The sequence below is a fragment of the Lissotriton helveticus genome, chromosome 10 (assembly GCF_964261635.1).
Source record: "Lissotriton helveticus chromosome 10, aLisHel1.1, whole genome shotgun sequence".
Lineage (NCBI taxonomy): Eukaryota > Metazoa > Chordata > Amphibia > Caudata > Salamandridae > Lissotriton > Lissotriton helveticus.
The window spans coordinates 121,859,043-122,435,758 of record NC_136071.1 but is presented as its reverse complement, the minus strand read 5'-3'; the positions used below and the strand labels follow the sequence as shown (position 1 = coordinate 122,435,758).

The window sequence follows — 576,716 nt, the reverse complement described above, 5'->3', positions numbered from 1 at the left end:
CTCTTACAGAAACAGTATTTGCCCATGTGGTTAAGTTACTCCAAGGCTTGACTGGAGTAGATTTGTGCCTGTTTGGCCAGCAGTTCTGTTGTGGTAAATGTAAGTGCAAATCTGTTGATTAGTGCTACTCTTTTGCGGATGTTTTTGAATGCTTGCATGCATCTTTCTTCACTCCTCATTGGTTTTCCTTTAAATCCTCCTAATTAGTAGTTCAGATATAACCCATTTTCTTACCTCCTACTTTGCCCCACCCACCTTTACACCTAAATTGTATACCTTTGCATGCAGAATTATCTGCACTAACAGTAGAGAACTCCACACATTAGAGGTACTGCAAGCGTATGGGGAGATCTCCGCCTGGAGGATACTCAATAGTATTTGTGAGAATATAGACTAGTATTACTGGAACACTACTTTGTGTGCCTAAAATTGCTCTGATGTCAGGACACGGTTTTCAATTTGCTCCTTTGGTGAAGCACTGGTATTTGTTACACTTCCCTCCCTAAATTCGACGAGTGAGGGCGTCAAACCTACTGCGAACTTTACATTGGCTCCCCATCCGGAAGCGGCTAATGTTCAAGGCTATGACATTGGCTCATAAAGCATTGCATGGCGCGGGGTCCCAATACTTACAAAAGAGGATGGCTTTCTACTTGTCGGCACGATCTTTAAGATCAGAGTCATTGGCATTAGCAGTAGTCCCCCGCATAAAGAAAGCCCGTATTGGAGGGCGATCCTTTAGGCTGTTGGCCCCTCAGCTTTGGAACTCCCTACCTCTGTCCTTGCGTTCCATGTCCAACTTATCTGCTTTTAGGAAGAGCTTAAAGACCTGGCTCTTTACTGGCTAGTGTCTCACATTTTCCTGTTCTGACCCTGCTGTCCTGTTCTTTTATTGTTATGTGGTGTATGTTTCTTTTCTCTTTCTTGGTCTGGAGCATAAAGCGCCGGGACACTCCTTTGGAGTAGCCGCGCGCTATAGAAGACCTATAATAACATAACATAACATAACATAAATGAGGAAATTTTACTTTTTCATAAGGAAAAGTCTTAGTTCTATGGGATTTACTAAAAACACTGGGGCATATTTACCAAAAAGTCACTCAGTGCAGCAAGCCACCTTGCTGCCCTGTGTGACAGTGAATGGGCAGGAATGCGCCGTATTTAACATAATATGCACATTCCTGTCTTTTCCCAGCGCTGGTGCACAATGTACTTCCTAGTGCCAACGCAGGCATCCTTGCACCATGGTGCCCCTGAGGCATTTTCCTCTTTCTATTTGTGCTGCAGAATGCATCACACGAAGAAAGAGGAAAAAACGAGGAGAAATAAACATATTTCTCCTCATTACTCCTCCCCTGGGGATGCGTAGCATTTTGACGCATTCCCAGGTCTATCAGTAATGGTAAATCTGGAATGTGCCAGAATTCATAGGTATTGTGTGGGAACACCCATGCACCACTTATGGATGCCTCCCTTTGGCAGAGTAACCCCATGCAGCAATTTACACCGCATTGCGTTACTTTAGATTGATCAAGCCATGCAGGGCCACGCAAGGTGGCCTTGCGTGATAAATATAACTTATGAGTTGTGTTGCTCTTGCGCCCCGTTGTGTGGCTCATTGATAAACTTGTCTCACAGTCTTTGCAGTCAGTCAGTCAGTCAGTCAGTCAAATTGGCTTTATTTCGATATAAGACATATCTTTAAAAGCAATATACAAACATATTAAAAAGATAAAAGAGCCAATTCACAAAGGATACAATCGTACAGGATGGAATGCGAATGGCATCAATAAATTACATAAAATAGTCAGGATAAAAAAGTAATTAAACAATGTACGTAAGTCTTTTTGATCTGATTAGCCATGCCCAGCTTAAAAACTTCGCCATACCAAAGACAAATAGGAGCCGTGTATCAGATTTCAGTATTCGCAAAGCTACACTATAATGTCTGGTGCCCAACTCTTTACACAGGGGTTTAAGCCACCTGAGGCGAGGAACTTTATAGGCAGGGCTTTGCTGGTTTTCCAAGCTCTAAGTTTGCATATGTTAATAATTAAGTAAAATACTCCTGTCTAGATTCCGTACATTTGACATTTTCCAATGGATGTGCATGAACACTCAGAAAGTTTCGCATGCGTGGAATTTCTCTGACCACTCCCCTTATACACTCTTGAGAATATTCACCAGTGAAACAAGAGAAATCGTGCAAGTGGTTAAATTACGCACACTCGTGCGTACATGAACTTGCTTGGAAATTACATGCCTATGTCAAGCTCTTTTGAAAATCGAGCCAACAATTATGCAGTTAATAACAACATTTATCCCATAACATTTTGGCACATTTGCTACGTTGTTTTTTTACTAGGCTCTTTGTGCCATACTTGCTTTCCAATTTTATGTTTTTAATTTCTTTCTATTTTCTTTCATTTCAATAAATGCCAGGCAAAAATTTCGTTTTAATAACACTCACTCATAAGCATCATCTGACCACAAACTCGAAATCTCTATATACCATGAAACCGGCATCTTTGTGGTTCCCTCTCTGTATGTCATTTGTTTTGCTAACATTTCTATGTAGGAATAAAAGGTTTGTTTCCATTTCCTCACTGCCTTAATTTTCTTCCGCTTCTCTCATCCTAGTAACCAACTCACATGTAAACAGATTCTCACTGGGGACAGCAATCCCTGCAGTGTCTCTGAGTAAAGAAGCATACTGACGTCATTGTTGTCACTATCGCTGGCTGCTGCTCCTAACGTGATATTTATACAGTATAATATTTTGACAGATGTTCGTCCAACCGATATACTTATGTCTATACACCGACTTCTAATCCACCCGCAGGTCGGTAGCACTCAAAATGGATAACCATACACGAGATTTGTTCAGCTTCCGTTCACAAATACCTCCCATGTCTGTCTACACAGCAGTACTACTGACAAATCAGGCTCAAATCTACTCCAGTTAGGCCTTTGAAACCTTAAGTACCAATGTAAAAATGTAGGTAAAGGCTTCAAACACGCCTCTTTATAGGACACTTCATCTCAACTCAATAACAGTTCCCTTCTTCTCTCATAAATAGCGACCTCTAACCGCTCTTTGATAGTATCTTTATATTTAACACTCTATCGGCCACATGCATCATTGTGTCATTTTGCGATTTCTTAATTGCGAAAATTAAGGAATCGCAATTCAGAAATCGCAAAATGCTATGCATTAAGAAATCGCAATTTTTTTTGCGATTTCTTCATTTTCAATGATAATTAATTACCGATACTATTTTTTAATATAATCAATAAAACAGGTAGCTCAATAAATAAGAGTCAGGATTCGAGGTATCTTGAGTCGACAGGCTTTAATCAGGCATAAAGGACAGGAACAGGACAGCCTGTACGGGAATAGAATGAAGGCAGCTGCCAGGGGCAGGATCTGGGAACGGACAAAAGGTAACTTTTTGTAACAGTTCATAGTATATATATAAAAACAATTGCATTACATTCAATACAGTAGGCGTAGCAGTAGGCGGGACTCGTAGCAGTCGCGAAAGATAAGGGCAAAATGATGTAACAAGAAGGCGTGTACAGGGCGTATACATAGACATGTGATGTAAACGTAACAGAATATGTCATAAACGGGGCGGAAACATGGAGGGGGCTACCTGAGCAGCTGGGACCTCTAACCTAGTGGTGCGCGCAAACGGGCAATGACGTGTTACCAGGGAGAACTGGGGGCTATGACTTCTGCGCTAGAAGAGGAGACTAAAGTCTGGAGTGTCAGAGCGACATGTACCCAAGGCTTATCTAGTATCTGGTGTTTAGAGTACATATTGATAGAATCCAAAAGTTATCAGGGCAAAGGCTAATAGACACTAAGACTGGTGCATGCATAATACTACATGTATTGCGTGTGCGAGGAATATTCTATGAATATTAATACAGTATTTCTCTTACATGGAGACATAAAGGCTAGACCATGACGGAAACTATTGATGCGATTCAGTAGCTTTGGAATGCAGAGAAGGAGGGCTGGACTGATAACTAGAAACATAACATATTCTTGGCAGACTGGGAGGCAGAGCCAGGCCGGGCCGGGCACTGCGAGGCATGAAGTAAGCGAAGGGTCAGGGATGCAGGTGGGGGCTGTATCGCTCCTCGGAGAGGGTTCAGGAGACAGGAGCTGAATCTGAATCCGGGCCCTTTTGAGGCCTAGGAACGGGGACAATTCAATGAATTAACGTGCACACTGTGAAATGTGGCAACGTAGATTTACATAGGCCTAATATTCGTTGCTTTCACGAAGACCGGAAACTGGCATACTAGAGATGGACACAACCGTAATTGCGTCTTTAATCGATCAGAGGGAATACATGCATATCGATCATGCACATATAACATAAGATGGGGAATACGTAGGCACATACAACATGGCAAAATGTACTTTTCCACATTCCCTCCTTGTGCCCTATGTTTCCATCAGGAAACATCAATATTCATGATACCATCTATCATTTCATATAGCATCATTTGCTCGTCCCGAATTGTCTTGGAACGGGATTTAGGACTAGGAATACAAGAGGTAGCACACATGCCGCAAATCGCAGGGCCACATTGTATACAGAGGCAGCAACTGAATATGATCATTACTGCAATACCTAGGAATGACAATACTTTCCATCCCCAGGCAGATATGATACTCCAGAGCCAACCGGACCATGTCCAGGTGCCTGGATTCTGGTGTAACTGATGGGCAATTTTATGAAGTCTCATAGCAGATTGCTCTTCAGTTAGGTTACCTAGAGCAGAAGTAGTCTCATTCACTACTGCTTCAAGGGTTCTGGTTAACCTACGTATTAACTTACTATTCTGGACAGGTCCTATAAAGAAGAAGAAACCTTTATTGAAGTCTTGATACTGTTCTAGAGTAGTTTCAGTTTGATCGACAATTGGGGACTCGATCTCCCTTCTATGTCTGACGTGTACTAGATGCGTGTTTCTGTGATAATCAGATGGGGCTAGAAAAACTGGTGGCAGTAGGAAGGCAATGTAACATGTTCCATGCCAATCGAGGGGCAGACGAACATATGCGGTCTGACCACAAACAAAATAAGAATGACGTGAGGCTTTGAAAATAGATTTCCCACTGTCACTATACTCGACAATAGTAGTACAATCACTATGTCCTACATGTGCGGAACCATTCTTTCTGACACATAATTCGCCTTTGACTGGTAGTACTGAAATAGCAGGCAAATCTGGAGTAGTATCAGACTGAACATTCAGGACCATGAAATTCGAAGAATAATTACCTAAATCATATACTTCATTTTCTAGATCTAACCCTGTTCTATGGGAGAGACCTTGCTTGTCTGGAAAACATGTTCTATTCAGAAGGGACATATCATTGGAGGATGACGTTAACGTGGACCATGCTCCACACGACCCATTATGTGAAAATGGATAAGGAAAGAGTGGCAGAACTCCCTTCGGTGTCTGAAAAGGGGGGAGTCGACCACACACCCAACAATTAGTGGCATTGCTGGTCTGGTGTGAATAGTGTAACATTCTAATGAATGTGTTATTTCGCATAGCAAGACGATAGGATAGCTCGTGAGGAGGCAGATCACTAAATGTGTGCTCTACTGTAGCATTAGAAAACATATGTACATGTGAAATTGGAAAACATAAATGTAAAGCATAACTTGTGCAGGTAACCATAAGACTCAAAAATAACAAGAAACTTAGAACAATAATACATCTTTTAGAGTTTTGACTAACTCTCTCACTATGGGGGTCTATCTCATACATGTCAGGAACCTGTCAAACCGTTTCACCCGAGAGGGACTTAGACAATTAAACTGGCTGACTTATTTTACTAGACCTGAGTTTCTCTTTATACTCCTGTTGCGGAGTTTTCTCTAACAGGGGAACTTTGAGTTCAGAGTCAAGTTCAGAGTCTGTTTTTAGGCAGTCTTTAGGAATAAGGCAGTCCTTAGCAAAAGTCTTTTCTCGTGATCCATGGAATTTCTTTATGTGGCTCAGGTGGACCCACCCCTTCCTGCCCTCGAGTTTTACGGCGGTCCTTGTTGTTAGCAAAATCATGCGAGGCTCCTTCCAGCGGGGCTCCAGCGGACTTGAACGATCAAAATTCCGGACAAACACGAGGTCACCCGGAACGACTTCATGCGGTTTCACCTCGGTGTTGTCTGGAAATGCGGCGGCAACCTGTGAACGACAAGAGTGTAGGGCAGACATCAAGGAAGCTAGGTAATCTGTCAGCATATTACTGGAGACATCTGTAATACTGCGGGGTCTAGGTGTACCCCACATGTTTGGGGGGCGGCCGAATACGACCTCATACGGGGACAGACCTGATCTGGAATGTGCAACCATCCTCATATAAAATAAATCCACTGGCAGGGCAACTAGCCAGTCTACACCTTTTTCTTTACATACTTTTGCAATGCGTATTTTCAGAGTCTGATTATGTCTCTCTACGAGACCGGCTGCTTCAGGATGGCGCACACAATGGAACTTCCACTGGTACCCTAACAGAAGGGAAACATGTTTCATAAGCTCAGATGAGAATGGCTGGCCGTTATCAGAATACACGACCCTAGGGAGTCCATAGCGGGGAAAGAATTCACGAACCAACTGCCTAGCAGTGGTCGCGGCTGTGTAATCTGGGACTGGATATGCTTCTGTCCACCTGGACAAAGCGCATACAACTACGAGAACATACTTGAAACCTCGACATCGCTCCATCTGAATATAATCCAGCTGGAGGACTTCAAAAGGGTGGTCAGGAGGTTGGAATCCACCTTGTTCCACCGGGACACTTTTACCTGGATTGAACTGACAACATATCATACAGGTACGGACTTTCTGCTTGGCTGCAGCTAGTAAGTGCTTGTTGAACCAAAGGTTCTGAATACTGTCTAACATAGCTTTTTCTCCTAGATGTGCTGGACTATGTGCGGTATTGATAATGACTTGAACCATAGAGTCGGGGAGAAACCATGTGGCTTTTCCCTTCGTCAACCATCCTTGATCTGTCTGGACCCCTCCTTGTTCGGACCATTTCTTGATTTCTTTGGGAGTAGCATGTAACTGTATGTCTATGACATCTTGTGTAGGGTCCTTGACAGTCATACAAGTAGTCGGATCTGGAGTGAGTGTCTGTGTCGTGTTAACTGGAATGTCTGGGGTCTGAGCTGTAAGCTTGGCTGTTCGATCTGCTAGATCGTTACCTTGGGAAATGATGTCAGTAACTTTCGTATGTGCCTTGCACTTCATGATAGCGATTGCTGTCGGTAAATGTATTGCATCTAACAGAGCTTGAATGAGGAGACCATGCTGAATCTTGGTTCCATGAGAAGTCATGAAACCTCTCTCCTGCCAGAGCACTCCAAAGTCGTGTACGACTCCGAATGCGTAACGTGAATCTGTATATATGTTTACTTTCAGGTTTTTGGCACGTATGCAGGCTTGGGTCAGAGCAACTAGCTCTGCTGCTTGAGCAGACAGGGTATCAATACGATGTGTTTCTATAACTTCAGTTTCAGTAGTCACTGCATACGCGGCTACTAGTTCTCCTGTACTTGTTCTCATACATGAACCATCCACATAAAGTGTCAGGTCGGGATTAGGTAATGCAATGTCTGTCAGGTCTTGTCTTGGCTTTGTCATAGTGTTAACAACTTCCACACAGTCATGTGTGGCAGGATTTGAAGTAACTGACGGTAACAGTGTTGCAGGATTTAGAATGTTGCAGCGTCTGATTTCTATGTGTGGCTGGAACAGTGTCAGTTCATAACCTGTTAAACGTGCAATGCTCAGGTGCTGAGTCTGTGTTCGGTTTAAAAGAACTTCCACGGAGTGTGGAACTTGTACTGTCAGGGAGTGTCCTAACACTATGGAATCACTTTGTCTGATAGCTAGAGCTGTGGCTGCAACTGACTTGAGGCACGCAGGCAGAGCCTGGGCTACTGGGTCTAATGTGCTCGAGAAATAAGCACAAGGTTTGTACTGTCCTGCTTGATCTTGTGTGAGAACAGATAATGCAGTACCATCACGTTCTGTGACAAAAAGTGTAAAAGGCTTACTGTAGTTCGGTGTTGCTAGAACAGGTGCTTGACATAAGGCTTTCTTTAACTCATTGAAAACAAGTGTATGTTCCTGGGTCCAAGGGAGGACAGTCGATACGGCTGCCTCCTGTGTCGTTAACTGTATCAGTGGCTTGGCTAGAAATGCATACTGAGGATTCCATTGTCTGCAGTAAGAAGTAAGGCCAATAAAAGCTCGTACCTCCTTCTGTGTCTTGGGCTGTGGAAGACTCGCTATTAACTGGATACGGTCTGGTGTCAACTGCCTACCCCACTTGGACAGTAAGTGTCCTAAGTATACCACTTGCTGGACACAGAATTGTAATTTGGAAGGGGACACCTTGTGCCCCTGCTCGGCCAGAAAATACAGAACCGTAAGTGACGCACGCTCGCAGTCACGTTCAGAACGGGCTGTGATCAGTAGATCATCGACATACTGGAGCAGGGCAGTGTCAGTTGGCATATGAATATTGTCTAGTTGTCTCTTAAGTGCTTGACTGTAAATACTAGGACTTTCTGTGAAACCTTGAGGAGCTCGTGTGAATTTATAGCTCCTTCCATTTAAACAAAAACCAAAAAGGTACTGTCTGTCTGGATGAATGGGGACACTGAAAAATGCGTTCTTGAGATCGATAACTGTGAAGAATGTAGCTTCAGAATCAATGGCTGTCAATAGGGAAGAAATATCTGGGACTACTGGGTACTGGGGTATGATACATTTATTAAGCTCTCGAAGGTCAATCACTAATCGATATACTGGAGGTGCATTTGGATCAGTACGTTTCAGGACTGGAATGATAGGAGAATTACATACATTGGAGTCAGTTTCTACAACCACTCCTTGAGCAATAAGTTCGTCAACAATTTTGGATAAGGCTGCTACAGCCTCAGGTGGCAATCTGGACTGTCTGATTTGTGGCAAAACTATACCTTGTTTGAGAGTCACACGATGGGGTGTGATATGCATACAACCTACATCAGTTGGACCTTGCGCCCATAAATGCTGTGGTACATTCAATAATCTTGGATCAAAATCACGTAATACATAATGACCTTTAAAGTCTCTCAGGAACAATCGGACCTCTTCTGGGGAGCAGCAAATTACTGCACCTAATTCTTTTAATGTTTTAATGCCTAACAAATTTTCTGGACATGACTTCGTAAGTAACAAATCAGTAGTTCGGGACAATGGACCAACTTCTAGAGTAACTGGTTTCGAAATTTCATTAACAATCGGCTTTCCTGAAAATCCAAGGGAAACATTTTTAGAGCCTGAGAGCGGAGCCCCTGGAACCTCGTCATGACTGATAGTAGTCCTACTTGCCCCTGTATCAATCAAAAACTTTCTGTCTTTCCCTAATACTTGACTGTGCACATAGGGACCCTCTTGATCTACAGGTATCTCAATGAGAGGCAAGCCTACCTCCCTCTCTAGGCTGTTTCATGAATACTGTTGATACTCTGGATACTCTGACTGGGCATACTGGTACATTTGCTGTGAAACATGCTGTGTTGCAGCGATAGGCTGCGGTGCTGGAACTGTCTGTTGTGCATTCTGTGGTGGCTGAGAAGTCTGTGAAACTTGTTCTTGTCTAGGCGGACGTGGTCTTTCTTTAGTTTTACCAGCAGCTATGTTGTGTTTCAGAACTGCACACTCGTTTATAAAATGACCTGGCTGTTTACAGTAATTGCAAGTCCCTTTAACGGGAGCTGCAGGATGACTGGCTTGATTCGGACCCCTCTTCTGACTGTCTTGTGGAACAGATTGTGCAACTAATACTTTCATTTTCGTGTCTTTCATACGTCTCCTTTCGTGTTCTTGCTCTTCCCTGATTCTATTCTGGTGATACTGGAGCATTTGTAACATTTGTGACGGAGTATTAGCTTGCCAACTACTTTCGACTTTCAATACTCGATTTTTAACTTGTGGACTTGAATTCTCGACTAGTTTGGTAACAAAAAGATGAGGGTACGATTCACTACTCGTTTTCAGGCCACTGTTAATAATAAAACATTTTTCAAATCTAGAATAAAAATCACTAGTGTCTTCATCCTGTTTCTGTTTACAAGCTGAGATTGCATCCCAATCTTCCTTTTTCGTGGCTAGTAACCTTGGCAAAACCTGTATCAATAACTCGGGCAATTCTTTAACTTTACCCCCAAGACCGGTACCTGGTACTCGGGAAGTATCTTCAGCTTCTAGAGCTGTCCAATCTATCTTTTTCTCTCCCACCTCCCATTCTTTTTCCTTGAGTTTTTCATATACCCCTGCGGGCAACAGGACCTTTAACATTTTAATGATATCAGGATACATGTATTCTCCCATACGGAGCATGTCTTTTAATTCTCGATGGAACCCTGCTGGATCTTTGTCGTGACAGGGAATTAACTTTTTCATCTCTAAGAGTTCCATCTTTGTGATAGGGGTGTAAACAAATACTCGTTCTAGGTCACCACCCGTTGTCCTAACTGGGTGTACTTCTCGTAACGGATGCTGTCTATCTATGTAAAATGATTTATTTTCTGGAGGTGGGACATGAACAAAATGCGGATTCAGAAACATTCGATATTTGTGGCGCTGTTCTAGAATGATACTAATTAAATCAGTACCTAGACCTCTCCATCTATACTGGAGTAACTCGTTCAGAACATCATGTAACGGACCTGGATCAGAATGTTGTCCCTCATACAGTGTAATGAGGTGCTGGATCATATACATACCCACCAGTCGCTGCTCGGCTGGGGGCAGTTTTAGAAACATTTGTGCCACTATTTCGTCAGGAAAAGTGTTAGAATCAGTAGTCCATCGGACTGCTGATCGGGCTAGTTCTTGTTCATGCATGGTACTAAGTTCACTATAACCGATTCGTGATTTCAGAATGTGATCGGTAGCTTGAAATACTTGCTCAAGAGAACCTGGTTCTGGTGCTGGAGGAGGGAAAACTTTCTTGTGTTCTAGGCGTGAATGTCGGTCGGGAAGTCTAGTTCTACCTACATACGCTATTCTGGAGGGATTCTCGTCGTCTACCTCTTCAGTAGAAGAGTTATCTTCTTTCTCGGTTACTTGTGCTGCTTCTCGTTTCTCGTGTATCTTTATTATTTCCCTACGGATCTTCTTGTACATACTCTCTATACAGTTCTGTGTCTTGTGTCTTCCCTCGGCTATATGGTCACTCCACCTGGTCAGAACTTTCATTTCTTCCGGATCTTTATCCGGATAATCTTGTTCCCTTATTAAACAATTAATTAGAAACTTTAAAAGCATGAGCTGAATCTCGACTTTCCTTTGAGTCATGGCCTCGCTAATACTTTCTGGATCTACTCCTGTACGGATGAAACGATATATTCTGTCTAGATAACCTTTCATATTCGGTAGGGTGTCCAAATACTCGGTCACCCGTCTTACACGCAATGAATACAGGACCATATCATCATCGCCTGGGACTGGATCATAACGGCATTCGGTAAGGGCCCGCTTGATATCTGCAACTGACTGAAGTTTGGGCGAACGCTGTAACGCTCGTGCATGTAGCTCGAGTAACGTTATACGTCTGGGTTGAGGCGGGGTTCCAGGAGGACTTCCCCCCACTGCTCCTAGACTAGAATCGTCGACGGGTATTGTACGTGCTGGGAGAGTGACTGATGTAGCGGGTACATGTACTGTAGGCTGGACCGGGGGTACCGTAACAGGTGCTGTAACGGATGCCCCGGTGGCTGGAGGAACAGGAATTACATTATTTACGGGAGCTGGCGGAGCAGGATTTGCATATTCTGGGACTGTGTCGTCCAAATAGGACGAGAGAAAAATATCAGCTGCGGTCGGTTTGTGACGTAACTTAATCGGAACTAATGGCGGCGGAAAATTACATGGTGCTTCCGGGGTTGCTTTCGGCAAGCCCTCGGCAAGAAGAGGATACATACCCTTAATAAGGGCATTTCTCTGTCTGTCTGACTGTTCGGCTTTAACTTGTTCACCTACTTCGATTAATTCCCTTTCTTGGGCTTTTTCTGAGGATTCCCTACTTAATTCTGTCTTTCTGATTTCTTTTTCCGTTCTTCTATGAGATTCTTTGCGCCATAACTCGATGGCATCTTTCTGGGACTGTCTGGCTTTCTTTTTCCATAATACTTCTTCTACTCGCATGATGCACTCGGCATCCCACGTACCTGATACGGGCCATCTATATTTCTCTTCTAATTCCTTGGTGTACTCCACCCATAAGTCTAGATATAATATGGCACTTAAGCCATGCTTATGATACATAAAATGACCTGGACTGTCCCTAAGCGGGACAGGAACTGCTTCCTCGAGCAATCCTTTTCTGGTTTTTAACTGACGTAACCTCGAGAATAGAGGCATAGTTTGGGCTGGAGTCTGGACACAATACAGTACACGATAAACACAATAATAACTGGAAAAACAAATCACTCATACCACGACATTAAAAACTCATGGAAATAACATTTAAAATAACAGTTCGGACAGAATACATGGATTTCTTGAGAACAGAACTTACTGGAATAACTAGATGCACTGCTAAAACAGCACGAAACTTACCGGTCCCATAAAGAGACACGTCAGGACCCGCGTCCACCTAGGTGAACACTTCGTGTTGGATCTGCGTACCCAAACCCACGGACCAGAGACAAATTAATTGACCCTGTCTAGATACTACCCCAGCAACGGTACTCACCGGGCAGCAAGAACGGAAGGCCTCGGACTGGACTGGACTGCTACGACGACGGACTACGAACTTCGGACTTCAGTTACAGGTGGGCCTCCGGATACCTCGGACCTTGGACTCTCGGCTTGGGCTCTGGTCGGGACTCGCCGCGTTCCTCACCGCCTCGTCTGGATGCTGGACCGCAACCTCCGTCTCCTCCGTGGGCCTGAGGGATACTTGAAGCAGAAATATCTGCACGTGCACGGTATGGTTCCGTCACGGCTGCAGAGGATCAGGGGGCCTGCGTGGCTTCTCCGGCGCGTGGGGAAAGGGCAAGTCCCTGTTCGGGCGCCATTATGTGGTAAATAAATAATTAATTACCAATACTATTTTTTAATATAATCAATAAAACAGGTAGCTCAATAAATAAGAGTCAGGATTCGAGGTATCTTGAGTCGACAGGCTTTAATCAGGCATAAAGGACAGGAACAGGACAGCCTGTACGGGAATAGAATGAAGGCAGCTGCCAGGGGCAGGATCTGGGAACGGACAAAAGGTAACTTTTTGTAACAGTTCATAGTATATATATAAAAACAATTGCATTACATTTAATACAGTAGGCGTAGCAGTAGGCGGGACTCGTAGCAGTCGCGAAAGATAAGGGCAAAATGATGTAACAAGAAGGCGTGTACAGGGCGTATACATAGACATGTGATGTAAACGTAACAGAATATGTCATAAACGGGGCGGAAACATGGAGGGGGCTACCTGAGCAGCTGGGACCTCTAACCTAGTGGTGCGCGCAAACGGGCAATGACGTGTTACCAGGGAGAACTGGGGGCTATGACTTCTGCGCTAGAAGAGGAGACTAAAGTCTGGAGTGTCAGAGCGACATGTACCCAAGGCTTATCTAGTATCTGGTGTTTAGAGTACATATTGATAGAATCCAAAAGTTATCAGGGCAAAGGCAAATAGACACTAAGACTGGTGCATGCATAATACTACATGTATTGCGTGTGCGAGGAATATTCTATGAATATTAATACAGTATTTCTCTTACATGGAGACATAAAGGCTAGACCATGACGGAAACTATTGATGCGATTCAGTAGCTTTGGAATGCAGAGATGGAGGGCTGGACTGATAACTAGAAACATAACATATTCTTGGCAGACTGGGAGGCAGAGCCAGGCCGGGCCGGGCACTGCGAGGCATGAAGTAAGCGAAGGGTCAGGGATGCAGGTGGGGGCTGTATCGCTCCTCGGAGAGGGTTCAGGAGACAGGAGCTGAATCTGAGTCCGGGCCCTTTTGAGGCCTAGAAACGGGGACAATTCAATGAATTAACGTGCACACTGTGAAATGTGGCAACGTAGGTTTACATAGGCCTAATATTCGTTGCTTTCACGAAGACCGGAAACTGGCATACTAGAGATGGACACAACCGTAATTGCGTCTTTAATCGATCAGAGGGAATACATGCATATCGATCATGCACATATAACATAAGATGGGGAATACGTAGGCACATACAACATGGCAAAATTTACTTTTCCACACTTGCGATTCACAATTTGCGAATCGCAATTAAGGAATCCCTTCCCATTGATTCCTATGGGCCTAGAGGCCCATAGGAATGAATGGGAAGCCATTCTCATTCTGCGAATCGCAATTAAGGAATCGCAAAATGAGAATGCTATTTCAAGGGTGCAGGGGGGTCCAAAGGACCCCCCCTGCACCCCTGAAATTTAACGTTAAGAACATTTTTCACACACACATGCCCCAAGGGCATGTGTGTGTGTAAAATGAAACTTTCAAAAATGCACTTTTGTGCATTTTTGAAAGTTTTCGCAAATTACCATGAATTGCAACTTCATGGTAATTTACCTCTTCCTATTTGCGAATTCGCAAAATAAAATATTCATGCATTGCATTTAAGAAATCACAAATTGCGATTTCTTAAATGCAATCGCAATTTAAGAAATCGCAACATAATTGCGATTCCTTAAATTGCGAAAAAATTAAAAAACATGATGCATCCCAAAAAAGGAAACTGCATTCGCAAACGGCTGAATTTTGCGATTCGCACCATTTGCGAATGCTATTTACCTTGATGCATGTGGCCGTATAGCTCTTTCAAATTCTTGCTATATCCATGGGAAACAAATACCTCATATATACTTGTGTACAAGTTGACAGTGACACCTAACAAAAATACATCAACCCTTTTCACACAAATTAACACGTTTGTCCCTGCCCTCATCTCTGGAGAGAATCTGAGCAGAGAAGCCTGCCTTTGAAAGAGCATACATATAGTCTCAGTTATCTTCATAATCAGCTAAACATTTGTGAGGTACACAGCAGGCAGCACAAGGAAACTAAATTGCCATGGAGAAATTCACCAGCAACCTTTCAACTTACCAGTGAATTGCTCACCGGACCTTCAATAAATCAGTCAATCTAGTCTACAGAATAATGACTTCGTAGAACTGGGTGTTGGTGAGGTATCTGGCGCTCATACAGTATTGCATATGTGTTATGTTGAACAGGGTTTAACGGCCGAGGTGCATTCAAAAGATGGGAAGATACACCCTACTTCCCTAGTACCATCCTAGGATTGGTAAACAATTAGAGGTTTGAAGCACACGCCATTCAAATCAATTACAGTTTGGTTCAAATATCATCAGAATGAATAAATATGCAAATCATCTGTCGTCTGGTTTTCTGGTGTTGTGTTCTATTTCATCTTCTTCAGATGATCTTCTTTTAGCCTTAGCCAACACGTGTTTCGCCGTATCTGGGAAATATCCCTACGACTTCATCAGGGCTCATCTTTGTATTGGTCCTGTAGGCAGACCTCCTGTCAGGATATGACAACGTGGGAGGTCAGCAAACTCCGGTATTCTTAAATATGGTGAAAAACGATTTTAAAGTAACCTCTAGATAAGATAATCTGTATTCAAAGAGCAATATCCCTCCACTGACAATGCCCGTATGCTTGTCTCAATTTCTATTGAGATTGTTGGAAGGATAATAAGCTGCTAATTGATTCAGGGCTTGGAGTAGTGAGGTCCCTGGATTCACGTGTGAACCGGTCGGTGTGTATCTATCAGTGGAGGGATATTGCTCTTTGACTACATACTACCTTATCTCAAGGTTACTTTAAAATCATCATATCCTGACAGGAAGTCTGGCCACTGGACCAATACAAAGACCAGCCCTGACGAAGTCATAGGGATACTTCCCGGATACGACTAAACACGTGAACTGCACCCCTGCTCCTTGCTGTGAGAGCATGCATTCCGTTCAGAATGCATGCTCTCATAGCAAAGGATTGCGACCGAACAGAGTTCGTTGCTTCCTAATTCCTGGGCTGGAACCGACGACTGGAGGTCCTTGGGTTCAAGTTCCAGAACCATGCCGGATGGACTCGGGTCCGTCCGGTATCGTAATCGGCCCTTTAGTAAGGACACAGTAGTTTCCACCCAAATCAGAATAAAGAGATCAATCACAATGAGGGTCCTAGTGCTTTGAGTGTTTTGTCAGTGGTCAGATGCGTCACTAACAATCTACATAGTTGCATTGAACTTATGATTAATTTCCTTCAATTACTATGTGTTGTTCCATGACGGGTATAGTGATTCCTTGCCTTACTTTGCATCAAGGAGGTATTACCTGGATGGTGCATGAACATTCCTGTGCATTCACTCATGTATTTTGACACAAAGCAATATTTACGAAGACTTGTAAACATGAGTTTGCGCCACAATGCTGTACCTAACTGAGGCTGGTGTAACAAGGAGAAATATCTTTATTTCTCTTCATTTTTTAGGTCTCGGCTAAGCGCGCGGAAGCGCGTTCTCGCCGAGAACTATTGTCGCCGTGTCTGCTTTCCAGGAGACAATCCTGGCCGTGCGCAGGCGATTAGAAACTGGCACGCGCACAAGTACGAGTGCTGCGCGAAGCTCCCACACAACACACGCATGCGGATACACAGAAACACACACACAAGCGCACACGCACGCACATACATACAGAACCCCCCCCACGCATACACACATGCGCGCACACACACACACGAGTCCACCGCCCCCCCTCTCCTTTTAAACTTACTGTGGCAATCTGGGGGACTCAGCAGGCGGCAGGGGGCAGGCAGCGGGCATGTGCCTCATGCCCCCTCCGCAGAGTTGACGCTGCGGCTCTTGGCAGCTCCTTTCCCGGGGCTCCCTCTTGGTCAAGGGAGCCCCGCAACACTTGCGCAACCTCCTGTTGTCGGCCCCGGGGCTCTCCACCGCTCACAGGAGCCCCGGGCCGCGAGACGCATTTCCTCCGCCTGCCTCCTCTTCCGGTCCGGACGCGGCCCCGCCCCCGTCACCGGCGACCTTGACTGACTTCCGGTGCGGCCGCGGCGGAATTCCGGTGGCAGAAAGAGTTATTTTATTAATGTGCTCAAATGTGAGTTACCAAATTGCTATTACCCTAAAGTGGTTACATTATACATATGGGCATATAATTAACGTCTACTCTGAAAGGATAGATGGTCGAGTGGTTAATGTACCGACTGCCAGTTCATATCACAGCTTGCTCATTTAATTTAACGGTGTGATCCTGGGCAACTCACGTAATCTCCTTCTTCCACAGTTCCTTTACTTTCTAGGGCTCGGCATGACAATGTCATTTATTTATGTTTTCAAAACAAAAACATAAATAAAAATGTCATAAGCAATGCCAATGGCTCTAATTTAAACAATGCCGAGACCATTGCATTGTAAATGCTTGTTCCTATTTGCATGTGTGCTTCAGAATACAGGACATATAAAAATTGGAAATAGTGTGAAAGGATAGTTTTTCTTTAGGAAAGTATTCCTTCCTGTAGAAGAACTATACTAAACACAATACAGACAGCCTTGCAAGACAATATAGGGGGCCAGCATTGGTGCTTGGCCGACATAAGTGCATAAGCGTTAGAAGAGAGGTGAAATGCACCATGTCTTTGAAAATATAGCGCAGTTCCACTCTCGCTCTTTCACGCGACACAAGTTAGAAGGGGGATGAACCTGCCGGTGGTCCACACCTTCTAGCCCTACCTCCAGTGCCCATAATGTTTCTTGGGGTCTCACTGAATAGTCAAGGGGTGCCCTGGCAGGGGCAATGCGTTAAATAGTTCCCTGATGTTTGCTTTGTCCAAAATGGCCAAAGAATGGTACTTAAGTGCTAGAGTGCCCTTAAGTTTATTTTCAAAATGCTCTTGATGAGGGGTCTTTGGGTACGGGGGAAAGTTAGAAGGGGGACTGACCTGTTGGTGGTCAACACCTTCTAGCCATACCTCCGGTGCCCATATTATTTCTTGGGGTGTAACCAAATCGTCACTGGGTGGCCCAGCAGGGACAATGTATTAAGCACTTCCCTTGAGTTTGCCTTATTCAACTGTATGTGTCACTCCTGTCAACGTTGCCTTAATATTTTGTAGCATTTCTCTTTGTTTCAAGTGATACATGTTGGCCAGGCCCCCGGGCTTCTGCCTGCCCCAAGCAGGATGTAAATAGGAAATGTGTACATTTGTCTGAAGATGTTCATAATGTGCAAGGATCAATGTCATGTGCTATTGTGTCATCACTACTCAGTATTGTGTTCTTATGAAGTAAACTTTACCACGTCCGACTCCAATTAAGTTGTCTCGGACTCTACCTTCGGTGGGGGTATGTGTTGGATGAGACAAAACCATTGCACAAGTGAGCGCACTATAACCTAGGGGCTGATCCACGGGTCTTTACTGAAATTCAGTATGTTGGCCTTGCTGTACTGCTCCCAGGTTTTATGTTCGACTACTGGGCAGTGGTGGCTACTCCAATTTTGGGGTGGTGAGGGAACATGGGGAGGGATAGGAGATGGGGGTGAGGGGTAAATATTATTAAAAAAACGGCTGGCCAAACAAACATGCGCACTTACAAGTGCCCAAACACTCCTCTCTGACTGTGATGCTTGGCAGGATGGCACCAACCCACCTAACCTCGGCTGGTAGTAATGAAAAATAAAATGATAATAAAGAATTTTTAATAATCATTTTACTTTTAAGTGTGGCGACGCTCCTCTCCTATAATGGAGGAGCCACCCAGGGGCGGCCTTAGGCATGTGCAAGCTGTGCACCTGCACAGGGCTACCAAACCTCAGGGGCCACCACGCCAATATATATCCTTAATATAATAATCCTCTGAGGATGGATACATATTTGCGTGGCGGCCCCTGGCAGGGATTTGGTGTTCCACTTCCAAACACACTGACCCCCCCTCGTCACTGGCCTCCGCGCTCCACCCCACCCGGACCCCCTTTTCCGGGGCCCCCTACCTACACTCCCTGCCCAGGGCCGCCATGAGCCTAGAGCCGCCCCTGAGCCGCCCTGCGTGTTGGGCTCCTTCTGCCACTATTAGTGCATGCACACAGCTCTTTCTGCCCCTGTACTGTACCTGTACTGATATTTACAAAGTTTTCTTAGAGCCACTTCAATGATGGAAGCCTGAACTGGCCCTACTTCTGACCAGGCAGCCTGGCTTAGTACTGAAAATGTATCACAGACCTTTTAGCACTGCTGGTGCGTGTTTAAGTAGGCTGTATATTTTTCAGGAACTGTTTTCTTTCACATTTTTAGTGTTGTTCTACTCCTGCATGTGTGACAACTAATTTTTAATTTGCAGAAATGTTGCCTATGCAGGTTCAGCCACTTATGCATTGCACAATTACCATTATTTTGTGAAATGTGCATTTGTCAGGTTTGCACATTTTCCGCGTGCATTATTTGCAATTTACTCAATTTTAATTGCATAGAAACACTGCCTTAATGAGATTATTTTGGAATTTCAGCAACATTTTTGCAGATAAAAATGTATTACTGATTGCCAAAAGGTTGTTATGTCTTAAAAGCGTTTGTTAGATGTGTATGTGTGTTACTTGCACTTCTGATTTACTGTTAATTGTCCCATACAATAAAAAGAGACCACACGTTAAGGAAATCTATCTGTGTAGCAGACTCGTTTTGCATCATACTTAGTGTTTTTTACCAGGAGCAGTGAACACTAACCACATAAAAGCTGGCGAGGTGGAGGTTGCCTTACAATCAAATAGAAATCACGGGCTTCCAAATGAGCGTGTGCCTGCAGAAAGTTGTACATAAGCAACAAACTCCCATACCTTTCAGCAAAATTGTTGAATCTGTAATTAATGTGCCCTTCTCCCGAGGGAATTCTGAAGAAAGAAAGTGGTGCAATTCCCTCTAGTTGAGTTATCCATGTTTAAGATGGAGAAACAGCAGGGAAAGAATCAATAAATGTCAGAATAATTCCACTCAATGGATGAATGTTTTTTGCACGTTGGTTTCACAGTAGGACGAGGTTTAAAATGCAGTAAATGTCATTCAGACAGTCTTGGCAGTGAAAACAACTCTGCCCTAGCCTGATTGCCTGGACCTTTTGTGGTCGGAGGTTGCACTAACTCTGGAAGTAGGTCATGCCCCAGCAAAGTTTACCACACACAAGAGGTAACTTCTTTCCAGTTAATGATCTTGGTATGCATGAATCCTGCTGCTATTGTGGTTTCCGGATCATGAAGCTGAGAGTTTCACACTTCCTCCTGGCTAGGGGCAAGCCTAAAGGCCCTGGATGAAGCTCTGGTTTCCTGCACCGCTGCAGCCATCTTCGTCTGTCTGGATGTTCCCACCTGGCACAAAAAATCCAGAGATCAGCGGCATCTCCTCAGCTAAGGCAGAGGAGCACCACCCCACTGCTTTGAAGCAGTGAAAGAAAGGAAACATAAAATGATAATACCTAGAGGTTATAATCATGTTATGTTTCCCTGCTCTGGCAGGATTTTTGGGCGGGGTGGGGCTGCTCCGATGACAGAGCAGCAGGGGACAGAGTGGTTTGCCCACTCCAAGTGCGCATGAATGTTTGGCCGGCTCTCTTGGGCCGGCCGAATATTCATGCGCACTTTGCATGTTCACCACACAGGCTGCATTACAGGCTGCGTGGAGAACATGCCCAGGTTTCCATTCTCTGGCTGAGTGCCGAACCACGGTGCTCAGACCAATCACAAAGCTGCGTTGTGATTGGTTCAGAGGGCCTGGGTGCTTCCAGTTCCTGCCCCAGGGGAGAGAAGGTGACGGAGAGATGGAAGAGAGATGCAGTGATCCAGTAATTGTTTTTCATTCTTTTTGAAACCCCCTTTCTCCCCGACCCCCCTGCCCCGATCTGTGCTGGCTGCCACTGCCAGAGATACGGCTATGGAACCTTAAAGCACCTGCAACTCCCATTAGGGGCTGTAGCAGGGCTCTGCAAAAACATCACTTGCGCTCGTGAAGGTGAACTGAGTGGTAGACTGACTGGAAAATACAGGGGCATATTTACAACGGGATTGCACCACCAGAACATCACTTTTGTTTGATACTCTGGTAAAGCAATGCCTCGCACCATATTTACAAAGTAACGTTAAGCCACTTTTTCTGGCTTAATACCGCTTTGTAAATATGGGACCCTTTCAAACAGGTATCTGTGTGAAAGGGGTATGCAATGGGTGATGCTGTGGGTGTTGCACCGCTACATCCATTGCTTTTTTAAGCTGCCCCAGATTTACAAGGAGGTGTAAATCTGAAGCAGCAACAAAAACGAATGCCATTCAATAGAAGGAGGTGGAATAGCGCAACAAGAAGAAATACTTGTATTTCTCCTCATTTTAGCTTTTTCTATGTGTGCTACATTTCTATGTGTGCTGCACAGCACAGAACTTTGTAGAAGAGTTGGCTCAGGTGCTTGAACCGGCATTGTACCATACTCAGGTGGGATGGGATAAACTTTCTCCCAGTCATGAGATTCTATTGCGGTATATGCCGCACCCACAACCCCAATATGCCATGCGGCGGGAAGCGAAAGCTCCCGTCGCAGAAATCCTTGAACAAGTAGAGTATCAAGGTGTGATTGAAACATGTGTGTCACCAATGAATAATCCTCTTTTCACTATGATCAAGCCTGATGGGTCGTACCGCCTAGTTTTAGATTATCGATATTTGAACTCTCATTGTCGTAAAAGGGCAGTACAAAATACCCACAGTTCTGCTCTGGTCGCTAGAAAACAGTTTAAAACCACACTTGACATTTCCAATGGCTTGTTTAGTCATAACCTGTCCCCTCTCAGTACTCAATGGACAGCATTTACTTCAGGCGGCAAACAAAAACTGTTCAAAAGGTTAGCCATGGGCTGCAAAAACAGCCCGGGCGTTTTTGCCGTCTGTGTCGTCTCATTGTTGGACGTCATTGACGACGGATGCATACTCGTATGTTGATGATATTTATCTCACAGACGACGAATTGTGGCCGCATCTGTGTTATGTTTGCGGACTTTGGATCCAAGTTTAACATTGCAAAATCTCATATTGCAGAGTACACAGTGTTGTTTCTGGGCTATGAGCTCAACAATGAAGGTCAAGGTTTAGCTCCTCACTTCCTGGAGAAGTGCACATTCTTGCGCACTCTGACAACTCTGAAAAAACTACAATCTTTACTGTTTTTTTTAAATTTCGGGCATACTTACATTCCCGATTATGCACAGCGTATCAACCAGCTATATGCCTTGATACAACCTACTTTTACCAAATCATGCTGGCTTCCTGAACATTCAGCTATACTGCACTCTTTGCAGTCTGATCTTCTTGAGTCTAAATACTTACCGACACGTGACAACCACACAAACCTAGTAATAAGAATTGTGCCAGGTACAGTGGGTTTCACATACTTGACGTTTAATGAAGGAGACACAGTCCCTATTGCTTACAAATCACACTTGTACACTTCGGCTGAAATGCGCTTTTCTACTGTCGAAAAAGTTTAGACAGCCGTGCAGATGGCTATTCTAAAAGAACGTGCGCTGTTGCAGGGAAAACGCATGTTGGTTGTTACACCGTATCCTGCCCTTGAGGCAGTGACGGGAGCCAGTGTACCTAATTCAAAAGCTTTGCATCCGCGTTGAATACAATGGGTCACTTCACTGACATCTCCGGATGTCACGTTTATCTTTGATCCTTCATTGCAGACTCAGGAGTACTTACAGTATGAATTTGTTCATCCTGCTCCTTTGTCCATGCGCCCGCTCGAGGATAACCATTGTATCATTCACACAGACGATTCGGCGCAACCGGCAATGGATTCTAAGCACTCTTATTCAGCGGCCTGCGCAATAGTGGTGGGTTTCATGGTGAATGGAGAATTCAAGTCCGATGTCGTGCATATGCAGTCCGTAGGGGACTATACTGCCCAGTTGGCAGAGCTACGAGCTCTGGTGCTTGCACTGGACTTTGCTGACACTCGTGTGACTGCTTTAATTGTAAGTGACTCTTAGTACTATGTTCAGTCTTTCAACGACAATTTATTCTTTTGGACTCAAAACGAATATCGTGATTCCAAAAGTAGCACAATCAAACACAAAATGCTTTGAGTACAAGTCGCAGAACTAAAAGAACGTCTGCCCCTCGACAATGTAATTCATACTCTTGGTCACCAGCATGGAGGAGTACAAACTGTTGGTAACAGTCTAGTTAAGGAAGCAGCAAAGACAGCAGTATTGACATACTTAGTAGCAGCAGTTACAAGATCCAAAAGTAAGACTGATGATGACATCTTGGCAGCTATTGCTGCCACAGAGAAGGGAGGTAATTACCCTAGAGGTTTCCCTTCGAAGTACTCTTCTCATTTAAGTCCTGATAAGTCCCCTATGTGAGAATTAACAACATTGGTGACAGGTTGATTCCCAACGCGGACCGCAGACAAGCATTGATAACAGCCATTCATGAGGGCATGGCTTCGGCGCGTGCCAGCGTTTCAGTGACTGTCACTATCTTGCAGCAACGTTACTGGTGGCGCGGACTGTACAAACAAACGCGTAATTATGTCCTTACTTGTCACATTTGCCAGCAGATTAAACCTTCGACTGCTGCGCTCCCACCACAAATACAGTTGTACATATCTAATAAGCCACTTGGGTGTGTTTATTTAGATCACTGCGGTCCTTTCCCTTCAGATACTGTGTATAAGTTTATCTTAGTTGCAGTGGATTCGTGCACACGCTTTCTATGGGTCTGGCCACAACGTAGCACTGATGCTCAAACTGCCATCAGAGATTTGCTTGTCTTTGTGGAAATTTTTGCATGTGGTACATTCCATTCTGACCAGGGTCCAGTGTTCGCCTCAAAGGCGTACAAGGAAGCCATGGGATCTTTGGGGGTCCAAGTCAAATTTTCGTCACCATACAGGCCAGAGGGCAATTCGGTTGTGGAGCAGATCAACCGTGACTTAAAGCAATACGTGACAGCTAGGGTTTTAGGCACTGGCAGGAACTGGTTGGCCCATTTGTATAGCGTCCAACGTGCATTTAATACTCTCCCTAGAAGATCTCTGGGTGGGCGTGCCCCATACGAAATGCTCTTTGGCATAAAGATGTTTGTCACGGACCTTGATGGTCTAGACATGGCGGCGACGACTGCACCGTAGATAATCCTTCTGCTGTGTTACAGAACCTACAAGAGACTCGTGACAGTCTTGCAAAGGAACCTTTGCCCTCCACAACTGATGCTGCACTACAGATTCCGGTAGCTGGCTGCCTACCTCGAGTTGGAGACCTGGTCCGTGAGAAGATGGAGAACAAGAAAAAAATCGGCCCCCCTTATCGTGCTCCAGTTCCAGTGCTTCGCGTGCAGGGCACAAGGACAGTCATTTTACCTTCACTTCCTGGTCGCAAGGATAACAGGTAGGGGTGGGCGGAAGTCGCATAAGGGACTTACGCGGAGAGGCATGGAGATTGAACCAATCTCCGTGCCTCTATGCATATTTCCATTACGCGACGCCCGCTGCCCGCCTCCCGTCCGCAATATTAAATATAATTAAAAAGCCTTAGGATAAGATTCAAATTAAAACTTACTGTATCGCGGGGTCATCCTGGCATTCCTGGGCAATCTAGCCTTCTTCTGTGGAACTGCGCATGGGTGGGAGCCTGCGCATGCGCATTCCTCGCCAGGAATGCGCATGCACAGGCTCCCGCGCAGGCACAGTTCCAAAGAAGAAGGCTATTTTAAATCGTATCCTAATGCTTTTTGATTATATTTAATATTGTGGGCGGGAGGCGGGCGGCGGGCGGCGGGCGGGCGGCCTCTTCCGTAACACACCCCGAGTGTGTGGAGATTTGCCCCGTTTTTCCTTCTTCATTGCGAAAGGCGGAAGGGGCAAATCTCCGCACATTCCATGGGCGGAACGGAGATGTCCGCCCACCCCTAATAACAGGTACATCTCCATTGAAAATGTCAAACTACTGCGAATAGCCGATTCTTCTTAGTAGGTGGTCTCTTGTCCAGCAATGCTGAGAAATTCTGTTTTGGCCCCGGCAAATACGAACATGCCTTACATTGCATTTGAGATGCAAACAGTTACTTATCCATTATTGAATCCACTGACTGTTAATCCCAATGAAGATGCTGATTATACCTATCCACCTGATGTGTCGTTGCCTGGTGGGCAAACAAGTCCAGCAGTCCAGCAGTGGAGTGGTGTGGCTCACTGGTTAGAGGCGGCAGACCCGCAAGCAGAGGACGGCCCGGGACCAGGGTTCAATTCCCGACGCGGCAGGGTCGTGGACCAGGGTCAGCGGGCTCGATAATTCTCGCCTCGGTGCCTACTCCAGTCAGGGACCACACTCGGCAACTCTGGGCATTAGCTTGCCTCATCTTCACAACGGCCCCCCCGACCGCCGGGGATGCTTGGTCGCACCTTAGAGATACCCATTCGGGGCCATCTCTCAGCACGAGCCAGGACGGGTTCCCCAGCGTTCGAAGCGCGGAGATACACCTCCGGGAGTTGATTCTAGCGCTATATAAACCCACAATTAAATTAAATTAAATCACGTTTTTCATTTGACTAGAGCTCTACAAGATCAAGAGCACAATTGAAAATTTCCCTTTTTTCTGCTTGTTTTAAAAGACATTTTTTGATACCCCCTTGGACTTACATCTAGTTGGTGCTCATCTCTATTTTTTTATTCATATCAATTGGATTTGTATTTTTCTTTTTTCATTTCATAAATCGAAATTATCTAACCGAAAGATCTACAATCAGGCCATAAATGGAACTTTGGCACCCCACTCCTCATCACACAGAATCAAAAAAGGGACCAGACCTTTGTTAATATAACTGCTTGACCTGTTTTAGATGGGATTGTGTGGGATGCTGGAAAACGTCAAATGCATGGCCCCACTGAGGTGATAAATGGTCCCAATGTATTTCGTGTTTCTATGGGGGACGTTGTAAAACAAAACATACGCTCTGATGATTGGGATGTGCAAGCCGCAGAGGCTCTTTTTTCTGATTTGAAATATTATGCTGCTTTTGATGCTGAAGATTTGAATTTAGACTCTGCTAATTATGCAGAGTTGCTTTGTTATCAACACTATGGCAATCATTTCCTGCATAAAGCAAACACATTTAAAAATATGGTTAATTATACACAATGGGAACATTGTCCAGCCCCCATTGAAGGTAATTTGAAAACTCTTTTGAAAAAATTTACATATTTCACTGATTTTAGTCAAGCCAAGGCAGAATCCTTTTATTTTAAAACGGCTCCAAAATCCTCTTCCAAAGTTAGACTCACTCACTCAAAATTATTTTACTCAAAATCCTTTTTGGATCAATTAGCGATAGATGGTTATGAGCTGTGGAAAGATACCATTGATCTTAAATCTGTTTGGGTTCTAAATCCTGGCAGGTAGAAGGCACTGAAGCCTACCACCGCGCTTGCCTAATCCCAGCCAACATATTGTGTTTAAAATCAACTATTTTTCAAACAACTTGCTTTGGATTGGCTACTTCTAAAAAACTGAATGCCCCTGCCATTCCTGGTCTGGGTGCTTTACCTACTAGGGATAATCACACTGATATGTTAATTGATGAATTGCAGTCCCTACTTTCTAATTCATCCTTTAATATTTCCAGCTTGGGTCCCCAAGGTTGGTTGCTTTGGCAAAAAAGTTCTGATTCATGCCAACATTCTTTTCTGGGTCTGGCCCGGGCTATACACAGGTTAGGGTGGACCCCCGTTTTGATAATCCCCATTCTGTTGCTAGCTATCCAGTGGGCATACTATGTCAAAATTGGCTTAAACATTCCACCTTAGCGTTAGTTAAGCAACACATATCACAATTGACTGACAATGTTGATTTGAATGACTTTGTAAAAGGCCCTGTAGGAGGCAGGTCTAAAAGATGGATGTATGCTATTTACAACGAAGTTTGGAAATTGTCTAGAATTGAAGCTGCTACTAGATTAAGGGTTATTGATCAAGTTCATTTAGAAAAAGTGATTGCAGTTGTTGATAATAACATTAATACCCTTTCTTCCAGGATTTACACTTTAGATAATATTGTTTAATCTGTTGTTGATATTGCGGAAGATGATCATTCTGTTTTGTTCCATGGTCAAAATCAATTGCGCTAGATAATGCAATTTGCTTGGACTTTGCAAACGTTAAAATCTGGTAAAGTTGAATACCTCATCTTTATTTTTACTGTTCAATTTAACTGAAAAAAAACAGTTCATGTCCATGAAGGATGCAACATATTCCCTTCTGCATATAGAAAAGTTGGAACCTTTAACATTTTCTGTCGCTGAATATAATTCTGCTGTATGGCTTATTCATGGGTTATAACACTGCCTTTCCTCTTGTTCAAATTTAATTCATGTATGAAATGTTATGCTCTAGGCAGGTTTGAACCACTGGGTACGTGCTTTTCTCCATGAAGTTTGGTCTCTGCCATTTACATATAGGTGCATGCGAGATGGTAAAGAAGTGTATTTGAAAGGAGGGAAGTGCGTTTCCACACCTGATCACTCTCTAGTCTGCACTAATATACAACTGCATGGCGCCGGTAACACTGAAGCCCCCAATTTAGCCTGCATTTTAAAGGGTACTCCGGTACCGGCAATAGCACCGGCCTTTACATTATTAGCTAACAGTAGTTATTTACTTTTAAATAATGAAGGGTGCTGTGGGATGGAACCCGGATTCCGTACATTGTAACTGTCTCCCAAAGAGCAAAAATGTGCTTTTCCCGCCCCCGCATGGGAGACTTGATGTCTCAATCTGGCCTTCCATTCTAACCTTGAAAGCGGAGTTTAATAAAATGAGCAGAATAAGGGCTCTTTTGTCTCAAAAAGAAGTCCCCCTTACTTCTTCTTGTGAAACATTTGTCCTTCACGTGGCTTACACGCGTACAGAAGTGCATGCCCTTTTAAATATGGATCTCCCACTTCATTTCAATTCCTTGATTCCCACCATATTCAATGCCTCTTCGACTAGCGGCTCGGCACACTTTTTTAAAGTTGTTAGCTCCGGCCTTGTGACTTCTTTCCAAACTATATTTGGTGTGATACGGGCATTTTTTCATTCTATTTTTTCCAGCGTATTCTGAGGGTTACCTTTAATTTTCACCTTGGCTGCCAGTGTACTGCTGTTGCTTTGCTTGCTCCGCAATGGCTGCACTATCTGTGTCACGAGACAACCTGCCTCGGCTGCTCCACCTTCGCAACCGGATGCTTGAACTCTTTGGAACGCTACCTCTGGCAACCTTGAGTGTAGCATATGGATTATTCTTCCACTTCTCATACTTTACATGCGTTCAGCCTGTGTTTCATTGCCTGGATTGTTCATTTGAATGGTTTTTGGATTTATGCCTGTCAAGTACGGCGTCTCCTGCCCCGAATTATGATCAACTGATGAGTCCCCTAGTGGCTCACGAGTTGGACTGTTCTGACATCGGGAAAATGGCCTGTGCCGCTGCCCATGGAGTTCTAGGTAATTGGAACGTGTATGAGGCAGCACTTGACTTCCTGTCACGAAGTTACCTCGAAAAACATTTTGGGTGTCCTCTGATGGTGCTAGAGGCTCCAGCTACTGAAGAACATGTATGTTCATTTACTTTATTAAATTGGATGCTGAACTTTTTGCTGATGAGAACAATGACTTCCTTTTGGAGGCTGTTGCAACATACTGTGCCTATACGCTGATTGACTAACTGCAGTCCACCAGCTAAGAGCACATACTGAATTACATTTTTTTTACCAGTTTACCATTTTTTATCCATATTTGCGCAGAATACCCTCTTGTGGTTTTTCTTTTTTTCTTTCCTCTCTTCCCTCACTACTTCGAACTTATCACTTCCAATTAGGCGGTTTGACAAAATTTGAACTTGGTTCTGTCTCACTCGAAATTGAACTCTGCATTTCCAAATTGTTTCCCTTTTTGTTTGTGCTCCAATCAGGGGAGGGTGTAGTGAAGACCAAAATCTGCCTGCACAAATTGCTATGTTAGCATAAGTGCATTAGAAGTTTAAACGCCATTTTACAACTTTGCCGCTTTTGCACACAACACTACATGTATCTGTTGCTGTAAGTTAACCACTCTTGATTTTCTTCACATGAGAACTGTCTGCTTTCCACATCCCTAAACTGACAAGGCAGCCTCAGTCTGTACAGTGTGTGCTCCCAGCGTCAAGGCCAAATAACAATGCATGCTGTTGATTCAGGGTTATCGGCCCACGCTCTAGACATAACATGCACCCAGCTGCAAGAAGCTGAAATTCAAGTGCCTTTAAAAATGCACTGCATGCATATTTGCAGGCACTTGAAAAAAACCTTTCCATCTACAAGATAGCTTGCTGATCCTGTAATTTGATTCACTTAAGATGATCTTTGAGGTATGGGGTTCCCCATTGAAACCGAGAGACCTCTATGATAATAAAACCTAGCTTCGAGCAAGGGGAGGGTGGTACACAAGGCGCTATATGACCAGTTTCCACTATCAGTATAATATGATTTCTCCCTTTGTGTTTTATGGAATTGTAACAATGCTAATTGTTTTATTTTTAATCATATGCCTGCTTATGTTAGCCAAAATACTGCATATTTTTTTTTTTTTGTTGTAAAGCTTTTATTCGACACTTTGTCATAAAGCCGACACACACATATAATACATACAATTTAGTCATCATTAAAAAAGAAAAAGGAAAAAAGAATGTTTTGGTTAAAATTAGTAATACATTATCAACCATACTAATGTGCAAATTCAATAGGTACAAGTATACATAAAGTGCAGGTCCAGTGCCATTATTTACAAAAATTCATAACGTGATTCCATACATTTATAAACAATCTTCAATCCGGATATCTTACAAGACCATAATTTAAAAACGATTAAAACGTTATAAATAATTAAAAATGCCAGATAAAACAATCTTATAGTAACATTCCAAGTTTCTTTCTAGTTATGCAAACACCATGGAGATACCTACTTAAACCAAATATTAATAGTTTCGTAGTAGAAGATCTAAGTATACGCTCTGCCTCTTTGAATGACCTTGTACCCATATCTCTACAAAGTGGTACAATCCATTTCTTGCGTAGTGATACATATAACGGGCAAAAAAAGAGAATATGAGCCTCGTCTTCTTTACATTTTAAGTCACACAATTTGCAATTTCGGTCTTTACTTAGCCCACCCCACCGATACGTATTAGCATTAATTTGCAAGACCCCGTATCTAAATTGCAAATAAACAGATTTGGCCAGAGGTGGCTCAATTTCATCCATAAAATATTCAAACGAGGGATGGTCCTTAAATTGCAAGAACTTTTGAGTCAAAATACCAGTAGCTTGTCCGTATACATTAACATTCACATAATACCAATAAGCAGATTTCACTTGTTCCTTACAGATATTTGGCGAGGTGATTGACAATGCTGGTGATTCCCAGAAATGTGATAAGCCAATTTTTATCAGCCAATAGGAAACATTTCTCAACCACTTAATTGAGTTAAAAGTATCCAACTCCCTTACTTCCACTAAACCTGCTCTATAATCAACCAGTTCCGGGGTAGACCATAATCTCACCCAATAAAGCAATGGTCTTAGCCAGCACAAATAACCTGTGCGTTTTAAATTAATGTCCAGATAGACTGGCACTAGTGGTGTTCTTACTGGGATTCTTAGTAGACGTCTAAAGAATATATTTTCCTCTATGTCAAATGATTTTTTTGTGTAGGGTCCCCAAATCTCGGCACCATATAAGGTGGCGGATTGTGCTTTGGCTTTGAATACTTCAATAGCCGGGGTTATGGCTTTTGATGTACTCCCACCATGTATTTTTAAAATAGGGAGGGAATTCTGCTTCAATATTAACCTACTTTTTGACAGTTGGTTTATCCAAGACAGTCTACTATCCAGCCTGATGCCCAGATAATCAAATGAATCCACATAGTCAAGTTTGGTGCTGTTTAAGACTAAATTCTTCTTGAATGTTTTAGAGGGGTTAATAGCCATGTATTTAGTTTTAGATGAGTTAATTTCTAACCCTTTTAACTCACAGTAACTGTTGAATTTATTTATTAGGTTTTGCAAACCTTTTGGCGTTTGGGATATTAGGATGGTGTCATCCGCAAATAGCAATGCTGTGACTGCCTCATTGCACAGTTTAGGAGAATCATGGTTACATTGAGCTAAGTAGTGGGGAATGTCGTTTACAAATAGGGAAAAGAGGGTTGGGGCCAATACGCACCCTTGCCTTACCCCCCTTTTTACTGGGATGGCTCGAGTAAGTTCACCATTCCTTCCCCACCTAACTTTAGCAAAATTACCCGTATGGAGTCTTATAAGATTAACCAATAATTCAAACGGGACACCCATTTTCTTTAAACAATTCCATAATAAATTGCGGGGAACAAGATCAAACGCTGAGCGTAGATCTACAAATGCAACATAGATACTACACTTTTTTATCTTAATGTATTTCCAGCATATACACATAAACCTAAACACCTGATCTACCGTGCTTGTCTTTATTCTGAATCCAGCTTGGAATTTAGAAAGAATTTCGGATTCCTCAATCCAGTTTAAAAGCCGATTTAAAATATGTCTGGCAAATATTTTCTGTAAAATATCAATTAAACTAATTGGTCTGTAGTTACCCGGATTGTAACGATCCCCTTTTTTGTAGATTGTCACAATTTCGGCTCCCTTCCATGATTCAGGGATCGGGGTTCCCAGTAAAATAGAATTACATAAAAAATTTATATAGGGGCACCATACTTCAACGTTATGAGAGAATAAATCACCAGGTAATTTGTCAGGGCCTGGAGCCTTGCCTGCCTTTATTGCCTGTATTGCACACAAAGTTTCTTTGGTACTAAACTTCACTATGTCTATATCCTGTGGTAAGGAAACGGAATTATTGTACTCAGAGGGTGACCCTACCTCATCATACAAACCAACAAAGTGATCAAACCACACATTTTCATCCAAATAAAAATCCCTATTGGAGCTGCCTGTTTTGTTGTTCTTGGCTATCAAGTTCCAGAAGGTACATTGATCGTGACTCCTAGCAGCACTCAGGAGATCCTCCCAGATTGAATCATCCCATTCTCTTTTTGCATTTTGCAGAAGATTTTTATATTCCTGTCTGCATTCTCTTACCCTCAACTGGTCTTTGGATTTCACGGCAATGATTAACTTAGTTTTAGCTAGATGACACTGTTTATTAAACCATGGTGTCTCTAGTTCCAATTGCCTCTTTGTGGTATCTTTTTTACTTTTACAGCTTTTACTCAGAAGGGGAGTTAGAGATTCGACTAGATGATAATGCATTTTCAAAACCTCAGGGGATCCCAACCTTAAGTTTTCATATAGAGGGATGATATCTATAAAAGCATTGTAAATTCCCAGAAGCGTCTCCTCTTTTTCTAAAATATGAGGCCATTTAATGGCTTTCCTATTATTGGAAACAACAACCTCAGACACCTCCTTCTCACTTTCCATTATACTGTTATGTGTCAAAAAGGGATCCGACACTAACTCTAGTATTAATGGGAAGTGATCACTCTCTGGTCTGTTCACGACCTTAAAGGCCAGCAATAGGTACCATAAGTTAGTTGAGATCAACATGAAATCAATCAGAGATTTGGATAGCCCTTTACTAAATGTGGTATTGGCCGGCTTATCCGGATCGAGTCGCCCATTGCATGCCCTCAAACCATGGGTCACAGTCAATTCATATATCTGCATAGCGGCAACTGTACATCTTACAGATTTAATATTATCCAAAAGTGGGATATCAAGTGATTTGTCTTCATTTTCCAATAGATTTTCGAGCCCTACTATGGGCTCGAACTGGCAGTTCAGATCCCCACCTATAAATATTTTGGAATCGGGCTCTAGGTTGCACAAATAAGAGCTAAGTTGTTCAATAATCAAAGATTCCTTATTTTGTGGGGAAGGTCTATTGTAGACATTTATCATATACACATGACCCATATCTTTCGTAGTTACCTTAACACCAAGTAAATCATTGGAAGCAAGGTTCAGGGGTGTTACAATAACATCTAAGGATATACTTGTCCAAATTATTAGTCCCCCTGAAGGTCTACCTCTCACTGGTGCAATTGCCCCACAATAAAAAGCTTTATAACCAAGTCGATGTACAATATTGATAGCCCAGGTTTCCTGTAGAAAAATAATGTCGTGCTCCTCCATGAAGGAGCCCCAGTTACTGTCACAGAGATTCCTAGACAGGCCGGCGATATTCCATGACATTATTTTTAGAGCTCGGACGGGCTTACTGGGCATTTGATGAGTTGGGACGCTATTACTTATGATCAATATTTCCTCCTCATTGCATAACTCCGTAAAATTTTCCCCACAGACCTGATCATTGGATGCTTTATTATCCCATGATAATGAATCGCGGCCCGGAGCTTTACTGTCGTCATTTGGGACCAGTCCTTGATGGTTAACCAGATGTTTTCCAGGCATATTCTCTGCCAGCAAAGGCCCCGTTATCTCTATTTCTGGATTCGATACAATAGTACATGAATTTAATGTATCACCTGATTCATGCTGATATGCACTCAAAATTGAGGAGGACAATCCATTAGGGTGATCGACCTTATCTTCTTGTCAATGACCCAACCATGACCAATTACTATCCGATTCCAAATTCCTTGCAACTGGAGTTTGAGGATCGAAAAATGAATATCTATTGGTGATTGGGACCGAATATTGTGGGGCTCTGCTTCCTTGATTCCGTTGCATTGGATAAAAGTAGCTTAAATCGCAGGTTCCAATTACTTGGTTGCCTCTTCGTGGATGTTGACTATATACAAGTTCTGCTACAGAAGGATCTTTAAAGTTAACCAGGATACAGTCCCCTTCTATATCTTTAGACCTGGTACCCAGCCAACTGACTCTACGAACTTGAATAACTTGGCAGTTTACAGAGTGAGGGAGAGGTCTATTTTCCTTTAGCCAGTATAAAGTCTTGTTTTTTAGTTCATCATACGACTCCCTTTTATTCGGTTTCAATGGGGGAACCCCGGTAAGAACTACCACATATGGTTGGCATCCTGGTGGCAAATGGGCGTTTGGGACTTTCTTTAGCATCTGTAATCCTGTAGTGGGAACAGACGTTTGTGCATTCATATTTTTACCATTAACTGAAGGTCCCAATCCATTAAGTTGTTTTGTGGGTTCCAAGATCTGGGGGTTAGTAATGTTTGGTATATGATGTATTTTACGTGGTGCAGGCTTTGGGGGAGCAACCAATTGTTTTCCGCTGCCCAGTGGTAAAACTTTCGGGAGCTCCCGGCTTAAGTCTCCCAGTACAGCACTAGTTCTGCTTTGATCTGCTGCAGCCCTACCAGTCCTCGATGGGCATGGTGGTTGCATAGGTTTGGGTGATACTATACTCTTCTCCTCCCTTACAGTATCTTGGCCAGACTTCGAGTGAAGTTTAATCAACGTTTTTATAGAAAAAAAGTTGTCTAACGATGTTTGCTCGAATCTGTCCAGACGGTCTGATAACCCTTTCAACCTATCAGTTATTGGCAGCAGTAAGGATGTCATAAGCAATTGGATCCGCTCCATCAACAGATCTGTTGCTGGCAGTTCTTCATGATTAGTTCCCGGGACATCAGCAACATCAATGTCAACCGAAACATTAGATTGATCACTGCTCGGAGGTTCAGTACGTTCCACCTCATTAATCGTAGAATCATTGACAACTGCTTTGATATTTGTTCCCACATTCATATAGTTTCTACGAATTCTTTTTAGAGTCTTTAATCTATATGCCTTGCGCGGGGTGAGTTGTCTTTTTCGTTTTATTGCAGCCCTACGAACCTTCTGAGTAGGTGATTGTAAATTTAGGTCTGTCGGTGTATCATGTACAATTATTATAGGAAGAGCAGGGGCATCTGGCGCTACAGGATTCAAAGCGTTTCCATGTCCAATATTAGTTGGCATTGCGCTTACTGATACAGGATCAGTTGTAATCTGAAAAGGATCATTGTCCGGTCTCGGGTAGACAGTACATAATAGCTGGTCGCTTGGGGCAATAGAAGTAGATGAATCAGGTTGGATATCATTCGGAGGAGATTTGGCGTGCGCAAGAGACCCTATGGAAGATCGCTTGTGCGCCAAATATTCACGTGAAAGTCTGCGTTCTGCTAGAATGATCTCCTTCTCTACAACAGAAACTGCACGTGTAATAAAGTTATCCATGGTCCCTACTGTAGAATTCCCCCCTCTCCGTGCGTTTCTACCTGAGCGAGTTGACATTGGGGAGTATGTAGACATGTACGAATGTTTAGCAAGTATTAAAGAAAAATCTAGGTACTATATACCTTTCCGCAATGGGCCTCTGGGTCGCCTCAGGCGTTAGGGGGGTGGCCCGTCCCGGCCCCTGCTGGCCCCGGACGGCCACAGACGGCCCGCCCTTTGCCCGGGCTTCGCCTGGCGTCCCGCCTGCGTCCCGCAGAGCGTGCTCTCTCCCGATGTTGTAGGAAGGGCGGCGAGGGGCGGGGCACGCAAGGGGGCGCTCCCCGGATGTAACGTGGTCAAGCAGGGACTCCTGGGATAGTGAGTCCCTGCCGCGCTACCCCTGCAGCCTCCGCCGATGGTGTGTTCAGCCAGCCAGCAAACGAGGGCAACAGCGTTGGTGGGTTAGTTGGTCCCACGTAACGAAGCGGCTCCCGTGCAGCGGGAGCGGCGAGCCGTGAACGGATAGCAGCAGACAGCAAACAGCCAAAGCAGGTAAATGTACAGGCTCCCAAGTCGTCCCGAATGCTCCTCACAGGGTCACAGTAGTAATTGCCCAAAACTCTCCTTTTGTTTGTTTTGCCGGCGGGGGCGGGGCACGCAGGGGGGCGCTGACCGGATGTAACGTGGTCAAGCAGGGACTCCTGGGATAGTGAGTCCCTGCCGCGCTACCCCTGCAGCCTCCGCCGATGGTGTGTTCAGCCAGCCAGCAAACGAGGGCAACAGCGTTGGTGGGTTAGTTGGTCCCACGTAACGAAGCGGCTCCCGCGCAGCGGGAGCGGCGAGCCGTGAACGGACAGCAGCAGACAGCAAACAGCCAAAGCAGGTAAATGTACAGGCTCCCAAGTCATCCCGAATGCTCCTCACAGGGTCACATATTAGAGCACGTAGTTAAAATAAATATTATAAACTTTACCTTGTCTCTGATTACTCACATTGTGGACTTGTATGAGAATATAAACGAAAGAATGTTCTTGGTTCCCACCATTCCTGAGAGTATTTTAAGTTGCTTGTTCTGGGTTGTCTAATCATTGGTAGCTTTGCGGTAGGACGGAGAACAAATGGACACTGATGCTAGTCCGATAGGGGTTCTGGGTACTGAGGTGAGTTTCTGGTACACCACAAGTCACTGAGGTCCTGGTTTCCTTTGCACAGTTCTGTGCCAACACAGAATCCCCGCAACAAGTTCTGACTGACATAATTTGCTCCTTAATTTCTTAGAATAGGGATTCTTTCCTTTATGGAACACGCTGTATTGCAAATTATTATATGCTCTGTACGAACATTATTATTCTATTATCAGTTCTGTAACCTGATTGATATCTAACTAATAAAAGAAAAGTCAGAGAATCATACATTTTGATTGGAAAATAAATCCCTTTAAAACTACTCACAACTCTTATTATCGACTAAAATATTGATAAGCCTTTGATCATTTGCCTATGTTTATGAAGGAGCTCTTTTGGTCAAAATACGGCTGCAAAGATTCATCATCTTGAGAATAGATAGAAGCGGAAACAAGAGTAATGGTAATTAAAGGTAATGGTGCCATATTTTCTCATTTTTCCAAAGAGATATTACCGTGTGATTTCTGCACTTCCAAACTTGAGTCTATCCATTGTTGTGCTTTTTTGTTAAATCTTTTGTGTCATGGTGGATAAAAGGTATAAATGTAATTACATGGATGATGTACAATTTTTAAGACTGGCAAAGAGGCTTAGATTAAGGGATAGAAGGTAGTTTCTTGTATATGATGTATTTTTATTTGACTTGTAAGAGCATGTGAAGTTATATGTTTAATTTAGTGATGTGCACATTGTAATTGTAATTGCATAATTGTAATTGCATTTACATAGCACTTCCTACCCCTGACGAGGAGTAGCACGCTACTCCAGAACCCATAAAGGATTAGTGTTGAATTAGTATAGTGAAATATTAAAGTAATTTGACTGGTGGATATGTTATTCAGTTATTTGGATAGAGAAGGGTAGTAGAGGGATAGAAGCGGGAAAAATGTCTGCATTTATATAGTGCTTGCTACCCCTGATGAGGTGTTGAAATGCTTTTTCGACAAGTAGCACGCTAGTCTGGAACCCATAAAGGATTAGTAGTGAATTAGTATAGTGAAATATACAATTTAAGAAGTAGACATGGTAGTCTGTTATTGTGATTGAAAAGGATAGTGGAGGGATAGAAAAGTGAAGGATTTATACTTTTTTTGTTTGTTTTGGAGGTCATAGCAGTAGAAGGGGGCTTGGGATGAGTAAAAAGGGATGTGGAGGGGAAGAGTCAGAGGGAAGAGTTTAGAAAGGCTTATTTTGGGGATCGATATAGTAAAAGAGGTGTCAGATGATGCAAGGAAGGGTGGAGTAGGGGAGAGTCTAGAAAGGGTTATTTTGGGGATCATAGTAGTGGTATGGGGTTTGGGATAAATGAGAGAGTGGATCTAGAGGATATATTGATAGAGGTATAGGGTGAGAAATAGGGTAGTGCATTGGAAAGAGTAGTAGAAAGAAGTTTGAGATAAGTCAGAAAGTTGTGGTAAAATATATATTGAGAGAGGTATAGAATGAGAAATAGGGTAGTGCATTGGATTTGTTGAATTAGAAGAAAGTAATAAATATATAAATATATAGATAGTACATGGAAAGTATATAGATGCATAAAGGAGGTAAGTATACGTAGATTAAAGATATTGATAGAGGTATAGGATGAGAAATAGGGTAGTGCATTAAATATTCTTTTTAAGGAGAAAAGTAATAAATATATAGATCCAAGATCATGAAAGGTATATAGATGCATAAAGGAAGTAAGTATATATAGATATAAGATGCATTAGATAAACTCCGTTTTTCAAGTGTTGTACTTAAAAATGTATTTTATTTATTTTTTAACAACATAATCTACATTTATACAAAGCAATACACACATATAAGTACATACCTATAGTACAAATAAATGCTTATAGACAGAGGGATATGCTGTATATTTCTGTTTGCGTGTGGTGCTTATGTGGGGAAGAGCCAATTCTTGAGTATTTTTCTGATGATAAGGTGGTTGTCCATGGATCTCTTGTTGGGGGTATAGCGTTCCATAGTTTGGCTGCTTGAACAGAGAAGGATGTGCCAGCCATGGTTTTTTTCTTGTACCTTGGGATTTCGAGACTAGGTGCCACTTCCATGTATTTCTTTGTGGGTGATACTAAGCAGCTTGAACGTGGATCTTCTGGCAACCGGTAACCAATGCTGGGCTTTCAAGGCAGGTGAGATGTGGTCTCGTGGTTTTATATGCAAGAGTAGTCTGGCAGCCGAGTTCTGAATCCGTTGTAGTCTTTTCATGGTCGTTAAAGGTGATCCATGGTAGAGGCTTTTGGTGTAATCAGGTTTGTACAGAACAAAGAAGATGGTAGCTTGAACCTTGTATGGAAATTCCAGATTGGGGAAAGATTTGTCACAGAGTTTTTAGAGTGACAAAGCTTGATCTTGCTGGTTTGTCCACTTGGGCATTCATCGATAGCTTGGATGCAATGGTCACTCTAAGGATTCTTATTTCCTTCAATACTTTAGGTGGTGATCCCAGTTCATTGGCCAGGTGGTAAGTGGGTCATAATGTTTCCAATCGCCACATGTAAGTATTTAATTTTTGGAAGCATTACATTTGAAGTGGCTCCAAGTGATCCATTGATCCACAGCTCTGAGACAACTAAAAATTGGAGTTTCCAATGTCTTTGGGGCATTCCAGTTGAGGGAGTATTTTTGTCTCATCTGCATAGTTATAGCACGTGAGGTGAAATTGATCGATCAGTACCAGTAATGACTTCAAGTAGATGTTGAAAAGCATGGGCGAGATGATAGAGCCTTGAGGGACCCCTGCTTTTGTGGAGTACGATTTGGACGAGAAAGGTGGGGTATGGGTGAGATAAGTTTTATTTCGAAGGTAGGACGCTATCCAGTCAAGATCAGTCCCCCATATGCCAGCTTCGTAGAGTCTTTGTTCAGAGTGTTCTGGTCAACCATGTCAAAGGCAGCCGAGAGGTCAACTGTGTTCTTCAGGTCATCCCAGATGGGAAGTAGGACAGATTATGTGCCTCTTCCCTGACAGAATCCTGTTTGGAAGTCTTAAAGTGTGTCATTCTCTTCTATGAATTGTGACATCTGGGCGATTGCTGCTCTTTCTATCAGTTTGCCCAGGAAAGGTACATTTGTAATGGGTCTGTAGTTGTCAGGGTTCAGCGGTGTCATGTCTTATGCTCAATAACGACAGACAAATATGTAGATCTAATAGGAGCTTTATTGTGTGCTTCCTCTTACGTCCCTGTCCCTACTCTAACCAACCCTTTCCTGTCACTGCTCCTCCTCTTCCTCCAACCCCTGGACTCCTCCCAACCCAACTACTAGAACTTGTACATCATCACTTCTCCCCCTTTGTTAACAAAAGAACTTTAAACATTTCTAATCCATCTCTTCAATCAGTCTCTTTGGCTTGAGTATGTCTCTTCGTGGTCGGAGACGCGTTAAAGCATCTGTAGGCGCATCTTCCTTTGGCCTGTCAAGTCTCAGGGTTGGACTCGGTTGACTCAGTCCGTCAACATCTCGTTGTGCTGTATCCCTATCAAGTGTCTCTTTCATTTTCCCGGGAAATTGACTTCTACCAAGTTCGTAATTTTCCACTCAGCCCCATGAGTCGGCAGACAGTCTGGTTGGGCCACAGGAATGTGTCTCCATGCATGAGCTCAGATTCAGTCCGGTCTTCAAGCATCAGTAATGTCGAATCAGTGATGGACCTGTCTTTGGTCGATCTTTCTGTTGTCTCAACACAAACATCTCTGACCACAGGAGCGCATTCTTTTTTTTTTTATATATTTTTTTATTTTAACAGTAAGACAAGAGTAGGCATTACAAATATCAGGTGCCAAACAGTACAATGCGGGAATGGGACATGCGGGGGATTATCCATACAAGAATCATCATGAGGAACCCACGTTCTATCGCGACTATACACAACAGTTAGGAAGAATAAACAGTCTATCATACGATCGAAAACAACCCCGCCACATCCTCCCCCATCCATAATAACACAGGATAATTAAGGCCAGTGTAGACACCCGAACAAGAAAGGATCCGTGAAGAATAAACAGCCCACGTCTCGTAAAAGGAAAAAAGGAAAGACAAAGGGCCATAGAACAAAACAAAGGAAAAATAAAAAAACCCTCCCCTAACCTCCCACCCTGCACCCCTGCAATGGCTACGGCCTAACCCCACTAGCAGCGTGCCAGTCGCCCAAGAGCTACCCTAAAAGAAGGGAAAGAGAGAAAAAGTGGAGGAGGAGAAACCAAACACACTCCCGGTCTCCCGTGTCCCCCGCCAACAGCGACCACCCCCAGACGCAAGAAAGCCAACATTCAGCAAAAGATACAAACCAGTCGGAGGAGTAAACTCAATAGCCACCCAACTCCCGTTACACTATAGGCACAACCCCGGCATTGCTGAGAACTATAATATCGGATCGAAGCAGTAAAGTTCAGCCCTGGCCAGAACGATCTTCCTTAAGAGTCTCCCTCCCTCGGGCCGCCATCTTGAGAGAAAAGGCAAAGCGTCCATGAGATTTCTCGTCAGTGCAGTAGAGTCGCATGCAGGATAAATGTTCACGAATAAAACAATGAAATGCCTCCAGGAACCGCACGTTTTCCAAAAAGTCACTGAAGAACTTGTTACCACATTGGAGACCGTTCATAGATGTGGCATGGGGAAACAGAATCGAACAGGAGACCCCGGCATTAAGCACAGGCTTGAGGGTCGTTGATTCGGAACCGCCAGGGCTCAGGAAGGCCGGTATCGGCACAGGGACCTCGAGTCCAGACGTTCGGTGCACCGCTGGCACAACGGCCCGCGGAGAACTCAGCAAAGAGTAATCCTCCGGTCCCAGGATACCGTCCACTTTCACGATCAGTGTCCGGAACACAGCGCTAGTATGCGAGTGGAGCGCCTCAATGGCGGCCATGACGGCCCACAGCGATGGTGTGCCGTCCATCCGCTCCGTCCCCTCTCAGTAGGCGGCAGAGCCGAATTCGAACCCCGGAGGCCGGCTACTCCGGGGTAACAGGCCACGCAAGTCAGATGTCAAACAGTGGGCGCTCCTCGTATAGCAGAACACACCTTTGCCGTCGGCGAGGGCCCCGTCCCGTCGACCCCGGGAGATCAGCAAGGTCTTCGGGCACCAGACCCCCACCACGGCATCTGGTGGATCACGCTGGTGTGTTCTCGGTGTAGATCAATCACAGGACCGTTACCAAAAAGCAACAATTCAGGGCACATTTCGGGAGACTGGGCTCAGTCCAGGTCTCACGACCGTTGTAGATCACTTCCAGACCGGATAGGTTAGAAATTGAGGTCCCGGCTTCCATACGATGTTAGGCCGAGAATGGAGACACGGCGTATCTTCGTCGGCCGATGAGGTAGAACACTCGGGATTGCACCGGTAGAAGCAGCAAAACTTCATAAACAGGGGAATCAGGTGTGAAGTCAGGATGGAGGGCAGGATATTCGAGCTGCTGGCGGAGGTCGGCGGAGCCGGGAGCTTACGCGGCCATCTTGGTTGCTAGCGTAGCTCCTCCCAGGAGCGCATTCTTGAAAATGTGAGACATTGTGCATGAACTGCTTGTTCTCAGATTCCACAGTTGTCATGGTTTATTTTTGCTGTGGGACTACTGATATCTCAGCGCGGTAGTGGCAGTCTGTTCTCCATTGTGACACTTGTTTTTCTAGGCATCCGCTTGTGGTTTCACTTCTTTTACCCATTCGGTCAGGGGCATCAATGCTCTCGTGTTCCCGGCCCTGCGTATTGGAGGATAGGGCATTGCCTGATAAGACATTGTCTGCACTGAGTGTCCTGGTTCGGTTTTGGGACTCATTTGCGGGCTCTATTTGTCCTATCTGCTCCCACTCGTGTTTGTGAATGTTGAACTCTTTGAGTATTGGGGCATGAGCACGTACCGTTCCCGTCCCCTCTTGTCTTCGTGATGCGGATCCATCTTTGCCAACACACCTTGTCTTCTTGACGGAGTTAGGAGACGGTCTTTTCCCACGCCAGTGTATAGTGTCCCATATGATTGTCTTTCTTCTGAAAACCCTTGGAGTCAACCTCTCAAACCCCGTCAGGGGTGACGGTACCTTCCTCAGGTCCGGATATGACTGCAACGGACAGGACAAGTTGCTTGACAGGGTGATCGATTATTCCGAACCATCGGCGGGAGATGTGTTGCTTTGGACGGGTGGAACATTCTCTGAGTTCAATGTCCGTTCAGGTGATCGATGCCATGGGGTTTGTCGTGAACTTGATTCCGTTGATCCGAGTGATCGTACTGACATGTCTTCTGAATCCGGGAAGTCTTTTGCTAATTTCCTTCGGGACCCTTCTTTCAAGTGTGTTTTGCCTGATACACTTCTTAAACTGGTAGACTGTGACAAACTGCTTTTAGAGTCAGAACTGTCTTTGGGACATTTCTTGGGGTATGTCTCTCGACATGTCTTCCAGGCTGTTTCCGTGGAGAGATTGTCTGACAACCAAGCGTTTATTTCTTTTGTTCGATCCCAAGGCCTTTTGTCGCTGCCCCTCTCGTATGATGTTGCCTGTCTCTTCTCAATTCCCTCATTGTCACGGTTGTCCTGAGAGTGCTTGCCTACCATTTTCGGGTGTTTGAGTGAATCACCCAGTTTTATGAGGTTTCTTTCCTTTTCTCGCTTGTTGGGGGCTCTGTTGTCTGTGTCCTGGGAGTGGTGTTTTCCTCAGCTGTATGCTTCTTCTGACTCGTCTATAAAAATCGGTGAACCGCAGGTTGCTCGGGTGTGTTTGTGTATCGGCTCCCAGAGTTGATGTGACGGGTCTGTTGTTCTGTAGCTTGTCTTTCCTTCATACTTGTTGAGCAGGCTGTCATCGGTTCCATCCATGTGATCTGTTCCACTTGACTCTTCTTCAGAATAGTTTGTACTATTTGTTGAGTGACTCCTTGAGGTTGACTGACTCCCTGAGGTTATGTCGGTGGGGCTGTCATGATCCCAGATCATCCCAGTCTTTTGTCTTCGCGTTGTTGACTCAAGGTATTTCATGTCACTTTGTTTCTCCTGCTGTCTTGTTTCTAGTCTGTCTTTGCCCTCCCTCTTTCTGGTTTTGGTTGCCTCTTGGGTTTTATGCTCTACCATGAGAGATGTCTCCTTTCGCTTATTTTCCTCTCTTGCATTTACATGCAATTCTCTTGACAATTCTCTCACTTTGGTTCGCTCTCCAGCTTCAGCCCTTCTGATGATTTCCTTTAGCGAGAGTTGCCTCTGAAGTATCTTGCTCTGTGCATCTGGTTTTGAACAGCTCTCAATTGCCCGGAGACAAATCGCTTCCTCATGTGTGAGTGTATTGAATTGACAGTATTGTACCAACTTTTGTAGCCTCGTTATGAAGTTTGATAATGATTCCCCTGGTTCCCGCCGTGCTGCATTGAAGACGATGCGTTCATGATCTACATCTTCTTTTGTGGTGAAATGAGCACGTATCGTCTTTTTGAGTTTCCTATATGTCCCTGTATCCTTTGCTGAAAAGGTTCTGATTAGGCGTCGGCCTTCATGACCCACCAGTTGAAGTAGCAGTAGTAGACGTTTGCTATCTCTTCGCTCTCCGGTTATGTCAAGAAATGCATCCAGTGATTCTAAGCACTGGTTCCATTTGGGACCCAAACTTTGGTTGCCGGTCCGTGTCACTGGGGGTGGCACTCCAATGCAGGGGTTAGATGTATGTGTTTCTTCTCTCCCCACCATGATGGTGGAGTGTGGTGGCATGACAATGTCACAGGACTGTTCCCTTTGCTTCCTGTCTTCTTCACAGGACTGTTCCCTTTGCTTCCTGACTTTTTCTGCCGACCCTTCTTCACAGGACTGTTCCCTTTGCTTCCTGTCTTTTTCTGCCGACCCTCCTCGGCCGATAGTCTTTGTTTGGTTGTTTCCTTTGATTTTGGTAAGATTCACCGCTCCCGGGTGACTATTGTATGTTGTCCGCCCCTGGCACGACTGTCTCGGTATGCTTCAGTGAGTTAAGCTTGGATCTCCTGAGGTCAACTGGCCACCATTCAGCTGCACCATGCGCGACTCGTGTCTCTGCGAATTCCCGCTTTCTTTGGAGTTGCGTGTTAACTGCAGATAGTCGATGGAGCTGTCGCAACAATATGTGGCAACATTGACATCCTCTTCTTGCGTTTTGTTCCAGACTAGTGCAGGTTGTACAGCCACTTGGTTGATGAGAGAAGGCTTCTTCGACATTCATCTCCTCATGCCTCTGGATCATTTAATTTCTTGGCTTCTGGTACTGTCTTCTGCAGTTCTGCCCTCTTTGGGATCTTCAGCAGTTCTGCCCTCTTCGGGGTCTTCTGCAGGACTGCCCTCTTCTGGGTCTTCTGCACTTCTGCCAGTTCTGCCCTCTTCTGGGTCTTCTGCACTTCTGCCCTCTTCGGGATCTTCAGCAATTCTGCCCTCTTCAGGGTCTTCTGCAGGGCTGCCCTCTTCTGGGTCTTCTGCACTTCTGCCCTCTTCGGGGTCTTCAGCAATTCTGCCCTCTTCGGGGTCTTCTGCAGGACTGCCCTCTTCTGGGTCTTCAGATTACGTTTCTCGCATCTGCTTAGGCTCTTTTCCTCACACTTCTCACATCAGCCAGTACTTGTTTTCTTGCATCACTTGCATTTGCATAAGCTTTTCTGTGTTGACTCTTATGTTCGCTTGTGCTTGTCTACTTGTTTGATTTACTTCTTGCATTTGTCAGGCTTGTTTCCTTTACGTTTGTCAATGTTCGCTCATTTACCTTTGCCAGTGCTTGGTTCCGTACACTTGCCCCTGATCGTTCCTTTAGATTTGCCAATGCTTGTCCTTGCTGTACACTTTACATTTATCACTGCTTGTTTCTTGTTCACCTTCTGCATTCACTCGTGCTTGTTTGTTATTTCCTTGGCTCAACCAATGCTCGTTGGATTTCTCTTCTTGTCTCCACCAATGCTTGTTTTGCAATTATTAATGCTTGTCTTGCAATTTCCAGTGCTTGTTTTTGCACCTGTCAAAGCTTGTTTTGCAGTCGTCACTGTTTGGACTTGCACTCATCAGTGCTTGTTTTGCATCTATCAATGCTTGTTTGGCAGCTATCGATGCTTGTTTGTCTTTTCCAGTGTTTGTTTCAGCCTCAAACTTGGGATGCCTGACTTCAAGATGGCCGCTCATGTATTTCACAGGAATGTCCTTCACGGCTGCCTGACTCTAAGATGGCCGCCACACAAACTCTCATTTCCCACAAGGTTTGGCTGCATTCATTCTTCCAGCTCACTTGGCTTCATTCAGCACTCACCGACTGCTGCTTCCACGGGCACCAGGATTTCCTCAGCACTTTCCACGCTCCTTGGCCACCACGTCCATCCAGGTAGGCTCAGGGCTTTGCTACGACTCGTGCCGTTACGAGCGTGCCGTTTCTCACGTCTGGAAACCTGCCAGCATCGAGGACAGTGGTCATAGCCTCCGCGAGCGTCCTGCTGCTTGCTGATAGTCCGGTGAGTGAGCATCGGCCTGGAAACACGAAAAGGAGCCAGATCTCGTTCCCGACGAGAGTTCCACTACGGCGGCCATCTTGGAGTCAGGCAGGTTTTGTTCCAAACCCTGTCAAGTATCCAGAGCGGCCATTTCGAGGTCAGGCAGGAAGAGGTGCAAAACAAGCATTGGCAAAAGCAAGCAAACAAGCATTGGCAAAGACCAAACAAGCATTGGCGAAGACAAGAGACAAACGATCAAGCATTGGTAAATGCAAGACAAGCATTGGCAAAGGCAAGAAACAAGCAAACAAGCATTGGAAAAGCAAGCAAACAAGCATTGGTAAATGCGAAACAAGCATTGGCAACAACAAGAAATAAGCAAACAAGCATTAGCAAAGACAAAACAAGTATCAAGCAAGCAAGCCTTGGTAAAGGAAATAAAACAAGAGGTGTTAACTGCAAGTGAACAATAAGGAACCAGCCTTGGCAGGTTTAGAGGAACAAGCATTGGCGAATGTAAATAAACAAATGTTAGCAAACGTGAAGGAGCAAACATTGATAAACGCAAGTGGCAAACGGAATGGAAAAACATGCATCAGCCAAATGAAACAAGCACAAGCAAATACAAGGACCAAGCAAAGACAACAGCGCAATAGAACGAGAACAAGCAAATGCAGATTCCGATTGTAATGAGCACGAGCAAAGACAAGTGCCAAAGTAAACGTTCAGCACCACGTGAAGACAATCAGTTAAAGTAACGGGAACTAAGAAAATAAATGTTCCAGAAGCGTGAGTAGATGAATGTCAAGGAAGCCTTCTCTCATCGACAAAGTGATTGGATAACATGCACTAATCCAGACAGAGACACATGAGCGAACAAGATGTCAAGTGTGCCAGGCACCATCACGGAAGATCCAACAATCACCTGCAGTTAACATGCAACTCTAAAGAAAGCGAGCCACGAGTCACGCATAGTGCAGCTAAGCGGTGGCCATTCTGAACTCAAGAAATTCAAGTTTCATTCACTGGCACCTATCGAGACAGTTGCGAAGCTTATCAACCTCAAAGGAAACGGCCAGACCAAGGATCTCGGCTGAAAAGAGTCAGCGAACAAGACGGGAGCAAAGTGAACAGTCCTGTGACCGTAGCCGATCAGAATCTTCCTTCCCTCATGGCGGTGGGAAAAGCAACACAACGGTCCAATCCTTGCATTGAAGTGCCGCTCCCAGTGACACAGACTGACACTCGGAGTTTGGGTCTCGAATAGAACTGGTGGCTGGAATCACAGGATGATTTTCTTGAAGCAATTGGTGAGCGAAGAGATAGAAAATGTCTGATACTACTCCTCCAGCTGGTAGGTCATGAGGGCCGACGCTTAATCTGAACATTTCCTGAAAAGGACACAGAGACCTACGAAAGACTACAAGAGAAACTACGTGCCTATTTCCACGCACAGGTAGATGTGGATCATGATCGCATCGCCTTCAACACAGCACGGCAGGAACCAGGAGAACAATTGCCAAAATTCATCACCCGGTTGCAAAGTTTGGTACCATGCTGCCATTTCAATACATTTACAAATGAGGAAGCAGTTCGGCTCCGGATAATCGAAGGCTGTTCAAATTCTAACACGAAGCGCAAGATCCTTCAAGGGCATTGGTCGCTAAAGGAAATCATCAGAAAGGCCGGAGTTGGAGTGCGGGTCAAAGCAAGAGACATATCAAAAGAATTGCACCCGAATGCAAGACACAAAGATACCAGGAAAGACACATCCCTCATGTCTGGGAACAAAACCCAAGAAACAAACAAAACCAGAAAGAGGGAGGGTGAAGGCAGACCAGAGATAAGACAGTGGGAGAGACAAAGGGACATAGAATACTCCGAGTCAAAAATACAAAAGACCGGGACAATCCAGGATTGTGACGGTTTCACTGACGCAACCTCAAGGAGTCATTCAAAGCATGGCCCAAACTATTCTGAAGAGGATGAAGCGTCAAGTGGGACAGATCGCACCCATGGACAAGATGGCAGTCTGCCCAACAAGCGGGCAATAAAAACAAACTACAGAAGATGGGAACAATCATGTCAACATCGGAAATCAGCACACGAGCACCCCCGAGCATCCCGCTAATCGCCAAATTCTGTAGATGCGTCCGAGGAAGCATCAAGCAGTAGAACACATCACACTCATAGCACAGATGTCAGTGCACAAAGCAAGCGGGAAGAAGAAGCCAACCGCATAAGATGGACTGATTCACTCAGACACCGGAAAGGGGAAGACAAACGCATCCATGACATCCGAGATAACGAGGAAACTGAGAGGAGGTCATTACCATCATGTGAAAGAGGCAAATATGAAGCACCCTGGGATCAAACACAAGACATAAACATGTGGTTATCAAACAACCTCTCCAGTGAGATGACACCGAAGCCACTTCGAGAAAGGTACCCAGAGAAATATCCTAAAGACACGTCCGACTCTAGGAGCAGCCCACCACGGTCTACCTATTTCAGAAATTTACCACTCATGACACACTCAAAGGAACGTTCTCAAAGGAAAATAACAAAAGACACTTCTGATTCAGACAGCACGTCTGCTCGATCCCTCGAGTCGACCGAGTCATGGTCCCGACAACGGCCATGGCGTCAACCACCCGAACACACCATAGAACCAAGGGACATTCTTCCCATCAAGAGCAACATGTCTCACACCAATGTCTCTGAATACTCAATCACTTCACAAGACAACCTGTCATGTCAGTCACAGGTATGTCAGTCAGTCAGTTTTGCTTAATTCGATTTTGGTTTAAAATCATAAAAGCATACAGTTAAAAGGAAAACAACCATAAATCATACGTACAATAGCACAAAGTGTCTACAAGTTTAAAAGTCATTGGTTTAAAAGACATTTGCCCCCAGTGGGGATACTTTCCTTTAGAATTACATATTTTCATACGGTAGGCATTCACAGTTCTACCCTTACATCATGTTCACCCTTAAATAGGAGCAAGTTAATAAAGAATTCCATTTTTATATTTGTTGTACACTGGTGCAAAGCGGTTAAGAGCGGAGGAGCTACATTTATTCAAAGCATAGGATCTTCTACCCAACACGTAATTATAATTGTACCCTACCTCTGGTCTTGAGGAGGGTATGTGTGGCGCTCTGGGGTAAAAATCATGTAAATCCCAGATCGATATTGGGCCATCATCTTCTTGGGGCTGCCAGGTTCGTAGGTAAGGGACAATATGTCTAAACCTAAATTTTACCAACACTAGATCACCAGGAATGTCTTTTGGGAGGGAGCCTAACCAGCCCACCCTTCTAACACACATTATTGCTCCATCCAGGTCGGGTGGCAGAGGTCTGTTTTTGATAGCCAAAAGGTAACCTTGTTTAGTAAGTCGTGTTGCATTTCGGATTTTCCATGTGTGAGTGGTGGTACTCCTGAGAGAACACACACGTATGGGACGGCCTCAGGTGGAAGGTGTATAGAAGGTACTTTATTATTCTCTACTCTAGCAATAATATGCTGTGGTAGTACCGGTTTAGAAGCAATCTTAGGGGTTGTTTTGTTGGGGGCTAGTTGTAGAGTTTTTAAATTGTTGCATAGTGTAGGTTGAGTTGGCACTATGGAGGCAACAGGGGCTTGATGGCGATTGATTATTTCAGTGATTTTAGTGGGAATTAAATTAATCTTGATCAATTCCTCTATTTCCATCAGCTTATTCTCCAAGATATGTATTTTCTCCAACAACGGCGATATAAGAGATTTGAGCAATGGATCAATCAGAGATGTTAAAGCCAGTTGAAAAGGGGGTACTCGACTATCTAATTCTGCTGCAACCTCTGGAATTGAGGGGGAGTTAGTGACGGACAATGGAGGGCTTAAGCACAATTTCTGTACCTTTGGGTCATTCCCATTTTGTTGAACCTTGTCACATTTCCGTATGACGGGTGAGATCTGCGTGAGCACTGCGCTTGGAGTGTTAACTTTTGTATGTAATGGGGTGGATTCCTGCGGAAGTTCATTGTGGAGCAAAGTACTAAAGCTTTTAGCCGTACAGGGAGAAGCACTAGTTAGTTTAGTTCTCAAGTCTACTGGGGCATACTTGGTTTTACACAGATTGTTTAGTTCCGCTAACAGTGAGTGGCTTTGCAGGATACCGGATGTTTCTGAGGGAGATTGTTCACTGGGGGTGCTAGCTATGGCCTGGCAGGAATCGTTCCCATCTGAGTCAGTAGGTATAGGCCGTGTTATACTGGTTAAGTGGAGATCTTGTGTACCATTACGCGAACCCCTCTGGTTAACAGATTTTTTAGGGACCCCTTTCTGAGTCATGGTTCCATTCGGTTGGATAGGGGTAATATGTAACATCAACACAAAGGCAAAATTTTAATGTTTACAGCTACGTGTCCATTGAATGTCAACAAGTAATTGGTAGATCAAGTCTCTTTACCTCCTCTGGTACGGATTTCAAGGGGGGTGGCCCGTCCCGTCCTCCTCGGTCCTCTGAGGGCCACAGAGGGCCCGCCCTTTGCCCGGGCTTAGCCCGCGCGCGGTCCCGCGACGCGGGAGGAACTGCTTGCTTTTGAACGCCTCCGGGCGCAGGTGTAGATGGTAGCAGGCGGCGTCCCAATCCCACCTGGAATGCTGGATCCTGTAGTCTCAGCACTTTCCCCTTCCCCTTCCGGCCGCGTTACCAACAGCGGCAGCGGGGGTGTGCAGCAGCAGCGGCAGCGGGAATGTGCAGCAGCGTCCGCGGGTCCCCTAACAGCAGGTAGGCGATGGTGTGTTCGGAAATTGCCCCAAAAGATGCTTGGGCCCCAAAATAATGCACCGTCACCCCAGATGGGGTCAGCGAGGCTGACTCAAAGGGCCTACAAAAGGAAAACAGATATAGTGTACATTACGCACCGGATGGAAAAGGACCAGCCAGTCAATCTGCAAGGGAAGCCAGACGTGTCAATAGAGACAGGTCATCATCGGATGAGAGAGAAACATACATATGCCCAGATGTTCCAAGGGTTCACCAGTCCCAAATGCGAGCGGGAGTGGATGAGACAACCAGAGGCAGCAAATGAGTCCCCAAGCCATACCAAGACGATCTCTTCAGATAGTACCTTACCGTCTGGCATCCATGACTCTGAACAGGAGGGCAGTGTTGCCCTCAACCGGACAAGACAAAAAGAAGTAAAAGTACATGCGGGTGCTCCGAAGAGAACCAGAACAACATCCCCTCAGAAAAGAGATCGAGCGTCAAACGAACAAGAGTCGCAAAGGAAGACAGACTGCCAATATCAAGCTGAGCCCTTCACAGTCACCTCAGACACTGAAGGTGAGTGGATCACGCAGAAGCTGATTGAAAACCACCACGAATCTGAGCATACGCAGATCACGCGAGATGTTGTGCAATTGCAAAGATGCATTCTTGTAGTAAAGGATGCTCTCGTCAAGGCGACAGAAAACCACACAACGGAAACGGAGATGCGTCTCCATAGCTCAAATGAACGGCCCGCGGACCCGTGTGGCTGATCGAGGAACTATAAATATGTTGGACGCAAAGTTCATTTCGTTAACAAGGGGGGAGATGTAATATTGTGATGCATTCTAGTAGTTGGGAGTGGGCGGAGCTAAGGGGCCAGAGGAAGAGGAGGAGCGGAGACAGGAAAGGGGCAGTTAGAGTAGGGACAGGGACCTGTAAGGAAGCCCTAAATAAAGCTCCGTGAAACATAAATAAGTGTCCGTGATTATTGTGCAGGACACCACACCCAGGGGCCACCACGCCAATATATATCCTTAATATAATAATCCTCTGAGGATGGATACATATTAGCGTGGCGGCCCCTGGCAGGGATATGGTGGCCTCCGGCTCTGTTCCACTTCCAAACACCCTGACCCCCCCTCTTCACTGGCCTCCGTGCTCCGCCCCGCCCGGACCCCCTCTTCCGGGGCCCCCTACTTACACTCCCTGCCCAGGGCCGCCATGAGCCTGGAGCCGCCCCTGAGCCGCCCTGCATGTTGGGCTCCTTCTGCCACTATTAATGCATGCACATAGCTCTTTCTGCCCCTCTACTGATATTTACAAAGTTTTCTTAGAGCCACTTCAATGATGGAAGCCTGAACTGGCCCTACTACTGAACAAACAGCCTGGTTTAGTATTGAAAATGTATCACAGACCTTTTGGCATTGCTGGTGCGTGTTTAAGCAGGCTGTTTATTGTTCAGGAACTGTTTCCTTTCACTTTTTTTTAGTGTTGTTCTACTCCTGCATGTGTGACAACTAATTTTTAATTTGCAGAAATGTTGCCAATACAGGTTCAGCCACTTATGCATTGCACAATTACCATTATTTTGTGAAATGTGCAATTGTCAGGTTTGCACATTTTTGCATGTGCAATATTTGCAATTTACTCAATTTTAATTGCATAGAAACACTGCCTTAATGGGATTATTTTGGAATTTCAGCAAAATTTTTGCAGATAAAAATGTATTACTGATTGTCAAAAGGTTATTATGTCTTAAAAGCGTTTGTTAGATGTGTATGTGTGTTACTTGCGCTTCTGATTTACTGTTAATTGTCCCATACAATAAAAAGAGACCACACGTTAGGATTAAGGAAATCTATCTGTGTAGCAGACTCGTTTTTCCACCAGGCATCATACTTAATTTTATTACCAGGAGCAGTGAATACTAACCACAAAAAAGCTGGCGAGGTGGAGGTTGCCTTACAATCAAATAGAAATCATGTGCTTCCAAATGAGCGTGTGCCTGCAGAACGTTGTACATAAGCAACAAGATTCCATATCTTTCAGCAAAATTGTTGAATCTGTAATTAATGTGCCCTTCTCCCGAGGGAATACTGTAGAAAGAAAGTGGTGCAATTCCCTCTAGTTGAGTTATCCATGCTTAAGATGGAGAAACAGCAGGGAAAGAATCAATAAAAGTCAGAATAATTCCACTCAATGGACGAATGTTTTTTCACCTTGGGTTCACAGTAGGACGAGGTTTAAAATGCAATAAATGTCATTTAGACAGTCTTGGCAGTGAAAACAACTCTGCCCTAGCCTGATTGCCTGGATCTTTTGTGGTCGGAGGTTGCACTAACTCTGGCAATAGGTCATGCCCCAACAAAGTTTTCCACACACACTAAGTAACTTCTTTCCAGTTTATGACCTTGGTATGCATGAATCCTGCTGCCATTGTGGTTTCCGGATCATGAAGCTGAGACTTTCACACTTCCTCCTGGCTAGGGGCAAGCCTAAAGGCCCTGGATGAAGCTCTGGTTTCCTGCACCGCTGCAGCCATCTTCGTCTGTCTGGATGTTCCCACCTGGCACAAAAAATTCAGAGATCAGCGGCATCTCCTCAGCTAAGGCAGAGGAGCATCACCCCACTGCTTTGAAGCAGTGAAAGAAAGGAAACATAAAATGATAATACCTAGAGGTTATAATCATGTTAAGTTTCCCTGCTCTGGCAGGTTTTTCGGGCGGGGTGGGGCTGCTCCGATGACAGAGCAGCAGGGGAGGGAGTGGTTTGCCCACTCCAAGTGCGCAAGAATGTTTGGCCGTCTCTCTTGGGCCGGCCGAACATTCATGCGCACTTTGCATGTTCACCACACAGGCTGCATTACAGCCTGCGTGGAGAACATGCCCAGGTTTCCATTCTCTGGCTGAGTGCCGAACCACGGTGCTCAGACCAATCACAAAGCTGCATTGTGATTGGTTAAGAGGGCCTGGGGGCTTCCAGTTCCCTCCCCAGGGGAGAGATGGTGACGGAGAGATGGAAGAGAGATGCAGTGATCCAGTAAGTGTTTTTTATTCTTTTTTAAACCCCCTTACTCCCCCACCCCCCCTGCCCCGATCTGTGCTGGCTGCCACTGCCAGAGATACGGCTATGGAACCTTAAAGCACCCTGCAACTCCCATTAGGGGCTGTAGCAGGGCTCTGCAAAAACATCACTTGCACTTGTGAAGGTGAACAGAGTGGTAGACTGACTGGAAAATACAGGGGCATATTTACCACGGGATTGCACCACCAGAACATCACTTTTGTTTGACACTCTGGTAAAGCAATGCCTTGCACCATATTTACAAAGTAACGTTAAGCCACTTTTTCTGGCTTAATACCGCTTTGTAAATATGGGACCCTTTCAAACAGGTATCTGTGTGAAAGGGGTGTGCAATGGGTGATGCTGTGGGCGTTGCACCGCTACATCCATTGCTTTTTTAAGCTGCCCCAGATTTACAAGGAGGTGTAAATCTGAAGCAGCAACAAAAACGAATGCCATTCAATAGAAGGTGTTAGAATAGCGCAACAAGAAGAAATACTTTTATTTCTCCTCATTTTAGCTTTTTCTATGTGTGCTACATTTCTATGTGTACTGCAGAATGCAGACATGGCTATATGCAAATCAGTCTGACCCTGTGCCTCATGGGAACAGTCCAGCCCGAACTGCCAGACGTGAGTCCCTTGCTCACTTTGCCACTGGATTCAAGCAAGCCGGGCTGAAGACGGCTGTAATGCCAGAAACCGGTCCTCGGAAGCTTGTTTCCGGTCCAGGGAAGGCATGGTTTTGCAGTTCGAGGCACAGGGTCAGACTGATTTGCATAAAGCCATGTCTGAAATGGGGTGGCAGAGTGGGCTAAAGAACGGTGATGGATTAAACCCAGATCTTTTGACTGGGTGTGAGTGTTTGATTGGTTCGGATGCTCTGTCCATCACCACCCCCTTTTGTACCGCTTTTGACCGCCATAAGTGTGGCAGGGTATGCTCAGACGTGAGTCCCTTGCTCACTTTGCCACTGGATTCAAGCAAGCCGGGCTGAAGACGGCTGTAATGCCAGAAACCGGTCCTCGGAAGCTTGTTTCCGGTCCAGGAAAGGCAAGGCTTGGCAGTTCGGGCTGGACTGTTCCCATGAGGCACAGGGTCAGACTGATTTGCATATAGCCATGTCTGAACTGGGGTGGCAGAGTGGGCTAAAGAACGGTGATGGATTAAACCCAGATCTTTTGACTGGGTGTGAGTGTTTGATTGGTTCGGGTGCTCCGTCCATCACCACCCCCTTTTGTACCGCTTCTCCTGTGTGAAGCATAACGACCTTCCTTAATCATCTCAAGCCACATGAGTGTAACTTCTTCCCTCCTTGCCTGACTAGTAAATCAAAGACATTATTCTAGCTAACAAGCGCGCCTCTTTCAACTGCAACACAAAATGTGAGAAAGAACAAATTGCACAGTTCACATGAAATTCGACTTGTTAATTCTAAAGGGGGAGTTTTCAGGGAACTGCACTTCAGGCCTACAAGAGTCAGATTACATAAGAAAACATCATTTGGACTTTACGAAATTGCATAGAAAATAAGGCACTTTCAATAAGTGTGTTTACCTACATGTAAAATGAAATAATTATTAAACACAATTAGCACATGACAAATTGTCAATTTCAACACGAGTTCTCCATGTTAATAATTTCTGTTAAGTACATTTGTTTTCCGCAGTGGGCATGGAACCGAAACCGCGCTTATTAAAGTGACGGAAGATATTAGAATCATTTTGGACCAGGGCAGAACTGCAGTTCTCATTTTGTTAGACCTGTCAGCCGCTTTTGACATGGTCGATCACTCCATCCTGATTGACCGTGTCACCAAAATGGGCATTCAGCTTAAGGCACTTACCACTCCACCCTACTGGCCTTCCATGAAAGATACATAGAGAAATGCTGTTTATTTGAGATATTTATTAAATCAAAATAGGTTGAGTAGTGTAAAGTTCATACTTCTTATCTTGAAAGATTTGTGTAACATCTGGAAGGAATCCTAGGCCAAGACATATTCATTTGGGGACGTATGTCATACCAACTGGAAAGCACATTTCTTTATAAAACCGCCAGACTTTCTGACTTTAGTGAATTTGTCAGAAGCTTTATGATTTGGCTCAACATCAACATTTGGACACCCCATCCTCTACAATGTGCCTTGGATACGATATCTGAGTCTTGGAGAGCTTTGAAAGGAAACTGTATCGAACCAAGTTCAACATTCTTAGGGGCATATTTACAAATAAGCGACAGAGTGCTGTGTTATCCTTCTTGGCTTAACGCCACACTCTGCCACTTCTGTAACCCAGGGCTGCACCATATTTACAACAATATGGTACAGCCCTGCATTTCCCCCTGCACTGGCGCTAATTTCAGTTGCCTAGCACCAACACAGGCACCCTTGCACCATAGTGCAAGGGTGCCTTCTTTGGGTGGAATGATTGGTTATGTGCAGGAAGGGACACATTCCTGCACATAAAAAATCATGCATGGCGTTTTGCTGTTTCCATGTGTGCTGCACAATGTGACAGACATAGAAACAGAAAAAATAAGGAGAAATAAAGCATTTCTTCTCGTTTCACCATGTTAAAACCAGGTGTTTTTTTGTGTTAATTTTGGTGCTCCTACCTATTTACACCACCTTTGTAAATATGAGCAGCATCAAAATCAGTGGGTGTTACAGTGGAACGCGCACTGCAACACCCATTGCCCACCCTTTCATACTAAGTATGGGTGAAAAGGTGCCTTATTTATAAGGAAGTTAAGCCATGGTAAGTGGCTTAACACTGCCGTGTGAATGAGACGAAGCCCGTATTGCCATAGGAATCTCTTTAACAGTGGCGATAGGGGTTTGTAAATATGCCCCTCGGTGTTCCAGGCAGGCAGCAGCAGGGGCATGGTTAGGTTGATAGTAGGTGTGGGAGAGTTGGCAATGTAGGGTGCAAATGAGCAGGGTAGGGTAGTGCAGAAGGTAGTGCTGGCAGGCTTTGTGATGTCCTGAGGGCCTTGCCCAATGGGAAAACCTAAAGGAATCAGAGTAGATTAGATTAGGTACTGAGTTGACCCTTGCGCCTGCAGAAACATTCCCCATTAGTGCAAAGGTTGGCTGATACTGCCTCTTTTAATTTTTAGGTCGAGCCTAGAGTCAGCGCGCATGCGCTGCTCTGCGAGACTTGCTGTACTGGAATATGGAAGAGAAGCCAAGCCCACTCTCTGCCCATGTTTGTCATTGGCTTGTGTCTTTGTCCTTCGTAAATGCTGGCTTCTGATTCAGTAATGGTTTTGTTAGTCCCTCCTTAGTATGGCCTTTGTCTTCATTTTTAATCTCCCATGGCTACTGGCCCTTTTACTTCTGTTGTTACACAGTACGTGTTATTTAGTCTGTAATCACTACTTTCTTTAATGAGTTTTTCCTACTGCAGGCACGGCATGCTTTCCTGAAACATTCTGCGCGTCATGCGCGCTTTCACTTTCCAAGCAGCCGTGGACCTTCTATTTCTTGACAAAGAATTCTAGACTGGTTTTTCAACTGATTCTTTTGCCAGGCATTAAGAACGTAGCTCTTAGGTCCCCTTCTGTTTTTGTTTATTCCAGACCTTTTGTCAGCGATTTTGGAACAGTGCTTAATCCTCCTTAAGGAGAGAAACCTACCGCATAGTGTTTTCCGACTGCTTTACTGTCTCGTTTGTGCCAGAAACACTTTGAAGTATTGACTAAGGCTGGATCACACAATATTTGAGTTTGCTAAATCTGAATTTTATATGCTAACCGAGGTATCAGTTAAGGAGATGTCATTGTAATAATAGTAACGGTTCTGTTGAACTTGCACTTAAAGCCCTTTCAGGTAAAAATCGCAGCGTGTGGAGACATCTCGCAACAAGCTATATTAATAACAAAGAAACAAGCACCTGATTCACAACACTGCCAGGCATTATGGTACTACCCTGAGCTTAGGTTGAAGCGCAAGACAATACATACAAGCTCCGCCTCTGCTCTCCTTTCACTTCTAAGCATAGGTTGTATCAAATGGCTTGACAATGTTATACTGGGTAGGAAGGGAGGGTTCTTACCCGATTATATATTTCATAGTATAAATATATTGACCTTGTCTTTTCACTTTTTTTTAACACAGACAGCGAGGCTATTCTTTCCTGGCTCACTGCTGTTTGTTCGTTTCTTTATTTGAGGATAAATAAGTCAATCAGGAAGCATATTATCCACGGTGAGGGAGGATAGTTGTATTAATACACATGGAGTGTGTTCCTGGGTTTGCTCAGTAGGGTAGGCTTCCTGCTTGATAATACCTGTGGGCGCACGCTTTAGTTTGGCGAGGAGAAAAAATTTCGTGGAGAATTCCCACTTTTCATCTGTTCTGATAGATGAGGTTCATCCACTCAAGACATGCTGCTGAAGGTACATCAGGATGGGGTATTTTATTTTTCCGCGCTTTCATTTATCTAGTTTTGGAGTTCAAATGTGTAGTGATGGGGGGGGTTCTTGTAGTAGTAGACATGTACGCAGTAGTGGCTCGTGGTGGGAGTGCTGTGGGGCAGTGAGGCGGGGCGGCAGAGGAGCAGGGTGGGGGGTAGTAAACTACGGAATACGACCAAACAGAGGTAAGTAAACAAATAAATAAATAAAACGAATTTCGTTGCATGCGCTGCATTGCATTTGGCAATGCAGCACGCGCAATAAAAATTTGTTCTATTTATTCATTTGTTTACTTACCTCTGTTCGGCCGTATGCCGTAGTTTACTACCCCCCACCCTGCTCCTCCCCGCCCCACCCCACCGCCCCGCAGCACTCCCACCACGAGCCGCTTTTGCATCTAGGAGACCTATCCCATAAAGTAAACAAGCATTTGCAATGTAACAGGTCTTGCATTTGCGCGCGTTTAAGCTACTGGCATTTTAAATTACAATGCCTTTTATTCATGTTTTAAAAACAAAATATAAATAAAAGGCATTGTCATTTACAGTGCCAACAGTTCAAACTCACGTAAATGCGAGACCTATTGCATTGCAAATGCTTGTTTTAAACCTCAGCAGTTGTGTACTTTGTGAATTTCCAGAGGCTTAAAAATATATGCGAGGTTGCGAGTCCAGAGACTTCATCACTCGTCTTAGCAAAACAATCTTGTAAAACCCACAGTTGCAGAGTTGTTTCAAAAATTCGTATTTGAATTTTAGATTGACAAAAGTTTTTTAGGTTAGCTCATTTGCAACTTTTTAGCAATAAATGCGATAATGGAATTATGAAATATTACATGCATTAAATGTAGCTCTTTGCAAAATTTAATAAAAGAAACATGTTTATCTGTTTCACAAGATAAAGAAAAAAAACACATCATTGAAGTCTTATGAAAAAACAAAAACGTCATGATTGTTTGTTATGGTTATAAAACAGACATAGTTCAACAGAAATAGCTTCTGTATTTGGCATTACCGATAGAGTGACAAAATATTGTTTAGAGGCAGTATTGGGCACCCACTCTAATACATATAGTACGCTTATAGTTGCTTAATATTGCACAAGCAAGATGGGGATATAAACCTTTGATTCCTAGGCTTTGAAAATGCATTTAGTACTGAAGTATGTAAAAGGATTACCATCATAGCCAATCAGGAGATACTTGGGTTCATCATTTCGGCAGTTTAACTTCTGAATCAAGTAACATTTCTACATTAAGAAACTTGTGGTACATGCATTTCTTGAAGTCAAGTGGAAGTACTGCAAGATTTGAAATCACAAAATTAAGATACCTTGACAGAATAGATTACAATCAGGTATAATTATGTAATTTGAATAAACATAGTATATAGTTGGGGGTATCTCGATAAATATGAACTAATTTCCATTTATGGAAACATATTGCTATAAATGGGATACTTTTAAATTGTGCAACTTTGTCTACTTATTCCCTTATGCCCTTTAGGTGCAATGTAGGTGTCTACTTATACCTATACATTATTTGTAGAGGTCTTCCTTGAAGTTGTGGTATGAACTTGAGATAGCGTATACATTTCCTATAAAATTAAGCATTACTAATGACAAAGCTGCCTTGGGCTTCAGGCATAAAACTGCATTCAAAAAGTGACACGCAGACATTTGGTGCTGGAAAATAAAAACATGAGATGTTTTCCACGTAAAACATTATGTAAGCCATGCACAATTATTTCATAGTTTGATTTCAATGTGGGTAGTTTAGATTTTGTAGTCATGTGAAAGTGTGGCTTTAACTTATACAAATGTGTGCAGTGTACTGAATTAACACGCCATTTTAAAATGTAGGAACACAGAAACTGCTAATGATTTAGCTTGTTCGGAAAGCTTCAGCTGGACCTTCAGATAACAGAGGAATGTTTCCTTTCCCTGAAAGAAAGAAGCCTTGTATAATGTACAGCCTATAACCTGTATTGCCATTAAAATATGTTTCAAACAAAGCTTCATTTATTTAATAGTGTAGAGTAAACTAAAAATCACCCACATTTTAAATGTATTATCATAAAATGTATTAAATGTTTTCTGCCTATATAATAAGTTATTTTGGAGCTAATGTTATTTTGTTTAGTTAAAATAAAATGTTTCTTTAACAGAATGTTAGGAGATGAAGTCATTTAGAATCATATTCAAAATGTGTTGCGAGAAGTATTTTGCTGGCCTGATGGATGACGTGTGAATAACAGAGGTGGAGATGAACTTGAGAAATGCTGGATTCCAATTGGATGAAAGACGAAAATAGTGTCACATGCTTTGCAACATTTGTTTTTTATAGAAACACACTCCAAGTTTAGGAGGGACAGGGAGATTTTTGTAGACCCTTTCAGACTTTTTTCAGATTCAGATTTAGAGAGAGGAGGATAGGGCAGATTTTGATGGAGAGCAGAACGGACTCAGACAAAACAGAACAAGCGGAGGCAAAATCAGCTGGGATGACGGCAGATTAGATAAAGGCTATATGTTAAAAAAGACAAGCTTTATGCTTTGATAAATTAGCTTTGCAAGGCATATTTGCTTTATGCTTTATTTCTCTTGATGGGAGATTTTGCAATTATCAATTATTGATTTAGCTTCATGCTAATCTCACTCTTGCTTTTATACTTGACCTCTTCATGAGTTTGTAGTGAAGACCGAAATCTGCCTGCACACATTGCTATGTTAGCATAAGTGCATTAGAAGCCATTCATCAACGTTGCTGCTTTTGCACACAACATTACATGTATCTTTGTTGTAAGTTAACCTGCTTGATGAGAACGGTCTGCTTTCCACATTCCTAAACTTACAAGGCAGCCTCAGTCTGTACAGTTTGTGCTCCCAGCATCAAGGTCAAATAACAAAGTATGCTGTTGATTCAGGGTGATCGGCCAACGCTCTAGACATAACATGCACCCAGCTGCAAGAAGCTGAAATTTGAGTGCCTATGATATTACACTGCATGCATGTTTGCAGGCACTTGGAGAATACCTTTCTGTCTACAAGAGAGCTTGCTGATCCTTTGATGTGATTTACCTAAGCTGATCTTTGAGTTATGGGGTTCCCCGTTGAAACCTAGAGACCTTCTATTATTATAAAACCTAGCTTCGAGCAAGGGGAGGGTGGTACACAAGGCTCTATATGACCTGTTTCCACTATCAGTATAATATGATTTCTCCCTTTGTGTTTTATGGAATTATAACAATGCTGATTGTTTTATTTCTAATCATATGCCTGCTTATGCTAGCCAAAATACTGCATCTTAGAGCACATAGTTAAAATAAATATTTAAACTTTACCGTGTCTCTGATTACTCATGTTGTGGAATTGTATGAGAATATAAAGGAAAGAGTGTTCTTGATTCCTACCATTCCTGAGAGTATTCTAAGTCGCTTGTTCTGGGTTGTCTAATCATTGGTAGCTTCACAGTAGGACGGAGAACGAATGAGACACTGATGCTAGTCGGATAGGGGTTCTGGGTACTGAGGTGAGTTTCTGGCACACCACAAGTCACTGAGGTCCTGGTTTCCTACGCACACTCAGGTGACCTGACCGGGTCAGTCTGGTCGCTCCTCCTGCCGCGTGGTCACTCCGAGTGTGCCCGATCTCCTCCCGCTGCCGCTGCCTGGTCAAGACTGCCCCTGTCTTGGTTTGGCCCCTGTCCCTGACTGTCCCTCTTCCTGCTTGTTGTAAGCTGTTTTACGTTGCTGCCGTTTTTCATTTTTGTAAATTGTACTTTTTTGCTGCCGTTCTCGTTTTCTCGTGTTGCCCTTAAGTTCTGTCCCTTTGTCCTCCGTTGTTCCCCACCCCGCTCCCTGCCGCTGCTCCCCCGCGGCCCCACCCCCGCTCCCTCCAGCATCCCCGCACGCTCTCCCCCGCTCGCCACCCCGCTCCCGCCTCCCAGCTGCTCCTCCCTCGCCCCTACCCCTCCCCCACTCTCCATTTATGGCAGAGTGTACACGTACGCGCAGCGTTCATGCACTGTGGGCGTGCCGATTGCGCGCCGAAGGCATGCCAAAGGCAAGCCCGTCTGCGCCCGTCCGCGCCTGGACCACGCCCAGCGCCAGGACCCCTGGCCCCCGCCGATGCAAGACAACCCGACAGACCTACAACGCCGCCGCCCTCAACGCACTCAATGCCGGCCGGAACCCCGCCTGCTGCCGGGCCACCCCGAAACGGATCCACGGACCCTTCACCTGCAAAACCTGCAAGTTCTCCTGCCTCTGAACCTGCACCGCACCCACCAAGCCAAGCACCAGCAGCAACCACATCAAGTGCATCCTGCTCAACACCCGCTCCGTCCACAGACACGCCGTGGAACTCTGGAACCTCCTCGACACAACATCACCAGACATCGCCTTCCTCACAGAAACCTGGATGAACGTCTCCTCAGCCCCCGACATCGCCATCTCCATCCCGGACGGGTACAAGATCATCAGGAGTGACCGCGCAAACCAGACCGGAGGAGGCATCGCCATCGTCCACAAGAACACCATCCGCATCACGACCGACTCCGACGACACCTTCGCCGCCGCCGAGCACCTCCACTTCCAGATACGCACCGACCCAAAGACGACCCTCAGAGGCACCCTCGTCTACAGACCCCCGGGACCACGCACACAATTCAGCGAAGACATCACGGACTTCATCAGCCCGCACGCCCTCCCCTACGCCGACTACATCCTCCTAGGGGACCTCAACTTCCACCTGGAAAACAACAAGGACCGCAACACCGCAGCCCTGCTGGACAACCTCGCCAACCTTGGACTCAAGCAACTGGTCAACACCCCCACCCACTATGCCGGCCACACGCTTGATCCCGTCTTCTCATCCAGCAAGCACATCACCTTCAGCCACTCCACCGGACTCCACTGGACCGACCACAGCTGCGTCCACTTCAGCTTCAGAAGAACCATGACCCACCACCGCCCGCAACAGGTTCCTCACAGGAGCTGGAGCAAGATCACCGCCGACCAGCTCATCACCTCCCTCAGCCAGAACCCACCCGCCAGCACAACGGAACCCAACGAAGCAGCCCGCAACTTCACGCAGTGGCTGACCGCCTGCGCCAATGACCTCGCACCACTGAGGAACCCTCCCAGCAGACCCAGAATCAAGAAGGCCTCCTGGTTCACCGACGAACTCAAGGACTCCAAGAAGACCTGCCGCACCCTCGAGAAAGCCTGGCTCCTCGACCAGACCACCGACAACATGACCGCCCTCAAACATGCCACCCGCAAGCACCACCAGCTTATCCGCACCACCAAGAAGAAATCACTGAAGGAACGACTGGACAACAATGCCCACGACAGTAAGGAACTCTTCAGCATCGTCAAGGAGTTCTCCAACCCCAGCACCGGCAACAACGACATCACTCCTTCACAAGATCTCTGCGACTCTCTCGCCTCGTTCTTCCACCGCAAGATCGCCGACATCCACAACAGCTTCGGCGCACCATCCACGCACCCAACCGTCGAACCAACGCCCCCCACCGCCACCCTCCGCACCTGGACCACGGTCACCACCGAAGACACAGCCCGCACGATGAACACCATCCACTCCGGATCTCCAACCGACCCCCGCCTCCACCACGTCTACATGAGACCTCTCGCAGCCATCACATGCCAACACAACCTCAACATCATCACCTACGCCGACGACACCCAGCTGATCCTCTCCCTCACGAGAGACCCCGACACCGCCAGAACCAGCCTACATGAAGGGATGAAAGACGTCGCCGAGTGGATGAAGAACAGCCGCCTGAAACTGAACTCAGACAAGACGGAAGTCCTCATCCTGGGACCATCGCCCTCCGCCTGGGACGACTCCTGGTGGCCCCCGCCCTGGGCACCACTCCAAAGCCAACAGACCACGCACGCAACCTGGGCTTCATCCTGGACTCCTCCCTCTCGATGACCAGACAAGTCAACGCCGTCTCATCATCATGCTTTCACACCCTTCGCATGCTCCGCAAGATCTTCCGATGGATCCCGACCGAAACCAGGAAGACGGTCACCCAGGCACTCGTCACCAGCTGACTGGACTACGGAAACACCCTCTACCCGGAACCACAGCCAAACTACAGAAAAGACTCCAACGCATCCAGAACGCCTCCGCCCGACTCATCCTGGACATACCCCGACGCAGCCACATCTCTGGCCACCTGAGGGACCTGCACTGGCTCCCCGTCAACAAGAGGATCACGTTCAGGCTCCTCACCCACGCACACCAGTCTCTCCACGACCTGGGCCCCAAGTACCTCAACGACCGCCTGAGCTTCTACACGCCCACCCGCCAGCTACGATCTACTAGCCTCACCCTTGTCGCCGTACCACGCATCCGAAGAGCCACCGCCGGAGGCAGATCCTTCTCCTACCTGGCGGCCAAGACATGGAACTCCCTCCCCATCCACCTTCGGCTGACCCAGGACCATCTCGCCTTCAGGAGACAACTCAAGACCTGGCTGTTCGAGCAGTAACAGACCCCTTCCCCCCCCCAAGCGCCTTGAGACCCTTCGGGGTGAGTAGTGCGCTATACAAGTGTCATGATTGATTGATTGATTGATTGATAGAATCCCCGTAACATGGCACACCTAACGTTTGGTCTTATATTCGAGAGTCTTTCGTAGTTAGTGCTTCTCTTAGTCCACAACACCCTCACTTCTGTTTCCACTTGATGGTTGGGACGGATTAACCTACCTATACAGATAAGATACAGGTTTATTTAAGCTTGAGATTTAAAAAGATTCACATTATTTGAATTACTACCCTTTTTATGCTACAATTTATATCAATTGTTTTTCTTCTCTCTGTCCTTATGGGTGATATTGACATAGCTCAGCATAGTCGCGCACCGTTCAGACGTCATCTGACGCAGATTGACGTGCCTGACGATGGTATGGCGTAATCTTTGTAGTGAGTGCTGATGCAGCGTTCCCCTTTGAGCTTTTCTACTCTTGGGTTACGTTTCCTGCAGTAAATGCGGATAATAATACATTCCATACATACTCACACACGGTGGTACCAGTGAATTATATTCCATATAGGACACTGAAGATTCAGATTTTGGCCTAGCAGCATCGTATTTGGTTTAATGGCGCCCTCCCCCACTCTGTGACTCCAGCTCGGTTGGGTCCATTGACGATTCCTGAGGCCACTTGGCCAGTTTTGGACGGATTCACGCCACATCCTAATTATTTATGGGCCACTGTTGATGAATTGCGTTAACTTTATACCTCCGTGATTGAGGTACATAGGGCTCTAGTACAATACGTTACACGCAACCTCCAGGTGGGGGCACCTGGGGTGGCGGCGCATCCAGTTGGACCGGCCGGGATGAAGATTAGTCCCCTCATGGTTAATTTGGTTATGGGCAAGCCCCCAGGATAAGAACGATATGCCTTATTAGCTTGCTGAAAAATGTTACCAATTGAAAGCAGTATTTCCGAATAACCCTGGGCAAAGTACTACGCTACTCTTGCGTAGTTTGCGCTACTTCTCACTATGGGAATTGCACGTAGCACAGTGCAAACACGCGTAGTGGTAAATTTTTGCTTGCTCGCGGTCCTCAACGTTAATTTGGTGACCGTGAGTGAGCAAAATGACATCCTGGTGAGACTTTTTCCTCGTTCGCGATCAGCAACATCAAGTTGCCGATCGCGAGTGTGGAAAATTAACCTCCTGGCGAGATTCTCAACGCGGGGAGGTCAGGTTTCTCATTGCGAGTGGTTGCGTATGCTCGTGATTGCTCACAATAAGAAACTACCAGTCCGCATTGAGAAAGCAGATGCTCGAGTAGAAAACTACTCGAGCGGCAGAAAACGACCGCTTGCACTGTGCAAGGTGCAGTTTGCACTGATTGCACAGTGCAGTCAAGCACCCAGCACTGTGCAAACAGTGCGAACAGCATTTTGCACAGTGCACTACGCAGTTTGTGTAGCTACGCGTAGCTAGCATACTGCGAAGTGCACTTCGCGTAGCTACGCGTAGCACTAATAGGTGAACTAAGCCCTAGGGTATTTCCGAATACAACTCCTGTGTAAGCATGGGCGGATTTTGCGGATCCACGATTCACGAATTTGCGGATTCACGGATCGTGGATCCGCAAAATCCGCGGATTTAGCGGATTTGCGGATTTGGGGCGGGGCTTCCTCGAGTGTGTGGGCGGGGCCAAACGGACGGGGCTTCCATGCGAGCGCACATGCCTCTTGTGTATATTAAAGGTCAGAGATCGATCAGAGCAGCAGATTAAGAGACAGAAGCCCCCTGGTCACAGGAACAGCACGGGGGTTGCGCTCGTGAAAGTCAAAGATGCAAATGCATCTGGCCAGCATCGCAGCGGATTTTCGATGGTATATTTGTGAAGAAGGCACATCTGCCCAGCCTCCCAACGCTCACAATTTTTTTTGGGCTGATGAATGAGTCACTGCATTTGCACTTCAACTAGTTCCAGCGACCAAGTGTGTGTTACTATGCAATCGCGCCGAAGTGCGCAGGGGTCCCTGGAGTGAAATGGCCATCATAGTGGATAAATGGCGGGAAGACGGTGCACACCTCGAGTGTGTGGGCGGGGCCAAACGGACGGGGGCGCCGGCGCTCACGATTATTTTTGGGCTGATGAATGAGTCACTGAATTTAAGCTTCAACTAGGGCACATGCGTTATTGATATCTGCAAGTGTTTCCTGTTGAGGTTTTTTTTTTGTGCCAGGACCGTCGTGCCAGAATGAACCCTGCCCTTCATATTTATTCAAGAAGAAGACACCATGTAAATACTTTACGATGGCGCCGGCAAGCTGCCAGCGCCATCCTGCAAAAGTTACTTAATTAGCTTCAACAGGAAGCTCCAACTGATAAAAGCTGTTAGAGCTTCCTGTCGAAGCTAATTAAGTAACCATTTGAGGATGGCGCTGGCAGCTTGCCGGCGCCATCGTAAATTATTTACATGGGGCTTGAACTTTTGACCGCAAAATCCGCTCCGATCGCGGATTGCGGATTCTCGGTAAATCCGCGAGAGTTCGCGGATCGCGGATTTACCGGAAATCCGAAAAATCCGCGATCGGAGCGGATTTTGCGCTCATGCTTACTCCTGTGGAGAAACACAGGATCCTCACCATTAATTTGCAGAAAGACTTGGTGCCTGAGGTAATCGATTGTGAAAGCTGGGGTAAAATATTTGCAGTGGTGTATTCGAAGTGCTTTGGCACACCGTCTGACGGTACTGCCCTCCGTGTTCAAGCGTGTTCAGGATCAACACAGACCGGAGGTGGCTGTCGAGTTAGGAATGAGGCTGGTCAGAGTGTTTGGCGTAGTTTCTAATATGATTCTTGCCAATGTCAAGGGGGATGCAGTAAACCTTCAAGTGTCTAATGCTTTGCGCCTTGTCCCAGACGCAGAGAAACCCCAAAGGTTACCGAAAATAGCTGTGGAGACTTAGAAGACCCGTTGGCCACAATAGTTTGGGTGTTAAGCCTTTTGCTACGACAGCGATACAGAAAAGGGGGTGGTGATGAACAGAGTGTCTGAATTAAGCAGACCACTCTTACCCAGTCCAAAGATCAGGGCTTGATCCATCACCGTTATTTATCTCACTGCCCCATCCCAGCTCAGAACCTGGCTATATGCAAATTAGTCTGTCCCTGGCCCAGTGCATCATGGGAACAGGGCAGACCAAACTACCAAGCCAATTCTTCACCAGAAAGGAGACAAGCTACCGGGGACCGGTTTCTGGCATTTCAGCCTCTTCGGCCCGGCTTGCTTGAATCCTGATGGAGCAGTGAGAAAGGGACTCATGTCTGAGTATACCCTGCCACACCTATAGTGGCCAAAAACGATACAGAAAAGGGGGTGGTGATGAACAGAGTGTCTGAATTAAGCAGACCACTCTTACCCAGTCCAAAGATCAGGGCTTGATCCATCACCGTTATTTATCTCACTGCCCCATCCCAGCTCAGAACCTGGCTATATGCAAATTAGTCTGTCCCTGGCCCAGTGCATCATGGGAACAGGGCAGACCAAACTACCAAGCCAATTCTTCACCAGAAAGGAGACAAGCTACCGGGGACTGGTTTCTGGCATTTCAGCCTCTTCGGCCCGGCTTGCTTGGATCCTGATGGAGCAGTGAGAAAGGGACTCATGTCTGAGTATACCCTGCCACACCTATAGTGGCCAAAAACGATACAGAAAAGGGGGTGGTGATGAACAGAGTGTCTGAATTAAGCAGACCACTCTTACCCAGTCCAAAGATCAGGGCTTGATCCATCACCGTTATTTATCTCACTGCCCCATCCCAGCTCAGAACCTGGCTATATGCAAATTAGTCTGTCCCTGGCCCAGTGCATCATGGGAACAGGGCAGACCAAACTACCAAGCCTATTCTTCACCAGAAAGGAGACAAGCTACCGGGGACCGGTTTCTGGCATTTCAGCCTCTTCGGCCCGGCTTGCTTGAATCCTGATGGAGCAGTGAGAAAGGGACTCATGTCTGAGTATACCCTGCCACACCTATAGTCCATCACCACCTCTTGTTGTAAATAATTTTGTCCACCCTAAGCGTGGAAGGGTATACTCAGATGTGAGTCCCTTGCTCATTGCACCATCAGGATTCAAGCAAGCCGGGCCGAAGACGGCTGAAATGCCAGAAACCGGTCCCCGGAAGCTTGTTTCCTTCCCAGTGTAAGAATTGGCTTTTGTAGTCTGGTCTGCCCTGTTCCCATGATGCACTGGGCCAGGGACAGACTAATTTGCATACAGCCAGGTTCTGAAACTGGGATGGTGCAATGAGCTAAAAAACGGTGTTGGATCTAGCCCTGATCTCTTGACTGGGTGAGAGTACTCTGCTTAATTCAGAGACTCTGTCCATCACCACCTCTTGTTGTAAATAATTTTGTCCACCCTAAGCGTGGAAGGGTATACTCAGATGTGAGTCCCTTGCTCATTGCACCATCAGGATTCAAGCAAGCCGGGCCGAAGACGGCTGAAATGCCAGAAACCGGTCCCCGGAAGCTTGTTTCCTTCCCAGTGTAAGAATTGGCTTTTGTAGTCTGGTCTGCCCTGTTCCCAGGATGCACTGGGCCAGGGACAGACTAATTTGCATACAGCCAGGTTCTGAAACTGGGATGGTGCAATGAGCTAAAAAACGGTGTTGGATCTAGCCCTGATCTCTTGACTGGGTGAGAGTACTCTGCTAAATTCAGAGACTCTGTCCATCACCACCTCTTGTTGTAAATAATTTTGTCCACCCTAAGCGTGGAAGGGTATACTCCGATGTGAGTCCCTTGCTCATTGCACCATCAGGATTCAAGCAAGCCGGGCCGAAGACGGCTGAAATGCCAGAAACCGGTCCCCGGAAGCTTGTTTCCTTCCCAGTGTAAGAATTGGCTTTTGTAGTCTGGTCTGCCCTGTTCCCATGATGCACTGGGCCAGGGACAGACTAATTTGCATACAGCCAGGTTCTGAAACTGGGATGGTGCAATGAGCTAAAAAACGGTGTTGGATCTAGCCCTGATCTCTTGACTGGGTGAGAGTACTCTGCTTAATTCAGAGACTCTGTCCATCACCACCTCTTGTTGTAAATAATTTTGTCCACCCTAAGCGTGGAAGGGTATACTCAGATGTGAGTCCCTTGCTCATTGCACCATCAGGATTCAAGCAAGCCGGGCCGAAGACGGCTGAAATGCCAGAAACCGGTCCCCGGAAGCTTGTTTCCTTCCCAGTGTAAGAATTGGCTTTTGTAGTCTGGTCTGCCCTGTTCCCATGATGCACTGGGCCAGGGACAGACTAATTTGCATACAGCCAGGTTCTGAAACTGGGATGGTGCAATGAGTTAAAAAACGATGTTGGATCTAGCCCTGATCTCTTGACTGGGTGAGAGTACTCTGCTTAATTCAGAGACTCTGTCCATCACCACCTCTTGTTGTAAATAATTTTGTCCACCCTAAGCGTGGAAGGGTATACTCAGATGTGAGTCCCTTGCTCATTGCACCATCAGGATTCAAGCAAGCCGGGCCGAAGACGGCTGAAATGCCAGAAACCGGTCCCCGGAAGCTTGTTTCCTTCCCAGTGTAAGAATTGGCTTTTGTACTCTGGTCTGCCCTGTTCCCATGATGCACTGGGCCAGGGACAGACTAATTTGCATACAGCCAGGTTCTTAAACTGGGATGGTGCAATGAGCTAAAAAACGGTGTTGGATCTAGCCCTGATCTCTTGACTGGGTGAGAGTACTCTGCTTAATTCAGAGACTCTGTCCATCACCACCTCTTGTTGTAAATAATTTTGTCCACCCTAAGCGTGGAAGGGTATACTCAGATGTGAGTCCCTTGCTCATTGCACCATCAGGATTCAAGCAAGCCGGGCCGAAGACGGCTGAAATGCCAGAAACCGGTCCCCGGAAGCTTGTTTCCTTCCCAGTGTAAGAATTGGCTTTTGTAGTCTGGTCTGCCCTGTTCCCATGATGCACTGGGCCAGGGACAGACTAATTTGCATACAGCCAGGTTCTGAAACTGGGATGGTGCAATGAGCTAAAAAACGGTGTTGGATCTAGCCCTGATCTCTTGACTGGGTGAGAGTACTCTGCTTAATTCAGAGACTCTGTCCATCACCACCTCTTGTTGTAAATAATTTTGTCCACCCTAAGCGTGGAAGGGTATACTCAGATGTGAGTCCCTTGCTCATTGCACCATCAGGATTCAAGCAAGCCGGGCCGAAGACGGCTGAAATGCCAGAAACCGGTCCCCGGAAGCTTGTTTCCTTCCCAGTGTAAGAATTGGCTTTTGTAGTCTGGTCTGGTCTGCCCTGTTCCCATGATGCACTGGGCCAGGGACAGACTAATTTGCATACAGCCAGGTTCTGAAACTGGGATGGTGCAATGAGCTAAAAAACGGTGTTGGATCTAGCCCTGATCTCTTGACTGGGTGAGAGTACTCTGCTTAATTCAGAGACTCTGTCCATCACCACCTCTTGTTGTAAATAATTTTGTCCACCCTAAGCGTGGAAGGATATACTCAGATGTGAGTCCCTTGCTCATTGCACCATCAGGATTCAAGCAAGCCGGGCCGAAGACGGCTGAAATGCCAGAAACCGGTCCCCGGAAGCTTGTTTCCTTCCCAGTGTAAGAATTGGCTTTTGTAGTCTGGTCTGCCCTGTTCCCATGATGCACTGGGCCAGGGACAGACTAATTTGCATACAGCCAGGTTCTGAAACTGGGATGGTGCAATGAGCTAAAAAACGGTGTTGGATCTAGCCCTGATCTCTTGACTGGGTGAGAGTACTCTGCTTAATTCAGAGACTCTGTCCATCACCACCTCTTGTTGTAAATAATTTTGTCCACCCTAAGCGTGGAAGGGTATACTCAGATGTGAGTCCCTTGCTCATTGCACCATCAGGATTCAAGCAAGCCGGGCCGAAGACGGCTGAAATGCCAGAAACCGGTCCCCGGAAGCTTGTTTCCTTCCCAGTGTAAGAATTGGCTTTTGTAGTCTGGTCTGCCCTGTTCCCATGATGCACTGGGCCAGGGACAGACTAATTTGCATACAGCCAGGTTCTGAAACTGGGATGGTGCAATGAGCTAAAAAACGGTGTTGGATCTAGCCCTGATCTCTTGACTGGGTGAGAGTACTCAGCTTAATTCAGAGACTCTGTCCATCACCACCTCTTGTTGTAAATAATTTTGTCCACCCTAAGCGTGGAAGGGTATACTCAGATGTGAGTCCCTTGCTCATTGCACCATCAGGATTCAAGCAAGCCGGGCCGAAGACGGCTAAAATGCCAGAAACCGGTCCCCGGAAGCTTGTTTCCTTCCCAGTGTAAGAATTGGCTTTTGTAGTCTGGTCTGCCCTGTTGCCATGATGCACTGGGCCAGGGACAGACTAATTTGCATACAGCCAGGTTCTGAAACTGGGATGGTGCAATGAGCTAAAAAACGGTGTTGGATCTAGCCCTGATCTCTTGACTGGGTGAGAGTACTCTGCTTAATTCAGAGACTCTGTCCATCACCACCTCTTGTTGTAAATAATTTTGTCCACCCTAGCCGTGGAAGGGTATACTCAGATGTGAGTCCCTTGCTCATTGCACCATCAGGATTCAAGCAAGCCGGGCCAAAGACGGCTGAAATGCCAGAAACCGGTCACCGGAAGCTTGTTTCCTTCCCAGTGTAAGAATTGGCTTTTGTAGTCTGGTCTGCCCTGTTCCCATGATGCACTGGGCCAGGGACAGACTAATTTGCATACAGCCAGGTTCTGAAACTGGGATGGTGCAATGAGCTAAAAAACGGTGTTGGATCTAGCCCTGATCTCTTGACTGGGTGAGAGTACTCTGCTTAATTCAGAGACTCTGTCCATCACCACCTCTTGTTGTAAATAATTTTGTCCACCCTAAGCGTGGAAGGGTATACTCAGATGTGAGTCCCTTGCTCATTGCACCATCAGGATTCAAGCAAGCCGGGCCGAAGACGGCTGAAATGCCAGAAACCGGTCCCCGGAAGCTTGTTACCTTCCCAGTGTAAGAATTGGCTTTTGTAGTCTGGTCTGCCCTGTTCCCATGATGCACTGGGCCAGGGACAGACTAATTTGCATACAGCCAGGTTCTGAAACTGGGATGGTGCAATGAGCTAAAAAATGGTGTTGGATCTAGCCCTGATCTCTTGACTGGGTGAGAGTACTCTGCTTAATTCAGAGACTCTGTCCATCACCACCTCTTGTTGTAAATAATTTTGTCCACCCTAAGCGTGGAAGGGTATACTCAGATGTGAGTCCCTTGCTCATTGCACCATCAGGGTTCAAGCAAGCCGGGCCGAAGACGGCTGAAATGCCAGAAACCGGTCCCCGGAAGCTTGTTTCCTTTCCAGTGTAAGAATTGGCTTTTGTAGTCTGGTCTGCCCTGTTCCCATGATGCACTGGGCCAGGGACAGACTAATTTGCATACAGCCAGATTCTGAAACTGGGATGGTGCAATGAGCTAAAAAACGGTGTTGGATCTAGCCCTGATCTCTTGACTGGGTGAGAGTACTCTGCTTAATTCAGAGACTCTGTCCATCACCACCTCTTGTTGTAAATAATTTTGTCCACCCTAAGCGTGGAAGGGTATACTCAGATGTGAGTCCCTTGCTCATTGCACCATCAGGATTCAAGCAAGCCGGGCCGAAGACGGCTGAAATGCCAGAAACCGGTCCCCGGAAGCTTGTTTGCTTCCCAGTGTAAGAATTGGCTTTTGTAGTCTGGTCTGCCCTGTTCCCATGATGCACTGGGCCAGGGACAGACTAATTTGCATACAGCCAGGTTCTGAAACTGGGATGGTGCAATGAGCTAAAACACGGTGTTGGATCTAGCCCTGATCTCTTGACTGGGTGAGAGTACTCTGCTTAATTCAGAGACTCTGTCCATCACCTCCTCTTGTTGTAAATAATTTTGTCCACCCTAAGCGTGGAAGGGTATACTCAGATGAGAGTCCCTTGCTCATTGCACCATCAGGATTCAAGCAAGCCGGGCCGAAGACGGCTGAAATGCCAGAAACCGGTCCCCGGAAGCTTGTTTCCTTCCCAGTGTAAGAATTGGCTTTTGTAGTCTGGTCTGCCTTGTTCCCATGATGCACTGGGCCAGGGACAGACTAATTTGCATACAGCCAGGTTCTGAAACTGGGATGGTGCAATGAGCTAAAAAACGGTGTTGGATCTAGCCCTGATCTCTTGACTGGGTGAGAGTACTCTGCTTAATTCAGAGACTCTGTCCATCACCACCTCTTGTTGTAAATAATTTTGCTACGACAGCAGCACAACCGCAAACACAGACGGCTACGTCTCATAAAGACGACCGTCCTAACTTTCCAAAGCAAAATTGGAAGGGTAAAAAACAGGGGAAGCAGCAACAGAAACAAGGGTCGCGTCCTGCGTCACCAGTTATGGTGTCTACTAAGCACACATATGATTTGCGCGACCGCACGAAAATTAGGTCTCCTGATAGATTTCAGGTTCTTGACCAGCGTTCTCCTCGTTCTTCACTGAAAACATCAGGCTCCCCAGCCGGTGGAAGAGAACGTGGCAGAGTTGGGGCAAACCACATGGACGTGAGAAGCCCCGCCCGATTGAGAGAAAAAGGCAACCTGGACGACTTTCCACGCCAAAGACCTAATTTTCAGAAAAAGAAGGTTGCTGCATTAACCGCAAGGTATGCCACAGATAGTGAGAGCACAGCTTTGGAACCTGACATGGCGACTCACGCTGCTGGACAGTGCAGCGGAGGTTACAATAGTGCGGCAAGCACTGCGTCCATATCTGAAGGCGACAGCAACTGAAACGTTTGTTACCATGGAAACAGCTGACACTAGAGTGGCTCCCCCTGACAGACTATATGACATAGTTCTTTTAATTGAAGGTGACATACAATGTGTTATAAAAGGGATTCTTTGGAAAATCTGACTACTACATATGACATTTTGTTACCAGAGGCAGACTGGCCCCCGCCTTTTGTTTTGGCAGCTCAGAGAGAGGAGGAGGTAATCCTCCCTAGTTTCGCACACACTGTGCCAAAGGAGCAAGCACAGAACTTTGCAGAAGAGTTGGCTCAGGTGCTTGCACCGGCGTTGTACCGTACTCAGGTAGGATGGGATAAACTTTCTCCCAGTCATGAGATTCCATTGCGGTCTATGCCGCAGCCACAACCCCAATATCCCATGGGGCGGGAAGCGAAAGATCCCGTCGCAGAAATCCTTGAACAAGTAGAGTATCAAGGTGTGATTGAAACATGTGTGTCACCAATGAATAATCCTCTTTTCACTATAACCAAGCCTGATGGGTCGTACCGCCCAGTTTTAGATTATCGATATTTGAACTCTCATTGTCGTACAAGAGCAGTACAAAATACCCATAGTTCTGCTCTGGTCGATAGTCTTGTGACAAAACAGTTGAAAACCACACTTGACATTTCCAATGGCCTTTTTAGTCATAACCTGTCCCCTCTCAGTACTCAATGGACAGCATTTACTTCAGGCGGCAAACAAAAACAGTTCAAAAGGTTAGCCATGGGCTGCAAAAACAGTCCGGGCGTTTTTTGCCGTCCTTGTCATCTCATTGTTGGACGGCATTGACCCGGATGCATACTCGTATGTTGATGATATTTATCTCACAGACGACTAATTGTGGCCGCATCTGTGTTATGTTTGCGGACTTCGGATACAAGTTTAACATTGGAAAAGTTCATATTGCAGAGTACACAGTGTTTTTTCTGGGCTATGAGCTCAACAATGAAGGTCAAGGTTTAGCTCCTCACTTCCTGGAGAAGTGCGCACTGTTGCGCGCTCAGACAACTCTGAAAAAACTACAATCTTTACTGTTTTCTATTAATTTCGGGCATACTTACATTCCCGATTATGCCCAGCGTATCAATCAGCTATATGCCTTGATACAACCTACTTTTACCAAATCATGCTGGCTTCCTGAACATTCAGCTATACTGCACTCTTTGCAGTCTGATCTTCTTGAGTCTAAATACTTACTGACACGTGACAACCACACAAACCTGGTAATAAGAATTGTGCCAGATGTAGTGGGTTTCACATACTTGACGTTTAATGAAGGAGACACAGTCCCCATTGCTTACAAATCACACTTGTACACTTCATCTGAAATGCGCTTTTCTACTGTCGAAAAAGTTCTGACAGCCGTGCAGATGGCTATTCCAAAAGAACGTGCGCTGTTGCAGGGAAAACACATGTTGGTTGATACACCGTATCCTGCCCTTGAGGCAGTGACGAGAGCCAGTATACCTAATTCAAAAGATTTGCATCCGCGTTGGATAAAATGGGTCACTTCACTGACATCTTCGGATGTCACGTTTATCTTTGATCCTTCATTACAGACTCAGAAGTACTTACAGTACGAATTTGTTCATCTTGCTCCTTTGTCCATGCTCCCGCTTGAGGATTACCATTGTATCATTTACACAGACGATTCGGCGCAACCAGCGACAGATTCTAAGCACTCTTATTCTGCGACCTGCGCAATAGTGGTGGGTACCATGGTGAATGGAGAATTCAAGTCCGATGTTGTGCATATGCAGTCCTTAGGGGACTGTACCGCCCAGTTGGCAGAGATACGAGCTCTGGTGCTTGCACTCGACTTTGCTGACCCTCGTGTGACTGCTTTAATTGTAAGTGACTCTTAGTACTGTGTTCAGTCTTTCAATGACAATTTATTCTTTTGGACTCAGAACGAATATCGTGATTCCAAAAGTAGCACAATCAAACACAAAATGCTTTGGGTACGGGTCGCAGAACTAAAAGAACGTCTGCCCCTCGAGAATGTAATTCATACTCTTGGTCACCAGCATGTAGGAATACCTGCTGTTGGTAACAGTCTAGCTGACGAAGCAGCAAAGACAGCAGTGTTGACATAGTTAGTAGCAGCAGTTACAAGATCCAACAGTAAGACTCATGATGACATCTTGGCAGCTATTGCTGCCACAGAGAAGGGAGGTAATTACCCTAGAGGTTTCTCTTCGAAGTACTATTCTCATTTAAGTCCTGATAAAGTTCCCTATGTGAGAATTAACAACATTGGTGACAGGTTGGTTCCCATCGTGGACCGCAGACAAGCATTGATAACAGCCATTCATGAGGGCAAGGATTCGGCGCATGCCAGCGTTTCAGTGACTGTCACTATCTTGAAGCAACGTTACTGGTGGCGTGGACTGTACAAACAAATGCTCGATTATGTCCTTACTTGTCACATTGCCAGCAGATTAAACCTTCGACTGCTGCACGCCCACCACAAACACAGTTGTACATATCTAATAAACCACTTGGGTTTGTTTATTTAGATCACTGTGGTCCTTTCCCTTCAGATACAGCGTATATGTTTATCTTAGTTGCAGTGGATTCGTGCACACGCTTTCTATGGGTCTGGCCACAACGTAGCACTGATGCTCAAACTGTCATCAGAGATTTGCTTGTCTTTGTGGAAATTTTTGCATGCGGTATCTTCCATTCTGACCGGGGTCCAGTGTTCGCCTCAAAGGTCTACAAGGAAGCCATGGGATCTTTGGGGGTCCAAGTCAAATTTTCGTCTCCATACAGGCCAGAGGGCAATTCGGTTGTGGAGCGGATCAACCATGACTTAAAGCAATTCTTGACAGTTAGGGTTTTAGGCACTGGCAGGAACTGGTTGGCCAATTTGTATAGTGTCCAACGTGCACCTAATACTCTCCCTAGAAGGTCTCTGGGTGGGCGGACCCCATACGAAATGCTCTTTGGCATAAAGATGTTTGTCACGGACCTTGATGGTCTAGACATGGCGGCGACGACCGCACCGTAGATAATCATTCTGCTGTGTTACAGAACCTACAAGAGACTCGTGACAGTCTTGCAAAGGAACATTTGCCCTCCACAACTGATGCTGCACTACAGATTCCGGTAGCTGGCTGGCTACCTCGAGTTGGAGACTTGGTCCGTGAGAAGGTGGAGAACAAGAAAGAATTTGGCCCCCCTTATCGTGCTCCAGTCCAGTGCTTGGCGTGCAAGGCACAAGAACAGTAATTTTACCTTCATTTCCTGGTCGCAAGGATAACAGGTAGGGGTGGGCAGAAGTCCCGTAAGTAGGGGTGAGCGTAGTTCGTGAAGTAGCGCTACGCGAAGTGCACTTCGCACTACGCGAACTTCACGTAGCACTACGCGAGCTGCGTAGTAGCATGTTCGCACTGTGCAAGAGGCATTTTCAATGATTGCACAGTGCGGACAAGCATCCGGCACTGTGCAATCATTGAAAACGGCATCTTGCACAGTGCGAGCTGTAGTTTTCTGCCGCTCAAGTAGATTTTTACTCGAGCAGCAGCTTTCTCAACGCGGACTGGTAGTTTCTCATCGCGACCGGTCGCGAGCATGCGCGACCACTCGCAATGAGAAACCTGACCTTCATGCGTTGATAGTCTCGCCGGGATGTCATTTTGCTTGCTCGCGGTCTCAAACATGACGTTGAGGACCGCGAACAAGCAAAAAATGAACGCTGCACTTTGCTACGCTATGCTACGCGTGTTCGCACTGTAATATGTGCAGCTCGCGTATTGCGAAGTTGCTCAAACTTCGCAAACTACGCGAGCGTAGCGTAGTGCTTCGCCCAGGTTTACCCGTAAGGGACTTACGCGGAGAGGCACGGAGATTGAATCAATCTCCGTGCCTCTCTGCATATTTCCGTTACGCGACCCCCGCTTGCCTCCCGCCTCCCGCCCGCAATATTAAATGTAATTAAAAAGCCTTAGGATAAGATTTAAAATAAAATTACCTTATCGCCAGGAATGCGCATGTGCAGGCTCCCGCACATGCGCAGTTCCAAAGAAGAAGGCTAGATGGCCCAGGAATGCCAGGATGACCCAGTGATAAGGTAAGTTTTATTTTAAATCTTATCCTAATGCTTTTTAATTATATTTAATATTGCGGGCGGGAGGCGGGCGGCAGGCGGGCGGCCTCTTCCGTTACGCCCCCGAGTGTGCGGAGATTTGCCCCGTTTCTCCGCCTTCATTGCGAAAGGCGGAAGGGGCAAATCTCCGCACATTCCGTGGGCGGAACAGAGATGTCCGCTCACCCCTAATAACAGGTACATCTCCATTGAAAATGTCAAACTACAGCGAATGGCCGATTCTTCTTAGTATGACTATTGTGGTCTCTTGTCCAGCAATGCTGAGAAATTCTGTTTTGGCCCCGGCAAATACGAACATGCCTGACATTGCATTTGAGATGCAAACAGTTACTAATCCATTATTGAATCCACCGACTGTTAATCCCAATGAAGATGCTGATTATACCTATCGACCTGATGTGTCGTTGCCTGGCGGGCAAACAAGTCCAGCAGACCAATCACGTTTTTCATTTGACTCGATCTCTACAAGATCAAGAGCACAATCGAAAATTTCCCTTTTTTCTGTTTGAATTAAAAGACATTTTTTGATACCCCCTTGGACTTACATCTGGTTGGTGCTCATCTCTATTTTTTTATTCATGTCAATTGGATTTGTAGTTTTCTTTTTTCATTTCATTAATCGAAATTATCTAACCGAAAGATCTACAATCAGGCTCATAAATGGAACTTTGGCACCCCACTCCTCATCACACAGAATCAAAAAAGGGACCAGAACTTTGTTAATATAACTGCTTGACCTGTTTTAGATGGAATTGTGTGGGATGCCGGAAATGTCAAATTCATGGCCCCACAGAGGTGATAAATGTCCCCAATGTATTTCGTGTTTCTATGGGGGACGTTGCAAAACAAAACATACATTCTGATGATTGGGATGTGCAAGCCGTAGAGGCTCTTTTTTCTGATTTGAAATATTATGCTGCTTTTGATGCTGAAGATTTGTATTTAGACTCTGCTAATTATGCAGAATTGTTTTGTTATCAACGCTATGGCAATCATTTCCTGCATAAAGCAAACACATTTAGAAAAATTGTTAATTATACACAATGGGAACATTGTCCAGCCCCCATTGGAGGTAGTTTGAAAACTCTTTTGAAAAAATTTACATATTTCACTGATTTGAGTCAAGCCAATGCAGAAGCCTTTTATTTTAAAACGGCTCCAAAATCCTCTTCCAAAGTTAGACTCACTCACTAAAAATTATTGTACTCAAAATCCTTTCTGGCTCAATTAGCCATAGGTGGTTATGAGCTGTGGAAAGATACCATTGATCTTAAATCTGTTTTGGTTCTAAATCCTTGCAGGTGCAAGGCACTGAAGCCTTACATCGCGCTTGCCTTATCCCAGCCCACATATTGTGTTTAAATTCAACTATTTTTCAAACAACTTGCTTAGGATTGGCTACTTCTAAAAAACTGAATGCCCCTGCCATTCCTGATCTGGGTGCTTTCCCTGCTTGGGACAGTCACACTGATATGTTAATTGATGAATTGCAATCCCTACTTTCTAATTCATCCTTTAATATTTCCAGCTTGGATCCCCAAGGTTGGTTGCTTTGGCAAAAAAGTTCTGATTCATGCCAACATCCTTTTCTGGGTTTGGCCCCGGGCTATACACAGGTTAGGGTGGACCCCCATTTTGGCAATTCCCATTCTGTTACTACCTATTCAGTGGGCAAACTATGTCAAAATTGGCTTAAACATTCCACCTTAGCGTCAGTTAAGCAACACATATCACAATTGACTGACAATGTTGATTTGAATGACTTTGTAAAAGGCCCTGTAGGAGGCAGGTCTAAAAGATGGATTTATGGTATTTACAACGAAGTTTGGAAATAGTCTAGAATTGAAGCTGCTTCTAGATTAAGGGCTCTTGATCAAGTTAATTTAGAAAAAGTGATTGTAGTTGTTGATAATAGCATTAAGTTCCCTGGGACTACATGAATACCTCATCTTTATTTTTACTGTTCATTTTAACTGAAAAACAACAGTTCATGTCCATGAAGGATGCAACATATTCCCTTCTGCATATAGAAAAGTTGGAACCTTTACCATTTCTGTCGCTGAATATAATTCTGCTGTATGGCTTATTCATGGGTTACTAACACTGCCTCTCCCCTTGTTTAAAATTAATTCTTGTCTGAAATTTTATTCCTTAGGCAGGTTTGAACCACTGGGTAGTGCTTTTCTCCATGAAGTTTGTTCTCTGCCATTTACATATAGGTGCATGCGAGATGGTAAAGAAATGTATTTGAAAGGAGGGAAGTGCGTGTCCACACCTGATCACTCTATAGTCTGCACTAATATACAATTGCATGGTGCGGGTAACACTGACGCCCCCAATTTAGCCTGCATTTTAAAGGGTACTCCGGTATCGGCAATAGCACCGGCCTTTACATTATTAGCTAACAGTAGTTATTTACTTTTAAATGATGAAGAGTGCTGTGGGATGGAACACGGGATTCCGTACATTGTAACTTTCTCCCAAAGTGTAGTTTGCTGCAAAAATGAGCTTTTCCCACCCCCGCATGGGTGACTCGATGTCTCAATCTGGCCTTCCATTCCAACCTTGAAAGCGGAGTTTAATAAGATGAGCAGAATAAGGGCTCTTTTGTCCCAAAAAGAAGTCCCCCTTACTTCTTCTTGTGAAACATTTGTCCTTCACGTGGCTAACACGCGTACAGAGGTGCATGCCCTTTTAAATATGGATCTCCCACTTCATTTCGGTTCCTTGATTCACACCATATTCAATGCCTCTTCGACAAGCTGATTGGCGCACTTTTTTAAAGTTGTTAGCTCCCGCCTTGTGACTTCTTTCCAAATTATATTTGGTGTTATACCAGCATTTTTTCATTCTATTTTTTCCAGCGTATTCTGCGGGTTACCTTTAATTCTCGCCTTGGCTGCCGGTGTACTGCTGCATCTTTGCTTGCTCCGCAATGGCTGCACTATCTGTGTCACGAGACAGCCATCCTCGGCTGCTCCACCTTCGCAACCGGATGCTTGAATTCTATGGAACGCTACCTCTGGCAACCTTGATTGTAGCATATGGATTATCCTTCCGCTTCTCATACTTTAAATGCGTTCAGCCTGTGTTTCATTGCCTGGATTGTTCATTTGAATGGTCTTTGTATTTATGCCTGTCAAGTACGGCGTCTCCTGCCTAGAATTATGATCAACTGATGAATCCCTTAGTGGCTCACGAGTTGGACTGTTCTGACATCGGGATTATGGCCTGTGCCGCTGCCCATGGAGTTCTAGGCAATTGGAACGTGTATGAGGCAGCACTTGACTTCCTGTCACAAAGTTACCTCGAAAAACATTTTGGGTGTCCTCTGATGGTGCTAGAGGCTCCAGCTACTGAAGAACATGTATGTTCATTTACTTTATTAAATTGGATGGCTGAACTTTTTGCTGATGAGGACAATGACTTCCTTTTGGAGGCTGCTGCAACATACTGTGCCTATACGCTGATGGACTAACTGCAGTTCACCAGCTAAGAGCACATACTGAATTAATTTTTTTTTACCAGTTTTCTATTTTTTATCCATATTTGGGCAGAATACTCTCTTTTGGTTTTCCTTTTTCTTTCCTCTCTTCCCTCACTACTTTGAACTTATCACTTCCAATTAGGCGGTTTGACAAAATTTGAACTTGTTTCTGTCTCACTCGAACTTGAACTCTGCATTTCCAAATTGTTTCCCTTTTTGTTCCTGCTCCAATCAGGGGAGGGTGTGGTGAAGACCGAAATCTGCCTGCACACATTGCTATGTTAGCATAAGTGCATTAGAAGTTTAAACGCCATTTTACAACTTTGCCTCTTTTGCACACGACACTACATGTCATGTATCTGTTGCTGTAAGTTAACCACGCTTGATTTTCTTCACATGAGAACTGTCTGCTTTCCACATCCCTAAACTGACAAGGCAGCCTCAGTCTGTACAGTTTGTGCTCGCAGCGTCAAGGTCAAATAACAATGTATGCTGTTGATTCAGGCTGATCGGCCCACGTTCTAGACATCACTTGTTTCCACTATCAGTATAATATGATTTCTCCCTTTGTGTTTTATGGAATTGTAGCAATGCTAATTGTTTTATTTCTAATCATATGCCTGCTTATGTTAGCCAAAATACTGCATATTAGAACATGTAGTTAAAATAAATATTATAAACTTTACCTTGTCTCTGATTACACATATTGTGGACTTGTATGAGAATATAAACGAAAGAGTGTTCTTGGTTCCCACCATTCCTGAGAGTATTTTAGTTGCTTTTTCTGGGTTGTCTAATCATTGGTAGCTTTGCGGTAGGACGGAGAACGAATAAGACACTGATGCTAGTCGGATAGGGGTTCTGGGTACTGAGGTGAGTTTCTGGTACACCACAAGTCACTGAGGTCCTGGTTTCCTTTGCACAGTCTGTGCCAACACAGAATCCCCGCAACAAGTTCTGACTGACATAATTTGCTCCTTAATTTCTTAGAATAGGTACGCTTTAGTTTATGGAACACGCTGTATTGCAAATTATTATATGCTCTGTACGAACTTTATTTTTCTATTATTAGTTCTGTAACCTGATTGATATCTAACTAATAAATGAAAAGTCGGAGAATCATACATTTTGATTGGAAAATAAATCTCTTTAAAACTACTCACAACTCTTATTATTGACTAAAATATTGGTAAGCCTTTGATCATTTGCCTATGTTTATGAAGGAGCTCTTTTGGTCAAAATACGGCTGCAAAGATTCATCATCTTGAGAATAGATAGAAGCGGAAACAAGAGTAATGGTAATTAAAGGTAATGGTGCCATATTTTCTAATTTTTCCAAGAGAGATTAAAGTGAGATTTCTGCACTTCCAAACTTGAGTCTATCCTTTGATGTGCTTTTTTGTTAAATCGTTTGTGTCATGGTGAATAAAAGGTAAAAATCCAATTACAATTTTTAAGACTGGCAAAGAGGCTTAGATTAAGGGGTAGAAGGTAGTTTCTGGTATATGATGTATTTTCATTTGACTTGCAAGAGCATGCAAAGTTATATGTTTAATTTAGTGATGTGCACATTGTAATTGTAATTACATCATTGTAATTGCATTTACATAGCACTTCCTACCCCTGACAAGGAGTAGCACTCTACTCCAGAACCCATAAAGGATAAGTGTTGAATTAGTATAGTGAAATATTAAAGTAATTTGAATGGTGGATATGTTATTCAGTTATTTGGATAGAGAAGGGTAGTGGAGGGATAGAAGCGGGAAAAATGTCTGTATTTATATAGGGCTTGCTACCACTGATGAGGTGCTGAAGCGTTTTTTCGACAAGTAGCACGCTAGTCTGGAATCCATAAAGGATTAGTGGTGAATTAGTATAGTGAAATATAAAATTTAAGAAGTAGACATGGTAGTCTGTTATTTTGATTGAAAAGGATAGTGGAGGGAGAGAAGAGTGAAGGATTTATACTTTTTTTGTTTGTTTTGGAGGTCATAGCAGTAGGAGGGGGCTTGGGATGAGTAAAAAGGGATGTGGAGGGGAGGAGTCAGAGGGATCGATATAGTAAAGGAGGTGTCAGATGATGCAAGGAAGGGTGGAGTAGGGGAGAGTCTAGAAAGGGTTATTTTGGGGATCATAGCAGTGGTTTGGGGTTTGGGATAAATGAGAGAGTGGATGTAGAGGATGGATGTATGACGTTATAACGCATACTTTTACTCCGCAGACCATTACAACGCGACTTTTACTCCGCATACCGTTACAACGCATAGCGCCTTGGGGCGCTGGATAGTGGTAAGTATAATTTACTATTCTAACTCCAGTCCCCGTGGACCCTAGGGAAGGTGTTGGATAGTAAATTATACTTATCCCCTATCCTAGAGCGCCCCCCAGCGCAATGCGTTGTAATGGTATGCGGAGTAATGGTCGCGTTGTAATGGGTCTGCGGAGTAAAAGATCCGTTGTAACGGGTGTATACCGTAGAGGATATATTGATAGAGGTATCGGGTGAGAAATAGGGTAGGGCATTGGAAAGAGTAGTAGAAAGAAGTTTGAGATAAGTCAGAAAGTTGTGGTAAAATATATATTGAGAGAGGTATAGAGTGAGAAATAGGGTAGTGCATTGGATTTGTTGAATTAGAAGAAAGTAATAAATATATAGATAGAACATGGAAAGTATATAGATGCATAAAGGAGGTAAGTATACGTAGATTAAAGATTATGATAGAGGTATAGGATGAGAAATAGGGTAGTGCATTAAATATTCTTTTTTAGGAGAAAAGTAATAAATATATAGATCCAAGATTATGAAAGGTATATAGATGCATAAAGGAAGTAAGTATATATAGATTGAAGATGCATTAGATAAACTCCGGTTTTCAAGAGTTGTACTTAAAAATGTATTTTATTTATTTTTTAACAACATAATCTACATTTATACAAAGCAATACACATATATAAGTACATATCTATAGTACAAATAAATGCTTATACACAGAGGGACATGCTGTATATTTCTTTTTGCGTGTGGTGCTTATGTGGGGAAGAGCCAATTCTTGAGTATTTTTCTGACGATAAGGTGGTTGTCCGTGGATCTAATGTTGGGGGTAAAGCGTTCCATAGTTTGGCTACTTGAACAGAGAAGGACGTGCCAGCCATGTTTTTTTCTTGTATCTTGGGATTTCGCGACTAAGGGGCCGATTAGGATGGCGGTGAATCCGCATCCTCCGAGACGGCGGAAGCCACCGCCGGCCTGGAGGATACGGATTCACCGCCTTGGACTGAGAAAACACCACCAGCCACATTAGGATGGCGGTGGGATCAACGGCGGACGGCAAGTCCGTTCGCCGCTGATCCGCGGTGTGTGTACCCAAATATGGTGGCAGTATCTGCAAGACACCGCCTGCCATATTATGATGCAGGCAGAAACATGCTTTTCCACGGCGGCTTTTCCGCCGTTGAAAAGCATGTGGTCTTTTGTGTTTGGGGGCCCATTGCGAGCCCCCAGTGTGTTGGGGGGTGGGGGTGCACATGGGGGGTACCTATGGTACCCCATGCTTTGGCAGGCACCAGGTGGCAGGCACCACACGGTGCCTGCCAAGTTGTGCATGCCAAAGTAAAACATGCATATTTTACATTGCGGCGGGTGCTGCTCAAAGCAGCACCCACCGCAATGTAAAATATACGGGATGTGACCTCTAGGGTGGCGGTCACATCCTAATTGCTACGGAGAGACCGCCGCTGCCCCTGCGGGGGGCCATCCTAATCGACCACTAGGTGCCACTTCCATGTATTTCTTTGTGGGTGATACTAAGCAGCTTGAACGTTGATCTTCTGGCAACCGGTAACCAATGCTGGGCTTTCAAGGCAGGTGAGATGTGGTCTTGCGGTTTTATATGCACGAGTAGTCTGGCAGCCAAATTCTGAAACCGTTGTAGTCTTTTCATGGTCGTTAAAGGTGATCCATGGTAGAGGCTTTTGGTGTAATCGGGTTTGGACAGAACAAGGAAGATGGTAGCTTGAACCTTGTGTGGAAATCCCAAATGGGGAAAGATTTGTCACAGAGTTTTTAGAGTGACAAAGCTTGATCTTCCTGGTTTGTCCATTTGGGCATTCATCGATAGCATGGAGTCCATGGTCACTCCAAGGTTTCTTACTTCCTTCAATACTTTAGGTGGTGATCCCAGTTCATTGGCCAGGTGGCAAGCGGGTCATAATATTTCTAGTCGCCACATGTAAGTATTTCTTTTTTGGAAGCATTAACTTTGAGGTGGCTCCAGGTCATTCATTGATCCACAGCTCTGAGACAACAAAAAATTGGAAAGTTTCCAATGTCATTGGGGCATTCCAGTTGAGGGAGTATTTTTGTCTCATCTGCATAGTTATAGCACGTGAGGTGAAATTGATTAATCAGTTCAAGTAGATGTTGGAAAGCATGGGCGAGATGATAGAGCCCTGAGGGACCCCTGCTTTTGTGGAGTACGGTTTGGACGAGAAAGGTGGGGTATGGGTGAGATAAGTTCTATTTCGAAGGTAGGACGCTATCCAGTCAAGTTCAGTCCCCCATATGCCAGCTTCGTAGAGTCTTAGGGGTCCATTAGGATGGCGGGCGGACTTTGTCCGCCCGCCACCCTAACAGAGATCGGGACCGCCCGCCATAAGGGCGGGGGTCCCATTGGGGGGTATTAGGATGTGCCCGCCACAGTGGCGGGCACATCCTATATGTTTTACATTGAGGCGGGCGGTGCTCTCAGCACTGCCCGCCACAATGCAAAACATAAGTTGAGGCATTTACATATGCAAAGCGGCAGGCACCGCCCGGTGCCTGCCGCTTTGCATATGTAAATGTGGGGGTGTACCATAGGTACCCCCCATGTGCCCCCCCGACAGTGGCGGCAAACTGGGGGCCCTGCAGGGGGCCCCGCAGCAATCGCCACCTGCCTTTCAGTGGCGGCATTGTCGCAGCGGCAAGGCCCCTACATTGTGTCATCGTAATATGGCTGGCGGTGTCCATTGGACACCGCCACCATATTAATCTATTACCACCGCGGTCGCAAGGCGACCGCGGCGGTAAAGCGGCGGACGGTGTTTTTCGTCCGCCGCTGTCCCCTCCGCCATCCTAATCTGGCGGAGGGGAAAAGGAGAGTGGTTGTCGGGCGGATTGCCTCCGCCAGGGTGGAGGTGGCCACCGCCACCCTGGCGGAGGCAATACGCCCGACATCCTAATGGACCCCTTTGTTTCAGAGTGTCCTGGTCAACCATGTCAAAGGCAGCCGAGAGGTCAACTGTGTTCTTCAGGTCATCCCAGATGGGAAGGGGGACAGATTCTGTGCCTCTTCCCTGACAGAATCCTGTTTGGAAGTCTTAAAGTTTGGCATTCTCTACTATGAATTGTGACATCTGGGCGAATGCTGCTCTTTCTATCAGTTTGCCCAGGAAAGGTACATTTGTAATGGGTCTGTAGTTGTCAGGGTTCAGCGGGTTCAAGTTTGTTTTCTTCAGTAAAGGGCATTTGTATGACTTCTTAAGTTCTTCTGGAAATATTCTGGCAGTTAAGGAATTGTTGATGATTCTTCTTACTGGAGTGGCAGCAGAGGTTGTTAAAAGAATTGTCTTTGCGGTGGGCACGGGTCAGAAGGGCTGCCGGCAGGGCTGCTTGCTTTGACCAGGTCCATAAATTCATTTTGTGGGATGTGTTGGAAGGAACGGAGAGGCTGGGTTAAAGTATTGGATTGTTGCTTTATAAAAGGGTTAGTGCTAGTGCTTTGTCTCTTTTTTAAGTACGAGTCCAACGTGTCTGCTTTGTCCGTGCAAGAATTTGCCAGTTTGTCTGTGAAATCTTGAGTAATTTGATGAGTTTCTTCTAGGCAATTTGGGGATACGAAATTCATTAAGTATTTTATAGAATTATTTATTTGTACATTTAGCATTTTGAATTCTGTCTGAATAGTACCTTTTCTTTGCTTTTTTGATAGCTGACTTGTTTAATCTGTTACTTTTCTGTAGGTGAAGTTTGTCTTGTTTTGCGTTTGTTTTGAGCCAGGTACATTGCAGCTTTCTAATTTGTTGTTTTAGTGACACAGTCCAAAAACGAAATAATTAAATACATGGTCCAGCTGTCCTTGCAACAATGTTAAACCTTTGCATTCAGGGAATCTGTTAGACTGATGGCACCTTGTAGCAGCCCACCCTGTACCCTTCTCTGAGCTCCATCATCCCTGCAGCAAAGTTTGGTGTCCCACCTTACCACGCTATCTCATCACAAGGGTTTCTGGTCCTATGTTGCAGCTGTCTGGGCTGGTCCACCGGTGCATCCAGTCAATTGCACCTCTAGCACGTTCACCTACATCCATCTCCTTCTCTTGCATTGCTCCTCAACACCAATTACATGGTGGCTGAAAGGGATACAGGCTTTAAAGCTCTTGTCAATCTTCTGCTTCAGAATATCGATGCCACATGACACCCTCGAGCAGAAAATCATAAGGATCTAGGCTGGTAGTTTTTTTTATGTCTCACATGAATTGGGTGAAATCGGGAGGCTTTAGATGGCGTCCCATAAACATCGCCCACCCTCGTTTGGCATTATAAGTGTTTGTTTTATAGAGCAGGGCAAAATAATTGGATAAAATAAGAGAGGGGTCGAAGGCAAATACTAATGACAGGGGCGGAATGGTCTAAGATGAAAGGAAAGAGGAAAGAAATGGATAGAATCACAGACACGAAAGGAGAAATTGGACACAGCTACCAGTAGAGGGCTAATGATCAAGGGGGCCACAATGGCCACTGCAGCACTTTATTTTTTTTGTGTTGTAATTTTTTAGCAGGTAAAATGAGAGAGAGAATATGACAGTGAAACAATGATACAGCAATATATCACTGTACATAAGGTTGGTTCACACATTGCGGATACATCCGTATGCTCATGGCGGGTGTCGGGAAGTGGGGAGAGATGGGGGTAGGGTGAGAAAGCAGCAAGAAGAGAAGGGGGAGAGGGTAAAGGGGAGTGGGGCATATACAGATAATAACATCTTCAGCATCATCAGTGTAACAACTAAGAGCATTCAAGAAGTGGGGGCACTCTCTAGAGACAACAGGCTTCATAGATGGCATCTAGGAGTGCCCTCAGATGAGATCTGTGTTACGGCTGCAGCAGTGGGTGCTCTAGGTGGAGAGTATGGGGGAGAGTCCCCTATCAGCTCTGGGTGAATGATGGACTGTGAGCCTCGAGGGATGGTGGTAGGTGTTCAGGTGAGGGGACGAATGTGCAGTGTAGTAAGGGTTGGTGTATCCGCCGATCAGTGACAAAGTAGGGTTGGTGTGTTGATAAGAGGTCAGAATGGGCTGTGTCCTTAAGTGGAGAATTGTTGTGTCAGATTTTGGGTATACGATGATGGCTATCCGCGTTGGGTGGGGGAGGGGGGGGAGGAGAAGGTACATGCCTAAGCATCCAAGTGCGGGTTAGGGAGTCAGTCAGGTGGGGAGGAGATTGTAGGTCAGTGTAGAGGGGAGAGGGGAGAAGGGAGAAGGTAAGGGAGAGAGAGAGGGGGGAAGAAGAATAGTGGGGGAGGAGGTAGGGAGTAGAGTGGTTGGGAAGAGGTAGGGGAGGAGGCGCGTGATGGAATGAGGTTTCAATGGGGCTGAAGGAGTGGGGAGGTAGGTTGGGGAAACTGACCATAGCATTAGTCATCTGGTTTTGGACTAGTGGCCCAATGCTGGCTGAGTAAGGCAGTGGGGAATTAGTGCATAGCATCTCGGAGGAAGGGTGCCCACATCTGCGTGAATACCTCCATCTGGTCCTGTAGGCCATAAATGACTTCATCGTGGAACACTGTTTGGATCATTGCCACCATCCAGTCCTCACATGAGGGTGTGGTCGACCTCCATTGCCGAAGGATACAGAGCTTGGCTGTGGACAGCGCTATATGAAGGAAGTGGTGTTATTGGGTGGGTGATATCTGGAGAGTCTCTGGTGTCATGTAGGAGGGTGACTGAGGGAGCTGAAGGGGGATTGTTGCTCCCAAAGTATTCCCTACATAGGTCCAGAAAGCTAGAACAGAGGGGAATATCCAAAGTATATTGGGGAGGTCGCATTGTGTGTTTGGGCACCTCCAACATCGGGAGTGTGGTTGTAGGCCAGCCTTTTGCAGTTTTGCAGGGTTCCAATACCAATCATGAAAGGATTTAAAAAGGCAAAATTTGAGCCTGGCCTCACCGGTTCCCTTATCCAGGGCTTCTACGATTTCTCTCAAGTCCTCTTCTTCAATTGTGAGTTGTAACTGGACCTGCCACTTGGCACGGAGGCCTTGTAGGAGAGGTTGTGAGAACAGGTAGTTTGTCATAGTCCTATAGAGTCCCGACATCACTCCTTTGTGTCTGCCCCTTATCGACAGATATTCCACTATCGGAGAGGACGAGAGGGTCCAAAGTCGGGGACCAAGGCATCGGCTCAGACAGTGATGTAGCTGCATATATTGCGAGGCCTGTTGCGGCGGCAGCCCAAATTCCTCTTGTAGGTAATCGAAAGGTTTGAAGTCGCCATCCAGTATCACCTGGTCCAAGGTCCAGATGTTCAGATCTTTCCATGTGGGCCAGTGAAGTTTCCGTTTGCCTATTCCGATTCTGTCACTGCCCCAAAACGCTGCCTTGACGTGTCGCAATGGTTTATGCCCAGTAGGCAGTGCGCACAATTCCATGCTTTGTGTGTGGCCTGTGTCACAGGATGTGGTCCCGACATGTGTGGGTAAGGTCACACAATCGGGGATCTAGGCCTACACCAGAGTTGAGGAGTGATCTTTCCATTGCCACCCATTGAGAGGTGTCATGTATCCCCGGAGCAAATAGGCGAGCTGGGAGAGATGCAAGGCGGAGGTGTAGTGTTCTACACATGGTAAGCCCAGGCCAACACAGGCTCGGTGGGCCATGAGCTTTGACGCAGCTAAATAGGGGCAGGCAGTGCCGCAGACGAAGGCTTGCATTTGTGCGTCACTGAGTCGTACGGTAGTTAAGGGTACCACCATGGGCAGCATTTTTAAGGTATAGGTGAGGTCTGGCAGTGTGACTATTCACGTGGCTTGAACTCTTCCCCACATGGAGAATCCCAGTAGGGACCTTTTATCAAATTCTGAATTCATCTGCGCTAAAAGGGGCGAGACGTTATCCATCTCCATTCCTTCTAAGACTCTTTTAACCAGTACTCCGAGGTATTTCTATCGGAACGGGTAACCATGAATTGTGACCCTTGTGGTGCCCAAGGAAAGTGGGAGGGCTTCGCTTTTATCTTAATTTACCTTGTAGCCTGATAGGGCCACAAATTCTTCTAAGATTTCTAGCAATACTGGCACAGAGTGTGGTAGGTCTCTAAGGGTAAGTAGGATATCATCGGCATATAGATATATTTTAGAGAGGCTGCCAGCGATATATATGCCTGTTAGCCGTGGTGAGTGACGGATGACAGAAGCCAAGGGTTCCATGGGCAGTAAGAAAAGGAGGGGGAGAGTGGACAGCCCTGGCATGTACTTCTATGAATCTTGAAAGTTTCTGACAGAAACCCTCCGCAGTTGACCAGTGCCACTGGGCAGTCATACATTAGGCGGAGCTTGGAGATAAACTGATCGACTAGCTCAAAGCGTTTCATAGTGGCGAAAAGGTACCCCCAGTCTATGCGATCAAACGCCTTCTCTGCATCAAGAGAGAGAGGATTACTGCATCCTCCGACAGGTCCTTCACGATCAATTTGGTGTGGAGGTGGTTTCTAGTGGAGCGGCCCAGAACAAAGCCAACCTGTGTGTGGTGGATGAAAGACCTTTCTCAGGCACACAGCCAGGGTGCTGGCCAGTGGTTCCATGTTTAAATATCAATATAAAAAATATAGTTTACAAAAATATCAATGTAAAAATATCGAATACAAAAATATCGACTCCCTATAGTACAATAATATTGAAACAAAAATATTGAAGTAAAAAATATAGATGTAAAAAATATCGACTCAAAAATATATATATATACCTTAAACAAAATATATTAAATAATATCAATATTTTTAACAAAATAAATTACATTTAATATATATTTTGAACGAAATATAAAAAAAAACGTAATTTAAAAACTATAAACACACCAAAGTGTGTACATATACATATATTTACTTAAATAAATTTTATTAACTATTATCTTTATTTAATTTATAAACTTTTTAAATTATATAAAAATAAAATATATACATATATCAATAATTTAAAATAAAACATCCTATAATTATTTAACACATTAAAGTATAAAAAAAATATTAACATTTCACAACACAATAATTACAATAGCAGGAACAGTGTTGGATAGCAGAGGGGTAACAATTACTATTCCCACTTTCATTCATTAATTACACATTGTTGAACACGATAATATGCACAACACACACCTAAAATAATTACACAATTACATTTAATATTTACTAATTAATAATACAAATTAATTAACAAATAATTAATAATTCATCAATAAAAATTAAAATTACTTCCCACGCTTCCCACCATTTACACCTATAAACATCACAACACACATAAAATTAATTAAACAATTACCAATAATTAATTAATAAATATTTAATTTAAAAGACTTAACAACTAATTATTAAACAATTATTAATAAAGTAATGTAAACATTTAACTCAATAACATCACAATTATACAATTAAGAATAAATATAAATTATTGAATAAATGTCATATAATTAAATTACTTCCCACCCTATTCCCCTATAAACCCACAACCCGCTACAGAACTAAAAACGTAAAATTCAATTTAAAAATGTTTATTGACTACTATAAATAATGAATAAAATCTATATAATTAAAATATTTCCCACCCTATTCCCCTACAAACCCACAACCGGCTACAGAAGTAAAAACCCAAAATTGAATTAAAAAAAATATATTAATTGCTAAAATTTTAACACATATACTAAAACTACAAACAATTCTCATACAAAATAGTAAAATACATAACATTAATAATAAATCGGTATTTTAACAACTATATTTTTAAAAATGATATTTAACACTTTGATATTTTTGTTATCGAAATTACTTACCTAACAATCGATAATCTTGACCACGAAATTTTTTCCATTGATATTTCTATCCCACAATATTTTTACCTTGGTATTTCTGTACATTGATATTCTAGCTCTGTACCTGGCCAGTGTCTCAATATCTTCATTCAGGAGAGAGATGGGACGATAGCTGCCACATAGTAGCAGGTACCTCTCCGGTTTGGGTAGTACCACTATCACCGCACTGTTAGAGAGGAGCCCCAAGGAGGCTGTCCCTTCTGCCTCCTTCAGGGCAGCGTCTAGGGCATCAATCGCTTCCTCTCTGGACCATTTAAAATATTAACCAGGAAATCCGTCCTCGATCGGTGCCTTATGGTAGGGCAGTTTGCAATGGCTGACCAATATTTCTTCTTTACTAATATCCCCTTCCAGGAGCTCCCTAACTTTATCTGTCAGGCTTAGGAGATCAATGCCCTCTAGATGCGTGGATATCTGCTCCACAGTGGCCGGTGATTCTGGCATGTAAAGACGTGCGTAGAAGGAGGCAAATTCATTGACTATGTAATGGGGCCTGGTAAGGATTTCCCCAGTCTCTGATCGGATGCCAGGGATAGCAATTGCAGCTTCTCATTGGCGTAGCTGCGCCGCCAGCAATTGACCTGCCTTTTCTCCCTGCTAACAGTGCCTTCCTTTAAGGCACCGGAGGGTGTGTATAGCTTTCGAGGTGAAAAGATTATTGAGGACCATCCGTGACAATTCTAAGTGGCAGTGATTAGACATTGAGGGTTGGCTAGAGTAGAGACAGGTGAGAGAGGCAATCTGTGCTTCCAGCTTGGTGCGGCGGAGGGACACCTGTTTATTAGCTACTGCTGCATCTTCCATGAGCTTCCCACGGATCATTGCTTTTGTAGCCGCACACACGATCCTGTGCAAATCCACTGATGCCTTGATGTCCGTCAGGTAGGTGGAGAGGTGAGAACATAGTAAGTTCTTGACATGGGGAGAGAGGTAGATCCGGACATTCAAGCACCAAGGTTTGCGGCACAAGGAGGTAGGCCCACATCTAGGGACAGTAAGACCAGAGAGGGCAGCCTCCAGTATACAAGATTAGCCTAAAAGTGGTACTACTGGGTGGGATATGAGGAAGTATGCTAGCAGAGCCCTGTCATTGTTGTTCCCATTATCTAATGGGCCCGTCCTGTCTAGCACCACGTCACGGGCAGAGTTCCAGTTGCCACCTATTATGTATCAAGCTGCTCCTATTTCTACAAGCAGGGTTTAGTACCCATAGAGGCATACGCTGATCCCATGCAGAGGTGTTTGTCTCGTATTTTGAGTTTGGCAGCTGCATATCTGCCGTTGTGGGTGTGCTGTGTTTTTACAACTGTGACAGGCAGTGATTTCAGGAGAAGTTTCACAACCCCACATTTGTGTGGCTGATCTACCTCAGAGGTGCGTGGCACAACCACGCTGCTGTGGATTACTCTTCCCACCCATTTACATTGGAATTGGTCAACTCCAAGGTATTGAGGTGTGCCTCCTGTAAGAGAGCAATTTAGGTTCTTTGTTTGAAGGTAGGAGACAACTTTTTTATGTTTATGGCAAAACATTCAGTCTGAACTGGGGTGGGGTGGTGAGCAAAATAACGATGGATTAAATCCAGATCTGTGACTGGGGTGAATGTTTTGCCATTGTGCAACATTCCGTCTATCAATTGTTGTTTTTGCATTTGTCACCCCGAGTGGGACCCGTATGCTCAGACGTGAGTCCCGTGCTCTCCATGCCACTGGAATCAAGCTACCCTGGCTGATGACGGCTGATAGTCAGAAACCGGTCCTTGGATGCTTGATTCTGGTCCAGGGAAGACATGGCTTGGCAGTTCGTGCTGGACTGTTCCCATGAGGCACAGGGTCAAGACTGATGTGCATATGGCCATGTCTGAACTGGGTTGGTGTGATGAGCAAAATAACAATGGATTAAACCCAGATCTGTGACTGGGGGTGAATGTTTTGCCATTGTGCAACATTCCGTCCATCAATTGTTGGTTTTGCGGTTGCTCAAGGGTGTCAAGTATTTGTGTTCAGGGGTTACTGAGGCGTGCGTCAGTGGGGGAGTTTGAGAGGGGATGAGAAAAGACAGAAGTAAGGTAAGGTAGGGTAGGGGGTATGTTTGTGTGATGAGATGTCCTAAGGACAGGGGGCAGTTTGCTGCAGGTCCAGGCTTACGGGCTGTGTTGAGACGGGGCAGGGTCCAGTTGAATGGCAGCGATGGTTCGGGAACATTCCATCCTGCCAGTGCATTAGTGGTTAGAGGATCACAACCATGTGTACAGGGGAGGGGGAGAAGTAGGGTGCTCTGAAGGTCCGCATGGAGGGAGAGATGTGGTTATGGTGTACAGCTGTTTGTGCAGCCAGAAGGTGGAGGTAGGGAGGTGTGGCCAGCAGGGTGGACTTGAATCCGGGTTGGCGGTCCTGGGGCAGTGCTCTCCGATCTCTCATATACGGGTGTTCGGAGACCTTGCCGATGTGATGCAGTTGGTGAGGAAGAGCTACAGTGGGGAGGGCGAGAGTGGCCTCTTGTCTATGGCAGGAGGAACATGCTAAGTGGCGGGAATAGTTGGGCGTTGTTGGGATCAAATGGGGGGTGCTGTGTGGGGAAGGAGTGTGGGGAGGGAGCAGTCTGAGATGTATCCAGAATTGGCGTAGGACTTGGAGGAGATGTTGCGGCTGCTCCCTCAGGGTCATTAGTGGAGTCAGATAAGTAGAGAGGGGCATTCTGCCCACAGCACTGAAGCATGGGAGGGCAAAGCGGTGATGATTCACAGGGTGTGCTTGTTGATAGTGTCTAGGAGGAGTGGAGGGGGTGTGCTAGATTGCTAAGGGTGTTGTTGTGGGGGGAGGATGGAGCAGAAAAGTAACAGAGCAGTTATGGTCATCAGGGTCTTAGTGCTTCGCACTCACCCCTGTGTTTTACAGGCGATGACATCCAGTGTGAGGGGAACAATCGGGGGTGGGCCCCTGGGGCCAGGGAGGCCGCAGCTTATGGGGTACATAACTAACAGTACAAACACAAGGAGATAATGGACGGAGCACTGAAACTTTTCAAACACTCACCCCCAGTCACAGATCTTGGTTGAATCCATCATCGTTTCTTAGCTCACTTCGCCACCCCTAGTTCAGACCCAGCCATATGCAAATCAGTCTTGACCCTGTACCTCACGGGAACAGTCATGTCTGAACTGCCAAGCCAGGTTTTACCTGGACCAGAAACAAGCATCCTGGGACGTGTTTTGGGGTAAAACCCCTCATCAGCCAGGCTAGCTTGAATCCAGTGGCAAAGTGAGCAACGAACCCACGTCTGGGTATAGCCTGCCAACTTAGGGCAAACAAACCAAACACAAGGATATGATTTCAGACACTCACCCCCAGTCACAGATCTGGGATGAATCCATCATCGTTCTTTAGCTCACTTCGCCACCACAGTTCAGACCCAGCCATATGCAAATCAGACTTAACCCTGTTCCTCATGGGAACAGCCCAGCCCAAACTGCCAAGCCATGTCTTCCCTGGGGCGGAAACAAGTATACTGGGACCAGTTTAGGAGTGACACCCCTCATCAGCCAGGCTAGCCTGAATCCAGTGGCAAGGGACCCACGTCTGGGCATGCCCTGCCAACTTAGGGTGAACAAAGAAAACACAAGGAGATGATGGATGGAACACTGAAACTTTTCAGACACTCACTCCCAGTCACAGATCTTGGTTGAATCCATCATTGTTTCTTAGCTCACTTCGCCACCCCTAGTTCAGACCCAGCCATATGCAAATCAGTCTTGACCCTGTACCTCACGGGAATAGTCCAACCCGAATTGCCAAGCCAGGTCTATCCTGGACTGGAAACAAGCATCCTGGGACGGGTTTCGGGGTAACACCCCTCATCAGCCAGGCTAGCTTGAATCCGGTCGCAAAGGAACAGTGTCAAGACTGATTTGCATATGGAGGGTCTGAACTGGGGTGGCGAAGTGAGCTAAAGAATAATGATGGATTCTACCCAGATCTGTGACTGGGATTTAGTGTCTGAAAAGTTTCAGTGCTCCGTCCATTATCTCCTTGTGTTTGCGAGGCAATCCTGATAGTGAAGAAGGTCCTCTGGATCAAAGAATTTCTTTTAGAAGCCGTCGCTCGTGATGCGGAGGTGTGCCGGTTCGAAGAAACCATATTTAATACCCATTTGTCGGGGGAAGGGGCCATAAGTAAAGGAAGGATTTTCATTGATCATTGGTTGCTTTGGAGAAATCTGCTGCTAATCGGATCTCATGACCCTCAAACATGTACTGACCATGGGTTAGGGCTGATGTTATAAGTTGTGCTTGTTCATGCAACAGAAAACAGGTAATAAGAGGCCATGGATGGGTGGCTGCTCTTCGCCGAGGTGGTCTTATACGGCCCTCTGCATCTCCAGAGGAGGGTCGAAGGTCAAACCTGTGAGTTTCAGAAGCATGGCCCCCAGGAAGGATTTGACATCAGAGCCTTCTGCGTTTTCCGGGAATCCGAAAAAGTAGGTGTTGTCTCGCTGGCTTCTGTCTTCCAAGTCTATGACTTCACTGCAAAGATACAGGAGTTCCTGATCTCTCTTTGGTGCAGTGTTGAGGTAATTCCTCCATTGCAGAGACACGATGGGTTAGGTGTTCCACTCGGTTTTGGAATCTAGCTACGTGGCCAAGGCAGAGATGGTCGTGTACATGCCCTCTAGTCTGCGGCCTACAGGTAAGATTTCTTGCAGCATTGGCTCCATGGTAGCGTCTGGTGCGGCAGCAATGGCAGGGGGGGCGGATTTGGCACGGGTAGGATTCTGGGTGCTAATCGAGAGTTGCACCTGGTTAAGCGTTTCTATGAAAAGGAGCTGGCATGCTGGTTTTCCCGTCGTTTGTGCCAAGAGTCATCCTCACACTACCCGTGAGTTCCAAAGATCAAATAGTTGCATCCTAGATATTTTGCATTCACATTTCTGGTGCCAGTGAAATGGGTGGAACGTGTGCTGAGGTGTAATAGGTGCATGGATCCGCCTTGTGCTTGTGTGGTTCGTGGTCTAGGAATGACCCACGCAGTGCAGGCCGTGAGTTGTGTAGGAGCAGAACTTACAGCAGAGGGCGTGTATGGTATGGGAAGAGGTTTTGTTGGTGGGTAGGCTGCATCTGTGTGAAGGCATCTGTATTTCCGTACCCTGGGCTACATTAGGCCTCTGGGGAAGAACAGGCCCTCCGCAGCTGGTGGAGAAATGTCTTCTAATGTCTTATCAGCTTTGCTGATATGATATCCTGGTGGCAGCTACAGAAGCCGGACACCTTGTCCAAAGAACGGCTGCCCTGACTGCATATATGAGAGACAGTCTCAAACACAAGACTGCTGGCACACCATCCTTCCAGGGGCATAATTAGCCGTGTGATGTGTCCATAGGTTATAATGCATTCCCGCACCATGTTAATCGGCTGGCCCACTTGTTAAAGTGCCGACATAGGATGGGCATATGAATGGGCTCCCGCGATGCATGGGAAGTGTCAGTCAAGTGGAGGGGGAAGAAAAAAAATAAAGGGGGACTTGTGCATCCTTTAGCCCCCCTTGATGACTGAGATGGTAGGTGGAGGAAGAGGAACTCACTGCTTGGTGGCCTATGCTGGCCCTGTCTCTCATGGCGGGTCACGGTTTCCTGCTTTTGTCACGGTCCTTCATCACTGCTCTACGTGTGGGGAGCACAGCGTGGTCCGGCCTCAGCTCTCAGGTGTTGGCCTCTCAATGGTGGGATTAGCCAGATGACCGCAAGCTGTGGGTGGTCTGAACTTCTCGCCGTTCACCGGCTGCTAATGCCGCTTCCGGCTGAGTCAGATGGTAGCTTTGTGCAGCAGGGAGCCTGCCGTCAGAGGGCGCGGTTGTTGTCTCCTGCTACGTGGTGGATCATCAAACTTACAAGGGGGTAAACAGAGGTCATTTGTCCCCCCCCAGGTCGCCGAGGCGGCGATGGTGGTAGGAGCCAATCGCCGCCAGTTGTAACAGTTGGGCCCTGTCCCTTGCTGTGGGCCATGGCTGCACGCTTCACTATAGGCCCTGCTATTGGTCCTCGGCACGAGGATCACCTCAATGGAGCACCTTGACTCAGGAGTGCCAAGGAACGGGTATGCAGATGTGTTGTTGCTCCAGGAGTCCGTTCATGATGCCCCCACAGCGATGAGGGTGTTGCTTCCACCATCCTGGGCCCATTTTGAACCAGAGCCCTGGGTTTAAGTGACCATCACTGGTCGTGACCAGACCACGCCCCTTGTACGACTATATCTTATCAATTTCTGAGTGTTAGACCTGACATCGGTATTCTCCCTGACTTTTTGCCTTCACTCCCCCGTTTTTTTTGCTGAACTCATTTTTTTTGGCATTAGGACTCTGGCACTTTGCCTCCGCTAACAGGTGGTAATGTGCTTGTGCTCTCTCCCTTAAACATGGTAAAATTAGCATGCACCTTATTATCACATTTAATATACCTATAAGTTCCCAGTAAATGTACATTAAATACTAATAGTGGGCTGCAGCACTCGTGCCACCCACTAAAGTAAGATTGTAAAACACGTCTTAGGTCTTTCACTGCAGCCTCTGGTGTAGTTTTAAACTGTCACTTCGACCTGGAATAATAAACCCTTTACCAGGCGTAAATCTTCCTTTTTAATACTTATAAGTCACCCCTAGGAAAGGTGTGGGACTGGGTGTTCCTGTCCTAAACAGGATGTCCTGCTGTTGTACTCAGCTTTCCTGAACTTTAAAGGGTAGCATCAGTGTTATGACCACTCACTTCTTGGGCTCTAAGGGATGCCTGCTCTGCCACTGACAAATGCAGCTCACACCAAGGCCTGCGTACCCTTTGTTACCTTAGACAGCTTGGAACCAAACCCAGGAAAGGTGGAAGATTACACAAAGGGAGCATCCCCCGTCCACCATCTGACTTTGGGTAAAAGAATAGCACCTTCAGAACCTCTCATCAGAGCACTTCTTGGCCAGTAGAAGATTTAGAAGAAGGACTGCTCAATTGTCTGTAAAAGGAAGACTGGACCTGCATGCCTTGAAAGCAGAACTCCCAGAAGTGACTTCAAGGATCAGTTGTCTGACCTCCTGTTTGAGTTATAGGGACACAAGTTTCCAGAGCCACCATGCAACTGCTCAGTTGACCAGCATCAACTGGAACTGCTTAGACCTGCCTGAGCTCTGCTGTGGGCCTCAGCCGGAGTGACTCCTGGTCCACAAGAGTGCCCCTCTGGTCATGTACCCTTATCAGTTTGAACTGCTGCTGAATTCCAGGTAAAATTCCAGACATTTGGGCTCATCGCTACTGTGAGCTGGCTCTTTGCACCAAGAAAAGACCTTCTAATTCTTCTGCCAAAGCAAAACTCCAGTTGATGGTCTGTGAGAACAATGAATGCAACGTCTCCTACCAATACGAAGCTCCAGGCAGGCATAAGACTGACACAGGCCCTTTCACATTGGGTTTACCCCATGTGAAAGAACACATTGCTGAAGCTGCGTCTGTTGTCAGACACACCCAGTAATGCGCCACTTTTGCGACTACAGATACGTCAGGAATACTGACGTATCTCTAAAACCTTGCGACATGGAGCGCTGTACAGTAAATACAGTGCGTCCATGGTGACCCAAGGGGGGCTCACTGAAAGTGTTGCATCACTGTTTTCACGCAGCAATGCAACACTATTCATAGATGAGGCCCTTAGTCTCTGGCCCTCTCACTGGTGAGTGTGTGACTGAGCCACTGCTCTTGGAGAGGGCACAACTGTCACCAGTTTTCTCCACTGTTTATTATGGTTGAATTATTATATCTGATCTCCTTTCCATGCCAAAGGCCAAGGTACCATATGACTAAAGCTTTTTGAGAGGTTGCAAATGTCCGATTCACATATTCGCCCCTTCGTGACCGCAAATTTGTTTTTTAAATGTTTAAAGTGCAAATTGTGACTTTGTAACTTGTTACCAAGTGCAATTTAGGTTTGCGATTTGGTAAAAATGTCCTTTCCAAATACCTGTTTGCAGTGGTATGTGTTAATATTTTGCGACCGAATTACGATGGAAAAACATTTAATTTTTATGAGGTAGGCCGATTCGCAACCCCACTTGAAATTGGTATTTTAAAATATATTCTTCAGTGCATTAGGAATTGCGATTTCGAAATTGCGAATCAGTAAGAATCGCAACTTGGAAACTGCTATTCCTTATTTTTGTATAATGGTCCAAAGGGTCTTGCTTACTGACTTCACTGGTGGAATCAGTCTGTACAGCATAGTGGACATTGCTGACGTAAAAAGGTGGGTTCTATTTTGAAAAACCTAATATCTTTTATGATCTTTAATTTGTTCAATCATGTATTGTCTTTGTTCTATAATTATTGTGGTTTTGTGGGTACATAATGGGTATTTGGTAGTAACAAGCCACCCAGTGGCAGTCTGGTAATTTCCTCATCGTTGGCGAGAGTGCAGCTTATTTTAGATTTTGGATGTCCCAGGAGTCTTGAAAATCCTGGGCGATGTAGGTATTAGACCAAGATTGTTTGCCAAAATGATGTGCTTCCTACGCCATGCAAACAGGAACTGAGTGGTGACCTTTAAAAATGGTTCATAGTCAGTGTTTGCTTTACACTGTGTCTTCTTAAGTATTCGTATAACCCTATCCACTTTGCCATTGGCAATACATCAGTGGGGCTTATGCATCAGCGATGAAAGCCGATCAGTTGAGCGAGCAGACCATATTGTCGTCACTGGAACAATGGCTAAGTGCCTCATGCAGCAGAGATATTTTCAAGTGTGTGCACCACATGTTCATACACTTTGTTGAAAACTGTAAATGTTCCGGCTAAGAAAAATTAGAGACTTTGCTAATTCAAACACCACTTGCAGAGGCATACTAACAACACACATTATACATATTATGTTATGTTGTAGTACACTTATAACGCGCACAGATACTCAAGAGTGTCCCGGCGCGAGGGGTGGCCGTGAGAGTGAGATACTGAGATTTAAATGGGCATGTTAAAAAGTAGGGTTTTTAGTTGGTTTTTTTTAAGAGCCTTGGATCCGGAGTATTCCGCAGTTCCATGGGGAGGGAGTTCCAGGCTACCGCAGCTTTGATGGAGAGGGAGTGGCCCCCCAAACGCATTCTGCGAAAACGGGGGACCAAAGCCAACTGTTGCGTAGCCGAATGTAGAGATTTGCGGGGGACGTAGAAGGTGAAGCGCTTCCTAAGATACATCAGCCCTAATCCATACAAGGCTCTGACCAGAGTGAGGGCTTTAAATTGCACTCTGTGGGCCACTGGGAGCCAATGAAGATCCCGCAGATGCTGTCTAATGCTTGGCCTTCCAGGGATGTTCAACAGAAGTCTGACAGCTGCATTCTGTATTGTTTGCAATTTTTTGATCAGGTAGCCAGGAATGCCAATGTACAGAGCATTGGCATAGTCGATACGTGACAAGATAAGAGCGCAGGCCACCATTTCTTTGACTGGCCTAGGTAGCAAGAACATTTTCTTTCTGAGTGCCTTAAGAGTACCAAAGCAAGCCACTGCAAGCTTCTTGATATGCATGGAGAAACTAAGATCCTCGCCAAACCAGACCCCCAAGTTCTTAAAGGGGTTGCTCACTGAATCTGGCCGAGGGTGGTCTAAGGGCCACAGAGTCTTTCTAAAGGAAGGATGGAAGGATCCATACAGGATGACCTCCGATTTGTCCTTGTAGCACTTTAGTTGTGCTCGTGCAAGCCATTTAAAAACAGTAGAGACATTTCTGAGCTGTTTCTGTGGACAGGTCGTTATCCTTCCAAGTATAGAGGAGCTGGGTACCATCAGCATACGCTATGATCTTGGCACCAAGCTCCTCTGCAAGATAGATCAAAGGTGTAATATAGATATTAAAAAGCAAAGGGCTCAACGTAGACCCCTGCGGTACTTCTGTGGACACTTTCCTGGGTGCAGACGAGAATTAGGGCATCCAGACCTGCTGGGTGCGAGACTAGTTACTCCAATATTCGAAAGTCAGGCAAGTAGTTGTTGGTGGGGCATCGTGTCGAAGCCAGCATAGAGGTCAAGTAAAATCAGGGCCGCTCTGCCACCCGCGTCCAGACACTCTCTTAGTGCCTCCGACATTTCGACGAGAGCAGTCTACATTCTGTAAGTCGCCCTGAATCTGGATTGAGCAGGATGGAGAGCACCGGATAACTCGACATACGCGTCCAGCTGCCTAAAGACAGCATTTTCGCACACCTTCGCCACCACAGGAAGAAGGGAGATAGGGCTGTAGCTAGTGAGTTTGGTGGGGTCTAGGGTGGGCTTTTTCAAAGTGGCAGTAATTAGCCTGTTTCCATAACAGTGGGACAGTGGTAGTCTGTAAAGACAGATTAATAATGGTATTAATCTCTGGGTTAACCACCTCCGCAGCCCCTGCTAATAACCTAGCCAGACATGAGTCTGTGGGAGAGCCCAACTTAAGTGATTTGGGTGTGTTGTCATAGGTATTTGGTATGGAGGGCTCTTTAGGTCTTACCTAAGTCAGTTCCTACACTGTGGCTTCATGCACTTTTAACTTTCAGCCATGCGGCGTAGCAGCTGTGCACCTGTACAACATGGCTAAAAAAATAGGCAAAACCTATTGGCTTTGGCAATGCTTGTTCTATTGGTTGTTCTTTGTAGACCTAAAGGAGTTTGGGTGTATGCCACACTGATATTTTTAAATACAACCCACCCAAACCTATGGCTGTTTAGGGACTACCCTAGGGGTGATGTATATGTACTAAAATGGAAGGTTGCACAGGGAGGTCTGAGCCATTTTTAAAAGGCTACTTTAAGTGTATTCATTGGTCCCAGGTAGCCAGAAAGGTTATATCCATTCAAGAGCAATACTGGCTTCCTAGCGCTGCGGACTGGGTGGCCTATTTATGAGCCTGTTTACATCGTTATTGCACCAAGCAACGTGGTATAGAAGCAACACAAACCTTACATGTGATTTATGAAGCCATGCACTTTGTGTGTCCCTGAGTGGCTCCATAAATCTGGAATAAGGCAACACAGCGCAAACCGCTGCATTGTCTTACTCTGCCCTGAAAGGCATTCCATGGGCATTGTGTGGGTGTTCCCAAGCAACTCCCATGTTTTTTTACACATTCCTAGATTTACCGGAATGTGTAAACCTGGGAATGCGCCAAAAAGATACGCCTTTTCAGGTGAGCTTAACGAGGAGAAATATCCTTATTTCTCCTCGTTACTTCCTCTTTCTATATGTGCTGCATTTTGCAACACACATAGATAGAGGAATATGCCTCTGATGATTGTTGTTTTCTGCAGGAAGGCACCCCCTCTTGCACAAAAATACCCATATATCGCAGGCCCCCGTGCACCATGGTGCAGGGGTGCCTGTCCTGGCCCTAGGCTGCCAAAAGAGCGTCAGTACAAGGAAAAGGCAGGAATCTACCATACTGCCTCTGTGCATTCCTGCCCTTTGGTGACTTGGTGCCTGCCTGCATTGTATGACATCCTCGTAGATAGGCCCCTGGGTCTTGATCCCTCTAATTCCTGTATAAGAAAATACTCTGGACTAGACTTTTACACTTTTGTATAGGGGTGTTAGAAAATTACAATTTTTGTGTGGGCACCCGTATTTTTTTGCTGAATTCTTTTTCTGCCGGCCTACTGGTGCATAAAGAACAATTTATGGACAGGATGTTGAACATTGTCAAACATTCACCCCAGTATATACACTAGGGCCTAAATCCATCGTTTTTTTTCTCCCCAGGCCATTCCAGTTTAAAACCAGCCTTATGAAAATCAGTCTTGATCCTGTTCCTCATGTGAACAATCCAGCCCAAACTGCCAGGCCAGGTTTTCCCTGGACTGGAAAACAAGCAACCTAGGACTGATTTCAGAGTTCACCCCCTCATCAGCCAGGATAGCTTGACATCAGTGGCATGGAGAGGATGAGACCCACTTCAGCGTGACAAATGCCAAAAGAACATTTGATGAATTGAATGTTGAACAATGTCAAGCATTCACCCCAGTAGAGAGACCAGGGCCTAAATCCATAGTTGTTTTTGTGGGACATGTAGAAAATTAATGTAAACACGTTCATACAGTTACAAGACTCTAAATCAGAGCACAGATCAAAATGCTAATACTGTATCGCATGAATAGGACCAGCCACAAAAAATAATTAACCAACTATTTTTTATAGTTTTTAAAAATTATATTTTTAATTGGTGAAGTCAGATGTTTAATTAATATTAAGTAAAATTAACTTTGAAAAACTAACTTTTTCCCTATCTGATGTTCCCAGGGTGTAATTTGGATTAACTCTAGCTTGTCTCAGTCAGTTTTCAGCCTTGAATGAGATGTGTAATTCCTCCCAGGTACACAGAATAGGCTGACCTCACAGGTCAGAGTTGGCTCCTCTGAGTTATATAGAACATACAGGGTGGGGGATGTACCCTTCCTGTTGAGACCCCAGAGTGACATCCTGCACGGTAGGTCTGTCTGAAGCACATGAAAATGTTTCGCACCCTTCAACGGGAGCGAACAGGATGACACGACAATTCATGTGTATTGCTTGTCTACTTGCTGAACCACCCTGCTTTTTTCCTACCAGACTTCAGTCTCTGGGTTTGTTGTGGATATAGTTATTGCTTCAAACTAGATTTTAGTGTTAGATGGGGAGAACACTAGGATTACCATAGTACACTCCCCACTCACACCCCCAGCCATAGAGTCCAAGGCAGTGCAGCTGAAAACCTTCGCCATCTAAGATTGGTCCTGACACATTGTATTTTGTGTCTATTTGTAGTAAAGCAAACAGAACAAAAGTAGGTAGGTCAGGGCCTTGGAACCCTTAGTCCATTGGTCAGAGAGAGACTATGAGTGTTTTAGGGTGTCCCCTACCCACAGGCTGGTGAACCCTACAAAACTGGACCCTCATTCAGCTTTCCTCAGAACATTGCAGAACTGATAAAAGGAGACATTGTGGATACAACGTGCTGCACTCTGCATCTGTGATGTGCGAGAGGGACCTGAAAACCTGGATGCCGTTCCACTTGAAATCCAGAAATATTTTCAAGTTTTATAAGGCTGAGCTTGTTGCCTGCAGCCTGTTACTGGGCCAACGCACCTAGACACAACCTCGGTTCAGCACTGACACATCTTGACGCAAGTCCTCGCAAGCCCTGGTCGACGGCTCCATTGAACTTAACTCAGTATGGGACATCTTGAGGCAGGCACTCGCAGCACAGCTCCTGTTGAATGCCCTTCAATACCCTTGCCGCGCAGTCTAGCGTAAAAACTTTGCATCTTGGCACACCAGGACAGAAGGTATTTTTAACCACTTACTGATTTCAGTCCTGTATCCAGTCTGTGATCCTTTGCACTCAGCCTGATGTTGCAAAGTTTTTTGGTTCACCCTGACAAGGGTTGTGGCTGTTGCTTGAGTAGGGTTTAACCCCCATTAACCAACTATGCAGTTTCTCACAGGGGACTTTTAAAAAACTTTTTCTCCAGAGCATCCAAGGTTTTGACTGTAAAAAGAATCCAACTGACAGTTTCATGGCATTAGACTGAATTTCAGGTTTGTCACACATGGAGAAAAAATTGTCTTCAGTAAAACGAAAAAGTCCCATTTCAAATTGGGACTTTGAAACCTTTTCAAACTTCCCTACTTCCAAGCCCTAGTAGGGCCAATCCACCTGGTGAATCCCACCTGAGCACCTTTGCAGTTGGCCTCAAATCACACCTAAGTCCTGACATACCATGACCATGGACTACCGTTGTAGTCTTGTGCTTTTTTCACTCATATCTTTAAAAATCCATGTCTTCAATTACAGTTGGACTTGTGTAATTATCGTGTCATTTTATTTATTAAAGTCTACATGGAGTGGGATTTTATTTTCCTGTTTTTTTAAAAACTTTTTAACCGTTATGGCACTTGGAAATGCTTTACACATTCACTGGGTGGTTGTTTTCAGATCTAAATTACTCAAACCTTTGACTGGACTGTAGGAGAGTAGGATTTGCTTACTATGGTTACCCCCACTTGTTGCTGGTGTTTCACTGTTTTTCGACTTTAGTCTGGCTGGGGCCCTGCTAATCAGGACCTCAGTCTAGCTGCTTTCTCTCTAAAATGATTGCATGTCCTTTAGGTACACTCCAGATTGGTTACTGGGTTACCCTTGTGAGTCCCTAGTATATGATACCTTAGGTACTAAAGGGCATATTTATGAGTTCTGGCGCATCTCTGCAAATCAGCAGGGATGCGCAAGAACAAATGCGTCACGCAAAACTACCCTTGCGTCACGGCGGATGCGCCGCATTTACAATGCGGCGTGCCGTGGTGCAAGGATAGGCAGATGCGTGACGCATCTCGTGACGTAAGGGCGGCGCATCGCTGGAGTCGGGTTGCAAGCGCGACGCGACTCCAGCAATGCTCGGGTGTGCCCTATACTTAACATGCTGCGTCAGTCCTTACGCCTGCTTCAAGCACGCAGGCACTTTTGGGAGGCGCACCTGCCCCGGAACACCCACCCTGCGCCAGAACGCCCACATGTGGCGCAGGGCTTTACAACATGACGCATCTGCCTAGATGCGTCACGTTGTAAATGGGTCACAGGGATGCGCCACGTTTACGCCGCCGTTGCGTCACGCATCGGCGGCATAAACGTGACGCAAGTGCCTTGTAAATCTGCCTCATAGGGCATAGGTACCCCAGAGGCCTACCAGGGGCTGAAGCATGTATTTTGCCACCCCTGGGAAGCCTTCCAAAATGGCACCACAGGACTACCACTGCAGCCTGGGTAAGGTGGTGCATGCACCCCTTACTAAGATATAGGTTACCTATATCTACCTTTTATCACTGACACATATAAACCTATAAATCACTCCTATGGCAGGTCTTATCAATCATGAAGGCAGAGTGCTTGGTTTTGTGTGAGAGGGTGCCCATGCAAGAGCAGGACCCCTGTGCAGCTTTCGGAATCTATTCTCTGAGGCTGTTCTGTGATGCAGCCAGACCATATACTCTTAAGTGCATTATAACTTTGCGGTAAATGCTAACTTTGGAATGGCTGCATGGAAGCATGTGTTTGGTGTCAAACACTTTGGAATCCTACCCCCACCGCCAGTCCTGGCGGTAGGGGTAGAATTCCACCCTTCTAGATGGAGAGACATGTACACACTGACCAAACCGGTAATAGTTTAAAAGAGCCCCAGCATCACAAAATGGATGCTGCAGCCACAGACACGGGTCTGACCTCCTGCTGCTGGAGGCAATTCCGGCAGGGGATGCCTGGACAATAGGTTTCCTGTCACAGGGAGGTGTAACCACCTCCGAGACAGGCTTTAGTGTATTGGGGCTGGGTGGGTGCATTCAGAGAATGCTTTTCAGACAGTGCTGGGGGCACACTTGGTGTCCCTGTGCATATGGCAGTTCAAACCGGTTGCAGGGGCACTCAGCCCCTGCTCTGCTGCGAAACTGGACAAAGGGAATGGGTGTAACCATCCCTCTTCCCAGACAATCCCATAGGTGGGTCCCCAGAGTATGTCAAACCCCCTTTCTTAGTATAAGTATGGGACCTCAGTCCTTAGGACATCGGATTACACCTGAACAAAACACTGCAACATATATCCTGGAACTTCGACATTCTACATCGACTAGAAGACAGAAGAATCTCCCTTGGGGTCAAGGAGTGACTCCCCTGTTCAAACAGGCACCAAAGAAGCATCTTGCCGGTCTGCATTTCCAAGGCTCCCGCCATACCCCGAACTATTTGCGACTAAGGACATGGACTTCCAGACTTCTCCGAAGCCGACACGAGATCCCAGCAAAACTGAGACCCGCAGCCCTCACGAGTGATGTGGGACCGGAACTCCTGGACACTTGCAAATTTGCTAGTGCATCCACTTCCCGAGCTTTCCTGAATTTGTGCATTGGGTTACTTGTAGTGCAAGCCCCGAGAACCATCTGCACTGAAGATTGTGGGCCTACACTCCACGATGTTCCGTGAGCTTGCTTCTAGCATTTCTGCTCGAGGTCCCTTTGCGAACCCTGGTCCGATGACTGGTGGGTCCCCACGAAGGTAACGCTTCTTTACCTTAGGCTTCTCTGGTTGCTCCAGATGTGCCCTGACACCCCTCCAAAGGGTGAGTCATTCAGACCTTGCTGGTCTGCACAGAAGCCAATCTTTGCATTCTTTGTGGGTTGCTGTTGCCAGTGCTTGTTGGGTCCAATCCAGATACCAACACTGCAGCACTTGACATCTGACATGGGACAGCGCAAATCTAGCTCCAGGTTGTACTTGACACCTCCTTGACACCTCCTCGTCCTCGTGGCTGAAGAGTCAAGCTTCACCTTCTTCACCTGAAATCAAACAACATCGGTTGGCATCTTCTCTTCGCCTTCCTGTTCACTGGCAAGTGATCCAGACTCTGTCCCCTCTGCTTTCAGGTTCTTCACATCTCCGATCCACCCTTGGATCCACCCGTACACTTTCCACTTGATCGCCAGCAGCACTTTGCAGCAAGCAGCTCGCCATTGAAATCGCCAACAAAACCCGACATAAAAAGACACCTATGCACCCGGCTTCCCTGGGTGAGGTAACTCGAGTACTCCGGTTCTCCATGGGTGTTGACTCTAGAACCTCCTAGTTCTAAAGGGGTGTGCTCCAAGTCCTCTTCTAAGTGTCCTTAATCTTTAAATTTCCAACCGCTACTTTCCCCATGGAAGTTAATGGTGATTTGAGGCTGTGTTTAGACACTGCGCGCATCCCCCGTGTGTCCCTTGTGTCACTACCATGGGTGGTTCCTGATGGCCCCAGCAGTTCTAAAGGCTCTTTGCCTTGTATCTATGTCAGTCATGGTTCTTATCCCACTTTCTTAATATATGGTTTGGTGCGCCCCTAGGGCTCAATGTATATTGTGCTAATTTACTGTGTGCTAAATAAGTTTACTGAATGTACTTTTGCCTCTAGCGTCATAAAGAGACTAGACAGATGTATTTAAAATAAATACATATATTTTATATATATAGCTGTTGTGGTTCTCCTTTCATTTGGTCATTCATGAGATTATAGACTGGTAAAATAAGCTGCTTTACATTCCTTCAAGACTTAGCCTGCAGGCTGCTCTCCACTAGGATAGCTTTCTATATAGGTTGTCTTTAAACCTACCATCAATAAGGGTCATTTGGACTGGTGCAAGGTGCCCATATGCCAGGCCAACTTCTCACATGGACCTTGCCAAGTAGTGACTTTATTACTTGTGGTGGACACCAATCCACCCCAACTAATAAACCACTTCCTCACAAGGGACGTGTGAAATTCATGTCATCTCATTTTGTGTAATTCCGGAAAATTCAGAAAATCTGTGTGAAATTATGTGAAATGCAAACCTGCATTTAGTGTTAGATTTTAGTGCAAAATACAACTTTGCATCCATTTGGGAAACAAGGACGCATTGCATGCTAAAAATGCAATAAAAGCAGGTGCAACTTGTATTCTATTCATTTGCATTGTTTTCTTGCCCCATGGTAGGATTTTTATCCGAATGGACTAGCAATTATGCAACATATTGTAATGGCATCATTTCGCGTAACACCCGTAATATGAAATGCTAGACATTTTGCAAGATTACGCTGGTGCTAGGTCTGCTTATAAACTCCATATTCTGTGAACGCCTCTACTAAAGAATCCTCAATGTGTATCTTTAAACTATTTCCGTAGTGCACTGTCTTTTGACTGCATTTTATTAATTTCAGATCATTCAAGCCCATCTATGTCCATCCTCTAGACAACTTTGACTGCTTGACAGATAAAGCAATCAATGCTCAACCAGTACATGTTGCTATTTGCTGGGCTGGGGCTCACATTTTAGGTCCTTATTGATAAATGTAAACTTAAACTTTTGTGCAAGTTTATGACTGTTTGCAAATCACAAATGTATTTTACAAGCAGTCTCTTTACAAGTGCAGAGTCTCCACACATAAAAAGATAGGACTGTTCTGTCTTTTTATGTCTGAGAACTCCACACTTGTAAAGATACTACTAGTAAAATATCTTTGTGAATATCAAACAATTGTAATTTTCTATCCAAAAATGTATTTTTACCTTTGTGAATCATGCCCTTAGTGTTCATTTTGGAACAGAATGCACAGCTGTTGTTGCAGTGATGTACAATCAAAAATGGATATCTGGTCCTCCATGCTTGGAGACATACCCCACTTAAATGATAGAATCTTCAGAGAAGCATACAATCAGTCAAAAAGGTTACCAGAGAGATGCACTGACTGTCCACCACACATGGTGTGACATACACTTAGCACACACCAAGAGAGGGAACATTTTGGAGGGTGAGGGCAATATGACTGGTATACATTGTCCCTAATCAGACATGGAGGTTGCACTCAGAAACTAGTTAGGATGAAGGGTCTGTTCCACCCTTGCACAGGCACATACATTTGAAGCTACATCCGTACAGATGTGTCTAGCTACTGTGTTCTTTCTTAAATGAGATAACGGAGAAATCGTGGGTGTGTGGGGATACTTCTCTTTCAGTAATGGGATATTACACTGCTTTGTTGCCATGGTATTACTAATAGCTCTCAGTACACAACTCTGCATGCACTAATGCAGGAGAACCTCTTTGCTAATATAGATCCAGGAGTAAATCAACATCAAGAGTTTTCTGTATTTAATTTGTCAGAACTTTGGGTAGGTTCTACTGTGTCCCTATCCCCCCCCCCCCAAGTAAATTCTGCTATTGCTGGATGGCTTATTGACTGGGTGTGGTGCTAACGCCCTCATTTGAGTCCTGCAATCTGGAATTTGGGAAAGATGTAGTATTATGCCATTATATCCCAATTTTGAGCTGTGAATCTAGTAATGTTGCAGTATTTCCCCATACACATTTTGTCAAGTTCCACCTAGCAAAGTTTGTTTGCTTGGGCAAAAATTGTAGGGTTGTGACACTACTTGCAGACCCGATTTGGGTGCATACTCCGACTTGTCCATGAACTGGACCACTAGAACACCATTAATGAAGACATGTATACTTTCTTACTTACTTGGATAGCACGGTTTGTTTTTGTATGATGTCCATTGTAAACTAAAGTTTGTGAATTACAATTATATGAGACCTGCGGATCATTCAAAATTATTTTCTTTAAGTTTATACAAATACATTGCTCTGAAGCCTGGAAATTATGCAAGATTTTTTGGAGTGCACTCAGGATGCCGAATGATAGTAGTAAGTCAATGGCATGCAGTATGTCGGTGGAAGAGCTGGGGAAGAAAGACAAGGGCGCATATTTACAAGTTCTTAACAACACCAGAACGTCACTTTTTGAGACGTCCTGGTGGCGATAAGTCCTGCGCCTTACTTACAAGACGGCGTTATGCTACTTAACGTGGCTTAACGCCGCCTTGAAAATAAGGCCAACCTTTCATGCTACACTTAGTATGAAAGGGGCGTGCAATGGGTTTTGTGGTGGGCGTTCCGCCACAACACCCATTGATTTTGACTCTGACCCCTATTTACAAGGGTGGCGTAAATATGGGCAGCACCAAAATTTAGACCCCAAAAAACCTAGTCTTAGCAAGGAAAAACGAGGAGAAAGTATTAATTTCTCCTCGTTTTTGCTAGTTCTATGTGTGATTCATTGTGCGGCACACACAGAAACAGCAAATCACCATTCATTAAAAAATGACGATTTGCCACTTCTATGTGTGCAACACAACGCAGTACACACAGGAGTTACAAATCACCATTAGTGATTGTTTATGTGCAGGAAGGGACACCTTCCCACACATACATATTCATTCCCTCAATGCAGACACCCTATCACTATGGTCCAAGGGCGCATGCGTTTGCCGTAGGCACCTGAATTTAGCACCAGCGCTAGGGTAAAAGCAGGGGTGCACTGTATCATTGTAAAAACGGCACATACATGCGTTTTCAGAATGGCAGAGTGCAGCTTTAACAATTTTGGCTTAACTCTGCGCTCTGCCATTCTCTTGTAAATATGCCCCAAGATCTTTTCAGATAAATAGATTTCTCAAAGCATCATTTAAGTACACTTTTGAGTTTTCGAGGTGGGTCTGTAGTTGTTACATTTACAACTTTTACTTGTTAAAATCTATATGGAGAAATGGGCAATTATTATTTTCCATTTACCTGTATGGACCATGGAAAATGTATCTGTCTTATTGTTCATTTACTGCAATCATGCAGTGTGCTCTTGCTGCCATCTTGAGACAGTGCTGCTTTCTCTGCAGTCTCCCCTTCAGGGCCTGCTGATGGTGTTGGGGCTACTAGACCCCTGCACTTTTGTGGTCAGTTGCTTTGTGTGTTGATTATGCCTCATGGATTTAGGCAAATCTCCAGTTGTTCCTTTTCTCAACAAGCAGACAGCTCTGGGTATTTTTCATTCACACCAACATCTGGAATCTATCCAATAAACATTAGGTCAAGGATAATGGGTTTTGGTTTGAAGAACAAGATATTACTTGTGAATAACTGGCCGTCTTTGACTCCTGTAATCCCTGTGTCTTTGATGGTTATGTGCCTTCTATGATATAGTACTTGCATCTGCATAGCATGTATAGGTTCATGACAAAAGTTTATTGTAGTTTGGTGGGCACTGAATGGGTATGTGGTAGAGCCAAGACAAATGGCAATCGCGCAAGGTTGAGCACTCTGCCGTTAATGAATGCCACGTCTTTAGTGCCCTATGTCCCTTTTTTGGATGTCTCCCAAATGGTGATGTTCCTTCACAAAAGACATAGTGCATTAAGGTGTTTGCTAAAAAGATGAGCTTTATGTGCTATGAATCTAGTGCTGTCAGGTGGTATTAGGTGTGCAAACAGGAAGTGGGTGGTGACTTCCAGAAATGACTACGTGTCATCGTCTATCATATGGAGGGCCTTCTTAGATGTATGTATAAAGCTTTTATATTACTATTGTCATAGGGCCAGTGTAGATAAAGCATCAGTGATAAACCCACAGCAATTTCAGCAATTGAGTGAGCAGAGTAAATTAATTGGAAAAGTGGCTAATATCTTAATCTGGTAAGAATCTTTTCAAGAGCAGATACCACCTGTGTGCTCAGTTGGTAAATGCCTGTGAGTGTAGTGTGCCAGATGAGAAATAAAAAAACAAGTGTCTAGCAGCACAGTTAATATGCAACGCTGTTTCCCAGAATACAGTGACTACAGGTGCTTTGTTGAAAGTATATGAACATCTTCCTATGGTAGTCGTACAATGTCTTGTGAACAGTACGGTGTACCTTAAACAGGTCTCTTTCCAAAACCTGGGCCAGCAAACTGCTTCCAGGGTACATGATCTGAGTATGTTACCGCAGTGATTGAAGTTGCTGCATGGTTCTGAGCACTTTGTATTTCCTTTTGAGTCTGTTTTTATACAAACTGTTACAGATGAATTTGCAGTAGTTCAGGTGATGCACTGGTGACAGCAGGTGGGCTCCCTGAATAACGATTCCACAGTACCGATGGAACAATAGTGCAACATATAATGATGTGGCCTCCCTGCAGAATGTGGTCAAGGACCCCTGTCACTCCCATAATCTCATGGATATTCATATACCTTTGGCTGAAAGGTAGTCAGCGGCCTGCATCACCAGGGCCAGGGTTTACTCCCCTGCGGTGAATAAAATGAGAGAGACGTGGATGCTGTAAAGCAATAGCAGCACATGCGACACACAACGCTAATACAACATGCGCACAGCATTGTATCGTTTAAATCCTCCTATGAGTGTGAGTGAGAGAATTGGATTCATGCTCAGCCCACCATAATGACTCCCAAGCATCTCAGGCCTTTTTGGCTAAACGTTGAAGTATGAATGAGTATCAAAAAAGTGGGAAGCAAAGGCACAACAAAGAATCAGACGACTTCCTATCTGGGGTTGTGGGAATATATAATAAGAATGGATGACGGAAGGAAAACAAGCATGCCACGAGGCCATGCACCCAGTGCACGACTGCCACCACCACACTCTTGTCCCTTAGGTGTCAAGGGCGCATGCATGTTCATGTATGTGCATTTATTCCTGTATGGTGCTTGGTATGTTGGAGTGTGTGTATATGTGTGTGCACACACATGCATGAGTGCCTAAGCGCGTGCCTTTTATTATTGTGTGTGTTTATGCATGTGTGCATATGTAACAAGGCCTGTGGGTTCTATGTCTCTGTGCACATGCCCAGCACCACACCACATCTCCCTGCTACAGGTGATCGAGGGTTGATCACATGTTTTGTTGTCTCGGCTCATAAGAAGAATTGTTCTTAGTTAGATATTGCCTTGTTTATAGTAGTGAATGCAAACTTGCAAAATGATCACATTTAATTCACCGCTAAGATTTTTAAAACAAAACTTATTTAATAAAAATAGAACCATATATTATGTCTGTTGTGTACCTTTGCAGGGATCGTTTTTGAAGATAAGCTTGTTTATGTGGACTGATTGCATGTGTCATCTGATGACCTCATTGCTTGAAGTTTCCTTCTGGTTATATGACAGAAGCTGATGGGCTGGACACCAGACAGCACATATCTATGCGGGTGGTGCCATAAGTAATTGCAGCAACTTGGCCGACTCTGTCAGTAAAAGTATCTGTACTGGCAAGCAGGCACATTAAGACCAAGCCAACTTTGCTCCATGTTCCCTTACTCAATCAATGGCCTTGTTTCAGTTGCAGTCTATTGTAAGGTGCAACTTACGTTGACTCAATTTCCTTTCATGTTTGAAGTGGAGAGGGAGAAGACAGGCTAAATGAAATTCCTCATTCAGTGTCATGGGAGCCTCAGCTGAGCTCACCTGCAAGGTCGTTCCTCGCAGGCACGCACCTACCTAAGAGCAAGTTTGTGACAGGAAGCAGAAAGGATTACGAGTGTCAAAGCAGAGCAAGTGCATGCCACAAGTCATGTGCTACCTGAAGAGAAAAAGACAAAAAAATCAAGTCAATGCAGTGCAAACACATGCACTCGTATGGAGTATGTGGAAGCAAGTAACAAAAAAACTAGTGTGATACTAAACAAAAGATGGCCGGTGTTGCTTTAGAATGCACAATGGAAATGGCTTTTAATTGTGCGTCCTAAAGGAATGCCAGCCATCTTATGAGCTGATCTTCTCGATTCAAGCAGAGAATGTAGTGTAAGGGCTAGAGCGGCGGGAGGCTCAACATCCTGTAATTCTGTGCAAACCACTTGCTAGTGGTCCTGTAAATGCTCCGATACCTTCACGCTATCTTAAATTGATAAAATAAAAGCACGAACAGCGAGAGGGGATTGGGAAAAATGTTTGCTCATGAAATACGTGCAGCCATGGGGAGATTAGACAAAGGGTGGAAGACAAACAAAACAACCACATGCGCTGTGAAGGAAATAGTTAATAAAAAGTTCCACAAAGCAAATGAAAATAGTACTTGGGCTCTGGGACAGTAATAAGAGAAACACATGAGGAACAACAGTATATTTTTCTACAACCAATGGAAATGGAGGAAAAGTAAGTGGCAAGCACACAAATCAAAGAAAAGTAAGAGCGGTATGTAAGCCCTTTAAAGATTTATATTAAATACAACAGATTTCACTAGCATATCTCAAGCGCTGTGCAGGCGAAACCTAAAAGTAGGCGCTCTGCTCTGCCCTGAGACACACTTGCATGGCTCCAGTGCTTTTTGGTACAGAAGAAACTCAGCAAAAACCTCTCTCTACTTTCAGTACAGAAACAGCTTGCAGAAATATAAGCTTCCTTTGAGTCGCATGACCTTTCAAATAATGGAGATTAAAGGAATACTTAATAGCTTGTTTGTGTATGAAATTTTTCCAATTAATTCATTGGGATTAGAGATGCAAACAAAGTTGCGCACGAACTGGGATTAAAATATTAAAATTTGGTGCAATATTACACTCCCCCCACCCCCCACATTCGTTTCACCAAGAAAAGGTTTTCTGGAATTTGTGCAGCGAAACTCCAGAACATTCCAAGTTTCATAACACAAAGTGGGGGAAGCTGTTCAGCATTACAGGGTTATCCCTGATTCCAATGTGTGGACTTTGGAATGTGTAGGTCATACATCAGTTAGGAAATGCATCCTCTGGTGATATTTGGCGTATCTGGTATTACCTCCTCAAATACCAGGGTACACGGAGGGATGTCATTAGTCATAAGCACAGCATATTACCTCACTCCTTCAAAATTCATACCTCATGCATTTGGAGTAGGATTTTACCTAGATTAGATGTCCTGTCACAAGCTGCAAATTCAAAGCTTTTACCTCTACAATGACACAGTCAAGGGAGAATTTCCTCAAAAATTGGTTGCACCAGGGATTTAGCGTTTTATAGAATTGTATGGAAATATCGATTTGACACTAAAGATAATTGGTGGTAATTTTTTCCACATGTATCTACTTATATCTATGAGCCTGAAATTGTCTGAAACTATAGTCTTTATTTAAAATGATGTAGATGTGTGTTCATATGTATCACTGTTACATATTTTCATCCTTTCCCTCATTCTGAAGGAATTTCCAGGAGGTGGATAAACATTTCGACTTTTCCATATTTATTTCACTGTCTTCTTTTTCTGTTGCTGTTTCCTTGCTATAAAACATATAATATATGTGTTTATTTATTTCATTTTACATAGTACAGACATAGCTTCAAGGCACTTTAAACCATTTCCCGCTTGGTCCACTTTAATATATGGTGTGATGGAAAGGTGAGGGACTTGGATTCCAGCTTTTCCAGCACCATACTTCACACAGCCGAAGATGCCGATATGTTAGAATAAAACAACGCTGGCTCATATAAGATAATGGAAACCGAAAATGGTTGATTTAAAATGGTTCTTCTCCCAGAGGAGTTTACTCAATTGTGCTTTTTAAGCAGTCAGTAATATATCTGTAAATAACTCCATGGTCCTCTTTTTAGAATTGCTTTAGAATAATGTAAAAAATGTGTTAATTAGATAAAGGTGTTTGCTTCAGAATGGCATAATGCACTTAATTTATATCTATGATGTGTTAATCATTTCCTAATTTAGAAGAGTTCTGGAATGAAATGTCTGACACAAAAAAACACTCCTGACGTACATCTGTGCGTGCTGCATTCCTTTTCAAACTTATAACTGGCTTAGGGGAAACTGTCAGACAATAAGCAGCAGGTAGAAAACTTGTCAGTCAACATATTTGCCATTTGTAAGATTTCTTTCAGTCTATAGGCTGTTACACATGCTAATATTTAGAGTTTGGTGGACAGAATAATCCAGTTACAAATGTGGTGGATGTCTCATAATGCAATATACCCTATGACACTTGTAGTGCAGCGCGCAGTAAACATGTTTTGACAGAGTGCTCCGTCCGTCAAACTCTAAGTAAGCCACATAGTCTTGTAAAGTTTCTACACACTATTTTTCCAAATTAAGCTAATTTTTTTAAATAAACAAAAATTGTAAAATTAATTAGTATACAAAGCAAATGTGAAGAAAAGCAGTATGTGGTGAATAAACTGAAGTCCTGCATTTAAAGAAGGCATTACAGATTTTCAGTCGAAACGGTTTTACGAGGCATTCAATATTACTGCACGAGGTATTACCACATGTGGTAGTACAGTTGGTTGGCGTGACCACATCCTTCTAGGCCACCTGGGACATCATTTCCAGTCCTGATCTTCTGAATTCTAGGCGTTTGTGTCTTGTGTTACTTTCATTGAACTAATTAGACTAACATACCTGAAAACAATGATTTGTAGGTGAAAAGTTCAGGGCTGGAGACATGGTTGTAGAGATCAGGAGTGAGATGATCACACTACAGATGGTGGACTTGGAGACAGTGTCACTAACTACTTCACTACGATGGAATAAAAAACTTCAACTATGCAGATGGCTGATCCTAATTTATATAGCAGAGATACGCATAATTAGAATCTCCTGATACTTATGGATGTGTGACGTGGAAACATGGACTTTTCAAGCTGAGGTTCAGAAAGGTGAAATTTGGCATAGGAAAGTGGAAAACTTACAAACCTATCAATGGCTGAAACACTCTTCTAGTGTTCAGAAAGGCTGCAGTAAATAGGGAAACTGGGTTTAAAAAATATGACTGGAAAATTTGTTGTGGGAAGTGGTAGTGGGAGATATTTCATAACCTGAAAACATATTTCAAAGGGTTAAAAAAAAAAGCAATCCTACAATTAGAGATGTAAATACGAATATCTGCAATACTTACTCTGGTATATTGCCCACCCTTGCAATAAGAAAGGTCCTAAACATACAGTGCTTATGTGCCATCCTTCTATTTTTTCATGAAGCTCACCTTGGTTTTTTTTTCTTTTTGGTATCAGTTTGAGGGATCCTCAGTGCCTACGGGGTCTTTGAACTGCAAATTAGTGCTCAACATAGTTAAAACATTTTTTTTTTAAATAGAGTTTTATATTGCATGAACTAGACCCGAAGATATCAGGTATTGGAGTGCTTTACATGTGCACCAGTTGCATTACAGAGAGACAGATTCATAAAACACTGTGTTGGTGAACTGTGCAAGGCGAGATCTCTCTGTTTATCTTCCTATTCCAATGCCTCAAATGGATAGCCACTAAGACCTACACTACTTGAACCATGGCTGGTGGCAACTGGTTGTACATTTTGGGATTACTATTTGTACCCTGAGGTGTTGCCTAGAACCTCCCCTCCACCCCCCCCACCCTTCTGTAAATTTAACCCCAGAGAATTAGATTAGAAGGGGGCCCTCACTACGTTTAGTTTTTTAGTTTTAAATAAATGTACAATTCACAAAGAATATTGATGCAACCTTTCAAGATCATTAAGATGAGTGTGTTTGGTAAATTGTTTACAGATATTACTGCGACACTTGTGGTTAGTTTTACAAGTAACTATTCGCAAATATTTACTTTACTGTAATAGAGTTTGCAAGATCGCTGACGAGTGCTACCCAAAACGGACAGACAAACTCACTACTAACTTTTTCTTCTTTGTTTTTACTGCATGATGGATTATGGGAAGGGGGCTATTTGAGATGTCTCACCAGGAAGGGAAACTCTGTTTCAAACTGCCTAGCAGACCTATAAAATTGTGAGATAGAGTTAGGCAATATGGCTGTCTTCCTTCAGAGCTCTGTAGACCAGACTTGAGTATTTACCCCATTTTTTGTAGCAGCTTGCTGCGATGTTGCCTGCTTTTGGTACCCATGAGAGGACACATAGGAGCAGTGCTGGGCTTGCAAAGATTATGGTTGGCACAGCAGGGACTGTTCTAGAGGTCATGGAAGTGTGAAGGAACCAAATTGGTTGACAGGAGTGGAGCACAAGAGTGCGGTATCCTTGGTGAGAGTAGTACATCTTCTCCCCTGAAGTACTGAGCTGAACAGCAGACAAGGAGAGGTTTGCTCTGTGGGCCTGTTGAACAATAAACGAACCAGGATCGATGTGCTCTATGAACACCTGCTAGGGGTGGGGCTCTGTGAGAGGACCTAATAGAAAATAGAATATTGGAATGTTGAGCGCTCCACTGAAAACAATAGTGTGCTTCCGGCTTCTAATGGCTGATAGAAGCCCGGTGCATCAACTTTCCAATGTTTATCAAAGGTCTCAAGGGACTGAGGGGATTTCAACACCCTTGGGCTCAGTGACGCCTTTGTTTTACAAATTAGAACATTCTGCCATCTAGGGGGCGGAAATTTCTAATAGCCATAGAGCCCTCCGTAGCGGGGTCTACCGGCCATGAAAGCCCACGCCCTTGTTGCAGGCCCAAGCTGAAAGGTGGAGCGGGCCTTTAATGGCCGGTAGAGCCCACTACGGAGGGCTCTAGGCTACATGAGATCCTAAAGACTGGGACACTTTTTCTGGGGCCAGTAAACAGACCTGAGCTGTTGGATGTAGCAGAATCTTGAGAATTAATCATGCCTGACAAGGCACAGAAAAGGGCAAAAAAAGCAACTGGAAAATAAACTGTGATTAATGATCTGGCTAAAGGGCAAAACAAAACGCTGGGTATGTTGGACACTTATCATAAAGAAATTGTGCAAGGTGGAAAGATTGGTCTCTGCAATGGAAGTGAGAGTTGAGACAATGGAGTCCAGCGTTGCTGGTGTAGGGGCATCTGTGAAGTTGATGGAGAGTAAGGTGCTTATACATGACAATTGGACTGCTACCCTTGAATACCAGATACAGGAGCAAAGTGACTCAGGACCGTGTTGGTGGAGACCATGATCTTGATAGACAGCAAAGTGGAAAGGCTTGAAACTACATGTTAGGACTGCCAACATCCCCATCGTGTGATTTTAGCCAGTGGTCCAGACACCTTTATGGCCGAAGCAATTTGCTAATTTTTTAGGAACATTCGGTTTCTGTCAAGGACACTATGGTGGGTTGATGCAGAATGCTTATAGTCTGCCTTGCAAAGCATCATGCCTACATGCTTCCTCTGCCAAGGTCATAGCTGGACTTTCTGATCTAAATCTTCGGGAGTCAGTATCGTGGGTAGCAGCTTTATCGAAGGACTTCCTACAAAAAGGTGACAAAAATGCTCTTCGTTCCATATTTTGTGACCCTGGTTCGATGAGATAGAAGTAAGATGCAAGTGCTTCACAAATAACTATCACACATAAGCATTTGGGTGGCAATGAGAAATCCAGCGTGGTGTGAACTGTGGCGTGCAGACAAGCACTATCCTTTTTTCTGATTCTGATGCTGTGCACTCTTTAATTTAGGCTCCATGCTCTTAAGCAGTCAATTGATCTAGCCTTAGGTATGGGTAATTGGATATGGAGAGTTTACAAGCCTCGCCACATGACCTTTTCCTCGCCCCATCATGAGATAGGGATTGTGGCTTTTGAGAAGGTGGATATTTGAGAAGCCATTTTTCTATTGGTTTTAAAGGTGGCAAATCTTAGTCAGTACATAATAAATACAAAAGAAAACGTGTTTTAGAAAGAAGATGGTGATGAATGAATGAATGAATGAATGAATGAAATTATTTGTAGAGCGCACGATGGCCAAAGCGGCTTCCTGGCGCTGAGAGCTCTAGAGGACAGAACAGACAGGGCCAGGAGGTTTAGCGGGGGTAGGCCAGGGCAAACAGAAAAGTTTTTAGCGCTTTACGAAAGTGTGAGAGAATGGGGATAGAACGCAAAGAAAGAGGAAGGGAGTTCCAGAACCGGGGAGCAAGAACAGAAAATCTAGTTCCACCAGTGCGAGATTTGTGGAAACGGGGAACAGTGAGGAGGGCAAAAGAGGATGAACGAAGAGTGCGGGCAGGGATGTGACGAGAGATCAGAGAATTGATGAAAGCCGGTGCAGAGTGATCAAGGGCCCGATAAACAAGGCACCCTAGCTTGAACAAAGATCTCTGCAGAATGGGTAACCAGTGGAGGGATTTAAGGACAGGAGTGATGTGATGGGTTTTGGGTAAGTGAAAGATGAGACGGGCAGCCTGATTTTGGATAGCTTGAAGGCGGCGGGTTTCGTAGGCAGGAATGCCTGCGAACAAGCTATTGCCATAATCCAGGCGGGAAGTGATAAGGGCAGAGATAATGATTTTAAGAGAGTCCAGAGAGAAAAAGCGGGACATTTTTCGGATGAGCCGAAGGGAGAGGAAGCAAGAGGACACCACGGCGCTGACCTGGCCGTGCATGGACAGGTCCTGACTGACTTTGATGCCCAATGTTTTAACGGAGGGAACCGGAGTGGGAGGGGGGCCAAGAATAGGGGGCCAGAAGGCAGGGGACCAAAGCCTGGATGAGCCGCCAATCAAGACAAGCTCAGTCTTATCTGGATTGAGCTTGAGGTGGTTGGCGCCCATCCACCCAGAAATAAAGACCATAGTGGAATAGAAGAAAGATCGAGAATGAGAAGAAGAAGAAAGATCAAAGACGAGCTGGAGGTCATCAGCGTAATTATACACAGAGACCCCCAGCTCAAGAAGGGAAGAGATAAGTGGATGGATGTAAAGATTGAAAAGAAGGGGAGAGAGGGAGGAACCTTGGGGAACCCCACAGGGCACCGGGAGGGGGGGAGCGGAAAAACCGGGGAGGTGAACAGCTTGAGAACGTCCTGTCAAGAAGGACGTGATCCAAGAAAGGGCAAGGCCTTGTATGCCCGCTGCGCTGACACGGTCCAAAAGAATGTTATGGTCGACCGTGTCAAACGCAGCGGACAAGTCGAGGAGAATCAAAGCTTGGGGAGAGTTGACGTCGGCCTTGGCTTTAAGCTCGTCAAGGACGGCAAGCACCACGGTTTCGGTCGAATGACCCGAGCGAAAACCCGCTTGATGAGAAGCAAGGAGTTGGTTCTGATCGACATAGGCAGAGAGACAGGAGGTGACGTAAGATTCTAGAATTTTAGCAAGAAAGGGAAGAAGAGAGATAGGTCTGAAATTAGAGGGGAGAGAAGAATCAAGACCAGGTTTTTTAAGAATGGGGGAAACAATAGCAGATTTAAATGAAGAAGGGACCAATCCGGTGGAAAGGGAGGCATTGAGAAGGGAAAGAGGGGTGGTAGGACAGGAGGAGAAGAGAGTTTTAAGAATGCGGGCAGGGGCACAGTCGGTGGGAGAGCCGGACTTGGTTTTAGTGAGCAGAGCTAAGAAAGAGTCTAAGGAGAGGGGCGGGAAAGAGGAAAAGGAGGATTTAGGCGCAGAGGGAACAGAGTGAATTGGAGTAAAGGGAGTAGCCGAAATGTTAGATTTAATTTTAACAATCTTCTCGATGAAGAAGTTGTTTAACGAAGAGCAGAGAGCCTGGGAGGGAGTAAAGTGAGGGCAAGCACGATCAGAGGTGGCTAGATTTTTGACCAAGGAGAAGAGTTCCTTGGATTTATTGGCCGATAGGGTTACTTGATCGGAGAAATACTTGGTCTTAGTGGCCAGAATGGCCTTCTTATACTCCTTAAGAAGAGATTTGTATTTGGCCTTGAGGTCGGGGCAGTAGCTACGGCGCCAAAGGCGCTCCGAGCGTCTAAGTTCCAATTTGAGGATCTTAAGTTCCGAGTTAAACCAACGGTGGGCCTCATGAGGACGAATGGACTTGACTAACTTAAGGGGGGCTACTAAATCGCATGCAGAGGAAAGCCAGTTGCCAACTGCAGCGGCCTGTAAATCAAGGGAAATGCCAGTAAGGTCGGGAAGAGAGGAAGCAAGGGAATGAGAGAGGGAAGACAAATCAACACGATTCCAGCTACGAGAGAAAACGTTCTTGGGACGAGGGGGTTTAAGAGGGGAACCAATGTTGATGGTAAAGGAAATGAGGGCATGATCGGACCAGGTACAAGGGAGGATGCTGGGGGGGGAAACTATGTCCTGGGATGACCAGACTTGGTCCAGGATTTGTCCAAGATTGTGGGTAGGGACCAGTACATGGGATTTAAGGTTGAGGCATAAAAGAGTGGCCGTGAGGTCCTTGGACGCTGAGTCCTCCCTGGGGTCGCCAGGCCAGTAATTAAAGTCGCCTAGCAGGAGAACGGAGGCGTTGTTGACTACAAGCGTAGCGAGAAGTTCCTGCAGGGAGGCCACGAACAGAGGCATGTTCAGGGGAGGGCGATAAACGAGGACGACCGTGAGAGGTGCAGAAAGATTAGAGGAACGGGCGACCAGAAAGTCCACTCCAGCTATAGATGATTGGGAGAGAGGCTGGAATTGGATAGTGGATCGAACAATCATAGCGACACCCCCCCCGGTCTTGCCCACGGGGCGGTCAGCCCGGAGGGCATAGTAAGAATCGGGAAGGATGGCAAGAATGTCGGGAAGAGAGGCCTCAGAAAACCAAGTTTCCGTTAAAAACAGAAAATCTGGAGAGTCTGTGGTAAGAAGGTGAAACAGTTCAAGTTGGTGCTTGCCTGCCGAACGAGTGTTAAGGAGATAGGCAGAAGCAGTGTGAGGGGGTGATGAGGGTCCAATGGGGGGAGGTCCAGAGTCCTGCGTAGGCAAAGGAGGAGTGGGGCGTGAAGGCACAGCACAATCTGAATGGGAGACATAGATATCTAATGCCACAAGATGCTGCATGAGGGTGTGGGGGAGAGGCACACGAGCGGTGCAGGAGAGGAGTTGTGCAGGCGTGTATGACAACAAAGGGGCAGGGGGTGAGGTCCCTGGTCCCGGCCCGTCGCGGACGGGCGCAGACGGGCTTGACTTAGGCGCAACTTCGGCGCGACGAGCGCTCGTCCGCTGCGCGGCCGGGATAGAAGTGCCATAAGTAGGGAACCGGAAGTAGCAGGGCGTGGCAGGGGGTGGAGGGACAGAGGAGCTGACCCGCCAACCAGAGAGCAGCCCAAGATGGTCACCACGCCCGTCCCCGCCCTCGTGACCTGCCCGTCAGAGGGGGAGGGAACGCTCGGCGTGGGGCGCTCTGGCGGCGACAGAGGAGGGAATCCCAAAAGGATAAGGGGTGCGCGATGACCTCAGCGCAGCCCCTGAAGCAAAAGGCAAGTGAATTAAAAGTGTCCAGGCACTGTTTTTAAAAGAGAAGTTGCGCCGCGCCTCAGCAGCGTTGTTGCTCCCGGCGAAGCCTCGGGAGATCTGTCAGTTCAGTAGAGCTAAGGCGGGACTCGCCCGGCAGGAAGGTATTGCCAGGGGGGGAGGGACAGAGGAGCTGCCCCGCCAACCAGAGAGCAGCCCAAGATGGTCACCACGCCTGTCCCCGCCCTCGTGACCTGCCCGTCAGAGGGGGAGGGAACGCTCGGCGTGGGGCGCTCTGGCGGCGACAGAGGAGGGAATCCCAAAAGGATCATATCTTTAGCCACAGTCTCCATCTAAAGCTTTTCATCCACTACCTGTTGGTAAATATTGTTTTTTCATCTCTCAAATGCTTTGAATCTGGTGTTATGTCCTTCTTTTCCAAGTGTGTTTCAGGCTTCCCGAATATTTGAGTTTTATGAACATTATGTAGAATGGTTATTCTCTGGCTGTGGTTTCATGACTGTGTACGTTTACATTATGCTTCCTTCGTTCAGCAGTGCCACATACAATTACCACTCCCACCTTGGGATTAGTGGTTCCTTGCATCATGTTACAGTTGGGTACTTTATTTCGTGTTTTTTCATTTTATTTTGGTTACTGGTTTTACTGGTAGTATATTTAATTTGTATGAGGCATTATATGAAAAGTGTTATGTTACACACAACCTTAGCTCAACATTCACTGTATATTAAAGTTGGAATATTTATATTGTTCTGTGCCTAGGTTCACTCCACAAACCTCCCCTGAGTTAAGCCTTTGGTGCTCACTCTAATAAACACTCAGAGTAGAGGAAACATAGGTGAGCACCAGCCTCTATTGCAGACTTGGGGGTCCATTACCATGTCGGGCGGATCGCCACCGCCATGGTGGCGGTGGCGATCCGCCCGACATAAATGCCCGCCCGCCACACTTTTCCCCCCCTGCCATATTACAATGGCGGGGGGGACCGCAGCGGAGGCAAACACCGCCCGCCACTTTTCCGCCCCGGTCGCCTTGCGGCCGGGGCGAAAAAGGGTTCATATGGTGGCGGTGTCTATAAGACACCGCCAGCCATATTTGGATGGGCGTCTGCAGTTGCTTTTCCGTGGCGGCAATCCGCCACGGAAAGGCAGGCGGTCTTCACTGTGGGGACCCCGTGCGGGCCCCTAGAGTGATGGAGAGTACGGGCGTGCACACGGGGGGGTACCTGTGGTACCCCCCTGCATTAGCATAATCAAAGCGTCAGGCACCGCGCGGTGCCTGCTGCTTTGATTATGCAAATGCTGAAATTCTTTTTTAGCAATGTGGCGGGCGGTGCAGAGACACGGCCCACCACAATGCTAAAAATACAGGATGAGCCCGCCACTGTGGCAGGCACATCCTAATACTCCCCACGGGACCCACGCCCTTATGGCGGGCGGTCCCGATTACCACGAGGATGGCGGGCGGGCAAAGTCCGCCCGCCATCCTAATGACCCCCTGAGTGTCTTGGTATTTGGGTATCAGGGACCATCAGCTTTCACCCTTGAGGGAGCATAGTTGGACCTGTGACTGTGTGACCCAAATAACTCTACCTAACACATCTGCATGCCATGCACATGAGTAAACAGAGGGCAGCAGAATTAGACATAGACATATATAACACTTTAATCAATCAATCAATCATAACACTTGTATAGCGCGCTACTCACCCGGAAGGGTCTCAAGGCGCTTGGGGGAAGGGGTCCGCTACTGCTCGAACAGGCAGGTCTTGAGTTGTCTCCTGAAGGCGAGATGGTCCTGGGTCAGCCGAAGGTGGATGGGGAGGGAGTTCCATGTCTTGGCCGCCAGGTAAGAGAACGATCTGCCTCCGGCGGTAGCTCTTCGGATGCGTGGTACGGCGGCGAGGGCGAGGTTGGTCGACCATAGCTGGCGGGTGGGCGTGTAGAAGGTCAGGCGGTCGTTGAGGTACTTGGGGCCTAGGTCGTGGAGAGACTTGTGTGCGTGGGTGAGGAGCCTGAACGTGATCCTCTTGTTGACGGGGAGCCATTGCAGGTCCCTCAGGTGACCGGAGATGTGGCCGCATCGGGGGATGTCCAGGATGAGTCGGGCGGAGGCGTTCTGGATTCGTTGGAGTCTTTTCTGTAGCTTGACTGCGGTTCCGGCATTACAAGTATAGCCCTAAGGATTTTTGTGAATTCCAAACACTAGATTTAGATTAGATGTTCCCACTGATGCTTCTGCTTCTTCTTGATTCCTAGTTGATTATTAGGAGTTTATTATAGATAAAAATCCTAGTTAAACAGAAGAAAGATTAGAACACTGGACGGTAGGGAGCTCCATTGAAAGAAATGGAGTGCTCCAGGTTTCTAATGGCTGGTAGAAGCCCAAGCTCCAACATTCCAATGTTTGTTCACAGCTTTTGCTGTGAACAAAAGGTCTCAAGGAGCCCCAGGGGATTTTAATCCCCCCAGGCTCCGTGAGGCCTTTCTTTTACACATTAGAACATTCTGCCATCTAGGGGAGAATGTTCAATAGCCTTAGAGCCCTCCGTAGCGGGGTCTGAGCCATGGTCATTCTGAAATGCATCTTCTATAACTCACTGTCTGGAAATCAATTATGCCAGAGCTGCCACAAGGCTGAATTCTGCTTTTTTGAAGAAGGAGAAAGGAGGGTCAGGATTGAAGAAGAAATGCCCACAAAATGGAAAGACTTTGAAGCCTTCCACTAGAAGCAAGTGCCAAAAAGCATTTCAATCCAATAGATGTAAAAAACATTCAAATGAATAGAATCCCTTAAATTGGAGAAGAAAACGGTGGAAGAAAATGGTGCCGAGGAGGAGGCCAATATGTTCCTGGACACAAATACTTTTTGTGAAACACTCTCCTACAGCTGTTTAGGAAGAACTCTGGTTCTGCCGCCAAGAGTTTCAGAATTTAGGATGTGAAGGCGCAAGGTTACAGAAGAGCTTTATTGTTGTGTTTCTAACGGTAGCCAGTACTTTGCTTTTTTAGTACAATAATGAAGTTCAGCAGCACCGAGAGCTTCTTTCGCTATGAACTGATGTTTTCAATTGTTGACACGTTTAAAGGAAGCTCCTTATCTCATCTCTCTGTGAACTCTCGTTAAAAGAAGGCTAAAAGGGAACTACCTCGATTGGTGTCTTCCTTTTCTGGCTTCGAAAATAAAGCTACTTTGAAGAGACGTTGCTGACACATTTTTTCATATCTTTATTGCACTTTGTTACCACGTTGCAAACAATTTCACAAAACGCTGCAAAAGTAAGCCTAGAGCTGCAGAAAACAGCTTCCCCCCAAGATATTTATATATTTACACAAAAACTATCAAAAGCAAATTTGGAAAAAAAAGCAGCAGCTGTGCTACGACTGTCTAGAAAGTTAAAGGACCGCTGCTCGATCATGGATAAATAGTACAACTTTTCATTTTACGTCACTTTGTGAAACCAACATTCAAGTATTTCTCTCATTGCACAATTATCAAAATTCGATTTTGATTAAATATTACCGTTTCTCACTTTTATTATTTTGTTGTCATGTCTTAACCCTTTCAATGCCGACTTGCTGACAAAGCATTAGCTTTAAAACTGTGGACAGTGAATGAAAGAGGGTTAGCACAATAACGAGTGGACTATCATCGACAATAACTTGTGAGCCACAAAACTATGCTGCCCTTTTTTGACATTTTGGTAGGCAGATCTGTGATCCTTTTTTTACATATATATACCATATATAAATACAAAATATTTAAATAAAGGCCTCCTTGCTATACAAAAAGGACAGGGTATGCTTGCCACCCAACTAAGATTGAATTTCAGTGATTTCAACTTTTGACAATTTCCTTATAGTCTAGTGAGAAGATGGTGCATCATACTAGATGTAAAGTCTTTAATAATCTAATCCTTCGTGTAGCCTAAACAATACCTACTTTGGGAACAATTATATCTTAATTCTGAATTCATTGAATTCACAAAGTAGCCGACATAGTCCTTTGCAAGACTGCGTTGGCTTCGAAGCACACACCGATGTGGTTCTTCTGCGCTACTACCTCTTAGCCATAACCGTGTTAACATGAGGGTCCAAGTCATTTTCGACCACGTTGTCGAAGCTATCTTTTTCCACACAGTCATTGATAGCTTTGAGGACTAGCCGTAGTCGCCTGTCCATGGCCTCTAAATGTGGTTGGTAGAGGATGGGTGCCACCTTGTCCGTTAGCAGCGATTCTGCCATCAGGTCACTTAGTTTGTACTCTTCCTTCGCCAGCAACTGCAATCGTAAATAAGTCGACTTCCTTATTCTGGAAAGGGGAAGAAAGATACAGAGATCAAGCATTGTCCAAAAGAGGAAGAAGAAATTCAACGATTCAGCAGTAAATGTCATCATTCTTTCTAAGAATCTTCTGCAGACCACAGCATACACCGAACATTTTTTCCAAGAATGGTGTTTTGGAATATTACTATGGACTTTCAGTGTAATTTAATATATTGGTCCAAACCACAATATCTATAGCAAGAAATTGACTTGTAAGCCGCAGAAATTACAGGCAGCTTTGAGAAGTACCTCAGAAAATTGCTTCATGTCGACACGCAAAAGCACACCTGGCTTTCCTTTTAATACCCTCAATTGTTATGTACTCTTCCATCAAAGCTAAGCAATGTCCAAGCCTCCTCTGCCACATGAGCTGCCATTATTCATTGCGAGAACCCCCCCCCACACACACACTCTTAAATGCTGTACGTTTTCAGAATAGGAATGTGGTCAGGGTCCATTCCTCAGGACTGGTGGCTTCCCATAACATATTTAGCTTGTTTGAGAAATGGGGGCAGAATACAAGGAGCCCTAATAGACCAAACATCATCTACTAGTTCCCAAGACATTATAGATCCTTGGTACAAAACCTTAATGGCTTGTATGTTTAGCACCAGCAGATAAAATATGGCACTCAGAAACTTGAACAGTAATTTCCTGAATGCTTGGTAGAGTCTAGAGAACTCGCCACTTAGCAATGAAGCACTACACAACCCAGCTCTGTGGGGTACCATAAGGTTAGGAGGCTCATAATTATAAGATCCCAGATCTAATTCAAATTCTAGGTACATTCTTCCTAAAAAGGCTTAGGGCCCGCGCATAAATGAGAAGGATAAGGCCTTTATGAATGTGCCCATAGGATGTGCATGCAACTTAAGGGTTGATGTTGAGTGTGGAAGCAATATGTTTTTGACTTCCCTGACACGGACAGATACGAGTGATAATCTTGTATCATTGAGGCTACGTGTGGAGTTAGATCTGTGCATGCTGCTAGTGATCGTAAGGCAGTATATCCACGAGTATTTGAGTTGGGATACCTCAGAATAAACAAGGTAATGCTCTAAATTTACATTCAAGTCATCACCAGCACTGGTGGAAAAAGAGAGATCACAGTCCTGTAGTAAATTCTTCTGCATTACTACAGTTCTAGGCATGCCATATTTTGCCCCGCTACAGACAACATTGACCATATGGACCTAACAAGTAAGTTTTTATTCAAAGGCTTGATAAGACATCAAAAGTTGTCTCCTAGTACATGGTAACTTTACCAAGCTACTATTTCATTTGATTTGCACATTTGTTTGATTAACTCTTCAAGTCAAACGTTTTAAGAATGCTATTTGTCTGGGCACAAATCTCATAACCACACCTAACTTTCTACGGTCAGGTTAACTGTAGAACAATAGACGGTCAAGTGACACGTGTTAGCTCAGCCGTTTGCTTGTTGGTTTGGCCTACGCTAGCACACAGAATATTACACTGGACCTACGTTGCTAACTTCAGATACATCACATGCTGATAAACAATTAAAACACATAGTAGTGTCCACCAGACCTGTGAAAAAAAGAGGTTAGCTTGGTGGACAAAAGACTGTGTCACTGCAGTGTGTTTTTGCTAAACTACACATCTTAAACTTCCTGAAGAAATGTCACGATGAACAGAACGTGAAGCAATAGGGGGGAGGTTGTAGTCAGAAATTGCTATCCTGCGTGATAGTTCCTCTTTATACTACAAAAAGGGCGTTTAAACTACTGTCTGGATGTAGCAGCTGTAGATACAAGGGTATGTTCACCAAAAAATTATAACATGTATATAATTGTACTGAGGGGTAATGTAGTTGAGGAAGCTTTTTGAAGTTGTTTTATAACATATATGTACAGCTATTTGTGTGTATGTACAAGCATCCGGGCCATGTGTTACATTATTGTGCATGTCATGCTCAAGTGTTAATGTCTACAGCAGACCATTTGGTGACTGATAGCAGAAACGGTGTCTGGAGGATAGGGTATTTATTTTATTTATTTATTTTATTTATAGTGTTTTATATAGCGCGGACATGACCCGTGGGTATCAGAGCGCTTAACATATGGAAAACAGATTGACATAGTGATAACATTTATAACAGCAAGACATATATAGGGGTAGGGCAGTCTGCTTAGAAAAGGGATTACCTAAAGACATAGAAGAATTAAACAGTTGACATTATAATAGCAATTATAGCAGCAAAAACAAATCAGATGTGGGAGGTAGTGTGCTGTCTACGGTGATTAAAGTAAGATATATTCCTAAGGTCTAAGTTGTTAGTATTAGGATGTGACTATGTTTAGGTACGGTCATAGTCATGCAGTCAAGTTCTATGAGGTAGTATGGTATATTATTAACAAGTCAATATCGGCGTAATAAGCCATGAGAAAAGTATGGGAATCGTTGGGTGCATCGAACATAAATATTAACAGGTTCAGGTATGGGTGATATCTTCCGGTGAGCGGTATGGAATAGATATCACCTAATAATGAGGTAGCAATAGGTTGTAAAGCCGATGCTTGAATGGCATCAGTCGTTTGTCTAATTGGTCTTCCAGGAGTTCGTGGTGACTCCAGTCCTTTTTGGCAGAAATGTTCGTATCACAAGTCTGTGGTCATCTCAATATAGGGTATTTACTCATCATGTGACTTTTCAGTTCCCTTTTAAAAGCTACGATATTTTGAATCCTCCTGATGTAAGGAGGGAGTGAATTCCAGACTCTGGGGGCCGCTCCTGAAAAAGCTCGGTCATAAGTCTTTTTTTTCTGGAAGAATGCCGGCCGCAATAGCAGCTCTTTGGAGCTTCTTGTTGTTCTATTACCTCCCGATATCTTAATTTTCTTGGCGAGATATCTCGGCGTGTTGTAGTGAACCGCTTTATGTGTGATGCAGGCCATCTTCATTTTAATTCTAGCATCATAAGGTAACCAGTTTAGGGCCTTCAGGTGCGGAGATATGTGGTCGAATTTCCTAGTTCCTGTGATGAGTCTTGCCGCTGCGTTGAGACAGGCTTTTAGTGGTGCGGTGGATGTTTTTGGTAGGCCAGCTAATGTGGTGCAGCCATATTCGATCCTCGAGATAACTAACGATTGGATGGCAAGTTTTAGGTCTGCTTCGGAGATAAAGGGCTTCAGTTTCCTTAGGTAGTTTAAATGGAAGCGGGCGCCCTTGGCCATCAGGTTGATGTGTTCTTTCATGTCTAGGTTCTTGTCTAGTGTAATTCCTAATGATTTGGCTGAATTAACTAGGGTCGGGGTGCAGTTCAGCGCAGTCACCAGTTTCGCCCATTCCTTTGCCTCTGTGTAACTCCTTGTCGGTGAGATTAACAGGAATTCAGTTTTATTGGCATTCAGTTTCAGGTGGTTGGCTGTAAGCCACTGCAATGCTCTTTTTAGCGTTTCATTCATAAGATCAATGTCTTCACTGCAGGCAATCTTCATGTATATTTGGGTGTCGTCTGCGTACATGTGATAAGATATCTGTGAGGTCCGAAGAATCTCTGTGAGAGGTTCTACATACAGGTTGAATAGATCTGGGGATAGCGTTGAGCCTTGAGGGACCCCTATTGTGTTAGGGCATGGGGAAGAGGTTGCTTCGTTGACCCTGAATAGCTGAGTCCTGTTCTGCAGGAAGGAGTTAAACCACTTCAGAACGTTACCGGATAAACCCATCCTGTCATGAAGTCTGGTCATCAGAATCGCATGATTTACCGTGTCGAATGCCGATGATAAGTCCAGTAGTATCAGTAGGCACGCCTGATTTTGGTCAAGGGCTTGTAAAGCGTCATCAACAATGTGTAATATCGCAGTTTCCGTGCTGTGACCTGTTCTGAAACCTGATTGGCAGTCGTCTAGTAGTGAGAACTTAGCGATATGTTGACTCAGTTGATCTTGTACACATTTCTCAAGAAGTTTGGCCAGTAGAGGGATGTTGGTCACTGGTCGATAATTGTTCGGGTCTGTTGCATCAGCTGTCGGTTTTTTGATAATGGGAACTACCTGCCCCGTTTTTAGGCAGTCAGGCAGGGTCCCTTGTATTAGTGAAGCATTTATTATCTCCGTCCAGATTGGAACTAGAGTGTGACTGATTTCTCTTACACATTTTGCGGGTAGCGGGTCTTGGTAGTGATTGTTAGGTTTAAGTTTCGCTAGCGTTTTGGCGATCATTTCCTGGGTGTATAGTTCAAATGTGTCCCAGCTTGCCTTGTTTTTTGAGAAAAAATCCATCGATGGCGCATTCGTCTCCTTTTTTGAAGGGGGCGGGGTCGAGATGTTAGCCGCTGATTTTGTGAGCTCCGCTTCTAGCAATTTAGATTTGTCCGTGAAAAATGCGGAAAATTTCTCACAGCTTATAGGGTTTTTTGGGTTCTCTTGGGCGGTTTTAGTTAGTTTGTTTGACTGTTGTTTTAGGATCTCGAAGAGTTTTCGGGGTCTGTTTGTGGCATTGTCAAGTTCAGCCCTTATAAATTCTTTTTTGGCGTTGGTTATCTTTAAGTTATATTGTTTCCTCGTTTTTCTAAGGTCCTTCAATTCGGGGGAGGCGGGATGTTGTCTCCATTTCCTTTCAGCCATTCTCAATTTTCGCCTGTCCTCGTTCAGAGCCTCATTAAACCAAGGATTTTTGGGTTTTTCCGAGACTCTTTTCAGTTTTTGAGGCAAGGTGTCATTGACAATATTACCGATTGAAGTTATGTAGTGGTCAGTCAGCTCATTCACATTCTGCCAGTTGTTAGGAGGCTTGAGGTCTTTCTCACATCTTTCAACCAACCTTTCAATATTAGCTTCTTTAGTATCTCGTATCAATTTTTTGACCCTGTGCGGTTGTATGTTCCTGCCCTTTTTCATTGTAGGTATCATGAAAGTTATAGCGTGATGATCAGACCAGTCACATGGGTCTATATCGGTAATTAGAATTTCTTTGTTTCTAGAAATTATCCAATCTAAAGTCGCTCCTTGTGAGTGAGTGGGCTGGGTGCATATTTGAGTGAGGTTTAGCTCATTCAGGAAGTCTTTGATCGATTTAACCATTTTGTCATTGCCATCATCCCAGTGTAGGTTAAAGTCACCTAGGAATATGTTGTTAGCGTCTGGGTTAGAATTAGCAGTTATGATCTCCATGAGATGCTCTGTGAACTTTGCATTATCTCCAGGTGGGTGGTAGATCGCATGCAGGTTGTAGCTCTGATTATTTGGTGATCTTATATTAAGGCCAAGGTATTCACATGATTCTATAGGGTCTGATTGGAATTGGTTAACCTTTATCTCTGAGCGGTGAATGCACGCTATACCTCCTCCCACTTTCCTTGGTCTGTCTAACCTGATAATGTTATATTGTGGTGGTACTAGAAGATCCATGGTTGGGGAAGATGATTCATTGAGCCAAGTTTCCGTGAGGATGGCCAGGTCGATTTCTTTGTTGAGTATTAGTGCGGCTATGTCGGATGCATGTTTATTAGCTGATCGACAGTTAAGTAGTAGGCAATTCAGTGTTTTCAGTGAGTTGAAGTTGTTTCCGTTTTCAGCTTCGGTTGCATTTATCTGGATGGGTTGTAGGTTGTGGAGGATTGCTTTCCTATCCTTTGTTGAGGCCGTTCTATTAGGGTCAATAGGTACAACTTCGATAATCTCTTCCTTTTTCGGGGCCTGTTGTTCATAAGATCGAAGTAGGGCCTGAGCTTCTTCGTTTGGAATGGGGTTGGTCCTGTTTGGTCGGTTGGGTCGAAGTATAATATTCTGGATGTGTGTGATCTTGGAGTTCGTGTTTATCGTCATCTCCCAAATTTTCTCAATTGTCTGTGAGACTTTTATTGAGTCTTGTGCCATGTAGCTTATTAGTTTTCTAAGCTCCTTCATTTCTTTCTGTGTTCGGGGTAGCTTCTTAAGTGAGGTAGGTCTGGCAGTTTGCGTTCTGTATTTGGCTCTCCTCCGTGATCGATCTGTTCTCAGTGTCCCAAAGTTTATCGTTGTATCCTTAATTTGGTTGTGATTCTGGATTCTATTAAGGGTGACATCATTATTTTCAATATTGTTAAGTTTCGGGGGTGTTTTTGTGGGTGAGGATCCGTGGGCCTCTAGTCTCGTATTCGAAGGGTGTAGGGGAAGGTAAATATTCTCTACTATGTTCCTTTCGTAGTTCTCGTCGTAGAGGGGCTCGCTCTGATCTGAGTTGTCCTCTGCCGTTGGAGTGGCCACGTGTGATGGTATCAGCGCTCCTTCTAGGACTGTCAAGTTCTTCTCTTCGTTTCCAATGCTATGATCTACCGTTATCCTTTCATTTTCATTCTCCGGTATTGTCATCACACTTCCAGGTAAATCTCCGGCGTTAGATGTTTGGTTGTCAGTTAAATTGACATCTCTAATGACTGGGTAGTTGTTGTCAGGTGTGGTCTCAGGAGGGGTCACGTTTTGTTGATGACTAAGTCTCACTGTATTTTGCAGGCGATTTGGTCCTACTATGGATTCCTTTAAGGCTTGGAAAGTTATCTCAAATTTCTCAAGTTCTTTGTTAGTTCCTTGTATAAGCACTATTCCCGTTTTGTATATAGTCACGCATACATCTGTATTACCTCTTTGAGTTAATGAGGTCGTTATTTTCGTGCCATGTGGTATATTTTTTACCGTTTTTATGAACAGTCTTTTTGTAATGATATTACGCCATTTAGCTGTTTTGTCTGTGTGGAATATTAGGTCATTCATCATGATACCTTTAACTCTATCAAAGTATGGGTCCACGAACAACGTGTCCGGGTTTTTTCTCAGAGTTGCATGTTTGAATTTTTTGGCTGCATTTTTTGATAGGGTGGAAGGATATTCTATATGTTTTGCATGAGATCCGGGCGACCCGTGGTATCTGCCCTCCATTTCCGCTTCTCCTTCACGTTGTGGGTCTCCAGCAGCCCTTTGTCTATTTAGGGTTGAGTAGTTCACTGTTATGACTCACTCCAGACTGAATATTGACTATGGTTATTTCGATGTGTCAATATAATTCACTTTAGAGTTTTCAATATGGCAGTGATGTTACTTTCATTTCCCATTCGTTATTTCAGTGTGACCATATAATTGGCTTTATTTAACTTTAACTTTAGTTAATTCAATGTGTCCGTGCTGATACTTCCATATTCACGATATAATTGGCTTTATTTGACTTTTGTTAGTTCAATGTGTCAGTGCTGTTACTTCCACTTCCAAAGCATTTCTTGCGCCTTGAGTGTTATAGTTTCTGGTGACACTACAGGTTACTTTCTCTGTGTTGTTTGGTAATTCTTAGTCCTTTTTCAAATTCTTGTGTTATTGAATTGTTTCCTTCCTTCTGAGTGGGCAGGGTTCGATGTCACAATGTTATTTGGAGTTTCTTTGTTCTTTTTGTCCCTTTTCAGTTTCTTGTTTTCATTTTGTTTACTTCCTTCTGTGTGGCTTCGATGTCTCAAGCGGCCTCCATTTTAAGGTCAGGCGCGCCGCTTTTGAATGCTCCCGCGTTAGTTTTCTTAGTCCCAGTTCTTTCCCTTTGTCCTCCCGTAGTGCCGCTCACCCGCTGTCTCTCTCCGCTTCCTGTCCTCGTTCTTCCTTCGCTCCTGGCTCCCGCTCCTCACCCGCGTCTCTAGCCGCACCGACAGTGCTCACTTGTCACCGTTCCTCACCGCCTCGCACCTCAGCCGGTCCCCGGTCCCGGGCCTCCGATATCAGTGTCGCTCTGTCGTCGGCGCCAGTGACCCTCTTCTCTCGACCACCTCTGGGGACATCGCGCAGCTAGGGCGCCATGGGCGTTGCCTCCCTCGTGACCACCGCTCCAGCGTGGGGGTCGGTCAGTGCCCCTCTGTCCACTTCCCCTCACGAGTCACCGGGCATGGAAGCGCTGCATTCGGTCCTCCGGGCCGTCGATCCTCCGTCAGGCAGTCTGGTCGATCTTCCAGGCAGTCGATTCTCAGCGATGGTGGTCCGGTCCAGCAGGGGTCAATCGTGGTGGACACTCGTCTCTCCCCACCAGTCAACCCAGGTATGTTGACGCTTATTTACTTATTCCTTGTGTTGTGGGGGCGTTGGGAGGGGGCAAGGATGACTTTTTTGGATGGGTTTACAAGGATTTAAACTAAAAATAGTTATCCTTGACCCAGGAGCTCTCACCGGAGCTCCTATGTAGCGGCCATCTTGCTAGCTAGATGTTGTATTGTACAGAAGCAGCCTTTTGTACAGGATGTCTCTTTCCTCAAAGGGAGATGTGGATAGGCCTATCTTTATAACAGAGACGGAGGGGGTGCAGGCCCACCAGGCCAGATGTATCAACACTTTGCACCAGTGCAAAGTCACCAACAATTAGACACACTTTGCAGCATGCAACTTTATTTGTGCTAGAAAGGTGACTAAAAGTAATGCAAACTACCAATGTGTGCTACTTTACACTACATTGCATCAAAGGAGCATCCCATGGGTGATTCCTATGCAACCATCTATGGTTTTCGATGTAAAGTCCTATCTCCTCACATTTGCAATCAGGTCTTTGCATCAAAAGATACACCTCCTTGAGGCATGTGCAAAATAGGAAAAGTTATATTTTCTCTAAACTTTTCTCACTCTGCATGTGTGCTGCGCTGCACAGGACACATACTAAGTAAGAAACGTTTTATTGTATGATTTGGTTCTGGAAGAATACCCTTCAACACATAACATACACTAGGCATTAAACACACACACCTATGCACTCTGAGGCAGATTTATGTTAACTGGCGCATCCCCAGGGATGCGCCAGTTAATGTGCGCCACAGTGCGCCACAGCTCCGCCACCCATGGTGCACCGCATTTACAATGCGGCGCACCATGGGGCAAAAACGGCACAGATGCGTGACGCATCTGTGCCGTAAAGGCGGCGCATTGCTGGAGTTGCGTCGCAAGTGCGACGCAGCTCCAGCAAGGCTCGGGGGGTGCCCTAACTGACCAATGCTGCATCAAGACCTACGCCTGCTTCAAGCAGGCGCAGGCTTTTGACGCAGCATTGGCCTGAAAGTGACTGAGTGAAATCTTATAGATTTCACTCAGCCCCTTTTGCGAGGCGCACCTGCCCCGGAACGCCCACCCTGCGCCGGAACGCCCACAAGCGGTGCAGGGCTTTACAACGTGCCGCATCTGCCTAGATGCGTCACGTTGTAAATCGTTCGTAGGGATGCGCCACGTTTACGCCGCCTTGCGTGACGCAATAGCGGCGTAAACGTGGCGCAAGGGCCTCATAAATCTGCCCCTAAGTTGCGAAGGTAGTCAAACTGTGTACCAGTGACTGGGAAGAGAGCAGTAGCACATCTGAGTATATATATATATATATGACACAATCATGCTCTCCCACTCCCATGCACCGCAGTGCAGCAACTTTGGTTGCTGAGCTGCTTTGTGTGGCATATTAGTAAATGCACCTCTGCATGCCTCTAAAGTACCACACCGAAAGGTGAAAGTTTAGAAACCAATCAGAATTTGACAGCCTGTAGAGATTTGGTAGGACCGAGCGATACTCTTTTTGATAAAGAATGAAGGTATAGGAGATTAAACTTATTGCATGCTGTCTGTCATGTGACAGACAAATGATGCTTTCTTGTGGACAATTGTATGCAATATGGCCAATAAATTACCAAACCCATTACATACTTCAAAATTTAACAATTTGTGATAATTTCTGCACCGTATCTAACTGCAGTTTGTCTACGATCACTAATTCCTGTTGTAGCTTTTATGTAAATTGATGAAAAAAGGCCAATCAAGCACATTTTTTAATCATCCGGCAGTTTATTACATCTTGAAGATGCCACGATCCTGAAGAAGAGCATTTTCGGTATCTACCTACAGCTCCGAAAACCATTATGAAAACTTTAGATGACACATTTATAGTTCTGTCTAAAAAATACTGAACCATGTATCAGTGCAGAAAGAAGTTCTGACACTGACAACTATTTATTTAAAATTGGATACCATTATGTTGTCTCTGCTTTCAATTCGGTTGTGTGACAGCGACATCACCTTATGCTTTTCTATATAATGAATAATCAGAGAATAATAACTGCTATGGACACTAGCTTTTTATTGGCAAGCTTAAAGTGCTTGCTAACCCTTAGTTTAGTGAAACTATTTTGAGGCAACTCCGGATTTTCACTTTTGACCCTCTGGGACAATTATTTTTAGTCTATGTGACAACAATTATAATTTTATGTTTAACCATCGACATAGATAATTATGGCTTATGTCCCTTCGCTATTCTTTGGAGACAGTGATGGTAAAACGTTTCAGCCCTGATTGCAACTACATCCAATTGACTTTTAATGTTATGTATGAGTTACTTGTTAATACATCGAAGCCATATGAAAAAAGTTTGAGTTGTCTCTTATTGTATGATTTGTTTCTTATTTTTGACCTTATTTAGGTTTTCATTAAAATAAAATTCTTCAACTTTGGGCAGATGCAGTGAATTACATGGTAGGGATCACCAGCAGTGAAATTATTAGCTATATACAATATAACAAGCTGTAGTAATTACACTGGGAATATATTCTAAGCCGTTCCTCTAGCCAGTGGAGAATTTAAAGAGGAATGGGGAGATTGTACACTACTACCGACCTTGAAATTAAGTCTGAATTCTTGTGGTACTCTATAAAGTGGGAAACAGATATGTCCTGCCGATGTTTTCAATAAACAGATTAACAGAAGAACAGTTTGTAGCTTTACAAGGAGGCTCAACCAAAACAAGCAGCTGTTGCTACAAGGTGGGTACGTGCAGTACTATTTGTTTCTTGCATTATATTGCATGCATATCGAGTATACATATAGTCGTTCTTTTTACCATTACTTAATGCAGTAGGTTATCACCGGATTTTAGTAATTGGACTTTAGTTTAGGATTGTGCTGATTTATGAGTGTCAAATGCCTGCACATTTTTTCTTTTTAAAATACTTTGGACAGTTTTGGACTTTGCAAAAAGTGGGTCTAGTATCAGTAGCCCTTCATAGAAAAAGAAAATATCTCACTGCTGGTAATGGTGATAAAGGGGAACAGGTGGACTGACCCTTCTTGGTATTGAGTTCACTTCCCCACATAGAAAAGACTGAGGTGAGGACCTGCCTCCTTCTCCAAACCCTTGCAAGGATTGCCTGTACCATACTGTGGTCTGCCCATATGCCTCTCATTTGAACTAATCCAGTTTGACTCACCCACAGCCCACATCATCACCTGTGACCTTCTTCAGCACCTCCTACTTATTGGCTGTGGTGGGGCTGCAGACTCTACTGATCTGCACCAGTATGTCTTGACGAAAAGGCCTACTGGAGCAGGAAATCATAAGGGGGTGACTTGGACAGTAGATTTTTTAGTAGGGCCTGGAATGGAGTGAAATTTAGAAATGTCAGCCATATTCACAAAGGCTGAAATCTCCCAAGTTCGTCATAGCATAAAACTTGCCCACGACTAGATTATTTGTTCCGTAGATTGGCAAGGTGGCTCCTATTACCTAAGAAGAGCATGATGATATTTTGCTGGAGGAGCATAATTTTGCTACTTTCTTGTGGGAGTAACTACGGAGTGGATACATCCACATGTAAACAACATGTTTTGGACTGGCGCCCTGGGCATTAAAGGGTCATGGGACATGGTATGTCACCTTTCTGCTTGTCGATGCATTTATTCCTCTATAGCCCTCTATTTCACTTATTGTGTTTGCCTTTGTAATATTGCTGAGTTCAACTGAGTAAGAAGCAGAATAACTCAAAGAATCAGTATTTTCAATACCACACGATTTATGTTATTATATATCACTTTTATATGCTTCAAACAATGTGGGCCCGATTCACAGAACTAATTTAAGACAAAATCCTAAACTTACTACCATGTTGGTATTCACAGAAGGCACTTACTCATTTTGGTATTCACAGAAGGCTCTTACTCATTTTGGTATTCACACAAGTTAGGAGTCCTAACTTTAGGACTCCTAAATGCCTTCTGTGAATACTGAAAGTCTTAAAGTTAGGATTTTTCTCAGTTTAGGAGTAGTAAAGTTAGGATTCCTAACTTCTGTGAATACTGAAATGAGTAAGTGCCTTCTGTGAATACCAAAATGATTAAGTGCCTTCTGTGAATTCCAAAATGGTAGTAAGTTTAGGATTTTGTCTTAAGTTAGTTCTGTGAATCGGGCCCTGTGGGTTTAGTGCTGACATTTCGGTGCTGTTGCCCGATGAATCTTCCCTTGAGGAGACTGCACCTCAGGTTTGCTCGCCGCGTATGGAATGGGAAGAATAGATGTGTTGGGCATAGGCCGTAGGTCTCTGCACCCCTAGAGGACATGAGATGCATTAGTTTGTTAAGAAATATCTGCTCATGAATATGTTGAGTATGTTGACTTTTTTTTAACCAGAATATAGAAAGATAATGTTATTATTGGTGCATTATGTCTAAGCATGGGCGTAAAATTCGTTCCGCTTGCGTATTTTGTGGATTTTCCTCAATTTTGCGATCCGTGAATCGCGCGAAATTGCGGCAAAATCTGTGAATCTGCGAGCGGGACGAATTTTGCTCAGGATGCACTAACAGGGTTAAAGCAGGTGCCCAAATTGAAGCTAATTTCTTTGTAGAAATTAACTTCAACTTGGGCACCTGCTGTAACCCTGTAAGTGCTTCCTGAGCGGCGCCTCGTTGCCTACTTGCAACTATTCTCTGACCCTGCTCTGACCCTCGAAGCAGGGTCAGAGAATAGTTACAATTAGGCAACGAGGCTCCTGTCACTAAAATTAAACCTCAGCAGGAAGCACTTACAGATAACAGGTGCCCGAGTTGAAGCTCAAATTCAGTAATGCATTATAATCAGCCCAAGAATCTAGTGAGCACGGTCGATGCTAGGCAAGTGTGCTTTCTCCCCAGATCTACAGTCTACAATTAGCTTTAATCCGTGATGGGGGTCTAGGCATCCACGAGCTTCTCAAGCGCAATCCCTCTGTACTTCCAGTGACCAGGAGGCTGCTTTCTCCTCATTTGCTGCGCAGATCGGCCTCTGACCCTTTATAAACGTGAGGCATGTGAACTCGCACAGAAGCCCGGCCCCAGCCCACACACACTAGGCTATGCAACCTCTTCCCGCCCTTTCCCCCACTGTGATGGACAGCTCACTCGAGGGACCTCGGCGCCTATGGGCGCGGTGGCAAAGTTACAGACACACAGGGTCATTGGAGACAACTCTTCTGGGCCTTTACACAGCTGTAGTCCAGGAAAAGCACAATACATTTACCCAACGAGGTAGCACTTACTGCTTTCTCCTCAGTTGCTGCTCTGATCGGCCTCTGACCCTTTATAAACGAGAGGCATGTGAACTCGCACAGAAGCCCGGCCCCAGCTCACACACACTAGGCTATGCAACCTCTTCCCGCCTTTTCCCCCACTGTGATGGACAGCTCACTCGAGGGACCTCAGCGCCTATGGGTGCGGTGGCAAAGTTACAGACACACGGGGTCACTAGAGACAACTCTTCTGGGCCTTTACACAGCTGTAGTGCAGGAAAAGCACGATACATTTACTCAACGAGGTAGCACTTACTGCTTTCTCCTCATTTGCTGCGCTGATCGGCCTCTGACCCTTTATAAACGAGAGGCATGTGAACTCGCACAGAAGCCCGGCCCCACACACACTAGGCTATGCAACCTCTTCCCGCCCTTTCCCCACTGTGATGGACAGCTCACTCGAGGGACCTCGGCGCCTATGGGCACGGTGGCAAAGTTACAGACACACGGGGTCACTGGAGACAACTCTTCTGGGCCTTTACGCAGCTGTAGTGTAGGAAAAGCACGATACATTTACCCAACGAGGTAGCACTTACTGATTAGCCAGTAGAAAGTACTCCAGTTAAGTATGGTGCAAATCGCAAAAAAATCCACGATTTCGCGGGAAAATCCACGAATTCTCAGATTTTTTTGCGAAATTGCACAAATTTGCGGACCGCTGATTCGCAAAATTCGCCCATATAATCGTTTGTCGTTTGCTAAAGTTTGTGATAAGCTGTTGTCATGCACAGTGGTGCACTATGTAATTTCCCTGATAATGTCTCTTGAGCCAAATAAGAACCTTTGATTTTTAGGGACCTGGAACTTAACGTCCAATATAGAATGTCTGGAAACAAGAATTATAATCTCTCTTTTATCACATGTGAAATTTATGCTTTAAAAAAAAAGTTTAAGTGCTTGCCATTAACCCCTTGGCCGCAGTGGTAATTCCGCCGCGGCGCTAGGGGGCAGGGGGGGCCGTGCGGCGCCGCCATGCTCGTGACGGAAGCACTCCGTCACGAGCCGCGGTGTGCTTGTGACGGAATGGTTCCGTCACGGCCCCGCCCGCTCAATAGAACACGCCGCGCAGGCGTGAAACCAACACCGCGCAGGCGCGGCGGCCGGGCCGTGACGGAACCATTCCGTCACCAGCACAGCCCCACAGTGGCTCGTGACAGAATGGTTTTGTCACGAGCACGCAAGGGGTTAAAGACAATATTGCCACCAACGTCACTGAAAATGATGCACACGACATCATCAACGACGATCAATGGATGGTGTGTTAACTAAACCATACCACCTGAAAACGTACCTGCAGCATTGATTCAAAGGCACCAGGATGGACAGCTCGTCGTGTGAATACTTCCCATACCTGTGAAAAGAGATACAGTCACAACACATGAGGAAAGGTGGTTAGATTTGTCACCTGCAGCACAAACAAGCGACTACCATATCACAGCACTAGATATCGTGAATTAACATAAAATGGAGCATGAGGCTCAACGATACCAACGGAGGAAAATAAAACTCGATCTCTGAAAAAACATGAGGGGGAGGGGGTGGGAAGGATGCACTCTTGGCTTTGGGATCGCTCCTTATTACTTCCGCTCCAGGCCACACATACACAGATAAGCAGGGACAGAGCAGCACAGTCTCTTCAAAATTCAATTGTAATTTCACAGATTGAAAATTGAAAATGTGTCCCTGTTATCTCCCTTCAAGCACTGAGAAGGTGAGAAAATGAACGAAGGCTTCGCTTGCCCCTGCGGTCTGTGAGTTTGAACATTTCTACACATTAAACTGAAAGTTCTGGGTATAGTTCGGCAACAGCGATAACTTGCAACCGTTTTTGCCGACTAAGCCCCCTTTGGAGCCATTTACAAATTTTTTATAAACTACTTTTGCAAAGAGCAGGAAAAATGAAGTTCTATATGGTGGAAATAATTTTGAAAAAAGTTATGTACCACGGAAACTAAGGAGCGAACAGGGCCTTTTAATCAAACTTGGCCCCGGGGCAAAAAAGGGCCAATAGACTGTAAATCATTCTTCTGCTTGAACAATACTAAAGGAGGAAACACAACAAAAGTTCATATTCCATTTATGGTTTAGCTACAGTAGGAAATGTAGGCAAATTAATTATGGAACAGTTGATAAATAAACGTAACATGCTTCTTTGCTTACAAATCATTTTACAGGTGAGCAAAGATGTTCCCAAAGAAGTCCCATGATAACCTTTCTTTCAAAAAATAATCCAAATAGTTTTTTTCTAACATATGCATAAAAGGAAACATATTTTCCCTCTAGCATGTATATATTTTTTAATTGCTATTACATAAACGTAGCATAAATATTCGGATGTCTTTACTCCATAGTCCGATACGAGAGAAACCTCCTCCCCCCCTTTAGTTAGGTTGAAAAGTGATGCAAATAGTTGGAGGAAGTTGCCTCTCTCCCTGTTGGGGAGGGCGGCCCTTTTTAAGATGATTTCTCTACCTCGCTTTCTTTACGCCCTTCAGAATACATTAGACTTGGTCCCAGCCAGTTATTTCCGAGAGGTAGAGAGGGTGCAGCGTAGTTTATTGTGGGAGGGTAGGCCTCGTATTGCTTTGGCTAAATTGACGTTACCGTGGTATGACGGTGGTATCGCCCTCCCTGACATTAGAAGGTATTATTGGGCTTCTCAATTGGCAGCTATAAACCAAGGTACTTATGGGCCCGGATCGGACCCTGGATACGCAATGGACAGATGGCTACTCCCGGGTGGAAATTATAGTAGAGCTTTATATACCAAGTCGGCGGGGGAAAGTTTGACTGGACCTACGAAGATAGCGGTGCGGGTATGGCACGACACCATTAGCTCTTTGGGGTGGAAAGCCCGCCTAACGCTGGCCACTCCACTATTTGACTCGGACAGGCTTGGTAAGCATTGGCACACGAAAGGTTTCGATAGATGGGACTTGATAGGGATTGCTACAATTGGGGATATCTGGGTCAAGGGCAGGATTAAGACATTTGCTGAATTACAAACTGAGTTTGAGTTGAATGGAATGGAGTATTTCCGCTATGCGCAAGTTCGGCATGCGCTGCAGTCGGCAGTACCGGCAGAGGAGGAGCTGCCCAAGGCCTCGCCGTTGGAGGATAGGATATTGGATGGGCATTTGCCGGATAGAACTATCTCCCTCATATATAGGAAATTGATCAATCACAGGGCGGATCTCCTTAGAGTTGAGGGATAAATGGATGAGAGATGGTATTGAACTGGATGATGAAGACTGGCAATCGGCCGTGTCCTCCCCGAAAGAGGTAGCGATTCTGGCGCGATTGAGGCTAGTCCCGTTGAAAATATTACACAGAGTGTATGTCACAGGTCCACGCTTGGTCCGGATGGGGCTTTCTGAAGAAGGTCTGTGCAGGCGAGGATGTGGGCAGGTGGGCACGTTCCTCCATATCCTCTGGGAATGGCTCTACATGGTGGATTACTGGAGTTTGATACATGATGTTATGCGAGAGGTGTTAGGGGTAACATTGCTACCAGGGGCTAGGAGATGTCTCCTTAATATCTGGGAACCCACAGATCTAAACATAGCACAGACCAAGTGGGCCACTCTAGGGACAATTGTAGCTAAACGGAATACTGCACAGCAGTGGGGATCCGGAAGACCGTCTACGCTTGAGGAATAGAAAGAGAGCATGGACTGGTGTATGTTTCGGGAGAAGACCGTATACCTGGCCAGAGGCTGACCCCGTAAATGGGTGACTATTTGGGGGCTGTGGAATCATTACAGGGGTGAGATTTGTGTACCACCGGTTGACCCTCTTTTGGATATACTAGCATCCCCGTGACTCTTGTCTGTAACAGTATCTTAACCCCCCCCTCCACCTTTCCTTTTCACATCCCCCCCGAGTATTTTTGATTTGTTGTAATGATGTGTGAAAATGTCTGGCCTCTGTTCTATGCACTCATTGGAATGCCTTGTATCAATAAAAAGAAATATAAAAAAAATATATAGGGCATTGTAAAACATATCCACCAGACTTGAAAATTAAATCTTCATCTCACGTGTTTTATTCTTTTGATTACATGAGTACAGGAGCATGTTAAGGCAGCCTGAATACCTTTGAGATGCTCAGTGCATTTGGGAGAAGTACATAAACAAAACCTATTAAACAGAATGAGGATAGTCTGCAACAGCAGCAAGGAGTATGCAACTTGTGAGCTTTAACAAAGTCAATTTACATGTACCCATCCAAAGGCAGACATGGCCCTGGTGCATAACTGACCTAAAAAGTGGCTGAATGTAATTTTAGTTTGACCCAATGGAAGCACATACTTTGTGAAGGTAAGTTTATCTTTGTCATGCCTCCAAATCTAGTATTCTTGGGCTGTTATAGCACATGACTAACAGATACCTGAACTCTCTGTGCTCAGCAGCACCAACTGTTGGGCTGTGCTTGTGTCCAACATGCGTGCAGCTCCGCCACTTTCTATTTTTTACAGGAGCACATGAAAATGTAGAGTATTGTCTCAGTTTCTGATGATGATAATCTCCTGGATTTCAGACGCAGCTCATTCAAGCGAGTGGCCTGTTTTAATGCTTTTAAAAATTGACAAAGTATTTCAGGATATATATTTACCCTCTTCCATTATCTAAATGAATGATGAAGGTCTCGTTGCCAAATTTCTCAAATGTTTCATAGTGATGACGATCCATATTTCCTAAAACAAAAAAGTATATTTCATTAATACAAATATTAAGCTTCAGATTGAAAACAATTAGAAACTTCGAAAAACCCTATTAGAAGCAATGAAAATAACAGTCAATGCTCAGAATAAAAGCCTGGTGGGATAAAGCTACCTGAAATTCGACGTGACCAGCAATACCTGTTTCATTTGCATCAAGCAAACTCGATATTTTTATAATGCATGTCTTTGAGTGGATTGTAGGAACAAAATTGAAGCCCCAATCACAGGTGAATGTGTGTCTGTACCATATAAAAGCTGATGTTATTTGATGTGCGTACACCTCCAGGGCACTTTGTGCCACAGTGAGAGCCATGAAGCGCAGTCATCATGGTGTCGGGCCAGTTAAATCCAGACGGACCCAGAGTGAGGAGGTGAGAGTGATGCTGTAGTACCATGATCAAAGGGTCAAGTAGCTGATATCAGAGGCTGACACATCTTCAACACTAGATTGAAAAGGACCGGGATTTTATGGGAAATCGATTTTGTTGGCTATGACCCCACTGACCAGTTTGGGATGTTGTGGTAGGGGACAGGAGTTCAGCAAAGAATTACCATTAGTATAACCGATGAAAAATGAGAAGTGATTCCATATTGTGGTTCAGTATTATCAAGGATAATAGTATATTCGGTTTGAAACAGCCAAGGTATTAAGGTCAGGTCTTTTGGCCATTAAGCTGTCTCGAGGGATCCATTTCTTGGGAAGTCACAGATGGAACTGATCTACATACAGTTCAATAATATTGTCATATCAGATACTGTTACTAGTCTGCCCATTCTAGTCATAATTCACTGAAATGTGGGCTTGCATCTATGACCTTGACAGAAACACTTTATGCCTTGAGAATGCTCACTTGCCAACAAGGCTAACCCAAACATGTGGGCTCTTTTCAACATTACAAAGAACCATGAAGGTCATTAAAGATACTAATCAATAGTGGCACTATGTGTGACTTCCACCTGCTAGTCTGTATGTGCTAACCCCTTACAGAGCAAGATGATGAGCACAAGGGTAATTTCGAGCCTGGTCTGAGAAGAAGGAGCAACAGAGCTCACATAACGCAACTCGGTATTGCAAGCTTGTGACGCCAAGGAAGGTATACAACCTTTACAACGCAACTTTTACCACGACCTACCATTACCACGCATTTTTTACAACGCAGGATCCATTACAACGCATACCATTACCACGCATGTATTTACAACGCAGGTACTTTTACAATGCATACCATTACAACGTAAGTATTGGTAAGTATATTATTTTATTAAAAATATTATTTGGGTTTTTTGGTAAAGGGGTATTTTTAGGGTTCAGGGTCAGTTTTGGGTTTTTGGGTAAAGGGGTATTTTTAGGGTTCAGGGTCAGTTTTGGGTTTTTGGGTAAAGGGATATTTTTAGGGTTCAGGGTCAGTTTTGGGTTTTTGGGTAATGGGGTATTTTTAGGGTTCAGGGTCAGTTTTGGGTTTTTGGGTAAAGGGGTATTTTTAGGGTTCAGGGTCAGTTTTCAGTTTTTGGGTAAAGGGGTATTTTTAGGGTTTAGGGTCAGTTTTCAGTTTTTGGGTAAAGGGGTATTTTTAGGGTTTAGGGTCAGTTTTCAGTTTTTGGGTAAAGGGGTATTTTTAGGGTTCAGGGTCAGTTTTCAGTTTTTGGGTAAAGGGGTATTTTTAGGGTTTAGGGTCAGTTTTCAGTTTTTGGGTAAAGGGGTATTTTTAGGGTTCAGGGTCAGTTTTCAGTTTTTGGGTAAAGGGGTATTTTTAAGGGTTCAACTTCAGTTTTCAGTTTTTGGGTAAAGGGGTATTTTTAGGGTTCAGGGTCAGTTTTGGGTTTTTGGGTAAAGGGGTATTTTTAGGGTTCAGGGTCAGTTTGGGGTTTTTGGGTAAAGGGGTATTTTTAGGGTTCAGGGTCAGTTTTGGGTTTTTGGGTAAAAGGGGTATTTTTTGGGTTCAGGGTCAGTTTGGGGTTTTTGGGTAAAAGGGTACAGGGTAAAAATTAAATATAATTAAATTTAAATTACATTAAATTAAATTGATTAAATTAAATTAATTAAATTAAATTACATTAAATTAAATTAAATTAAATTAAATTACATTAAATTAAATTAATTAAATTAAATTAAATTAAATTACATTATATTAATTTTAATTAAAATAAATATTTAAAAATATTATATACTTACCAATACTTACGTTGTAATTGTATGCGTTGTAAAGGTATATGCGTTGTAAATACATGCGTGGTAATGGTATGCGTTGTAATGGATCCTGCGTTGTAAAAAATGCGTGGTAATGGTAGGCGTGGTAAAAGTATGCGTTGTAACGTCATACATCCGCCAAGGAAGCATGATGGCAGCAGGTGACAGGCCTCATGCAGCCCTACAAGCACTTCCTAATCTTTTGGACCCCACGTCACTCAGACATCTTTAGTCACCTGTAATCTTTACAGATGGCAAGTAATGCCTTCTTCCTTGATAAATATGCTTTTGAAATCTGAAATTGCTTCTTGTAAGTAAATAATTGCCCGATTTTGAGGGGAACATATAATCTCCTATGCATCATACCATTTATACACTGCTTGCAAATCTAAATATATTTAAGGCCTAGGACGGTGAAATATAAATTACCCCAGTGTAATTTGCATAATTCCAGAAACTTCAAGCAACGCTTGCTATGCAAAATGTCCGAAATTATGCATTTATGCCATACTACTTAATTCATTGTAAAATTATAGCAGGGGAGTGTGGGAATATTTGCAAACAACCAGAATGCCAGCATCTCTTGCTCGCAGCAACTGTGTGTTTTTGCACTATATTGTTTGCGTGAAATGTATCCTCGATTAAGAATTAACACAAAGACACATTTTATGGCAAAATATAGCACCTAATGGCAGATTTGAATTCCTTGTAATTCTCATAACTTTGCAGGACCTAGGTAGGTGGAAGAAAATAATACTCGCTGGAGTGGGATTGTTGTTCCTTCTTGAACATTTTGAACCCATTCATATTTTCCATGTTGTACGCACCCCTACAAGTCAATTGCAATACTACTAAGCTACCTTTTCGCACCAAGCCGCATCCACCGCCCCTTCTGTTTATTTCACATTGTGGCCTCTTCCAAGGAGGTGCAGTGAATCTCGTCCCTTTGAAGACATGGGGCAGGTTGCATACATTTGCACTGGCGCAAACATGGAGCTAAAGCTCTTTTGCTTTCTTATTGCTATTAAAGCAACTGGAGCAACTCTAGTATGAAGTACATAAAGATTTATGGACAAGATAGTGAGCACACTCTAGCTGTTATATGTTCTACTGTGTCTCAAAAGCAAATGATAAAACATTGTTGCCCTTTTTAAAACATGAAAGTGCGAGCTAGGTCTTAGGCAATATCACTGGGCTTCTTATCATACTAATATTGTTGACTGATTATTAAAAACATATTTGTGACAGTGTTCTAATAAGTCTCCCCATAGATCAGCTTTGGTTTTTGTATTAAAAAAATAAGAGGCACTAAACACTGTACAGGGGCCTTTGAATATTAGACTTGTGCACTAGTGCAAAATGTGTTTAATTTACCCATACGAAGACAGTGTAAAAAAACAGTTTTTACACTTATTCATCAGTGCCTAATGTGTCTAATTTATCTGTTTGAAAACTATGCACTAGTACCCAACGTGTGTCATTTATCCGTGCAAAAACAATGCACAAGAGCATTTGTTACACCTATGCACTAGTGCAAAAAGTGTGCAAGCTGCATGCATGGAGTTTCAGCTGCATTCTATTATTTTAGAAACTCCAGAAAGCATTTGTAAATTACAAAATATGCCAGTCTGCCAGGACCAGCTTTGCTCTGCTACAAGTCCACCAATTATCTTCGCAGATTGAGCTGAGCAATGATTTGATCGAATATCCGAGGCCTCTTCAGTTAAACCCTTCATTAGAGATCATATATAGAATTTGAGAAGGAAGTAACTTATCTAGTTACAAGGAAAAGCTGTATTTCGGCAAAAACTGGAAGCCATGACAAACACCGCGTTTTGGAACATTTTAAATAAAGGGGGTGGAAAGAAAAGCTTTATATTAAGGGAATCCTTTAAACGATTTAGATACAATCTAAACATGTCCCAATATTTTCCCTTTAAGTGTTAAACAAATATAAACGACACACAGAGAAACAAGCCCGCTGACATGTTCCCCGTAGATGTGTTGTACTTATCTCTCTGTTTTGGCAAACTACACAGTGTTTTCTGGTTAATAAAATGCAGGCCTGTGTTCACAGTGATAAGCACAGACTGAAACATTTGAATAACTGATTAAATGCGCCGCTCTTTCAATGGAGGGTGGAAAGAGTGTAACTTGCTTTATGCCGTTTCAAAGAATAAGATATTTCACAGCATCATCTCATATATAAGATAATGTATTTTCTACCTTTTGGAATATTTGTGCCAATATAGTATGATGTATGAACTTGCCATACTCAAATCATTTATAAAGCAGCAATGGTTCCAGTTAAGAGTTATCTTAATTTTAGTTGTCCCATTAGTAGTTGATATGATCTGTGACTTTTTTAAATGGAAATTTCAAGATGAACTCATAATGACACTCCACATTGTAGAAAAAGACAGTATAGGTTAATTATTTTCTAATAATTTTCTTATCAAGTCAAGTCAAAGGATCTTTATTCGGATATATAAAAACATACATAAAAGTACTAAGTTATCACACAATCCACATAATAAATGATTAAAACAGTATAAAACAATTTAAAAATATACAGTCAATTTGTGAAATGGATGCATGGCAATTGAATTTGATAGGGACCAACGATCATAACGTTGCAAATACATCACTTTATAACTGGGCTGGCACTCAGTGATTGTAGACAATGGTGTAAATTGATAGGCTATGTATATAATATAAACAGTATATACGCTGATTGGCTATGTGCAAAATATCGCCGATGTGCTGTGCAGACAACTATAAAGTGCAAAGTGCAAAAAAGATATTCAGACACTAGTGCAAACCACATTATTATACAAATAATTCAGTTTTCAAGGCATATTCATAGTTGTTCGAGAACGTGTCGCTGCTAGGAGGAAGCAACTTACTCTAAAAATTACTTCATCACAATTCAAGAGTAATATTTCCTTAAATGCTAGATTAAAATCCATCATGGCATGCTCTTTAAAATATGGAATTAAATAAAGTTTTGTGTATCTAGCATAATAACCACAAAAGAACAAAAAATGTAACAAGGTTTGCTTACACCCTCGGTTACAGGGACATTGCAAGGTTTCTAAGTTTTTGTTAAAGCCCAGTGGAAATGATAAGGAGAATCTGATACTACCATCCCTAAGACGAAAGAGCAAACGTCTGTTCCACCTCCCCAAGTTTTTTGTAAGGTATCTCTGCGGCATGTTATTAAGCCTGCTACCCTGTACCAGGAGGGGAATGTATCTTATGATGGCAGGTTTATATTTCTCAGATGTTTCTCGCTCTTTCTGGTATAGGTTATACAATGCCCCTCTTACTAGTTTATGTTGCACTTGTTCAGTGGCTTGACAGGAAGAAAATAAGTGCTCCATGCCCACACTTGATAAACTGCTTTTTACTGCCCCTAGCCAAGGTAATTTTCTTATATAGAATATTAAGTCTCAGTCGTGGGATGCAGTGTAAATGACAAAGAAAAATGTGTTTTCACCACTATGTACAGTTACTTTGGCAGCTGTGGACATGCAAAGGGCAGTAATGGCCTGTCCACATTTACTAAATATGGGAAAATATGGGCTACCAAAGAACATGTTAAGGACAATTGGTTAATCTGTTTTATTGGTGTAGCTAATTTTGACTATGAACATAGTATATATCAAGGATGTGTAAATTTATAGATTCACAAACTGTGTTTTACAAAAGCAAAAACGCTGCCTATTCATAAAGATGTCAGGAGGGAAACATGCGGAACTACGCGGCCAGAGCCACGAGTTCCGGAAGCCCGCAAGCATAACCACACTTGCCCGAACAACGTATTTGCCTAAACCACACTTCTGCGTGATTCTGGCAAATGCTCTCTAGTGTTTGGGATGGGTTGAGACTGCTAACAGGAGTGTTGGGACGGAAATAGGACTCAGACAGGTAAGAGGGTCTGGGGCCGGGCCTGGGGGTCGCTTTCAGGGGAGGAGGGGTTACGGGTAGCTTTAAGGGCTGGGTTTGGGGGAGTAGTTCTGTTTTTAGGACCGGGAGCGGGGGGGGGCAAGTAGGGAGTTTGTAATTCAGGGCTTGGCAGGGGAACTGGTAGATGGGTTCATATTTAGGGCTGGGGCAGGGTAGGTTTTAGGAAAGTGGAAGAGGTTGGAAAAGTTAAAGGGACAGCGGGGGTGGGGTAGTGTACATAAATGAGCAAAGTTTAAGGCCTTAGGGCAGTGGGAGGGGAATGACTAGATGGGGTCGTTTTTTTGGGCTGGGTGTCGGGACAAGTTTTAGGGCAGTGGAAGGTGTGGGGTAGTGTAAGGGATAGCGCAAGGGCAAGGAGGTCGGTGTAGTGTATGTAATGGAGCAGGGTTTTAGGCCTTAGGACAGGGAGAGGGGAATGGGTAGATGGGGTCGTTTTTAAGGCAGGGGTCGGGGTAGGTTTTTGGGCAGTGGAAGAGGTTGGGGTAATTTAAGGAACATCGCAGGGGGAGGTGGTGGGGGATAGTGATTTTAGGCCTTAGGGCAGTGGGAGGGGAATGGGTAGATGGGAACATTTTCAGGACTGGGGGGGTCGGGTAAGTTTTAGGGCAGTGTAAGGGGTGGGGGTAGTTTATGGGACAACGCATGGGTAGTGTACGTAAAAGGCCAGGGGTTTAGGCCTTAGGACAGGGGGAGGGGAATGGGTAGATGAGGTTGTTTTTAGGTCGGCGAACGTTTTAGGACAGTGGAAGGGGTTGGGGCATTTTAAGGAACATCACAGGGGAGGGCGTGGGGGATAGTGGCGAGCTTAGCCACACATACCCCTTTATAATTTATGCCTACCCCACAAAATGTCATGGTAAAGGCATGCATGGTAAAGGAATGCGCGGTTAAGACGCATTCATGGTTTAGGCTGCGTGGTAGAGGCACGCGTGGTTTAACCATGCGTACTTCTATCACACAACCATGTCAGGATTCCAACTTCACGAAACTTAATCTGTGGTTGAAGGTTGTAGGGGAGATTTTTTTCAGCAAAAACCTTTTGCTGGACTTTTCACCTGCTATATTTTTCTGTCAAACGTTCTCAAAATTAGCATAGTTAAAAGGAAATCACAAATTCGGCAGAAGTCTTAATTTCTGAATCTAGCACACACTAATAAAGATGATTTTGGAGGAACGTTTGCAAAGTTCTCCCTGAATATTGTGTCTTATCTTAAGATTCTGTACAGACCATTCAGAAAATAGATAAAGTACAGCGTGGTGGTTTTATTACCTATTACTGTACATATTTCAATGTATTTGAGATGATTTATACAGTGTTAAAAGTATCTCTGGGCTCTTCAGCACACTGAAATTGCCTTTAACTGTTAAAGAATATATGGGAAAACTTTGTTCCAAGGTTTTTCAAGAAGAATCAGTGGTAAGAAATAACATTAAAACATTTCTGTGAAGCAGATGGTCCTTGCATTCGGTACAACGCTTACCAGATCTTCACTGTTTTTCAAACATATACAAATAAGAGATGTCTGTATAATACTTTATGTGGGGTTAGAGTAATCCAGGCAATACAGCTTCTACTTGCAGATACTTCTATTATGAAGGATTGTATCTAGAAGGTAAGAATCAATTGACGGTTAGAGCCCTTTTTGTTCTTTTCTGTGTGTGTTTCTGGGTGACTTTAATGGGACTGCACAAACTTGTATCCACATTTTTAATGGTCAGGCCGCATGATTTAAATTGGTAGAGCAAGGTTCTGAGCCCTGGATTCACTTTAACTTAAGGTTCATCATTTGCTTGGTCCATCGCAATTTACTAACTGGAGCTGTGTGGTTTCTTTTTGTGGGAGGCTGAGTTACAAGACATTTATGTGGCTTAATTTTCTCATTGCCAGGTTTCGGGCATGGTTAAAACTTTGACCGATTATTGTCTCTGGAAGGTAGGATTCCTTAATGGCATTGAATATCTTTCATAAGCTGTGGCCCTGCAGATACAATCTTACTCGTAACCAGGATACCAATATGGTGGACCTCTGTTTCTCCGCATTTAGAAATTACTGTAAGACCACTTATTGCTTAATATGGGAGTGGCAAATGTTTATATTAGTTTCGTTTAAGTAACTTGTCAGGTCCTCCACATTCTGGATTTGAAATGGGTGTCATTCATTTATATGATTATTTTTCATAATATATTTATAATTTGTGGTTAGTCTCTCAGACCTCAGTACAACTGCATCTGTAATTCTGATGAGGTAATTCTGTACATGAAATTACAGATAGCGGAGAGATTGGTAGTACTTAGATGTGAAATTACCCCTAGATTTCAAACATTCCACTATGGAATGGGGAAATATTGGGGAAATCTGTGTTACTCCATTGATTTCTGTGGTAATTCCCCCACTTCAGACCTTTTTTATAGGGACAAAAAATATCAATTTTGACCTGGCAAATGTGTCCCTGGAAAACCTGGGATAATATCACATGCAAAATTAGTACATGCGGTTTTACCACATCATACAGGATTCCTGTTTTGGCTCGAAAGAGGAGTTAGCAACCTAATCTGGCATGTGTGTCTAGCCACTCGCTATTTTCATTGACTACATTGAACATAGCAATACTCTTCAGCTAATTTCTACCTTATGCACTCCCATAAATGGACTAAAGTCATCCACACTTTTCAGACACTAAAATCTGTGTAGAGCCTGTGATGATTGACGGAAGATTCTGTAGACAGGAGCTTCCAATTGACAAGAACCTCCAACCGCAGGTGATAAACGTATGCTTTTGATATTTTAAATTCCAACACAAGGCATTGTTTTTCTTTTTTGCATCAGCCTTCATAGATTTGCCGTTAGAACATTTTGAAAGTGCACTTTGCAACCCCAAAGACCAAAGCCAGAGCCTTCAATACAATCAATTGTTAATACTAAGTTACTTTAATAAGATCTGGGAGATTTCCTGAATAGCAGTCTTTATTTAACTTCAATCAAGAAAGGAGCTTCTGTCTGTACCAAATGGGATGTATATGCATGTCTGCTCCCTTTCAAGAGTGATAATATAGTTATTTACATTGACAATAAAATATCTTGAATCTGGGAGCAAAAAATAACTTAAAAAGGGAGAAAACTTACAATTATAAGTACAAAGGTGTATTTAAGATATGGTTGCCGCTCGTGAGAGGAGTTTCCTTCTGACACAGCCTGTTTGTTTATTCGCGCTACAGGAGTAGCTTTGCCCTGGGACTTGTGCAAATACCTTTTCCAGCGTGAGGAGCGTGAGGCCGCAGAGGAGGCGAGAGGCGCGGTCCCGGGACTGCGAGGAACAGCTTCAAACACCTACAGCTGTGTCCTCTTCCCGGGGGAGCCCCTCCCCCTCCCAGTGCCCGCCCCATCTGCCTGCTCTTTACTCCTCGCGGCCCCCGCTTCGCGGGTGCCGCTCGTGAGAGGAGTTTCCTTCTGACACAGCCTGTTTGTTTATTCGCGCTACAGGAGTAGCTTTGCCCTGGGACTTGTGCAAATACCTTTTCCAGCGTGAGGAGCGTGAGGCCGCAGAGGAGGCGAGAGGCGCGGTCCCGGGACTGCGAGGAACAGCTTCAAACACCTACAGCTGTGTCCTCTTCCCGGGGGAGCCGCGCCCCCTCCCAGTGCCACGCCCCCTTGGAAACCCTTCTTTATTTGTAGGGATTGGACCGCGGACCGCGGGACGCGCACGGGACGCAGCCCGGGGCGCAGCCCGGGTAAAGGGCGGGCCGTCTGTGTCCGTCAGTGGTCTGCAGTGGTCGGGCGGGCCACGTCCCTAAGTTGTACTCTTTCAAGGTGAGCACTGTACTTGGATAAGAAAATGGGCGATCATACGCCTGATGTTAATAACATTGATGTTACCACCCAGGGTGTTCATACCTCCGTCTCTCTCATCACATCTTTTGAGACATTGATAGATACAGCCTTCAATGAGATTGTGGAGACTGAGAGGAGGTTTTCTATGGGCCCATTCTCCACTAATTTTAATTCGAGTGTAACAATAAACAGTACAAGTAGTACTTATGGGAATACGCATATAACCCCGGCAGTTATTGTTGTTAAGCCGTCACATCTTCCTGTTGATGTGCCCACTGTCCTAGATGACGAAGATACCATCACTTATATAGCACAGGACTCTGCCTCTTCTTCATCGGCAGGTGTTGCCTTAAAACCGGCACATATATCTACACATACTGTAGCCCCGCTAAATGAGAATGAAAATGATCCAATTATCATAATAGCTTCATCTGATGAGGTTCATACCTTGGACAGCTTAGAACTTAGTAGCAATAAACCGGGAGGTGAGAAACGTAAAAGAGGCACCACTAAGCAAAGTGCCAATAAAAGGAAACAACCGTTAACCCATAAGAATCAGCCCACACCCCAAAGTTTGTGGAATAAACAGAAATCCACAGGGACACAAATTGTTCCTACGGAGGATGAAGATCAAGCAGATATGGGCAGTACTATTGTCGCATCTACTATTCACTCGAGTGAGAGTTCTAACACTGTCTGGACCCAAACAACACTAATGGGAGATAACTACAATCTTTCAAGACAGAATGCGAACCTTATAGAAACTATAGTGGACACTATTTTTATTCGGATAGAAAAGCAAATGATCAGTCAGTTTAATAATGTTTTTAAAAGACTTGATAGACTTGACAATTTGGTCAAAAACGGTGATACAAAAAAGAGGGGTTCAGTTGTTTTGGACCAAATTAGGGCCGATCGTCTTATAAAAGAACTGGAATCTGTAAGTAACACTCTGTCTGCAAAGAAACAGGAAACTTCTATTCTCCTGGGCGGGGTTCTGAGTAACCCCGGAACTTTATCGCTGCCTACTGTGTTACCTACAGTTCCACCAAGATCCATTGATGGAGGGCCACATTCAACAAAATCAGATTTGACCACTAGGCCTACCCCTACACCCGCTCCCAGAAAAACTACAACCTCCCTCATTACCAACTATACTAACACTGCTCCGAATTGTAAGAGTGGTTCTATCCAACCGGCGACAGCGTTGAGATCGACTGTTGTAAGTAATACTGAGGGTATTGGTAAACAAGGGTCAAACAAATCGATTAAGCATCAAGGGCCGGCATTACACCTGCCTCCAGATGCTTGTCCCTTTGTTTTGGTTCTTGCAGGTGTACCACAGCTGAGGGAGAGCCAGGGGGAATCTTGGGTGCAATTAAGAAACAAATGCATAGATTGGCTGACTAAACATAAAGGCGTTGGTTATGATATCTCTAGAGAGATTTTATCGGCACGTAGGGTGTCGTGGATTGGTCCTTTAACTAAAGATAAAGAGGGCGACTGCATAGTTCTTAATTTTCAGAACCCAGGGACTGTGAGAAACCTTCTACATAGAAACAGTAATTGTTCTGCCATTTCTACTGTTGTAACCATGCTACCCCTGAGTTATTTCTACAGACAAATGGCAAGACACCCACGGCCTCCTCCTGTGCAATTTTTACCACAACCATTACCTCAACCAATGCACTTTCACCCTTCACCTATGTACTTTCAGCCATCGTCAATGCAATTCCAACCGGCCCCATTTCCTCTTAATATGTTCAATAGATTTGCACCTTTGTCGGATTTAGATTTGCAAGATTGACCATCTTTGCCTAACCCTGTTGTACCATCTCTGTCGCCAACTTCTGAATCTCAGGTTGTTCCCCAATATTTGCCTCAACCTTTGCCTCAACCGGTTACGAGTCAAAAAATTTTGATTTTAGAAAGAAAGACCCTTGATTCTGAATTATCTGTTGTAAGTTGGAATATAGCAGGTCTAAAATCGAAATTAAAAATTCCAGAATGGCTAAACTGGGTTGAAAATAATTGCGATATATTGATGCTGCAAGAAACTTGGTGTATAATGTCACCACCAATGGAGGGCTTCTGTTGTTACAATTTAAAAGCTACCCCCTCCCATATGGGTAGGCCTAGTGGGGGTCTATCCATTTGGTCCAAAATAAAACCTGGGGTCCAAACCAAATTGCTCCCTACTTTAGGTAAATGTTTTATGGCTATTAAGTATTTTAATAGATTGAAATTGTGCATTATTAACTTTTACAATAATGATTTTGTAACTCACCCTAATGATAATTTTATCTCATTGTTTGCATTCATTGATGACATTATGGAAAGGCATAAGTATGGGCCTTTTGATGGTATTTGCATCGGAGGGGACTTTAATGCCCATATATATCGTAGCAGCCCACCATGTAAAAACGGTGAGGAGTTGAAAAATCTTTTAGCCTCCCGTGACTTACTAAATGCACTGGAAATCGTGGGTTCAAGTATTGATAGCATAACAACCCTTACCTTTGTGGGTCATGGTTGTGCATCCACAATAGATTATATATTTACATGCCCATCATTAAGTGACATCATTTTAAAAGCAGAAGTCATCTGTTCTGCTTATAGCGACCACTATCCAATTAGAATATATTTACATAATCCGCAGACCATGAAGGTTGCAGCAAAATTAGAGAGTGGGCCAAAAAATCTGTCTTTATCTACCGATAGACTAAGACTAGTGTGGAAAGGGGTAGACAATAAAGATATTCTAGCTAGAGTAATTAGAAAACATCCCGTGGTAGTAGAGACTTGCTTGTCATACTCGAGCCCCTGTGATGTTGTAGTAGAGGCATTTGGCAATTTATGTGGAGCCATTAAAAAAGAATCTTCTAAACCGGCTAGGCAGAATATAGTTCAAGGTCCACGCTGGTTTGACTCTTCCTGCTCCAAGGCCAATAGGGACTTGAGGGCTGCCCTAAAAACCAACCCTAGGGATGTCCCATTGGTAAGAGATTTAAGATCAAAATATAAAATTGCCCTATACACCAGATCTGAGGCTTTGGTGATTAACCATTGGGAATCTCTTACACGCACCGCCACGCTAAAGGATACAGTTGGCTTTTGGAGAGAAGTGAAGTCCCTAAGATCTTTTGGCTCTAGCTTCAACCCAATTAACTGCAACATAACCGGTGATGCCTGGGTCGAGCACTTTTCCCAAATTTATGCTATATCAGTTACCTCTCTAGTTATTGCCCCCCTACCCAATAGTGCTGAACCTTTGACCTTTTCACTAACGGAGGTCGAGGAAGCTATAATTGATAGTGCAAGTAACAAAGCACCTGGCCCCGATGGTCTCTCTATCGATCAGATTAAATCAGAAATTAATTTCTGGGCCCCTCTTCTATGCAACCTATTTAATAACCTGTGTGAAAACTCATTTCCTGAATCCTGGTCGAACAGTGTTATCGTACCAATCTTTAAAAAAGGTGACAGGTCGGATCCTGCATGCTACCGCCCGATCTCACTGATCGATAACACGTTAAAGGTCCTTGGTAGGGTAATCTTTAAACGGATAAGGAACTGGGCTGAGGACAACAATGTTCTTCATTGTAGTCAACTGGGGTTTAGAAGCCATGTAGGCACAGTTGAACAGTGTCTAAATTTAAATTTGATTATGGCTAAATACATTATCGTTAAAAAATCCCCTCTTTATTTAGGTTTCATGGACCTGAGTTCCGCATTTGATTTTGTTAATCGTTCTAGGTTGTGGTCTCTTTTGCTTGATTATGGTTTGGATGACTCTCTGGTGTATTTTTTATCTGAGTTACACAGGGACTTAAAAGCAAGAGTACGGATAAATAATGACGGAGATCTGTCCAATGATGTTCTTATTAGCAGAGGAGTTAGACAGGGCTGCGTACTCGCCCCCCTGCTTTTTATTTTATATATCAATGGGTTGAGCAGCACTTTGAGTAAAATTGTTAAGGATGTTCCAATCATAAATGGCATCCCCATTACTACCCTACTCTATGCGGATGACGCAGTACTAATGGGGCGAACCCCGAATGCTTTACGCATTTTAATTTCGGGGTTTGTTGCGTTTATGTCCGATCTTGGTTTAAATACCAATTTTAAAAAATCCTTTATCATGAACTGCGGACCAAAAAAGTACAATATTACATCAATTAAATCTGGTAGCAATATTTTAAAATGCACTAGCACTTTTCCCTATTTAGGGTTACTCTTCTCTAACTCAGGTTCTTGGCAGCCGCATGCAGCTTATGCGAGAAATAAAATTGGCAAGTCAATTAATTCAATCTTATCCCTCCGACAACCGAAACTGGCAGATGTGGTAACACCCCTACTTAACATATATCGCACCCAATGGCGACCAACTGGGACATATGGAGCTGAAGTGTGGGGTTACTGCAAAAGCATGGGTCTTCAGTCTGAGGAAAATAGATTCTGTAGGAGGGTGCTGGGGGGAGTCCCCTGCGCCTCTACATTTATTTGTCATAACGAACTGAGACTGTCTTATATTGTTGACTTCATTAGGTATAGGCCTGCTCTCTTTTGGATCAAGGTATGGTTAAATCCAGCAGCGTCCTTAACGCGCAGTATAATATCTGACTGTTTGTTAAGTGATAGTTTCCACCACATACCTTGGTTCAATGCAGTCAAGGATAGCCTGCAGAGTGTGGGTCAGGGCTCCTTGTTTAGTTCCCCGAATTCTATTGTACCCGCCCATAAGCACAGTATTAAACGGGCTTTACTTGACTTATATAAAGAGGATCGCTTGAGATCTGAGTCTATTAAACTTGGTGTTATTAGATATCAGCTCATTATTGACCTAAGTTGTGATAATTTGATTAATCTGAATAATTTTTATAGATACTTGTCAATACCCATAGGAAAGTGGAATCGGAGCCTTTTGTTCAGGTTTCGGGATGGAAGCATAGTAAATTTGCTCAGCTTCCCCCTAGGCTACAATAAAAAATTGGAAGAATTGGACTGTCCCTGTTCTCAGGGCGGGAAACAAAGTCTATTGCACTATTTCTTCTTCTGTGGCTTTTATAAACTGTATACCTGTCAATATTTAAGGCCGACCCTTTGTAAATATAACCTCAGAGATTTTAATTTTGCTTTAAAATTTCTCCAAATGCTGCATACTGATGAAATTATATATACTGTAAGCTGCTTTATAAAAAGATGTGTGAAATCGAGGTCATGCATGGAGTTTGGATAATTGCTAACAGCACTATGGCATTGTTGCACTTTCTGCATTTAATTATTTTATCCTAATTGCCCATTGATTTAGTTGTATATCTATTTTGATATAAGTGACTATTTTGGGAGTACATAACCTGAATCTTATGTCTAAGTTGTTAATAGAATAATGTTTCTCCCTTTACTATCTTTTTGTACTGCATACTATGCTCTCCGCACTTTATGATATATGCTGCTTAATTGCTATTTTGATAAATTAGCTTATCTATATATGTTATAAACTGTTTTAATGCATTTTTACCTGTATGTACTTTTATGGATGTATTGTTAATCCGAATAAAGATCATTTGACTTGACTTGATATGGTTTACACAAAACTTGCTGCAATGAATATCGTTAGCTCATTAAAAGCCAATCCAATAAGTCACCATTCCTCATTTGACACCTGCATAATATTAAGTGGGCGATGCACCACAGTGGGTTGTTGCGCAAATCACATTAACATGTGTGCAACCTCTAAACCACATGTTCACATGCCATCATTGTGATTCTGCTTTTCGACATTTCATCATTTATCTATGAGTACAATATGTTTACACTGGTGGCCAAATTGATTATCCGGTTTTTAAAAAAATGGTGTACCATTTAATAGTCAGCATATTAGTAGAACAATTATTGCAAAGCTTCTTTTGGTAACAGGTAACACCGTTTCTTATTTTATTTGAAGGATGGCCTTTAATATCGATTGACTCTAAATTGAAAAATGTACTTCAAGAAGGATATGAGAGGCATCTGTAATAGCAACATGACACCATGAACATTTTGTGATTCATTCTCTAGCACACTTTTCTTCACCAAAACGTTTTTTTCAGTAGTTTTTGAGAGGAGATCACCCTTCAAAACTATCAATTGGATTTCCTAAATTTTAGATTATTATAATATTGAATGCTTCACATGACATATTGCCAGATAATGTTGTTTCCTTTGGAAAGTGCAGAAAATTGATTCTATTTCTCACATAGTTTTTAGCCATAGACCATGTGTATGTAATTAAATGCATTTCAAGATAAGAAATTAATTGACTAAGCCAACAAGGTTTTTACTAGCCATTCCTTGACAATGACATCATGCTTTTTAAACTCAAGTACAGATTCATGAAGATTTGCTTTATAGAAAATTATGCAATCCGGATTATAATCTCAGATTTCCATTAATTAACCTGTATTCCATTCACACAGTTTTGCTCTAAAGCAAATTTGATAATTACTAAAGCACATCTGTGATGCTTTTGAGCAAATCAAATGTAGAATCGAAATTTACATAGAACAAAACACAGTATAAATTCTTTATTCTCCCTGATGAGTGATAAAGTGCAGCAACAGCTGGGGCAATCTGTACAAACATTTTAAACAGAGTGAAAGCAAATCAACGTAAGTCTTGGAAATATTTAGATTTTCAACACCGATTCACCAGGCTTCAGAGTGGGGATTCTATTAATAGCAGACCCATTTACATAGGAAATCGGATGTTGACATCCATGGCAGGTGTGGACATACACATTTTAGAAAGGGTGAGTTCTATAAATCATTAATGCTCTATTGCTATAGCTTGATACAATTGATGATTAAACCCTGATCACATCCTAACTATCATAACACACACCAGAGAGCAGAAATTAAAGGCTAGTGGATTTCTGCAAAAATTGTGGCTATTTACTGCCATTATTTTCTCTAGGATTATGTACCACATGAGAAGTGCACATATTACTTTTATGAACAAGCACATCCATAACTACATTATTAATAAGACAATGGATTGTATTTTTAGTGTTAAACCTAAATGAATGTGTTTTTACCACCTAGAAAAAAAACCCTGAAGTTTTGGCTGTTGTAATCGCCAAGCGATCAATACAGCTCCATCTGCAGCTCAACATGGTGCTCTCTTTGATTCACAGGAAGGGGTCTTCAACAATAGTTACAATGTAAGCCAGGAATTAAGCACATCAGAAAAGTCCATCCATTTCACAATATAGAGCACTGCCCGCGCCAAGCCAGCAGAAACGTATGCGCTGAGAATTTGTGCATGGTCCACACAATTACATTATCTCTGCCATGAAAGGATTGTTGTCATGGCAACTGTCCCATTGCATTATTCTCAAAGCGTGCTACCTCCAGACATCTTTCAGGCAGCACATACACTTAACAAGGCAATTCCTGTAACGTTAGCAGTGCTTTCAGGAAATACATGTTTAAAATACAGGAGCCCATTTAGAGAGATCAGAGATTGACTTTTGCCAGCGGCTGCTTTGTCCTGTCCTAATGACACTGCTCATGCAAATCATTACACCTCATTTCATAAATTGGGAGATGCATGTGTATAAACAATTATTTAAATGTACACAACTTGCAATTATTTCCTGCAGAGGGTATGTCTAGCTCTACACTGTATAGTTCATCTAATTGAGCCGGAAGCAAACTTACCCATCAGGAAGTCAAAAACTGTCATGTCCATTATGTCCAGTAGTCTGGTCCCGCTGTCGTAGGGAGGCGTTTGCTTGACCTCTTCGCAGTAATCATGGTCTACTTCCCATCTGCAAAGACAACAAGAGCCTTCAGGCATTTATTTTACAGAATAGATATTATTACCTGCTAATGAACATTGCTTGAGAAGCCTCAGAGCTTTCAGATTTTAGTTGTTCTCGAAACAAAATAGCTAGATCACAAGCAGTGCATGGCAGGGGCACAAGTTATAGTTAGTTCATTGAAGTATAACGGGAATATCAGTCTTTTGTTGGATTTCTAAATGTTAGTTTTTAACCTATTTCACAACCAAACAACAAGGTTATTTTAACCTTTGTTTTTTCAGCGACTTTTTGGCTATTTTTTTAATGAAATGGAAGATCATAATACCATACCTAATTAATACCATACCTAATTATAACATTTTGCTTCAACCTTTGTTTTTCGAAGTGAATTTTTGGGGATTTTTGGTCATATATAGGAAGCACTCCAACTGCACACAGCCTTTGGCTGTGCACATCAAGGTATTTCCTAGGCCCACTCTCTGCAGATGGCCAACCCACAGAAGCCTGGCCTTCAGTGGCAGCTTGCTCCCCTCCCCCCTTCCTGCCTGCCTTTCTTACTCCATCTGTGTGCCCCTGCCCACTCCCTTCTGCCCTCCGTGATCTGATTGCTGCCCCTGCAGTCCTGCCCTGAATTGTCAACTTGCTGCCCTATGTTCTCTGTGAATGCCCTTGCCCCCTCCCTCCTGCCCACAGTTGTATGTTGCCCCTGCCCTTCATGGTGAGCTTGCTGCCTTGCCATTGCCCTGCATCCCTCCACCCTGGCCCCTGTTCTCCATTGTGTGCCCTGTCCTCTCCCTCTTGTGCTCCATTGTTCACAGGTGCGGCTGCACAAGCGGGCGAGAGGGTGGGGAAGTGGACAGACGACGAGATAGAGAAAGTCAAATAAAAAATAAATGAAACCACTTACCTTGCGCAAGGTGTTTTTTTTAAATATTACTTTCCCTATCCCGTCATCTGTCCACTTACCCCCCACTTGTCCCGCCCCGCTGCCTCACCACTGTTACGTGTGTTTGCCGCGCCTGACGGTTCATTGTGTTTCTGCTCTTCATGCGCCCACCCTCCATGTTTAGCTTGTAGCCCCAGGCTCCCTCCCACTGAACTCCATTCTCCCTGTCATTGCCTCTGCTTTCTTTCGCCATCCCAATGTGGTCTGTGTTGCTGCCCCTTCCAATGCCGGCCTGCCCTGAATAGTCATCTTGTTGCCCCTGCTGCCTCCCTTCTGTTCTCCGTGGTCAACTTACTGTCATTCCCATTTCAGCTTGCCCTCTGTGGTTAGCTTGCCACGCCTCGAAACCTCGCCACTTCTCTGTGTGCATGCATCTGTCCCCACCTTGCTGCCCTGTGTGATCTGTCCTGCTGCCACAGCTCCTGCTAGTCTGCCCTTCATGGTCAGCTTTTTGCCCCTGTTCCTGCCACTTGCTTGTCCTTATTAGCTTTATACAGGACTAACCATAATTTCTATGACAAAAGAACCCTCTCATTTTGTTACTTTCTAAAGGAAATACTTTAGGTTTTACACCTTTGATTCCATCAAGATCGTTTCAGGTGTGACACATTTTTGTCATGAACACAAATGTTAGTGCTCTAGTTGTTGTAGCACTGTGCAAAGCTGCATTAGCACGCAAGGAAGTGAATTTACAGACTACTGCTGGTGTTGAAAGTACATATTTCAGTCTGCATATCAGATTGTTTTACTGACATGAATGAAAAAAACATTTGAGAACTCTTCGAAAATGTGTCCGTATTTTAGCTTGCTAAAGCACTGACCATAATTTCCTTGACAAAATTAACCCCCTCATTTTGCTAATTTCTGAAGGAAATGCTTTTAAGATTTACAGCTTTGAAACCATCAAGATGTCTCCATGTCTGCTTCACTTCTGTCATAAATACAGCTATAGTTAGCACTATAGTTGGTCATTAGAACATTAAGGGAAGCTGCGGAGGAACACTGAGGAGTTAATTGACAGACTGCTGTTTTTGTTGGAGGTACATGTTTTTCTCAGAATGTCAGACTATTCTCACATGGCTGAGGGAGATTGTGAGACTTTATTGAAACTGTGCTCTCATTTTAGCTTCAGCAGTAGCTCGCATAACCTCTATCAGAAAATCATGGGAAAACAGTTTCCCTCAAGCATGGGTCATCAAATAACATCAGATGAACATTGTTCACTGGGTAAAATGACCACAGAACACACCGCAATTCCTAAAATTACTATGGTACCTCCAATAAATGATTTACATTATATACTTTTTGTGACTCTCAAAACCTGCCATTCACTACACTGCATTTCAATGGGGATCATGGCCTTGATTCCTGTAATGGCAGCCACAACAAAATGTCCATGCTTCGGCCCTCTAACTAAGAAGAGATCTCATCGGGCCCACCACCTGAGCCCGCTCTAGAGCGGTGGTGCGGCTGGTGACACCGTACCAGATGCTGACTCCAGGGGGTGCTGTGTTTGCAAGTTCATTTTGGTTTAAAAGCACCTGCTGCCATTTTACTTGCCTCCAGTAATTTCCAGGCAAGAATAAAAATGTCAAAATACTTCCGGTGATTAATGTTCTTGCTGGAGAGAGATCGGAGTTTTGTCTAGTTGAGGTTTGAATGATCATAAGATAGCACAGAAAATTAATATGCCTGCTGCAAAGAATGTGTACCATGCAGATCACAAAGTGTTTATAATGTAAATAGGTCAGTGGGTTAATCCTTTTGTTACTTCCATTTTATAAGTGAAAATGCTAATATAGAACAGTGAATTCACACTGCAAAGTATAAATCAGTGCATAAATTAATGTTGTAAAAAAGGGTACATTTAGGTAGAAATCAATTTGTCATATTAAAAAGAACCCCCAACTATGGTGTTCCGTTTTCAATTATGAGTTTGTGCTTCTCCAGACCATGCATTCTTAAACTATACTGCCTATCAGTATGGATGACATCACTCCTACACCTTCTAGTCCTCTGCTTTATGTAACATTTCCTATATGCGGATTTACACACCTTTGATTGATTGTCTCTGTGTAATGTGTGTGTGATGCAAAGTGGTCTGACACCCTACACTGGTAAGAGTGGTGCTATATAACTAATTAAATGCATCTGAAAGAGAGAGGTTATAGGGACTTGAGGGGCAATGTTAAAAGGTGGTGGTGAGAGAATTTGTGGTGCAGGTGGTCACCACCTCCGTCATGGATGGGGGGACGCCAAAAAACATTATCGCACTTGGCGTCACCAGCACTAAATCCAGCCCTGCCCACCACTGTTGCCCCTTGGGGTTCAGAGTGTATTCACCCCGGTCCTTTATATATTTCTTTAACTAATTTTCAGGCTGCAGTTACCATGTCTATAAATCCTCTAATGGCTGCCACACATACTGTTAGATTGGTAGACAGCCAATCAGGATTGGCTACTCCCCTTTAAAGTGGCCTATCAGAGCATATCTGGAGACCGACAGTCCAGATATATCTATTTTTAAACCCCCTTCAAGACCACCCAATCACCTCTATAAAATCAAAGTTTTCGAAAACAGCGGAACGGATTTACACCAAGAAACCAGGATATATATATATAGGGGTTGCTTTTACTCATTTCAGGTTGGCTTGAGTTGGTATTTTACCAATTCAAAGCTGTAATATTGTGCCTGGAGTGATAAATGGCTTTTGTTATTTTACAGCTCGGCAAGGACTGCACTGTACTAGTCCTATGCTTAAAGACTTTGTTGTTTAAATGGCAAAAGACTTTGCCATTTTCTATCTCGGCGTGGATAGCACTGTGCTAATCCTATGCTTAAAAACTTTGATAGAAAAACAGACATTTGAGGTGAGCAGATCTAGAGTGTCGCTGGTGTTGAGAGTGCTCTAACAGGAGCTGCTTTCCACCTAAACTGAGACCTACCCAGAGTTCTCTCCTTCTTTTTTGTATATATATATATATATATATATATATATATATATATATATATATATATATATATATATATATATATATATATATATATATGTGTGTGTGTGTATATATATATATATATATATATATATATATATATATATATATATATATATATACATGTATATCCTATTTTGATGTCCATGAACTAATCGGTTGATCATATGTTCAAAATACACGGAAGTGCTGCCGGAATGCTGAATGTTGATCAATGTGCAAGCCTAATCACATCCATTGCACCTGTAACTCGTTTTATTAAATCAAGATATCTTCCTCTCTCGTAAGTGCTGTCTGCTGTCTCTTCTTTTTGAAGAAATTTTAGATGGATATATATATATATATCCATCTATAATTGCATCAGCAACATGATGATAATAAAGAAAAAATATAATTATTAACAAATTCATTATCTCACCATTTTAAAGTGACATGCACTTAGATTGCATTAATCTCATAGGATATTCCATTCTAAGTAACTGCGGAGGTACTGTTATAAGGACACAAAGTCCAAATTACTGTAACTGAAATAGTTCTTACAACACTAATCAATAATCAATCACCGTTATAGAATTGTCAATCGCCATCAAAGTTATTCTGGAAAAGCAGACCTAAATATAACTACTCAGTGTATATATATATATATATATATATATATATATATATATATATATATATAGATAGATATAGATATATATATATACATAGACACATGTGGTGTAGTTCCCCAAGTCTAATCCTGGAATCCTGGATAATAATCATTGACATCTAATATTGTCCTAGTATTTATGAATTGCCCGTGTGAGTAGATATTGCAATGTCAATAAATATTATTATTTCAAAAGCCTCTGGAGACACATCAAGATTTCAATTTCAAATTAAAATGAACTTAAATCAAATTCAAAACAACTTTACAATTCTGCCCAAGTGGGCATGTATCTGCCACCGGTCAACAATATCAATCATGTAATATAAATAACCGCCTACATCCTCCATATCAATACAATCAAACCTACTGAGTACATTCAAACACCCGCAGTTCTTGTTTATTTCCATCCCAGCTCTTTTTTGGAGTGTTCAGATTATTTTTAATAAATATATTTTCAGGATTTTCAGTTAGTTGGGGTTTTACTGGTTTCCCACCCAAACTATCTCTTCCTAGTTCTTCAAAGGATTTTTCTATGATTCTGGCAAGTTCAATTGGTTGGTCTGCTATATCTGTTTCTTTCAATTTCTGGTGGATCGCCACAAATGCTGCTTCTCCATTTATGTTGGCTAATAATATAGCCGAGACCTGCTTGAAGTCTTTCAGTAATTTCATACCCAGAGTTAAAGCAGGTTCTGGACCGTATTCATTTTGAATCTGTCTTAGTACATCTGGTATTATCGCCATGGACGGAACACCATGTGTTTTTGTGTAAATGGAAGCAAAGACTGTGCCCCAAGTGTCACAGTCCTCCACATGTGGTGCGATCCCCATTGGAAGGCAGATAGTCAGAATTCTGTGTTTCTCAGTAGGGTAGTATCCGGAAACACTGCCTCTATTTGAGTTATTTTTTGTGCTAACCAGAATGGAATTTGTTCCCGTTTTGCGGGTACTTTACCCAGACATGATTGTATGTTCTGTGGTGTAATTTTGTTTGTGTTCCCCTGATGAGGGGTCAGCTGTGGAATGTTAATAGCTGGTTGGACTGTTGAAGTCCGCATTACATATTGGACTAATTTTCTATGTATTTTAATTACTACTTTTAGCTGGACTAAAAGTTCTGGTACTGACATTTTTTCGATGTCTGAATGTGCTGTGTAGCTGGCTAGAACCGGCCACGTTGCTCCTGGTCTACCTAGTGGACCGAGCCTGGTGATGTGATTATTATGTTTTAGGGCGCCTTTAAACCAGAGCAGGTGCTCTTGGTATTTTAATGGGATTTCAACCTCCTCGAAAGGAGTGTATTCATCCGGAGGATCCTCTATTTTGTAATAGTGGAATTCGTGTGTTACAGCGTTTGCTGCTGGAAAGTTTATCCATGAGTAGAATACCTCTGTCTGCCGATATTCATGGGCCTCTACCACGAATATGACTGTACCACCTTGGGATGTCAGTCCATTTTCTATAAGTTTAAGAGTTATAGTTTTTCTTATGTTGACCGAAATGATTATAGCATTCGGGTCATCCTGTAGGAGACTTGTGTTATCCTCTAGGAGTCGAGCTGCTATTCTAGCTGCCTCCCTTTCGTCTTCACTTTCCCCCATTTTACTGGCAGAAACGTTTTTGTTGCAGATCAAGTTTCAAGGAAACAAAGCTTAGGTGCACAATATTTCGGAACACTGTATCCTTCAACGTTGACTAAACCAAAAACTATACATAGGAATCTCTTCCTACTAAGTTCCGGCGGATTTTAACCTTTTACCCACTCCAGACGTCTTTTGGAGTATTTACGGGAAAAAGGGTCTGTGTGAAAAAGCACGACTGAGTTACTCTAACGTCTTGCGTTAGATTTATCGCCTTACCAAACGTTGGGCGCCATGTAGTGTAGTTCCTATATTCCCAATAGGCTCTGCGCATTGGAATAATATATTCAGCAGTGTAGACGTAGGACTGAGGTTATCTAGGTCTCTATTAACTATATTAGGTTTGCCAGCTAGCTCAGAGGTCACTAGAAACTTTCTTGAATGTTCAGGAAGGAATTGACTTTCCTGATTAGACAAGAAGGGATTAGCTTCCGACAACCATATAACATGACAACTTTGCTCCCTCAGAATAAGAGTGTATCTCTAGAGTCGTGTGAAAACAATAGACAGCTATTTCACTCAGTCAAGTTTGCATACTTAGTTTCTCCAGAGTGCAGAGAAAAGAGAGACGGGCGTTTTCAATAAAAGGTGTAATTTATTGAGCAGTCTTCTTTCTCATGCAAGAGAAATGAATTGCCACAATTGCAATACTTATAGTAAAGTAAAGTGCGTACAGTAAAAGGAGGATTATAAAATAATACTGTAAAAGTATTGATATGGTTTCTTAGCCATATGATACTTTAAAATAGATCAAATATATATACATATATACATTGACTAACATACTCAACTGGTGCTTCTAAATACGCCTACCCCTGTGTACCTGACCTAAGCCTAATACGTGGGAATGAGTAAGTAAGTAGCAGTTTACGTTAAGTTGGGTTTGCCAAGAATCTGACTCAAGAATTCTCTTTAAGGGTTTAGTCAGCTCCGTACCTGGGTAAATAGAAAGCAGGAGGTCTTGTATCTCTCTCTCAGGACTCGATATCCCAGTAACCCGCGAAGGTATCTGGAAACACCGGAGCTGGATTTCTCGGCAGGAGAAAAGACAGCGTCTCTCTCAGTGCGTCAAAAGGGAGGGGCAGCGTCCGTGGGCTCTCGCATCAGCTGGGCTCTCGGGCAAGTAGATAGCTGCTCTGCTCCAAAACCACCACCGCGTGTTTGCTTAAGGCAACGTTGGTATATTTATACCTGAAAGGTGCCGGGTTTGACGTAAGGTTGGACATAAGACGTCAATAAAGATGTCACTAAGAACTGGCCGTTCTTACAGTGCTTTACAGGAGTTCTAGGACGAAATCAAAACAAAAGCAAGGGGGATTTCCCAGGTTGCTGGAGGTTTGGTTTGTTTAAAGAACTCGTTGTGCTTTCTAGGAGTCCGGGGAAGTAGCCTTGCTTAATGTGACTGCATGGGCTACGACTAAAATGGATATGATTCGCTATGCCTTTACAGGGATATTATTGATTATAGCCGAACAAGGGCATAAAATAGAAATATCGATTTAGGTTCCTAGATAAAAACACAATACCATTCTACAGGTAAACACTTGCGTAACCACTACTAAAGCGAGGGCGCTAACTCACTAAGCTCACCTACCTACAAATCAACAGCTAAATTCTCTTACAATCTCTTTCCTTTCTATGGGCCTCCTACCGTGTGCACCTAACATAAAATGTCAGCCCCAAAATGGCACTGCATCTATCCCTTGGGCTACATCCTTTAAGAGATGTAGCCCAAAACAGCCCAGATCTCTATACCACACTTGATTATCCCAAAAGCCCAAGGGGACAGACTTCCCTCCGGTCTACTGTCTCTCAAAGCTCAATTGGGGGAAAGATGCGCGCATGAACAAGCACAGTCACATGGAAAAGCACATAGTATGTTTTTCTCACTCCTACTTGCAGACCACCACTGCTGTTTCAAAGGAATATAATACATTGCTTTTAATTGGTATTCATTTTGGGGTTATCTTCTTATTTTGTACTGCAACTCATTGTTTGCCACTGCTTAGTACTTAGGGGCCGATTAGGATGGCGGACGGACTTGCGTCCGTCCGCCACCCCTGAGTAGGAGGGACCGTCCGCATGGGCAGCGGCGGTCCCTCCATGGCAATTAGGATGTGACCGCCAGGGTGGCGGTCACATCCTCTATTATTAACATTGCGGCGGGTGCAGCTTCAAGCTGCACCCGCCGCAATGTTAAAAATGCATGTGTTGCATTTACATGCACAAAGCGGCAGGCACCGCACGGTGCCTGCTGCTTTGTGTACGCAAATGCTGGGGGGTACCATAGGTACCCCCCATGTGCACCCCCCATTCACCCAGGGGGCCCGCAACGGGCCCCCAAAGTGAATGTCCGTATGCTTTTCCATGGCGGAAAAGCCGCCGTGGAAAAGCATATTTACACAAACATCATAATATGGCGGACGGTGTCTCATAGACACCGCCTGCCATGTTATAGCTTTTCCGCCGCGGTCGGAAGCCGACCGCGGCGGAAAAGCGGCGGACGGAATTCCAGACCCACCAGCCATCCTAATTTGGCGGTGGGTCTTTGGAGTCTCCGCCGCGGTTTTTCCGCATCCTCCAGGCCGGCGGACACTTCCGCCGGCCCGGAGGATGCGGAAAAACCGCCATCCTAATCGGCCCCTTAGTGTGTGTAATGTTTGAAAACCATTTGTCTGACTTTTCTGTGAGCTACAAAGAAGAGAAAGCAAGTCAAAGGTAGCTCGGGCCCAGGTGCAAAAGGCAGCATTGTTTGGGCACTAGACTGTACATATTTTCAACCCGGACTTTTATTATCTCTGCAGTAAAAGTTCATGCCATGATCTATTTGGAAATTTAGATATTCTAAAAACCATGGTGGTGTGATGCCACGCTACTGGACATTGCTAAAACTCTATAAAAGAAGAAACCCCAAAGGAGGGGCAATGAACGCCATTCATTTTGCTTCTTCATGCAACTTCTATTCTGATTTTTCCTACTTGAGACCCGGATGTTGTACTGATCGATCGTTTACTTTGAACTGTTTGTCGATGCTACAATCAGTAGCTGATGGACTGAGACCTTCATTGCCAAACCATTTCTATTTGTCAATTTCCCCTTATATATTTAGCTCTAAGCTAATGGACTCGCCCTTAATGATTTTTAAGTCTGAACCTTTCACCTTATTTCGTAGGACCTGAGCTGTTAGAAATTTGAACAATCCTTCTGCCTTAATGGTGGTAGGACTCTGTATCTCTGAAAACGAAACTTTATAAACACTCAATAAGGATTTACCTAACTGGTGTTTTAATGCAAGCTGTGAGATTCTTGACCAAAGTCCTTGAGAAATTGTTTATTTTAATGAATTTTGATTCTTTAATACAATAACCAATTTAATCTAATTCTGTCTGAGTCTATTATTGAGTCCTGTTGGTTCTTCCATTTAAACTGAGCTCCTGACATTATGTTTTAAATGCATTGTAGAGAGGATCAACAAGCTCTATCAGAACTTCATGTTTTACTTCTTTTATTCTATGTTGCAGTTCCTGAGCTATTGGTTTGCATAATCCTCACTCGACGTAACTTTTTTATGAGGCCGAGTCTTCCAGTTGCTGTTCTTTATTTCTACAGCATGGTCATAAGAGTGGTGTATCTAAATCTGATTTCAGATCTGTGAGTTGGCTGTTGATTAATGGCCCTCACTGCACAGTTAATGTAGAGTTTGGACACCCTAATTTCCAGCAGCTGTCCGTTTAGGTTAGTGTGGTGGCAGGGCTGGGGGGATGTTGACAGATGACAGAATATGATTTATTTATTATTATTCCCTATTCTGTTGTCTGTCGACTTCCACCGCGATTACCTCCACTGACCACCGCTGCTAATTTCCACCCCTCCTATCAGCGGAGAAAGATTGATCAGAGGATCATTGCCCCTGTGGTAATAGAAACACTTCATACTGACTAATTGTGAAGGGCCCAGTACGGTTAAAGTAGTAAGGTGAGTAAGAGTACAATAGACTTTTATGCCCACGTCACAAAGCGACACCACCCATAATACCCTCTCCTGTGCTCGCAATCCTCTCTCTTCTAGGTGGTGCAGTCTTCCAAGGAATAGTGAGTAAAGGCTTGTAGGATTACTGGAAACAGACAAGACTGATGTCATTTTATAATCTGAGTCAGACAGGAGAAACCCTTCAAGAAGCCAAGAAACGTTACAATGAATTATGTTTTATTGGCGGGTGGTTAACAGCTGTCGAAACCTGCAGACGAAATAACATTTTCATTTGCCGTAATTACTGTCTATGAGGGAACTGGACGATATTAAACTCTAAGATATATCACATTAGCAAAACAAAATATTTCAATTGTCTACACAATCAATTTATTTCCTCTCTCCAAAATATCAAATATTAAGCAGAATCACCAAAAGCATCTTGCTGGTTTGGATTTTATTTTAGTTCATTAAAATGGTTGATTAAATCATTTATAATAAATCTGCGGCTGTAAGAGTTATCTTGTGATACTGTTAAGTGATTTTGGCAAATTTTCAGGTGTCTTGTTTTTCCGCTTGATTCTCACTGTGTGGTTCTTAGGACACGTATTCGCCCAAGAACATGCTTTATCACTGGGCATCTCTTGGCACAGTCATTAATGACCTGCAAACCCATATAACCAAACTGTACATATAATATGATCCCATATACTAATAAATTGTAAGTGATCCATTTTTATGAGAAGGAAACCCGAATTAATATTTTAGTGACCCAAATAAAATTATAAATTCATTATTATAAAAAATGTGTCTCTGAAACTGACAACGTGCAGCCTGCCATTACACTCTAGGGAACTTCACATAATTAAACTATATTCACAGATTTAGTAATTTATGGTCATGCCATATCTGAACACATTTTATTTCAGTGCTTAAATGTTAGTGTCCTAGGGGCTATTTCTCAACAGCAGCCAAAAGTCTCGGGTGGAACCTAATGTCTGTTTCTCTCTTACCAACAGGATACCATCATTCATACTTACTCAGCTTTCTTGCGTTTGTGGTAAGAGCGCCTCCATGGATTCCGCCAGGTCTTTCTTTTAGCTAATGATAGATCCGGGAGGAAGGCTGCAAGAGAACCTTCAATTTCATCTGGCTTTCCACACAGCGCATGCTCCGTTGAACAATAGTAGGAGCACTCTCCATAGAAACAGATGTTGTTGGCTGAAAGAAAACATGTGCAGACATTACTTATTGATGCAACTACTGCAGCTTAAAGTCACAGGTTGCTCGATGCGATGTTCTGCTCTTGCTAAGATATAATATCAATATTTTTTTATAAAGATAAGCAATATCTGGAATTAAATGTTTGGTAGGTTCACTAATAGTTTAAAGACAGAAATACGTTTAGTCAAGAGCCAAGACACACAATGTTTCTTCCCATTCGTTGCTTTCCTAAATCAAATAACATTCATCTTTCATATCCCCACATCTTCTTTTAAATATGACCTCAACCTGGTACAGCTCTAATTTTTCCTACCGTCAGAATGATTTGCAATACTTTACAATGACATAAACGCAGGCGTGGCCTGCACAGGTAAGAGCGGTAAGGTGGGGGTGGGGTGGGCGAGAAGTCGACAGACGACGGTATAGGTAAAATTAAAATAAAAAATACATAAAACCACTTACCTTACGCTCGCCGCATTGCCGGCAATGCAGCGAGCGTAAGGTAAATGGTTTTATTTATTTTTCATTTAGATTTTACCTATACCATTGTCTGTTGACTTCTCCCCCACCCCGCTCCTGCCCCACCACCCCACCCCTCTTACCCGTGCTGGCACCGCCTGATTAAACTCGGAAATAGGAGTAACTTGTGCATAAATTGTTTACAAAGGTGTATAGATCTAATCCTAAAATATTCAAGGACCAGATTCATGAAAAGAACATCAAAGTACATATAGGATATTAGAACATTGGAATGGTGGGAGCTCCATTGAAAACAATGGAGAGCTCCGGGCTTATAATGGCTGGTATAAGCCTGGCGCTCCAACACTCCAATGTTTCTTTGTTCACAGCTCTGGCTGTGAACAAAAGTTTCAGGGAGCCTGGGGAGATTCAAATCCCCTCACGCTTCCAAAAGGCTTTGGTTTTTTTGGTAGAACATTCTGTCCTCTAGTGACAGAATGTTCTAATAGCCTTATAGCCCTTCGTAGATGGGCTATACCACTATTAAAGTCCCTTTCCCTTGTTAAAGGCCCTCGCCTTCGGCTCGGGGCCTTTAACGCTGGAGAGGGCCTTTAATAGCCGGTATAGCCCTCTACGGCGGGCTATAAGGCTATATTAATACTCACACTTGAAATTACAAGTTTTGGGAAAATCACCAAGGCGTATGCCTAGGTAGCTGCACCAGAAGCAGGTTTCTAATCTTACTCCAGGGAAAGTCATATTAAATTTTGGGCATAGGCATTTTCATACAGAGTATGCACATTGTAATTCAACATTGAAAACATGCAACACTGTGCATTTGTATGCTTTTTCCTTTTTTTGCCAGGTCCACCTAGACCCCTTTAAGTTTGGGGGTGTTCGCCTGCCACTTCTGACCTTCACAAGGGATGTGCATTACCCTAGTCTAGTGTATATATCTGTGATTATTTTGAGAGAAAGAAAGTCATCAGAGAGTTTGTCAATGCTCACACAATCGGGTGTTCATAGGCAAACTATACCCTGTAATACCCACTACCAGCCATGTGCATGAGATTTTCGACTGTACTGTATGCAGTGGTAGTGTAAAACTGCATAGGAATGACTGTTTGCTTTGGGCAGTGCTAGATATCCATTTGCAATCCTAAGCAGAAGTGAATGCAGCCATTTCCACTGTAAACATCTGTTTTCAGACGGAAAGGCGTGTTTGAAATGGAACCATAAGTTTGTACGTTTTTCACATGACTGCAACTTACAAGGTCATAATGTTTAATATAAACTGCATTTAACCCGTTGGCTGCGTCGAACGTTCAGCTCCAGTGCTGAACGTTCGAAAAACGGGTGGGGCAGCGTCGGCCAACGGACATGCGCAGCACTACCAAGGTAGTGCTCGTGACGACCGTTGGCCGACGGCAGCAGTGTGTAATAGGTGTGGTCGGGGAAATCTCATACACAAGTGGTCAAACCCCACTTAGGTGTAAGTTAGTAGGGATACTTAAATAATTTTCCACACTTTTCGGTACATGTATTACATTTTAAGGTATTATTTATTTATATTGTACAGTAAATAAACTCAAAGACATATCGGCACTGGAAACAATACAAAAGAAAGCGTTCGCTCACCCCAGCTGTAAGGGCACCACAGTAGCAAAACAGACAAAACATAAGAGCAACATGAATTTAGTAGAAGAGAATAGCCTTCAGGGCTCAATAAAAGAGTCCATTATCATAACTACATGAAAGATGGAGAGATAGTCCATTCAAAATCTTGAGGCTTTGCCCATAGCTGGCAAGTTGGAAGGAGGAAACAGCCAGCCAGGACTCGGGCCTTACAGGAACTTGTGTGGTCGCCAGACTTGATAAGAAACCTGTGCCTATCCTTTAGTAAGCCAAATGTAGAATGCAAATTTGATTTTTTTAAATGATTTCCTTCACCCAAACTCTAGGTATATGCCATTTATGCCAAAAATACAAAAATGGCGAAAGCAAGCACAATATACCACGTCTCCATGCTAAATGTTGCCAGATATTGTATCATGATGACTCATAAATGAAAATAATGGTCTTACAAAAACAAATGAACACGCAGTGTAGTGGGGCCAACAACCCAGAAAACAACCTAAAAGTGCACCAGGAAAGCATAACAGTGATAGACTCAGAGATCAGATGCAAGAGTGCACAGAGATCTGATACGTTGTTGCACGGGGCACCTTGCTCATTAATATTTTAAAGTTGATCTTTATGCATGGCATAAAAGCCATCAACTGATTTACTTGTCTTCATCGGATGACTGACAGAATATCGGAAACAAAAAAAGCTTGTGGACTGAATAGCTTGTCAAAAATATTGAAAACCAAAATATTGAGAAGGTAAGTGCAAATAGGTAAGCATAGGTTTACTATTCTTAATTCCACATCTACATACCTTGAAGATATATATATATCGTCAAGGTACATATATGTGGAGTCATATCTAGTAAAACTGCTTAGCGATAGAAACTTACATTCACAATATTTTTGTCCTCAATATTCTTGACACAATATTTTGTCCACACGATATTTTTCCCTGATATTTTGTTTAAATACCTCATCATCAGGACGACAAAGAGATTCACCTCATTTGAACTTTGTTGATTTAAAACCACCTTTGACCTTGGTAACACAAGAGGTTTCTGCTGCTCTAGACCTACCCTCATTCTGTGAAAGCCAGTTTGGCCTCCTAAATGCCTAGAGATGTGGTCAAATTGAATAGTCTGCAGGAACGTCATACAGCTGTTTTATGGTCTGTACGAGTCAATACTACTGACTCTATCAGCCCTAGACACAGGGCTTCCCATAAACTGGGTACAAGAGGGAGGTAGCCCCAACTGCTATGGAATGTCAGTCTACTGGAAGAAAATTAAGGATCTTCTAAAGAAAGCAGAGATGCAAAAAGCATGGTTCAGTACACCTGCAAGTAAATGTGATTACTTGATCAATGACAACCCTGACATTGTTTATGAATTTTACACAGGAAGTACCCAGGTGTAAGACCTGCTGACTACATGGAAGGTGCACCAATCACCCCAGTTCATCACAGGGCCTGTAGAAATTAGACATTTGTTAGGGAAATATTTTGAACTGTAAAGAAAAAGTATTACATTGAAATGTGTCTAACTTCTGAACTCTAAATATGTTCATTTTATGCAATGCACACATTTTTCTTCACACTTTTCAGGTGACGATCCTACTAAAAGTACTGATACATGCCTGTGGTTAATTACTAGACTCAGATAAATACTGGATTACTCTAAATTCTGGATGATTCAGACTCAATGCAACCCCCAAATCTTCACAAACTTTGGTCCAGGGTTTCAAGGGGTACATCATCGGTATAAACGTATATGCCCTGCTGAGGAGGTGAAGTCCCTCCACAGCAATGCAATATGGTTTCCTTTGTTAACTAACTTCCATATGGGGGAGGTGATGGATCCCACAGGATAATGTAATGTTTTTCATCTCTTAAGCCTTGGTTGAGCTTCTGACAGTGGAGTGCATCTTATTGTTTAATTCTGAGCCCTGGTGGGAAAAACAGATCAATGCATGAGGTGGTAGATTCGTTGTATTTAAGCCCTTTGGGAAAGTGCAATTCGAAACAAAGGAGTGTAGAATGTACTTGCACACACCTCCTGCCAGTTACAGCATAATAGAAAGATTATTGTGTCTAGCGTGGGATTAGAAACAAAACAACCAACAATGCCTGACTGTTCCAGTCCACCTCTAACGGCAGACATAAAAGTAGGACTATAATGACTACAGAGACATGGCCCCTTCTGTAAACACAACTGTGTTTCTACCATGTCTATTCTAAGAGATGTAAAGACTTGTAGAGCGTGTAATATAGGTACTCATTTGACAATAGAAACAAGAGAAAAAAACATAAATCACAAGCTGTGTTGCTCTTTGGGCTAGAAGGTCTCAAATAATGAGAAACTGTGCTTGATGCTCTGCATGTGCTTGCCATTCCCACATGACTTTAAAAAGAACAACATGCTTAAATTTAGCTAACGTTTCTGACGGTTGTGGAATCTGCACCTCAAATTTACCTGCAAATATATTTCATGTAAAATGCATGAATAATCACTGGCCACGTTTTAGCAAACTTGGCCAAACTTGGCCGGGATTATCATTATATTAATTTATTCGGAGAGAATGTCAATTACCTTTTATGGACTATAAAGAGACACTTAAGTTCCAGAGTATACCTAAATCACAGAGCTTTATTTGCTTTTAGGGGTTAATTGTGCACATTTCTGCTCTGCATGGAAATGGGGTACAATGCACCTAAGTACTTTAGCAGCTGTATCCTTTAAAACATGAAATTACATATAGAGACAGACGGCATTAACAGCTGGATTGCACAGAAAGTACATAAATGTGCAACACTTTGCTAGAAATACAGAAATAGAACTTGATGGAAGATCAGGCCCACTTTGTATGCCTTTTTGCTTGCTGACTAAAATGGCAAATCTGGCTTGGAATCCATTCTACTTTCCAATTCATAAAGAGCTCCTGTGCGCTTTTGGAGTAAACGCTAGTGCAATGAGGGAGGAGAGGCAGGGTCAGACTGAAGGAAAATACAATCTTTTGAATTCTGATTTCTCAAGGTTACCACCAAGGAGAAATGCACATAGGCATCATCGTGAAGAACCAGACATTTCATTCAAAGATATACTTATATTAGTCAATATGTGACTACTCATTTTGGTGCAGCAGTAGTTCACAACGAGTGAGAGTTTAGTGCAGTGATCACCACTAAAAAGTCAGAGAGTTGCTTCGTTGCAGTGACCTCTGAGCAGGGCCATACCTCACGCACCCAACTACAAATAAAACAGGACCCGTGGGATGGGATCCCCTGGCTCACAATAGGTTCGGGGAGGGGAGCTTCCCTCCCCAGACTCCTTTAAGTTAACTGCAGCCCCGGGTGGTGGGGCCACAGGGCTTATTAAGGCTTTGGAAGGGGGGTAGGTGTCCCCCTCCTCCTTTGAAAGGAATTCGGCCCTGGGAGATTAGGACTCTGGGGCCTATTAAGACTTGGGGAAAGGGGCCGCACCCCCCTCCTCTTTAAGTAATCTGCGGCCTCAGGAAAGTTTTCTCAGCAATAATTTCAATGCAAATGTTGGAGTGATATTATCAATGATGATGTCATGAGTGATGTAATATGTGGGGTAATTAGTAGTGCATGGCGAGGGTGCAAGTCATAGTTACCTTAAGGCACAAATTATAGTTGCTTGAGATAAGTATAACTATAACTGGTGGATTTCTGTGGTTTTTAGAGTTTAAAACATGACATTGTTACTAAACATTTCACCTAACTATAACGTTACTTTAACCTTTGTTTTCAATTTCTAGTGTTCTTTTAACCTAAAGTTATATTTTATTACCAGACGTAAAGCCAACCCCCACAGAGCAAGGTCTCTGGGTGTGCATGGCGGGGGTTGACCATAGGGCTATAGGACCATAGTGCCCCTCCCCATTAGTAGAGGAGTCCCACAAGGGTCAGTACTCTCCCCGCAACTTTTCAACATCTACATGGAGCCCCTCACATCAATTCTAAGGAACTCCAACATCCCCTTCCACCTCTACGCGGACGACACACAACTCTATCTGGAAACCACATCGATCACAGACATTCACAGACTGAATGGCACACTCACAGAGGTTCAACACTGGCTCTCATCCAACCACCTCAAACTCAATGAAGAAAAAACAGAAGTGCTCCTCATCTCGAATAAAGATGAAAACACCCAAATAGTAGAATGGCTCAAAGCCTTAAACGCCCTTAATGTTCCTCTTGTGCCTACAGACTCTGTAAAATTCCTAGGGATCACTCTTGACCCCAAACTGGACATGAAAGAACACATCTCAAAAACTGCCAAAAGTGCTTTCCTTAACCTGAAACTTCTCTACAAACTAAAACCCTTCCTCCCCTCGAAAGATCTGAAACAGGCCACTCAGGCACTGGTGCTCTCCAGAATTGACTATGGCATTGCAGCTCTGACTGGAACAGCCAAATCTCACCTGGGACCTCTGACCACTACCCTCAACGCCGCAGCAAGAATGGTCACGGGAACAAAGAAATATGAGCACATCTACCCGCGGTGCACAGACATAATATCGACTCCAAAATATCGTTTGGACAGAATATTGAGTTGTAAATATCGTTTGGACAAAATATCGACAGGACAGAATATAGACAGCCAAAATATCGTTTTTAAGGTAAGTGAAGTAATATCGACTGTAAATAATATAGAAAGTGAAAATATCGAAGTATATAATATAGATAGTAAAAAATATCGTTTTTTAAATAATATTTAATTAATTATAGTGTTTTTTCATGTTATAATATGTGTGAAAAGTGTCATTTTATGTTATAATTAATTTTAATTAATGAATTTTTATTTTAATTATTGTGTAATTTAATTCTGTAGCGGGTTGTGGGTTTATAGGGGAATAGGGTGGGAAGTAATTTAATTATAATTAATTAAATATGTAAATGTATTAATTGGTAGTAATATTTAATTAATTGGTAATTAAATAATATATGTTAATTATTTAAAATTTAATTGGTAATTAATTTAATTTAATTGATTAATTGCTAATTATGTTAATTTAAATAATTTATTTCCTGTAGCGGGTTGTGGGTTGATAGGGGAATAGGGTGGGAAGTAATTTAATTATAATTAATTAAATATGTAAATTTATTAATTGGTAGTAATATTTAATTAATTGTTAATTACAAATTATTTGTTAATTTTTTAAAATTTAATTGGTAATTAATTTAAATGAATTTTTTAATTGCTAATTATGTTAAATTAAATTATGTATTTCCTGTAGCGGGTTGTGGGTTTATAAGGGAATAGAGTGGGAAGTAATTTAATAATAATTAATGAAATAATAATAGTAATTTTTACCCCTACGCTATCCAACGCTTTCCCTACTGTTGCACCCACTGGAGTGGGAATAGGAATTTTAACGCCTACGCTATCCAACGCTTTCCCTACTGTTGCACTCTTTGGAGTGGGAATAGTAATTTTAACCCCTACGCTATCCAACGCTTTCCCTACTGTTGCACCCACTGGAGTGGGAATAGTAATTTTTACTCTGTTGTAATCGTACGTTAATAATATTGGCTATTATTTAATTACATTTTGTTACTATATATATATGTTTTAACAAATATGAATAAAAAATACTTTCATTAATTATTTAATTATTAAAAGTTAATTTAAGTATTGTTAAATATATTTTAGTAATTAATTTTTTATAATAATGTAATTAAACTTTGTTTTTATTAAAGTCGATATTTTTTACAACTATATTTTTGTAAACGATATTTAAAACTCGATATTTTTGTACTTACCTAGTTGTACATAGAAAGTCGATATTTTGACAGTCTATATTTTGTCAACGATATTCTTGAAGGTCGATATTTTGTCACTCGATATTTTGTCACTCAAGGATCTGAAGTGGCTCCCTATTGACCAACGAGCCAGCTTCCGTACAGCTTGCCTCACACACAAAGCCCTGCATACAGGAAAACCAGAATATCTGGCCACCAAACTCAAAAGGGCCGGTCAGTCTAGGAACCTCAGAAGCTCCAACACGCTCTTACTCATCCTTCTGAAATCACAGAAACACAAAACCTCTAATAAATCCTTTGCGGGTAATGCTCCCAAGATATGGAACTCCATACCCCCCATATCAGAATGACCGCCTCCTTCCCGAAATTCAAGATGCTACTCAAAGCCCTCTTCCTTGAGCGCTCTGGATCGTAACGAGAACCCCACGTTTGACTTTGAAAGACCACTATCTCTATGATCCCAGAGCCGGATGATTCGCCCCCGATCTCCACCCTGTAGTGCGCTCATGTTGTTATTGTGCAGACTTTTACTTCCCCCCAGTGCTCCCTGTTCTTGTTTACCATCCACACTGTCTTTTTGGTGCTTATTTGTATTTGCTGTGAAGAGCTCTAATACCCTCGGGTCCAGCTAGCGCTATACAAAACTTCAATACATAAATAAATAAATAAATTAACTCACCCAGAGACATCCAACCACACACTGCGTATGACCTTTGGCAGTGCATGGCGAGATGTTGGGCGAAGGCAGCCAACTCATCAGCGGTCAGCCAACCTGCACTGCACACAGCAGCCATGCGAAATAAGGGGTTGACAATAGGGCCTGTAGTCAACCCACCTGGATGCAACAAATCCCACACTGCACACTGCCTTTGGTGTTTGCAGTGTAAGGTTGACATTTGGGCACTGGGGACTCATCCCCCACGGCAAAACATATATATTAATGGGAAGGGAGTGCAGCTCACCTCCTCAAGCCTTATTTGTACCCGGGGACCCCATCGCTAGGGGCGAATTTCATTAAAGAGAGGAGAGCAGTGGGAGCCCCACTGCTGAGCTGCATTCGGTCCCTGAGACCCCGTCCCTAGGGTAATATACAACATAAAAGGGGAGGAGGGCTGCAAGGTCCTCGTCCCCGAGCTTTCAAAGCCCCCAGAGACCCAATCCCCGGGGCCAAATTGAATTTAAAAAAGGGGAGATGGACCACAGCCTCCTCCTGGGGTTTAATTTGGCCCCTGGGACCCCATGCCCGGGGCTAAATTCAACAGAAAAGGGGAGAGTGACCCTGTCACCCCCCTCCCTGACCCTTCAAAAGGCCCTGGGGACACTATCCCCAGGGCTGACTCTTATTCAAAAGGGAGGGGGCTGCGTGGCTCCTCTCCCCGATACTTCATAGGCCCTGAGGACCACACACCCCGACTGCATTTTATTAAAACGGGGAAGGGCTGCGAATTTAGCTTTCAACATAGCCACTTTTTTCATTCTCAAAATCCACATTCTGGGCAAGGCTGGAGCGAGGCATGATTCCACAAAGACAGATAACTCTGCCTCAAAGTCCTGCTGAAACACTTTTCGGTGCTACAAAACGTTTTGAGGAGAATGATCCTGGTTTTCTGTCATGCCAAGAAATGCATCCTTCCTGGGAAGCATCAGCACCATAACCCTTTACTCTGCAAGTGGAAAAAATGAATAAGTGCCGCTTCTTTTCAAGAACTGGGAAAGTTCTTCCTGGTCACTTCTGCAGGCAAGTTGTCCTTTCAACCAAATCTCCTGAAGGGGTCCAGTCCTCAGACATGAGCTGGGTCATCTTACAGACAGGAGTAATTTTCTTTTCATGTCTTTGCATGTCCCCATAGCGGGCGAACAGATGGTCCACCTCTTGACTCTTAGAGAGCAGTTACAATCCCTGGGTGCCAGCTGGAGTCACGAGTCCTTGAGCCTTTGTTCTTTGGAGAAGGGATTCAGAGTGTTCTTCCTTTAAGATGTTTGCATCTGAGTTCTTATGAGGTAGCAGTAAGGTTCCAGTCTTATCCTGTACACAAGCTAGGGATTAAAAATCCCATACACCTAATCCTAGACACACTGCTGCAGAATATCCACCACTATTTCAACATTTCCTTTCTCAATTTACTGCAAACCTTCCTAACGTCGCTCCACCAAAATGGTCCTAGCTCCCTACCATCTAGTCACTCGGTTAGGAAGATTAGGTTTTATATCCTCTGTCAGTCCTAGCACTGTTTAACTCCTGTTAGGGTTGCAGACAGAAAATCTATGGCGGCTCTGGAAATCAATGGTTAGATTTTCAGATAGTCCTATTCAACACTTCCACTTCAAAGGAGGAAACACTGTGAAAACATCAATTTTTCTATGCCTGCTACTCCTGTGCCCCTCACAGGCAAACCCTTGTTAAGTGGTCAGTGTTGGACTCCCTCTTTCCATTCTGCCAACAGAGGCTTAGCCATTTTCCTCCAAGAGGAAGGTAGATAATAGTTTTTGGAGCAGGACTTAGAGGCAAACCAGTTTATTCAATGGCAGCACAAAGTCTAGTTTCCTAAAGCACTAAAATCATTAAAAATCTATTTTCACTTGTGAATTTGATTTTTAAAACTGAGGGAAAAAGAACTTTTAGTGAGTACTCCAGTATTTTCCCAATGCTTAGATTTGAAAGAGTGATTTGATTCATATCTAGACCTGCTCCTGGACAATGTAGCTTTACTTACATAATGGAAACAGCTTTTTGTAATTGTTCACTGTCAGGGCATACTTTTTCCATTGCTTAGCCAGCCCTCCTTGTACATATATTAAATAGCCAGGCCTTTGGGATTAAATGCACACTTAAAGGGGTGACGTGACTGACATACAAAAATAGATTTAACTTCATGTGAAGGGTACTTTTCCATGCAATCTGACAAAGCAGTGCTTTCAAACTGCAGCCACACCCAGAGCATAAATGTGCTCCCTCAAGCCATATATTTGGTCATATAAGTGGGTAGTGTAAATACAGACTGCAGCCTACACATGACATTCAACTTCCAAACCATAAGTGTCTTTCTTCCACCATCTACCACGGTCTTACTGGAAGGTTATACAACCCAATTAGGGGAAACCAAGGCACAATACATAATTTAGAGGCAAAGCACACATGCTGTACCACTGTTTGGAAGATGTCTGCCTCACAGAGTCCTAACTCCTGTGAAACCATGCAACAAAATGTTGGGGAGGGGGGCAAAAACAAAACAATATATCCTTTTTTTTCACCAACCAAAAACTAACCAAAGGTAAAAACTGAGGAGAGCAACAATTGGAGAATGAGAGCAAACAGAAAACGACTGTCATCTTTAAACGGTTCCATGTTTAAATATCGATTACAAAAATATAGTTTACAAAAATATAGATGTAAAAATATCGATCACAAAAATATCGACTCCCTATACTTAAACAGGTAAGTACAATAATATCGACTAAAAAATATAGATGTAAAAAATATAGATGTAAAAAATATCGACTTTAAAAAATATTATAACTTAAATTAAATAATTAAATATTATTAATATTATGAACAAAATAAATTACGTTACCTTTATATTTTAACTATTTATAACAAATAAACTTAATTTAATCATTATAAACTTAATGTGTACATATACATATATTTTCCTAAATACATTTTATTATTATCTTTATTTAATTTATAAACTTTAATAATTATATAAAAATAAAATAAAAACATCTATAAAACATTTTGGATAAAATAACATCTTCTATATTTAATTAACACATAAAAGTATTTAAAAATAATAATACATACATTTAATAACAAAATTAAAACATTAGTAGTTAAAACATTTGATAGTGAAGGGGTAAAAATTACTATTCCCACTCCAAAGTCCCCTGTCCTACCATTTTTTTAAACATATAATATAAGGAGGCAGTGTAGGGATACCTTGTCCCCTTAGGCCCTGCAGGCCAGTTCACTGGGACCAACATTTTTTTTTTAAGGAAACAGTTTTTACTGCGATCCTATGAGACTTCCTCAGGATGGCAGCAAAAAAATAATAAAGGATGCACGACATGTTTTATAAAATAATTGTGGTGGAGGACATGAGTGAAGCTCCCCTCCTTGAGCCCATTTTGTGCTCCAGGGACCCATCTCCGATGGCTGGTTACTTTAATTAAAGGGAGGGGGTATGTGGCCCCTTCATGAACCAATGGCAGCCCCGGTAACCCCATCCCCCATAGTTGAATTCATAGAAAAAGGGGGGCACGCGGCCCCGTTCCCACGGCATGTTAAGGCCCCAGGGACCCCATCCCAAGACAAACATGCCTTCCCTGTGCGGAGGAGCATAGCAGGGTAGGCATGTCTGCTCCCTCCCATTGGGAGCTTTAAAAATGCTCCTGCAAGGTGGGAGTAGAATTTTGTTTCCCTACATATGCTCCTGCAGACAGAGAAACACAGATTGCTCCCATCTGGGGGAGAATGCAGAAAGAGCTGTTCCAGATGCGATCAATGGCGGCTCCTGCAGCATGCAGGGAGCTGGCTGGGGTCGGGGGGACTGGGGCTCCCATGGCAGCCCCCAACTTGCTGCTTAGTGTGTGCACCAAGTGGACACCGACGCACCCAACTACAAATAAAACAGGACCCGTGGGATGGGATCTCCTGGCTCACAATAGGTTCGGGGAGGGGAGCTGCCCTCCCCAGACTCCTTTAAGTTAACTGCAGCCCCGGGTGGTGGGGCCACAGGGCTTATTAAGGCTTTGGAAGGGGGGTAGGTGTCCCCCTCCTCCTTTGAAAGGAATTCGGCCCTGGGAGATTAGGACTCTGGGGCCTATTAAGACTTGGGGAAAGGGGCCGCACCCCCCTCCTCTTTAAGTAATCTGCGGCCTCAGGAAAGTTTTCTCAGCAATAATTTCAATGCAAATGTTGCAGTGATATTATCAATGAAGATGTCATGAGTGATGTAATATGTGGGGTAATTAGTAGTGCATGGCGAGGGTGCAAGTCATAGTTACCTTAAGGCACAAATTATAGTTGCTTGAGATAAGTATAACTATAACTGGTGGATTTCTGTGGTTTTTAGAGTTTAAAACATGACATTGTTACTAAACATTTCACCTAACTATATCGTTACTTTAACCTTTGTTTTCAATTTCTGGTGTTCTTTTAACCTAAAGTTATATTTTATTACCAGACGTAAAGCCAACCCCCACAGAGCAAGGTCTCTGGGTGTGAATGGCGGGGGTTGACCATAGGGCCATAGGACCATAGTGCCCCTCCCCATTAGTAGAAGAGTCCCACAAGGGTCAGTACTCTCCCCGCAACTTTTCAACATCTACATGGAGCCCCTCACATCAATTCTAAGGAACTCCAACATCCCCTTCCACCTCTACGCGGATGACACACAACTCTATCTGGAAACCACATCGATCACAGACATTCACAGACTGAATGGCACACTCACAGAGGTTCAACACTGGCTCTCATCCAACCACCTCAAACTCAATGAAGAAAAAACAGAAGTGCTCCTCATCTCGAATAAAGATGAAAACCCCAAAATAGTAGAATGGCTCAAAGCCTTAAACTCCCTTAATGTTCCTCTTGTGCCTACAGACTCTGTAAAATCCCTAGGGATCACTCTTGACCCCAAACTGGACATGAAAGAACACATCTCAAAAACTGCCAAAAGTGCTTTCCTTAACCTGAAACTTCTCTACAAACTAAAACCCTTCCTCCCCTCGAAAGATCTGAAACAGGCCACTCAGGCACTGGTGCTCTCCAGAATTGACTATGTCATTGCAGCTCTGACTGGAACAGCCAAATCTCACCTGGGACCTCTGACCACTACCCTCAACGCCGCAGCAAGAATGGTCACGGGAACAAAGAAATATGAGCACATCTACCCGGCGGTGCACAGACATAATATCGACTCCAAAATATCGTTTGGACAGAATATCGAGTTGTAAATATCGTTTGGACAAAATATCGACAGGACAGAATATAGACAGCCAAAATATCGTTTTTAAGGTAAGTGAAGTAATATCGACTCTAAATAATATAGAAAGTGAAAATATCAAAGTATATAATATAGATAGTAAAAAATATCGTTTTTTAAATAATATTTAATTAATTATAGTGTTTTTTCATGTTATAATATGTGTGAAAAGTGTCATTTTATGTTATAATTAATTTTAATTAATGAATTTTTATTTTTATTATTGTGTAATTTAATTCTGTAGCGAGTTGTGGGTTTATAGGGGAATAGGGTGGGAAGTAATTTAATTATAATTAATTAAATATGTAAATGTATTAATTGGTAGTAATAATTAATTAATTGGTAATTAAATAATATGTGTTAATTATTTAAAATTTCATTGGTAATTAATTTAATTTAATTGATTAATTGCTAATTATGTTAATTTAAATAATTTATTTCCTGTAGCGGGTTGTGGGTTGATAGGGGAATAGGGTGGGAAGTAATTTAATTATAATTAATTAAATATGTAAATGTATTCATTGGTAGTAATATTTAATTAATTGTTAATTACAAATTATTTGTTAATTTTTTAAAATTTAATTGGTAATTAATTTAAATTAATTGATTAATTGCTAATTATGTTAAATTAAATTATTTATTTCCTGTAGCTGGTTGTGGGTTTATAGGGGAATAGAGTGGGAAGTAATTTAATAATAATTAATGAAATAATACCATTTATTTAATTGTATTTAGTAGAAAATAATTGTAAATTAATTTTTAATTATCAAATAAATAATTGGTAATTAGTTATAAATTAGTATTAATAGGTAACTAATTGAAATAATTATAGTTAATTAGTAATTTTAATATATTAATTATTATGTTATATTAAATAGTTAATCATTTTTAAATAAATTTATATTGATATTATTTTGTAATTTATTTATTAATATATGAAGTATTTACTTTCCCTACTGTTGCACCCACTGGAGTGGGAATAGTAATTTTAACCCCTACGCTATCCTACGCTTTCCCTACTGTTGCACCCACTGGAGTGGGAATAGTAATTTTAACCCTTACGCTATCCAACGCTTTCCCTACTGTTGCACCCACTGGAGTGGGAATAGTAATTTTAACCCCTACGCTATCCAACGCTTTCCCTATTGTTGCACCCACTGGAGTGGGAATAGTAATTTTGACCCCTACGCTATCCATTGCTTTCCCTACTGTTGCACTCTTTGGAGTGGGATTAGTAATTTTAACCCTTACGCTATCCAACGCTTTCCCTGCTGTTGCACCCACTGGAGTGGGAATAGTAATTTTAACCCCTACGCTATCCAACGCTTTTCCTACTGTTGCACCCACTGGAGTGGGAATAGTAATTTTAACCCCTACGCTATCCAACGCTTTCCCTACTGTTGCACCCACTGGAGTGGGAATAGTAATTTTAACCCTTACGCTATCCAACGCTTTCCCTACTTTGCATTCTTTGGAGTGGGAATAGTAATTTTTACCCCTACGCTATCCAATGCTTTCTCTACTCTTGCACCCACTGGAGTGGGAATAGTAATTTTAACCCTTACGCTATCCAACGCTTTCCCTACTGTTGCACTCTTTGGAGTGGGAATCGTAATTTTAACCCCTACGATATCCAACGCTTTCCCTACTGTTGCACCCACTGGAGTGGGAATAGTAATTTTTACCCCTACGCTATCCAACGCTTTCCCTACTGTTGCACCCACTGGAGTGGGAATAGTAATTTTAACGCCTACTCTATCCAACGCTTTCCCTACTGTTGCACTCTTTGGAGTGGGAATAGTAATTGTAACCCCTACGCTATCCAACGCTTTCCCTACTGTTGCACCCACTGGAGTGGGAATAGTAATTTTTACTCTTTTGTAATCGTACGTTAATAATATTGGCTATTATTTAATTAAATTTTGTTACTATATATATATGTTTTAAGAAATATGAATAAAAAATACTTTCATTAATTATTTAATTATTAAAAGTTAATTTAAGTATTGTTAAGTATATTTTAGTAATTAATTTTTTATAATAATGTAATTAAACTTTGTTTTTGTTAAAGTCGATATTTTTTAAAACTATATTTTTGTAAACGATATTTAAAACTCGATATTTTTGTACTTACCTGTTTGTACATAGAAAGTCGATATTTTGACAGTCTATATTTTGTCAACGATATTCTTGAAGGTCGATATTTTGTCACTCGATATTATTTCAGTGATCCCTACCCGGCACTCAAGGATCTGAAGTGGCTCCCTATTGACCAACGAGCCAGCTTCCGTACAGCTTGCCTCACACACAAAGCCCTGCATACAGGAAAACCAGAATATCTGGCCACCCAACTCAAAAGGGCCGGTCAGTCTAGGAACCTCAGCAGCTCCAACACGCTCTTACTCATCCCTCTGAAATCACAGAAACACAAAACCTCTAATAAATCCTTTGCGGGTAATACTCCCAAGATATGGAACTCCATACCCCCCATATCAGAATGACCGCCTCCTTCCCGAAATTCAAGATGCTACTCAAAGCCCTCTTCCTTGAGCGCTCTGGATCGTAACGAGAACCCCACATTTGACTTTGAAAGACCACTATCTCTATGATCCCAGAGCCAGATGATTCGCCCCTGATCTCCGCCCTGTAGTGCGCTCATGTTGTTATTGTGCAGACTTTTACTTCCCCCCAGTGCTCCCTGTTCTTGTTTACCATCCACACTGTCTTTTTGGTGCTTATTTGTATTTGCTGTGAAGCGCTCTGGTACCCTCGGGTCCAGCTAGCGCTATACAAAACTTCAATAAATAAATAAATGAATAAACTCACCCAGAGGCATCCAACCACACACTGCGTATGACCTTTGGCAGTGCATGGCGAGATGTTGGGCGAAGGCAGCCAACTCATCAGCGGTCAGCCAACCTGCACTGCACACAGCAGCCATGCGAAATGGGGGGTTGACAATAGGGCCTGTAGTCAACCCACCTGGATGCAACAAATCCCACACTGCACACTGCCTTTGGTGTTTGCAGTGTAAGGTTGACATTTGGGCACTGGGGACTCATCCCCCACAGCAAAACATATATATTAAGGGGAAGGGAGTGCAGCTCACCTCCTCAAGCCTTATTTGTACCCGGGGACCCCATCGCTAGGGGCGAATTTCATTAAAGAGAGGAGAGCAGCGGGAGCCCCACTGCTGAGCTGCATTCGGTCCCTGAGACCCCGTCCCTAGGGTAATATACAACATAAAAGGGGAGGAGGCCTGCAAGGTCCTCGTCCCCGAGCTTTCAAAGGCCCCAGAGACCCAATCCCCGGGGCCAAATTGAATTTAAAAAAGGGGAGATGGGCCACAGCCTCCTCCTGGGGTTTAATTTGGCCTCTGGGACCCCATCCCCGGGGCTAAATTCAACAGAAAAGGGGAGAGTGACCCTGTCACCCACCTCCCTGACCCTTCAAAAGGCCCTGGGGACACCATCCCCAGGGCTGACTCTTATTCAAAAGGGAGGGGGCTGCGTGGCTCCTCTCCCCGATACTTCATAGGCCCTGAGGACCACACACCCCGACTGCATTTTATTAAAACGGGGAAGGGCTGCGAATTTAGCTTTCAACATAGCCACTTTTTTCATTCTCAAAATCCACATTCTGGGCAAGGCTGGAGCGAGGCATGATTCCACAAAGGCAGATAACTCTGCCTCAAAGTCCTGCTGAAACACTTTTCGGTGCTACAAAACGTTTTGAGGAGAATGATCCTGGTTTTCTGTCATGCCAAGAAATGCATCCTTCCTGGGAAGCATCAGCACCATAACCCTTTACTCTGCAAGTGGAAAAAATGAATTAGTGCTGCTTCTTTTCAAGAACTGGGAAAGTTCTTCCTGGTCACTTCTGCAGGCAAGTTGTCCTTTCAACCAAATCTCCTGAAGGGGTCCAGTCCTCAGACATGAGCTGGGTCATCTTACAGACAGGAGTAATTTTCTTTTCATGTCTTTGCATGTCCCCATAGCGGGCGAACAGATGGTCCACCTCTTGACTCTTAGAGAGCAGTTGCAATCCCTGGGTGCCAGCTGGAGTCACGAGTCCTTGAGCCTTTGTTCTTTGGAGAAGGGATTCAGAGTGTTCTTCCTTTAAGATGTTTGCATCTGAGTTCTGATGAGGTAGCAGTAAGGTTCCAGTCTTATCCTGTACACAAGCTAGGGATTAAAAATCCCATACACCTAATCCTAGACACACTGCTGCAGAATATCCACCACTATTTCAACATTTCCTTTCTCAATTTACTGCAAACCTTCCTAACGTCGCTCCACCAAAATGGTCCTAGCTCCCTACCATCTAGTCACTCGGTTAGGAAGATTAGGTTTTATATCCTCTGTCAGTCCTAGCACTGTTTAACTCCTGTTAGGGTTGCAGACAGAAAATCTATGGTGGCTCTGGAAATCAATGGTTAGATTTTCAGATAGTCCTATTCAACACTTCCACTTCAAAGGAGGAAACACTGTGAAAACATCAATTTTTCTATGCCTGCTACTCCTGTGCCCCTCACAGGCAAACCCTTGTTAAGTGGTCAGTGTTGTACTCCCTCTTCTCATTCTGCCAACAGAGGCTTAGCCATTTTCCTCCAAGAGGAAGGTAGATAATAGTTTTTGGAGCAGGACTTAGAGGCAAACCAGTCCTACACCAGTTTATTCTCTGGCAGCACAAAGTCTAGTTTCCTAAAGCACTAAAATCATTAAAAATCTATTTTCACTTGTGAATTAGATTTTTAAAACTGAGGGAAAAAGAACTTTTAGTGAGTACTCCAGTATTTTCCCAATGCTTAGATTTGAAAGAGTGATTTGATTCATATCTAGACCTGCTCCTGGACAATGTAGCTTTACTTACATAATGGAAACAGCTTTTTGTAATTGTTCACTGTCAGGGCATACTTTTTCCATTGCTTAGCCAGCCCTCCTTGTACATATATTAAATAGCCAGGCCTTTGGGCTTAAAGGCACACTTAAAGGGGTGACGTGACTGACATATAAAAATAGATTTAACTTCATGTGAAGGGTACTTTTCCATGCAATCTGACAAAGCAGTGCTTTCAAACTGCAGCCACACCCAGAGCATAAATGTGCTCCCTCAAGCCATATATTTTGGTCATATAAGTGGGTGGTGTAAATACAGACTGCAGCCTACACATGACATTCAACTTCCAAACCATCATTGTCTTTCTTCCGCCATCTACCACGGTCTTACTGGAAGGTTATACAACCCAATTAGGGGAAACCAAGGCACAATACATAATTTAGAGGCAAATCACACATGCTGTACCACTGTTTGGAAGATGTTTGCCTCACAGAGTCCTAACTCCTGTGAAACCATGCAACAAAATGTTGGGGAGGGGGGCAAAAACAAAACAATATATCCTTTTTTTTCACCAACAAAAAACTAACCAAAGGTAAAAGCTGAAGAGAGCAACAATTGGAGAATGAGAGTAAACAGAAAATGACTGTCATCTTTAAACAGTTGCTGCAAATTAATATTAATATTTAAAATCCATTCAGTTATATACTGCAGAACCTATACACTTTCGGATTCAGGTCAAATAAATGTGTTTTAAATATGCACACATTTTTTCAGACATATGGCTACTTCATTTTGATAAGCAAAACAGTAATCTAAGGTATATGTCTTGTGACTCCTGATCTGTTACTAGTGGATATAATGACGCCTGAGAAATGTCAACACCAGTTTCTTTTGGCCGTCTTCACTTTTTGTTTCTCAAACCGTTTTGCTCTCTGGATGCTTACCAGCGCCAAGAAACCGCATGGTGAAAGTGCGCTTTATAAGTTTTTATACATTACATTACGTTACCAGTATTTTGAATGGGATGAAGAATACTAGGGGGTTGCTGTACACAGTGATTTAGCGAACACAACCCAATAATTACATAGTTTGCCATCAATAAATTACTTTTTTTGTTGTACTAACCCTGTTTTGTGAATCAGGAAAACTTTTTCCGAATCATAAAATGGGTTGAGAATCTTACACCGAATCTCAATTTGTAAGGGGGGGGGGCTGGAGCTTTTCAATTTGGGGTTTTATTTCTAAAAGATGAAGCAATATGCTAAGCTCTAGTACAATATTTTCTCCTATTTGCTTCTAATGCATGCCTCCTCTTTTTTGGTGCACAGCACTGCTTTAAGTGAGGCTCCCAAAAGTCCATATAAGATTATTTTTGCTGTTCTTGCCCTTCTCCCACAAATCAAGCTAAGGATACAAACTTAGGTTCTCATTCTGATATCGGTCGATTGTGGTCTGACCAACATCTGCTGCTGCGGTACAACCGCTACATTACAATACGTGCGATCGGACGCAGTAGGCGTAGGGACCATCGGACGCAGTAGGCAAACAGACCATCCGACGCTTTCCAATAGGCTCAAGGAGCCCGTCGGACTGATAGTAATCCTGACAGTAGAGGTGGTGCCTGCTCAGGCACCTCCGCAGATTTTACAATGTCCCTTTCCGCCTACACTTTCATGGCGGTTCACCTGCCATGAAAAGGCAGGTGGGAAGAGATTTTGGGGGCCCCTAGCAGGGCCCCCTTTGCCTCTGGCCTTCTGCTATGGGACCGTAAACATCCCTGCACCGTGTGACAGGCACCACATGGTGCCTGCCACACGGCGCAGGGATGTTTTTAAAGTCTATATTTTATATTGCGTCTTGTGCTACAGCTCGCAGCACAAGCCGCAATAGAAAATATACACTTTGCGACGGCCGTCATGGCGGTCGCACTTTTTTTAATGTATATATACTTATTTATATGCTTACATTATTTAATTTTCTAAATGTTAGCAGACCCCCTGATTGGGCTTTGCTGACCCCTAGAGGTCAAGGACCGCAGGTTAAGAACTACAGCCCTAGAATATTTGGAGATCTAGGTGATCCATGTAATTGATTCCCCAATTTTTTTTCATTTAAATGTAATATTTTTTACTCGTTTGGCATTCCACTTATTCTAGTGATTTAGGAGACCTCTGACTTTGCATATGAAAATGGGGTGTCCTTGAACAGGACTTGTCCTCCAGGAAAGCCCACAGTTGCTGCTAAAGGTTGAAATAACCCACAAACCTGCTTTGTCCAAACATGTCTGCCAATCGCCAGAGAAGAGGCAGTCTGTTGTTGCAAGGAACTTTTAATCCCAGCAATATTCCTTACAACACTGTTGTTTGTGCAGACTTTTAAATCAGGCTGATTTGTTCAAATTTATTTAGTTAACACACTTCTGATTAACATACTTGGACAGCTCATCTACAAAATGAATATACTTTCTACTAAATGAGTGAGAAAGGAGGCGTATTCTTTGATTGACTGCCCATGCATAGCTGTGAATACTTACATAAAATTGGGTACTTTTGACAAAGTGTCAAAGCTCACACAGCAATATGTGCTCCTGTGACACACTTTGTATCACCCGCCTCCTGAAATATTGACCTGTACACGGGAAATCTTGAAAACTGAGCAGGCCTATTCATTCAGCCTCAGATTAAAATTTCTCTCGTCCTAATTGTTGCATTTGTCACTCTAACACCCAGGCGAGACGCGCAAAATGCGCTATATTTTATCAGAAGTGCTTCGAATACGATCTCAGTAAAACCGCCTTCATACATCCTAGAGCATAATCCTGACAGACCGTCACAAAGACGTATGGGAGGCGAAATCGAGATAGGCTGACAACAGAAATGCACGACAAACATTTCAAGATTGCCAAGGAGTGAATTGTTAGCTAGAGTTTTCCATTTATTGCGCGGATGTGCAGGGACGTTTGCAATCTCACGAAGCTCTGTTATTGAAATTGCGCCCATCGAGGACCATTTATTAATATTATGAGATAACGCGCAGCGCGCGCACTCGGAATGGCAGCCATTTTATCTTCAGTAATCAAGAACAATGCCAGCCATCTATTACTTGGCAAGCCTCGCAGATAGCGAACTGTGGCACAAAAACGTGTTGATGGAGAAAATGATACCATTTCTTGTAGGTATTGAAAGCTGAACTGCTTGAACCATTTGTATCCTCGTGTGGAGGTATGAATTTCACGTTTGTTCTGCTTTGCCTCTTTCATCGGCATTTCATTTTAGTAATGAAAGCAGGAAGGAATGATACCCGTCATCAAAGCTTAGAGAAAAGTCCATTTTCAATAACCAGTGAATGGATTAACTTGAAGTGCACGTGTACGGTTTTCCTCCTTTTTTTAATTGCACACTTTTCTTTATTTTTTATTTTCATTCATAATATCCGTGTTCACATAGTATTTCAAATCACAATTGAAACACTGGATTGTTCTCTTAGAACACGACGAAAAAAAGAAAAGAGAATACACTAGTAATTATAAGTAGCTAAAGGAAAGACAAGCTAACAAACAAACAGAAGAAGGAACAAAAAGGGAAAAAAGAAAACTAAGAAAACTAGAAATGTTCAATATTACAGAGGTGAGTTTAGTATATGAGGTACCTATAATAAAGGCACAGACACTTCAGATTCAAAGCAAAACAGACTTTAGGATGAATATGGGTTACCTGGCAACAGTCCCAATTCCTTATCTACAAATATACTTCCGTCCTATGAATAACTGATGGCCTGTTTGCCACTGGTTGTCAGGTCATAGAGGAAGTCATTCCATCCTCATTAGGGTGGGGTGACCATCAGCCATTTTCCCTACCGTGAATGGCGTGTAAATCTTGAGCAAGAAAAAATGTATAATGGATCCTTTCTAAGAGAAATCTGTATTAGCATCAGGGTCACTGCTATGTGATATTCTGAAAACAAACTCTAGCTTCATGAGTTTGTTTTCAGATAATGAATAGTTATGCTGAGTAAGTGCATCAAACGCGACATCCACTCACAATACTACACACATACTTCAGGCATGTGCAGAGGAAGTTTGCCAAACTGAGTGACTTTACGCTCAACCCTCAGAGGCTGTTTAATCACTACCTCCCCATACCATTCAAGCGTGCACAGTGAGTGATAGTTTAGGGTTTGACCTTCAGCCAGCCAATCAATCAATGCCAAGGGATCAACCAAAACAACAGGGCCTTGACATTGGCTGTGCACTGCCTGAATTGACCATAGAGGTTAACCAACCCCTGTATGCACAGACTTAGATATTATCTTGCCAATATAGATCTTCCAACTTACTATTCATTCCTTCACAATTTCAAGACAATCCATGGATCCTGCAGTTTCCGTATTAATTCCATATCCTATCTCACCTGATTCGGGAAAGGTTTGAATTTTGTAACTACCAATATCATTATAATTACAATTCATCTAATTTGTATCTAAGTGATTACTGGAGTCATGTTATCTTGCACTGGGCTTTCCTGCAGTAATACATATCAGGTTCTCTTGCTTCTTTTGAGCAGCATTGTTTATGACTCAGTGACATCTGTAAAAGGCGCACTGATAGATCACAAACTCTTGCTAACGTTAAACTTCCCTATGTTAGCAGCTTATAGACTGAGAACAGTTGTTTGTCCCAACCAACTCCCAGGGATAGAAGATGGAGTCAAGTAGGAAAGCCATCCTTTTTCCCCTGATCACCCCCCATTTTTTGACTGATACTGATGGTTACCGACTCTAAAAGTGCCCTGGGCTCTGCTAGCCTGGCCCAGGGCCAGCGCACTGTCCTTAAAACGTACATAGTAGTTGGTGTAATTACAATGAGTTCAGACAACCTACCTGTAAGTCTCTAGTCTAAGGTAGGGCATGCAGATTAGAGACCTCCAGTGGACTCAATGCACTTAAGTGTGCATTTTGTGGTGTCTGGTGTCAATTTAATAAACTGTGTTCAAATTCGACTTTGGAATTAAAAGTCCAAAACAACCTTTTTATTAAATATAAGAGACCCTTAAGGTCTGCCCTAGGTGCCCCAAGGGTAGGGTGCCTTGTTATATAAAGCAGGGGCATTATAAAATATGTTTTATATGTCCTGGTGGGGGAAAACCAGCCAAAGTCGTTTCTCCCATTGTAGTGCTGTTAGCTCTATCGGTAGCATGGGAATGCTTTATTAAACTTTAATAAAGTCTAACTTTTGATTGGAAGTAGCTAACAACATAATTCAAAGTATCAAAATAATGGTTACAATAAATCCAACTACTTGTCAAGGTCAGATTTTATTGTAACTATTGCAGGAACTTATTTTTAGAACAATCTGTAAAGTTGCCTAAAACAGCCCTGTATCAGCCTCTTCTGATTGCTAGCCCCTGACAGCCTGAGCCAAGCTACTCCCCGAGTAGTTGTGAAGAGGCCTGGGGTTGAAACAATGTAGCCATTTGGTGGGAGGAGATTTGTTTCCTGAAGAAGCAAGGGACAGGAAGGAGGCTGGGGAGTTAACGTGATCTGGAAAGGTAGAAACATAGATGTCACAGGACACATGACAGCCCCCATTTCCTTGATACCCAGCCAGATGGGAGCCTCTCTAACTAGATTAGGAGAGGGGCTGGAAGGGGAGTGTATGGAAATGTCAGCCACAATCTGGATTGGGTAGCCAGACCTGCACTCCAAGGAGAGAATTTCAACATTTAGATTTTTGGTGATGTGTGCATTCTGAGACAAAAATATGCCACCTTTCCCAAGAAGCTGTCATAGAAGAGGGTGGCAGCTTGAATCCAATTGGCTGTGGTGTCCCCCCTCTTCCAGCCAAGAATGGGGAATAAATATGTGAGATTTGCAGGAGTTCCCCAAATCCCACAACATCAGGAGAAGAATGACTGCCCTGCTCGAGCCTTGGACTGCACAAACAGAGGACTGCATTCAGAAGGACTGCACTTGCTGCACTCTAACGGCTCCACACAAAAAGGACTTTTCCTGTATCGAAGGATAAGGAGTAGGCTCCTTGAGCAGCAACAGGTAGAAAAGTGCTTGAAGAAACTACCTGCAACATCCACTACATAGACAACTCCAGCTAACCAGCTTCACTCGGATTTTCGTGGGCTGACTAGATGCATTGTGGGAGTTGGAGTCCCGGATGTGTTGGGGCAAACCAGTGCTTCTGAGCCCCAGGCTGGTGCTGTAGAACCCTTTCATGCATCAAGGAACCTTCCGAGACGAACTTCTTAAACGTTGGGAACTTTTGACCAATTTTGGTGGAAAATCTCCAGAAGAAAACCTGAATCAATGACAAGAGTCATGCTGCCATAGTCTAACCAAGGCTTAACCTGATCAGCCTGCTCAAAGCTCCGCAGCTCCTCACCATCGAAGATGAAGACAAAGGTCTCCAAGGCTCACTGAGGTATCACGCTCTAGCAGGCCGCCATGACCCCCTCGAAATCGAGATCAGAGGACCTGATCGCTCGACGTCGAGAGAAAAGGTCCAAAAAAGTAATTAAGTAAAACGGTAAAAATGGGCCCAACCACTAATCGTATCCGACCCGCACTCTATCGCAGTCAGCCTGAAACTTTGAATTTGCCCTGCTCCAGCGAGACGCGGATGGCGCTTTGCACTTATTGGAGCTAGAAAGCAATTTTTTTTAATTCAACTTTAAAAATGAATATCTCCAGTTCCCCACAATTAATTTCTGTGGTTTTTGTATAATTTTGAAGATAAAAATATTCTCAATTTTTATAAATTGGTGCGCTTTGATTTATTTTGTCGTATCTTTTACTTATTTACTGTTTAGGTGATATTGAAAGCTTTGTACACCCAGGGCCGGACTGGCTACCGGGCAGTTGTGTGTGCTGCCGTGCTGGGGGCTTATTTCGTTGATGGGGACCTGCGTGTGCAAAACGAAATTCGTTTTGATTTTTTTATTTCAAATCGCACGCAGGTCCCCATCAATGAAATAAACCCCCACCACAGAGAAATTAGCCCCTTGCTCGGCAGCACACACAACTTCCCGGTAACCAGTCCGGCCCTGTGTACACCTGTCTCCTAAGTTAAGCAAGACTGCTCACCTGCCAAGCTAGCCAAGCCTTGAGCAAGGAATTTTTTATTGGTACTTGACTGGGCTTTATTAATGATTGTGTATTATTACTAGCTGTAGGTACCAACCTGCACCTACTAATAACCCACCTTCCTACGAGTAGAGAATATGATACAGTGGTTTTGCAGATAAAGCATCCTAGTTAAAATTCTATTTGGTTAAATAACTATACCATCTGAAACCAAGAGGAACCATTAAATGCCATTAACCAGTTCCAAGAAACAAGTCGATTCAATACGAAATTCTTTCATTGCAGTTTCTAGGTCCCTGAAAACCTGCATGAAGCACTGGTGCCAGTAGAAATCTTGAGTAGTAGCACACATTTCAATTGTTTTTATTAGAAGAGTTTCATAGTTGTGTCCACCACAAACATTTTTGGCAAACCAATTAATGTGTAAGAGATAATGGGAGATTTCAAACTATTTTCCTACCTACATGCACCTATTGTTTGTTCTGTTTACCATGCATGCTTGCATAGTTCCTGATTCAGGATTGCTTTATGTTGAATCGTTATAATCCATATTGGAACTCTTCCATGTAATCCTCTTTCTAATAATTAAGTCAGTCAGTAGATGGATTTTGAGATGTGTCTCATCAAACAAATACGATTTAATTGAAAATGGAGGAAATTAAAAAATGCAAACCAACTATTATTGCATATCAATGCCCAATTATCAAAACACAACTCTTAAATTACAGTTATGCATTATTGTATGTGTAATATTCCTTGCAGCACACCAACTAACAGTGCTAATATAGGATCCTAAATATGAAACAGGAACATTGAACTTATATTTTCATTATCCTTATACATGCTATGGGGCAAAAAGACTAATAGGGTAAGTCAATGTTTGGCAGAGCAGAGGGCATACCATAAATTGCCAGCGCGCCCTACCAAGCAAACCTCTAGTTCTTCTACTCTGCTAAGAGTCAGAGAAGCACTGGGTTTACACCAGGTGAGGCGCAATGGTCTCCACAGGTGGAACATTGGACCTATGGGTGGTTTGCCTTTGGGTTGACAGGTCATAGAGAAAGTCATTCCATTCTACTTAGGGCAGGGCGAACATCCTTCGTTTTCGTTACCGGGAACCGGCATTTAAGACCAGATTAGGGAAAATGTATAATAGACTCAAGCTAAGAGAAAACTCCTTTACCATCAGGGTCACTGCTATGTTGTTTTCTGAAAACAAACTCATTCTTCTGGAGTTTGTTTTCAGATAATGAAAGTGCATCAAACATGGTATCCACTCACAATAAAAACATGTCCTGCTCAACTGCAAAAGTGAATGAAACAGAGACATCTGAAATTAAACTCTGGAAGACAAAATCCTCAAATTTCTGATTTAGTTCTGAGGGGGTATGTGATCAGCGATTGAATTTGAAAGAAAGTTATTTGGGTGATGAGGCCAGATTGGTGTATAATCTTGCTTATGTAGGTTCTTAGTTTGTATGGGTACTATTGCCAGGCAAACAAATAAGTGTTGTAAGCAGCTAAGGGTAGAAAGTGCTCTTGGATGCCTCAATACCCACTCAAATACATAACTCGGAAGAGATGGGTGTATGTTCGAGTTCATTCTTAAAGTGTGCTGTTGTAAGGAGGTGTGTTGTACATTGATGGGCCGCACGTTGACATGTATCTTTATAACTGGCAGTCCTTAAATTAAGCTAGTGGCTGCAGGCGGGGAACACAACATTCATTTTTAGGTTTCGCCTGGGGCCGGAGCTCCTAGCTCCGCCCAGGAGAAATCTTATGTCCCTACAGTGTGGGGCTTAGTCCCGCCTCTGCTTCCATTGGCTAGCTCCATAAATGGAGGCTAGCTATTGGAAGCCGGATCTGTCCGTCAAGGCCGGACCAGATTCGTGGGCGTTCCCGAGATTTTTTTCGCTCTCCGCCTCTGCGATATCGTCATCGTGGCCGTGGGCGGGGTTTATTTTTTTTGTGCGTCCATGTTTGTGTTCGTCATTCCGCGGCCGATCGCCGCCCGAGGAAGTCCAGGTGAGTGCCTTCCTTGCCCCCTCCCGCTGTCCGTTCCTTTCCCGCCCCCCCTCCTGCTGTCCGTTCCTTTCCCGCCCCCCCCTCCCGCTGTCCGTGTCCTCGTAGGTGCTTGTTGAATCCATGTGTTGCATAATAGCGCCCTCACGCCATCATTGGTGGTAGTGCTTTAAGGTAGCTGGCTGTCGGCACTGGTCATACATATAACACTGGGCCTGGCTGATTTCCCAAACGTCAAAGACCTTAGTTTTATGTCCGTGTTGGCAGAAGGACATAGCCCAGTGCCGCCCCCCCCCGCCCGCCCGCCTTTGTGTGCAGGATCCTTCCAGCCGTGTCATTTAAGAAGCCCCTTGTAAACACCCTTGCAACCAGTGAGATGTGAACAGCTGTCCTTGGCCCGGCTCGCTGGCAGATGTTATGCTCTTCAGCGAGCACAAGGGGAGAGGGGGGGGCCTGGAAGACAGGCCGCTGCTCGAGTGTCCTCTTATAATCAGTGCACGGCCTCTCACAGGTCGGAGGGGGTTCCGTCTGTGCCGGGGGAGAGGACGGAATGAGGGCAGCTGTCGTCACCCGAGTCCGAGATCCCGTGAGTGACTCCTGTAGATTGACACGTGCAGGTGCACTTGTGCCACAGGTGCGTGTGCTTTTCCTCACCAGTACGTGCCAAGTGCTGTACCAGTGCACCTTAACTTCACGTGAGTGCACACCAGGTTCTTCCCCGGTGCACCCTTCAACCTCACTAGTGCGTGCCCTTCTTACGCTCGAGACCTTCTATCTCATCATTGTGCGTCCCTCTTTATAGTGAAAGGTCTGTTCAGCCACTAGTGTTTGCCTTAGTAACTCCTCAAAGCACGTCCATGTGCACCACAAGTGTATGCCTTACTCCCTGCCGGTGTTCGCCTTTCTACTTCCCTGGTGCTCGCTTTAATGTCTCACTGATGCCTCTCTTAACACATCACCTGTGTGTGCTACTTCACCAGTGCGTGTCCTTCCACTGCACTAGTGTACGTCATTCTGTCTCGCCTGTCTGGGCACTTCAGCCTCGCAGTGTGTGCTGGTTTTGTGCTACGTTTGTGTTGACACAGGGCAGATCTGGTATGTGCACGCGCATCTACACTTGGAAACCTCTGTTTGTGCTTCAGCTCGCTGAGTGTTCTCAGGCAGTGCAGCAAGCAAAGCCTCCGAGGTGGTAAGGTTGAGGGATTGCGGAAGGCTCCTTGCTGATTCTAGGAATCATTGTAGGCAGTATCTAAAGAATAATACCACATTCTGGGTAGAAGAGCCGGAATAGTAATATTTCATTGCCCCCTGTAAGGAGGGCAGATACAGAATTTGCATTTCAGAAATATTACCACAAGTAATACCAGTAGCAAGCGCAGATGTGTGCCCCCCTCAACTCTCAGCTTCTCATAAACTTCCAAGTTGCCACCATTTCCACATAAGAGCTCATTTATTATCCAGTGCCTTGATGTACAGCACCAGGTGCTGCCATGAGGCACGCCACGAGGCACGCCACTCAGTGTTCCCCAGAGGCGCATCATCAAGTGCTCCCCTGAGGTAGATTCAGTGGTTAATTTGTACCAGTGTGTGGCGGTGGGGCTCGCCAGCATGGGGACTAGGATTCCTTTCACAATCCTCCCCCTGACAAACACACACCGCTGCTTTTCGACAGCCCGTTAGTTTTGTGTAAACAGTGCAAGACTGGCGCTGTTTACACAACACTAATTGTCTGTCTCTTATGGCAGCGTGAGACGCGAGATGAGGAGTAACGAGAAAGAGAACAAATGTGAGTGTGCCTGATTGTGAGTCGGGGGTTTATATGCGGCGGGTAGTTAGCATCGGCTGTATTTTAAAACAGACTTTGAAACTGACCCTGTCTTTCAATTGCTTAACTCTACAGGCAGAGACAATATTTCTTTGTTGACAACGTATGCGAGAATTATTTGGGTAATTGGAGTCAGTGATGCGTTCTCTGTTACATTTCGCCCTTTAACTTCATGGTGTGTGGCATATGTTGCCTTTCTCGTAACCGTGTCTTCTCCCAGGCGTTTTGTTTCAGAGGTTATGTTTTTCATGCGAGCGCATACGGTGAGTGAGTTTCTTTAAGTGTGGGTTTGTACTCAGGAGTGGATTAGTGTTCATGACAGCAGCACTGCGCGCTCTGGGGGGAGGCTGGAGGCAGCGTGAGATTCTGACAGGGCCAGTCACTGTCTTAAATGTGCTCTTACTACGTGCTCATCTTATCCATGGCCTCTGCAGAGCGGTAGCCAGGCATGCGCCAGTTGAAGTTCCAATTCTATGGGGGAATCTGTTGAGGAATTACCTAACTTTTAAAATATGGAAAGGGCAAATGGAAACATTTTCTAGGCGGTACGGGTCTTTGCTTGGCTGCAACGTGTGCTACCATGGCCAACCCCTTGTCCCCATTTTGCACCGGAAGTGGCACGTGCAGCACATTCTCAACCAATGAGATGATGAGGTTGGTGGATGGGCACATGTGAAACGTGTCCGCTGGCTCTTGCCTGAGTCCAGACTGTCCTTCTGAGACACCCCGAAAGGTTCAGGGCGTACAAGTTTATTTTTAAAATGATTAAGAACAGATCTAATTTTAGATAATGATTACTGCCTCATCGGTTCCAACTTATGATCCTGTGCAAAGTCAGTGCGGCACTGGTGCTTTGTCGTGTTACTGCATATGAACACGCATTGAAGCTGTCTCACAGGTGACACCTGGTATTTGTAAAAACCCTATTCAAAGGCTATACAAACAGAACGTGATCTCCATGTAGCAATAGAGCATTGAACTGGGTGCAGTTGTGTTACGGCATACAGATGCACTGAGCTACTGTCACAGAGCTGGTGCCTGGGATATATAAAGTTGCGGTCTATGTTTATAAAGTGATTGCAGCGAATGCATAGGGCACACCCCTGTGTCTTATGAACTTAATACATTGCTCCTCGCAGCTCAGTTTATGTAACAGGGTCCAGTTTTTTAATTCTATCTGTGGGAAAATCTGTAGCGCTTACCAAGGCAGCTAGGGTTGCCACGTTTCCAGCGAGGACTTCTCCGGCCTGCCTGCAGCAGCGGCGCTCTCTGCCATCGAGTGCCGCCGCAGACCAGAGCAGAGACCGGGACTCAGGGGAAACCAGGACTACATCCCCCAGCACTCCTAGCGGCCGGAAGCCGCGCTCCGCGATTTGGCGCCAGGCGGCGCATAAAGACCAGCACCACCCCTGGCAGAGCGGGGAAAATCTGTAGCGCTTACCAGGGCAGCTAGGGTTGCCACGTTTCCAGTGAGGACTTCTCCGGCCTGCCTGCAGCAGCGGCGCTCTCTGCCATCGAGTGCCGCCGCAGACCAGAGCAGAGACTGGGACTCAGGGGAAACCAGGACTACATCCCCCAGCACTCCTAGCGGCCGGAAGCCGCGCTCCGCGATTTGGCGCCAGGCGGCGCATAAAGACCAGCACCACCCCTGGCAGAGCGGGGAAAATCTGTAGCGCTTACCAGGGCAGCTAGGGTTGCCACGTTTCCAGCGAGGACTTCTCCGGCCTGCCTGCAGCAGCGGCGCTCTCTGCCATCGAGTGCCGCCGCAGACCAGAGCAGAGACCGGGACTCAGGGGAAACCAGGACTACATCCCCCAGCACTCCGAGCGGCCGGAAGCCGCGCTCCGCAATTTGGCGCCAGGCGGCGCATAAAGACCAGCACCACCCCTGGCAGAGCGGGGAAAATCTGTAGCGCTTACCAGGGCAGCTAGGGTTGCCACGTTTCCAGCGAGGACTTCTCCGGCCTGCCTGCAGCAGCGGCGCTCTCTGCCATCGAGTGCCGCCGCAGACCAGAGCAGAGACCGGGACTCAGGGGAAACCAGGACTACATCCCCCAGCACTCCTAGCGGCCGGAAGCCGCGCTCCGCGATTTGGCGCCAGGCGGCGCATAAAGACCAGCACCACCCCTGGCAGAGCGGGGAAAATCTGTAGCGCTTACAAGGGCAGCTAGGGTTGCCACGTTTCCAGCGAGGACTTCTCCGGCCTGCCTGCAGCAGCGGCGCTCTCTGCCATCGAGTGCTGCCGCAGACCAGAGCAGAGACCGGGACTCAGGGGAAACCAGGACTACATCCCCCAGCACTCCTAGCGGCCGGAAGCCGCGCTCCGCGATTTGGCGCCAGGCGGCGCATAAAGACCAGCACCACCCCTGGCAGAGCGGGGAAAATCTGTAGCGCTTACCAGGGCAGCTAGGGTTGCCACGTTTCCAGCGAGGACTTCTCCGGCCTGCCTGCAGCAGCGGCGCTCTCTGCCATCGAGTGCCGCCGCAGACCACAGCAGAGACCGGGACTCAGGGGAAACCAGGACTACATCCCCCAGCACTCCTAGCGGCCGGAAGCCGCGCTCCGCGATTTGGCGCCAGGCGGCGCATAAAGACCAGCACCACCCCTGGCAGAGCGGGGAAAATCTGTAGCGCTTACCAGGGCAGCTAGGGTTGCCACGTTTCCAGTGAGGACTTCTCCGGCCTGCCTGCAGCAGCGGCGCTCTCTGCCATCGAGTGCCGCCGCAGACCAGAGCAGAGACCGGGACTCAGGGGAAACCAGGACTACATCCCCCAGCACTCCTAGCGGCCGGAAGCCGCGCTCCGCGATTTGGCACCAGGCGGCGCATAAAGACCAGCACCACCCCTGGCAGAGCGGGGAAAATCTGTAACGCTTACCAGGGCAGCTAGGGTTGCCACGTTTCCAGCGAGGACTTCTCCGGCCTGCCTGCTGCAGCGGCGCTCTCTGCCATCGAGTGCCGCCGCAGACCAGAGCAGAGACCGGGACTCAGGGGAAACCAGGACTACATCCCCCAGCACTCCTAGCGGCCGGAAGCCGCGCTCCGCGATTTGGCGCCAGGCGGCGCATAAAGACCAGCACCACCCCTGGCAGAGCGGGGAAAATCTGTAGCGCTTACCAGGGCAGCTAGGGTTGCCACGTTTCCAGCGAGGACTTCTCCGGCCTGCCTGCAGCAGCTGCGCTCTCTGCCATCGAGTGCCGCCGCAGACCAGAGCAGAGACCGGGACTCAGGGGAAACCAGGACTACATCCCCCAGCACTCCTAGCGGCCGGAAGCCGCGCTCCGCGATTTGGCGCCAGGCGGCGCATAAAGACCAGCACCACCCCTCGCGACGCGGGAGCGCGCGGGGCCGCGCCGGGCTAAGCCCGGGCAAAGGGCGGGCCCTCTGAAGCCCTCAGAAGTCCACAGTGGTCGGGCGGGCCACCCATCTAACGCCCCCCTTCAAAGGTGAGCATTCTCGGCTACTTGGCTGTTAAAATGGCCAAACGTAACGCTGCTAGCAAAACTATAAACACAGTCTCCTAGGACGCTGAAACCTCTGCGTCCCTCATTACGTCCTTTGAGACATTAATAGACACTGCATTCAATGAGATTGCCGAAACTGAGAGGAGGCTTTCCATGGGCTCACCGACCACTAACCAACCAACTGCAACTGGTAGTTTAAGTGGTAACATGCACATATTTCCTGAAGTAATTGTGGGAAAACAACTATCTGCTGCTGTTAATTTGCCAACTGTCGTTGAGGACGAAAACACTATTACGTACATAGTCCCTGCCGCAGCTCCGGACCCTACCCCTCTATCATCAACTACTGAGGTCACTGAGAATACAGGAGCTAAGCGGAAAAGAGGCCTAGGCAAACTTACATATAATAAAAGGAAGCAGCCCCCTAGGAGTGTTAATCAACCAACACCACAAAGTATGTGGAACAAGGGGAAGAAACAAAAACAATATACAGTATCCGTGCAGGCTCAACCCCATCTGGATGATGTCGTCGTCATAAACAATGATGGTCTAAATTCAATGACTACCTCTACCCAGACGGATTTTCTCTATGCAAATAGTACCCATTCTAAATCTGAGGGGAATCTCATTGAGACAATTGCGGATACAATTTTTAAGCAACTCGAAGGTCAAATGATCAGACAATTTAATAATATTTTTAAGAGACTTGACAGACTGGAAAATTTAATCAAAAATGATGATGCTAGAAGAAAAGGCAGAGTGTGCCTGGATAAGTTAAGAGGTGAACGTCTGCTAAAAGACCTGGAATCTACTACCCGTGCACTCACTAGTGGCGATTACACAAAAAATGGCAATCCGCCCATAGAAAATAGTGTTAAGGTATTACAAGTTGCAAATGGTCCGCCAATGACTGTACCACCTGTGGCGAGCACAAGCACAAGGGAAAGTAACCCCCCTGACCCTCCAAGTAAACCTTCCTTGCCCCCCACTGTCACTAGTGCCCCTAAGAATAATTATAAATGTAACTCCGTTACAGGCACAACTACGCAGAAGGTTTCTTCAAACTCCAGCCAGCGCTACAATAAGACCCCACATGAAGACACCAGGCCTTTTAAACATCAAGGCCCTGCCTTACATCTTCCACCTGAGGCGTGTCCTTACGTCTTAGTCCTGGCTGGCATTCCACCCCTCAGGGATGGGCAAGGAGAGTCGTGGGTTCAATTGCACAATAAATGTATTGACTGGCTAACCAAGCATAAGGGGGTTGGCTATGATGTTTCCAAAGAAATTATATCTACACGCCGAGTAACTTGGGTTGGTCCTCTCTTTAAAAACATTAACGGGGACTGCATCATAGTCAATTTCAGGAACCCTGGTACTGCGAAGTCTCTGTTAAACAAGAACTTTGTTCATCATGGCCCATCCACTGTGGTGACCCCCTTACCGTTAAATTATTTTTATCGCCCTCCACACAGAATGATGCAGCCCCCACCTGTGTTTCCATTACATAACAGGTTCTCAATACTCCACGATTTGGGCACACTGGATTGACTGCCTCCCATTATTGAAGAACCTGTCTCTGTGTGTCCGGCTCTTGATCACACAGCGGAAACATCTTCTGAGGTACTCCCACTAACACTCAAAACTATTCCACTCGAAACACCGTGTGAACAACAGGGGCAAACTACAACAGTACTCTCCCTAGGAACTGACCAGGACCCTTGCTTGAGGCCCGATAAAAACCTGTCAATCCTCAGTTGGAACATTGCTGGCCTGAAGGCTAAGATGGAAATTACATCTTGGAAGGATTGGGTTATTTGTCATGACGTACTAATGTTCCAAGAAACCTGGTGTACCGATGACCTGCTACTTGAGGGGTACAGCTGCCATAACAGGATTGTCTCGGCCCCCCCTTTAGGCCGCCCTAGTGGGGGCCTCTCTATCTGGGTCAAAATATCTGCAGAAGTTAAAATCGATACACTCCAAACCTATTGCCCAAGTTTCATGGCATTGGCATACATTAAAAGGACAAGGCTATGTTTGATCAACTTCTACAATAACGACTTTTTGTCCCAACCTAATTGTAATTTTATTCTTTTATTTGAGTTTATTGGTGAAATTATGGATGGACAGAAATATGGGAAATTCAACGGTATTTGTATAGGAGGGGATTTCAATGCACACTTACACTTTAGAAACCCCCCCTGTAGAAGAGGTATAGAACTTTTAAATCTCCTTGCAAGTAGAGAACTTGTAAATTGCATGGAGCATGCTGGTATGGACATCAGCACTGCCCAGTTTCCCACCTTTATTGGTCATGGTAGTGGTACTACGATTGATTATGTATTTGTTTCACTTACTGTCGCTAATGTTTTAACGAAGGCTGAGGTTGTGTGTAAAGTATATAGTGACCATTTCCCTATTGTAATTCACATACTACTTCCGAGGGGTAAGTGCCCACAAAATGAAATAGGTGCAAGAAACTTGGAAGTTTCAACTGACAAATTGAGGGTAATCTGGAGGGGCGTGAATAATAGGGAAATCCTGGCAAAAGTCATCAAAAAACATCCAGCCTTGATTGACATTTGCCTCACCAGCGATGACCACGGGGTAATATAATCACATCATTTAGTGAACTCTGCTCTGTAATAAAAAGTGAGATTTCCAGACCTGCTTCGAGGAAATCTGAGGAAATACCTAGATGGTTCGATGCCTCTTGCTCTAAGGCAAATAGGAAGTTAAGGGCTGCTCTAAAATCTAAACCCAGGGATATTCCTCAAATAAGGTTACTCAGAGCAGAGTATAAATCTACCCTACGTAATAGAACTAATGAACTGGTTAAAACTCACTGGGATTCCCTGGCACGCTCGGCCGAACTGAAAGACACTACCGGGTTTTGGAGGGAGGTAAAGAACCTAAGATCCATAGGCTCGAACTTAACGGCAATTAATTGCAACATCACCGGATCTACATGGGTTGAACATTTTGCTAAAATTTATGCTACACCGGACAACCCCGCTCTAACCTCCCTCCCTTTAAGCCCCCTTAACATCTCTGTGTCTGAGGTCGAGGATGCTATAGTTGAAAGCGCAGGAAATAAAGCGCCTGGCCCCGATGGGCTCTCAATTGATCAGTTAAAGTGTGAACTTAACTTTTGGACCCCATTGCTATGTAATGTTTTTAATAACTTAACGAACGAACAAATTCCTGAAACATGGACCTGTAGCACCATCGTGCCCATTTTTAAAAAAGGCGACAGGCTGGACCCCGGGTGCTACCGCCCCATATCGTTAATCGATAACACTTTGAAAGTTTTGGGGAGGGTTATTTTTAAAAGGATTAAAACCTGGGCAGATGAGAGTAAGATTCTACATCCTAGCCAGCTTGGTTTTCGTAGCAATGTTGGCACGGTGGAACAATGTCTGAACTTGAGTTTGATCATGGCAAAATATAACACTGCTAAAAAATCCCCTTTATATTTTGGTTTTATGGACTTAAGTTCTGCTTTTGATTTTGTTAACCGTTCCCGTCTATGGTCCACCCTTCTTAATTATGGTTTGGATGATTATCTGGTGAACTTTTTAGCTTTTTTACATAGTGACCTAAGAGCCCGTGTGCGCATTAACCAATCTGGCGAAGTCTCTGACGACATTAGTATTGGTAGGGGGGTCAGACAGGGATGCGTGCTGGCCCCCCTCCTCTTCATTCTCTACATTAACAATTTGAGCTCCTCGCTGAGTACTTTATCAAAAGATGTACCCTATGTGAATGGAGTTCCTATACCCACCCTCCTTTACGCTGATGATGCGGTCCTAATGGGCCGCACACCAAAGGCACTCCGTATTTTAATCTCAGGCTTTGTCCATTTTATGGCAGACCTAGGCTTGACCACTAATTTTAAAAAATCTCTAATTATGAGCTGTGGCCCCAAAAAATATAAAATTGCTGAGATTAAATCAGGGTCAAATGTTTTGAAAAGCACTTGTACTTTTCCCGATCTGTGGTTGCTATTTTCGAGTACTGGTTCGTGGCAACCACATGTTTCTTATGCTAGGAATAAGTTGGGTAAAGCTATAAATTGTGTCACCTCTTTGAGACAACCCACCCACGCTGATGTGATTACACCACTAGTAAAGATTTACCAAACCCAATGCATCCCAACTGGTACTTATGGCGCCGAAGTTTGGGGTTACACAAACTGCATCCATATCCAAACCGAAGAAAATAGGTTTTGTTGGAAGGTGCTGGGTGGGGTCATTTGTTCCCCTCACTATATATGCCATAATGAATTAAACATCTCATATATAGAAGATTTTGTAAGATCAAGACCAGCACTCTTCTGGCTAAAAATATGGATTAACCCGGCTGCCACTTTGATCCGCGATATAATCTTGGACTGCCTAAAATGTGACAGGGCACACTGCATACCATGGTTAAAAGCTGTAAAAGAATGCCTCGACAGCGTAGGACATGGTTATTTGTTTACTTCACCCAGTTTAATAAATCGTTCCCATAAGACTATTATTCATAGGGCACTATATCACCTGTATAGAGAAGAGCGGGAAAGGAAAAACCTGTCAAAGTGTACCGTTATAAAATATATGGGCTATTCTGAACCTCAAATTAAACATCCAGGCCCCCCACACAGATATTTACGTTTACACCTTGGCAGATGGAATAGGAGCTTACTGTTTCGCTTTCACGATGGGAGTATAGTAAATTTACTAAACTTCCCTTTGGGTTACAACAAACATTTAGAAACTCTGTATTGTCCTTGTAACCCAAATATGAAACAGAGCCTTATGCACTTTTTGTTTTTCTGTGGTTTTTATAAAATTTTCTCCGCTCATTATTTAATGCCCTACTGTAGAAAACATAAGTTAATTTGCTTTAAAAAAGCACTGAGGACCTTTTTATTACTGGGATCTGATGAAGTAATATTCAGAGTGAGCTGCTTTCTCAAAGCTGCCGTTCGATCACGAGCCACTTTATATATTGATGTATAACATCTGCATACTGTATTTTCTATGCACTTTATAAACTCTCTTTTTTGCACATTGGGCACTTTTTGCTTCTTTGCACATGACTGACGAGGACCAATAAACGTTGCTGCTACTATTCATCCATCTTTTTAATTCTGTTTGTTAGAAAACATTTTAAACTGTATATAATGCTGTTTTTAAAAAGGAGGGACATTCTGTGTGTTACTGTGAAATTGATTGATTGGTTTATGTCTTTTTTCCAGCTGTCATATTATTATTGTACTGTATTGTTTTAACTGTACTTGTATGCACTTTTATGGATGTTTTTATTCCGAATAAAGATCTTTTGACTTGACTTGAATTCTATCTGTGTATGTGTGTGGCTCTGGATATATATGTGTAGCTCAAAGTTTGTATATGTGTGTGGCTCTGGGATGGTGTGTGTGTGGCTCTGGGGGGAGGTGTGTGTAGCTCTGGGAGGAGTGTGTGGCTCTGGGGGGGGGTGTGTGTGGCTCTAAGTGTGCATGTGTGACTAGGGAGTGCAGTGACTAGGGAGTGCAGAGTGACTAGGGAGTGCAGAGTGACTAGGGAGTGCAGAGTGACTAGGGAGTGCAGAGTGACTAGGGAGTGCAGAGTGACTAGAGAGCGCAGAGTGACTAGGGAGTGCAGAGTGACTAGAGAGTGCTGAGTGCTAGACAGTGCAGAGTACTAGGGAGTGCAGAGTGCTAGGGAGTGACTAAGGAGTGCTAGGAAAAGACTAGAGAGTGCTAGGGAGTGCACAATGCTAAGAGGTGCGGTGTGACTAGGGAAGTTAGGGAGTGCTAGGGAGTGCACAGTGCTAGGGAGTGTAGAGCTAGGGAGTGCTATGGAGTTCTAGAGACTGCAGAGATTAAGCTAATAACAATGTAAGTGACAATGCCATTATTTATCTGTTTTCAAAACCAACACATAAATAAAAATGTTGTCATTAACAATGCCAATAGCTCAAACTTTTCCAAAGGCGAAACCATTGCATTGAAAATGCTTGTTGGTAGTTGCCACCAATTTTTCTGAGTCAGACATTTACAGAGAGGAAGAGAGAAGAAAAACACACACACCATAAATACAGAGCATGCTAATTCCGTCACAAAGGGAGGAAGAAGGAGTGTGATAAAGAGTCTGGTAGTGGACTGAAGAGGCATGAAATTGTTTAAGACAACCAATCATGGTATTTGGCTCACCAACATTCAATTCATCAACCATGGGCTTTGGAACAAGAGCTCTGGGCACTGGAACACATTCAAATTAAGCACTAGCCTTTGCTGTGTTGCTATTTCCAAAGTTCTGTCACATGAGAAGGAGGCTGTGTTAGTGTTGAGTGCTGTGGAGGGCCTTGTCAATTATATCCAGTGAACTAATCTACTCAAGGAACGAAATAGACATTAATGACCCACTTTAGAAGATGGTGCAAATATGCATGTTTCAGATGCGAATCTGTTTTATGTAATAAAGTATTTCTGCATATTTTAAAAGAATGTCGGGTCCTTGGGAAAATATATTTACTGTTAACACAATGTCTGGCCCTGTAGTTTTCTAGCACAATTAGGATTATTTAAAAAAATAAAACGGTACAATTAGCAGTCAGACTAAAATTAGCTAAATTAACTAAGTTTGCTTTTTTTCTAATGCTACTAATAACTTGTTCCAATTGCTCATTATCACAGGTTGGCAGGCCCTGCTGTGCGACATGTTATGGAGCTACCCTTTCTGTTTCTGTTTCTGTTTCTGTTTTAATACATTTATAAGGGAAATCTCACTTAACTGAAACACGGGGTCAGATGTATTATGTTATTGTGCTACAGTTGAGTCACACAGGATGTTGCAAGGGCAATGGAACACTAAAATCAGATTTACCCAGCACCACAAGGCCACCTTGCATGGACCTAGTTTGCTTGGTAAATCTTGAGTAACGCAAAGCAGTACAAGTCTCTGCCTTGAGTTAATCTGCCCTGGGAAGGCATTCCATGGGTGCAGCATGGCTGTTCCCACACATCCACCCGTGGATTTTGGTGCATTCCCAGATTAACCAAGAGTGGTAAACCTGGCAAAGTGTCAACATGCTGCAACGTCCCATGCAAGGTGCAACAAGGAGAACTATCTTTACTACTCCTTGTTGTTTCCCCTTTCTAAGTGTGTTGCATTGTTCAGCACACCTAGAAAGCGAAAAAATCCTCAGAGGATTGTTTTTGTGCTAGAGGTGGCCCTTCATGCACAAAAACAATGCCCCTGCAATGCAGGCAGCCTTGAACTATGGCCCAAGAGTGCCTGCTTTGGCCCTAGTCAGCAGACTGTGCACCAGCACAGGCAGAGAGCAGGAATGTGCCATATATTGGTAATGGCACATTCCTGCCCTCTGCCTTTCATAAGGCTCAGCGAGTTGACTTTCTGCGTTGTGTGAAACATTGACAAATATGGCCATAATGTTTAGCCACTCAAGTCTCTTTAAGATCCTTCGATCGTGTAACTAAAATAAATATTAACAGCCCTCTTAAATTCTATATTTAATGTAATAAATGTGTGTTTTAAACATATTGATCCTGACGACTGAACAAAACCCCAAATCCATATTGTAGTTGAAAGCCTTCATTAGAATGTCCCACACTCTTCCTCTGCCTTGTCCCTGTAAATAGATTATAATCAATTTCGCTATCCTTTCCATTCAAGCTGTGCACTGTTATTGATACAAAAATAAGCACAGACATAAAATATAAAACTTTACTTACCTGCCACTGCGGTCGCCGTATTGCTCCTCTCAATATTCTAGCATCAAGGGCTGGTGCACACTGTGCAGGATAACACGCCACTTTTTGAACACTCGTGCTGGGCTATACTGCGTCCGAGGTTCGTTGGGGCATTATCGTCATTTTGAATACTTGCTCTTTTTGGTTGAACTACCGTACCACGAACCGTCTGATTTAAGAATATTGATGTCATCACACTGATATTTTGGAAACCGCTGCATCATTTTAGAAATGTATTATTAGTAATAGCCCTGAGGAAGTCTGTGGCTGATACCACTAAAGACGAAACACGTGTTGGCAGCTAGGATTGTTTATGAAGAACTAAAATACAATAAAGGAAGATAAGAAGACCGTCTCGACCGTGATTTATATCTGTGTTTTTTTCACACTGTGCAGGATGAAGATGCCAATCCTGATGCTGTTCTCATGATGGGAATAGCATTCCCAGTATGACAGCAGCGCTGGTATTGGTCTGAGCAGCATGGTTTACCATGTAGACAGAGCCTGGGACCCTGTGGCTTTTCTCCACCCGGCTGTACAACATAGCCAGGTGGAGAAATGCTAAGTGCGCATCACCCCTCCTCCCCACTTTTGCACATATATTGCATAGCCCTGTCCCAACCTATGATGCAGCTCACTGGCAGCCTGCAGGAGGTAAAAAGTCAAATAAAATGATAATAAATTGGTTTATTATAATTTATTTTTTTATATGGTTACCTCTGCTGCCACTTAGTAGGGTGATGCTCCTCCGCCATAAAGTAGGAGCCAACCCTGTTTAAATTTCAGAATTTTGTCGTATCTGAAATCAGGGGTGGGAGGAATGTGTGTAGTCGCACTATGCAAGTTCCGCAAAATGGAAAAAAAAACTCTGTGAGCAGATGGAATTATGCGAGCTCGCGGAATACATTTTTGTGACAGGAGCATCGTGCCAGAATGAATCCTGCCCAGCATATATTTATCCAAAAAGATGCCACCATTTTGTGCAATGCCTCTACTCAACTGGAGTACTACTGGCTAATCAGTAAGTGCTACCTCGTTGGGTAAATCTATAGTGCTTTTCCTACTCTACAGCTGCGGGTCAGAAGAGTTCCCTTTAAGAGTTCCCGAAAGGCGCCGCGTCCCTTCAGTGAGCTGTCCATCATAGTGGTTAAGGGCGGGAAGAGGTTGTATACCACTAGTGTATGTGGGGCAGGGCCAAACAGGTGGGGCTTCCTTGCGAATTCACATGCCTCTTGTTTATAAAAGGTCAGAGACCGATCAGAGCAGCAGATGAGGAGAAAGAACCTCCTGGTCACAGGAACTACACGGGGATTGCGCTCGAGAAACTCATGGATGCAAAGACCTCCATCAAGGATTACAGCTAATTTTTTACTGTAAATGTGGGGAGAAAGCACACCTGCCCAGCCTCGACCATGCTCACAAACTTTTTGGGCTGATTAATGCGTTATTGAATTTGAGCTTCAACTCATGCATCTGCTTTATTTATATATGTAAGGGATTCCTAATGAGGTTTAATTTTTGCGACTGGAGCATAGTGCTAGAATGAATCCTGCCCTGCATATTTATCCAAGAAGATGCCACGTGTAGTGAAATACCTCTACTCAACAGGAGTACTTTCTACTGGCTAATCAGGAAGTGCTACCTCGTTGAGTAAATGTATAGTGCTTTTCCTACACTACAGCTGTGTAAAGGGCCAGAAGAGTTTTCTCCAGTGACCATGTGGGTCTTTAACTTTGCCACTGCGCCGAAAGGCGCCGGGGCCTCTTGAGTGAGCCTTCCATCATAGTGGGTAAAGGGTGGGAAGACGTTGCATACCGCTAGTGTATGTGGGGCGGGGCCAAGCGGGCAGGGCATCTATGCGAGTTCACATGCCTCTTGTTTATAAAAGATCAGAGACCGATCAGAGCAGCAGATGAGGAGAAAGAACCTCCTGGTCACAGGAACTACACGGGGATTGCTCTTGAGAAACTCATGGATGCAAAGACCTCCATCAAGGATCAGAGAAAATTTTTGACTGTAGATGTGGGGAGAAAGCACACCTGCCCAGCCTCGACCATGCTCACAAACGTTTTGGGCTGATTAATGCATTACTGAATTTGAGCTTCAACTCGGGCACCTGCTTTATTTATATCTGTAAGTGCTTCTTTTTGAGGTTTAATTTTTGCGACAGGAGCATTGTGCCAGAATGAATCCTGCCCTGCATATTGATCCAAGAAGATGCCACCATTTTGTGCAATACCTCTACTCACCATGCTAAGAATTCCGCTACGCCGCGGATTTCGGAATTGACAAAATTTCGCAAATTCTGTGAGCGAAGCGGAATTTGTCACCCACCCTTAGTCTGTATCAGATGGAGATTTTGACTATACATTTGGGATAATTGGCATGTGCAGTTTTATGGCTTTACAATTATATATTTTAACCTGAAAATGCAGAGAGCTTTCTAGATTTTTGAGGTGTGAGAGTACAGGGGGTATGCAATTATATTTCCAGGTTCTGGAAACCAATCTAGCTGCCACACGTAAGCCACTCTGTTGGTAGCAGTGTGAAAGAGAGAAAGGCAGACTTGTTAGTAAAGATGTCCCATAATCTGTGGATGAGGTGTCTAGAGAGTGGGCAACTTGTTCATGGTATTCCTTGGGGATGGGGAGTTGGGTAGAACTCAGTAGCCTTGGCCAGCAGCGCCACTCTTCGAAGAGTTCTTGATTTGTAGGTTCAAGGTAACCTTATTGTTAGGTGTGAAATCTAATGATCTAGTGCTATGGAATATTTTACGGCAACTGTGCTGGGTGCAATTAAAAACTAGTTAACATGTGAAACACCTAGTTGACATGAGTATTGAGCTGAGTGTGTGTGTGGCATGACCTTGTTGTTTTGTTGCTCTGGTATCTTGAGTTGTGTTTATATTGACTAAAAACGAGCTAAGAAACAGGCGTTTTTAAAGACCACAGCTGGCCTTGCTAATTTTCAAGAAAGTTGGGTAGGATTTTGGCGGTAGAACTCATACAGATTTATAAGGCTAAATGTGACGCCACAGCCATGTATGGGGCAGGGGTCTGGGGTTTTGTTGATTTGTACCCTTACAAATAGTGGAAAATGCGCTCTTGAAGTATATCCTGGCAGTCCCGAGTAGCATATCATCGCATGTTTGCCACTCAGAATTGGGTATTCCACACATTGCAGACCTTATACAAATGGAACCCATTCTTCTATGGCACAGGATTTGGTCATCGATGAAAACCATGCTTAATCAGGACATCTTAACGGATAGTTTAAAACTGGAAGGGGCTCTAACCATCTCATGGCTAAGATATGTTTGGGACTTCATGCATGACCTCGGCCATCTAGAATATTATACTGAGCCTAGCACTATGTCCATCATCACAAGAAAAGAGCTAAAAAAAACAGGGCCTCATGCTACTAGACACACTCAGAACATCGGAAAAGATCACAAAGCCCACTGTGCTGTCCAACCAAATGATTTTAACAACTTTTAGTATTCAACCATATCTAACAATGGTACCGTGTGGCCATGATAGGTTTTTATTGACCAGATTGTGACTTGGGATCTTTCACAAACTTGTAAGTTTTCCAAAAATAAATGACTGGTCACAAGTGATGCACTTGTGTCCCTGTGATAACCACTCAGAACAATCCACCATACATGTTGTTTTATTTTGTGCTGAATTAAGGAAAATGTGGATTGTTACAATTTTAAAATCCCTAGGGATCAGACAATGTCGTCCAACGTTTACTGTATTCATATTTTTGAAAAACGAACACATAGGGGCCGATTAGGTTGGCGGACGGAAAGCGTCTGGACCGCCAGTCTCGCAGGAAATAACCGTCCGACCGCACCGTGGGGAAACCGGTGGTGCTATTAGGATTCCCCTCCAGCAAAACCCGACCGCGGCGGAAGGATGTCTCCAAAGACCGCCGACCGCGGACGGAGCCATAGAAAAACCAACCGCCGCGGACGGAGTGGCCGCAGTAAGAGGCCCAACCGCCGACAGTGCAGCGGAGTCTGTGGGTGGGCTGGCTGTGGTGTTGCGTGGGCGGCGTGTGCCTGATGCGGGGATTGTGCTGAAGTGGGACTGCTGTGGGTGCACTTGTGTGTGTTCTTGTCCCCACCAGGGTGTCTGGTGTGGACAGGTACCAGTGTTCATGCATGCTGTGGCATGGTATGTGTGTATTGCATGCTTGCGTACCTGTGGTGGCGTCCACGACGGTGCATGACTTGCTGGTAGTGAAGTAGAAACAGGGCCGGGAAGGCATGTACGGCTGGGTCCTTGGCGCTCGGGTCCGTGCGGTGGGTCTCGTGACTTACCCTCTCCGTTGTGGTGCTTCCGCCGACTATGAGATGGAGGTGTTTCCGCTGCGGTTTTCTGGTTTGTTTGCGACATCGTAGTATTGTGGACGGTCGGGACGTCATTCCGCACGGCAGTGAGCCCGGATTGGCTCCGTCCGACGTGGTGTCTGGTGTGTTCCCATGGCGGTTCACGTTTTTACGCGGCGGACGGTAAATGTGCCCAGTTCACCTTCCTAATATGGCGGACGGAAGGCCTGCTGCTGGCGGACGATGAGGTGCATTTTCTGCCGCCTCCAGCCCAGCGGTCAGGCATCCGTCCGCCATCCTAATCGGCCCCATAGTCTGGAGGGTGGTAATGTTTTTAATGAGTGTACACAGGAAATGCAGTGTAATATAAACGTCTAGCCAACAAAGACTAGAGGGATAGTGATTTAAATGAATTAATTTTATAATTAACTACATATTATATATGCTTAATTTTACTGTGTATTGAATTGTGCTTTTATGTGCTTTTATGATTATCTAAAATAGCAATCGAATAAAGTTTTACCTGACTTGACTTGACTGCAGCTGGTCTCTTGCTCCAATCAAAGGGCTGGTACCTCATGATTGCTTGAGGCATGATTAACCTTGCATGGCTGAAACGCTTCCCTCTGACTTGAAATACTCCATCTCCTCGAATCTTTACTGAATTTGTCAGAACCTGACAATGTTTAGTTTGAAGGATTTCAAAATATTTAATTGTGTTGCAGGGATTCTGATGAGGAACAGAACTATGCTTCGGACCATAGAACATCAGCATGTAGGAACTGAGTCTCCATACCACCACAGTATCTATGAGGCAGAGTCCGACTAGCTATAGTGCCTCACTTGCCCTCCTAACCTTTCCAGAGAAACACGTTAATTGTCACCCCAGAACACAACACTCTCCACCTTCTCAGGGATTGCGCTAACAGGGCACACCTTTTCGCTCTCTCACTCGTCCTTGTCTATAATGACTTAAACGAGAGATACAAAGGAAGTTTATAATATTTATTTAAACTATTGTGCTCTAAGATAAAGTATTTGCATGACAATTGGAAAAAAGGCATACCAAAATATTGTTAGCCAGATTAACAAACCACATACCACAAAAAGCCTGGTTATGTTATAAAACAGATTAGCCTATACCTCCCTTCCTACTGAAGCTAAATGATTATATATCAAAGATCTCTGTGATTAGTGGTGGACCCCGTACTTAAGCATGCATAAATGTACACTCTACATCTGAGACGAGGTGGTGATCTTGCCTCAGGACCTTCGCTCAGAGAGTGTTTTTAGAACTCCTGTCCTCAGTTATATGACAAGACATGTTTGCTCACAAACAGCAGCTGCTTTCTTGTGTTATGTCTAGGTGCTAGTGACTGTCCATAGAGATAACCCAGGGGTAGTATTGTTTGACCTTGTCTATGGTTTTCAGACTTAATCCCAGGAAAAGAACAGAACACAAAAACATATTCAGATTCTGTGTGAAAATACAATGTGGCACAAAAGCAAGCGTGTTTATTGTAGTAACGTGTGCAAAAGAAACACGGCCTACAGCATGCAAAACTAGGATAACAAAGGGAAAACTACAATGGGCCATGTAGGAAACACACAACAATTGCTTTATCTGAGAGTTATGTACATACTTACCTACACTTGTTGCTAATCATACATGCTCAAGAGGAGCTTACACCCATAATTCTGTCACATACATGAATGTGTGCATGTGTCCATGTGTGGGATATTGATTTATATCACTAACACAGAACTGACTGCGTAGTTTTGTAAAATGTCACAGAGCTTCTTGTAAATGTGGGTTTTGTGGGCCACTGGTCTCAAACCATTTTGGATCTTTTTCAATTACTTACCAAGATTCATCACAAACAAGTCCACTCAAAGTTGTTCATACAATTGTTGGTAATGGCTATGGTAAACTGTTATCTAAAACTGCTACACTTCACAATTCCATCCAAAGATCTTAGCTCCGCACAACTGTTAGTCTACAGTATGTTGCAGCGAGAGTTACCTCTGTGTGTGGTGTATCACAATTCACACCAGTTGTCAAAGACACTTTTCAATTTTAGCTGCTAGCATTTGGTTATCTGTCATGGTGTTTCATTTATGTTGGTCCCAATTTTGATATTTATGGTATACTGTATGTATTGCACTCAATTTTTCTGACACTTTAAGGGAGCATGTGTGGACTGGAACCCAGTGCTTAATTTAAAAAAAAGTGCCAGGGCCCAAGGTACTGCTAACGATGCAATTACAGCTTCTGCCACCAATTGCTCATGTCAGTACTGTAAAATGCAAGTACTAATGGGCTGTAGAAACACTGATATTTTGTGGTGCATATTGCAGAGCTAAACTGGTGTGCTCGGCATAAATTAGGCAGACATCGCCACCATATGGTGGGCTGTCATATAAAGGTGCCATTGTTAAGAATTAAGTGCCTGTGCCGAGCACCGGCAAACACTGGTACAAAATAAACACTGCTGGCACCTTAATATATTTATTTATTTATACACTTTTATATAGAGCGAACGTGATCCCAAAGGATATCAGGGCGCTTTACAATTTAAAGGAGAGGAAGGTAATAGTTGCAGTACAATCATCAAAAGGAATACCAACCCAAACAAATCAAATATGCATATCAAACGAAAAGGTTACGAACAAAAGGGACAACAAAGGGTAAGATAATAATTGGAGCATAGAGAACTGGGAGGGGAGCAAGTGACTAGTAAAGCAGAATAACACCAAAGGCAGGACTTAGGGTGTAAATCCAGAGCATTAGAGCAGACGATCCAAGCTTCTTTTAAGGTAGGAACTTGTTCATGAGGAATCTTTTCTCTTCCAATTTGAAGGCAACCTTGGAGGAGATTCTGCGTATTTCTAGTGGGAGAGAGTTCCAGAACTTCGGCGCAGAGCCGGAGAAAGCTTGTTGACACATTATCTTTTTGCGAAAGATATGTGGTTTCAGGAGGAGAGAGTTAGCACTCCGAGAAGGTTTACCCCCTCTGGACAATTCTAGCTTTTGCGCAAGATAATTGGGGGTTTTGAAATGTAGGGCTTTGTGAGACAGACAGGCAATCTTTAGCTGTATTCTTGCTTCATAGGGCAACCAATTTAGGGATTTTAAGACTGGGGAGATGTGCTAATTTCTTATGCTACCCATAACCAATCTGGCCGCCGCATTCAGTGAAGCCCTTAGTGGGACCAAGGTATATTTGGGAAGGTCACAGAGTGTAGCACTGCCATAGTCTAGCCTCTGAAAAACAAGCGCTTGGACAGCTTGTTTGAAGTCTGCTTGTGGGAGGAAAGGTTTGAGATCCTGAGTATCCTCATTAGATGATTAGCTCCCTTGCACACCTTGCTGATATGATTTTTCATGTTCAGATACTTGTCTAGGGTGAGTCCGAGAGATATGGGAGAGTCAACAATGATGGGGAGCAGTTGAAGGCAGTGAGGTGGTTCATCCAAAGGTCTATCTTGGGGATGTGATTCAGGTGAGAAATGAGAAGGAATTCTGTTTTGTAGGTGTTGAGCAAGAGGTGGATCTCAGTTAACCAGTTTTGAGTATTTATTAGAGTAGAGTTGAGTGATATGAGTTTATTCGATGAGGTGATTTTCAGATAGAGTTGCATATCATCCTCATACATATGGAAGAGAATTTCTGCAGAATTTAGTGCATTAGCTAAGGGTTCCAAGAACAGATTGAAGAGTATGGGGGATAGGGAGGACCCTTGGGGTACCCCCATGGATACTGGTGATGGCTGGGAGAGAGAGTGGTTCGCCTTAACTCTTTGGGATCTGTGGTGGAGGGAGGACAAGAACCATTCCAGCACCACACCAGAAAGGCCCATCCTGTACATCAAAATGGATAGGAGGTTGTCGTGATTAACAGTGTCAAACGCTGAGGAAAGGTCAAGGAGGATAAGGAGGCAGGATTCATTTTGGTCGAGCATTTTTAAAATGTCATCCATAACATGAGTGAGAGCCGATTCAGTTGCTTTCTCATCCCAGTGCCTAGGTTTCCTGTTCATGTGACAGGCTGGATGTTCAATGATACAAGCATTGCAGTGTGTTTTCATGGATGGCAGAACTTTCTGCTAGTATTTTTTCACTTTATTTTTCTAAATTTATATCAACAAAATTAATTTGTTCTCTTTAATTTAATTTGTATTGCTAAAAGGGGAATGTTAGATATTGGGTTTCTGATTGGCAGAGGTATGCACCTTGTCCAAGCAGGAACCACTTTCCTAGTCAGGGGAAGTGAACTAACACTAAAAGTTTACTGTGCTCATCCGCTTGTTCCCACGCGCACAGTAACACAATGAAAATATCAGAAAAGTACTCCACACCAGTTTTGAAAAATGGCCAATATTTATCTGAGTAAAACAAGACCAAAATGACAAAACTCCAACATTCACAAGTCAAGATATGAATTTTGCAAAATGAAATCAAAATGCAGTGCTTAGAAATCAATAGCTCCAACTCGGGCTATCTAGTTGTACTTGACCAGGGAAAATCCCAAATTTCAGTCTGACCGTGATGGAGCACGGGCTGGATACAGGAGTCATGTAGACCCTCTGACAGTATTTCGGATGTGTTGCTGCTCGGCGATGATGCGTTGAAATATGGAGGTGATGCATCGCTGTCACAGACGATGCGTCAGTTCTGAAGTCGGGCAAAGTCATTGAAGCATCAATGTGAAGATTGCTGTGCATCGGTTCTGAGGCGCCTATGTCGTACCGCTGGGCTGAAGGCAAAGCATTGGTTTGAAGCAGCGCAGAACCAGGAATGCATCAGAGTCAGGGACAGGGCATAGCAGACGTTGGCGATGCATTGTTCGAGACTCATGCAGCATCTGTGATTTGGAGGCACTGCATCAGCAAAGTTAGGGCTGCTTTGTAAGTTGAGGTCATTGCGTCACACACTTGGTGAGCGGTGTCTATGGCTTCGGTGAAGGCAGCAGCAATGTGTCCATTTCGCAGGGAATGCACCACTTCCGAACGGCGCTTCGGTGTCGATACATTGATTTCTTGGATGCAGCACCAAACACTCATCTTCAAGGGCCCAGGACTGGATTTGGAACCACTTGGCAGAGCAGAACTCACAGCATAGGATATCAGGTGCTGGCAGCAAGATGCAGGTGAAGTCTTTGATGTCCCTGAGCTTTCAGTAACAGAGGGCACGCCAAAACAATTCCTTGAGGAACCTTTAGAGATGCAATATGTAGAAAGTAACTCCAGTCCTCACACTCCCAAGCAAGAGGCAGCAGGAAGCAAGCCAATATAGCAAAGCAAGCAGCAAAGTGGCAGTCCCTCCTAGCAGAGCAACAGTTCTTCTTCCAGGCAGAATGTCCTCAGTAAAGAAGTGTTCTGAGAATATGGTGTCACAGGTCCAGTACTTATATGCCTTTTTAGCCTTTGAAGTAGGGAGACTTCAGAGAAAGGCCTTTGTAGTGCACATGAACCTGCCCTTCCTGACCCTGTCTCCAAACACAGTACAGGGGAATGCAACTCTGTGTGTGGAGATAGGCACAGCCCTTTTCAGGTACCAGTGTAAGCTACTCCCTCTCTCTCTAGCTCAGGAAGACCCATCAGCATAGTGATGGGCCATCAGGACATACAGGGCACACCTCAGCTCCCCTTTATGTGTCACTGTCTAGAAGGAATGGAAAAAAGCCCAACTGTCACCCAACCCAGATGTATATTCTAGGAACTGGCAAAGGCACATAATGGTTTAAGTAAGAAAATGCCAACTTTCTAGTGGCATTTTTAGATCTACAATTTAAAAAACAACTTCACAAAAAGATGTACTTTTAAATTTCAGAAACACCAAACGTACACCAAACTTACTCTTCCTATGTTTTCTCAATTGTAAAGTGTTCCAAGGCAGCTTCAATGCTAACCTATGGGAGAGATAGGCCAAGCTGTAGTGAAAAACAAATTTAGCAGTTTTTCACTACAAGGAAATGTACAACTCAAAAGTGCATGTCCTACCTTTTGAATACATTGCACCCTGGCCATGGGGCTACCTAAGGCCTATCTTAGGGGTGATTTATATATCATTAAAGGGAAGGTTTGGGCCTGGCATGTAGGTGAACTTACCAGGTCGAAATTGCATTTTATAACTGCACACACAGGCTCTGCAGAGGCAGGCCTGAGACATGTTTGAAGGGCTACTCATGTGGGTGGCACAATCAGTGCTGCTGTCCCACTAGTAGCATTTGATTTACAGGCACTGGGCACATGTAGTACACTGTACTAGTACTAGTAAATCCAATGTACCAATCCCGGAGAGACCAAATGCCATTACATTATACACAGAGCACATGCACTTTAGCACTGGTCAACAGTGAAAAAGTGCCCAGTGTCCTAAAACAAGTAAAAACGAAGTTCAGTACACAGTCAAAACAGGAGGTCAGAAGACAAAAACTCAGAATGTATGATCAAGCATTATTGATGGACAACTCTTTGTCTGAGCCTAGTAGCTTTGTCCAAATTCAACAAGTACACCAGGCTTTACACTACTTGAGCTAATGAACAGCAAGGAAGTTCTGAGTAGTGCATCCATCCAGCAAGCCATGTTGAACATTCCCTGTCACATAAAGAAGCGGCAGCGAGCAGACATTGAATAAATGTAATCAGCGCTGGTAACTAATGTTGAATGTGAAACTCATGTTCTGGTCTCAGTTATATACCATCCCTATTATGTTTAACATTAATGTTTAATGTTCAGTTTGTCTGCTGTGTCAGATGTAAAGATGGAACTGATAACTTAATAATACATAATAAATGAAAACTAGCAAACAAATGCACAAAAATGCCAGGAGGCCGACATTTAATTTAAAGCAAAGCTTTTTCTATGGGTGAAAATGTGCTTCATCAAAGTGTTATGATGGGAATTTAAGCACAGCTAGCTGGGGAGAGCTCAGACAGAAATAGTCACACTCAGGCAGAAGCAGGTAAATTCAAGCAGATCTAGGTGGGAGGCTGAAACAGAGGCAGATGGGCTTAAACAAAGACAGGTGGGCTCAAACAGAGGTAGGGGAGCTCATACAGAGCTAGGTGGGCTAAAAACAAGGCCAGGTGGGCTCAAACAGAGCTAGGTGGGCTCAAACAGAGGTAGTTGGACTCAGAGGTATGTGGGCTCAAGTAGATGTAGATGGGCTCAGACAGAGGTAGGTGGGCTCAAACAGAGCTAGATGAGCTCAAACAGAGTTAGATGGGATCAAATAGAAGTAGGTGGAGTGGCTGGAGTACATGAACCAGGCAATTTGGAGCTTAATGTTTGGATTACATAGATTGCAGTAGCATCTGTGCAATTTTGCACCAGTATGTGCGCTACACAGCAACTATAACAAGCATTGGCAAATCCAATAGGTCTTGCCAATCTGAGTGCCAAAGGCATTGCCAATGTAAATGCATTTGTGTATGGCTCTGGGGCTGTTTTATAGATATACACAAATGCATTAACATTGCCATTTCCTATAGCTCTCAGATTTCCGAGACCTATTGGCTTTGCCAATGTTTTTTTCCCTGGACCTGTGGAACACTGCCAGGGCAGAGCAGGAGACACACATCAGAAAGAAGGAAGATTGGTGGGGTGGGGGTAGATATTTCGAGACAACATATGCCAAAAGGTTTTGCCCCTGTGAGCCCACATGTGCCCAGCCAAAGCCACAGTCCCTGCCAGCGTCCCCAAGCCATGCAATAGAGCAGCGCGGGTGATGCGCAGCATGTCAATAAAAGATAGAAAGCTAGATAGATAGATAGATATCAACATGCTGCACAGCACCCACGCTGATCCACAACACAACCCAAAGACACCGACAAAGCCAATTTCCCCAGCCAAACACCCATAATGTCCCAAAACCAAACCTCACAAGCCACGCCAATGCCTGCCTCTACAGCGCTTCACCCCCTCTCCAATCCGCTTCAAAGCAGTGAGTAAGACCAGAAGACACAAAACCGAGAAGGACATGAGGGGTAGCTGGCACCAGACACAGGGAGAGTGTACAACAGATGGGAGGCACTGAATATTTTTCAAATTAAGCAATGGGTGGTTCCTTACATTTGCTTAGCTCACATAGTGAGGGTGGAGGCGGAGTTTCCACAGACACAGAACTAGTGCCAAAAACACTGTTGCACTTCTTCTAAGTTGACGGGTGCTCTCTTGAGTGCAATTACAAGTTTACTGGTTAAAATTATGTCCAGTTGCTTATAGGCAAAGAACCACAGAGGGGCAAAAAAGCAAAAGAGGCTGAGGATGGGAGAGAGAGGGCTACCAGCGACAAACTAATGGCGATGGGGCCTAGGTGGCGCCGGGAACCTGTGCATGGCAACAGCCAGAGCGAGTGGCCTACGCGAGAATGGCGGTAGTCTGACGGCCAGAGGGCTTCCAACGCCCCAAGCTTTCTCCGTTTTCACTTCCACACGAGAAATGTTGCTGATGGAGTCTGCACAGCTGCCCACTGCAAAAAGAATGCTGTGCATTGAGAGAGGCAACAGAAGGGTCAACAAAAGAACCCACCAGATTGTCTCCTCCAGAATGACCCAAGCTACCTTTCGCACAGGCCCATGGAAAAAGAAATGGAACGAAGCAGCCCCACTTGGATGTGTCTACAACGAGGAGAGGAAAAAATTAATACAAAATGTGCACTATTCAAAGTCAACAATATCAACATTTGTATATTCTATTCTTTTGTGATGTGTAACGATGACAAGAGCCTCAAACAGGAGGACCACCACAAGAATGACGACCCTTCACAGAGAAATGAATGCTCCACAAACCGCATGCAATTCTCCTGCAGTGTGCAGACAGACCGGGGAGAGCAGGGAATGGGTTACAGAGTGGAGAAGGTACACACGGCGGTGTTTCCAAACTAACAAAAAAAAGTGTGGTTGCAAACATCAGCTGCGAGCGTTTGCTTTAAAGCCAACGAACACAACACTCAAACCAGTGTAAATTGTGCAAACTGGAAACGGTGCACAATTGCACTCTACCACTGCAAGATTCCCCATCACTTGTAACAACTGTCAATTGCGGCTGTAATTTATGTAAACTGCCAAATCTGTCTCCCAGCGAAAGTCTGGGTGTTATTTTCAAGTAACTTTGAATGAAAGTGATGGCTTTATAAATAATCTGCTAACAGCTCTACTTGTTTATCAGAAGTCATTTGTTGGCCTTTTGGCAAATTAAGGGTATTCTTCTAGTTCAAAAAAGGATAAGTCGTTCCCATTGAAACATTCAACAGATTTTCAAGGCAGTATCTTTCACATTCACTCTTATGTGCTTTTGCGTTTAAAAGGGACACATATGAAAGGAAAACCATTAGAAAAAGTAATCAAATTCTTAGCATTTACAAATGTTTCCACTGTTAAAGGCAGGTATACACCTGACATTAGGAATTTCCTAGCGTATGTTTTTTCATTTTCCTTATCTTGTTAGTAATTTATTTTTCATCTACTGCTGTTAGACTTGTAGGGTTTTCATTCTACTTGCCCCATGGTTTTCCGCACCTCAGTTTTCATCTGCCAAATTGATTGATTATCATTGTTTCAATATACTAAAACCAAATGATCAGCTTTAATCACTGTTTAGTTGCTAGGTTGTTCTTGTCTCTCAGATATTTTGCCTTAATATTCAGACTGTGGGGGTTGTGTGGCAGGGTAGCAAGGGTGTCATGGGCCCAAATGTAATGCAAGCAAGGAAATTGGGCTCCCATCCCCTGGTTGTTAGTGAAAAACAGCCACTCGCTGGGGTGAAGTGGGCCCACACACCTGTGGTGTTACTGCTCCTGGTGCAGCATCTAGCCATGCTCCTGCCACTGTGCTCAAAAGTGAGGTGTCTCTGAGAGTAGATTATTTGCTTACTTGCAACAGCCCAATCCACAACCAGTTTCCCTTGCAGTCACCTTCACTCAATAATTTGTGCTTACACCTTTTTTTAAATCACTCTTTTGCTTGTATTTACAAAACTTGCTATTAATGCTACTCTTGATAAAAATGCATACTTTTGGGTTCATTTAGACACATATCATCTGTAACCTAATGTATCCTCTTTCTGCTCTGCAAGAGCTCCTTTGCTTCTTTTTCAACCTAGTATATCCATTTCGCACATCACTAACTACTGGAAAAAAGCGGAAAAGATCCATGCCACTAATCGGCCACATACCACTCTTCATCTTGTATTCTATACAGTGAATAGACAAAACAGCCATTGCTCAATAGCTTAGGCCTTATCAACAGCCCAACACCTAAGACAAATATTTACAAAGCACAGATTCATTAAAATCAAGTAGTAAGTTACAATTGAGGGTAGGCACAAACATACTAAGAGGTACTAAAAATAAACAACTGAAGTTGTGTCCCTTGGAACCTTTCAGCTATTTTCTGGATCCCTAAAGAAAGTTCCACAGGAGCATTGGTGTATTGGGTGCTTTGGAACTGAGTTCCAGAGGGTAGAAGGGCCTTTGTGCGCCATTTATGACCAAATCAGGATACGTTGTGGGGATATTCCTTATCTGCATTAGGGCCCATTACGCTCTTGCTACACCACACATTTTCCACCAGGTACATAGATCTCATCGAAAACAATGTCTATCTGAGTATGTTGACTAATTGTTTTTTCGCATTGGCCATATGATCACAAGACTTCTACCATAATTGACAGCACTCTCAAGGACTATGGCCATGTGCTACAGAACATGCAGTGGTAGCTTGTAGTACACGTATCGCCTCATACAAATCCTTACAGATTTTGTCCTCATTCCTAATATATCCACAATGCAATCATTTCTTATCCATGGTGAGAGGACAGGAGACTCAATATTGTTTGGGATTCAAAGATGATACATGCCCAAGCCTCTCAAAATTGAAACATCACAGCCTACCTGCAATGCTGTAAAACTGGAGCTGTGGCAGGTGGTACAGAGTTGCATTTTTTACATCCTCTTGCAGGCATAGGTCTTTTGCAAATTTCAGAGTTATCATGTAGTCTAGGGAACTGCACCGTTTTTGAAGATAGGTAGAATTATAGCAAATACAATTTCAGCAAACAGTTATGAACATACAAAGGAAAATTACCAAGAGCCCTACTCCCAAAACATTCTGTTTTGAAGCAATGAGTCTTTTGAAAATATGGCCCTAATGTTTACTAATGGAACACATGAAAAGGTCGCTCATTTACCTCATCCGCACAGGACAATAATAGGGCTAGCTCCGCTTTGTGCGCCGAGAATGTCGCTAATCCCCAGGGATGAGTTAATGTGTGGAAAACAGCCAGTGCTCATTCGACATAACATTGATTTTTTTAAGCGACAGCTTCAATTATTCCTAAAACTGCTGCTGACATCTTTCAACAGGCTTGCTTTTTGCCCAAAAAAAATTACCATTCATTTGTGCACGCGCTAGAATTAGACTACAGAGCTACAAAGGCTGTTAAACTAATTTAAATAATTACTGACCTATTTCCATTTCTTATGTTTTGCTCACAATTTGCTCGGAAGTGCATTTCTAAGCAAAGTGATTCGAGCCTGAATGCAGCACAATGCACTGATTGACCCAATTCTGCTTGTGTTTCAGGGGATTAGACATCAGAGAGGCGCCCTACAGAAGAATAACGTTTATTGATTGGAATATTGGCTCTCGGCTGCCACATTACCAGAAACTTGAAATTGGCATTAACTTGCTTAGGATGGAAATGGTGCATGCGGAGAAGCTTTTCCATGATTCTATTCAATCATTGTTAAGAAATACAAAAAGTCTATGATGAGAAGGTGGGTCTCCAAAATATCGGTTTTGGGTCAATTTATTCTCATTGTCCATTGATGCACTACAAAGCCAGCATCACTCATGTGGGTACGGTCTGTTAAAAAAATAGTTATTCAATGGATAGGCTCATGGTAATGTGTTCTGTTTGCTTTTTTCGCACCTAGCTTCCTTGGCAAGATCAGGAAATGATCAGCGATTTAAACAGGCAAGCAACAAATGTTGGGTGTGAGATTTACATCAGTCCCAATGCAGTGGACTTGGAAGTTCTCTCTATACATAAATAGGCCATTACACCATGTGCAAGGAAATATGGTGCTCAAGTAAAGCGCCTCAATGCCCTTAGATTGCGCAATATAAAAATAAAAAAACAAAGAGAAACCTTTGAGATGGACTTTGCTTGCTTTTATCCCCACCACTCCCTAAAAAAGCCCCAGGGTTGGATTCCACAAGGGCGAGTGAAGTGAACAGAAAGTTCAGAATACTACATACAAATAGGTCATGTATCAATAGAGACAGAAAAATGCTCTTTTTTTTTACATAAACTGAAACTTAAAGAATTACAGACCTAGCAGGATGAACCTATCACAAGACAAATACTCCATCAGAGGAGAACATGCCTTTTCTGTCTGAAAATCAAGTAAGGGCTTCTGACCATCGAAATGGAAATAATACCATACTCACAAGCAGGGCCGGACTGGGAACCAAAACCGGCCCCGTCAAAGTGCTCGGCCGGCCCCCGGGAACTATGCCACTTTGAATTTTCTTCTCCCTGAGTTTGCTCAAATTCCAGAGGGAGGGTAGTCATCTAGAGAGGGCGACCTTTGAGATGAAGGATTGTGGGCTCTACTCATGGTATCCAGACTCTGCTTTTTGTATATCCACTACATGCGAGTATGATAAAAGGCAGAGGTGGTCAAATATGGTCAAGGAGAAGAGGTGGACTGAAGAGCATACCAAACCCCAGTTCTATGAAAAGGGCAGATTTAACCAATTACTGGTGGAGAGGAGCCCATCCAGCTGCAATTTGTGATTGAGGCAAGCACACTGGGCCCGATTCACAAAACAAGTGTAACAGAATATGGGGAGAATTAAACTTTTAAGCAATACACAATTATTATCGGTTGGGTGCCTGTAAAACTGATTCAGGTATCCCCATTTATGATAGAAAAAGATGGGTTTAACTACCTAAGTGAGAGATAAAAAAAGATTCTATAAGCAGAGTTTAGAAGCATTGTTTGACCACTCAAGGCTAAGGCAGCCCACTGGATAAGTCTTACCATATCTCTGTTGCAAAGGCCATTCCTTTAGAAAATGATTGAGCTCCATAGGTTTCTCTATATTTTGCACGACTCCCCTTCTGGGTCCCAGAAACATTCTTTAAAACTGTACATGATTTGTGTGGATCAAAGTATAGATAGATAACAGCGCCACAATGAATACACCATATAAAGAATGCAATGTATAAAAGTTGAGATTTTGAATTTTGAAAGAATAAATGCAATAAAGCACTTAGAAGCAAGTAGTGCTGAAAAGGCTACTTTAGGTCATGCTGGACTGGGGCAAAGTCAAAGTTCAGGCTGACCACAATGGAGCCCGAACCAGCTACAGGACACACGCAGGCACCAGTGAACAAAGTACCTGTCCTAGTCACACACAACGAGATGCATGAATGTTGAATCCCACAGGCGCAGGATACGTGGATCTTCTCCATGCAGTGAAGGTGATGTGTCAGTTCCAGAGATAGGTGCTGGGGTTGAGAGGCATCAAGTGATTTGTCAGATTCTGCCATGCAGTCAAGGTGATGCTTCAATCTCACCAAGCTGCAGTGGTGGCAATATGCTGCTCGATGCTTCGATCTCTGGAGGCAAAACGCTTGTTCTGAGGCGATGTGATGATTTTACTCCTGCAACTGAGTCAAAGCACTGGTTCTGCTACACACAGACAGGAGATGCATCGAAATACATGTTGCAAGTATCTGGGCTACTTCCAGTGAGCCAGACACAGGAGTTGGGGCAGAGTCATTGATATCCCTGAGTCTCAAGCAACAGGAGGCAAGCCAACAATCCCTTGAGATCACTTGGAGTGAAGGCAGCATCCACCTCTCCTTCAGCAGAGTCAGACAGCAGGAGGCAGCAGGGCAACAAGCAGAAAAGCAGGCCTTCAAGATCAGCAGTCTAGTTGGGCCATTTAAGCAGCACAGGAGTTGTTCTTGCAGAGCTTCAGTTTCACGTCCAGTGGTGTCTGATTTTAGGGGTCAGAAACCCAGTGCTTATACCCAATAGTGTCTTTGATGTGGGGGTGACTTCTTAGCAGCTCTCTGTAGAGCACACATATCCCTATCAACAACGTTCTGTCTGCCAGGCTATCATGGGGGGTGGGGTAATCATTCCTTCGTTGGGGGACAGGAGACTGCCTATTCAAGTTAAGTGTTAGCCCCTACCTTTCATCCTGCCCAGGAAAGGCCATCAGAGTGCAGATATATGTAGATGGGTATTCAGACACACCTATCCTTCCTGTGTTGTGACTGTCTAGAGGGAATGCACAAAGTATACCTGTCATCCACCCCAGATGTGTATTACCGACAGGCTGTCGGGCACACAAAGCAGTAATTGCAGAGACATGTCCAATTTCTAAAAGTGGCATTTCTAAAACAGTAATGTTAAATCCAATTTCAGCAGTGAGTAGGATTCATCATTATCCTTACAAAGATATGAAGCTTGAAAGAGCTACTCCTTTCTAATTCAGAATTACAGCTTAAAAGTGTTTTAAGAAACTTCCAGTGCTAGCTTATGCGAGACGTAGGCCTCACTGTAGTAAAAAATTAATTTGGGGGGTTGACACTACCAGGACATGTAAAGATTAAACACACATGTCTTACCTTTTACTTACATGCACCCTGCCCTTAGGGTTATTTATGGCCTACCTTAGGGGTGACCTATACGTAATAAAAGAGGGGTTTAAGAGTGACAAGTAGTTTTAAATGCCAAGTCAAAGTGGCAGGCAATTACACACACAGTCCCTGTGGTGGCAGACATGAGACAGGTTTGAAAGGCTACTTATGTGGGTGACACAATCAGTGCTGTAGGCCCACTAGTAGCATTTGACTTACAGACCATGGGAATATGTGATACCACTTTACAAGGGACTTACTTGCAGATCAGAACTGCCAATCAGGTATACACCAATTTTACCATGTTTCAGATAGAATCACATGCTTTTAGGCACTGGTTAACAGTGGGAAAGTGCTCAGCGTCAAAAGAAAAACACAAAGAATCAGCAGACAACACAGTAAAAAGCAAAAGGCCTGGGGGAAGACCACCTGAAGGATGACAGGTCAAACAATAACCAATAATGTCTAATTATGTCATGCTATCAGTAAATATGTTGGGCCTATGGAAGGCAAACATACCTGATTAACTTCATTAGGAAATCAGCTGCTAACTGATTATATGACTCCAAGATAGTCTCATTGGCATGTAAAAAAGTACACAGAATGGTTCCCACACACTCACAAAGCAAGAAACTTAAAGGGAAGAAACATTTGCAAATTTTGATTATGATGATTGGCAAGAGACCAACATCCACCCACAAGAGGTAGCTAATAGGGAGAGCTTTAGACAAACAAATTAAAGTCCTACTTAGGGTCTACTGTCCCAGAACACAGCGCCTGTGGGTGTGTTGGCAGAAAAGCACATTCTTTCATAGAATTGGGCTCTGCCCAAGAATCAAAGATTTTGGAGACTACTACTGGGACAGTGATGCCAAAGAGTTGGACTCTGCAGGTAATGTAATCAATGCTGACTTATATGGGATTATTGGGGGAACTGGTTACCTCTAGACATCATAAACTATTTGTTAGACCTGGCATCCTTGGCGTTAGTGCACCTGACATTTTACCTTCTGTCCTCCTGTTCTGCTGGCTTAAGGATTTTGCAAACAGATTTGGGGCATTTTACCATTTCTAACCAGTGCTAAAGTACATGTGCTCTGTACTCAAATCATGGTAACATTGGCTTATCCACAATTGGTGTATTTAATTTACCTATAAGGCCCTACTAGAGAGCACTATATGTGCCCAAGGCCTGTAAATCAAATGCTAATAGTGGGCCTGCTGCACTGATTGTACAACCCACTCAGTAGCCCCTTAAACATGGCTCAAGCCTGCCACTGCTGAGCCTGTGTACATAGTTTAAACTGCTATTTCGACCTGACAAGTTAACCTACTTGCCAGGTCAAAGCCTTTCCTTTTATTACGTATAAGACACCCCAAAGGTAGGCCCTAGGCAGCCCAATGAGCAGGATGTAGTGTATTTAAAATGTAGGCCATGTACTTTTGAGCTTTACATGCCCTGGTTGTGAAAAACTGCAAAATTTGTTTTTCACTACTGCTAGGCCTATCTCTTCCATAGGTTAACATTGGTATTGCCTTAAAACCTCTTTAAAGTGTAATTTCCAATTGGGAAGAGATAGAAATTTGAAGTTTGGTGTCTCTGGACTCAATTTGAAATTACAACTTATGGTGAAGTAGGATTTTAATGTGTAAGGCTGAAAATGCTGCTTTTAGAAAGTGGGCATTTTCTTCATTTAACCATCTGTGCCTGTCTCTGAATACACATCTGGGTTGAGTGACAATCCTTCTAGACAATCACACAAAAGCTGAAGAGGATTGACATTTGCATTCTGATGACTCATCACCAGGCTGATGGGCCTTCCAGCAGTAGATTGGGAGGAAAGAGCTGACACTTGCACCTGAATAGGGCTGGGCCTCTCCCCACAGAAAGAGCTGAATATCCCCCTGTAGTGAATCCGGAGCCAGGGCAGGAAAGGCAGGGACCCTGTTTTCTTCAAAGGCATCTTTGATGTCCCCCCCCCACTTCAAAGGCACATTTGGGTGTAAGTATTGGACCCATGAAACCACCAGATAACTCTACTGGAACCAAGGACATTCTGCCTGGAAGAAGTGTTGCTGTGCTGTAGAATGGACTGCCACTTTGCTACCTGTGTTGGCCTGCTTCCTGCTGATTGCTGTGTTACAGGAGGGACTGCCACTTTGCAACTTGCTCTGCTGTGTTGGCCTAATGCCTGCTGCCGCATGGCAGGGATTGAGAGGGATGGGGCCTGCTCTCTTCAACCTTGAAACCAAGATTCTCCAAGCGCTTTCTGGTCTGCCTCCTGTTTTCTGAAGTCTCTGGGACGCAAAAGCCTTCTTGCAACTCTGCTGGTGCTGCTGGACTCAGTCATCTGTGAGTCCAACCCTTGCCTGAGGTGCACCCTTCTTGTCCTGGGACTCAGAAATGTGTTGTACAGCTGTTTTTATGCAAAAAATGGTGCATGAACCCGACTGTGTCAGACAATCCAATGGATCGCTCCCACACACCAAAGCAGTGCAGATTCGACGAAGACGTGGGTCTCGACTGCGAGGCCCGACCACAACGCAACAGCAATTCTTCAACACTGTCTGCCAGGCTCGATGAAGATGCAGCGTCAAATATTTAACTCCGTCTGTAAGGCTCATTTCCGATGCAGTGATCTGACTGCATGTAAAATTACAGCTCATATTGTGCTCGACTTCAATGCTTTGCTCTATACAAGGTACTATTTTAGTGGGTCCTACGTGGTTTCTGTAGCTGGCCTGCCCTAAATCGTGGTCAGCCTGAACTTTGGATTTGTATCGGTCCCTTGCGACCTCAAGTAACATTTCAACTGCTAGTGACTTTCTTAGCACTGTTTTTACATTTAATCTTAAAAAAATGGTATCTCAAGTACTATCTATTAGATGTTTGTAATTTTGGCCCTATTTTACTCAGATAAATGTTTTCATTGTTTCTAAACTTTTTGTGGTGTTACTGTAATTAAAGTGTGCACAAATACTTTACATATTGCCTCTATTAAATTAAGCCTGACTGCTTTGTGCCAAGCTACTAGAGGGTAAGTACAGATTAATTTAGGTTGTGTAACTGACTTACTCTGACTAGGATTATGGCTCCTGCTTGCACAAGGTGAATGCTCTGTTAACCAGAAACCTCACTTTCTAACACTATTCACACTTTTGGGATTGGTAGTAGCACGGAAAACATATCTCAGAAATAGGGCCTTACAATGATCCACCGTTGAATGGTGGCAAAGAAACATTGACTAGTGAATAGAAGCAAAAGCGATGATCTACCAGAGAAGAGGCTGTCTGGATACATTTTATAAAATGGGTAGCAATGGAGACGGCACTCTGGACTCATGAAATCAAGGTGATCCAATAGGATGATAGAGTGTCTACATATGGAATGAGAGTTATTCCGTTTATTTTCACAAATGCACAGTATTGAAGATTTTATGGTTAGAGTAAACAACTATAAATGTACAGAACTGTAATGAAAAAAATGAATCTCTAATTTGTTAAGAATTTATTTCCATTTCTAGATAATGTCTACCTAAAATATAATAATTAATAAGAATAAAATAATAAAAAGAACATGCAATCAGAAGATGTTTGCCGATGATGGTCATGATGGACAGTACGTGGAAAGTGGAGTAAAGGACACACACGGGGGCTGTCGGTACTACTTTTAGTTTAAGAGTGTTGATATGCTTTCATTGGATACCTGTGTGTTCTTTAATTTCATCAAAACTTAATAGCAGAACTTGGAAACTAATGATATATAGTACCTCTTTCTAAAGAAACATAGAATAGCCATATTACCTCCATATATAATGGGCAACACATTGCCTCACACGCAAGGTAACTGAAGTGCAACATTGAATAAAGTGCTGTGGAATGTTAGGAAAACACAGCACCGAGCAACTAAGATGTTAGTATAATGAAAGAAAACTTTTTTCCATTAATACCTGGTGAGAGGAAGAATGTCCGCCACAGCTTCTTGTCACGAGTAACATCCCTGATCTCTTTTGTCATGTTGACCAATCTACCTGCAACTGGTGGAACACGACGGAAATCTAGGATCCTAGGAATAATAGAAAAAAGGTATATTTCCAACAATATTTAGAGGTTAATGACATTTAGAGAAAATTAAGTTGTACAGTATCTTACAGTAACTTAATAAACAAAAGGATGTGAATCACTCTGTTTCTGGGATTTGGGCCGATGCACAAAGTAGAAACCTTTATTTACACATTATGACTTTTCCCAGTTTTATGTTTCAGTTTAGTTCTGATCTCAGCATTTGGGAATCTTTCATTTAACATATCCAAATTAACCCATGCATAGGCAACTTTGAAGAAAGAAGAGAAAGCCCTTCCTTAACAAGCCCTTTGGGCATTCATCAGTGACAGCCTCTACAGCCTACATTATCTACAAAAGGAATAGTCAATGACACCACACTACCCAACGATGCAAATTAAACGTACACTCTACAGTGCAAAGTTTGTAAATAATGTAAAACTCCTAGTGAGGCTTTTCTTAAATTTCTTAATGTTCAAGGTTTTAAAGACGTATATTCAATGTAGTTTAAAGCTAGAGGTAAATAAATGCATTACTATGCAGATAGAGACTAATAGTATTTAATTACTAATCTTCATATATTTAAATTATAAGGATGCTGCCAGTCACCAAGAAGTCCTATGACATATAGAGGAACGATGCTCACATAACTCCATGGCGACTCGCATTTTCTTTATAATGAACACCAAAGAGTACTTTAGTCATTAAAATACATGGTCACAACACAACTCTTCCCACAAGCTGCTTAAATCCTTGGTATGTGGCTCTATCATATGAAAGAGATTGGATTTATGCAATCATGAAGAAGAAAAGTTGAATTTCTATTGTAAATTAATCCTGCCAAAAAGCAGTTAGATATTTGTTACAAAAGTATATTACTATAAGTTTAATACAAGTCATATTTTTTTTAAGCTGTAGCTGTCAATGTGTTGGTCACAGCATCCTACGTCATCCCACTGGAACAGTGTGGCTTCTGTAAAAAGTCAAACAGAGAACCAAAAGGTTTGTGTTTGACTCTCCCCCTATCACAATTGGCATGAAAATGCCCACTGAGGAATATTGCTCTTTGGATATTTCTTTGTGCTTTTTAATATTTTCGATTTCTTTTCAATGTTTCTCTAATGGCACTGATGGTTTGTGTCATTTCAGTTTTGTTTTGTTCCTCTAATCTTTCTTCTTTTTCATAATTTAGTTTGAGAGTTTTACTGATTTGACTTTAATGGTGCACAGACATAATATCGACTCCAAAATATCGTTTGGACAGAATATCGAGTTTTAAATATCGTTTGGACAAAATATCGACAGGACAGAATATCGACAGTCAAAATATCGTTTTTAAGGTAAGTGAAGTAATATCGACTGTAAATAATATAGAAAGTGAAAATATCCAAGTATATAATCTAGATAGTAAAAAATATCGTTTTTTAAATAATATTTAATTATTTATAGTGTTTTTATGTTATAATATGTGTGAAAAGTGTCATTTTATGTTATAATTATTTTTAATTAATGATTTTTTTAAATTATTGTGTAATTTTATTCTGTAGCGGGTTGTGGGTTTATAGGGGAATAGGGTGGGAAGTAATTTAATTATAATTAATTAAATATGTAAATTTATTAATTGGTAGTAATAATTAATTAATTGGTAATTAAATAATATTTGTTAATTATTTAAAATTTAATTGGTAATTAATTTAATTTAATTGATTAATTGCTAATTATGTAAATTAAAATAATTTATTTCCTGTAGCGGGTTGTGGGTTTATAGGGGAATATGGTGGGAAGTAATTTAATTATAATTAATTAAATATGTAAATATATTAATTGGTAGTAATATTTAATTAATTGGTAATTAAATAATATTTGTTAATTATTTAAAATGTAATTGGTAATTAATTTAATTTAATTGATTAATTGCTAATTATGTTAAATTAAAGGGGTATTTTTAGGGTTCAGGGTCAGTTTTTGGTTTTTGGGTAGAGGGGTATTTTTAGGGTTCAGTGTCAGTTTTTAGTTTTTGGGTAAAGGGGTATTTTTTGGGTTCAGGGTCAGTTTTTAGTTTTTCGGTAAAGGGGTATTTTTAGGGTTCAGGGTCAGTTTTTAGTTTTTGGGTAAAGGGGTATTTTTAGGGTTCAGGGTCAGTTTTTAGTTTTTGGGTAAAGGGGTATTTATAGGGTTCAGGGTCAGTTTTTAGTTTTTGGGTAAAGGGGTATTTTTAGGGTTCAGGGTCAGTTTTTAGTTTTTGGGTTAAGGGGTATTTTTACGGTTCAGGGTCAGTTTTGGGTTTTTGGGTAAAGGGGTATTTTTAGGGTTCAGGGTCAGTTTTTAGTTTTTGGGTAAAGGGGTATTTTTAGGGTTCAGGGTCAGTTTTGGGGTTTTGGGTAAAGGGTTTTTTTTAGGGTTCAGGGTCAGTTTTGGGGTTTTGGGGTACAGGGGTACAGTGTAAAAATAAAGTAAAATTAAATTTACATTAATTTAATTTAATGAAATTAAATTAAATTAAATTATATTAAATTAATTTTAAATAATTTAAATTATAAAAATTATTATATACTTACCAATACTTACGTTGTAATGGTAGTGCGTTGTAAAAGTTGCGTTGTAACGTCATATATCCACTGTTGCACTCCTTGGAGTGGGAATAGTAATTTTAACCCCTACGCTATCCAACGCTTTCCCTACTGTTGCACCCACTGGAGTGGGAATAGTAATTTTTACTCTTTTGTATTTGTACGTTAATAATATTGGCTATTATTTAATTAAATTTTGTTACTATATATATACATGTTTTAAGAAATATGATTAAAAAATATTCATTTTTTACTTTCATTAATTATTTAATTATTAAAAGTTATTTTAAGTATTGTTAAGTATATTTTAGTAATTATTTTTTTATATTAATGTAATTAAACATTGTTTTTCTTAAAGTCGATATGTTTTACAACTATATTTTTGTAAACGATATTTTTAACTCGATATTTTTGTACTTACCTGTTTGTAGATAGAAACTCGATATTTTGTCTCTCGATATTTTGTCAACGATATTTTTGTTGGTCGATATTCTGTCCCTCGATATTATTTCAGTGATCCGACTTTAATATTATTTGAATGCTGTGAATATTCTGTAAACACTGTTCTCTGAGGAAAACTCTGATGCTGAGTGCTCTAGCTAACTGGGGTAAATTCACTTTTTCACCTTTAACTATAGTTCCTTAACAAGGCACTCTTTTTTTATTTTTGTATGCTTTCACACATTTCTCTCCCACCTCCATTTGGAAATCTAGAATCGTACACCTATGACTTTATTAGCAATAGTAAATCCTGTATTCTCTCATTGAGTGAAAATTGTTAATATTATCGTTACCTTCAAAATACTCAGTGATTCAATATTAATTGAAAAACTAAAAATAAGGGGGGATAAGTGGGACTTGTGTACTCTGACAAAATTATATTCATAATGTTGTGGGACTCAACGTATACATTATTTGAATGTTTTGCTGTCCCTAAATCCAACACAATGTTTTCTATGGCTATGACTTTATGGACACCAAACCATGACAAGATATTTCTTGGCAAAATCATTGAACTAGCACTATATCTGCAAACATTGCTATTGGGAACGCTAATAATGGATTATTTAAAATTCTGAGTGGACAGGCCCAAACATCTGTGACAATGGGTTTTAACCAAATAATCAGGATTTCAATCTTCATAGCTGGTCTAGACCCTGTATTTATATAGAACAATGGGATAATCAACCTAGAGGTACAACCCTACATCTAGTCAGGTAACAGGATGATCTAACATCTACTCATAATATTAAATAAATATCATGCACATACACAAAAAACCACCAGAATGCAAATTGTTCAACCATGTCATAACCCCAAAAAGACCTTCTTCATAATCTGAACAAATCCCATACGGCAACAAACAGAGAAAAATTCCTAGACACCCTATTAGCAAATTCCCAACCACTTTAGCCAAAGTTGATCCTGTAAAATAGATAAAGATTAAACCAGAGTCTAAAACAACAGAACTGCTTAAAAAGAAGTCACATCAAACTTAAAACAAGAAGCAGAAAACTAAAGCACCAGTTGCAATGGCCAAAGACAATGAATGTCCAGGAAAAAGTAAAGTACACAGGCTGGGGTGCCCAAAGCAATCAAGTGAGTTAAAAGATTGCAATTTAAAAAACACACATCAGTGAGGCAAGCAACTAGTCAAGTGAAATCTTTACTATGTTCTCCAAATCAACAAAGCTGAAAAGATTAAATCATGCTAAACCCATTAGTACCAATGTTAGATTTCAGGGTCTCTAGTGGGCACAGTTAGGTACTTGTGGCAAATAGGGACCCTGGCCTGTAATCAGGATAAGGGGGATACACTCCTTAGATAACCCCTGCTCACCCCCTTGGTAGCGTGGCACGAGCAGACAGGCTTATCAAAGGCAGTGTGTAAAGTATTTGTACCAACACTCACAGTAACACAGTGAAAGCACCACAAATGGACTCCACACCATTTTAGAAAAATAGAGTTATTTCATCTAAACTAGACAAGACTAAAACAACAGAAATCAAACATACACAGTTCAAGAATATGGTTTCAAAAGAGTTCTTGAGGTTGCGTCAAAATAATCCACAGTTGCATCATATTTTAGCCAAAAGTACCTTTAGATGCGACAAAAGTTCCAAGTGAAAGCTTTAGCGTTGAAAAACAAGTGATGCGTCACTCCTGAGACCCCAGAGAGGCAATGCGACAACCCCGCTGGGCGCAGCGGGCGTGTTGCGGTGACTCCGGTCTGTATGGTGAGGGATGCGATACCTTGTGTGGATTCCGGTGCACAGGTTTCATAGGAAGCATCTTGCAAAGGTACGATGCGGAGATCTTCGGGACGGCAACGATCTCAGGTGCGGCGGCGATGCATAGTGAAGCGTCAATCTTCTCCTCTCGCAGCCCCTCAATGCGATGGCTCAGCGACGACTCTTGCAGTGACGTGATGCAGTCTGCAAGCAAGCGGTGCGACAATCTCACCCAGTGACGACAGGCTCTGCGACGATACTCGCAGCGATGGTACTTTTCCCGCACCGGAGCAATGCGTTCCGCAAGCGAAGGATGCGTCGGTTCTTGCAGCGGCAACATGCGCTGCGATGATCTCGATCTACGAGGCGGTGGGAATTTCCTCGCACTGACGGGTATGCGCTCCGCAAGCGAGCGATGCGTTAAACTTTGCAGAAAGACTTAAGGGCCTATTAGGATGATGGACGGACCTGCGTTCGTCCGCCACCCCCTACGTGGAGGGACCGTCCGCAGGGGCAGCGGCGGTCCCTCCATGTGAATTAGGATGTTACCGCCACCCTGGCGGTCACATCCCGCATATTTTACATTGCGGGGGGTGCTGCTTTAAGCAGCACCCGCCGCAATGTAAAATATGCATGTGTAGCCTTGGCATGCACAACTTGGCAGGCTCCGCGTGGTGCCTGCCACCCTGTGCATGCCAAAGCAGGGGGTACCATAGGTACCCCCCATGTGCACCCCCAATCCCACCAACACCCTGGGGGCTTGCAACGGGCCCCAAAACACCAAAGACCACATGCTTTTCCACGGCGGAAAAGCCGCAGAGGAAAAGCATGTTTTCTGCCCCATCCTAATATGGCTGGCGGTGTCTGACACCGCCACCATATTAGAGCTTTTCCGCCACGGACGGAAGGCGACCGTGGCGGAAAAGCGGCGGACGGTCTTCCCGTCCGCCGATGACCCCCTAGCCATCCTAATCTGGCGGGGGGTCTTTGAAGGGCACCGCAGCGGATTCACCGCAATCCTAACCGGCCCCTTAGTTTCTTCTTTTCCAGCTTCCCAACAAACAGGTACATATTCCAGAGGTACCACAACTGGCCCAAGCACTCTAGGAAGGACAGAACTCTCTCAGTAGAGTTCAGGGAGTAAGCTGGGGGGGAAGTCCTTTAGTTCCTGGGACTTCTTAACAGGGAGCCAGCTCTACTCAGGCCCCTGGAGATCTCTTCGAGCAAGGGGATACAGCACAAAGCAAAGTCCTTCCCCTTCCTTGGCAGCAAAGCAACTGCAGGTCAGCCCACAGACACACAGCAGGACAGTCCTTCCTCTTCAGTCTTTCAGCTTTCTCCTTGGCAGAGGTTCCTTCTTGATTCCAGGATGATCTAATTTTCTGTGGTCTGAGGTCCTATACTTATACCCCTAAAAGTCTTTGTTCTCTTTGTGCAGGAGGGTTCTGAGCCCGATCTGAACCAGTTCTGGGTGTTCCTTGAGCACTTTGTTTTCCTGGCCTTTCCTTTCAGAGAGAGGGGCAGGGTTGTCAACCGCCCAGCAGGAGGTGGAGCCAGCATTGTGGAAGGCAGGCACAGCCTTATTCAGGCCCAGGTGCTACCCCCTCATACCACTCCAGATGCAGATGGAGCTATTCAGCCCAGGTATGTCCCACTCAGCCTCTGGGAGCCACCCAGCACCAGACAGTCAATTCACAAACAGGCCAAGGCACACAGAACGGTCAGACAAGAGAACAGCCACTTTCTAAAAGTGCTGTTCTCAAAAACAGGATTTAAAAAACACCTTTCCTAAAAGATGGGTTATTAAATTCTGAGTTCAGGGATACCAGACTTTTATGTCCTATCTTGCTCCTATGGGACGATATGCAGGTAACCACTGACACAGCATTCCCCATGACAGCCTATGGGCAAGATAGCCTTACAATATTGAAAAACGAAAATGGCTGTAATTCACTACCAGAGCATGTCACCTGCACTAGTACATGCTCTACTTGTCACATACACTGCACCCTGCCCAGGGGGGTACCTTGAGCCTTCCATAGGGGTGTCCAATGTGTACAGAAAGGGAAGGGTTAGGCCTGGTCAGTGGGGACACTGGCCAGGTTGACATGGCAGTTCACAGACTGCACACAGGCACTGGGGTGGCAGGCCTGAGACACCATTTTAGGGCTACTCATGTGGGTGGCACAATCAGTGCTGCAGGCCCACTAGTAGTATTTGAATCACCAGCCCTGGCACACTTAGTGCACTTTACAAGGGACTTCTTGGGGATACAAATATGCCAATCATGGATAACCAATTACAATATCAATTTCCTCGGGGAGCACTTGCACTTTGACACTGATAAGCAGTGGCAAAGTGCCCAAAGCATTTAAACCAGAAAAAACGAAATCCAGCACAGCGTCAAAAATACAGGTGGTAGAGGCAAAAAGTCAGGGGAAACCACGCCAAAGATGCCAGGTCTAACAACCAATACATGTCACATGCATTCCTTGCAAACAAAATAACTAAAAACAAAAGAGGCAGTTCCGAAGCATCTCACATGTCATGGCTCAACGCAATTTACAGACAACGCCACCATCATTTAAGACTAAATAGGAAGCAGAGATCACCAGACTAGCTCTCAATACTAAAGTGTCAAATATACCAACCAAGTTTGTGCACACATTGGAGTCATAACCTAAATCTACCAACTGAGCTGTGTAGAGTTGTGGTGCCAATGAGTTATTCCAAATCCTACCTTCATAGTTCTCAAGATTATTCAATGCATGCACCATTAAGTGTAAGGCCCCAAGATCTTTGAACTATTAAGCCTTCTAAGAATACTTGGCTCATCATAATCTACTACACAATGTTTAGTGTGCCTTCAGTGAAAAGAAGGGAGGATAAACAGAAAGGACAACATAATCAAGATTTATTGTTTAGAAGGAACAACAATCATGCATCTCTGATGCTCCATGATCCTTTGGGGACATGTGAAGTAGTGAATCAAGAAACACTAATATAAAGGATCTGGGGATTTCCCGACTATATCAATTAATTAATCTAAGTTTGGAGCAAACAAATTTGAATAATTCAAGCCAAATCAACCAGATTTATAGTCTTGTGCCTCATCCCACAGGGCTTAGCCCTCTAACCCTTCAAATGATACATGTCCTCAATTAGTCCAGATATTTGAACTCAGAAACCTCAATTCCCAAACATGTGCCAACAATACTGAAATCTACATCTTGGAGAATGACTCAATGAACAAAGGTATAAACAGTTTTATGATCAGGCATACTTCTGAAAGAAAAAATAATAATCTCTGATCAAATAAAGCCAGACCAGGTTTCATTAAAGTGAGTAGTGCCAAGAACAGGAATCACCCTTTAAAATAACTCTTCTCTTAAGGATTGACGCCCAGCTCCAGCAGAATATTAAAAAACTGACTATCATCAGTGAACTGAATTAACAATAGGGTAAGAGAAAACTATAAGACTACAGTGACATGCTTTGCAAAAACAACTTGTATTTTGCATTTCATAGGCAATTCAAGTTTCTCATTGGAATAAAAGAAAATACATTTATAAATGCATTATAATAAGAAAGTACTTTATGCATCAGTCACAGTCAATGTACGTCCAAGAGGGTGTAATTCGTGCCAGATTTTCAGGATAATCAGGACTTAGTAAAGGGGCTCAATCTACATGCATTTATGTAAATTTATTTGACACTGATATATTGAAAATCTGGCTTGAATCCGGCTCTCTTGAATTTATGGAGGATAGCACTGTTAAAAACTATATTTATTACACCCTACACAATCCGGCCAAGCAAGCGTGCTGTAGGGTAGCTCTAAAAAACATCAATAGTGGTAGGTTCTGTATGCTTGCATTCACCTGTCCAGATGAAAAGCTGCTATTTCTGCATTGTGCCTCTCATAATCTGAGAAGTAAAAGAAGTCAGGCGGCGTTTCCTGTTCCCTGGTTTGCCTAAAAAAAAGAGAGAAGAAAGTCACATTTTTGCATTGTTCTCAACTCACAAGAAGCTATCATTAGCTTGAGAAATATTGTTGTTGTTGCCATGATACTTTCTTTTCTTTGTAGGTACAGGAGTGACTTACACTGTTATTATTTAATTTTGCTGCACTATAATTTCATGTAGCTAGTCCACTCGAGATGACAATATCTGCATTCATGCTGTGGTGTTTGAGCTGTTGTTGTGTGAACATATGAACGACTGAGGGCCAGCGTTAAGTGTGCTTTAATGGGAAACATTGCCATAGATCTGTACCTAATAGGATTAATTCCCGCAAGTACATGACCAGCCTTGTTATTAGACGAGCATTTAAACTTTCAACACGTATTCCATGAACAGAGGAGCTCAAGCCATAGTAGTCACTGTGCTGATGTGCTAAAATGGTAAACAGTAGCATCTGGAAAACTTATGTTGCATGCTTTAGTCAATTAGATTCTTCCACTTACATTTCAATTCAGCACACCAGGCTGCATTCAGAAAGAACACCACTACTGATCGTTCCAGTTATTTTAGAGCACCCTGCCTACCTTCGTAGAAGGGAAGGGGCTGTGTGATCGCCTCTGTAACAACTGTTCCCTTACTCGCTTAAAGAGGTTACCTACAGAATGGTGGATTTCATTCCAACACTAGAGTGTGTGCCTTGTGCTATGTGTGTGTGCCAAGGCAAGCGCTCCTTCCTTGGTGGTCTGAGTGAGGAGATAAACTGTTCTCCATCCTGGTAATGGGTTGGATTTAACAGTCCACTGGTAGCGGGTAGCACCTTTGGAATCCAGGAGGGTCCCATGGACCATATGATGGGGATCACAAAAACAGGCTGGAGATGCTATATTACAGCTTCAACTCGCTCATTTAGGGCCACACTGTCTTCATCTGTGTTGGCACATCATAGCCTGGTTCTAACAAAAGGAAGGCCAGGGAGGGCTGTTTTAACGGGGTCCAGTGTACGTGCCCTGAAATCAGTATATCAAAAAAGAGAGTACGCAGTTCCCCTGGATAAAAACCTATTAGACAGTTGAAACCAAAGTGAGTGAAGGCACAAAGGAGGGGGATCCTGCTTTTCGGAACTAGAGTCCTCACACACCCTGCAAGCTAGGTGTCATGTTTCATCATATGGGCTCGCTCCTCGTCGGGTCGGCGGTGCAATACCCGACGGGCACCCATAAAGGGGCTCTTTAGCGGAGATCTTTTGTTCCTGCCGTATGGTGCTGCAAACGGTCGTTTGCAGCACCAGGGAGGGAGTGCTCCCGTCGGCCATTGGGAGCACGGAATGGGTTAAGGGTGGCCAGAACACACTCCCCAAACATCAGGGTTTTTAGGTAGTCAGCGATGTCATGGTTGCGCAAGGTTTTTATAACGTGAGCATCGTGAGGTCCCAAATTGTTTGTAGTTCACATAGTTTGCTGCTTATGCCCTCAAGTAGTTTTCCTCACAAACTTCTGAGTTTTACTTGGTGCTGAAAAAGGATGTTCTGTTTTCACAGATGTCAATTGTAAAGAGTTTTCCTCACCAATTTGAAAATGGGTGCATCTTTTGTGTGAAACAATCCTTGTTTTGATGTGAAAATTGACATACTGATAGCCGTGTGAGCAACGGAAAATACTGATAGTATTTGCAAAAATTAAAGGTTCATATGAGAAAAAGGTTGCAACTTTACATGACCCTAGTCGAAACAGCTATCCTTTGGCTTTGCGCTAGGTGCTGGAGCGAACCTCAAGCACTGGCCTGCTGTCAAGTGCTGCTCTGAAAATTCACTGGTACCTTCCATACACCTAACTCTTCTCACTGCTCCTTTTATTCACATTTGGTGACCGGAGATCGGTCAGTACCAGGACCGAGATGGTGTCGGGCGGACTTAAGTCCATCCGACATCGTAATTAGGCCCAAGGTGTGAAGGAAACGTTTAAAATCACGGCAAATCTGGATTTGTGTTACATAGTATCCAAAGTAAGACAAAGTTGTGCAAGGCACGGCCTTACAGAACTTTGTGTCAACAGAGTGTTCCATGGGTGTTGCATGAGCGTTCCAATGCAACCACTTATGGGTTTTGATGCAAATCCCTATAAACAAAGACTTCTAGACAGGGATTTATGCCAGAATTCTACAACCTCTCCTTTTTCCTACTTTCCATGTGCGCAGCTTTTAGGAAAAGCCTTAAGGCAAAGTTTGTGTACTGAAAGGGACCCCTTCAGTACAAAATCTATGGTTTAGAGAGCATAGCCTCAGAGCATTACCCTTGTAATATGGCGTAAGGGTGTAGCATGGACCCGGGGCTGCCAAAAGTGAACCTGCTCGGGGAGAGAGGAGAACAGCACCACATATTGAGCCAAAGCAGTTGTAGTATAAGGCACAGTTTGAGACTATTTAGTGTCTATTGTTTTAGAGTATTTGTAATTGTAAATGTATTTACGTAGCGCTTATGACCTCTGAAGAGAAGACAGAATATGGCTCAAGAGAAGGTCTTTGCAGTGTTAAAAATTATTTACATTTACATTTTAAATATATGGATAGAAGAGTGGTTATTAAAAATGTCCCACTGTTTTTGCTACAATAACCTCAACCGAAAACAAAAAAGACAGCTTTGAGGTCTGACTTGCCAGCACAGTTGTTTGAAAGCCCTTTTAGGGCCAATTTTTTTAAATACACATAAAGAGGTATTTGGCTCCACCCTAACGACACATTACCCTTTCACCTCATGCTATTGGTAAATAATTCCACCTTTTACCTTTGCAGTGCTAGCAATGTAATCCATAAGACACGATTTTATATTTCCATGTTACAACTCTGAACCATCACATGTTAAGTTATCTCATTGATGCATTCTATAAAGAAGCCACAGTTTTTTTACTTGGGGGTGGGGGGGCACTGAAGGAGGGCTTTTTAAAACATTTTAATTATGACTCAAAATGTGAGCAATAAGTATTGTATTTGCCAATGCTTATTTCAGAATATCTTCGAAGTTCATTCAGCCATTCCTACTCCTCCTACAAATGCAGGAACAGTCCACTTGTTTCTGCGTGTGACAGTGATCGACGCAGAACACCCACTTTCTCATAAAGAATGCCAAATGAAGTTTGAACAATAAGTGGGCATTGAGCAGGGAAAATGAAAATAGACACAGCAACACAATGATTACTTGTCTGAGCCTGCATTCCAAGAGGTTTGTGATACACGGGGAAGGACAAGGACTCTGCCCTGCATGTGCTCCAATATTCAGGGGCGGCAAGAGTTCTTTAAAGGTTGTTAAAGAATTCACGAGTTGTTCTCATTTGAATCAAGATATATGAATTCAACTTTATAACAAAATCATGGACTTGCAGCCATATTGTGAGACTGTTGACAGAAGATGAGGCCAAAGTTTCTTTAAAGATAATATGGTTGGGCCAGTTATGCAAACACAGAGTTGTATGCCGCCCTTTTCAATCAGAATATATTCAGTTTTATTGAGTTAGATGGAGTGACAAGCTAATTTTATAGTGTGCAAATCTTCACTATTTCTCATTGAGAGAAATCATTTGTGTGCATGTGTTAATAAAACAAATTTGTGCACGCAGAAAATGTATTGTCTGAGCAACTTCCCTTACAGGTTATTTTATTATTCCAAGAGTTTACTCTGGAACCACAGCTGTATTAACACATGAAGTGGTTTGGTTACTTTCAGTGCATAAGTCTTGCACTACTACACAACGTATTCCGATATATGTTATTCAAGCTATGAATCTGGAAATATGTCAAGCTTATGCACACTCAGTGATATTGTGAAATAAACCTGTTTTGTTTTACTGCTAATAGAGTTAGGCACTATTTACGAGTTGGGGATTCAATTCTAAAGCTTTTGGGGAAAAAAAGAGTATGTGCAGGGATGGGAATTTCGATGTCTGAGTTGATTATCGCATTGCTGCTGCTTCCATCTGACTGATTTCGCCAGGGTGATGAAAGTTAAGGCAGATAAAAAGACAAAGAATGCAAATGTAGGCGCGATAAAAATCAAATTCACATGTTATGCCTCATTTCTAGGGCCAAAGCTCCAAACAAAAGTCATTTACTGTACCTAGTTGGAAACATCACAGAGGGATTTTGGTATTTACCAGGTGCTGTAAATGTGTCGAATATTCTGTCTACCTTATTGCAAGTGCATTTTAGTTCTTAGAGGACAAATATAAGCATTATCACACTCAAAGAACTCTGTGTTTGGCCAACTCAAATTTGCTGGTGGTACCTAAATTAAAAAAAATCCAAGCTGGAGGTCGGGCATTTTCTGTTCAAAATGCACACCTCTGGAACAATCTACCCCCGCCCCCCTAATCTCCATTAGTGATCACTTGACATTTAGCAATACTCTTAAAACTTAGCTATACATGTGTTAGATCTACTGTATGCCACCTTTTCTGTGATAACCAGAGCCAGGACACCTTAAAGGGCTACAGTTATGCTTTATAAATAAACTATATTAATAATAATATTACTAATAATTATATCCTGAATCCCTTGTAATAAGGTGGACTGGATATCTGTCACATTTATAACAGAGTGCTCATCTTCCAAATTCTAAATCAGCCTCACACAGTTTTAAGCAAGAATTTCCTACCTCATTGCCAAAGACAATTATTACACGATGTATCAATGAGTTCATGGCAAACTCAAAATTGGCAAAATCTTCGCTGAACAAGCCACCATGACAAAAGTTGATCATGACAAATTATCTTTGTATATCAAAGAGGAATGGATCATGTATCCTGTTTTTGCTAGGGTCTAGGGTTCTAGTATTGTGAAGACCTTATTCGCGTCAAATATCCGGTGCGGTAAATGTTTATTCTCCGCTCTGTTATTTATGTGAAGAGCATTATCATTGGGTCTTTTTATCACTTGAGTGGATGGTTCTCCAAATGATCTCCTTTCCTCCACCAGGAGGTAGACCGGCTGGTTGTTAACAGTGGTGGTCAGGAGTGCGGTAATTTGCAGTGAGGTGTGGGATAAACAAGCAAAAACAGGATACGTGATCCATTCCTCTTTGATTTACAAGTATACTACATGGAAGCTGAACGGATCTCTGCTTCTTCCTCCCTATTTGATTAAGCCATGACAAATTATCACCATGACAAATCTGACCAATATTTTCATTTGTTTCTTTATGTATTTGCACCTCCATACTGCCATACTTCCTCTGTTCCTGGCTCACCAGTTCACTTTGGCCTTATGTGTCATGTGTGTTTTGGGACTGTGGTATTTATAGAGTGCATATATACTGGTCAACCACAGAACCGGGACAAAGAAGAGAACCGCCAGATTCAAAGAAATTAGATGTAAACACTGGAGAAGTGTGGCTCACTGGTTAGAAGCGGCAGACCCTGAAGCAGAGATCGGCCCGGGACCAGGGTTCAATGCCTGATGCGGCAGTGTCTTGGGTCAATGTCCGCGTACTCGATAATTCTCGCCTAGGTGCCTAAGCTAACCATGGGTCCCACTCTGCAACTCTGGGCAATAGCTTGCTTAATCTCCACAACGGCCCTATCAGCGCTGGGGAGGCCTGGCTTCACCTTGGGGGTTCCCAGGAGGGATCATCTCACAGGGAAAGCCAGGACGGGTTCCCCAGCGGTATACAGCGCCAGGACACTCCGAGATGGAGTAACAGTGCGCTTTACAAGTATACATTTACATTTAAACACAGCAAAACCCTGGGAGTTATAAACAGAACATATGTCCTTTAGAAAGCTGTCAGTACAGTCATAAAGCGGAGCTCGAAAGGGAGCTCAGTCCACTCTTTCGCAGCCACCAAAGAAAAGGCTCCATCTCCAAATGAGACCAAGTTAGTCCTGGGTCGCTGCTGCAAGCCCTAGCCAGAGAGGCGCGACATGGAGCTGGAATCTCCAGAGTAAAAGATGAGGAGAGGAATGATTTAAGCTTGTGCACAAGCAACGATGACTTAAATAGACAACGCATCTTGACAGGGAGCCAATGAAGCTTTCTAAGAATGGAATATGACCTCCTCTCTTGCTTCATCCAGGCAGAAGGCGCACTGCTGTATTTTGGCCTACCTAAGACATCTGATATCCTTTTGACGGAGTCCCAAATAGAAAGAATTCCAATAGTCAATACATGACTGAGTCAAGGCGATGACTACCTTGATGTAACAGTCTGGTGCAATGAACTGGACAATTTTTCCCAGCCACTTGTTATGTCAGTTAATGGAAGGTGGCCAGTCTAGAACTTTGAAATTGGAGGATAACATGGGATCTATGCACAGTCCTAAGGTTCAGACTGCTGGGGCAGGAAGAGGAGGACATATCACTATCCCAGCCATTTGAAAGATTTTTTCACCAGTTTCAAGCCGCTTTTCTTCCACTCTATGCACCTTCTTCTTTGTATTTTTTTTCAGGTAGGAGAAAGAAAAGTGGGACTTATCTTTCCAGTTCCACAAAAAGAGTAGCTTTCTCTATGGATTTTTGTAACCCTAGCATAGATGTGCCTATAAGAAGACATCTGTCGCCCATACCTTCTCTTACTTCCCCAGGCTCACCATTTTCCATTCCTTACAAGTTTGCAGTTTGCTTTTCTCTGTTTTTGAGCTTTTTTTAATCATTTATGATTATATTTTTCTTCATACTTGTCATTTGGGAACTTTGCCTGCATGGTAGATTTCAAGATTCACAAAACCTGAGGATGGAGCATAAGAGCAGCTCACTAGCCTCCCCTTCCCTAGGTTTTCCTTTTTCTGTTTGCTTCTTTTATTTTGTGTTGAAAACAATTATAACAAACAGCACTGCACAGTCTGTGAATAACTATCCGGGCTAATGACAGCTCCGCCGTGCAGTTCCCCTAATAAACAAACCATTACCATCTGCATTTCATCGCTCGCAGGGTTTAAACGCATCACAAATATTTTAAAAGGAAATCTTCATCCGGACAGTAAAGGGTAATTTTTAATCTTGAGAACACAACCAGCTGCAGAACGCTGTAATTGCTACTTACTGCTGCAGATCTGACATATGGGACAGTCATTAAATCACTGTAGGAACAGTACATTCCAGCAAATTTCACTTTTCTATTAGCTTCCTGCAACTCTGGGCATTGGCAATATACATCATTAAATTTGGCTTCAGTAAACATGTTTTTCTATGGTTATAATAGCGTATTGTACCATTCATTCCCTTTCTAATACGTTTCCAGGCTTCAAAACACTAAAAGCTTCAAAGTCAGAAGCCCTTTTTCTTGCTTAATTATTTCATGCTGCGGACTCTTGTTTCTGATTACTGCTAATGGCCACTCACATCAGAATTAGGCAATGGTCATTTCTGATTTGACGAAATCCAAACAAGACTTTCCAAATAACCACTCTGCTCACAATAAAGAGGGTTTCGTAACCACTGGAGACCTCTAAAGAGACATAAAAAACAAAAGGTGCTATCCAAATCATGTTTTCCAAACAATCTCAAAGGTGGTGTCTTTTTTTCAGCTGGTCAGTCTATAAATACTACATGAAGAAGAAAGAAAAATAATGAGGCCTAAAATGAAAGCAAGTATGAGATTTTATAACTGGCTTCGACACATTATTTGGATAGGCACCACCTATGCCAACCCTCCCAGATTACACGTACCCTGGTTATAAGTGGCAAATGCCACTAAACACACATAAAACCAAGGCAGTATTTGAGCCTTACTCACACTACTGATCAAGTAGCTCAGACAACCACAGATGCATCCATCATGAGCCTATTCAGTGTGGAGCGCAGACACTGACAGAGTCCATGTGCTAGTTTGGGCAAAATGTGCACTGTTTTACACCACATACATTAGCCCAGTACACTTCCGAGGGAGTAGGTGTGGTTGCACTCAGCACAGAAACACAGCGCAGGGGGTACAGAGAAGTCTCCTCAAACTTCCATCAGCCATGGTGTTACTATGTTCAGAAGAACTAGTGCCTAATTTGCAAAAGAATAAGTGCCAGGGCCCAAGGTTTTGCTCAGAAGCCTGTGGGCGGCACTATTGACTGTCAGTGTGCTGATTACCAAAGCGGCACAGTATTGATTCCTCCTCATGCCTCTTTAATCGACAGTGCCCTTTATCTCACTGACGCAGGGTTTTTTCATCCCTGCGTGCTCTCTTTGACACTGTTTTTTCATCCTTCTCTTTCCCCTTTCTGTGTTTTTCTCTCTCGTGCTCTCTGTTAAAATCTGATGAGGAAATAACTAGTGCTGGTCCACAAAAATGAGTGCCGGTGGTCCCCACCTACAACCATCAACTCACATTAAGCACTGGATAAACCTCAACACTAATATTGTGCTTTCAGGAGTCAATCTTGTTTTGCTGTTTCGGTGGAATAACATATTATTTATTTTTTCTGAATGTCCATCCACTAAAACAATACGAATTGTAGCAAAAAAGACAATTGGTTTACTATTTTACCCATCAAAGCAAAGACTGAGGGATCGATTTTGACTTTGGCGGACAAACCCAGGGGCGTAACACAGGCCCCCGCAGCCCACGCGGTGAGGGGGGGCCCCTAGCTCCAAGGGGCCCCCATGGCACTGCATTCTGGCCGGAGAACTCCTGATTGAGACCGGAGGGGGCCCCCCTAAGTACCGTGCAGGGAGGCCCCCTCACTTTTCGTTACGCCAGTGGACACACCGCTAGCCTGCAGCGGTGATGGTCAGGAGAACACCACCAAGCCAGCGGCATCCCGACCACCACATTATGACATTAGCACAGGGATGGTGGTGTTGGCGGCACTGCCATGGCGGCGGCATGCTTCAGCTCTAGGAGAGTCTGAAGCCAATGATGGCAGCAGTGCAGCGGCTTTAGCACATCGGGCGCAATGTTGCCAAGCACCATGTTGAGCATTTCAAACAGTGCGCGCACCAACAGTGAAGGCATAGGGGAGCACAACATGAGTCCACAGCTACAATCCCCATGGGCTAATTCGCCCTGGGGCCCTGTATGTGGCCACTTAGCTGTCTTTATGCCGACATTTTCATGGCAGTGTCCCCACCATGAAAAGCTTGGCGGAGAGGCAGGTCATAATTACCATGGCTTTGCACATGCCAGCACTGCCACCATAGACCGCCGGTGTCCACACTGCTGCCACAGTGAAAGCTCGTAGCTTAGTGGTGGTGACTGTCTGGAAGCGGTCTCCCCACCCACATTGAAATTCGGCGGTCAGACAGCCAGATAAGCGAGCAGTCAGACTGCCAGAATAAAACGGCGATCTTCAGACCACCAAAGTCAAAATCGGGCTCTCAATATAGTGCACAGTGTTTTCTCTTTGTGTGGCTGAGAAACAGATATAAATATTAATATGATCATAGATAGCATCACACAGAATACCAGCTTTTAGCCAACCGTAAACTAACCAATTTACCCATCAATCCCCAATGCAGGTCACCTCTTCCATGCTTAAATGCCTGTGAACTTGTCAAAGGTGGACTTTTTCGATTTCTCCCTAAAGATATGCAAAGAAGACAATGTTGTTGTCATTTATATCTAATAATATGTGATATCATCCACCAAATACGCATGGGTTTTCTGTATAATAATACATTCATTATAGCTCTTGCTAGTGACAGGGTTCAGACCCACTTCTGCTGAAGCTGCATTGTTAAAGGGGCGAAAAAACGGTGACCAGAGGAGATTAAGGTAAATAAATTACCATTGCAACTGTAGATTTTCTCTAAGTATTCCAAGAAAAACAATCATATTTTTAAATATTGTAATCTTACTTGTATGGACCCGAGATGATATTTTATATCTTTTTATAAAAGGATCACTCAAAAATAAAAAATAAAAAAATGACAACAGGTCTATTTCTGTGCAAACCACAACACTCGTTCACATTTTTACTGCATAGCAAAGTCTGTATTTTCGGGGCAGCGAGCAAAAATGGTCATATTAGACAATGGCACAATATATCTCCCCTCTTTTCTTAAGATGAAGTTACAATAATACCCAAATCCACTGCGCCCGCCTATGGAGTGCCCCTCCCCGCGGGCACGGGAGGATCCCAGCATTCATTTCTTTGTATGCTTGATGTTAAACTGGCCCTCGGCGCGCGCTCCCCTGCTCCTTTCTCTGCTCCATTTCAAGAGCGCGCGGGTGGAAAGTGCCTGACCATCACCTCCTGAACTTGTGTTCCGTGCGCGCCGCGGCCACATGGCGCTTTTGAGCCAGTGAGTGGGAAAAGCAGGCTGTCCTTTCAAATAAACAAGTGACTAACTGAGGGAAACGATTAGATCTGTCTGCCTCTGGCTTCCAAAATGCGGGGATTTTGAAGTGTTCTGACAAAACATTTTTTGCTTGGGCTGGGACTCCCGCGTATCCGTAGCAGCTGGTGTTATTTCAAGCTAGTCGAGCAAGAAGAGAGAAAGAAATAGATGCTACAAAATACAACGAACCACAGAGATGATTTAGAACACACATGCACATACATGCGTGAGCGCACACATACACAAACACCCATAATCCACCAGATTCGTTGGTTTTATGGGGCAATATAACCACTGCATGCACTCTGACAAGGTGCCACGAAGTAAACCCACCCTGCACTCCTCTTTGTTACATGAATTGCCATCAGAAAGTTGGTATTTCTGCTCCTCATTAGAGACAGGTTAAGCGTGGTTTGATGTTCAAGTGGATTCAGGTCTAGGGCAAGACAATATTAGGTGGTCGCCTTGGGTGCAACCAGAAAGTGGAACACAGATTTCCAAAATAGGCAGTAAACGTGGTCCATTCAATGTGAAGGGGCGGTGGGAGGTAATTGTCCTACTCTAAAAAAAAAAAAAGTGTGTTGGGCAATGCATTTCACACCGCTGATATACAAGCATTTTCATTCATAACGTAATTCCTCCAGGACTGAAAATAACCTTGCACCGGCCAAAAGCTAGCCACATCATTGGACTCGACCTAGCATTTACTGTCCAAGTCTCCTGGTGGGACATTTCCTCATACTGGACTTTTGCAGGGTGTCAGCAGTGCTGATCATCGGATTTCTGTCATGTAAATTCTTGGGTGACTTTATGTAACAGTTACTTTGACTCCGGGGCAGTGGGAGTAAAACACACCATGGATCCTCACACACCGCCAATCACTTGGCTGCGCTGACACATGCTGTACCTGTAATGTATGTGTAGTAAGCTTGCCTCGTTGCTTCTGGGCTGTAATACTGCTACACACAAAGAATCTGTGAGGTTGCACATGTAATGCATGTATAGTAAGCTTGCCTTGTTGCTTCTAGGCTGTAATGCTGCTACGTGCAAATAATCTGTGAGACTGCACCTGTAATGCATATGTAGTAAGCTAGCCTCGTTGCTTCTAGGCTGTAATGCTGCTACGTGCAAAGAATCTGTGAGACTGCACCTGTAATGCATATGTAGTAAGCTAGCCTCGTTGCTTCTAGGCTGTAATGCTGCTACGTGCAAAGAATCTGTGAGACTGCACCTGTAATGCATATGTAGTAAGCTAGCCTCGTTGCTTCTAGGCTGTAATGCTGCTACGTGCAAAGAATCTGTGAGACTGCACCTGTAATGCATATGTAGTAAGCTAGCCTCGTTGCTTCTAGGCTGTAATGCTGCTACGTGCAAAGAATCTGTGAGGCTGCACCTGTAATGCATGTGTAGTAAGCTTGCCATGCTGCTTCTAGGCTGTAATGCTGCTACGTGCAAAGAATCTGTGAGGCTGCACCTGTAATGCATGTGTAGTAAGCTTGCCATGCTGCTTCTAGGCTGTAATGCTGCTACACGCATAGGATCCGTGAGGGTGTCTTCTAAGCTGCACTGACATAAACCTTGCGCATATCACTGTTGACCTCTAGCTGTATGGCTTCTATGCCCCAGGCCAACCTACCATACCCACTTTAATTGGCACTGCTTCCATTTCATTTCATTCCATAGGCCAGCTCAAAGGGCCAATCAATAGTCTGGAAAGGAAAAGCAATCAAAAGAGGCAGGAAGTGGCTGCATACTTAAGAGCAAGGTCACAAAACAGTGTCGGTCAGCGTCACTACACACCTTTGTTGGAGAATAGTACAGCGTTTGCACATACAACTCTCAGCACTATATAAAAAAAGTGAGCTTGCTATGAAAATATTGTGTAACAAGAGTGTTTGTGCAGTTTTAAGAAAACGTAGAGCAGATGAGGCATAGCAATATGAAAAATATTAAACCACAAACACATCAGAGAAGCAACGTTTAATACCACCAATACAACTCATACCAATAACACAATTCAACAGACTACAAAAGTAACATACTCACAAAAAAAATGCACTACACCACCAAACCACAATACAAGATAGCAGCAATTCAACAATATAACAGAGGGTTCTACCGGACAACAGCAATGAAAGAAACCCATAGAACATCTCAACACAGGTGAGCTACACAAGACTCCAACACAACACACAAATACTTGCACAAAACCACAACACAAACCCTCATTGCAACCCACAAAACAATATGTCAATGGAAAATGAAAGCCCTAACCCAATAACTGATACTAGCAATTCAGCAACCTCATTTGACACAGCCATACAAGAATCCACAAACCGAGATCACAACATACCTGTAAAACACAACAAAACAATACAATTGGCCATAACCACACAGCACACCAGCAGACCAATAGAACACCAAAAGAATATAGGGAAACACAACAACAATGCACAACACAAAAGCTCAAAACAAGTATGCTTATTAATGGGTTTGATGTGTTGTACATTTGTGTTCTTTTTGATGGTTTTGTTGTGTTTTTTTTTTACATATGCTGTTGTTCGGTTGTGTTTTTGTGGTGTTATAATTAAGGTACTATGTTGCGTCTTTCATCGATTTTATTAGAAGCTAAAGCATTTCCAACTAAAATGGCTCATACCAGTACAGCTGCAGCATACAAAAACAAGTACCACCTCCAAAGATCCTTAAATACAACCTGTCCAGTTTTACATCTTACAACATACCAATAAGCCTATAGGTACGCCCCAGACCAATGCTTAAAATAGCACTTGTGAAATTCACTTTATTTGACGCGGCCCATGTTGTAATCAATAGCACTTCTTCCTTGACCATAAAAGCAGATCAAGGGTTAAATTCCTATTCATGTGGAACACATTTTCAAACAATTTGTGAGTTTCTTATCAGATTACCAGTAGCCATTAAATCCTTTAGAAAATGCCTAATGATCCAAGTCGCAGCACTGGCATTACATTTCATACCCCTCAACCACAGCTTAGCCTTTTTGTGGGAAACATCCTTTACAACGCAACTTTTACCACGCAGTGCCTTTACAACGCAACTTTTACAACGCAAACCATTACAACGCATTGCGCTGGGGGGCGCTCTAGGATAGGAATAGATTTAATTTACTATCCAACACAATCCCTACTATCCACGGGGACTGGAGTTGGAATAGTAAATTAAACTATTCAGTATCCAACGCCCCAAAGCACTATGCGTTGTAAAGGTATTTGTTGTAAATACCGCGTTGTAAAGGCATGCATGGTAAAAGCATGCGTTGTAATGTCATACATCCCTTTTTGTTGGCCTCCAATAGCCTAGCTCTCGTCTTTCTATCTCAGTTGTCTGCATTCCCCCCCACACAGTGTACTGTACTCTCTACATCACTACGTCCTGTTATCCATCTACCCACTCCCCTAGTTACGTCATCTCTTTCACTATCGCTTCTCTTCTCCACTCTCCATCTGCTCAGAGGCTACTAGCGAGAATCACCAATAAAACACCCCTTCCGCTCCATGCTACGGATTTCCAACAGTAACCCCTCCACATTGTTTACTTCATCCCCTCTATATATTAAGTGATTTTCCATGTATTTAAATATATATCTTATAAGGTATGTGAGAATGTTAGGTGAGCAAGCATGGGGGACAGCAGACGCTAAGTGCATCATGTAGATTTGGCAGAGTAGAGGAAGGCCGTGTACTAAGAGTCTTTCCGCCCCCACAAACCCTACAATTCTCCTGTTCTGTTTAGAGCTGGAGAAGCCGCTGGGTGGCATTGGAAACAAGCAGGTAACATATGACTTTGCCTTCACCCCCAGGTAGAAAAAAGCTCCCTGCATTTTGAGCCATTCACTTATTTTCAAGAGATCAAAATTCTCAATTTTGGAGTATGTTTTCTGGGAATGAAAAGCGTTTGCTGAGAGAGGGCTTCAGACATGGGGCCCCATCAGCAAACCTTATGGCTTTGAAGGGAGTGATCATAGTAGCAGAGTTCTTCACTGCAGAGATCCCTAGTAGGCAGGTGGAGAGCTCTGTATACTGTGAAGAGTTGTCCACCAGGGTGGCATAGGTCATGATCTCCACCCCACTGGCAGGATGGTGAGTCGCCCACAAAGGTCCTACTATACCCTAAGTTATCAGTGCTGCCTCTGCAGCTCTCCATTCTATACAATAAAGGTGGGATATTGTGGCACCAGGCGTACAAGCAGAAATGTGTAGCCTGTACCTTGTCTGGATGAGAGTAGGCGTGGGCTGCTAACGGATATATGACGTTACAACGCATACTTTTACCACGCATACCATTACAACGCGGTTTTTACCACGCATACCATTACAACGCATAGCGCTTTGGGGTGCTGGATAGTGAATAGTTTAATTTACTATTCCAACTCCAGTCCCCGTGGACACTAGGGAAGGTTATTGGATAGTAAATTAACCTATTCCCTATCCTAGAGCGCCCTACAGCGCAATGCGTTGTAATGGTATGCGTGGTAAAAACCGCGTTGTAATGGTAGTGCGTGGTAAAAAATGCGTGGTAAAGGTTGTATACCGCTGCTAACATGTACCGAATAGATATTCTTTGTGAAACCTCTTCACAGAGTGTTGCCTAAAAGAAGGAAAAGCAGAAGTAGAATGGGACAAACAAATTAGCTGCTTAATGGGCAGGACAACAGAAGATCTCACACAGGGACAGGACAGGATAACATTGTGCATAAAGAGAAGGCAATTATAAAATCTTGTAGAAGGACAGGGTGGGACAAGTTGTCCCATGGTGGTAAAATAAAATATAGTTTCACACAGGAGCAAGCCAGTAAAAAGTCTCTCACCAGGACCGAGAAGCCCAAATACTAGGGAAAAATCAGACATGATGCAGATTAAAGTTGGAAAAGATAATGGAAGACACGGAAATTGATCGTCTAAAAAGATGGACCTTCACAAATCTGTTCTTTCCAAATGTACGCCATCCAAGGCATATTGCAATGGTCAGGTCACAAAATGGTTAAACTCTAGGACAAACGATCAGAGTAGTAACCAAAAACTAGTATGAGTGGGTGCATTCCAAACCCAGAAAGACGTTAAAGGGTGCACACGGTTTTTGTAAACATGTAGTAAAAAAAAGGCAAGAGTAATTGGATAACGGGGAAAAGAATAGAAGTATCCTAGAAGGAGGTGCAGGTGAGTCGTATTTCTGTATGTATGTGTTTTACATTGATATAACTAATTTGGAAACAGGGTGCCCAAGCATGCTTACTGTACCAAAGCTCCCAAATCCAGCATGGCTCCCACTGCTGAGCTCATTCACAACATCACTGCACATGTCTGAGCATCCTGCGATTACTGTAATCACGTAAGACTTGGTTACTTTCCCCACACCTACTTCCACCATCGGAGGTCCTTTAGAAAGAGGCCTGGGGAGTTTACTAGTTGCTGGCCCACCTGAACCCCACTGGCAGTCCCCATTGTTGCACCAGTGTCTACGTTCTGACCAGTCACCCACAAGAACTGCCTTTGTTCTTTGACCCAGGTTGTGGCGACTGCCTTGGAATGGGTGTGGTGGGCAGGGGGGAAATGGATAAATAAAATAAACTTACCTTGGACGTCGCTGCACGCCTCTCCTTCGTCATCATCTCTCTGCACCGGAAGCACCAAGGCTCCAAGACTCTCCCAGCCAATCACGACGCTGCTTGTGCAGCATCGTGATAGGTCTGAGCAGCCAATTTGGCCGCTCAGGCAGTGCCTGGGTGCATGGGTAGGTTCTCCAACAGGCGGTACAACACAGCCAGGAGGACAACATGCTAAGTGCGCATGACTTTGGCCGGCCCAACGGGGCTAGCCAAACAGTCATGCACACTTACGGAATGCAAACCACTAGTCACTCTGCTCTGGCGGGCGCAGCCCCTCCCCTACCTGGCTCCAGTCCAACATAGAATAATAAAATGATAATAATATCTTGTTATTACCATTTACTTTGTATTTTTTGCACTGCTCAAATAACAGTAGGGCAATGCCACTTGACCCAGGACTATGAAATGCACCCCACAATATGAACAGTTGCTCCCCAGGCACAGAAGTCTCCGAGCGCCATCCAGGCCTTGCAGGGCTGGTAATTCAGCAACGTTTAGGACAACACGTTAACTTTAACAGCCAAGTGAGGTGATTGGAAACAGGCTATCTATAATGAATTGAAATGGTTCCTGGAAAGAGGACACACACCTTGTGCCCTAAGTCTCTCTACAGGGCAGGTGCAAAATATCCTCCTTAGAAGGGATCAGGCGTGGTGGGAGAGGTCAGACTGATTGGAATCCCCTTGCTCTTGTAGCGTTGAAGATGGTGAGTGCATCATTTACCTCCTTATGCTATGGGAAAATTACAGTGCTTTGAGGATTAAGCAAATAAAATCACTACTGATTAGGGATTAACTAGGAAACAGATCCAGGGCACTCCCTCACCTGTTGGGTCTGTGTGAGCCACCAAACCAGTTTGACACTAAGGGAAGGACACTTCTAGACAATTGCATTTGCAGCCTAGGGTGCCTCTCACTGATCAAAGGGAATTTCTGTTCTGTTTTAATTCTAGTCTCAAATATACGAGGTTAAGTAGTTAAGAATTGTCTACAGGCCAACATTTATTATTGTTTTAAATTTATGAATTTGTGAATTCATGAATAATGTATTTAATTATTAGTTAATGGAGAACTCGGAAACAGTCATAGATTTCTTAGACAAACAGACGTGGCAAGATGTCACCAATATTATAACCACAAAGCACGTTAAGCAGTTTAGGCACAATTGATAAATATGACCGGAATATCACCTGAACACATATTTCGATTCACTAACAGGTCCTATGCAGGCGAGCCAACTGACAGCACAGCGGGTGCTGCCCAGCTCCCCTTGCACACGAAATCAATGGGTGCGCTCCCACTGTTTCAGTATGCATTAGCTGCTCATCCCTCTACCCACTCGAGTAAAGGTGCAAATTTCATTGGGAGCAACTTTAAGAGTAAGTGCAGTAGTTAATATTCAACCTACATATGTGTGTTAAAAACAGTTAAACCCTATATGCTACTAGAAAACAAAGCTGAAACCTGAAATTCTGGAAAACACTAATTTGACGTGCTTTTAAAACTTTGAAGTGTTTTCAAAACTTTTGCAACGAGAAATTGGAGGTAACACGACATAATTCTGGCATGGAAACCCATATTTAATAAAGGGAACATTTTACTTAATAACCCAGCATTTTGTTGATGGTAATTTTGTAGGGACAAAATGAGCTGAAATCAGTGGTATTGGATTTAACATGTGTTATACCTCGCAAACGTGAAGTGTGGTGGTACATCCCAATGCAAATGACATTTCCACTGTCATTGCTATCTCCGCATTTATTTGTGAGGTCTAAATCGTCATAGACATCTTAATGTAAACTCTGCTATTTTACTTTAAAAATTCTCGCTTGGAAAGAAAGAGTGTCGACTTCTTTGAGCAATCACTCTCCACTTCCCCATCACTAAAGCACATGGACCACCTAATTCCATAAAATGACCTTCGGTTGCATGCAGTGCAAAGGGTCTGCAGCTGTCAAAGCAGCCGGCGGATAACCAATTACTGAGAAATTCTCATTGGCAATAGTAAAAGATCTTGCAAGCCCAGCAATTATCGAGGATCTGAGGAAAAGCAATTTCTGGCTGAATAGTACTGTCCAGGAAACGTGGGTGGAGATCAGAATCCAGGCCTCTGTCACATCAAGGGCAGATTCCTGTTTTGTCAGTGACAGAGCAGGAGTTTCCATCCGCAACATTGGCAGAATTAAAACTTACAGTAATGCAATGTGCAGGAATACCATCCTACATTTACTGTATGTAGAATCATTCTTAAAGACAGTACAGCAGGTCCATAAGCGATTTATGTAGTTGAATGTAAGTATAGAGGCGAGGACGATCATTTGCATTAGTGATTTGTCAAGGGGTAAATGATGAAGGAAAGCACAGCAAGCTAACTTGGATGGTACGAACGTAGGGTCCCATGCACACTTGTATTCACTACGTAGCTGCAAAGGTAGAGTTCCATTTTTGTAAATAGCAAAAGCATAAGTCTCGTACTCTTTCGCCGCATTCAAGCTACCCTGAAATCAAGCACATATTTTTACTCCAGCACTCATCATAAATGTATGCCTTATTTATCTGTTTGCCAAATGCCATCCTATGTCTACTGCCAATGAAAGGCAATTGATCAATAATGCTGAAAACTATTTCTATGGATTTGAGTGGCAAGGAGTTGTCTCACAGTGGTCACTCACCATTAGGGATTTGTTGAGCCTCAGCATATCCCATGTTGCAGAACACAAAAATGTGCAGTCTTAAACTTAGCATTTTGTCTCATGGTTAAGATATTATAATCACAGTTATAAAATGGGTATTGTTCAATTAGGAAAATACCAAACAAAGCTGGAGTAGATGAAGCCTTGAGGAATATGGGCCTGCACACTACTACCTAAGTACTACCAAAGTAGACGGGTTAAATAACTGGTGGGTGAGTAATGCCCAATCAATCCATAACATGGTAGCTACAGATAATATAGTGCCTTTGAGGCTTCCTGCGTCCTAAATGAAGATGAACATAATAGTTTAGATTAGTACTTCAACTGGCCGAGACATATATTGGAAGTGAAGACATATTTTACGTATCACCATTTAATAAAGTTGATCCACCCAAGGAACGAGAAAAGGAGATGCACCAATATTTACAAGACCTTAATTCAGTTCCATAGCATTAGATCAAGATTAAATGTAGATTAGATTTTCCACAGCCTTGGTGGGCTGAAAATCTGGATTTTATTAAGGACACGGAGGCTAATATTATGCAATAAATCCTTTATTGCCACCACTCAGCAGCAAGAAAAAAGGTTCTTAAAATAGATACATTAACTTACTGATTAGTTACTATTATACTCTTGGGCTAAATATGATCTGTCCCCCTCATATCCTGGATTTAGGTGTGCCCAATAGGAATGAAATTAGGTATTGTTAGGCTTAGTTGGTAGATAGAATACGCAGTAAAAGTTAGGGTCTAACATATAAAGCCATTTTGTAGTCAGAAAATCTGCAATTCAAAATATCACAGGGTTTGTGTCTGCAAAAGGGCTTTTTTCCCCATTTACTGAAGACCTTCGGTGAGCCAGAAATGGTTTTCTGACTCAGAAAAGGGGTTTTGCCCCTCATTCCAAATCTCACTTAGAATGATTATTGAAAAGGCGGTCCTCTATTCTAATTATTAATAACATTGACATATAATAATGACTTGTGACCACAATTGCAGACACAACCCATTGATCAGCACCCAAGGGTGGTAACCGATTTGCAAAGGTGAAGCGTCTCCTTTGGGAGTAGGAGGCATCCTTCACAGCACAGAGGCCCCTGCAAGATGGACTCAGTCTCTCAGGATTGTGTGGGCGGTCCTTGACAAGGGTGGTGGAGGTCACGACCTCTGGCACACTGGCGACCTGACGCCGTTAAGCCCAAATGTAAGTGAGCCCCCATAGGCTCTTCCCGGAAACGGTAAAAAAATATCAGAAACTGCTCAGTCCTTACAATGTCCTCTATCTACTGGCCATGAGATATGACAAACTACATTGGCCCGAACTTCATAACCACAAAACCTGGAATGAAAATACTCAACCTTCAACGCGCTAGTCCCATAGGATAAGAGAAAATCCATTGTAATGCAATTATGAGATGAAAAGCCTGATATTTCATGTCACCTTCTTCATAAAAAAAGAACGATCTGACGCACAAAATGACATTTACTTTAAAAATGCATCTTCATTACAAACGTAAATCCTCCAGAAGGTATAAGTAATTGACATGATGGCCTTTGAACAATTCTAATGCAAAAGAAATTGAAAGAGTAAGCATGTTTGCAATAGAGAGTTCACACTCTATCATCGTTTCTTTAAACCCCCTCCAGCTAAATAAATAATGTGCTTTCTTGTAGCATGCTATAGGAATGAAAAATGGCGAAATACAAAATGAAAAAAAATCTGACACGATCATCTGGTGTTGGACAAATTTGCACTTATGCTAGGCAATTTAGCTCCAGTTTTAACTATCTTTTGCCTCAGCCAACACGTACAAAATTAATTTTTGCACTGGTCAGACAGTACAAATCTAGTTTTTGCACTGGTCGTCGTTGCAAATTGCCCACATCCGGTGCAATTAGAATGCTCTTTTTTTATGGAAGTTTAACAATCATACAAATTATCTGATTTGGTTCAGGTGGCGAAAGCAATAGATGCTAACTATGATACAAAGTCTGGCTACTGATTTATGAAAATGAAAGGTAAGAGGAGGCATTGTCTGATGTCTCCCTATTCCCTGTTCATCAGGCAAACAAGAGCATGTATCCTGGACCCCATCCTTTTAGCAGGTTTATCCATGGACTTTTTGCCTTTTGCCTTCTATTTTTCTGATCAACACAACAGGAGCAACAGGGGGAGAAACAGTAAGGCCGCCCCCCACTCAACAGGCCATAGACAACAAGATGCCTGACTTAGCAAGAACACCTTCCATTAAATTCAAGACACTGTAGGGGTTTTTATTGTTGTCTTTCAAATACTACCTCACAAGAGCGACTCACTATCGCCAATCAAACTGTCAGTGTGTTCTATTTATAACAAAAATGTCAACACAACATAGGAAGACTCCCACCCATACATGAAAAAAGTGTGAGAAAGGAGAGAAAGCACCTCACGGTCTTAACTCCAAGTGGGGCTTGCTGGTTGGTACTCATAGCACACCCACTTATCATCATGGGTTGCTTTCTCCCCATAAAGGAAAAGTGTGTCTTCTATTGTGAAATTCTCTAAGAATGAAGAAAGAGAAGACAGTGAAACCCATATGTAAATGAACTGTCAGTGCAAAATATCACTAAAGTGCCCACTGGACCCAGTGAGAATAGGAATGCAATTCCCAACGTTTTAAAATGAGGTAAAGCTTATTAGCTTTAACGTAACTTTTGTTCATTGCTGTAAGCTTTCCCAATTAAAAATGGTTTCAATCAAACCATGTTCATTTATAAAGAGCCAACATGTTTTGTAGCCAACACTTTGTGCAACTTCTTCAGGGCTGAAGGGGTTACCAGTTCTCACTTCATACGAGATTCACATTTGAATTATTCACATTTGATTATCAATGCGGGCAGAATAGTTGCAAGTCTGGCCCAATTCTTTCACAGACGGGCCACAGCAGGGAAGACCTGATTGTTTTTCCAGACACAGCGCCCGCCCTGACAGCTAACGGGGGTGCCATGGAACGGCCGGGCTACGAACCCTTATAGCATCATGCAGGTGGTTGGAGTGCTTAATGCCTGTTAATTATTATCAGTCGTGGGTGTATCACATGATGATACTCCCATTCCTAGCTCTCTATTACTGATCCCTGGCCTGCTAGTTCAACCAGAAGCGAAGTGCACTACAGCACAATCCAATCCAGCCAGACACAACTAACCGAGTCGAGGAGAGCTGTGCACCTGCAGCGGACAAGGCGGCGCCCGGAAGAACCCCATCCCGACCATGGAGAGAGGCACTAGGATTTAGGCATGATAGCGGACGTGTTGACAAGGGTCACTGCCCTGCGTATGGTATGCTTTCTTTCCGCTTGAAGGACCGGGGAGGGGGGGAGTTTGTTGAGGTGAGAGGCTGCAACGAATTTTCGAGGGAAGGGTTGTAGACTGGTGATGTCTGGTTGAGCACTGCCGTGACTGTTTTCTTTGCATCCCAGCCTTACGAAATGCCTGGTCAGGGGGAATCTCTGCTGAGTGTACAGGCCCGAAATACAGCAGAGGCAGCTGTGCCCTTTACCAGCCATGGTGTATCGGCCTCAGTTGACAACTGCCTCCTGCTGCTGCAGCCCCGCCTCACCGAAGACAGAGATTCAAGAGGACTTTCAAAAGATCATTCTCAAGCAGCTGGCAGACACACTCCCCAGTCGAGACGGTTATGTTTTATACAAGGGGGGAATAACCCCCGCACAGGGCCCACTCCGGAAACAGACATGTTACCCAAATCACAGCCAACACGAGTTGTAGTTTGTTGTGGTCGATGTTGGCCGCAGTTTTATTACCATTATATACCAACTCATTTTTCTGTCCCCTGGGCATTACTTTTATGGCCAGAGTCATAAATCATTATCATGGCATATCATAAATCATGTGTCATACATCATCCGTATGTCATAAATCATTTGGTGTCATGATAAATTGGATGTCATAATAGATTAGCGTCACCTGTCATAAATCATTTGTCATAAATCATTTTGTTGGTCATAAATCATTTTTGTCAGTCATAAACCATTTGTCTCTCATCACTCATTTGCATATCAGAGGATCATACATCATGTGTCATAAATCATTTGTGTACCATAAATAATTTGTGTAATGGACGCCATAACTTGGACGTCATAAATCATTTGTGTTACATTGTCATAACTCATTTGTCATCCATCATTCTGGTCATAAATCATTTGCTTGTCATGCCTCCTCTGCATATCCTAGAATCGTGAATCACCATGACAGTTCGTTAATCCGCTCTCTTATAGGCGCATCTCCTTTCTTGGCACTTTTGTGGTCCAACTTGTTCTGTGGGTTTCCATGCCCCTTTGCGTGTGGGGGGGTAGCCTCGCCCAAGAGTTAGGCCCCAACTCGCTACCTTGCTAGTCTCTTTTTGTGCCCTGCCGTCTGGCTGGGTCTGGGCTGTGAGCACCGTCTCTGTCCGCTACCCTCTTTTGTCAGGCCTACTCACCCTGCCGTTTGGCATCCCAGTGTGAGTGGCCCTCCTTCTACACACCGCCCTGTCGGCGTGCCTCCATAACCATCCGCTATACCTCTCTTATCCACCAGCACTGCGACACTGCCGGTACGTAGGTGTGGGTGGGTGAGACTCGAAAATCCTTCTGCGCCGCTCCCCAGCTCCTTGATGTAGTGACGAGCTGCGGTATGGGGAGCGGCGTCTTATACTCCCACCACAATTTGCCAGCCACGAACGAGCGGTTCTGCCATTTGGGGGAGGGTCAAACCTCACCTGGCCCCCCATTGGTCAGGTGCCTAGGCGCCATCCTGGTGCGAGTTGTTGCCACGAAGAAAGCGCCGCCTTCTGGTTCAGGGCCCTTCCCGGCGGCTAGAACCGGTTCCTTCCCGGGCTCTGGCATCCGTTATGGCGCCGGCCCTCGAGGCCCCCTTCGGGGGCGGCCCCTGCAATTTACAATGGTAGGCAAGCCTATAATGAGAAACCAGTGCCTCTCCAAGATCGACGGGCTGGGCAGTGGCAGTGCATGTCAGTCTATGGAGCCCGACTCTGCTCCTATTCCACCTCTACAGAGTCTGTTGTGCTGCATGTTTAGCTGTGTCACGAAAGCTGTTTTCTGACCTCACCTTTAATTGTGTGTTTTGTGTCTGAAGCCAAATGATACGTTGTGGAGTACACAATACAGCTGACAAAAGTGCCAAAAAGTAACTATCCCCTTTCTTGGAATTTGTTTCTGGCGAGCAAACAATGATATTTCTGTATGATGGAAAGGTGCAGATCTGCTGTATTAGGGTTTCACTCAACCCAATGTCATTTCTTCTCTGTTGACATCTTATTGATTCCTTCTTTCAGATCCTTCTTTATGGTTCTGCTCTACCATAACTATTAGGTGTGGCTCTCAGGAATAGCCAGTTTAGACTGGCAGCTAGGGGAGGTGAGTCACACTCTTTCACTGTTTCTTGACTGTGTGTACACAGTTCACTCATCTGATGGTTAGTGCAGCATGTACTTTAACCCCTTCGGTACTCGTGACGAGACCAGCTCGTCATGAGTCACGGTGGAGCTGTGCTCATGACGAGTTGGTCTCGTCATAATGCCACCGCTCCATCCACGCACGCAGTTAATGCCCCGCCTGTGCGAGCAAATTAATCAGTGGGCAGGGTCGTGACGAGACCAGGCCGTCATGAGCACAGCTCCACCATGACTCATGACGACCTGGTCTTGTCACAAGCACCGCGGCACCAGGCTCACCCCCCTGCCCCCACCATGGGGGAATTACCCCCACAGGGAAAGGGGTTAACTGTCCTTGGCCACCACAATTACATTTAGCTTAACCTCTTACGTGCTCGTGACGGAACAATTCCATCACGAGCCACGGTGGGGCTGTGCTGGTGACGGAATGGTTCCGTCACGTCCCGGCCGCCGCGCCTGCGCGGCGCTGATTCCGCACCTGCGCTGAGGGTTGCATTGAGCGGGCGGGGCCGTGACGTAACCATTCCGTCACAAGCACAGCGCCACTGCGGCTCGTGACAGAGTGGTTCCGTCACGAGCATGGTGGCACCGCGCGGCCCCCCATGCCCCCTAGCACCGCGGTGGAATTACCGCAGCGGCCAAGGGGTTAAAGGCATGTTTTTCATAATTAATATTCCTGACTCAAACCGAGCATGGCCTAGTCGACCCCATGCTCCTCCTAGCCCAATGAAGACACCCTAGTTATGAATAGGGTTACAATAGACTGGAATATTCCAGTAGGGTCACATTGTGCAAAGGCCCAGAAAAATAAAATGGATGTGGGGGTGAATTCCGTGTGTGCCCAGGTGTTTTCATGCAACAACAAAAAATGTCAAGATAACTCTGGAATGATGGAGTGCTGGATCAAGATCAGCGTTGTGTCTAATGACAGTTTTCACAAAAGAATATGAATCATGCATATTCCCAAAACTGTATTTTATGAGGATTAGCCATCAGTTGCTGCTTTTTACTAGCTTAGCATTCTTCCATTTCTGGTGCTTTACAGCAGTTTTAAAGATCTTAGAGTTTCTAATTGCTTCAATGGTGTAATTTATGATATTATATGTTTCCCTCGTCTTCATTGTATGATTTTGCTTGCAAGAAAGTGTCACTCATATTCGTTGAATGTCACTCATAATTACACTGAAATTATGACAATGTCACACATAAGCAGTCTGAAACCTAAGCAGCTATGAATCTTCAGTGTTCAAACATGTTTAGATATGAAGGTTGCCCTCTTTATTCTCCTGTCCATCTCTCTCCTTCTGCCTGGTACGTGGAGAAAGTCCTCTGTTTAGCTCTTGGCAGGTGTGAAGTGCAGGCGCCAGGCAGGGATGTCCCTACTTCCTAGGTTTGGAAAAGGGTTCTCAGTAATTCTCCCTTAAGTAACGGAAACCTCAATGAATGCGGGATGATCTGGGTGTACAATATCGTTAATCTGTACTCAGTGCTGAGTTAGAAAGATGTTTATTTGCAAAATATATCGCTAAAGTTCTATTTTAAATACCATGAAAACAAATGACTCGCACATATTAGCATTGTAAACAATGAAATGTATGTGACTTTTACGTTTGTAGGTACCTGTGATGCGGTAAGAGGAAGGACGTGAAAATCTTTTAATTTCATATGGTTTAACCTCCTTGTTTAGCTATCACGCGCTTTACAAAACAATAAAATAACGATTAACAGCAATTAAAAACATGAACAAAGTGTGTCTGTATATACAAGCTCTAACTGAGTAGAGTGATTTGCTGACAAATTAGCAAATTGCAACACAACTACAATTGAGAAGTCGTAGAGTTAGTGATACCAGGTAAGTGCCAGAGAACCTACTGCAGTCGTAGTTTACCTTGAAATACTCCTGAGGGTTCCATGTTCCCCAAAAATGTGGAAACTTTGCAAAGTGTAGGTCTACGCCTAGCTATTTTTCTCAACTTTTATGAATCCGCCCAAGGGGCACCAGGTTTGGGGCTCGGATCAATTTAAACAGATAAATTAAGTGACCCCTTTGCAAGTATTGATCTACCTGCACCGCCCCTTCCCACCTGCAGGTTGAATTAACCTAGTATTACGGGTTCTGGGGTAAAGTGTAACTCGCCGAAAAAGCGCTTCGACGCCTCGCCAGGGGTAGTAAGCGCTATATAAATACAATTACAATTATGTTCAACTCCAGCGATGCCAACATACCCCTCACTTCCACCTCATTAGAGATACCCAAACATTTACATTAAATAAAGGCTTTGTAATTTCCAAGCCGGTGGGGAAAAACAAAGCCTGACGTACCATTTGCAGTGCTCCACTCCCCTATGATTCACATGACAGATGTTCAATTATTTATATTAAGAGGGTGCAGCGAACAGTAAAGAGCCATTAAAATACAATGCGACTAAAACCGCTCCAGCTAAGCACTTGCAATCTGAAAATAAGCCCAAAGGAAAAACAATAAAAAGCGACTGCTTATGTTTGCATCTGCCACTTTATGGGGCAGCACAGCACCGCCACCATGTTTAGTTCTGCCATCCTCCTTGCAGAAGTGTGATGCACAAAATAGATGTCTAAAAATATAAAGTGCAAACCAACTCCTTCTGCAGGGGGAGGCAGCTTGGATGAGCGTGGCTTCGGAAATCCGGGTCAATACTTCAATAAAAAGTAAGACGCTTTTCAGAGGGCAGGATGTCTAATATTACTGACTCATTGGACGTATAAGCCTCTTCACGCTTCTGCCTCTCAGTTTCACTCTCATATCCTGCCTGCTACCAGTGATGCAGAATGTGACCCGGAAGTGCGCTCCGGCGCGGGGTGTGTGTGGGCTCACTCTGCCTATCCCAGCAGACAGCTGAGATGCATACTGCGAATATTTATGCGCGTGAGTCACCTCCTTCTAAAACGTACGCGTTCAGACATACTAATCCGTTCCATCCGTCTGCATGATAAGGTTTCCACGAGGAACATTGCCGTTCTTTTCGACTGTGTTATATATCTGAGTATTTTCCTGCCAGAATACCGTTTGGGACATCTGTTGAATTGCATCTTGTAATAATAACTGATGAATCAAAAGGCCTAGCTAATCGGCGAGATGACATCACAGTTACAAAGACTGTATGAATTCCGTGTTCATGATGACCACCGTCTTTACGAATATGAATGGGCTACGTTGCCAAAATATGTTTTCCATCGTCAGGAGATACAATTTCCACAGAGCAAATGTCCAATATTTCGAACAATGTGAAAAACAGAAGTAGTTCTACAGTAAACAATCATTGGCAAAGCATTGACCTTGCCACTGTTGTTTAGCCATGTTGTGTACAGAAGCGTGTCTGTGCAGCGTGGCTAAAAGTAAAGTTAGAAAAAAAGTGTCATGACGTGGTCAGCTATAGCACTTTTTTTTCACATGGCGTACGGTGGGGAGACAACACAGACAATAGGAGGCTGGGATTGGGAAGAAGTAAGCAACATGGACAAGTGTGGGGGTAAAAAGAAACACGGACACATTGAGTGGGTAGTGACAAAGGTAGATATGGGTCGTTTTATGGGTTGGGAGAGGGTAGTGGTAAAGGTAAGTTAGGAGTAAAGAAAACATTGGGAATAATAAAAATGTTGATTTAGTATTACACACACACATATATATGTGTGTTTGTGTGTGTGTGTCAAAGCAATGTGTTTATGTATATATCTATAGATATATATATAGATAGATACACACACACACACACACACACACACACATATATATAGCCATATATATCGGTTTTACTCACCTTATTATACTTAACATGCATGGGAAAAACATATGTGATAAATGCATTTGCTTGGTAAGGGCATGCGTGTAAAGACTAAGTGGAAAATGTATTTGTTGTAAATGCGTGGTAAATGCGTTGTAATGTCATGCAACCTGACTGTGATTTGTACTAGTGTTAAGTGTACTAACGCGGTTCCCAATAAGGTCTGTTACATGCCCTTGATTGTTCGTTAAATACATATTGATTAAAAATGGGGCATTTTGTAAACTATAGCTCAGTTCTGGAGTACCAAGTTGGTAACACAGGTCACAACTATCTGGCGAAGCAAGCAGTGTACCTCAGCACACAATGTAAAGGAGGTCAGCCAAGGACTCTGGGCAAAGTTTTTTTAATCTTAAGCCCTTGCTACGAGAAGCCTCTTAATTCTGATGGGCCCAGTAACTACTGTTGCTGGTTCCATCTGAATTATATCTACAGGAACACCGCCGGCTTCTACACTTCCTTGAAGATTTCAGCTGCTTAATTAAAACAGCAAACATCTTTGGGTGAAAGTCTGGGGCAAACAGAAACATTGGTGGGGTATCCAGCCTAGAATAATAGATTCCCCATTAATTCCTCATTTCTCAGTGGACCATATTCCGCAACCCAAGAGTGTTATTGGTAACATTAATATCTGTAACTCTGGGGGTGGGTAAAATCTAGACCATTTACCAGCCCATTCATAATGAGGACCCAGGTGGTGGGCTCAATTCAATATATTGAGTGCCATTCAATTTGTTGATATTAATAACTTTAAGGTTATTTGTGTATGTGTGTGTAAGTGCACATTATTATCATCATCATTACTAATATTTTTTTTATAGTTTAAAGAGCTTTATTGAAGCAAGTAAAGGCATAGGTACAACAGTACACAAACCTTTGCATGACAAAAGAGCAAAAGGCATGATGAGGGAATAAACATTACAAGATAACTACCAATGATACAAATCTCAAAATATGAAGAAATAATGTAAGATTGCACCGTGAAACGCGATCGCATTTTACATTTTTCAAAGAAGGGAAAGACAGGAGAGGATAGGAAAAGGAAAAGTAAGAGAAGAAAAGAAAAGAAAAGAAAGAAGAAGAAGAAAGAAAGAAAAGAAAGAAAGAAAAGGAAAAAGGAAAAGAGGGGGAGAATCATTACTAATATTAATAACAATGATAATAATGTAATGATCATTTCGGAAGGTATGAGACAAAGCCCTGCTCCAATCACGCCTCATTGCTGCAATCCTTCTTTGCAACACTCCCAGCTCTATGCCATGTATTAATGTTACTTTTAATCACAAGCATTTAAGTGTTTCAGTGAGAAATCTGTTTGTTTGCCTTTTGAGACAGAAATTAAGCTTCCTTGTCAGCAGGGGCATCATGAACGGCTTTCCCTCTCATTTCTGAAACTCATAATGCCTTACATGTTTTTTTTTTAATTCAAACGCGCTGTTAGACAGATCTTCAACACCAGACTCGTTTTTAACGTATTTCACTTGAAGACATTAAAAAAATGAAAAAAACATCTTTGATGGCAAAAAATGGAAAGGATGGGAGACTGGAATATTAATGCACCATACAATCAACTGATGTACCTGAACATCAAGCTTTCAGGCGCATCTTCGCACACAGGTATTAATCGTATTTCATGGTGATATGATTTCTTGTGATGCACAAAAGCAGGCTTTAGGATCATTACCTCGAGGTAAAATGACACCCTGGTGATGCAATGGTCTAAAAATATCTTTCCTTGTCTTGGCAACCTTTATAAAGAAAGGTGATAAACTTCCCTAAGTGGTAGACCCATGTGTTCGACCTGTCTATCCCCAAGGAGGTCTGACACACACAATAAAGGTCTCATTTTACAACAAGGATGTTCATGGATAAATGTATACCCACAATAATCCAGGCACAGAGTGTAATATGCTATTTAATGTTGAAAGTGGGAAGGTAGCACAACTCATGGGAAGTGAAGCCTTCAGTGGGATATAGTTAAGGCTCCCTGTTTTCCGATTTTGCTGACTTTTATAGATAAATACAAACAAAAAAAACATTTATTTCCTTGTCTATATATTTTTTAATGTGGATAAAAACTGAAATTGGCATGATTCTAAATACTGTCTGCTCTGACTGCCAGGTCAATTGTTGTGTGGATTGAAAGGTAAGGGGTTAAAAAGAAATACATTTTAGTAAGGAGACTTAAACAGCAGTAGTTATGCATAAGGTTGATACAAAAATTTTCATATTTACATATGAGTGCATTGCTTTATCTTCTGTGCGTGTTCATATAACTGAAATCTAGCAGGCTTTCAAGCATGAGTGCATATTTATTGGTGAAATAAATATGGAAATATTTAAGTTAGAGCTTCATTTTTTTCACAAAACTCAAAATAAATAAGGAAAAATACAGATAAAACTTCGAAAAAATCAATATGGATTAAAATGCAGATGGAAATATCCAACAAATAAATACCATAAAACAGCAAACCCTTGTTATAATGCCCCTTCCTTAGCAATCGCAGTGAAAAACAGTTTACTGTTGATCTACATGTATGGGTTATGCTCTTAGTTTATGTTAAGTAGCCATTAAAAAAAGTTATTAAAAAAGAAGGCAATTGTTTAAAATGTGTGGTTGGAGACAATATCAGTAAACTGTCCTTGTGAACATTGCACTTGTTTCTTTCCTGTTGAGAGATATCACAACTTTGTCTGTCACACGGTAAACAGTAATTTGTTTTGTTCGATATGCTATAATAATAATGCAAACTATAATCTGCACACCAAATTCAATGCTCATGACCTCACCCTTGATGTGACAGATGCAATTACAAATGTTGTAACTAATCTGAGAATGAGATTAAATATCATATCACCCTTGATACTATGATAGCATTTGGTGTGTGAGTTACAGTTCGCATGGCTGTTATGTGCGCTATAGATTTCATAGCTAGACACCTATAACTTCAGTTTAACCGATTAGAAAGTTTCAGGCCCACAAAATTGAAAATGTGTTTAGAGATCAGAAATGGGTGAATAGAGAAAAAGCTCCCTCTTCCAATTATATTCCTTTATATTTTAAAATCTGAGTCCACAAAGGGTCCACAAACCCTAGTCAGTGGACCTCTGATGTCTAACAGAGGATACATCTCTGTCTTCCTAATTTTGATTGACAGGTAGGCTCAGTTTGAGATCTTAATAAAACACTTGTTTAGCATTAATTTCTCAAAAACATCTGAACTGATTTACACCAAACCAAGCAAAAGCACATCCATGAGTGTAGTCAACTTTCATACCAAGCTTTGGTACATCTTTTTTATTTTTTCTGTAAGTTTGTCTACAGCAATTGGAAATGTCACTCTATTGACCCACTCTTTTTTTGCCACCCACTTGACTGATCTTCATAAAACTTACTGTGCTGAACCCAAATTAAATAATGCTTTAATTTTTGTGATGTTTTCTGCAGTTTCATCAAAAAGCGCCAAAGGTCTTAACAAAACAAAAAAAAGCATTTAAATGAACCAGCAGACCTAACCATAAGTACAGAGGCACTACCACTGAGTTAGTGTATGTAATATATATATATATATATATATATATATATATATATATATATATTTATATTTATATATATATATATATATATATATAAACAAACAACTTTTCCTCCCAGTTTGAAGAAATTGCACAGACTACTCACGATGCTTCAGTGATTTATTTACACGAAGTCAGCAGCTCCCTACCGACGCGTTTCGCCACTAAGGCTTGGTCACGGTGAATGTGGTCAGTTACAAAGTGCTATTTACATCTTAAATCATAAACATAAACAGAGGACTTTCGTTAGACTTCACAGACTACCTTGTAGTCGCCATCTTAGAATGTACAATAATATCGTTTTTTTGCCACAATACTTTCCAAAAATTAAATTATTCCAGCGTTCTGCTAGTTCATAAGTATTTACATGGAGTTAGCTCAATAACGCCCAAGTGGGCAATTCAGTTTTCCTGATACACTTTCAGATTTGTCAACAAATTATATCACAGAGCATATACTCTTATTACGCCCCAGTGGGCTCCTGTAAAACATATATTTGTAAATAACCTTAATAATCAACAATCCCGATGTGGGCAATTGCATTCCAACAATTCTTAAAGTCAACAAATTATATCGCCTGATTTGGCTCAATTCATGCCCCAGTGGGCTGGTGTACCAAATAACAGTTCCTGAGCTGATTTACTCCACAGTTATCAAAAGTCTTGCCCCAGTGGGCTACTTGTGAGTGGCTCTCCTTGTATCCACAAAAATGTTACGTTTGTCCTCCAGATCTTGTTACATGTTCCTGCATGAAAAAGATGTAATTTTTAAAATTCATATATTCGACATATTTACATGTTAAAACTAGAGAGAGATGTCTGAACCTGATTACATTTACACACATTATCATAGGTGGACTGCCATTTCTTCACTGCAATTCATCCCATTCGGATGTAAGGTCTCGAAGTCAATGATATATTTCGACTCGAGGATTCTCAGCTGTCGCAACCTATCACCACCCCTTACATTCTCTTTGACTGCATCAAGTACCACGAATTTCAACAGATTGTCATTCTGGTTGTGGTGTGTCTTGAAGTGTCGGGCAACAGGATAAAGTTCATTGTTATTTCTAATGGCCCGTTTATGTTCCAATATCCTGATTTTTGCCCTGTGTTTGGTGCTTCCAATGTAGACTTTCCCACAGGGACAAATTAGACAGTACACACAATATTCGGTATTGCAGTCAAAGTTACCCATGATGGAGAATGGCCTAGAACTGTTGGGCATCTGTATTTTCTTACAATTAGTACTTCCTTTGCAAGCCTTGCACTTCATACAACACTCAAATCCTGCTCTATTCCTGGCTGTCGTTTTCTTTCTAGACGAAACCATATTTTTACTTAGATCGTCTTTCAAAGATCTTCCTTTGCGAAAGGTAATCTGGGGATTCTCTGTTATGTGTTTGCTAAGGAACTTATCTGTAGTTAGAATTGGCCAGTTTTTTGTCAATATCTTCCTTACCTTATATGCTTGCCCAGAATAGGTAGTGATGAATCTTACTGTCCCCTCCTCTTCACTCACATTTCTTTGTTTGGGTACTAGTAAGTCTGTTCTTGTTATTTTATCAACTCTGACAACTGCTTGATTGATGGTTTTTGCAGAGTATCCTCTCTCCTTAAACCTCTCTGTCATCACTAGTTTTTCTTTTTCAAAGTTGATACTATCACTATTGTTGCGTTTGGCTCTCAGCAGCTCACCGAAAGGTATACTCTGGATGAGGCTGTAAGGGTGAGCACTAGTAGCATACAGCAAGCTGTTCCCCGCTGTGTCTTTTCTATGCAAGCTGGTGGATAGTTTGTTGTTTCTGACCTCCACTACGGTATCTAGAAAGATGACCTTCTCACTGCTTATGTGAGAAGTTAGTTTGATATTCATCTCGTTGTTATTGAGACTGGCAACATATCTCCTGGCACTCACTTCATCTCCCCTCCAGATGCAAAAGATATCATCTATAAAGCGAATCCAGAGTATCACCCTTTCCCCCTGGTCGCTTTGGCTACTGGACACCTGCTCCTCCCACCAGCCCATGAATAAATTCGCGTAGCTGGGGGCGAAGCAGGTGCCCATCGCCGTGCCCATCGCCGTGCCCTGCATCTGCCTGTACAGTTGATCGTTGAAATAAAAAAAGTTGTTTGATAGACAAAATTGTGTCATTTCAATCAACATCTCACTGTGTGACTGGGCAGTGATTGATCTCGCTCTAAGGAAGTGTCTGACTGCCTGGATGCCAGTTTCATGTTTAATTGATGTATACAAACTGGTCACATCCATGGTTATTAACAAATAGTCAGATTCCCAGGTTAGGTCATGAATTAGATTTAAGAAGTGCATGGTGTCTCTGAGGTAGGCAGGTAGGGAAATCACAAATGGTCTCAGGAAGTAATCTATATATTTGGATGTTACCTCCAATTGTGACCCCATGGATGACACAATGGGTCTACCTGGTGGACATAGTGGATTTTTGTGTAATTTTGGCAGCAGGTATAAAACTGGTGTTTTCGGATATTTACACTTCAATCCTAGATATTCTCCCTTTTCCAAAATTCCCTTTTCATACCAGTTCAATAGCATACCCTCATATTTTACCTGAGAGCCTTGAATTGCGAATTTGTTCTTCATTCGCAAACTAAAATTGAAAAAGTGGTTTCAACATCAAGCATTGAATGAGTCCATAAATGTGGCATCTAATGGTATAGCAGATTCGCTGACCCCAGATGGGGCCCCAATACAAGAGATAGATAATGTTGATATATTGGGGAATACTGTCTCTAACACTGATAATGATGCAGTAATAACAGCATTACCGTGTAAGAGTGGTTTTAAGCCAAAATCCACATTTGTTCCTTTTGTTCAGAGTGATGCAATTGATGTCTTTGAACGTAGCGTCACTAAAGATTTGAAAAAGATTCGATACAGTACTGCTGGATTGGCTAAATACAACTTGTCGAGATTGCAATGTGAGGCACTTGATTCCCTCAAAAATGATGATTCGATTGTAATTCGCAATTCGGATAAGGGAGGGAATGTTGTGGTGTGGGGTAAGGCTGAATATCTGAAAGAAGGTCTGATACAACTTGATGACACACAATGTTATTGTAAGGCAACCATGGAGGATCTACAAGGCTCTCAGGTAAAATATGAGGGTATGCTATTGAACTGGTATGAAAAGGGAATTTTGGAAAAGGGAGAATATCTAGGATTGAAGTGTAAATATCCAAAAACACCAGTTTTATACCTGCTGCCAAAATTACACAAAAATCCACTATGTCCACCAGGTAGAGCCATTGTGTCATCCATGGGGTCACAATTGGAGGTAACATCCAAATATATAGATTACTTCCTGAGACCATTTGTGATTTCCCTACCTGCCTACCTCAGAGACACCATGCACTTCTTAAATCTAATTCATGACCTAACCTGGGAATCTGACTATTTGTTAATAACCATGGATGTGACCAGTTTGTATACATCAATTAAACATGAAACTGGCATCCAGGCAGTCAGACACTTCCTTAGAGCGAGATCAATCACTGCCCAGTCACACAGTGAGATGTTGATTGAAATGACACAATTTTGTCTATCAAACAACTTTTTTTATTTCAACGATCAACTGTACAGGCAGATGCAGGGCACGGCGATGGGCACTTGCTTCGCCCCCAGCTACGCGAATTTATTCATGGGCTGGTGGGAGGAGCAGGTGTCCAGTAGCCAAAGCGACCAGGGGGAAAGGGTGATACTCTGGATTCGCTTTATAGATGATATCTTTTGCATCTGGAGGGGAGATGAAGTGAGTGCCAGGAGATATGTTGCCAGTCTCAATAACAACGAGATGAATATCAAACTAACTTCTCACATAAGCAGTGAGAAGGTCATCTTTCTAGATACCGTAGTGGAGGTCAGAAACAACAAACTATCCACCAGCTTGCATAGAAAAGACACAGCGGGGAACAGCTTGCTGTATGCTACTAGTGCTCACCCTTACAGCCTCATCCAGAGTATACCTTTCGGTGAGCTGCTGAGAGCCAAACGCAACAATAGTGATAGTATCAACTTTGAAAAAGAAAAACTAGTGATGACAGAGAGGTTTAAGGAGAGAGGATACTCTGCAAAAACCATCAATCAAGCAGTTGTCAGAGTTGATAAAATAACAAGAACAGACTTACTAGTACCCAAACAAAGAAATGTGAGTGAAGAGGAGGGGACAGTAAGATTCATCACTACCTATTCTGGGCAAGCATATAAGGTAAGGAAGATATTGACAAAAAACTGGCCAATTCTAACTACAGATAAGTTCCTTAGCAAACACATAACAGAGAATCCCCAGATTACCTTTCGCAAAGGAAGATCTTTGAAAGACGATCTAAGTAAAAATATGGTTTCGTCTAGAAAGAAAACGACAGCCAGGAATAGAGCAGGATTTGAGTGTTGTATGAAGTGCAAGGCTTGCAAAGGAAGTACTAATTGTAAGAAAATACAGATGCCCAACAGTTCTAGGCCATTCTCCATCATGGGTAACTTTGACTGCAATACCGAATATTGTGTGTACTGTCTAATTTGTCCCTGTGGGAAAGTTTACATTGGAAGCACCAAACACAGGGCAAAAATCAGGATATTGGAACATAAACGGGCCATTAGAAATAACAATGAACTTTATCCTGTTGCCCGACACTTCAAGACACACCACAACCAGAATGACAATCTGTTGAAATTCGTGGTACTTGATGCAGTCAAAGAGAATGTAAGGGGTGGTGATAGGTTGCGACAGCTGAGAATCCTCGAGTCGAAATATATCATTGACTTCGAGACCTTACATCCGAATGGGATGAATTGCAGTGAAGAAATGGCAGTCCACCTATGATAATGTGTGTAAATGTAATCAGGTTCAGACATCTCTCTCTAGTTTTAACATGTAAATATGTCGAATATATGAATTTTAAAAATTACATCTTTTTCATGCAGGAACATGTAACAAGATCTGGAGGACAAACGTAACATTTTTGTGGATACAAGGAGAGCCACTCACAAGTAGCCCACTGGGGCAAGACTTTTGATAACTGTGGAGTAAATCAGCTCAGGAACTGTTATTTGGTACACCAGCCCACTGGGGCATGAATTGAGCCAAATCAGGCGATATAATTTGTTGACTTTAAGAATTGTTGGAATGCAATTGCCCACATCGGGATTGTTGATTATTAAGGTTATTTACAAATATATGTTTTACAGGAGCCCACTGGGGCGTAATAAGAGTATATGCTCTGTGATATAATTTGTTGACAAATCTGAAAGTGTATCAGGAAAACTGAATTGCCCACTTGGGCGTTATTGAGCTAATTCCATGTAAATACTTATGAACTAGCAGAACGCTGGAATAATTTAATTTTTGGAAAGTATTGTGGCAAAAAAACGATATTATTGTACATTCTAAGATGGCGACTACAAGGTAGTCTGTGAAGTCTAACGAAAGTCCTCTGTTTATGTTTATGATTTAAGATGTAAATAGCACTTTGTAACTGACCACATTCACCGTGACCAAGCCTTAGTGGCGAAACGCGTCGGTAGGGAGCTGCTGACTTCGTGTAAATAAATCACTGAAGCATCGTGAGTAGTCTGTGCAATTTCTTCAAACTGGGAGGAAAAGTTGTTTGTTTATATAGGGTGGCCGGCACCCGCACAGACTCGCCGTAACCAGAGACTGGGAACAGCCGGGAATGGTTGTTGAATATATATATATATATATATATATATATATATATATATATATATATATATATATATATATATATATATATAGCGTGGCCAAGCCTTATTGGCAACACGCGTCGTGGAGATTTTTTCATCTGCCTAATAAATTCTTAAACTGGAGCTCTGGGTGTCCTGTTTTCTTCAAGAGTTTTGAAGTTTCGTGGAGCGAATTGTAAGCTTGCTGGTAGCTGTAACAGGACCGCCCGAGACAGCCTTATTTCTGAACCAGCACTGGTGGAGTGTTTATATATATATATATGCTTGACTGTCAATCCTCTGCCCAGCACTTCCCTCAAAAGAATTGACACAGACCACAAAGGATTCTCCAAGAAAGTTGATTTGAAAACCATGCCCACCATAACTCGTTTCGGCCGCAGCCACGGCCTTGATCACATGAATGCGGTGGCACCAAATTGATGAAATATACGTTAGAAGTCAACCTGAACACAGACAAAACACTATGAACCAATATTTACACAAAAGCAAAATTATAAATCTTGATTCATATTAAGCTGCGGTGTCAATTCGATGAAAACTTACTTGTGTATAATGTCATATACATTCCCACATTTAATGTTATACTCCACAACATTTAAAGAGACACCGTGGCAATAATCACTGCCAAGCTAATGCCCACCATTGCCACTAAAAAGCAATCTCAATCCCTGTGGACGAATTTTTTTTAACTTTCTCATGTCAATAGTTGACATGCCTATATTTACAGAGTGGTTTCACAATGTTATAGCTGTCTACAGACCCTGAGGCCCATAGTGGGTGAAAAATTGTGTGCTGTCCAGAAAGTTCATACAATTAGAAGCAGAGCAGGTAAGACATTTGGCCAATCATACATAAATATAAACAAATATCAAAGGAAACTTATTGTATTAACATTACTGTGCTTAGCGGAAAATAATCTTAAATCACTAATTATCATATGTGCATAGATTGTTTAGACCATTAGGAGATTTGGAATCAAGATTCAATATATACATGGTCTCCAATTTTCACAGGGCTTTAACCAAGGGGTACAGAGGACAAAATTGGCACAAGGAAAGAGGTCGCAAGGCCCCTGTCCCCCAAAAGTATATATATATCAAAAAAGTCCAGGCTCCGGGGATGGGGTCCCCGGGCGTGAAATCGGCCCAGGGAGTTAGGCTTAGATTTCACTCATACAAAATCATAGAAATTCAGCAATTATAGTTACCTGGGCTAACTATAACTTACACCCCTGCAATGCACTTCTTATGACCTCAAATATTACATCACAAAATGTACGTAAAATGAAAGCAGAAAATTGCAAAGGCTAAAGTGAAGTTATAATTAGGTGTTGAAATGAGATAAGAACTAAAATTTAAAAAACAAAAACTTCTGATATCCACCAGTTATATTTTAGTAAACTAACACCCCATCATGCTCTGCTTATGATTTCAAATATTACAGCATTCATAACGTGTGAAATGATATCACTGATGATTTCTGAAATTACCTCATTGATGACATCAATCATGAACCCATCCATGGTGTAATTCAACAAGCTACACCTATGCCCAATTTTCTATCAACCATCAAGTGACTATAGATACAGTCTTTGTCTAATAATGCCTTCAAATACCTTAAAGGAGTCACCTACTTTAAACACTTTGAACACCATCCAAGAAAAAGCGTTTATTCTCTATTGACATTACTGGAATCACATTCTTAAAAACACCCTAAAGTCTTTATGACCCGCAGTTATTTAGTCAAGAGGTTGACAGGTATGCAACAGGAAAAAATGATGGACAGAATTCTGAAAAATGCAAACATTCACCCCAGTCACAAAGATCTGGATTTAATCCATTGTTCTTTTGCTGACCACGCCACCCGAGTTTGGAGCCAGCCATGTGCAAATCAGTCTTGACCCTGCGCCTCATGGAAACAGTCCAGCCCGAACTGCCAATCCCGGTCCTCCCAGGACCAGAAACAAGCATCCTGGGACCGGTTACGGGGAATCACCTCTCATCAGCCAGGCTAGCTTTAATCCAGAGGCGATGTGAGCACGAGACCCATGTCTGGGCATACCCTTCCCATTTAGGGTAACAAAAGCAAAAGGAAAAGTGATGGACGGAATGCTGAACAATGTAAACATTCACCCCCAGTCACAAAGATCTGGGTTTAATGCGTTGTTCTTCTGCTCACCACGCCACCCCAGTTTGGACCCAGCCATGTGCAAATCAGTCTTGACCCTGCCCCTCACGCGAACAATCCAACCTAAACTGCCAAGCCAGGTCCTCCCTGGACCAGAAACAAGTATCCTGGGACTGATTTTGGGGCATCACCCCAGTGGCGCATTGAGCACGGGACCCAAGCCTGGGCATGCCCTTCCCACTTAGGGTGACAAAAGCAAAAGGAACAAATGATGAAGGGAATGCTGAGCAATGCTCCACGTTATTTAGCTCAACACACCACCCCAGTTTGGAACCAGCCATGTGCAAATCAGTCTTGACCCTGCCCCTCATTGCAACAGTCCAGCCTGAACTGCCAAGACAGGTCCTCCCTGGACCGGAAACAAGCATCCTGGGACCGGTTTCGGGGCATCAACCCTCATCAGCCAAGCTAGCTTGAATACAGAGGCGCAATGAGACGGGACCCACATCTGGGCATACCCTTCCAACTTAGGGCGACAAAAGCAAAAGTAACAAATGGTGGACGGAATGCTTAACCGATGATATCACTGATAATTTCTGAAATTACATCATTGATGACATCACTTATGAACCTGTCCATGGTGTAATTCAATAGGCTACACCTATACCCAATTTTCTATCACCCATCAAGTGACAATAGAAACAGCCTTTGTCCACAAGCATGACACATAGCATACTGTCAACCCATCCACATTTGGTGGACATTACTCTCTATTTACTGTTATTCACCTACCTAACAAACTAAATGCCTTGTAACACTGGAATGGAGTCACCTACTGTTAAAATTTTGAACACCATCCAAGAAAAAGTGTTTAATCTCTATTGACATTACTGGAATCACACTCTTAAAACCTCTTTAAAGTTTGTACGACCTGCAATGTTTTAGTCAAGAGGTTAACAGGTATGCTTTAGCCACTGATAAAACACCTTCAGCAATGCCTGAAGGACAACACTTCGATGTTTGATAAAATGCACTACACACATTTCTGAGATGAGCACAATGGGGTAGAAGCTTAAAACCAAGCTTACAACTAGTCTTTGAACTAAACCGTTTTTAAGTGGGTCTCACTACATTCCACATTATTCAAAAATCTGCAATCTCTCATATTTTTGAGTGAAGTCCTGAAAATAAACATCCATCCCCTTTATACACATCCTATTTACATACAACATGTCTACAGTACATTATAACAGTTATTTAATATGGGCACATGCCCAGACGGTTGTATGATGGAACAACGCATTCCGTTGTAATGCATGACTTTACCACGCATGTGTTACAACGAGAATGCCTTTACCACGTATATCATTTACCATGCATGCTTTTACAACACATTTTGTTGTAAAGCATGTATGGTGAAGGCCTATGCGTGTTAAAAGTTTTCCCTAACCCCTGCCCTCAGTCCTTAAGCCGGTTCCCTAAACCCTAAATCTAGAGCCCCAGTGCGACCCCCTCCCTGTTACGAAATACCTAACCCTTCCCTAAACCCTAAATCTAGACCCCCCTGTGTGACCACCTCCCTGTTAGAAAATACCCATCCCTTCCCTAAATCTTAAATCTAGAACCCTGCACGACCCCCTCCTAGCCTCCAGCCCTTTAAAAAAATTCCCAGCCCCGCCCTGGACCCTAAATCTGTCTCCTGGTTCCCAGATCCTTTAAAATAAAATCAACAATCCACCTTACCTTTTCAGGACGAGGCACTGCACACATGTTGTCAAGAGGAAGCAGAATGCTCTCTTCGCTCCTCTTAACGACGCCAACATCCTTTACCAGGCAGGTGCCATTACCAACATATGCCCTCACCACGTACATTGTTAAACCAATGCGTGGTAAGGGCCCTGCATGGAAACAGCCGCATTGTAATGGCTGTTTCCCACCCAGACATCCACAGGTGGATTATCCATTGTGAACAGAGTTTTTGGCTTTTTTCACAGATTTGCTGCAACAGACTTAGGCTTTAAGCCACAACTTACTTTGAATAAATGCAACTGCAGCCCACATCAGGTGCACTCAGCCTTTACCATGTGTAACATGGAGTACTGCTTGCACCCAACTTTTACTGCTGGTGAACTGTGCATAACTTTCACCATGCACAGCTACATTTCACTCACGGGCTTACGCTATTTCCTTTTTATACGCCCACATGTGTACAAACAGTAATTCAGTAGTGCATATGACTTTAGGCTCATTCCTACCAACTTTCTTTTTTTAAATGAAGTAAGAGCTTAAGAAGTGATGTAAACAGCAATATCCTGGATGATGTTATCAGAGGACCATCAGTAATGTCATGGGCGGCCAACCCCCTGCTAGGCACTGCCTTCGGCTATGTGCCGTGGGGGAGGGGAGTTGGTCAAAGGCCATAGGCCCACCACCCCTGGGTGCAGTCAGTCCCGCTGTGCATAAACTTTGGCCATGCACAGCTGAGGTTGGCCACATGCCCAATCCACCACAGCCAGTCCCCAACCTGCTGCGGGCAGAACAAGCTAATTTTGAGTTATGAGTGTGGAGAGGAACATGAGTCTCAAGAGGCAAAACCTTGAGTTGGTCAAGATTTCCCTATAAAATGCACATGAAAAAATGGCACGGTATAAATCATACATACAGGTGAGCAGAGTAAATGCGCTATTTATTTCCATTCTTGAGAAAAAGGAGGGGTAGAATGACCCACTTGAGTCTTAACCCCTAGTGAGTCATGGCCATTACGAACACTCAACAATGTCTATATATTGAAGACATCACTGTGCATCTGCATATATAATACACACGTATTAAGCAGGCCAACGCATTTATTATTACAATATAAAAGTCAACTCCCTTTTTGTTACTACACTGCAGTGTGCATTTAGCAGTTTTATTAAACGTCCAGTGTGCCTTTATTCCACAAAGTCTCCAGTGGCAGCTCAGACTCCTGGAAAGATTACGACCTTGACCAGTCTTGAAGGCAAAAAAAATAAACACACGCTGCTCTAAATGTAAACACCCTGGCTTTTGTTGTAATAAGATTATCCACTCTACCTCATCTAAATTTAGATTTGGAATAATCACTGGTAGATTAAATGCTATTGCGATTCTCTGTCATAAGCACTGAGAATTTCAATAGTGGCTTTTCTACCTGGAAACATTATGCATTCGTTGTCACTTTTCATCATGTGAAAACATTTTTTCACCTGCTGTTTCAGCGAAGAACACTCCACTTTGTAATTGAGATGGCAAAATAAATTAAGAACAGCAGAGGGGAAGCATCCGAGTTTACAGTCTTTATGAACTGTGTCCAATGATGCCTGGAAGTTAAATACAGTGGGAAATAAACATTCTCGTTATGGTGCAGTAGCCCAATATTTTTAGACAGCTTCACTGCTAGGGCAGAAGCATATTTTCAAAGGTTTTACACACATTTATCAAACCATTCCAGGTAATCACGATTAAATAAAAAAGAGACCGTCCATATTGTTTTATGTTCAGTATGTTCGCTTAGTGCTGCTAATTAGGAGAGAGTTCTTAGAACTGCACAGCATGCCATGAACCACAGGTCTCACCAGCAGGGAATTAAAGCTTTTCCGCATCTTCTTTTTAATGACAGGACGATAAAATATTTTTACAGCGGCAATTAAAGCCAGCGAAGAGAGCAGCACTAACAACTGGTAGGATGGTGTATTTCTAAAATATAATTGCAAATGCAAGAACATAATTGCTGTTAAGATTGGAGATGATGAGGCATCTTAAACCACAGAATGCAATTCTGAAGGTTAAGGCGTCTAGAACAGCAAAGGAAATAGATGCTGATAAAGATGTCAGTGTGCAGCTGGTGAAGCTCTGTCTCTATTACATAAGGAATATATGTATACATATGTACATATATGCACATCATATAACTATATACATAGTGTGATTTTCATGTTAAGTTTGCCATAGTAAATATAGGCCTCAGTTTAAATAACTCACACTAACATAGTTGCAGGCGCAAAGCTGTAGTAGTTTGCTTTATGGAGATTGTTACAAAATGTTTTGGTTTCAGTGAGAATTGTTTATTTGTGAAGTTTCACTGAGAGCTGAAAAATGAATTCCTGCGCCTGTGCAAAGGACAGGTTGACGACTAGCTACCATCCTGCTTCGCGATATCTCCTGAAGGCTGTGCAGCTGAAAACGTTTAATGTGTAATAGTTGGGAAGAAGGGTCATTCCTTCTTTTCTGGGAACACTTGATCCTGATTGATTCCCTAGCCCTAAGAACCATGGACAATGTTGAGTACTATTATGAATGGTATAATGTATTGTGAATTGCTGAGCTAGTTATGTATTTATTTATTTATAAAGTTTTATATAGCGTGAACAAGATCCCGAAGGATATCAGAGCGCTTTACAAAAATGATGGAAGGAAGGACATAAACGCAATAATGACATCGAGTAAGAATACAAAAAAGGGAATAATCACATAATTACAAGGCAAATAAGACAGGATGAGTAATAGATTCAGATGCCCCTTTTCCATTCTCCTGAGATCAGATGTCTCATATTACACTTCCTCAAGGAGTTTAACTCCCAAGCACATACATGTTCTCTTTACCAGACTGAATTAATTAATTGAATTTTAAATGATGGAATTTGAGCATTACAAAATTCCTCTGGTGGTAGAGAATTCACTTCCCCTTTGCACATAAAAGATGTACTTGCTAGTTATCAACTCACCTATCTCTCTATCATGTTGGCTGAAGAACACGCAAGTGGGACTATCTAACTGAAAGAGGACCTTTCTTTTAGAAGTAATTTCCAAACGTGAATTCAGAGTACCTGCAGGAATTAATTAGTGGTGTTTTAAAAAGGAAGTCTGTGAAATATGTAGCAGGAATCTCAATCAGCCAAATGTATTATCCATTTAAAGAGGTCAGGCGAAATGGTGGAACACCTGGAAATGGTAAACTCTTGTTCATATAGCATCTCTAAATGTTACCTTTTTGCAACTCAGTTCTACTTCAAAATAGGTACAAGTGGCCATAATACTTAAGATGTCTACTAAAAGATATTTCACTCAAAAGAACTATCAGTCTAAAAATATCAGCTAGAATCAATTTCTCATGTACATTATTTTAGTAACTTTCTTTCAATATAGGTTATTATGGTAAAAATAAAAAGAAAGAACACCTTAAGAAACTAATAAAAAAACTCGATTTGGCATGAATATCGAATATATAATGTTTGAATATTTCAAAATGAATCCCTGACTATCAAAATGAAGTTCATAGAATCAAAATCCCAATTGAAGATTTTGTAAACCTTCAAATTACTTTCACATTACTCTAACTAGTAACTTTTTCGAAGCACTGGAACACCCCAAAAGTCCACTTCACAAAAAATTCCAATAGTGGGATCCTCAAAAGAAGTTTGGGATGTTAGAAGCCTCTGGTTTCCCATCCTTTATAGATCCCAATCAAAGAAATCTGCTTAAGTCCTTTTGCATTCCAGTATTGTACTTAATTGGTACCCAGGATGATATATTATGTAATTTTATGTTAAAGATTACTTAAACCGCTTTCTGGTGCCCGTTTAGCTCTGTTTGTAGTGCATCAGCCTGTTGATGAGTTAGGTCAAAGAAGAGGGTGTTTTTGTGGGGTATTAGATCTCATGTGCACAGCCTGTACTCGTGTGGGTATGTTTATATAACTAGATTATGCTTCCTTGTCTAAGAGCTTTTGGCCCTTTCCGCTAAGTTTTATTTCTTGTTCCTTTTGTTTTACCTTCATTTATGGGCAAGTATTTCTGTTCTTAATTTCCATATTTTGCCCGACCCCATGCCTGCTACATTTGGTTGATTTATTGACACAGGAACAGGGTGTGGTGTTTGACTCACCAACAATTCAACTTGTACAGATCAGAATAAGCCCCATGAGGTATCTATCATCACATGAATCCTAGTTAAGACCATGGAACAAACCAGGTTACTCTTAGGACAAGTTACTTAGCAATCTGTAACAAAATCTGTGGGGAATTACAGTTCGAATAAAGTATATATGCTTTTCCCTTAGTAGCCTCAGTTTGATTAATCATTGGAATAATTTCTCTCCTATCTTTAAGTTATTCAAGTTAATGGAGACAAACATTTCTTAGATAGGATATATTTTGTCAGAATATCACAACCTCTCATTAATCTTAAGACACTTTCCTTGAAACTCCGTAAAATATTTATGTTGCCCTTCTCACTCTGTATTCTCTTTCTGAAATAATAACACTTTGTGACAGGGTACATGAAATATTCCAAAGGCACTGGTGGCTCTCAGCAACAATCCTTTTAAATAAAGCAAAAACAGAACAAACAGTGGAACCAAAAATGTCACCAACCACATAGTTCTGTCACAACTCATTAATATCCCAGAATATCTAGAGTCAAAGAGAGACCAAAATCAATAATATGTCTATAGACTGAGTGACAATTCCCACAAACAACCATATAATTAGTAATTCACCACGAAAGGATAGCACAATCCACAGAAAATGAGGTTAAACCAACCAGAACACATCCCTGTAAAGCAAAATGACACATTGTACAACATATTAAACTTTCAAAATATTATATACTATTGAATGTACTCTACTCTATTTGTGTCTAGACCACCTAAACGCATGTGGACAACTGTTCTCACAGTAGGGCCACTTACTGCACAACTACTGTGTTTAAGACTGGTGTCTACTGCAACAAGTCAGATGTTTTATTCCACCCACATCTATCATATATGTTCAAAGAACCTCTCCCTTTCTGACACATCAAACACTCATCTGTCCACTATGAACTCCATGTGACCTCCAAAGGAGAGGCTTGTCTTTTTCGAAAGTAGACTATGAATCCATGTATAATATTATTATTTGAAGACCAAGTAAATATATTATAGGTCTTCTTACTATACGTTATATTTATGTTTACTACAGGAGATATATGATGCCTATAACATAATTTTGGAGCCAGTTTTGTGGATATGACAGTGGATACATATCTAGAAAATATTTCTTTGGACTAGTGGAGTGAGTATAATGGATCTATACTGTGACCTACGACGATCCTTGGTGTCTTAGCTGAAGTGACTTTTTGGACATTATTTAGATATTATTGGCTGGATTTTGGACTACCTGTTTAATCACTTGAGACTGGAGTGATACTGTATATTACACATAAACTTGGGAATTGGAGTGCTCAGCAAGGAACTATTAAGTGTGTTGTACCTGGAACTAACGTTTTGGGATTGTAGGGAAGTGGGGTGACCTTCCTTTTCTTGCTTTGAGAACCCTGTTATTGTGTGTACTTTACTATTTGCCATACTTATGCTGTGCGCCTGAATTCTTACCTGGTTACCTCCATTTGTATAGACTATGAATCAATCTCTAGTTATCTTTCATTCCCTCACACATGCATCTTAATTAAACCTCAGACAGATATACTTGAAAAAATCAAGAACAAATGACTGGTAAATTATTGGGGCAGGGGCTTCATTAATGTGTGCCTCCTGGGCCATGACATTCCAGAGGTTCCTCTTCTATATCTCATTTGAATGGGTGGAGAAGTGTGGCTCACTGGTTAGAGTGGCAGACTCTGAAGCAGAGCCCGGGACCAGGGTTCAAGTCCCGACGCGGCAGGGTCTTGGGCTCAATGTCCGCGGACTCGATAATTCTCGCCTCGACGCCTACTCTAATCATGGGTCCCACGCTGCAACTCTGGGCAATAGCTTGATTAATCTCCACAACGGCCCCTACAACACTGGGATGCCTGGCTTCACCTTGGGCGTGCCCAGGAGGGGCATCTCACAGGGAGAGCCAGGAAGGGTTCCACAGCGTTATACAGCGCCGGGACGCCCCGTTGGGGCAGCTGTGCGCTTTACAAAATACACTACATTTATTGACTGACTCATATTGGAGAAAATGTGTTGGTTTATTGGGCCATCACACAGCAGGCTGCTTTAGATATGGTGTTAGGAAGTTCTCTACTTTACCACTATTGTACATCTATTGGATTATTTTTGGATTAATATTGGATTAATAAAAATTCTTGCATCCTAATATATACAAAATCCATAGACGTGCTTAATTGACTGACAACTCAGCACTTATTCCATGATATACATAGAAACAACACAAAATAATCTCTGCAGCATGCAGTATCCCTGTAATGTAATCCCTTTTATAGAGACTGCCAAACAGAATTAGGTGGAACACCACAGTGGGTAAAGTTGCCAAACACCTTTCTGGAATCATCTCACTTACCATTGAAAAGCATTTAGGATCACGAGAAATGTCTACTAAATTAAAAAACATACACTTATCATCAGGAACTCTTGCTATTCACAACTCTAACTCCATGCCAACTAAATTACCAGAACACACATTACTGTAGTCTCAATAATGTTTGTTAATTCTCCTAATTTATCTTGTTAATTCTGGAGGAAAGTGGTGGTGTCACTCAATAAGTTACTATGTGGTAATCGGACTGTGCAATCTTTGGTTTTGCACTTAAGGCTATCACCGTAACAGATTTATCCAAAACATCTGGGATCCCTTCACGGACTTTTGCACATTTGAATATGCCAAGTGTTATTTTTCAGGAAAACATGTAACTAATAAGAATGCTGGCCAGCAGTGCAGATAATTTTAAAAGAGGTGCACAATGTTTATGAGCCATTTGGAAAATACTGTATATTTGTGTGCAAGAAACAGTATAAGATGTCATTTCAAGTTGTGTTGCAATTGAGGACAGTAATTTCATGCATAGGAATTATTGATAGAGCAAATTTCACATATTACGTTGAGCTGAAATTACCATCCTATTCCAACTGTTGCACATAGGGATGAAGGATTGCAAGTGTATGAATTTCTCCAGCACCATGTTTTTCTCTGTTGCAAGAAGCAAAGCTTGTTGCATTCCTCACATAAATGTTCACAATATTTACCTAGCGAAATCTGTATGAGGGAAACAACTGTGTTTAGTAATTTTGCACAAGGTGTAATTTTGATTCCAGAGCAAACTCCTGTTTGACCCTGAATTGTATAGAATGGACTAAGAAAAAGAAATGAGGGCCACAATTTGTAAACAGTATTAGGGGCAAAGAATAACCATTGTCCTTTTGGGACTGCATGCCATTTTCTCTGACTTTGTAACGGCCCACTCACTCATTACAGAGCACATTCACAAATTATTTTGTGGTCATGAATTACAGTTCTTCTGGGACTGATACCGAGCATTCCCAAGCGTAAAACGACTAGACACTTTCTGGAATTGGCACTTACAATAGCAAAAAGGCGAATCACCATTCTTTGGCTGTCCCCACAGGGCCCGACTAGTGAGAAATGGAAATTAGATCTTAAGGAATGGGCGTCCGCAGAGGAGGAGCATATGAGGAAAACCAGGCGTGATGAAAAACTCCCAGACGTATTATTGGCCTGGGGTACTATGATACAGGAACTGGAAGCCACATCCCAGTCATCTCGGCTAGACCCGACAGGGGTTGAGCAGTTAAATTCAGGGGTCCCCATAGGGCAGGAAGGACAAGCTGAGGTCACACAAGTCGACTCCTGAGAACCGAAGTCTAACAAGTTTACACACCTAACACTGGAATAAAGATTCTGGTTGGGGGAAGAGGAGAGGTATTTGTTTAATTAAAATCTCCGCAGTTGGGAGCATAAGAAAATTTGGAATTGTTAGTAAACCCGGCCAATTGTCATACTATATATATATTGAAATGTGATACAGAGTATCCAATTTATAATAAGAGAAAATTGTCGTTTTATGTGGTAAAACAATAAAGAAATAGAAAAAATACAGTTAAAACCACAAAAGTTAGATTTAAGGTTGCCATTCCCCAATTCCAGGTTTACAGGATTGATAAATGAGGAATTTTCCGACAATATACGAACTACAGAAAATATACCACAGTTGATAAATGTCAACAGTAATAGGTTTAGAGTCAGTCATGAAACAAGGGTGTTTAAAGTGAAGAGACAAAAGGTGACCTTGGTAAACACTTACAAGGTCATAACTTAAAGGAGATACAAAAACATTCCCAATGGAATTTCCACTAAAATTAAGAGTGAAAAGCCCCAACCAACTAGTGTTTTTACAAAGTGTAGGTGTAAGCTTTTCTCCAGAACTATCATATTTTCTATCTAGAAAAAATATAATTAACATGTGTATGTACCTTGAACCTAAGCACGAAATGGCACTCCGCCCACCTATTGACAATCAGTCATTTTATGGCTGCAAATCTACAATTTTCAGGGATATCCCTGCACAACTTTTAGGGCTTCCCAAAAGAGACTGTGCTAGATTTATAAAGGTAAACTCACACTTTTTTGTGAATGTACTATTTTTTTGGGTATTCACAAACTACGAGTTTAATTTTGCTAATAGTAATTTTACGATTGTGGAGACTGAAGTCAGGGTACGGTGTACAGTCATAATATCGAGTCAATTATTTCGACTGGACAGAATATCGAGTAAAAAATATAGAATGGACATAATATCGACTAGACATAATATAGACAACAAAAATATCGACTAGAGAAAATTAATATCGAATAGAATGGACATAATATCGAATCAAAAATATAGAATGGACATAATATCGACTAGACATAATATAGACAACAAAAATATCGAATTTAAGGTAAGTTAATAATAATTTTTATTTTTTGTGTAATATAAGTCTGTAGCGGGTTGTGGGTTTATAGGGGAATAGGGTGGGAAGTAATTTAATTCTAATTAATTAAATATGTTAATTTATTTATTGATATATATTTAGAATTAATTGTTAATTAATTATTAATTGGTAATTAATTAAAATATAATTGGTAATTAATTATAATTGATTAATTGATAAATATTTTAATTTTAGTAATTTATTTTCTGTAGCGGGTTGTGGGTTTATAGGGGAATAGGGTGGGAAGTAATTTAATTATAATTAATTAAATATGTTAATTTATTTATTGATAATAATTTAGAATTAATTGTTAATTAATTATTAATTGGTAATTAATTAAAATATAATTGGTAATTAATTATAATTGATTAACTGATAAATATTTTAATTTTAGTAATTTATTTTCTGTAGCGGGTTGTGGGTTTATAGGGGAATAGGGTGGGAAGTAATTTAATTATAATTAATTAAATATGTTAATTTATTTATAGATATTTTAAAAAAATTAATTGTTAATTAATTATTAATTGGTAATTAATTAAAATATTATTGGTAATTATAATTGATTAATTGATAAATATTTTAATTTTAGGGTTCAGGGTCAGTTGTCAGTTTTTGGGTAAAGGGGTATTTTTAGGGTTCAGGGTCAGTTTTCAGTTTTTGGGTAAAGGGGTATTTTTAGGGTTCAGGGTCAGTTTTCAGTTTTTGGGGTAAAGGGGTATTTTTAGGGTTCAGGGTCAGTTTTCAGTTTGTAGGTAAAGGGGTATTTTTAGGGTTCAGGGTCAGTTTTCAGTTTTTGGGTAAAGGGGTATTTTTAGGGTTCAGGGTCAGTTTTCAGTTTTTGGGTAAAGGGGTATTTTTAGGGTTCAGGGTCAGTTTTCAGTTTTTGGGTAAAGGGGTATTTTTAGGGTTCAGGGTCAGTTTTCAGTTTTTGGGGTAAAGGGGTATTTTTAGGGTTCAGGGTCAGTTTTCAGTTTGTAGGTAAAGGGGTATTTTTAGGGTTCAGGGTCAGTTTTCAGTTTTTGGGTAAATGGGGTATTTTTAGGGTTCAGGGTCAGTTTTCAGTTTTTGGGGTAAAGGGGTATTTTTAGGGTTCAGGGTCAGTTTTCAGTTTGTAGGTAAAGGGGTATTTTTAGGGTTCAGGGTCAGTTTTCAGTTTTTGGGTAAAGGGGTATTTTTAGGGTTCAGGGTCAGTTTTCAGTTTTCGGGTAAAGGGGTATTTTTAGGGTTCAGGGTCAGTTTTCAGTTTATGGGTAAAGGGGTATTTTTAGGGTTCAGGGTCAGTTTTGGGTTTTTGGGGTACAGGGGTACTTTGTAAAAATAAGGTAAAATTACATTTAAATTACATTTATTTAATAAAATTAAATTATATTAAATTATATTATAATATTTTTTATTAATTTATATTCAAAAAATTATTATATACTTACCAATACTTATGTTGTAATGGTATGCGTTGTAAAGGTATATGCGTTGTAAAATCTTGCGTTGTAAATGTATGCGTTGTAAAAGTTTTTGCGTTGTAAAAGTTTTGTTGTAATGGTAGGCGTTGTAAAAGTATGCGTTGTAACGTCATACATCCCTGGAGTGGGAATAGTAATTTTAACCTCTACGCTATCCAGCGCTTTCCCTACTGTTGCACCCACTGGAGTGGGAGTAGTAAATTTTACCTCTACGCTATCCAACACTTTTGCTAATGTTGAACTCACTATAGTTGTAACAATAAATTTTAAACATTTTCTAAAATGTTATATATGTTTATTTAATAATATGTTATATATATATATATATATATATATATATATATATATATATATATATATATATATATATATATATATATATATATATATATATGTGTGTGTGTGTAATTTTTGGTGATATAATTTTTTTAATTATATAAATTATTTATTAAAATTATATTTTTTTAATAATTATTTCTAAGTTTATATTAAATATATTTATTACTATATTAGTTTTAACTTACTTTTAAGACATTTTAAAAAATCGATATTTTGACAGTCTATATTTTTGTAAGTCGATATTTTGGAGTCGATATTTTGGTACTTACCTGTTTGAAGATAGGGAGTCGATATTTTGTCAATCGATATTTTTGACTCGATATTTGTGTATCTCGATATTTGTGTCGTCGATATTATGTCAGTGATCCCAGGGTACGGAATTCCACACATAAGGCCTATATTTTTATGTGTGGATACTCAGCCATGAGTGCAGAGTCTCTGCAGTAATTAATTTACTATTAGTAAAATAAAACTGGTAGTTTGTCAACACCAAACCAGTGCTTAATTTGACCCAGTGGTTTTCGGTGCTCAGCACCGGCACTTAATCATCAACACCACCTCTTATAATGCAAGCTCTACCCAAAGGTGTGCTTTTTATGAACACCAGTAAAGGACACATTCATTTTTCATAGACCCGGGGAGATTAAGTGATTTGGACAGAATCACAGGATGTTGAGCCGACGCGGAGACTCGAACCTGGTTCCCCAGCTCCAAAGGTGGCAGCTCTGGCCCTTATGCCACATCCTATCCCTACTTATAGGGGTTCGGTTAGTTCTGTTAAAGGCGCTGCTAATAGGAGCAATGGCTGCCACCTGACCAGAGCTCCAGCACTTATTTTTTCAAAAATTAACCACTGTATTAAACAAATAGTAAACTTGCACAAAAGTGTATGTTTACATCTGCAAATCAGGCCAAAAGAACTTTAGAAAAATCCTAGGTGTGATCCTAAAACCCGTAAAATTTTGTATTGAGTCTTCAGCTGCTAGGAGAAAGATACAACAAAAAAATCTAAGGCTGCCTCAAACAGGAAAATGAACATAAAGCTTCAATCTAACTTTAAATTGTTGTTTCCAGCATAACTCCTGTCTATCTGCCAGCTCTAAGCACATTACCAAATATAAATTGTCTGAAGGCTTCATATCCTTAATTATAATGGTTCTCAGGGTGATGCCTTCAGTGAAGTCCCTGGCGAATGGCTCTGGCAGATGCGGCAGGCAGTTGTTTAAATTGCCTAATCTGCTTTCTCCCGCCGCTCCTTTGAAGGGTATCGAGACAATCAGTCGTGAACTGCCTTAGATAAGAAAAATGAAGGCAAGCACGCACATTACAAATTTGTCTTACCTTTTGCGTTAGTTCTGCTTTTATGAAGATAAGTCACACAATCATAGTTTTAAATGATAGCGTTATCTTGTTGAACTCTTCTAAGTTCTTGTAACTTTTGTATAAACAGCTAGAAACTTCTGTCGGCGGATTGCAGCTGTATCAAAATAAGCGGCACGCATTCATTTTTTTACCATATATTTTATTTATTTTTCGGAGGTATACAGAATATCTTAGCTCATCGACTAGATATACTTCATCACAACTATAACTACAGTACAAGAAAAATGATGTAAATATATTACATAATAACATTCAGAACAATTCTAGTTATCATATTATATTCTAGTTATCATTAGCTGAACCCTAATACCTTTCGTCTATCACAGTAATACGTTGCTGGGCATCTCTAAGCTACCTGCCTCACAGAATTTCAACCCTGGTATTGGTTACCATGCAATTCATTCGAAATTGCACTTTTTAACTCACAGGAGGGTCTATTAAAATTGAAAACAAGCAGCCGCAGCACATGCAGGAAAGCGTGGTGGGGCGGTAGGGCCGGGTTGTGGGTATTTCGACAGACGGCCACGAGGGCAAATTAAATAAATAATTGTAAACAAGTGCATGTATTTTGGGCTATTTTACTACACGGCAAAAAATATTACGAAACCCCAGAACCACTGAGTAGAAGTTGAGTCCAAAATATGCTGAGCACAGTTGCTACTGTTCTTGCCAACAATAAGACATTCCCATCTCATCATCCATTTTGATGCCAGAGAATGAGTAACTGTCTAGCAGCAAATTGAAAAACAAATACCTTCCAAGGAATTTCCATCACATCTACTCCCTGCCAAAGAGACTGGAGCCTGGGATGGGATGGAATTCCCCGCAAGTATGAGTACAGAGAGAAAAGGGGCAGCGCCACAAGTCAGACGTTTTCAAATTGATGAATCATATATAAGGCTCCCCCTCCCTGATTTCGGTTTTACTGATTTTTAAAGGTAAATACAGACAGCCAAGACTGTGCTTCACCTGTCTGTAATTATCTTGTGAAAGTGAAAACCATGGGAAACTGGTATTTGGATTAACTCCCTGTGATGTCACAAAACCCTCCAGACCAGTGGTTGTGCAGATGCACGTATGGGTGGGTTGGGTGGAGGGGTTTGGGGTGAAAAACATAAGGAACGCCCTTGTGTATAGCTGGGCTGTGCAACCATTGCTGGACACTATTTATTTGGCTTGGTTCACATGCTCAGCGAGCAAGTTACTATGTTTTTGTTTTTGAGAATGAGTGGGAAATACATTTGAGGACAAGTAACATTTTGAATTGTGCACCCTTGTGTACATAGATCGGATTTGATGGATAAACTGATTGGCACTGGAACAGTTCAATTTACAGTGCTTGATACATTCAGTGCTGATTAAGTGCTATGGATTTCCCAAAAACCATTAAGACGTGTGTTTGACAAAAAGAGAATCAGTTTTCAATATGGATACAAATGTTTGAACAAAATTCTTACTAACATTCAACTACAAGCTAGGAAAATGTGTTGATATTAAATGAGAAAGATTTAACAGACAATTCCCCAATATAGCCATGTCACTGAGAGATGCAATTAATAGATTACTTAAAATTGGGTGTAAGTTACATAATGTACAGGTTCCAATAGAGGGCTAGTAGTTTCTCTGCAAGTGATTGGGACCAGGTCTGAAATGGAGTTCCCAATCCTCACGAATTCCTTGTGGTTGGTTAGGAAGGAAGCACACCTGCTAAGGATCTTTACTTGAAGCACATGCTGCCTTTAAGGACACAGACATGCCTATGGTGATTAATGGCACCAAAAGCCCCAGAGAGACAGATAAGGTCTAGGAGGCAGGAATCAGAATTGTCTAATATTCAGTCAATATCATTCACTACTTTCATCACGGTTAGGGTAGATCTGCGAAAGCTGGATTGATAAGTTGCGAATACACTTTTATGCATGGCTTCCATACGGAGCTCCTGTCATTTACATCAGGTTCTAAATCTGGCAATTCACTGGTATGACATAGCAACAGTTGATAACAAAACTCATTACCGACTGTTGTGATGTTATAGAGGCCTTCCAGGCCAGGCTAGCAGGGGTCTTTGAGAGCCTGTCAGAGCAGTGATGCGTGTCTGCTTTGATTGAAAGCAGAAACACAGCTGCAGGAGGGGGGAGGAATGCAAGGATGGTGGCCGGGTATGGTATGAGTTGCAGTTATGCTTTATTTTTTTTTACATTTGCACAAGTAGGAGAGACCATTTTATGTATAGCTACCCCATTACGCCTCTGCCCATGCTTGGCAGTTGAAAGTAGAGGCAGATGATTTTGAGGGACCCACAGAACTAAATTATAGATGGGTAAAAAGTGAATTTCAGGGATGTTTGTCACCTCGGGGTTCTGAGTGACATCATAGACAACTCTCTTGTTGTGTATTTGATGTCATTCAGAACCTCTTAGTGAAAAAAAATCCTTGCATTTTACTGTTACCTATCCATATTTCTATATGTAATCTTTGATCATTCACAAATGTGATCACCAACACAATTTTCAATAACTTTGCCAAGCCTTGGGAGCTGTGGAGGCCTGGGTGGAGTTCATGGAGTTCTGCTACATGGAACTCCACAAACTGTCAAAAAACTCTGCTGCACTCTGCAGAGTACCGCAACTGGTGGAATGAGGTAAGTTGTGCTGCTCACGCTGATTTTTACTGCTGGGGGGTTGTCTTGTGCTGTAAAATCAGCACAAACGGCACCAGGCACAGTGCAAGAGGATGCTGCTTTTTTCTCCTGTTCGAGTAGATGTTCTACTCAAGTGGCAGCTTTCTCAACATGAGTGGCACGTTTGTCAACGTGGCCGGTAGCGACCTGCCGCGACAGCCCACATTGGCAATTCTCGCTGGAAGGCTGTCTAGCGTACGATTTTCCTTGCTCACACTCACCATCTTAACGTTGGCAAGCCATGCCAGAAGAAATACTCCACTCTGTGCTGCTACATGGGGTTTTTCAGAACTCCGCTCAGTACACAGAGTGGGAATGAAATTATCCACCCAGGCCTAGACCTATGGTGCATCTGTTGTTGGTATATAGATTAAGATTAACATACATTTAAATAGATCCTTTCTTCTGGAAAAATGTGAAGACATTTTGTGAAGAAAACTTTAGATTGCGTTATTGTAATTGAAAAAAATGACATTAGCATTATTGCCTATCCGAATTTCAGCTCTAAATCCTTTCCAGTCTTGAGCAAGTGATTTTACTGGGATTTGGACAAATTATCTGTTTATAATTTGTTTACAACATTTGTGCATTATCTTAGAGGCTACAATCAATACATTTCCAGAAGAATGGTTATATTGTCGAATTAGTCTAGTTCAGATGGGTTTGAGGCACACAACTTTGATTATGTCAATGATTAATAAAACAAGGAGTTTTCCTTTCATATGAATGGGGTGAATAAACAACAACTTCAGTCTGGTAAGATGTAATAGTTTCAGGAGGAAAAAGGCATAACAATCTTTTGAGTTACCTCAGCTTAAGTTAAAATCAGGACCAAAGACGTTCTTAGCACATAAGATTTGCTGTGAAGTGCTACAATCATGAATTTCTTGATTTAATTTTTGTGAAATCTGGATACATTAAATGACATGAAAACTGATGGTTTCATTGCCTGGTGAATTTCATTTAGAGATTCATTGAGAAGTTCGAATGAGTTTTATAATTTTTTTTTACATTAAAGGAGCTTGGACATATTGCCACAATGTGGAGTTGGACTGCCTATACTAGAAACAACATTACAGCCAACATTACTATGTTGATGATATCTTTTAATTCAAGTTAAGAGTCAATAGAAATATCACAGACTTACCTTCATTGAGGGCACATCTCATGTTTTGAAATACAGTTACCATCCAATAGTATTGAATAACTTGCTCAGTATTTCTATTGATAAAAATGTCTTCCTTGACAGCCATAGCTAATGAGATGTAGCTAACTTACATTTAAGGGGTTTCAGCCGAATGTTATGGGAACATATCTTGCCTATTACTGGAGTGTGTATCAGCATCCATACTGTCCCTACAGGAGGCAGCATCACAATTCATGTTACTTTATCATACACTGTAATTATCTCCATCATGTTTACAGTAGGCCTGGGTGTAAAGTTTTGCCCTGCTTGTGGAGTTTGTGGAGTTTTTCCCACTCTGCGCTCTGCGTAGAGCGCGGAGTTCCCAAAAACTGTGCACAGTAGCGCAGAGTGGAGTTTTTCCTCTCTCTCAGCTCACCAATGTTAAGTAGGTGAGCGAGAGGAAGGAAAATCACATGCTAGGCCACTTTCCAGCGAGATTTCTCAATGCTGCCAGTCAAAGCAGGTTGCTACCACTCATGTTGAGAAACCTGCCACTCACGTTGAGGAAGCTGCAGCTCGAGAAGAACATCTACTCGAGCGGCAGAAAGAAACTGCACCCTCTTGTTCTGTGCGTGGTGCAATTTGTGCTGAATTTACAGCCCAAGACACACTCCAGGCACTAAAAATCAGCGCGAGCAGCACAACTTACCTAAATCTGCCTTTATGGAACTCTGCAGAGCAAGGTGGATTTTTTCAGCACTTTATGGACTTGGGCGTATTGGAACTCTGCGAACTCTGTCCAGGTTTCGTTTATAGATGTTCGTTAGTCAGGTGTATTGGAAATTGTGACTAAATTTCCAGATTTAAATTAATCAATCAATTTAGTTCATTACAACTATACAAGAATACCTCAAAAAATGTAAAAACATAAATGTAATTATTCTTAAAGATATATAAATGATACTCACATTACATTAATTGTCTACAAAGTGAGAGGTCTATGTTGTCTCAATACTACCCTCAGTTCTCTGATTGCTGTTGTCTTGAAGTTGGTGTTTTGCTGTTATCTTAATTACAAAACAGATTCTCTCTCCAAACCCTTTATCACCAATAGACTTTATGTATTCCCTCATGTTCACTTTTTTATGTGCCCCATTCAACACTATAACGGCATTACTGGTAGGAATATCATATTGCTTACTTCTCAAGAAATAACAAAAAAGAATAGAAATGCTCACACCTTGATCTCCCATTTCTCATCTACTGCAGTAAGCTTTCAAGTCCATATTAAAAAAGACAATTCTCTTTTGTTTTATGCTTTAAACAATCTACCTGTCAAATGAAAGGATTCACTTTAAAAAGAAAATCTAAACCCAATCAATTATTTACATCTCTTCTGCTAAACCTGCTACATGGTACAAACTCATATTATCAAAATAATTAAGAATACTATCACTGTATTTTCACAGATTCAGTGCTCTTACAGAAGGTTTACACATCTTTCCTCTTTATAATACTATACTCAATAAAGAGTTGACTGACATTTGACATAATAAAAATAACTGACAGAATTTTCTGACCGGATTTCATAATCAATAAGAGGTGGATGCTAAATGGACAACAGTGAAAGGCTGTGGTTAAAGAACAATGTAGGGGTCATAGGACATTATTAATTTGGTGACGATATATTCCAAATGTAATAACACGGTAGTGTGAATATTACACATGATTGAAATTGTTGGCTATGTTGAATTATTCTGTAAACTTTCTGTTTTGTGTGTATACTAAGTTTACTTATGGTATAACATACAAAAATGAGTTTATCTACCATATGAATCATCGGTTTCAGTTGGCTAAAATTTGAGCCTGGCCCTCAATGAAATCTATGATGGAGGAAAAACATCAGTCCTGCATTTTGCTGTAATTAGTTTGAAATACCAGTCAAATGCAACCCTTTAATGGACTGATGGATCAACATTTTCAAGCTCTTGCTGTTTTTAAATTGTAAAAAATTAGTGTTCAAATTTGTATGAGTAATGTTTCATTGATAAATTATTTGTACTTTTATAAAAAAACTAATTTTAATATTAGAATTTCTTGTTTTTTAAAATATATATAGAATGATATGGAATGCACTTACAGAGCACAAGGTTCAAACGCAGGTCATTTTAGCAATAAGAATCATTGAAATGACATGATATAAGATTGCGAAAAAGTTATACAAAATAAAAATGTTTTCAGTGTCGTCCTGAAGGATAGGTGGGAGCAGACAGATATTAATCTCAATGGCAAGCCAATCTACAGTTGGGGACCCAGAAAAGAAAGAGAGCACCAGATGAGCAGATGAGCTATAAAGATCAATACATCACCCATGATACCTGAGGTGAATTTAGAAAAAGAACAACCTATGATTTCAGAGGCAGGAAAGAACCCTTCACATTGAGCTCCATCGTTTGCATTGCCAACACACAATACGTGCCCACACTGTTTCGCCTACGGTATATCACATAGACAGAGTGAGCGGATGAGGGGAAATCTCCACTGCAGCCAACCATAGGACCTTGTACCAATGCAAAGCCTCATCAGAGATGGTACCCAAATGTACTACCATTGGTCAATGATATGCCTCACCTGGGACACAATACACTACAATAAATAAGCTCATTAATATGAGAGGAGGAAAGTGAGAGGTAACCTATGTTGAAAGCAGCAAATGCACAATATTGGAATTTACAGGGGAGGACAATGTAACATACACCCCCCAAAAGTAGGAAAGACTAATCATAGACTACTAAGTGAAACTATTCTAATCTGTTATGAGAGAGTTACAGTAATACGCTACCAGCATGACATCAATATATAATGTGATGGGTAATGAATTATGACTTTGCCTTTTATCACTTTCAGTCCCCTAAGAATAATATGGGTCATTGCTAACCTGGACGCTTTGATCATACGGTGGCCAGTACATACTTTCTTGTTTTCACTAACACGAATATTTGCAGAGTGACTATTTAACCTTGAGGTTCTGATGAATGCCCCAGGATCTCTGTTTGGGACCGACAAAGGGCAGAAACATGTTGACCCCTGTGAGGGATATATTTGATTAATCCCCTGTCCTCTTTGTAAACTCTATCCCAGAGGCCACCTAATAAAGCTCATGTGGACCCCTTGAGATAGTTTTACTCACTACCACGATTACACTTCTTTTCCACTCTGCCCCTCATTCGCCTTTATCCACTGCTCATTTTTGAGAAAGCGCCTCAGATCCTCCCCGTTGAAGAGTTGTAGTCCGCACTTTGGACCTTGCAGTCCAGGTGTGAAGAGGGAACCCAATGATGAAGCATGTCACCCTAGGGTGAGTGAGGGTTCGTGTCCTGAAAGGATTTCTTCCCTTCCGTTTCTGGTAGTCTTACTACAAACAGCTAATTTGCAAACATACAGGCCCTGTCTGTTTGACAAAAAAATACAGACGTACATTGTGTGATTTTTTTCAGGACAATGTAACAACCATGACAAAGGTGTCAGACACCTTATATAGCTGACTAAAACAAATAAGATGAGTAGAACGGCCACTGGTAACCGGTACAGTATAGCCTCTGGAATTAGAACAATCAGGCCAAAACATAATCAAATGTAATAAATCAAAGCAGGAAGTGGAAATGAGAGTCACACAGTGGAACACCAACCCCACCAGTTGCCAGATTGGATCACATGGTATGCAACGTTTACAACGAAATATTTACAACGCACTACCATTACAACGCAGGTATTACCACGCATACCATTACAACGCATTGCTCTGGGGGGGCGCTCTAGGGTAAGTAATAAGTTTAATTTTCTATCCAACACCTTCCCTAGTGTCCACGGGGACTGGAGTTGGAATAGAAAATTATACTTACCACTATCCAGCACCTCTAAGCGCTATGCGTTGTAACGGTATTCGTTGTAAATACCACGTTGTAAAGGTATGCGTGGTAAAAGTATGCGTTGTAACATCATACATCCGATCACATACATCTGTTGCAAAAGAAGAGGGAAGAAATTGCTTTGAACATTCAGTTTTTAGCGAACTGGAAAACGAAGAGAAGGATGATCCAGTCAGCTTTATGATTAGTTGGCTAACAGACCAATCGGAAATGTTGTTCTGTCTTTTAAGCCAATAGTAGATACATAGTCTCAGAAGAGACAATCATGCTACAAGAGTTACAATGATTCATAGACAACTGACTTCGATCCTATAAACATTTATCATTTTGCCCTATTATGTCAAAAGGTTCTTGCTAAGCATGAGCGCTAAATCCGTTACGCCCACGGATTTTTCGGATTTTTGGGGAATCCGCGTATTTTACGGATTTCCCACAAAATCCGGAAAAAAAAATCCGCGCGGACGTAACGGGTTCAAAAGTTGAACCCCCACTCATGTAACTATTTTACAATGGCGCCAGCAAGCTGCCAGCGCCGCCGTTGTAAAATAGTTACAAAGTTAGCTTGCACAGGAACCACTAGATAAAACGAAGCAGGTGCTGCTTTATTTTATCTAAGTGCTTCCTGTGCAAGCTAACTTTGTAACTATTTTACAACGGCGCTGGCAGCTTGCTGGCGCCATTGTAAAATACTACAGCAGCTCACTCAAGGGACCCCTGCGCCCTTCGGGGCGATTGCATAGTAACACACACAAACTCTCTTGAAAGAGGATGCTCAATCAACCCAAATCATTGACACTTTTTCTTTTCCCCGAAAATAAAAAAATGAATACAAACTGGAATGTATTTGGTTTGCATTTTAAAGGTTGTTGAATGGAACAGCAAGAGCTGGAATTACTATTTGAAAACAGTAGTTATAAGTTAATACACATAGGAAGATTTTTCCATTTGCATTTGGCATTCAAGATAAGTTCTATTTACCATTCTACTCTCCATTATCCGAAAATGAATTAACCAGGGAACTTCTTCATTGAGATCAAAAACTTTACGGATTAGTTCTTTGTCTGCCTGTTACAACAGCAGCACAACAACACAACTGGTAGGGGTGCCTTTAGATGACTCTGCTATTTCCACCATTGTGTTCGCACGGGTTTCTGCACGTTCGCGAGCGTTTTGTACAATAAAACCCTCGCGAACTTGCAGAAACCCGTGCGAACACAAAAAAAAATACGGTAGGATCCGCGGATTTTGCGTATTTTCGAAATACGCAAATACGCAAATACGCGGATTGCCAATACGCAAAATCCGCTCATGCTTAGTTCTTGCGAGAACCGTAATTTTCTAACCTGCAGAAGGATGGGCGGGCTTGCTTAAATGACTTTCTTTTTAAAAGTTTTGCTTTATTTACCTCAATAAATGTTTTCTGTTTACTTAAACTTGGTGTGGACCTTCAAGGTATTTCCTTCTTTAAATGTATTTGCTTATTTAGATAAATTATATTTAACTCTTAGGATCCTGTTGTTTGGGCAGTATGGGAGCACACATTAAAAGTGTGACTTCTAGTTCCCATAGTCTGCAAGTGCACTACTAGTGGTGGCTGCTGACATATAAAGTTGGGGGACGGGGAGGAATAATAAAAATTTAAAAGACTTACCTGACTCTGCTGCCGGCCATGGTGCTCCTTTGCTGGCCGCCTCGGTGCTCCTCTGCCATGCAGCACACAACACAGGCTTGCAGGCTTCGCCACCCAATCCTGATGCTGCTCTCATGCTATAACAAGCAATGAGAGAAGTGCCAGAATTAGCCTGACTGGGCTGATTTGAATCTCGCTCTGGCACAGGGAGTTTGTGCCTTTTCTCCACCTGGCTGTAGAATACAGCCGGGTTGGAGAAACCTATGTGCACATGTCTGTTTGTCCGGCTTAAGGATGGCGACCAATCCAACATGCACACCTATAAGTGCCTATCGCTCTTCCTTCCTACCATGGCCCGGCCAAGCCCTGCCCTAGACTGGCATTGGCCCAGTCAGTAAAATAAAATTATATTAAAAGTATTTTATTATAATTTTATTTTTGTGGGGCGATGCTCCTCTGCCATTAAGGATGAGCCGCCGCTGTATATTACCTTATGCACCTAGATTAAAAGTGTTTGGAGCATTGGAATATGTCATAGTGCACTGGATATGAATAGCAGTAAAGAGACAAATCATTTCCAGCGTTTAGCTCCCTGAGTCAAGAGGATGGTTCAGTGAGCTGCTGCTGAATTGTTAATGGTTTTAAGGGCTCGAGTCCCGGCGTCGGTTCAACGACATGTGATTCTGGGCAAATTACTTAATCTCCCCGTGCCTACAAACATGAATCAAACAATGTGTAATTAACTGGTCCTGATGTAAAACGCTCTAAAGCCCATAGGCCAAGCTGCGCTATAAGAAAAATGCACACAAAAAAGCATATGACCTTACTTTAGAAACTTTCTCGAAATGTTCTACTTTTGCACCACTCCTGCCCCATAGTCTTCGATTAACAATGGATGCATTTCTGAAGTCATTTGAAAGAAAGACAACAATGTCAGGGTGTAAGCCTAAAGCATTGGAAAATATTAGTTGCTTCGCCTTCTATAAACATGAGCGTGAATTTTTCCAGTCTCTAAGAAGCATTTCAAAAGCAGACGCAGAACAGCTTCAAAAGGCAGTGTGTTCACTGCACAAAAGTCTTTAAGACCTAGTACAAAGTTCCATTGTGCTCACGCGAGTTGTTGACCCTGTGCCTGGCCTTGAAATCAGATCAGATCAAACAGCACAAGACAGCATTACTCGAACCACAAAAGGTTACCTTGGAAAGGAATTCAGGCTCACTGCATCTTACCTATCACCTAACACAAAATCCTGCAGCCATCCGCCTGCCTTTCCAGGTTCCACAATTCCGTCCGATAAAAGAAGTGTCGCACAAGGCTTTCTTTTAAACAATTCCGTACAAGCAAGGCCTACACAAAACACCCAATCTGACTTTTTACATTTTTAAAAAAATATCTTTGTCCTAAATGTTTAGCAACCAGGGACAAAATGTACCCCTATTATTCTTGATTCGCTAAATCTTTTGAGCACTTAAGTGGCACTTTGTCTCAACAAAGATATATTTGTGCGCCCTAAATGTAGCTATTGACTCAGAAAAGAAGCATTTTGGATTTTCATGGACACAGATTTACTTTCATATCCAGAGCAATAATCATATCTGGTGGATTTTTAGCACTAATAAATTTGCAATGATTCTGGGGACAGGGGTGGAACGTTTTTTGACAAGGACAGAGGAGGGGCGGAGGGGGTGTTGCACATAACGAGGACAGATGATCTTGATCAATTGACTCAAACAGGGAATTAGTTTGGGCTCATTCGTGAACTGTTGGCAGTGTTATGAAGTTTACACAGCAGGCAGAGGTATAGATGGTTGGCCCAAAGTAATAGTCACCTCTTCAAAGAATGGTCGACTTGGGTTCAGGAGAGTATTGGAATATGATTTTTCTTTTACATTTAGGATCAGGCCAGCAAAACTAGCTTATGGTATTTGCGGTAGCAGATTGTCATGTCTGATAAACAGGGGTACCTTCTCCAGTATTTCATTTTTATGCAACTAGCTTTTAATACATAGTATCACACACCATCTTCTTGGGGGCTTTTCCTAAAGCCTTCATTCATTCTACACAAAGGTCATTAGTCCTTCTTCTCTCTGCTACAGGATTGATGTTTTGTTGGTCCAAGTAGCCATTCCATCAGGTGCTTTTGTCATTGTTCCTCTCTTTGCGCGCACAAGTTCGTGACACACCTCCACACACATGGATACTCTTTTTATTTTGGAAAAACTGTATTTAATAGCTGCCAGCTTGTCTGTTTTACCATTCTCTATAAAAGTCAGAGTGTTGTTAGCACCCTTCCTAAATGATCCAGAAATATGGCCATTTGACATTGTCTCAGCATAGAGAGAGAAATTGACAATGAGAGACCTAAAGTCCCTGAATGTTTTTAAGCTTTTCAGACTTCTTCCATCTGAATAATCTCAGTATAATCTAAGCATGAGAAGTGCTAACAGGAATTCTAGAATTGTACCAAGTGCTAAAATGATAATAGTCTTAAATAGGCTCTGTGTGTGTAGGTCTGTGGTCTGGCGAACCAGACCAGAGTCCGGATGATACGCTCACTCACTAATTCATGGGGACTCTTCCCACTCAGCCACATCCCTCTTGACCTCCCACTGTCTCCCTCTTTTCGCTCAGTGCCAACGCCAACTTTTATGGCATGCCAACCAACGCTTTTCTGGTGTCTCCCCTGCTCATCAATGCTGTTGTGTTGCCTGGCCCCTGCAGACCTGAGAGTCAGGCAAGGCTATAGTAAATGGAACAGTGATTAGCAAGAGTAGCTAGGCTGCAAGCAGACCACGCAAGAGCTAACATGATAACCTAGAAATGGCACCTGCAAAGCCTCGTGCTCAAGAGGGGGTTTAATGCTGGGGAAATAGCCACATATGCGTGTCTCTCTAAATGAGCCAATGGTTATCTATTTTTCACAGTAATCTTGGAACACAACTCCACAAAATGTAGATTTGATTTAACACCTTAACCGCAGCGGTTTTTCCGCCGCAGTGCGGATGTTCTAAAGAGCGGGCAGGGCTGCGTCGGCCGTTGGACGTGTGCAGCACCAGCGAGTTAGCGCTCGCAACGTCCAACGGCCGACAGCAGCATGGAACGGGTTAAGAAAGCTCTGCCTCGTGTTTCAAAATATGTACCCTTCTGCTTAACTTCAATCATCATACGAGTCCCTCAGGACTATTTCTTGTTAACAGCATTAATCATTTCTTGTATGAGATCCCTAACAATTATAAAAATAACTCAATATCTCTACATAAATCAAAACACCTTGTTAGTATGCACAATAACATACAGTCCTTAAACAGATTATTTATCAAACATTTTACGTTAAGGATCATAAGGTTCTCAAACATAAAAAAAAAATTATCGAAATTTCAGCAATCAGTTGCTACAGAATTTAAAAACCTTCCTGAACATTGATATTCAAAAGTGGGAGTAAGAAGCAGCACGGCTCTCCTTCCAATAACAAATTAATCAGCTAAGAGCCACCAAAGGGGGCCCTTCAAGAAGTCTATCGAAACTTTACAATTGAAAACTCTTGCATAAATAAGACACGCATGCTGTGATGGCTAATTGCAGGGCATTATGCAGATTACCCTCTCCAATAGTTGGTGAATAGGAATTAGGCCTTGGAATCCACAGTGCTAGGAGGAACACAACAGGGAGTGCAATGCTGGAAATAATGAAAACGCTATTAAATTAATTCCATTACTTCACTCACTCTAGAATCTTAGCACCCTCGTAGAAAGCAAGGGCGTCCAGCCTGCATCAATTGGTTTGAGCATTTTATTATCTTCAGTTGAAGACAAAGTGGCTCATAACCACAATCACAATTTGTTAAAATTGCATTCTTGAGGTTGGCTTCGCTTTACTTATCTGGTATCACCAGATTATGAAAAATCCCTATGGCACAATCCTAGCTCCGAGGTCCAAACTAGAGGTGTACATTGGAGAGGGTAGGATATATTAGATCATATCATTGTATATGGTTTTCATGGATGTCCGTAGTAATAGAGATATAAGGGAAGATTAATGAGACAAAGAGGGTATGAGGCTCAGTTAATGGTGTTCAGTTAACTACAAATATTTCTTCAGATGAAGCATTATAGCAACATATTTATGAACATGCCAAAATTAGTACTAAAATGTTTGAAAAGGAGCAAAGTGTAGAAATAAACCTTCATAATGAAAAAGGAGCTCAAATGGAACTTTTATAGGAGAAGGCTAAATGAGCAGAAGCTTGGTGCAGAAGCCAACCAAGCACCACAATACATATACAAGTATACAGTTGATGCACATCTTTTCAGGGTTTTCCTGTGTTCCCAAGTGTCTACTTCTCTAGTAGATTATTGAGAATACATTTATAGAAGTGCTAGAGCCTGCACATGTTTACTTTTCTGCAAATGCAATGAAGAGAACGATGATACTTTGTTTGCCTTTGGCTTTTGAAGGAAAGTTGATGAATGCTGGTTCAAACTGACGCTGTAAGATAAATGCTTGCTGCTGCCATATTCTGTGATTAACATTTCATGAGTTCGAATCTGAGCAAGGTCAACTGATCCTTCCGAGGTCAGTAAATTTCATAGCATTAAGCTCATAACAATAGCAGCTAGACAGCCAGGTCAATATAAATGTGTATATATATATATTCACTGAAAAAACCATAGGTTATAGACCATATATAGTTAGGAATTAGCATTTAAAAAACCTTTTTTTACTCACACAAAACCATTGAAATTCCATATATAGTTAGTTAGTTGCACTAACTATATATCGCGCACCCGCAATCCACTGCTGATCATGTCACATATTACATCATTCATGACATGGTCAGTGACATCACTGATGACATCACTGATGACATCTCAAATGACATCACTGATGACATCACTGATGACAACATCCAGTGACTGTATGTTTCTGTAAAGTTAAAATATGTCTTACATATTGAAGAATGAGTGGAAGTATACGTGTCTGGACGAAGGATTTAGTAGGTGCATGACTGAATGTATGAGTGAGTGATTAAATGTGTCTCACTGAGTGCATGGGTTAGTGACTAAACTGTCTTAATTTGTGCATCATTATGTCTGTTGTTCTGTAAACTGCTGCATGTGTTGATCAGTAGCTATATGATTAACTATATGGGTTATTGATTGATTGTCCAAGTATTTGTATGGGAGACTGAGTGTGTGTGTGGCTGGCTGGGAGGTGTGTGACTCTGTGCAGATCAATGTGTACTTGTATCAATGATTGTATAAGAGAGTAAGTATGTGTTAGTATATGTTTGAAAATGTAAGGTGCTCTATGTTTAACTGTATAGACAAGAAAATGGAAGTGTGATTGATTCTTTACAGGACTGACTAGGTGTGTGAGTAACTCCATGGATGAGTGGCAGAGTGTGAGTGTCTGTATAGGTGTATGAGTGCATATGATAGTGTTGTAAAGATGAGTGATTGTATGTATGAATGATTGTATGGGTGAATGAGTGAATGTGTGTGTAGAAGTAGGAATCAGTGAGTGCGTATGTAGTAACTAGTATTGGTGTGTCAATGGTTTCAAAAATTATACTCTGTATTTAACACTGGGTGTAACAGAGGTTATATTAAAATGTGAGGAGATGCATTGTATTGTCACATGAATGATATCATCAGTAATGTGGTCATTGATCTCAAATATTAAAATGTGAGGAGATGCATTGTATTGTCACATGAATGATATCATCAGTAATGTGGTCATTGATCTCAAATGAGATGTCATCAGTGATGTCATCAGTGATGTCATCAGTGATGTCATCAGTGATGTCACTGACCATGTCATGAATGATGTAATATGTGACATGATCAGCAGTGGATTGCGGGTGCGCGATATATAGTTAGTGCAACTAACTAACTATATATGGAATTTCAATGGTTTTGTGTGAGTAAAAAAAGGTTTTTTAAATGCTAATTCCTAACTATATATGGTCTATAACCTATGGTTTTTTCAGTGAATTTTCAAGGTTTTGTAAATGCTAATTCCTAACTATATATGGTCTATAACCTATGGTTTTTTCAGTGAATTTCATTGGTTTTTTAAAAGCTAATATCTATATCTGTAAAATATATTCTTTATTACGTGACGTATCACGTAGCCACGTGAGACGCCTCATGACACGTCGCATAACCGTGACGTATCGGCTCTGCAGTGCAAACAAAACCCGTAACGTAAGCGCGCCGGAGCACGCTTACAGATATATATATATCTTTTTTAACCTTAATTAGACAAAATCCACACGTGCACATATCTTGAGGCCTTGCAAAGGCACATCAAACAAACAGTCCCTACAATTTGTCAAAGTTTTCTTGATAATCTATTCCATTATTTTTTTTTATACTGTTTCTCTTGTTACGCTTACCGGGACGCTACCCGGTACGCGAACCGGACGCTCCCAAAACACAAGATGGCGGACTCCCGTTACGCTGCCGGTTAGCTGCCCGGTTCGCGTACCGGGAAGCGCCTCTACCGAGAAAAATCGCAATTTTTTTTTTTTTGCCCCGCGGGGGACTTTAATATCCCCCTCATCAATCCTAGGGGGTCAGGAGGGGTTTACCTTGCCCCCTTTCCTTCATTTCCCCCTTCGTTTTTCACCACATCTTGTCTCTCGAACCTACCGAGAAACAAGATGGCGGCCGCTCCGGACTGTTTACAATGTTGACAGCTACGCTGCCGGTTAGCTGCCCGGTTAGCTGCCCGGTGAGCTGCCCGGTGAGCTGCCCGGTTCGCGTACCGGGACGCGCCTCTACTGCGAAAATTTTTATTTTTTTATTTTTTCCCCCGCGGGGCACTTTAATATCCCCCTCATCAATCCTAGGGGGGTCAGGAGGGGTCTACCTTGCCCCCTTTCCTTCATTTCCCCCTTCGTTTTTCACCGCATCTTGTCTCTCGATCCTACCGAGAGACAAGATGGCGGCCGCTCCGGACTGTTTAGAATGTTGACAGACACCGGAGAGCCAATCAGCTTCGCTTCGCGAAGTTCCGTTACGCGTCAGGTACGCGAACCGGGGCGCTGCCCGGAGCGCGCTTACAGATATATATCTTTTTTTGAACGTTAATTTCTCAAAATCCACTGGAGCACATATCTTGAGACCTAGCAAAGGCACATCGGGCTAACAGTCCCTACAATTTTGCCAAGTTTCGTGCAAATCCATTCAGCCGTTCGGGCTAAAAGTGAGGCCAACCGCCCTATGGAAATTAACATGGGAAAAACACGTTTTGGGACCCCCCTTTTTTCTCAGCCCCCCCTTGACAAACCCCCCCCAAATTTTTAGTGGCTGCTCAGAAACAAAATGTTCCATTTTCCTGAAAATTTCAGCCAATTCCGTCCACAAACGCCAAAGTTATTAGACATAGAATTTTCAAAAATCCCATAGAGAAAAAATCCTAACTATATATACCTACTGGTGACCGCCAGTAGGTAATATATAGTTAGGATTTTTTCTCTATGGGATTTTTGAAAATTCTATGTCTAATAACTTTGCCGTTTGTGGACGGAATTGGCTGAAATTTTCAGGAAAATGGCACATTTTGTTTCTGAGCAGCCTTTGAAAATTTGGGGGGGGTTCGTCAAGGGGGGGCCGAGAAAAAAGGGGGGTCCCAAAACGCGTTTTTCCCATGTTAATTTCCATAGGGCGGTTGGCCTCACTTTTAGCCCGAACGGCTGAATGGATTTGCACGAAACTTGGCAAAATTGTAGGGACTGGTAGCCCGATGTGCCTTTTGTAGGTCTCAATATATGTGCTCCAGTGGATTTTGAGAAATTAACGTTTAAAAAAAGATATATATCTGTAAGCGCGGACCGGGCAGCGGCCTAGGACGCGTACTTTTCGCGCAACGTAGCTTTGTGAAGCGAAGCTGATTGGTTCTCCGGCGTCTGTCAACATTCCAAACAGTCCGTAGTGGCCGCAAACAGTCCGTAGTGGCCGCCATCTTGTCTCTCGGTAGGATCGAGAGACAAGAGGAGGCCAAAGCGAAGGGGCAAATGACCATAAGGGGGAATAGTAGATCCTCGCTGACCCCCTAGGTTTGATGTGGAGGTTTTAAAAGGGCCCCGCGGGGCAAAAAAAAAAAATTATAATAATAATCTTACGGCTGAATGGATTTGCACGAAACTTGGCAAAATTGTAGGGACTGGTAGCCCGATGTGCCTTTGCTAGGTCTCAATATATGTGCTTCAGTGGATTTTGAGAAATTAACGTTCAAAAAAAGATATATATCTGTAACAGCGCACCGCTTCGCGTACTTTTCGCGTTACGGAGCTTTGCGAAGCGAAGCTGATTGGCTCTCCGGTGTCTGTAAACATTCCAAACAGTCCGTAGCGGCCGCCATCTTGTCTCTCGGTAGGATCGAGAGACAAGAGGAGGCCAAAGCGAAGGGGCAAATGACCATAAGGGGGCATAGTAGATCCTCGCTGATCCCCTAGGTTTGATGTGGAGGTTTTAAAAGGGCCCCGCGGGGCAAAAAAAATAAATAATAATAATAATCGAACGGCTGAATGGATTTGCACGAAACTTGGTAAAATTGTAGGGACTGGTAGCCCGATGTGCCTTTGCTAGGTCTCAATATATGTGCTTCAGTGCATTTTGAGAAATTAACGTTCAAAAACAAGATATATATCTGTAACAGCGCTCCGCTTCGCGGAGATAAAATTATATCTGTATTACCTAGCTGTTGCTAACACCAGTTAGCGACGGCTAGTAGGAGATAGCGACCATCTTGGGCCCCACTTTGCATGTGAGTGATATTTATCACTAATGACATGCAAAGTGGGCATGCCAAGATGTTAGCGACTGGAAACAGTCGCTAACATCGCTATCTCCTATTATCAACTTTTGGAAATATTCGAGATAAGCGCGAATATCTCCAAAAAGTAACAGCTGCCCTGAGCAGTTCTTAGCCATGTTATCCTATGGGAGGTGGATAACATGGCTAAGAGGATTAGCTCGGTAATGCATGAATATCGCTGAGTTTTCAGCGATATTAATGCATTGCGGTCGGTTTTTATCGTATTTGCGATAAACTTTGATAATAGCAAGGTTTATCTGCGATAATTTCTGACGGTAAAAAAATCTTTGCAATGCATCGTTAGGGATAAATATCGCTTAACTTTGGTAATATGCCCCAACGTCTGTTAACGTTCGATTCGAAGGAAATCAGGAAGTGTTGAAAAACATTGTCTGCGCCATCTTGTCTTTTTTCAAATGCCACACTTTTGTCGTGCACGGCAGCCATTTTAGATGCCTTGACCAGACCCACTCTGTGCACGCTGTCGATCCTTAGCATGGCTCCCCACCCTCGCAAGCATCTCCCCCAGGCAGTGGTCACCCCCGCTCTCTGTCTTATGCATGGGTAATAAACCTCCCCCCATCTGCGCTGCTCTTTCCTGAGAATCACACCCTGTGCCCGCCCGACACCTCCCTTTCGCTCTATTCACTACTGCACCCTCTGACACTCCTTTTCCTCTGTGTCCGATTGTCCAGGCTGGTCCTAGGGTATCAGCTAGCCCTGCAGATGTAGTTTATGGCCACAGCTGTAAAGATTCACCCCTCTTCAAAGGAGTTATAGTAGATCAAGGCCCACACTCAATGAGATCCGTCACAGCAGAAGCGTTGCTATTATCTGAAAACCATCCTGTATTGTGATTGGGGAGGGGACCGAGCGTGAAGCGGAAGATTCCAGGGATGACTCTTTGTACATCAAAGTTTTTACAATTATGTGTCACATTAAAAATATATAGCACTCCGACAAAGTAGTAAGATTATAAAACTTTAATAATTTATAAATATATACAAGAAAACAAAAATAGTAATAACATATAAACATTTTTAGGGAAAAACAACGAAGTAGCGGTCGGCTGTGCGAATAGTCCCAACGCAGCACAACGTCCAGATTTCCGGCGTGGGGCGGGTCATCAGTAGCAAACTGTTGTGCGAATAGTTCCAAGGCAGCAGAACGCGCTGAAATCTAGATGACACGAAAGTGATGTCTAGTAAGTTGCCGCCCAGCAAAAAACGGCGTGGGGCGTCGCGGGGGGTGGGTCTTCAGTAGCAAACTGTTGTGCGAATAGTTCCAAGGCAGCAGAACGATGGCACCAAGGTGATGTCCAGTAAGTTGCCGCACTGGTTTTGGTATCCTACAATGCTGCTCCGAATAACGGCGTGGGGCGCCCCGGGGGAGGCGGCGTGAACGGGCCTCTCCAGGTGGAGTGTCATCTGTTGTAGTGGGGCGCCCCTTTACCGTTTCAGTTGCCATTCCGTCCGTTTTTGGTCCACTGTGTCAAAAGCCGCAATTCAGCTGAGTTGCGCCCACTCTTGCGGTGCAGCGATAGGCGGCTGTCACAGGACTCTCAAAATGGCGGCAGGCTCTTTCCTTTTTGGGCCTGGTCCACTGAAATGGCCCTGGGACACCTTGGAAATCGGATGCTTGTCTGCTAGGTCTTGGACCCCATTCTCGAAAGCGTCCCCTCCGCCTTGAGAATTCATCAAAAGTTTTGGGGGCCCCGACTCCTGCAGGCTTCTGGTGGGGAGCGGCTGCCATGATTGCTCGCGGAATGACTACGACGGAGCTACGAGATGGTGGTGCTCTCATGCTGACGCCAGCTTCAGTCTGAAAGATCCAGAAACAAGGTGGGGCTTTCATCGTTTGGAAAAAAAAAAAGTTTTCATCCAATGAAAAGTGTTGTTTTTAGGTCATATGATCAAGCCTTCCATCATTAGGAAACCAAAAGTAAAATGAACCAATGAAAAGTTTTATAAACAAGTCACATGACCTGTTATGCGGCATAGGGTATAAAATGCGGAGAAAATACGTTGGCACGTGAGGCGGCGTCAGTAGCGGACCGATGTGCGAATAGGCCGAAGGCAACACAGCGCGCCAAGATCCGGATGGCACCGAGGTGGTGTCCAGCAAGTTGCAGCACTGGTGTGGCCATCCTACAATCTTGAAAGTCGGCGTGGGGCGCCTCGTTGGCCTGTGAGTTTGCGTCAGTAGCGGACCGATGTGCGAATAGGCCGAAGGCAGCACAACGCGCCAAGATCCGGATGGCACCGAGGTGGTGTCTAGTAAGTTGCCGCACTGGTGTGGCCATCCTACAATGCTGAAAGTCGGCGTGGGGCGCCCTGTTGGCCTGTGAGATGGTGTCAGTAGCGGACTGATGTGCGAATGGGGCCAAAGGCAGCGCAACAATATTTTCTGACTGACACCACAAGGCGCTGAGATGCCAAGATCCGGATGGCACCGAGGTGATGTCTAAGTTGCGGACTGATGTGCGAATGGGGCCAAAGGTAGCGTAACAATATTTTCTGTATGGAAGATACCACTAGGCGTTGAGATGCCAAGATTCGGATGGCACCGAGGTGATGTCTAGCAAGTTGCTGCACTGGTGTGGTCATCCTACAATGCTGAAACTCGGCGTGGGTCGCCCCATTAGCCTGTGAGATGGCGTCAGTAGCGGACCGATGTGCGAATAGGCCGAAGGCAGCACAACGCGCCAAGATCCGGATGTCACAGTGGTGGTTTCATAGTTGAGAGGCACTTCATCTGCAGTGGGGCGCCGAGATCCGGATGGCACCGAGGTGATGTCTAGCAAGTTGCTGTACTGGTGTGGTCATCCTACAATGCTGAAAGTCGGCGTGGGGCGCCCCATTAGCCTGTGAGATGGCGTCAGTAGCGGACTGATGTGCGAATGGGGCCAAAGGCAGCACAACGCGCCAAGATCCGGATGGCACCGAGGTGGTGTCCAGCAACTTGCCGCACTGGTGTGGCCATCCTACAATGCTGCGCCGAAAGTCGGCGTGGGGCGCCCCGTTGGCCTGTGAGTTCGCGTCAGTCAGTGGGGGCTGTTTGAGGATCTGACTGCATTGGAAAGCAATGTGATGCTGTGCGTCGCCCCCAAGATGGAGGTTCCTCGGCTGCAGTGGGGCGCCCCTTGGTGTTTCACTCGCTATGCAGCTGAGTTGCGTGCGCACTTGTGGCGAATAGGCCGAAGGCAGCACAACGCGCCGAGATCTGGATGGCACCGAGGTGGTGTCCAGCAATTTGCCGCACTGGTGTGGCCATCCTACAATGCTGCGCCGAAAGTCGGCGTGGGGTGCCCCGTTGGCCTGTGAGGTGGCGTCAGTAGCGGACCGATGTGTGAATAGGCCGGAACCAGCACAAGGCGCCAAGATCCGGATGGCACCGAGGTGGTGTCATAGTTGAGAGTTCTGAGCAGCGCTTGTAACACTGTCTGAAGCTTATTTGCACCTGCTGCAGCTTCACTATTGCCCTGGTGTGGCCTAAGATCGCCCATGACATAGGCGGCCACCTCCCGGGGTCCGGCGGAACTTTTTTCCTTTTCCTTTCTGCATCTTGTCCCAAATTCGTTTGACCTGAAGACACGACCAGGTCCCTGAATGTGTGCAGGGGGACGCTATTGATTGAATCAAAATGGCGGCTTTACACAAAGCTGACTCAAGCGTTTTCTGGTGGTTTCATAGTTGAGAGGCACTTCATCTGCAGTGGGGCGCCGAGATCCGGATGGCACCGAGGTGATGTCTAGCAAGTTGCTGCACTGGTGTGGTCATCCTACAATGCTGAAACTCGGCGTGGGTCGCCCCATTAGCCTGTGAGATGGCGTCAGTAGCGGACCGATGTGCGAATAGGCCGAAGGCAGCACAACGCGCCAAGATCCGGATGTCACAGTGGTGGTTTCATAGTTGAGAGGCACTTCATCTGCAGTGGGGCGCCGAGATCCGGATGGCACCGAGGTGATGTCTAGCAAGTTGCTGTACTGGTGTGGTCATCCTACAATGCTGAAAGTCGGCGTGGGGCGCCCCATTAGCCTGTGAGATGGCGTCAGTAGCGGACTGATGTGCGAATGGGGCCAAAGGCAGCACAACGCGCCGAGATCTGGATGGCACCGAGGTGGTGTCCAGCAATTTGCCGCACTGGTGTGGCCATCCTAAAATGCTGCGCCGAAAGTCGGCGTGGGGTGCCCCGTTGGCCTGTGAGGTGGCGTCAGTAGCGGACCGATGTGTGAATAGGCCGGAACCAGCACAAGGCGCCAAGATCCGGATGGCACCGAGGTGGTGTCATAGTTGAGAGTTCTGAGCAGCGCTTGTAACACTGTCTGAAGCTTATTTGCACCTGCTGCAGCTTCACTATTGCCCTGGTGTGGCCTAAGATCGCCCATGACATAGGCGGCCACCTCCCGGGGTCCGGCGGAACTTTTTTCCTTTTCCTTTGTGCATCTTGTCCCACAATCCGTTTGACCTGAAGACACGACCAGGTCCCTGAATGTGTGCAGGGGGACGCTATTGATTGAATCAAAATGGCGGCTTCACACAAAGCTGACTCAAGCGTTGCTGCTGATGCTATACAGAGAAAAACTGGTTTTCAGTTTGTACATTCTTCAGGATTTTTCCATCCAAGGCTGGTTGAGAGTTTGTATAACAATGGCTTCAGATTTTCAACATACTACTCTTCAACATTCTTCCTAAATGTAACAATGTGAGACTCACTAGGAGAACGGTGTAGTGAGGGCCACAAACGGCTGTTTGTCTTTCCTTTCAAAATGCTGCCAACAATATTTTCGGAATGGAAGACAACACAAGGCGCTGAGATACGGTTGGCACCGAGGTGGTGTCCAGCAAGTTGCCGCACTGGTGTGGCCATCCTACAATGCTGCGCCGAAAGTCGGCGTGGGGTGCCCGAAGGGGGGGGGGGGAGGCGGCGCAAACGAGCCTCTCCCGCTTCTCCATGTGGAGGCAGTTCATCTGCAGTGGGGCGCCGAGATCCGGATGGCACCGAGGTGGTGTCTAGCAAGTTGCCGCACTGGTGTGGCCATCCTACAATGCTGCGCCGAAAGACGGCGTGGGGTGCCCGAAGGAAGTGTCCTTATCCAGGGCATTATCGCTGTATCATGTCCTCCACTAAAATGGCCCTGGGACACCTTAGAACTCGGACGCTCGATTTTTTTTTCCTTTCCTGTACATGCAAAAAAAGGTAAATGCCCGGTTCGTTACACGCTTCATCTGCCACGATGAACTCTCCAGAGGAACCGAAAAAAAATATAGTTGTGGTAACTATACCATGCATCGTCATATGGAGAGGTGGCACCAATTAATTATAGTGCTGCATAAAAGAGAGATTTGGAGGAGAACCCCTGACCTGCTAGTACATTCATCAAAGAAGTGGCACTGAGAGCTTCAGAGGCAAGGGAAACGGTCCCAAATTTTTAGAAGAACTTTGGAAAGATTAAAATGACATGTTTAGATTGTGGCAAATTAATTTCATGTGGACAGATGAGTGTTACTCTAATAAATACAGCATATGAACATCATCATAGTCGATGGTTGGTAGAGACATTTTGACTATATCCTGGACCTGCCCGTCCTCGCCCAAAATGGCGCCGGAATAAATGGGACTCGTAACTCCTTGTTGTGTACTGGTTGCAGAACCTTGAAATCACGAGATACGTATGCAGTTTTGAAGCACATGGCGGGCGGGGACGAGAATTGATTGAATATTTCGACATCCCTATTGATATTAAGTTCTGATGTGTTATTGATTACTGTACTGTTGAAAGTTCGAATTAACGTCACCCATGGTACTTGCCCGCAAATGTATATCTAGATAATTTTATTGTAACTGGCCCTGTCGTATTTTAATTATAAAATGTACGTCCACCGATTCCGTAACTGTTAGACACCTTAGTTCTTGCAACCTAATGGCCCGCCCGTTACGTTCCTCTACAGTGTAAATGTCTACTCATCACATACGATTACAGTTTGCTCCGTGGCCGGCCCACGTGGTTATAGGCTCGTATTTGTATAATGAAATTTTCACAATAAAGGTTTTTAAAAGAAAACATGGTAGTAGTATATACATTGGTAAAGTTTGTAATAATAGTCACTGTTTTAGAATCATTAAAAGGCAAGTGAAATAAAGAAGACCAATTACATGAAGGGTAAAAGGTATAATACGAAGGAACGCAGTAAAGATAAATGGTCAAGGGCTGTTGTGTTTTCTATTCCTGCAACATAAAGTGATCGATAAGAATCTCATATTCAGGCGTATCGGCGACTAAGACAGCAGGTCGACCCTCTTTTGCTCAACGGCTCCATCATGGGACGAAGAAACGCTCTTTTTCTCGAAAAAAGAATATATTTTACTTGCAGGACAGTTGTAAAATTTCCGGGAAAGTACATTAGTCTGGAACATTATAACATATATTTAAGAAAAAATAATGTTCGGAAGTAATGAAAAGCGTAATTTTTAGGTCATATGACCAAGCCTTTCATCATTACAATAAGAAAAGTAAAATGAACCAATGAAAAGTTTTATTAACAAGTCACATGACTTGTTATGCTTACGTTACGCGCTGCGCGCCCCGGATGACTTCCGGATGCGCTAACGCGGCGCGTCATATGACGCATTACGCGACAACGCAGGTCCAGAATATAGTCAAAATGTCTCCACCAACCAGCGGTCGGAACACAACCCCTTTCAGCAGGCTAAATAGTTCTGTTAAATGAGAACAGAAGGGACAGGCAACAAGAACCATCAGTCAAAGAGGGGAGGGCTAGTTCTTCTCTACCGGGTTACATTGGGGCGCTACCGGAACTGATCGAATTGGTAGTCTACAGTGTTTCTGGATGTTTCAGACTGAAGCTGGGGTTAGCATGAGAGCAGCATCATTTCGTAGCTCCGTCGTGGCCATTCCGCAACCAATCATGGCAGCCGCTCTTTATCGTTATTTTGGGCGGGGTGGGTGGCGGAGCCGAGCTGTTTTGCAGCCATCATTGTGTGGAGTTCAGTTCATCTCACTAGTTTTGTATTTGTCATGAGGGGTTGTTCCTAATGTTTCTATTTTAGCGAGGTCAAAAAGAGATCCCATTAGTGGCCTACTGATTTTGCTCGATTCCTTTTCTTTTTTTTACACGATTTTTCGTTATCTGCAAAGACTAAACAGAGTATTGCGACTCTGTGTTTGTTTGTAAATAGAGAATGAACCAAAGAGAACTAATTCTAAAACAGTAAATACTTGGATAACAATCAATCAAATGGAGAGAGAAGCAGGCACGACGGATTACAACGGGGGCAAAGGCCTGCGTTAACTACCTTTCACTATCTGCAAAGAGAGAGTACTCCTAATAGAAATGAGGGGGGGGGGGGTACCATTCAAAGCAGATCAGTGTGCATAAACACGAAAATGTTTTCACTTACCACGTACTTGACATTCGACAGCTTATGATATTTGCTATTAAAAAACCATTGAAATTCACTGAAAAAACCATAGGTTATAGACCATATATAGTTAGGAATTAGCATTTACAAAACCTTGAAAATTCACTGAAAAAACCATAGGTTATAGACCATATATAGTTAGGAATTAGCATTTAAAAAACCTTATTTTACTCACACAAAACCATTGAAATTCCATATATAGTTAGTTGCACTAACTATATATTGCGCACCCGCAATCCACTGCTGATCATGTCACATATTACATCATTCATGACATGGTCAGTGACATCACTGATGACATCACTGATGACATCTCAAATGACATCACTGATGACATCACTGATGACATCTCATTTGACATCAATGACCACATCACTGATGATATTATTCATGTGACAATACAATGCATCTCTTCACATTTTAATATAACCTCTGTTTCACCCAGTGTTAAAAACAGAGTATAATTTTTGAAACCATTGACACACCAATACTAGTTACTACATACGTACTCACTGATTCCTACGTCTACACACACATTCACTCATTCACCCATACAATCATTCATACATACAATCACTCATGTTTACAACACAATCATATGCACTCATACACCTATACAGACACTCACACTCTGCCACTCATCCATGGAGTTACTCACACACCTAGTCAGTCCTGTAAAGAATCAATCACACTTCCATTTTCTACTCTATACAGTTAAACATAGAGCACCTTACGTTTTCAACCATATACTAACACATACTTACTCTCTTATACAATCATTGATACAAGTACACATTGATCTGTACAGAGTCACACACCTCCCATCCAGCCACACACACACTCAGTCTCCCATGCAAATACTTGGGCAATCAATCAATAACCCATATAGTTACTCATATAGCTACTGATCAACACATGCAGCAGTTTACAGAACAACAGACATAATGATGCACAAATTAAGACAGTTTAGTCACTAACCCATGCACTCAGTGAGACACATTTAATCACTCACTCATACATTCAGTCATGCACCTACTAAATCCTTCGTCCAGACACTTATACATCCACTCATTCTTCAATATGTAAGACATATTTTAACTTTATAGAAACATACAGTCACTGGATGTTGTCATCAGTGATGTCATCAGTGATGTCATTTGAGATGTCATCAGTGATGTCATCAGTGATGTCACTGACCATGTCATGAATGATGTAATATGTGACATGATCAGCAGTGGATTGCGGGTGCGCAATATATAGTTAGTGCAACTAACTATATATGGAATTTCAATGGTTTTGTGTGAGTAAAATAAGGTTTTTTAAATGCTAATTCCTAACTATATATGGTCTATAACCTATGGTTTTTTCAGTGAATATATATATATATATATATATATATATACACACATATATATATATATATATATATATATATATATATATATATATATATTACCTACTGGCGGTCGCCAGTAGGTATATATAGTTAGGATTTTTTCTCTATGGGATTTTTGAAAATTCTATGTCTAATAACTTTGGCGTTTGTGGACGGAATTGGCTGAAATTTTCAGGAAAATGGCACATTTTGTTTCCGAGCAGCCCCTGAAAATTTTGGGGGGGTTCGTCAAGGGGGGGCCGAGAAAAAAGGGGGGTCCCAAAACGCGTTTTTCCCATGTTAATTTCCATAGGGCGGTTGGCCTCACTTTTAGCCCGAACGGCTGAATGGATTTGCACGAAACTTGGCAAAATTGTAGGGACTGGTAGCCCGATGTGCCTTTTGTAGGTCTCAATATATGTGCTCCAGTGGATTTTGAGAAATTAACGTTTAAAAAAAGATATATATCTGTAAGCGCGCTCTGGGCAGCGCTCCAGGACGCGTACTTTTCGCGCAACGGAGCTTTGTGAAGCGAAGCTGATTGGTTCTCTGGCGTCTGTCAACATTCCAAAAAGTCCGTAGCGGCCGCCATCTTGTCTCTCGGTAGGATCGAGAGACAAGAGGAGGCCAAAACAAAGGGGCAAATAACCATAAGGGGGCATAGTAGATCCTCCCTGACCCCCTAGGTTTAATGTGGAGGCTTTAAAACGGCCCCGCGGGGCAAAAAAAAAAAAAATTTTTTTTTTGTTTTTTTGCGTGGGTAGCGCCCGGTCCGGGAACCGGGAAGCTTTCTGGGCAGCGTACTGCAATGAAAAATGAATGATAGACTTTTCAAATACTGTTGTTAATTGATTGTTGGTTTTGTTGATTATTTTTTATTTTTTTTTATTTTTTAAGGATTGTTTATTGTGTTTAATAATTTATTAAACTTTCTAACGCGGCACGTCATATGACGCATTACGCGACAACGCAGGTCCAGAATATAGTCAAAATGTCTCCACCAACCAGCGGACGGCACACAACCCCTTTCAGCAGGCTAAATAGTTCTGTTAAATGACAACAGAAGGGACAGGCAACAAGAACCATCAGTCAAAGAGGGGAGGGCAAGTTCTTCTCTACCGGGTCACGTTGGAGCGCTACCGGAACTGATCGAATTGGTAGTCTACAGTGTTTCTGGATGTTTCAGACTGAAGCTGGCGTTAGCATGAGAGCACCACCATTTCGTAGCTCCGTCGTGGCCATTCCACGAGCAATCATGCTAGGCGCTCCCCACCAGAAGCCTGCGGGAGTCGGGGGCCCCCAAGACTTTTGTAGAATCTTCAAGGATGAGGGGACGCTTTCGAGAATGGAGCCCAAGCTCTAGCAGACAAGCGTCCGAGTTCCAAGGTGTCGCAGGCCCATTTTAGTGGACCACGCCCAAATCTGAAGAGATGGCCGCCATTTTGAGAGTCCTGTGGCAGCCGCCTATCGCTGCACCGCAAGAGCGGGAGCAACTCAAGTACATGGTGAGCGAGACGCTGTAGTCGAAAGAGCGGGCGGTAAACAGCTGAATAGCGGAAGAGGCACAGTGTAGCAAAAGCGGGCTGAATGGCAAATGAAACGGAAAAGGGGTGCCCCACTACAGCGTGTCTTTAGGTGAAACGGATTGTGGGACAAGGTGAAGAATGGAAGAGTCACCAAAAGGAAAAAAGTTCCGCTTGACCCCGGGAGCCGGCCACCTATGTCGGGGGCGATCTCAGGCCACACCAGGGCAACACGACTTGGGGAGGGGGCCGGAGCCAAGCGCCCCCTCCGAGTCCGCGACATGACACCGTCCCTCGGGGGCCTCCGTCAAGCGGTTCAGGGTGGCACCGCATCACAACAGCCCCCACTTACTTTAAGAATAGTGAAGATGAAGCAATTGCAAATAGGCTTCAGACAATGTTACAAGCACTCCTCAAAACTTTGAACTTTCAGAGTGCATGAGTTGGGACAGCGAGGGGTGATTTGGTTTCTCGGACTGTTTTTCTGGTCTCTCACCACTGGCATACTTTAACGTTTTCTTGTTTCTAGGACATTAATAGGTTTTATCATTACGTTATGTTATCGTTTCTTTGTTTGTTGTTTAATAAAAGTTCATGTTCATCAGTGGCCTACTGATTTTCGTTTTCCTATTTTTTTCTTTCCAGGTTGTTTCATGGTAAAGTTTCTGTTAACAGGATACAGTGATCACTTCGTTATTATTGCATATGTCCTTTTCACTAGGGGTGCTCTCTGGTCGGGCCAGATGACGTATCTCTAGTAAATGGTCCGGGTGAAAAAGGTGCATCAATCAGTGGGGAGTAGATAGGCATGACAGATTACAACGGGGGAGAAAGGTCCGCATTACGTACCCTTTCACTACTTGCAAAGATTTTCCTACGTTTATTTGCAAACAGGGAATACCTCCAAAAAGAACTAATTCCCAAACAGTCAATGTTCGGACAATCAATCAATCAATGAGGAATGAAATAGGTACGACGTGTTAAAGGCTTGCGTTACCTACCCTTCACTATCTGCAAAGGGAGAGAGAATATTCCTATTCTTCCTCGTTTGCAGGTAGAGAAGATCCTTAAGAGAATTAACTTCGAACAATTCAATGCTCGATTGAAACAATCAACAAGGGGTACTGTGAACACAAATGAACGCCGCTTATGTACATACGCATTGCTATTTTCAACAGGTTGTTCCTAATGTTTCTATTTTAGCGAGGTCAAAAAGAGATCCCATTAGTGGCCTACTGATTTTGCTCGATTCCTTTTGTTTTTTTACACGATTTTTCGCTATCTGCAAAGACTAAACAGAGTATTGCGACTCTGTGCTTGTTTGTAAATAGAGAATGAACCAAAGAGAACAATCAATCAAATGGAGAGAGAAGCAGGCACGACGTATTACAAAGGGGGCAAAGGGCTGCGTTAACTACCCTTCACTATCTGCAAAGAGAGAGTACTCCTAATAGAAATGAGGGGTGGGGGGCAGTATTCAAAGCAGATCAGTGTGCATAAACACGAAAATGTTTTTACTTACCACGTACTTGACATTCGACAGCTTATGATATTTGCTATTAAAAAACCATTGAAATTCACTGAAAAAACCATAGGTTATAGACCATATATAGTTAGGAATTAGCATTTACAAAACCTTGAAAATTCACTGAAAAAACCATAGGTTATAGACCATATATAGTTAGGAATTAGCATTTAAAAAACCTTATTTTACTCACACAAAACCATTGAAATTCCATATATAGTTAGTTGCACTAACTATATATCGCGCACCCGCAATCCACTGCTGATCATGTCACATATTACATCATTCATGACATGGTCAGTGACATCACTGATGACATCACTGATGACATCTCAAATGACATCAATGACCACATCACTGATGATATCATTCATGTGACAATACAATGCATCTCCTCACGTTTTAATATAACCTCTGTTTCACCCAGTGTTAAATACAGAGTATAATTTTTGAAACCATTGACACACCAATACTAGTTACTACATACGTACTCACTGATTCCTACGTCTACACACACATTCACTCATTCACCCATACAATCATTCATACATACAATCACTCATCTTTACAACACTATCATATGCACTCATACACCTATACAGACACTTACACTCTGCCACTCATCCATGGAGTTACTCACACACCTAGTCAGTCCTGTAAAGAATCAATCACACTTCCATTTTCTTGTCTATACAGTTAAACATAGAGCACCTTACATTTTCAAACATACACTAACACATACTTACTTTCTTATACAATCATTGATACAAGTACACATTGATCGGCACAGAGTCACACACCTCCCAGCCAGCCACACACACACTCAGTCTCCTATACAAATACTTGGACAATCAATCAATAACCCATATAGTTAATCATATAGCTACTGATCAACACATGCAGCAGTTTACAGAACAACAGACATAATGATGCACAAATTAAGACAGTTTAGTCACTAACCCATGCACTCAGTGAGACACATTTAATCACTCACTCATACATTCAGTCATGCACCTACTAAATCCTTCGTCCAGACACTTATACATCTACTCATTCTTCAATATGTAAAACATATTTAAACTTTACAGAAACACACAGTCACTGGATGATGTCATCAGTGATCTCATCAGTGATGTCATTTGAGATGTCATCAGTGATGTCATCAGTGATGTCATTTGAGATGTCATCAGTGATGTCATCAGTGATGTCACTGACCATGTCATGAATGATGTAATATGTGACATGATCAGCAGTGGATTGCGGGTGCGCGATATATAGTTAGTGCAACTAACTATATATGGAATTTCAATGGTTTTGTGTGAGTAAAATAAGGTTTTTTAAATGCTAATTCCTAACTATATATGGTCTATAACCTATGGTTTTTTCAGTGAATATATATATATATATATATATATATATATATATATATTATTTTTTTTATTCCCCCCCCAAAAAAAGGCCCTCCACCAGGAACAGAGTAGGGCACTCCACGAGTGTTTAAATGCATTTATTAAGGCCTTTTAAACCCTGCATTTTATTCACTCCGCATTACGCGTTTCAGCTACTCAGCCTTTATCAAATGCCTCGAGTGAAAAGTTTGTTACTTCCCGTGTAGGTGGTTAAGTAGTCCCTTTAGCTTCCCCTGCATAGTGGATAGCAATGAAGGACTATGAATTCACTGCCAGTTCTTCTGCTTGTGATGCAGAAATCATGACATGGTTGCAGTCCTATTTCCTACATTGTGGAGTGTGATACAAATCACCCCAACCAGTGGAACCCTCTCACCATAGTCTGGTAAGGGTGGAGCCAATTTTTTTAATATTAAAGGTCCCGATGAATGCCATGGACCCGACTGGGCCAACTGGCAGAAACATGTTGACCACTCACATCACGGTGGGGGGACAATAGAATCCTCAACACACCAACCATTTATTTTAGTTACCATACAGGTGCCAGTTATATTAAAATGAGTTTTACATCTGTAATGGCCTTTTAATCTCACATTTTTTTGCAAGGGCCCCCACTTAGCTTTAGAAGTGCATCCCTGTCGTCAGGTGTATGCCCGCCCTCTATCAAACCAAGTATTTAGCGGGCGAAGACTGGTCAATGATGTAGCATGACACCAGGTGGTGTGTGAGACCAGTCTTTCACTTTTTGTGAGATGCCTGCACTCACAAAGTAACACTGTAGCACTTAGGTCATTTGACTGGGAGCAGCTCTTTTTGTGCTAAACATTGTATGTTGGAGGCTGCCTGCTCCTAGTGCCCCGTGCCTCTGGTTTCCTTCCCTAAATCCTTTCTGGGGTTTTGGTGCTCAGACACTATTAAAAACTGACAGCACTACAATGTACCACTATGCGGTGTAACTGGGATGAGACTGCTTTAGATGGTTACCCTCGTCAGCCGCTTCTTGCCAGTTGGATAAAAAATACCTGAAGGTGCTAGTCTGAGTGACCATTGCCTTGCCATGTCATCATGCCCCACATACTTGTTGGCACGCATGTTTCTCCGTTTAGCAGCGGTGGTTCAGGCAGGTTAAAAAACAACAGTCCATCAAAGTGCCGCTACCTGCCGAAATCCTTGTAGACGGGTGCTCCTGGCGTGAATGTGGCCTGCACACATTTATTTTTCAACAAACGTCCCTCCACCAGGAACAGACCAGGGCACTCCACTGGTGTTTAAATGCATTTATGAAGTCCTTTTAAAACCTGCATTTCATTCACTCCGCAGGTAGTGGCACAGGAGTTGTTGTAAAAAGCCATGATGCACATTAAAAGTCGATTGCCATTAACTAAGATGTATCCACTTTGGACAAACATTGGTTTTAAAGGCATATTTTGAGATATTTACATCATTGATGACCTCATGTAGATCTCTCCTTCACAACTTCTCGTTTTACATAAGTACAAAATCCTCCACTACCTGCATGGGAGGCTTCATGAACTCTTGCCTTTGTACTGGAAGCAAACCACTTATGCAAATCTTGGATTGCATGTCCATTTTAATGTATTTCTTTTAACGGGTATGCATTTCTAAGGTCTCTCTACATTGCTCACTTTGCCTCTGGTTTCTAGCTAGCCTGGCTGATGAGAGCTGTTGCTCAGAAATCGGTCCTTGGATGCTTGTTTCCAGTCCAGGGAGGAGCCGGCTTGTCAGTTCGGGCTAGACTGTTCCCATGAGGAGCGGGGTCAAGACTGATTTGGATATGGCTGCGTCTGAACTTGGGTGGCACAGTTAGGGAAAAAAGAAGGATGATGCATTTAACCCAGATCTAATAGTGACTGGGGTGAGTGTCTGAAAAGTTTCAGCACTCCATCCATCTTATTGTGTTTGCTGCGTCCCTGTACAGTAGCCATTCTATGAAGTCATTCAGCCATTTACAATGTAAACCATGTGGTGACTCTACATTCAGGACTTGAGGAAATGTGGAATTGCATGCATTTTAAATGGTAGGAAGGAAAGGCCTCATACTTTCTGTTCTATCTCTTATGGACATTCAACACTGTAGTGGGATTCCTTTTGTGCATTACTGATGGTAGTCAAAGTACTTAGAACCAAGAAAAGTAGACAAGTACTGGTATTTATACATCTCCACTATATTATTCTGGTACAGGACTCCCCTGTAGTAGATCACTAGGAGGTGACAACCAAAAACTATAATGAGGATGTGAAGTGGTACTACCAGAGTACTCTTTTAAGTACTTTTGCATGCTTTTGAGTACCGGGCCCAAAACAGTCAACTTCCTATTAGCAAAAGTTAAAAATGTCACAGTCTGTTCTACCGCATATGAATGTCTTCTTAATATTCCTGTTTTAGATGTTTTGGGGCTCAATCAGAAATGCTTGTAAGAGCACCTAAAGTGGTACCAAGGAAGTACTAATGTACTAACTCCAATGGGCCTTTGTGAATAAGTCCCTAGCTGTCTACTCAATCACTATCCTTCTTGATGCTTTTCCACTCAACCACCTTATTTAATGCGTTACAAGTCAATTTCCAGGTGAATTTTCCATACTCTCTGAGGCTTTATCCTGCATGTCTAGCGTGTTTTTTCACAGATGTCATTCTTTGCTAACATAAGTGACTCAAAGATAACTCAGAAACAGGTGTTACATGTGTCCTACTAAGTAAACTTTACTTAAACCACTTTAAGGCAATAATGGGTCGAGCTGACAATATATGAGCTCCCTGGAGCCTGGCAAAGAGTTTATTTGCCCAAGCATCATAAACCATGATGCCATAATTGCTTGGAGAAAAAGCAGGAACAAGCACGCTGACACTAACATCCACAGGCAATCAATACAAGCCATGCAGGGACTATCTTCCATTTTTTTTTAAATGTTTGCACAAGTTGGGCTCTGGTACATCTTGGAAATTCGTTGATTTCATGTCCTGCAATGCATTTGATTATCATATCAAACAGATCCCCTTTCTATATGTGAAATTCCTGAATACGCTGCATGCAAAATGTCTCTATTAACTTAATTGCAGAACAACAGCCATTTATTCGAATGCAGAATCCAATCACGACACAAAAGCACTCATTATAAGAGTGGTGTGATCGCAAATGGGGTCGTTAACAGTGTTATGGACCCATAGGAAATTGCAAGATTAGTGCAAACCTGTCAGGTTCCCCCTTGACATTTCAGAAGGCAACATTTCTGAAGAGACTGAAGACGAAAGTTATAAATTATTGGGGAATCACATCCAGAATTAATATTTCCTCTGGTAATTCCTCATTCCTTTTGGGATTAGTAGGATGCCAGCCGCAGTCCACATTCATTTTGCACCACTGGAGTTAACTGGACCCCCAGAATTATTATATGTAAGATTACGGAATTAAGAACCCCCACATCGAGGAACCTCTAATGAGGCTACAATTGTCTAAAATTGTCTGGAAAGGACTATAGCTTATCAATGTATGCCATGCAAGAGGTTTGCTACTGTACAAATATTATATTTTCACGTACAGGGTTCTCCTTAGAGGTAAAGTAAGGATGTGGGCAAAATAGAGTTCTGAAATATAAATGGATGCGCAAGGAAGAGCAGAAACAACACAAATTGTCTATGGTTGTACATAACGTGTGAAGCAGACTAAAGGCATCTCTTATACTTTACACTAACATACAACGAAACATTCGGTGCATGAACACATTTTGAGTGACGTTTGCAAATTAGTATCTGTTAATTTTAGTGTGAAACTAAAGACAGAGACTGTGCACATTATCATAAACAACATTTTCTCAATCAACACATTCTACCAAGGGGTCATTCTTTTAATTAATGAAATTCATATATAATTTTCTTCAAAATTCTCAGGCCTGTTTTTGTCTTTCCTGAATTCTGTTGGGAGTTTTAGAAATGGTTGTCTAGTGAATTTGTTAGATTAACACAAAGATTTGGGTCCAAAATTATCTTTGCTCACTTCTTATTCTGAATGTGTGCGGGTGAAATGAAATATTTATGTGCAATGTATATTGTAAAACCTAGTTCATTTGTGTCTGCACTTTTTACATTTTTTTTTAACTACGAGCAAATAATTAACATTAATATAATTTTTGACTGATGAAGCCAACACAAAATATACCTGACCTTCTCAAAAATCTTATCTTATGAAGTATAGCAATCTAATACAGTCTGAGTCTGTGGCAATCTGAATAGAACACAGACCTTTACCAATCTCTCTAAAACTGATGTGAAAAACTAAATCACTTCAACAAATGCAAAACAAAAATTATCTTTCCATGTAGCATTTACAGCAGGAAAAAAATCACCTTTAGTACAAAATCATTGCAGATAAACTTTAATTCGCATAGGCCTATGTTAGATACACTCCAAATAATATGTGATAAGCATCTATTAACAAAGCACGGGAGTACATTGACATTGGTGGAATACTATGGGCTTTGATAAGAACACAATCCATATTGTTGTGAGTTTAAGGCTGTTTTGGAAAGAAAAACGAATTTGCCATGCAACAAAATTCAATAAAGGTTCTTGCTGTGCTATTCGGACCCTTATGTCAAGAATCAGTAGACTCTAGTTTGGCTAGGCATGGACAATCAGAACATGAGATCTATCACTAGAACTGAAAAAGCCATCTGTGAGAGGTATCTAAAGCTTCTTTTTTTTAGAGTTTTACATAGCACAAACTAGACCCGCGACATCGGGTATCAGGGCGCTTTATATGAATACTAGTTTCGTTTCATGAGGACACAATCTTTTTTTTTGTTAGGTACGGGGAGATTAAGTGATTTGCCCAGAATCACAGGATGTTGATCGTCGTTGCTGAGACTTGAACACGGTTCCCCAGTTTCGAGGTCGACAGGTCTAGCGGTAAGGCTACACCCTCTCCCCCTTCTGTTACTAAAGACAGATATTGAGCACTGTATGTCAATTATATGGGAAAGAAGGCAGCTACACCTGGGTGTATGAAACCCGCTTTGCTCTGCTGATGGAGGTCTAATAGTCCCAAGATTAGTGGCTGTGGGCTGCATGAATATGACTTCACTTCAGTCATTAGTCTTTAAGGCAGGGCCCATTTTATTCGAAGGACCCAGCACTTGCATCACTGATGACCGTAATCGGTACAGTCGAATGGTATATTCACCTTAATCAGAGAAGAATGCACATTGCTCTGTGCTTAGCAGGAGAGCTATAAATAGCCTATCATTTCCAGATAACATTTCATAAAGCTACAAAGGTTGAAGGAAGTAAACAAGAAGAAACAAAAGATTACTGGTGTGGATCTTTTTGGTAATCCTACATCCAAGATTCCTTGGATAAAGATGAAGCGTTAGGAAATGCGACCCCCCTGCTTTAAGGCCGTTTTGGAACGAAAAACGAATTTGCCATGCAACAAAATTCAATCAAGTTTTCTTGCTGTGCTATTGGGACCCTTGTGTCAAGAATCAGTAGGCTCTATTTTGGCTAGGCATGGGCAAAATGAACATGAGATCCATGACTCCAACTGAAAAAGCCATCTGAGAGGTATCTAAAGCAGTGCCTCCCTCCAGACTGAGAGGTCCTTGAAGAATTCACATAAATCTCCCCCAAGAAATTTAATTGCACTGTCACTTTATGGACACAGGAAAATAAAATCAAAGCCCCTTGAAGGAAATAACAAAAATAACTGCACATGGATAAGAAAGACCAGAGGCCCTAACCCAGAGGAGCAGTGGATTCTTTAAACATGGCTGTGCCAGATTGACAGACATACAAACTCTCAAAAGGAATGGATAAAGCTCCCACAGCTGTTCATTAATTACAAAAGTGCCCCAACGATTTGTACTTCAAGAGTGTTTTTATTTTAGCTATGCAAGTGTTGCTTTTTAAAATGCACTACTGAAAGGTGTGTACTCTAAAGGTCTTACGAATTAAACTAAACTAAAATTAACCTAGTTTTCTCTTCCTTGTACGAAGATAGATTGATCTATTTCAGCAAGGCATGATATAGGTTAACTTAAGGACAAGAAGCTTCTACTATTCCTTACATTCAGTTCTTAAATAAATATGCCAATCTGTACGGATGCTTTACTACCAAGGATTTTCAACTGTGCTTATCAGAGCACTGAAATTACAAGACAAGCCTTAGCTCTTCTACACCACAGGAGGAGTTGACTATGTCAACCCTCAGCCGCTTGCCCTGAGTCCTTTGTTGACTCCATCCACTATCGCTTCAGAATAGGAGGGTTGCTTCACATAAATTCCATTCTCTCAGTGTCGCGAGGATGGGAACATTGCACAAGTATCTGTCTTACCTATGTCCGGCCAGTTAAGACTCAACATTGATCAGGAATTGGCTTGTGACATTACTATCAATGAACAGTTTTGTGACATACAACATTTTGCACTCCATCCATCATCCCCTTTGGTATCGCTTTGTTCGCCCTGAGTTGGCAGGGTATGCCAAGACGTGGGTCCCATGCTCACTCTACCACTGGATTCAAGATAGCCTGGCTGATGAGGATTATGAATCCGAAACCGGTCCCAGGATGCATGTTTCAGGTCCAGGGAAGACATGGCTTGGCAGTTCGGGCTGGACTTTTCCCATGAGGCACAGGGTCATACTGATTTGCATAAGGCCATGTCTGAACTGGGGTGGTGGAGTGAGCTAAAGAATGATGATGGATTAAACCCAGATCAGTTGACTGGGGGTGAGTGTTTGATTTGCTCAAGCACTCGTCCATCATCCCCTTTGATACAACATTTTGTGGCATAAAACGTTATGTCTCTCCTATGGCAGGCCTTTTGAAATGAAATGTCACCATAGCATTGTTTTGGCATTTTTCACTTCTCCCCATTAGATGTGAAAGTTCATGAGGGGATGTCTATGGATGCCTTTTAAGTGAATTCTGCATTTCTTCCCAAGCATTTATTCTTCAACATCAGTTACCTAGCATCAAAACTGCTGAAGCCCTGCTGATGCCTCCAGCCATGAAGTAAAAACGTGTTTCGCTTTACCTCCCCTTATTACACACAAACTGAAATCACGGCACAAGCCTTTTCCCCTTCTGACCAGTAACTGGAACTCTCTCTCATATGTCATTCAACTTCGGCCAAAACTTATGTCATCTTATGGTCTGATAAAGCCTCCTGTCTTTAAACAAAACTGCACAGAACTACATCATTAATCTTTTCAGGACTACATCTGGAAGGAAACTCAACAGGCTCCACTTAGCATCATCATATGTATAGCTATTCGTCTCACACCCTGTTATTGCCTAAAGCAAGGGGGCTGACTCTTGCTGGAACAAGGACCTTTGGGGACTCAATCCCCCACCTCACAGCGTGCAAGGAGGTGCAGCTTCAGCATCTGTTCCCTGAAGGGGGCGCGGCCTCCCCCTCTGACCCACTTTTAGTGCTTCAGCTATCCTGCAGCACAGGAAACGTCCGGGCAAAGCCCAGGCCAAGGGCGGGCCCATCTGCGGTTGTCCGTGGCAGAGCGAGGCCAGGCCAGACCACCCCTCTCAATTGGGCAATTTCATCCAAGGAAATTGCTCCGGTGCAAATAAACCATTCTCTGAGGACAAAACTTACCCTTTGCTAAAGGTAAGAACAATGGGAGAGAGGGAATCTGTTATGCCTGCCACCGAAGAGCACCCATTGACTGCAACGATTACTAGTTTCCTCACCACAGCAATGGGGGAGATCAACCGTGAAAGTGAGTGTTTAGAGGAAAGGTTGAGGACCATGAAGAAAGCTCTGCAAGTCAGTCCAGCTTGCGGGGCACCCAGAGATCTACAATCACCTTGATGAGTCCCTCGGAAGGATTGTCTCTAATGTCTGTCAAGGCGTCCAATATGACAACTCTTGCTCACCGCCCCTAAAAACCGCGGCCTGGGAAGCGGTGCACATCCATGAGTTTGTATCCGTCCATTCCTCAGCTGACCATTCATTGGGGGGGTCATCACAGAAATGGTTTGCTTACTTTAATAGTAACCACTTTGGATACAAAGGTCTGCACTACTTATCATGATTCTCCACATTTCCAATTTATCAACATTATGAATGAACCTAATGTTCCACAGGTCATTGTTAATTTTTATCACAATAATTTTGTCTCTGGCAACACCGATATAGCGGTTGGGCTTGAATGCTCCATTAGTAGACACCTAACTGATCTTAATACTGATTTTATTGTTTTATGTGGTGAGAATTTAATTGCAGATTATGCCCCTTATCCAAAATGTCTGCTTGTATATTGATGGGAGATGATATTGAATATCAATGTCACTTTGGACACAGTCCCTGTGGGGACATCTTCAATTCCATATTGTCTAAATGTTCCCATTTTTTATGATAGATTTTATCATGTAGTTGGCACCGTATTAGGTTACACATAAAGGCAGAAGTCAAGGTAGCCTCATTGATTTTATAGCTCTTTTTGGAGTATTATAAACCAAAGGCTGTGGGTTTTTCTATTCTGTGAAAATGTTTTAGTGATAATTTTCCCTTGTCTATTACTTTTGATGAAACATCTCACTAAAGCATGCATTCCACCAATAATCTATAGCAAAAACAAGGGTCTCATGTGTAAATTGGCATCAGTAAATCCTGATAATGTACTGGAGTAGCTAACAAAGAAAACAGGGCACCCATTTTAGCCTGCTTAGAGAGTGAACTGAGTCCAAAAAGCCTGCTGGAAGCTTTTGATGATATAACCCAGACAATTAATGAAGTATTGCAGGTTTGTAGAACAACAAGAGCCCAAAGGCCCTAAAACAGTTTAGTAATTACTGCTCTCAGACCCATAGCAATCTTATTGTGGCCTTGAAACCTAGGGATAAAGGGATGATGAGGGTATGTAGGCATCAATACAAACAGGTAATTATGATCCCGCAGGACGACCATTAGGCAAGAGGTATGGGACAAATTATATGAAGCAAGTGATTGTTGTAAGGACTCTAGCCTTTTTTTGGAAGACTGTCAATGCCTCTTTTTCTCAAGAAAGTCCCACCTGTACCGATATCACAATCCCTCCCAACAAATGAGTTGACCATTTTACTGGGGTTTATAGGAGTGATAGGGTGTTTATTTACCCTTCAGAGCTTAGTGACAATTGCATAGGTGAGAGTGGCATTAAGCTGGCTTCGCCTACCTATCAGGAGGTTGCAAAAGTCTTAAATCAGACTACTAAGAACAAATCTGGTCCCGACGGGGTCCTGAAGATCTTTTCCTGGCAAATCTAGATCAGTGGCTGCCAGTGGTAACTAACTGTGCAGCAAATACGGACCATTAAAATCTTGATCCAGTGTGCCCACAGTCTCCATCTTCAAAAAAGGAGACAGGTCAAACCTCGAATGCTATGCCAGATTTCTTTGATCGGTTTTACATGCAAATTAATGGGCAGGGTTTTACTTGACCGTCTTGAAACCTGGGTAGCAAACAGAGGAAATTTTTCGGACATACAATATGGCATCAGGAGGAGCTTAGGCAACAGCGAGCAATATCTCAATCTCCACCTGGTCATAAGTGAGAACACACTGCCAAAGAATGGTTCTCTACATTAGGATTTATGGATTTAACATAAGCTTTTGGCTGGGTGGGGAGAGGGAAATTGTGGCAAAATATGTTAGGTATGGGCATAGATATATTTTTGGTCCACTTCCTAGTGCAGATGCACCAAGACGTGACTGGGAGTTTCAGATATGGGGCAGATGGCGAACTTACTGCACCAATTAGAATTAGATGTGGAGTAAGACAAGGGTGCGTATTAGCCCCTTTCCTGTTTTGCTTATATATCAACGACCTCGAGAACCATCTTAATCAGGGGGCTGTTGATGTACCAAGGGTAGGATCCAGACATTTATCAGCCCTGCTTTGTGCGGATGACTGTTTACTGATTTCCAGAACTCGTGTTTGCCTGCAAAAACATTTAAATACATTCTATGAATTTATGAGTGATTTGGGCTTAAAACAAACACAGCTAAGTCTCATGTTATAGTGGCTTGGAAAATGTGCCCTCCTTTAAAGCCTTGTTTTATTAATAGTGATAAGCTGCTCCACATACCAACCTTTTCCTATTTAGGTGTCTCATTTGATCAAAGAGGATCCTGGCACCATCTTATAGAGGTAAGGAAAAGGTGTTTTGATCAAATTTTCGAGGCACTATTCAGATTTGCAAAGAAACTGGGTTCCCAACAATTAATGCATTAATCAACCTCTACGTCGCATGCTATTGTTCTGTTATCATCCACGGCGCAGGAGTTTGGGGTTTTTGCAACGCTTCATTTCTGCAGACAGCCAAAAACGGCTTTCTTTGCACACTCCAGTGCCCACCAGCCTGTCGAATATAGTATGCCATTTGGAATTAGGTTTGCTTCCCTTAATACATTGTATAATTGCACCAATCATGTGATGGCGATCCATTTGGTCAAAGGATAAACTTGTACTTAAGAAAGCAAAAAACCAGGGCATTTTGAGTCTTGATTACATGCAACCCGCAACTTATTGCAACCCTTTCAAAATCCCAGTTGAAGCAGTATCTCCTAACTACACTTAGGGAGCACAGGGAACGTATAGAGTTGGGCAAGAAGAGAGTGGCTGAATATCTGCCTTTGGTCACTACTGAACGTTTAGAGCCTTACCTTTTGTTTTCTTTTTGTCATTCTAAAAGGTATTACCTTACTAGATTTAGGCTCAGTATTACTCATCTGTTGGTCTCCTATCCCAATAAATTAGATTGCAAAGCCCTCCTTGACCCTTGCCATTGTGACTCTAACTCACCCCAGATCATGCTGCATTTTCTTTTTTTCTGGAGGTTATTTATTTATTTATTTTATTTATGGGTTTGTAAAGCGCTAGAATAAACTCCCAAAGGAGTATCTCCGCGATATAGACGGAAGTAGCAAGAACCAAGAAAAAAAGTAAAATGATACACAACTAATACTCATTTTGCCATTAATTATTAACTGGCTAAGAACCTAACTTATTAACCCTGAAACATAAAAGTCTTAAGTTGTTTTCTAAAGGCAAAATGGTTAGAACATTGTCTGAGTTGAAAAGGAAGGTTGTTCCACAAAATAGGACCCACCACTGACAAAAGCCCTACCACCCAGCCTGGACCTTCTAATCTTAGGTACTCTCAACAGCAACTGGTCGCTTGATCTGAGGGTGCTTGATCTGAACGACAACATTAATTAATTATTCCACTATTAAGGGCCTTGAATATCAGAAAATGCAGGCCAGCATTGTATTATCTCCAGCTTCTTAAAACATAATATATGTGTCTAATTATATATAATTTCATTTCTACTGTAGTGTGATTAAGGAATCTAGAAAGGAAATGAGTTTTTGTAATATAGCATGTAGTGTTTTATTATAATAGCTATAGAAGGCTTGCGTAATATTGGTCAAATGTAAAATGCACAGTTTGTGGCAACGTGATTTGGTGAGGATGTTATTAAGATTGCACTTTCAGGCAGGTATGGTGGCCAAGAGAAATATAGCTAGGCTGTGGGGGAGTGACCTTTTGCCAATGGTGGAAGAGTGGGAGCGGGACCTGGACTGGTGTCAGAGGGTGGAAAAGGTTATTTATAGCAGCCGGGGTTGCCCCAAGAAGTGGGAGAGAACATGGCTGGCGTGGAGGCGATACAGGGGGGCCTGGATGGATACTCAAACTGGATCAGCGGGGGGTGATGGGGTATTCGCTAAGGACATTTTCCTTTCTGTCTGATTGGTTTGTGATAAAGAAATGGACTGCTCTGTACACTCGGGGCTCAACCAACCGCAACCAAGGATGACAATGGACATCTTGAGGCGCGGGGGGATTATGGGGCTGGGAGTGGCTGACAGTGTGAGGGGGGTTTAGTTAGGGATACCATTGGTGCCTTGGTACTGCATACTGGTTTTTGTAGGGGTTTGATCTATGGGCATAGGCCGCTTGGGTAATGAAGAGGGGTCTTACTTGATTGAATTGTTAGCATTTGCCAATGAAATTTCGATGCTGACTGATGTGCACTGTAATGGAGCTGTTCTTTGTGATAAAAAGATTTTTTTTTTTAAAAAGATTGCACTTTCAGGATGCACGTTGGCACTTTATTTTTAATCTTTAATAGTTTTTAGATTGTGAATGTGATTTGTTCTGCATAAATGGACTGTTTTATTTGGCCCTCATTTGCAGTTCTAGGTAGCTTTAATACAATTGAATTTATATATCCTGTACAATCGATTGAGATCAATAATACTATGCTGCTCTGACTATTGTTGCCCAGTCTGAATGTTTACAATGATTTTTTAGATTGTTTTACCTGGCTAGCTCAGAGCTAGTTCTAAATATGTAATGCCCTTTTTATTACTGTTTTTATGATTGATTTTATTTCATGTATTTTGTAAACATCTTATACGGTTGCATAAATCGAATAAAGAATATTTGAACTGGTCTCACCGCTTCTTACATTTACAGCGCCTTCTTATTGTCAACTTTAGTGCCACTGCCTCCTTTTCATTGTATTTCACAATTTCAGAGTAACGATTCTGATACGCTCAGTTTAGGCGAGATTATTAGAGAATTCTAAAGCTGCCTTTTACACTTTAAAGCCAACAATAAATATTTATACAAAAAACACCTACTCCTATCATAGAACGTATTTCTCAATCGTTCCAATGTTTCAGTGCACAAATTAAATCAACATTATGCCCAAACTATTGCTCTTTTAAAGAATATGTTTCTACATGATTACAAAGAAGTGTGCCTGGGCTTATTCTTTAGAGGTAACATTTCACACATTGCAGCCCACGTCCTTTATCAAATCTCTGTTTCTTTTTGTTGCATGGAGACCATAGGAAACACCCTTTATTTTGAGGGATGTTAAATATTGACAAATTCATTTGGTGTAGTGAATGTTTACATATTGCATTTGTGATTATTCCGAAATGTAATAGTTTAATGAAAGTGAATTAATGAAGGCAACATGCTCATGAAGTAGTAGCAGCACCTCGGACTAAACCTCTTCCGTGCATCGGACGGCCCCCAGCCGTCCGATGTCATGGTGGGCGTGTACGGAGGATGCCAGGGGGCCCATTCAAACCGCGCACGAGTCATATTCCTCAGCACCGCGGGGGAATTCCGGCCGCAGAGAAGCGGTTAAGAACTACAATAATGCATTTGTGTTATTTAATTTCCAATAAGGGGGGAATACAACTTCAAAGCAGTGTGTGGATGTTTTTTTTTTAGGATTAAGACATGATGATCAGACAAATGACACAAACCCCATTCTATGATATGAGGGTCCAACACTTTTTTGCCATCAGTAATATGTGTACTTTTTTTGTGAAATTTATGTGAAGTACTTGAAATATGTGTGACCAAATGTTGGGTTGCATTTTCTGACTGTTCACAAATATGATGTAATAAAATAAACCAATCCGTCAACATCCTTTTAATTGAAATTAAATGTGCAGTTTAAAACTACTTTTACCTTCAGGGCCCATTCACAAAAGCATTTATGAATATGGGCATTAGTAATACAGGAGGACTCTACAATATACATTTACATGCCTCTGTAAAAATCTCTATTTGTAAAAGAGCAAACAGAATGCAGTCCTTTCTATTTCAATTAATTGCATATGAATATTTGCAGGACGTTTCCCTTGTATTCCCATTTTATATCTTTTTTGGGCCAGTACACAAAGGCTTATATAAATGAGAATTTCAGGAGTACTTTTTTTTGTACTCCAAAATTCCTTGTTATGAGACCCCAATGTTTCCAAACAAATGCTTGTAAAATGCAAAGTGAGTCCAGGCCCAGCCTCACCCTTGTCCATGCACGGCTTCAATAAATGGAAGAAGCGATTTGTGAAGTGGATGGGCATCAGTTTAATTTTTCCCAACATGTACTATTTTCTTTTAGAATGGGAACCCCCTAAAGGTCTTTGTGGTTAATAAACTTTCAAAAAATGCAAATCTGAAGGCAAGCTGATGGCCGGTAGAAGCATAATGTGAACGTTTGGTTTGCTTTGGTTGATCTTGTTCACAAGTAATACAGTTAATCAGAAGTCTTAGATTTGCTAGCTCTTTATGGATTTGTGTGACTTCAACTTAATTTTACAGTCCTCTTTGATTCCAAAGCAATACGTTAGGGTGTCCTGTGGGTATTTTAAAGCAATCAGGGGGAAAAAATTGTATTAGCCCAATATTCTGCCAGAAATATCGCAAATGGTTTATCTGTTACTTACTCTATTTCAAATATTCTGTGATCCCATTGTTGTGGAATTAGTGCTGGAAGCCACATTCATCTGGGGGATTTCCATTAAGTTTGCAGACTCAATTTTCCTATAAACCATGTGAAAAGCGTTTCAATCCTGTTGCCAAATCTGAATCTGAAGCTTGTAGTCTTCATTTATTTTTCCATTTTATTTTATCAGTGAAAATTATTAATTGTATTAAACAGAAGAATGCTATTTATGATTTATAGATGAGCAATGTTACCTACATTTTGTAACACATGTACACTCCAGATAATTTGGCTAACTATAGTGGGAATAATGGCTCGTTTTTTTGATTACCCTTGCTACCGCAATTTTGCCATTCCATAGTCCTCTGACTAGCAGTTCTAACTAACCAACTAACTTGAACTGTTAGCCTAGAAACAATAAAAGGCTAAGTCCAACTTGAAGTGATTTTGATCGGTGACTGATCATTAGGTCTCGCCCTGGAACAGGGACGGAGACTTATAGTCGGCTGATGCCGGGGAATGAGGGACACAAAACTGGCACGATTTTTAGCAGTCGGATTTGGCTGCGCGAACGCGCACGTTCCGTCCTGCGCCGCCCTCCCAGCCTACTGCGCATGCGCCGCCCTCCCAGCCTACCGCGCATGCATGCATGCACACAGACACAGACACACACACACACACACACACGTCGCAGACAGACACTCGCTCACACACACACCCCCTCCCCCACAGTCACACACACGCACTCCAAGACACATACACACACGCACGCACACACATACACAGGCCGCCCCCCCCCCCGCGCCTACATGCTCCTCTCCCTCCGCCCGCCCGCCGCTCAGCAACGCACTCACCGGCTTCCTCTCCTCAGGTGCAAGGCCCGGCAGCAGGACTCTTCTTCCCTCCTTCGGCACCGGGGCGCAGGGTAGGCTCCTGCCTGCTCCGGTGCTCCCTGCTCCCAACACGGCTCCAATCGCGGCTCTTCCGTGGGAGGCGGGGTAGGCTCCCGCCCTCCTACTTCCTGTTTCCGGGTGTCGCGCCGGCCTGCCTGACTTCCTGGTCGCAGGCCGGCAGAGTAACGAGGATGTTTTGCGGTATGTATTTATTTATTTAATTATGCATTTTTATATAGCGCGGACTTTACCCGAAGGCGGTATTTCTTTATTCATGTATTTATGCATTTTTATATAGCGCGGACTTTACCCGAAGGCGGTAATGCTTGCCTTAGCGTAATGGTGTTCCTTCTTAATTTATTGGTGGTGTCCCTGTTAGAATTATTCCCACTTTTAGTCTAGCAATGCTTGGCATGATGTTGGCATCTTTGGCATTATTGAGCCCATCCCTGGTATAATGGGACCACAACGTATTGTGGGCATTCTTGACCCAATTGTGCTTCTCTTCACCAGCGGTGATGGTCATCCCTGGCATGCGATGGGTGTTCATGGAATTGGATGTTGATATGTAGACATGTAAAGCCAGACTCTGTCCATGGGGCAGTAATATTCATGAGTACTTGATGACATGGAGATCAAAGATACAACTAAAACTGAAAAGCCATTATTTTGAGAGACTGTCATATTTGTTTTTGGGAATCAGAAATATTTATTAAAATGAAATGCTTGTAATAACAAGCCAATGCATGATTACCAGCTGTGATCGTGTTTTCAAAATGTTTGTAAAGTTGATATTAAAGTGATAATTCATGCTAATTTCTGTAGTCTTATTTACATCTTGTTTACAATTATACTATACTACTAATGTATGTTTACTAGCCATAACTGTACTGTTATATGTTACATTTTAATTACAGTGTTTGCCTTTTACAATCATTTTCTTACAAACTACCTCGTAAAACAAAAATATTTATGGCTAAAATATTTTGCACTGTTTGCACAATATATTTGTGATGTTTACACTTACCTATTTGAAATTAAAATGTACAAATGGACATTTAGTCAATTACCATTAAAAAGTTTAACTTTTTTGCTAAGATATTCTTGTAATCTTTTATGCAAACAAATTTAAATACTGCATAAATAATTTTAACAACAAATACTTTATATGTAGCTTTTTATGTACATAAGAAAACTATAGCATAAAGCAAAAAACATTGCCATTTACAATAATAATAGCTCAAACTTAAATAATGCGAGACCTATTGCATTGCAAATGCTTGTTTTTGGTATGCAGCAGGGAATACTTAAATCACTGAGCTTTGTCATGTGCTCTCTTCCTTCTCTGGTTTGACAAGAATCTGGCTCAATTATTTTGTCAATTGATCATATATATGCTGTGCAGGAGTAGTTTCTGTAATAAAAGGTATGCATCTTTTTCTCCCTCTCCAACCCCAAGCACCCCTAGAGAATATATTATACATTGTCATCTTTAACTATGTGTTGGTTATTGCTGTTAGAAACAGTTATTTAATTGGAGATTGGCAGGGAGATACTGTGTATGTTGTGAAAATGAGGTCCATGACAGGTGTGGCATAGTTGCAGAAGCAATTATAACAGAAATTATAAAAAGCTTGGCTCCATCAGAGGCCAGAGTCCTCTGACCTCAGTCAAGTGAGATCTTGGTGACAAAAAGAGAGAGGAGCCTGCCACTAGACAAATTCTGTTTGAGCAGCCACCATTGTAATCATGATCTGTCTCTTCCTTAATTTACATGGCATCTGAGAGTTATCCTTGTTGCTGTGCGCACTGGAACTCCAGATTCCATTGCAGAGCCCGCATGTGCTACCTGGCATAGTTCACCAGGCAGATAAAGGAGGCTATATGTACAAAAGCGTTTAAAAAGCTTCATGGCTGCTGTCAGCGTTCCAGGACCAAGACAGAAACATCAGGATCACAACTCAAATGTTCTTGACTCATTATGGCAGAGGAAAGGCCTTGAACGGCAGTGTATTCAAGACATTTCCAATGAATTGCCAACATCTGTGACAGAGTCATTTGCAACTTTTGCTCATTGATCATGAACCCCAGTGATGTCAAAAGGGTCACTGTCATCTGCAGGTTATGTACAACCGATAGTGGTGAGCCCGCCTTCAATAACCAGTTGTAGATGGTGGGGAAAACTGGTATACCCAAACCTGAAGCAGTGCCATGACCACCACCATCACTTCTACCCAAGAGGCACTTGTGTGGCCAAAGGGGGGCACTGCAATTTGGAAATGTTCCTGACTGATCCAGAACAGTAGGTAAAGTTTGTGGGACTGTAGGTCAAGTACATGAAAACTTAACTTTTGCAGAGCCAAGTGCAACATCTAGTCCCCCAAGTCCAGAGCAATCAAGACCTGCATTAACGAGAGCATTTTCAATGTATTTTTCTGCAGGAAGGCATTCAGATGTCGAAGGTCTATTATCAGCATGGGGAAATAGCATGAGTAACAACCATCTTCTCTTACCGAGTCTTGAACTCTCTCGATAACAACTTTGGAGAGCAACATTTGTACCTCGATAACAGAATGGAGAGGTGTTCCAATGAAAGGTGGTTGGATCTAGTGAGAACCTATGGCAGATCAAAAAGAAAGGGTAGGGCATAGCCATGCTGAATGGTTTGTATGATTCATCTGTAAGATGTGAGGCTAGCCACCCTGGTATGAAATATTGATGTGTACATCTAATGGCAAACTAAAGTGACTTAGTGGTTGTTGTCACAGCACAAAGGTACTGGGAGGACTGGCGCACTTGTTGGCTGCCTGTTAGATCCACATACCCTGGCCTCGAAATGACTAGGGTAACTGCAGCCATGGTTGGTCAGCTGTCACTGTCTATAAGCCAGCACCCTGAAGATGCCTCCGAATTTTCTGAACTGATGTGGGAACTGCTTGGCAGGGGTCAAGCGACCCTCGGAGTGTGCTGTGGCTTCACTGTTCTTAAATGCTACTGGGCAGAAATCGCTTTTTCAAGAAAAGGATGTGAGCCAACAAATGGCATATCCATGATTTAGACTTGTGCACCTTCACGAAATACTGTGGAAAGCTTAGGCATGGGATAGCAGAGCACACACCGGTGCCAACAGCCCTTCCCAGAAATCAGCAGTATAGAGGCTAGCACAAATCATGAATACGGTTGTGTCAAGACTACCATGAATTGTTTGAGTCAGAGTGTCCCTATGGTCTTCCGGGACCATTGGCAAGATCTTGCTGACAATATCCCAGAGGGCATGCATGTAGTGACCCACCAACAGACAGCATTGACCATTCTAAATGCCAGGCCAGCTGAGAACATTTGTTTTTCAAATGTCTCAATCTTCTTGAACTTCATATCATAGAGAATGAATTAGATGCATCTTCCTGTTTGAAGCCTTAACTCCAGGCACCGGTCTCTGACTCATGGTCACCTACCTATCTATTGATGGGCAAGAGTAGGGCTTTACTAAAGTTCCCATCAAGGCATCAATGAGGGCCTTGTTAAAGGGAAGCAAGGGCTCAGAAGTGGCTGGCCCAGACTTGCAAAATATCTGTAAGATCTATAGTTCTTTAGTCTTGTTTTTGACTGATTGCAACTGCAATTCAAAGAACACAGATGCCAAAAAGATGAGGGAGCCTTGGCTGATGTGTCTTCCCTGGTGGAGGCATTTTTACAGGGTCAGGCTGTGTGATGGGCCAATGTGCTTTAGTAATTTTGTACCATGACATTGGTTGACATTGGGCTGAAGTCGTTTCAGGCCTACACATTGGAATCAGAAAAGGATCATCTTCTGGTGCTGGTGGTGTTGAACAGAAACAGCCATATTCTGGTTCTGCAGCCAGAGAAGATGCATATACAGTGCCCTGAATAGGTCCTAAGGGTTCAGACAGTGAAGTAAAAGAACCCGCTCGTGGGACACTGTAGGCCCACCAGTTCCTTTGGACCAAAGGCATGCCAGAGGAAGCGGCAAGTGAAAATCTGCAGCATATCCTCTTTGAAGACCTTGATCTGCTTCTGCTTAGTTGATTGTCAAAGAAACTCTGGGCACACCTGGACCAGTTGGGCAATAGACTCCGCCACAAGGTACCCTGAGGAGGCCCCACTGACATGTTGACACCCTGTTGCATTCTACTTGCTTTCACTTGGACATTGGTTTAGACTTAGAGAAGGACTTTGTCAGCGAGGTTGAAGTCTTGCAGGGACTTTCCTGGGAACAAGAACAAGTCCGTTCCTGGGACCTGCCATTGAACTTATGGGGGGTCTCGAGTTCTTCATATGTTCAGTGACTCACAGCTTTGCTTCCCTGTCCCAGAATGCCATTGGGTGCATGAGGACATATTTTCTGCATGATTTTGAGTCATGTTCTGAGCCCAAACACCAGAGGTACACCACATGTGGGTATGTGATCGACATCTGTAAGCAAATGACATCAGTACACAGAGGTGGTACTTATATGCTGCTCCACCCTGTTACTTCGGGGAAAGAGGGAGCCAGTGCAGTGCACCAAGGCGTCGCCTAGCAGAAAATGGAAACATTGCTGGAATAATTTTCTGGATACAGTTGGTCACTCGTAGGATATTATAAGGTGAGAAATCTGCAGTTAGAAGTATACATAAGAAATACTCCTCCAATAGGAATACTAGTTGATAAGTTAATGTCCCTCAAGTAAACAATAGATGGTTTCAGGTTTCCAACAACTAATTACATAAAAGGTGCCAACAATCATATATTGTTCTTCCTCTTCATATAAGTTAAATAGAAAAAACTGGGAGGTAATTAAATCTAAAAACTTTATGATATATCTCTATACACATTTCGTGAGGGGTCCGAGAAATAGCAATGGACCTCAACCAAATTGTAATCATTCCCAAGGATAAAAGGGTGTGTGGTCACTGCCAAGATGTAGATTACTTCTTTAGCTTTACTTCAAGCAGCATTTCGATCCCCCTCTCAGAATGCCATACCTGAAGCCATCTCCTTCAGGGAAACATTTGAGATCACATACAGGGGCGTACCACAGGCCCCCGAATCCCCCACAGTGGGGGGGGGGGCCCAGCTGCAGGTGTCCCCTCAGCACAGTACTCTCAGGCCTGAGCGCTCCGTATTAAATCTGGAGCGGGGGACCCTCCGCGTGGACTGCCAAGAAGCCATGTGTGAAATCTAAACTCAGTCATGGCTTTTAGCCAACAGCTCTTTGAATTCTGGAGAGTGTGTGTGTGTTTGCTTTTCATTTGTAAGTGTGAGCTTCAAAATCCATGTATGAAAAGTGGCATTGGGTAAAAAGCCCGCACTGAGTGAAGGTGCTATTCAGGAAATGTACCTGCTGCTTATGTAAAGTGCTTCTAGTTTGCGCCATTTAAAAATACTGCAAAAAAACATAAGGGTTAAAAAACCCATTAACATCACTTCACGTTCTCTTGTGTCTGCTTACCAATGACACAAGGCACAAAAACACACGACTCTTACCCTTCGCTTGTTAATGGAAAAGTACTGTTGACAATCATGCTTTTCAAATTCTCACGTGCCTTCCTTGCCCCTAATTAAATAAGGAAACGTATTACGGGGCCTTCTTGACGCGCTGCGTCTTCAAATGTACACACGGAATATGCGGGAGGAAACAAGCATCCAGCGGGGATCTCAGGAATACGCACCCCTCCGCCTTAAAGATTGTGGGCCCAATGTAGGTAAAAGGCATTTACCGATTCGTAAATACCGAATTTTACCGATTCGGTATTTACAAATCGGTAAATGCTATGTAGGTATTTATTCCGATTTAATCTGTAACATTCAGTAATTACCGAATCGGTATTTACCGATTCGGTAATTGTCATTGATTCATATGGGCCTTGAGGCCCATAGGAACTAATGTCAATTACCGAATCGGTAAATACCGATTCGGTAAAATTACCGAATTTACAAGGGGGACAGGGTGTCACTTTGACACCCTGTTGCACCCCTGATTCAGGCTTGTGGGCCATGTGACACACGTGCATGCCCATGTGCCACATGGCATGTACACAGGAATTCGTTATTTACCATCAAATAGTATTTGATGGTAAATAACGAATTTCTAAGGGCCTGTGGCACTGTTTTCAGTGCCACCTACATTTCAAATTACCGATTCGGTAAATTTACAGACCCCTACATCTGAAAATCCAAATACCGGTTGGTAACGGCCGAAATCGGCCATTACCGACCAGTATTTGCCGTCCTACATCTGGCCCTGTATCAGGAGGGAGTGTGATTGTAAGCACCAAAGACAGCTCTCGGCATACTAATGCACTGAACAGCAATTACAGTGGAGGCGACGTGTGTCATCCAAAATTCACAGGTACAGCTCTTTGCCTTTCTTTATCTTTTCAGTTTAATAAAGTTGTCACTCTGACACTTTATCGTGAGATAGACTGCTGGAGAAGGGGGCGTAAAATTATGCGTCACGATCAGACTGGAATCAGATGATACCTTTTTTCTACAAGGCTTTGCATAGATTCTGACACACCTAGCCTTTTAGTTAATAGCTTGTTGCATTCGAGGACTTGTAGCTTCACTTTTTACACAGTAAATATGCCCTCAAAAATCTCACCATGCAAGGCGTTGTTGGCTACAAACTGAGCACTGTCTGAAGATGTCAAGCATAGCACGAGGCACTTCTAACTATATTTTTAGAGGGACCCATCGAATGAGCAAATTATGAGTGTCTTGCTTATGTGGGACGCTCTGCCCCTGGGGATTGATTAAAAGAAGCTGCTGTCCTGAGTGGGCAAGAACTTTCAGGCAGAATATTGCAAACAGCTCTGGTCATTTATTGGGTGTGACACACTCGATGTTTAGTCCAGCTGTTCCCCTTTCTTTCCTTTGTTAGGTATAATGCACACCTAGCTCAAAGAAGGAAAGCATTCCTTAATGAAAAATAAGCGCAGTGCTCATAATGCCAGCTTTGAGGAGTACCAAGGCTGCTGGATTTTATTCCATCTCACACCCCTTTATTCCACCATCCTACAGTTGCAGTCTCTTTATTTCACTCTTGCATAATCTTTTCATCCCTTTCTCTCGATGTCACAGTTATCCTTTCTTGTTCTCTTCCTCCGTTTTCTGCCTTTCGCTCTCTTGCTCTGGGTCAAAGACTGATGATTAAAAAATAGCCACAGCCCCAAAAATGAACCTCAAACCTAATGTATGAGCATCGATGCCTCCCACCCTCAAACACCCACAAATTAAGCACTGGAAGCGGAATGCTGTACAAACTTTTAAGTAGGAGCATCAATCTCAAACAAGCAACCTAGTGTGGGGCTCAAGGACGCTTGTGGCACCAGGCCATAAAGTGATTTGTCCTGAGTCACAATATATATATATATATATATATATATATATATATATATATATATATATATATATATATATATATATATATACAATGTTTTTCACACACCACAAGCCCCAGCATGCAGTGTAAATATCCCACTAGAGTGGCCACTGGAGGCTTAAAAAAATGATAAATGGAAGCATGCTTTTTGTGGTGTGTAGATGTTAAAGGCGTCATCTTCGAAAAAGGTAAAAGCATGACCCAAACGCGTCAGGTTTGCCTAGAGACATTATTATTAATAAATTACAGGATTCACCTTCATCGCAGGAGTGCGACTCATTTTTCTCCATGAGGAGAGAGTGGGAAGATATATATATATATATATATATATATATATATATATATATATATATATATATATATATATATATATATATATATATATATATATATAGAGAGAGAGAGAGAGAGATCCGTCTCAAAAATTAGATTTGGGTTCAGTGCCTATAAAGTAAAAACTCTGCAATGCAGACAACAGTAAGTACCCTGATCTGTGGTGCTGCAGGCATGGTGGTCTTTCTGTTTGTGACTATTCTGCCTACAGAGGACTCGAGTACAGAGTTTCACCCTCCACTTGCTGATAATGCCACAAGTAAAATAAGATACAAGTCAATTGTCATGTGTACCCTATATTCCTTGATTTATATTATTTTGCACAGAGCATATTCTGAACTCAGACACTTGAAGGCGCTCTCATATGTGATAATGAAGGTAAAGGAGGCTTAGTAAAGTAAAATATTTTCCTCGGATCACACAATTTGGTGTATCAGGGAAGTCAGGATTGATCCTAGGTTTCTAGTTTCATTCAGCTACTAGATGGTTATTGCCAGTTTTTTACATTAAACATCACTGCTGTTTCTTTAATTCTTTGTCAATCACAAAGTTTAAATCAAGCTCACAAAAGGTGATGGAAGGAATGCTTGCAATTTTTTTAACCACTGGCAGTCGCTCGGGGTAGCATCGTAACCCATCATTCTTTTGCTGACCAGCCACCCCAGTTCAGACCCATCCATATGCAAATCAGTCCTGACCCTGCTCCTCATGGGAACAGTCTAGCCCAAGCTGCCAGGCTAGTTCCTCCCTGAACTGGTACATATGTATCCCAGGACCGATTTCCCCTAGTAGCCGCAGTGGAGATTAAGCAAGCTATTGCCCAGAGTCGTAGAGTGTGACCCCGTGAGTCGAGTAGGCACCGGAGCGAGAATTATCGAGTCCGTGGAATTTTAGAGCCCGAGAGACTCGCCGAGGCGGGGAATCGAACCCTGGCCCACGGCCGATCTCAGCTTCTGGGTCTGCCGCCTCTAACCACTGAGCCACACTTCTCCATGGACTCATCAGCTAGGTATAGCTTGGTTCCTGTGACACAATGAGAATGGGACCCAAGTCTGGGCTGAACTGTGTCACTTAGGTTGGTACCTGAAACACACAAAAGGTGATGGGAGGAATGCTTACACTTTGCAATCACTTGGGGCAGCACTCCAACCCATCGTTCTTTTGCTCACCATGCCACCTCCGTTTGGACCCAGCCATGTGCAAATCACCTCATTTGCACATGGAGTTAGAGGGTGGCTGCAAGCAGAAGCCACATTAAATCTTAGAAGCCACATTCAATCTTGGCTTGTTTTGGGGTCCAGGGTCTAAGAGGGCCTCAAATCGAGCTTCAGCCAGGTATCCTGCTGGAACCCAGCTAGAAGAGTGGTACAACAATAATCCCTGCAGCCCCAAGGGTACAAAGGGCCCGAGCTCCAGGGCGTCCTCTGCGTTACTGTGAAAGGGTGGGCCTGAGAGCTCCTTACTGGATTCGTAGCATGGGCCCCCCCATGCACTTTGCAAGGGGGCCCCCCGCAAGTTTTGTTACACCATTGATCACATATGGGATCTGTGGTAAATGATGTGATAATTGATGTGATTGGGTGGAGAGGATGTATGTGGACAGGGTATTTGAAAGTTCAAAGTGACACTGAAATATAAGTTCGTACAGACCTCTAAATGTTGCACAGAGCACTTTTTTGGGATATGTCAGACCTTTGTATTTAGATGTGAACTTTGACACAAGACATCCTCGATGAAAAACACTGACGCGTGGAAATTGGTGCCGAGTTTTGGAGGAATAGCTTAGTCGATAAAAATACATTTTGTAAGTAGGTCACAAGTACCTCCATTAATATTAAATATTCCATGTTCATATTACAATGGCAGAAGGCTTCCTGCAACAATTAATATGTAAAGCAAGTATTTGTTCTTTTGTTGGTATGAGGTAACACCCAATAAGTAAAAGGCACCTGGAGAGGTTGCAGCAGTCTAATTTCCTCTCGGTCTCTGTCTGGTTTACAATAAGTGCTTTTGCATGTTTCCTGGCAGCAAGTTCTCGGTCATTCATCATCTTGTTACTGGATTATGCAACACATGCAAGTGGTAAACATTTCATTTAACCTCCTTCTGCACCTTAAAGTTCAGAGTACAATGCTACATAATAATAGCATTTTAAAACATCTACATTTTCACTTTAAGGAAGAGTTAACTTTTTTCTTTATTTTTCCCTGCCCTAAACACAAATCCCAAAATGTGAAAGGGAATTTCAGTGCAGGCAATGGTGCCTTGTAAATCGGAAAATTATGCACGCATAAATGCACAAATAGAACTTCAGTATTTACAAATAAGAGCAAACTGAGCATGTAACTTTATAATTTCGACCATATATTCTGGCTTTATGTACTAGAATTCCACCAATACTGGCCTCACACTTCAAGACGATGGATGGGTGAAGATTTGCTCATTACAGGACGTAACAGATCTTTTCATAGTTATACCAGCGATCGATCCCATCTTTCCAGGCTTATTATTTGAATTATATTGATAATTCGTTTTATGCATTCATGAACAAACACACATATATCCTCATGCATAAACAACAAAACCAGCAAGTACAAATCCAATTTCTTTACACCCCCACCAATTATTTTTTTGAAGGGGGTGTTGTTTACTGACACAGAAAAAAGGATATTTGCATATGCAAGCCAAATTTACACATGCAAATAGCTTTGTTAATCGGTCCTACGGAGAATTTTTTTCGTCATACAACAAATGTCCTGAAGAACATATTGAAATTAATTTTTGCGAAGGATTTACAAGAGGAGAGTTTGGGATGGGGTTGGGAGATTAAAATACATGAAATTATAGTACACTTAAAGTCTTCATTGTAGAATAAGCACCTCACGTTGTTTTCAGTACTACACCCTTCAAAGTGAGTGTAAAAGTTCAAAGTATGTTAACACTCTAGATAACCCTAAACTGATTTCTGATTGTAATTACAAGGCAGCACGTTCCAGTGCTCCTAATGCATTCCAAGCTGTGAAATGTGAAATGGTCTTTTGGTTAATCTTCTGGCAAAGGTAAAATGTCATCCAGTGCTTTTTGTTTTAATTAAAAATGTACAAAGTGTTGCGTTACCTGTTTGATTGCCATAAACGCCATTAGGTACATTATGGCTTTAATTACGAGTAGTCTATTTATGCTGACGGACCCTGTAAGAGGAGTTAAGAGAGTCATCGGAATTACAAAATCCAGCGAGAACACTGCTGCTCAGTGGTGTTCTACCCAGATACCTCACCTGTTGCAAGCAGGCACGGTCTTCTGGAGGAATATCATGCAGAAATCAGTACAGTTAAGTCAAATGTATGCATGGTCTTCCTCAAAAGCAAATAATCTCTATTTTTGCTCTTTCCGAAATTACCAGGATTTAAGGTAATGGTAAATTTGGGGAAGGGAAATGACATTGATTTTTATGGCTCGTTCATAATGAGAAACTATGTTGGTTAAATTATGTAATAGCCAATCGTTTCCATGTTTTCCTCACTTTTCAGAAACAATGTAAAGGTCACATTTTACAGACTCTGCTTAAGAAAGTAAATAATTGTAGAGTAATCTTATTTTAATTAAGCACCTCATAAATGTTTCAGTTGTGATCAGCTTTTATATCAACTAACTAAATAGCCGATATTTGACGTATACAAGACAATGTCAGAATATTTTAAATCTGGGCCAAAGTAAATTCACACATTGACATGGAAAATTTGCTTAAAAATGCTGTGACCTTTTTGCATTCTCTCTATTGCTAGATCTAAAAAGTGGAGATTTGGGGTTCATCATTGGCCCTGGATATTTTCCTAACGTGGTGCATGGTCTGTTGTTCAGAATGGTATAAAATGGTAGGAGTCTATTTTAATGAGTGGTTTGCCTATTATTATGCAGATATTGTCTGATGAATACATATTTAATGAAACAGTTCCCTAGGCTACAGAGAATAAGGTCCCCTCAGTTGTAGATTCGAATGATGTAATTAGTTATGTGAGTTTGGCAGTACTCTGAGGAGATTAATACTATGGGGGTATATTTTTTCTGTGGAACACCTAATTGATTAAGGAATTCTCTTTTTGAAGAACCGAAAACGTTTCTTTTAATTAGGAAAATGCTGCAGTGATAGTGAAAGTTTAATAGGCACTCCTGTTTGTTAAGAGTGTCGAAGGTAGACTGTAAATTAATTTGTGTTTGTTATTCATTGATTTATGGCCTCTCAGGTGGAAAAATGAGAACTGAATATATTGGTTGGGAGCAGCCGCGGCTCGTGCAGGGCGTTACACCGGACGGTGATGTCAGGCAGAGGAGGGGCAGGTTGGGTGGTTGTAAAATGCAGGATATAGACGATGTCAGGTAATTACCGAGAAAAATAACGAATTTCGTTACCCGCGCTGTATCACATTTTTCGCTGCAGCACGAGTAACGAAATTCGTTGTTTTTTTTCGGTACTTACCTGACATCGTCCATATCCCGCATTTTACAACCCCCCAACCTGTCCCTCCTCTGCCTGACATCACCGCCCGGTGTAACGCCCTGCACGAGCCGTGCTGGTCGGGAGCTGGAACATTTGAGGTGCAGAGTGAAATGGTGGAGGTCTAGTGCGTGTATATAGTATGGGCTACAGGGCAGCACGCTCGCATAAAAAAGAGGAGACTTGGGGTGGGTGTAGACTTTGGTGGATGGGGGACGACTACCATATTGTGGACGATGTCCCATCCACACTTTTTTAATTGCACTAAAGTCTATGCACTCTAAACAATATAAATAGGACATCCACCACTTTTTGCCGCATATGCCACAACCGCCACTCTCTAAATCAGACTCCTAGGGTGACATTTTACACCATGTTTGTGTCACAAAAGTGACGCAAAGTGGCGCAAAATCTTTTTTTATTTACTTTACAGCGCTAAACTTGTTTAGCGCTGGAAATTAAGTTAAAGTAATGTAAAGCAGCGCATAATGCTGCTTTGCATTACTGGGTGGAGCATGGGGGTTTCCATGCAGCCACTCAAGATTTCCGATGCTAAACACTATTTACAAAATAAAGTAGACAGGGTTTAGCATCAGGAAACTGTGCCCTTTTGAAGTAAGCACAATGAAGGAAAATGCTTTCATTTCTCCTTTCTTTTCTGACTTTGTAAATGTGCTGAACTTTACAGCACACATAGAAAGGGGGAAAAGGGTTAAAGGCAGTCTATGCATAGTATTTTGTACTGGAAGAGTATCCTTCCAATACAAAAACTATGCTAGACTCACGGAGACACCCTTGCACTATGATATAAGGGTGTCTCCGTGGTGAACGGCAGCAGATTTTAGCACCGGCGCTAGTGAAAGGGGTGGAGAGTGTCATAATTCTGTAGATATTGCTCTCTCCTGTTCTTCTGGTGGGTTTTGCCTGATAGCACACCGTATTAAAAAGTTTCACAAAACCTGCAATATATACAAAATTCCAACCAACAGGTGGGTGGTAAATCTACTAAGGAGGGAAGAGCAGGCACAGTGCGTCTAGAGAATTTTCTTTTTGCAGAGCATAGATATGCCTGCAAATTCTGAATTTCTTTGGTGGATGGTGGTCATGTGGGACCTGCTAATGGATTTCTCAGGTCTCTTCGTTGGTGTTCAGCAAATTCTCCAAGGAAGTCATACCTAATTGAGGTTCTCCGGGAGACCCACTGAAGTCTCCCACATACTCAGCTCAGATTAAGCCTAGCAAAATGCTGACCGTAATCTCTGCATTGTGTGCTCTGGCTATAATGGCACTAGAATACCAAAAATGCATAATGGCACTAGCAGAGTGAGGTAGTATCTATTACATGCATGGTGCAAGACTCCATGCAAAGAAAATGTAATCTAGGGACAGAAAACACATCAATTTATTATTATACGAGACTTTATACACCTAGCTACAATCACAGAACATTCTCTTAACGGATTTTGCTTGCCAACAAAGCATAAGGCAAACCACATCCACCAATACATAAGGCGGAGAAGAATACTTCAACCCAAATATGTTGATTATACATGACATCAAAATTACAAGCCACGTTGTTGGCTGATTTATTTACTGCTCGTGAGGTAATAACAGAGTAAGTGGGATTGATTGATTATCTCTAAGCACATGCGTGTGCAATTTGTGCATTTTTATGCTGGTACTTAAACCCAATATATACTATGGGCCAAGGAGTAGGGATCCCAAGTGTTTGTTAAACAGCTCGAAGCCATGACAATGTGGCGAAAGGAAGCTCTTTGTTATTGTGTTCTTGAATAATTGAGAGCGTTATTGTGGTATATAGGTCAATGATTGCCATGATTGCCAATACATTACTTCCTTTATACTCCATAGACTTTAATTTGTACATATACTTGCCTCTTTACTTTTTAAGGACAATGTTAAAATATTTACCTTGTCCTTAAATTCATGCATGTAAAAGCTGATGAGATACCTATTTTTATATGATTTTGAGACCCTGTTGGCCAACACGAATGGAATATTCAGCATGAATCCATTTCAAGAGTCCAGATGGCACACATTTTTAGTGCTCACGTACCTTCCCCCACAACTAAGAAATTGGCGGCCCAATGGACACCTGAACATTAGAAAAATGGAGAAAAGAAATGGAGCTAATTCTGCCCCAAATGAATCTTACATTTTTCAGCATACTCCAAAACTTGATGTATATCACCCAGCCCATGCTCTCAGAACTCAGGAAAGCAGTATTTCTGCTTGCAGTGACCCTATTGTCGTTTTGGGAGGAAGAACAGTGTATAGGTTTTAGAAGGATAACCTCTCTCCAGCAGTCTTAGGACGTGTATGTGAGTCAAAATGATAACATCTGGTGTGAGAGAAAAGCTATTTAGCTAATTGCATTCTATTTTTAACATCCCCACTGCTCCGTCCATAGGTGTGAAGGCAGAAAACTAAAATACCTTTAAATATTAAGGGGCATATTATCAAGAACATCGATAAAATGATCGCCGCTTTAGTGGCAGGAAACAGCTGCTAAAACGGTGATAATGGGTTTGATAATATGGTCTTGTGAATTCCCATAGCAGCCCAGGTTCTGGTGTTAACCTGGGCTGCTAGGGGAATTCACAAGGGCTTATTATCAAGCCCATTATCGCTGCTTTAGCGGCAGTTTCCTGCTGCTAAAGCGGCGATAATTTTATCGCCGTTCTAGATAATATGCCCCAAAGTTCGTTTCGGAAACCACCTGTATTTTAAACTTTCTAAACGATTTGGGCAACTGATTTGTGAAATGGAGCTGGTCACAGAAGTCCTTGATGTGTAGGCAGAAGGCAAATCAAGCAATCCGAACTGTCAATCAAAAAACAATGTTATATTAAACCAATAGCTTAGTCATCTAACAAAACATGTGATTTAGCAGCACAACCAAGAGTCGCTCATATAGAGAAAGAAAACTTTTAAAACGAAAGCAAATATAGATGCTCAGTGTATCCCTGCCTTTGTAAGAAAAGTGCTAATTTAATTTCGTTCAGCTCGACACCCAAAACATGTCATTTCTCTTCAAAAGTTGGCATGTACACATTGAGTTCATGTGGTCCTGTCGCCTCCTGTCTGCATTACAGGCACGATTCATAAATTATTTTCTGTACGAAGGTGTGCCTTTTGGCTCAGTTGTATAATACTCCTGAATTTCCAAGCCTGAGCTACAAAGAAATTTCTCTGAGTAATGACTCACTTAGACATTTCCACCGCATGACATGCTTTTTCATAGCTTTGTGACAGGCATGGAAATAAGCCAGACGCATCTGCTAACCTAAACATTTGGTGAATCTGGCCCACAAGCTTTGCACCCCTTCTTTTCCAAGATACTCCACCCCAGTTGTGGTGCCAGTAGTCACATCTGCAAAAACAACAGGTGATGGACAGAATGCAGAACAATGTCATACATTCACCCCAGTACAGAGATCTGGGCCTAAATCCATCGTTTTTTTGCTCACCATGCCTTTCCAGTTTGAACCCAGCCATATGCAAATCAGTCTTGACCCTGTGCCCCATGGGAACAGTCCAGCCCGAACTGCCAAGCCAGGTCCTCCCTGGACTGGAAACAAGCATCCAAGGACCGGTTTCGGGCTTCCAGCTAGTCACATCTGCAGCATATAACATGCATGCTGTTTTGAATAGTTGTAGGATGAGGATGGCTCTATTAAGGATACTGAGGTGAGCGATGATCTATAATAAGACCCATCTGCTTTGGTGTAGTGTGGACATCTGCCGATGGACCACTGGCACAATATAATTAATGAGGAAAAAAGAATCTGTTTCTTAGGGATGTTATAGGAAGCAATTGGAGGTTTTGAGAAGGGATGTATATTTCAATTTCCATCATTATGTGATTTGTGTGGTGGCAATGCTATATAGGTTCTGATTGCTGAGATATGTGATAAAGGTAACATTTAGAATCGGAACTGATGAGCATGTGATAAGGCTAATGTGCCACCAGATGGCGATTATTTCATTTTATTTCACTAAGAGCCATATGCATGAACACATTTTCCCATAAACACAGAATGGGCAAAACCCTTTGAAGCCTCTGGCCATAAATGATTTAGACAGAGAGCAATGAGAGGGACATTTGATTACAATCCAAACAAAAGGGGGACATTACATAGTTTTTACATACTTTCTTGTGTTTTGCTGCATTAATAATATTCCATTTATTGTTTATCATCACTGGACTGTCTTTAAAGATTAAGCTTTTCGTTTAAAATCAGAGTGACTTTCAGAGGACCAACAATATTTGGAACTCATTTGTGAAAACGTAGCACTGGGTGTTGACATTTTTTACATGATTTCTACAAAAAAGTGCAGCTGAGATTAGTAGCATATGCAATAACCTGTTTTACTTGTTAAATACTCGTCTTGGTTACTGAATTAGCACTCTAACTGATACTTGTTTCCGCCAGTCTCTCACAGGATCACTGTATTTCTCTAAGAACAGGGGGACTTCTTAACCCCTTGGCCACGTCGAAAATTCCGCCGCGGTGCTGGGTTTTCAATGAGTCGATGGGTTCGGACAGCGGAGGGCCGTCCTCCGCACACGCCCACCATGATGCATGACGGCTCCCGGCCTTCACGCGCACACAAGGGGTTAAAGTTTGATTTTATCTGTCATTGCCAAACCATATATTCTGGTAGTACAGCCACATGGCTGCTGCCAACTGCTTGCTCAGATGACCCAACTAGTTAACATCACCACCTGCTTCCCCACCAAGGCATTAGTAGTGTCAAAAAAGCTGAAGATGCATCCATGCTTACATCATCTTCTCCCATCCTGTTTCTAGAGCCAGTCATAAATAATGCATGCAGTTTATGTGAGTGCACCCCTGCAGATCTACATTTTCATTACCTTCAGAAATTTAATATAGCCTTATAGCCCACCGTAGAGGACTATACCAGCTATTAAAGGCCCTCGAGGGCCTTTAACAAGGGAGAGGGACTTTAATAGCCGGTATAGCCCAGCTACGAAGGGCTATAAGGCTATTATAATATTCTGCCACTAGAGGGCAGAATGTTCTAACAAAAAAACAAAGCCTTATGGGAGCAGGAGGGGATTGGAATACCCTCAGGCTCCCTGACGCCTGTGTTCACAGCCAAGCTGTGAACAAAGAAACATTGGAATGTTGGAGCTCCAGGCTTATACCAGACATAAGCCCGGAGCACTCCATTGTTTTCAATGGAGCTCCCATAATTCCAATGTTCTAATATAATATACGTCGTTTTGTATAGGTACAATAAGAACCCACCCTCTTAACCAGCACCATTTGCAAGTGATTATATTTTGAAGAGTTCCATCACTAGTTTAGTCAATTTGCTGATGTGATTTGAGACTGGAAAAGGTGGACCTTAATTTACATGTCACATGGATCTTCCATCAGATTTTCCAGGCTGAGATCATAAAAACAGAACAACACCGTGCAATCTTTGCCCAAGGATGCACCAATGTTATGACACCACTATGTGCTCTTGTTGAGCAAGCATGGTGTGTTATCGAATTCAATTCAAGAAATCTTTGTTCGGCCATGCATGGCCATTAAAGATAAAGCAGCAGACACAATTAAAACATACAATTTTCAACATAAAAGAATAAAATACACACAATAATTAAAATAGGAAGTCATACAAACATAAAATGCATTTTCAATAAAAACAGCGATATCAGCTTTTTCCTATTAGAACGGCATTATCGGCAGAGGGAAACCAAACGTCAGCAAATAAGAACAGGTGGTATTGGGGTACGTATGCCTAGGATAGCTATCAGATATAAAACAGCAATCATGCAATATAGACAGAAGAAGTTGGGGAGATTTATAAGAGAGGCTTTGGATAAAACAATTACTAGGACAGCTAAGTAACAGTAAGATTACTGACATGAAGAAGAGCGGCAAAACAAATACTCATGTAGACAGAATGACCATGATGTTTTGGACAGAGGAAACCGAGCTAAAAAATAACCCCTCCATGGATTTTCTAGATCTTACTGCAGCTTTAAGAAAGGAGCTCACCCTAAAACATATAAATGGGGTGTTCAATAATTGTAAGTGGAACAGAGCTTTCTGCAACTAACGTGCCCCAATGTCTTTATGAGGAGCTTGAGAAAATGTCTGCATTGAAGATTGAAAATATTGCAAAAAACATATAATAATTAAATGGAGCAGCGATTGCTCAGCAGTGCCATCACAGGGGCAGGGTGGGGCCGACCCCCCACAAGAAGCCACTTTCTCAGAAAAAATGCAAAAGCTGCCAAACCGTGCCTTCTCTAAAACAGATAAGGAGGGACCTCTCCCAATGTGTGAGATCTAAAGAAAGGTAGAAAGCAGGCTCAGCAGAGGCAAAATATGTATAGAAATTCAGCACTGAGCTTTTTTATAATTCAGTTTGCAACATTCTTTCTTCCCTAAATTGCAGGAAGAGGCACTTGACCAGTAATCTATCCTCTTTCTAATTCTCCTCTGTGTCGTAAATAAAGAAGCCAAACCAAATTCATGGAATGTTTTTGAAATATAACTCTACCACGGAGTAGCATACCCCTTATCCAAACTGAGACAATTCAGAATGATGTCCCTACATAGAGTTGCCTGAGGATTAACCCATAAATAAATCCATAACAGCAAAGTGCCAAGTTTGATATTCATCTAGAGCTGTCTGATCATGGTCAAGTCTTGTGTGACCTGGGACCACTGTTATTTGAGGCTTGTGAGCCCTGTGTCATAATTCTAGGCCACCAGTATCAAATCGTGGCCTAGAGCTGTGTGTTTTGCCCATGTAAATACGTTTTTGGTTGTAGAAATGTGATATTTGCCGAGTGCTGTATGCTTTTGGCCTAACACTGAGTGATTTTCGCTTACCTGTCTGGAATCTTGGCCCAGTGCTATGGTATCTAGGACCACATTGGCCAGTACAATCTTGGGACAGCACTGTATGTCCCTCTGAGGACCTAGATAGAGAAGGCTATTGAAGGAAGTTCAGAGGAGCAGTGTGGCTAATGGTGCCAGTGACATGTCCAAAAGGACTAGGCCATTCACAACAGAGCCTATGTAAAGGCTGACTAAAACAAACCCTAACACAGATTCTGCACCTTTGTACTCAAAGTAAGCCATCTAATAAATGCTTCAGCTCTTTTATGCTTAACTAGAAATAATTATGCTAAAGGATGTTCGTGTAAATGTACTGTCTGTCACATCTTGTTCTTAATGGACAAAATGAATATGTCATGCTAGTTATTCCATGCAACAGCATGCATTCTGTCTAAATCCAGTTTATATATGCATTACAGCACCAACAGAACTTCCTAAACCAGGTATTCAGATATCATCTTGAAAAAACAAATGTCTACACGAAAACAACATTCAGAGCAGGTGGCTTTCTCAATATGTGTTTCAATTTAAGATAATTATACCCATTTAAATCTGAGGTGTTTAATTTGTATTTCAGCAAAGTGGAAATTCATGCATGCTAAATAGAAGACAAATATCAGCATTTTAGAAAACAAACTTTCATTTTGAATAGGTAGAATAGATTTTGGTGTCTTATTTAGACAAATTTCAACTAGGTTTTTTATCTACATATCTTGTGCGCTATTGATGGGCCTAATAATTTGGTTAATACAGGAAAAAGTTAATTAAAAAAGACTTTAAAGGTACATTTACCAATTTTCGTATGTAGGGTTACAAATAATGCTATATACAGCGTCTATATTGTACAGTAATTTTGGCAAATTGATGTCAGACACACTATGGAATACGATCTGAATCAGATTGCTACTTCACTGTGCTGCAAGTCAACCCACCATCTAAACATTTATAGTGTAATTGATTTGAAAGGGATTAAAGAATTTGACATGACATAAATTAACTTTTATCAAAAATACTAGAAAATAAAATTTTGTCCGGTTTATATATGTAGTAGAACATATTTATTAATTTATTGTTTGTCTATACATAGTTTTGTTGAGCTTCTAGTGATTGTGCTTAATGGATACAAGCTCCATAATTAATACCTTCTAACCATTATACAGTTAATGCCCAAACTGAACCAACCTTATCAACCCATCTCTTTACCAGGAGGTGTTTTGGATTGCGGGAAGATTGTCTAAGCATCACCTCACTAGAAAAAACTATGATAATGATGCACTATTCTGACTTAATAACAGTAAGATTTCTCTGCTGACTCTACTTGATCTATCGCTGACTTCTACACTATTTACTAACTTAAACATCAAGAACATTTTTACCGCTAGGGTTTGAAGATCATGTTATGACTTTGCTTGAACCATACCACATACACTGATAGCAGGAAATAAAGATAGGTTGTTACTCTGAAATCTTTTCCCTCTCCTTAAAGGAGATCTTCAATGCTCAATTCTACCAACTTCCCTCTTCGGCATTGGTGCTGAACCTATTTGAGAATCTCAAATCACCTATATTTGGATGAAACAATGTTTACTTGAAATGATTCCTCCTCTGATGACATTTTCCATTTAGCAGAATTCTAGATAGTACCCAGTCTTCACTTATATTTCATTACCTTAAATTTAACATCAGCCAAGCAGGATTTGTCTCACACCATCTTTCCTTTACTCTGACAGATAATTGGCTGGATTCCACATACATCTTAGAAAGTCCAACATCATCGACTTCTCTAAATCTTTCATAACTATGCTACAGAACCTCTTCAAAGTAAAGAAACGCATATATGCCATCTATCGTCTCCAACTTATCCTTTGTAAAAAAAAAAGTTTATCTTGAACAGAAATATCATAGAAAGTGCTCCAAATAATGGCTCTATCTAGAGTTTATTAGGGTAACTCCTTTCTATCTGGAATTGCCAACTTCAACTTGCTTTCCTGAAACTGACACAAATGCCTTAGCACATTGATCTCCAGGAGCATACACTTCAACCCCATCACACCAGTATTGACTTCACTCAGAAGACTCCATACCAGGGGCAGGTATCTCAAAACTAGCTGCTCTAGTGTACAAACTGTTATACTTTGACACTCATCACAAGCCATTCAGACAAGTGAAGGTATTGGGGGATGCAGCCTACTGAGCAAAACTCTTAAGAATATAAAAAAGTGATGGGTGGAATGGTTGGGTTAATCTCAGCCACTGGTAATTACTCTGGGTAGTGATTAATTCAAGCATTCTATCCATCATTGTTTGGTACACTTTAGTGTGTCCCTCTAAGTGGGACGGATATGCCCGGATGTGGGTCCCATGTATTATTGTCTTTCAAAAGAGTTTAAGCAAATGCTTTCTATTAACACTACTTCCCCTCATCTTTCTCATTTACTGCATACGCTACAGAATACTGGGCCTGCAGTATTTTTACTATAATATTCTAATAATTACACCGCTTTGAGAAAGGAGAGCCAATGTTTTGTGATCTGGCTGATTCTGTTTTTGATCCTGGTACATTTGATGACAACACCTGTTGGAATCTGTATTGCATTAAAGTATCTTGATCTGACACTTTCTACAGATTCTTGTGTGCATAACACATGGCATCTAATTGTGGGCACACTGTATGTTTTCCATAAAGTATATATTATTTTACAGGCCCTACTTTACATTTTTGTATCAATATTTTTCCTGTGTACGATCTACTGCTTTTACATTGCCTTTATGCCCAAATTGTTACTCTGTACTACCTATGTTTACTATCTTACTACAACGTAAAGTAAAGTGCTCTGATTCTCTTGAAAAATCTACACTTTAGCCCTTCTGTACATTTTCTACAATTTGTTAGTATTAATTCAACTGTAGCCCCTAACTTTGCATTTCTGTAGCCTCATTATTCATCAATATGAATTGAAAGACTGGATACCTATACATTTATTTTGTAACTGTACTGTAGTTTTTGCATTCTAAGATGTGCTTTTTTTAATCTATGTTCTGTCTCTACGAAAAGCACTCTGAAGTTGAGCCTTAAAGGCACTAATAAATAAATAAGCATGTTAACTTCCCACCGAAGTTGAACGATCATATTCTACATGCAAAAACAAATTCATACTGAGGGAGTATTTCTGAAATATCTCATTCCATCTTTCTAATGCATTTCAATAAATAAAAAGGGTTAGGTTATTGAAGGTTCTTTCCAGTATAAAGACAAGTATGTGGTTAACCATCTTTGTAAAGTAATGGAAAAACTACTAGAAATTGTTAGTTTCCTATTTATGAAAGGAAACATTCTGATTCTTAGAAACAGCTCCTTTTTCTTCAAGAAAATACGACCAATTGTGTTGCCACAGTGAGACACTGGTTACTTTTAAAACTATGAACATTTTGAGCATGAGTTTAAAATGTTTATATTGGATGATCTATGGTCAAATTGGGAATTTTGGTGTGCACTGTACCATTTGTCTACTTCAGTAATAAGTCTGCCCTAACCCACATGTATCGCCCATTGGATTATCAGTAAAACGGAGTACACAAACTGCACACGTAGGGTGACACATCCTGGCAACGGATTTCCATTGGATCTCCTTGAGAATATAGACATTTGAGTGTTTTTAAGTCTTTCTTTTGTGTTTGTAAATGGTGCAATTCATGCGCAATTGATTTACATATGCGCAAACAAGCAATGGTTTTATTCAAGCATGAGCGTTAGTGTTAACATCTAAAGGGTGGGCGGGGTACTTTAACAGATTAGCCTGCAGAGAGCTTTTCAGTTGAATGAGGGGAAGAGCAATCCTTGCAACAGCGAGTTTGCGTTCTAACGAAGCTGTTAGCAGTGTATTATGTGTAGTTGAGTTTTTGGAGGATAAACCCAATAAAGTTGTGGCTGCGTACATCCGGCTAATTGTGAGGGGCGGTGCCACGTGTTGTCAATTTAAAGAGGGGGAAATCAGGTATGAACGGGACGCTTTCCTGTTGTGGTCTAAACTAATTGAGAAGTCCACGCTATCGCAAGAAGTCATGAAGGTATGAGAGTGAGACAGTGTCGCTTTGCATACTAGCACCATGTAGTCAATAGATGGCAGAAGCACGTTTATGAGGGTGAACATTGAGTCGGGTGTGTTGAAGAATGGAAAAGTTAACAAGGGAAGGGAGAGAGAGTGAGGTAGAGGCTCTTTCAGGGCAATTGTTGAAATGTTCAGTTATGTTTATAGAGGGAAAAACGCCAATGCGAGGTTAACCACAACAGCACAATATCACTTTTGTTAATGTTTGCAAAGACAAGGGAGCTTGAATTATTAATTCTTGTTCTTTTATTCGTAGTAAACCCCTGACGAAGGGCCGTCAAAGGCTTGAAGTGCATTGGGTACATTATTTATCATGACCGAGGATGAGTGGTGAATTCTATTGTGCCCAGAAAAAGGCCCGGATGGGCATACCTGTCGCATAAGAAACATTGAAAACACCAACATTGTACGTGTGTAACGACAAGAACAATAAACTAAAGAAATTAAACTCAAATGAAAAATTGGAACAAATATTTCTGAAATTGGAAAATTGGATGATACATTTGTATGAGAATTCTGCTTTCCGCTGTGCGCCTGGTAAAGGAGTGGAATTGCGCTTCATCAAGTATGTTATCTATTGTAATATTCGGCATAAACCGTGAACGGAAACATGGTAAATAGTAGACAATCATAATGGCACATTGACAGTGGTGTGAGAGGGTGCAAAGACACCAGGAGAAAGTGATGCTGTGGCAAGTTCTCCTTGTGTTCCATACATGTCAACACACCTGATGTCGACGAGACTCCATATTTAAAATTGGTTTATTTTAGGGTTACCCTTCAATCGCCAGTAGAATACAATTCAACAGGAAAACAAATTCACCCGATATTTATTTTCAAAATTTCCCCTATCCTGCTTCCAGATGTTGGCCTGTGTGGTACATTCTCATTGAGATTTCTGAGGAAGTGACATCACACACTACATGACTTCCACAGGAAGTGGCATGCCATGATCCTTCACTTTAACTATCGCTCAGTGCATGCTTTCCAAAAAAATCTTTATCAAAACTCAAGGCTGCATCAGAGTAATAAACAGTGACTGATAAGAGGTCTAAAGAAACCAATTACCTAATCTCACAACATCTAAAGGAACATTTATTTTTAAAGATAATTGCTGTGCTTAGATAAATAATGGGGGAGGAAAGCAGCAAGACATTGATGGCAAATATAAATCACGGATTCCCCTAAAAAACAATGCTGGTCCTTTGTAGCTAGGAACAAGATTCTCATAAGTCTTTTGTAATGCAGACACAGGAAAGCAACACACCAGATACGAAATGCTCGCACACATGCAAATGAAGACGGCGAAAAATAGATAATGGTGCAAATAAATGGCTCTTATCACTTACTTCATTGGCTTGAACAAGGCTTGTCCATAATTTTGGAATGTCATAATGAGTTTCAGCTGTGTGCCTCCTGATTTCATAGCTGCAGGGTGAAAAGCATACAAAGGCAATGAATGCAACGAGGAGCAATTTTCCCACATGAAAGAATGTGGATTACATACACTGTTTTATTAAGAAGAAGCAATCGTTTTCTGAAGTCAGATATTGGTTTACAATTTACCTCTGGCGTACAGTGATTTTCTAAAGAGCGCAATGCTGCTCTGCTGGAGAGCTGGCTTTCCAGGAACATCAGCTAGAGGGCTGCATAACCTACAAACCTTGCGGGAAATATTTCTGGATTTTTTGCAAAAACGTGCCTTTTCTTGCACAGAGCATGCGATGGACCCGAGCCATTTTTAAACCATTATTATTGTTTTTCTTATGGAGACATTTTGTAGACTCAGTCACTTAATGATTATTAAATGTATGCAAATCAAGTATATGTAATTTTGTCAGAGTTCAATCAGTTTCCGTTCTGTGCAAAGAATACATTTGTAGATCCAGTACCACACTTAACCGTAAATCATCACTTCACTGTTAGAGAAAAACAATCATGCCCTATATCACACTTACGTTTTCTACTATGAATTCGTCAATTACAGTGATTAAATTTGGAAAATATGAGGGGTGTAATTTATTCCATACCTGTACGTCTCCAGCTCTAAAATGCTTGGGGCCCCATTAGGATGGCGGGCGGTTTGCCCCCACCAGGCCGGCAGTGGCGATCCGCCCGCCATCCTTGCTGCAAAGACCCCCCACCATATTACTATGGCTGGGGGGTCTGCGGCAGATGGAAAGGCGGTCCGCCGCTTTTCCGCCTAGTCAACAAGTCAACCGGGTGGAAAAGGGTTCAATATGGTGGCGGTGTCTGTTAGACACCGCCAGCCATATTAAGATGTGGGCGGGAACATGCATTCCGTGGTGGCATTGCCGCCACGGAAAGGCATGCGGGAATCTCTTGTGGGGGCCCGTTGCAGGGCCCCTGGGACTCTGGTGGGTGGGGAGTGCACATGGGGGTACCTATGGTACCCCCCTGCATTTCAATGTACAACGTGGCAGGCACCGCGTGGTGCCTGTCACGTTGTGCATCGAAAAGCACAACATGCATTTTTTGTATTGTCGCGGGCGGTGTCAGAAATGCGGGATGCGCCCGCCAGTGTGGCGGGCGCATCCTAACGGGATGTGCGGGACCGCCGCACCCTTAGCGGGTGGTCCTAATTCCCACTGGTATGGTGGGCGGACTCAGGCCGCCCGCCATACTAATGAGCCCCTTAGTCTTCAAACACTTGTGAATACGTGCAACATTGAAAATAGTTGGTAAAACTGGAACACCAATTATCTTACCTCATAGACCTCATGTTATGGACCTCCTTAAGAACAACATACTACATAGCAGAATTTAATTCATTTGCCTGTGCTTCAGGATTTTTTTCAGCATGAGATTTTTGAAGGGGGGTAGAGGTTTTTCATCAACTCATTGGTTTTCAGCATTTATTTTATTCCTCCAAGAGATAATATTCTGTACTTTCTAATCCAAACTTTATTTAATCTTTCTGGCACACTCCCATCTCATCTCTTATCAGTAAGTAGAGTGGATAAATGCCATAAACAAAGTACTATATGAATTACTAATACTAGTATATAAAATAATGAACAATTTAACCCTCAACTATCTTGCTAACACAATATTGCATTATCATGCATCTTATAACCTTCATCCTGGTGATCTTAACCTCCTAACTACACCTACAACACTATATGCCTCTTCCAGTTTTCCTGCCTATTACCTCCTAGGCCCCCTTCAATTGAACTGCTTGCATGCACTTACGAGCTGTCATACGATCCTTGGGCTCACTGATATTCTTCGAGATCATGTTGAAAGAACAACTACAATGGGCAAAACGAACTGGATATCCAATTGGTCTATTGTATATCTGCTTATAGTATGCCTCCTGGAATCAACATATGTCATTAGCTAGAGAGAGTTTGGTGGACGGAATACTCTGGCAAATCGTGATGGAGATCCTGTTTGCCGTAATACAAGTGCCCGAGGCTATAATGCACTTTTAGTAAGGAGGGCAGAACATCTACCATTGTTTGTGACTGAGTATGCCACCTTCCAAATCTAAATAGGGCCCTTACCTTGTAATGTCCTCATGCTACATCTTGGTCTAGCCAATTACAACAAGATACCGGATTAGTTAATCATGACTAATCTGTCCAATTAGCTTTACATGTAACTAATCTTATCTGCTCTGTCCTTTTACGTCTCAGATGTTTTGCACATTTCTGATTCAAACAATATGCTGCTGTAACTATCCAAATAAATCAATAACATGGAGGAAGAAAGCAAAGATATTCTCCTAATGTACCTCGAAAGGTACGATTCTCAGTGATGCACAGCACTCTAGGTGGCCCACACAGTGCAATGGCTAGTAAATGATCCCTTTAAGTAGATGCAATATTGCCTTATCAAAAATCACAATCTTCCTCTGTCAGGACCTCTCATGATCAGTAAGACTTGTATATATTTTCACCAGTGGGCCTATCCGAACAATCACATACACGGCCTCCCTGTTTAAGAATTCATAAAGGCTGGTTCCTGTTAATTTCTTTCAGTGCAAAAGGCTGCAAAACAGTGGTTCTACGCCCTTGGAGAGTTAAAGTAGATGACGAGAAACAAGCCATCTCTCCTTGCCTTCTGAACAACACACAAATGGCTTCCATTGTGTTTTCAGAATGTCATGCACAGTTTATATATCCCTTTTCCTAAACTGTACATGAAAGCCAAGTTTAAAATCGGTGGGAATTTTAAGCCTGCAAATTCTGGGTGCACCATGTAGAAGAGAATGACATCCCTAATATTTAGATTACTACGCCTTTACAATGACAGGATACAAAGGTGTGTTTCCCTGCATGGATTAAAATAACTTTTGTTAAGGTAAAATTATACATTTGTCACACATCCACATATGTGGCAGACTTCATCCGCATACTGCTATAAAATTTAACAGATATCAAATTCAGTACTAAATAAGGATCCTTGTTAATTAGACTGCAAATATGCCTGTAGTAAACATTGCTTAACTGTGCATGTCAGTCTCGACAGCACTTGAAATAGATCTTGTATGGTGTTGCTTCTTCGTTGACAGTGACTACCTTTGATGAGAGGTGAAAAACCCCTACAGGAAAAGAAACTAGGGTTTGCCTTGCTGGCAGGAAGTAGTGAGGAGGTACTTCCAGGTCACCCACTATTACAAATAGTAGGATGTAGGAGAGCGGAGTGGACAGCACCAGTAGGCTGTAACACAAAGACCAGGCTGGGGAGTGGGCATTCAGCATGAGGAAGACAAACAGGATGTTAGTGGTAGGGAAACCTTTGATGTTGGTCTGTTTTCAGCTAAATTGCTGGCTAATGTGCCAGATCTCCTTCTATGGCCTTTTTTTTCCTTGAGGCAATGGAGTACCCTGAGAACACACAAACATGGCCTAGTGAACCAGAAACAATTCTTAAGTGTCCTGTGATTGGTTGGATAAGGTCTCAGTACAGAGTTTCTTTATTGTGTCTTGACTTTTAATCAATCATAGTCACACATGTTCATTTTACAAATTCAACCTAGCAGTTGGTTTATCACTTGGTATTTCTTTCCTTATCCTCAAGGATTAGAAATGTTTTGAAGATTTAGTAGAATTTCAAATTACAAAAGTTGACATTCTCAACTTCACAGCTTTACAATCCACCCCAAGGATGCCCATACAGCACTTAATTTGTAAAAGAATAAGAAGTGGAGCCCAAAGTGTTGTTTAGAAGCCAAAAGTCGGTGCAACTGAAGGTCCGGGTATCAGCTATCAAGGCTTCATAGACATGATGTCACCTCATGCCTTTTTAATACACCACCCTATACCCTCTGACACTTTATCTCACTCTTGCAACTTCTGTTTTATTCCTGCTTTCTCCCTTTGACAATCTTCTTTGTCCTTTGCTTCCTTCTTTTTACCTTTTTGTGTTTTTTTCTCTTGCTCTCTAGAGGAAAAATGAGTGCCGGTCATCAAAAATGAGTGCTGCCTGCAACCACAGGCTCTAATTAAGTGCTCTGCCCACAAGCACAGAGAATACATTTGAACAAAGAGAAAAAACATTATTCTGGTTAGGAACAAATGCCACACAAATAATTCTCACCCTCTAAGACTTCATTCTAAGAGAACCACTAAGCTGAGCAACAATTTCCCCAATAGTATAATATGAGAAAGACAGTCTGTTCAACATCCTTCTTCCTTGCTTCCCTTGGTTAGCTCTTTACAAAAGAACAATTTAACTCAGGTTATGATAATTTGTAGATAATTTAAAGTCTAAAAGTCAGGTTTTATAGTGATTAAATTCATACTTTATTTGCATCTAGATTAGAATTTATTTTACAACACATCTATTCATTTTCAGTGGTAGTCTTGCATCAATCCTAAAATGAATGTTTCCAATAAGAATGCTCTTAACTCAATACAATGATGTAGTACAATGTGATATCTTAGAAAGATCCTGCGACAGAAGTACCTAAATTGTGTTCTTTTTAAGAAGGATCTACTATGTTGAGTTGCCTTGTACCCAGCACTATTTGTATCACGACTCTTATGAACAAAAAGGAAAACCTGTGTCATTGGGGACCCTGGAGTTGTGAAACGAAAGCTGCTTCCATGCTATAGTCAAATGTGCCAGAATCAAGTTTATTACAGTCATTATTTCATTGACTCACATGAATGTTTGGTGCATGACAATAGTGGGGAACACCGGGATGGAGTACCAGGAATTCCAACCTACAGATGCTGACCAGCAGTTAGTAGCAATTAACCTCAACTTATCCATCACACCTTGGGAGTAGTTCTATTGACAATAAAATATTCTCAAAAGCATACAAGAAGTTATTCTGTATTATGCTGTATAAACCCTATTCGACCTTGTGGTCTATTAGCTTGTTTATAAAATCCCTTATCGGCATTAAAGGTTCACATTATAGGTTAACTCTCAAGCATCCTATTTGCTAGGTTCTGCAAAGAATTGAGAAATCATCATTCATGTGAGGGATTGTCTGAAACTGGTGGTGTGTCACTTTCTTGCATGTAATACATCACATGACTAATATTGCATCCAGTGCAGCAATCGATCACTAGATTGCATGGTAAGTATATAATTACATTTGTAACTACACCTACATTTTAATCTCTCAACATAAATATAGGTAGAGTTAAGAAAAATAAATATATACTTCCCTTACAATATAGAAATATGACGATGCAGTGGATGTAATATTGTTGTAGGTTGAAGGTAAAGGTAAAGGAATTACCACATGGAAAAAATGGAAGTGGCAGAGTTCAATAACTGTGTTTTCTAATAGCAGGACCTCTAAGGACACCAACAAAAACATGTCCAAGATATTGCCTTTAGACCCAAAATCCCGCAGCAAGGTTTTAAAATGAGTCTTTGTGCTTGAAAACAGCCCTTACGGCCTAGAATAAAATCACGCTAGTAAACCCGAGGCCTCATATTCACTGTGCACTGATTTCTAGATTTGCAGTCAGGAGTTGAGGTCATTTCAAGTCTCAGACAGCAAACACAAAGTCTGTGATGATAGTTTTGGTCTCACCTTTTCATGCATACTAAAGTAACAGGCATATTACTCTTGCATTAATATGTATTGAAATGTCCCTAGAGCAAACTGAGTCTAATGAAGGGACTTACAATGTCAACAGGCTCTTCCCCTGAACACACCTCAAGTATGAGAGCATATTAACCTGTATGATTGTGCGCCTGATTTAAATAGATCTTGGTGGTATTACCATTGTCCCCCCACAACGGGTCCCAAGTACTCTGTTGAGCTGACGACGGAACGCCTGCCGTATTTAGATGTTACAGCTATGGAGAGAATGAATGAATGAATAAATATAGCCTCATAAAGTGCGAACTTTGCCCAGAGGCATTAAGGCGCTGCGGAAAGGGCCATCAGACAAATATACACGTAAGTCTCACACCAATAGACTGGTGAAGAGCCAGGTCTTCAGGGCCTTGTGAAAGAGAGAGTAAGACACTTGTCCAGAAATTGAAAAAGGGAGGGAATTCCAGACCCTAGGAGCGGCAACAGGGACGGCTCTGCCCCCCATCTGGCTCTCTCTCTTGAACCTGGGAACTACCAACAGATGTTTACTGGCAGATCTTAACTGCTTGGTAGGAACATATCGTCGGAAGAGCCCTTTAATGCCTTCCGAACCTAGATTGTAGAAGGCCTTGTGAGTAAGACAAAGAGTCTTAAACAGAATTCTCTGGTTTAGAAGGTGTCAATGCAGCTCACTGATAGAAGCCGACACTGAATGGGATTTAGGAAGGCCCATCAATCACCAGCCTGGCTGCAGTGTTCTGCACCAGCTGCAGATGATGAACAAGCCCCTTGTTAATACCCAAATAGAGGTCATTACGATACTTCAGTCTAGATAGTACTAGGGCAACGACTGCCTGCTTTCGAGAGGTGAAAGAGAGAAATTGCGAGATTTTCCTGAGATTACTGATGATCCCAAAACAGGTAGACACCGTTCTATTGATCTGGGGGCCCAGGGAGAGGGAATTGTCCACTATAACACCAAGACTCTTTCCTAGGGACACTTGGCAAGGGCCAAGCATATCAGGCCACCAGGCATTGGACCAGATATGCTGTTGGTTTCCAAAGATCCAAACCTCTGTTTTGTTCCAGTTAAGTCTAAGATAGTTCTCTACCATCCAAGAGGAAACTGCCTGCATGCAGTTTTTAAAATTGGTAGCAGATGCCTCTATGCTGTTGGTGATAGACACCATAATTTGGGTATCGTCAGCATAGGACAGCGCCTCCAATCCGAAGGATTTAACAACCCTGGCCAGAGGGGCAACATAAATGCAGAGGTGGCGGTCTTCTCTGCTGGCTGACAGCCCAACATCACTGTCAGGCCGGCGGCATTGCGCCAAGCTGATTTAGATGTTCCTGTTGTGCTGGTGGTGTCCTGGCAGCAGAGCTGTGACATAGTGAGGTCATGGGGGTGTGGAGACAGGTAAGTACTGATTATTTTCATCTAAATTCACATATATGTCGTGTATATGTCAATATGTATATGTATGTAATGTGTACTGCCTATATCAATGACAAGTAGCATAGCACGCCATCAACATGCATGCACAATTGTATGTACACACACACCGTTCACAAAAATCTACCTTATATTTCAGCAACAATGGGGTGGCTGAACATTGTGGGCAAGTAGCACCAGCACAGGAGGGACTTGGACAATGACATTCAAGACGAATTCAGTGTTGAAACCCTGAAAAAACGTGAGTTTTCACCTGTTTTTATGCGATTCTGCCATCTTGAGCATGGAGGTATCCCCATCACATTTGCCTTGACTGAAAGGTACTTCGCAGTCAGGAGGGTGAGAATCTGGAGTCCGACAGCCAATTTAGCTTCTGATGCCATTGCCGTGGAAGACAGATCCGGGCAGAGTCGGCAGGCCTCCGACAATGTTCCCTCCATAGGTCAGCCAACATCTAAACCAGGCAGGCGGACTGCAGGGAAGCAACGGAAGGACCAGCCCCGCCAAGATTTAAATCAAGCCCTGGGTCTGGTTCCTGGCTACACGAGGCCCTCCCACATGGCAGCCTTGAGCATTAATTGAGTGTATTTCTAGGACTGTTTGCTGGGAATATTTAGTTGGAATTGTAGTGCATATCACACCTCACAGCCCATCAGATGCATGGTTTAGCGCTTTCCTACATTAATTATGCAGTACAAATACAGCACTAAAAATGGTTATAATATTCACTTACTAGTAATTTCTATTAATACATTCAGCTACTTTCTATACTTTTATGAGACCTAGAAAAGGCACATCTGTCATTTTCATTTGTGCATGGTTGTAGATTTTTTAGCAGATAGGTTAATAAACAATTAGACAAATATTTGCTGCTTTAATTACATTTAATAATTTCAGATCCCAGCTGCATTGCTTTTATTCACCCCTAGATACTATTATATTACAAGCCTTTCCCTCAGGAGTAAATAAATGATAAGAAGTCATAGGACACGCAACGCGCAGCGAGTGGCTTGAGGCGAGGCTACTTAACGCACTACCCATTTTATTACCTGATATTCTTTAGGCCAATCTTAATTTATTATTAAACAGCAATGCAACTCAAATGAGAAAATCAGACTATAAAGGTTGCAAACACCTTACTTATCTATATGAAAAGATGCTTCTTTCAGGAGAAGGCTTATTCCATGGTTACACAACGATAATGATGAAGATAATTAGGATGAGAATAATACTTCTAATGAGAAAAATAACAGTGATCAGCCAGTCAAAATACTTTATTTGGTTGCAAAGACCATAAAAGTACACAAGGCAATACACCAAGTGTACAAATATGTTTAAAGTAAAATAAAATATTCAAACAAGTTATAAAACATTGCTCAAAATGTCCTATCTTACCTCAATACATTTAAGTGAGATCAAAATATAAAATCCCATTATTTAGCAGCAGATTAAAATATATGGAAAAAATCGCAAAGGCCTTGGAGACGATTGGAACCATGGCAACAGTTTGTAAAGTCAATGCCGAAATAACTCACAATATATCATTGATACATTCTCTAGATATTGCATGTGAAGTCTTGATGAGATACATCAATCCAAAAGGTGCAGAGCACTCATGTATACTAAAACCAAAACTCACACAACAAGACATGAGGAACAATTATTCTAAATGCAGGATTTTGGCTCAATGTAGTTAAAGTGCAGAAAAACTATTAGCGAATAATCCCAAATTGGAGTGTCATTGCACTATGTTTAGTGACAAGTTACTATAGATCGAGGGAGGGAAAAGAGAAAAACAGCCCATCATAAATAAGTTATCCCAACACTTTAACTCTTTTGTTTTTGTTTTATATTGCGCGAACTTGACCTGAATTTATCAGAGCGCTTTACAAGAGCACAAGTTACACTACAGACAGACACATTCATTTTTTGGGCAGGAGAGATTAAGTGATTTGCCCAGAATCACAGGATGTTTGAGCCTGACCCCAGACTTGAACCTGGTTCCCCAGCTTCAAAGTCGGCCGCCCTAGCGGTTAAGCCACACCCTCTCCCCATACTCCAGCTCCAATGTAGGTATTTGGCAACAGCACATACAATGGATTTGTTTGTTGAGGCATGTAACAGCCTAAGTGCCACTAAGCACTGCTTATCCCCAAGCTGTCTGCAGAACTGAAGAATCCAGCACTTCCTTGAGGGTTCGTAGACAGGGCAAAAGTAAATGAAATGTAGTATAGTTTCTTCTGCTTGCAAACACACTGAGCAGATAGTGCTCAAGTCTAATTTAGATTTCCACTTTGAATAAAAGAACTGGAGTGGTTAGGTGGCATACTCTGGAAAACACACGGGCCTCCTGCAAAAAAGGATACTACCCTAACAGGGAAAACAACTTTTTTAGAAAAAGATTTTGCACCGGGCACAGTGCACAATAGTAGAATGTGAATCAATTAAACCTCAGACCCAAAGAACCAATTATACAGACAATACTACTGTTATAAAAATATATATTTTTCCTTTTTACTTCACTTCTTTTTTTCCTTCTTTTAAATTATTTTAGAATTTAGAAAAACATACATAAATACATTCATGATAAATTATTCTTTTTATAAAATGCACATTCTAGATCCTCTTGTACATATTTAAACCACAGAATATTACAATGTATGATATAACCTGAAAAGTATAAATGTCTTCAGCTGGTGTAAACAGAACAGTCAAGGTCGATCTAACAGGATTTGTCTGAATTCTGTCAAACAAGACACAACACATATGCCGATTTCAGAAACACTGGTTACGGTTGTTAACTACCAGACACAACACATGCGCTGATTTTCAGAAAACACTGGTTACAGTTCTTAACTACCAATGCGTTTCGGCAAAGCCTTCTTCAGGGTTTTCATACCAGTGGTTTACAGGGCTATTATAATCAGTTCCTTCACTTATATATATTCAAATGCTGGATCAGGAGGTTCAAATCGGGGACTCGATAAATATATAGTTATGGCCAATCTATTGTAGTCACTTCCTTTGATTATGTACTTTCAAATACTGAATCAGGAGGTCTAAACTGAAGACTCGATAAATATATAATATAGCTCTAAGATTAACATGAGTTCGAGTTGCTGAATCAAACGGTCAAAACCGGATACTTGGTCAATATTTAGTGTAGCTCGACAACTTAAGTAGATTAGAGTTGCGCAGTGATATCCTGATGGTCACAGTCTTTAAGTATTTGGTTTAAGTGGAGGTATAGCCTGATATAACCTGCGACGAATTGGGGTCACAGAACGAACCAGCAATTTTACACCCACTTCCGTATTCCAAATAATCAGATTGACAGACAATGAAAGCTCCTATTTTTATGTCTTAAAAACTGGTACAAATGTAACCACGTGTTTTAGCTCTTGAATGCACAAATCGGAAATACAGACTGCTTGGTGTATGGAGGAAGAGCGACAAAATGTAATTGTGGAAACAAACCCGTATAGATAGATTGACCAGTCAGCTGTGGAAGAGACAGATAAATGTGCCTGCAGAGTCAAACATCAATGGCACAGGCTCGTATATGTACAGTCAGACATTAGTGAAATGTATGCAGTGCTTTAAATGGGCCGGTACTGTTCGGTACTGAGTTCCGGGACTTTTTTTATTTTGAGAGGGAAACATATAATACTTTTAATTGGAGAGAATTGAAACTTCTCAGAAACAAGCAGGTACTGTCCCAGAGTACCTGCACTTCTATTTTTCCATATCAAGCACTAAAAGTATGTGCTTTCAGACACCCATGATAGAAGCCACATTTGTATAATTAGACATCTCTGACACATGCCGATATTACGTACAGTCAGATATCCGGGATACAGGTTCGTATAGATGTCTAATACACACTTCAAAGTTTCCCGCTCACGCACTATCTCATTAGAAAGCTGAGTTTGGCACAGAGGCAAAGCTTTCCAAGGCAAGCAAAGTATTAGTAGCAAGTGAAAGTAACAATAGAAGGCTGCCAGAAAACCGTCTGGTTATGAAAATCATTCACAAATGAACATCAAAAGGACCATTCTGCATTAGAAGCGGATGTCGACTCGAGCCATCTGTCTGGCAGAAATTGAATCGCTGCCTCAGGATGCCCTGAGCTGATCTGTGCAGACAAAACCCATTTATTCAAAAAACCATAGAAGTATGCCTTCTGCCAGCATGCAAGCACTTAAGTAACACCAACCTGAAGTAGAAAGTTAAGCGATACAGGTGTACGGATAAAACACTTGAAGCGGTGCTCCAAACCTCTGCTCTGAATTACATTTTTTAAAGAGGAAATTTTAGTTGCGGAAAATCCGAATACAAAAAAAATAAATGTAGCGACCTAAGGCAGATGGTAGGTATATAACAGGTCCTCGCTTAAGATAGCAAGGAGATAGCTCAATAGTTTCTGTCATTAGTCAATCATTACTTTGAGCTCTCTGAAGTGTTGCCAACCATTATCAGAGCCAAGGTACGGCTTTCAGCAGCTCTGCTGGCTGAAAGCGCCCTGAAGCCTTCAATGCTATTGGCGCTGTGTGTGAAAGTGTACTGCAACAAGGGCATGGGCTGCTGCTAATGGTCACAGAACTGCAGAATCTGTCCACTTTGGGCTAAACAAGTGAAAGAAATGTGGGCTGTGTCAAGCAAACTGCCTAGAAGGTAGTGAGTGGCACTTACTTAAGTGGCAAGTGGACCACGCGGGGTATGGATGGATTATCCGGCACTCCATTGACAGCCACACTCTTGACACTGCGCAGTAGTTCTAAGTGGCTTACATCCTCAGATCCTTTCATCCTTTCCTGCGTTTCAAGCCGCATTGCAATTCTGAGGCATGCACAGAAACAGAAGAAGGGTTGCTGCCCTCCCAGCAGTTATCAGTTCCCTCCTTTCTGCCCATGGTATCGTTCATTCCCCAGGTACCACCAGAAACTCCCAATGCCCCACTACCATTGCCTCTCCCAACCACCTCACCCCACTGGACTCACCAGGTATGCCCCCACTGTGCCATGCACCAGCATTAGTGTGCACTCAGCTACCAGGAAGACCATGATATATTAGGAAGCAGGAGGGTTTGTGGTCAGGTTGCTTCATATACCCAGGCATCCTGCTTTTGGTGCACCTGTATCATGTGCGCTCACAGTGGCTCCCTTGTGCACCTCTGCCACACCACCACTGGTTTACATTGGGGCAAGCGCCAGTAAACTCTGCCATGAGATGGTTGGCAGAGTTTTTTATGAACTCCACCGGCAGAGCGGAGTTTACTGCCCACCCCTAATTCCAAGTTAATCAAACCTGGTTGCTCTGTCTAGGCTACTTCCCTCAAGGATAATGGATCCTCCAAATGCTCTCTGGGGATTAATAGTCATACATTTGGATTTTGTATGGTTTATCACCATCCCTCGCTCAGCACAGAAGGCCGCAAAGCGATCCACCAGGGGCTGAAAGCCAACCGGGGTCTTGGACACTAACATGGTGTCATCTGCAAACAAAAGCAGGGGGATCTCTCAACCTCCAATCAATGGTGCATCACTCTCGCAGTCCTCAAGTTGAACTACCATGTCATTAAGATAGAGAATAAAGTTGTAGCAAATACTCATCCCTGATGTACACACATTTGTGTATCGCTATGCATTTTGTTAGCTCGCCCATGGTCCCCAGCGCACTTGAGCGTACGTGTCTTGGTGCAGATGCATCGGAATACTCAACAAATCCAGGGGGGCCTCATTCTGCTTCAATATCTCCCAGAGATTGTGGTGGGGAACCAGGTCAAAAGTGGACAAGTCCACAAATATTGTGCATGTGGATGTGATTTCTGGAGGACAACTGTCTTCCAGTAAATAGTCAAAAACTTGAAAACCTGATTGATGGCACTAGTATCTCTCCTAAGGCCTGCTTCCATATAAAATATATATACAAATTATCCAATGCAATACTCAGAGGTGTGGATATCCCAAGCAGCTGGAAAACAGTGCAATTTGTTCCAGTCCATCAAAAGTGTGCCAGGGACTCACCTCTAAATTATAGACGGATAAGTCTAATTAATGTTACCCAGGAGGTCTTTTGCATGCAGATAAAAAATAATTGACCTCTGGATAGAAGAGAATGAATCCATATTGAATCTGGAAGCAGGTTTTAGGAGAGATACAAGTAACATTGATCAGGTTTTCAGATTTCTGACTATTTACTGGAAGACAGTTGTATATACATTTTTCATTTTTCATTTCAAATAACTTTATTTCGATTCCACAAAGGAATCATAAAAGTATACATCAATATAAAAAACACAAATTACAATAAAAAACCACGGTACATATTTACATATTTCTGGATTTCAATACATTCAGTATCGGTTTCTAATAACAAGAGCTGATCTAATAAAACTAAGTACAGCGTTACAAATGTTTGGGGTTGACAAAGATAATAAATATTCATATCCCTCTTTGTAATAACATGATCCAAAGGATAGTAGTAATGGTCTAATAAAAGTGTTTCTTGGGACCTTGTACAAAGCACAAAAAAGAATAAGGTGCAGAGTATTTTGCGAAACCTTATCATTACAGGGGCAAAAAGGTAGTTTCTAACACCACCCCCCTTGCTTTGGAAAGGCAAAAAGGAAGTGTAAAGTACTAAGGCGAAACCTTGTCAAATAGAAACGCCATTGCGTGTTGATGATATATGATAGATAAAAAGGTTGCACCAATTTGCCCCTGATACGTAGTGCATGTTCACTATTCCTTAAGGTACCCAAATTAGAACCATAGGCATTTTTAATAGTTAACTTAGCATCCTTATTGATCATGCCAGGGTTTACAAACATGTTACCTAACCCAATCTTATGAAGGGTATCCTTAACATATAGAAGCCATGGAATCTCCCTATAATGCTCAAGTTTAAGGCAATCTTGTAAGATATCTTTTGTCAATTTCAATTCCTCAGATTGCCAAACTTTAGACCATAGTAGTAATGGAGCTACATGTATGATGTCACTCGCAAACTCCATACCAACCTCCCCATGGCAAAAACTGTTTGACGTACCCGATGGGACAGATAGGAGACGTTTTATAAATTTATTCTCCATAATCTGCAACTTTTCACAATTGTGTGACCCCCAGACTCCAGCGCCAAAAGTCATAACAGAGACACACTTAGCTTTATACAAGGATATTATTTCTGCTATTCGCCGTTGTCCTAGTTTGCTGGCAAAACGAAAAAGAGCTTCAATTGATTGTGTAACCTTTTGGACCCGAACTAATATCAAAGGTTCCCAATTCAATTTTTTGTTAAAAAGGATACCCAAATAATTAAAGTTATCAACCTTCTCTATAATTGAATCCCTCACCATATACCTGCGGGTTTTTACACTTTTCGGACCGCAAGTCATGGCAAATGATTTAGTGAAATTGACCCCAAGATCTAAATTTTCCATAAACATGTCAAAAGCATTCAGGCAAATCTGCATGCTATTGGAAGTAAGGGTTATTAAAACAGTGTCGTCTGCATATGACAACATTGGAATTCTTTTGCCATTGATCTGTGGAAAATCAGCACCGGTTTCTAACAGAAAACTTCTAATCCATTAGTATAGACCAGAAATAAAAAGGGAGCTAAAATACATCCCTGACGGACACCTTCAGTAGATAATATAGGTCTAGTCTTCTCCCCACCAGGGCCATATCTAATTCTCACCATTGTGGCGGCATGGAGCCTGCGAAGCAAGGTAACCAAAGGCTCCTCAAACCCCATAGACTCCATCATCCGCCATAGCTTACCCCTACATACAGTGTCAAAAGCACTGGACAAGTCCATGAATGCCAAGTGAATAGAGCTATTCTTGGCACCCATGTACTTGCCCATAATTAGTGCTAAATTTAGGCACTGCTCGGTGGTTCCTTTCCCTCTTCTAAATCCATATTGGGAGTCCACAATAACCCCCACTGACTCTGCCCATGTTTCAAGGCGAGCCAATATCACCCTACCCATTAACTTGCATGACGCGTCTATTAGTGATATTGGCCTGTAGCAGCATGGGTCAGACTTGTCACCCTTCTTAAAAATGGGTACCACCACTGCCTCTTTCCAAGAAATTGGAATTGGCCCCAACGTTATTGCCTTAAAAACATTCAAGAGTAATGGGGACCAAACCTCCAGATTATGTTTAAAAAGATCCAAGGGTACTGCATCAGGACCTGGGGCCTTTAAAGCAGCCCCCTTGGTCAGGGCTATCTTTACCTCTGAAAGCGTTAATGAATCACTAAGTGATTTTGCTGACGCCATATTAAAATCGCCTGCTCCCGTGGTAGCAGTCAGCAGTACCTCATTTGGATTAAAGATTTTGCTATAATGAGCTACCCAGGAGTCTTCAGATATGTGCACTCGGATGGTATTCTCTTCTCCTGTTTTTAAAAAAGGCCTGTTTATTACCTCCCAAAAAAGCCTATTGTCCCTTAGATCAACCGCTTTTTCCAGATCTTCCCATGCTTTAGTCCGTAAATCATTTTTCCTTTTACTGACTGCATCTCTATACCTTTTCCTAGCTGATCTAACCAAATCCCTATCACGTGGGACTTGGCGTAAAGCCTTTGATAGATGTGTTTGAGCAGAAGAACATTCCTCGTCAAACCATTTAGGCCCCCTATCTTGTTTCCTCCCCCCTGACTTTACAAGGTGTGAAGAAACGTTTCCCAGTAGTAATTCAAAATTCTTAATTATACGATCTGGGTCAGATATAGGCGTCAGACAAGTTTCTATCTTATCCTTATTTTCCTTAAAAATATCCGCCTCCAGTTGCCTCACATCTACTTTATCCCACCTTAAGGTGACACCCTGATTTTGACTATATACTATCGGTTGTTCCGCAGTCTGGTACTTCTCAAAAACCAGGTTAAAACTAAAAATTAGGGGGTTGTGGTCACTGGCGGGGTTCGCCTCAATTTTAAAATATTTTAGAAAATGAGAGAAGCCCTTGGATACCATGGCAAAATCGATTGTACTCATTCTGCCCCCTGTACCTTGGAAAGTGGGTATATTCAATGCACCAGAAAAACTAGGCATATCCAGGATACATAAATCATTGTTCATGACAATACTATTTAGAGCCTCCCCCTGTTTTGAATGAATAAAATGAGCCATAGGTTGATCAGTTAAATCCATCAGACCGCATACTCTAGATCCACTGAATTTACATAGCTCACAGTTAAAATCACCTAACCATATAATAAAAAGAGGGAAGACCCTATTTTTCACCTTAGCAATTTTCTCCTGTAAATTTTCAATAACTACGGTTACATGGGGATCAAATATATTATAATACCAATTTATGAGAAGAAGGGTTACTGGAAATAAGTCCTTGATCATAAGTAATTGGTACCAAGGTGATTCCACCACTCGGATCACATGTCTTAAGTTATGCTTTACAGAGATAGCTGTCATAAGCCCACCCTTTGCTCTCCCTGCTTGCGATGGCGTTGCAAAACATTAAACATTTGGAAACCATCCAAGATCTGATCCACGGTACTCCATGTCTCCTGGAGGCAGGCAATATCAAAGGATTCAATGTAATCTAGCCAGACAGGATCCTCTAGTCTCCGCCCAAGGCCGGCTATATTCCAAGAAATTAAACGAAAACAGCTGTCCTCTACCCAATTACCCTCTTTTCCCTGTAATGGTTTTCCTTTAGGATGAACTAAGTCACACCCACCTACTCCTGTTTCTATACCATTAGTTACTACATCAGCATAGAGAGAATTTGTACCTCTAAATATACAGGGATTTTCTCCACACCACTGATCTAAGACAGAGTTAAAATTTGCTTTATACATAAATCCCGTATTCACATGTATAACATCATATCTATCTCCACCATGGGCTACAGAATTAATATGTTGCTCACAAAGATTTTGGAGTGTATTACTAGCCCAAGGGTCCTCTACATCATTATTATTATTAATTCTTGTCTCCAGATCGTCCCACGGAGTAGATTCATAATGGGACGCCGGGGCAAGCATAGCCTCCTCGACCAAAGAGGGAGATGTAGACATCTTGCCCCGAACAGGTCTTTTTTGTAGGGGAGTTGGATTCAGTCAATCATTTACATCCATGGCAGTTAAAGTATGGAACATGTTAAATAAAGGAATGTTCCAAAATTCCTTTGGGTCTGTAGGAGGATAATTATTTGAGATAGAGTACATAGTTGGGTAATTGGGTGGAGGGAGAGGGTTAACATTTCTATTAAAGTGAGTAGGGACAGTTGTATATACATATAGCTCAATTGTCTGGGTCTGAGAGTGAAAGGAACCCCTTTGGGTCCCGCAGCTTTGCCCAGGGTGATGTCCTTAATTGTGCAAACAGTTTCATTTCGCTCTACAATTAGAGAATTGGTAGTAGTTTGTATCTCAGAATCAAAGGGCACACAGGCAACCACATCTGTCCTCTGGAATAGACCATATAAATTAGAAAAATGCTTATGCCATGTCTCGGGTGGATAGAATTGCCCCCATCAGCCACCAGACTCAACAATTTCCTGGCATCCTTAGATTTTGCTGTGTCATATAGATCCTCCCAGATCTGTGTATCCCAGTTACTGTGAGGTTTTGCCTGGACCTGTTTATATTGCTTCCTTTTTAGTCTGATATAATCAGGACTGCTACTCTCCAGAGCGAAGCATAGCTAATGTTTTACTCTAATGCTGTCTTTATTGTACCATGTGCTTCATGATTTTTAGAGATGGTACAGCCCAGCATGGATCTTTGGGAAACATTCACCAACTATATTAAAATGTTTCCCATGCATGTTTGTAACGACAGATTTTTTTTCCTGTGGAGTCATAGGACTATCTAAATTCACTATGGCATCTAAGGGGGCCCTGTTCCTAACAGCCCTAAGATCTAATTTAACTGCAATTCTAGCCCATCTACGCCTATCGTTTATTGGATTCAAACCCATAAAGAGTAAAAGCAGAACACCCTCCTAGTTTTTAATTAGGTAAGTCAGTGTACAATGAATAGCTCCTGGTGGCTATCTTCATATCCACTACAGATCTCCAAAGAGAGAGAGAGAGAGAGAGAGAGAGAGAGAGAGAGAGAGAGAGAGAGAGAGATAATTTTACAGTCGATCCTACTGGTTTGGCCAGGACGAGTATAGGTACGAAGTGCTTGCAAGTCATACTTTGTGTGACCATTGCACACCCTCAGACCATAATATAGCGTAAATGAGAGTTGTTTAAACATCTAAAAAAAATTGTTAAAGAATTTTTACACAGTGGCACACTATAAAATTGTCATCATTATCCATCTGTATATACACTGTAGTGATAAAATAAATCCTATTAAGGAGTTTACTTATGTTCAGTCACACCCCACTTTTACTTTTACTTTTACTCTGTGCACTCTACTGTTATTCAGATATAATATGTATACACACCTAAGAACCACGCAACTATACATATTCTTTCACGTGCTCACTCCCGCCATATAAACGGACTGCCACTCATAACCGCAAATAAACCCATTGTGATAATCCTTCTTCACATGCACTCCTCAAAGTTTTTAAATGTGGTCAGACAAGCTGAGGGGCGGTGTGCCAGTTTTAAGTGTGGTGAAAGACAGTGACACGGTAGATGTAAGCAGGAACTAAAATGAGGAGCAAAGCAGGATAGCAGTTGTCAACCCAACGCACACTCCAGAGTTGTTGTTATTAGTGCCCAAACAGGCTGGGGGACGATGTCCCACCCCAGCGTAGAGCCAAAGGGAGATACAGAAGACAAGTACAGGAGCTGGGGTGAAATGAGGATACAAAGTAGCAGCAAGTGTCGAGGTGGCCTGTGCACTCTCCAGAGTTTTTGTTTGGTGACCAAAAGGGGGAGGTGCAAACAAGCCTGAATGCTATGCAAAGATCTTTCCGAGAGTGCAAACAATACAAACTATACCCAAAATGGCTGGCGCTGACAGACACAGGATGGGCTGGCTTTTGACCCGGGCACGGCCCGTGCACACCCTGCGCATCGAGGTAGAGTCAACGCATTATATAGTGCTGATTGCAGAACAGATGAAGACAATGGTAAGGGCTCCTCCTGCAAGCCCCTGTGTAGTCTGGGACAGGTAGTCCCTGCTGCTCCTTGCACACACACCCCATGCAGCAGTGTAGAGTCCATGCGATTTATAGCACTGACTGCAGCATAGGTGAAAACAATGGAAAGGGCTCCTCCTGAAAGCCCCAGTATAGACTGGGACAAGTAGTACATGCTGCTCCTTGCACTAGCTGCTGCTCTGTTGTAGGTGACAATATTGAGTATGGTGAGAGACATCTAGCCAACGGAACATTCGCCTTGGTAGACATCCGTCTGTGATAGTCCCAAGCCCAACAGCCCTCCTCTACTTCATGCCTTTTGTAAGCAACTCAAATCTTTACTGTGCAAGCCAAGTTGTCCAATCTGATCCCATCGATCCAGTTGTTGCAACAAGTTGCCTTTTTTGCCAAGTTTTGCAAACTTTAGTCCAGAGATTTTCAAGCAGTTAATCATTTCCTATGTTGTTGGTTGCAATGATTTTGTTTCATAGTTCTCTTCTAGGTTTTTGGATTGCCACAGTCTGTATATTGCAGTCCTCCCCGGTCTTAAATTGTTTAAGCTTCAGCAAGGAAGCAGAAGACACAAAACACTTTAACTAAGTCAATGCAAAGCAAATGTTTTTCGAAACCATAGTAGTGCTTAACTTGAGCTGGTGGTTTCCAGTGCACAGCACCAGCACTTAATGATCAACACTTGTGCCCAGAATCACTGGATGTTGAGCCGACACAGAGACTCGAACGTGGCTGGTTCCCCAGCTTCGAAGTCTGCAGCTCTGGCCATTACACCACATCCTCTCCCCACTTTCATGGCTAGTAGTTGGTTCTATTTTTGGCGGCGCTAACAGGAGAAATGGGCTGGCGAAAGCTACTTTATGACATGAGCCCCCCCCCCTCTTATCTTCTTTATAATTAACCACTTAATTATAGATGAGACTTGCTTACCTCAGAGAGCTTTGAGGCCCATTCCACGAACACATTTCCACAACAGGATTAAACAAAACATGCAATACCAACTGCACCAAATCGTGAAATGTAGATGTTGTGGCTGGTTGAAGCCACGTGTCAAAAGTACCATAACACTAGACAAACATTACTTATCTACAGAAGACTCACAGGGCCATATGTATAAAGGAAAATTGCATTCGCAAATGCCGAAATTCGCAGAATTTCGGTGTTTGCAAATGCAATTTTTCCAAATATTATGTATTAGGGGCAAAATAAGGAATCTCAAAATTTGCGATTCTTTATTTTGCGATTGCATTTTAGGAATTGCAAATTTAGCGATTCCTTAAATGCAACGTGAGAAGCACCCAAAAAGTGCAATTTGGCCTTAAGGAATAGCAAATTAGTTACCACCAACTTCAAGTTGGTGGTAATTTGCGATTTCTTTGAAAAATTCACTTTTTTGCATTTTTCAAAGTGCCATGTGGCGCACATACATGAGCTTAGGGCATGAATGTGTGCCATATGCGCACACATGTAAATTTCAGGGGTGCATCAGGGTGTCCTTATGACACCCTTGCACCCTTGAAATTATTATCAATTTGCGATTCTCATATTGCGAATCGCAAATTGATAATAACTTCCCATTCATTCCTATGGGCCTCCTGGCACATAGAAATGAATGGGAAAGTATTCCTTAATTGCGATTCGCAATTTGCTAATTGCAATTAAGGAATATTAAGAAATCGTTAAAAAATTGCGATTTTTTAAATACATCCCTATTTGCAATTCTCAAATAGTAATTTCTAAAAAATCGATATTTGAGAATCTCAAATCAGGATGTTGATACATATGGCCCACAGTCTTTCCTGAGCCATGGGATGATGAAGAAGAGGTTACAGGACTGAGAAGGAAGAAGAAGCAAAGTTAGAGAGTTTTCCTTTATGCCCCCCCTCCTCTCTCTCTCTCACTCTATGAACCGTTGTCCTTAACACTTTTAGCATTAGTTAAGAAATTTCAGTGGCAAGTGCAACAAAACACATCCCACCAAAATCTAAGAACATAAGAGTATGCGCCATATTCCTAGCACCACCTGGGCCGTTCAGGAACGGTTTTATTTGCAATGTTATACGTCGTAAACCTGGCCCAAGGGCATGAGAGCACTTTACTTGAGCACTTGATTATATATATCACACGGTCTGAGGTTTTTAGGCTTTTCTTGCATGGGGGGATTAAGTGATTTGCCCAGAATCACATGATATTAAGACAACACCGAGGCTCGAACCTGGATCCCCAGTTCCAAAGTGGGTAGCTCACATCTCGGTCACTGAGACAGGGTAGCAGCGGCAAACATTTTTAAAAAATGGCAGTAAATAAAAGGGAAGGAAAGTACAAACAGACCATAGTTTATTAGCACCAGTCACTGTTAAGAATTTGTTAAACCCAACCAGAAAGAGGAAAATCTATATTTTACTGAGAACTAATTTATCCAAAGGCTCTGCAGTGCCGCAAATCACTTCATTCGACAGGAAATAGGGACATCACTTTTTGGTACATTATGAGCACAGTCTGCTCAGAGTACAAGGTCACACGTGCAAACAAAGAGTGAATGCCCATGACAAGCCAAGAGGCAAGTAACTAATTAACTGGTTTTGGAGACAGTCACCACATCATAAGAAAGAGCTTTTGTGGATACTGGGAAAATGCCAGGTCCATGCTTTTCCTTGCTGTGCCTGTTGACACACAAGAATGTTTCCCTTCTAAATATAAATTAAAGACATTTATAAAAATAAAATGCATTCAATTAAAATGCATTTGAGAGACATAGCACACACTCGGGGCGCCATATTGACTGCAAAACATAGGGTTGCTCGCGTGTGTCCACTAACACGTTTCACATTGATTGGGTATGCTTGTTTGAAAATGAATCCTAATTAAGCAATGGGGGAGGTAGTTTAACTTGAATATTTGTGCATATATTAGGAAAGTTTTCTGCTTGTGTTGATGCTGTGCTAACCACGTTTTTAAATTGGCATATGAAGAATTACACGACGAGTTGTCGAGGAGACCTGAATACAGGTTTGTTATTGTGTCAGTCAGCAGACCTCTGGCATAATACGAACTGATCAAATGCATTTTAAACCACATTGTTCATTGCAGAATGGCTGGAGGAGCCAGACATGCGAAGGATCACTATATCCTGTTTCTGTTACAAAGTAACAAACATACACAGTCGACTCTAAACGGTCAATTCTGAGCTATTACTTCACAATGGATCAACGTTGCCTGAGGCATTTAAAATGGAATCCTGTTGCTACTTGTAATGATGTATAAATGACATCATAATGTGTGATGTAAAAGAATGTCAAAGATAAAGAATGTTGAAGGGACATTCAAAGGATGCACTAAGACAGATATGGAAGCTGACTTACAAGCTCTAATAAATATAATTAATTAATATCTCTTTATTAGAGCTTGTAAGTCAGCTTCCATATCTGTCTTAGTGCATTCATAGGATGCACTAAGACAGATATGGAAGCTGACTTACAAGCTCTAATAAAGAGATATTAATTAATTATATTTACATTATATTAATTATTTACACTACTGTATGAGTTTTGTCTGAGCATGTGGCAAAGCTGGTACCCAGCAGTCATTTCTGACCGTGCCTGTTCAAGAAGGCTGGTCACATTAGTGAAACGGGGGCTATGCAGAGCTGCAGTGTGATTTTAGCTAGTTCTTAATTTGAGCCTGGTGGTTGGAGGCGTGGCGCACCAGCCCTTTTTGTGGTGGACCGCAACTTTATTTTTCCTCATCAAACTTTGATCCACAGCAAGACATGTTCATTTAGAGCCTCTGCAGGTACTTAAGTACCGGCGTACTTGGGTGAAGGGACTTCAGCAACGGGACAATAAACTGCTTTCTGGGCATACTAAAATATTTGTAGAATATTACAAAATGTAAAGTATCCTGTGGAGAGACCTATTGTCGCAGCCGCAGGGCAACATGGAGCCGGGATGGGCCCAGCCACTGGGTAATGCCAAGAGATTGTTTAACAAATTACACACAGGAGATCAATGACAAAAGAATCCACCGGATAAGCGATAGGTAGCTTTAAAACATTTTGTAAATGAGAATGGTAGACACATGATTAGAATTGAATCCTGGCATTAAAAATGCTCTGAATCTTTAATGGTATACCGTAATTTAGACAATGCCGGTAAGCATCTCAGATTTAAACTAAAAGTACATCACTCCAATTACAAATACGTGTTCTGGGGTAATCGCAACTTGAATTCACAAAGATTTTCCTAAAAGCAGCTTAAAGATGCTGAGAATTATGAGTCACACCAGTGCAACATATTGCATTGGTGGAGATCAAGAAATAGGATGTTAAACGTTCATAAAATAACTTTAAAATGTTAACTTCCTAAATGCACACTCAATCATACCAGCACTTAGGGTGGCATTCAATACCTCATTAAATAAAATAATATGCATTTGAGGATGTACATCTGTTTTATCACTTTTCAATAACTCTGCAAGTACCAAAAAACTGTTAAGTCAACCTTAAGTCAACCTTTAATTCAAATTTAACTACAGTATTTTGTATTTATTTGGCAAGAGGGGCAATGCTCAGCCAAGTAAACAAGTAAAAGATAATGTACTAATTGGAAACAATAAGATGTACCAAATAAATGAGTGAACAGCAATGTAATTAAAGCTATATTTAGGCAGTCACGGATAGCAGCATCCTTAAACGAGGTAATAATGACTGTATGCATGTAAGGTACCACAACAGAGCCAAATCCTTCAATCAGCATGGGTGCAGTGGCATCACAGGATGCAAATGAGGTAGTGATCCTCATAAGGCGAATCAAACATTGGTGGGTAACATTAATTTAAACTAAAATAAAGGAATGGCTACCTTAACAGTAGTGTGTGTTGCTATTCAAGATGCTTCGTTGTGAGCTTCATGGGGAAAAAGCCAACAAGTTTAGGAAAAGCATAAATGCAACAGGTTTGACCTTAAGGGGTAGGACATTTGATTCTTGTGACAAGTGAACATAATGGTAGAGAGTGTTTTGTGAACAGTCAGCTTGTTTAAGTCACCCAGTATCCCTTGCCTTATGAGTTCTTAAAAAGAAGCAACCAGAAAGACAAGTCTACTAGAGAAATGCTGTCTTTTTGGATGAACATCTTTTGAAACACATAAGTCAAAGATCTGTAAATTGGGCTACATTACTACCATGCCATGTGAGATATGGCAGCTTCACCAGCAGATCTCTAAATTGGAAAGCATGAGTTGTTACATTACTACAGGATCTCAATATAAATATGAGGATTTATCTTGTAGGAAATTCAGTGAAATGTTTTGGTTACAATTTTTTATGTGAGTAATGACTGTCCTATTGCATAACCCAGTTTTTCTTTGCTACCTTTACTTTCAGAATATTTACATGTGACAAAGCCCCCACAGATTTTATTGTTGTCAAAATCAATCATTTAAAACAGAACAACTATTGTGTGTATTTATTTAGCTTACCCTGTCTTTTGACAGTGAATTTAATTAATTTTATCTCACTTGCCCATAGGTTTCCAAAACATGTATTAACCTGCAACTGTTTGTTACTTTCTATTACAAGATTACAGGAAGAAGTAGTTGGTTTTTCATGCAAGAACGTGTCCTCTACCAACCAACACACATTGTGTATTTCTTTTACTAAGCTAGGCTGTTTATTTCACAGCAGAATTATCAGTGATGAAAGTCATACACAGTAACCGCATCATGTTTGCTGCCATTATTGAAATCAATTTTGCCTAATCCCTCAATTTCCCCACTTTAATGGTCCATTGCACAGTTTCCTACAAAGTCTTCATCGATTCATGTTAGTTCAGGTGGTACTGAGGTTTTTCCCTACTTTAAACCTGTATGTTTAAATGTTTTCGAATTTCTCAATAACATCATACTTTCTCTCATTATGTATGCGTGATATACTAAAAATGTATTGATTCTTGAAGGTATGCGAAGTAAATAAAATGTCTAATACATCTGTGGCTGGAATCAGTAGACATGGCTTCGGTAAAACAAGTTATGTAAGACACTTTGTTGTCAACGTCTATTTAAAAACAACACATGGCTAACAGAGATGTGTGTGAATAACATGAATTCCACCAGGCAAATATATGGTGGGTGTGTACCATATATAAAAGCTTCCTTTAAGGAAATCTATGTGGATTATACTCCAAACAATCTATATGTCCTTATTTATTAGAAGCCTACCAAAGCAGATGGTTTTATATATGGTCAATTTGGAGTTAATATCATACTAGCTTACACCTACATTTGAGTACTTACCTACAATTGGGCCCTGATTTAGATCAACCTATGTAGAATCACAAAGCTCTTTTGCTTGTATCATATGCTAGATTAATGATCATAACTGAAAAATTCACACAGTACTATACAAATATTCTTTGACCAAAGAAGACAGCCTAAAGGTTTGAAGGTTTAGTTTACAGAGACTTCCAAACAATTCTTTAAGTTCCTACTATTAAGAAATGTGCAGTAACAGTTTCTTAATAAAAAACCGAAAGGATGATGCCCTGTTTTCCTTAGGGTTCCCCATTTTGTAGAACAACACAGGTCATGGGGGCAGCAATAGAATGGATTTAGCCAGATTCACCTGGTCTTGTATTTGACATTTTATAGGCAAAAGGCAGTTGTCAGGACTGAAACCTGACCCAACTCAATTGGTTGTCCACTCATTCCACAACAAAGATGCAGCTTTGATAGAGGTGGTGGATGAACTGTGTTGGACCCTGCATGAAGGGGGCTATGTGGCTCTTATTTTCCTTAACCATTCAGCCATTTTTCATACAATTTCTCATGAGATTTTGCTGATGTAACAATCTTCCTGTTGTTCCCCCACAAGACGGGTTAAATAAGGGGTCACTCATGGTTGCCCTCTTACCCCAACTCTGATTAACATTTAGGTTTCCCTTTTGGCCCATCAGATCAGGTCATATGGGTTTACCTATACAGATAACATGCAGCTCATTATATTTCTGGATAGCCCAGTCACTCACATCAAAGACCTGTTCAAGAATTGTGTTTGATTTAGGCGTATTTAATGAAAAATGGCTTAATTTTGTTATCAACTTGTTTTCTTTTTCTGTTAAAGAAAGTTTCCTGCCTACTAAAAGTTTGTGGTTATAAAGTTACATGTCAAACTTTTATAATGTTGAGAATATACTATTGCACGGTTTTCCATCAGGGTTTGCCAAAGAAACAGATATACAGGCTAGATATATAGGCTTCTGTTGCCCCAGAACTTGGAAATTAATAACATTTGGAATGGACAAATGGACACCTTTTCTTTCCTTTAGATGCCAACTACAGTGGTTGCCTCGTGAAAAAAGAGTTTGGGTTAAACCCCCTTGCTTAGTAAAGTCAACTCTGCTAGACACCAGACGCTGGTGCATCTTCTATAATAAAGGTGAGATAATGCATTTTTTAGCAAATGATCTACTGGCTCAGTCCCAGAACTTTGCATTACTTTTCAGGTTGCACTTAGGGTTGCCAACTAGTAGGGCATCTCCCGAATATAGTTTAGGGCCAACTATAGCACCTGGATTCGTTTTTGTTGCTGTCTTCCATAAGTCACTGCGCTTCCTGGAATAACTGAAGATTATATTTTGATGTAGCGATGTTATGGTTTGCTTGACCTTTCATATTCAAATAATTATCTAAAAACACATGCAGTGTCATCTATGGGGCCTCTAATTAGCCCACTCTAAATGAGCTATACATCAGTCTGCTGTTTTTCAGCCAAGCATTATCTCAGTCTTAGATTCATTCCGACAGAGCCAGGTGTAATCTATTAGGCCTAGATCTTCACATAAGCCCCGCCACCCCACTTTTAGCCCACCCCTTGAGAAACTAAGCAACAGATAGAACATTATTTGAGAGCTGACAGAATAATTTTAAGATTCTATTAAGGGGTTATGACGGATCTTTGTCAGAAAAAAGGTTAATAATTTGGGAAAGGGCTACCCGTACAAACTTAACAAATACACCCTACTTAGCTCTCAACATAAGTCTCAATGAAGCTTTGCTCAAACCTTGGTAGCTATGGCACAAGTATCAGGCAATTTCCCTAAAAAATGTATGTGCCACAATTATTTTAAAGTGAGGAAAAAACACAGTAAAATCCCCAAGCTAAATTTGAAAAATGTAGAAACATTTATTAAGCAAGGCAGCACTAAAATGATTACAATCGGATAAGGCTAACATGATATATATTTTTGTTAGGGTTTTAAGGTCAAATGTGCCTAGAAAAAGTAAGTGCTTATATAGTCTCAGTTCATAGTTGAACGATGACCAGGTTATGATTTCAGCAAAAAGCCAGGGGACCCACACCAATCAGGTTATGAAGCAGGGCAGGACCCTTGACGGTTGTGTGACTACAGGTTTACTATGTATGGTCCCTTGAGATGCACATTTTCTCCCACAATGGGATGGAGCATCAGAAGAGATAAAATACTCTTGTCGAGAAAAGGAGCAGATACCTGTCCTTTATAAATAGCAGTATAGGGAAATTCCCTTGTTATTGTTTTTCTTTCCAGGGAGGATGTTTTTCACTGCCCTGAAGAAAGTCCAGCACCTTTAGGGGCAAAAGCGGACAAAAACATGTTGGCACTAGGATCTTAGGACCATAATACCCTAATTAACCCTCTTATCTCTATTTTTAATATCCCTGACAGATCCAAGAATAAAGGGAAACTGGGATCTGTCAGTGGATTTTTAATCTTTAATTCCCCCTGGCCAATAATATTATTAAGAGCTCACTAAACATGGTTGAGCCCACCCTGACCTTTAGACATCAGGGTGACCTGATGATGAAGCATGACACCACTAGGGTGTGTGAGGGTAAATAAAACAAAAGGATTTGTTCCCTTCCCCACTCCCTAGTGGGTTACTATCTATAGCTTCACGTAGGGACTTCCCATCACTGTTGTATTAGGGTCCACCTGAGGTAAATCGTGGATACGATTTACGTACCAGAGTACTTTTTGTGGTCTAATGATTTCAGGCTGACCACGATGGGCCACAGGTTGGAAACAAAGCTGGGTGACCTGAGGAAAGTTCTTACCTTCTGACTTAGTCTACTTTTTTGCAAATCAAATACTTCCAGGGCAAAAGGACCACGGCTGCAGCTGCCAATGATCCTTGGAAGTTCAATATTTCTCTTTTGATCCCCCACTGAAATTGTTGGTTTTGGCACCACAAATTTGTTGTGGGACAAAGATGGATTTTGTACCCACTGAGCTCACTTCACCACTGGCATACATTTTCTACCTCATCCTGATCCAGGGTTCTACTGTCGGACTTAATTATTATATTGGTTCTTAAAATCCTCCAGCAAAGCAAGGTTGGAACTTGCTGCTGGACAAGGCTCTACGAGACCAGATACCTTTAGCATGAGTTCCAGTGGTACCCCGTGAGGTCTAGTTCTCAATAGTGAGCTGGGCATCCTGGAATCAGAGCTCCTTCTGTTGCGCTGTGTTCCTGGATCAGACAAGCAGGAGGCTAACCACTTGACCCTTGGGGAGTTGTTCCAGTCCCTGAGTGCAAGCAGGATACAGGAGTTGGTAAGTCATTTCTCCAGCAAAGCCTACCTTCTTAGATATAGCCTTCCCAGGTCTATGAATGTTCTGAAAGGTGATTGTGAGGTACTGGTCTTTTCTTGTGCACCCATTGGCGAGTGGAGAAATGTTCTACCCAATCCTATCTACCTCATTGCGCTATGCCCACCTCCTTTTGCAGCACTAATAAATCCCAGAACTCCTAATTCCAAAATGGCTAATTCACTTTGTTCATCAGAAGGAACTCTGGCTTTTCATAAACCACTTCCTTAATTAGATGAGGTCTCCTTCCTGCTTCAGGTCCAAGCACTCTTTTATTCCCTTCAGACACTAAATCTAAATCTAAATCCCATATTTGTAAAGGGCAACTTATCACCCCAAAGGGTACCCAGGAGAGATTAAGTGAGCTATTGCCCAGAGTCACACAACGTGGAGCTGAGCTGTCACCAGTGGATCGAACCATGAGCCCTGTGTTCCGAAGTCTGCCACTTTAGCCACTTCACCACACCTCTCCCTCTAGAGCCACAGAGACTGCAAGGCTCTGGGAATGAGGGAGGCAGATCCTGTCAGCCCCTTTTGGCATCTCCACATAGGCAATGCGGAGACTGTCATTTTTGCTGCCGACTGTTTCTGTTCTTCTCTGAGATGGCAATTCCTTGTTGAATATCCAGTTGCTGATAACAACCCTGCCATCCTGAACTAGGATGCTAAGCTGCTGTCATCTGAAAAGCATGGTCATTTCCTACAGCCAGGAATATGAGATGAGCTCCACAACTAGTTATAAGTCAGTTTGGGCTCATTCAGCTCAAGCTACATATCTTTAAACTTACATTTACACTAATGTAATCTAAACTCTAATTTCACTATGTAACTATATTTTAAAACTAAGTGGAAATAATGTTAAATCAACTTGCTAGAATTTTCAGAGGCAAAGACAAAATGAAGGATTTTCATTTTACCTAGGCCTTCCCCAGGTGATGTAGCGTGACAAAGCGAAAACAACTTTCAGACAGTTGGATATTTAGTTACTATGAGGGTACACTATTTCCAAAATGTAGTGTGCAACTTTTTTCTAAATTAAACACCTAGCCCTGTGGGTTTGCAAGCCACGGATCACTGACATAATATAGAATGACAAAATATAGACTTACCAAAATATAGTCACCAAAATATAGAATGCCAAAATATCGAATTCCTATCTACAAACAGGTAAGTACAAAAATATCGAATCCAAAATATAGTCTGTAAAAAATATAGTCAGTCAAACTATTGAATTTTATTAAATGTCTTAAAAGTAATTTAAAATTAATGAAATAATAAATATAATTAACTAAAACATACTTAAAAATACTCAAATGACCTTAAAATTAAGATATTATTAATTTAAATTAATAATAAAAAATTTGCAATATTTTACCGTAGGATAGCAGGAGGGTAACATTTAATATTACCACTCCAGTGAGTGCAACAGTAGGGAAAGCGTTGGATAGCGTAGGGGTAAAAAATACTATTCCCACTCCAGTGAGTGCAACAGTAGGGAAAGCGGTTGGATAGCGTAGGGGTAAAAAATACTATTCCCACTCCAGAGAGTGCAACAGTAGGGAAAGCGTTGGATAGCGTAGGGGTAAAAATTACTATTCCCACTCCAGAGAATGCAACAGTAGGGAAAGTGTAGGATAGCGTAGGGGTAAAAAATACTATTCCCACTCCAGTGAGTGTAACAGTAGGGAAAGCGTTGGATAGCATAAGGGTAAAAAATTACTATTCCCACTCCAGAGAGTGCAACAGTAGGGAAAGTGTTGGATAGCAGGAGGGTAAAAATTACTATTCCAACTCCAGAGCGTGCAACAGTAGGGAAAGCGTTGGATAGCGTAGGGGTAAAAATTACTATTCCCACTCCAGAGAGTGCAACAGTAGGGAAAACGTTGGATATTGGAAGGGTAAAAATTACTATTTCCACTCCAGAGAGTACAACAGTAGGGAAAGCATTAGATAGCGTAGGGGTAAAAATTATTATTCCCACTCCAGAGAGTGCAACAGTAGGGAAAGGGTTGGATAGCGTAGGGGTAAAAAATACTATTCCCACTCCAGAGAGTGCAACAGTAGAGAAAGCGTTGGATAGCGGGAGTGTGAAAATTACTATTCCCACTCCAGATAGTGCAACAGTAGGGAAAGCTTTGGATAGCGTAGGGGTAAATATTACTATTCCCACTCCAGAGAGTGCAACAGTAGGGAAAGCGTTGGACAGCGGGACGGTGAAAATTACTATTCCCACTCCAGTGAGTTCAACAGTAGGGAAAGTAATGATTTAATATATTATTAAAAATAAATTAAATATCAATACCAATAAAACATTAATTGAAATGAATAGCCAATTTAATATTATGTAATAATTAATTAGAAATACAACTACATATTAGTTATTAAAAATTAATAACCTATTCATAATTATTTAACAACTAATTAATTTTCAACGACAAAAACTAATTAATAATAAAAATGAATACCAATTAAAAATGAACAGTAAATTAATTATCAATACACAAAAAGTATTTTTAATATGTAATTAATTACAATTACATTACTTCCCACCCTATTCCCCTATAAACCCACATCCCACTACAGAAAATACATTAATACAATTATCATAATGATCAAATATTTAATTAATACAAAATAATTACCAATTAATAAAAATTAATTGCCAATTACTAGAAGTTAGTTACCAATTAACAATTAATTAACAATAAATTTAAAATCAATACCAATAAACGAAAAAATGTATTTACTTAATTACAATTAAATTACTTCCCACCCTATTCCCCTATAAACCCACAACCCGCTACAGAAAATAAATTTAGAAAATTAACATAATTAACAATTAATCAATTAATACAAATTAGTTGGCAATTAATAAAAATTAATTACCAATTAAAAAATAACAATCAATAAATTCAAAATGAATACCAATAAATAAATAAAAATATTTAATTAATTACAACTAAATTACTTCCCACCCTATTCCCCTATAAACCCACAACCCACTACAGAACTAAAAAGCAAAATTTAATTAAAAATTGATAATAATTGCTAAAAATTAATATTTAATTTAATATAATTAAATTACTTCCCACCCTATTCCCCTATAAACCCACAACCTGCTACTGAATTAAATTACGCAAAAATTAAATAACATAAAATTCATTACTTAAAATACATTAAACATACATTACAAAAATTAACATACACTTTTCACACATATACTAACATACAAAACACTTTAAAAAAATTGATATTATTAAAAAATCGATATATTTAATGCCTATATTGTATACTTCGATATTTTGACTTCTATATTTTGAAAATCGATATTACTTACCTTAAATTCGATATTTTTAACCACTATATTGTGTCCATTCGATATTTTGTCCATTCTATAATTTTACTTCGATATTATGTCCATTCTATATTTTGGAATCGATATTATGACTGTTTACCGCAAGCCATACTGCAAAGGTGAAATGAATATATATGTTTTTTTGTTCATATAAGGAAAAAGCAATTTTTCTTTCCATATGCTGCAGTGGTTTTAACCTAATACTCGCCAGACCACAGAGGTATTTCCTGCAGCAATATATTTTTGCAGTATATGTGAGAGATGTAAATACACATTACAGTCCCTATATGACATTTACCTACCATGCTATTCATGCATATTCTGGGGAATCTACTGTGGCCTTACAAGAAATTTAAGTCAATAAAGTAAATCGAATGCACAGTGCATGTCCTAGGAGGAAAAAATAATCCTTATTCGACCTTTTGCAGTAGTGTAGAGTACAGAAACCTAAAGCCAGCAAAATTAGACAGGACAAAAACGTACCCCCAGATTCATCAAGAACACATTTTGCTATTCTTTAATAGCGAAAAATACCGATTCGCTAATAAGAAATAGCAAAATGCTATTCATCAAGAAATCTCTAAAAAAATTGTGATTTCTAATAATTCCTTAATTGCGACTCACAAATTGTGCATCGCAATTAAGGAATATCTCCCCATTCATTCCTATGGGCCTAAAGGCCCATAGGAATGAATGGGAAGACAATCTCAATTTGCTAATCGCAATTAGCGATTCGCAAATTGAGATTGCGATTTCAAGGGTGCAGGGGTGTCCAAAGGACACCCTGTTGCACCCCTGAAATTGATATGCGCATATATGTTGCGCACACACATGCCCTTAGGGCATGTGTGTGCGCAAGATGGAACTTTGAAAAATGCACTTTAGTGCATTTTTCAAAGTTTTTGAAAATTACCACGAAGTTGTACTTCATGGTAATTTGCGTGCCCTATTAGCGAATTCCCTATTTTAGAAACTTTCATGCATTGCATTTAAGGAATCTCAAATTGAGATTCCTTAAATGCAATTAATCGAAATTTAGCGATTTCTAAAATTGCGATTTTTGCATTTGGGATGATGCATCCCAAATGCAAAAATACCGCTCGCAAAGGGCCAGATTCTGTGAATCTGGCCCTTTGCAAGCGGATTTTGGTTTGATGAATCTGGCCCTTAGGGTCTGATTACGAGGTTGGTGCAGTGGCGCCGGCTCAATGCTGCATCTGCTGCGCCAAACCGGCACATGGACTGCTGGCCATATTATGAGTTGTAAAAGTACAACTCATAATACGGTTGGCAGTCCTTTGTCTGTTTCCATAGTGGTGCCTTGAAAATAGGCACCGCAATGGGAGTGTCCAAAATGTTCCAGCATGGCATGGACGGTGACGTCCATGCTGTGCTGAAACTGGGAGGAATACAGACAGGGGGCGACATGTTGTGCTCCCCTGCATGTATCCCCATGGCGGCGGGGACAGGGCCCCCTTTGTTCCTGCACCTCCAGCCTTTTCATGGCGGGTTTCCACTGATTTTCAAAGTCGTAATCTGCAAAACAGTGGACTACAACTCCTGCCCCACGAGAGTCTGGTGGTCGCAAAACTGCCAGACTCGTAATCAGGTCTTAGGAAACCAACAAAAATGATGCTCTTTTTTGAAGACTTTATAGATGTTAAACACGATGAAACCTGAGTGACTACACACCTACTGTCATGTCTTTATCCATCTTCTCTCCAAAACCAACCCTGTCCGTCTAGTCCTGTAAAAACGAATACAACCATTGTCTGGACAGGGCAGACACTGCACCGCATTTCTCACCCTCTCGGGTAGGGTTGAGTGGTCCAGTATGTAAAATGCTGACGATAATGTGTTTATCTTTTTAGATTGATTAATACAATTTCACGAGCAGCATTACATATAAATCTCAAACAAAAATCTACCTCAAGCCAAAGACATAATTAAATGTGTTCCTTAGACTTCATTGTGTACATTGACATTTTACAGGTTTTTTTTCTTGTGCGTGGACCTGACTTTTATGGTAGCAAAGCACTCTACATAGTAACAGGAGTACATGAACCACATCTGTGATTACTGGCTGCATGAAGTCATATTTATGTAGCATGACGAGCTAAAGTATCAGAATAAGAGTTGGGAAGAGAGTGTGGTCCTGCAGTGAAGCATGGGGGTGGTAGTCATAGATGAAAGGCAAGTTTGATCCACACTTGCATTTGAGGTTTAGTGAGAGAAGTCTTCTTCAGTGTCCATTCTTTTAGAAGTCAATTGTATTTCAAGCCTTGCAATGTATGTGTTGTATGTTTTTAAAATCAATAGACTTTGTATTGCATTTTCAAAGTGCATTAGAGAAATGTGAGACCTTTGTTTAATAAAGTCCCCAGGTTTCAATTTTCAGTGTCCTCACATAGCCCACAACCTGTACACATATAAATGTGTTACTTATTATTGGCCTAGTGAAAGTCAGGATTGTGAATTCCAGCTTCGACCTTGTGAGCAATGAGATACTCTACTTAATGGCTCTGTTGTCCTTTTTGAAGTCCTGCTTTGTTTCCTTATAGGAGCAAAGATAATCAATGTACTGTTCTAGGCAGGTTTATTACTGCCTAAAAAATAAATCAGCTGTACTATATTTTACCTGGTTCTTCCACACATTGTTAGAACCATCTCTTACACCAGAGCTTTTTTTCTTTCAACCAAGCGATTACGTTTTTATTTACAACCTCAATCCAGGAGCCAAATGTGTTTACTTTTTTCCCCACACATCTTCTTCATTCAATTTACTGTCTCTCTGCATGAGTTCCCCAAACCATTTATTCTGTTCAGTCGAGATCTACAGCATTGCAAGGGCACCCTAATCATAACACACATAAATGCAAGACTTCATAAACCTCAGAAGCAGACAAGGTTACAAGGCTTTTAAACCATGAATGTAATCTAAAGCAAATGAATGTAATACACTGATACTGATGTCAATTTGCATACCGCCAGGCAGTAGGTTTCAATCAGAGGCTGCAAACGTTTTCTCTCGAAAGTACTATTAACTGCAGACTAGAAGAATATTATTGATACATTTATCTTGTTTTCCTTTGTATTGCACATGCATCTCATTTAAGGGTTACCAGGGGTAACAGCACTGCCCTTTCCGTAGACCCCCCGCCAGCACAAAATGTGTTAATGAGTGGTTTTGACAAGGACCAGTGGTTAAACATGCATATCAACATAAAATGCGTGTGCCTTTTGTTACTTTCATTCTGCCTGGCACTTAGGTGAAGGGGCGTCCATGATGTTTCAATTGATTGTGACGTTTCAGCCATCACTTCTTTTATACCACTTAATGCTTCCAATGATGGTATTTTCAACCAGTCCCCGTTAATTGAATGGTCACATAATTTAAGGTCAGGGCAATGAAAAAAAATGATAATTTTTTTTCATGGCCCTGTGGAAAGGTCATTCACTGGGGCGGTGTGTATACATTACAAAAGGTATGGCATCAGAAACTGAGATTACAAACAGATGACTATTATAAAATAGGATTTTTATTAGAAATTAAATAGCATATATATGCGTTATATAAAAAGAATTGTCTAGGTAGTTTATGATGTACACATACCAATATTAGGCATAAATTCTAAATATTTCATGAATGACTTGAACCTGTGTCACGATGTTCTTACTAATAACGTCACTCATGCTAGTATATGCAGCATATTGACCCATATTATGTTTCTACTCATAATTCTACTCTTGCTTATTCACACAAGGTAATGACTTATTAAACTATAACAATTTTTTGTTGGGTGTTTGTTGATGCAAAATACAGTTCTCGGATTTCAAGAAACACTTTTGAAAATCGTCAACAATTTTGTTTTGGCACGGTCTTAAGTTTCACGGCCTTTATCGGGATATACACATAAACGCAATTTAAGCATTTTGTCACACTCATTTCAATATGATTGAGTGTGTGAAAATACAATACAAAAAATAACGAATTCGTATCTCATCATTTAAACCGGACCTAACTGTGTGAAAAAAACAAGCCATTATCCAATTACTGGAAATGAAGTGTGAATGGACCCCCCCAAAAAAATTATAAAATGATTCATCATAGCCAGATACCTGTTTGAGAAAGAAAAGTGATCCTGAAGGCAAGACAATGATTCCACATTGTTATAAAACACCACCATGTATTGCAGAAGGTTTTACACATTGTACAATTCACCATAAAGCATAACTATACTTCTACCCATACAATGACTTAAATATTTTATATGATAATTTCAGAGTCTATTTTGTGTATGTGGACTTGTCTTTTCAAATGAAATCATGTGTGTGCAATCTTTTACGGATCTTCTAGAGTCGAAATAAAGTATTCTTCAACTTGAACTAATTTCAGAGTCTTATATTTGTGGGATCATGCATGTCTTATATTTGTGGAGTCATGCATATTTAGTAATCCTTTCCATGAATTTGTAGGTTATATTGATCACTTCAGAACATTCCTAGTGCCATATTTGTGTTAACCTGTTTTTTTTAAAGGAAATCAATGAAAGGATTACAACATAACGAAAAGTGAAAAGAAAAGAAACAAGGTTCATCCTATTATTATTTGGCCGGAACTTGTAACTGGTACCTACGGAGTCATGACAAATAGTGCCTACTTTTCTATATTATGATTGGCATTATTTTTAGATTTGACATCCTAAGGAGTAAATCCGAAGGATTGAATTTTGATGCAAATTCTAAACTCAGCTTGTATTGAAGTGATATCTCTCACGAGACTAACTCTCCAGTTAATGGGAACTTCTTATATGAGTTCATTAGGGCGTCCGAGAGGGTTGACGTTTAAAGAAGAGAGGTTATTTTCATCAGTGTAAAACAGGTCTCTGAACAATTTTAATGGTGCCCACATGTTGAGCAATATCACAAAGAGATAGAATGTAGAGCAACCTTTGGGTCCCTAAACCATTAGGCACATGCAGATCAAGGAGCAAATACAGAATCTCAGATATGACAGGCTGCCAATAACTCCACTTTATAATATTATATAACAGGATAATAAGTATATTTAGTCAAGCAAAACCTAATATATATGGCAAAAGAGCTCTACATTCTCACCTAGGATAATAAATCTGCTAGTCACATTATCAATATATAAGGCTAATCTGCCAGTTAATTTAAGATACTCATGGAAATAAAAGGAACGCCAAGTGTGAACTGCATTGAAACAAAAGATCTATGTAAGGCATATTAAATCGATTTTCCATCCGAAATAATGATGCCAAGGTGTAGTGCCATAGTCTCTGGAAGAACAATTCTGAGCCTGTGTGTGAGACACAGGGTCCTGGTCATTGCTTAATTTGAGTCGTGGTTGCTAGTGGGGGGCCATCAGCATTCATTTTTGGGGACAGGCACTTATTTTTCTGCATTAGACATTTATAAGAGCAAGAAAGGGCAAATCACACAGAACAGTAGGACAGTGAAAGAGAAAGACAGAAATACCACCACAAAGGGCAAAAGCAGGAACCTGCAAGAGTGAGAGAAACAGGAAGTGAGTGTCTGGAAGTGGATTAAAGGGACATGAGATGGATTCACACCAACATTTAATTGCACCAGCCACATGCTTTTGAGCACATTGTTTGGGCACTGGCACTCATTCTTTTACTAATTAAGCACTGGTCCATGCAAAAGATAGCACACTATACATCATACCATGGAAATCACATAATGAAATTAAAATAGTCTCTAGTCTGTTTCATAGCACAAATGCAGAAGCAGACATGTTAAACTGAGTGTGTACATACCTGCACCATTTGTTCTTTCATGCTTTTATGGCACACGCTTATGCACAAGTAAGTAATTAAGATGGCTACACCCGAATATTACCTTTTCCCCTATTCATCTCACAGCTTCTAATGATTGTACAGGAAACAGTATTTCAGGTAAACCAGATCATTCTGCATAGCAGAAGAGATTTTTGGCAAAGATGTGCATTTGTGAAATGATGTGTCTTGCTGGTTGAAATAGACTGCATAATGGTGTAATAGGGAGTTTCAATAAATTCGGCTGACGTGTAGGGTTGAACATGGAAAGAAGCAGAGGTAGCATAACGTATCATTTACCCGAGGGATAAAATACAGCAGAAAATCATTACATTCAGTCCACGAATTTCAATGGTGCTGAATAATCCAACCTACTTGGGGAAAATGTAAGTATATCAAATATTTGATCTAAAGTTGGTCCTGTCCTTTTAGGGGTATTCTTGTAATCATTAGATGAGAAAGATTTTTTCTCAATGTTGGAAATCTAAGAAGCGCAATCGCTAAAGGAGTTACCATTTTTTTTCCACTCAGCTTGCCTTATCTATCACAATAATTAATAAGAAACATCAGGCACTGCAAAAATTTCATTCAATGTAATGCATGTTCTTTCTTTTTATAGAATTAGTCAACTTCCATTGCCTTGAACGCCCAAGACTGAGAGTGCAGGCCGGAAACATCTCATGTCTTCCCACCCGCTGGAGCACAAAGCAGCACAAAACTTTTCCCCTACCCACGTTCTCAGGAATGGAATACCGAGAATTGCTCTGGCCCACTGGGAGCAAAATCAATCTGCTCCAGCGCGATGGGAGCAATGCGATTTCTGCTCCACCCGGGATATGTACTAGCAGGGTTGTGTGGGCCTACTCCCTACTCTCAAGCTCCTGGATGGAAGAATTGATCTGGTCCTCATATAGGATAAATCATACCTAGCGTGCGGGATTCTACTTAAAAATCCCCAATTTATAGAGAAAAAATATCTGCTTCATCAGGGCCGGCTTTAGGGCAGTGTGACCTGTTTAGGGACGCTAGCTTCATGCGGGTGCTAGGTTTAGCAATAACTTGTGATTGGGGGGACTTTTGCCCAGTGGTAGTGAGGAAATCCGAGGAGGCGGTCATGGGGTGTGGGGGCACCAATAATAAATATTGCACCGGGCGCCATCAGCGCTAAACCCGGCCCTGCTCCAGATGGTCCCGTCACACACTCTGTCTGAAGTGGCTTCTTATCTAACAATGATACAACTTCAAATTCCCCTGCTTAGTGCAGAAATGAGATCACAAGTAACTCCCTGGACTCCTTACTCTTTTGTTCCACCTCTACCAGATGTCCAAGTTTATTTAGTCTTTCTCCAAAACCAAACTGTTTACACCCAGTAAATTATCAGTCTGTTGATCCGTCTGCATTCAAGGTTTAAAGTAATGGACTCCATGTCCCCGAATACAAGACAAACATTAAAAGACCCAGTATAAGAACTACAGCACAAATCTTATTGGATTCTCAAACCTAACCAAACATTAATGGCAATTTTATTTTTCAATATCTCCTAGTTTTTCTGTAAAGGTGGTCTAACACAGCCATGATGCAACATTTCTGTATGTACAAAACCAGGCCACATCTGGCTAATTGTGTACTCTGAAATCTCGCTAATAGCATATTTCATGCACAGTCAGTTTAGCCTCGGATGTTTCAGCACCATCATGCACTGCATTCTCTGGGCCTGAACTATTCTGTAAGAATCGCAAAGCAATCTAAACCATAGCCTCTTTTCGTTTGTATAAAGCATCAGGAAGTGATTTAATTTTTAATCCTTTAAGTTTTCAAGTGTGAGTATCAGGTTCTTGCCTTCACAATAAATTAGCTGTAGTGAGATGCGTTTCGCTGACTTGTTAACCACTGTTTGGAATGCATCATCTGCTATGAGGTAAGATTTTCATTGAGTGATAGAATAAAACAGCTGCAATCCAGAGACTCAAAAACTGGCCACAATTTACAAGCAATTCAAAGGAGCCTATACACCAAGGACCTGATTACAAGTTTGGCGGACGGGTTACTCTGTCAAAAACAAGACGGATATACAGTCCGTCGTATAGCGAGTCTCATTATACTCCATTGGCTATAACGGAACTCGTAATACGGCAGACAGGATATCCGTCACATTTGTGATGGAGTAACCTGTCTGCCAAACTCGCAATCAGGCCCAAAGGGAATTTGAAGTACGTAATGCCGCACTCTTTCTCTTACCTTTACATAACTTTGTGAATTTGCCCCATAACATCTAAAATGGAACAATATGATAATATTCATATATTTTCAGTTCAATTAGAAAGGACTGTTCCCTCTTTGCACTTCAGTAATAATGGAGACTTCATCAGGATAACTTTGCACGCGTCAGATGTGGAAAAAATGGGCTTCTCTTGGCGAGATTCCCCGTTGCCAGAGGGGTAAGACAGGGTTGTGTGCTCGCACCGACCCTGTTTTGCCTCTTTGTCAACGGGGTAATCGACCACCTGACTAAAATCAAGGATATAGATGCCCCAAGGCTCAACGGCAGCAGGGTGCCTGCAATCATGTTTGCAGATGAAACCCTGCTGCTGTCTAAATCTCCTATGGGGATACAACGTGTCCTAGATGGCTTTGCGGCATTTTGTGGGAAAAGGGGGCTGGAGATCAATGCTCTCAAGACCAAATTTATGATCTTCAGCCCCCCACCTATGACGCGTCCGAACCCAACAATAGGTCCATTGAGGCTCGAGAGGGTTCACACATTTGAATACTGGGGGTGACATTCAATCAGAAAATGACCTGGGATACACATCAGACAAAGGCAAATCTTAAACTGGTCCATTTAACGGGTGGTATCTCCAGGGTAATAAAGAGATTATCCTTTAAACCCCTAGCGCCCTTGCTCGAAATTTACAAAATGCAAGCGAGGGGGGCAGTTACATATGGTGGGGAACTGTGGGGGCACACAGCTGGCCAAAACTTAGTAACCACAGAAAATAGGTTCATTAGACAAATGGTATCCCTGCCTCCAAGTACCCTGCTTTTACCCCTCAGACTCGACTTGGGCCTCAGATCGATTGGTGAAGAACTGGGTTTAAAACCATTAACATTCTGGCGCCGACTCTGGACCACCCCAGAGCTTATGAGTTATAGGTTGGAACTGGTAGAGATTCTAAGCTTATCAAATTCTGGGAAAATTCCCTGGCTAAATTACACAAAAAGTCATTTGCTAGTCTCGGAAAACCTGAATTATGGTCAGAGCCAGAAAATGCTTGTAGCAAGATCTCACGCAAAGACTTAACAAAGGATTATTACACCTTTAAACTAAACAAACTGCTAGGGAATGAACGGATGGGGTCCCTAACTAACTCCTTCACCCAATTCAAAGACGCTTACTACCTGGAACAGGTCCTTGATGAAATTTGCCCTGCCCTGACCAGAAAGCTATTCTTGCAGTGGAGGTATGGTACCCTCCCTCTAAGAGCATTTACAAGTGTCTGGTCTAAGCCCCCCTGCAACAAGCAATGCCCTGCTTGTTCACACCAGTTGGAAAACAACATACATGTCCTGTTCTTCTGCAAAGCGAACCATAAATCCAGAAAGTATTGGCTTGTTCCCCTTCTTAAAAACTTAGGCTGCAGGCAATGTATTTTAGCCCTCAGAATACTCAAGACGGACTTATCTCCTCCGATTGTATTTGCGGTAGCTAAATTCCTGACTGCGATATGGCATAAGCGCACCCGCTACATTGCGAACTCTGATAACGAGCTGGCACAGGCACTTTAAAAGTCTATTGCACTGATAATCATACATTTGAATGGATTGCAACTAATTTTATTAAGTACGCTAATTGTATCTTTTTTGCTCTTTAGCAGTCTAATTCTTATTTTGCACTGGCACTTTTATGTATATTGCCAATTGGAATGTTTTTAAGATTTTGTATTTTAATCATGTAATATTGCGATGTTTTAAATATTTGATGTATATCTTTAAGGGTCCGAGCGACCGAAATTAGGACTACTACAACTAACGTTATTACTATTAATTCTATAACTGACACCACTAATAATACCACATATAATAATAGTATTAACAATAATAATATACATAATAAATGGATCAGTAGCATTATGATTCCACAAATCAAAATACCTCTGCCATAAAAATTTTAATATCAGGACTTCATGTCACATGCCCAACACTGGACACAGTTCTTTGTAAATGCCAACTGCGAGAAAAAGTAGGGTATTCATGTAGAGGTTGCTGATGGTTAAGAAATGCACTTTTTAAGTGCAATAAATTAAGGATGGTGCTTTTAACCAATTAATGGAACTCAATCTACCAGCCTTAGGAAGATGGAAAGCGGAGTGTGCCTAGCTGGGATTCCACCCTGTGACCTACAGAGCACCAGAGACAGGGTGGGATTGTCTATTCTACCACCTTCACATTTCTCCCGTAAGCTGTGGGATAAAGGGCTGGCGCCAGTCTAGTCACAACCTCCCGCAGTGTGGGGCTGCCTTGAACACTTATGCCTGGGTTCCAGATGGCTATGACAGTTTCTAACCAAGTCTTCTCCTGGCTCGCCATCACAGTATGGAATCTCTATTTGAAAATAAAATATTAGATTGGTGCAAAAAACACACCTTTGTTGAAGTCCAGCATCTCTTCCACCTGTTAGCCCCACCCCTTCAGATATCATGCAAGTTTCCTTTTTCTGTATTCTTCATATATCAGTGAGAAAGTAACCTGTCTATGTTTCAGTGAAAATCACACTAACACCTCCGGTTGTGGTGTACTATAAATAAATGTCACAATAAAAAAAAAAATATATATTTTTTTTTAAATAAACGAAGAGAAAATTCTCAGCAACTGTAATCCACAGCTTGTGCAGCAAGTACAGCTTCTATAGAAACGCAGAAAGATGTCTGCATTTCAAGGATCCTCTCATTTTGATCTACCTTCCACAGCATCACATCAGCGAAGCTTGGCACGTGCAGAAAGTGTTCCCTGGCGCCAAAAGGTGCTAAAAGACCATACTAAACTGAGTCGTTGAGCTTCACAAAGACCAATGACGTTTCTCTCAAAACCTCAAAACTACTGCCTTGCTTTTGGGTTGAAGTCATAAGAAACCTGCTGTGACCTCGTCACTGTTTGGGAGGTAGAGCATGTGCACACTAATTGTGAACAAAACCTTACTAGTTAATTGTTAACAAGCAGATCCGCTAAGACAAAGGTCATTTGACTGTCTGCAGCTCGTGAGACCAGTACACACTAGTGTGTAAACACACAGGGAGTTTGAGTAGAATGTAAACTGTGCAGTTCAATCATGAAGGTACAGCCCACAGGGTGCCGTTGGACTGGCAAGTGTGCACATGTAAATATGATCCCTAGTGCAGGCGTGCATAAGGGTGTCATATAACACTGGGTGTCTAGATGCAGTATTGCAAGTTAACTCAAGCTAACCTCTTTGCTTGTGTTTTTTCTGCTTGTCCTTGTGTGCATTCTACCAAATGTAAGCAAAGGTCACCCTGACTGAAACGTGTTTACCTCTGTGGATTGGAATGTTGATTACTGCCCAAAAAGCCAGTTTCTCAATCATTTCAGTTCTGCTTTTAAGGACAAAATGTCTAAGTTTCCAGTTCACTTTGCACCAAGGCTCATCCTCTTCAAGATGCCTTTATATCATGTGGATGAACAACACAATATTAAACAACAAGCACTGGCAATGCCAAAGGGTATGGCTTATAATTGAAAGTTCATGTTCGGTTACAGTTGAGTTTAGGCACACATTATTCTAAGTCCTCTCCGATACTCATCTATGCACTCATGCATTCATCCATTTACCACTGATTCAGTCTTGCATAAACCCACTTACCCGTCCACAATAACACAACCCCTACAAGCATAGACATAGTAATTTAGAACGATAAAGGTAGAAAAAAAGTAGATTCTTCACCACACCCTAAATAATATGCTTTCAATAAAAAACTAAAATAGAACATAACAGTGGAAGTCTATCTTTGATATTTCACATAGTTTAGCATTGTTTTTAAGTCCCAAATTGGCCACCACATTTAAAAGCAATGTTTTTGCCTTCTTAGAATGATTAACAATGTTACACTATGTGCACTGCCATTCCAAGATTGACTGCCTGGTTATGAAGCAGTGGCTGTGTGGGATATGGCTTATTGCAGAGGAAATGAGAAGCAAACTAGGGGCCCTGCAGCACAGAATGGAAAGCTGAAGCACACTATAAAGAATAGTAATATAAAAGATAAAGGAGACTGAAAGACATGATCAGTGACCTATAAAAAGAGAAAATACTTTGGCAATAAAGTACATTAATTTTCAGGCAGAAGTGCCCATGTAATAAGGCAGAATGGCAACATGGTACCTCTCATAGGAAAATACAGCGAATGGTGATGTTGGTGATATAGGCTCACCCACTGCCCAATGTAGTAAGCTGCCATAGATGGAAGATGAATGAGAATGACACTCTAACATGCCAATGGCAGAGGAGAAAGGATCCAAAGCGCTGCTTTTTATATATATATGGCCCTGTTGAAGGTTACAGCGGAAATGCATAGGCTATTCCACGCTGCTGCACTTGGTGTTCTGACCTAAAAAAAATAAAAAAATTGGAAGAATCGAACTGGATGTGCCGCGTCTTGTTTTACACTCCACTTGGATGTGACGCTGTTTGGTGTGGAAATAAACGGACTGTCTATGCATATATTTATATGGATGTAGTAATGTTTTATTGTTTTCTTTTTATGACAATACCCTGACAAACAATTAAATCTTAAAAGTCTTCCTAAGGGGGTCTATCTAGCAAGGATTAGTACGGTTCAAATATTCTAACCCCAGGTTTCAAGTTTTTGAAGGTATTGAGATTCTATCTAACAAAATACCTGTTTCCAGGTTTTAACAGGGTATAATAACAACCCATTGCGTTAGCATATGCATTTCAAAATAAACATGAGGCCAGCCTATTTTGAACTAATGTTTCATATCATATCAGACATGTGGCATCTAATACAACTATTTCATGTCAACCAGTGCAGGCCTATATCCTTTTACATTGGCTTGCCACCATAACCAACTCAGTCCTACAGTGTTGAACATATGAGTTCCCAAAAGGCAAACATCATGCAAAATTACAAATATATATATAATCCCAAGTAGCAAAACCAAATACCACACATTGTAAGGTGGGTAAACAAGGATTAGCTCAGTGAAGATCTTCGTCTCCAGAGTTTGTCTGAAGGAGCGACCGAGACCCTTGCATACTACAGAAAAACGTGAGATTCTATGTACCGAAAAAACGGACTTTAGCCTTTAACACAGTGTAATAAATCCATGTTTAAAGACCTATTCACTTTAACAAAAAACTTTCACAAGCCAGGCTTACTGCTTTTTGTCACAACTTTTCATAATAAACAGTTTTTATCATTTTCTTTCCATCATAACGTTCTTCTGCCCATTGTATTAAGCATAAATGTTCTCACAAGGCAACCATCAGGCAACCAAGCTTAAAATTACGTATATTTAAAATTACAGTTGTCAAAGCCAAATACAACACTCCTTACGACAGGATAACCAGGGCCATCACAGTCCAAATCTTCTAAGTCCAAGGTTTGTTAAAGTGGGTAGAAAACACCAAAACACTTCCCTACTATGGTAACCTGTGAGATTACATGTAAAAATACCTGCATACAGCCTATAACACATTGTAATAACCATTCACTCATAGAGGCCTATTTTCTATGACTAGTCATTATCACTATAAATAAGTGAAGCCTACTGCCTTTGTCATAACTGTTTACTAGAAACAGGTTCAGACATAAAGCACTGGACCTAACATTTCCCACTGTATAAAGTATTGCCTGTTTATCATTGGTTGCTCGCCATAACCAAATCAGTCCCACTAGATTGAACACAAGGTTTGCCATAAAACAACCATCAAAATACAGTCATAAAATACAACTATAGACACAATTACAAAAACACAATCTTACTAAAAGAGCCTAACAAGGATTATGACAGTACAAAATCGCCTAACCCCTGGGGTTCATCTGTTCAGGCTTTAGCAGAGTATAATAACAACTCACCCGTAAATATCTATTGACTTTAATGTATGCTTTCTGTAATAAATATGTCAGACCTACTGCCTTTGTCAATGTCAATATATCGTTATTCGATTTCACATAAATAACACAAAGTAGCACAATACAATTCATCATAAAAAGTTACAATATAATAAAAAACACAGATGAATAAAGCTTGGAACATTGATACAAACCAGACACAATCATATCTCCTTCCAATAAAGCACTCTGCAATAAAGTGCATTTACAAGCAAGGAAAGCGTCTCCACTAATATAAAGGCAACAGGTTCATGTACTATCCTGATAATCTCCCATCACCCTTGAATGGATTGTTGGATGGAACCATAACCATCTCAGTACTGCAGTATGGAACATATGATTTCCTCCAAAGCAAAAAGTGCAATGTAAGCACTCCTTCAGCAGAACAACAACATACTGTCTAATCATATGCTGTACTAAAAATAATAAACATGAGGATGGCACCAAAGCTCATCTCTCAGTAGTGCTTCTAAATGATCTTGTACTACTGATCACGTATGTTTACTTTAAAGTTATTATTTTCTGTACAGAATACTCATATTCAATGACATTATTGTGGAGAAACACTCTACATAACATAATTTCAATTTTTTAATAGAAATTACTTCGATTCACTGCCATAATGACAGATATCTGAAAGAATAGCTTTTAAAATGTTCATTATAACCAAATGAAAAGGTATTCGGAGAAAATATTGAGTTAAAAATATCAAGTTGCAGAAATATCGAGTTTTTAATATCATGACACAGAAATATTGTGTGCAAAAATGTCAATTTTTAAGGTAAGAAATATCGTTTTTTAAGTTCCTTTATGGGTTTAAATACTATTTTAATTGTATATGTTTTATATAGATTGTGTAGTTTCTGTTAATGCTTTTAAATACAGTTTGTAATTTTAAGGTAATAAAATTTTTAAGGTGACTGTAAAATAGCAATTTATAGTGCCAAAGTGGAATGTGAGGTTTCTAAGGGTAGAGGGTGAGAAGTCAATTAAGTATGCTTTTTTTAATTAATATTGATTGTTTTCTTGATTATTGAGTATGCAAATTGGGTAAAAAATAATTTTGTAAGTTACATTTTAGGTGCGGGTTGTTGGATTTGTAGGGCATAGGGTAGGAAGTGTATTAGATAATAATTGAATAATTATTAATAATTGATACATTATTGATTATTGATGTATTATGAATGAATTAATTCATTATTAATTAACTATGTAAATGTTTAAATTATTATACTTTTGTCATTTACATTTGAGGTGTGGGTTGTTGAGTTTGTAGCGGTATATGGTGGGAAGTTATTTATAAATTATTTATGGAGTGGAATAGTAACTTTCCTCCCTCCAGAGTCTAACACTTTCCTTACTGTTGCACCGACTGGGGTGTGAATAGTAAATGTTATCCCTCATGAGTCCAATGCTTTCCCTACTGTTGCAGACTGAAGTGGGAAAAGTAAATTTTACCTCTCCTGAGTCTATCTAAAGCTTTCCCTACTGTTGCACCAACTGGAGTGGGAATAGTACATTTTACCCCTCCTGAGAATTATTATGTTTCTGTGAATATAAAATAATATTTTTTAATTAGTCATTTTTGTAGTATATCATATATTTTTAGTAAAATGTAGTCTTTTATATTATATACTTTTTACTTTTTTATGCACAAATAGATTGGTATGTTTAAAAAAAGAAAATCCAGTTTCTTTGTTACAGTTTTTAATTTATTGTACATATAAATACATACATAAGAATCCAACCTTTCACAATGTGCCTCCTGCACAGAAAAGTTTGCGGACAGCCAATAATCAGCACTCGAGGCAAGAGATGTAAAGTTGCTGTTTTTAATCCATAAGGTGGGTAACAAATGTCATCAGACGCGTTTCGGGCACGTCCGTGCCCTTGCTCACTGATGAATACATACATATATATATATATATTCAAAAGGCACGCCTCCCAAAATTCCGAAGGAAAGTGCAGGACCGCACACAGTGTTCTACAGTCAGTAAAGTTTAGTGCGGCAACGCGTTTCGACCTGAAAAGGTCGTCACAGCCAATTGTATATATTTGTTATAATATTAAATGTAGAAAAAATTGTAAATTACAATATAAATTAAAATTATTATTTTACTGATAGTTTTACATCATATATGTGTAAATTAAACATACACACATGAATATATATGTGTTTCTTTAAATAAGTTTATTTTTATATATTTTTAATTATTTAAATATATTTAACATACATTATATCACTGTTGCATGTTAATATACTTAGTCCCATATTATGATGTCAGTCAGAGTTGCCTCCAACAGACACCGGCTTGATGTGGAAAACCGACCGACCGTTGGTCGGTGGCTCCAAACTCCATTTTTTGATGCGACCCCATATAGTGCGGTAGTAAACTCCCATTTCTCTATGGTTGCTTGTTCAGTAGGCAGAAACCGCCTGCAGCACAAGATCCCATACCGAAATGGAAGATTGTGTAAATCCCTGCGAAGTTTGTGTAAATCCCTCGGAAAGCCCGACATGGAATGCCGGGAAGAAACTGACATCATAATCCCGACGGCAGAAACGCTGTCTGCGCTGGATTATGGTGGATTTCCGACTGACCGACGAGCTCCATGAGCCCGTCGGAAGCCAGCCTGAATGACCGGCTGGTTGGAATTCTAACCGCAGTAATCCTAATACGTGGTCGTAATTCAAACCAAGCCTTTCCAGCCAACATCCTAATGAGGGACTTAATGTTTACTATGTTTACCTGTATATATTTAAAAAAACTATATTTTTGTATATATTTTTCAATATTAGTGTAAACAGATATTTTTTTCGATATTTTTCGACCATTATATGTATAGGAAAACAATACTTTTGTGCTTAATATTTTTGACACAATATTTTTGTATCACATTATTTAGGGTTTGGATATTTTGTCAGTAAACCAAATGAAAAAATAGGAAACTATAGAAACATCCAGGGCTATTACCAAAATTATTTTGTAAACCAGCTAATCCATGCCACACAGTCCATCTACTTCTGTAGACCTTGACAGCCAGTATCTGGTCTAGCTGCAACATGGCTACTTGGATTTTTTTCTGTTTCTAGTGGAAGCGGATGCAAAACATGATCTGATAACATGCCTAATACTTAGTCTGCTAATTCCTGGATGATCCAGAGCACCACTGTAAAATAAAGAAATGTATGAATGCATCACTTTCTTTAATCACGCTTTTTGGTCTGCTTTGGGACCACCAATGATCAGTACATAAGATATACTACTTGATGTATCTACTTGCTTTTATCTATCAATGGTCTGTCATTAGTCTCTGAAAGACATTTCTAATAATTTGTTTAAGATGATTGTGTGTAAATGACAGGCACATAAATCATAGATGCTAGAAGATATGGTTCAAAGAGTCTATGTTACATTTTAGATTAGTTTTCAATAGAGTCTTTGTAGAAAATTACTAGCTTATTCTAACTCCTCTGTTCCACATGAACATTTTCACCAGTGGTCTCTCTGAACCAGGGCCGGACTGGCTACCGGGCAGTTTGGAATGCTGCCGAGCTGCTGCAAGATTTTACTGCAGTGGGGGCTGATTTCGTACACGGAGACCTGCGTGTACTTCGAAATAATGAAAACAAAACGAATTTCGTTTAGTACACGCAGATCCCCATCAACGAAATTAGCCCCCAGCTAAGGCAGCATTCCAAACTGCCCGGTAGCCAGTCTGGCCCTGCTCCGATCCCTTCCAGTGTTAATTGTTTTCAGTTTGTGGCATTAAATGTTGAACATGATAAATGTTTCCGCTCAGCAGCGTTTCTATGAAACATGTATGAATATCCATACAAAAATCGAAGACAGTCTATCAAGCAGATTTTGTATCAGTCCTATCAACTTGCTGTCCTGTACCTTGCAACTCTACTTCCATTACACTATTTCAAAACTTTCCTCACAGCAATCAACCACTGCTGCTGTTCGAATTTCTGAACCACACCCAAGGTGATGAAAACTCATGGTAGGCTCAGAGTGCTAGAGACAGAATGAAGAGGAAAGGTAGAGGCAGCAGGCAGAAACCTTCAGCGTTATTCAAGTTCAAATGGTTGGTGAAAGAGTTGAGGCTTCATGTTTCTTTTTACTTGGAACTATTTTAGCTTCCTTCATGGAAAAAAGTTATCAGAAGTTGGTTTCAGTAGGATGAGCCTTGACTATGCAAAGATTTTCCCTCAAACTTTTGTATCGAGACAACAGCAGTATGAAACAGCTTTGGGAGGCTAAACTGAGGGTCTGGCTGGGAAGTATTGAATAAACAATTTTGAAAAGCATTGCCATGAAAAGGCTGTGTGAACAAAGTAGAGAGCTGTGCGATCATCACGCGATTTCTTTGGCAGCCCCTAAATAGACTTCACTGCAGACATGAGGAGTATACATCTTTCTGCAGTATTTCATGTGCACTAGTTATGTTCACTGGAAGGCCTCCATACACTCTTCTGCATCATTTGTTGTACTATAGGGTCACAGCACGTACAAGGGCATTTCTCATGCTGTTTTCTAAAGCAATACTTCCTCCATGCCTAGCTGTGATCACAGGGGGCATCATTATGATGAAGTCCGCCCGACACTGTAGCGGACTGCAACCGACCGCCCATAGGTCGGTGGTTCCGACCGCAAAATTTGGATGTGACCACCCTATCATCGGTCTGAAGCATCCATTTTACAATGGCTGCTTGTGCAGTGGGTGGAAAAGGCCTGCAACATAAGTGTTAAGTCCAGAACTCCAATCACAGGCAGGAATCAGTCTGGTTAAGTATAGGTTCTTTATTAAGAAACCTTCACAGCAGACACGAAGCAACGTCAGCTCTGTACAGGAACCAGGCAGTAACTGACAAAACTAGAACACTAAGCTAGGAACCTAGAGAGGACATTCTAAACAATAGAGAAGGAAGAGAGAGAGAGTAGACAGACAGAACCATAGATACCACACATCTCCCTTCCCCAAAAAAGAAAAAGATGAAAGCAAAGAAAAGGAGGAAGAAAGAAAAAGGAACAGATTAAAGATGATAGTCCTTGAGGTAGGCAGGAGCAGAAGTGTTACGAGAACTCCGCCTGAGAGGAGGAGGAAGATTAAGCTGAGCAGAAATGACATTGAAAGGCGAATCAGAACCAACAGAATGAACATCAGAGGCACAAACATCATTGTTGACATCAGAAGGAGAACATTGGTCCGACAGTGAGGAAGTAGGACCAGGAAGATCCAAATCATCAAAACCAGGAAGGGCTGAAAAGTCTCTTTGATGAGAAGACGTGGAAGGCTGAAGATCCAAGGATGAGGAAACAGAAAGGTTGTTGTCTTCCTGGTCTTTTGAGTCCTTGGGAACAAAAGGATTAACAATAACAACATTTCTTTTACTCCACCACTTCCCATTGGAAAGTAACACAGCATTCCTGGAGACTCTGACAACCTTAGAAGTAGGATAGAATTTTGAGGAATGATGACTGTTTTTGAGAGGTCTTTTGACCTTGACGGAATCACCCACATTGAAAGTAATCACTTTAGTTTTGAATTTGTCATCATAAGCAATTTTCATCTTGTTTTGCATAGAAACAACCCTGTTGCGAACCTGATCAACGTTGGGTAATTTGCCATCAACCTTAGTTTTGTCAAGGACCCAGGGGGGGCTAAGCTTGGAAGAGCCAAAACGTTTCTTTAATAAGACAAAAGGGGTAATTCCAGTAGTGGAATGGGGTGTGTTATGATAGCTCCACAACCTTTCTTTAACAGCTTTGGAAACATCCAGATTCTGCATGCAGGCTAATTGGATGGTGTCTTTTAGCATTTTGTTAACCCTTTCAACCATGCCATTTCCTTGTGGACTGTAAAGGGCAACAGTCAAATGTTTGATGTCAAGATTGGATAAGAACTTTTGAGTGACTTGGGACTTGAACTGGACACCATTGTCGGAGACAAGAAATTTCGGGATACCTTCTCTGTGAAAGAGGTCATCCAGAAAATCAATGACACCAACCGTGGAAGGATCGGACATGAACCTGCACTCAACCCACTTGGAAAAATAGTCCACCAAAACTAAGGCGAATCTCAGATGAGGCTTCAAGTTGTACATGGGACCAATAAAATCAATGCCCAGTTTCTCCCAGGGGCCCTGAGGATAGGGAACAGGAATGAGGGGAGTATTCCGCAGCTTAAGAGACTTGTCAGCTTCAAAACAACAGGAACATCTACCCACAAAATTTTCAACATCAATATCAAGATTGGGCCACCAGTAGTAGAGTCGAAGCCTTTTCTTGGTGCCGGTGATCCCTAGATGACCCAGATGAGCCAAATTCAACAATTTAAGTTTGAGTTTGTTGGGAGGAATTAACAAAGATCCCCTCATCAAAAAAATCATCCTCAACAGTAAGTTCATCTTTAACTTTGGCAAATAAACGTAAGCCAGAATCAAGATTCCTGTCAGCGGGCCAGCCCTTGATGACATGATCCTTGAGTACATTTTGGACCTTGTCTAATTTAACACAATCCAACCACTCATCCTTGCTGATGATATTCTCAGAGAACAACAACCCATCAACCATACCTACGACACATTCAGAGTCCTCACAAAGTGAAGAAGAATTTACACAATCTTTAAGGGGACACCTAGAGAGGAAATCGGCACGGGTGTTTTTACCCCCAGGGATATGAGAGATGGAGAAATTAAAATCGTACATCCTTGAGAGTAACCTGACTAAACGAGGACTGAGATTACTGTGGTCTTTATCAGACAAAAGGAACACCAAGGGTTTGTGGTCAGTCACCAAAATAAATCTTCTACCCCAGAGGTAGGTCTCAAAATGCTTGGTTGCCCAAAGACAGGCCAGAGCTTCCCTCTCAATGGTGCTGTATCTGCGCTCTGCAGGAGAAAGAGATCTGGAAGAAAAGCCAACTGTCTGTTCCACACCGTCAACCAATTGAGACAAAACAGCCCCTAACCCAATGCCACTTGCATCCACCGTGACAATAGATGGAATATCATCTCTGAAAGAATGAAGAGAGGGGGCTTGAACAATGAGGTTCTTTAAGTGCACAAAAGTCTTATTAAGAGAATCATCCCAAACAAACTTTTCACCTTTTCTGAGTAATTTTCTTAAGGGTTCAGTTTGCAGGGCAAAACAATCCACAAATCTTGAATAGTATTCGCAAACACCGAGGAAAGATCTAAGTTGATCTTTGTTTTCCGGACTGGGACTGTCAACAATGGCTTTAATAAGGTCTTGTTTGGGAGAAATGCCACTGCTAGATATGTGATGGCCAAGGTAATCAATGCTATCAACCATGAACTTGCACTTTTCTTTCTTTACAGTAAAGCCATTGGTTTCCAAAATGTTCAACACCTCAGACAGTTTCTTTAAATGGTCATCACCACACTTAGAATAAATAAGGATGTCATCTTGATAAGCCAACACATTGCTGCAATTGCCAAACATTTTATACATGAGCTTCTGAAAGACAGAGGCAGCAGACGCAAGCCCAAAAGGCATGCGTAAGAACCTGAAGGGACCAAAAGGTGTATTAAAGGAAGTCAAATCACGGGAATCTTCACTGAGTTCAACCTGGTGATAGGCGGACCTTAAGTCCAAGCACGAAAAGACTTTAGAATCACCAAGTTGAGCCAACATGTCTTGGATTTTGGGCAGGGGAAAACAATCTATTACAATGTTTTTGTTTAAGGACCTTAGGTCGATGCATAGTCTAATGTCTTTGCTGCCCTTTTTCTTCGCAATAACGATGGGGGCGACCCATTCAGAAGAATTTATAGGCTCAATAACTTTGTCAAGGCATAGCTGCTCTAAGTGTAATTTTAGTTGGGACCTAACAGATAGGGGAACATTCCTGACTTTATGGACCACAGGAATGGCATCCTTTTTGAGAACAATGCGGTGCTCAAAGTTATGAACGAGACCCAGCTTGTCCATGAAAAGAGCACTATGTTTGGCTAAAAGTTGTTGTAGGTCAAGATTGGAGGAAGAGTAGACATCAACTAAGGAAATAGGACAGGAAGTACCTGGTCTTAAAACCATGCCAAATTTGCCCTGATCTTTCCAACCTAAAATGTTGTACCCATTTTTAGCAACATATATTTTGGTAGCAATGGACCTGTCCTCAAATTTTATGGTATCATTGAAGAATCCCAGCATGTCAATGGAATGCCCACCAAAGGAAATGGTGTGAATATCAGGAGGGAATAATTGGGAAGAATTCCAGTGTAAATTATATAAAATGTCAGTGACAAAGGTGATCGGAGAACCAGAATCCACCGTCACTTGAATTACTGTGCTACCAATGGTGATATCGCAGATGGGACCACCATCATCCAATTCAGCATCAATGTACAACACAATCTTTTTAGAAGAAACAACGGTACATACACTCTCAGGTTCAGAAAACTCAACATTTTCAATCGCATTAATTTTCACAGGATTTCTGTTACATACTCTGGTAAAGTGACCAGTACGTTTACAATTGAGACAAGTTTTACTCAGAGCTGGACAACCTTTGAAATTGGCAAGATGTGAAGAAGAACCACATCTGAAACATGCAAAGTTCTTTTTAGGTTCTCTAGAATCTTTGTTTTTAAACTGGGAAGGTTTAGGTTTGATGTTTAGAGCATTGACAGCTTCAGTTATGGTGTCACCTTTACCTTTGTTCAAAACCCTTTGAGAAGAGACAGATATCTCGATTCCTCTCGCAAGTTCAAGAGTTTCGTTGAGAGATGGATCCCTACAACAAAGCAATCTCTCTTGGACCTTTTTGTTATAACAGTTAACTACTATCTGATCTCTGAGGTAAGAATCGATATTACCATCGAATTCACAAGTTGCTATCAAAACTCTAAGTTCTGTCAAGAAGGTATCAATTGACTCATACTCAAATTGATGTCTAGTATAAAATTTGTGACGCTCCACCACAACACTAGTTTCGTCAATGAAATATTTAGCTAACCTAGAAACAGCTTCTTGAAAACAATCCCACTCGGTTTCATGAGGTTGAGGAGAAACAGGTAAATGGTCAAAAATGCGTTGACCTTCAGCTCCAAGACTGTTATAGAGTAATGCTAATTTCCTGTCTGGTTCATATTTCTGACCATCTAAAGCAATAATGTAACTGCCAAAACCCTTGACCCATTGTTTCCATTTAGTTTTAGGTACACCAGGCTCAGGCAGAAAATAAGGAGGTGTGATAATATTTTGAGACATGTCAAGGCAACAATGAGTACAGAGAATACAATAAAGCAACCAAAATTAAAACACAAAAACAATATCAGTCAATTAAGGGTTAAATTACTTGTTGAGATGTGCACATCATCGAGTAGAATTCAAGGAGATGTGCTGTGGTAGAAACAGAACCAAAGACTAGAGTAGATGAAAACCAAACCTGAAATCGAATAAGTTGTTTGAAATCCAGGACAGCGTAAATGAAAAATAGGCTAAATGTGAAAAAACGCTGTAAATATAATGAAGAGTGCGTAGCTCACCGTGACCAAAAATGCGATGAGTTTGAAGAAACGAGCGCATGAAACTGAATGCGCATGCAAATGAGGAAGGAAGACTTGCGTGACCTTTACTAAGATGGAGTCACGTAGGAGTCACGTAGGAAAAAGAACGTGAGGCGCGTCACTCCGTCAGAGACCAGGCGGAGAACTGTGACGTGCGCGGAGGCTGACTGGGAGGAGGGACGAAGATGGCTGGAGTGGAAGACTCGGTCAGGTACGTTCTATTGGAATTCTCGAGCTGAAGCTCGCTCGAGGAAGGGAACGTAGAGTCTATGGCGCTCGAGACAGACACGCTCGAGGGTAACGGGTGCGCAGACACATTGAAGGTGGCGCAGGACCGGAGAGAACAGCCAAAAGTTTAAAAGTTATATACGACCTTTGAAGAGGAAGCGCGTATGTTGATGAAAGGATTCATGCGCTTCCCGATGGTCGAGTAGGCCTCCCAGTGCTTCAGTGGGTGCTGAGGGTGTGAAGGATTCAGGAAAAAATCCCAAACGTCGCCAATTGTTAAGTCCAGAACTCCAATCACAGGCAGGAATCAGTCTGGTTAAGTATAGGTTCTTTATTAAGAAACCTTCACAGCAGACACGAAGCAACGTCAGCTCTGTACAGGAACCAGGCAGTAACTGACAAAACTAGAACACTAAGCTAGGAACCTAGAGAGGACATTCTAAACAATAGAGAAGGAAGAGAGAGAGAGTAGACAGACAGAACCATAGATACCACAATAAGTTGCCATTGTGAAATGGGTGCCTGCCACACAGTGCAGGGATGTTTAGGGGGATAGGTGCCCCCCCAGGCCTCATAGCAGAGGCCACAGACAGACGAGGGCCCTGCTAGTGGCACCCAAAGTCGCTTTCTGACTTTCGGAAAGGCCTACAAGGAAAGGCTGTGAGAAAGTGCCATCATGATCCCAACTGCGGAGCCGAGGCTGGCTCCGCCGACATTATGGTCTTATGACACTTTCCGAAGCTCTATCGGGTTCCTTGAGCGTGTCGGAAATGCAGCTGACAGTCCTTCTGCCCTCTGCATCGTAATGCGACAGGCGGACCGCAATGGTAGATGTCAGGCGGACCGTAACCGACGGTCGTCAGTTGTGGTCCATCTGACATCGTAATGAGGCTCTACAATCTTAGCATTGCTCACGAGAGGGACCTAGTTGAGATAGAGTTTATTATCTTCTGGGAACTCTTTCACACTCATCGATGATACTACAGCCAGGTCAGTAACTGCAAAGATAAGGGGTCCCCTACAGCCAGGTTAGAACATACTGTTTAATTCTGACGAGGAACAGGAGATAAGAAAGGCCCCGGTTTATGCATTAATCTTCTTAAATGCATCAGTTCTATCTACCAACCAATTTGTGGAAGAGTACTGGCCAAGGAGGGCCAAATAATATGTGCAGGTCACCTCTATCACGTTTGATTGGCCTGGCCCAACACACTTCCTGTGTATCTTCAAGAATAGTTTTCAAACACGTGGCCTTGCATGCCCTGCAAAGTTTTTTCATACAACATTGCAATGACACTTTCGAAGTGTTTAGCCAACAGACTCCTCAGTTATTGGAACAAATGAGCAAAAGACAGATGTAGGTTTTTTTTTTCGAAATGCAAAATTGCTCAATTTCGATGTGCAATTACACCTACACGAAAAAGGTGGAGATATAGCCTGACCAAGCACTATAACATTACTCAGGCTTTACAGGCGTAAGTGGATTATTTGATCAACATTTTGTATTTAAACCACCTAAGCCAGGCATTGCAGGGTAACACATTCCCAGACATACAAAAGCCACACAGCTCTTTTCAAATATCCCACGTTGAGCTGTGGCCTCTGGGGAGCTTTACACTGCCTTAAAAAACAGTCTGCATCAACAACAATGTTGAACACCTATTTCAAAATATCCCATATTAAGCTGCTCTGCATTAGATCTCTACTTAAGCAAGTTTAGCTCTGTAAACATACTCTGTTTTCAGAAACAAAGGTGGGACTTCACACTAGAAAAGGAGTCTCAAAGGACATGCAACATTTTACGGCCACAAAACACACTTCGGCCCTTCAGAGTGGGTAGGCTTCCGAGTTGTATAGAATATACTGCACTCAATAATTACCGAGTGGAATAAAGGCCTCATGCTTTTTGAGCAATTTTGGCAGGTCAAAAGTGGCTGAATTTAAAAGGGAAAATGTACAGTGTCAAGCAGATCAGTAAGCACCAAACTATGATTGTTTTTCCCAAAAACACAGAATCAATGAAATTTATATCAACTAATTCCGAATCATGGGGAGTCAGATTTAACCGGTGCAATACATTACATCTTCCATGGCTTTCGACCCCAGAAAAAAACGTTTTTGATCTCTAGGTTTTAGATACTGTAAAAAGTTAGACTAGTTGAATTATGCAGCATTTCATAATTCAGTTTAAAAAAAGCAAATTTGGATTTTAATATTTTATTTACAGTTGAAAAGAAATTTGTGAACCAGCTCCTAGTTAAGGAAACAATGAACTTTGGACATGGGTGGCTGTTGCCCTTTTAAGGAACACATTTTCAATGTGAGCATGCAATTACACCTGCAAGGGGTGAGTGTAGCTTCATTGAGTACAACTGAAGGTCTAGAGCCATATGAGCTCAGTCAATATGGCTTGCAGTCGGTGTTTTCAAATAGTGCATATAAACAAACTAATACATATTCAAATTGCATAAAAATACAACATCTCTTTCCATCCCATTGTTTATTATAGTGTTTTACGGTCACCCTCGAGAGTTACCTCTTCAAGGAACATCCCCAGGCAACATAACTACTCTTCGACTGCATGCATCCCGCTCAATGACCATCGGTATGATCTGCGACTTCCACAAGCTGTCTTCTGGTATTTAACACATTATGGGCACGATTCAGAAAGCCATAAAAAGCCAATCAAAAACTGGCATCCATATGGTTCCATTTTTGATTTGGGCACATTTCTCAAATGTTAGTAATTTGCAAAGATTTCCGGAGGACTGCTGGAGAACGGTAACTCTCACACACTCTTAAGCCAACATACGTGTGAAAATTTTAGCAGATGGAAATGTAACATGCATTAATTTCCCAAGGCAAACATGCGATACAAAAAGTCGCCTCAAAATTATTTTTTGACTTTTTTTTTTCTCCATGAAGGAAATATTTCTACCAAAGTAGAAACCTCTTCTCTTACAACCCCATCACTTTTGAAGCTCCCCTTCACTTCATAGCTAAAATCCTGCAACCGAGAGAACATCTAAGGGCCTTTCCAGGTTGCAGTTGCACGTATAAAATGTTATTGAATACCTGCATAATTATGAATTTATAGGTGTCCATCAACTTTTAACATTTGCATATTTAGTCAGATGTAACTTCTACAGTAGTAGTGTACTTTTCATTGGAGAAAATCTCTTTTAAGGTTAAAATCAAATTTTCCGATTCCCAGAAGCATTAGTGGGATAGTGACCTCCCAAACTGCAAATTTTCACATCTAAGGTGCACCCAGTTTTGTAAAAATAAGTGTGTCTTTGCCCAGCATGAACTATAACCAGGATATGTGTCTGAGGTAACATTCTTCCATCCTAAGAAATGCAAATAGATATTGGATGAGTTAAGGTCTGTATTTATTGTACCACTTTTCAAAAGCCCTGAAGGGACTCAAGAGAAAAGAATGAAAAGGCACTTAATAAACTAGGTTTCTAATTAACTTTATATAAAAATAACGAAATATTTCAGGCTTTAGGAATTTAAACAATTTGATTATAAAAGAAAAGGTGGACCTTCGTGCCAAGTAAGAAGAAGGATAGAGGTTTCTATCTGATATAACTTGATTTTAGAAGAGTGGACAGTATCAGAGAACTGAAAATATGCATGTGAGAAGGGTGGAAGAAGTTAGCGGTAAACTATTTTGTACTTATTACGGTTAATTTTTGTTTTTAAATTTTAGCTAAACGTATGCTTTAAAGTGGATTTATTTATAGTTACAAATCTAATGACAAAGTCCAAGTCTGAATAAAATGTGCCTCATATTTAATCGTTTTCACAACTGCCAAATATGGCTGTCCAAATGTTACAATATATTCTAGGTTACAATCATCACAACTTTTATTGAGAACGTTTCTTTTCATTACTTTAACATCTTTAATTTCAGCACACGTTCTATCAAGAGGAACAACGTGCATTTTAGTATGATATGTGTAATGCTACAACATGCCTCCTTCTCTATTGGAAAGGCACGTTGGGTTAATTCCGAATATTTTAGTTTGAAGTTACTTCCAGCTTCAGTGGTTCATGCACTCAGAGACACTTAGCTGCGGTTGGGCAAGTTATAATCTGGGAACACCAAAAAAAGAAAAGCCAACTGTTTTGAAGCAATGCCTTCTGGCCTTTTTATAGAAACCTGTGCACTATAATTACAGGGGATATAAAAGATTTGGATATCTGCCTCGTGGAACGCGCCTACTTTTCATCCTCATCTTAAATCATGAAGCAAAAAATAAACCCTGAAGACATACAAATGCATGAACTTTAATTAAGCTATTACATCACCAAGCTACTTCTAAATTATTTTAAAGTGGCCTGAATTACCATAAATTAATGTCAATGAAAACAGTGGCTTTCTCAGTTCACCTTTTCTTCAGGTGAATTCTTTGCTAGTGCTTATCTACCTCTGGGCATGTCTCGCTTAATTTCATCTAAAAGCATTATAGTAACAGCTAGCTTTTTATTTAATGCTTCATATAAGGCTTCTGCCATTTTATGCACTGTAAATAACATGTGTTGCCATTACCCGATTTATGGTGCTCAGTTTGCCAACCTCGAAAGAATGGAAGACTGAGCCTACCTTGCCATGAGTTTAACTTATGACTTTCAGACTGCCTCATTTGTAAGCAACAAACAACTGAGCCATCCTTCAGGACACAAGTGGAAATTACCTTACAAATCATGTGCTCCCTCTTCAAGGAGACTTGATGCCTCTGGACACTTGAAACTAGAACAGCATAAGACGTCATAACACACTGACTTTTGCCCTGATGAAGTCACAGGAAGTAGGTCAAATACAGAAACATGGTAAGTGCAAGTGTGATAAATAATTCCAAAATCTTACCCGGGCAAGAAAGGGGCGGGCTAAGGAACTGTGAGATGTAGGATAGGATTGTTGTTGCAGCCCATGGTGATCCCAAAGTGATGCACCTTTCTCTGTTACCATGTCACAGAATGTCTGTCCATCACTTCTTTGTGGGCCACTGTGAGTGGAGGGTCCACAGAAGTGCATGTATGTCTACTCCGAGGGTTGTTACTCTCAAGACAGCTGAGCATCCCAGGGACACATTGGTCACTAAAAAATCTCAGGAGTTTCCAAGGCAACCCCCGGTGAAAACTACCACACATCTATGCCCTCACAATCCCACTATTCGATCTGTCGCAATTCCAATACATAAAATAACTAATATTCTTTCATAAAAAAATAATTGTGAACAAAGATTTAAATCAGGAAAAGTTAGCTATCTGTGAAATTTTACATAGAAACACCTGTAACCTTCAAGGGTAGCACACGATATTCTTGGAAATCGACTTGCAAACAGGTATGTTGACACATACAATGTTGTTAATACAACTGAAACAACTGCTGTTTCTAAAAGTAGTCAATTGCTTGAATTTTCGGTATGTAACACAGAGTTTAAAAAAAGGAGAGTTCAGAAAAGATTATTGTAAAGGATGTCAAATCCGAACACTAAAGTAGGTCAGAACTTGCAAGTCCTCACATGCTCAGGGCAAGCACAGACTACAGTAATCTGAAACAGCACCATCTACAAGCTATCACGTATTCTTCACTTCATACTTTTTGAAACAATATATCACCTATGTTTTATAGAATCATTAAACAACAAATTGATAGGACAGGCACAAAAGAATTCGAATAATGAAAATTAAATTAGGGAGAACATTAACAAGAATGTAATGCAGTCGGGAAGAATCGAATTACCATGAGACCAGACTCTATAGGACCTTGGCAGTTTTCTACCACGTTTCCTCGCCCTTGAAATTACCAATACTAGGAACATTGGTAAATCCAGGGGCAGAAATACTGATTACAGGATTTTAATGAATAACATGTGGGACTTGTGTTTTCAAGGCGATTGTGCATGATTTAGCCTGGTGTATGAAAGCAACTTATTAATTAGAGTAGATGGGAGCACACCACAAGTAATAAAGTCATCAACCTGTTAGGTCCATCAAAGGTTTCAGTAGTTTAAACCTGCGTCCAACCCCTAGTAGCTATGGCACAGACCAGACCAGCTTATTGTACAGACAATGGGTAGAGCATGGGTACTCACAAACTTTCTGTTGGGGGGCCAAAATTACAGGGTGGTTTGTGGCCGAGGGCCGCACTGGTAGGGGTGGGGTCAGTGGGGGACAGGGTCAGTTGGGGCTAGAGTAAAAAAAAAAATCAAACCTGTTTCAAAACATTAAACAATGCGACAATGCTGTACTTCAAAAGCAGATCTAACTACAAAGAGCACATTTTGATAATTCATTTTTATTAGCAGACAATAGCAATCTTAAGAGGCATTTCATAGCTTCATATGCACTTCGACCCTAATTCCATCACAGTCTATCTATCTCTCAGTCAGTCAGTCTCTCTCTCTGTCAGTCATTCTCTCAGTCAGTCAGTCTCTCTCTCAGTCAGTCTCAGTCAGTCTCTCTCTCTATCTCAGTCAGTCATCTCTCTCTCAGTCAGTCTCTCTCTCTGTCAGTCAGTCTCAGTCAGTCAGTCTCTCTCTCTCTCTCAGTCAGTCAGTCTCTCTCTCAGTCAGTTTATCTTTCCCTGTCAGTCAGTCTCTCTCGCAGTAAGTCAGTCAGTCTCTCTCTCTCTCTCTGTCAGTCTCTCTCTCAGTCAGTCAGTCTCTCTCTCTCTAAGTCTCTCTCTCAGTCAGTCTCTCTGTTAGTCTATCTCTCTCTCTCAGTCTCTCTCTCTCTGTCAGTCAGTCTCTCTCTCCCTCAGTCAGTCTTTCCCTCTCTCTGTCAGTCTCTCTCTCAGTCAGCCAGTCTCTCTCTGTCAGTCAGTCTCTATGTCAGTCAGTCAGTCTCTCTCTTAGTCAGTCTCAGTCAGTCAGTCTCTCTCTCAGTCAGTCAGTCAGTCTCTCTGTCAGTCTCTCTCTCAGTCAGTCTCTTTCTTTCTGTCAGTCAGTCTCTCTTTCAGTCAGTCAGCCTCTCTCTCTCTGTCAGTCTCTCTCTTAGTCTGTCAGTCTCTCTCTGTTTCAGTCTCTCTCTCTCTCTGTCAGTCAGTCTCTCTCTCTCCTGTCACTGTCAGTCTCTCTCTTAGTCTCTCTCTCGGTCAGTTAGTCTCTCTGTTAGTCACTCTCTCTCTCTCTCCCTCTCTCTCTCTCAGTCTCTCTCTGTCAGTCGGTCTCTCTCTCCCTCAGTCAGTCAATCTCTCTATCTCTCTCAGTCAGTATCTCTCTCAGTCAGTCAGTCTTTGTCTGTCAGTCAGTCAGTCTTTCTCTCTGTGTCAGTCAGTCTCTCTGTCAGTCAGTCTCTCTCTCTCTCTCAGTCAGTCAGTCTCTTTCTCAGTCAGTCTCTCGCTCCCTCTCTCTGTCAATCTCTCTCTCAGTCAGTCAGTCTCTCAGTCAGTCAGTATCTCAGTCAGTCAGTCTCCCTCTCTACTCTTTCTCCACTCTCTTTCCACTCTCTCTCTCTTCACTCTCTCTCCCTCTCTCTTCCTCTCTCTCTCTCTCTCTCTCTCTCTCTCTCTCTCTCTCTCTCTCTCTCTCTCCACTCTCTCTCGCTCTCTCTGGGGGGCCATGGGCACATTACCCGCAAGGTCTGCGGGCCGCCAAGGAAGGCCTGCTGGGCCCTGGTGGCCCGCAGGCCGTACTAAGTGTACTACGGGTGTAGAGCATTTAGAAGTAGTAAAAGAGTTAAAAAGTCAAAGACACAACACAGTAAAAACCCCACTATGATTTACAGAAATAGATACCAAAGTGACAAAAGTTCAATAAGGGAAACCAGAGATATGAATTTTTAAAATTTAAGGAAAAATAGTACCAAAAAAGCACAAAGTTCTACTGATATTATATGCAAGCACTAGACTGGTGCATAGGTGTGATTTGAGGCCAACCCCGATTGATCCCTGGTTGGACAGAATAAGTGCCTTGGTCAGGTTAAAGTCTTGAAGTCTTGAAGTCTTGAAGTCAAAAAGTTTGAAAATGTTTCGAAGAGTAGACCCAACACAGAAAAGGACTTTGTCACCTTTTGGGGTGAAAAATTCTCCCTGAGTGGGCCGCTGCTGAAACTGTAGACACTGCTATGGAACAATAGGTTAGATACTTGATGCAGGTGGATCCTACTAGAGCCCTGAAGCTTTGGTGAGTTGTCAGTGAAAGCTTTCTAAGGCCCGACGCAGAATAAGGATTAGTCATTTTTAAGAAGTGCTGGGAGTCTTTATCGGAATCAAGCTGAAATTCAATCTGATACTGTGGAACCGTAGGTCAGATACTTTTTTTCGTCTAGGTCCCTTTGCAGCTCAGGAGAAAACTTTTTCCAAAGTTTCTGAACTTTCTTCTGGTACGCAAACACAGGAGCACATTTATAAGGCCCAGAAGACCACAGAGGGAGCACTAACAGGCTCCAAGGATGTTGAGAAGAGAACAACAGCAGAGTCCAGTTCATGTCCAGCTAAAATTGGTCAGCTCAGCATTTCCAGGAAAGGACCTCTTGCAGCTTGATATGTCCCTTTAGCCACACAGGCGGTCAGACAACTGACCCTTGGAGTCCACTTCTTTGCCCTGGGTACGCGAAGGAGCAAGCCTAGTCCTTTGGGGGCTCTTTTTGGGCACCCAAAGCAGCCCCAGTCCTCCTGTGATCTTCCACAGGTTCAGAATGTGTTCTGAGGATGGTACCTTGGTACACCACAAGTATGCCTGGCACCAGTTTGTGGGTGGGTGAGACTCCTGTTTGCTCCCTATTACTCCCTAACCAATGGGGTAAAAGCTCTCAGGGGACATCCTACCCACTGTTTCAGCAGTTCCTGTTTGCCTTACTGCGAACAATCCCACAGTACTCATCACTCTTAAAATCCAATATGGAAAACGTGTTCAGCATGTGTGCCCACCTAAAGGTTCGGTCAAAGTAATGAGCAGTCCCCTCTTTTGTGGTCACTCAAAACTGGTTCTAGAGGTAGCTTCTGTCCTACTGAGCTTCATGCCAACCTGACTAGGGACACAAAAGACTGCTTCCTCCAGGTCTCTGTGACATTTACTTGTGAAAGGGCTGATCCCCTTTGAAATTAATGAAGTTCTTGGGTTCATCATAACTGGTCTTCTTTCAAAGGGTAGAAAAACACCTGACTACACCCAGGCCATGGTCTCTGCTCTGGGAGCAGATTTCATACCCCTTTCACACCTGAATCAGGCCAAGTACAGGGAGAGCAGTGGTTGGAGAGCTACCGCAAATTGGCCTTCAGCCACTTCAGGTAGGGAAAATATAAGTTTCTAACAGTTACATTTCCCATGTATTTATAAAACATCTGATGTTACTGTTAAATTGGATCGATAGTGTGACTTTTCCTATGTTCCAGATACAGTCTGACCAGTGACAATCTAGGTTTGGGGTCCATTTACTGATGGAACATGCCATTTTCAATTTCACACTTGTTCTCCTCTTGCGTATTAGGCACCATACCTTGAGGTCTGAAAGGTGTGCTTAGGGGGTGACTTATTTAGTATTTTATTTTAAATCAGGTTGTCCTACCTGCCAACAGGTCTGTACAGCAGGATTCACACTTCTGCTGTTCAGCTACACAGGGTAGGCCTGAAGCCATCTTTCTACTTGGCACATTAGGGGGAGCACAATAAGTGCTACAGTCCATGGGTGGCATTTAACTTTTCATGTAGTTTCTACGCCATATACTATGGTCATATAGAAATGTTAAATAGGCCATTCAGGGGTTAACCAGGTCTTACAAGTTAAAGGGGTGATAGCATATACTCTGGGTACTGGACAGAAGTGCCCCATTGTGCAGAGCCTAAAAACCAGCAGTAAAATTCAGCATCAAAATGGGGGTGACCAGGCGAACATTTTTTTTTTAGCACACGTGGTATTTCGCCTAAAGATTTCAGCTACTTTCAAGAAGACAAAGTTTATAGGTGAAGTACTTGTGATCACAAGTGTTCTTGCAGATCTTGTAATGCTGATGAGGCTCATAACTCTTTTTACTGCCAATCAACAAATGTTCCATTTGTACACAATTATAAATAAAGAGTCTACATTTTCATTGTTAAAACAAAACCTGTCACTTTCCTGGTGGGACCGGCCCTAGAACCTTGATTTTGTGTTGGACTGAGATCTGAGTGCATTATCATATGTACCAGCTTCCAGTTCCCTGAAAATGGAGCAATTTGATTACTAATGTGGATGTCTTGAATTTGATCATAATTCTTAGATATTGTAGAATGTGGATAAAATGCCCAAACCGCTCAAGTATTCCTCAAAATTGAGCTGCCACCTTTCTTATTAATAAATATACCTTATTCACCATACTGGTTAAGAACTCTAACTATAAGTTTCAAAGACAAACCTTGACAACTCTTTGTAAAGCATTGACAGGACTCTTCAAACGCGAGAAGACATCCTGCAGAAGGCCATCATGTATAAATTAAACAAAAACGATTACACATTTCGCTTTATGACCATATTCTTCAGAACATAAGCCATATTTATTTTTTTATAAATGGGAGAAATATGTAAATACATTCTTTATTTACCTAATGTACATTGTGTTTTTCTGCTGACATTAATGCATCAAATATCAACATTTTGGTTTCGGCTACTACAGAGGCATCGAATGTTATTAGCAACTTTGAGATGAATTATTAAAGGAGAAAACACACTATTTATCATAAACTTACCAACACTCGCTATCTTTTGACTGACAAGATCTTGCAGTAAAGCTCCAATGGCCGGGTTGTGTCTTGAATACAACTCGTACCGGTTAATTCCAATGTGGAATTTTAGCCAGTTTGGATAGGAATCAACAGAGGTTTCTCCAGTAGGTACAAATTCTTCTTCTTCATTTGCTTCATTGCCTTCATTTTGCCTGAAATAGTTCAGAAAAAAAGTCTTTTACATGCTGCCAGGTGTCAACACAACCAAAGTAGGTCAGAGCCTACACAACAATGGCTGCCCGGAGTAAGGCACAGAGATTAACATCTGTGTAAACAAAACTATAACAGCATGACCTCACTTTATTCTAAAACACATTCAAACGCCAACTGGAGCCTCAACTATGCACAAAGACATGGCTGAGATACAGATTTCAGATGATAGTCATTACATATGAGTTACCATAATTGCAGTGTTGGTAACCTTGTGAATTAACCACAACAACTACAAGTAGACAGTGAAGCATGTAAACGATCACTTTATCAAAATAAACTCATATTATTGTCTTAAATTTTGTGATAACCAGTGACAGTGGTTGGCATTTAATTAAATTACATTGACTTTAAAGAATGTCACATTATTGCTATCTCATCTCGTTCAAAAAATATGAAAATGTTTTAATAATGCCAGATGATGACTGCAATGAGGGTAATAGTAATGCCGGTATAACTACTTTTTGGGAAAATATGACAGGTTAAAAAAAATATAAATCAGAAACATTCTAACATTAGAGCAAGGCCATTTGATATATCACTCCTGCTCTGATCTCACAAGGTTGAGATTGTGTAAGTGTTAGAAATTAGGCTACTTGTTGACTGCAGTGAGAGCCCTGGTCAGCAAGCAATCACAATCCTAGTCAGGGTAAGGCGCTAGCAAACCCCAAATTAACCTGTGCTCAACCATCTGGCAGCTTGGCACAAAGCAGTCAGGCTAAACTTAGAGGCTATATATAATGTATTTGTGCAACACTTCACATTAAATCAGTGAAAACACCACACAAAAACATCTCACACCAGGTAAAAAAATAGAGCCTAATTAAAAAAAGAAAAGACAAAAATATAATCAGGAGAACCGAAGATATCCAATTTTAAAAAATTCGATGAAAAAGCACATAAAAGTGCAAAGTGTCAACTGTGGTTATCTGGTTGTGCCGGACCGCACCAAGTTCAGGCTAAAAGCGAAGGGGCATTGGCCGTCTACAGCGACCCACCTAGGTCCGCAGAACACAGTACCTTAAATTCTGGTGCTTGGTCTGCCTTGCATTGCAAGAGAGCATGTTGCCTGAGGCTAGGTCGAAGGAAGTGGTGCAGCAAGGCTTTGCGGAGTTTGATGTTGCATTGCTTCGGTTCCGAGGACTTGTGTGGTGAAGCTTTGCGGGGCTTGGTGTCACTTTGCGTCGGTTCCAAGGAGCTGTGCAGCAAGGCTGTGCAGTGCTTTGCATCGGTTCCGGGAGCTGTGTTGCAAAGTTTGGCAGAGCCTTGAATCAGTTTGTGGCAGTTCCGAAGAGATGGCAGAGGTGTAGCAAGGCTTTGAAGGGCTTGGCATCGCTCTGCATTGATTCCGATGAGGCTGGCAGCTGTGCAGCGAATCTTGCGGGGCTCACCGTCACTTTGTGTCGGTTCCAATGAGGACCACAGCTGGGCTTGGCAGGAGCGCCTTCAGGCCCCACTTCCAAGGGCCCAGGACTATGGTGGCAACACTTGAGAGGGCAGGACTCACCGATGACAGAGTCTAGGTTCGGGGTTCAAGGTTGTTGAAAGTCTGTTATGCCCCTGACGCTTCTGATCGGTGAGCCAGCCAACTAGCCCTTGTAGTCACTCTGGGTTCAAGAGGTTCAGCTTCAGTCCTTCTTACCCAGGCAAGAGGGCAGCAGGTAAGCACAGCAGGGAAACAGTCCTTTGGAGCAGCAGCATTTCAGAGCAGCAGCCCAGCAGAGTGGCAGAGTATGCACAGGTCCAGAAGTGTACTGAAGAGTTGGTGTCTGAGGTCCTTATTTTATACATGGGGCCATGGTTCTGGAAGTTGGGAGAAGCTTCTAGACAGTGGTGTTGAAGTGCATAGAATCCCCTAAATCCCCTGCCCTGGCTCCAAGCTGGCTGAAGTGATAATGCAGGGTTTGTTAGTTAGTTTGCAAGGAGACAAGACACAGCCTATTCAAGTGGGCCCAGCTCTTCTCTCCCATCTTGCCAGTAAATTGTCCATTCAGTCACATCTAAGCTCTCCATTGTGTGTGGTTGTCTAGGAGAAATACACAAAGTCCAACCACACCCAGCTATGTGATCAGAGACAGGCTGCAAGCACCAAATGGCTAAGACAAGAAAATGCCAACTTTCTAAAAGTAGGAAAAAGGGGGTTTGGGCCAGTTTATTGTCAGCAAGGCTAGGCCACTAATATGAAACAAAAACAACAAGTCAATACGGACTATACCCTATGCACTTTAGTACTGGTTGGTAGTGGTAAAGTGCTCAGAGTCCTAAGACCAACAATAATAGGTCTAGCAAAATGGAGGAGGAGAGGCAAAAGGTTTGAGAGAAGACCACCCTAAGGATGACAGGTCTGACAGTAAGCTTCTCATTCAGAAGGCCAGTGGATTAGCGTAACCTGTCACCTTTATCCAGACAGGCTTTGATGGTATAGGTTAACCCCACAGGAGCTGACTCACATCATATCTATTGCTTTCCCTAACCCAAAGCCTAGTATTTATAATAGGTGTAATTAGGGCAGGATGCTCTACAAACTGACAACTAGTATGCCAAATGATGGACATAGTGTATAGATAAGTGAAAAACATAGGCTTGATTTTCATAAAACTGATTTGCTGTGTGTGTGTGTGTGTGCGTGTGTGTGTGCTTGCATGCATACATGCATGAGTGCGTGCGTGTGTGTGTGTGTGTATGTGTGAGAGCGAGACAGTTGGAGAGTTTAGTGTGTCTTCAGATGTGGCCAAATCACACAGTGCCACCATGTGTCATCTGATATGCGCTTTCTTCACATGGTCACCCTGTGAAGAGCGGATACACCATAATGGCAGGCAAGGTGAGGTAGAAAGCTGTGCACTGGGTGAACTTCCAGGGTTGGTATGGTAAGTGGGCTGAATTACTTCTCTGGCAGTTCTTGGTTAAGCTCCACCTCCTCCACCTCCTCCAAGGCCCCACTCCCTCCTCACAATGTGACGTTTTTAAGCTGACATCTCTGGGTATGGGTGACAATTTCGGTGTGTTTTTGCAGGTGTCAGAGGGAGAGTTTGTGCTTGTGCATTTGTGTGCGTTTCTGCGTGCTTATGTGTTTGTGTGTGTGAGAGAGAGTACGTTTGTGTGTGTGAAGGGGCGAGTGTGTGGTTAATCTATCACTTTATAGAACAACCTACACATATGTGTACCTATTTAACTGTGAAACTTTAATTCAATAGGAAATCAGGGACCTTGCACTGACAGCCAGCACTTTTCAACTCTGCTGTTACAGAACTCCCCGATAGCTTATCACACCCAGATATGAAAATACATCAGATTGTTTTAGAGTATATATACATCACATAACCATCAAAGCTCCACATTTATTTTATTAATTACATGTAATCCCGAAGTAGCTTCCCTTTAATGGTTACTTAATATCGGGGCCTTCTATATGCTTCATTTGCTTTCCTCACCATCCTACCTTCAGTTTACTACAAGGCTGTGGTTTATGCAGTAGCCTGCTAAGTACCAATGCCATCAGGTGATTGGATTGCCGGATGTGACGAAGACCAATTCCTTTTCCATGCAGTTATCTATCATAATAGGACCAAACGAGGGAGAAGACAGCAGGTTTGAATGTAGCTGAACACACCGCAATAAGCGCTGCTGGACCGTTCTACCTCTAACTCTTTAAGTAATATTTACCACTTACAATAACGTATGTAATGTCTTTTTAAGCCTCGTTTAGATTTATAATTTTATATTCACATTTTCTATTGACGATATTTTATAAACACAAGATAACACTCCTCTAAGAAAAGCAGAGATGTTTGGCACCTCCCCCTCAGTGCCCCATGGCACAGCCCCCAGCCTTGTGTCCTATAGGGCATTGAAACATGATATAGACATGATATGGAATAATGTAACACCGCCCGCCCTTTCATGTTTCCTTCTCAGTTGATTAGCATGCAGTCATGCGTCCCCCTGGGTTTAGGTGAATGGCAGAGTCTGACTAATCATTCTTTGCCTACACCTTTAAAGAAAAGATTGGGGTTCAATTGTGAGTCTTAGAGGCCGGTGTAACACTACACAGTTGTTCTGTCAGCTATTACTCAGAATTGAAAAGGTCCTTTTTTGAATGAATATATAAATGGAATAAGACTATAATCCACTTGTCTGCAATATATTCCTCTTTGTCGAACCCACTCTTACAACAAAGTCTATTATTGATTTTGTTAAATGATAAATGTGATTATAAGCCTGGCCTTAATAACCGGTGCAGTCATGTGCGGCAGGCAGCTAATCTACCGACAGTAATGATGACAGATCCGCGGGCTACTTGTTAGGACATCAAATACTCTACTTCTGGGAGATGTGCATAAAAGCCTTTCTGGAATATAAAAAACTGATTTATATTTTGTGTTCGTGGGCGCGCTTTATAGAGGAGTACTTTTTCTGTATACGAGCAGGAAAGTGTCAATCAAGGTTCATGTCTGTGGACCAGTGTTGTGTGTGTTTGTAGGGATTTGGTTGTGGCTGGATTGCTGAATCCCAGAGTGTGATGGGAAATTGGCGTGGAGAAACAATTGGTACAGTGATAGACAGCACGAAGTGCAGTTGATTTAATATAACATTTTATATATCTATATAGTCACATACATTTCCCATTCGAGGCATAAAGGAAGTCGCCCATAATCACACAATGTGTGATCAAGTAATGATGCCGAGATTAATAACACCTCTTTCTGAATTTCAAAGTCGGAGAATTAACCACAAGGTTCACTTTACTCCATGACAACATGTGTGGCTTGTCTATCTTTTTTTCTGAGAAGCTGCACATGTGAATATGGCATAACTGAACCATACACACGTGTCCAAATTCAAATTCAAATATAGCTTTATTCGATTTTTAGATAAAATCATAAAAGCATACAAATACATTTTCACATCAAATTTTAAAAATTTATCCCCAACGAATTTATAGAACTCAATAAAGCATTTTTACAAGTAATAAAAGTCAATGGTGAAATTACAATAGTGAACCTCATGTAAAAACGTATGGAAAAGTTAAAAACATGTAAGGGTTACATCATAGAACTTCTATGTTTCATCACTGACATTAAAAAACGGGAAACAACAAAAGTGACATATACCTCATCTAAGAGTAGGAGTTTTTCATAAGCGTTTTTACATGTTCTTATGCCCCAGTGTTTTAAGAGTGGTAATAAGTACAGTTTTCTTGGGGCAGAGTAAAAGGCACAAAAGAACATAATATGGATATTGCTTTGTGATGAGTGGTCATCACATGGGCAAATTAGGTTCGGGACAGTCCATTCATTTTGTTTTGGGAAAGTGACCATGCGAAAGAAGGTGCCTATACGCAGCCTGGTGAGAAGCATGCGACAGTAAGGTGACGTTTCGGTCCTGAGATACAATTGCAGACCTTCAGTGGGAGTAATTCTTTGATAACTCAAGGTGGTATTTTTGAGTTTCTCTGTATCCCATCTAACACCCTCCAGGTGGGTAATTAGAAGTTTTTTGAGGGACGACCTAGACAGGTTTTCTAAAGACTCTGGGTCATCATAATATTCAGGACAGCCAATCTTGGCAAACATCCATCGTACATGACACAACCATTTTATTTTTGATACAGCGTCCAAGTTCATGCAATCCGTGATGAGTTCTCTGTTAAGTTGGCATTCCCTGGTGGTCCAAATTTTATGCCAAAGTAAACACGGTGACAGCTTTATGGAATCACTGAGGTATTTGAGGCCAGTCTCAATGTGAGTAATAAAAGTTGAAGTAGATTTACTCACCCCCAATAAATAACGAATAAAAAGATTCTCACAAATCTGGAGTGAGGTCACATCTTCAAAGCCCCATAAGCCTGCTCCATAGGTAACTGTCGCTACACACTTTGCTTGATAAATCTGTATCATTTCAGCGGTCGGTTTGCCCCCAATTTTCGTTGCAAAAGATCTCAGGGCACCAATAGCACGAGTGAAAGCAAGCCTCCTAGCCGAAACTGCATGTTTCCAGGCTCCTTTTCTATCAAAGACAACCCCCAGATAACAAAAGGTGTCTGTGGTCTCAATTCTTTGTCCGTCAAGGTATATCGAGCATTGTGGCCTTTTGCTCTTTCTGGTACACGGCATAGAGAAAGTTTTTGAGATGTTTACTTTCAAGTGTCTTTGCCCCATATAGGACGTAAATTCTCTTACCGCTCTCTGCAACCCTAGCCTAGTCCTTGACATAATAGCCGCATCATCGGCGTATAATAGGATGGGTACAGGCCTACCATTGACGGCTGGATAGTCAATCTGGAGCTTTATCAAATGGTCTACCACAGAATTTATATAGAAACTGAATAGAAGGGGCGCAAGTATACAGCCTTGTCTGACCCCTCTATTTATGGAAAATTTCTGTGTACATTGCCCCTGGGTCCCGAACCTCACCCTAGCACCAGCATCTCTATAAAGTTCCTTGATAAATGTCACAATAGTGGGATCCACCCCAATATGCTCCAAAGTTGACCAAAGCTGCAAATGATCAACACAATCAAATGCTGAGCTGAGGTCAACAAATGTAACATACAAGTCCCCTTTTTTAGCCTCAATGTATTTTGACATTAATAAGGACAGGTTTAGACATTGCTCCTGGGTTCCCAATCCCTTTCGGAATCCATATTGGAAATCCGAAATGACCTTGTTTTCCGTCTCCCAGTGCTGTATCCTTTTTAGTACGATCCTTCCTGCAATTTTCATAAGACCGTCTAATAAGGATATGGGACGGTAGCAAGCCGGATCGTCCCTGTTTCCCTTTTTAAAGATGGGGACTACAATGGCATCTGACCAGGTGTTAATTAGGCCGCATTTGTTTCCCATATTCAGGACGTTCGTTAAAAGGGGTACCCAAAATTCCAAATTTGTTTTATAGGCATCCACTGGTATATAATCAGGACCAGGAGCTTTCCCTGAAGGACTTTCCCTGATTGCATGTTCAACTTCTAGGGTGGTAAAGACCAGATCAATTGGATACGGCAAGGCTGGGGGATCACTTGGCTGCTTTTCTCGAGTAGGATTATTTGGGAGTAAAAGTGCCTTTTGTTGGTTCGTATTGTTTCCCTGTAGGTTACTATAAAGTTTCCCGTAGTGTTCCACCCAAAGGTCTGCTGTAATAGCCACATCTATGCAGTTATCAGTGTGTTTATCATTATATACTGATCTGATCACCTTCCAGAAAAGGTTAGTGTCCTTATTCCTGGCAGCTTCTCCCAGTGCTTCCCAGGCTTCCTTTTTCATCATTAATTTCCTACGGTTAATTTGTCTCTTGTACTCTCGTCTAGCCTCAGAGATCTGGGCCCTATTTTTCGGCATGGCGTTTGAGGCTTTCTTCAGTTTCTTTAAGGCAGCTGTGCACCCAGAGTCAAACCACCCAGAAGCACATTTCCCCTTCTTTTTGTGGATCTTAGTTAAAACACTTTTTATGTACTCCTGTATTTTAGTGAAAGCTGCCATAATCACCTTAGGTTCCACATCTTCTTCCAAGCAGACAAAAATATCTGCAGAACAGGATAATATTAAATTATGGAAGAAGATTGTGGGGTTCAACTTCTCCCACTTAAGGACGTAACCATTTATCTTTGTTAAGGTCACCTCCAATGGATACAGTCGGCCACTAAATTCCTTTGCTTTCTCCAGTGGAAGTCTAAACCCAAAAATAATCGGGTAGTGGTCGCTCATTGGATCATCCCCTATCTCCCAGAAAGTTATAAAATTGGGCAAAATGGGGGATATCAGTGCAAAATCTATTGTAGTTTCGCAACCTCTTCCATTGTATGTTGGGGCAAAGGGAACAGGAGGAGAACATGCCTGATTAACAAAAGTGAGGTCAAAAGTGAACATAATACTGTTAAGGAGAGACCCCAGCTTAGTGTGTGAGAAATGAAAAGGACAGTCCTCATCACGATCTGCAAGGCCGCACAAACCTAACTCAGAAAGTGGGCAGACCGCACAATTAAAGTCTCCCACCCATATAACTGTATGGTCTCCTACATTTCGATCCCTCACTTTATGGATACAGTTTAACATTTTATTTAAAGTAGATTCCATTTCATGTAATGGCATGTTATTATAAAAGTTCACCAGTATGACCTTTTGTGTAGAGCCCCATTTAAAAGACAGAATTTGAAAATATTGGTCAGAGTGGAAATTAAGCACTTTTGTATCCCCCACATTTGACATATATATACACAGACCCCCTTTGTTGCGGCCATGGGTAGAGGGAGCAGCAGGTGTATGAAATGTTTGATACCCCATGATATGCTTTTCTTCTACAAGCCAGGTTTCTTGTAGGCAGAGTATACCGTGCTTCTGGACAGTCTCCAGCCAAGGTATATGGTTGATCTTGTTGCCCAGTCCTGCTACATTCCATGATAATAGTGAATGTTTCTCTTCATTTTCTACCTGCTGTATGTGGCCCTCACTCTCCATTACCTCTACCTGATCTTGCAAAGCGACCATGTCTAGGTGTTGTGTGACTCGCACAGGGGGCGGGTGCTGGTGAGAGGGTGGTGAAACCGCCATCAAGTGGGGCAAGTTGTTAGCAATGGGTAGGAATGTGTTACTATTACTATCAATCTTTGCATGATTTTGATCACTTGATCGGAGTGTTTGATCGACTGTTCCCAGTCAATCCACCTGGTCTAAGCATCCAAACCTATTCATGGTGGGTGCACCCTCCCACCAATTATTAGGAGGTTGCCATCGCTGCCCCTGTCCCCTCCAGTTATGGTTGTGGACTATGGTCCAAGCCCCAGGACACTCTGGTAGCTGTTTTGGAGGGTAGAAAAAGGTTAGGGGTTTGGTGACGATAGTTTGTTCAACGTTCATGTGTTGGTTCCATGTGGTAATGAGATGGGCCGTATGAGGGTCCGCAAAAGACACCACGATGCAGTCTCCTGGTATCGATTTGTAGGTACGGCCCACCCAGGGGACTCTCCTGACCATTAATACCCTGCTCTTGTTGGTATGAGGAATCTGCCTATTGGTATTTAGCCAGTGGATCACTTTGTTTTTTAAGGACCACTGGGTTTCCACAGTCTCAGGGGCAAGCGGAGGTACCCCTGCCAAAATAGCCACATAGGGCCCAACCTCAGGGGGAAGATCAATGTAGCCTCCTCGGAAATTCTGATGGTTTGGGTATAATTTTAGGGTGTGTTCTAATAGAGGGGTAATGGGATTATTGACCTTCTGCTCAACTCTAGAAGGGGGTTTGGGCTGGAGATATTTTTTAGGTGGTTTTTCCTCTATTTTTGGGGGGTTGTCAGCAACATTGACAAGTGTCCTAGGTTTAGGGATCGGAGTGGGTTTGGATGAAGAGGGAGGTAAAATTGCAGTCGAAGTCAACGGGGCAGGATGGACCTCCTTAAATGCTGTCGCTGTTTTGGTGCCAATGTTAGAGGCTAAAGGAGATTGGATAACATCATTTCTAGCCAGTGATGGACTCTCATTAATATGAGGATGTGTTACTTCTAGCTGTTTTAAGCTGAGCGTGGCTAGAGATACTAATGTTTTGTCCATTTCCAATAGGTGGTTCTCGATGCGTGACAGTCTGAGTTCGAAAGGTGTCAATAATTGTTTTAAGGTGACCCAGACTGTCTGAAGAAAGTCTTCATCGTTGCCCAGTTTATCCTTTTCCCTCCCTGCTTCATTTGGCCCTCCCAGTGTAAGGTTATCTTCAGGGATAATAAGATTCTCTCCCATAGGGACAGTAATGAGGTTACTATCACCACCTATTTGATGGATAACTGGGGGTGATATTCGTTTAGGGTCCCCTTCATTGTGTAAAAATCTTCTACGGTTGAAAAACTGCTGCCTAGCAACTTTGGCTTTCTTTCGAGCAAAAGCGGATTTTATTTTGTTTTTCTTCTTCAAGGCTTGACTAGCTGGGTTTGTACTTTTTGTTACCGAGAAGGAGGGGACACTTTTAAGCGACAAAATGGTGGGATTTCCCTGTTCGTTAGGTGGATCACCCTCACTAGGTTGGGTGGTCATAGGGGAAAAAATAAATGAGGAGTCTATTGGTGGCGGAGAAGGGAGAGTGGGAGAATGATGGACCTCAACTTGGATCACCAGAGGTGGCGGACGTTCCACCTGTTGGGGAGATGCAGCGAACGCAATATTTCCCAGGGAGGATTTTTTTGAGTTTGCAAATGTTTGGGAAAGCCTGCGTGCAGCATCTAACTCCATTGAAACCCTCTTCTGCATTTTAGTGATCTCGGCGTCTATTGCCAAATTTGTCTTAACGAGAAAATCGTCCAGAGTGCCTTTTGGCTTAGTTAACCCCATCGCAGTCTTACTACGACTCCCCCGAGTACACATAATGCGTTACAGTTACAGTTTCTGTGTGGTGCTCACTACAGTTACAGTCTGAGGGCAGACAACCCTATACGGAACCAAGGGGGGTGGCCCAGTCCAGTCTCTACCAGCCTCTAACGGCCTAAAACGGCCCTGTCTTTGCCCAGTCTTCGTCCGGGCTGCGTCCCGCGCTGGGGGAGTAGTATGGCGTTATGTAGTTGGTGATTGGGGCGGGGGGGCGGGCCGGCGGGGAGAGCGGACCGGAAGCTCTTCCTTGGTCTCGCAGGGACTTCTGGGAAACGAAGTCCCTGCACGCTCGCAGCCCCGCCGGTGCCTCGCGCCCCTTACCGCCTTGCCGCCTTGCCTGTCCTCCCGCGCCGCTGCAGACGCACAATCCCTCCGACGAAGCGGCACCCGCGAAGCGGGTGCGGCGAGGAGTTTACTGCAGCTGGAGCAGAGAGCCTCGTGGGCTAGTCCAAAAGTGCGCTGGTGCAGAGAAACCTTAGATGCCTGGAAACCTCCGTTAGAAAAAGTGAGTGACACACAAAGTGGGGGTTGCAGGGAGACTTTTAAAATCCTTTGGTGGGCGGGGGGCGGGCCGGCGGGGAGAGCGGACCGGAAGCTCTTCCTTGGTCTCGCAGGGACTTCTGGGAAACGAAGTCCCTGCACGCTCGCAGCCCCGCCGGTGCCTCGCGCCCCTTACCGCCTTGCCGCCTTGCCTGTCCTCCCGCGCCGCTGCAGACGCACAATCCCTCCGACGAAGCGGCACCCGCGAAGCGGGTGCGGCGAGGAGTTTACTGCAGCTGGAGCAGAGAGCCTCGTGGGCTAGTCCAAAAGTGCGCTGGTGCAGAGAAACCTTAGATGCCTGGAAACCTCCGTTAGAAAAAGTGAGTGACACACAAAGTGGGGGTTGCAGGGAGACTTTTAAAATCCTTTGGTGGGCGGGGGGCGGGCCGGCGGGGAGAGCGGACCGGAAGCTCTTCCTTGGTCTCGCAGGGACTTCTGGGAAACGAAGTCCCTGCACGCTCGCAGCCCCGCCGGTGCCTCGCGCCCCTTACCGCCTTGCCGCCTTGCCTGTCCTCCCGCGCCGCTGCAGACGCACAATCCCTCCGACGAAGCGGCACCCGCGAAGCGGGTGCGGCGAGGAGTTTACTGCAGCTGGAGCAGAGAGCCTCGTGGGCTAGTCCAAAAGTGCGCTGGTGCAGAGAAACCTTAGATGCCTGGAAACCTCCGTTAGAAAAAGTGAGTGACACGTGTCGTCATATGAAACCATGCCTGTAATATTCGAAATCCTCTTGCCGGTAGATACTGGTTGGTAGATACTGGTTGTATTGTCTGCCTTCCGGGGCCTGTTAATTATTGCAGCAGTTAATACTGCAGTCACACCATTTGCATGTGATCTAAAGAGCAGCTTTTGATATTACAGAATTTACGAGTCCTCCCATTATGGACATCAGAAGGATGAACTGTTGAGCAGGCCTTGCCATGGTTCACACTAAGCATCAATGAACATATAATGAAATAACCACTCTTTACTGTGGGGACTCCTCTCCAACTAACAGATGATTTTTGTGGGGTCACAATGAGGTAAATTCTGACGGGCAACACTATCATCTTCCTCGGCTTGCAAGAGAGGGCCGTCCGTGGTACCAGAGACTCTTCTTTCAGCCCCTCCGGATCTCTCTGCTTTTACAAATGTTTTGTTTGCCATGGGAACAACTTTTTAATGCATGCAGCACGTGGCCTTGCAAAGCGGAGGCGAGATTTCAAGGACTGACACGCAAATGAAACATAAGGTCGGCGATTTAAAAGGGCGCTGAGTACACTCCGGGCGCGAGCACAAGCTCGGCCTGTGCGATGCTCGTGCCCGCGCCCCGGTGCCGCGTGCCAGACTTTAATGGCTCCGTCTGTTGACTGGGAGGGCCCCGGTGCTCTCGGCTATTGACTTTAGACAGCATTGAGAGACACGTGCGGGTTAAACAGTGTCCTTCGCCTCCTTCATGAGACGCCTGGCTGGAGTGGAGATGCCTCGGCCTCACGCTGCAGCCGCCGCCTGAAGTGTCTGTAATGACCTCGGGGGCTCGGGGCAGGGAGGGCCGAGGCAGGTGGTCGTGGAGGCCACGATCCCTCCACGGGCAGTTCTTTCCCGCCAGCTCAAGAGTCCTTAAGCTCGGCTGGGAAAAGGACCATCTGCTCAGACAGTCAATGGGGCGAGTGTGCGCGCTGCCCCCGGCTCCTTCACCCCGGTGAATGGCAACCTCTCGCCAACACACACACTTGCTTCCGTCTAATACTGAGACATGTCAAAGCGTGCTGCGGTTTAATGACCTAACAGCACGGTACGTGCTCCTTGTCAGCAGGACTCTGCAGTATGTGCAGCAGGTGACATAGGAAAGGATGTCTAAACATCGCAAATTACTATTATTTTAGAGAGAAATTAAGTTTACGGTGCTGTTGATAGGTGGAGAAGGTGGAAGCGGACATGCTTTGCCTGTGGGGGCAAAACTGAGTAGGTTTATCTGTGGGCTGCTTCTACCGGCATCTTACCCATGCCTCCAGGATTGAGGTGTTCAATGCCCAGAGGCAATTGAAAGAAAATGCAAAGTGAGTAAATGTATCCATTTATGTGACTGACAGGCTGAACATGCCACCTTTCCAATGTATCAGTCGTTGAGGCTACCCGTCTCCCTACTTACCTACCCATCTGCCTGCCTGTCTGTCTGTTGTCTATCTATCTATCTATCTATCTATCTATCTATCTATCTATCTATCTATCTGTCTATCGAACTATCTGTCTATCTGTCTGTCTCTCTGTCTGTCTATCTATCTGGTTTTCTATGTACTGCTGCCTGCCTACCTTCTGTCTCTATGTAGCTATCTCAGTATCAGTCTGTCTTTCTACCTGTCTATGTATGTCTATGCATATCTATTTATATTGCATCTCTCTATCTAGCTGTAGGTCCGTCTTCCTATCTATCCGTTCGATTGCCGGGTTACATCCCGGCCCAGCTGGCAGTCTAGTCTACCTGAACATCGAAAACTTTGCATTACGAGCAATAAAGGACCCCAACATCCTTCGCTTCCCGTCAGTATGGCCCCATGCACCGTCACACCCCTCAAACCCCACTGCCACTCACCACTCTTGGTTCCCAGCTGCCTTGGGGTTGAACCTTATGTCGCTGTTGACGTTGAACAAGACGTCGTCTTCGGTCAGGTCCGGGAGGTTGACCTTATAGAGGGGGTGCTCGAAGAGCGCCCCCAGCCTCGAGTACCCCGGGTCTGCGTGCGCCTTGTTGGCACCTCCGTCCTGAATGAGCTCTTTTTGGTTCAGGTCCCTGCCCAGGCCGAGGGGCTCCGGCCTCTTGAAGGCCTCCCCCTTCTCCAGGGCGCCCATCAGCTTCTCCAGCGAGTGCGAGGACAGGTTGGAGCTGGGGTCGCTGCTGAAGTCCTGCAGGATGCGCAGCGTGTGCTTGTTGGGCCAGCCCGACTCAGCCCCGCTCTTAGTCCTCTGCTTGCCCCAGCCCTGCGCCTCCTCGCTGGGCTTGTGGGCGCACGAGCAGCCGGCGGTGGCGTCCGTGCCCACCGCGCGCTTCTCCAGCTTTGGTAGTAGGTCGATCATAATATGCATCGTGCAGGCTATCAAAAAGACCATCAGGATCAGCACCCTGAACTTGCGCACCAAAATCATTTTCATTTCCAGGATTGCAAATAAATTAAGACTTTTTTTTCTTTTAAATATATACTTAATGTAAGCTCTTTCACAGAAAAAGCCTTACTTTGTGTTGAGAAAAAAATAGATATAAATCATTTAAGTCAATAAAGTTATCTTCGTATATTTCAGGAAATAAATAATCTGAAGACGGTAAGTACTCATATGGTTCGGTTCTCAAATAATTGGCACTAGCAGAGCAATAAAATTGGCATCAAAAAAGGAAAAGATCTAATTAACGAACACACGTGCAAGATATTGAATTACGAAGCAGGGCGCTCTTATTCATGGAGGGATGCATCCATTTGTTTCTTTTCAGGATTTTGAAAGGCCGGCAGGGAGAAATGGGATCACCGCTTTACCTAAGGAGTCAGGAGATAAATAAAAAAAATCCAGTATTTTCGTCCCCGGTTGACAGATGTTCCACATGTCTCGTGAACCGCTCCTGGGTGCAGCAGGCGGCTCGCCCCTTTTTTTCTGCGAATCCCTCACAAACATTGAGAGAAAAAGGCCGGCTTGTGTTCTGCTTCCTCCCACCCCGGCTGGGCATCCATCGCGCCCGGTGCTCAGCGCGCGCGGTGTTGACTCCGGTGGGCGCGCGGCTCTCTCCTCCCGGCTGCGGTGGCGGCGGGCTGGCGCGCGGCAGCGCTGCACATTCCCCCTCGCGCGCTTGGCACAAACAACAGGCAGAAAAATCGGTGTGTCTCTCGAGGCTCCCCCCGCGCCCTGGTCGCACTGATGGCCCCCTGAGAGCTAGGAGTCCAGAGGCAGAGGAGGAAGGGAGAGAGAAGTCTTTGGCAGGTGCAGAGGTCCCCTCTCGGCTGCTGCTGAATGCCGAGGACTGCTCGGGCTCGTAGTGCTGCGGCTCCTGCCTTCGGTGGGTGTGTTAAATATTATGAGCCAGCCGTGAATCCAGCCTTCCACACGTCACAGCTAAGAGATTGGCTAAATCAGCGCTACGGTGATAGTAACAGGAACAGCCTCGACCGAATGCACGTTTTTTTTTGCACTCCTGCTGCTCCGAGGAGGGCAGGGAGAGGGCGTCCGTCCGATTCTCGGAGGTCTGCAAAAAAATCTCTCCGCTCACACCGGCTGCGCTGTAATGGTACAGTCTGGCGGCACGCGCCCGGGAGCGCGAGACCCGCCGTGTCATCGTCTGAATGATAGAGGCTGCGTTTCTACAGCATCATGTTAAAATTACTACTACCGGCCGACTGCAAAAATAGATCAAAATTAAAACCTTGTGTGCGTCTTCTTAAAGAAGGAAAGCTGGCCTCGTTCGGTTTGATGTTTTACGGCCTATAGCTGTCTTGAGAAACATTCCAGGCTCATAATAGAACTCTGGCAATAAACTTAAATGAAACTTCCTATCTCTCCAGACACTGACATGTAAACAATTATGTCCGATTATAAAGTGCCTCGTTCAATCTCTTGACACTGACACACCAGAACCAACGTTAATTAGTGTTTTATAAGTGCCACAAAACCCTACACGCCTTTGCCAAGCAAGGTAGCAGACATACCTTAGTGCAGTGAGGGGGGGGGGGGGGGGGGGGGGGGCGGAGGGTCCCTGAATTACAGTAATGATTATGCAATGTATGCAATGGTGCACAGAAATCAAGAGTATAAGAACCACTGCCTTAGTGCTACACATGTGTCCTACGGATAACTTAAAACGGACCCTCTTTAAGTAGGTGTGAGTGGATGTCTCGATTATCAAAAACAATAAATCCCCCTGTTAAAACTGGGGGTCTCTAGTTGGCAATGGTTTGCACCTGTGTCCAAGTAGGGACCCTTCTTCCTAGTCAGGGTAAGGGGGATTCACTTCTAAAATAACTCTTGCTCACCCCCTTGGGAACTATGCATGAGCAGATAGGATTATGTCAGAGGCAGTGTGTAAAGCATTTGTGCACACATACAGTAACACAGTGAAAACACTACAAATGGACACCACACAAGTTTAGAAAAATAAGTAATCCTTATCTAAACCAAACAAGACCAAAACGACAAAAATCCACACTACAGTAATCAAAATATGATTTTCGAAATGTAGAAACAGTTCTGTCCTTAGCAAAATATAGATGCAACACTTTCAACCCAAAGCACCTAGGATGCGTCAAAATCATAAACAAAAACAGCCAAAAGGAAGGTGATTCGTCAGTTTCTTACTACAGGGGAGGTGATGCGTTGGTTCCTTACTGAAGGGGAGGTGATGCATCGGTTTCTTACTGAAGAGGAGGTGATGCGTCAGTTTCTTACTGCGACCCCAGCATTAATGTAGACTTGGTGCCCCGGTGCGGTGCGTGAGTATATGAGATGCGTGGGCTCATGATGCAACAACAGCGGCGCTGCATTGGTTTCTCCATCCGCGGTCTCACGATGCGTTGGTTCTTGCAGCCGCACCTCTGGGCTTGCGCCGTAATCGGTGCATTAATTTATAGATCCAGGGAAAATGCACCTTCCCTTAGTTGTCTTAAATTAATAGACAGTGTCAGGTTAAGCCTGACATGTTTCCAAAAATGCCACCCACATTTAAGAATCTTTGTGTTTCGTAGTTGGAAAAATTGAAAAATTAGAAATGATAAGCAGCTTCTCAAATAAACATTAAAATATATTACTTCAACACCCTTGTTAAATATCCTAACATAATCCTCTTTCAGGCTTCATCAATTACAAATATTAATTGCAGACGGATCTGATGGAGTGCTGGGGGGAATGCGCAGATGGTACCTCAACAAGATAGTTCCCCCAAGCAGACTGAGCCAACAGCTGATAAACTCAGCAAAGAAAATAGAGAACCCTTATCTCTTCACTAAAGAAGACCTGAAAGCATATCTGAAAGAGCTCCACCAAAAATATCTGAGACAAACACATCTCAGTTTCAGTCTTAGAATACAGAAATTAAAGCAACACCGATGGTCATGAAAAAGCATATTCAAGCAATAAGAGAAAGAGCTACAATGAATGCAGGCGACATAGCTAGGTTGAGCCAGGACATGATGACCACTCAATCCGTTCTGGTCAAATCAAAAGATTTAAAAGAAAAGTGTGTGGTCCTGAATGATAGTCCAAAAAGTGATAACTTTAGGGTCCACAATGCAAGAGAAGATGAAGAAAAATCAGACATTGAAAACAACCTTAGAGGCAGGTTCAGAACCATATTACATGAGGGCAAGAACTTTACAATCCTGATTGTAAGAGCACAGAGAGCCCTAAAGGAAAGACCAGTATCTCAACCTTGGAATATCCTGGTGGAATTGGGGTCATCTCGGTGGAAAAAAAATCCTTAGATCAGCAAGAGAGTCAGAGGATTTCACTTGTGGAGAAAGCCCAGTGACTCTTTTCCAGGATTTATCTCAAAATACTCAAACCAATTGATGCACACTGATGCATACTCAGGAGCTCCAAAAGAGACAGATTCACAACAGATGGTACTTCCCAACAATTCATTCTGTAGAAGAAGGGGGAAGAGGGCCCTAGGACTAACAAACACTACAAAAAGAACAATGTCTCAGGAAACTCAAGAAAACCTTGGAAATTGAGAGAGAAATGGGAGATATCATGTCCACCCAAGAAATAAGCCCAGAAAACTTGAAAAGAAGGCGTAAAGCTGTGGAGGACTGATTGAGCTGTAATAGGGCACAATTGCTAACTTAGGGGCCTATTAGGATGGTGGACGGACGCAGGTCCGTCCGCCACCCCGAGAGGAGGAGGGACCGTCCGCAGGGGCAGCGGCGGTCCCTCCGTGCTAATTAGGATGTGACCGCCACACTGGCGGTCACATCCTGTATTTTTAACATTGCGGCGGGTGCTGCTTGAAGCAGCACACGCCGCAATGTTAAAAAAGCATGTTTACCTTTGCATGCACAAAGCTGCAGGCACCGCGTGGTGCCTGCCGCTTCGTGCACGCAAAGGCAGGGGGGTACCATAGGTGCCCCCCATGTGCACCCCCCACCCCCCCTTCACCCCTGGGGCCCGCAACGGGCCCCCAAAGAAAACACCGTATGCCTTTCCACGGCGGAAATGCCGCCGTGGAAAGGCATAGGAGCACAGCCATCCTAATATGGCTGGCGGTGTCTGATAGACACCGCCAGCCATGTTAGAGCTTTTCCGCTGCGGTCGGAAGGCGACCGCAGCGGAAAAAAGCGGCGGACTGAAAAAATATGCCCCAGCCATCCTAATCTGGCGGGGGGTCTTTTCTCAGTCCGCAGTGGATAATCCGCATCCTCCGGGCCGGCGGTGGCTTCGCCGGACCGGAGGATGCGGATTATCCGCTATCATAATCGGCCCCTTAATAAACAAGGTATTTGTTGCAGTTTGTACTGTATCTGGCCGTTCACTGGAGGAGGCTTTGGTTGGAGGTGCTTGGGGGGCCCGGGGCAGTGAGGCTTAATCAACCCATTGATGTAGCGCAAAATCCAAATATTTATTTGTAGGGGTATATTATAATCACAAGTAGTCTGCATCCACATACATTCTTTTGTTGTATTAACATAGTCATTAGAATATGAATTGTAATAATGTGAATCATGAGGTATTTGAGGGTATTTCAATGTAAAGAGGAATAAATGAATGTAGAAACTAGATGTAAATAGCTGAAATCATTAACGTGCAGAATTTGTGTATACCGTTGATTCACGTATTCACTGTGCTCATGTAACATGTTAACTTGGCCAACACAGTAATATTGGGAAAGAGTGTTTATTTTATAAGCAAACTCGTACCGTCTATGTTGCGTTTTTCTTATGTTAGGTGAATTGTGTAGGCCTGAAATGCATTTTCCCTGGAAGCTCTTGCAGTAGAATTAATAATTGAGTTTCATGTGCACAGTGGATTCTGTTCATGCTCATGTTTCTGTTGCAGGCCGAATAATCATTTTTGTTAGTTAGAATAATGTCTTTGTTTTAGGAGTTAGGTGAGGAGAGGAGGGGATACATTGAGTGCTGATACTGATAAATGCAGTGGCCGCCCTCACAGAGGGCCTCAAGGGGCCGGCGCCATAATGGATGCCGGAGCCCTGCAAGGATCCAGTTTTAGCCAACTGGAAGCACCCAGGAGCAGAAGGGGCGCTTCCCTCATGGCAAATTTGTGCCAGAGAGGTGCCTAGTCACCTGTCCAATGCGGGGGCTAGGTGATGTTTGGAACCCCCTAATCAGTGCAACTCCAGTAACAGCAGGAACATCGTGGGGGGGAATATAAGGCACCCCTCCACTCACGATCTCTCAATCCTAATCTCTACTCTCGACTCCATTCAAAACTGGATGTCAACTCATCAACTGATTCTGAATCCCTCCAAAACTGAATTCCTCCTCCTCTCCTCCTCAGGTTCAATCATGAATGGATCAGATGAATCTACTTAACAATAAACCCATCATTGTCGACAGCGCAAAATCCCTTGGTGTCATACTCGACAAAAAACTCAATCTAATCTCCCACATCAATTCCATTGCAAAGTCTGCTCGATACCAACAGTGCCTTCTTTGGGGAATTCGTCGCTTCTTCCCGGAGCAGGACCTTAAAACCCTGGTGCAATCGCTGGTCTTCTCCAGACTGGACTACTGCAATTCTCTTCTTACTGGCCTCCCCAAATTCCACTTTTCCCCCCTTAAATCTGTTCTCCATTCATCAGCTTGTTTCATTTATGGGGCCAAAAGAAGCGACCACATCACACCGATGTTATCCACCCTCCGCTGGCTTCCCATCGAGGCTAGAGCTATCTACAAGACTGCCTGTATCACCCACAAAGCCTTGCACTCCTCCTCTCCTCGCTACCTGGCGAAATAAACTGAAACTCTCCTGAGGCTCTAGACCATCACGTAATGCGGAAAATCTACTGCTTGAACCTCCCACTTTCAAGAAGGAAAGATCGATGTCCCAATCCTGTTCCGGCAACGCGGTGAGAATCTGGAACTCCCTTCCGCCTCAGCTCCGGACCACCACCTCCTCCCAGGCCTTCAAAACGGACCTCAAAGTTCTCCTCCTCCAAAGACACCTTCAAAAGTAATTCACGCCCTCTCTATTATCTGAAGGAAGACCTCCCATTACTGAAATTTCTATTCTCCATGACTATGGAAGTGCCTTCCCAGTGTGTTCTTGTGGTTGGAGTGTTTGCCATTTATTGCAGTATTATCCTTGTACCTGTGTTTGGTACTCTTTTGTAACATGCACATGCCACTTTTCTCTTATAACACACTGTTTGCGACCTCTCACATTTTGTTTGCTTTTGATACTTGCACAAGTGCCACCATTGCCTACGTAACGTTTGTTCTTGTGACAGAGTGTGTAGCATATATTGCAGTATTATACCTCTAATTGTACTTTGTTTTCTCTTGTAACCTGCACATTTGTCATTTTCTCCTCCTGTAATGCACTGTTTGCTACCTCATGTATTTTGTTTGCTCACAATTGTCACTTTTACCTCATGTAATTTAACGTCTGCTTTTGTAATTTGTTCACTTGTAATTTTCTCCTCATGTATCATTACTGTTCCTATTGTGAAGCGCTCTGACGCCTTCGGGTAAAGTCAGCGCTATATCAAAACGCATACATAAATAAATACAATAAACTACAGATCCCTACTACATTGTGGAGCCAGGGAGCGGCGCCGAATGTTTTTTGAGGATTGGCATTGTTGTGGTGACGATGTGATCGTGGACTGGGCCTTACAGGATTCATCTCGGCTTCAGGCTAACTTTCCCCAGGCTCCACGGGGATCGACTGCAGCGAAGATCCAGATCCAGTGCATTTTGCAGCATCAAGAAGCAGTACTCAGGCCTGCAGAGCGGTGAAGATGGCGAAGCAGTGGAGTCGGCGGAGCTTCTGGAGCAGTGGGCGGCATCCGATGCCGGAGTGGAGCACCGTGGCGTCTGGGAAGATGTGGGCAGGAGCCTTTCTGCAAGGTACAAAGGCGTGGCCTCCTCAGACGCTGCAGCACTCTCGGGAGTATTAACCCTAGATTTTATTGGGTTTTTAGAACACGAAAAGACGCGTTTGTCGGGCGCCGAGTGTCTGCAGCATCATCACCGGACACCGGACTTACTTCAGTCCATCAGTGTCGGCCATATTTAAACATGCAAATTAATAGAACAGTTTGATACCAATAACAAAGAAACAACCATGAACTGCATTTCGTATATGTCCTCCCACCCTGGATGTGCAAGCCCCTCAAAGCTTAAATATACAAATCTGCAACTGATTGCACTCTCAATTTGGCCATGTGAAAAATCTACAACCTCTCACCATGTATGAGTTTTTGCCCTAAATGCAACGTTTACACAACAAAGTTTTGGTGAAATATCAGTGACATGAAGAAATGGCCGTAAACTGCTTACATGTGCATAATCCTGCACTGAATGGGCAAGACTCGCAAGCTTTCAACAGTGCCAAAACTTATCAACCTGAATGGGTATGTGCCATGAATGCATTTCTCATGTATACTACCGCCCTAGATGGACAAACTCCACTAAGCAGATCATTCTACTCTTGCATCAGATTGCACATTGTATATTGTGGAGGCATACCTTGTAAGCTCATTTCCTTTATCAACCACATATCACCCTGCATGGGTCACAGACCTAGGTTCAATCCTGCTGTTCTCTATTGGACCTTCACCGTGTATATCATTATCAGATGCCACACTACAATTTCCGATTATAGAACAACCAGTACACATCATACAGTACGTTTTTTATAAGTGAATCGCCATTTCCTCCCCACGGTTCAAGCCATTCAGTATCTTTGTTTGGTTGTCTATGATATATCTAGACTCCAACCTACACGGTTGTAGTTGTCTGTCTCCTCCTTTTACATTAGGGGTTACATGATCCATACAAAAGAGTCTCAACAGGTCCCTGTTGCTCTTATGGTACATTTCAAAATGCTGTGCCACCGGATACGTGGCATCCTTGTTGGCAATTGCTCTAAGATGTTCTAAAACATACACTTTGGTCTAATGAATGGTACTACCAATGTACCTCAAGTCACACAGCTTGCTCTAAGTGCAAGGCATTTAAGAATAGCCATAAGGTTCTAACCTATGGTGTACCGGGCCTAGAGAATCCCCAGAGAATCAAAAAGCTTATGAACTACAATACCAGCCACACGGTGTACTGTTTGATATGTCCTTGTGGCTTGAGGTACATTGGTAGTACATTTTCTAAGCCACCCTAAAGAAAATGTTGGGCCCTTTAGATTTACTATTCCCACTACAGTCTAAGCAACAGTAGGGACATTGTTGGATTCCAGAAGTGTTTGATATAATGTTCCCACTAAAGTCCAAGCAACAATAGGGAAAGTGTTGGACTCCAGAGGGGTTAGATTTACAATTTCCACTCCATCTAAGCACAGTAGGGCAAGTGCTGGATTCGGAGGGCTTAGAATGACTATTCCTATAGCACTCTAAGCAATAGTAGGGAAAGTGGTGTTCTCTTGGATGGGTTAGCTTGACTCTTCTTACTCCACTCTAAGCAGCAGTGGGGAACGTGTTGGTCTTCAGGAGGGTACAATTTACAATTCCCACTCAAGTCTAAGTAACAGTGGGGTAAGGGTTGGATTCCATAAGCGTTAGATTTACTGCTCCCACAGGAGTCTAAGAAACAGTAGGAAAAGTGTTGGACTCCATAGGGGTTAGATTTACAATTCCCACTCAGTCTAAACATCTATATGGAAAGTACTGGACTCAAAGGGGTTAGATGTACTGTTCCCATAACAACCTTAGCAATAGTAGGGAAAGTGTTGGACTCCAGGGGGATTAGATTTAATTTCCACACTCCAATCTGAGCAATAATAGGAGAAGTGATGGACCCCAAAGGGGTTAGATTTACTATTCCTATTCTAGCCCATGCATTCATAGGGAAAATATTGGACTTTGGAGGGACTAGAAATAGCATTCCACCTCCCAATCATTTTACACAGAACATGTAAATACCAAATATGAAACAAAAATAAAATAATATTGTCAATAAAAAGTACATAATATGTAGTATAAAACATATAAAATACATAATAAACTTAAGATAAGAACATTTAAAATATTTTAAATCCAATGTAGTTCCCTAGCTTCAAACAATAAAAAACAAAATAATAACATCATTATTAAATTCAACAAAATGAATTAAAAAAATTAAATCTAAAAGTTAACTTTAGGATACAGTAAATAAAAAAATACAAATATTACTAAAACACTTAACAAATAATAACATAATAAAAAAACATTTAATGTGTCCCCTTTTAAAAAGATATAAACAATTGTCAATTGATTAACTAAATATTTAAAAATACAATTATACAATAATTGAACTTCAATAACTTTCCACCCTAATCCCTCATAAAATCAGCAACCTGCTACTGATGTATGAATTATTTACAAAAATATTAACATTTAAATATACTGTAAAATTGAAAAAATGAAAATAAAAAACAATAAAAATGTACGTAATTAATATTCTATTGCATAATTAACAAATATAAGAAATATACAATTCATATAAAATTATTTTTAATTTAATTAACTTCCCACCATATTGCCATATGAGCCAAAACACCACTACTAAAAACAACATAATTTACAAAAAAATGAGAAATGTAAATATTCATTAGAAATAGCAAATTAAACATAAATACATACATTCATTATTAAACAATAAAGCAATTTTCAGTTAAAATGTTTAATTTATAATACAAATTACCAATAATTTTCAAATAATTATGATTTAGTATACTTCCCACCCTATCCTTTACAAACTCAAAAACCTACCGCTACATTATAAATTGCACATTTTATTAAAAAACTGATTAAACATTTTAAATTGCAAGCTATACATTAAACAAGAATAACAATTATGAAATGAAATGAAAATGATTTTTATAAAGCGCACATAGCTGCCCTGAGGCGTCCAAGCGCTGAATATTGAAGCTGTGAGTGCGGTTGCCAAAGAGGATATATCCAGCCCGACTACTGTTTATTGAACAGGAACGTTTTCAGTTGTTTACGGAATGAAGTGAGTTCTGGGTTGGACCGTAGATGTTGGGGAAGAGCATTCCACATCTTGGCCACATTAAAGGAGAAGGAGCGGCCGCCCGCTCTGGTTCTCTTTATTTTGGGTACTATTGCCAAAGCGGCATGGGTTGAACGCAACTGTCTGGCAGGATGGTAAGGAGTGATAAGGAAATACTAACATTTACAATTAATATTTTAACTACTATATATTTATCAAATATATTTTACAGCTATATTTATGTAAACAAGATCAAAGAAAAAAAATCTAAAACAATGTTATTTACAATAAAACCAATATTTTTTACAACGATGTACTGTGACACACTATTCTTAGTACAATATTAAGGTTTCATGAAAGGTCAATTTTAAAATAAGGAATCAGGGTGGGTTTGAGTCTGACCTACACAAATAATACAGGGGATTGTGTACTTCAAAGGTTATCAAAGGTTATCAGACCCTGTTATTGCAATTGAAAAATCAAAACTTTTTTAAAAATAAGCCCAATTCACCTGGAGGAAAAGGAGCTGCTTTTCTTTTTCAGAATGAGTTGTCAGTAGACACCTGGACTGCTGCCTACTCCCCCTGACACCTGTACTCCAATTTACAAATATAGAGGGAGCCAACGGGAGCCCCTCCCATTTGCAAATGAGTTACCACCCCAACTTGGGAGTATGTGACTTTTCAATAGTTTGCAACCAGAACTGCATTTGCAAACTATTGATAAATCTCGTACTGCTTCAGTACTTAAAAAGGGACCCCCAAAACACACCTCTTCGAAATACCAAATTGATATCCAGTTGCAGAAGGATTTTAGGGATTGAAAAAATATGACTGACTCCTATGAGCGATTTTGTTCATAGCCAAAAAGGTTTTGCAGTTACAAACTCCATTGGAGTGTTTGCAAGAAGAAACAAGGTTTGCACATCAGTAACTCTTAGTGCCGATTCTGGAGTTTCAACCCAAATCACATTTAGGTTATAATGACGGTGTTGATTATATTAAATGATTGTAAGATTAAATAAATAGTGGAGAAATATTTTTATTTATTTGGGACATGGTCCGCAGCTGAACTCTGACAGCAGTAAACGGGAAACACTGGGAATGGGGATGGATTGATTGCATTCTAATTAATAAATGCTATTTTTAGGGTATGCACATACTATGTGAACATATACATTGCAACTTTAAATGAAAATCAACATCTTCAGTGCACAGTTGTAAAACCTACTTTACTTACTCACCTGTAACTATATTACTCTCTGCAAAGACCTGATTAGGTATCTTCAACTTCTAAGGTCATAAGAGCAAGATGCCTTAGTTTAAGCTATAATGTCTGGGGCGACTGGTAACCGGTATGCAGCCCATCTGTGATTATTCAGCCTGCAGATTTACGGACACGTTGCATGTCTTACACATATATATGGGCTGATTAAAGCAGGTGAAATACTCAGGAAAAACACAGGGAAGAATGAGGAAGTATTGGGGGAACTGACTCTGATAATTGTTAGTACTCAAGGTATATCCACTATCTAACACATGATCTCCAGTAATTCCACAGTCACAGATTTTTTTTAACTTACTTAGCAAAGAAATACAACAAAACAAGCAGTGCATGGTCGAAAGCATACATATATATAACAATACCATAGGCACGTATTAAGGCATTTCAGTAGGACATGACATTATACATCGCAGAACAGAAATAGTCAAGAAATGGCCAAGAAGGGGACGGTTTCAAGTCATCAAGCTAGGTATATAGTACAAGGCGCATCTTACTTGGCTGCCTCATCAGGTATATATAGGTATAGCAGGTCCAAACAACACACTTTAACCTACGAGCTATTCCTCCATCATCCTCATCTTGGAAATTATTAAGGAGGAGCCCCACATCATGATTGCATCCATAGCACCCTCATCTGTACGGGCAAAGCGCAGGTGTGTCTTTTCTGCTACAACCTATTTTAGTAAATCCCGCAACCACAAAGACCTCAGAGGCACCCTCGTGCCCACCAACTAATGGCTATTCACCTTTTGGCCAATAACTGGGCAAGCCTGTAGGAATTCCTCCACCCCTCGGATCTCACTACTATTCCCAAAAGGCATGCCAATGAAGTCAGAGGGATCAGTGTTGGGGCCGAATACGAGTTTGGCAGTCCAATGGACCGCTAAACCTGTGGTGGCTGTGTGGCTTCCGGCGGTCAGCCGCCATGTTAGGAGTTGGGTGGTCAGACTTCAATAGGATTGCTGCTACAGCCAGGGATCTGTGATCCCTGGTGTTCTTGCATTGGTGTGAGCGTTGCAATATGCTGGTGGTGCCACTGCGCACAGCGCGCCTGCCTGGAAGGGTTCATCCTATTCAGTTGTCTGCAGGTAACATAAGTATGGTGCAGAAAGTTGAAATGTAGTACCTTAAATCTTTGATTACAGGACACCCTCTTCACCACCTCACATGCGCGTTCCCAATCCACATCTACAATGGGCTCTTCGAGTTCCCTCTCCGCACAGCACAAGGGGTTTTAGCCATGTCCAGCCGAATTGCTTTATAGAAGACGTAATCAGGTGCCTCCCCTCCCTCATTGGAGGAGACCGTCAAGCATTTGAGAGAGCTGCAGCGCTGATAGGAACACCGGCCACACCTCCTGAGCGGTGCTTTTCAGCTTGGCATAATGTAGTAAAAACCCTGGTTCTCCTGCAAAAGTCTCCTGTGCCTCCGGAAAGGTGATGAAAACCTCCCAGGGATAAATGTACCCCACCCTCCAATATTCCATGGACATATTCCTCATCAATCACCCTGAACGGTGCAAGATCCTATAGAAAAGCTCACTGCCTCCCAGATCACTCCCGTCTGTTTTGAAAAGTATGGGAATGGTCATTCAGATCGATGCCCCCACAGCAACAAGTGCTCCAGGGTATCTTCACCCAGCATGGCAACAAACAACCTTTGTTCCCAATTGTCAGTTGCGGATTACCACCATGCGGTATTCTGTAAATCTGCAGCATTATAGTAGTGTTGTATGTCCAGAAGAGTCAAGCTCCCGCCTTCTACATCGCGTTTAAGGACCAACAATGTCACCCTACTACCTCGCCCAGCCCAGACCAAAGAAGTGAGTAAGTTATCCAGTTTGTAAAAAAATTGAAGCCAGAGCGGAAAAATGCATTTTGAACAAGATAGAGGCAGCGAGGAAGGAAAACCATCTTGGCCACTAGGGCCTGACCCATCACCAACAAAGGAAGTCTGTTCTAGAAGGCTATGGACTCCTCTAACCCCTCCACAACCCTTTCCACATTCAAGTGCTTATAGAGTGCCTCAGTGTGTGCAATTTGAATATCTACGTATCTGAAACCTTTCATCTCTCAATGGAGTCCCAGCACAGGCAGATGAGCAGGTGATGTACCAATCAGGCTCACAAGTGGCAAAAGGAGCGATTTTCAAACATCAACCCGGAGTCCAGACACCCTGTCAAAGTCAGTTAGTAATCGCATCAGTATCTGTACTGACCTGCTGGGGGAGCGAACAAAGACCAGTGCATCATCTGCATATATGGAGATGATGTGTGTCATACTCACTACTTTGTTTACCCAGGGCTCCAATTCCTTGTGCAGTGGCAGGGCTAGGGGTTCGATCGCAAGAGCAAAAAGAAGTGGCAAGAGGGGACAGTCCTACCTGGGTCCCCTCCCCACCGACTAAACCTCAGAGAGCTTACCCCCTATCTTGATGTAGGCCCTGGGACCAGTGTCTAATAGTTGCACCCTACTGCAGAAGATGGGCCCGAGCCAAATTGCTCTCAACACGCTAGTAAAAAAGCCCACTCCACAGTGTCAAAGGCCTTTTCCAGGTTTAGGGAGACTAGGCCAACTCCCACTCATCATCCAGGGTTTCGTGCTGCACCTTTGTGAGCCTCCAGAAATTAAACACAGTGCTATGGCCCAGAACAAAGCTGCATTGACCTTCATGCGCCAGTTCGTGAATCACTCCCCCCAGCCTTGTTGCTAGCAGTTTACACAGTATTTTTACATCTGTATTGAGCGTCATGAGGAGCCTGTATGTGGAAGAGTATGCATCATCAACCCAGGTTTCAGCATGAGGCAGACATTACCCTCTTGGAGGGTGGTAACATCTTGTTAGATATTATAATGCCATGTGGAGAACTGCTAATAATTTCTCCTTGAGTATGATAAGTTTGAGAAAACTCTACAAGGAAGCCATCTCCACCAGGATCCTTAGCTCTTTTGAGGGCGCAAATGGCTTTGCCCAGTTCTTCCAGATTAATCTCTTTCTCCATGTCCTGCACTAGAACCAGTGATAGAGCAGGCAGCCTCACACCCCCCAAGAAAGTCTCTACCATCCCCGCAGGGCTTACCTCTCCAGCTCAAAATACCCCCTTAAGGTGTTCCACAAACACATGCAGGATGGGACCAACAGTATTGTTAACTTGGAAGGTACATAATTTACTTCCCACAATGAGAATCCAGGGTACTCATAAAGAGCTGAAACTGGTGACAATCTAAAGCAGAAGGTCATATCATCTTTTCTAGTTTCAAAAGAAGTCTTGATGGTAATAGATCACACTATGAACTGGAATATTTAGATGTCCTGATTAATCAGTTCCTTTCTCAGTACAATGTGTTTAGGTTTATGGCACCGATTCCTTACTGTATATATTTAGCCATCGTGCAGGCAGAATGGCATATATTTGGCATGCCTCTTTTCTCCAATTCAAGTGCTTTATTCTATTCATCAAGCTTGGAATAATGTTCTCCAGCCCTGTATACAATGAGTTTTGACTAGTTACAGAGCAATCACTCGAACAGAGAATCATCAACGGAGTGTTAGATACCGTATATATATATCAAATATGGCTGGGATAACAGAAAAAACTGCTGACTCAGGGTTGTTTCTATGCTCTCCAAATGCTCTGGGATGCTATGGGATGAGATTTACTGTGCTAAATATCTTCTTTTTACAGAACACACTGTCCATCGACCTGCTCACACCAGTGCTATGGGTCAAGGGTGGCACAATATTGGCTTCCTTTGCCTGTATAGGTGAAAGTAATGTGTTTCACAATAAAATATGACAATACTAGCATACGTGTACACTCAATTCCTTTATTGGATTCAACTCTTATTTCCAATGGTATTATACTATCAATAGCAACTTCAGAGTGTCAATGTCCATTCCAAAATTTAAATTTCACCACCTATCATCCCCTATTTGTTCACTGTTGCCACATATCCTGTGCTTACTGTTGTTCATATTGATCTTCAAATGATGTTTATTGAGGTAATACCGCAGAACCGTTACTGCTTCTGCAGTCAATCCCAGTAGCAGCTTTGACACGTAAGAGCGGGAGGCAGTGGGGCAGGGCAGGGTTGCGGCGAGCGCAAGGTAAGTGGTATTATTTAATATTACTTAACCTGTCGTCTGTCCACTTCCACCACCCCCCGCCCTGCCTCACCATTCTTACATGTGAGCCACTACTGATCAATCCTACTGGAGATGCCCAGAAGAAAGTTGACATCTGGAAACCCAGCGAGTGAGTCCACACTTTTTTATATTCAGAATCAAAATGTGTGATATATAAATTAAATGAAAACACATCCCTAGCTGTATTTTTGTTACCACTGTTAAATGTGAGGAGGAGCCTTGAGACATTAGAGGTGGATCCTTAAGTGAGTCCTGATGCTTCACCTCCCTCAACAATGCTAATAAGTAGCACATAACAGTCTGCACTTCTGCTTCTATGGTTTATGCCATGCTATTTTGTATATGTGCTGCAGATATAAAATAAGGTATGGAAGTATTCAGACCTGAAGGGGTTACATATGTGCAGTGAAACAGAATCAAAATTATGAAGCTTTGTCTGTTTGACCTCAGTTTTTTTCTTCTGTCAGTGTACACTAGATTTGAAATTGATGAGACAATAAATATTAATTTCCCATGTCAGTTACTATGTACTGTGGTAATAATCTAACTTTTGTACTATAGTAATACATTAAGGAAAGTGTGTTTTATTAGTAAACTTGTTCCATATAACATGTAACTATGGGCGCAAAATCTGTTCCGCTCGCGGAATTTGCGGATATTCGGCAATTTCACGATCCGCGAATGTCACGAAATTGCCGAAAAATCCGCCCGTGGGCGGATTTCACATGCCCGAGTTCAAGCTCAAATTCAGTAACGTTTTAATCAGCCCAAAACATTAGTGAGCACGGTCGAGGCTGGGCAAGTGTGCTTTATCCCCATCTCTGCCGTCGAAAATTAGCTTTAATACTTGAGGGAGGTCTTTGCATCCATGAATTTCTCGAGCGCCATCCCCATGTAGTTCCTGTGACCAGGAGGCTGCTTTCTCCTCATCTGCTGGCCTGCTCGCTCTCTGACCCTTTATACACAAGAGGCATGTGAACACGCATAGCAGCCCCGCCTGTTTGGCCCCGCCCACCACACACTAGCGGTATCAAACGTCTTCCCGCCCTTTCTCAACTATGATCGACAGCTCAGTCGGGGGACCTCGGCGCCTTTTGGCGTGGTGGCAAAGTTACAGGCACACATGGTCACTGGAGACAAATCTTCTGGCCCTTTACGCAGCTGCAGTGTAGGAAAAGTTTTCCTACACTGCAGCTGCATGGTGTGCGGTCCCGCGGGGGCAATCGCGATACCACCGCCACCCTGGCGGTCGCATCCTGCAGCTTTTGCATTGTGGCGGGCGGTGCTGCAAGCAGCACCCGCCGCAATGTGAAAGTGGCATGTCGTACATTGACATGCACAATGTGACAGGCATGGCATGGTGCCTGCCACCTTGTGCGTGCCAATGTAGTGGGTACCATGGGTACCCCCCAAGTGCACCTCCCACCCCTCAACACCCCAGAGGCCCACAATGGGCTCCCAATGCAAAAGACCACATGCCTTTCCATGGCCGCATCGTCGCCATGGAAAGGACCTAATTCGCCCACATCAGAATATGGCGGGCGGTGCCTGCTAGGCATGACCACCATAATATGGGCCTGGACCGCACGCCTGACAATTGTAACGATTACCTGCCTGCGGTAAAGCGGTGGACGGCCTTTCCGTCCGCCACTGTACCCCCTGCCATTGTGATATGATGGGGGTAATTGAGGGGCGGGCGGGCGAATATGTCACGCGGATCATCCACCCAACATAATAATGGCCCCCTTAGTCACTGGGCCTTGATTAAAAATGAAGGAGCCATAATGAAACAACCAAACACACAACATTATTAAATAACCATACATACTCAAACCAATGGATAATACTACATTCACATTAATCTCTTTCATAGGGTTAAGGGTAATAGTATACGTAATTCCGGCTGTGAAATCATTTAGGGCATTTATATTTGCATCTGTCACATCATGGCATGACATGTGGCGTGGAAGCTATGGTTTGCATTAAGCATCTTCTGATAAAACAAACAGCAGTATTTGGATAAATGCACAAGCTCCCTTGCTGCATTTTTTATTATTTTCCATTCCTATATTTATGCTTGTTTCAATTTCCCACATGAACTTCCAGCCAAAGGTATACCCTAAATCACGTCTCACACATATTTTTAATTGTGATGAACAAGTACCAAATTCTCAATTGATTTATAATATGCACATAATTGGGAAGTTCATAACATTCTGAATTAAGAACCTGAGGATGTTCTGCTCACTTTTACCAAAAAAACACAGTAATTAAAATGATTTCTTGAAAACATTTAATTTTGCCAGATTTATAATTTTCCTAAATAGCTAAATTGAACACCACATATCTAGAGTATCTTGTAGTCATATCATGGTTCAAAAGTCTGACCCTGAACCTGGTAGGTAAATGATTTCCTTCAGCAGGCATAGATAGCAACACAATAAAAGTCATAATTAAAAGGAATCCCGTCTGCAGCTAAAGAGTTAACAAACTTTGAAACATTGATATATATTTTTTGAAAATAAAAGTTAGCAAAATGAAAAAAAAGTGGCAGCAGAATCTAACTGGTTTAACTTTAATAAAGTTTACAGAACTTTCCTTCTAGCTTCCAGAGCCATCCAGGATAAAAAATATTTCTGAACGCTGTGGAGCGTGGTGTACCTCAAAGTTGTTTGCATGAATTTTTTTGTGGTGCCACGTAATACAACGTATGGCACGCTAAAGCAGGCTATTCCCTTGTCTGTGCTACGCCCAAATTCTTTCTATGGCATGAAACGCTGCAGAAGTATTTGATTCTTTGTTCTTCTATGTACACGTTCGTAGGTAATCGTATTTACTTGTACATTTCGTTCATCCTTTGAGAGAAAGTGTGGGTGAGGTTTTTGCAAACAGCAGCTCCACTTACATGTCAGGTATCAATAAAAGCCTGCCTAGCAGGTATAAATGCATTTAACATTGCACAATTGTGCGCGGTTAATGCATAACATTACACAGTAGTAAAGCCCAAGTTGGATTTAGGTCCAGATCTCTGTACTGGTGTGAATGTACGACATTGTTCTGCATTCTGTCCATCAATTGTTGTTTTTGCATTTGTGCATTTGTCACCCCGAGTGCGATGGGTATGCTCAGTCCCGTGCTCTCCATGCCATGGGATTCAAGCTATCCCGGCTGATGAGGGCTGAAAGCCCGAAGCCGTTCCTAGGATGCTTGTTTCCCGTCCAGGGAGGACCTGGCTTGGCAGTTCGGGCTGGACTGTTCCCATGGGGCACAGGGTCAAGACTGATTTGCATATGGCTGGGTTCAAACTGGAAGGGCATGGTGTGCAAAAAGCAATGGATTTAGGCTCAGATCTCTGTACTGGGGTGAATATATGACATTGTTCTGCATTCTGTCCACCAACTGTTGTTTTTGCATTAGTAAACTCCAAGTGCGCCGATCAAGATTGCCTTAGGAACTTGTGATTGTCCACAAACTATTGTGCTTGTGGACATTCACTACTTCTCTCTAACCTTTTACCTTGAAGGGGGTCTACGATTGTTTCTAGCAAAGCACTGAATGAGGATGGAACACCCCATACGTTCCTGGGGTATAGAGGAAGTGGCACATCCTTAGGGAAAACTGTTTGCCCCAGGAGAAAAAAAAACAGGAAAATAAACGTATGATTGCACAACAGGACTTCCTTTCTCCCATGCATAATTGTAACCTTGACTACATACTAAAGTTTTACGAAGTTACATGCCTTACAAAATCTGTACCCATGTGCAAAAGCACTTTTACTGGTGTAGGTTTATGATTTCCTTTGTGATTCGAATCTATAGTGTACACATACTTGTGTACACATTACTACAAATGGTGTTGGAAGTTGTGAGGCAAATATTTGCAACGAAGGCCTAACGGACGCGCAGACTGAGAAAGCAGCGGCCCAGACAGACACGTACACCAGTGAAGCCTACTGACAATTGGTGATCTGTGGCCTGTACTCGGGTACAGAAGACAAATTGATAATATTTTATAGATGGAATTACAGTGCTTCATTATACAGATACATTGGATATTCACCATATACATGACCTTTCAGACCTATTTGAGAATGAGACTACGGATCAGAGCCCTAAGGAAGCCTCATGGTAACACATCCTTTGACAAAACACGTGTTGGCTGGCAGAAGAATACATTGAAACACTGAAGACGCTGAGATGATGGGATGACTTTATTTGTGTTTATAGAAAATTGCATGTGCTAGGGGACTTGATTTCTGTCAATTTACCATTATGTCAGGGATGCAGAGATGACATCCCTTCTCTAGTAGCAACGCACTGATAAAACACACCATAATATTTTGTGTACTGCGTCTCGAGGGCTGAATCGCCTCAATCTCCCCGGGTCGCTAAGTCACTGGTAAGTTGCAAAATGTTTGTGAATCGATACACCAGGCTGCCTACACAACTACTACTTCGGGCGCATCAGAGCAAATGCAACATCACAATAAACAAATGAAAACTTTGTAATATCTCTTTGATGCTAAGAGCATAAATCAGTTTCAGAACCATGGACCAGATTTACTCAATTACACCGATTCATGGAACTGATTTATGAATTTAATGGATTTGTGAAATATTCTGAAAGTACTTCTGGAACGCACAGCAGTTCAAGGTTTCTCGAAGATCTACAGGAAAGGTGTTGTTAACACGTAATTTAAAGTAGACAAAGGCAGTTCCACATGCATCACTGTGCAAACTGTCGAATTGTACGTGCAAAAATGCCTTTTAGGAAGAGCACTTACACTTTCTATTTTTTTTCCTCAGAGGAGAAACTATATTCCAGAGTAGAGAAGCTCCATGTGGTACAGCCCTATCAATTTAGAGGATGTGAGAAATCTGGGACGCAGTGAGGTAAGGAAATCAGAAGTTACTGAGCCCCAACTGTCCCATCTGGGGGTCTTGTGCTTCCAGTGTGTTGGGAACCCCCAAGTTAGACCATCAAATTGTGAACCAAGTACCTCTTTTAGCAACTACCTCCAAACGGATAGAGTCAGAGAAATGCTACGGACTAGATCTCAAACTTACCAATGTACGAAATAATACTCCATCAATCAATTCACATTCTATGCTTTGTCTTTATAAAGGAGAAGTACATAATAGATGCAAAACTAAAGGCTATGTAATAAAGTTAGAGATTTATACAAAATGGCAGGTGGAAATAACAATAAAACTGTCCCCCAAAGTGGGCTACTCAAGAAGGGTGACATTATTCAAATAACCCCCTAAACATGGAGTAGCCTCTTTGGTCTGAGGAACATTTTATGGTTAGTAGGCTCTATCCCCTAAAACCACAACGCACCCCATATTCGCCAAGAGTAAAATATGGGGTATACAGTTATAGAACATCAAGCCTTCTTCCTTGGTCACAGGATGTTCACTCAACATTATTAAACATTTATGCAGGTCATCACAAATATGCACATCTTTAGAATGTCATAACTAAAAAGGATACCTGTGGGAGTTGACTTACTTTCAATAACAGACAATACACACTGATCAACTTTCAAGTAAAGTTTTATTTTACTTTTGAACAATGATATCTAAGTGAGAGTCAGAAACTGAACAGGTGCACACTGAAAGATCACCCACAGAAATACCTGAAACAGATGCCAGTCTTTCCCAGGATCACTAACTGCACCTCCTGATAAACATAGTGTGCCAACTTTTCCAAAAAATTACCTAGAAGCTTGTGGGGTGGCTTTGGCTTTTTCTCTCTCTACCTCCTCTCATTTACAAATATTTGAAGCACCTGCTTGGAATATTTAACTAGCAAAAGTCAACTGCTTAGTTGGTATATCAACATACTTGCTGTGTGCGTGTGGTGTAGAAGCCCCAAAGTGTAGGCATTCGAAGCCAGATCCCTGCCCACTTAGCATTCTTCTCGCAGTATCAGCAGGAGAACCGTCTCTCTCTCTCTCTCTCTCTCTCGCTCTCTCTCCTTTGTCCCACCAAAACTAAAGCTCTCCTGTGGCCAGATCCTGAGCATGGTGGAAGGAAAAACATTAACTTGCTCAGTGCCTATGGGATACCTCTCTCAAATGACCTCTCAGTAAGCCCATGATCTCCCCAGAAAGACTTAAAATGGCAGTTCTCAACTTCTAAGGGACCACTATAACTGAAATAATGGCAAACCCACCGAGCCTTCGGTGACCTACCAGGAAAAGCATGGAGAAATTGCATGAGCTAACCCTTCAAATTAGACATTTATTTTAATGGGCTGACATTGATGGGGTCTGTGACGTTTCACAGATCATGGCAAGCTCATGCACAAGAAGTACTCCTGTGGATCTTCCTGGCCCACACATGTTTTGCATGAAGGTGCTCTGTTTTGTACAAGCTATTTGCACTGCTGCTTTTTCCTTTTAGAAGGAATGTGCTGAAAGAGCTTTCCAACCTGTCCATCCTTTGGTAGTCTCCTGATCTGAGGTTTCTCAGCAGCATCACTCCACGATCCGCAGGAAGACCACTTTCCCTGAATGCACTCTCCAAGCACTCAAAATGTTTCCCCCTTGCAGGCTATCTGTGTGTCCATCAGGAACCTAGGGAATATACAACTTTAACTTTTCCACAGAAGCCCAAGGGGACCCATGTTCACAAGAAGTAAGGGAAACTATGGACACAACAAGTGCACACTACTGGCCCCAAGAGGTAGGTTGGAGCTAGTGTCCTTTTTCTCTGGAGACAGTGCCTAATGACAAGTCAAAAGATGCACATTTAGAGTGACCCCCCTACATTCCAGACAGGGGTTCATCAGCAAGTTGGTCTGACTTCTTCCTCCTCTGTTGTTCCTAGTCTTCTTCAATTGTTCTTCCTTGTGACCAGTTTGAAAATGGAGGTGAAATGTTCTAGAAAGTGGATGTCCATTCTCAATACAGACATCCTAAAGCACTCTTCCACACCCTAACATCATTCTGAGAAGTGTTACCTTTAAGAGACATTGTGGAAGATCTTTCTGTCTGAGCTAAAGACCACCCCCTATGTCTAGTTTCTTCCTCCAAGCTTCGATGTCCCCCTCCCAACACGTGGTGACCAGAGCCAAGGTTCGTTCTGATCTCTTTTTGTTCCTTGTGGGTCTATTATGCGTGTGCTAGTCAAAAAAATGAGGATTTACATTGCTATCCATTTCCAAAGCCAAGACAAGGTTAATTTTCCTGAATAGGTGTATTGTTCAGGTGGAGCTTTGAACTGCCAGCTGGCCAGCTGAGTAAATAATAGCAAGGTAGCTCAAAGCATGAATTCCACTGAGACTGAATCAGGGAATACATTAAAATGTTAGATTTTAAAGGGACACATAAAGAGTGAACCTAATCCCAGATATACATTGGGAACCAAAACAAATTTAGAAAAGGACACTTCACTTAACTTTGCAACTTTTGCTAAACACAAGTTAAGATTTGGGCATATTTTATCCAAAGTGCAATTTTTTTTTAAAATACTAAAGATTTTATAATTCAGGTACAAAAAGGCAAACTTTCTTTTGGATCCTCAGTTGAATTACAAGGACTCACAAGGCAGTAAGTCACAAAAACAAGAGGGGATGGAGAGGACCAACTCAACCCATGCCGTTCCCCACTCTAAACGGCTCTCTAGGCAGTGTCACCCATATATCTGCTAGAGAATTTACCTCCACTCCCACACAACATGCGCCACCTCTCAAGAAGACTATGCTGCCACCCCCTTCCTCCAACCCACGCTTCTCCCCCACACTCATAGTGACTAATACGTTAGACACCTGCTGGGCAGCGAACACTCACCCCAATGATCCCTTGACCAGTCTGCCAAGCGTGCCTAGCCACTCACAAACCCCTCCTCTCAGGATCTATGGCACAAGACGGTCCAGCCCCACTACCATGCTACCCGATCATGCCAACAGAACAGATTCCAAACCATTGACCCATTTCCCGCAAGCACTTCCCTCACTTATGGATCTTGAAACTCTGCACCTCAGAGCAGCCAACATAACTCAGAGCATCCATAACTCCATTCTTGAACTGAAAAACATCCTTCACCTCACTGAACTCTCTTTCCCAGACTTCAAGCTTCCACAGAACTCAACTCCTCCCTTTCACCAGGCCCCTCTTTCACCCCTTACCGTTATCCCTGAGACACCTTCGCCCTTGCAAGCAGCCCAGCTACCTCCCAGAGGAGGAAAATCTAGCCCTCCTCCTAACTTACAAGACTGCTCCTGAAGCCCTGGACATGATTGACAAACGTTATCCGTATGGTTGCAATCAACTCCAATAGATCAACAACACTCCGCAACAGAGGAGTTATTAGCAACAACCTAGCGCAAGTACCCATATCCGCCCTAACTCACGACACACACACTGAGCCCCCTCTCTCTGGCCTCTTAATTAACTGTCGCTCAGCAGTAAAGCATGCCACTGATGTCACCAATCTCATCCTGAGCAAAAAATCTCACGTAGGCAATCCTGACCGAATCTTGGCTCAACGAATCCTAATCTCCTTGCCTAGACCTATTAGTCCCTCCTAATTATAATATCTCAAGGCTGGACAGGCAATCAAAACAAAGGCTGAGGCATTGCTTGCATCTATCGCTCTAACCTCCTCGTAACTGAACTTCATGCAGATCCCACAGGCTCCAGCAAATACCTTGCACTCTCTATATGCAACAACGCCACTCAAGTGTGCAGATTGCACATCTTCTACCACCCCCCAGGTATGAATGACACCTTCACTGACGACCCCATGGAAATCATTACAGCCAAGGTTTCCCCCAATTCTAATGACATTTTCCTCTGTGACTTCAATCTGCACTGGAATGACCTCAAGGACCCTCAGGTCCACACCATCAAAGACTTCCTAGCCGACCAAGCCCTTACCCAAGCCTGCATACTCCCAACACACACGAAAGGCGCCACTCTAGATTGGATCATTGCTAAGGAATCAGCGGTCAAGCTTATCTCTATAGAACCATGCGACTGGTCTGATCACCATGCTATTACCTTCCTATTACCTGTCACCCACAAGACACGGCTACCACAATCTGTGAATCCAAAACGTTGGGTTAGAGAGAAATAGAGCCTAGATCGCGTGAAACTGGCTGCACACTGCGAGATTGAGCTCTTCCCTCCCCAAATATCTCAGCGGTCAACAACCTCACACAACACTACACCTCGACTATGTCTAACATACTTGATGATCTTGCTCCACTAAAGCTAAACAGAACCCTTATCAAAGACAGAAACCCCTGGTTCAACGGATCCTTCAACAATGAAAGGAGAACCCTCTGGCAGACGGAAAAAAACTGGAGACAGCACCCCTCAGCCTCCCACTTAAAACTTCTCAGTCAGACCAGAAATGCCTATAATAGGAACATCCTCAATTCAAAAAGAAATTCTTCACATCAGAACTGGAGAACGCCAAGAACTAACCACGCAAGCTCTTTGAAATGGTCAAACACCAATCTCATAAACTGGCTAAAACCTCCAACGAAACCCCTAAATCTCTAATAACATGCAAGGAATTCTCCTCCTTCTTCTCTGACAAAATGACTGCCCTAGGAAACGAACTTAGATCCACTATCTACTCCCACCCCTCTCCTTACCTGCATCATCTCTCCTTGCTACCCCCCAGACATCACTTCACAGTATATATATGATGACCATTCCATGTCGGAAATACTATCCTCCTTAAACCCAAACAACAACTTTAATGACCCACACTCCTCCAACTGTTTGGCTGCTGCCTCCCAATATATCATTCCTATTTGGACTGCAATAATCAACGCCTCCCATCTATAGTGGTTGATACCTGACTCTCTAAAAGCTGGTCAAGTCATCCCCATCTTGAAAAAACCTACACTGAATCCTGCCTCTCCAGACAACTTTAGACCTATATCCAATATCCCACTCCTAGCGAAAGTTCTGGAGAAATTTGTAAAACTTCAACTCAGCCAACATATCACCAACTTTAACCTACTAGACGATTTCCAATCGGGGTTCAGGCCTGGGCACAGCATTGAAACCACCATACTGCATATCGTGGATGATGCTCTCCAAGCCCTTGAACAAGGCAAAACCTGTCTCCTAATCCTTTTACATCTATACTCAGCTTTCGATATGGTCAATCATGAGAAACTTCACGAATGCCTCAAACTCAGGATGGGACTGAATGTCTCTGTTCTCGAATGCTTTAGATCCTCCCTCAAGAACCACTCCCAGAGATTCTTAATCAACGGTAACCTATCCGCTCCCTCTCTGATTACGGTCGGAGTCCCCTAAGAATCAACCCTTTCCCCTACCCTCTTCAAACTTTACCTCGAACCGCTAGCAGAAGTTCTACGCACCGCCAATATCTCCTACCACATGTATGCTGATGACAGAGAGATCTACATCAAAATCTCCTCTCCTCCGGAGATTTTTTCCCTAAATGAGGCCTTGAAGTTGATTGTCCAATGGTGCCCCTCCAACCAGCTCAAACTAAGGGGTCGATTCCGATCCGGTAAAATGCGCGCCGAATCGTCGTACGGAGCGTTTTTTGCCCGTACGAATCGTACCCGTAAACGTCCCGTACGTACGACGAAGTACGATCCGTACCAGGAGCCGAACTCCGTACGAGTCGTACAGGACTCCGTACGAATCGAATCTCCGTACGAGTTTCACTCGGAACCCACTGTACGCGACATCACTACGGTTCGCGGCTGGTTTTTACGACCCAGCAAGTACGATTCGTGTCGGGTACGCACCGTACGACCCTTTTCCTACGGGAGCTGAAAACAGTCGTACACGCAGAGTTCGCGCCGAAAAAGGTACGGGACGCCTCCCCCAGGTACGGCACGTACCCCGCATGATCGCAGGGGTATGCGCCGTACCCCTGTGATCATGCGGGGTACGTGCCGTACACCCAGCGTACATGGGGTACGCACCGTACCCCATGTACGGTGGGTGTACGGCACGTACCCCATGTGCGCTGGGTGTACGGCACGTACCCCGCATGATCGCAGGGGTACGGCGTGTACCCCTGCGATCATGGGGGGTACGTGCCGTACGGTGTGTAGGTGATCGTGCGCTTTTCCGTACGAATCAACGTGTTCCGTACGAATCGCGTCCTGGTCGGACGATCGGGATCGGAATCGTCCGGTCGTACGGCGTCCGTACGAGTCGTACGGAAACGGCTCCGGATACGATTCGTACGGACGGGGATTTTACCGGATCGGAATCGACCCCTAAATGTACAAAAACAGAATCCCTTCTAATCTCCCCATCCAAAACCAACCCTGACTTTCGGGAATGGACTAAGTCAATCACAGCCCTAAACTGCCCACCGACCATAGTGGACTCTGCCAAATCCCTTGGAATAACCCTGGACAGCAGCTTGAATATGCATGACCACATCAACTTGATGGCCAAAACCGCCAGGTTTTACCTGAGTTATCTAAGAAAACTAAAACCTTTCCTTGACATTCCCGACCTAAAAATGGCAGTCCAGACACTAGTTATCTCCAGACTCGAATATGGATGCTCTACCCTTTCTGGCCTACCCAAGATCTCCCTGGACCCCCCTAAAAGCCTGCCACAATGCCACCGCCAGATCCTAACAGGTTCGAAAAAAATGTGACCACATCTCACCACATCTGAAAGCTCCGAACTTGCTTCCTCTTGAAGCCAGAATCCAACTTAAACTGGCATGTATCACTCACAAGCTTCTATACACTAAATCCCCTGCATTTCTTGCCCAGAAACTCGTGGTGTCTGGAGGAGCCAGAAACTCCCGGTCCTCCAGAGACATCTTGCGCCAGCCTCTGCACTTCGCGCCTGCCATTATAAGAATTCAATCTCTGGCACATTTTATAAAGGAAGCCAAAACCTAACTAATGGGCAAATTCCTCTCCTAATTCTTGCATTGCACTCACCTTCAGCGACCTTGTTTTTATTCTATTACTACCACACCTTGGACTGACCAGATGCACCTCCTTGCACCTCCTTGCACACCACCCCACCCCTATATTCTTGGACCTTTGTTGTTGTAAAATGTTTGTACTTGTTTTTATCCCAAGTGTTCCACCCCCTTGCCTAAGTCTTATTTGTATACAACCTGTAAACCCTGTAAAGCGCTCTGATACCCTAGCGGGTCAAGTCCGCACTCTCTAAAACACAAATAAACAAATAAATAAGCAAAATGTTGAAACTGTTATTGGGGTGCCTAATGCTAGTTGGTCGAAGTAAGAATGGTGCCAAAATAAATTCTATGACAATGTGATTCCTTGCACATGGCAACTTTTGTCATCGGTCCCATATGGGAAAATGCTTGATATCAAAAACTGTAGTTGTCTTAGTATTTCCCTGTTCTTAGGCCATCATTCAAATAATAAAACTTCATATTCAAAAGTTAAATCACTTGTGGACTTTTATCAGAAAGGATAGTGATGCTCTTAGAAAGGAATCCATCAGCCACAAAGTGGAACCCAGAGCAGGAATAGTTTTTTGCTTGAATGGGGTGTCCAAGATATCTCATCATTAACACCATTTTTTCAGCTCGCAATTTAAAACCCCAGCATTGTTCTATGTTTAAAGGTTCTCCTGTATATTTGTCTTGGCTTGTATTTTTTCTAGGATCAGTCATTTCATATCATAAGTTGTGTAGTTTTTTGCAATGTAGTGATTAGTTAACTTAGCTGCTGCAGAAGCATGCTTCTGTGTTCATTAATCTTTGTTTTCACTGATCCTGTACTCAAGCCCAAATATTACAGGTTACCTGGGCATTGGCTCACAATACAAATACTCATGTTACAATAATAATGAATATGTAATTGCCATTTTAGAGATACACCAAGATCAATCTATTTTGTTGGTTCAGTAAGAGGACAGATATTGCAGTCACGCAAGGGTGATGCCGGATGATTTTTGGAAGTCCTCAGAGAATAGTAGTTGATTCCATTTTGGAATGGTTGAGGTCTGGTTTCAACCAACTGGTTTATTATATTACTGGATCTCTTTTACACAAACAGTGGTTTTGGTAAATTTTACTTATAGATGTTGACAGTACTCCAGTTTTTAATAGTAATCTTCTTTACCTCACTGAATCTGGGAGGTATGTAGTTACAGGAGTAACTCCCTCCAGGGCGTCTTTGTTGTAGTTACCAGTAATGATTCTCTGTTGTTATTCCTAGCATGTTTTTTCGTATCCCCGATTATATTTACTAGGTAATTCTTCTTTCTGAGTTTGTTTGATATGTGTGCGGCCTGGATGTCATAATACTCTATAGTTATTGCATTTACTGTGTATTCACAATAATTGTCTGTATGGTAAATTCATATGTAAGGCTCTGGGATGATGGCTGTCATGTCTTAAAAGGCTATATTGTAGTGCTCAAAGTCCCATCTACAATTCTAAATGTTAAATCCAGCAATTGAATTTCTTGAGCTGAAACTGGGTAAACTTCAGTCTACTTACCCAGTTGAAAACTCTTTGGCTTTCTATCTATATCCTTTCCATATTACTAGGATATAATTGATAAATCTTCCCATGAGATCATTTCCTGTTTGTATGGATTGTTTTCAATATAAATAAAGGTGTTCTTGAAGTTATGCATATAAAGACAGGCCAACCTCTGCGCAAATGTGCTTCCCATGGATGTGCCCTGGATTTCCAAATATCGGTTGTTTTCAAATTGAAATGAGTTTTCCTTCAATGCCATCAATGAAAATTACACGATGAAGCTAATTGGAGTTATGGATGTCCAAGCTGAGAAACTCAGTATTTCTTCAATAACAGATAGTGTGGCTTCTTATGGAATGGCTATATAAAGAGCCTCCAAGTCAAAAGTGATACAGTAGGTGTTGAATTGCAGACATCTTTTGCTCCTCGATGGATCGCAAGAGGGGTGAGGTTGCCACATTGATTTCCAATTGCTCAGGCCTATCCACCATTGTGCACATGGTAGATGACAAAATGAAGATGGGTTCTTTCAAAATTCATGGAAAATGTCTGCCACTTTCAAGTTCTCAATGTATATGGATCGAACTCTGATGACCCAGATCTCTGGGATTCCCTGACCCTCCCCCTGAGCCAAATTCCAAGCAATGATCTTGTAATTTTGCGAGGTGACTCCAATCTACCCTTCGATGTAACCATCGATAGACAATCTAAGTCACCTCTCCCGCCCTCTAGGTCACACAGATCATTACGTAAACTATGTGACAGATTTGGCCTACTGAACATGTGGAGACTCCAGCACCCGGAACTAGAGACTACACCTTTTATTCCATACCTCACAACTCTTACTCCAGAATAGACTATTAATCGATTTTTGACCACTTTGCTATTACCATCTCCCTCACCGGCGCAAATGCACCTTCCCCTAACAAGATTTGGAGGTTCAATGACGATTCAATCAAAGACGCTGCCTCCAGGGAGATGATTGAGAAAACCATAATAAACTATTTAGAAGACAACTCTTTTACATATACCTCCCCGTCCACTCACTGGGATGCTCTGAATGCTACTGTTAGGGGTGTCCTTATAAATATCCAATCTAGACTTAATAAAGACCACAATAAATTCCTCCTGGACCCAGAAAAGATATTAAAATGCTGGAGTCTTCCCAATCTCAGACTCGAACCCTCAAACACTGTCCACACTCACCAACAAAAAATACGAATATAACAGAGTTTTGAGTGAAAGAGCAGGCGCATGGGTCAGCAAATATAAAAGCCTAAAACTCTGTGAAGCAAATAAAGCAGGCAAAATTCTAGTGTCCTATCTAAAACATAAACAAAATGACAAGGGAATTAGTTCCCTCACAGATAAATCTAATGTCTCCTATACTAGACCACAAAAAAATCTTGGAAATTCTCAAAGATTTCTACCAATCCCTGTTCAAAGATGATACAGACATCTCAGCACCCCCTTGTGCAGCCTATCTCAGTGACATTCCCCTCCCATGACCCTTAGTTCACCAATCCAAATTACAGAACTTGAATTGGCAATACAGTCTTTGAAACCCAATAAAGCCCCAGGCCCAGATGGTTACTCAGCTAACTTTTTCAAAACATTCCCTCATTTACTCAATCCAACCCTGGTGTTGATCTGTCAACACTTTGCTGACTCTGGAGTCATTTTGGGCACTACCAGCGAAGCCACTATTGTTTTAATCCCAAAAGATGGCAAAGACCCAACGCAGGTTAAGAAGTACAGACCAATCTTCCTAATTAATTTGGATGCAAAAATCTACGCTAAGATCCTTTGCAAAAGACTCGAACCTCTCCTACCCCAACTGATTGATCGCTATCAGGTGGGTTCCATGAGGCATAGGCTATCAAATGATAATACACGTCTCTTATGCCATGTCATGAAAAAAGCCAAACTGACCTCTTCCGAAACTGTTGTGGTTACCCTCAACGCTAAAAAGCTTTTGACAGGGTTTGCTGGAATTTTCTCAGGGAGCCTTTGTTGAAATTCAATCTCAGGGAATCTTTCACCAAAATGGTTATGGCTCTGTATAGCAGCCCATCAGCTAAAGTGAGATCTGGGTACCTGCTGTCCACAGCATTCCACCTAGAGAGAGGTACAAGACAGGGCTGCCCCCTCTCCCCAACCCCTTTCATACATAGCCTTGAACCATTACTCCACAAGATTAGATCCAGCCACCTCATTCAGGGTGTCTACTTTATTAAGACCACAGTGAAACTAGCGGCCTACGCGGATGATATCTTAATTATGACGGAAGAGGTGTCACAGTCTATTCCTGCCCTACTACAGACCACAGAAGAGTATGCCAGAGTGTCAAACTATAAGCTAAATAAGAAAAACCTGAAATTCTGGCTCTAAATAATCTCTGTTCCAGAGTCTCACTCACGAACACAGGTCTAGCCTGGCAACCAAAATGTAATATATACTTGGGGTTGAAGTTCAACTCAGACATATTAGATTCTCTACACCATAATGAGACCCTACGCTGAAGAAAATAGATTCTCTGCTGGAGAGCTGGAATCCTAAATTTCTTACATGGTGGGGCCGTGTTGGGACGGTAAGAAATGATGATTACCCCTATAATTAACTACCTCTCAAACATGTTTCCACTTGCACTATCAGATGATTTCCATAAAAAAATCGATAAATTATTAAACAAATGTATCTGGCAAAAAAAACGACCTAGAATCTCTAACAAAAAACTCTGCCTTCCTGTTCAGCTTGGAGGTGTCAACCTGGCCGACTTCAGAAACTATCAAACTGCTTTCCACCCAAGACAGCGCTCCCTCTGGTACTTCCATTTGCTGGACTACATTCCCTCTTGGTTATCATTAGAGAAAGCGCTTCTGGATGAAATCCACCCCATTTCCCTCCTAACCAGCTCCCCAAAATCCCCTGCATCTGGAAAATTCATGTTTAACTCAACCAAAAGAGCTCTTCTGAAAATCGACAATCTCCTTGAGGTACCGATCACTAATTTTAACGTAGTCTCCCTCTGGAATAACCCTAAAATTAGAATCCAAGGCCTGTTGGTCTTTTGGCCGGATTGGGCCTCTAAGGGTATTTAATTCTTGAAAGATCTTGGATCTCCACAGTCCCCACTATCTTTTAAAGAAATAAGATTTCACTTCAGCCTACGGGACTTAGATCTATATGACTTCCTCAAACCTAAAGTCAGTCTGTCCAAACTCAACCTGCCCTCCGGCGAGCCCTCTCTTTCCAAGTCCATACTGACATTTAATAATTCTGGTCACCAAGCATCCAAGTTCTATCACCTTTCAAAACCGAAATTTGGTAACCTAACGGCAAGCCCTCACACAAAATGGGACCCCGTTGAGACTCTCACCCCGGAGTCATGGCATCTAATTTGGAAATCAGTAGTCTCTCACAAAATCTTTCCCTCCATTTCCCAAGTGAAATTTTGGCTACTGCACAGAACCTTCTGGACCTCGGCCCGCCTTCACAAACTCTCCTTCAGAGACAATCCAGATTGTTGGAATTGTAATAATTAGGCAGGTGACCTCCCGCAGCTCCTCTTCCACTGTCGGGCGGTTGCTCCATTTTGGGACTCTGTTTTCAATTTTAAACACACCATTTGCGGAGTCCAACTAGAGAGGAACCCCTATCCCTCATCCAAGGATTCCTTGATCCAAAAATTAAATCCTGCGGCGATAGTCTCTTGTGTGATATCCTCCTAACCGCTGCCTGTAAAACTGTATTCGCTAATTGGAAACACATAGCAGCCACCTCTTTTTGTTTCTGGTTAAAGTGGGTCTCTTTCCTGAGAAGCGCTGACAACATCTCCCTCCGAAGCTCCCTATGACACTCGACAACTATTTTGCCTCCACCAAACCCTCTTGAAAACCTATTGTGTGAGCTTGATTGCCCCATTCCTTGTTGTTCACAACCTCATGTCTGTCACTACCCGGTATAAGCAACCTATTCGCTCCTCTACTCTGACTGGCACCTACCCTCCGTTCCCTATCTCTGCCTTGTCTTACTATCTTATGACGAATCACTCACCGCATGATACCTGACACCATGTTATTTGTACCCTGTTGGAGCTGCTTCTCCCTATGTACTGTCTCTCATTCAACCGGCCTACTGGCATATATATTTAATTTGACCTTTTCCCCTCCTATTATTTACAATTTCTTTTGGGTGCTGTATTTTATACTACCTAGATTTGATGTGATTAACCTTAGTTTTGATATATGTTCATGTTTATTTTACGCCATCCTTCTATTCAGATTCCTCTGTAATAGCCTTAGGTTATTCATTATGCACCATTCTATATTCTCTTGGTGTTTCTCCCCCCATTGCTTACTGGTTTTCCAAAATGGTCAATAAAATCTTTTGAAATAAAAACATAAAAATAAAATAACACACAGCTTAAATAAAAATTAAATGGAAGTTATGTTAGTCAGTGGGAAAATACACTATCGTACATTATAGAACCTTTGTTAGTGCACTTCACCAGAGAGCAAAAGAATTGAATTGGTTGGTGCAGTGGAGAATAGTGACTAGTGTATGGTTAGTGCTACAAGGTCCCGGTGTATAAACAGAAAGTGCTGTGACTATGTAAGTCATTATTTTAAACTTGCATTACACACAGCATAAGATAGACTACTACAAAATGTGCACACAGGATTAAGATAAAAAAGTATTTGAAATAAGGATTTTAGTAGTACCCAAACTGTACATAGTGATTTTTTCTTATAATTGACTTTTAAAAGCACACACTTCACAGCTCTTCTGGTATCTCCAAAAATAAATGTGTGTCATCGGAAAAAAAATAAAAAGTGACCAAGGGTACCAAGGAAATAGTGATGAAAAAATGTAAGACATTCTTCCTATTCTTTCAAAATGACAACACAGCTGTTATCAGGAAGTGAAGAAAGGAGTCACAGAAGATGGATAACGGCTCCAGTATGAAGTAGAAACCAGATACAATGAATCTTCCAGGAGGTGGCATTTTAACTTCATGAATTGTTTCGAAGGGTGTATAAGTAGGGAGTCAACTTCTTTTTATGTTAACCACCCCATGGATTCTGCTTCATAGACCATTGTCGTAATTCTGTTTTTCAGGTCAGGGTGGGATCCGTAGTAATTTTTTTGTAATTATCCCCATTGGAGAAGAGTCGCTTACAATCTTTCCTGTAGTTTTCTGTTGACATAATCATGCCTGCTCCCCCTTTATCAGCTGGTTTCATTGTGATAGCTCTATCATTCGAGAGGGTTTTGATTGCCTACCTTTCTTCTCTAGAGATGTTTCGAAAAGTTGTTTGTAGGGCAAGTCCGAAGATCTCCTTTAAGGCATCTTATTTGAAGGTCTAAATTTATATGATAAAGGAGGGATTTCTCAATTCTGTGTATATGTTTCCAGCCTGTCTGGTCTACTTTTGAAGAAGGAGTGTTGCCATATCTGTCTAAAAAAGCTGTCCATTCACAATGTAACCTGAAAGAATCTCATTTAGGTGTACGTACAAAGCCTATGCCATGGTTGAAATGAAATGAAATTACATTAATTGAAGTAATTATAAAGAGCTACACAGACCCTGTGGGTATCCAGGCATATCTAGTACTTCCTTGCTAGTCTCTATATTGGAATGTTGTCCACATCATGTTTGTGTCTTTCGTTTTGCTCATTGTTTGAACCTGTGGTTCCTCAGTTCATTGTACACGTGGTTGAGAGCCTACTGTAGGCTACTGATCTCCTCAAGCCTTTGTTTTTAGATAAAGGCAGCTGCACTGTGATTTTCAAAGAGTTTTCAAATTTGAGTATTTTGGCAAGAAGAGCATCTGTTTATCTCTGCTGTGTTGATATTGAGTAACAGCCAGCCGATTGTATACTTCTGAGTTGTTTTTCCCCGCTCTTTCCGAAAACTGATATAATCTAAAAAGATTTAGGGTTGGTTGATCTTATTACCAGAGGTAACCCATGCCAAGGTTAAAACGTCATATAAACCAACTAGGGGCCCTAGGTTCTATGTGGTGGTCAACATGTTTCTTGTCTTTTGTGCACTGAATGAGTTAGCTGCAATTCTCAGGCCCGATACTTAGTGCCCTAATCTACTCTGGGTTTGATATTATACTGTGTTGTAATATACCCTACCCATATAACAATAGACATCTATTTTGAAAGTAAATAATTAATTCTCACATAAGAGTCCTTATGCCCATATGACTTTTTGAAAGAATTTTTACAAGTAACATGTCAATACAAGCAGGGACTAGCACATCATGAAAATATGATGCCATTCATGTAAACACTTAAGAATCTCAGCATATGACAGAAATGATCAGTGCAAATATGAAGGTGGTGAATAACAAAACAATTAATATAGGGGTATTGGCTTACCTGTTTCTTGAATTTGAAAAGGACACTTAGGGTGCCATGAAGCCGCTTCTCATGCTACAGAAGTTTAAAAAACACACAACATAGTTATAGTGATGCATAGCATTGCTAAGATGTTCGAGTCATCCTCTGTATTGTTAGTGGTAAATGTACTTTCTTTTGTAATGGAGAAGTGGTGCATTTAGCCACTGTAGTACTATGTTTCTTGTTTTTTGGCATGTGTCATGTTTGCCTAGCTTCATATTTATGTTGTTGTGTTTGTCCCCTGCTGATATTCTGGATGACTGTTAGGTCAGCTGCTCCTGGACACCGGTAGAGCAGGAGGTGCAGTGGTTGCCTTCTGCATGTATACCTAAAAATAAAGACATATAGAGTTTTCAAGTGGTCTCACCGTGTCTTCACTTACCACATTTGGCGACAAGGAGCTTGCCCTTAAATATGGACCTCAAAGATTTCTGTCCTGCTTCATGTGAAGGCTCGTTGGACTGCGGTGGTGAAGAAGCTCAAGTGACACAAAGCTGAATTGTTTCCAGAGTAGTGTCTGGTTGACTACATTCCAGGATCTGGCGGTGCCCTTGTGCTGCTATTTTAAGCTCACAGGCTGGTGTGCCTCTATAGTGACATAAGGTTGGCTCGTGCTTCATTTCGTGCCGGAAAAGGCCAGCTTGTGATGTGGTTATCCCATGTGAGCTTTCCTTGAAACGCATAGCACCTTGGGGAATTGGCTTTGCGTGACATCATCAAGCAATGTTTCAACGCAATGTGGCGGTCAACTTGGATGGGGAAGATTTCATCCTGCATCAATCCAAATGCGGAAGCAGATGTGAAAGCGTTCAGGAGATTAATCTTCAATCACCCGACACTTATTGATCGTGTTAGTAGTTGATGCGGCTACTCTTGAAAAAAAACATTTTGATTTCACATGGCTTCGCATTCACAATTGCTACAGATTGTACCTTTTTCACAAAGCCGAGGGAAACCTCTAGTAACTTGGAACCAGTGGTTTCGCACCTTCAAACATAATTTAGTTGCAATTGACGCTACTCATTTTGATCCCAAAAGAAAGGTGGCTCTTCTTTTTAGTCATTTGGGTCAGTAAGGCCAACAAATATTTGACAATTTACTTGCGATAGCTGCCCCACCTGAGTGCCTTGGAACCTGGAATGAGTATTCAGAGGCTGTTGGAAAATCGCTAACAAGTTCTCGGAAGAGCCAAGTATTTAGCTTGTAAAATACTACTTTTTCATACGAAAGCAAAATGCTGAGGAGAGTATAGAGGAAACTGTTTCTGCACTATGACTATTGGCTTCAACCTGTAATTTCAGTATCATTCTTGATACTTTTATCTAGGATCAATTTGTCTACAGCTGTTCACCAAAAAATTTAGGAAAGTTTACTTAGTTGTAGAGATCCAACTTTATGCAAAGTTATTGGCATAGCTAAAGACATTGAGAGATCTATTATACCTAGAAGGTTAAAAGCTACTGACCCAAGTGAACAATTGAGTCCTATGGTTACATCTGTTTCAGAAGCAGTTTCCGTGGGTGCAATCTCCCTCTAATAAAGAGGATTTAAATTTGTCCAGGTAAAGAATACTGGTGCTTCTTTCAAATGTGGATCTAAAACGCATCTGAGTAATTACTCCGTGTGTTCTGCTATTAACAAATGCTACAACAGATATGGTAACCAGTGTCACTTTCCGAGCATTTGAAGGAATTTGAAAACCTCTGTCATGGTCAAGAATTTGAGATGAATTATGATACATTTGTCAGTGACATGTCCAAAGTGGTGATCACTATTGAGTCTGGTGACAACAATATTAGAAACCTAATGGTCCTTCATATAATGTAACAATTGGTGAACAGAAACTAGTCTCAGGAGAGCCTATTACCATGATTTCAGATACTTTATACTTTGAAAGATGGAAAAAGACTCCTCTCAGAAAAACAGATATCCATCCTAAGGCATTTGGAGAACAAGTTGGAGAAACTTGTTGGGCTACTTTGTAGACACTGTGTTTTGCATAGGAAGAAGCACTGTTACTATAATGTATGTAGCTATCAAGGGTAGACACATTGTTGTGTGGCAGGACCTGGCCAGACTCGGCCTAATGCTTTTTCCCATCTCAGATAGTCATTGTATAGTGGCTGATGTACCCATTTCATTGATTGAGAGTGCTGAGGACCTAAGTGTGGAAAGGGTTATTGGGAAGTGTCCTACTGTTTATTAGAAAATTGTAAACATCTCTAAATTTGAACAAATGAGGGCTATTCCTGTTGTACATGAAGGTAGAACTCTCTCACTTAGTGTTAGACCTGAGCTTAAGTAACTGTTGGATAAATTATGTTCTGAAGGAGTTACTCAGCCAACCAATTCCTCAGAATGGGTTAGCCCAGTAGTTACTGTGAGAAAAAAACAGGTGAGTTAATGTTTGGACATCTGCAACCTTAAAAAAATAACGTTATTGATTGTCACCCATTACCAAAAGTGAATGAATTGCTTGCCAATCTGGGATGGCCTAAATTATTCTTCCTGTTGGATCTCAGATTGGCCTACCATCAGTTTTCGCTAGCTGCAGAATCCCAAGTTTTAACAACTTTTATTACACTTTTCGGAGCATTCAAATTTTTGTGCATGCCATTTGGCTTCTACAGCAAGCGTGTTTCGGAACATTATGGACACCATCTTGTTGGACATTTCTGGTGTGCAGGCTTTTCAGGATGCTGTGCAAATGTTTGCTGATACCACCAGGGAACAATATGTTATTCTGTAAAAAGTGTTACGTGTTTTCAAAGAGGTTGGTGTCACTTTGAGGAAGGAGAAAAATAATTACATTTTTGACACAAGAAGTGGCTTATTTAGGACACAGGATGTCCAATCAAGGCAACAACCCAATATTTTCTTGATTGCAGGCAATTAAAGATGTTTCTTGACCAAAGGACAAGGACACTCTAAGATAGTCTTTCCATCTTGGTGAATATTATTCACATTTTATACAAGCGTATGCTTTTGTCGTACAGCCCCTCTACAATTTGTTGGGGAGAGGAGAACAATTTGTATTGGGTGAAGATGCTGATGAGGCATTCTTGAAGGTTAAAGATTTTATTATTACAGCTCCGGCCTTGATGCCATTTGTGATTTAGCATGTTTCTTGACTGGGGATCCCAGTCAATCAGGGTTGGGAGCAGTCCATTCTCAATGGGTTCATTTCAAGGATCATACTTTTGATTTCGCTTTACAGTCCTTCTCTCAGCCCAAAACCAATTATAGCACAATTGAACATAAAGAGTTAGCCTGCTGTTCAGCTGTTAAGAAATTTTAAACATTTTTGTGGGGGACAAAGTTTGACAGATGACAAACCGTTGATTTGTATGCTCAACTGGAATGGTACGGTGAAGGCTTCTGCTAACTTAGTTTGGTTACTTTCCAGACTACAGGAGTATAACTTTGGTATCAAATGCATACCAGGAGGTAAACATGTGAAAGCAGAGTGTCCCTCAAGGATGCCTGTGAATGTTAATTCTGATTATTCTCAGGGCGAAGGAGTTGAGTGTGTTGTAGCATTAGTTGTTGATTTGCGTGCAACTTACCCTGAAAGGTCTAGTGAAGTGAGGCTGAATGCTTGTTATAAAAGTATCATGAAATATGTGAAGAGTGGTTGGCCCAAGGAAAGAAATTTAGAGATTGGATTAAAACCCTTTCCACAAGTAGCTGGGGAACTATCTGTAGTTGATGAGTTGTTGTTGCGCCATGACATTCTTGTTCCACCTGTGTCATTTGAGGAGCTCTTAATTAAGGTGACTCTTGATGGTCATTGTGGGGTTACAGCAACTAGTCGTAATCACAAGCAATTTTGTTGGTGGCCATCTCTTGACTCTTAACTTAAAGACTGGGTATCTTCCTGTTCCACTTGTCTGGTTTCAAACAAAAACTAGAAGATGTTGAGACTCCCATTTATACATGGTTCCTCTGCCAGATGGTCCCTGGAACAAGGTGGCACTGGATTTTTCTATACATTTTGAGTTATTACCTGCAAGTAAAAAAGTATATGTTATCTTAGTGGACTATTTTTAGAACTGGGAAAACTATTATGAATTTACCTCTTCAGCTGATACGTTTTCAGTGATTCTGTTTTTACAAATGTTTTTTGATACTGAAGGACCACCAAGAGAACTGGTCACTGATAACGGCACACATTTTAAGTCCTCTAGGATGAAACATTGTATTCATGATTTCCAGATCAAACACTTACAGGTTGAACTGTATTCGCCTACTAAGTTCTAATGGCCTAGTGGAGCAGATGAACAGATCTTTAAAAGAAGGTGTTCAGTCAGCCTTGTCTTTAGGTGTGTCAATGGAGAAGATTTTGTGAAAAAAAGTTTGGAATTATTTAATAACCCCTCATAATACTGAAGGTGAATCACCCTTCATGGTGTTGTGCAAACCGCTGCCCAGATTTGCTCTTTGTTATGATTGGGTCAATGATCTTATCTTAAGCGAGGTCCTAGGCCTCAGTTTTAAAGAAAGAGTCAAGACAAAAAATTATTCAGTGAAATTCAGTTTGAGAACAAACATGTTACAAAGAATTTTAATTTGGACTTTGGAGATTGGGTGCTTATCCTTAACCCAACAGGATGCAAAAAGGAGAAGGCAAGTTTATGGTGTCAGTCAGAGTGACCAGAGTGTCTAACTGTCCAGCGTTGTTGGAGGGAAGGGGTCGGTGGTGTAGGATGAGTCTTGTGAAAATTTCATCTGATCAAGCCCAGAAAATTTTGATTTTGAAGTAGAATGGTAATTCTTTATCTTGATAGTTCTTGGTGGCTGGCTGGAGATTTTGGCTCACAGTGTGTCACCTCATACTCTAGAACTAATGGTGTGCTGTGAAACAAGAGGGATAAGTGACTTCTTGAGTGACTCTAAAGCTACATATGCACCTTCCTCTGTTGCTACATCAGGAGGTGTCTCTTAGAGTAGTACTTCTTCTAATTCTTCTGATGTACATGATACCAGGGTTCCTCGTGTGAGTTTATGCAGAAGTACTCATAATGCTTCAATTTCAATGAGATTTAAAGATTATTATATGTAGTAAAAAAACATTTCTGTGCTCTAGTGGGTATTTTTAATACATGTATTCAAATATATATTCTTGCCCTGCTGGTGTTCTGGATGATTGTTAAGTCAGATGTTCCAGCACACCGGCACAGCAAGAGTTGCAGTTGTGGGCTTCTGCATGTACATCTACAAATAGAGCTAAACAGAGTTTCCATGTGATCGCATTGTATCTTCACTTATCACGCCTACCCACTTCCATGCTCAAAGTGGGAGCACACAGTAAAGGAACACTTTTAAGCTGTGCCCACATAACTTGTTGAACATAGACATTACTACAAGATCATTGAAAACCAGGATCAGTGAACACAGAAGCTTGATACGAGGCAACACACAGCAACTAAGTTAACTAATCACTACATTGCACTCTAAGGGGCCCCCTCATGTGGGGAAATGGGTAAGACAATATCCTGATTCTAACTTTTTATCTATTCACCACCTATGTTTGCAGTGATCTGAAAGGAAGGTTTAGGAGGTAGATGGAGTGTCGGTGGCAGGTGGGGTTACAAGCGGGACAAGGGGTATGTGAAGATTCACTTGTGTATAGCCAATCGGCTTCTATCTCTGCTAATCTTCAGGTGCAATGTTTCAAGACTTGGCTCAATTTGTATACAACTCCTTCCCGAATTCATAAATGGGGAGGGACGGTTGGGATAAACTGCCCTCGATGTGGGGAACTTGCGGCTGATAGCATACATATGTTCGCCACTTGCCCCACTTTGTGTCAACTGTTGTTTAAAATAGAACAGCGTTTGGGCCATATTCTGGGTTATACTGTACCATTGACACCACAGGTTATTGTGCTGGGAGTTTCTGACCAAAACATGGCCGAACCAGAGCGGAAGTTGCTTTTTGTTGTAATGGCTGTGTTGAGGCTATGTCTAGCGGCAGTTTGGTTGGATCCGGTCCCCCCGAACCCTCATGTATGGTTTAGCAAATTCTTAAGTGTATATAAATGGGAAATATCTGTATTTAGGAGAAGAGGATATAGGGCTCGGAGGGAGGGTGAACAGATTTGGGGATCTCTCACTAATTGGTTGAATTCAGAGCAATGATGCCCATTATGGATTGATCGATTGAATCATGTATCTATATTTATGTTTTCATTTATGAACGATTGATATTGTTGATAATTGTCCTCTTTACCCTGTAGGGATCCATTCGGGGTGGGTTGGGGTATAATCATAAAAAGAGGACATATGGCATGGTGATTGGTGATTTAACGTTAGTTTTTTTTTTTCCTTTTTCCTTTCTGTATATGTCATATGTACTAATAAAAAAAATTAATACAAAAAGGGGGTAGATGGAGTGCATGTGTTTTCCCTCAAGAGCATATGGAGACCCAATGATAACTCGGAGAGTGCTGAATTGGCCATCTTATTTATGGGCTCTCTCATAACCTACTCTTCAGTTGGCTTAGTGGTTCTCACACTAAGCAAAGGTCTTACCCAGGAGTGGAATGCTGACCACATGCTACAGCAGGAGTCCTTGACTGCTTTTTAGAATATGATGATGACTCAGCAAGAAAGAGCACAAAGAAGGGTGAATGAATGAATGAATAATTATTTATTTGTATGGTTAATAAAAAACGTTACAAAAACAACATATATATGTAAAAAGGGAGGGAAAGTGGGCTATTAGCAATTTCTTTTAAAAAGAACAATGAATAAATATATATGCACAACATGTTAATAAAACCTCCTTTGCTGTCTTTAGTTAAAACAATGAGAATAATAACAGTCTTTTAGGCTCGACGAATCAATCCTTCGGTGGTGGTCAGACTGCGTAGGCTCCCCCAAGCTTTAAGGACCACTGGGTGTTTGCCACAGTGAGCCTTAGGGGACTTATCCATCAATGCTGTGCGGGCGTAGTAAATAAATTTGGCAAAATTGGCCATATGCTTCACAGTGTCCAAAGAGCACAAAGAAGGGTTACCAACCTTCTTCGGAGAATAATGGTTATTGGCCATCCATTTTCTTAAGGGAAACGTCCAGCTTTTCAGGTTATGACCATCCTTTTCTCTTATTACATTCTGTCACATTCCCCTCACTCTCACCCATATTTTGGTGTATCCCCCATTTTAACCTGTGTCACCTAGAAGTCCAGGTGGATGGACACCAAAATTGGCTGTCTCCAACTAGAGTTTAAAAACTTCAATCCAATGTATCCCTCTCAGTGCCAATGAAAGGGACAACATTATTTTTTACAACAACTTAAGGCTTATTCATTTGGATGAGGTTCACTTCATAAATAAGCAGAGTTAAAAGGGCAATGGATGTATAAGCTTGGTTTGGAGGGGTACAGAAACACCATTGCCAGGGACACTGGAAATTTGTAACATGGGAACCAAGTTATACAGGAGAGTTCAAAACATTATGAGACACGAAAAGGCACATTAAGAGGCACAATACAACACATTTTGTGATGGCATTACCAGTGGCGCCTCCTCCGCTAAGGCAGGGGAGCAACTCCCCACTGCTGCTGAGCAGCAGTAAAAGAAAGGAAAAATAAAGTGATAATCACACAATGCTATTATCATTTTATTCTTCCCTGCTGCAGCAGCATAAGAGTGGGGCTGCTTTGCTGATAGAGCAGATGCAGCAGTGGTGGGCACACTATATTGCTAATGATGCTTTGACCAGCCCTCCCGGGCCAGCCAAACAGTGATGCGCACTTTAGCGCGTTCCCCATGTAGGCTGTATTACAGTCTGCATGGAGAAGATACCCAGGTCCCCATTACCTGTCTGAGCCATGAACCACAGCGCTCAGACCAATCATAGTGCTGCATTGCAGCATTATGATTGGTTTATGGGAGCAAATCACAATGCTGCAGTGCATTTATATCTTCGCACCCGCCTCACCACCCCAGATCTGTGCTGCCCGCCACTGAGCATTACTTTAATACTTTGTCATGTTTACACATGTTAACTGAGCAACAGTTTCACTTTATTAGTACAAGTATAACACAACAATTCAGTTATAAACAACTGAAAGGTGACCAGTTAACCTCTGTGAAGGGCCTTCCACTGTAATGCAACATGTGTGGCTGCTTTCTGTAGTAACTTTTGAGCTGTTTGACCTAGAAATACTTTAGTGTTAAAATCTGCAAGTTATTCAGCAGATAATGGGTTAAGTAGCAAATGCACCAAATTATGCAGAAAACAGGGCGGCCAAAGAATTGCATACTTCCAGTAGTCCATTAAAAAGTATGGGATTTGGAAGATCATTTAACTAGAATACTGAAAGCATTATTGAATACTGAATGTGATATGTTTTACATGCATATACATTAAAAGCCTGTCATTGGAGGTACTGTCGACTTTTATATAGAGGGCATAATAAACAACCATCAGAAAATGCAGTGAGGAAAATACACAGTACTGAACAGGTAGTGTTGCAATAATTGCAGGGGATTTGGCAATGGGGAAGGTATATTGTTATTCTAAGGCACTAAACTAGTCCTTAATATAATCAAGTGGTGGAAGGAGGAGCCTAACGACACTCATTTTTAGGACTGGCACTTATTTTTTCCTTATCAGCCTTTTGACCCAGAGCAAGAGAGAAAAACACAAAAGGAGAGAAGGAGGAGGAGGAGGAAGAGAAATACAGGGAAAAAATGACCAAGAGAGTAAGCAGGGATAAAAAACCCCCGCAAGACTGAGATAAGGAGGCAGGGAGTGTTTGTTGATGGTTGAGAGGCATGAGGTAGAATCAAGACTTTGCAGCCTTGGCTTTAACAGCCCCCGACAATCGACAGTGACGGCTGCAGTCATCCGAATGTTGGGCCCTTGCATTTATTCTTTTACATATTAAGCCCTGCACTAAAGTGATGGTTGAGTTTGTCCTCCTTCCAATATCTCGACCATCAATGAGCTCCTTTTAGGACCTACCCTGAATGACATAGGTGACATTACCACTGGCCTTCAAATACCCATAGAACAGTCTTCACCTGTGGCCCCTGCTCGTGTCTGAACCCCGGAACATGTATTTGTAAGAGCTCGTTAAAGAACTGCCCTTGCCCTTCCCCTTCTGGGTCTCGCGCTCTCTTTCAACTAGTGAATACGAATAGGGCAAAGTCTCTGCCCTATTGCACCTGCTCCCTGCAGTGCTCCGCTGTGATGGTTTGTCTGCCTCTTCCTTTCCCCTTTGTAACATACCTCTGGTGGTTCGTCTTTAGCTTTTATTATTTTTTTAGAGTTTTATATAGCGCGAACTAGAACCGAACCGAATCAGTTATCAGAGCGCTTTACATAGCACCAGTTAGGTTACATGAGGACACACTTTCATTTTAGGCACGGGGAGATTAAGTGATTTGCCCAGAATCACAGGGGTTTTTTGGCGTCGTTACCAAGACTCGAACCCAGATCCCCAGGTCCGAGGTCGAGCGCCTTAGCCGTTAAGCCCAGGTTTCTTCGTCTATCCTTATGTGTTTGACATCCATCCATCCATCTAACTATTCCATCCACCCACATATGTTCTTTCTGTATGTCACTGTGCGTCTATATCTCTACCATGGATTTTTGTCTCTCCCCTTGCTTTTTTTTTTACTCCTCCAACCCAACACCGGTGTAACTCCCTTGGTTTTCTCTCTAAATGTCTGCCTTTCTTATTGTTGTTTTTTACCTGTAGATCTCGCTCTGTCCATCTCTTTTATTGCTGTTCTTTGCTACGATTCTCTGCTTGAATCGTTCTGTTACTCTCTCAGTCTCTCAGGTCTCCCTCGCTCTATTGATGGCTTCTCTCGTTCTCTTCTTTGCTCTTTCTGGCTAGCTCTGTGTGTCGCCCCCTTCCCGTGGCTCTTTTCCCTTCTCTTTCTCTGGATATACTGTTCTCTTTTTTTTGTATTCCTCGAGTCCCCCTCTTTTTCTGTCTCTTTCTCTTGCTCCCTCAACTTTATTTTCACTCTGCTCACTTGTCTCCCTTTTCTCTAGCCGTGGATTTTTCTGCCCGTGTGTGTCTCCTTGGTTAAGGTCGTGCCACAAGGGCGCAATTCAGTCAAGTGCTTCTCTTTAGCAAATAACTGTACACGCCCTTTCTTTTTCTACCTCGCTCTTCCTCTGTCTCTTGGCGTTTGTCTCCCCTGTGGGTGCATTTGCCTTTCTCGCTCTACTTTGCTCTCTGGCGTGACGCGCACAGACTGCGCGAGGGCAGGTTGGGAATTCTGAGCACGATTCGGAGTCCACTTGCCTTCATTTCTGTCAGCTGGTGGCAGGGATACTAGTATCTCAATGATACCCGGATGCTGACCCTGAAAGCTGCTGCAAAGTGTCCTAGAAAGTTGATCTCGGGACCCCACACACTTGGGCGTAGATCTCAATTGTAGTGTAGTTCAACAGAATATAGTTGAAACCAGTGCTTGAAATGGGGGGAAAAGTGCAGGTACTCTGCAGCATATCACTTGCTTGTTTCCGAGAAGTGCCGGTACTCTCCAATTAAAGGTATTGCATTTCTCTTAAAGCACTGGTTGAAACACAACAGAGTAGAAACTGAACGGCACAAAAAAGCCCCGAACATGTGCGCAAGTAAAGCCTGCGCATTGCTCACCCAGCCTGGAAACGTTGCTTCACGGCCCCCCGGCTGGCCCCGTCATGTGGTGATCAGCGCTTTGACGAGTTCGAAAGGAAGCGAGGGTGGCCACACTATTTTCCACAGAAGGCTTGTTTGTCATTCTCGCTGTTCGCATAAAGTGGCAGTTTTGCCGTCTCAGCTTTCTTACAGCGTGAGGTTTTTTTTCAATACAGATTTTAGTGACAGAAATATCCCTAAAGTGCAAATAACATTTGTTTTACAAGCATGGCTTGTACGGGTTGCCAGGTCTCACTTTAGGTCACCAATTTCGGGTGTTGTTACCAGATGCGTCGATGATCGACCAACAGCTAATGGGCACTACGGGTCCCTTGTTAAACAGTTAAATGATAACACAGCAATGCTAAGTAGTGTTCTGTCTACACAGAGTGACATGAAAAGCACGAGGCTGCTAAAGACGAACAGGTGCATTGTCTTTGGTAGCTTGCCATTCTTTTTTTTAATTTCAGTAGCTTTTTACTTCTTAGGCACATACCGTGCGTGGTTTGTTAATGGAAAAGTGCCCAACGTTTTGCCCAGAAGCGCAACAGAATGCCTGGGGTGCCAAACACCAAAGGTGGTTATTCTTGATTTTATCTCTCTTCTCTTTCATCCACCGCCAACCACGTCCTGTCTCTACATCTTCCTCTTGCTGGGTCTCGCTTTCTCTCTGTCACGGTGTTTCAGTGGTTATGCTGCTTCTTCTTACACACTTTTGTGATTTGCTTTCTCTTGCACTGGTTCAAAGTCTTATGAGGAAAAATATCTAGTGGGCCCCAAAAATTGAGTGCCGGTGGGCCCCACCTGCAACCACCGGCTCAAATTAAACACTGGACAAGAACATGTTTTGCCCCATCCCAAAGGGCATTATCTCCTGCATGTTCTTGGCTAAATATTAGCCCCACACCATGTGTAACACCTTCAAGCAGTGGTAGCTTTTTATCTAACAGGTCTTTGTATTCTGGGACATGTGGTTTTGTTTCTTGATTAAAAGCATTGTCGCATAGTCAGCCAGGACTTAAGAGGGCCTTAAAAAAAACAAATCACACCCCTCAATCAGCCCCAGAGCAAGGCAGAGAGCATGGCATTTTGGGTGTAATTCTGCCTATGCCTAGCATAGTAAACACCAATCCTTTGTAAAAGGTGGACATTATTGATAGCACTGAGCTTATCCCTTGCAGAATATGTGCTTATCTGTTGTATGTGTGGAGGAGTTTTGAAGTCGTGAGGGTAAGGTGGAATATGTGGATGACTGCGTGATGGACAATGGCATAACAATAGCCCCCGCAGTGCGGAGGGGGGGGGTCCCCGAGTTCCAGGGGACCTCCTTCTGAACTGTGTACCGGTGGTGGGGCCCCAGGCCTTAAAGCTCTTGACTGAGTCTAAAGTATGGGGAATCCCCTTAGGGACCTCCCCTCAGGTTTCATTACGCCACTGGTGATGGAGTGAAGTGGTAGAATGTGGTTCTGCAGTGACATAGTGACAATTGAAGCTTACCTCTTTCATCAACATGTCCCTTGTGTCGTTCTCCTGCATATCATCTTGTTCTTGTGAAAAATGCTAGCTGACAAGGATCTACGCCATTTGTGGAACCGCTACAATAGCGGTTCTTATCCTCTTGTTTGGAACACCTGGGGTCCGCAATGTCTACTTGGGAGGGGGGGGAATCACAGCTGATTGAAAATTAATTCATAAATAATATTAACAGAATAATAAAGTGTATATAAATAGAGAAGCAAAATGTATGACTGAAATTTTGAAACATTCATTAATGTTAAGGAATTTCCAATTGGAGTCTAAAAATCAAGTTGGTGTCCTCATAGGACCCGGATCCCCCAGCATGCTCCCCGCTCCCTCCTTAAAACCTGACACCCACATGAGAATCAACCACAGAGATTTGTGTGGGTGTAAAACGGCCATGTTTAATATTTTTACATTTCATAAACATGACAAGGCATTTCAAAATTCATTACATGCAGTTATCAACACAATTTTATTCTTGACTTCCTGATCTTCTTCCGCCAGATTAAGATTTTAATCCTCCAGCACTAAAGGGGCTTCCGGCTCACCACTTCCATGTCGTGCATCCACGCGAGGTGCAACCCACCTGCGCCCCATGAGGAATGGGCCCCCAACCTCTGATCCTTGTCCGCCTTCTCCAGGGGCCCACCCTCCGACCACCAGGCTGACCAGGAACCCAGGAGGCTCGTCACCTGTCGCCCTAGCCTCCCCAGCCGGGGCCCTATTTCACAGCGGAGAGCTTACCGTCTCCACCCTCAGTGCTAGCCTAGGGAGTACGCAAGGCGGACTCCCGTCCATTCCGTCGGTCAATTGTACTGTTCCAAGGTCTTTCTACCGCAACACGCCCCTCGAATCCACTGAGCTAAAGGGACGGGTGGGTGGGAGTTTAAAACTATCATAAGGGGCTGTAGGAGGGGAGAACGCTTCTGGGAGGCCGCCACGGTCCGGTGCGATAGAGGAAGGAGAGGCCGAGGTCCCTGCCCCAGGCACCTAAATAGGTCACCAGGCTCCGCCCTCAGTCGCACCGGAAGTGCGTCCTCCTGCCCCGGAAGTGATAAGCGGCCGGTCGCCCATTGGGGCAGACCGGCCGCCCCTATCTAGATCAAGTAGGTGGCGGGGGCCGGGGGGCCGGGCCCTAAGGGCGCGCTTGCCGATGCTCTGCTCGCGCTTGGCATAGGACCCGGATCCCCCAGCATGCTCCCCGCTCCCTCCTTAAAACCTGACATCCACATGAGAATCAACCACAGAGATTTGTGTGGGTGTAAAACGGCCATGTTTAATATTTTTACATTTCATAAACATGACAAGGCATTTCAAAATTCATTACATGCAGTTATCAACACAATTTTATTCTTGACTTCCTGATCTTCTTCCGCCAGATTAAGATTCTAATCCTCCAGCACTAAGGGGGCTTCCGGCTCACCACTTCCATGTCGTGCATCCACGCGAGGTGCAACCCACCTGCGCCCCATGAGGAATGGGCCCCCAACCTCTGATCCTTGTCCGCCTTCTCCAGGGGCCCACCCTCCGACCACCAGGCTGACCAGGAACCCAGGAGGCTCGTAACCTGTCGCCCTAGCCTCCCCAGCCGGGGCCCTATTTCACAGCAGAGAGCTTACCGTCTCCCCCCTCAGTGCTAGCCTAGGGAGTACGCAAGGCGGACTCCCGTCCATTCCGTCGGTCAATTGTACTGTTCCAAGGTCTTTCTACCGCCACAAAGGTGACCAGGGCCCACAGGTCCGTCACCTTCCCCATCTGCGCTCTGCATGAAAGACCCTAATCCTCTAACCCATCTCTATGTACCTATTCCTGATAACTGCACTCCATCAATGCGATACATCACCTCACCGGAAAATCCATTTGGTGCGGGATGTGACACCAGCGGCCCGTCACTGAGCCCACCTGGTCACCTCCAACCTTGTGATACCTTACCGGAAAAACCATTTGGTTCGGGATGTGATACCAGCGGCCCGTCACTGAGCCCACCTGGTCACCTCCAACCTTGTGATACCTCACCTCTCCAAGCGGCTCACACTGAGCGCGACTTGGGCAATTCCTACTTGAGCCGCCTCGCCGAGACATTCCAGGCTCCCGACATCTTTCTGGGGCCGCCCGCCCCGACACCGGAACCCTGTTCCCTTCAGGCCTATCGGCCATCCCACTCGCCAATGCCATAGTCGCCTTGCAGCTTGTCGCATGGACGAGTGCCTCGTGCCACCACCACCTTCGCGGGCACACTACTGAACAGGAGAGAAATAGAAAAGTCAAGTATGGTCATTGGCAAATCATTAGCATTTCTGACACTACCATTCTGGCCAAATGGGTCTCATGCCCCCGTTGGGCGCCCAGCGCCCGGCCCATTCCATTGTGCTGTCCGTAAAGCCTGCCTCTGCAGTCAGCGTCGCCCTACCAATCCTGCCTGAGAGGGCGGGTATCCCAACACGCTCAGTCCCCGTCCCGCTACCACTACTCTGAACGGCTTGCTTTGGTACTGTTACAGACAGTCAACATCCTACAAGTACCCCGGCCTGTCCAACTCCTGCGCGCCAGGGAAATGGTTCTATACCTTTCTATGGAACGGCCCACCCGTTTTTATCCTGTGTATTCCTGAGACAAACTAAGTGAGCCCGAGTGACTGTATAATTTCATGCTCTTGAGAATCAGGGCCGTCCTGTTCCGGGTATGCCAGAACTAGGCGGAGATTCGCGAGACTTCTGTGCGCTCGCTGATCCATATAGCCTAATGTATACGGAGAGGGAGCCTGGATGCTGTCCACCTCAAATATAGTCTATGATATGATATCCCAACTTGACAGACCCCCCTAGGATATATGGGAACTATATGCCAATTGACGGCGGGGTCCTAAGTTATCAGACCAGGCGACCAGACCAGTGAAATCTAGCTCCCTCTTTATCTCTCTGAATCTGGCCTACCTTCCAGGATGATAATTGACATGGGGGGGGGGTGGAGTGAATTAAACGCAGCTTATCATATGGTTTCCACTCCGGAATTTAGCAGTACCGTGAACCGTATGTATATGATAGCCTATGAACCCCTGAGACTACTACGCAAGGTACCCCCAAGGCGCTATCCTCCTTAGTCTCCCGTACTAGCAATAAACCTCTTAACTCGATGGTAATGGAGCACTCCTGCCCTATTTAGTTCACACAGAGCCAAACTTCAAATCCTGCACGTTCTGCCCCTACTAATCCCTTTGGTCATTAATAAGTACCCATTGAGAACCAGTAAAGACTTGCCCCCCCACGACAGTCTGCTCCCATTAAGTTCCTCTCTGGTCATCTTGTGGATCGGCCCACCATATGCACCTACCAGCCAAACCCAGCCATCGGGAGCAAGATGTGAACCAACAATGGCCCTTACTTACATCCCGGTTTGATTACCGAAATTTTTCTAGGAGCAGACACAAAAGTCACAGTAATTCAGTGGGGGTCCATTACATTGCTAACCACAATTTTCGAACAGATAAAACTCGTCAGCCTTTTCCTTGTAACACTTACACCTCCGAGAGCCATTCCTCCGAGGACATCTTCCACGAAGCATAGTTTAGAATGATTGCCAATACCGGACATTTTGGCATTCACCCCCTGGATGAAAACATTTCAGTTCCCCACTAAAGAAAAGTAACGCAGTAAATTATGAGACCTTTTCCTCCTGTAATAAAAGTGAGTCTCTCGTATTTATTTATTTATTTATTTTTTTGCCACACTAATCAAACAGCATATCGATTTCTTGGACCATAGTATGATGCTTCATTGCCCAGTACCCTTTTTTGAAGCATTATCCTGGGACCCTGTTAGGCTGATCCATTCGTGTTCTTATGGCACAGCAATAAGGATGCACATTTCTCAAGACATACACCGAACATTATGACGTGTCAGGCACGATACCGAGTTCCTAAATACATCACTCATATTCTAGGTCATGCTCGCACTTACATCCTATACCAGGGATAACTTTATATGTGGCCTATGTTAGCAGCTGAGGGTTAAATTTCCCTACATACCTCGTAACTACCTTCAAAACAATTGATAATGAACAATTAAAGGACGTACATATTTGTCTTTAAGACTGATGGGCAATGTCATAGCCTCCATATGTAACCAAAGTGTGCTTCTCCGTTTCCATTTTTTTCCTTTTTCAACTACAATTGTCGATCTTTCACTCCCAAAAAAGCCCTCGGAGTGACGAGTTTCACGACCTAACTTAAGGCCATTATTATACTTTCACTTGATATCCCATGTGTAAAATGCTTCCGTTTCCTCTCTGATACCCAACTGTTTCGAAATACCGCTACAGAATGCATTAATGTCGTTTCTATGCACTATAGATATCCACTATTACCATTGGGTAAATCTTAGTATTAAGTTTATCAACCTTTAATGTCTAAAAGGCTGAGTCAGCACAGCAGAAAGGCAGACCCTTCTTCGGCCCCTCGCGGCATACCACGTCCCTAGCTCTTTTCACTGAGTCATCCTGCTACGTCTGTGGGATACCACAGTACGAAGTCGCAAATTTGCCAAATTTTGCCACGCACAACTCTCCAACTGTTATATTATGGCCCTTATCGCTAAAATTGCTGTGTGGAACCTCCAGGGATAACAATGGGTGACAGTGACGGCTTGATGTTATTCGTACTATTTATAGGAACGAATCTTGCACTACGCCCTATCAGGTCTCTGCCTCAGTGCCTAGAATATGGCTATGTTGTAACTTGGCTCGTTTTGAACACGCAGAAATGAAGCACCTCTTCCCTACCTACTTGCTGCTGCAGCCACCCTTGGACCAGGTAGTGCCAGATCGGACCCCGACAGACGGGGGAGGAGGGATGGAAGGGAGTACACATAGTCCCCAGCAAGCTGTGTGCTGTGGCAACACAATCCGCACACAACGGTGTGCGGGCTTTGTACTGATATCGCAAGCGCTACGGGGGAAGAAGGGACCCGCAGCCCTGGTTACTATCCCATACGTCTCCTTAGTTACCACAGAAATAATAATCACTGCCTTGAAAGGACCTTGCGCACACTAGGATAAGCTGCTCCAGGTGAGGCCCGAACTCACAACCTCGGCATGCCTCAATGCAAGTACGGCTGTATAAGTACCACGCGCTAGCCGATTGCGCCACTGGAGCTCACTCCTATGAAGTAACTCGCACACGGTGCTATATTCTATCTGCAATGGGACCCAGCATTAGTAGGTTGAGTGCCTGCCTCCGAGATCTGAAAATATCTCGCTCACCACAATCCCACGCTAATTGTTAGTACAGAAATAATTACAGTCAAAATAAAGAAATGATTAGGAAAAACACACAAATTCTAGGATGTGAAGCGATTCCGATAAGAATATCCGGTATTTTCTCATTTTGAACATGAAAACCCGGCCCGTTTAGGCCCCGCCCCGCACCTGCGGTATACACTGTTTCCCCGCCATCTAACCACCATGATAGACGGCTCACTCGAGTGACCGCTGCGCCCTTCGGGGCGATTGCATAGTAACACACATGGACGCTCGAACTAGTTGAAGCTCAAATTCCGTGACTCATTCATTAACCCAAAAAACCATCGTGAGCGTCGTCGAGGCTGGGCACAAGTGCCGCCCGCGCACCCGCGGAATACACTGTCTTCCCGCCATCTAACCACCATGATAGACGGCTCGCTCAAGCGACCGCTGCGCCCTTCGGCGCGATTGCATAGTAACACACATGGACGCTCAAACTAGTTGAAGCTCAAATTCCGTGACTCATTCATTAACCCAAAAACTATCGCGAGCGTCGTCGAGGCTGGGCACAAGTGCCGTCTTCCCCAATCTACTGAGGAACATCCGTAGTGATGCTGGATAGAGGCCTTTGCATCCCCGACTTTCACGAGCGCAACACCTGTGCTGTCCCTGTGACCAGGAGCTTCTCTCTTCTTCCGCTTAACTAATCTTTCTCTGGCCTTTTATACACACAAGAGGCATGTGGACTCGCCTGAAAGCCACGCCGTCCCAAGGCTTGAACCCTGGTCTCCCCTCCCGGATGACTGGACCTTTAAAGATGCAGCCTACACTTTAAGGCGGGAAACGCCGAAGCCCATCCGACTGCGATCACCTTTTGCCTGTACAGGGCCTACCCGCCCCCCTCAGCCCGCCCACGTCGACCAGGCAGGAGCCCGCAGGCCCAGGAGCCCTGCCGGCAGCCGCAGACCACAGGAGCGGACTTCATACCGTCGCCCGCCCCGGATACCCCTCCCGCAATCCGCGGCTGCACACAAGGCCCCCCGGCACCCCCGACTCCTTACCTGGCGAGATGGATGGCTGCAACTTGACGCGCCTCTCCTCCTCGTCGCCTCTCGCCACGCGCTTGGCTGGGGTGAATCACAACCCGATGAACCTCCAACTCCGGACGAGGAGATACGAGGAAATTTAACACTAAGTTTAAAACTATCATAAGGGGCTGTAGGAGGGGAGAATGCTTCTGGGAGGCCGCCACGGTCCGGTGCGATAGAGGAAGGAGAGGCCGAGGTCCCTGCCCCAGGCACTTAAATAGGTCACCAGGCTCCGCCCTCAGTCGCACCGGAAGTGCGTCCTCCTGCCCCGGAAGTGATAAGCGGCCGGTCGCCCATTGGGGCAGACCGGCCGCCCCTATCTAGATCAAGTAGGTGGCGGGGGCCGGGGGGCCGGGCCCTAAGGGCGCGCTTGCCGATGCTCTGCTCGCGCTTGGCAGATTCACTCATGGGAGCCTTGCAAATGTATTAAACAGAATATAGTACAGACAATAGGAGGTTTCAGTTGAATTCCGAAGCATCCCAGCCGTCCCAATAAAATGAAAATGTCGATGTTTCTATATTTGTGAATTAATTAAAATATTTTCTCATTTGTGTATTTTTTTTAATGAATGCTTGTTTTTGTTTTTCTGTGTATTGTTTTGAGGTTGCAACTATTTAAACTGGTTAAGCTGCAATCTACAGTTTACAGTGATGACTAAATGAGGGCACCCAAATTCCAATTTTGATTTTGTGGTGGTCTCTGGATTTCAGTAATGATTAAGTGGGAGTCCACAGAAGTCGTAAGGTTAAAAACCACTGCACTACAACATTGGCGATAAGCAGGAATTGGAGAACAATATGAAGACGTGGAAATGTACGACAAAGTACACTTAGTGCCTTATTTTAGAAGTGGGAGGAGGGGAACACTCATCACAAACTTGATGGATATCCTGTCCTCCGTATTACGATCGCATTCTATCCTATTGGGATTGAAATAGGGCTGATGAGATTTCGCTCATTGCAGTGGTACAAGTAGTGCAAGAGTTCAGCACTGATGAGATTATCAACTTGATCATCCATCTAGGCTGATGCACTGTGACCTTGAATTTAGCACATCGTTGAGAAGGAGGCTAGCTTAAATTATACCTCACTTGAGGCAAGACTTCAGGGGATTCATGCACTGAGCCCTAGGGGCACGCTGTCACATTTGGTGTGTTTGTGCATCTAGGTTGTCTTCACTCCTCCCATCTGTCTGTCAGTCTTCCTGCCCTGTGTCTGTCCGCAATGCTCCAATTGAGTGCTCTGCTTCAGTCTGCCTAGCCTCCGTCTCAGGTTGTCTGCTCTCCTCCGTTCATCAACAGCCCCTTTTGTACCGCTTTATTCGCCATAAGTGTGGCAGGGTATGCTCAGACGCGAGTCCCTTGCTCACTTTGCCACTGGATTCAAGCAAGCCTGCCTGAAGACGGCTGGAATGCCAGAAACCGGTCCTATGAAGCTTGTTTCCGGTCAAGGGAAGGCATGGCTTGGCAGTTCGGGCTGGACTGTTCCCATGAGGCACAGGGTCAGACTGATTTGCATATGGCCATGTCTGAACTGGGGTGGCAGAGTGGGCTAAAGAACGGTGATGGATTAAACCCAGAGCTTTTGACTGGGTGTGAGTTTTTGATTGGTTCAGATGCTCCGTCCATCACCACCCCCTTTTGTACTCCTCCATGACTGTCAACTCTCCACAGTCTGTCTGCTCTCCCTAGTCTGTCTGCTTTTCCTTTCACTTCAAAAAAGTCTCCAGGCATTCCTCCACTTACAAATATAGCCTGATACAGAGATCCAAGCCAACAGGAAAGGAAGTGAGGGAGAAGTGATGCAACACTTCTCAATCATCAACATTCGTATTCACAGTATGAATGCCCTTGAACATTAATTTGCAGATTACCTCCACTATTTCCAGGCTTCTTGGCATACATTAATCTCAGATAATTTGCCGACGTCACACCACAGAACTTATATCACACTCACCAAAAAAGCATTTATTAAGATACCATTGCTAAGGTTAATGGGCAAGAGACTAGCCCTCAAAGAGAAGAACAGGAATTTTCCAAAATGTTGAGGCGTAGAAGAGACTGTATTTAGTATATCACGAGCCCACTGTACAATTTTAGACAATGTCTCTTCAGATAGACTGCATCCACTATTTCTTTCGTCCTATGAGATGTCACTAGGCCCCAAGTTATTCCAGCACACTTGTCAGCGCCGTTAACATGTGGCGAACACATGGACACATTTAAATGCATCAAAGTGATACCAGCATGCTCATTCAGTGCCAATCTTTGAGTAAACTTACTAAACAACAAAGTGGCCATGAAAAGATTACATGTAAACAAGTAAAAATGATTAAAAGAAAAATTTTGCCCGTTTAGGATTATTTGGCTAGGTGTGGTAGAAGATTGCTAAAAGAGCCTATCTGGCCACTTTGTTGTTTAGTAAGGTTAGAGTGGTCTAGGCCAGGTAGTGAGAGGACCCAAGCCTTCTTTGGTTTTAATCTTTGAGTAAACAGCAGCATGAGAGTGCTAGCAAAGCATTAAACTACCACAGGTCGTAATCTGGACTTGCTGCCCTTTTAAAATGAAGAAGCTGTTTATCTACTGTCTGCTTGCATCCTTTTCCTCATTTACCATTTGTTCGTCAACCAGTTGGCAAGCTTTGACATTTTTTTTCATCATCTCATCATCACCATCTGTTAATTTCCACATGTACTTTGTGGCTTTTGTACCGTCCACAATTTTATACATACCTAAGACCTTTAATTATTACATATAAATATACTATCCTTAAACTCATATAACTCCCTAACCCCTTTAAACACGCCACAGACAGTGCTATGCCTGGAACGAGAAGAAGAAAGGCTGCTTTGGACTAAAAATGCCTTTGCGCCAGTGGAGTAACACACAATGATGGGACCCCCTGCAAAACATTATGAGGGTCCCTGATTCTCCCATATCTCACAGATATCCTTTGGCTTGGGCTGATTGGGGACCCCACTGAAAGACTGGAGCCCCCTGAAGGGTCCCCTCCCTGCACTGCAGAGGAGGCAGGGGCCTGTGATACACCCCTGCTTTGCTCTCTCTATTTGCCCAGTAGACCTGGCGTAAAATTCTGCTCCGCTCGTGGAATTTGTGGAGTTTTTCCTACTCTGCGCTCCGTGTTGAGTACGAAGTTCCCAAAAACTCCATACAGCGGCACAGAGCGGAGTTTCTCCTCTCTCAGATCTCGCCAACGTTAAGTTGACGAGCGCAAGCGAGGAAAATACAACGCTAGACCATCATCCGGTGACATTTCTCAACGCTGGCAGTCGTGACAGGTCGCTACCGCTCCCGTTGGGAAACCTGCCACTTGCATTGAGTAAGCTGCCTCTCGAGTAGATCTCGAGTGGCAGAAAGATGCTGCGTCCCCTTTTGCTCTGTGCATGGTCGCGTTCACAATGATTTTACAGTGCAGAACAAACTCCCATCGCTAAAAATCAGCACGAGCATCATTACTTACCTCACTCCATCGCTTGCGTAACTCCGCGGAGCGTAGCTGAGCTTTTTTCTCAGTTCGCCCAGGTCTATAATCCCTGGTCTGTGCATGACACTCCACAGTCCTGAAGGGGTCTTCTCTGCCATTTCACAATGTGCCTTAGAAAACCCGCTTGCTGCAAATATGTGAGGTGTGGTTAAAAATCTCTATTGTGCAGTGTTTTGTACCACAGAAACAAAAAATGGGGCCAGAATTTTCCTATTTTACCAACTTCTTAAAGAGTACAGACAGAAGTGCCCAGCGAGTTCTGCCTCTAAGATGTAGGTTTCACACATATTAGTAGCATTTGCTGTAACAGAGACTATAGTGACTTATAACTGGTTAGAACAGTGTTCATTGTATGCCATGCTTCTTAAAAGGTGCAGGAAATTATTTGTTATCAGAACCAACATGATAATGAGCAAATTGCATTAACACACTGGAGTGCCATACACCTAAATTATGCAAGGTGTCTGTTTTTATAAATCATATTTTTCCTACCGCAAACTTTATGTGCTAGAAGTATATGTTTTCGGGATTTATATAGAGCTAGAACATTTAGATACTCATTTTAATGCACTAGGGATGTCCTAGCATGTACCCGGCTGAAAAAAAATCTGATTTTTTACGATTTCATTTTTGCAATAATTGTTGACACATGAAGTGAGTAAATGACCCGCAGCAGCAGCGTCCCCGGTGCCTCCTTTCCCATGAAGGCGGCATCTATTGAAAGGATGTCTGCTATAACCCCGAGGGAATGCCTGCTTTTCTAACAAAGCTATTTCAGAGGGTATTTCTTTAAATATATATTGATGTGATAAATATAGAATGCAGCACGGCTTCTAGGCCTGATATGACATTTATCTTTACTCGTATGGAGACACCTGATAGCTCATCAGTGCAGCAGGGAATGTGTTATCATGTTTCTGTGTGCAAGTGCAGATAAATGTCATATCAGGGAAGCGATCTTGTGCTGTGGCACGCGCACCTCTGTCGTCATCCATAATCTGTAAGATATATTTCCAGCCATTTACGTTGTAATTGAAAAAAAGCGATGTAAGGCCGGTTCGGTTGTTGAGTCTTGTGCAGCGCGCATGCACTCTATTTTTTTATCGCATTTTATTTAGTGTGTTGTAGTTTTCTTGCATCTGTTGCCAACAGTTATCCCACTTCCATAAAATTTTTTGTAATGTGGGTCATCTCACATGATGAAATAGGGAAGAGGTGTGGCGCAGCGGCCGGGCAGCTGATTCCGGAACCCGGGGGTTTACGGTTCAATCCCCGGTGCTGGCGACAAATTAGCCTAGCACCGTGTGACTCTGGGCAGTAGCTTGCTTAATCTTCCCAACGGCCCCCAGCGCATTGACACCCAAAATATTGACTTTGTGTTTTTATAATATACAAATACAAGAATGTGACAAGACTATAGCCTAAAAGAATATTGCCTGCAGGAATAAGAATATTAAGAATACCAACTACAAAATGATCATCAAGAATATAATACAAGAGTATAGACTACAACGCGTCATGCATCAACATATTGACGTTACATGGGCAACTATATATATTTAAAAGTAATTATATTATTAAAATTTTATTTAAAAATATTTTATGTTAAAAAAGGAACACATTTTAAAAATTATACAAAATAAAAATGGCAATCAAACATTCTTTATTACTTTTTACAATATTCGCTTCAAAATGTATAGATCACTGAAAGAATTTGAACAAAGAATTAATACAATGCAAATATCAAATTATACATTCATAATTATAGAATGCAGGATGGCTCCTAGGCCTGATATGACTAAGCCTGATATGTATTTATTATTGAATACATCAAAATAAACATGTGAAATTATTAAACATGTAAGCAAAGAAGATAAAACCATAAATTCATTAAATTATTGTACATGTATTTTAAAAATGTGAAAGAAAACTTATATTGGTTAAATCCTAAAATACATAATAAAGTAGGAAATAATTTTAAAAAAATAAAAGAAAAATCATGTTTCACAGAAGTGAAAAAATGTACAAATAAATAATTTCAAATGATTTAACCACAAAATATTTTGTAGAACACCCAAAATGAAGAGGAAATAGTATTGCAACTCCAAACCAAAGCATCAAGAAATAAACACATGTGGGAGGAGCTTGGGGTGATTTAATTTCATATTCTAACACCAATCACACCAATCTAACAACTATTGTGGAAAATGCAAAGATTTGGGGTACGGGGTGCGATATATAATTTTCTAATTCCAGTCTAACAAACATTGGGGAACTTGTAAATATTGGGGGTAGGCTAAGATTTACTATATTAACGACAGCCTTTTAACCTATTAACGGAAGTGTAAACATTGTTACTCTTCTAAATCCAGTTTAACAAACATGGGGGAAAGTGAATATATTGGGGAGGTCAAATTTACTTTCTAACTCCAGTCTAAGAAACATCAGAGTAAGGGCAAACATGGGTAATGGTAACATTTACTATTCTAAATCTACAACATTCAATTGAGAAAGTGCAGCGATTGGGGACTGGTGTCCAATTTAGTACTCTAACTCCAGTTGCATGAAACAGGAAAGTGCATATTTGTTTTCAGAGGCAGGAGGAGCAGATTTCGTATTTTAAATCCTATCTAACAAGCATATATTTTAGGATGTCATTTTTCCTATTCTAACTCTTGTCCAATAAGGAATGGAGAAATTTAATGTATGTCAGAATTACTAATCTAACATCAGTCCAACAAACACTGGAGAAACAGAATTAGAAAACATAAGGACGATTCTGATTAGTTGAAGGGCACCCAAACCCAATTGCTGAAAAAAGCATGCTCCAAAACTGCTCACAGGTATCCTTTCAACCAGTCTTTTTTCTTTATATCTCTCTAATTGTCTGTGACTCAGATTGAGCATGTTGCTGTCAGAGTCCCTCTACCTATCCTGTTACAAACAACTTGTGATGCATGGGCAGGCAATGCAGCCGTTCATAACCCTCTGAACGCTATTGGATGACCACAACTGTGTCCATAGCAGCTGAAATGGAGGATTCAGAAATGGGGAGACTTGCCCAGTGATTCACTTCTGTATTGTGTAGGAGAAGAGAATGTGCCCACCTCTAATTGGAATGGTTCCTTTCCTCAGATTGTTTTGCCACAGGGCAGAGCTGCTTCTGGCAAAATTGAAGCAGTTCATCTCCAAAGCTAGTCTCTTTGATGAAGCCATCTGAGTAGATAGTCAGTTTTCAGTTACTCAACAAGAGATAATTACGTTCTATGCTGAATAGAAAACATGAAGGCTAGAGCTCCCATTCCGCTTTGCACAAATAAGCTGGAGAAAATAAAAGGTGTGAGTAGCATTTTTGTGGTCACATGTTAATTTATCCCTACCAAAATAGGAAGTGAGGATTTTAAAGGGCTATTATGGTCTAACCTCCCCATTAAACATAATGCATTATTCAAAATTCAGATATGCTCTTTATCAAGGAGAAATCTCAGCCATGCTTCCTTCCCTCCCCTGTGTCACACTGTCTACTTTTAGACTGGTTTCTTTTTTAAAAAAGGACGCAAACCCTCACTCACACATAGTAGTATGCTTCATCATTTGGGTACTCCTTCATCAGCAACTCTTGGTGCTCGGCAGGCTCATCCAGAGCTCTTGAGGATTATTTGGATTGGAAGGAACATAGGGCCATATGTATGAAGCTGTTTGCGATCGCAAACACTGCGAATCACAAAAAAACGGTGTATGCGATCGCAAAACAGAGTATCCCTATGTATGAGAGTCATCTTGAGCACAAAATTGCTAATCACAAAAATAGCGATTAGCTATTTTGCGAGGCAATGATGCTGCAAATATATTTGCGAACTTGCAATCTGTGACACGCCAATTGCAAAAAATCGCAATTAAGAAGTTCTCAAATTGCAGATTCGCAAAATGGAATGTTTGAAAAAAATCGCAATTTGCGATTTCTCGAAATTCACAATTTCGATAATAGCAATTACCACCAAGTCTGAGCAGGTGGTAACCAGGTGCAACCTATTTAAAGAGGCCCACAATGCCACTGGGGTTTTCCACAATGTGATAGCCAGGAGGCTGCGAATCAGAGCTGCTGCACAGAGAAGGAGATGCCAGGAAAGGTTCTTCAGACCGCGCAGCACCCTGTTCCAGCGGACTGTGGACGAGATCCATGTGAACTACAGGCTGGACGAGGACAGCATAGAAGGAGCTCAAACCTATTCTAGAACACCCCACATGCAGGACACACACCATCCCCGCCCATGTACAGGTCTTGTGCTCACTGCACTTACTGGCATCAGGGAGTTTCCAGAGGGTGATAGCCACAGCAGGAGGGGTCTCTCAGAGTGCACTGTTTCACTTCTTCCACGCTTTCCTAGATGCAATGGTACAGAGGATGTATCACCACATCCAATGCCCCAGCACACAGCAGGCACTAGACCAGACCAAGCAGGAGTTCTACCAGATAGCACATTTCCCCCACGTAATTGGCTGCATAGATGGGACCCATGTTGCTATTTCCCCCCTCACAGAATGAGTATGTGTTCAGGATTCTCAAGTCCTACCATTCCCTGAACATACAGGTAGTGTGCAATGCCAAACATATCATAACTGACATTGTTGCAAAATACTCAGGCAGCACCCACGACGCCTTCATCTTTTACCACAGTGGTATTCACCGACGACTCACAAATGGGGAGTTTGGTGAGGGATACCTACTAGGTAAATGCATTGGTCACAAGGACACACAAATAAAGCACAGCAGTGGCAGGACAGTATGTAACCTGATTCTTCTCACCATGCAGGTGACAGTGCGTATGCTGTCCGTGACTTCATCCTCACTCCGTACCTAAATCCAACAACCGCAGGGGAGCTGAGGTACAACAGTGCCCACACAGCCACCCACTGTTCCATTGAGATAACATTCGGAATACTCAAGAGCCATTTCGGCTGCCTCCATAAGAGTGGAGGAGCACTACAGTACAGCCCAAGACCTGTTGCAAAATCGTGGTTGCGTGTGCCATGCTACACAACATCGCCACCACGAAAGGCACCCCAGCGGAGCTCACTGATTCAGACTCATCAGATGAGGAGGGGCCAGCTCCAAGATGCAGGCCAGCAGGTGTTATTGGTGCGGCTGCCGGGCGCCAGAGGTGAGATGAGATCACACAGCACTATTTCTAGGCGAGTAATGATGACACAATGCTACAGATTGGTGCAAAACTGTGTTTTTATTTCCTTAAGTGCAGGAAAGTTATCATCACACAGCCTGATGTGCACACTATGTAAATCTAAATGTCTCGCACATGTTGAACACACAGTGTGATGCTTCTTCACAAAAATGAGTCAGTGTGCAATGGGTTAACTCACCCATTGCCATGTACCACTCAGGGCTCTTCACCGCCTGCGTGCATGGCTCGTTGCCCTCACTCAGGGTTCCCACTGCCCTCTCCTGAGGCATTAGTATCTCTACCCTGACGCGCACTACGACGCCTGTCCTGTGGGATGGGTTCAGTGATGCTGCTCCTGCTCGATTGCCCATCCTCCTCCAATGAACTGAGGTGTCCTGTGCAACCGGTGGCTGCTGCCCACAGCTGGTCCACCGCACATGTTACTTGCACTAGTCCCCTGGCTACATCCCTGCAGCAGTGTGCTAACTCATGCTGCATGCTGAGACAGTGACGTGCCAGCACTAATGTGGCAGAGGACTGCCGTTTTACAGCCCTAGTAGAAATGTCCAGGCGAGTGCGGAGGCTCTGTCTCTCACTGCGCCTGGCTGCATGGTCTTCCTGCCTCTCAGTTCACAATGCCTCCAGGGCACCCGTCAGGCCCATGAAGCCCACCCTCATTTGGCGCTGCATTGATTTAATTGTCTGTGCCTGCAGGCGCTGTACCTCGAACATGTTGCTCTCAAGCCCTCCGAAGACCTCACCTGCGTCAGCTGAGATTGTGGATGGCCGTGCCCTGTGCCTGGATGACATTCCTCGAGTGGGACGTGCAGGGGACTGTGCTGTGTGGTGTGAGGCACACTGGCCCTGGAAATGCTGCTCCTCCACTCCTGTGTCCGTTGGATCTACCTCCATTGGTGGCAGCGGTGGTACTGCGAGGCACCGTCTACATTTAACTGGGATCACTGGTGTGCCTTCCTCCTCCTCCTCTTGCCCTGACTTTTCCACGCTGTCGGATGCATCTCCCCTCCTGTCATATGTTCCTGTGTTTCTGGTGGTGCTGTAAACATAAATGCACACATTAATATGGTGTCCTGCCTCGCATTGATCATGCAATACATTTAACAGTTTGGAGTCACATGGGTCCTATCTGTCTGTATTTTGCCTTTCCTGAAACACACATGCTGATTGTACCTTGCTGGGGGTCACTGCTCAACTTTTTGGTGCATGTGACTACATCTCCCATAATGCATTGCTGTGTGTGCTTGTGTGTTCATGCACTGGAGTAGCATTCCTGTTTGGTGCCTAGGTCTTTCCTGGGTGTATGGGTGATGTGGGGATGTATCAGGGATGTGATGGCATGCTTCTTAGCTTATCTGGGGTTTTGGGGTTTGGAGATGTCAAGATCAGCCACGCCACTCAAACTCTCAGGCAACAGGGTGCCCTCAACCATCTCCTCTAAAGGCATTGAATCAGTGACAGTGGACGTCCCACCACCTGTCTTTCTTGCCTCAGCCAGCCTTGCAGCCACCTTTTCTTTAGACCTCTGGCGCATGTCGTACTAGTGTTTCTTGATGCCTTCTACACCGCTGTGGTTGACACCAATGGCATTAACCTTCTCCTGGATGTCTGCCCAGATTTTACGTTTGCGTGCCTCGGGCACACGGAGGGATTGTTTGCCAAAGAGGAGCTCATGGCTCACCACCATCTCCTGTATGAGCACCTCCTGCTCCCTTTCAGGAAACTTTTGTTTCCTCTTCCTGGCATCCTCCACCTGCTGCTTGTCCTGTGTGCCCATTTTTCCTCCTCAGTAGCAGTACACTGGTGCCTCAGCTCTCCTCCCAGCCTCTCACTCTGCTTCTGGGAATCAGGTGCAGCATGGACAGTCTCACTTCTTGGTTGTGAGGTCATCAAGCTGCACCTGAATCTCGGACTAACAGATTTGCAATTCCTTATTTGCGATTTTGCAATTAAGGAATCGCAAATTAGGTATTTGCATTAAAATTCTGTGAATTTTGGGGAATCGCTAAAGTTTAGCGAACTTTTATTTACATCGAGTTTTGCGATTTAAAAAGTTTGCACTCCTATCAGAGAGGCTGGGACATCCCTTTTTAATGCATATCTATAATCATGCAACATGTAATGTGCTCAGGTTTTATCAGTACATATTTGTTGCACATGTACTACTTAATGTATTCTAACACTTGCTATCTTAAAAAGAGCGTTCTCATATCATACATTGGGCCCATATTTGAGTGCTACATATGCTGCACAGTTAAAACAAATGTGCATGTCTGACAAATGAATAAACATTCATTTTTATGTAAATGCTGTAAATTAATTTTTTTAATGGAGTAGCTTAACATGTTTTTCATGACACTTGGTGTGGCTCAGCAGGCTCTTAAATCAAGCTTTTGGTTTCTTCGTGACTGCAAATGGGCCAGTTCGCACCTGAACTGCACCACTTGCCCATTGAGCACTGCCACCGCGAAGCTCCAGTCTGCCTGTCCCCAACACCCCTCCTGCTCTTCGCACCATGCCAACCACTAGCAGACTCAGTTTTGGTTTTCACTGAGACATACAGCACCATGTACATCAAAGAAGAATTATCAGGGTATGTAGTGAGAGAGCCTAGAGGCCATATCCAGATTTCAACACCATGTAAAAAATACACATAATTTATTAATACAAATTGCAAAGAAGCACAATTTTTACGTTGGTAATATTTTTTTTAATTTGAACTTGAAGTTGACATTCGTATCGCAACAGCTATCACGCCTGTTAAAGAGATCATGGAAATGTTGTACTTTGGTGCAACTCGTTCGATTCAAGACATTGTGGCAGAATCCAAAGGCATGTCATCAGCAAAATTCTCTGCTGTCCTCACCCAATTCCTTGATATAATGTTATAATGTATACTGGACTGTAGCTATTTAGCTGTGGATTTGCCGTCATTCAAAAACACCAAGGCAGATATTTCTTCTTTGGGAGGAAAACCACATGTAGATGGTGTTATTGATTGCACTCCTGTAGCATTGATTCTACCACATGACCATGAGTAGAAGTGCCTCAAATGGAAGCACTTTCACTCCATCAATGTTCAGGTGGTTTGTACAGCAAGTTCCATGGATCCACACATGATTCAATGGTGGTTGAACAAGTGGAAGAATTTGCTATAAGGACAACCTGGATTGTTGGTAAGTTTATGTACATTATAATTGTTTTTGTTATGATGATGATAATAATAATAACGATAATAATAATAAAAAAACAACAATATAATAATAAAAAAAAAATATATATAATAATAATAGGTTATTCGGGAAGCACGCACACGTGTTTGACCGGGAGTAGCGTGGATTCATGCGCATGCTAACACGACATTGATGTAGTTGGGAGGATTTTGTCCCATTGTGTGACCGTACTGGCGGCATTTGCTTAGATATATTCCTTGAAGATCACTTGTACAGTTTGTTAGCTCCACTTAGAAATTATCAACGTGGTTGCTGGTTTGTATCACCGTCATCACGTTTACCCCATCTGTGGCCTCAATTCGCAGCGACTAGTATTCACTCTCGACAGTACTCACTATTCTGATCTTCACTTGCATCCTACCGGTTGGAATTATCACCGGTCCAGGGATATTACTGACCTTGGAATCAACCATAAAGCCCTGAAGAGTCAGAGACCACTGTTTCTCTGACAAAACACGTGTCGGCTGGCTGCTTTGTGTTATGACCAGCCGCGGGCCGTGGAGGGAGTTACCGTGGGGCAGGGAGGCGGGGAGGGGGAGGGTGGAGAGGGCTAAAAACCGGCATATGGATAATTACAGGTAAGTAAACAATTTAAATAATAAAACGAATTTCGTAGCGTGCACTGCATCGCATCAAGAACAAATGGTGAATTGAAACTGGCGCTTAAACTAATACCTAGAGATCTACAAAAAATAAGTGCTGCCAGGAGAGACTGTAAAAAGACGCTGGAAATAAGAAAAAGCGAAATCTACGATGAGGCCTGGGAAAGTTTAAACCGGGCAGCAGAGCTGAAAGACCCAACTTCCTTTTGGAAGATAGTTAATCACCCCTATTTCAAAGACAATAACGCAGTTAGGATTGATACCGTTATACCACCAGAAGATTGGGTGTCACATTTTAAGAGCATTTTTAACCCAGACGATATAAACTTCCTAGACCGAAAAAATACAAAAAATGTATCAAGGTCAACCCAGTTAATACCCTGTTAGTTACATCAGAGGAAGTGAAACTCGCCCTTCAGAAAAGTGCAAGTGGGAAAGCAGCAGGCCCCGACGGCGTGCCGATAGATGTTTTTATGTGTGGAAACGTAAGGGGTTAGGCCCATAAGGACAAGTGGGTAGGCTGGACCCTTTTTAAATTGAAAACAACAAAAACAATTGCCTACCCACCAATATTTTTACTAGAAATTCAAAGGGTCAAAAAAGCGATTGTCAAATTTGACCAGGTATTTATTAGTACCAACTGTTTAAGTAATTTTTAAGTTTTTCTTGGGCAGTAGTTACCTCCTACAAACAAGTATCCGCAGCTACGTATTTATCCACCACCTTTTCACTCCATTTAAAACGCTGCTTCAGCGCCCTAAGAATGGGGGACTGGCGTTTCCTCCAAAATCTACCCATCTGGCGCCGTATAGATGAGGACACAACCTGTAGGGGATGTGGGTTAGCGACAGAATCAATCATGCACGTGGTCTGCATCTGCCCTACCTTTAACTCGCAACGCAGGTGCATGCTTAGATCAGAATGGAACAGGTTGGGGGTTCGGACCTGCAGGCATGCCATCATTGCCGCTCTGTGCACGAACAATACTGTTTTAAACATAAAATTTGCTAAATTTGTTCAACAAGCGTATTGCTGCCTTAACATCAAGAAAACCGCCAAATCCGTAACATAATCTCCATCGACCAGGGGGGTAATACGACCAACCGAAACCCTGTCGCACGGTTTGATTTTACAATTGAATACGATGGGAGATGCTTGTGACATGTCAGGTCATCTTTTTTAAAACAGTTTAAAGTCTTATTTCTTTTTATGCTATTTATGACTGTATGGGTTTCTCTTTTAAATCTTTTTTTCTTACAAAACTGTACATAATGTGATTTGGGAAAAACTTTTAAAGATATTGTTTTTATATCTAAATAAAGATACTTGAACATATTTCATTTGAATGTCCAATTTCAAAATTATATTATTCACAGTTTTGTCCAATTTCTTTGTGTTTGATGTGGATGTTAGCATTCATGTCTTTTTGAGTTTGTTTTGCATTGTAAATTCTGTTTGTAAGATTGTACGATATTTTAAATAATTCAATGTATAGTGTCTTTCTTTGTTGAAAAAAAGTGTTTTTTGAAAAACTTAAAAATTACTTAAGCAGTTGGTACTAATAAATACCTGGTCAAATCTGACAATCGCTTTTTTGACCCTTTGAATTTCTAGTAAAAATATTGATGGGTAGGCAATTGTTTTTGTTGTTTTCGATAGATGTTTTAAGCATGATTTGGATTTTTGGACACCGATACTAGTGATAGTTTTTTATGCTGCCCTGGGAGGATCCTTGCCAACTACATGTGTTGAAAGCATAATCGTACCCATATTTAAAAAAGGGGACAGGGAAAAGGCAAATTGCTACCGCCCAATATCCCTTCTTGATTCCTCCTCTAAGATCATGGGTCGAATCATGTTAGAGAGGCTAGAAGACTGGGCCAGTGAAAACGACATCTTAACAGCGGCACAGTATGGCTTCAGAAGGGGAATCGGGACGGTGGAGCAATGTTTAAATTTACATTTGTTAATAGGGAAGTACACATTAGCCAAGGAAGGTACTCTTCATCTATGTTTTGTAGACTTTACCAGCGCCTTCGATTTAGTTAATCACCAAAAAGTATGGCAAACTTTAAGAGGGCTTGGTGCTCCCCTAGAAATAATTATTTTTTTAATCCCAAATCTACACCTATTTAACCACAAGGGTACGGTATGTAAAATCCGGGGAATGCACGCCCAATTTTGCAGTAAAGCGTGGCATTAGACAGGGATGTGTATTGGCCCACCTCTTATTTTCTTTATACCTAAACAATGTGGATCTGTTTTTACAAGAATTGGCTGCAGATGCCCCAAAAGTTGGAACACGTCCCACCCCCGTGTTATTATATGCGGATGACGCTGTCTTTATGTCTAGAACTGCAAATGGCTTACAATGCTTAATAGAACACTTCTCCCAATACATGACTAATATAGACCTACAGTTGAATTAAAAAAAAAACATTTGTAATGTCATGTGAGGGAAAGAGACAAAAGAGACAAAAGTGCAGACAGCACCACGTGGGCGGGATTCCAATAAGTAGAGCTCCAACATTTTCATATTTGGGCTTATTTTTTTGTAATAACGGTACTTGGAATTCACACATTGAATTATGTAAAATGAAGTTTTTAAAAACGACCAAGGGAATTCTAAGGTTTGCAGCAAAACTTGGGAATAAACCCCTACGAGAAATTTTAATTTTGTACAAAAGTAAATGTGTTACAGCAGTTAATTATGGAGCTGCCATATGGGGGAGAGCAAACACGACAATCCTTCAAACTAATGAAAACAAGTTCCTAAAAAGACTGCTGGCAGTCCCCAGTGCGACCGCAAACATGATCGTTCACAAAGAACTGTCCGTCCCATATTTAGGTGATATTCTCAATATAGCTGCACTTACATTGTGGCATGGCTTATGAGCAAAGAAAGAAACAAAATTTTCAAAGGATTTAATCATTGACTGTCTAGCACTAGATCAGTGTATGAAAATACCATGGTTGGGGCACATTTCTAAACTTTTGATTAAATGTGAAATATGCATAGACGATCCCATAAGCATACAAGAATACAGCAAACGCGACCTGAAATTGAGATATCTTACAGTTATAGAACGTGATTGGGATAGGATGATGAAGCAAAAATAAACAGTAGTAGCTTATTGTGAACGCCCATGTATGAGCGGTACCCAGTTATATCTTATCTTGGTACGGAATGTCCAGCATTGTTTTTACTTGACTAGGCTAAGGTTGGGCACCTTACATTATTTAATTGATTTCCCAAGAACAGAGAAATGGCATAGAACAGAGAAATGGCATAGAACCCTGCCTCCTTGTCCATGTGATGGCAAAACCGCCCAGTCTACTTTGCACTTTATTCTTTTTTGCCCTTTTTATATGGATATTCAAAAAACTGTATTGAAACCACTATTTTAAAAAAATATGCTTTTTAATTATAAGGATGCGTTGAATTTTTTATGCAGCTTGGATACAATGAAAATTATAAGCTCTGTAACCTGTTACATACAAAAATCAATCAGGAAATGAAAAGAATATTCTCTTTTGGATGCTCTGTTGTATGAAAAATTTGATGAGTATGCCACTCTTTTCTTGACCGCATCCTTTTGCACTGAACGCATTTGCACTTTATTGGACGAATTAGTGGTAGATCGTACTTTTAGGAGTCTTTTGAAAATGGATTTTAATATTTCATTGTGTCATTTCCATGTACTCTAAATTTGCACATATTTTATTATAATCAATTTCCATATGCAAGATATATTCAGAATGTATTTTTATTTTTTCTCTTTGATATATGTGTGTTAGTATGCTTTTATGGTGTCTGCCTTGTTGTCACTGAATAAAGCTGTTTTGACTTGACTTGGAAACTGTGCCATTTGCTTTAGAATTACATCTACATAGCTTACTTTAATACTGTATGTGTGCACGGGACTGTTGCTATATGCATATGTGGTAGGATTTTTCTTCACAGATTAAGGGGTTATTAGGGTCTCCCCTTCCCTGTCAGCACCATACCAAATTGTTTCATGTCCAACACACTAAAGTTAATCAGCTGAGCGCCATCACTTCCTGTGAACGAAAACCCGGTTCTCTTGTATTATGTATAAGGATATTGTTGGCATATAGGCTGTAGTATTCCAACAGAAAAAACTGAGTGCCCTTAACGTTTGCTTCCAGTGTGACATGATGGACATCTCCCATATGGAAACATAATTTACAAATGTATATTGTTCCGCTAATAACTGTAAAAGTACTAGATTAACTATTTCTTGATGTCATACCAAATGGCCTATTTGAATGAATGGATAATATGAAATTTTTTGTAAAGAATATGTAATGCAACTTTAAACTTGTTGTTGTTTTGCACATATGATGTTGGTATCTATTGATAGGAGTATTAATAATCTCATCTTCAACATCACCTATAAGCCACACATGGATCATTGGAACCTTGGACAGACACTTGAATTGGAGACATAAGCAATGCAAGATGCCTGCACATTGGTTGTTTTTAGATGTTGTTCTTCCCCCAAATATTTTGCTTCTGACCTCCACGTTTGGCTGAATCTTATTGTTGGCCTTAGGACTCTGAGCACTTTACCACTGCTGACCAGGTCTAAAGTGCATGTTCTTCTTCCTTAAATTGTGTAACTGTTGTATACATGGTTAACATATTTAATGTACTTGTATGTCCCTTGTAAGGTGGGATACTATATACCCAGGGCCTGTAAATTAAATGATACTAGAGGGCATGCAGCACTGATTTTGCCTACCGCACAATAGCCTTTAAAACCTATCTGAAACCTGCCATTACATTGTCTCTGTGTGTAGTTTACAACCACTTTGACTTGGCATTTAAAACCACTAGCCAAGCCTTAAACTCTCCTTTTATTGCACATAATTAACACCTAAGGTAGGTACCAGGTAGCCCTAATGGCAGGGTGCTGTGTAAGTAAAAGGTATAACAAGTACTGGTAAGTTTTGCATGTGCTTTTGGTGACAAAAAGCTAAATTGTTTTTTACTACTGTGAGGCCTACTCCTCTCATAGGTTAGCATTGGGAAGAGCAACACAAAAAGTTTATGGATGGAATGCTGAACATTGTCAAGCATTCATCCTCAGTCACAGATCTGGCTAAAAACCATTGCTCTTTGGCTCGACATGCCACCATAGTTTGGACCCAGTACTTACACTTGACCTTGCTCCCCACGGGAACAGTCCAGCCCAAACTGCCAGGCCAGATCCTCCTTGGCCTGGAAAAAGGCATCCTGGGTCTATTTTTGGGGTACCACCCCTCATCAGGAAGACTGGCTTCAATCCAGTGGCACAGTGAGTACGGGACCCAGATCTGGCAATACCCTTCCTAATAAGGGTGACTAATAGCAACACAAAAAGTAGATGGACAGAATGCTGAAGAATGTCAAGCATTCACCCCACTCACAGATTTGGGTTAAATCCTGCGCTCTTTTGCTTGCCACACCACCCCAGTTTGAGCACAGTCATATGCAAATCAGTTTTGAACCTGCTTCCCATGGGAACAGTCCAAACTGCCAGGCCAGGTCCTCCCAGGGCTGGAAAACAAACATCCTGGTACCGGTTTCGGGGTATTAACCATCATCAGCCAGGCTAGCTTGAAACCAGTGGCATAGCACGCACAGGACCCACCTCTGGGCAGACCGTTCGTTCTTTTGCTCAACACACCACCCCAGTTTGCACTGGGAATTGTAACATGGACTTCAATGAATCTCTTGTCTGTGTGTGGCAGAACCGGCGCATCGGCCCAGTTGCAGGTGTAAAATTGGCACATCGCATCGGAACCAGCGCTTTGCCTCTCAAGTTCAATGTATCGGACAGCGTTTCATGCGCAAGAGCTTGGAGAGATCAATACATCCCCTCAATATCATGGAGAAACCCGGCTCATTGCTCAATGCCTCTCGACCGACACCCATCTATGGAACCGCCGGACTGCTATCAGCGCATGAAGAAAATTGACGTATTCTTGACTTGTGGGACCCGCATCTGCACAATTCACGATGCAGCGTGCTGTTGCAACCAGGAAAGGTACTTTGTTCGCTGGGGCCTGCGTATGTTCTGCAACTTGCATGCACTCCAGTGAGGCTCGCCCGAACTTTGACTTTGTCCCTGTCCAGCACAACCAGATAATTCCTTTTATGGCATGATTTACTTCTAAACACTACACTGCATTTATACTTTTAAAATTCAATATCTCAACTTCTATACATTGGATTTGTTTGTTTTGGTCTTGTTTTGTTCAGAATCTATTTTTCTAAACCTGTGTGAAGTCTTTTTGTGGTGTATTCATTATGTTATAGTGTGTGTGGCACAAATCCTCTAAATATTGCATCTTTAGATACGCCTGACTGCTCTGAGCCAAGCTGCAAGAGGGTGTGCACAGGCTATCTTTTAGTATGTACTTAGCTTACCTTGACTAAAGTGGGGATTTCTGCCTGGCCTCGGTGCATTCCTCCGCCAACCAGGATTTCCATTTCTAACAAACGCCCAGTCATGCAATGAATTAAAAGCTACAGGGTTACTCCCATTTGACTTACAGCATGCGTACACACACTCAGGACCTAAGTGAGGACTACTGTAAATATTTGTTTGATCAATTAGTTACTAACTTCTACAATGGATTGTCAATGTTGCAGAGTATAGTGACATATATGTGTGATTATTACGTTTTTCCTTAGATCTAAAAGTCAGCTGCAAAAGACATATTTAATTAGGCTTTGCAAACGTTGTTTTTTATATATGTTTTGATTAGGCCTGGACAGAGTTCGCGGAGTTTTACTCAGTGGAATTCCACGGAGTTATAAAAAAAAACATACTCCACGAGATTCCGCAGAGTTTGGAGGAGAAGGCACGGTGTTATTATTGAGCTCCCATTCTACTTTACTCCTTTTTAGATTCTCTTGAAAAGAAACACATGTAGGCATATGTAGGTAGGCGTTTGCGATTCGCAAACGCCGGAATTTGCAGAATTCCGGCATTTACGAATCGCAAACGGTGCTTTGGTATGTAGGTGCTTATTAGCAAAATAAGGAATCACAAAAATTGTGATTTTGCTCAACCATTTAAGGAATCGCAATTTTGCGATTCCTTAAATGCTATGTAGGAGTGAATTATAAAATGCGATTTAGGCTTAAGGAATCATAAAATACCACCTACTCCAAGTAGATGGTATTTTGCGATTTCCTTTCAAAATGCATTTTTAAAAAAAAATCAAAGTGCCATGTGGTGCACAGACATGCCCTTAGGGCATGTATGTGTGCCACATGTACTTAGAGGCACATTCCAGGGGTGCAACAGGTGTCCTTTGGACACCATGGCACCCTTGGAATTGCAATTCCCAAATTGCGATTTTCTCATAGAAAATCGCAATTTGAGAATGTATCCCCATTCATTCCTATGGGCCTCTTAGCCCATAGGAATGAATGGGACACTCATTCCTTAATTGCAATTCGCAATTTGCTAATGGCAATTAAGGAATGTGAGAGATTCGCAAAAGAATTGCGAATTATTACCTACATTCCATTTTGCTATTCTCAAATAGCGATTCCTTAAAAATCGCTATTTGGGAATCGCAAAATGGAAATTACCTACATATGCCCCATGGTCTCACAAACCCAGCCCTCAGACTGCAAATCTTCTAAACTGTTAGACATTCAGTTACAAGACCGTCCCAGACCAACATTTCCCCTCTGGATCCCCCCCTCAGGTAGGTGATGCCACGCGCTGTTGGCACCGCTGCCCAAAGCAGTCTGCTCTAGTTTTTTTTGGACAGTAGAGAGTTCATTTCTACCGCAATACACGGAGAATGAACTGTGCTGTGTCTGTTTTTGTCGCTGTTATTCTTAATTGTTTCCATAACATGCGATGTCAGTGTGCCACTATCGGAGAACGTGAAAAAAAGTGTGTGCTTTGCATCATTACGTGGTGACTGACAAAGCTGTAAAATGCAAACACTAGGAATTAAATACACCAACAGTCGAGCGTATTTAATTTCAGTTAGTGTTATCAATTAGCGGCGCACGTAATACAGAGCAAAGCCTGATTTTGGACGTGCAATTCACATGGTGTTGCACAGAAAATAGCCTGGTCTGAATGGTTGTAAAAAACTAAGGGGCATATTATCAAAGGGGGTTTATCTCCGCTTTTTTGTCTTTAAAAGCCAAGAAAGCAGAGATAAAATTATCTCCATATTACCTAGCTGTCGCTAACACCAGTTAGCGACAGCTAGTAGGAGATAGTGACCATCTTGGACCCCAATTTGCATGTCAGTGATATTTATCACTAATGATATGCAAAGTGGGCGTGCCAAGATGTTAGCGACTGGAAACAGTCGTTAACATCGCTATCTCCTATTACCAACTTTTGGAGATATTCGCGCTAAGCGCGAATATCTCCAAAAGCTAACACCTGCCCTGAGCAGTTCTTAGCCATGTTATCCAATGGGAGGTGGATAACATGGCTAAAAGCATTAGCTCGGCAATGCATGAATATCGCTGACTTTTCAGCGATATTCATGCATTGCAGCCGTTTTTTATCTCATTTGCGATAAACCTTGGTAATACCAAGGTTTATCTGCGATAAAAATCCCCGCAGCTCAGCGGTAAAATTTTGTCTCTACCCAAGCAATAGCGATAATTATCGCTATTGCTTGGTAATATGCCCCCAAGTGCAATAAGGATCTGTCCACTGGCAACCAAAGGCCTTAAATTCAAACACTATACATAAAAGCACTTTAATTTAAGCCCTCGGTTTGTTACACCAAGGAATACTCTGTGGATGACAATGAAGTCTACAATTAAATAAACATCCATCTGAGCACATGTGCACAAATACAAAGAATAGTGCATTGCACTTCGAAATTAGAGTGTCGTCGATGTAGCTCCGTCACTCAAGAGGGTATAACCAGACCCTTCCTTAATTACTAACTTGCTGCTCTGACGTACCCTGCTGACTGGCCAACCCCCTGCCCAGGTACCCCTTAGGGCTACGGTCCAGTCAGCAGTCTGAACCCAACCCCAACTCCACAGCGGACACCCAATCCTCAATGTCCCTTTCTACACTTGCCCACCAGTACAAAACACTTAACCCTTTCTTATTAGAAGCCCTGTCTAAATGCCATTCATGACTGAGAATAAGCAACTTGTCCCTAATGTTGGCAGTTGGGATAAGTTTATCAGTGCGAAAAAGAAAATCTCCCTCAACTGACAATTCATCTTGAATTGTCAAATAACACTGTAACATCAAAGGTAGACTTTTTTTTCTAGGCCAACCATATGTCATTTACCTTTTCACATCCTTCAAAATACTGTTCTCCTTCAAGGCCTTCATCCACTCCTCTTCAGACATGCACCCTACATATGGCCAACAAATATTGGCCACTAAACATTCTACATCCTCATCTTCTTCTTCGACCACCTAGTTTGAAATAATGGATTCTAAAGGAATCGACAGATTTGAAAAACAATTTGCCTTCTTGTTCTTCCCACCCGGGACATGCACACAGCACGTATATAGCATTAAAACTTTTCCATGGTTCGAGTGCGGTCCAACATTTTGCACTGTATACCAGGGTACATTCTTACTTGCAGTTTCAAATTGCACGAATGCCATGGTGTTCTCCTTGCCTGCACACTCCTCCATCAAAACAGCATCAACCTAATGGTACTGGCATCTACCGTTCTACAAATCTCCCCCCCCCCCTTCCCCCCCGCAAAAAGGGTTTCAGCAAGGGAGCATCACTAGGCTTCTTAATTAATACATCTTTTTAGCACTCTTTTTCAATGACTTTAACAAAAGAGGTTCTGCAACCGTGGCAAAGTTCTGAATAAACATAGTGTAGAATTCACACATACCCATAAACACATAAAGTTCATCACGATCTTTAGGTATGGCTACTACCATTATGGTTGGTTGGTTGATAGCTTTATTTCGATATGCAGGTATCATAAAAGCATTACAAAATTTATAAAAACAGCACATCGTCAAAATACTGTACATTTAAGAACAAGACAATTAGAAAATAGCAGTACAATCAACAATATTGTTTAAAAATGTATTACATAGAAAAAGACAGTCTTTTAGAGCGAATCAACCATACACATTTTAAAAATTTCGATACAGCGCAGACAACACGGGAAGATGTATCAGATAATAAAATCCGTAGAGCCACCAAATGCTGGCGAGTACCCAATTGTCTGCAAAGCGGTTTCAACCAGTGGGATCTTGTGCGGGCATAGTCTGGGCATTCAAAAATCAAAAAGGAGGTGGATGACAGTTTCGGGCCTATTAGTGCATAGGGCGCAGTAACGTGATACCTGCGCGGGCTTGTTCCATCTAGAAATGAGGTCATTTAGAGGAAGTGTACCTAATCTAAATTTGATATAGAGTCCCCGGTCCATGGGTATCGTTATTATGTCCAAATATGGCTCAACGGCAGCAACGTCTTTTATTTGCAAAAAAGCTGCGGTAGAATTGCAGTGACGCTGATTGCTAATGAGCTTGGCAGAGACCCATTCCCAATAGAGTTTTTTTAAGGTCGCCTTTGGAGGTGCACAATGGGAGGACCAACACAACCCCAAGCCTAGTTCCCCTAAGAGATTTTTCATATCCTTAAGCCATTTGATCTTACTCCAGCCGTCCAAACCCATCACCTCTGATAGCCCGTCTGCATAAGATTTTAGCTCTGGAACCCTCCACAGCCGGGCCCAGAGAAGGAGGGGCCGTAAGCAAGCCTGATCTTTAATAGCTTTACAGCCAGTATCCAAGAGCACAGGGACTGTCGGGGTGCTCATCGGGACGGCCAGAAGGTCCTTTAAGAATTTATTTTCTGCTTTAGTCAGAGCCTCCACATTACATAGTCCCCATAGCTCAGCCCCATAAAGTGATGCAGTACCGGCTCGGGCTTTGTAGATATCTATTATTGGAGTTACACATTGCTTAGATGAATTCTTGTACTCCTTCAACAAAGCCCCCCCCCACCCTTTTGTGACTAATGGTCATTTTGTTTATATGGGGTGTCCAGCTCATAACATCACTCATTCTGATTCCCAGATAATCAAATTCTGACACTCTTTCGAGGGGGATAGAGTTCAGAATGGGAGGGCGGCCGAACTTACGGGGCGGGTGCATAATTAGGTATTTGGTCTTGTCCACATTGATGACAAGTCCTCTTTTTGTGCAAAAATCCTGGAAGCGGTTCAAAAGCTTCTGGAGGCCCTGAGGAGTTTTGGAGATGAGGAGGGTGTCGTCGGCGAACAACAAAGTTGGGATCCTAATGCCCCCCAGGGAGGGTGCATCTGCTGGTTCGCCAAGCAGGTGCTCTACCACCCCGTTCACATACAGGGAAAATAGGGTGGGAGCTAATACGCAGCCCTGCCGGACGCCCCTAATGACCGGTATCCGGTCGGTCTTTTCCCCATTCGGTCCCCATCGCACCTGGGCATAGTTATCTGTATGCAGTTTGATGAGGAGCATTAAAATGTATGGGGGCATCCCCATACCATACAACACCCTCCAAAGTTCCTCCCTAGGAACCAGGTCAAAGGCAGTCTTCAGGTCTATAAAGGCCAGATAAAGACTGCCTTTGCCCAGCTCCACCACCTTCCAATAAAGTAGCAGGAGTCTAAAGACTTGCTCGATAGTTCCTGTACCTGAACGGAAACCAGCTTGCATATCGGACAGTATGTGGTTCTCATCCACCCAATGGAGGATCCTCCCCAGAATGGCCTTACCTGCTAACTTCTGGGTTGAATCAATGAGGCTTATAGGCCTATAATTTCCCAGTGTATCCCGGCAGCCCTTTTAAAAAATTGGCACCACCTCTGCCCCTTTCCAAGACTCAGGCACAGAGCCTCCCTCGAGAATTGCATTAAGGAGGCCAGAGATCAACACCCCCCATTCCCTTGGGTAGGCTCGGAGAAGGTCCCCTGGCAGCCCATCTGGACCAGCTGCTTTAAGTGGAGCTAGAGTTTTAATCAGATTCATGACCTCCCGTACAGAGAAGAGGTCAGTGGCTCTATCCACAGGTGAAGGGGGGGGAGAAAAAGGGTCGTTGAGTGTTCCTTCTACGGCAGAGTAGAGTGCCTTAAAGTAGTTAAAACACGCCTGCGCAGTAATAGTGCAGGTCCTCAAAGTATCATCTGGGCGATTTCTTCTACCCACCAAGTCCCAGAATCCTTTGGCATCTCTCCCTCGACTGGCAACCAGGAGGTCCTGCCAAAAGGTCTCCTCCCATTCCTTTTTGGCATTTTTTAAACAATATGAATAAAATCTTCTTGCCTCACTAGTTCTAGCTTGTGATTTTGATTTAACCGCATTTACAAGCAATATCTTTGCTTCCCTACAATTATGATTGAACCAACCCTGTCTGGCCCGAGGCCGTAATTTCTTCCCGTTGGGTCTGACTGGGACAATAAACAGGTTGGATAGCGCCTGAGTTAAGTTACAAAACCTATTTGTAACCCCCACCACCCCACCCTCGAGAGAGCCAGAGTTGTCTAAGGCTACCTCTAGAAGCTGTGTTATAGTAAGTACTATCTCGTCTGAGAGCGACAGCCTTGCCCACTTTAGCCGTCGTCCACAGTTAGAGACAATTGACATGTCAGAAACAGTGGCGCGTCGGGTTCCATTCCTTAAACCTTCTGACCACCACGGAGTCATGTCGTGAGAGAGCATGTTATGATCGCTCTCGACGGAGGGTATGATCTCCATGTCTTTGACCGAACTCCATAGGTTAACGTCAAGCAGAATATAATCGATTCTTGACGTATGACTGGGCCTGTTGTATGTGTGTGCTCCCTTTTTGTCCGAGTTTGTCCTGCCATTAAGGGCCCTCAGGTCAAATTCCATTAATAGGGAGTTTACCTGGAGCACCACTTCCGTCCATCTTTTAATGGGGCTGATCTCTAAAGCCGGTATTCCCCTCCCGTAATCTACATCTTCTTGTTCATGTGTAACATCTGAGCCAAGGGGCTCAAATGTGCAGTTGAAATCGCCCGCTACCAAGGTGCAAGACTTATAGGGAGAGGAACGAAGCAAACCCTCAAGGCAAGTTATGGTAGGGGATACTCTACCCCCCTTGGTGCTTCGTGCATAGATGTTATAAATGTTTAGCACAACACGGCCCTTAGAGGATTTGAGGATGATGTTGAGAAGGTCCGGACACTTAGTGTCATGCTCCTCCACCCTACAATTAAGAGAGGAAGCTACCCAAACAAGGAGGCCTCCCGAGGGGCGACCCCTACCAGTGCCTGAGTGTACAGCCGGCACACAATAGGAAGAGTAACCAACCCTATGAGACGGCTCCATACTCCAAGTTTCCTGGAACAAGCATATGGAGTACTCCTCCACAAGAGTGTTCCAGTCGGGCAAGGCCAGTTTCCTGTCTAGGCCGGCAACATTCCAGCTGAGAACCCTAACATTGGGTCCGCCACAGCCGAAATGCCGCCGGGCTCGACAGGGCCCTCCATGTCTATGTCCTCCGGAGGAGGACAGACAGTATCAAGCTCAGTCTGGGCCATAGCCACCCCTGTTTCCCAGACATCTCCGGATGCGACATGCTCCCCAAAAGAAGACAGTAGGTCATTTTGTGCTGAAAGACTGGAGCTACTAGTGTTAGTTGTTCTATCCACGCTATTAGTTCTACCCTTACTAGATTTTGAGTCACCAAGAGTCTGTCACCATCCCCTCCCTAGATCTTGCCACACTCCAGAAGAATTACAAATCGGGCCAGTGGTGTGGTTATGATACTGTGGCAGTAGAGCTGGTGTGGCAATCTCTGGCCACGGACAACTAAAGGCACAGTTTTGACCTTTAAACAAACAGGTCAGGACACTGGTGGGACGTGGGTAGAAAAAAGTAAGGTCAACAATACCAATACCACCATTGCTTGCGCCCCAACCCTGTCTTGTTAGCCATCCTGCCACCCTTGGATCTTGAAAATTTACCACAATGCAGTCCCCCCCCAGGCTTTTGATGGTAGAGCCTATCCAATCTATTCTCCTCACCCCCAATATAAGACCATCAACTCCCCCTGGTAGAGGCCGATTCACCCTTAACCAGTGCATAGCTTTATTTTTAAGCATCTGGAAGGATTCTCTCTGTCCTGGTAAAAGTGGTGGAACATTTACAAGGATTACTACATAGGGGAAGGAATCAGGGGTGAGGTTCATGGGGGGTTTCTTATGAGGTGGCTTATTCAGGGGTGGTATGGACGGTCTGGTGACAGTAGAGACGGGGTGGGGTACAGATTTATTCGCTAGTGGTTGATTATTAGTCGGTGGGGCAGATGGTAAAACAGCACCCATTCTGGTACACGCCTCACCCCCTGTTTCTACAGTAGCCGAGGGGTTTAAACTAGGCGGCGATTGTTGCGCCACAGTCTGGGCTGGGGCTACAGTGATAGGGGGATTTAGGACAGGTCCCACTGGTGTTAAATTGGGAGGATTAGTAGACTTCTTCACAACCACATTAACTTTCTTAGCTGGTAATGGAGAGTTAGGTTGATGCCTATGACCCTTAACTTGTGGTGCAACCTGGCTAGTGTTCTGGCACTTACTACTTTCGTCCGGCCTAGCCTGAGCTTTTATCAAAGCCTTAGTAGAAAAGAAATTATCTAAGGTTACCTGCTCAAAATGGTCTAAGCGATCAGAAAGCTTAGTGATACGATCCTCTAGCGGTAACAGTATTGACCGTAACAACCTTTCTAAATCAGGGAACAGGCTGCTTAGGGGTGGCGGATTATCAGCAGTTGCCAACCCAATAACTGGAAGATTGGTAGCACTAGGGTCTGGGTTATCTAGTGTCACAATAACCCCATCATGTATAGTTTCCCTACATTGGCTAACTTCAGTAACTGCCTTACTATGACACATACTTTTATTTACTTTTCTAAGTTTGTATGGGGGCTTAGCTGGGAAACATTTTCTAGATGCAGTATACCTTTTTCTTTTAGCACCTGATTTAGAGCGGGTCAGTGAAACCTGGGCACATGATTCAGCTGTACAATTTATAGGGTCTATATGACTCACACCAGATGAAATCAATTCGCCCGCAGTAGCCTGAATCTCCTTAATAGTAGTTACATCGTAAACTGCTTCAGTTACTGCAGGCAGGTTTAATGATGACAAGGGTGTTACCAATGCAGGATAGATTTGTGCAGAGCGTTTATCAACTGGATTTTTAAGTAGTTCAATCAGTCTCCGCTCAGCACGCCTCTCTGCAAGCGATATTTCTTTGTCAATAGACTGATTCGGGCAGTTGAAAAATTTATCTAGAGGACCAATAACTGCTGGAACATCATCGCCCGGTAGAGTCGTCAAGACGGTGCTGCTTCGGAGTTCGGGCATTCTTTATAGTTACCAGCCCTTTTACAGCACTTGCTAATAAGCACTTGTGTGGCACAGCAAAGATCTAAGGGATATAAATACCGTCAATGTCAGAGTGGTGGCCCAGCCCGGCCTCCTTCGGTCCCGGACGGCCACAGACGGTCCCGCCCTTGTCCCGGGCTTCTCCCGGCACCCTCCCGCGCGCTCCCGCGCCGCAGGACTCCTCAGTAAATAAAATACTATCTAGAGAGGGAGGGGAGGAGCCTGCAGGGAGAGCGTCCCAGCTGGTAACGATTGGGAGTTGTGGGCGCTCCTGGGACTCGTAGTCCTGCGCCCACAACACGCTCGCAGCCCTGCAGGTCCCAGCACCCAGAGACAAAGTTCCAAAAGTAGCGCTGATTGGGGGTAGCCTCAGGCGAAGCGGGACCCACGCAGCGGGTTCCGCGAGCGGTATCCAGGGAGGCAAGGTAAGCTTCAGAGCCACGGCAAACCCAGCGTGGAGGCAACAGCAAAAAACAAGGAAATCCGCCGGTACAAGTGAAGAGGCGGCTTATCACCGCAATTAGGAACCAGGGAGGAGCCTGCAGGGAGAGCGTCCCAGCTGGTAACGATTGGGAGTTGTGGGTGCTCCTGGGACTCGTAGTCCTGCGCCCACAACACGCTCGCAGCCCTGCAGGTCCCAGCACCCAGAGACAAAGTTCCAAAAGTAGCGCTGATTGGGGGTAGCCTCAGGCGAAGCGGGACCCGCGCAGCGGGTTCCGCGAGCGGTATCCAGGGAGGCAATGCAAGCTTCAGAGCCACGGCAAACCCAGCGTGGAGGCAACAGCAAAAAACAAGGAAATCCGCCGGTACAAGTGAGGAGGCGGCTTATCACCGCAATTAGGAACCAGGGAGGAGCCTGCAGGGAGAGCGTCCCAGCTGGTAACGATTGGGAGTTGTGGGCGCTCCTGGGACTCGTAGTCCTGCGCCCACAACACGCTCGCAGCCCTGCAGGTCCCAGCACCCAGAGACAAAGTTCCAAAAGTAGCGCTGATTGGGGGTAGCCTCAGGCGAAGCGAGACCCGCGCAGCGGGTTCCGCGAGCGGTATCCAGGGAGGCAAGGCAAGCTTCAGAGCCACGGCAAACCCAGCGTGGAGGCAACAGCAAAAAACAAGGAAATCCGCCGGTACAAGTGAGGAGGCGGCTTATCACCGCAATTAGGAACCAGGGAGGACCCTGCAGGGAGAGCGTCCCAGCTGGTAACGATTGGGAGTTGTGGGCGCTCCTGGGACTCGTAGTCCTGCGCCCACAACACGCTCGCAGCCCTGCAGGTCCCAGCACCCAGAGACAAAGTTCCAAAAGTAGCGCTGATTGGGGGTAGCCTCAGACGAAGCGGGACCCGCAACGGGCCCGTAGCCAATCCCTGCCAGCCTTTTCATGGCAGCATCGCCGCCATGGAAAGGCCAGTTACCGCACCCATCCTAATATGGATGGCAGTGCCTGGTAGGCACTACTATGCAAAATGGGTTTTGGAATCACACCTGAAGCATATGAAATTATCAGAAACTTTAGTTCTGTGCTGTGAACCAATGTTAACAGAGTTTGGACCAGGCTTCCGATTTTAAACAAAAAGAGTATCTGATTATGTTTTATTAATTTTCTTCAAGTATTCTTTGGAGTCTTGGATACTTTTGGCAATTCCTCAAGAGACAGTTTCTTGTAAGTGAACAAAGGTTCCTGAATTTTGTTTATTAAAACAACAGGGCCAGATGTAGGACGCTTGAATGTTTGCGGGTCACACATTGCGTCAAATTGCGACTTGCAAAATGCAATGTATAACAGTGTCTCAGACACTGTTTACGATTTCCCTTATTTGCCGGATTGTCCACCCCCCCTCCAACCCCCCCTCCTCTCCTTCTCCTCATCTCCCCCCCCGCCCTCCCTGAGAACCCCCTACCCCCCTCCCCCCACCGATCATCCCCCTCACCCCAACCGATTGTTGAGGTGTCCTGGGTCATGGAGCACCCAGGTGTGGGCGTCCGAGTAGTCAGTGCACCACAGCTCGCTCGGTGGCCTGACTATGAGTAAATAAAGTAGAGTGGATAGGATGAAGCTGATGGGTAGTGTGTGAGACTGAACTCTTTTTTTTTTTTTTTCCCCCTATACTTTTCTGTTTAGCTTTTCATTGTAAACATTTTCTTTAAGTATAGGAGGTTTAACATTTCCCCATCCCTCCTCTCTGCCACTTTTCCTGATTGTGCCCCTTAGTCCATTGACTGTCTAGTATATGGTCTATTTGGTATACAATTCCCTCTGTTACATTTTAATGTTTGCTACTGTTTTCCCGTGCTTCGCTTTGCGGTCTCAGAGTTCTTTTAGGTAGGCTTCAGCCTGGATTTCACTTGTAAAGTTTTTGGTTGCTCCCTTGTAGATTACTTTCAGGCGTACTGGGTTTTGCAGATACACAGTCGCTCCAATTTGCTCAAATGGGGTGAAGAGTTGCCGCATTCTCCACCGACGTTCCACCGTTGCATGTGCGAAATCTGGGCATGCGAAAAAAGTAAATCTTTTGTATTCTCTTTTGTTTGTCGGTCTGGCAATTTCATAAACAGCCTCTCGTAGGAGAAAGTTCCCGAAATAAACCAATATAGCCCTTGGGTATTGATTTGTCTTGTGAGTGTATTTGAGGAGCGTTAAGGGAAAGCGATGAGCACGTTGGATTTCTCTATCCATTTCAAAGGATTTGAGCTCGGGGAGGGCAGACTTTAAGAGGTTGGATATGAAGCCCTTTGGGTCATTGCCCTCTGCGCCTTCTCGAATTCCGAGAATACGCAGGTTGTCTCTTCTGCCTCTATTTTCTAGGTCTTCCACTTTTGCCATTAGGTCTTTGATGATACCCGCCTGCTCCTTTCCCTGAGTTTGGAGGTTGTTAACATCAAGCTCGACGTTTTCTGTGCCTGTTTCGACTGAGACCATTCTGTCTGCGATCTCTGAGCAGGTGTTGCCCACTTTTTGGATAGCGCCTTGCAGTTTTTGTATTGCAGCGTGGTTCCTCTGGCTGTCTGATTTGACATCTGTGTGGAAATTTTTGATGGAGGTGAGTACTTCGCTCAATGATGGCTGTATGGATATTCCCAGGCTGCCACTGTCTCTATATGGGTTTTCTGCTCCCTCTTCGGTAAGTCCTTTATTCTGCTGTTTACATTCTAGTTCTCCTGTTGATTTCGGGGTTGAACTTTTCCGTATGTGCTTAGTTCTTTCTTTTGCTTGGTCCTTGTTGCTCCCCAGATCCGTGGTTTCATCATATGTTGTTTTGTGTGGTCTTCTGTGTTTTGTCTTTTTTTTCCCTCTTTTCTTTGTGGTTGTGTCTTGTCCTGGTTCGTTTACTTCCTTTATGCCTGTATGGTCGATACCTCCAAAGTTGTTACCTCGGGTTTTTGGTCATCGCTTAATTCACTTGTCCCAGTTGTCTCGCTGGAGATTGAGACCCCGGTTTCATAGATGTCTGAGTCTGATTCCTCAGAGGATTCTTCATTCTCTGATTGTAGCCTTTTCCCGATGGAGGAGGTTTGTGCTATGGAAGAGAGATGGTCGAGTTCCTGAGTATCCATTGCGGAGGCACCTTCTTTTCCCGGGATCTGTTTTTGTTGAGCCGGGTCTGAGGTTGTTCCTACCCCAATGCTGGGTTGCTCTGTGCTTGTGCATGTGTTCGTGCTGGTCCCGTTTATTTGGCCGTTTTGCCTCCTTTGTTCACCCGTTATTATCTGTTGTTGTTTCCCGTTTTTAGCGATGTTGTTCGACCCTTCCTTGGGCAGCGGGCTAAATATTATAGAGATCCTCGGCTGAGACTCGACATATTGGCCAGTAGTTTTGTCAGCGGCCTTCAGGTTTTTAATAGTTTGTTGCCTTTTAGCCTTTTTGGTCATTAACTCTAGTTTGTCATCAACGTTTTCTTCACCGTTATTTTTGGTATCATTATACTTCACATGCTCGCTTGCCTTTTCATTCCTTTTCATTTTCACCTTATCTTTGTTTTTCTCCTTTTCGACATTCTTATCCGTGTTTTTATTTTTACTTTTGGGTCTCTCATTTCCCTCGTTTCCAGTGTTGTCTTCATTGGCCTTTGACCCTCTAGTTTCAGGTCGTCTCTGCATGTTATTTGTTTTCTGCGAGATATGTGTTGTTTGTTGTTTCAAAGGGTTTTCATTGCTCTGCGCTTCCAGTGTGTTTTTTGTTGCTGGAACTTCATCTTGGCTTGTTTGAGCCTCTGGGGTTTCTTGCATCTCTTTCTGAACGCGGTTCTGATCCATTATTTGTTCACACCGTCTCTGGTTGCCTGTCGCCGACGACCCGCTGCCCGTGCCGGTTTTAATTTTGTGATTGCCGCAGTTGTAATTAAGGTATACAGCTTGATTGAGCTTGACTCCATTGTCCCCCTTGCCCTTATGGTAGTCCTTATGGCAGTGTTACCTTCTACCTGATCTCATTTGACCCTTATTTTAAACAGGTTTATCGTGGTTCTGACCTCTTCTTTGAACTTCCACAGGTAGATTTTAGGGCGTGAGTATTTGACGGAAGAGCTTGCATTAATTACATGTACCTTTGTTGAATTATTGATATTTATATTGATATTGACTCCGGCACTCCCTGTCTGAGGCTCTCTGCAGGTGCCCCCAGCTTCACAGTTCCAGTGATCCTTAGTGACCCTTAGCGTTCCTGGTGCCCCCAGCTTCACAGTTCCAGTGATCCTTAGTGATTCTTAGTGATCCTTAGTGATCCTTACTGTTCCTGGTGAGCCTAGGTACAATGTTATTATTCAATTATTCTTGTTTGGTTCTTGGTTTTAGTACTTGTACTTTGAATGTGCCTTGGATGCCTTGGATGCTCTGATGCTCTGAATGCCTGGATTTTGCCTGCAGCTTTTTGCTTATTTGTTTCCCACTTTCTGATTTCTGCTTTCTGCCTTCTGTCTCCTGCTTTCTTTTTTTTCTGTTTGTTTTTTTCACCCTTTTTTTTTTGTTCCTTCTGTTTTTTTTTGTCCCACTCCCTTCTCCTCCGCCTCTGTAGCCTCTCTGATGATTATTACTGATGATTATTACTGCGCCGGGCATTTTGTTGAGCCTGCTACCTGCTACCGCGCTTCTCAGTCAGCAACAACAACTACTACAGCATCTATTCTGTGTCCGTTCTGCAGCGCCCGACCGCGCTGCCACGTACGTGTTCACCTAGCAACTGGAGACAACGCGGCTCCTTAAAGCTTGAAGCCCCAGGTGTTCTGATGACAGCAATGACGGGGATGACGAGGATGACGATATGAGGAGAGAAGGCAGAAGGCGGAAGGCACAGAAAGACGTGGGCGCTTCAGGCAGGCAACGCGTTGGCAGTGGCGGTGGAGGACGGTGAAGGGCGGTAGAGAGCGGCGAAGGGCAGTGATGAGAGGTGATGAGAGACTGTGTTAATATGGCTGGATCGAGTGAGTGCGTGGGTGATAGATGGAGACGGAGCAGGCAGTAAGGCAAATGGGGCACAGTCAGACTAATGCCTACAGGGTGCACCGCAGCCAGATGCTTTATGTAGCTTATATTACTTTAATTTACTCACATTACGGTGATGCTCTGATCAGCTCAGGATAGCCCAGGTCAGCTCAGTGCGATGTAACCGGCAGATATCGTCGACACTCCGACGCAAGTTTTCCAGGCTGAAGCTACGGCAGGGCCAGTAGTTTTCCAGTATTTTTCCCATAAAAAAAACTCTGAGGTTCTTCGTCCACCTCAGGTTTATCTCAGTTTTTCAGTTTACTCAGAGACAGATACTGAAGATACTGTAGCTACGGTCAGTAGGTTACAGTTAACGGTAGGCTCCATTCAATGCGAAGGCTCGGGCTACGGCTGTTCATCAGTAAGCTGGGGCATGATTCATTGTTTAGCTCAGGACTCACGGAGCGAGGCTTGATGCGACTACTCACACCGACGCCATCTTGCCTCTGATTCTGTTTACGATTCCAAATGGGGTTGTAAATTGCATGCCTCATCAATATTCATGAGGCAAGCGCAATTTGCGACCCTATTGGGAATGGCTAGCACTCACAGGGATGGTGGTCTGCTTGGGTCAGCAGACCACCATGTCTGTTACTGCTTTTTAAATAAAGCAGTTTTTATTTAATGCAGCCCGTTATCTTTAAAGAAAAACGGGATGCATTTAAAAAAGAAAAACTGAAACTTTTCAGTTTTTAAGGGCAGGCAGAGGTCCCAGGGACCACTGCCTGATCTTAAAAATTATTTTCGCACCCATTCACAAAGGGGAAGGGGTCCCCTGGAGACCCCTTCCCATTTGCGAGTTGCTTACCACCCTTTTGAATAGGGTGGTCAACTGCGAGTGTTTTGCGACCCCAAATACTGTCTCAAAACAATCATACATTTGTGTGAGGCTCGCTATAAGGAAGGGATGCCCTTGCCACGCCCCTTCCTAATAGCGAGTCCCAAACCATATTTTGTGTTTCGCTAATAGGTTAGAGAGTCACAAAATATGGTTTGTACATGGGGCTGACCTATTTTGTGGTCGCAAATGGGCCAAATTCCCGTTTGCAACAACTAAAACTGGTTGTACAACTCTAACCCCTAGTGACTAACTGATCTCTAATCAGCTGATAAGTAAATAGTACCAAAATGTACATTTTGCTGCTAATGCCTGTAGAGAAGCCACATACATATCAATAGACTTAGCTCCTGATTGTTCTTGCGTAAAACATTTGTACATTTTGATAATTGAATTGGTTGGTTTATGAAAATGTGTCTCCAGCTGTCAAATTGCCTCCTCATACCCATCTAATTCTTCCCCTGAATCATTGCTCACTACTTTAAGTAGATGTTCAAAATATTCTGGCCTTCCAACCCAAAGAATGCTCTAAAATCAATTTCTTCTGTCTGGTCTAAATGTTATACCACATATAGCCCCTAAATACGCATTTAATGCCTTGAAACACTCTTTTCAACTAATTGGTGGTTCACCAGAAAGTTGTAAAAATGGTGCAGGGGCATAATAGCTTGCATAGTGTTAATGGTAATAGTAGTAGATAAAGAAATAGTAATACACTTATAACAGTAGTAGATATAGAAATAGGAATACAGTTATAACATAAACTTATTTATAAGTATTTACAATAATGCCAATAAAATGCACAAAACACCTCCCTTCTTTTAAAATGAAATTGTTCACCCTCGTCGTGCAATTAGATGAATGTAAAAATAATAAATGCAGAATTCAATAAACCTGAACAGTTGTGAACAGGTCAGGACTGGCTGTAGCGGGCACCGGGCGTTTCCCTGGTGGGCCGCCAGGATGGGGGCCGGTTTTGGACCCATGGGGTCAGTTTTTGTTACCGGGGGCCGGCAATATCGCCCATCGGTAACAAAATCGCCCGCAACCGGCTCTTGCAAACACCTCAGGCGCACCCACTAAGCCCCCCCAGTGGGGCTGCCAAGCAGTTTGCCAGGGCTGGTTTAGGTTCCCCGTCCAGCCCTGGTTGTGAACTTCAAGTTTGAAGTGTGTATTGCTGTTGTAGGAGCCAGAGCACACAAAAAATGTTAATTATTATGATTGTTGTGCGTGTCGCCGCTGAATGGCACCAAACACACAACTAAAGAAAGTCAAAAGCGTGCATATCGGCAATTAAAAATGGCCACTGCAACCGTGAAATGCACAAATGCTACTAATGGCGTGCGTATCGCCATGGTCTAGATGACCACAAAATGTTCAACAACATTGTGGAACGCCCGTAAGTGCTAAACTTATTGGTGTGCGTATCGCTGAGCGTATGACCAAAGTAAAATGGTGTTCAATCAGCTCAGCTAAGATGCAAAATGGCAGCCAAAATTATGGCACGCAAAGTCTGCAATGCATGACGGTGTGTTTATCACTGAGTGTGACCAAGGTGAACCCATCAGTACAAAACACACGTAGCACTAAAATGTGGGGTGGAGCACAGAGGAAAACTGCACTCTCTTAGCAAGGGTATTACCAGACAGTATGTTGCCTCCCACCCCCAACAGCAGCCGTGAAGAAATAGTTTTGACATTGAGATTGGTCGCAGAAATGAACAGTAACTCCTCCAAAGATCCACCACGTCACTTGTCACCAGTGATGAAAAACGAGGAAAGCAGGTAAGTTCATCAAGTGCCCTTTATTGTAGTGTCAACAAGTTGCAAAAAAATGGGAGAAGATGGTAAGCAAGATCTACCCCTCAGCTCGCTCCATCCAACGGGCAAAACACAGCCGTAACCTAGAATCCTGCTCATGAACCTTCCTGAGTGGGACCCTCATGAGCATGATTCATACACAACACATCTGCTATCCTGCAGTGGGCATGAACCACTGAACAGTTGCTGGCCTGTCTATGCATCATAATCAGTTTTGACAGGATGCCTGGATCAATATATCTTTTTCTGTTCAAGTGTAAACATTTCATATTAGTGTAAATCTGATTCATGCAGTAGCTTAAGAAAGGCTTCAAATGGAATGCTTTAAAATTTTCAATTTTTCACCTAATAGAAGTTAAGCAAATGGGTCTTTAATGTAGGAGCCAAAGTATCTATCTTTTTGGTGATTCCTGAGCTGAATTAAGTGGAATTCCAAACACTCATTTGGCCAAAAGACAAGAGTCTGCAGGTGATGTGAATTTGACGAAAAATAACATACTGCGTCTGTAAGAATACTTTTGACGCCACAAGATTTCAAATGGACAACAGAACTCTTTATGTTCAAATGTAGCAATGGGGTGGGTTACAGAGTCTACAGCTGATGACTGTATTAGTATGCTTGACCCTCACACCCAATGACGTTTCAGAGTATGGGATGGGAGGGGATGATGGTTGATCACATAAATCTTCTACTAAGTCACACACTGCTCCTGTGAATGAACAAACCTAATTTTGTAACACGTCTTCTCCAGCCTCATGACTTAAAGTTGCTGCTCCAGGAGCTCAGTCTCCGCCTCAAGCATGTGGAGACTTTTGGCAAGTTATTGCTCCTGCCACATAGTTGCACCCAGGAGATTTTGAAGGATGTTACGGATGCTCATTCCAGCAGTCTCAACATCCTTCTAACATCAGGTCCTGTCCTAGCAGATGTCACAGGTTTCTGCGAAACATATTTATAATTGAAGCAATGTGGCTGGATGTTATTCGGTGCAGAAAAGGGATGACCACAGTGGAAAATCTGTGTATCTGGGCACCAGTACTTGGCATTTGGCCTATGCTGGTGGTGGGAGGGTCAGAGAAAACACTGCTGGATGCTGTTGTGCTACTGTCATCTGGGAGAGGAAGTAGCTGTGGACATGATCAACCTAATTGGTCAGCTGCTTCTATTTCTGTTAAGACCGGAGGTACGCCGGTGACATTTAAGGCATGTGCTGTACCTCTTACATAGCAGGTGATAGCAGTGAGTCAGTGCTACTTTGTTGTCATGGCCTGGCATCTACAAAGGATGGGTGGAGAGTTGTAAGTGAGTTGCATACAAGTCCACACATAGGTGACTTTTCATATAATTTGGCTTTAAACGAAATGGACTTAATTTTATTTAATCAAAATTTGCGTTTGACGGTGATTTTCTCAAATCTCTATTCTTGAAGTAAGCTATTGTGATTCTGTTGCCCTTTAAACAGTGTGTTGGTAGAATAAGTTGCCAATATTGAAATATAGATTACCAAAGTTGTGTGATTAATGGTATCAAATTCATTTGATGTTTTATTTTCAAAGTTATTTTGTTTAATATGGACATATATAGTGTGTTGACATTACTGATGTATGCACCAGATGGAAAAACAACAAATCGTGTATCCACAAGCACTCGAATACATGAATAGAATTAAAACGACAGTTTGAAATGTTTTCCATATTAAAATAAATAAGTTTCAATAAAAATGACACAATGTAAATTGAATTTTATCATAACGAGTTTCCTTGAATTTCCTTTCTTCGGAGATCGCAGCAACGCGCGACAGGTAAGCTAGTATTTATATATAGAAAACTATACATCATGTTATATGTGCCTGTTGCTCTTGCAAACAGGCTCTGGATACTTTTTTTATAGACGTAAAGTGGTCTAATACAAGTTCTTGAATATATACCTGTCTTACTAATGACTGATAGGGCTCTTGTTTTTGTTTTGTTATTTACGTTAAATTGTGATTATTCAACGTTGCTTTGATTTCCCTTTAATGACATATCTTAACATGTATGAGAGAATGTATGAACCTATTTTTTTTAGATATAGGAAACTATATATCACTGCATTGATTTATGGCTTTGCAAATGTGTGAACATGTTGTTTCACCTCCAGCGTTGTCTGCTGTTCCACAGGGAATGACCGGTAGCACAGAGATTCACTATTGTATTGTTTATACGTATATATTATTCATCTTGAGGTTGTGCTCGGTCACCTGGCTGGTGAAACCAATGCAGTGGCAGCATATGAAACTTGCACTCATTTTACTAGTCACATACATCTTACACAGGCTGAAATAGAAGTACCCAGTTTTAAGCTGTCTTTCCATCCCAATGTCATGTTTGATTATGTACATACCAGAATAGACTTATTCCACTTTGTAAGAACATTGAATTTGATGAAATGGCATTTTATCAAATGGGGAAAGAACTAAGGGCCAGATGTAGGAAGGCCTTTACCGGTCGGTAACGGCTGAAAATCGGTATTTTCGGCCGATTCGGTAAAGTTAGCGAATCGGTAAAATACCGAATCGGAAATATTACCGAATCGGTAAATTTACCGAATCGCAAAGGTTTGCGATTCGGTAAATTTACCGAATCGGTAATATTTACCGAATCGGTAAATTACCGAATCGGTAAATAAGAAGTGGTAAAAATGGATATTGAGATGTAGGGAAGCTCTGAAATACCGAATTTGCTTGAAATTCGGTATTTAAGAGTCGGTATTTACCATGGATTGGAATCAGGGGGTAAACAGGTGCAACCTATAAAAATGGACCCAAAATGCAATTCTTCTTTCACAACGGCGGCATTTTATGTGATTGCAAGACGGCTAAGGCTACTGGAGGAAGGGGAGAGGGAATGGCAGAGAGAGGAGCAGGTCTACAGACAGAGGATAACCCTGTTCATGCTCACAGAGGCAGAGATACTCCAGAGGTACAGGTTGGCCCCAGACACCATCACTGACCTCATCAGGGACCTCCACCCACTGTTGGAGCACACTACCCCAAGGGCACACGCTATTCCTCCCCATGTGCAGGTGCTGTGCAGCCTACACCTGCTTGCCTCTGGGAGCTACCAGAGTGAGATTGCTGCGGTAGGTGGGGTGACCCAGAGCAGCCTGTCAATGTTTTTTCACAAATTCCTTGACGCAATGTTACAGAGGATGGAGCATTACATATCATTTCCTGCAACCCATGCTGAACTGGTCCAAACAAAATCAGACTTCTACCAGATGGCACGTTTCCCAAATATCATTGGCTGCATTGATGGCACGCACATTCCCATTTGTCCCCCTGCTGCCACAGAATACATCTACAGGAATAGGAAGTCCACCCACACCATCACTGTGCAGGTGATCTGCAATGCAAAGTTCGCCATTATTGACCTTGTGGCAAAATTCCCTGGGAGTACCCATGACTCCTATATATTTCAAAACAGTGGCATCTATGCACGGCTGACTGCAGGTGAATTTGGTGAAGGATACCTCCTAGGTAAGACACAGTTGTGCGACCCGTATAAGACCTATTGCAATAAGCAGTACAAGTATGCATGTGATTAAATCATACCCATTTTCTTTTAGGAGACAGTGCATATGCCCTCCGCTCCTTCATACCCACCCCCTACCTCAACCCCTCAACACCCAGCCAAAGGAGATATAACCGGGCACACAAGAGCACACGCAATGTTGTTGAGAGAACATTTGGCATCTGGAAAAGCAGGTTCAGATGCTTGCACAAGAGCGGAGGTGCAAGGCAGTATACCCCCATCACCTGCTGTAAGATCATTGCTGCCTGTGCCATGTTGCACAATCTTGCTGTGAAGAGGGGGACTGAGGTGGAGTTGTCAGACTATGAGGATCATGACGACGACATTGCTGTGCCTGAAACACAACCTGCTGGAGTGTCAACACCAAGTGATGGCAGATACAGACGTGAGGAAATAACACACAACTATTTCTGAGTGAGTGATGACACTGAAACCTATATTGAAAGCACAAGCTTTTGTTTAATTTAGTATATTTCCAGGTATGTTAAAGAACAAAAGTGCAACAGTAAGCATTTCACAGCAATGCTCACAGTGAGCAAACACACACACACAGGTGTTGAATCCACCCACCATAGTTGTATATTGTCACTAGGCAGGTTTAAATGGCACAAATGTGCAACTTTAACTTTTTGAACCATGATTAGAATGTCCAATGGCAGTAGGCCATATTATCAACTGTTCATTTACGGCCACGCTTTGCACTAGCAGGTGTTTGTGGCTCAACCTGTTCACTGGGCGTTTGGCCTGTAGCCTCACCCTGTCGCCTGCTGCTCCTCCTTGTCTCTACGACATGGGGGCTTGCCGTGCTGCTCCTACTGGTGCTACCTTCAGTGTCCGGCACGTCAATGGCAGCAGTTTGTGCACTCTGGGCATTGAGTAAAGCCTCCAGTGCACCGGTCATTCCGGCTATGCCCCTTGTGAGCTGATTGCTGTTATTAGTCAGGACCTCCTGACTATTCATGCTACGTCTGCATAGCAGGGATGTGGCTGTTGCCAGGCGGTGTATGGATTTCTCAGTTCTCTCTGCACGCTGCTTGTCCCTGCGCCTTGAACTCATTTCAGAGTCCAGTTTTGTGCACAGTTGCTGTATGCCTGTTGCCATGCTCTTGTTCACTTCCACCAGCTCCCTGATGCCCTTGCCAATTTCCTGCATGTTGATGTTGAGGTTTCGCATTTGCTTTGATAGGCCATGATGCCCTTGCCCTGCATCCTCTGAATCCTGACCATGGATCCCTCCAGGCCTTGGAAGACACTGGACCCCTACCCACGTGCACCTACACTCCTTCCTTGTACTGTGCGCCTTCTAGTGGTACTTGGTACAGGCTCTGTGCTGGGCTGCAGTGTGACAGAGATGGCAGCTCCAGCCAAGTTGTGTGAGTCTTCACCCACCATTTCACCAGCAGCTGTCTCCATTTCCAGCCGTGGGGAAACAACATGCCTCCTACTAGGGTGTGCAGCAGGTGTTTCTACCTCCAGGGATGCTGGCATTTCAGGTGATGAAAGTAATAGGGGGGACTGTGTTGGTATTGGGGAGGCCGGCATTTCCTCACTGACGTCAGGTTCTTGGGAAGGTGCCTGCCCACTCGGAACACCTGTGTCCTGTGATGCACTGGGACCTGGCTCATGACTGTCATCCCTCTCTGGTGCCGTGCCTTCTGCCTCCTCAGACTGCCTTCTGGATGTGTGACCTGTGGACATATGAGCACATATCAGCTAGGTGCAAATGTCTCACTGCCACTACAATTAAACATATGTAATTGCACTTATTACATGCTGCCTGCCCTTCATTATGTATGCATTCAGTTGAATAACTTGGTGGTTACAGTGCTGTGTGACATGCTCTTTCATTAACTGACTACGTGTACCATGATGCATTGCTACAGTTTGGCACAGACACCCTGGGACTGGGGTAACTTAGCTGCAAGGGGTGAGGGATGGATGACGGTGTGAGGGGGGATTGCTGTGCATGCATCTTACCTTTTTATGATGCAGCTTTCGCCGAACTGTCCACTTCTCCCAGTCCATGGACACTTTCAGGCTCCAGGGTTGTGGCTACCATCTCCTCCAGATCGGTGAGGGGGGGGGGGGTGCAGTGTTCTTTCCACCACCTGTTTGGGAGGCCTGTTTGTGGTGGTCAGCCAATTTCTTTTTTGTGAGGCTCCTTAGGTCATAGAACCTCTTTTTTAACTCTTCAGTGACTCTGGTGGTCACTCCCACTGCATTTACTTTCTCCAGGATTTCCAGCCAAATCTTCCGTTTTGCTGATTCTGGAACTGTTTGGGACTGCTTCCCAAAAAGTCTGTGGTGAACCTTAACCACCTCCTCAACAAGGACCTGTAGCTCCATGCTGCTGAATTTGAGCTTTCTTTTCCTTTCAGCCTGCTCTGTGTCCTTGCTGCTTGCCATGTTTTAATTTGAAAGTGCGCACACTCTGTCTGCTGCTGCTCCCAGTCTCTCTGCTCCAACTGCCTCTCCAGAACCTTCTAATTACTTGCAGCTGCCTGTGAAGCCACTTCCTGGTAGGAAGGGGGAGGGTGGTTGCACCTGATTGGCTGTTGTGTTAAGTTTCACTTTTGCTTGCTGGCCGATTTGGTATTTACCGATTCGGTATTTACCGATTCGGTATTTCCAATGCATTCCTATGGGCCAAAAGGCCCATAGGAATGCATTGGGAATACCGATTCGGTAAATACCGATTAGATAATTTGCGATTTTCCGATACCGAATTTTACCGATTCGGTAAAAAATACCGATTTTTCCCCTACATCTCATTTTCCGATTTTTGAATACCGAATCGGTAAAATTCGGTATTTAAGAATCGGTAAAATCAGATTACCTAGATCTAGCCCTAAGCTACTAGCTCACACAGATTAGAAGGGGTAACTATCCTGACGAAAGGTGATGTACATATGTTTATGACTACATGAGCTTGAGGAAGGAGAGGTCATTGGTGACAGTACTAGTGACATTGAGAGATTCCAATATTACTTGGGGATTGCCTATGACTAATGTTCTCCTCATGACTCCAAACCCAAATCCTATTTCTTGCCCCAAATGCCCTATTGTGCAATAGACATTCTACAACACTACTTTTAGGGAATTGAAAAAACCAAGTCAAGCCTATTGTGAGAACATAAAGAGGCGATCAAATAACTTTCTAAGAACAATATCATCATTATTCGATCTGCTGATAGGGCAGAAATATAGTGAGTCTACGAAGGGAAATATGTAAAAAAAGAATGCCTTAGACTTCTTTCTGTCAGAAAATGCTACATGCCTATTGACACAGAGATCTACAATAAGTCCATCAATACATATTGGGACAAATTGGATGGGTGGAAGATTCCGGGTATCGCAGAACAAGAGGAACCTGGATCTTTAGTCCATGCTTATTCTTCTGGTGCTGCAGACCGCCACAGTCCTGGCATCAGGGGCCTACACCATGCCTAGGGCTGCCTAATATAAAGATGCTTTGTTTTTTGTTGGGGACTGTGTGTACAATTTTGAAGTCTGTCCACCAAAAGTGGTAGTATCTGGAACACCTTCTGTTTGTATTCGTCTAAATAACTACTATAAAAGAAATTCCAAGAGACACAGTGGGCTTATGGTCACCCCACTTCTGCCATTGGTTTTCGTGTATTTCCATGCTTTGCCATGAATTGGATTTGCTATCAGAAAGACCTTGCAATTTTGTGTATTATTACATTATTCCATTTTTGTTCCGATTGGGGTTTGGTGATGGGGAGTAAAGCAGTCATGAGTTGCCAAGTATATCCCAGCAACAAAATATATATTGGAAGCACCATGTACACTGTGAAAAAGAAGGTCTTAAAGTAGTTAAGAGCAATTGATAAAAATGATCAACCCTGCCCCATGGCATGTCACTTTAGGGAGGTGCACTACAGTGAAAAAAATCTATTCACATACTATACTATGCTAAGTACCACACAACATCAGGGGTGGTAGTAGGTTGTTGGCACTCAGAAGAAAGGAAATCTAGATACCTCATTAGTCTAGAAAAAGTCCTTTGGGATGGAATACTGAGGAGGAACTGAACGGCCATCTGAGAGATTATAACTGAGCTTTTATTTGTATAGCTAACTACAATGCTTGCTTGCTCACATGTTATTGAGTTCTAATTGCATACTTTATTCCTTTCTTTATTATTGCAGGAAGACACTGAGGGACTCTCAGTGAATCAATGGAGATGGTGGAGTCAAATGCGGAGGATGCCTCCTATCCTTTTCCTCCAAGGACATCCGCATGGTGAATAGAGGGACACTGGCAGAGATAAGATAGCTCCACTTACTGGTTGGTAGGTTATCACTATGTGTTCTCTAACTTTATTTAGAATTATGACAGGAATGACCAAAGCAATGTGAGTGCTTCTCCGCTAGAGCTTGTTCTGCTAATAATTTATATTTTGTATCAAGAAATGGGGCCAACTGGGTGTTAAGAGTCTTACAAATCTTTGAATTATTGGTACATTTTTGTTGCCAAAGGAGTTCTGCATGAACTTTGGAAATGCATAGTTTATCAGGTTTAATCTTGTACCCCATCAAATATGTGTTTTACAATGCAGCTAGATGCCCTCATGGGCTTCACTACTTAGCCACTTGCAAAATTGACCCATTATTCAGGAGGCTATTTGCACTATCTTGCTGATGAACACATTATGACCAAATCATAATTCTTGAACTGTGGATAGAGAGGTACAATCAATATAATACATGCATATACTCCATGTTCCATGAAAGTCACACACCTTTCGGTGATTGCACTATTTCTGTATTGTAAATATGTAGTTATAAAGCATTCAGTATGAACTCATTCTGTCTCCTCACCCCTGGCAGATCTTTTCATACTTAAAGCAAACCGGGATGGGCGATTGTGAATCTATCCACATTCATTCTGGGACAATGGCTGTATCATTTGAATTTTTATACATATTTTTTTCACAGTAGTCACATACTTTTTCCTGCATGGATAAATATAAAATAATTTGGTCCTGACAAATGCCACACAGCTCATTGTAGGGCTTTCAGATTAGCAGAAACATGTCGACCCTTTCATCACTACTGGGTTGAAGTCACATCACCCTTATATTTTAAATCCCTTGGGGACATATAATAAAGATTTGACCTATTGCCCCAACAGATATTTTTAAACAGTGCACTACCTACACAACACTCTGCTACACCCACCCATATCTTGGAGCGGGTACTATTGCCAGCTGCCCCTGCGACAGTTCTTCTGTCCAGCTTGCCCACAGTACACTACCTTTGCTGCCTGTCTACCTGCTACCCTCTGCTTGTGCCTCCGCTGCTAGTTTCTTGCTGTTTTTTGAATTTTCTTCAAATTTTTCTGCTTTCTGTTTTGCCTTTTCTGCTAATTTTTCTGCCCTGTGCTCGTTTTTGTGCCCTCCATATTGCCTTTTCTGCTCGTTTTTTTACCCTCTGTTTTGCCCTCGTCTGCATTGTTTTGCCTTTTCTGCATGTTTATTTTGCCCTCTATTCTGCCTTTTTTGCTAGTTGTATTTATTTATTTGTATTTATACTGCCCTCTAGTTTACCTTGTCTGCTCGTTTTTCTGCCCTCTGTTTTGCCCTTCTTCTCCTTTGTGTTGCCCTTTATGCTCGTTTTTCTGCCCTCTGTTTTGCCTTTTCTGCTCATTTGTCTGCCCTTTGCTTTGCATTTTCTACACACTTATTTTTCTGGCCTCTGTGTTGCCTTCTTCTGCTAATTTCTTCCCTCTTTCTGCGGTTTCTTCAAGACCTGGCTTTTTGACTGAGACCTCACACCCCAGCGCCCAGATACCCCCTGGGGTAACAGTGCAGTGCTATACAAATGCTGATTGATTGATTATACCCTGAAACTCACATAGGGCCCTTCCCAAAATCAAAGACCAGGTTCCCCACACTACCTACCCTTGGGAACTGGTGTGAGGAGGAATCCTCTGATGAAGCATGCCACCTAAAGGTGGGTGAGGGTTGTCTTCTTAAAAACAGAGATTCCTCACAATCAAGACAAACTCGTATTGTGAAATATACAATGTGACAGGTCCCTTTAGGCCTGATGCATTCCTTTGTGTTTTTGTGGTATGCTGGGAGTAAGGCATCATGGGTTTCTAGATACTTGCTATTGACCCACAGTGTGATTTAATAGCTACTAAAAGCTGCCAGGCTGCTTGTTTCCTTTTTTGTGATCACACACAATTCAATTTTTCTTTTTATTTCACCATTCGGAAATCACCCTTTTGGACTAGTAAAGTTAAAAAAGTCAAAGATCCAAGTCAAAATGTTAGCTGTTACGTCACCACATATGTGTTGTGCACAAACATTTCAAAGCATGTAGATAAATATATCTTACTGCATTCACACACATGCAAGCACATAGTGCCCATCTTCAAATGTGGTGCCTGCAGCCTTGCTTCGGTAGAGGCATCCGGGCTTCAAAAAAGAGACTAAGTGCTAACGTACAAATCTTGAATGGACAAAGGCACCTAAAGTATCTAGCCAGCAAGCAAGCCTCCCTGGCAAGGAATTCCAACTCAGAGCTTTCCCTCAATAAGTCAGGAGCTTTACCTGACCTCATCCAAAGTCTATCTGACTTTATTGAACACTCCTAGGCTACAGCCTGCTGCTGCCTTGCCCTGCTGAAAGCTTCAGAGACGGAGTAAGAAGGTAAAACCTCCAACTGGGTCGAACCTGGCTTCTGTATCCAACCTGCACTCCATCGCAGTTGGTCTCAAATGACTCCTAAGACCCTGTCTATCGCAACCAGTTGACCATGGTTGGACTCAATGCTTTTTCAAGCTAATTATGGTTTCGGATTTTTCTTGTGTTGTGTTTTGACTTTTTACTGTTTTTGGTACTGCGTAAGTACTTTACACATGTCCCCTAAGTTAAGCCTGTCTGCTCTGAGCCCCAGCAGCTACTAGGTTTATTTACTGACTTTAGTGGATCACCTTGACAAGGACTGTGAGTATTGTCTAAGGTGGCTCATCATCCCCATCCCTTAACCAATGGCCCCAGTTCCTATATATATGTATAGTCGCCATTGTGTACATATATGTAAGTCAGTGTTTCAATAGGAAGATCATTTATTGTTTTAATAATAATTTTGGGGTAGTTTGACAAATCTTCACAAAACTGTTTGAAAAAAGTACATCCATCTCAGCTCCATTCTGGAAAGTTTTTGGGTGAGCCATTCCATGGAGGCTGAGAAAAAAGGGGATCCCAATAGAGATTCTCCCTATGCAATTTCTCATAGAGACTTCCTGCAAGTGATACAGAACAATGGCTGAACAGAATTACAACAAATTGGACAGAAAGCTAAATCTTTACTCAGAAAGTGTGGTATTGTTATTTGGTGTAAATCTGTTCTACTGTTTTTGAGAAATTAAAGTTCAAAATGTAATGATATCTTGGCATGGCCCAGTGATTTGACCCACATTTTTGAGGACTCGAAGACTCTTTCTCCTTGTCCTGAGTGTATAAAAATAATAAGGTACAATGGTCAGGATAGGCATTCCCTGATCCCCTGGCACTTGTGCGATTGATCCAGAGGGATCCCGCTGGATCAAAAAAATGTTTTTGTGCCGCATCTTCCATACTTCTCCCACTGGACCCAGAGTCCCCCCCACCCTCATGTGGTCCCATAGGAGTATTGCAGGACCAGAAACAAATGTATGGTGAGTGTCTATCGGGTTGGCTCCATTGTAACAGAAGCAGGCAGAAATAAGAAAACAGGAGGGCTGGTGGTGGTCAGTGGGTGAGGTTGTAGGATCGTGGGGAGGTCAGAGCAGGTCAAAATGGAATATGATTAAGCAAGATGGACTGTTGATTGCCCACAGGTATTACTTAAGGGCTCTGTGCATGGCCTGGGCTGCTCTCCTGTCTGTTTCAGGTGTTTGAATATAATATGTGATTATCTTGCATAGTGCTATTTTCTTTAATACACATTTAGGTTCTTCTTTAGAGCAGCAGACTTTTGAATTTCCATCAAAAAAAGGAAATTTTATTTTCATTCAATTATGTAGCAAAGGTCTAAATTATAGTAGCACAGAACTGCATAAATAAAAGCTCCCTGGCTCATGCAAATGATTGGTAAAAATGAATCCGACAGGCCTTCCATTTGAGCAAATTAGGAACTAAAAAAGGCTACTTAAAAAGGGATGGTTTTCTCTCATTTTCTGAAAGGTGTAGAGAAATATTCTCAAAGAAGTGTGTATTCATACAGAAAGAAAATGATTTTCATAGTGACTCCATTGCCAGAATGGCTTTGTATCTATCAATAATGTATCAATATTACACAAGTAGCAATGAGGAAATATGTTGTATAGATTATGAGTATACAAGATACATGGTCAATATTTTGTGCAATTACCACAACTCCAGTGCTGTACAATTTTCAGAGGAAACCACAGACTTTTGTTGCTTTTAAAACAATACCTAACGTAATCTCATACCATATAGCACATGCACACCTGTACTTTGCTTTATAGAAGAGCTCTATACACTCAAAACGTATATGTGTATACTCAAAATAATTACATTTGGTGACACAAAATAACGTTGTGCTCATGTGTTTAAGTGTAGGCGATAGCCTATATGCCTGAAACAGACATACAATACATATTCCGATGGTGTTGGAATACACTCAGTGTGTTAAAATACCCCTCACACACCAAAAGGGCCCTTGGTGTCATGCTTCATCATCGGGGTCTTCCCGCCCCCGCTGCGGGACGGGGCAGTGCTGCGACAAGTCTTTGTTGATTATTTAGACGGTCATAAGAGGAGGATTAGCCCACCGCGGTGCCTTGTTGCACCACCTCTTCACTCCCTTTGTTGATATTTTTGATAGCCTATATGCACCTAGAGGTAGAACCACAAAGGTTAACTTTTTAGTGTTCGATGCTGCTTACTTTGTACGAGGCATTCCACAGATAACCATCAGAAAATACAAATAATAATAACTAATTAAAAGCTTGAGATAGAGGTATTCATTTTGGAGTAAACTACATCATGTGTATTTGTAAGTAATCTCTGACTCACTGTAACCCATTGTTGTTCTTTTTAAGTCCTTTTAAGCTTTTGTTCCTCTGCTGGGCAGCTCTCTGACACCAAGTGAAAGTGGCTAACTAGCCCCTTAGCTTGGAACCTGTCTGGCGCGTGATAGACAAGTGAGTTGTTTTGGTGATGCACTTTCCCATTTATGCATGCTGGGTAGTCAGAGCCATATTGGGGGAAGTGTTTGACCTCTGCTAGGTGATAAGCTTCTGCGGAGCAGACAAGCTGCTCAGATTTAAGGAATGGGACGGCAAGATGGATGAGGAGGGAATGAGTGAGACATGATAGGGGGAAGAGGGGGCTAACAAGGAGGAAGATGAGGAGACAGCACAGAAGGAGGATCACAGCAAAGAGGAGGAGGGCCTAGATCTCCTGGCACATAACAATGAGGGAATCAACCAACAGTGTCTACAACCTCACACTGTGCACAATTGTCCTCAAAGACATTTTGGCAAAACTAGCTCTCTCTCATCCAAAGGTATTTGTGTATCAGGCACCTTGTGAAGTTGTGATAATTTCAGTAGCTACCGAACCAGATGTGTAGTTGAATGCTATTTTCCTCTCTTGGAACTGTAGGCAGTTTCAATAGTGCTGTTTCTTAATGGATTATCTGTTTACCCCATCTTTCTTTGTTGTCATCCTAGCTCTAATGTTTCCCAGCAGTTATGCTGTAAAGGAGCAGAGGTACTTTGAGTACATGTCTTGTTTTTTTGTTATATTAACGGTATATTTAGTTTCATTGCATAATTGAAATAAAAAGGCCTTTGGGGAATAGCAACAGGAATAAGACATGGATGCTGCCCAGAGGTTCACAAAGGAAATGAGGGCCAGATGTACAAAACCATTTAGTCTTTGCAAAGTCTGTGATTTGGTAAATTTGTGAGCCCAATAAAGTTTTTCTCTGTGTAGTGAAGCCATTTTAGGAGTCAGTAAAGTTTTACCAGCTCTTAAAGTGGGTTTAGAAATAGTTGACAAATTGCTTTCTGGAATGGCGTGCTGTGGTTCCCACTGTATCAATGGTTTTTGATTGAAATTCCAGTCGCAAACAAGTGATATGTTACTGACTCCCATGTTAAGGTGGTAATTTATTCTCAAAATGGAAAGGGTATCCTTTGGTCCTCTTCTCTTTTATGAACTGGGGTGCAAGTTTCAGGGCGAGTAGGTAGTGGAACCAGATACCACTGCCAACTCTCACTCTCCTTTAAAGAAATCAGCTAATTAAAAAAATAAAAGTTTTCTTCTTTGAAAAGCAATCAAAAGCATGGTGGTCTGCTGACCCCCACAAGCCACTATCCCTGTAATTGTGAGCAATCTTAGTGAGTCACACAAAGAGACTTGTCTAATTAATACTGATTAGGCATGATGGTCTGCAACTCACTAGGATGCCTTATTTTGCAAACCAAACTATTAGTACATAGCTTTAGTCACCAAATAGGTTTCTGGCGGCGAAAAGTAGCATCACAAAGTGTGACAGCTTTTTGCTACCAGATAGGTGCTGCGTCTGGACCCTATACTGTAACTCAGTGTTTTAACACTTTGCATGGTAACTCTATGTTTGTGTTCGATCAATCAAAGGCATTTTAGGTCAAAATAAGCATCCACATAAGGGCTTATGAATTATTTTCAAAATCAGATTCAACCTAACAAATAACAAAAATTATTTAGAAGATTAAACCATTCCACAAAATGTTGCCTTGTAGGAAACCTGTGACACAGTGAGAAATAAATTATGTGGTTTGTAATTCCGTTTCACACAACTGAGGATACATTTCAGAATGCACAAAGCCTTTGCTTCATAATTTGGATGTTTTTTGCCACTTTTGGTGCTGGTCTCATATACTCTGAGGATTACTAGGTAAAAAAGAATGTATTATTAGACTCTCATTCCTTGAGGGTCTGTAATCCTGAGTCAGAGCAAACAAGAATTTGCGCCCGGATCAAGATTCAAATTTGTGGGGTAACACCATATTTTCACTGCACAGATTTTGTCAGGAAAAACATGGTGGTGAAAATATCACTTATTCCGACTTTGGCTGAACAGAATGGCATAAAATCAGCTGTATTGATGCATTACCCCCACTCTCAACTATCGGACGCAGAATGAGGTGGTAATACCATACTATTTGCTATTGGTAGTATTACCACCCCAAATACCGGCTATGTTGAGTCCCAGGAAGTCTTATTGTCTCTGGGTTTCAGAACCAGAAAACGATCTAATGTAATGGTCTCTTTCGCATAGCCGATGTCCGTGGAGTTTAACCCATATGACTTACAATTAGATAGAATGCAATTGTCCTCCAGGCAAATTAAATGTATTTTTGCGGATTTTATCATGAATAAAATCAGAAATGAGTCAATTAGCCCCGCAGCACACATTCACATGCCAAAGCAGGTTAAATAAAGCGACACTCACACACCCAGAACTAATTTGAGTAATGCCATTGAAGTATTTTAACAATGGCTACTTTCACTTAAGTTAAATACATTTCTAGTACCAGAAATTGTTCAAGCATATCATAACACAATATGAAAGATTTTATCAATTAAATTGTATCCTTTCAGTAAGCGACCTGCTATTTTTCTGACTATAAAGAACAATCGCTTCAAAATTGGATTTTTAATAAGTCTTTTATACTGTTCCTCTCTGTCTAACACACATAGACCAATAATTTGCCTCTGGGACTGATCTCGCGCCCTGTAAACGATGTAGGAATTTATTTTACTTTCTGCTACATCACAAGTCTGCAGATGATTGCGATTTTATGAAACATGAACTGTTTCTACATTACTAAATGAACTAAAATATTTAGAAGAATATCTTCCATTTAAGTGGGTACTACATTTCTTTTCTTATGTTTTGCTAGGAATTATTGGCATACACTACCGTTCAAGTATGGCTACAAAATGTATTAAGGTATAGTGCACCAGGCATAGGGCATAGGGCTAATGCAAGGACTTTTGATATAGGGCATCCTAACGTGTACAAATATAGAATGCATCATGTGCTTTGCTGTGTACTTATATACACAAAACACAAGAGATTCGACCCTATGAGGGGTCACAAGTTGTATACGAGAGTGCATTACGTATTCCAGGTTCACAGGTTGGTTATAGAGCTCCAATTAATTTAATGAAAGATATTCCCTTTGCCGATACCCACCATATACATATAAATACCTTTGTCTCCTATTAACACGCAGACAACCCCTGGTTTTTCTGAGATTCTTCTGTTACATCTTGGTCCTGAGGAAGGTGGCTTGGCCACTGAAACGCGCGAAGACCAATTTCACCCCTGAGGAGTGGTCCTCGAGAGATAATTCAATCAGAACCTTTGTCTGTTGGCAATAACAAATACTGCCCTCACGAATACAACTTAGGACCCCTCATAGGGTCGAATCTCTTGTGGTTTGTGTGTTTAAGTATAACTGTAGATTGAATAAGTGTGAATGTTTGGTGAGAATGAACAGGTATAGGTTGCTGTGGGTTTATGTATATTTGTATTCAAAGTAACGAGTCCTGGGTAAGACATTAATATTGCCGTTACTGTTTTGGGTTTATTGGCATGTTGGAACCTGTTTCGGTCACATGGAAATTAATATAGGTCGGAATAGAGGTATATTGTATTAGTAGGTTCTGTTTTTCCCCCCTCCTCTTCGACCTAAACGTATTTTAGGGGGGCCTTTCTCCTTCATAGCAGAGATTACCTGTCACAGATCTGGAAACACATTGTGAGGCCTCTCTGAGGGGATTCCCTCCCACCAAGACACAGAGCCACAGTGTTTCTAATGCTACCTCCACCATTTACCTGGATATGATTGTTGCCTGTCGGCAGTGTGCACCTATAATTATGCAATGAGAAAGTGGACACCAATAGCATCCGCTAAGTCTTTATCGTAGTAATCAGAGCAGCAGTCCTTACTAATCTTCACCTGAAAAAAAGAGAACAGGATCCTGTTTGGCTGTGGACTTATATCCTAAATCTAAACTGCAAGCCACTTCTTCATCCACTCCTTATCTGTGGCTATTCCTAATCTCTTTGAGTCTCTGATGAAATAAGTTGGAGAATCAACTTTTGGGTGTAAATTTCCAGCCTGCTTCCTTTATTTCAATTCCCAGCAGTGGCATAATGGACTTCTTGTCAAAGGTCCGAATTTTGATCTCAGTCCATGATCATGAATGTAAATCTAAGAAAACGTAGGGGCCGATTACGATGTCGTTCGGAAAGACTCAGAACGGGATTCGGAAACTGAGAATCCGATTCGGAACCCATGTTTCTGACTGCATTGGATTGATTTCCGAACGACCGATTACAATGCAAGGAAACCGTAAGAGCTGTTCGATTCACTTCCGAGTGGCTTTCGGACACGGTTTCCGACTGAGTGATTACAGTGACCGATTCGGAAAGCTTTTCTGAATCGGTCTGCCCAACACGAAACAGCTGTCAGAATCTGACTTTGGGGGCCCATAGTAGACCTCCCTTCACCCAGAGGCCCCCGGTTGTGGCCCTTGTGGATACCCATGGGACCCCTCTGTACCACCATGCCTAGTGTGGCAGAGTTAGAAATGGGAATTCTGGTTGGCTAGGGCATGCCCCTAAGCCAGGCAGAAACCACCACTGTAGTCAGGGCAAGGGAGTTGCACACTGAAGATAACCCCTGCTCACCCCCTTGGGAGCTTGGCAGAGCAGTCAGGCTTATCCCAGCGGCAATGTGTAAAGCGTTTGCACAACACACTCACAAAGTAGCGAAACACTAGGCACACCACAAAAGAAACTCCACTCAAGGTAATATACAAATAACCTTTGTATTATCCATAAGAACACATAGAACATAATCACGCATATATACACTGTGCCACCAGGCACTAGTGATGGACTTTAGAGATTACACAAATCACTTGTCCAATCAGGCCACTGGAAAAACACAGTAACTACTGGTAAGAGTGCACTTAGCACAAAACATTTAGGCATAAGCATCGCATTATGCAAATATCATAACCATCAGTGCACCTCAGTAAACACTTACAGCGTGCACACTTTAGAATATCGCAAACACAAGGAGATGATGGACGGAGCGATGACATTTGTTCAGACACTCACCCCCAGTCACAGATCTGGGTTGAATCCACCATAGTTCTTTAGCTCACTTCGCCACCTCAGTTCAGACCCGGCCATATGCAAATCAGTCTTGACCCTGTGCCTCATGGGAACAGTCCAGCCCGAACTGCCAAGCCAGGTCTTCCCTGAACCAGAAACAAGCATCCTGGGATCGGTTTCTGGGTAACACCCATCATCAGCCAGGCTAACTTTAATCCAGTGGAAAAGTGAGCAAAGGACCCACGTCTGGGCATACCCTGCCAACTTAGGGTGAACAAAGCAACACAAGGAGATGATGAACGGAGCGCTGAAACTTTTCAGACACTCACCCCCAGTCACAGATTTGGGTTGAATCCAGCATCATTCTTTAGCTCACTTCGCCACCTCAGCTCAGACCCAGCAATATGCAAATAAGTCTTGACTCTGTGCCTCATGGGAACAGTCCAGCCCGAACTGCCAAGCCAGGTCTTCCCTGAACCGGAAACAAGCATCCTGGGACAGGTTTCTGGGTAACACCCTTCATCAGCCAGGCTAACTTGAATCCAGAGGCAAAGTGAGCAAGGGGTCCACGTCTGGGCATACCCTGCCAACTTAGGGCGAACAAAGCAAACACAAGTAGATGATGGACGGTGCGCTGAAACTTTTCAGACACTCACCCCCAGTCACAGATCTGGGTTGAATCCATCATCATTCTTTAGCTCACTTAGCCATCTCAGTTCAAACCCAGCCGTATGCAAATCAGTCTTGAGCCTGTGCCTCATGGGAACAGTCCAGCCCGAACTGCGAAGCCAGGTCTTCCCTGAACCGGAAACAAGCATATTGGGACTGGTGTCTGGGTAACACCCTTCATCAGCCAGGTTAGCTTGAATTCAGTGGCAAAGTGAGAAAAGGACCCACGTCTGGGCATACCCTGCCAACTTAGGGTGAACAAAGCAAACACAAGGAGATGATGGACGGAGAACACAAATGGTGATGTGAAAAGTGATCTTAAAATTGGCTACCAAGCGAAAAAAGAGTTTATTAGTTAACTCTTGGTGTCAAGGTAAAAAAACTGTGCAAATGCAGTTTAGGAAATATTGACTGCACTGGTCCGAAAAGCAGGTCTACAAGTTTCAGCCAATGTGATCAAGATCTGATCGTGGCGTTCCTCAGGACCTAAATAGTAATTGCTACTGCAAAAAAGTGATACACGTGAAAGTGATGTGGTTGGAATAGATACAGCCTATGAAAACCTGTATCTTGTATGGGAAGACCTCACAAGAGTGTTGATGTCACCAGCAGGAGAAAAACACAGTGACTTAGAATCATGAACATGCAGACCTGCTTTTAGGACGAGTGCCACAGTGTCACATCACCATTTCTTGCACTGCAACCATCATCCGTAGTACTCTTTACCCTTCGCATCAATCGGTTTTAAGAAGATCCGATCAATTGATCAGTAAAACATCCCTAAGCTCCTCCCTCCCAGTGAGGGGGTTATAGCCCTTGGTTGTACTAGGTATTGCAACCAAGAGAAGAACCCAGAGGATGAAGCATGCCACCTCAGTGGGTGATAGGATTTCATTCTCTTAAAAAGACTCCTCCTATGTCCAAGTACGAATCATAGGCTTGTACTGATTGTGCCTTAGAGCTGTTCTAAGCTGGACAGACCCGAGGATATTGGTTTGATATGCAGCCGTGATAACGCCAAGAGTGTAAACAGGGCTCCTCACAGGCTATGCTCACTGGGGCCTCTCCGGTCTCCTCGGTCTCTTCTGTGAGACTATCAGCGACTGGTGGCCCGCCTCTCTGTCTAACAGGTGGGGGGAGGGGGGATGTCCAAGTACGAATCATAGGCTTGTACTGATTGTGCCTTAGAGCTGTTCTAAGCTGGACAGACCCGAGGATATTGGTTTGATATGCAGCCGTGATAACGCCAAGAGTGTAAACAGGGCTCCTCACAGGCTATGCTCACTGGGGCCTCCCCGGTCTCCTCGGTCTCTTCTGTGAGACTATCAGCGACTGGTGGCCCGCCTCTCTGTCTAACAGGTGGGGGGAGGCGGGAAGCTGCAGAAAGGAGCCGGCGAGGCTCCGGTCCTTTCCTGCTACCACAAGAACCTGCGAGGCTCTGGCTTGGTCGTTCCTGCCGGCCCCACTCACAACCAGGCTAAAGGAAAAATTTGGGCCTCTCCACTTCCATTCGGGAGATCCCCTCACAATCAGGTGTCCTCTGCCTGACGTCCAGCAGCTTCACTTCACGGAGTGAAGTCTCCGTTGGGGTTTCTGTCTCCCTCCCAATGCGGACACACACTCAGTGCCCGCTGCAGGTTTGAGGGTTGAGCACACAGAAATGCCTACTTCTAAAAGTGGCATTTCTAAAATAGTGATAATAAATCCGCGAACATCAATACGCAGCATTTATTTCCACTATTCCAAACATACCAAACTTGATCACGCTACCACTCTCATGTCTGGAATTACCACTGTAGCAAATATCAGGGAATCCCCAATGTATTCCCATGAGAGGGCTGCCTCACAGCAGTGAGAAACCAAATAGGCTGTTTGTCACAACCAGGACATGCCACACATGTAAGGCACATGTCCTACCTTTTACCTACACCGCACCCTGCACCCTGCCCATAGGGCTAGCTAGGGCCTACTTTAGGGGTGACTGATATTTAGTAAAAGGGGAATCACAGACGTGGCAAACACTTTATGTGCCACATCACAGCAGCTGTAAACTTCACGTGCAGGCCCTGCAGTGGCAGAAGCCTGAGACAGGTTTGAACGGCCACTTTGATGAGTGGTGCAAGCAGCGCTGCAAGCCCACCAGTAACATTTAATTTACTGGCCCTGGGTATATGATATACCACTGTACAAGGGACTGACAGGCAAATTAAATATGTCAAACAGGTGTAGACCAATCTTACCAAGTTTACCATAGAGAGCACATGCACTTTAGCACTGAACAGCAGTGATAAAGTGCCCAGTGTCATAAAACCACCAGCAACAGGTCAGAAGAAGTACAGGTGGCAGGCAAAATGTTCTGGGATGACCCTGCAAAAAGGGACAAGTCCAACTGGCAGGACCCATACGGTGCCCGTCACAGGGTGACGGTTTTCCACAACTGCCCCTTTTTTCAATGGGAGTCTGTGTTCTGGTTCGGAACACAGGCACCCATTGTTAGGAGAGCTATTAATGCCTTCAGCCTGGTGTAAGTATCGTCTTGACTTTTCCTTACAACAATTTTGTTTGTGCTGAGGTACCATGTCAAGGTGCACCAGATTTGTGTTTGTATCCTTCAGGAACATTGCCTTAACATTTGGTCATTGTCAGGTTGCTCAGTGCCTTGAGTGTAAATGCGATTATTCCCTTCCAAGATTGATGGTTGGATATGTATGGACATCATATAGATATGTTATTGGGCAGAAGGCCTTGAGAGCTGGAGCATGTGTGCAAAAGTATTGAACAACTCTGACAAGGTTCAGATTCCTCACTAGATCCAACAGATTACTTCAGAATATGGGTGAACAACCCCTTCTACCAAAGGAACTTACATCTCTGCTGCCAAAACAGTGCTGAAATATGGTGGTATCATACTCCAGCTCTTACTAAGATACATTAGTTTCTCTCTGCCTACCCATCACAATCAAAGATAGATGGAGCAGCAATCCTAAGTGGGGTCTGCGTCTCCTGCAGACCTCATGCAGAAGAATTAAGAGTAGTGAGAGTTAATTTATGTTAAGCGGTATCTACATCTGTCATATCCTAAACTTCATCCACCCCATGGTTGTCTGTTCCATCCTTCTTCATAGTGTGAAATCCCAACGAATGGGCCAATTTTTATCCTTATTAGTTTAATACAATGTCACCACACTCTCACTGGGTAGGACACATGTTGATCTTAAGCTTCATTACTGATTGCAGCGCAATGGATCACTGTGCATCGTACAGCCCATCCTTGAAGTCCCCTTTATGTTTTCCATGGTCTGAATTTTTTTACATAACCGAAGACCCACTACCATTGTTGTGTCCACCTAGTCTTTAGTCTTCATTTCTGCAACAATGGCAGCAGTAGGCACCTAAATAATCAAAGACCTGACCTGGAACTTATTTGGAAACACAGAATATCTCTTATCATCAGGTAGGTTAATGGTTGGTTTTGAGTGAGCAGATGTCCAAAAAACAAGAAGTCTAAGGAGACAACAAGGTGGCATCTCCCATTCAACGCCAAAGGAAATCTGGAGGTAAACTGTCCCTGCAACAGGTCTATCGAGGAGTGCTATAAGGGGAGTATGAAGGATATATGCTGAGAATTCTCAAACAATCTACAGCATGCAGCTTGTGTTATGCTGAAGAAGCTTTATTGAAAATGAGTGGAATGCTTAGAAGGTCAAAATAAATGTCATTGGAGGTATGGAATAAAGTATTTGGCCCAATAGATCTAGTTGGGCTAAGTCTGACTTACCAATTGCTGCTTCAAAATGGGGCATATTGCCAGGTCTAGGTAACACTAGGCAGTGGAGCAGGAGAGTTGCTGCAGCAATGGTGAGGAGCCCACTAGTCACCTTCCCAGTGAACAGAAACTAAAATGTTTTTGAAACACACTGAGCTCTGAGAGTAAAGACGGAGGGAGGGGATTGGTATGTGAGAGAAGGCACTCATGAGATGTCGGCTGTCATTTTTTTTTTCTCATATTGCGAAAATTCGATGTGTACGGAAATTCAGGTCTCTACCTCTGTACTTTTGTACCTTCACTGCCCCTTGGTCTTTCTTGATTGGGGAGTTTTCCTTATTTGGTTGTATCAGAGGAGCCCTTTAAGCCATTTACATATTAACATTTCTGTTGTCGGGGGGAGGGGAGCTAGCCATCTTGGCTACTCTATGAGTATTATACTCATCAACCAGAAAATGTCTTCGCATTAATCATTGGACCACATGTTCTGTCCTTATATTGAGAGTCAGGTAGTATTCCATAATTTCCCAGTGTTTATATCTCTTGCTAGCTTTCCCTCTTCTATCTAGTCTGTTTATATTAATGGCTGAATTCAACCACTCTTCATGTGTTGGAGGCAATGGCCTAATCCACTTAATACAAATCTCCCTTCTTGCTATCACCATTAATACAAAAAGTAAATTTGCTTCACTTACTGTTAGTTCATGCCCTTCTCCTAAGTCACCAAACCCAAAAAGAATAAGACTTGTACTTACATTTAGTTGTCTTTGGAGAATCGAGCTTAGAGTCTTACCAACTTCTTCCCAAAATATATTCAGGGATGGGCAACTCCAGAACATATGGACGTCGTCTGCTTTCTCTTCTCCACATTTAGGGCACTTTTTCACTCCTGCATTTTTAAATTTTGACAGTCTTTTTGGTGTCCAATATGCCCTGTGTAGTGTGTAAAGATGATTTCTTTTCAAGGCAGCTAATTTTAATGTTGACCAACATTTCTTTAAAGACTCTTCCCATATTCTGTTTAGGTCTATCGTAGGCAGGTCTCTCCCCCAAATTTGATCTTCAATCTGAATATTTTCGTCTCCTGCCATTATAAAGGTCCAGTACCACTTTGCAATTTCCTTATTTATAGGTAACATTTTTATCATTTCTTTTTGAAGATCAAAATTTTTTATGTCTTTGTCGTATACCGGTATTGTTTTTGCCCAGCTGTTTAGTTGATAGAACTTGAATTTTGAGACCGTTCCGTTGGAGATCGTGTGTAGTTCTTCCCAGGAGATTAGTGTTGATCCATTTAAAAGTTGGCCCCAGTATTTGATGTCGGCTTGTTTCAGAGGATTAGCCATAGCGTCTTTTAAACAATCCGGGGTTCCTGGTGAGTCCCATACCGGTGCCATTGAACTATAATAGGGGATATTTAGAATTGTTCTAATTTGGAGCCATAATTTAGCTGCCTCCTTTAGTATCTTTAGTTTGATTTTTTTAAAGTACTTTTGATGTCCGAACTTGAAGAGAAAATGGTCTTTAGCTTCTGTCATTGCCTGTAGATGTTCTGGGTAATATAGGTGAATTTTTAAGAGTGTTCTCATATTTTTGAAGTGAAATGTCCTGTGGTATTCTATCAGGTCTGGGCTTGCTATCCCCCCGTTCTCTTTTTTTCTCCTGAGTTTTTTCCTTGATATTCTTATTCCTTTAGAGGCCCATATAAAATTAGTGATTTCCCCCTGCAGTTTTTTTAGTGAATCTTTTTTAAATTCTAGCGGGATGTTATTAAAGAGGTATGTATATTTGGGTAGTACAGTCATTTTTATGATGTTAGACCTCCCTATAAAACTTAAGGGTAGGCTGGACCATACTTTGAGTAGCTTCCTTACCTCACGTGCCACTCTGTTTAGATTATTCTGTGGAATTTTGTCTAGGTTTTGACTCACTAAAAGACCCAGGTATTTTATCTCTTGCGTAACGTTTGGGCTATTCAAATGTGTATTCCATGTCATAATTTCAGTTTTGGTATGGTTAACTAGATATCCTGAAACTTTCCCAAAGTTGTTTAAGATTTTTTCTATGGCTAGCTTAGATCTGGCGTAGTTATCTGTGAATAGCATCAGGTCATCCGCGTAAAGAGCAATCTTTTTTTCCCAGCCTTGATGTTTGAAGGGGGTTATTTCCTTGTTGTTTCTAAGCTTGCTAGCTAAGGGCTCAATATATAAATTAAAAAGCAAGGGAGAAAGGGGGCATCCCTGTCTAGTACCTCTTTGTATTCTGATATCATTTGTAAGATTGCCATTTACCAAAATGTTTGATCTTGGAATTTTATAAATTTCTTCTACGGCATGTAAAAAGGAGTTACCTAGATTATTTTTGAACATTATTATTTTCAGAAAGGCCCAGTTTACTCTGTCAAATGCCTTAGCGGCATCGACAGTCAGTATCGTTAGAGGTATCTTCTTTAGTGTGGCGATATCTATGGCACTCAGAAGTTCGTGTGTGAGTTCGTGTAGTTGCCTTCCTTTTATAAAACCTTTCTGATCTGGGTGTATGAGCTGGTGCATGAATCTTCACAATCTAGCTGCCATTATCTTTGTGAATATTTTATAGTCTGAATTGAGCAAAGATATCGGGCGGTAGGATTCACATTTAGTAGGATCTTTCCCTGGTTTTAAAATTATAGTTATTACTGCATCATTCCAAGAATCAGGCAGTTTGTGATGTTGTTTGAAAGACAGATTTATCAACTCCATTATATATGGGGCTAGAGTTTCCATTAGAGTCATGTAAAGCTCATTTGGCAGTGCGTCTGGACCTGCGGCTTTACCTTTCTTCAGAGATCTTATTGCGTTCTTTACCTCTGTAATTTAAATTTCTTTATTTAACTCGTCCTTCTCTTCTTCAGTTAAGGCTAAAAACGATATTTCTTCTAAATAATCCTCTATCTGTTCATTGGATGGGTTAATATCTTCAGTGTATAGTTCAGAGAAAAAAGTCGCAAATTCTCTTCTAATTGCCTCTTCGTCTGTGACCAAACTTGGGTGGTCATGTTGTTTTAGGCCCTTTATTTTATTTCTTGCGGGGTCGGTTTTTAGCTTCCATGCAAGCCATTTTCCGCAGCCTTCTCCATACTCGTGGTTTGCCAATTTGCTTGCTTCCCATTTTGTTCGTACTCTATCCTCCAGAATGTCACTTAAGGAGTCTTTCTGTTTTTGTCTTTCCTTTAGGAGATACTCTTTCTTATTTAGGTCTCTTTCCGCTAATATTTGGACATCTAAGGTGTTTATGCTCTTTTCCAGGTTTGTTATCTCTTGCTTCACTTTTTTAGATTTATATGCTCCTAAACTAAGTATCTTGCCCCTTATTACCGCCTTGTATGCATCCCAGGTAACTTGTTTTGTTGTACCTAATTTTTTATTTTCAAAGAAGTTTTCTGTTTCTGTTTTAAGTTCCTGTACGATTTGCTGGTCTAATAAGATAGCCCTTTCAACTGTAAATCTCTTTTGCGTTTGGGCTGCATTTATTTAAAGAGTTAGCTGCACAGCGGAATGGTCTGATAGGTGGGCTGGTATGTGGGTTAAATTAGTTACGCTTCCCATTAGGCTTCTATCTGTCAAGAAATAGTCTATTCTTGACCTGTGCCCCAGTTTTTTATTATGTAGTGTGTACGGCTGACTTTTGTCTCCTTTCTCCTTCCATATGTCTATCAAGTCTAAATCTTTTCCATATATCCCAATCCACTCCCTCATTTTTGGTAAATTAGGTTGTCTTCCTGGGGGGGACCTATCTACTCTAGGATCTAATATGAGGTTGAAATCTCCTCCCAGGATTACCGGGGTAGTGGCAGATAACAGGTGTGTATATAGATTTTGGAGGGGCTCGGGGTAATCAAGATTAGGGCCGTAGTAACCTGCTATTGTATAAAAAGTGTTTTCTATTTTTATTTTTGCTAGTGCCCACCTACCCTTACTATCGGCTTCCGAAGATTCCATACTTGCTTTTAATGATTTCTTGATAATAATGGCTACTCCTTTGATGTTACACCCTTGATTTGTGCAGACGTACGTATCGACCCATCTTAGGTTTTTCATCACCTGATCCCATTCCTGCTTTAGAAGATGCGTCTCTTGTAAGATAATGATCTCACTTTCCGCTGTCTTGAGGTATTCTAGGATTTTATTCCTCCTATTTTTTGTTCTCATGCCATTTATGTTCCAGCAGAGTATTTTGATTTTTTTACTGATTTCTCCCATCTTTCATATTGTTGTTGGTGCATTTTGATTATGAAAATTAAATGTTCTGATAGGGGCTTCGACTTTCCGTTCCTTCCATTTTTTCCAATATTTGAGGATTTTTTTGTGTGTTTTTTTCCCTACTTTGCTCCCCACCCGTTTTTTGTTTCCTGAATTTCTTATGTTTTTTTGTTTTTGTACTTTGTCCTTACCCTCCCTGGGGAAGCCTCCTTCTTCATTTCTTGGGGTTTTCATCTTAAAACCCCTTTGTAGCTCCTTGACTCTTGACTTGACTGTGTGTGGTGTTTTTTACTTATCGTGCCCTACATTGACCTATTTGTGTTTACTTATATGCGTTTCTTATTTTTTTTTGTTTCTATAGTTTCATCTTGAAATCCTTTTCAACTTGTGGGGTCTTCCATCCGGATATTGTCTCTCATTTGCTCGAGGAGACTTTCACTTCTTCAGGATCTCTAATGTTCCTCATTTTGTTTCGCCACATAATTCTTAATGAAGGTGGAAACTTCATTTGCACTGTGGCACCTAATGATTGTAGCTCTGGCATGAATTTCTCCAGCTCCCATTGCCTGTCTTGAGATGCTTTTGACATGTCGGACCTGATCCTGAAGGACCATGAACCTTTACTGAAGTTGCCTTTTTTCAGAGCCTCTCCGAGAATTTTCTTTTTTAATGTGTAGGTTTTAAAGTTAATGAGTATTTTCCTAGGTGTTTTTCTTTCTTTATTTTTTCCGAATGGATCTCTATGAGCTCTTTGCATGTCTTCCTTTAATTGCTCTGCATCAATCCAGGGAAACTTTTCCACCAGGAGTTCTACCACAAACTTCTTGATATCAGTCCCTTCTTCATTCTCTGGCACATTTAAGATTCGTATGTTGTTTTTCCTAGCTTGATTTTCAAGCGACTCCAACTTCTTGCTCAAATATTTCCCCTCCTGTTTTAATGTTCTTAGCTCTTTTCGGTTGCTTTCCACCCTTTTGTTCAAAACACTTACTTCTCCTTCCACAGCTGTCACTCTCACTCCTAGTGCATTTAGTTTACCGTCCAACTTTTCGCATGCTTCTTGAATTTTGTCTTGTTTAGCCTCTGATATGGTAAATTTGTCTCTCATCTCAGTCCATATTCTCTCAAGAAACTCGTTCTTCTGATTTTTAGGACTTTCTTTTTCAGCCTCTTGTGCCTTCTGTACGGTTTCCTCGTTCCTCTCTATTCCCTCGTTATTTTCTTCTTGAGTGCTTTTTGCTGTGGCTGAGACTGCCTCTGCCATTTCTTGAGGCACAGGAGAAATTACTGAATTCTCTGTGAGCTGCGTATGCGTATGGCTTTTGTCCTCTGAATTTTTTTGCGCTGCTCTGTTGGTATTTGGCGTCTTGTAGGGATCTTCAGGACTCTCGGTTTGAAAAGTAAGCGCAGTTACTGTTGTGGGAAATCGATTATTTTGTAGTTGTGTTATTGCCGGCTCAGGACTTTCTGATAAGAGATCAAGTTGGTTCGCCTTGTTTCTTACCGTGTGTGACTGTTGCTGTTTTTGAACTTTAAAAAACGTTCTCAGAGAAGGGGTGATCTTGAGTTTATTTTTCAGGGCTGAATCGGTTTTATCTTCAGCGTTTTGTTTCCCACTATCAATGTTATTTTTGGTAGTTTCTTGGGGATTCCTTTTGGTGTTCCTAGGTTTTCTTTTATTAACTTGCCTTGGAGTAATGTTCTTTGGATATTGCTCTTGTTTTAAAAAGCTTCTATTTCTAAGGCTGCAGCAAGATACTACGTTCAGGGAGCCCCTTTTTCCTTCTGCGCCCCTTTTATTCCCTGTAGTTGGGGCTCCCAAGCTCTTATATTCAGTAGCAGAATCTTTGTCTCGCTCTATTCTCTACTTTCTCCAGTCTCCCCTTCCTCACCCTCCTCCTCCTCCTCTCTCTCTCCTAGTGCCTCGCTCATGTGTTGTGACAGGGTATAATTTCCTTCTCTGTCTGTGAAATAGGCGGTAAAGGAGTCAACAGTATTCTTCCTTGTATTAAGAATATTAAGGGTGCTGTTTAGCTTAGGGGTTGGAGCTTTCCAACTTACATTACTTTCTTTGCACTTCTCGCGAAAAAAAGAATTCAGTTCCGAATTGCCTCTGCCGCTTATGCCCCGGAACTGGAAGCCAAGCCTCCCGGAAGCCTTCCTGCAGGTTGCTCTAGCTCTCCCCGCTGCCTCCCAGACTCCCTCGTAGTCAGCCATGCCGCATCTCGAATCTTGCTTTTGAAGATCCTCAAACTCCCTCCGTGGCGGGAGTCCGTCGGAGACCAGGTAAAAAAACATTTATTACGCCGTTCTCTTTTTTTTTTTTTTGCCGCAAAGCCGCCATGCCGCCAAGCTGCTAAGCCGTCCTTTTTTATGTCGTTCTTCTCCCCGGAGAGTACCAATATTGGCTCATTTTAGCTCATTTCTTACCGCTTACAATAGCATTAGACCTTCCTTGTCAGTATCGATGTAGATCGGTGTAGTCCGGCGCAGGTTCTCACGAAGTGCAGTCAGAGTCGCGGAGCTCTCCGACCGGGCAACCTACCTGGCCGCTATCTTCCCCCCAAATGTTCCTGTTTTGTCTGAGATGTCGGCTGTCATGTATATAACTTGTCTCATTGTATGAGGTCTTCTTCTTGGTGTTCATAGTCAATGCCGACTAATCCTTTTGGCTGAAGCCACAGTGGCCTGTTTCTGCTTGGTCAGGAAAGGCATTGCAATAATCCAGTGCAATATAGTGTGGCACGACCTAAATAGACCATATTTACCAAGCACCACTTCATCAGTAAATTGAGTGTACTGTTCCATCAAGCAAGGGAACCCCTTGCTTCTGATGCCTTAGGGCATTCTTTGGGCATCACAACTTGGAGATACCAGAATAATGCCAAGTATGCGTCAGAGGATACTAGACATTGGGAGCTGATGAGTCTGTGCTTTCCAATATATACTGTGGATGCCCAAAGGCAGTTGATCAGTCACAACTTGAGGGTGAATATATAGTATCAGTTCAAATGTCTAGTGGAGCACACTGTATGTCTTAGTTTCACTACCACTAATTTACCCTCAACTGTGCACTAATGTGAAATGGTTAAGTGGTTATGAATGTGTACCCAGATCCAGGGCTCTGGCACAGAAGAGGAACGGAGGTGCACCTTAGAAGATCAGCAACAATGGCTGAATTCTAGGAAATGGGTACTAGGTGGGAAAGAACTCGATACTAGAACAAGACTAGTCCAGGAGTAAAACATATTCTGGGCCTCTTTAGAACCCAGCAGGAGGAGACAGAGAAACCAGAATGAGCAGAGACAAGTGAAAGCTTGATTGAAATGACAGGGTAGAAAGCCAAGAGCTTGGGCAGGTCCTCGATGTGATTTATATAGTCCAAACTCAAGATGGCCACTAGCTCTAGCAGGATTTATAAATATCCTAGTCCTATCCCAAGAACTGAAATAAAACACATCAACAGCTGCTCACAGGGACAAAGCACTTTCGTGGGCCCATGGTTTCAAAGAAGACGGAAGAGTGGAGCCGTCCATCATCTGATGGCTGTGATCAAGTGCTCCCTACTGGTTATTGGCAGGCCCATGGTAGCCACTACCTTGAATGAAAGCACAAAGTTCTGGGTGTCCTCCCTTTCAACCCCATGGGAGTGCTGGAACACTTCGATGGTTGCTTGTAGGCTGGGGTGGCTGTGCTTGAATGCTTGTGCTGTGGGCCTGGGGTACCATGGATGAACATTGCAAGCAGGCTCTGACACAAATATTTCCCTCAGCTTTCTATTTCAGGCCAATCTGCTTTTCCAAAAGTCACATGAACCTGAATGAACCAAAAGGACCCACCTGGGTACGTCTTTGTACCACTGATAGGCAATTTACCACTCTCACAACCTATTAGTAATAGCAACATCTGATTCCATAAATCTCTGGTAGGTTACAATTGGGAGCAAAAAGGCATTACCCTCCTATCCTCACAAGTTAACAACAATGTCCAAATAAATGGTTACTTCTGCCCAGTCCATGCCCATTTCTACCAAGTTCTTGATCACTTCTTCCTAGATCACAAAATGGTGTTTGGCTGGCATGCTGCAATACTGATTGATTATAAAACAAACATTCAAATTGAACCCAAATCTAAATCTGAAACGGTACCACTTAAAATTAAGTTCCCTAGACCAGATTCATGTGAGATGCCTGAGGCTATTAGTTCCACTTCTCAAAGGGCACCCTGCAGTCGTTCACTAACTTGCGTAAGTCTTCTACTGGGTTTCACGAAGGTTCTTGTGGCTTCTCTTGCAGCAAACATTCTCTCCATCTCTCCAGTTGAATCAATATTGTTATAGAATAATGGAGTATATAGCACTCTATTTAGTTGAAATTAGGTCTAATACCTTTACATTATGAATACATGGATTTTATTTGGTGTGTGAAGAGCTTGATGAAATCATAGGCTAATCATTCTATTTGTTTTCTGAATTATTATTTTTTATAAGGGAGTGGAAGATCATCATCATAATGACATATCACAATTGAGGTGTTCCATTTCACCTTATTGCATCCTGTCGTTAAAGTGCGCTGACATTCCAACACTTTTCTCTACCAATCCTTAAACAAAGGACTATGCCACTTGTGTGCAATCATTACCTTGATGTAATTAGTGGCCAATAAACAGAATTTGTAGCAAGTGCTCATCATCTGTTGATGGTTCTGTATCAAGCTGAATATATGATGATAAAACATTGTACACACACAAACACACACAGGGTCCTACATGTAATAAACATTTGTAATAGGTAGGCTCTTGCTTCTCAGCATCTCAGGTGCTCTTCTCACCGCTCCACACTACACAACTTTACCCAGGGTTTAATAGAAATCAAGTAGGCCTTTAATGTGAGATGGTGCCTCAGCCCATATACTGCACCATGTCAAAATTTTCTCTAAAAAGCGTAAGCGGTAAAATTAGATGGTTCTGCAGAATAATCATTTGAGATGTGCATCAAGATGGGAATTTAAATCAGAATCAATTGTGTAAGATAAATCCTCTTAATTGTAAATACTTAAATATTTTATTTCTGACATTCCAAATTCTGCAAACATTTGTGGAAAGGCTTGGAACTTAGCACAATAAAGTAATTTTCCAAAAGTTCGTTGGGTGGTTACCTTTGACATTCAACAGTTACCATGCCAGAACATTGAGGGAGAAGGAGGTGGTC

At 42.8% G+C, this 576,716-nt stretch overlaps 1 protein-coding gene and 1 non-coding gene across 2 annotated transcripts; both read right to left on the bottom strand.

Annotated features, from left to right (window-relative positions):
- Nucleotides 1-128,891: 128,891 nt before the first annotated feature.
- On the bottom strand, nucleotides 128,892-456,142 carry FAM20C (FAM20C golgi associated secretory pathway kinase). The gene is made up of 10 exons (XM_078664903.1): nucleotides 454,686-456,142; nucleotides 440,984-441,171; nucleotides 374,363-374,441; nucleotides 249,864-249,956; nucleotides 241,069-241,184; nucleotides 177,072-177,252; nucleotides 165,730-165,839; nucleotides 147,935-148,016; nucleotides 144,612-144,671; nucleotides 128,892-129,995 (listed from the first exon to the last, which is right to left on the bottom strand). Exons 1-10 carry the CDS (start codon nucleotides 455,240-455,242, stop codon nucleotides 129,743-129,745), a joined length of 1,719 nt encoding a protein of 572 aa, XP_078521029.1. The 5' UTR covers nucleotides 455,243-456,142; the 3' UTR covers nucleotides 128,892-129,742.
- Nucleotides 456,143-507,764: 51,622 nt separating this feature from the next.
- Nucleotides 507,765-507,859, bottom strand: TRNAI-UAU (transfer RNA isoleucine (anticodon UAU)). The gene is made up of 2 exons: nucleotides 507,822-507,859; nucleotides 507,765-507,800 (listed from the first exon to the last, which is right to left on the bottom strand). It is a non-coding gene; the product is annotated as a tRNA-Ile (tRNA).
- Nucleotides 507,860-576,716: the final 68,857 nt, after the last annotated feature.

Bases quoted from the DNA above. Each gene is read 5' to 3' on its own strand.
- FAM20C (XM_078664903.1), bottom strand. From the start codon at position 455,242: ATGAAAATGATTTTGGTGCGCAAGTTCAGGGTGCTGATCCTGATGGTC. The intron at 374,442-440,983 runs GTAAGTTTATGA...TTCACCCTGCAG, and splicing joins TCAAAAGATAGCGAGTGTTG to CTATGAAATCAGGAGGCACA. The intron at 148,017-165,729 runs GTAAGTTTGCTT...TTTTTGTTTTAG, and splicing joins AGTTTTTGACTTCCTGATGG to GAAATATGGATCGTCATCAC.